The 562,423-nt window shown below is 40.9% G+C and overlaps 8 protein-coding genes across 25 annotated transcripts; 4 read left to right on the top strand and 4 right to left on the bottom strand.

Moving 5' to 3' along the window:
* Nucleotides 1-3,579: 3,579 nt before the first annotated feature.
* TJP1 (tight junction protein 1) lies at nucleotides 3,580-161,850 on the top strand. 6 transcript variants are annotated; one of them, XM_063413051.1, is made up of 29 exons: nucleotides 3,580-3,761; nucleotides 12,659-12,791; nucleotides 121,462-121,518; nucleotides 125,704-125,828; nucleotides 126,030-126,132; nucleotides 127,556-127,835; nucleotides 128,391-128,494; nucleotides 129,386-129,554; nucleotides 129,925-130,069; nucleotides 135,665-135,801; nucleotides 137,418-137,523; nucleotides 138,337-138,487; nucleotides 138,997-139,105; nucleotides 139,745-139,964; nucleotides 140,347-140,531; nucleotides 140,664-140,759; nucleotides 141,161-141,243; nucleotides 142,252-142,462; nucleotides 143,009-143,109; nucleotides 144,077-144,430; nucleotides 144,844-145,095; nucleotides 145,831-146,730; nucleotides 147,049-147,143; nucleotides 147,642-147,866; nucleotides 153,778-153,953; nucleotides 154,632-155,073; nucleotides 156,308-156,525; nucleotides 156,829-156,912; nucleotides 160,280-161,850. In XM_063413051.1, the coding sequence occupies exons 1-29, from the start codon at nucleotides 3,595-3,597 to the stop codon at nucleotides 160,372-160,374; spliced, it is 5,523 nt and encodes a 1,840-aa protein (XP_063269121.1). In that variant the 5' UTR covers nucleotides 3,580-3,594; the 3' UTR covers nucleotides 160,375-161,850. The 6 variants fall into 6 exon arrangements, with proteins under 6 accessions (XP_063269121.1, XP_063269120.1, XP_063269119.1 ...); XM_063413050.1 differs by having other exon boundaries at nucleotides 156,829-156,933; XM_063413049.1 differs by having other exon boundaries at nucleotides 156,829-156,972.
* A 23,571-nt stretch (nucleotides 161,851-185,421) lies between these two features.
* Nucleotides 185,422-276,493, top strand: ENTREP2 (endosomal transmembrane epsin interactor 2). Of its 3 annotated transcripts, none has more exons than XM_063412545.1 (12): nucleotides 185,422-185,798; nucleotides 224,813-224,869; nucleotides 239,343-239,453; nucleotides 245,046-245,177; nucleotides 254,825-254,932; nucleotides 263,969-264,129; nucleotides 264,724-264,859; nucleotides 269,263-269,338; nucleotides 269,996-270,580; nucleotides 274,415-274,489; nucleotides 275,390-275,484; nucleotides 275,830-276,493. In XM_063412545.1, the coding sequence occupies exons 1-12, from the start codon at nucleotides 185,568-185,570 to the stop codon at nucleotides 276,082-276,084; spliced, it is 2,022 nt and encodes a 673-aa protein (XP_063268615.1). In that variant the 5' UTR covers nucleotides 185,422-185,567; the 3' UTR covers nucleotides 276,085-276,493. The 3 variants fall into 3 exon arrangements, with proteins under 3 accessions (XP_063268615.1, XP_063268614.1, XP_063268616.1); XM_063412544.1 differs by having other exon boundaries at nucleotides 275,156-275,484; nucleotides 275,830-276,491; XM_063412546.1 differs by lacking the exon at nucleotides 185,422-185,798 and adding an exon at nucleotides 185,809-186,248 and having other exon boundaries at nucleotides 275,156-275,484; nucleotides 275,830-276,491.
* A 187-nt stretch (nucleotides 276,494-276,680) lies between these two features.
* Nucleotides 276,681-360,454, bottom strand: APBA2 (amyloid beta precursor protein binding family A member 2). 3 transcript variants are annotated; one of them, XR_010082372.1, is made up of 14 exons: nucleotides 359,719-360,454; nucleotides 355,658-355,716; nucleotides 310,656-311,657; nucleotides 304,140-304,220; nucleotides 302,970-303,006; nucleotides 298,097-298,242; nucleotides 295,103-295,189; nucleotides 290,586-290,771; nucleotides 287,646-287,825; nucleotides 286,379-286,591; nucleotides 285,474-285,593; nucleotides 280,295-280,435; nucleotides 278,648-278,826; nucleotides 276,681-277,253 (listed from the first exon to the last, which is right to left on the bottom strand). XR_010082372.1 is itself a non-coding variant. In XM_063412547.1 (13 exons), the coding sequence occupies exons 3-13, from the start codon at nucleotides 311,622-311,624 to the stop codon at nucleotides 278,755-278,757; spliced, it is 2,232 nt and encodes a 743-aa protein (XP_063268617.1). In that variant the 5' UTR covers nucleotides 311,625-311,657; nucleotides 355,658-355,716; nucleotides 359,719-360,454; the 3' UTR covers nucleotides 277,879-278,754. The 3 variants fall into 3 exon arrangements, 2 of the variants coding, with proteins under 2 accessions (XP_063268617.1, XP_063268618.1); XM_063412547.1 differs by lacking the exon at nucleotides 276,681-277,253 and having other exon boundaries at nucleotides 277,879-278,826; XM_063412548.1 differs by lacking the exons at nucleotides 276,681-277,253; nucleotides 355,658-355,716 and having other exon boundaries at nucleotides 277,879-278,826.
* Nucleotides 360,455-363,716: 3,262 nt separating this feature from the next.
* Nucleotides 363,717-371,965, bottom strand: MCEE (methylmalonyl-CoA epimerase). 4 transcript variants are annotated; one of them, XM_063412413.1, is made up of 5 exons: nucleotides 371,913-371,930; nucleotides 371,685-371,862; nucleotides 367,846-368,024; nucleotides 367,684-367,754; nucleotides 366,093-366,159 (listed from the first exon to the last, which is right to left on the bottom strand). In XM_063412413.1, exons 1-5 carry the CDS (start codon nucleotides 371,925-371,927, stop codon nucleotides 366,147-366,149), a joined length of 456 nt encoding a protein of 151 aa, XP_063268483.1. In that variant the 5' UTR covers nucleotides 371,928-371,930; the 3' UTR covers nucleotides 366,093-366,146. The 4 variants fall into 4 exon arrangements, with proteins under 4 accessions (XP_063268484.1, XP_063268482.1, XP_063268481.1 ...); XM_063412414.1 differs by having other exon boundaries at nucleotides 363,717-366,159; nucleotides 367,684-368,024; nucleotides 371,685-371,859; nucleotides 371,893-371,965; XM_063412412.1 differs by lacking the exon at nucleotides 367,684-367,754 and having other exon boundaries at nucleotides 363,717-366,159; nucleotides 371,913-371,929.
* A 2,278-nt stretch (nucleotides 371,966-374,243) lies between these two features.
* MPHOSPH10 (M-phase phosphoprotein 10) lies at nucleotides 374,244-380,927 on the top strand. 2 transcript variants are annotated; one of them, XM_063412843.1, is made up of 12 exons: nucleotides 374,244-374,415; nucleotides 374,461-374,547; nucleotides 375,025-375,679; nucleotides 376,070-376,230; nucleotides 376,615-376,786; nucleotides 377,060-377,201; nucleotides 377,613-377,680; nucleotides 378,346-378,483; nucleotides 378,683-378,793; nucleotides 379,021-379,128; nucleotides 379,649-379,879; nucleotides 380,727-380,927. In XM_063412843.1, exons 1-12 carry the CDS (start codon nucleotides 374,381-374,383, stop codon nucleotides 380,874-380,876), a joined length of 2,058 nt encoding a protein of 685 aa, XP_063268913.1. In that variant the 5' UTR covers nucleotides 374,244-374,380; the 3' UTR covers nucleotides 380,877-380,927. The 2 variants fall into 2 exon arrangements, with proteins under 2 accessions (XP_063268913.1, XP_063268912.1); XM_063412842.1 differs by having other exon boundaries at nucleotides 374,244-374,547.
* A 1,160-nt stretch (nucleotides 380,928-382,087) lies between these two features.
* Nucleotides 382,088-397,216, top strand: FAN1 (FANCD2 and FANCI associated nuclease 1). 2 transcript variants are annotated; one of them, XM_063412839.1, is made up of 14 exons: nucleotides 382,088-382,229; nucleotides 383,142-384,572; nucleotides 386,772-386,912; nucleotides 388,272-388,467; nucleotides 388,735-388,968; nucleotides 389,435-389,566; nucleotides 390,662-390,770; nucleotides 391,498-391,617; nucleotides 392,041-392,205; nucleotides 393,135-393,300; nucleotides 395,022-395,125; nucleotides 395,534-395,728; nucleotides 396,084-396,212; nucleotides 396,982-397,216. In XM_063412839.1, the coding sequence occupies exons 2-14, from the start codon at nucleotides 383,264-383,266 to the stop codon at nucleotides 397,117-397,119; spliced, it is 3,138 nt and encodes a 1,045-aa protein (XP_063268909.1). In that variant the 5' UTR covers nucleotides 382,088-382,229; nucleotides 383,142-383,263; the 3' UTR covers nucleotides 397,120-397,216. The 2 variants fall into 2 exon arrangements, with proteins under 2 accessions (XP_063268909.1, XP_063268910.1); XM_063412840.1 differs by lacking the exon at nucleotides 382,088-382,229 and adding an exon at nucleotides 382,241-382,552.
* Nucleotides 397,217-398,054: 838 nt separating this feature from the next.
* MTMR10 (myotubularin related protein 10) lies at nucleotides 398,055-433,888 on the bottom strand. Its single transcript, XM_063412841.1, has 16 exons — nucleotides 433,699-433,888; nucleotides 432,400-432,460; nucleotides 420,382-420,518; nucleotides 419,263-419,335; nucleotides 418,086-418,228; nucleotides 411,021-411,111; nucleotides 408,501-408,672; nucleotides 407,992-408,079; nucleotides 407,738-407,826; nucleotides 406,643-406,773; nucleotides 406,448-406,517; nucleotides 406,183-406,253; nucleotides 405,156-405,325; nucleotides 403,927-404,097; nucleotides 402,912-403,094; nucleotides 398,055-402,405 (listed from the first exon to the last, which is right to left on the bottom strand). Exons 1-16 carry the CDS (start codon nucleotides 433,750-433,752, stop codon nucleotides 401,806-401,808), a joined length of 2,304 nt encoding a protein of 767 aa, XP_063268911.1. The 5' UTR covers nucleotides 433,753-433,888; the 3' UTR covers nucleotides 398,055-401,805.
* Nucleotides 433,889-439,280: 5,392 nt separating this feature from the next.
* On the bottom strand, nucleotides 439,281-534,016 carry TRPM1 (transient receptor potential cation channel subfamily M member 1). 4 transcript variants are annotated; one of them, XM_063412484.1, is made up of 28 exons: nucleotides 533,880-534,016; nucleotides 532,199-532,318; nucleotides 515,126-515,221; nucleotides 478,052-478,131; nucleotides 477,125-477,320; nucleotides 476,640-476,853; nucleotides 475,797-475,921; nucleotides 474,948-475,119; nucleotides 472,377-472,551; nucleotides 470,755-470,878; nucleotides 468,945-469,017; nucleotides 468,077-468,177; nucleotides 466,890-467,063; nucleotides 466,108-466,242; nucleotides 465,791-465,841; nucleotides 464,146-464,286; nucleotides 463,510-463,539; nucleotides 460,821-461,110; nucleotides 460,064-460,292; nucleotides 458,494-458,616; nucleotides 458,022-458,153; nucleotides 455,931-456,059; nucleotides 455,367-455,618; nucleotides 454,633-454,825; nucleotides 449,811-449,955; nucleotides 447,501-447,700; nucleotides 446,253-446,385; nucleotides 439,281-444,403 (listed from the first exon to the last, which is right to left on the bottom strand). In XM_063412484.1, exons 3-28 carry the CDS (start codon nucleotides 515,126-515,128, stop codon nucleotides 443,152-443,154), a joined length of 4,872 nt encoding a protein of 1,623 aa, XP_063268554.1. In that variant the 5' UTR covers nucleotides 515,129-515,221; nucleotides 532,199-532,318; nucleotides 533,880-534,016; the 3' UTR covers nucleotides 439,281-443,151. The 4 variants fall into 4 exon arrangements, with proteins under 4 accessions (XP_063268554.1, XP_063268553.1, XP_063268551.1 ...); XM_063412483.1 differs by lacking the exons at nucleotides 532,199-532,318; nucleotides 533,880-534,016 and adding an exon at nucleotides 529,397-530,531; XM_063412481.1 differs by lacking the exons at nucleotides 532,199-532,318; nucleotides 533,880-534,016 and adding an exon at nucleotides 527,459-527,965.
* Between the last annotated feature and the right edge of the window lie 28,407 nt (nucleotides 534,017-562,423).

Raw genomic sequence — 562,423 nt, 5'->3', positions numbered from 1 at the left:
GAGGGTCTGTTCCTGAGCCAAGAGGTGCATTGGAAGGTCATTCTGGAGCCAGGCTTCAGAAGAGGCCAGGCATCACAGACTGTAAGAAATAGATTATACAGCTTGTTCTAAGGTAATGTCTGCAGCTGAGTTACCTGAGCAAGTAAAATTAAGAAATTAATATGGTTCTGCTAGGTATGTGCTGCAAAAAATTCCTATGAAACAGCTATAATAATCCAACAGGAATTAAATTGTTTTTGAAACACATTAGGTTCAAAAAGTGTTTCAGCTCTCTGCAGTAAAGGAGAGTGTATTCTGTTAGAACAGGTTTGTGTGGAGAACAGCAAATAGCATCAGAGAGCCTCTCTTGTACAGATCTCTACCTCAGAAATTTTGGTCTTAGCTCAGCAAACAGGTCTATGCAGGCCTCAGAGATAACAGTGGGATGTCCGGATGCTTCCCCCAAACTGGAAGTTGCTGAGTGATTCCTTTTAAAAATAGCCTGTTCTTCTAAAAGGCAAGAAAGACAGGATCTTTTTTACTTTCAGCATATATGTAAAAGATTAGTGCTTAAAACAAGATGTTCTGAAAGGCAATATATGATGGAACCACACTAAGAAGGAACAGGTAGAAGAAAAACAGAAATAAAGCCAATTAAAACTAGAGGATAAAATGTGGATAAATAAGTGGATAAAATGTGGATAAATAAGTGAATTATCTCTGTAATGCACATCAAGAAAGACAGAACATGATGCATAAAATGGACATAAGTTAATTTGTTTATACCAGATGGACAGAATATAATAGTTGGAAACTATAGAGCTAAATTTGGAATAACTGTCATTATTCAGCAAATTTAAATAGATTTAGGAATCCCTATTGAATTAGGAATAGGAGTCACATCACAGACTTTCAAAGTTTTGAACATACCTCCATGCTCCACTCTAAGTCTTTATGCAACGTATTGTTGTCACATTTCTTAACTCTTTTGTATATAAATACTTAAATTTATGTGTCAAACTTGCTAATGTAAAAGTGACAGTATTTTGAACTTCTCTAATACACAGTACTTTTACAAAGTAAAAAGCTCTGACAGCTTACCTGCTTTTTCCAGGTTTATCAGCCTTCAAATAAACTTCAATTCCCATATCCTTAGATTGTCTGATCTACAATATTTCCACCACTGCAACCAGATTAAGACTAGATTGTTTGGGGGAGAATTTCCATATGAGATGTATTTTTCTAACTAACAGACATAACGTTCAAATATTTAATAATAACAACACTCAATAGTTAAACGAATACAGTCTCATAATTCTTTTAGTCAGTGTCTCCTACCATTTTAAGATGTATATTATTTTCTTAATAGTATTGCATAGATGTAAATGACTACTTCAATTACAATGGCACTAGCATTCTGTTAATGTTGTTGAGATCAAAATCCAGCCCACACTTACTCTCTTATGTGTGGGCAACAAGAGCTCTTTCAGCCAGCTAATGATGACTAGATACACAGAAGGAGAAAGCAAGGTGTTCATTTTACAGTTCATAGTCTTAAGGCAAAGTAAGATCTCTACAGGTTTTCAAGCTGAATTGACATACTGTCTATATAAGATATATATTTCCCAATTAGTATACTAAGAGCATTGTTTAAGTACAACAATTAATGCCACCTCCTTAATCTTCCTAATCATTTCAAGTTAGCTATCCCTCATTGCTTGTAATGCCTGAGCTCTTCAAAGTCAAAGAACCCATTAACAGTATCTTGAGAGCTGAAGATGTACACGTTCATACTGGGCATCAAGCTGCCATTTGAATCTTTTAGAGCATTTGTAATACAGAATTTCAAGGCATTTGTGCACATCAGATTTCTTGGCAGAAAATGCAAGGCCATTCAACTCATTAACTACAGTAATGCAACTATTGTGTTTCTAATTAAAATCTGGTGTGCTCTGTTGTATTGCATTTATCTTCTCTGCTTCCTGTGTAGTGAACAAGCCTAGGCAGAAAGTAGCCTACTGCAGTCCTGAGGTATTTATTATACATTCATACACACACAAAAAAATCACTGAAATGCTCATCTCTGGGCCATAAAGTGGCAATATTATTCACATCATTTTTTCCTAGGTAAGGATTACAAGTCATACTATTCACTATTAATGACAAGTTGTCACTTCAGCATGGATTTGTTCTTATCTGCACTCTGCAGAGTATCAATCTACACCCTTAAACAGGGCATCCCGGGCCGAAGTGTTTCCCACCACCATTGATCAATGTGTCCAGCTGGGTGCTCCCCCTCACTTAGGGATGTTTGTGCTGAGGGTCTCCGCTGTACTGTACCAGGTGTTGGAACCTACTCCAAATGCTCTCCTCAGATACCACTGTCTGCTGCTGCTGTTAGTGCTGAGCTTGAGAAGGAAGGCACAGAACAGATTAAAGCCATGACAACTGTGTCACACCTGAGGCCATGACACAGTTACGTGTTCAACTCTTTGTGCTTAAGCACCCAGAAGGTGGGCACCCCTCTAAAATAATTTTATACTTTTCGTTTGGCTTTATCACCATATGATTCTTAAACACACTTCACTTGTTTTCCTCACATGGAAACAAAAACACAAAAAAGGGGTTGCCTCCCTGCTCTCTGTGGCCTCACCAGGGCTTTAGGTGCGACTGCCCGTGCGGGTGCTCGGGGCGGCTCCCGCGGCGGGAGCTGCTTTCCCTTCCCGCCGCCCTTCCTGAGGGAGACTCGGCGGGACGCGCGTCCCCCTTCGCCTCACGGCGCTGCCGCCCTCACCCTTGGCTCACCCGTAACCTCGTCTCGCCTCGTCTCACCCCACCCTCCTGCTGACCTTCCCCTCACGGGGCGGCCCGGCAGGCTGTGAGGCGTTTGCCCCGGAGCTCGGTTACTGCCACCCCACAACCGACCTCGTTAGCAGGGAGGGCGATTAAAATAACATGGGGCTCCTCCAGGCGCTAATGGGATTAGAGGCGAGGCCGGCGAGGCGCGGGCAGCGCTGCGGCCATGGCGCGCCTCTGATGGCGGGAGGGCAGCGCGGCGGCTGCGCCTCATGGGCGGGGGCGGGATACCCCAGGTAACCGGGGAGGGCAGCGGGGCGGGAGCGCCCCGGCGGCCGGCAGGGATGGTGGGCAAGGCCTGCTCGCCCCGGGGGCGAGGGGAGGCGGCGGCCGCCCAGAGGTAGCCCAGGTGAGGAGAAGGCGAAGCGGGGGGCCTGGTCGGCGGCGGGGAGCGCGGCGCGGTGGGAGCGCGGCGGGGGAGAGGGAGGCGCGGCAGCAGGTCGGGGGAAAAAGCGCGGGGGGCTGCGAGGAAGAGAGTGCGACAGCGGGAGGAGGAGAGGAGCGCGGGCCCGGGGGAGGGCAGAGCGCGGCGGGAGGCGGAGGGGAGCGTCAGCTGGAGCGGGGATAGCGGGAGCGCGGCGGGAGGCGGAGGAGGAGAGCGTCAGCTGGGGGCAGAGATAGAGGGAGTGCGGCAGGAGGAGGAGGAGGAGAGCGTGAGCCGGGGGGGCAGAGAGAGAGGGAGCGCGGCAGGAGGAGGAGGAGGGGAAGAAGCGCGACGCAGGGACGGCAGATGCCTGGAAATAAAAATTTGATGATTGCATGCAGCGGCTGGAGAGACTCTGTCGGTGGCGGCGGCGGGGACGAGGCAGGGACAGGGGGGGCGACGGCAAAATGAAGTATCAGAAATACCTGACTGTCTTGCAGATGGCCATAGGGGTGACCGCCTCCAACAGGGGCAGTCTGATGCCCTTAAAGAGGAAGCTGTGGTGAGTAGGCACAAACGGGGCCGCGGGCACTGCGGGCCGGGCCGGGCCGAGCGCGGGCCGCGGCGGGACGGGCGGGCGCGGCGGCGGGGGGTCCCCGCAGACGTGAGGGGCGCCGTGCCCAGACCCGGCCTGCGGCTCCCGCGGGCATCGCCGGGGCACAAACTTCCCGGCGGATTCGCCGCCAGCCGTATGGAAACGCCGGGAGGCGTTGGTGGTGCCGGCGGAGCTGTCCGCGCCCGGCCCGGCGGAGGACGCGGCTGGAGCAGGCTCCGCTCCCGCGGGGACGGCGCTGCCGGCCCCGGCACAGCGGCAATGGCAGCGCGGCTGAGGGCGCGGGAGCGGCTCCGGCGGGGGCACCGCTTGCGTGACTGCCCGAGCGCTGCCGCCGGTGTAGCGCAGTGTGCTCCCGCCCCGGGCTGTGCAGAGCCGCCTCCGAATTGCTTGCCCCTGCCGCTGCTGACAGGTGTACCGAGAAAATGCGAACAGGGAGACGCAGGTCTCGTAGATTAGAGAGCGCCAGAGATAGTGCTGTTCAAATACGGTCATTTTTCCTTAAACCCTGCGTTTCCCCTCACGGATTCGCACTCCTTTTGTGCTTGGTGATTGTGTGCTGAACTGATTTTTCTGGATGAATCAACAACACGTTATGAAAAATGTATTAAAGTGTAGCGGTGTAATGTGGGTGAGTAGGGCAGCGCCAGGCGTGTGGCACTGCAATACCCAGGCACTCGTGGGCGGGCAGGAGCCCACTGTTAGCTCGGTGGGGGCAGTGGGACGCGTGTCATCATCAGGACAAGGCATGAGGAGGAAATATGTGAACTTGTCAGGTCTTCTGAGAGGAAGAGATCAATCACAAATTTGTACACTGAGAGTTTCTCGTCTGTAAAAAACCAGTAGGGGTATTTAGGTGGAAGTGGTCGTACGGTTTTCTTTCACTGGGGTTACCTGGTCCTAGTGAAGCAAAGTGTCACAGAAGGCATGATAGGTAATTTTATTTAAACAGAGATAGTTTGCAAATAAAAATATTTTCATGTCAGCACTTGTGACAAAAATGGGCCTTACATGAATTGTAGAATGTGGGTATTTTATACTTTGCTTTTCCCCGCAGTTTAAGCTGGTATAGACAGTGTCAAGAAATTGTATGAATTGAAGAAACTAATGTGGAACTAGTAAGCTTTCTGTCATTAATTCCATATAAGACAGAACAGAGTTTGACGACTCTGTTCAGCCTGATTGAAATGAAAAAAATCAAATTAAGTTTTAGACAAAAATATGTTGTCATGCAGATAAGTTTTATTACATTTAATCAGAGCTTTTTGCAATGTATTCGGTGGTTTGATTCCGATTATGTAAGTTACATAAAGTGTACAATACCTATTTTATTCCCCCCAAATGCCACTCCTGTCTGTGTGCAGCAGTGGTTGCAGTTGTGTGTTACGTCTTTTGAGAAGTTTAATTGTGGGAAATGTAATGATGACAATTGTTCTATTTAATTTTTCTTATGTCTTCTTGGAAGTGTTTTATTTGCTGGCATGTTAAGGGAAAGGTATATATATTTGTGTGCTTTAAAAGTACATCTGAAAGGACCTGATTCAGCTCCTACTTTGTCTTCAGTTGGAGTGAGATCAGCTCTATATTGTCCTGTTTCATGATGAGATTCTGTGCTTTTTGAGGTACAGCAAAATACATACCACAAGCATTGCATTTCATAACATTTCTACGTTGACATCATGTTGCTGCAATGCAATGCTGTGTGAAGATTTAATTGACTAAAAGTGTTAAATAAGGCAAACTTTTAAAAAATTATTTTTAGGGAGGTGTGTGAATTACTTGAGCATTTGAAAGTACGTTTCTGGGATATCCTTATTAATAGGTGACATGATATGTATTCTCATTTTCTTTAAGAACTTTAATAGCATTAGGTATTATCTGTATGGATAGATTTTATGCTTATGGATGAAATACTATTTTCTGATGCACTTAGAGACGTGCTTAAAGATATTTTGTCGTGTTAATTTTTTTCTTATTTGTGTGCAGTCTGTATCAAATAATGCACTAAGAAAATCTGAACATTAGAGAGAAAATATGTTGCTGTTACTCAAATCAATGCAATATTTGTGTATATTTACAATATATAAACCAAAATCATATTCCAGTACTGTATCACTGGAAATCTCAAAAATATCTAAAGAAAACATATAAATCAAGTCCATCTATAGTCAGAGGATGCTTTTTAGTCTATTTTTATTTGCCTTTTTAAAAAAACTTAAAAAAAATCTGTTTAACCCATGAGATTCATAAGCTCTTTGATGTGTGACTCCATATTCTAAGTGGAAACAAAGACATAATTTAATAAAGAAGGGTTAAAACACTCATCCTTTTGTTGATGGAGATAATCCACCTGAATCCTACTGAAAGAAAATGAAAAAGGTAACAGTAATGTTTTATTTCTTTAGAGAGCATCTGTCACTCCAATTTTCTCCTGCTTTCCCCCCCCCACCAAAATGTAAGTCCTATTCTGTGATGCATGGGAGCAGAGCTACAAATGGAAATACCATTGTCTCATGATGGGTTAAGAATAAATAGTTATTAAGTGGCTAAGAATAAACCAGGCAATTAAACAGAGGGAAAGAAGCTATGCCACACGCTTGCAGTGGGAGGTGGAGGAGATAGAAACCTGCTTTGTGTGGAGTTTATAATTTTATGATGAGGTTTACTTGGGGCAGTAGTTTTGGACTCAGTGCTGGAGGAAGCTGCTGGAGTCCTGAACTGCTGATTCAGACCCTTTTCTGTGTGTGTGCAGTGTTGTAATCTAATATGTAGGAGACTAAACGAGATGAGTAGGATGTTTTTAATCCTCTTGCTGGAGGGACAGTATTTGGATCCAAAACCCACCATCATAACTCTGCTAGTACAGGTAGAGTGCAGCAGGGACTAACATCTGCAAAGGTGGTCAAGAAAAAACTGACAGCTCAACTGGGAGTAGTTTAAAAAACAGTGAATTTTTATAAATATTTACTGAAATCCCAATATGTGCAACCTGAGTCCTTTTACAATAAGGAAATGCTAAATCACATTATTAAGGGGAGCTACACAGGTAGACCGTAATTTCTTGTCAAACTTAGTATTATGTTTCTCTGCTGCAAGGAGAAGGTAGTGGGTAAATAAATAAACAAATGAAAAAGAAAAAACAACAACAAAACCCCCAACAGGATGTCCTATCCATTCTAATAATTCTTCTCACTAATATTTCCTTCTGTTTCTTACAGTATTTGCGTTTACTCTGAAAGAGTTCCTGAGCTTTGGCAAACACCCCCGCTGCTCCCCTTGGTGCAGGGGAGTGCAGCATCATGAAAAAAGGCAAAAAGCTCAGTTAGTGATAAGCTTTCATTGGGGAGATTATGGAAATGGCTGAGACTATTCCATATTTACATTCTTTTAAGAATGATTGGTAGTTGTCTGAGGCAATCTAGGTTACAGAAAAGAATGCAGATGCAGTGCAGAATTTGAATTTTGACAAGATCCAGTTCCCCTGTTTGATGCTGCTGTTAAAAGAATGTGTGATAGAGAAGCCTGGATGTTAAATGATAGCTGCTCCTTGTAAGATACTGCACAGGCACATTCATTTTCAAGCATAGGAGTAAACTTATTTGAAATCAGTGAGGAGTAACCAGCATGTCTGGAATTAAGCACTGATCTGAATGCTTTGTTGCCTCAGAGTCTTTGTATTTAAGCTGGGTCTTGGCTATAGAAGCCCAGGCTTATAATGAAGAATGTCTGTTTTATCATCAGGATCATCCCTAGGGAGAAAAGTGCCATTGTTTGTTTATGTTCCAAGTAGTATCATATTTAGTATAATTAAATAATGGAAAATGTCATCTTAATGTAGGAGAAAGAAAGCATCAAAGATTGATCTTCTTGGTGTTTCTACAGAACTCTACGGAAAAGTACAGATCCTCAGAGTGGATATTTTCCATTTTTGATTACTGGTTCCAGTTAACATTGCTTGAAATCAGGATAAAAATTTCAGTTTAGCCCATTATTTATGTTGCAAATGAATTAGTACTATTTTTTCCTGAGGGAGGCAGGATACCATCCTTAGAATCAACATACTTGCAGAGGTGCACAAGAATTCAGCATAGCAGCAGCATAGCGGTATCTCTAGCATTGTTTCAAACTTGCCTTTTATTTTCTCAAAGAAATATTAATATTGAGTAACTATAATTGTTAGGATTTCCAGTCTGATCAGTGGGAGTAAATTTCATCTTCTCCAGCCTTGTGTTTGAGCCAGAGGCCAGTGATCCCACTGAGCTGAGCCCAGCCTGTGTCCTCACTTTCAGTGGTGCTGAGGAAGCCTGGCTTCCAGTGGGAGGTGTAATAATTATGGGAATTTTTGTACATTTCTCAGCTGAGATCTGTGTAGCTATCAGAGGCAGAAGTTTCTGAGAAGTTTGCCTTCCATGGTGCTACAAGAACTTAAATGCTTGCTTTCTAGGATAGGCAGGCTACTTGCAGTATAATAAGTGTAATAATTATGTCACTATTAGGTGACATATAATAAAAATCATGTTACCTCTTGCTGAGGCTGCATAGTTGTCAAAACCTTGTCTACTCTGCATTAACTCTAGCATTAATACTACACTTAGAAAACAAATACAGAAAATGTGTTGTTTCAAGACATGTTTTTTAAACATCCTGATGGTGACTTCTGTAAAATCGTTCAGCACTCAAATCACTGAACAAGAAGAGTTTATGAAGTTCTTGAAGGATTTTCTATGTAACTGATCTGTCTAGAAATTAGGATGACATTAGCAATTTCAGACATAATTTAACTACAAAAAGATAAGTAATATTGAAATTTGTTATAAATAGTAATTATGTGTGAGTAGAATGCAAATATGGCTTTTATTCATAAACTCATATTATACTCATACCATCTGATTATTTTATAATATGTATTAAGTCATTAGCCTTTGATGTGACACTTCACCTTGAAGTCACTGATGCAGACTGTTAGGCTACTGTGCTTGTCAGTGGAATACAGATAGTGAAAGTTTAAGGTTTTTGCTTGTTTTACAAACTAGAGAAATAATTTAGAGTCATGGTTATGTAATGTGATATATGATCAGGAAGCAGTCAAGGTCAATGAAACCCTTGTAAGAATTGTGGATAATAAGTAAGGGCCTCACATTCCAGGTGAGGTATACAAAATGGTTCAATTTTACTTGACTAAAATTTTCAAAAGTTAATGAATTGGGTGCCTTAATTTAGGATTCCTGTGATGAGCTCCATTAAAAAGGTGTTATGTTTCTGGAATATTAAACACATTATTTGAATAGAAACGGCAAATTTGAAGCAAGGCATCAGGAATTGTTCACTACTTTCAAAAATCCTTATTTTATAAGCCCTAGACTTCCTTGAACTTATAATTTCTAGGCTTTTGTTCAAGAGTACTTGCTTTAAAGTACTTGCTGGCCTGCAGATATTTTAAAAGGGCTCTTACATATTTTTCTCCTTTAGCCTGTGATAATTCCTCTAGACTCCTGATGCAGGTAATACAGTGACTTAGCAGTTCAATTATTAATTTGCTATTAATATGTATTCAGAAATTCAAATAAAAGTTGAAAGGCAATCAGATGCAGTAAATTTTATTAATAAGCATTTTTTATTAAAATTTAAGGTTCAGATGCCAGAACCATGGAGCATTGCATTATAATTTCAGTAGTCACTTAAAAAGAATAAATATGTTTCTCTGATTACAGTGAACACTTTGGAAACAAAAAGCATGATTCAAAAGGGAGAAGGATTTTAAAAAGATGGTTTTCAGATTTTTAATAATTAAGTTTCGAGTCAATCTCAAAACACTTTGGACCTTTTCTCATGAGTTTGCACTCACGTGGGTTTATTTTGCAACTTTATATTCTGAACTTTTTGAGGAGTATTCACTGTGGAAATATCTAGTATTTGAAGGAGTTCCTGTTGCAGTGCTACACGAGTGCTGCTGGAAATGGATTCCTGAGAGTCTCATTGCTGCATCCGGCACTCTGCAAAGCCTGGGTAAAATTGATCCAAGTCTGCCTCAGGTCTGTTATTGCTTCCCTTTGCTGAAACTGTGGGAGGAGTGGAGGCAGGGGAGAAGCTGATAGGTTTGCACTTGTCCCAAAGTTTCCTCATCAACCGCAGAGTGAAAACCCCCGTGGTGCTGCCAGTGTGGATATCTCACCTCAGATCCTTCCTTTGGTGTACATACAGTGCAAAGCTTCCCAATTCCCAATATCAATGATATTGACTGGATTTTTCTTTGCTTGGTTAAATAATACTTTATTTGCTTGTAAAGAGATCTAGAGATTAATGATTTTATAAAGGATTGGAGGGAATAGATAACTTGTGATATTCTTTTTCATATAATTATATTTTGAAAGTTAAATGTAACTTTAAAAAGACTTTTCTGTATCTTAGAAGCTAACAAGTAACAGCCACAATTTATTCTCCAGCACAATGAAATGATAGCTGGATTCCAGTGGCAGCAAGTTTGTTTTTCCAAGTGGCTGTAGAGAGTGAGGCTCCTAAACAGAAGGGCCTTTAAAACATACCACTAGTGTAGTTCTTTGTTAAAACTAACTTTGATTAGCCTGTTAATTGTGTTTGTGCTTTTTCCATGTAAGTAGTTTGTTTTTTTTTTTAATAAAGTCTTTTCAGTATTAGAAAACATTAAAAGACTTGAAGCCTAAAGAAATGCACATTTGTGGGTAAGGCTCTAAAATAAATGGCTTGAAATGTTATTCAAAATAAGGAAAAAGCCCAGTGTAGCTTACAGCTGTTAAACTTCTCTATTAACTATAAGGAGGAAGTCGAACATGCCAAGCATTTAATTCATCAGGGGTGCATTTGAAGATTAATTAAGCCAAATTATAAGTAATGGAGTAGGCAGCTCTCAAATATTCCCTGTAGAGAGAATAATCAGAGGCTCTGACAGCAGGGGAACAATGGATCTCTCTGAGGGCTCCAACATCAGCGTTTGCCATGGACGCAGAGTGAGCTCAGTCAGGTACCTGGGCAGAGATGTTTGGAGTGCTCTGTTACAGAAGAGACATACACACAATAACAATGTGCTGTCATCGTAAATGTCGCTGTCTGTGCAACAACACAGAGACTGAGCAGTTGTCTTTCTCTGGAACTGGTGGTTCTTGAAGACATTTTAGCAGGGAATCCGTGGTGTTCTGAGGTTTCTGTTGTGTGAACCAATACATTACTGTAGTAGGCAGACGTGATTCTCAGAATTCAGTCCATATATGATTAGACAAAAAAAATCCAGTGCAATCTCAGCAGGAGGTTTCGTATTGTAATTAGGACGTATGGATGTTACAGCTATGTTTTCAGGTAGAAATTTGCAGCTTAAAATTGACAATAAAATAACCCAAGGGGGAAAACCATCTAAACCAAATTACTATGTTATCAAGAGAACTCAGAGCAAGCTGTTTGTGTGTGTGTCAGTGTGCTTGTGTAAAAACCCCCAGAAATCAGGCATTTGAAAGCAAAGTAGTGATTTGGTAGTTGCAGTAATTCAACAAGAAAAATGGAGGGCTTTGTCTTTATAAATTGAATAAGAGATTTGAAAGGATTTGCCTTCATGTTCAAGTTTGGATACTGTAACTTCTTCTCCCCAGCTGTCCCATGGGCATGTTATCCTGACCATGACGTTGTGTAGACCTGAAAGTCTCACTAATCAACAAAGAGTATTCAGCATGTGGTTATTGTATTCTGTATTTGGAATTGTGTGTTTCAGGAGTTGATGTGGTCCACTATGCAATGTCTTGTTTTGGTGATGCATATGTTTAAGACATCTCTACCTTTTTTTCCTTTTTGCACAAACATTTATGTGCATACTAAAGCTGTAAATTCAAACTAAAATAACATTAAAAACGTCCTAAGGTATTTTTTGTAAGAGGAATCTTAATGATTTTGAGAGAAATATGGAACTGCTGTCTATAGACAAGGGCAATGCAAACAAATACATATTATTTATTCTTTAGGCTAGTTTTTGAAATCTTCTATGGCTGCAGTTGAGAAATAATATAAAATAAATGTAAATCTGGACATGAAGACATCAGGTTTTTAGGTAATTCTTGGCGAGTGTATTTGCTGGAATACAGTTTTCCTAAAGTGCCAGTCTGACTAGGGATTATTTTGTATTTAAAATACTCACCTCTCAAATCCTAATACACTTAGTTAATTGTTAACCCCACTTAATTCTGCTCATTAATGATTTCCAACAAGCTCATTGAAATATGGATTGCTTCCTCCAAATATTTTAGTTATGGACTCCCCTTAGGACTATATGTAGATTATAATATGATGAAAGGCCTTATTAAGTATCGTTGTTTAATATATTACCCCTATAACTTTAACAGATGCTATTAATGTCATTATTGTTGGTTGTTACTCATTGCTAGAATAGCTGAAGCACTATCAGCACTCAGACTGGAAAAGTCAAAAGCCAGATACTGCCAGGCCTCCTGGTGATTTAACTGACAGCCATCACTGTGTGTCACAGGACTTGGGCTTCCATTGAAAAAATAAAGAAAAATAGTCCTTTTAAATCTTCAGAAGTTAAATATATTTTTCTGTGATGTATCTTTTTTCCGATTCTACTCTCTCTTGTACAAAAAAGATAACTTCAGAATGTTTTTGACAAAACTACAAGCAGCGTGGTCTTGATGGGAGCTAGACTTCTACATTTTTGTGGTCTTATTTTGGCACTTAGTGACTGAAAACTTGGAATGACATTTCTTATATATATAGCATGGTATATGTGTGTTTTCCTCTGTAAATTTTTTACTTTAAGCAAATAAAAGAATGTATTCTCTGTCTGATTTCTGGCTCTTTTTGCTTGGCAGGGTAACTCCATCTTCCGAAAATCCCAATGGTGCTACCTGTAGTGTAAGTCAGGGAAAGCCCTCTTTAAGAAGAATAAAAGGGAGAATACACAGAAGCAAAAGTCTTGATAGCATTGATTTCTGTGAATTCACTGTAAGTACTACATCTTTTACATTTATCCTATATGAAGTTAAGAGAATCTTACTAATAAAGCAGTTTGCTTCTTGCGTTGGGTTTACCTGTGTATCCGATTAGCAAAGGTATTGTACTTCATGTTTTAATTGCCTTGCTATGCTGCCAGATATTACTGCCAGAGCAGTGATGTCACTTACATAATTAGTGAGGTATTACTACGTTCTTGTTCTTCAGCTACCAAGAGATAGGAATTTCTGTGCCAAATTTTAACATTGTTGCCTGTGTAAGATTAAGAAATTGACTGGAAATGGAGTAAACATGAAAAACGAAATATCATTTCAAATTTTATTTTTATATTGAGATTTTGGAAATTGTGTAAAAAGTCAAACATTACTTCTTACAAAACCCAAAAAACTATTTCAGTTGCATATAGCTATAATAAAGTGCTAGAAAAGAAAATATATTTTTCTACAAGATGTGTATGCTTATAGCACTTGAAAGCTGGTATCAAAGGTGAGAGATTACTACAATTAGGCGGTTCTGGTATATTCCTTTTCTCTTCTCTTTGGTTAGGGGGTAGATATGTTTGTGTTACAGTCTCAGAAATTCAGTGTGATCATGGTAAAGAACCATGACAACCTCCCAACTAACTGGGGGGAATTTGGTCAAAACAAATTATATTCTGATAGACTTAAACAATGTACTCTTTAAATACTTAAACAATGTCAAAGAATATGTTAAATTATAAATCGGTTCTGAAATATGAGGATGAAAGAGCTAAAAAATATGTGCTGTCTTTAAAATGTGGAAATCAATAGTGATGTGAAGATATTGTCTGGCATTGCATGGTGCTAGAAACAATATCACTGGAATGTTCAGATGGGATTTGGGGAAACATCTTTGAGGCATAACAGTGGTGTGAGTGTGTTGTCGTTGTGGCGTGTTTTTCACAGATGATGCCAATAGCATAATTGGTATTTTTTTCCTTAGGACAGCTTTGTTTCTAATTGCGAGGTCTTGCAGCGCTGTCTTTGGGACAAAGAGCTTGTTGTTTGCTGTTGGAGGAAGTACTGAAGTTCCTGGGCAGGATTTGGGATGTGCTGTGTTGTGTGGTGCCCGGATACTCTGGATGGGGCCAGCCCTGCCCTGTCTGGGGTGGTTGGGGGAGCAGTGCTCGGGCTGTGCTGCCCCGTTTCCTCTGCCTCGGGTGTGTCTGTGCTAACGGTGTCACAGCACCGAGCTGCTGAGCCACCGCTCTGCTGAAGGTTACAGCTGCCCCTAGGGAGCAGAATTTCCTTCTGCTCTATGGGTCTGCCTCTGTGTGGTCCTATTAAGGAGTTTTATCTAAATCTATCTCTACTCTTGGGGCCTTCAAAGAAAAAGAGATTATAGCCAAAGGTAAAAAGAATTTCTTGCGTGCCACAGAACCTTTGCAAAGAAATTTGAGACAGATAATAATGGGCAAGTCTGCATCTGTAGCATACAAGTGTGTAGAGTATATACATGTATAAATGCATACATTAATAGCTAAGTATTGATAATTAGGATCAGGAGAGGAAGTTCACTTTTTCTGAGGTCTCGTGCTAAAGGATGATACAGATTTAAATAGCTAAGCTCACAAATCAGAGTTAAAAATAGGGATTTTCTTGCTGCTACATAATTTAGAATTATACTGAAACATTTCTTGATATTGTATAATTGCAGTTTTATTTTTCTCAAATTGTGATTAAAAATAGATCTAAAGAAGTAATTGAGTAAATTAGTATGCCTAAGTCTTTCAAGAGTGCTCTCAGAACTGAACATTTTTCATGTTAAGAGTCTTAATCTAGTAGAAACACTCAGGCACTGGCATACAGAACACAATTAAAAATAAAAATTAAATCACAAAGGAGCTTTTTAAAATGTTCTCTTTACAACTACTTTATGCTGTAGTGTATTCATTTTCTGCACAGCAAAGTTGAAATGTTTCATATTTAAATACGTGGATAACTTATATACTGACAGCATCCAGTGAACTGTTGATTTCATTCATCATGTAATGAGAATGAGATCCATCAATAATTCTGAAGGTTGCTGGGTTTCACTTTAAAGTAAGTAATGTCTATGTATATCCTAAACTAATCTTGTTTGGAAACCTTTTGTTTAAACGTTTCACTCAGCAAATTCTTACTGAGGACAAATCCTAATACCAGAAAGACATAAAATATAACTTAACTTTCTTTTCTCCAAGTGGCTAAATGTATTCCCAGTGGGGAAGTTCTGCATTTCAATGCAGTGTGCCCATACAAAGATTCAATACATGAAAATGCTATATTTGCTACTTTACTGTGACTTCACCTGAAGCTGGGAACAAGTTGTGGGAGCTGAGTTAAACTGGGAGGCTCATTAAAAAATAGGTTTATTCTTTGCAAGGGGGGGAATAACCAGTGAAGAGCCTTTTGCATGTGTAAAATTTCAGCAGAGGCCAGGGAGGGACTACCATGGGTGCCTTCAGAGGGTTGTCTGGACAAGGTGATGCTGCCGAGTCTGCTGTTTACTGCAGTTAGTAAAATACCAAGTTCGTGATATTGATGGTTTTTGGTTGTACCTGTGGCTCTTCGTATGGGTGAGTTACCTAGGAGTGCAAGAGAGGTTCTTGCCTGTGGAACCTCAGTATCCCGTGGCCTGCTGCTGCAGTGACCAATTGCCAGGGTGTTTGGATGTCCCTGCTCTGGAAGAGCTCAAGGCCAGCCTGGATGGGGTCCTGGGCAGCCTGATCTGGTGGATGGCATCCCTGCCCATTGTGAGGGGTGGGAACGGGGTGACCTTAAAGGTCCCTTCCAAGCCAAGCCATTCTGTGATTTGTGTGAGACTGTCAAAGCACACAATTCCCAGCTGGTGCATTGCATACCTGTATCAACATCCCATACCTGGCTCACCTGTATTAAGCTCACAACACCCTTCCAGAAGGGGTAAGTTCTTCCTGAATACAAGTGGTGAGAGTCTGCAGGACTGCTGACAAAATCTCAGTTTTATTTCTTACCGATTCCTCTGCTGTCTTAAGTGGATGATAGTAGGGTCTCTAAGTGCTGCCTCCTTTTACCATTTTGCTAAGGCAGCAAGTGAGAAGATAAAGGGATGAAATTATGTTAAGCCACAGAGTGATAGCACAGCAACTCCCTTAGAATGTGTATCCGTTTTCAACTTCTTGCACCCTTTTTCTTTTCTTTATCCTCCTCATGTATTAGCAGTACCACTTAGTCAGATTAGCACCTGTTCACCCAAACTGAGTAAAATCTGTTTTATTGCCCTTCAGTTCTTTAAGGAGTGTCATTGTGCTATGCTGTGCCACATATTAGCCCTTGAAAAACTCAGTTTCAGTGGTGTGTATAAAAAAATACGCCTGTATTTTATGTTGAATATTGGCAAATGGTTATTTTCAACCCAGAAATATTGCAGAACTCCTAGTCTACATTGCAGAAAAAGGGAGAAAAATGAAGAATAGCATTATCAGCTCTTGAAGGCACACGTGGAATTACCTACTACCTTGTAGATTGAGCTTGTTGTACTAATGTTCCATTACATCCATATTTTTAATCTTTATTACTCTGAAACAAGCCCTGGCTTTGTACAAGGTACCCCAGATAGCAGTAGCACTTCTGAGCCCAATGTGTTGACAGGGTTTTTGTTGTACTAGGCATTGTGCAAACACAAAGTGTTTACTCTCAAGGACCGTACAATCTATTTCTAATAATAGGTAAGATGTGCCTGACCTTTGATTCCTTAGCTGCATATGGCTCTCAAGCTGTTCAAGCGCTGCACTGATGCTAGGGCTTCTGAAGGTCACGTTGGGATGCAGGTGCGCTTTGGGGCTGCCCTGCTTGCCCGAGCCCGGGGAGTCTCCTCCTCGCTGCTGTGGGAGCTGCCTCGGGAGGCTGTGGGACAGCTCCCAGGGGACTGAATGCACCTCGTGGTCGCTGCCTGTGTGACAGATTTTGTGCAGGTCTCAGAGCACTACAAACACTGACCACCCCTACAATGTGTAGATGCAGAGAAACCGTTCCCTTCTTTTCCTTTTAGTCAGTGCTGATGTTTCCTGGGAATGACCAAAAGGGAGACTTTGAAAGCTTTTATAAGGAGCTCATATAATGGATTTTATGTCTAAGATACGTTTTTTCATTTTTAGTTTTGTAACTCTTTGATTGGACTTGAGAAATTACTGAAATCAGCACCTTGGAAAGCGTATTTTTAAAGGAGTACGGATTTAAGCCTTTTCTGCTAAAATCAGCCCTTTGGACAAAGGAGCTTGTCTTGGAAATCAGAGCACTGCAGTTATTTCCAATACGAGCAAGGCCAGTGCTGGAAGCAGCTGGTGCTAGCCTGCCCTCACTAAACATGCACACAGCCAGGTTCAGTGAACCTGCAGCTGGAACAAAGCAGGAAATCTCAGTGTACTTCCATTTGCATTGGAGTTAAAAATCCAAGGAATAATTCTGCAGAATGTTATAGCAGCGCAGATTTCTTTTTCTCATTTTTCCATTCCTTTCTAGTAATTCCTTTTTCAGGTGCATTGTTTTTTCTCTTCTTGCCATATGCTGCCAATGAAGTGATGTTGGCTGGAACCGCTGTGCATTAATTCTTTAGAGGTCTGTGGTGCCAGCATGCAAAGCACAAAAATCACACAGTGGGGTAGGAGATAACTGAAAAGAGGAGAAAAGAAAGACAGCTAAGTACAAAGAGCAGGCTGAATAAAGCACTGTGGAATGCATGACAAAATGGAAGAGCTAATAAGGGAGAACGTGAGAATTAGCTAATGTGCAGTTGCCTTCTTTAGATGGGGAACACACATGTTCACCTAGAACAGTAATTTTTAGTGCACTGTAGCAAGTGTTGTGCCTTTGAACGGGGGTGATACCGTGTATGATTCCTGGCAGAGGAGCTGCAGTGTGTTTGTGTGTGTGTGTTTGTGTGTGTGTTTGCCCGCTCTCATTAGCGGGCTGGAGTGACTGACCTCGCGTGCTCTGTGTTCTGTGTGCAGGGAGGTGCTGCGCGCTCGGGGAGCGGCTCCCCGGCCCGGCTGGGTCATCCTGCTGCTGCTGCTGCTGCTGCTGCTCTGACCAGCAGCTTCACCTGCTTTGTCATTTCTAATGAAGTTTCAAGGCTCTTCAGAGGCTTTAGTGATTAACTTTAATGGATGTTTGTGGTAACATCCTCGTTTCACTTCCCCAATTTCCTTGGTGGATTTTTATAGCACACAGCAGGTTTAGGATCAGTTTGTTTTTGGAGATGTCCTTACCGGTGTGTTGGGTAACTGTTGCTGTGAGTAGCCCCATTCCCCCAGTGAAAAAATTGTAGTGATAAAACATAATACCGCACTATACTGGTTAACTTGTGGAGCATATTGCTGAGCAAGGCAGTCTAGTCGGTACTGAAGATGGATTTATTGCAGATTTTAAATTTAATTTCAACTAGTCCAAAGCCATCTTCCCTCTGAATCATCTTACAGATGACTTCTGAGGTGGTAGATATTATTCAGTAATTTGATTTTTGTTTTCTTTTATTTTTTAAATAAAATTCTTCAGGTTTTATACATCCATTTATCTTGATTTTCCTGAGTATTTTAATTTGAATATGTGTCTGTAAAACTAGTAAAATAAGAAATGAATAATAACACAAATGGTATGTATCAGACTCAATTTCTTAGGATGGAGACATAAGAGTGCTCATGTTCTTTAAAAAGTCCTGCAGGTATTTTGATCATCTCTGTGGATGTGGAAGGAAGAACTCATTAGCACAGCTGGAGTCTTGTAGATGCCCTTAATTTGTTACTGTTCAGAGAAGTGTGGTTGTTATGCAGCTGTTTCCGAGATTTAAATCCTCTCTGGAAGCTTAGACTTGCTTCACAATATTGTTGTTGTACTGTAACCCATTTATTATAATAATTTAATCTATTGATGGCGTATGAACAGAGTACTGACATTATGCAGTTTTGGCCAGTTTATTTTACCTAAGATAGTTTGAATAATGAAAAAAAAGGAATAGTTAAGCAGTTAACACATTTTACAGTTAATGAAATGAAAATACGTCTTAGATGTGTATTTTTAGTCGTCAAGTATATAGAAAAAACTCCAGAAATATAGAGATTACTGGTTTTAATGTATAGTTAATAGTTTTAAATGCAGAGGAAAAAGAATTTAATTGGAACAAGTTTGGGAATATAATACTGATGGAAAGAGGAAAAAAAACTGGAGGCTTTTGATCCAAGATTACAACTCTTCTGGGAAAGAGGAGTATATTTTCAGCATTGTTTATTTTGTCATCTTGCTTTTTATGTAAAAACAAATCCAAAGTTTTATGTAAGAGCTATTCTAAATGTCAAGGCAAATTATTAAGTCTCAAGCATAACACTAGGTGAAACTTATGCAGCCTTAAGATTAACCTAAGGAAGTTAACCACAAATGAACAAGTAATTTAATTTGCTACATTCTGAATTGTGATTGACCTTGATTTGTTTTTCTGAATTGATTCAGACTGATTGATTTACGTTTCTCAACAAGTTCAGTGCTCCAGTTTAAGAATACCAAGGATGTTAACTGATGACTGTGTTTACATTTAATTTTAATTAGAAATACATTTTTTAGGTTATTTTTATTTCGTCTCAGAATGGCACTGTGAATTCGGGCAGATGGAGCTGTACTGAAATACTCCTTGGCATTTGTTACAGTAATACCTGCTTGATTACTCCAGCACCATTATACTTGGCGGATGATTGTGACTTGTCAGGTCCATCATCTCCTAAAATGTCAAGAGATAAGTAGGCCATGGTGTAGTTTGTCTGTGGGTTACATAATTTCAGCTCCTCTTTGTGTGGTGGTGTAGGGTGCTATTGTCATGGATTTAGTCTCAATGTTGGTGCCCACCTGCCAGTGAGCTGCAGCCCCAAGCAGAGCGAGGGTCCAGTTGTTTGTCCTTCTGCTAGCCCAGGGATGCAGGGAAGCAGAGAGGTCATTCAGAATGCCCACTGTCCCTGCTTTTCAGATACTCCTGAGCTGCCTTGAATGTCTCAGTTTCTGAACTGAGCTCTGTATGGAGCCACATGATGATCAGAGCTGTATTAAAGCAAATTGATGGGATGACTCAGGGAAAAGAGTAACGCTCGTATAAATGTAAGCTTCTCTAGGTCAATGCTAATGGATTTTTTTTTTCTGAAAAGTCAAGGTTTCTTATTGTAGATTAGATACCTTAATGTTTTTTTAGGCATTAGATACTTGTGTAGTAAATAACTGTTTCTGTCCAAAAAAATTTTATGGTAGTGAATCTAAACTGGCTTTGAATCTAAGTGCATTTATCTTTCATGCCAAAAATTCGTCCCAGATTTATTTCTAGAGTAGAAGTTAAGATTCTATTGCTCAATCTATTTTCCTGTTATTGATAGATTTTATTTGTTTGACCTTTCTCCACTGTTTTGCTCAAAAAGAGGCAGACTTGTTATATATAAGAAAGCAAAGACTGCAACAATTTCTATTGCAGGCTCTCAGCCTTGTGCTTAAAAATAGCAAATAACGGAAGTGTCAGTATGAGTGGCTTTTCAAATATATCACTAGAATGTATATGCTCATAGCATGTCTGTTTTAATATTTTTATTAGGTTGCTGGAGGTTTTTTAGGCTTAGGTTTGTTGGATGTTTGGGTTTTTTGGCTTTTGCTATATTTTTTGGCCTCACCAGAACTATTTCCCCTTGGACACTAGAGCTTGGGTGATTATTTCTAATGGCTTTTAAATTTTGATTTTTATTAGTAAGCAAAATATGTTGGTTTTGTTTGCAAAAGCTGCTTGGAATTTTCTGTTATTAAATATTTGTCTGTGTGTGGGCACCACTGGCATGTCTGCAAAGATATAATAATTTCATGGAAATAATAATGATCCTATAATGCAGGTAGAGGCAGTGTCAGCATGCATTCTTTGGTGGGGAAAGAAAATTTTCTGGCTGCTTTCTCTAGCAAAAGAAATTGAAATGTTTGCTCTGACCTTCAGACACTTTCTGCTACTGTCTCAGAAACAGGATTCCTTGATCCATGCCTGGCAATGCTACAGAAGCTTAAGGATGGGAATATTTGTATTCCACATGCACTTAAAACTTATTTGTGCACAGAAATGAACAGATAAATATTTTCTTCCTGGAATAGGGGAACTGATCTACATGAAAAATCAGAGTATCTTCCTAACTTATGCACAAAGACAATAGCCACAGTTATAGTTAAGGCCTTTGGGGTTTTGAGAGATTTTAAACCTCGAGGCGTTCCCTCAGTGGGATTCTCTCAAAGTGCCCATCCGCTGGTATTGTCACCAAGCAGGACTCAGCCAGACAGGCCAGCTTGGTGTGGAGGGACTTCAGGGGTGTTCAGAGGAACAGGTGCTGATATTTGTGGAAGGGATGCAGGCAGAATGTCTGCAAGTGTTGCAGTAATATTGCTTTATTTCCATAAGCCCAAAGATGAACTTGGCCAAATACTGAAGATGCTGAGGGTGGGCTGGGCCAGATCTTGAAGTACATTTGGCCTCCTTAGAAGGTCTTTTGAACTATTTTTTTTTAAAGTTTTTCAAGTTACAATAGAAGAAATATTAATCAAAGTATTCCATAGCTGTTACTCAGATACTCCAGTAAGGATAGCTACTGGAACCCTTCAAAGTAGGATTTCACAGCACTGGGTTATATTTCTTTCCTTACATTTTGGAAGAAGGTATTTTTTAGTTACACAAAGAGATGAGAAGGCAGTGTGAGTGCCTAAGCAGCTGCAGAATTCCTCTTTTTAAAGTCAGCCATGCTCAAGTTTATCTGCCACTATCCAGACGCTGATGTGCATTTCTGTCTATATAAATTAGATAAACATATAAATATGCATGTCATATGTACACACAAGCATGCACTTTGCATTTAATATAAAAATATTACTGGTTAGGGTCACTCTTTGTCAGCATGATCTCTACATAAATTTTTAGAGTCTTGTTGACTAAACTCTGCCTGTCACATTGTACCATCTCTGCCAGTAGCAAACATCTCCAAGGGCAGGGCTTGACCCTACACAGGCAGTCCTTCAACAACAGTTGTAAAATGTCATCGTCACCCTGTCAAGGTCTGCCTTTACCAACTTTTTTTCCTCTGCTCTCTGGAAGTCCCAGTGGGCGTTCAGGAACGTGTCATTTATCACTCAAGTAAAATACAGCTTGTTTTGGAATATGCTTCACCATCTCAAAGAATTCTCCATCTAACTCCTTTTCCATCTTTGCTGTCCAAATTGCTGGGGAGTGTGCCCAGGCAGGAGACAAAGGAATTTGCCTTTAGCAGATGGTTTATTTTAAGAGGATGCGCCAGTACTAATGTAGAAGAACTGACAGGATACTCTCAGCAGTAAAAAAAAAATTGAAATATGGGCTGTAGCATAAGGTTTTGCTGCAGTCACTGGAAAAATATTAACTGAAAATGTTAAAATAATGGAAACATAATTTTATGCATTAAAAGTTGAAAATGAAGTACATTGCACCCAACTCCCAAGTCTTCAACCTAAATGCAGAATAAAATAAGATTGATTGTGAGCACCTTGGAATTCAGACTGCATGAATTTGCAAAAATGCCATAGCAAACTTCTAGGGGAATGTTGGGATTTTTTAGTCCAAAGAAATTTATTTTGGAAGTCTGGGGCTGTGAATGGAAAACAAATTGTTTATAAGCTGTGCTTAGACTGAAAAAAAGGGTTAGACTGCGTTAATGGAATAGGGCAGTTAGCGTGGGCTGGCTCATCGTTCTTGCAGCAATAGAGACACTTTCAGTTTGCAGAGATTCTGGTTTCTTTTGGCACAGATGTCCTTTTTGTCCTCTGGCACAGTTCTCCTTGATTTTTCAAAGAAATATTGGATGTTTGTTATTGGTCTATATCTATGAAGAGCAGCTTGCTTCTCCCACTGGTATAATATGCCTTTGCTTATTGCTCTGCAGTGTTCTGTGAGGGAGCATCCAGGACTGGATAACCTCTACAGAGCAGCTGCCTTTGGATATTTGGCACTGTTATTAGCAATATACTATTGGGATCACAGGCTCCTGTAATAAATTTAGCAGTCTTGGCTGCACTATCATTATACTTATGTAGCACCCCTCTAGAGCTAGGGAATTTGAAAAGTACATATCCTATTCTCACCGTGGTGAATACCACTGCATGAATTGAAAGGAGGCAAATAATAGTGTTTGTATTTTCATGAAGATTTGACATTTAACTTCTGGTATCTACTGACATCTGCAGCTGTATAATGTGTTACCTTTCATTGCCCTTGAGGACAACTCAGGGAAAGGGGGGTTAAAGGCTGGTAATGACAAAGAATGGGAAAAACCAGCAAGGAGGAGATCTGCTCTTGGAGCTGCTGAGATGTTCAGAAACCAGAAAGTGCTTTCTCAACCTGCTTGGAAAGTAAGTTAGGAGTATACAGTACCTGCAGTTCTTCAGATAAAGGAAAAATACTGAAGTCACATACTACAGCGTGACATGGAGAATGTTCAACATTCAACTACAATTCTTCTTTTCCCCCTCTTAAGGGGGAAAAGGCAGCATGTCTTGTAATATTGTTATAATATTATAATTATTTACTTGACTCTGATAATGTAGAATAATATGATTGCCAGTCAAAGCTGCACATCAAAGAGCTCAGGCAGCACTTGAGCTGGTCTTTGTTAGGCGTGTTTTTATACATGACTCTTAAACACAGCTCTGTGAAATCGTGATTCATTTACTGTAACGAGATAGGGATGTGAGCTCCCAGATGAAGACTCTCAGCAGCTGCTAGAAAGCTTGTCACAATTTATAATTGGATATGCAGTCTATATTATTTCATTCTTAAGCATGTGATTCCTGTGAAACTTGGTTGGCCAAATTAACCAAGTTTGCCTTTCTTGGTTATCTACCAGTGCTTGCATAACCAGAGATCAACATGGCCTTTCCTTTCTCTACCTTCAAGGTAAGGCAGGGATGGCCTAAATCAGCTGTTTTCATATTGCACCATTCAACTAAAAGCTGTTTCCAGTAACTGGATGCAGTATTTCCTCTACTTTCACTTACAACAGTTTTGGGCAATATAACAAAAATAGCTCTGGATACCTGAATGATTGATTACTACAGAATCTGGTACTCAGTAGGCAGTAACAATCCAGGGATGCAAGCACACAGAACTGGCCTGCCTTCATTTCTCCACTTCACAGCAATTCTTGTGAGTGTTCACAGACTGGCTAGAATGAGTTCAGACACATGCCCAGAAATGTGATGTAGCCAATACTTTATAATCCCATATTTGCATTATTAATCTCTGCTGTATCTGCTTCGTGGATTCAGATCTGCTGCTGTGCATTCTGTGAGGGCATTTTAGGGCTTTAAGAGGGACCCATGAAGAAATACAATTTAGGATGGAAAACAATTTTTAAGAACCAAGTGCAAAACCAGGAAGATAATGGATGAGTCAGGAGGATTTTTTGGACTTGATCCCAGCCACCTAAAATTTCCTGACAGGAGCTTCATTTTTTCTTCTACCACTGCAAACTTTTCTGTTTAAGATGGTATTTAGAATGGTGCCTGCACTCTGTGGAGCGCTCACAAAAGTGATAAGGCACAATTTGCAGTGTTCTGCATCTTCTGCTGATACTGTCTTGTGGAAATGTACCTCTGTGGGCAACAATTGCAAGTGTAAAGTGTCAGGCAAAGTATTATAAGCAACCTCTTCCAGCATAAATCTTTCTCACAAGCTTTCTGATTCTGCTGATAATCTAGGATTTTCTGTGTAGGATTGTGTTCTTTCCAGACCATACTTACAAAAAGCATCTTTAATAAATTGGTGGGGTACCACACTGTGTGGGTTTGGTGTCCTTGATTAGCTCATTCTTCATGACTTCTAGCAAGACCAGCTGAAGATCTGCAGTTATATTTTGTCCCTTAATGGTTTTTCTTGCTCAGGGCTTACAGTGGCTTTTACAGTGGTGTTGGCACAGTTTGTCTTCTCCTGTTTTCATCTTCAGCTTTTGTGGTGATTATTATTCGTATTACAGTAGTACTTAGAGCACCCTGTTAGCATCAGAGTCCTGCTGTATCAGATGAGCTACAAACACAGAAGAAAACGCAGTTCTCTAAGTATCACATATGTTAAAATGTGTTAAAGTCTCACTGGTACAGATGTATCAAGTGGAATTAAAAAGGTAAAGATGGCTTATCACTGCAGTGATAGTGCCCCTAAATTTACCTAAAGGCACTGTCTGGAAATCTTAAAATGCTTTCCTCTTCTACCTTTTCACTTTGGTACACTAAATATTCAGGAAATTGGGGAGAATTTGCCCTGAAATCACTTTTTGTCAAGATCTATAGTTCCTCTGGTGTTAAAACAGTCTTTGCCTTTTCTGTGGCTGCTCTAATTAAAAGTGAAGTGGATGTTCAGCATCCCAGCAATGGGGAAGACCTTGTATAAGAATATTAGAAGGGAGTTTGTTGAAAGGAGGTATTGTTGGCAGACCAGAATCAATGAGCAGGATAAATATGGCATTGAACAAAACAAACATGCTGGAGGGGAACACGTGGAAGGAAAACTCAACCAGTGTGTTTTCACCCAAAGGACATAGTCTGGAGTGTTTGTTTAAAGGTCGAATGTTCTTAGCAGAAATATCATTGAGTAAACACCTTGAGTGAAATAAACTACATTTGAGAGGAAGAAGACTGAGTGTTGGAGTCTATGTTTCCATGGATCTTCTACAGAGAGTGAACCCATACCACGACCTCAGCAACTGAGGTGTAGATCTTTTAAAAATAATTGCCCTTTGAAAGGAAAAAAATCAGAGAATATCAGTTCTCATAACTGTGCTTATGGTTCATAATGTGCTAGTAGAGGATAAAGCAATATGTTTTCAAACTATTGTGAGAATCCTAAGTGTCAGAAAACACTGTGTTCATTTGCAATAGTGCAGGCAAAGCAGAAATTTTAGCAGAACATATGAAAATAAAAGTAACTGCTTCTCTTTTCTGGAGTGCAGAGAACTCTTTTCAGACAGTTCCTTGCTGATAAGGAAAAAGATGAGAAGAATGAGTCCCATTAATTATTAGTTTTTAAACTCCCTGACTAATGAATGAGCCTGATTTTGGTAGTGCTTTAGGATGACACCTTATTAAAGATAATTGCATCTTAACATTACCTGTGGAGATGCTCAAAATTAATAAGAATTGTCATCTTAGCAACTGCTGTTATTAGATATACTTATGAAGCTGTGGGTGTAGGAAATTGTTCTTCTACAAGAAAAGTTTCTGGGACCTTTCTGATTGAAGAGTTGCTAAGGAGCATAGGGGAAAATACCAGTATGTGTGTTGGAATTCCACCACAGTTTACCTGGCATTGAGAGAAATGTTTAAATTAGCTTGTAGGCAAAAATCAGAAGTGGGTATTAATTACCTTTCTGCTTACAACTGGAAGCCTGAAGAACTAAAAAAAAATTGAGAGTCTCTGGTCTAGTCAAGATTTCTCTTGATGCAGATGAATTGGATGATTTCTAATTTTAACTGTACAATATCAAAAATGATAAAATGAATGCAGAGATGCATGCCTAATTGAAGGGTCTTTGAATCAAAGGGGTTGGAATGTATCAAAATCTTCCTCTCGGTTAACATAATGCATTTTCACGGTCATTTTGGAAAAACACCAGTAGGGTGCATAGTTGGGCTTCACAGTGATATAGTGTTGCCATTAACTGTAGTTTTAGTCAATCTTTTTGATGTTGTGTGGTGTGAGTTTTTTAAGTTGTTCTTCCCGGGGAAGGTTTTCATTGATCTTCCTTCCCTTGTAGCTGTGGGAACAGCTTTAGAACTTGGTTATCGTAGATACCAAAAGCTCAAATAAGAAAGGACAAAGAAAGTGTCAGACCTGAAAAAAATGTGAAAGAAACTCAAGTGCTCAGCCCTTACGCCTTTTAAGTCACTTATGACTCACAGTTTTGACTGACTGAACTTGGCAGCATTTGTGGTATTTTGGGTATATTTGTGGAAGCCCACAATAGTGGGTTTTGTCATCCTTTGTATTCAATAATTCAACACAGATTTTACTCTTTTAAATTGTTGGAGTCCTTTGAGATCTTTTCAGGAGTGAGAGTTAGCTTTGAATTACTTGAAAAGTATTATTAAATAGATTATGTAAAGAAAGTGTGATCTCCTTTGGAGGTTTTCTATCCTTTAATAAGGGGCAGAAAGCCTGGGAGCAGGGCCAGAAGTAAGAAGTTGGCAGAGACTGTGCCTCCTATAGAAAAGGGAAGGGAATTTGGAGTCTAAACCTGGGCAGACAAGGAGGTGGAGGAGAATAAGCCAAAAGCAGGGTATGCAGCTTTGAGGAGCAGGGGCAGAAGCAGTGGGAAGCAGGGCACGCTGTCAGCAGCCGTTTGACCAAAGCAGACTGTACCTTCTCCTGCACAGCTGGAGCCAGCCCGCATGTGGTCCGGGCTCAGTTCCCTGCCCTTGTCCCGTCCTCGGGGACAGCTCTCCGCAGAGCCGTGTCCCACATGGGCGTCCCCCGGGGCGCGGTGGCGCTGCCGGCCCCGCAGCCGCAGCCCCGGCGCTGGCAGGAGCCTGTTGCGAGCCTCGCACGCACCCTCTGCGCTGCTCGGCGCCCTTACATAACACAGAGCTGGCACAAGTGGAGGAGCTCTGCCCTGTGTTCAGCGAGGAGGACTTGTCTGATCTGGCTGCTAGGAGGAGTCAGCAGAAAAAACAAGGATGGTCAAGATTTTAAGTGTTTGAGGGTGAATCCGCTGCAAAGCTTGGCAGTGTCGAAGTACTGAACCCCAATAAACTGTGTTCTTATTAAATTGGAGTAAATAGTAGAAATGAAATGTTTGACATAGACTTTCAAGAAATTATTCTGACACTCAAAGGAGGGAGCACCATCTAAGCCTGCTTTCCATCCTTTGATTAAACTACATAAAATGCATTTGAATAAGCTATATTAGTCTTTAAAGGTGGTATTAAATACTATGCAGTAATACTGTCTTATGTCAAAGATTCTTTATGAAATCAAATTATGTCAAATAAAAAATCACTTCAGCCATTTTTTAACCTCTCAGAGCTCGGCTCACAATTTGAAGAGTAGTGTTGAAAGGATGTTACAGATGAAGTAGTATAAACCTCAGGTAAACTGCTACTCAAAGCTGTGTATGTTTTATACAAAAAATTGGCACTGACATTTCACTAAAGCTGTTTGAATATTGGCAGAACAGTACCACAAGTAAGAGAGCTGCAGTATTTTCTAGTGCAGGTGATTTGTCATGGACCAGTCTCTTAATACAAAGGTAAAGACTTTAAACACAATATACATTTCTTGTTTGTTTGTTTTTTGTTTTACTCTGTAAATATGTTGGATTCATTTTGACTAAACAGTTACTTCATGTCCCATAGGGACAGTTCTCTGACTTGCTCACTTGCACTAGGCTTAGCTGTGATTTTTGGTCTATATAATTAATCAAACTAATGAACTTAGAAAATAAGTAAATAATATTATATTGTAATCCAGCCCTCCTGACTTTGCTTTTGACCTTTTTGGAGATTTGAGTATTTTTTTCTTCAGCAGTCATGAAGGAAGATCGTGTAACTGCTTTTGGAGAGGCACCCCAAGCTTAGTGTCCCTCTGTCCTTCTGGGAACCGCCAGTGCCACAGTCTGTAAGGGCTCATGTCAGGCAGGTTACAGAGCACATCACATGCACAGTTGCTTTTGCAGCAGTTCAGACACACCCTGTGACAATACAGAAGTGGTGCGTAGTGGTTTATACACCAGCCTTTCTTCTCCTTCCATTCTTTTAACCATTCCATGTTTCCATACTGATCTTGTTATACTTCTCTTGTTTAGTGACAAGAGAAACTTCAGAGCTTGTGATAATTCCCTCACAGCACAGCTTTGACAGCACCATCTTTTCACAACTGTGTGTAGGCTAAATGTAGAAGTGATGCAGAGGATGTTGCCATCTTAGTTTGAACGTAAGGAAGAAATGAATTTTAAGCAGGAAAAGCAGCTAGAATTGATGAGACAAACAGTCTGTTACCTGATAACACCTGGAACTTTGCAGACATATATGCCTGTGTAAGACATTAAACAAGATGTGCCTCACAAATACAGGTTACTGCTGAACCCTATAATAAAGTTTCGAAGAGAATGCTTCACCACAAATGAATGGCCATGTGCTTGATAGGAAGTTACAGTATCTCAATCTACTCACAGAAAAGAGGTAGAGTCTGAGAAGCTAATATAATTTGTTAGCATATAGTCAAGCATTTTTATTAAAAAGTAGGAATATTTTCATGGGAGTTTTCTCGTAAGGGCTTTTCTCCCATTCTCCAGATCTTGTGCTAATTAGCCTCCTACCTGCTTTTTCCCAATGCCAGTTCTGACTGTCTCACACCACGTTCAGTGCTTGAATCCCCTTCCTTCTGTCTTGTGCTGGCTGGAATCCATCTCTCTGCATGCTAAATATGCTAATTAATTTCCTCATACACTGAACTGATACAATAAACTTGTTTTCTTTAATCACACATTGATAGCATAGTTTCTTACAGAGTACAGGTACTTTCATATGTGTTCTGCAATAATACAGGAAAATTAACTTTAGAGCCTGTATCTTCAGAAATATGCTTCTCCATAATCCCTAGAAACTGAAAGTATCCGTCAGCCAGAAATGCATCCTGCAGCAGTCTGTCTCTGGTTGCATGGCTGCAATTTTCAGTGCAGTGTTTGAAGATGTGCAGGGAAGGGAATGCTGCCACAGCAGAGATCAGTGGGACGATACTGGGAGGCAGAACTGCTCTGCTGCAAAGTGCATTGCAGTACAGAGGAGGGGAAGGAATTCCTACAGGCTGTGCAGGACTGTGCATTTGGGTTACATTGTCTGTGTGGTGGATCATTGGCAAATAACCAGTTTGTCCCTGAGGAAAGCTCTGGTCTCTCCCAACTATTAAATGCTCTATTTAGGCAGTTCTTGATGTCATTAAGGGTAGCAAATGATAACACAGACAGTGATTACACTGGTGCAGCTTCCTCTTTGCAGGAACAGCGAGAAACAGATGCTGGAGATGTTTCAAGTAAGCACGGTAGAAAAATATTTCCCCTGTGCTGCTTTATTTCAGAAGAAATTAGGTTAGGCCTTATTCTAAAGTTTTAACATCTTTTTCAAAACGTTTGACAATGCTTATATATTCTTGAAATGTATACAGAAGAGGTGAAGATTCTGCCCTGAACACTTCCACTGGCAATGAATTCCATATTTTAACCAAATTAGAAAGTCTTGTTCTTTTTATGATTTTTTTAGGTGGTTTTCGGAAGTTCAGATATTAATTTGTTAAATCTTCTTTCTGATAATCTGAGACAAAAATCTAATCTTTATCCATCATAAAAACACACCACTTTGTCCAGTTGCAGTTCTTTTCTTACTTGGGAGAGATTTTTCTATGCAATTTTGTGTCTTTCCTCTGCAGTTCCCTTTTTAGAAGCAATGACTCATAAACACAGAGTTGAGGTGAAGACCTATTATTTATTCCTTGAGGAAATTATAGTGTTTTCAGTGCTAATCTTCATTCAGCTCCCTGACTATTTTAACACATTGTTACCTTTTTTTAGTACAATGATCAGATGTTTCTGCTGAGCTTTCTCCAATTAAATCAATGGTCACAATTTTTTTTATTTGATAGAATTATTTACAACTGTCATGCTGAAACTTTGCTTTGTTTGGTATTTTTGAACATTAAGTTTTATTTGCCTTTATGTTGCCTATTCAGCTTGATTCTTTAAGATTTCTGAAGCTTTCATGGCATTTTTTGGTTATGACTTGACAGTTGCTTTATGTCTCCTACATGTATTTTTTATTTTTCTACAGGTTCCTATTCCTAGGAGATTCAGTCAGAATTATGGAGCAGTTCATTGCCATAGTAAAAAGAAACTGTTTATTTTTTATTCTTCACTTTATATCCGGATTTTGACTCAATACGATAATTTTGTATTGGGCCAAAATCTGCCTTCCCCATTAAGGGTGAGTTTTGAACAAGACATCTAAAACATTCTTATGCTACCTTAGCACAAGAGAATAATTCTGTGAAACGCACAGGTTTCATAAAATTTAATTATCTTGGCTAGCCTTGGGTTTTTCCATGTTTTAAAGAACTTCATTTTATATTTATTCAATGTGCCAAGGCAAAATATATTGCAGTATTTCTTGTTTCCTAGCAAACAGCAAACCTGTAACCCTTTGCATATTTTTGACAAGCAAAGGGACATCCAGAGCCAAAGTGAGGCATCTTGCTCAATTAGGACTTTTCAGCATCCCATTGCCTTTATTTCTGCAGCTCTGCCACTCACTTGCTTCAACAGAAAGGAAGCTGCTAATAATAATACAAATGCAGAGTGAAATAAAATAATACCAAACATTAATTGAGTGGAAATCCTTTAGTTCAATTTCGTCAATGCCTACTTCTAATCTTACTTTGCTATTTTTGTCTTTTTATTTCCACATAGTGTTCAGACCTCATTAGTGCTATTTTGCTTCACTTCTAATAGATTTTCTTTAAATCCATTAATACTTTAAATGAGATTGCCCTTTTCTGGTGTCCACGAGTCAGGAGGGAATGTTCAGAAGTGTATTGTTACAATTTAAAAATTGGAGTATTGCTCCCACCAATGTCAGTTGGAATACTTTGTAAGCACACCCTCCTTACAGATGGCAACAAAGGTGGCTGATGAAAAGATCTGACACAGAGGTTAGAGAGCAGAGAATTTGGCTTTTGTACACGCTCCCTTTTTTGTCGTTGTCGTTTGGGATGTGCTTTTGTGGAGGTTTGTTCTCGGCATTTGCAGCGGGCCCCTGGATGGCTGCGGAATTTCCAGGTTCCTCAGGGTGTGCCACATCTGCAGGCACAGCTCTGCAGTGGCTCTGCTTTGGTGGGAGGCGTGGTACAGCCACAGCACTCCCTGTGAGCACCTTCACAGGTGTGCTTTCAATCCAGCTAGCCTGCACCTCTGTTAATTCTGAATATATCTTTCATACAGTTATGAAACTAAGAGGAAGATGGTCAGTTATTATTCTAAATGGCTGGATTACAGGAAATTCTTAAAACACCATATATTTTAACGACTCCTGTTTTATTTGAGCCTATTGGCTTTGCTTTCTCTGGCTTTTACAGCGTAACAAGCAGCAGACAGTAGGATGGGAAAGTCCAGGGAATTTGGAATCACAAAGCTGCTGACTTGCAGTTCCCATTTACCAGCAGGAAGGGGCTTATCTCATTACTTTTCCCTTGAGATCTAACCCAGCCCACACACATACCAGAGTATTTAAATATGTATAGAAACTATTTTCAAACCCTTTTGAATCAAGTTTTCTTTCACCTTAGCTGGCTTCATTTCTGTGTCTTGGCCAATGATTCCTGGTTGAACTTGTAATTCCTTTATTCATTTTTAAAGGAAAATGACAAAATCTGCTGATGTAAGGAATTTTGTCAGTTTTATGAGTAAATTGTCTTAAATGTCAAATTATGTTGCAGATAAATCATTTTTAGTATCAGTTCAAGGCCTAAGTTCACATTGGATCCTGGAACGCAGCAGAATGCTGTATAGCACAAGTCATGAACAAACCTGCAGAGTGTCTTTGAAAAAAATATTAATACTTTCTCCTATTCTGAACTGTAGACCTGTGAGTGCTTTAAACAAAATCTAAAACTGTTAATGAAAGATAGCCGGTGACCTAGGACTAGAAACTGAGAAAATTCTCTGACAAAATAATTCAGAGGAATTTCTGAATATTCTCTGGAAAATTTCTAAGCCTTTTACCTCTGTAGAATCTAAGATTCCTGAAAACACTAGTGATTTCACCAAGTAGAAGCACTTATCTTGGCTTTTGAGCCAAATCTGCTGCCTGTAGATTGAGAGTTATGCAACTGACTGGTGCAATTAATTTGACTAATTCCTTCTTGTAGAGAGTGGAAGGTAATAAATCAGTTTGGAACAGAAGCATGCTCGGGGGGTTAAGCATGCAGGTAACTTACTGAAAGATGAGGTGCCATCACAGATTAAGTACCATCTTAGCTGCAGTCTTCTGTCAGAAGACAAAAAGTTTTCTCACAGTGGATTCTCTTTGAAATTTAGTAGATCTCTGCGATGTTTTATGGAGGACATGGAATGTGTCACATCATATGGTGATGGGAGTATATAATAGTTACATAATTAATCTTTCCACACTGGTTACTATGTGTCGCCAACATTTTCAACATTAACATTGGAATATTTGGGTTTATTATCTGTGTTTATACAACACCCCATGGACAGCACAGGGGCATCTTGCTGGTACATTTAGAGAACGGAAAGGAAGGGCAGCTTTGATAGTGGGATGGGAGCACAGCTGGGCTGGAGGGTGCCCAAGCTCTCAGAAGCTGTTTCGTGACTCACTGTCACACTGCGGCTCCGGAGCAGCCGCTCTCCGGCACGGCCACGCCGCTGACCCTGTGACAGATCAGAGCTGACTGGAGCTGCTGCAGAGCTCTGTGCAGCTCCAGAGCCACACACTGGTCCCTCTGGCATGGACTGCTCAAGTTTGTTATGCCTTATGGTTGTTGGATATGGTGTGTTATCCCACTGCCTTAGTGGGGATTGCAGCATATCCCTGTGATAGTCCCTGTGCAAGAACACAGATGAGAGTGAAATAAAGCTACTTCACGGTTTTCTGAAATCTCTTCCCACGTTCCTTTGATTCTACAGCAAAACTTGTTTTCTGAAGTTCAATTCTTAGTAGGCATTGAGCTTTCAGTGATGAATACTCATTAACATGACTTTCTGTGCAATTTGCTCCAAATCCATTTTTAAAATCAGGATTTATTTTTTGTGCCCCTGCTATGTCTAAAATATTGACTTCTACTGCTTTTATTTTATAGTGTCTTACACTGTCCTCTTTCCCTGTAAGAGGAAAACCAGTGTGGAAGCCTGAGTCTTGTATTCCTTCTTCTTTCATATAGATCTTTGATTACATCATGGATTTTAGCATGTACAGAAGACACAAGCACTGTATACTTTTCTGGCTGTGAATGTCTTTTTGCCTACTGCAATCACAATTGCCTCATGTGCACTTTTTTAGTTGATGCTGATTCTTACTGACCTTAATCCCTCTTCTGAAGAGAAATGCCTGTCGAACCTTGTAATACTGTCAAAAAGCATGAAATTCAGAGAATCATATTAGTGATGGAAAAGTCCTGTTAGGTCATCCAGTCCATCTCTTGCCACCACAAGATTCTCCACTGTGATACTGTCTAATGCTCTGCCTACTTGAGAATGGCCTGTAGTTCTTCAGCTGGAAACCCTGAGACTGATCCATTGTACTTATAATTATCCCATTGCAACATTTCTCCTCTGTATTTGCATAGACTTTGACCTGCAGACCAGTCAGGTGATAACTGACTCTTGATTCAGAGCATCTCCGCGTGTGTGTGGCTGTGGTGTATCATATCCAAAAGGCATGAATGAATACTGGCAAAATGACAAAACATTACCAATGTCTAAAGGGACACATGACTGAGCAGACCAGCATCCTATTTCTGCACTGTCAGGCAGTACTTGCCAAGAGCCCGAGTATCAGTGGCTCTGTGTTTTAGTTTAATACTGTGGCAGCTGTCTTCTCAAGTATCTCAGTATTATACTGGGGACAATTCTAAGCTTAGTAGAGTCGTATTTCTTTCAGGTTGCCTGATCTATGGAGTAGGATGTAAAGCTGTACATCTCATGGTTGAAGTCATGTGTGATACTGGAGGACCTTCAGTAAACAATTATGGACTGGTATTACTGAAAAGCTGTCTAGCTCACAGTAGTCTCAACTGAACTCTCTCTATACATCTCAGAGTCTGTTTATTTAAGATAAATAAATACGTGCATTTTAGAAGCTGAGAGGTTCCCAGGAGGAATACTGGTTCACTGGTCCTGGGGCTTCTCCATCTGCCACCAGCCACGATGAGTAGGGCTGAGCTTTGGAGCTTTTAATTTTGGAGGCTTTTAAGTGTTTATTTTAATGGTCTTACTTGAAGTGAAAAGTGGTTCTCAGTGAATAGCTCATGACCCTGATAGAGGGTTTGGAGTCTGGAATGTTTCTCTGGGGCAGTGAGGAGCAGTCTGTGGGAGCTCTGGCAGATTTCTGAGCTGTACACCAGTTGTTACATGTGTAGTGAGTAACCTGTGTACTGGAACTGTGCACCAGCCAGGCATGTTGCAGGCTCTGGGGACACTCAGTGCCTGGAATTACATGTGTATAATTAATCCTTAAAAGAACTGCTTCTTCCAGTGTAGGAAAAAGCTCCTAAGGGACAGCTAAAATATCATTTTCTTTTAGTGGTTTTATTTGACTACTTAGTCATACATAGAAAAACCAATGCTTTAAAAGCTTAAGATTCATGATAGAAGATATAGTGTGCCTCCTTTTATTATGTTTGGTCTCAAGGTGTACATTTTCCTGTTAAAAAAATTTCAAAATCTTAATATTTTTTATTATGTATTCCAAAAGTGAATATGAAAAGCTCATGAACATAAAAGCTAGTTTAATTGTGCCAAAGGAAAAAATAGCCTTAAAACATCATCTTTCTCTCCAAACATCATCCCAGAAGACCGTGTCTACCTCACGTGGCATCACCACAGAAATCTTTTGATGAAAACTTCCTCTTGCTAGGCCTTTCAGGACTGAATTGTTTGAGTTGCTGGACACTGATTAGCACAGCCCATAAACAGATTGTAAAACAGTGATTCATACTGAAGGTAAATTTTGAACTCCTTGTAAGGAAATGCTGGAGCAGGGACAACTGTTGAAAAGAGCTCTTTTTGTAGATTGATGGTAAAACATATGTGTGCAGCCCTCTTGTGACTCGTGCTGTGTGAGGTATCAGTTCTGTGCTTATATCATGATGACAGGTTCTACTAACAGAATCCGTAACAAAATCGGTCTTTTGAAATTGAAATATAAAATTCAGTGTGTCGCAGTCCGCGTGCGTGCTCTCGGTGTCCAGGGGCACAGCGGCAAGGGCGCGACGCTCTCCCCCTGGGGAGTTTGTGGCTCCCCACTTGGGGACTCTGATGCTCTCAGTGGTCGCTTTCTGGGGCGCAGAGATGAGGCAGAGAATGAGATGGATTCTTGGGGTGAACTCAGGAGGCTTATTGAAAGTATTGACAACTGAAAAGCGAAGCTCTAAGAACTGAACTCCAAGAATGAAACGCCCCAAGAACCCCAAGCAGCACTCTGGCAGTGGGTTTTATAGAAGGGGCAGCACAAAGCAAACAACCAGTGAGGGTACACTCAGGGAGGAGTCTAAGGTGGGGAATACAGAACTCAATCCAATGGGGATAACAAAGGGAGGGGAACAATGCAGAACAGCAAATGATACATCAAGCAAAGGGAGATTGGCAGGGAAGGATCTAGAAACACGGGCAGGGATACAGGGGATTGACAAGTGGGAAAGGAGGGGATTAGGGAAGGGATAAATGTTTGAGGGCCAATGGGAAACTTCTGGGGAGTGGCCAGCTGACAGGCAAAGGAGTTGACACATAACAGTATGCATATCAATTAAGGTACAGAACCCAAGAATAGAACAAACCGATACAAATGAAGGACTGTGACTGTCTCAAAGAATGGGAGAGGGCAGGTTCAGGGGAGACAAACTTCACATCTAATACACAAATGAAATAAAAGGCTGGCCAAGAAACCCAAACTAAAACACACACCACCTCAAGTGTGGGCAAAAGTATCCTGACGGGCAGAGTCAAAATAGGGATTTAGGCTAAGAAAGAGCCTTTCAAATGTAAGTTAATATGTCATAGCAAGTATGGAAATCTATGTCGTTGCAGAAATCTAGGTTTTCATGAAATATTGGCTTTATCTGTATCATTTTCATCAGCAGAAGAAAATGAAAGAGTAAATGAAAAACGGTGCTTCAGTTTGAGTAGTTGCCATTGTTAGAGAAAATTAACCTTTTTTCTTCCATCTAGGATTTGAATTTACTGCCCACATCAAAAACTGTAAAAATGGAATAGGGTTTTGAAAACACGAAACCTTAGTTTATTATGTACTCTCAAAACTTTGAGAGCAAAGTAGTTAATTGAAACTGTCATGTAATTTATGAAGTTAATGGAAGGTAAAACTTTCAACATTCCTGAAATTTTAATCCTTCTCTAGTGCATGTGATTTCATGTGATCTCTCACCCTCTGAGAAGCTGCTTCATTATCTTGCATAACAGTTTGGCAGATCTCCATCTTTGCTCTGCTGAATAAAGGAATAGTGTTTCTACAGAAGCAAGTTTCAGAATTTACAAGATGGAGAAGGAGCTCCAGTTTTAAAATCCAGTTCTTAAATAACTGTTTGTTAGAAGCCAAGTTTTTTACTGGAGTAATTTTGCTAATGTTATATGCATATAATACTAGAGTAGTTTTTTAGGAGCTGAATTTTGCAAAACTTTGTGCAAAATATTTAGAAGCTGTTTGCATTTCTAAAATAGCAAGCTATTTTTCTCTGTCTTTAGAATCAACTGATTTAATAATGATTTCTTTGTATTTTGTAGCTTTCAATTAATAACACCACTATGGTCTCTTTTCTAACTTGTGCCAGTATAAGCAGGATTAGAAGCAGATACCTGATATTTTTTTTCTGTTGTAGAGTTAACTGTTTCCTTTTTTTACCCCACAAAAGGTACTATTGATATTTTCATCATTATCCTCCATTTCTGCACAGGTTCTGTGCCTGCAGGGCACAGGCAGGAGGTGGCACTGGGCTGTTGTCAGACTCAGGGCTCTGACCACAGGTGTTGTGTGCCAAGGCCTGGAGCATCCCCTGGCACTGGAAATTCAGAAACACCCTGTGAAAAATCCAGGGGGTCACAACTGACACAGTTTCTGTTCAGTTGCTACTGGAATATGTAGATACCACTCTATACATTGCATACTGTATGGACTTTTTCTTCTACAGGGACAGGTTTAGCCAAATACAGTCCAGAAGTGCAATTAATGTCCCATTACTGATAATTTTAATTCTTAAATGCCAAATTTTAAAGGAAGTATGTTCCAGTTTGTGCAGGAACTGGAAAGCTGTGCTGTGACTTCTGTTACTGTTGGGTTCCAGTTTTAACACTGGTAAAAAGAAGCTGCTCATTCTTCAGGTCTGAAAAAACCCCCAAGGCATTTGACTAAAGATTGCTGTGGATGGGTGAAGCATCCATTCGTGTGTGTGTGTGTGCACATGTATGGAAACTAGAAGTCACATGGGTTGGCTCAAAATGCCAATTATAAAATATTTATTTTACTAGTAAACAAGTCAATGGCAATCAGTTAAGGATTCATTACATTAATAATTTACATTCACATAATGCAATTGATTTAGTTTTTCTGAATGCAGTTAAAATTGTTTCAGCTGCACTTATATAGTTTTAATTTGATATTATGAATTAATGGATGAATCTTATTCCTCAGAGTGTTATTTAAATCGATTTAGATACATCTACACTAAACTGGGTTTGAAGGTAGTTTAATTAATTTAGAACACTACAGCAAAGTTATTCCCGTTGACACAGAAATACCAGCTACAGTTGTATTTTGTCTTTGAGGTGGTGCGGTATCAGAGACATTCCTGCTTTGATTTGCTGTGTTCTGCTGTAGGAATTCTGGCCAAGGTGTGAGTGCTGTGCTGGTGGCAGTAACCATCCACTAAAGAGTCAATCCAATTATCTGAAATATCTGTATTCACTATTGATCCAGTAAGTTTAGCCACCTGCACAGGCTTTTTGCTATCTGTGCAGTGATCAACACATGAAACATTTGTTCGGTTATTGCTGAATTAGCTGCTGAGTTGGAAATTTGATCTCTCTTTTGGGAATGGAAATTTAAATCTTGAGAGAAATTAGGGGCTTTATACTCCTAATTTAACACTCGGTTCCTTTGTTCTGCTAGGCTGCCTCAGTAAGTGAGTAGCTCCTGCTCTGAAATGGAGTAGAAATAAAAGCCAGTGACCTGTAGCAGCAGGAGGTTTGTGCACAAGCCCCCTCAGTGTGTCTGTGGGGATTTCCTTGCCCCAGCAGAGATGAGCTTGCTGACAGTACTGCTGATGAACTGGAGGTGTCCTTAGGATACCAAGGAAGTTTCTGTTAAGTAACATTATCTAAACTTGGCAACATAAAATTGAAGTACTGGTACTAAGACTGGTCTTTTAAACCAAAATAAGTTGCCATTGGCTAAAAATAAAGTTTCTAGATATGACAGAATTAGCCCTAGTAGAAAAACATGCCATTGGGACCCACAAAGGCTGTAAACATTTTGTGATATATGCCAACTCCATTTAGATTTTCTTTTAAAAAAAAAGGGGACTGATGTAATATTTGGTTTACACTTCATGTAAAATCAGAGGTTTTGTGATGGTTGTGTTTAAGGGCATATACTGCCCCCTTTAAACAAATAATTCTGACTACAGTCACATTTAAAAGATGTGCCAGATCTGTACTTCCAGAAGATATAGATGGCTCTTAAGAGTGAAACTAAAATTTAGCTTATGCTTGTGTTACATATTAGTACAACTAAAGAACCACCAAATGGAAACTATAAAAACTTTCCAGAATTTTGTCTATTTTATTTTGTGTCTGGGTCCAAGTATGTTTTTCCACTACAACATTTTTCCCAACTAAATTCATTAGGTAACAAAGTGCAGATAGCTGTGAAATCCATCCTCTTTAGATGAGTTTGGGGTGAGATATAAAGTGTGTAAAACTAGTCAAGGAAGTAACGACATTCTGTTTATTTTCAACACTGAAATATACCCCATGGAAAAGATTCTTTTTAGGTTCCTGGGAGCAGTTAGACTAGTGCTTAGTGAGCTTTTCTACTTTTGTTTCTACTTTTTGATCTACTTTTAATCGTCCCACTTATTTATCGCTAATGCTCATGGAGTGAAAAATTAAAATTCTTGCCAAAAGGCAAGATGCCACCCTTAAAAGTAGCTTCTGTTGGATCTGTCAGTTGATAACTCAATGCAAGATTTTTTTTTCTAGGTCATTTGAGCCTAGGAAGCAAAGATCTTGCTGGTGATGTGAGCGGTATCTTTTATCCTATGTTATTTTATCAACTTTTTTGTCCTATGTTATTTTATCAAAGTATTTCATCTCTAATTTCATTGAGGTCGAGTGAAATACTCAGGAAGTATAAGGCACAAGATCTGTATGTGGCATGCTGAGGAAAAAGATTTTTCCAAAAGCAAGAAGATAATCAAGGGCTAAGAAAATCTTTTTTGAAACAAGATGATATGGAGAAACAGACCCTAAAATGAGAAAGGTAATAAAATAATGCTCACAGCAATAACACTGAAATACTGAGAAGTGATTAAACAGGCTGAAGAACAGAAAGACACACTTTTCAAAAAGCAGCCCTGATCATAACTGCACGGAGAAAAGAAAAGGACTAACTTAAAAGAAAACACAGAAGAAAAAAATTATCTTTCTCTATTGTACATTTGACTTTAGGTGATCAATGCAAAGTGTCTCTTGAAAAAATGCTGGAAAGTACTTGCTTGCAGTAAGTCTTTATCCATTTGAAAGATACAAAAATGATAGAAATCTAATTTAAAAGCAATTACATTGAAGGCTGTCTTTAAGTAGAAGCATTATGCAAACGCTGAAATTCCAGAGATTCCTGGCATTCTCATCCTGTTAGTGCTGCAGTTGGTCCCTCCTTTGCTATGGACCTGAGGAGCTGGGCAGGCTTTACTTACAAGGCTCTCCATGGAATCATAGCTGCATCATATTTTGACAAATACTCCTCCACCAGGAATGGCTCTTGGGACAATGAAATTGTTGTTACCAGCCTGCCAAAAAGAATCCTGGTTAGGAAAAGTAAAATCAAGCGAAAGTAGAAAGGTGGTTTTTTTTTTGCTTTCCTTTTATTATTCCCACAGGGAAGGGTGGAGTCACAGGGAATAATGGTACACATTTCCTTTAACATTTAGCAACAAGTTGATTCCATGAGCAGAATAAATATCCTGTGTTCCCTTAATATCTCGCAGTTTGTATTCCAGGGTGATTTCAGAAGTGGAAATGCTTCGCTGAATTTTAAGTCACGGCATGTCTCTTTGTAAAGGAGAATAAATAGCAGGAAGTTCACTTACAAAAATTATTTTATATTCTTTAGATTTTGATTGAGATTTTTTATGTCATTTGAAATTTTAAAGCAAATTATAAAAGTGATGTTTTGGCTTAATTTAATCACAGTTATAATCTCTAGACACCTTTGTAGAAATAAATAAGTCTTTGAAATACAAAGATTTCCACTACTTTGTACACCTGATACCTAAGAGCAGTTTCCAGGCCTGACTGTTTCACCTAATGTTGCAATTTTGTATTTTAGTTTTCATTGTAACTGTTGATAGTTTAGTGCTACCATGGCTCCTGGTCTGTGCCCAATTCCCCCTGGTGTCAATGAGATTGTGAGGGTGTGGCAGATCCAGATATTTGAATCTTCAGCGTAAAAATCCATTTCCAGGATACAAAAATGCAGAGGGAAGAATTCAATTTCCACAACTGTTGGTAGAATTCGAGGAGTATGGAAGAGAGTTTGTTCAGTATGTGTAAGAATGATGTGGTGATAGAGTCACAATTCCACAGGCAAGTGGGAAAAACATGTTGTGCTAATAATGGTTTCTAAGTTAGAAGAGGTCAAGCAAAATGATTTACTGATGTCTCTCTTTTTTTTATTCTTCTCATTATTTTAATCTCTTGAGTTGAAACACTTTATTCAGATTGCAGACACCTCCTCACTGTTTTATATTCACACAGAGAACCAGAGGTTTTCAGGCATGTATTTGCTATTGCCACGATGGTCTAGCATTATTATTTCCATCTTATATAGAAAGCAAAATGTACATTCTTGTCATACAAAAAATGGCCGATTATGTATGTTAGGTAAACCTCTTTAACAATTTCTAAAATTGTATGTCTTTCTTTTAGTATGCTTACTTTTAAATATAAAACCTATGCAACACAGCTTCTGTACTCCTTTTTTTGATTTTTGGGAGCCACTTTTTATGTAGTTATTTCAGAGGAGACCTCCAAGTACTGTGTCAGAACAATGCTACCTTGCAATGAACCAGTCTGCAATAAAAATTAGCTAATATCTGCAGCATTCTCTCCAAAAATTGTCCTTATTTCTCTTTCAATTAATTGCCCCTCTTGTGAAATTCTTCTATAATTTTAATTGAGGAAGAAATAAGACTACTCTGTTCTTCCAGTGGCTCAATGGTAACATTTGCAGCTTTTGCCAGTTGTTTGCCACTAGAAGAAAAAGTTATGATGTAGACTGCAAAAAACCTTCTGGAAGTGACTTCATTACCTAGCAGTCATCTTTATCTTGAAAAAAGATACAGAGGAGGAGTATATTGTCGTCTTCTTCAGCCCTCCCTATCAGCAGCTCAAGAAAAGCTACATCAAAATCTGTGTTAGATAGAGAAATGGAGAAGGCAAGCTCTGTTTGTTTGTGTGAATCGAATTTCTCGTGTCCGTAGCAAAGTCCTTGTTCAGAGACTGAGGATGAGCTGCGTGCTAAGGACAAACGGAGTGGTGCAGTGCCAGGGAGCAGCTCCCAGCTCCGGGGGTTTGCTTTATTTGCAGGGCTGCCATTGGGAGACCTCAGCTGCTGAGAGCCTCTGCTGGTGCTCAGAGCTGGAATTGTGTGGCTGTGGAGGGAGAGGCAGTGCCTGCCCTGGAGGGCTGGCTGAGTTAAATAGGAAAGATAAACAAAGCAAAGCAAGGAAACATGCAAATACTTGTTCACCAGGACAGCAAGAGAACCATCCAGAATGCTGCTGGACCTCTGGGCCAGGGGTCTGTACACTAAAGGAGGGTGCTTTAGGAAAAAAACCAAAACAAACCCCCAAAAAACAACAACAACAACAAAACCCACAAAAAACAAAACAACACCACCCAAAAGAAACCCACCAAAAAACCACCCTAAAGTAGCAGCAGTAAACCTGTCTTTTTTAATTTTCAGATGGTCAATACTCAATGCCCCCCCTAGATTTAATTCCTGGTGATTTATGTCTGTTCTATGGAATATTTATTAATATATAATTCAAAAGCTTTGTCCAAAGTGGACTATGTTTGGATTGAGATTTTCTGAAACGTTAGAAAAGTCCTCCAGATGGCAGAATAGCTGCTTCAGTGTACATACAGTAGATGGAGATGTGGTTTTATCCCTCACTAGAAAACACTCCTGGTTTTGAATTGAGTAAAAGACTTTTTGAAAGCAATTTTGACCAGAGCCTGTGGGAAATTGCACAGATTGAGTAATATTTGCTTGTTTTGTTCAGGGTGCTGACTGAATGCCCCTGTTCTATTGTTAAATAGCAAGAAGTCAGAATCAAACTTATTTATATGTGGAGTGGTGTAAAAGATTTCATTAACAGCACAAAGAAGGTGCATGTACTAGGAGTGTGTCAGATGTTTCCAGGTCATGTTGCACATTCCATTTACTACTCCCAGAACAGCAATAGTGGTAGGAACTCTTCAAAATTAAACACAACATGAAGCAAATTCTATTTTGGCACTTAGCTTTTACTTTGTGCCCTGTAATTGCAAAGGAAAATTAAATTTCCCTTCCCTTTAGAAGTCTCCCTTGCTTAAGGTCTCTCAGTGAGGTAGTGTGAAAACATTAATTTGATACAGAATTTGTCACGTATGCCGTATGCCATATATGTCATTTGACTCTTCTTGTGTCTGTCATCTGTCAGCTTCCTCAGGAGACTTCTCTGGATAATGCATAATCTCTTTATGTTTTCAGGATTTCTCATTCATTAGCCAGTAATATGGACTTAAATTTCTAAAGAGGTGATCATATCATGCAATTATTAAATACATTTCATATTTCTTCTAATGCGATTTTTCTGCTGGGAGCAGCAGAAAAAAAGAAGAGAATTCTGTAACTCTCCAAGTCCATTTCTGCTGCAGGTGAGTGACAGTCCATGTGACACAGAATGAGAGTGTCCATGCCATGTTAGCATCTTCCCTTTGGCTCCTTCCTTTGTGGAGAGGCAGCAGGTAAGATAGATGGATGCATCCCTCCACTCCTGCTCCAGAGCCCTGCATGATGGGAAAGGATTTCTAAAGCAGCATATGGATAAATAAAACATGAAATACTCCTGCAAGATGCTTGTCCAGAGCTCTCCCTTGCTGTAGTCCAGGCTGTGCTGGGAGAGCTGTTTTGACACATCTGGATGCACAGCATGTTTGCTGAAGGCAAACAGCCCCTGCAGTGCTGAGGGACAGCTGGCCCTGCTGGCTCAGCACTCCGGGGCTGGCACCAGGGCGCTGGCACTGCGCCGTGCCCGCGGCTCCCAGGTGAGCACCGCCGGTGACAGTAGAGATCAGCACAAAGCTGCCTCAGGAGTCATTCATGCAAACTCAGGGCATGAGAAAGCAAAAGAGAAACTGCAGCTGCCTCTGGAGAAGAGGCTCATTGGTAAAGCTGCTCCCTTGCAGAAGTTTGGGGCAGTTGGTTCCATTCCTCAAACGAAGTGAGAGTAATTCAGATTCAGGTTTGTGCTCTCTGTCAGTTGCTATGCCCAGGTGTCAAGAAATCTGCAAATATACACAATTGTATCTGAATTCACACAGCTTTTATAAGTCAGGCTTTTTTTATTAGCTGTTATTCTTTCTATCCATTTTAATCTTTTTTTTTCTGATTCTGGGGAGATAACAAAAGGAGGGAAAGGAACATATGAACTTAGGTATTGTTTATCATTTCCATATACAAACACCTTCAGTAGGCATTTTTCATTGGTAAAAAGAAAAACTTTGAACACTTGAGCAACTCAAGCCTTTTATTTTTTTTCTTTTTCTTTCTTCACCATGGATTTCATGGTTTGGCAAGCAAAAGTTGAAATAAATATTTTTTAGGTTAATGGCACATTACATTTAATTAGAGCAGTAAAGCAGTTCTAGAGGGTCTAACTAGAGAATCAGGTCCTGGGACTTCACACTTGTAAACAGTTTGTAAACCGACAGTAAATATGGTTGAAAAGCATTAATTTCTGCATTAATTTCAAAAGAGTATGAATAGTTGCTCAAAACATCAACAGAAATGTTGTTAAAATGAGAGATCACGTGTGATACAAACTCTTTGCTGTTATGTATCTGGACCAAAATAGGCAAAGGGCGTATTGAAGTTCACCTTTAGCATTTTTATTGTATTTTTATTATACTTACATACCTTATCTTTCTCTTATGATTTGTTGGTAGAAATGATATTGAATTCTGAAAGTGCTGTATTAATAATTAAGTATATATCATAGTGTAACTGAGATGATTTAACTGTGGTTTAACCTCCATATCTCTCAATAGCTGGAAGTTGTAAATAGATACTTTGAAAGAAAGCAGGAAAAGCTTTTAAAGTTATTTAGAAATTTATTTGCTTAGAAAATATTGTTGTAGATACAGATTCAGAGAGTTAATTGTTCTGCTTGGAATTATTTAATATTTATTTTAAGACAAATTTAAAATGTAACAGGCAGACATTTCAGTTATTATTACATTGATTTTAACTTAGCTTTAGTCATCACCACCAGCACAGATGACAGACTCAGAGAGAGCTGCAGGATTTTAGCAGAGACTAAAAGGCAGTTTAGAACAGGAAGAGAATGAGTTAAACTGTGTTTAGATAACTTGGATGAATTCAAGTTGGCAGTTTCTGATGGAACTCATCCTAGACTGCTCACAGAAGTAGCTGAAGCAATTTCTGAAGCATTAGCAATTGTCTTTGAAAACCCGGGGAGGATGGGGGAGAGGTCCCGGTGGTCTGGAGATGCACATGGTGCTGGATCTCTGTTTAGACTGGACAAAAACAAGAGCTGAGGAATCCTAGGCAAAAGAGTTTCACTTGCATCAGCAGGATCCGAGACCAAACTGTTGAACAACATCTTGAGAATAGTAAGGAGGTAAAAACATTCCACGTTCCTTTGTGATGTACAAGTATCAGGGCAAGTTCCTTGCTTTTTTCCATAGCTAAGTAGGTAAGAGGCAGTCCAAGTGCTGTCATACATCTGACTTTAGTGAGGCTTTGAACCAAACTCTGTGTAGCATTCTGATTAGGAATCTAATGAGGTTCAAATAGAAGTCCACTGTGAAACTGTTCAAAACAACGTGCTCAGCATTTAGCTGCCAGTGGTTTGCTGCCAGAAAGGGGAGCTGGTGCAGATGGGGCTCACAAGTCCTTCCATCCCTGTGGGGACAGTTTTCATGCACGGTTTAAGGGAGCAGTGAGTGTACTTATAAAACATCTGGATGATAACAACTTGGAACTGCTTCTAAATCCTTTCTTTCAGAGACAGATTGGAATTTAGAATTCATTGAAGAAATAACCTGAGATCAGTTACATAATTCCGTAAATGAAAAAGCAGACAAAGAATAAATCAGATGCAAAACATTAAATGAAGAATAACTGCTTGGCAGCAATAATGCAAAGGATGAATGGGGAATTGTGAAGGGCTGCAAGCTGAATGTGTCAACACTGTGATGCTGTTTCACAAAAAGCAAACATTGTTCTGCAATATATTCATAGGCTTGCCAATATCATATGTATTAATGTGACCTCCTCTGAGGCAGGAGTAAGGCACTTGCTTTTTGACTCTGCTCTTAGGAGGAAAACACTGAAAACTTAATACACAGCAAATCTAGAATGTTTACAAAAAATAGCCAGATAGGGTTTGCTAAACCTAGAAAAGGGAAGAAAAGAAACATCAGCTGTCAAATAGGTGAAAAGCTGCTGAAACATAACGAGCACCCATTGTTACCCAGGACCACTGGCTGTAAGGTCAGAGATATAAAGTGCTTTGTTTGCAGCAAAAGTGACAGACACAGGTCAGTGCAAAATTCATCATTTTGTCTTCAATCCCCCATCACATTTAAGCAAAGTCATGAACTGTGGTTTGTGCTGAGGTACACATGCATCTACTGTGTTTTGGAGATTTTTGAAAACAAGTCTGAAAAACACCTATGGGAGGTTTAGTTGTATTTATCTGGACACTCTGGGAGAGAATGGACTAAATCATACAGAACATTATAATGAAATAAAGGCTGGGTTTTGCTCTACAGCCTTACCTGATTCTTACCAGGTCAGGTACAGTCTTGCCAGGTCATTTGTTGTCATCTAGTAAGGGATGTGAATCCCTAGCAAAGATGGTGAGGAGCAGGCCAGCACCTCCAGAACAATTCCTGTGACTCACAGCTTGCTCCTAGTGCCTTCTTGGGAAAAAAGAATGGACCTTGGCTTGGGTGAATTGTCCTTCAGGCTGTCAGTCAAGCTCTGATGGCCTAGATAGTCTCTTGACGTCTCTTACAGCCTCTAATTCTATGATTCTCTGGTTATTTAAATGTCATTTTCTGTGGTCATACTTAGAGGCTAAAACAGCAAGTTCTATTTAGACTTCATGGTTCATTGACTAAAAAACCCGTTCTGGTCTGTTGGTTTAGCGTGGGTGATAAACATCAAGTCAGTACTTGATAGGGAGAAAGAATATTTTTTCAGCATTCAGGTTAATATAATTCTTTATTTCTGTGTTTATTTCCCTAAAACAGAAACTGGGAGAAGTTTAGAATGCTAACAAAATCATATTTAAACATTGCTACAGTTGATGAGATAAAACTATGTGAAATATGAACCTGTATTGTAAGGTAATTAAATCTCTTGCATGTACCTTTTCCATATTACTGAAAAAACCCAAATGTTGCATCTTAAGGCAAACTGTTACTGTAGCAAATAATTTGTAATGGTTGACTTACACTAATGTCTAAAATTAGTGTTCATCTAAAAATACCCAGCAGGCTGTTCCATACACAAAGGTGTCACTCGGGAGCTGGACCCGGCGCTCCACGTGACTGCCCAGATCCTCTCACGCTGCTCTGGCACCACAAGGACCAGTTCCTCAGCTGCTGTGTCCTGGGGAGGGTCTCACTTCAGTGCTTCTGACTGCTTGAGAATCTTTACTGAGACCTGCTGTGGGCACCTCGAGTTCTGCAGTAAGATTTTAGTAACAGCTAAACACATTTTGCTTCCTCAGGACCAATCTGCCTGGGTTAGCTGCATTCCTGCAGGTTCAGAGTCCAGGCAGATGTACAAATAAGATGTGCAGGGCAAGCTTGTGTTTGATTGCTGCTTTTTCAAGTATGCTGGACTGAAATATGTGAGTTGAACTCCTCCATGTGAATGATGTAACATGAATTCTCTGTCTAGTTACATTACAAATATATTCCTTGTAGCAGCTTGCGGGCTGTTAGAGTACAGAGATCTTCCCTTAAAAGTGACATTAAATCATTTTTTGTCACTTCCTGTTTTAATTTAACAGTAAACAAGATTATAGAATGATTGCCTTCAGACTTCCAGCCTAGAATATTTTGAAGAGAGGGAGAACATGATGAGAGGTCACAGTCTGAGAGGCTGGGTGATGCTGTCAGAGAATGACTGCATTAGAGTACATGGAAAAAGTGCATCTCTCTGGGATAGTGTGCATCCCTCAGACACGGGCTACATAAAGTAATAGGGCTTTTAGTTTAGTGTAGGCAGAGCAATTAAGATTCCCCTAGGGGGAGGTATACAATTATTTTGGAAAATAAGAAGCATCATCAAGAAATTTCTTACACCTCGGCTGATTTTCTGTGTATTGAGAGAATTTTCCCGTTTTTGATGTGTATTCTTTAATACTGGGTATTTCTGGTTCCTGTCTTGAGTCTTCTCAGGGGCCAAAAATCCTACAGAAATGGAGAAGGTGTCTTACAAGATAGTATTAAAAGCATGGATAATATTAACAAAGAAGCTATGTAGCTGGTAGAATATAAAAATAAAAACAGGTGCAGGCAAACTCTTTGGCTTTCACTGACATCAAGATATGATTCAAAGCTGAGTTCCAGCAGTGGAAGAAATTTGTTGTTAGTGAATTGTTGAAGTGTTTGTTTTGTTATTGATGAAAAAAAGATCGAGATAAGCAAAAACATTTCCTGGAAAAAGGTGGAATATAAAACTATAGCGGTTCACAGGACTTCCTATCTCAAATGACGTAGTTGAAGTGCTGCTACAGAAGATAGCTGCCTGGTATGTAGTTGTTTCTGGAATATTACATATTTCTCAGTTTAAACAGTAAGGGTGAAATGGTGCCTAGAGATACAGAGTCTTGGAAACTGCAGTACACAAAGTCCCCAAGCTGGAATTGCTGCTCATGCTCAGCCATTGGGAGGTTTTGAGGCTGTGATGTCCAGCCTGTTGGCGAGGGCACTTCCTTCAAGCCCCTGCTGGTCCTGCCCCTGCCCCTGCTCATCCCCTGGCTGTCCCTGCAGCACTTTCCATGCCTGCTCCACTGGGGAACAGCCGGGCAGGATCTGCAGGGTGTCTGTGCCCTGCCACAGCCACACTCCCTGTCCGTGTGTCTGTCTGTGCCCTGCCGGGGCCACGCTCCCTGTCCGTGTGTCTGTCTGTGCCCTGCCACAGCCACGCTCCCTGTCCGTGTGTCTGTCTGTGCCCTGCCACAGCCACGCTCCCTGTCCGTGTGTCTGTCTGTGCCCTGCCATGGCCACGCTCCCTGTCCGTGTGTCTGTGGCCTGCCATGGCCACGCTCCCTGTCCGTGTGTCTGTCTGTGCCCTGCCGTGGCCACGCTCCCTGTCCGTGTGTCCTGCCGTGCTGCCGACAGCTCCGGAGCTGAGCCCTGCTCTGGCCCCCGTGGCGCTCTGACTCCAGGCTCTGGGAGGGTTTGTGCGCCCCAGGCCAGGGCAGATCTGTGCCAGCTCCTGGGCACGTCGTGTGCAGGTGACTGCAGGGAAGCAGAGCCACAGTCTGGATGGCCCCACAGAGCAGAGCAGTGTTCTGTGTTACCGTGTGGCCTCAGATGGAGCTGCCTCAGCTGCTGAGGAAGCAACTGCTTCCTGGGCTGGAGGCTCCTGATCTCGGACTTGTGTAATGCTGTGCCACTGCCAGTGAATGCAGCAGCACTTCTGAGCTGTAAACAAACACCAACGTCCTAGAGGAGGAGAAGTACTTACATTCATGATTCCCCACTGCATTTGCAGAGGCAGAACGTGGTTGGCAGTAATAAGACACAAACTTCAAAAGAGACTGAAAATATATGTGTCATTAATAAAATCTGCATAGCTGCTTCTGTTCATGCGCTGAGAATTCACAGAGAGAACTAATGTAGGTAGCAGGATATTCCTGTAGTAAGTATTTACTGAAATAAATCTGCCTAATTCCATTTCATTTCACCTGGGCAGCTGTGTCTGATTACTCTGTCCAATGTGATGCTTTCCTTCATGCCTTTTTGCTTGTGACACTGCAGCTCAGCCCATCTTTGCCTATGTTAGCAGCACTTGGAATTCATCCTTTTACAAAAAATCAATTAAGCCAGTTCCTGTTCTCTGCAGTGGTTGTGTAACTTGAGATATTGCATTATCTGCTAGGCAAGAATGGCTGTGAGGGCGTTCAGTGTGCTTCGGTGAGTCCCAGCAACTTAAAGAAGGGATCCAGTGGCCAAGCTGGGAAAGAATATGACTGGCTAGAAATCAGGAAGGTTCTATTTTATAGAAGAAATTTGAAAGATGGCACAGCCCAATGTCTGGAATGGTAAAGTAGAAAAAAAATCAAGTAGGCACCTTTCTAGTGACCACAAACAAGCCCACAGCTGTCAGAAGCACACTTCGTACTCCCCCACTGCTTCCCCATGGTGACAGATGTCCTACTTTTGCAATTCAACACTCTGGTCATGCTAACTTATAAATTATACAAGGAAAAAACACAAAAATCAGTTCACCCATCACTGAAAAGAAGCTACCTCTAGGCTGCAACATTGTCACTGTTTAATGGGGAGAGCCAACCATATAGAGCACTTATGACTTCAGGAAAATATTAGAGTATAAGATAGTGATTCATTTTTTTAAAATGACCTGCTAGTACATTGCATGCATGGACACCCAGATATGTGTGGATTGCTTTTTCATGCATTTCCAAGATACTTTTTCCTTTATCTGATTGAAAGCAGGACCTGACTGCCCTATCCAGTGTTGACCTGAGGGAAACCAACAGGTTAACTGGATGGCAACCATGAGAATTTCTAGTAACACCTGCACCTTCTACCTGCTGACATTTTACACAAATAGATAGTGAAGCTAATCCTGAGTAGTTTAAAGGAAACTTTTTTCCAACAACTCTGATAGCAAAAATATATTTGCTTTGATTTATGAAAATTTAAAATGTTTTGGGCATAGGGGATCAAACTTTGTGCATACTTAGTAGTACTTTTTTGCATTATTTATGCCTTCAACTGCAAACAATAGCAGCAGTATTTATACTTGGGAAATAAATTGTGCAGTTCAACATGGCCTGAGCTAGCTGTCTGTAAAATAAACTTTCCCCACTTTGAAAGATGTAAAAAGAACAAAAGATGTTCCAAGAAAATATTTGGATGGAGAAAAGTACATAGGAGTGGCAGACCAATCCTGGAAAACAGTGCAATGCTATTTTCTAGTGATACACAAAAAAAAAATTGGCAAACTTTCAGGCATTGGGGTTTGAACTTGGGTGGGAATGATATTTTAATGTAACTGCCTTTTCCTCTTACATAAGAAGTAGCAAAAGCTCAAAAGTTAAGAAAGAAAGAGATGGATCTAACCCTCCCAGTCCACTGAGCACAATGAAAATTGGACCTCCTTTTCTTGTTTTTATCTGAGATAACAAATATCAGTTCCTATGTTTGGAAGTAATTAATCCATCCGTTATTTTTCTGAGTCATGCACAAACATTTTTATTAATTTAAGTATCCCAGTAGAGACAAAGCAGAAAATTCAGACAGGCTCCTCTCCTATTCTTCTCCTTTCCTCTCCCTCTCCTTCTTTTTATGGCATAGTCCCACATTTACATCACCACATCCCACACAGTTCCACAGACATATGTGGCAATTTGGACAGTAAAAATCTGATGGCTGTGGTGGCTTTGCCATAGGTGAATATTTTTGGAAATGCTCAGTTGCTGCTCTTGCTTTTCATTTGCTTTGTAAGTACTGTGAAGTTACTGATCTACCCTTTCCTCCATATTCTCCTGAGGTTAAATGCCATACATGATTTCCTGCAATCCTAGTAGTAATTTCTTTGCACAGGGCCTGGTGGGAGAAGAAACAGTTTGCAGATGACATTTAGAGGATGAGATGATGGCATATGTTTAGGACTAAATGGAGTTGTCAGACACTAATTGATTCACATGTCAACCTCTTGCTCTTCATGTAAGGTGGATAGGGAGCATTACAGCTTGCAACTTGTCTAGGGCAAGGGTTGTTTCCAGTGTTTGGATATTCTTGTTAATGTCTCTGTGCATTCTATGAACTGCAACAGACTAAGAGACCAGAGGTTTCAGTTTTGATATGCATTTGAAAATCATAGAATTATATAATGGTTTGGGTTGGAAAGGACCTTAAAGGTCATTCTAGTGCCAATCCCCCTGCTGTGAGCAGGGACACCTTTCAGCAGACCAGGTTGTTCAATGTCCCAGCCAGCCTGGCCATGAGCACCTCAGGGGTGGGGCATCCACAGCTTCTGTGGGCAAACTGTGCTGGTGCCCTACAACCCTCTCAGTAAAGAATTTCTTCTCAATATATAATTTAAACCTACTTTCTTCCAGTTTGAAGCCATTTCCCCTTGTCCTGTCACTCCATGCTCTTGTCTTTCTCCCGCTTTCTTGTCAGCTCCCTGCAGGTACTGCAAGGCTGCAATTAGGTCACCCTGAAGCCTTCTCTTTTCCAGGCTGAACAATCCTGATTCTCCCTGCTTTTTCTCGTGGGAGAGGTTCTCCATCCCTCTGATCATCTTGGTAGCCTCCTCTGGGCTCTCACTCTACTGGTCCATGTCCTTCCTGTGCTGGAGGCCCCAGGGCTGGATGCAGCCCCAGCATTGCAGGTGGGCTCTCACCAGAGCAGAGGGGCAGAATCCCCTTCCTCCCCTGCTGCCCATGGTGCTTTGGATGCAGCTCAGGACACGTTTGGCTTTTGGGCTGCAAGGGCACATGGCTGGGTCACGTTCAGCCTCTCACTCACTGGGACCCTGAGTCCTTCTCATCGAGGCTGTCCTTGATGTATCCAGCCCAGGCTGTGCTGGTACTGGGGATTGCCTGGACACAGGTGCAGCACCAGCTCTTGGTGTTGTCACACCATGTGAGATTCACATGGCCCTGCAGCTTGTCCACGTCCCTCTGGATAGCGCCATCCCTCCCATTTGTCAACTGCATATGGTATCATCTCAGCTTAGTGTCCTCTGCACGCTTGCTGAGGGTTCACTCAGTCCCTTTGTCTACATCATCAATGAGGATAATAAATAAAACTGGTCCAAATGGAGACCCCTGAGGGACCCCATTTGTCACTGATCCCCCTTGGGAGTCTGAGCTGCTGACCACTAAGATGAATAGTGGTGGAATTCTTGGTTGTTGCTCCTGTCAAAGTAAACTTGTCTATATAATGCAGTTGAATATATAACTGTCATTGCAAACTGTCTTTTGGAATTTCCCATAAAGGTTTGATTAGGACAGCCAGAATTGAGATTCCTTTCTGGATAGATGCTGTGCTTGAATGACTTTGGAGGAGAAAAAAAAGCCCTATCTTGAAATTTTCTAAAAGTATGAACAGGAAATGCATACTTTTCACTCTAATTTCTTCAATGAGCTTAATGTAAAAATAACCTGCCATTGCTGTAAGGTTAATGGTGCAGGCACTTTTAACAGGAGCTGGGCTGACTTTGGCAAATCCCTTTCATTCCTTTTCTCCCAGGCCATGTGGTGTTTCCTAAAGCAGAGTGGACACCATTGAGAAATGCAGAGCTGTGTGGATGCACATATGCATGTAAAGCAGGAATGTTTACTTTCCAAGTAATTGAAATGCATGAGAGAATAAATATGCATTTTCTTAGTATATAGTTGCCCCTGCCATAGCAGGTCGATCCTTAGTACCTAAGTAATAAACATGTTTTAGGAAAATGAGAAGTGTAACTATCCTAACATCTTGAGCCCCTCTCTTTGTACAAAACTTTACTCATTCTCCCTCAAAGCTTCCTCCAGAGTGCTTCCAACTTCTTTGGTTATTCCTGCAGTGCCACACTGTAACTGAGAAGTGACCAAGAAGCGTCAGAAAGGCTTTGAATCCAGCCCCTGTATATATTACAGCCAGCAAATTAAAAATAGATATCACTTTATTACCAATTACATGTTTACAAAGTGCTTTCTTAGTGCTTTGGCATGTATGGCATGAAGAAAGACAAGCCATTGCACTTTTTCTTCCCTGAGTATTTCTTTATGCAGATTTCTCCTCCTATAGGATTACAAGCTGGCAGAATAATGGCTGGCAGGAATTGATAAAGAATTGCAACATGAATCCCTGCAGGGCACATTGGGGCAAGTTTGTTATAGGAACAGTCTTCCTCTGTTTACATGAACAAAAGCTGGGTTTGACAGTTCCACTGATCAGCAGCTTTGGGAGTGTGTGAACTCACTGTTGTTCTGTGCAGCTTTTTCTACAGTTTTCTGTAGAAAATACAGAAAGGAGTAGGAACAATACAGTAGGAACAATCTCGCTTTCCAAAGTGGCCTCTTTCAGAGTGTTGTCAGCCTGGGTTGGGCCAGGTAATGCTTGAGGTCCCCTTCTAGCCTGGTATTCTGTAATTCTCACTGCTCTGCACTACTGCAGTATTCAGAGTTTGTAGAGAGGGTATCACTTATCACAATTAGACTTTGTTTGCCTTTTACATTGATTTATAAATGAGAACAAGTGAAGAGCGTGAATATTGGGGGAAAGCGTGTGGTGACTGTAGCTTTAGTTTTTCTCTAAGATTTACTTCCACAATTATTGGCTAACAATCCATTTAAAATGAAGTTGTGCTCTGACTGAAAGCAGCTTACATCCATGTTAGAGCTGATACAGATAAAATTCCATTGGGAACTTGCGTTTGGGCTAAATTGCATCCACACTTACCATTATCCTTGAGTAGGGGAAGTGATCTGTTCCAATCTTAATAATGTCTCAAAACTCAGTCAGACTGATGAATCTAAACATGCTATTTCATGTTGAAAGAATGCATTCTATTTTTCAGAGATTTTAGTCCAGTTTCAGCAGAGACACAGTGTGGCACTTCTCTTTAAAAGTGGTGTTGCACTTGCTGTGATCCTGGTATTCATGGGAGTCCCAAACAAGGGAAGAGTCATTCATTCGCTTTCAGGTGGTGCTTTCCTTCTGCTGAGCCTGCCAGAAAAGCCCTTTTCTGCAGCAATGCTCCCTGACTTCAAAAACATCTGACAGATTCTTTAAACATACTGGTACCTTTTTTGCATATATCCTGTTAGTGATTTTGTAGTTGTGCTGTACCACTGGACTTAAAGAAGTATAATAGCAGGTTTAGGTGATTTTTCTTCTCTTTTCCTTTTTCCCTTTTCCTTTTCTGTTCCTTTTTATTTCTTCTTTCTTGGTATAGGGTGTGACCATACAGAAAATTATCCTCTCAGAGGAAAAAGAATTCCATCACAACAAAAAAATTGTAAGGCTGCTGTAGCTATCCCTGATTGTTGTGCTAAAAATAGTAATTTTCCTAACCATATGCTGGGAAAATTTGCATAATAAAATCAAAATAGATGAGAGTGCCACAGCGTTTTCCATGGTAGTATGGTTAAACTTTAAGTGCAAAGTAAAAAGGCCTTTAATCTATCATTCAGCTTCTTGTTATTTGCTTTTCCTGCTACACCCACTTTCGACACTTGGAATTATGATTAAACAAAGAAGTAGCAGAATCAGTTGCAGCCAGAGATTCTTGTGTGTGCCTTCTTTTGCCTTGACTTCCTCTTAATTTGTCGCTGATGCTGTCTGTGAGAACAATTGTTATGGAAGTGGCTTCAGGTTACCACTTCTTCAAAAAATTACTGCTGCTGCTAAAAGTCTCGTTTGCAAGAGCAATCTGTGTGAATAAGTGCAGCTTCTATTTTGCAAGTGCCTGACTGTGCTGAGAAGGCACAGCAAGGCAATTGCCTATGCAGTTTACAATATTCACTTCAAAAGCTTCATCTCCCAAAGGTGGGTGGCCAGTGGGTCCAAGTCAATGTTTATACCCTTGCTTTTCATGTGTTTCTACACTCATCCACCAACACACTTTTTTTTTTTTTCCTAAAAAAGCTATAAATTCAGCTCTACACCAAGTCTTTGTGGAAGAAGTTTTACTCCTTCCCTAGTACCTGTTGTAAAGCGAGTTTAACCAGGTAGTACTGTCACAAAGTGACATTGTCCTTTCCAGGTGACTTCCACAGGGCTGTGCAGCACACATTGGGTGGCTTGTCCACCTCTCTGCTCCAGGCTCAGTTCACTCCCCGGGCACAGAGCTGCGCAGGGACCAGGGAGATGACAGGGCACTGTTCATTCAGCCAGCGTTCTCCTGCCTCAGCCTACAGCCACAGGCCAACCTAAGGAGTTTTCAGACTCGGAAGCGATTTCTTACAAAGGACAGGAGATTGAAAATGTCAGGAGAGCTTCTCAAAATGCAGAGATACGCTTTGTAAAATGGTAGACGGTGCAAACAGCAAGCATTATTATAAAAGAATAGTGCCTAGGTAAAGTTTCAGTAACTACAAATAAATCTCTTACGAAGGTTCAATTTATTGTGTGCAAAACAGCTTTGTTGGAAAGCCATTTAAATATGGTATCATAGCATTGTCACTGATTTATCATCTGAGGACTAGTTCAGAAGGCTAAAAACAGGAACCTAATTCCTGGTGGTTGTGAGACTGACATGCATTTGCTACATTATCAGGTGCAAGCACTTGGGTATGGAATTAGCCTTTTTGTGTACAGAAACAGACGTATTTGCAAATGCTAGTTTAAGAAGCTGTTTTGAAAATGAGATTGAAAAGCAAAGAGGAAACCCTACCCCTTTATGGATGGTGTGCTTTGACAGTTTCATATCTCTAAAGCCTTTCTTCTTTTCTGCTGAGCTAATTGGGATTTCATATAACCTAGTGTCATCATTTAACTTACAGGATATTCATTCCCTTTGGACAGTTATGCTACTGAAGCATGTTCTAATCGGCTGGTATTAGTCCTATTGTGCTGAGTATTAGCAGTCGAATGTGTGTGGGGTTTGGGGCGTGTGAAAAGGAGTCAGACTTTAAATGCCAAACCAGACCAAGAGCTATTCTTCTGGTACACACAGCCAGGGATTTATCGACACTGCTGTCTTTTCAGATTGTGCATATGACTCTTTTATACTTAACTACAAATAGAAAAGGCACGCAAGCACTGGTGTAACCTTAGTATGTTTTCAATACGTATTAAAATTATCTGGCATTTGCTTAGGGGCTTCAAATTCCTCATTATATGTGCAAAGAAAATGAATGGTTTCATCGGTCACACAAATTACGGAATTTAGTTCAAAAACAGGTTTTAAGGTATTTATTCAATTATAAGCCATTTAAATTCTGACAAGTCTATGAGCAATACTATGAGGACAGTTTTTAAAAATTTCTAACAATATTCTTTAATTTATGACTTTTAAAATTTGATAATATGTGCCTCATTTAGCATTGCTTGGATGCAGATAAAAGTGTTTATGTGTGCAGGTTACTGTGAACTGGTTAAAGCTGCATTAGGTAGATCCTTATATTACTTTCAAAACCTATCCATTTGGGCTGAAATATTCCATTCATTTTGTTGCCTAAAATTTATATTTTGGAAAGGACAAGCAAGACTTTGAGGAATTGTTGATTATTTGGTTTGCTTTCTCTTATTTAAACAATACTTAAATCATAAACTGAAATATCACCTGTAAAGAATCATTTCCAGATGAGAGTCATAACAAATTGGCTTTGACCTGCCTGATGTGTGAGCATGTGGAATCTGACTTCTGAGTGTTTGCAGCGGAGCTGTTTTCTTTATTTTGCTGAGCTCATTATTGTGCACCTAGGAAAGGATGTCCTTTATACACATGTACCCTAATTAACTTGGCAGTGAGCTGGCTGGCCAGCCAAGGTCAAGGTTAAGATGAGGAGCTTTTACAACTCTGCAAGATCATTCATCCAGACTTCAGAGCAAGCAGAACAGAGAATCCTTTCCTGCAGTTTGGCTGTAATTGTAGCACATGCTGTTAAATTAATTTCTTTGCAGTATTTATACAGTAAACTATTGCAATAAAATCCCCAGTAATACAGCAGAATTGAAGGAAGGACTGTACTTTAATTCTGAGTACCTGGAGGAAGCAGTAGGATTTTGATGATGCCATTATTTAGACAGGTGTCTAAATGAGATTACTGTGCAGGACTCCACAGATACAGAATGATACTGTGGTTTCTCCTCAGGATCCTACAACTTAGGGAAAAGACAGAGGCAAATGATGGTACAGAAGGGGCAGCATGGGGAAACAGAAGGGGAAACAAGGACGCAGCCTTGGGCAGTCTGAGGGGAATGCTCTCAACACACCTGGCTGATGCCTGCCAAGTTTCTGTAGACAAAGAAATGAAGAAGAGTTTTATTGCAGGGTTTTCTTTTCAAGAATGCTGTTATGAACCTTAACAGAGGCTTGCCAAAATTTTAGCCAAATCAGGGGGGAGAGCTGCTGTTTCAGTGTTTAAAAAGATCTGATTGATAGACTGAGGAAGCTTTCATGTAAGTGAAGGATGTGGAAATAAAGGCAATTTTTTTACCATTCGTTTACTGAGAGTGAATTGCACATGTTTTATACAATGTTATGAGGCTCTCTAGTTGTCCTATGCTTGCTACTCATATATGTTCAAATGCGTAAGAAATAAAAACGATACTTAATAATTTTTGAAAAATGCCTTGTAATACTTTTAATTGAACAGAAAAAAACCAGAATAACAACAACAAGGAAACCAAAAACCCAAACAAACCAAAACAAAACCACAAGAAACATAAACAAAACCCCCATCCCAAAAGTCTAAAAAACAAAAACCAACCAACCAAACAAAAAAGGGGTTCAGAGTTAAGTTAAACCTGATATTTATAAAGCGCTCTCGCTTTACAAAGACTACTTTGAGGAGCTTATTATAGCAGAGCTACTCAGATCATAGCATAGATGAAAGAGGTTATTCCACTGGGAGTCTTAAATTTAAACTAGTCATCTCTGGTTTGGCTTTTGAAATATGTCAAGAGAATCAATGATTGCTGCTGTTAAGAGTCTGAGGAAGCCTTTGGCTTACTGACAGTCTAGATATTAACAATTTTGAAGTCTCTTCATACCAAGGGACTATTAAGATGAAGCAGTAGCTTTAAATTAAGTACCATAATTCCCTCAATTTATCCTGAAGGAGAGAAGTAATTAGGCTTGTTTATCTGAGAGAAATGAAAGATCAAATTAGAGGGAATGTCCCTAAACTGACCCTGTGATTAAGCTGAGTTTACCAGAGACTTCATCTTTTTCAGCATTTCAGCTCCTGTTCTTTTAACCATGTTCCTCTTGGTGTTTCAACTGAAAAATGCCAAACCCTAAACTGAAGTTGTGTATTTTCCTGTTAACAAAGTCAGTGATCCCATGCTTCAGAAATCATTCACAGTCTTGTGCTTCTCTAAAGTTAGATACAATATTGTAGTGAAGATCTTCAGCTGGGTTGTACAGAATAAAGGCAGCAGTCTTGTTTTGTTAGTAGGGTGATATTCTTCTGACTCTTCCCTTTGGCCACATTCTTACTCTTTTCCTGCTTGCTCCAGGTGAAAATAACACTTTGCTTTAATGGCCAGATCCATGAAGCTGCAGAACCCAAGGATTTTTATGACTGTTAATATGACTGTTTCATTACTATTTTAATTCCCAAATAGTAGATTGTCAATAAAGTTATCTTTTTAGCACATTGCTACCTTTTACATTGCCACAGGAACATTGAATTGAAGAATTTGGAATGCATCATGTGTAGGCCTTGCTAACACCTTAGGATCTCCATCAGTCCATGGCAGTATGATTTAGAGGCAGCTCTGCTGCAGTTAATGCTAAAGATCCCCAATGAGAAGGAAACCAGGAAAAAATATAAGGTCTTGAAAATCATTATTACTGAAAAAAAGCTTAGTAAATTTATTTTTTATAAAAGAGAGGGTTTCTGATTTCTCTACTAGCTATTTTTATACCCATTGTTAAGTTTACTAAGTAACTAATTTCATTGATCTTTAAGAATAAAATTCACAAAGCCATTTAAAGAAACTGCTATGATAGCTTTTCCATATTTCCCTGATGAATACTTCACCCTTTCATTAGATTTCTTATGCTTCTATTTCTAGTTAGGGCACGCAACTCCTTCCGTATCTGAAGACCATTCAGTAGCATAGCTTCAAGCCAAGCAGTGGCCCTGTTTAAGACAAAATAGCTTTGTTGGAACCTAGCTCTGTCTTTACTATATGGTATCAGGGCTCTGGAGGAAGATCATTTTCATGTGAGGAAGTAAAAGCTTGGTGAAGGCATTAGGAGTAAATAACCCATTTTTGTAATTTATTTATTTTCATCTTCTCTGCCACTTGTCCAAATGGTTTGAAATCTCTATTTTTTTTTCTTTCCTATTTGTGTTGTAGGCTGTTTGAGGCAAGCTTGATTCTCACTGTGTTATTAGATGTTTCAGTAGTATAAATGCAATCAGCTTTATTGGTTCAAGTGTCCCATGAGGGGTAGGTGTGTTTGGGTAGCTGCAGTGGTGGTGCTCCCCTTTGATGGCAGAATTAAGATGATAATTGTAAAATGTGTTTTACATGCTATAGGCAGGAATTTACACATGTGTGCTTGGGGACAAAATGGACCTGCTTTTTCATTTGTGTGAGGAAAAGCACAGGGGAGGAGGCTCTGGATATCAGTCTGTAGAAGAGAAAATACAATTTCAGTGCATATTAGTGTGGTCACTCCAGCTTCTTCAGATTCCTCTGCACAGTTTCTCTGCCTAATTAATGCCTAGCTATTCTGCTTAAGTTAAGCACACCTCAATTAAAGTGTATTTCCTTGTTCTGATGTTATTATACACTAACATCTCACCTGTCACAGTTTCCTTACATTACTGATGAGTTCATCCATCCCAAGCCCCAAGGCTGAAGCAGGTTTCTTTGTGCATCACAAAAGAATTGAAGGTTTGTAACTTTATGCAACTTCGTGGATTTTTGTGTTCTTTCCTACTGGACTGTGGAGCTGCTGGAATTCAAGCAAGTGGAGATGTTCAATATTAACTTGTACATGGGAGTGTGTAACATTGCTCTGATAACTCCTGCAGTGACTCCTCAGGCATTTTTGCAAGTATATCCAGGCATATGGAGCTATTTTAGTATCTGCATGGGAAGTGCTAATAATCAGTGAGGATTCAGTCCAACCCCATGGAATTAAGAAAGTGCTTGATTACTAAAGGGAGAGTTCCAACTTATGTAAACTTACTTTATGCAGTGTGACTGCAAGTCTCGCACATTTCTCTTTTGTTAAATCATGACACTTGGAATTAAACATGTCCTAGAGGAAGGGAACATTTTCATCATATAAGAAACTGTTAGCCTATTTCAGACTCTTCCATTTAATGGGCTTTTAAGTGTCTTTAGAGAGGTTTGTCATTGGCTTTATTAAATATATTTTCACAAACACTGTAATTTCACATCTTAATGTTTTTCAAGTGCTTGTAGAATACAAACTGTTGTATCAATGTAAAATTCTTACCAAGGGCACTGAAATCAACGTTATATAATAATTACTATCTAGTGCAAAAATGGTGTTTTGTTTGCAATAGAACATAAAAGGGAAATAATGTGGAACTGAAGAGAGCTGAAGCACTCTGGTCCTTCTCAGAAGATAGATTTTGCAGGCAGCACTGTAGTTAGTTTTTGGAGCTTATATAATCCCACATGAAGCTGTCACTCACCAGCAGTCCCTGGAGAACTTCTCCCATGCCAGCCTTTGAAATCATATTAGCAGCCTGCACCTTTCTCGGAAGTTTCTGAGGTTCCTAGTAAAAAGTAATGCTGACTTCCTTCAATACTGGTATTAAAAATTCATTTAGCCTAGAGATACCAAGTAGAAATTGAAGATGCTCAAAAAGAGGTATGGTTTGACATCAGACAGATTTAGTGCAAGGTAAAAGTAACTTAGTATCTGTACAGGAAGATATTGTAACAGGCTATTTTGAACTTTTTTCTAGAATCTTGGGTCAGGATCCTCCGAACATTTGTCACGTTTAATAATCAACACCAATATCACAGATTAGCTTTTAGCATAATTACACACAAAAACTGACTGCCCATAGGATGAGATGTTTGCTATGCACAGACAGCCTTGGAAAGAGCAGGCTTTGGGAAAGGGAAGATGAAATCAGCTGTTAAGAAGTGCTGAGAAAATGTTTCATGTATGTTTGATACCAGCAGACCACAGCTCCCCATGACAGGCAGGGCAGTAAACAGAGATAAACAGGCTCCTGGGCAGGTTGTGTCTTAAGAACTATTTGCAAACAAATTCTCTTCATCAGAAATCTTTTAATTTGTTGCAGAAAGTGACTGGGTGGGAGAATTAACTGTTTCTTAAATAGTCATTTATTCCTGTGATGTTTCCTATTACATATTTTTGCAGGAAAAACAGCTAAAGCACCACCTAGAAAGCAGAGAACATAATTGATATATTTGCAAGCCTTTTCTGTGTTCTGTCTTTAGGCTGCATAGTCACTGAGACACAGCTATATTATCACCACAGAAAAATTTTCATTCACAAACTGAATAGAGAGCATGAAGAACAGAGAAATCAAGAGAAAATGAAAGTAAAAACTACATACTGGGTGCTTGTGCACCAGTAGTGAGGGAGAGCCATGCGCAGTGCTGGAACCTGTACTGCATCCCGTGGCTGCTCCTTTCTGTGTTAGCTAAGCCATGGTGTGGTGGCGTGGCGCCAGATATGTCATTTCTCCATCACCTCAGTGTTTCTCAATCAGTAGGGAATCCCCAGTTTACCTACTCTGAAAGATCTCACCTTCCTTCCCAATTAATGCCAAAGGGGTGGAGTTGGAACTGAACAGATTATGTTGTTTTTTAACATTGTATATCCTCAGGGCTTTCAGTATATACACACGTGTTAACTGATTTAATGTTCCTGAGAATTTTACCCAGAATTAATGTTTCATTTTGTGGCAATAATTACATAACGGTATAAAAATTCATCATTTAAATTACTTAGCTGTCAACTCTGTGACTTTCATACAAATTCAGAAGTTAGTTTGTTATGTGGGGTACAAAGACAGTTTTGTTTTAGACACAGTATGTCCTCTTAGCTGGAGAGGATGGTCTGCCAAGAAATGAAATGAAGAGAAAGATGCATGTGGTGCTGAGGAGGTGAGTAGGAGTTCTATAAAACGTCTAACTTAGTTATACTTATTTTTTAACACAATCAAAAATAACTCTTCACTTTCTGGGTGAGGCAAAGTGTATGTTTCATTACTGCAAACTCTGCGGCAAGCTAAGATTTGTGCACATCAAAACATACAAAGTTGTCTGTCCTGGTGTTCCTTAAAGCCAGCCAAAACAGCCTTTTGCATGGAAGTCAGGGTGTGGTGTTTGGGCAGAAGTTCAAGATCAGATCCATCCCACGTCCATGTGCAGAAATGCCTTGGTCTTGTCAAGTGTGCCCAGGTCCACACAGCAGCACACTGCTCTGAGCAGCTCTGTCTGTGTTGGACACAAGGTGCACAAGGCCAGTTCTAATCAGAGCCCTGCTCCTTCTAACAGTGACCTGCATGATGCCTGCGAGTTTGAGTCCACAGTTAAATGCCAGTTCAGCTAAATGTTTGCATACAGTTCAAAACAGGGTTTAGTGTGCAGCATAAAAAACATAGGTTAGCTTTGGAAACTCTGTGTGGTTTAGTTAGAAAGCATGGTCTGTAAGGAATAGGCCTGGCAAACCAGGGAAGTCTGTACTGCTAAGGGCACTCCTCAGGAATCACAGACCCTGCAGGCAAGAAAGAAAGTCTGGAGAAAGGGAGACTTAACCTTGGTGTAGGAAGATCGGGTTAGAGATCATTTAGGCAAACCTGACACCCACAAATCCATGGGCCCCGATGGGATACACTGAGTTCTGAGGGAGCTAGCAAATGAATTTGTCATTCCACATCATCTTTGTCATGGAGAACAGGAGAGCCTGAGGGCTGGAGGAGAGTGAATGTCACTCCAGTCTTCAGTAAGGGCAGGAAGCAGGACCCAGGAAACTACAGGCCAGTCAGCCTCCCCTGTGTCCCTGGAAAGGTGATAACAACACATCCTGCATGTCATCCGTAAACATGTGGGGGCAGAAGGGGTTAGGAGCAGTATTGCTCATACATTCACCCAGGGGGAGATAATGTTTGTTGGGTCTCATGGCTTTCTGTGATGCCTTGACTGGCTGGGTGGATGAGGAGAGAGCAGTGGGTGTTGTCTCCCTTGCCTTGAGCAAGGCGTTTGGAACTCTGTCCATGACACACTCCTAGCTCAGGAGGTGTGGGTGAGGCGAGTGGCAGTGAGGGGTTGGGCAGTGGCTCAGTGGCAGAGCTCAGGGGCCGTGACCAGCAGCACAGTCTGGCTGGAGGCCCGTGGCCAGCGGTGTCCCCAGGGGTCAGTGCCACTGGGATCCTGGGGTGCATCAGGAAGAGCAGTGCTAGCAGGCCAGGGGGTGATCCTGCCCCTCTCCTCAGCCCCAGGGAGGCCACTCTGGAGGGCTGTGCCCAGCTCTGGGCTTCTCAGGACAGAGATGTGGAGCTCCTGGAGCAGGTCCCGTGGAGGGCACAAAGGTGAGGAAAGGACTGGAGCATCTCCCTTATGAGGAAAGGCTGAGGGAGCTGGGCCTGCTCAGCCTGAGGAGAGACCACTGAGGGGGAAGCCCATGTGTGCATGCAAATGCCTGAAGGGAAGGTGCCACAAGACAAGGGCAGACTCCCTTCAGTGGTTCCCAGCAAGAGGTCAAGGGACAACAGGTACAAACTGTAACACAAAGTCCATCTGAACATGAGAAAAAATTCATGTACTCTGAGGATGGCTGAGCACTAGAACAGGCTGCCAGAGAGGTTGTGGAGTTGCCTTCTCTGGAGATATTTAAATCACGCTGGAATTGATCCTGTGCAACCTGTTCTAGTTGAAGCTGCTTTAGCAGGGAGGTTGGGACTGGATGATCTTCAGAGGACCCTTCCAACCTCAGCCATTCTGTAACTGATTCTCTGATTCTCTGGTAAAGTTTACTAGGGGAACTGTAAAGTGGTGATACAACATTACCTCCTGTCAAAACCTGTTAATTGTGCTATGTCACCATCAAATCACAGTAAAGATTCTGGGCTAATTTAGAAGCAGCTTTCTTTTAAACCTGGGTGACAGTCTGGAACCAGAAGGAAGTTAACATTTTCAAGAGGAATTTCCATGCATGTATCTCTAGATAAGATTTTCAAACAATCACTTTAGTAAGTAAATTTTTAGAACTGTGTGAGAATAAAAGTTGCATTGATGGAAACTTTTTTTATGACATCAAAAGTTAAAATCTGATTAGTGGATGTATTCTTTAATTTGCCTGAATGTAATTTACTTCACTGCTGTAGATGTCTTGGATGAAGGCCAGGGTGCAAATGGAATTGGTGTTGATAAGTCTCATTACCATTGGTAGCATCTTCTCCAGTTAAGAGATGATAGCTACAGCACTAATATAAACAGTAAAACTGATCACACCCCAACTTTGGATCCTGTCCTGCTCTTCCTGAATTCTAGGGCAACACTCCTATTGGCATCAGTAGCAGCAGGAACAGGTCCAACAGAATTATTTGACAAGAGGCTTCTTTCTTAACTCTGTACTGCCTGAGCTATGTAAGCAAATTGTTAAAAACTCTGATATATAATCCAGAAATCTTCACGGTTGAGCAGTGCTGATTTATGCACTGTCTGCTGATTTATTAGCAAGAGGATGTTTGCTCCTTCCTTCCTTCTGCGTGTTTCATGCAAGGTTTTGTTCTCAATTTTCTGTTTTCCTAATAGTCTTTGAAATTTGTGACCTTAAGGCCACACCTAATGTTGAATTACTCTGTTATTTGCTCAAATAACAGAGATGTTAAAGTCACTTTTTTTTTACAGGCTATTTATAGTTTTTCAAAAGAGAATGTTGAAGGGATATTTTTAAACTGCAGCAACTATGTGTTGTTGTTAGCAGGGTTTCAGGCAAAACCACCATGTTTTAGCCTTTTCACATCAAGGCTACGAATGCAAGATGTTTTATGTATCTTTGGAACCTGTAATAACACAAACTGTAAATGATGCCTCTTTGCTTTCTAGTGTGTATTTGAATATATTTCATTCCACTGTTATTTGCAATACAATTTTGCAAAGTATGGGAGGTAAGTGATGCAGATGATATGAAATGCTGTGTTTGTGGTGGCTGTGTGCTGCACCCTCTGCCTGCTGCTGTGGGAGGGCTTTGAGGCCGTGGGTCACAAGTGCACAGCCAGGGCCCTGTGCACACACTGGGCAGAAATTCTGCTTTAGCTGGAGCAGATTGCATTCAGGGACCCGTTTTGGCCAGCACACAAACAAACCTGCTGTGGACTTCCCAAAGCACGTGTGCTCCCATGCAAAGCTGGATTTTACTTTTAAACTTTAAGGCAGAGATGTCAGGCTTCTACTGAGGAGCTGTGGGGTTTTTTTGTCATTTGATGCCATGCCAAATTGATTCCACATTATCTCTATGCAGATAAAGGAATTTTTTTGCCGATACCAGTAAAAATAGCAATTCCCATTCTAAATCTCTTTTGTTTTTCTTTAGCACTGGATTATATACTTTGCAGCACTAATGAGTGAAACCTGGGGTAGGCTTCCTGCATAGGAGAGTTCTGCTGGTATTCAGTTTTGTTTGCATTCCTGTATGTGTGTGTAGGGTTGCACTTCAGTTTGTCACAGTTTTGGAAAAGGGATGAAAAAGACCATTGTTTTTTATTCACCATTGCAGAGTGAATAAAAACAAAATATTCTTCCAAGACAGCTGGGAAAAAGCTTCTCTTTGAACAGCATATATATGAAATATATAAATACTGATCTGCCATTTGCTGTGAGTTAGTGCCTGAATGCCCTGCACCTCCTACTGCCATGTCTTTTTCCATAATGATGGCCTCTAAATTGTACATAATTCACAGCTACTTGGTCCTCCACATTCGTCAGGTTTTTAATCTACTGTTAGGTAGAGACAGCACGTAGACAAGATGATAAAACAAGTTTGTTTTCCTAGCAAACCTAGAAAAAGGGCAAACTGCACTTCCTTATTTTGAAGAAGAAGACTGCTAATATAATCAGCATTGCCCATTTGGCATTAGCTATTGTTTAAATATCATCACAAAGCGTATTGTAAATGAGCTTGTAAAAGGAAGCAATGTAGTCACGTTGTCATCATTTCACTGGAGGCTGTTAGTAATCAGGAGCTACATACATTTGTCAGATCTTGCTTTTACTTCATCTGGAAAGATCAGTTTGGCGTGATAATCAATTAACATTGTGTATTTCCAGTGTCTTTCCAGGTTGCAGTTCTGTTGTCTTTGTCATTAAAACACATGGATGAGTTTAAAATGTAAGTTACAAAGATTTGTGCGTAGCTTTTCCTCAGTGAACTGACACTTACTAGAGGCTGTCAAAAGTGCATTTTAAAATGAAATAAAAAATGGTTAACTGTACTTTGATAGCAGAAGAAATACCCCTTCAGTTCTGTTTACCTTTTCTAATTTCCTTTATTTTTCTTCCTACAACTGGCTGCTACTAAGCATAAAATCATTTTAATATTAAAAATACAGGTTTTGGATGAAAGTAAAGAATGTGATGTAAAGAATGTGATGTGTTCATAGGTTTGAGGAATTAGAAAAACAAAATTCCACTTTGAGCTATTTATCAGCATTAAAATGTGTTTGAGGTACTGTTGATATCTGCTATTTATTCAGCTCAAGCCAGAAAAACAGTGTAAGCATTTTGCTAGAGGGTGTTTCTTAAATATTACTGTTATCATGGATAATGTAAGTTGACAGGATCTCTAGTTGAGGGGCAAGTCATATGGAGTCTGCTTTCAAGGGTTACATTTTGGCAGGCAGAGGACAGGTTGAAAACACATCAGCAGAATGGAAAAGTTTTACTGCTTTCAGATAGAGATTCGTGCCAGGCCTGTACACAAACCATCAGTCCTGATCACGTGGGTGTCTTTGCAGTTCAGTGCAAAAAAATGGTCATCATAAAGGCAAGCTGTATTCAAAATGAATTATTTTGAGTACAGATATTAAGCGTAAAAGCTTCTCCAGAAGCATCCTTTGAGGAAAGTGAGTGTGTGTGTGTGTGAATGAAGGAAAATTCTGCATGGCAAAGGTGATTGATGGCAGTGTTTAACTGCAAGACCATACACAAATGATTTCTAGGCTCTGTAGACTGTTCTTAAAGTCTGATAGTGCAGAATAATGTTCACACATGGTTTAACTACATTTCCAGTCTGACAAATCTCTGTTAGAATTTTTTTTGGTCTGTCTCTGAACATTGTTCTTCAGCTGTTCTTGAACTTTGTATGGGTGGGATGCTGAGCTGTTGCCAAGGTCACCTGGTTTTCCCTTAGCTGTAGTGCAAGGAATTAAAAACTGCAGCCTCTAGTGAAGTGGGAGCCTATTGGGGAAAGTGTGGTGAGAGGTTTGTGTATCGCATTAGCAGCTGTTAAAGCTAGAAGCTGTTTGCTGCTCTGCTCTGTTGGAGCAGGTATTTGGTCTGGAGGGACTGCACAGTCAGTCTGTTCAGAGCACAGTGAGCAAGATGCCGCTGTTATCAAACGCCCTCCTGCAGGCTCAGTTCATTTAGGAACTGAGCTTTCTGTTCCCAGTTGCCAAACTGCCTTTCCTAAAACAGCGTGGGCCTGCTCCACCCTGCTTCTCATCCTCAGAGTTCAGTTCATTGCTTAAAATTGCCCTTTGTTCTGCTTAAGTGATCTTCAGAGAGGATGTAAACACAAGTCCTAAAAATAGTTAATGGCAGCCGAGTGGAGAAGTTCAGAATAAGGGAGCATAACACAAGCAGAGGATGACTAGCAAGTATAATAAAGAATGGAAAAGAAAGGGGAAAACTATTAGGAATATGTTGATTCAAGGAAGAAAGTGTGAAGAAAGCATAAACTGACAGCAGAGCATCTTGCCAAATTTTTCTTGCTCCTGAAGCCAGCCCCCAGACAACATGGAGCCAGTAATTATTCAGCTGCTAAGTGGGGGGTAAAGTCCATTTTTAGAAGGCTGAAGGAGAAAGCTCTACCTTCAAAACTAGTTGGAAGCAATGTTGCAAGTAGTGTCCAGTGACTAAAGGATCAGGGTGTATTATCAGCTTACTAGAAAACAGGGATGGACTGGAAAGACAAGTGAATTTCTTAGCTAGTTTACACAAATGAAAAATATCCCAACATGTAACACTGGCACAGCATCACAGTTTGCAAGGAGTATTATATTTTCCTGCTCTTCATAAATGTGACAGGGACTTACTGGGAGAGGTTGTAAATACAAGGACAGCTTTGTGGACTGGAATTTCTTGAAGTACACTGTAGTGGTGATACCAGTGTTAACAGGTTTTTTAACTGTTTTCCTTTCTTTCCTTCAGTGAGGAAGCCCTGTACTTGGGAAGTTTTTCATGTCTGACTGATTTTAAGGACTGCAGTGGACAGTGTAGTAAGCCTGCGTTTAAATAAAACATCAGCTGAATCTTAGTGCAATCTAATTGGGGATAGGTAGGGAAGAGATTGCTGATTATTCTCTAATATCCTAATAAAACCTTCTGGCATAGCTGTGGCTTCTAGTTTCACTCAATTAAGTGAACAAGTCCTGAGCATGCACAAAGACCTTTATTAAACTTGCAGATAGACCTGAGGAGAAATTAGAGGCAGTGAAATGAGACTAGCTACTGCCAAGCAGGAATTAAAAACCACCTGTCATTTTTTTTCTTTAATCAGTCATCTTAAATGGAGTAGTAGCTGCTCCTTTTATTTTTCTTCCTCTCCTACCTCTTCTTGCGGTATTTTGTGCAGATCAGGTGCTTGTGTGCCTTCTGCACTTGCTCAAATTCTCCTTTTCCTGGGGATCACGGAACAGCGGTGGTCCTGAGCGGCTGGAGGTGGTGGTGGTGGGGAGCTGGGAGGAGCAGCAGGGCTGGCAGCACTCCTGGGCAGGAGGGAGCTGCTGGCTCTGCACACCCCTGGGTGCTGCTCAGAGGTGCCAGAGCAGAGCCGTGCCCTGGGAAGGGCCTGTGGAATGGCCAGAGCCTGGGCAGATGCTGTCAGGTCGTGGCACCTGCAGGACTTGCTGATGCTTGACAGTGTGTGTGATCTGGAGAAACTCTGTTTTCAATTCTCCATCATTTCAAGAACATCAACTCATGCAGTTGTTCCCACAGCTGTAGTAGCTCTTTGAATTTGGTGCCCCACTTTGGCATGTCTTCAGTTTAAGCTGCCGATGGCTTGCTTGCGTTCTCCTGCGGCCAAGTGGGTTTGCTCCTGCTCCTGGGTGCAATAGCTGCCCCTTCAGATGTTGAAGTGCTTGCAAAGTAAGAAAAAGTCAATAAATATCGATATTATGGTCTCCATTTTCCCCAGGAACGGGAGAAATGACAACAATGAATTTCTGCAGTGCTATTTCTGTACGTCAGTGCTTGCAAGGTTTATAATTTCTGATCTGCAGTCTCTCCCATCTGTGAGTTCATCTGTCTAGGAGTAGCAGGTGACAAATAGAAAATTTAAGGCTGAGAACACCCGAACAAGTTTTCCTTGGTATTAAAGTTTAATGACTTTCAGTAGATGTAGATTTTTACGTAGCCCTAGCCTACTGAGACTGGAGAAGGACAAGGTGATTCCTAGCTGACCATATGTTACCATCTTGGGTTTCATGACTGGTTTAAAGAGCACATTAGAGAGAATTTTACTGTTCCTGAGTAAATGAGATGCTGCTCTGTGTCCAGAAGGCAGTTTCTTCAGCCTTTCCAAAGAAGATTTTAAGTACTGTGATGGCAGTATGGCAAAATAAGTGACAGAAACAATGATGTGCAAGAACAGTGTTTCTCTTATCATCTATCCTCATCAGTCAGTGGAAATTCAAGTTGTATAACTAAATTTCAAACGTTAAGTTTACAGGGAGACTTGTGAAAGTAGAAGGCCCAGAGAAATACTGATAAGAGGTTATGAGTGCTTGTTTGACTGCTAACTACAAAGCTATCTCTTTCAGTGGCAAGAAGTTCAGTCCCTCCCAGAATAACAAAAATTATCTGGTATGAATTTTGTCATTGCAGATATCTGGATGAATTTTGTGTGCTGAAGGGGGGCTTAGTATAGCAGCCTACAGATCCTTAAGACATTTCCCAGGGGAAAAGGATTAGCGAGGACAACACTGACATCTGATATCTTTTGACTGTTGGATGTTGATAAATGTTAATCATTGAAGAAGCTTCCATGACAAATCAAAGTTTTAATTATATATAAACTTATATGATGCAAATCTATGAATGCAGCAGTTTTACGAGTTGTGTAATGCTTTATTATTCATATAGCATACAGCATTAAAGCATATAGCATATTCCGAATCCTAAAGGATATTTTTGTACTGTGACATTTTTGCTGTTTGTTTCATGCAAATGTTTTTCCTCTTAGGGAGACTGTGAAAAGTGTAAAGGTGGAAGCAGAGGTGGTGCAGAGAGTACTCTGTACTGAGCAAATCCTTTTGTTACAGACAATGCTGCATTGCCACAGTTCATTAAATGCCAAAGTGCAGGGGATTCTGTGAAGTTAGTCACCCAGTAGGAAAGTGCTGCCTCTTTATACTTAATCTGGAGTCAGCATCTGCAAGTAGAATAGGAAGTGCTAATTAGCTGCTAGTGTTGTGTCCTTTTCTTTCATTTTTGAGGTACATTTTGGAATGAGAAGGGGGAGCATAGGGCATCCCATCAATCTGGTGCTGAAGAGGTCTTCGGAATATTTTCCCTGAATGTTCAGAGGAATAATTTGTTGCTCGGGGATAGAAGCACCACTCTCACTGTTGCACCACAGGAACTTTCCCGAAATTCTTTTTCATGTTACCCCAATAATGGCATCGCTGGGGAAACTGTCTGTCAAGCTCAGAGTGAGCAAATCATCAGACACAGGCGTGGAGCCCTGGGGTGGAGTTGCTTCACCTCTGCATGTACAGCTCTGCTACGAGTCCGTGCTGCTTACACGCAGTGAGCAAGCTGCCCTGAGCTGGGACTGCAATCATTCCCTTGCTGCCGTGGTCAAAATTACAGTGTCCAAAGTATTCCTTCCAGATGTTTGTCACAATGTGAGTGTGCTCTTGCCACTGGCAGCAAACCTGAGTCACAGCCTCAGGGTGGCTGAGAAAGAGTTAGTCAACAGTCTGGGGGCAGAAGGTGCAGGCTGGAGCCTGGGGCAGCGTGAGAAAAGGGTTCCTGAGTAGGCAGGAGGCTCTGAAGTGCACTCGGGGTCTCGGTGGAGGGTGCAGGATGTGGCTCAGAGAGCAAAGGGAAGCTGTGGGATTGCCCTGTCTGAGCCTGATGTCCTTCATTCCTGGCAGCCACAGTGGCGTGTCCAGGGAAGATGCTGTGGACACAGATGGACCTGGTGAACGGAGGCTGTATTTGCCTTGTGAGATAAAGTATGGATAGAAATGTTAAAAGGGGAGGAAGGGAGATGGAGACTGCAGAAACCTGGTCGTGTCAGCATGTCTTCATGCTGAAAGCACTGCAGGGCAGGAACTTGTTTACCCATAAATCCACTAAGAACAGCATGTGAGTGCCATGGACCCCAGCACTGTGATTTGAAGACACAACCTTTCCAGAATTCCTTTCTGTTCTCCAGGCAAACTATTTTGCTACTCTTTGCTCAGTCCAGCTACTATACTGCCATCCCTTACGTGATATAGTCACTTGCCCACTTCTCTCTGACCTATTTTGGCTGTTATGAGAATTCAGTTGGTTGATAATGGCACATTTGGGGGGAAGGTAGGAATAATGTCTTGATCTTGCACTCCTGCTCACATATCTGTATTAATATGTCATGGATAAGTAGATGTAGAGTACTTCAATTAGGCATTCTTCCCTTTCCTACCACCTTCTGTTTCTCTTCAGGTTTTAATCTCTGTGGCTTAGAAAATGCCAACAGACTATGGGGATTGCCAAAAACTAATAATAATTAAAATTCCTTGCTATAAAAAGCAGTATGTGCCTCTTTTGAGCTGAAAGCATTAGAACACTTTCCAAGAATTCCAGCATATTAGATTCTACTGTGACATTTGACTTACAGCATGGTAATTTTTCCCCTGCTTCAGCACAGTGTAATGACAGTAAGTCCCAGTTTTGTAAATAAATTCCCACTCAAATTCCTCATGACATCGCATGTGGGAGTTCACATAATAAAAAAGGAATGTTCCCCTCTACTTCATTTTTCTTTACAAACCTGACTCCATCATTTAAACGAATGTCAAATTTTCTTTCAAGACATGGTGTCTACCTAACTGAGCTATGATCATTCATGTTCAGAAGTGCTGTATTCTTAGTTGACCTCACTGATAAGCAGATCCAAAAAAAAGAGGAAAACATTCCACAGCATAATCCAGTTGCTGTAGCCAACTGGCCTGGTTAGTTCAGGGTGCTTTGGTGACAGTGCAGCCTCAGAGCTGGCCCGACAGGGATTCCCCAGCTGGCACATTGAAATGAAAGCAGCCCAGCTGCTGCCTCCTCCCCAGCCTCGGCCGGGCTGCACATGGCAGAGGTGGGAAGGAAAGCAAGGCTCCAGCTCAGACCTGCTCTCTGGAGCCTGCGCTCTGGTGGATCCTGTGAAATTCCATTAAGGTCCTTACTGATACAGTTCATTTAAGTTGTGCTGATCTGTTTCCAAATTGTGCTGGAGACTGAACTCTAGGGGAAAAATGGGTAATTTAAATCCACTTTCTTTGTGATCACTGATGTGTTGGCACTAAACCTACACTGCAGCTATGGATTTATTTTTATATGCCCAGGGCTACGCAAGCAAAATCTTCATCACTAGACTAATGTAAGAGCAACTCTTTTTAACTTATTGCTCATACGCAATGGACAAGAACTCTACCCTTTTTCAGTAATCTGTATTTGTTTAATGAGCCCTTCTTCTAATATTTGTAAAAAAAGTGTTGATAATTTGATACTGGCTTTGCAGAAGGAGAGCTGTGCTGTGTCAAAGACATTCCAGCTATTAAGTGAATCCCTTGCAGTACTGCAGCCTTGCCAGCGATTGTGTTCCACTCTGAAGCTGCTCACCATTCACAGAGCCCGGGTTCTGGCCAAACTGGGAGTTGTTTGGCACTCACAAGCAAGCACATTTCCAGAACAAGATCAAATATTCTGATTTCTGACTGTTGCTCTTGCACCAAGGCACAGTGGAGATTAATCAGACTCCTTAAAGGGAGCGTATTGCCAGTGGATTTGAATTCCAGTTTGATTATCATTTATTATCTTAGTGGTGTCAGACACTCGCAGCCAGTTCCTGTGTTGTAATGGTTCTATCTTTCCACCCTGCACCTGCAGCAGGTTTCTTATGGTGGCTCAGAAAAATGTTTTAGGAATTTTCTTCAGAGATGGAAATACAAAATTGCTGCTACTGAGATTGACCTGGGCCCACACTCAGCTGTAGCTGGAAGGAGTGGGGGGAGACCTTATATTAGCACCTGAATTGCCTTGTTAGGAGTCTAAAGAAAAGAAATCATGAGGAAGTTTTGCACTGAAATAAAATATGTTTAGAAGCAAACAGAAAATGTTTAAGGGAAATAGATATTCATGTGTGCTGAATGTTTAGTTGGTGGATGTTGGGGTTTTGGGATGTGGTTGTTTGTTGGGGTGTTTTTTTGGTTTGTTTGTTTGTTGGTTTGTTTGTGAGGTTTTTTGTGAGAATTCTGCATAACTCATTGAATAGCTGAAGGTTAAAAGCTGGTGGGAGCTTGTTCTTCACCCTGTATTTTCTTACCAACAAAAGCCATACCATTTATTCTGTATTCCATGGTGTTTTTCAACTCATGCCTCCTGTTACTAACTTTTTTAGAAGCTATTATATCACATCTTATCCCAAGAATTGCAAAAAATAAAGTGTATATCTATTTACCCCAATGAAACAAGAAAGTGAATGGAAAACAAAGACAGAAGGGTCATTCTCAGCAATTAGACACCTCTTTCTCCAGTAACAAAGCAGTTGCCAATTACACAAGTGAATTCAGATCAATGGTAACAGTATTTTCAGAGGCTTTGAGCACAACACAAAATAATATTTTATTTTCTCTAGGCATATTCTGTTGCATTTTAGATTATCATATTTAATGGAAGTTCTGACATTTTCATGTGCTAGCAAACATATATCAGTATTTATTTTGCTTTTCTGCTTATCCTGGATGCATATATGCTCTCTATAAAATTAAGACAAGGAGATATGCTAATCTTCCTTTTGCATTTTCTGTTCAGCTGTGAATACTGCACAGTGCACTGTAAGGTGCTGGCACATATCAGTTACTTATAAATGACTTATGTGGGTCTGGTATTACAGTAGGAGTCATGTGGAAAATGCCAGGACCATCTGCAGAGTGGAAATCTGGAAACACTGTAATCCCATATACAGCATCTATTCATCCCACATGGCACTGCAATCCCTCTGAAGAACTGCAATTTTGGCTAGAAAATGATTGATGCTGGTGTTGCAAATAGATTCTAGCAGTGTCTCCTGTGCAGGTCTGAAGGTAACTGTACAGTACCAGATCATTATTTTATATGTTCTGTTTCAGATATAGAAACATGCAAAATATTAGTACGTATTCTAAGGAAAATAACGAGGAGTCAGAAATAAAGCAGAATTTCCAATGGGCTGGGCTGCAGCTGTCTTTTTTTCCCAGGCCCCAGCAGTGTCCCAAGCAGCAGACATGCAGAGGGGTGTGGAAGCCTGGCATTCACAGTAAGGGTCCCATTGCCAGCCTGGTCCTCCAGCACTTTTCTGGAGCTTTAGCCTCTCTTCAAGTTTAGCTTACATAAAGTTTTATTTTTCAGGCTGTGAGTGGAATTTTTATAACCCTTTTTACTTCTGACAGTCAGTGAAATACATTTTCTTATTGGGTGAGGGTTCTGTTTTTCCCTTAGCTCAGCTGGAAACCTGGTTTCCTCCCTTGTGCTGCAGTGGCAGGGAGAATTTCAGAGGGCTTGTGAGAGTCCAGGAGAGAATTCATTCCCTCATATGCCTGATGCTGGAGGTCTGGTTTTTCCCCACTCTAGGCCGTCACAGGACATCCAGTGAGGATGGGGAAGTGTGCTTGTAGCATTCTGCTCATTTACACAGGCAGGGACAGTGCCCAGGCAATACAGGCAGGACTTGCCTTCCCCTGGGCTGCGCCTTCCAGAAGGAATTAAATGCTATAACTGCCCAGGTAAAAATTTTAATTTTGCAGGGTCACTTGGCAAGCAGGGGACTGGAGTGGAAGGACATCTTTAAAATTCTTTGATTCTACTCCTGCACTCAGTGAACAAACTCCACAAGTTCTTCCACAGAGCCACTGTAATGCTCTCCTCATTATTTCATTGCAGAAATAACCAGCTGCTACTTCCTCCCTTTATTTCCAGCTGTTAAGTCCTTTAAAAGACAACCAAAAAGGAGGTAGACAGTACACTTATAATTTTCCCCTTGGCAGATATTTCTGTGGTTACTGTTCTGCTGTGAGCTGAGAAGAAGGATGTTGGCAGCAGATGGGAGGCTTCACTCAGGGCAGTGTGAGGAAAGATATGCAGATATGGGGCAGTGCTGTAACTCCTGGCCCTTACCTCGTCTCAGTGAGGACCCTCCTGTGTGTGAGGTTCTGGTAGCTGTGGGTAAGGAATGACAGAACTCATTCCTCTGACAGAGCACAGGGATCCCTGGTTTAGAATACAATTTATTTTTAAATGGAGGCCTTCCCAGAATATCTTTGTTTTGCCCTGGGATTATTGCCAAAAATATGTTTTTGTGACATTTTGTAAATGTACCTGCATCCTTAGATAACATTATTTTTTGTCGTTGTTCAAAACTATTTACAAAAAGAAACAGAAGGAAAGAAGTATAAACTCTGTCAAAGTAAGTGCAGGCAGTTTACCTAGCAAGGTAAAAGGAAAATGACAGAAATGGCAAAAGAAAACGTGGATTTAAAATGCAGCAAAAATTGTTATCTTGCAAAATTCATTCCAGCACATGAGTTCGCTGGAGTGGAGACATTGACTGAAATGCTCGTCTTCAGATTCAGGTGAAGAGAAGTTTACAGACATCACATGAAGTCAGGAAGTGATTCAGTAGGTTAAAGGCAGTCAGGAGTTTGAGACTGCTGAAGCAGCACAAATTACAGAGCAACTCCTGTCAGGGGATCAGGAAAAAGGTTGGAGAGAACAAGGCTGAAAGTCAGTTGAGCAGGGGAGGACACCCACGTTTAAAATCCAACTCGCAAAGTAAAGGGTGTCAATGAAGTATTTACAAGATGTTTTCAATTCTCTTTGGACCCAGATAAGAAAATATTGAATGTAGCAAAGAAATTTTTACTGTAATAAATAGCATTTCTATAATATATCCATTACAAGATCTTGAACAAGTTTACAGCAAACTTACAGATTTTATTTTTACTTCATAGCTGATCAAACAAGTGACTTGGGCAGTTACTGAGAAAGTCAGAGGCCCAGGCATGTTACTGATCAAGAGCCACTCTGTACAGTAGTCTGAGTATAAAGCTGTAGAATTTGCTCTCTCACACAGGGAGCTGTTCATCTCACAGCTGACATTTCCCTGCTGTTACACCCCAAAAATGCTGAACTGCTGTAACACCATTGCTGCCTTACCTGAGTTCAGAGCATCACAAAACTGTTTCTAGGTTTTGGAAACTGATGTCAAATGTTTGTCAAGGCAGGCTGCAATTTCTCTTTGCATTTTGTCTGCATTTCACAGCATATTATAAGTGGCATGTCAGTAAAAAATAGATTCAGTCTTGCCAGCAACAGAAAGCAAAGAAGGAAGCGGCGGTAGTTGGCTCCCAGCAATGTTCTCTTGGGAACAAGTCTGAACTGAGGCAGCTTTAGGGCTCTTTAGTTAAATTAGAGTTTTCCTTCAGTCCTCTGCATGATGGGGTTGTTCTTTTAAGGACACCACCATTTTGCAAACATCTAAAAAATTGAAATATGGTCTTTGAAAACAGGCATCTTGTTGTACTGCCTAGGTTATAGTAGCTACCAGCTTACAAAACGCAGAGAAAATACCTCTCAGTACATCACTGAAGAGAGCAGAAACATTCATAAAACACCAGAAGGGTATTGTTGGCTGACAAGATTTATCTTTAAGGCACAAAAACCTTGAGGGATGTAACAAAGAGCCTCAGATCTCAAACAAGGAACTGAGGAGAGAGCTGTGGCCATTTCCATTGCTGGGGTTCCAAGGCAGAGCTGCAGTGCTGCTGTGCATGTCCATCCTCTGCTGCCCACCAGTTCGTACTGCTGCAGGGGGCTGGGCTGAGATTTAGAGACTGCTGGTGTGATTACTCCAGTTGTTTGAGACTTTTTCCAGAAAACCCGTCTCATGCCCCTATTTTGTTGAGAGTTATCTGTTACTTTTATTACTGCACTGGATTCAGTTTGATTTGTGGATTAAGTTTACGCAGATGAAAGCAGACCTGAGTTCATTCCAGTCTCCCATACAACTGTTACCCACCTTAAAGCTCCTCATTTTAGCACCACCTTTTCAGCTCATTCTCCTGTATCTCACTCATTTGTGCAGTAGTCATTATCATAGCACCAAAAAGTGTAAACAGTGCTTTTTCCACGTGGCTTGCCACAGCTGGAAAATGGTGCTGATTGTGCTGGATGAACTGGCTAAGAAGATGGACAGATAATCATAGAAATAATTAAGTTTGGCATTGTACTTTTTTCCCTGTCAGTGGTGCTCAAGCCAGCAATCCTTGGTGCAACAATCTAAAATGTGGTGCACTGAAGAGATCAACAGATCTCCGAGCAGGAGGATGTGGACTTATCTGGAAAGGCTCCAATGTGGAGTGGCCACAGCAAAGGGAAGCAAAAGTGGTTTAATCATCAGATAATCATGCCATGGTGACTCACTGATCATGGGTAGATTGCTGGGCTTGCATATCCAGAATCCACCAGGAGCCTGAAGTGTGAACAGGCTTTGGCAGGAAGCTGAAGTGTGCAAGTGTTTGAGCAAACAAGGAGTCCTTTTTTCTGTAACTTCTCACAAGAGTTGTCTCCTTGGATGCCTGATCATGAGGATGGCAGTGCGCTCACTGTTTTGCTCAGAGCTGTAAGCAACCTTCAGTAATGTGGAGAGTCAGAGAATATGCCAGACTTATGTAGTGGCCCTTAAGGGAAATTACTCACTGGAGCCATTTATACCAGCTTATATTTCCAAGGCAGGGAAAAAAGAAAGATATTTTGGTCTAGCATTACAGATCTTAAAGCCACAAAAGAGAAATACTGAAAGTGATTGTGTTTGCATATTGAATGGTGCTTAAAGGAGATAAAATAGCAACAACTGAAAAACCTATGTTTAGATTAGGTGGAGGTAAAACCAACTGGATCCTAGCTGACCATTTTCCAGCTTCTTTCTTCTGGTTCTTGGCCTCAGCAATCTTTTTAATAAGTTTTGAATGTAAATTACTTTCTTTTCACATTACCTTTTAAAGACAGCAGAAACTTGTATATAGGTGCTTGCAGAGCTGACCTGTTTTTTATAACTCTTACAAAATCCCTTGGAGAAAGGAATAGGAAAAAAAAGGAAAAGCACAGTCTTTGCCAAATGGCAGTAATGCCTCCTGTCAGTAGAGAGAGGGGGAAAAGGTATAATAAAACTCACTGCTATTACTTAAGAAGCTTGAAAAACTGGTCTCTAATGGAGTTGGAAAATACTTTAGGAAGCTATTTAGGGACATTGAGAATGTGCAGAACACAAAATTAGTATTCTGTTGTAAACACAAGCTAATACCGAGGTGAAAACCTGAAGAAATTCTGATTTTCACTAGGGAAAGGCTAATTCAGAAGGGAGGTTTTCACATGTAACTCGCTGTCCTTTGCAGGGCTTTAATCATGTAAAATGTTTGTTGCAAGTTCCTACAAACCAGTGTCTGGAAAGCCAAGGAGGCAATGGATCAGGCACAACAGGACAATTCCTAAAATTTGAAACATACAGACAGCAATTAAAAAGTAGCAGAGATTACACAGAACAGAAAAGTATAAATAACTTGGGTGGGTTTATTTTCCTTCAATTTTGTGAAAGTTCCAGGAGATTTGACAAAACCAACATTTTAATCAAAACTAAATAATACGCAAAGCTGCCAGAAGTACTGATTTTCCTGCAATATACTGACTCTTTCATAACAAGAAAGATTGGGCACCTGAGCTTTCTACCAAGACAACAATCTCGTTATAAAAGTCCCCAATCTAGAAAGGGAATCCTGAAAAAGAGCAGAGAGAAGACAGGAGGAAAGTGCCAGAAAGGGTCATGGAATAATTCAGATTAAGAGGAACCCAACCAGGGCTGCATCCTCTTCTCAAAGCAGGGCAGCTCTGAGGCCAGACCAGGTTGCTCAGGGCTGTGACCAGTCTGCTCTTGAAAACCTCCAAGGGCAGAGATTATGCAACTGTCATGCTGAAGGAGGAATCGAGGTGGTAATAATGAAGAAATTAAAAATCAGTTTGTGTTTTGCAGAGTAACATAGGTTGCAACAAATTCCCGTATTTTGCCAGAACTTGATGAGCTGCAATAAGGTACCTTGCTGAAGTAACAAGCCCTTTAAGGCACTCAGTCAGGGAAGACAAACTGCAGGAAAAATATTAAGGATCGAATGTGGAAGTTGCATGAGTTCTTAAGGACAGCTACCAATATTTTTCCTAATTTTGTCTTTTTAAATTATGTGTTCACAGCTAGATTGTGCATTTATGTACCACCAGTTAATTTTTAAAGCACGTAAAAACTTCTTCATTGTATTTATTTGGCCATATAGCCCCCATTGATGTTTTACTGATGTACAGAGAAGTGATTATCCCAAGGTCCCTGAGCATGCAGGTGGCAGCTGGGTGGAAAAACACAGGTTTTATGCTATTTGTACCTCAATGATCCTTCTCTCTAGAGAGGGGTGAAAGTAATAAGGTCATACAAGAGAATTTTCTGTGAACATTGAACATTTTCTCCTGAAAAGGTCCAGAAAATGCTTGAAGAAGGAATGCTGAAAAATGGTATGCTTCATGCTTTGTGTTTTGCACTGTTTTTTTTCCTCAGGTATGTGACATAGCAAAGTTTAAGAGCCTGGTAAATTATCTCCATATAATGAAACACAAAAAAATAAAAAACAAACAAAAATGAAAAGCTCTGGCTTTGAGGCCATTTACAAAGCTGGAGGAATGTGAGGCTAGTACAGTCCAGAATTTAACATCTGTATCCTGCTGCTGCTAAAATATGGGTGTAGTCACAGTTGCTTGGCCTTTCGTTACAAAGTGAGGTTATTAAAATCCCTGACAAAAGAGGCAGGTATGATTTAATAACAGCTGTTACCACAGACAGGACTGTGCCAGTTACGTTTGCATTGCATTTATATTTACAGAAACAAGTTTGTTCAGAAGAAAATTATCTGTCTGTGAATCTGTACTGACATCAAAGTGTGTCTATTAAGTACTCCTTCCATGTAGCATAGAATGGAAATGGAAAGATAACATCAGAAAATTAAGTATTTGCTTAAAATATTGAAATAAATGTTAAAAACAGTTAAACAAAATGATAAATTTCTGGGACATCTTATTATTGAAGGTGTTTTCATAATCAGCACCAACTTCCCCAGAGAAGATAAAGGGGGGAGGACAGATTCCACAATAACTATCAGGTTGCTTATGAAGGTTACTACAATATTTGTCTTGCCCATTCCATGCTTTGCTATGCAGTCAGAAACAGATTTCAGTGTTTTCAAGAGCTGTTCAAGCATAATTAGAGACTCAAAATGAGTTGAAATCTCAGCTGGCGGCCTAGCAATTTGTTTTCATGCTGCAAGTCATTTAAGATTTATATAAGTATAAATTTTTTGATGGAGTAAGGGGATATCCTCAACCCAAGTGTCCCGTTATACCTCTGGTTTTGTGCAAGATACAAAGCACCCTGTGTCCAGCTGTGTGGGGTCTTCTGCTCCTAATGTGGCAAAACCTTGGTAGCTCTGGTGCTGCTGTCTCAGGGGCAGAATATAGGCTGCAATATAATTGTAATAATGTTATATAAGGGTGCATTTGTTTCATTTGCGGGCACTGCAGCAACAGGGTCATTTCTAAAAATATTAGCAATGCAGGGAGTGAGGCTCCTCTGGAGCCTGGAGAAGGTTTCCATGGCAGGAGCTGCCAGGGGAGCAGGGCAGGTCAGAGCAGTGCCAGTGAAGGGATAAGTGAGAACAACAGTGCCAGTGAAGGGATAAGTGAGCAGAGCAGTGCCAGTGCAGGGATAAGTGAGCAGGGCAGTGCCAGTGCAGGGATAAGTGAGCAGAGCAGTGCCAGTGCAGGGATAAGTGAGCAGAGCAGTGCCAGTGCAGGGATAAGTGAGCAGAGCAGTGCCAGTGCAGGGATAAGTGAGCAGAGCAGTGCCAGTGCAGGGATAAGTGAGCAGGGCAGTGCCAGTGCAGGGATAAGTGAGCAGAGCAGTGCCAGTGCAGGGATAAGTGAGCAGGGCAGTGCCAGTGCAGGGCTGGGTGAGCAGGGCAGGTCAGGGCAGTGCCAGTGCAGGGCTGGGTGAGCAGGGCAGGTCAGGGCAGTGCCAGTGCAGGGATAAGTGAGCAGGGCAGTGCCAGTGCAGGGCTGGGTGAGCAGGGCAGGTCAGGGCAGTGCCAGTGCAGGGCTGGGTGAGCAGGGCAGGTCAGGGCAGTGCCAGTGCAGGGATAAGTGAGCAGGGCAGTGCCAGTGCAGGGCTGGGTGAGCAGGGCAGGTCAGGGCAGTGCCAGTGCAGGGCTGGGTGAGCAGGGCAGGTCAGAGCAGTGCCAGTGCAGGGATAAGTGAGCAGAGCAGTGCCAGTGCAGGGCTGGGTGAGCAGGGCAGGTCAGAGCAGTGCCAGTGCAGGGATAAGTGAGCAGAGCAGTGCCAGTGCAGGGCTGGGTGAGCAGGGCAGGTCAGAGCAGTGCCAGTGCAGGGATAAGTGAGCAGGGCAGTGCCAGTGCAGGGCTGGGTGAGCAGGGCAGGTCAGAGCAGTGCCCAAGGTGCCTTCAGGGGCACTGCCCTGACTCACTGTGTCCTCTGGCAGCTCCTTGGGGAGGGTTTTGGTGGAGTCCTTCGGCAGAGGGTGGGAGCTGCCTTTCCCTCAGTCAGCACAGACTGGGGAACCCCAGGACTGTCTCCAGGTGCCTCCCCAGACAGTGAGAGGGACTGTTTGTTCAGGAGGTGCAGCCCACAGCTGAGTGCACCTCCAAATGAACAAGAAATCACTCCCAAACAATGATGTGTGATGTGTTGAGACGTGTGACTTCTGCAACTGTCTCTGTTTCCTTACATTCAAAGAGCCTTTTAATAAAGGACTGCATACCCTGGCTGAATTAATTTCAGTTTCAAATACAAGCACCATCTTTTTAAAAACAGGGAACATGCTGGTGCTTTAGAGTGCTATTTTTCATTCCATCTAGAGAATAATAGAGTCCTGGTAGAGCAGGATGTCCCCAGGTGTACTTCTCACTAAGACTGTTCCTTTCTGTGTCCCTGACTGCCACACAATAGTGTGTCGGTGGGGCACTGGCCATCCTCTCTGGTGACACATGACACTCCTTTCAGAAGGAGAGTTGGAGGAGGGTCATGTAAGGACTATATTTGCCTTTTCAGTGCAGGCAGGAGGATGGAAAAATAATAATTTTAATTTAAAAACTACATGAAGTTTATCTACATATGTTGCACGTACATTTGAGGAACCTCAGTCAACTTATCCTTGAGACCAGTGGAATTATTTTTGCAGTGGCATGGAAGGGGCTGTGATGTAGATAGCCTTCAGTTACACAATTGACTTTGCTGGCTTAGAAACAAAATACTAAATTTAAAATGTAATATGATACCTAATGAAATTTTCATTTAAATTCAAATAGCAATATTCCCGTGCTCACCATCCAGCTCGAGTCATGACATTAAATCATGTTTTGATAAGATCTCATTACTTGTGTTGTAGTATTGTAAGGTACCAAGAGGCTGACGTGTTCTAAGGCTCACTCACCTCGTTGCTCTGCAGGCTCTCAGGCTGTGCAGGTTGTACAGGACGGGGCTTGTGCTGCTGCAGGGCAGCCCCATTGCTCACACCCCGTCTCTGGGCCTTCCCTGACCATGCGTGGGTAAAGCTGACCCTGCATGTATGTGAGCAAAGGTTTTGCAAAGCTCACTTTTTATTTGCTGGTTTTAGTATAATGAGGGCAACAGCTACTGTATTATCTTGTGCATTTGCAGATGTAATAAACATTGTACATGATTTGTAATCCTTCTCGAATATGCTTATGTAGGTAGAGATGGTTTCACTGATTTTCCCAAATGATCTAAGCGTTCAGTGGTTACCTCTCTAATTTATTTCTGTGCCAAGAATAATGAGTGTGTTAACTGCTCATGATGCAGCTCTGGCTGGGGAACAGAGAGAGATTTCATCTGAGTTATGGCAATACTATAGTGTTCATGGGGGAAAAGTGCCTCCACCTTCTTTCCTCTTCCATGTAAATCTCTGTCAACCCCTGCTACCACTTCCAGATTACAGGGCTTTTAAAGAGAAATAATTAATTATCTTCATAATCAATTTGTCAGGGCTCTTAAGGCCTATTAGTGCAGGCAGGGCAGTGATACAGTTAGAGAAATAAAAAAGAGTAGGCTGGAAAAAAATTAGTCCATACTGTAAGACAAGTGTACAAAGAAGGTGTTTCTTGTAGTAAAGTAGGTTTGGATTCTTTCTGTGGTGACCTAGGGGCTAGGCTTTGCTCTTGCCTTTTTTTTTTTTTTCCTGGTCTTGACATATATTATTCAGAAACCAAAGAGATGCCCATTTGTGAAAATAGCATATGGGTACCCTGAGAGAAATATCTAGAAGTAGTGTGCAATCTATTTGTCCAGCAGTGCATGTCTAAAAGGCAGCAGTGCATGTATTTGATGTTAAATGTCAGTATGACACACAGCCAGGAAAGAGTCATAGGGCTGATTTCAAACTCTGTACTTATAATTGAGTCTTAGGGAGAGGAAAAAAAAGGCTGCTGCTTCTAATGAGAAGCTTTTGAAAAATATGGAAAAACAAATGAAGTTTCTATGGAAGACCTTCTTTAAGACACTTCTTACATTTCTTGTAAGAAACTGTATAAGTCACTTCAGCAGCTTGTTGTCAAGTATCATATTTACTCATCTTCAAACAGAAGTCAGAGTATTATGTGACTCATGGAAGTTTGCACACTTGGCAAAAATTGGTTTCTCCAGCTTTGCAAAGGCTTTCAGAAATGTTTGCCAGTTAGGGAGCAAGTTTTGTGGTGAGAAGCTGTATCTTTAATTAGACTAAAGCGTAACATTGGAAATACTCGACAGGCTTTCACACGAGGGGATGGAGGGACTGAAAACTGCCACACTGACTGGACTTCACTGGGAAACTTGCTTTTATGCTTGTGCCTGCTTCACCTGCTTGGAGAACAAGAAGAATTTCAGTCCCTAGGCTCTTGCTTTAGCACTTTTCACAAGTATTATAATCTCACACATTTAAAAAAGGATGTGACAGTTACAGTTTTTCAGCTGGCACATAGAGTTGAACTGACAGATGTGTAAAGAAAAGATTTAGCTAATGATATTGATATAATATGGATTCTGTGAGGCCTAAACTCTGAGTGAGAAACAGCCATCCAAGTGTGGTAAATAGGGCATTTGCCCTGTTAGCTTTGAGCTTTGCACTGTAAATATTTTTGCTTTGAATCTTTCTGTACTGACTGTATAGGTTTAGCTAGATTAAAGCATTGTTCTGGTTAGAGCCTCTGGGCTTCACTATAATACAGGTTGTGCAATGTGTGGTCCTATACAAGGGGTGGTTTCTCTGGTACTGAGGCAGTCAGGAGAATTTCTGACTGTATTTCTTAGATTTAAAGTTGCAATTTGAGTAAAGATACACCTGTAGTAATATCTATTTATCTTACCAAATACTTATGCTTCCTGTGTAATGCAGTTCAGTTCAGTTTTTTTCAGAACTCTGTTCAGTTTTAGCAGAACAGAGCTGAGCCCTGGCAGTCCTGGAGACAGATGCCAGTGAGTTTCTCTGAAGAACTTCTGTTTTGGCAAATGTAAATCAGTTTACAGATCTGTTTGCAGTATAAGTGCCTAGAGAGCTGGACTGAATCTAACCAGCTGAGAGAAATAAGTGAAGTTTGGACTCTGTATCAATATAGGCAGTGTGATGACTCATAAAAATATCTCATTTAATACTTCACATCTTTTTGAACCTCTTGTTTACTGTGTTAACATACCCAGTACTGCTCTGTGGTCAAAGCTTTATTTTGTAAATTTTGAACTAAAATCACATCTGGTTTTTTTCTGAAAAATGTCTTACTGAAAATGCATTGCAGGTTGCAGTTAATTGGACCGAGTGTAAAATGCCTGTATACTTTTTGAAGATTCTGAGTGAATCAGTGACAACTGGTTTCACCATGCCTTTATACAGCCAATGCTGTATAACTATTACTCTCCAAACTAAAAAAATGAGCATCTAAGCATTTCTTGCACATGCATGATGACATGCAGGACTACTGGAAGAATGTCATGCAGTTACCCAAGGAGTGAAGCAAGGCCTCCTGTCCCAGATGAGGTCCAGGTGCTCTGCCTCTGTAAGGAGGAGGATGCCTTTTGCCCACAGGTTCAGAGATCTGCAGCCGAGGGGATCTCTGGGCTTGAAGTGCAGGTGAATGCTGTGTGAGTGTAGATACATAGTCACGTTACCTTTGCCAGTAAATTCAACTTCAAATCTCCCCATCCTTGGCTACTTATTCCTGCCTCTGTGCTCCAATTTTTAAACCAGTGTCACTTCAGGTGTCCCCACAGAGAGTTGGCAGGACGCAGCTGTGGAGGGGGTGACAGTGCCAGAGCAGAAACGGGTGGCCAAGTGACACGAGCACAACTGGGGCTTCCATCATTACTGCTGCCACTGATTTCATGTGCTGTGACACACCAAAGCCTGAAAACCAGCCTGTGACGTGCTGTTCTTTCCTGACAACAACAGGTCAGGAAATAATGCAATATCCTTCCACACTAAGCACTTTCTGTTCTAGTAGCCTCTCGTGTAAATTGCCATGTTGGAACAGTTACATACACTGAAAACTTTTAAACTTATTTTAAGAAGTTGTAGCGACATTTAAATAATTAAAAATAGTAATATTAACCGAACTGTAACAGCTACAGATGAAATAGAGCATACTGCAAAACCTGTCATCCCTGGGAGCTAAATTTTGCTATTGATTGCAGACACAGCAAAAATAAAATATATAATATAACAGATAACCAGGGGTCTACTTAGTTGCTACAGACTAAAGGTAACTGGAAAGCACTCCTAAGTTTAAAATGGAAAGTATGTGGTGCTCAATTAACATGTCTTAAATAAGATCTCTTGAGGGTCATAATTATTGAAATAGAGAGTTAAAACTCATAAAATTGTGTTCTGCTGTAGTGTTTTATAACAAAATAATATTTTAAACACTCATGTCTCAGGCTTACATATTTTAGAATGATAATGATTTTGAAAGGGAGCCCAAACAAAACCATCTCAGACCAGTGGTGACACCCCTGTGTAATATAATTATCCAATAATAAACATTTAAGAAACCTGCAGGGGGCACAAACAAGGTAACTTGAGTTTCTTCCAGTTACACAAACAGCAGGTTTTTTAAAGTGCCTTTTTCTTTTTAATTGTTTTTAGTATTTGGAGGTAGAAACAAAAGCAAATACCAAGATGGAAGGGTTCATAACCCTATGGGCGTGACCATCGGGAGCTTACTCACCTTACTTACCTCCTCTAAACCTTACTGAAGTTGCTCTTGTAAAGCAGGTGCTACTGGGACAGAGCTACCAACTAAGGTAAAGATTACACTGGAATTAACTGGGTGTAATCTGGTGTTCCTACTTTTAAGCACATCGTTAGTTCCTTGACTTGATGGATTTGGGCACGTGAATTTTAAAAGAATACATGGAGTCTTGTACCAGTCATAATAAGAAAGGCAAGAGGATAAAAAAAAAAGAGAGTCTAAAAGACGAAAGTTGAGTGGCAATAAAAATGGATTATAGATTATAAAGGTCAGTAATCTAACTTTACATTTTTTGCAATTATGCAATAAAGTCTTTTTGGTATGAAGAATTAAGAAGCAGATGAGCTCGCATTTGCATCATTATCTATAAACACACTTAGCAGTGTAACAATTTTTAGTGTATGTTTTTGTGTTGAATGTAACCATTTTCAGTACATATTTTCATTTTCTCTATGCATGCCCTTCTCGGTAACAAAAATGAGTCATGATTTCCTGTAGTACTCATTGCAAGTCTGATATTTGTGTTCAAGAAACTGTAGAAGTGATCTCACCTTTCAAAACTATCTGGCTTGGAAAACCACACCTCTGCAACCTCCTGTCCTCCCCATCTGCTCTGTTCCTTGTAGTGGTGATTCTGCTGGGGTTTCAGAGAACAGTTTTGTCACTCTGTATCTTGTGCAAGGGTTCCTGGAAATTTTCTGGGTTTGAATACAGAGTTGTTTGCCAGAAAGGTAATTAAATGAAATCACTCAGTGTTTGTAAGTAAGGAAGCCTGAGTGCATTCAGTCTTCGCTTTTACTTTCTAAAGTTGCCTGTGCAGTTAATCTTTGGTGCTTGTTGCTTGTTGTCTGGGCAAGCATTTTCTAGGGTGAACTGCTAGTCATGCTCTCTGAAAGCTAAGTATGATAAATAAGAATTGTAGATCAGTGGAGCATGTGTGGTGCTGTCTGCAGTGTGACTGTTTCTGGGGCTGGAATCACATCAGCGCCGAATTTGCGCCTGCTGAAGTCTCACAGCTGTCTTTGGTTGTTTTAACAGTCCCCTCTCTACCAAAGAAACCTGGAGGAATAGAACAGTTCTGAACATGTGACATTTTGACATCCAGTGGCTACTTAACAGTGAAGCATTTTGTAAAATCAGCCCTGATCAGCTGCAGTGCATTGAAGTTTACAGTCCCGTTCATAAAATGTCTGGGATGGGAAGTAGAATAGTTACATAACATTTCTGTAATGAATTTCTGTAATAAATTAGCTCTGCTGCTATGAAGCACAACTAAAACTCACAGATAATATTTTCTTCAACAGTACTCTCAGATTTTGTCACTACACAATTATACAGATGACAAAGTTTCTCCAAGACCTGGTCCGTGGAGATGAGTTTCTTTTTATAAGGATATCCCAAAATGATAAGCAAAGGACTAGATTTCAGCTCTACTGTCATACAACCTTTAAGTATTTTAAGGCTGAAAATAATGTTGCATTGCCACTGCAACCTACTTTTACTTCTATTTGTACATTTCCCATTTGCTTACAAATTGAAGTCATATTCAGGCTGAACAGAAAAAATGCCCTTGCACGGTGTTAAACCTAGTACTATTTTTAAGGTGTTGAAAAGGAAATAACAATGAGTTTAAACAGCAGGAGGTAAGACAGGCCACCTGTATGAACGTGTTGGGTTTATTCCCCTTGTGAGCATATCCAGCCTCTGGAGTGTACTCGAGGTATGTGCTTTAACCTCTTAATGAGAGGTGAAGTACAGATTTTGGGATTTTGTCTTTGTCTAACAGTTCCAGTATGTGAGAGGCAGTGAATTACTGGAAGATTCTATTCCTTGTGTATTGAGCAATTGTCTGCAGTGTTTTCAGAAGAGGCACTGCAGTGATGCACAGCCCTTTAAAGAGTCAGTAGGTACCAAGCTTTAGCTCTGTGGAAGTGAGAGGAAGATAACAGTCATTACTAGGCATCATCACTATGTTAATTTTTTCCTTAGGGACTTGATTCATCAAGGCACTGAAGTTCTGTGTAATTTTAAGGACATGGATTTCCCACAGCTGTCTGTAAATCACTTTTTTACATCTTGAGGTAGAAACAGATATTTTCTTCTCTTGTGGTTTATATGGTGAACTCTGATTTTCTCTTCCCCTTTTTTTATTTGTTATTGAAATGCTGAAATCGTGTGGCAACTACAAATGCAGAACAATATCAACTAAACTGCATGACATAGTTGATAATTTATTGGCCTATTTATAGCTAAGCATCCCAAGACTACCTCATAGGGCAGCAAAACTGTCTGCTATCTCTGAAAGATCTGACATGAATTGTTCTCTTTCTGAGCCACACACACCACAAAAGCCACAGGAAGTTGTCTCTGTAGTGGCTGCGGTTCTGCAGTTTCCTTCTTCCCCATCTTTAAGTGGTCAAAACATTTCTTAAAAAGTTAAGTCAACACAAAGTAGAGAACAGACTTCCTGTTCTTGCAGTGTAACAGATACCCATGCCCGCAGAAAGGAGGATTCACACATCTCACTGTCCTTCTGCGTCCTCTGAATCAATGGAGGGTTATGGTTTGAACTTATTAAATAATAGTTTTATTTTTAGGTTTCCTACCAAGCAAATATAATAGTACTTTTTTTAGACATCTCCCAGTAGCAGATATTTAAAGGATGAGTAAACCACTTGCTTTTCTTCAGCCCTTGACTTCCAAGACAATTTTCTATCTAAAGATGGGGGTTAAAGATGATCCTGTTTTCAGTACCTATAAGGGTAGAATCAGAAATATGCTTTGAAATTCTGATCCCGTAGCTAACAGATGGGACTTGCTATATATCTGTATCTGACTGAATGTACTATATATATGAAGCATATATATATATACCTGAACACTAACACATACATATCTCTTGCTGTATATCAATATGTGTATATAAATATATAGACATCTGCTGTTTCATTAAAGATTTTTAAAGGGAACACGTGAATACACTGGAATCCTAACAGTCTTAACAATATATAAGTTGCTCTTTCAGACATGAATTTTGTAATATTTATTTTAAAATTAAAACCCCACCCAAGGTTAAATAGGACTATAAAATTCAAAGTTACTTGCACTTAAGATAATTCTATGTTGACTTGACCGACATTTAATTTGGCATTTTCAGCGCTGCTGATGGTAGATTTGCTTGTGAGCAATTTGTTAATGAAGAGATGCAAAAATTCTCCTGAAGGAAGAATTTCAAAGGACAGCAGCATGATTCTGCTATTGCTTCGTATAAAAACAAGCAAAACCATTCATTAAAAACAATTTATATCTACCAAAAAATGTATGCATTTTACCAATGCAGATAGAATAAGATGGCATTTCTGGCTCCTCTAATTTGTATCAAGAGTCGAGATGAAGATTTAAATAACTGTTGGATGGAAAGAGAAGGAAGATGGTGGAGGGAGGGAGGGAAGGAAGGAAGGGAAGGAACAAATAATAAAAAATAAAATGAAAAAAGGAAGGAAAGGAGGGAGGGAGGGAGGGAGGGAAGGAAGGAATCTCCTTAGTCTCTGTGGGCAAACAAGTTATGCATATCCAGCTGTTTAAAACTCCTAGCAGAAATCCTTCCTTGTTAAATGGTGTCCCTCCATGTTAAATTCAATATATGGACTGATAGCATTTTCTCATCCAATGCAAGATGATACAAAGATGGCACCTCTATCTCTGCAGGAACTTTCTTCAGTTAGTATTTTTCTTTCACTTTTTCATTTGTTCCCCGTCTTTCTTCCAGCACTTTAATAACTGCTTCTCTTTCCCTCGTTTTAGGGAATCCATCTCCACCTGTTTGCTGCCTTCAGTCCTCTTTCATTCCCGTGCCTCATCTTGGTTGATCATCTTTATGCTTTGCTCGCAGCCTGTCCTCCTCCCCAGCCTCTAGGTCTTGTCCACCCTCCCCAGAACTGTTCAAGGAGAGAAAGATGAAAGGGAACGATTATTTTACCCAAGTTTATCAGGTCACCCTCCCCTGAGTTTCTTTTCCTGCGTCTCCACACCTTGAAATCTTCCCCCTCCTTCCTGTTGTGATCTCAGCCTTTCCTTCCTGCCTCCTCTGGCGAATACTCTGGCAGTGAGGCACGTGGGCATAAAACCCGTCACATTCCGCCTTCTGCATGTGCAGATAGAATTAAAAACCCATAATCCGAGGCTCGGTTACATCTAGCAATTAACAAATCAAGAATGTGCGGTAGTGTTTTGATGGAGGGTGCGGGCGGAGGGGCTGTGGCCGGAGGCCAGGCTGCAGCACGGAGAGCTCCCGTGGAGCCGGGCCCCTCCGGGGAAGGGAAAGGGCCGGGCCGGGTGTTGGGGCACTCCGGGGGCCCTCAGGTGTCGGAGAGCCGGGGACGGTGCTGACAGAGGTCCCGGAGCTGTGAGGCTGTCCCGGTGTGTGCTGCGGGGAGGTCCCGCCGGGCTCTCCCTGCCCCGCACGCTGCGAGCCCTTCCCCCGGATTTCGGACTGCTGCCTTGGGAATTTGCTTCAGCTATTTCCTGCAATATGAATTTGTTTATTTTCAAAAGAGAACAAACGTAAAACTCATACAGTAGCTTTGGATAGGGCGTTTATTGGTGGAAGAGGGATTTGGATCGTTGAATTATTGCCTCTTTTTAAGAATTCAAGTACTTGTGGAGATTGCATGGAGCACAGAAGCAGCTGGTAGCACAAAAATAGTACAACTGCAAGAAAATTGTGGCCCCAATACCATGGCTTTTACTGTCATATATATCTCATGGAATATTTGCAAACTGAGTGCAAAGTACTCCCGTTTTGGTTTGGAATTCTTCTCACCTACTTTTCTTTCACTGGAACCTTATGTACCTGATTAGCCATGCCACTTGGGCTCTTATCTAGTTCTAAAGAGTCATCAACATCATAAACTATAGACCTGAGTGATGTGGCTAATAAACAGAGTGTGCCATCGTTTCACTGGGGTTTGAGCGCTTTAATGGTGATGCTTCTGGACTTGTTTGTTTAGCTTATGACTTGGCCCAACAAAATTTGGGGCTGTGCTCAGCTTTCTGTGGCATGAGCCATCTCCAAAGTCAGAACTGCAGCTGCATTTTCAGACAGCCTCATCGTGCATGGGTTGGGCATCCAACGGCCAAAAGTAAAAAAAACATCTTTAAAAGCCTTTCCTTTTAAATTGAAAAAAAAAATTGCAGTATTTCTCTTAGTGCTTAAGTAAATACTTACTTTGTAAAAGACACTAAAAACGCTTTGTCTAAAATACTGGGAAAAGTTTATTTTTCAAAGCCACAGGCAGCAGTTCATGGTGCTATAGGAAATGCTAAGGCTATGCAGTCACCACCTTAAAGCAAAGCAAATCTCCCAAGTTGTTTTCTTTTTGTGTCTTTATTGCTTTTATCTCAAGAACAAAATGTACAAGTAAGGAACTCGAAAACTAATGTCCCGCCCCTTCAAACAATGGGCAAACGCAAGAGCAGGTTGGAGCCCGCGCTGATGGACATCCCAGTTCTGCGGCCGGCTCCCGGGGGGTGAGAATCCCTTCTCGTGAGCGCTGCAGGACCGCGCTTGGCGGAGCGCGCAGGCACGGGCCCCGCGGAGCGCCCGCAGCCCCCGCAGCGCCCGGGGCGGTCCCGGGGCCGGCGGCGGTCCCGGCCTGCTCCGCTGCCCGCGTTCAAACGCCCCCCGCGCTCCCATAGGCTGCGCCGGCCCGGCCGCGCTCGGCCCCCGCCGCCCCGACCATGGCGCGGGGGAGCCCGGCGGCGAGCGAGCTCCGCGGGCGGCCCCTCACCGCGCCGCGCCCGGCACAGCCTGCGGGGCCAGGACCGGCCGTTCCGCCGCCGCCGCTCCGCCGCCGTGCGGGGGTCCGGGTCCTGCGGCAAAGCGGGGGCGGGCGGCGGCGGGGCGGGCGGTCCCCCCGCGGCGGGATGGGCCGTGCCGGCAGTCGGACATGTCTGTGGCAGCGCGGGGGGAGAGGCACGAGGCGGGCGGGCGGCGCGGCCGCTGAGCGGGCGGGCCCGGGGGCAGCGCGGCCGCTCCCGCGCTCCGTGCCCCGGCGGCGGAACCCGGCTCCGGCGCACCGGGCGCCGCGGGAGACAGACTGCACTTTTATCAAACTTGAGCCTCCGCTCCCCTTCCTCTTTCTTCCTCTCTCCCTCCTCCCTCGTCTCCGCCCCTTCCCTGCCGTCCTCCTCTTCCTCCTCCCCCCCGCGCCCTGGGATGTTTATTCGGGCGGCTGCGTGAGGCGCGGGCGGCGGTGCCGAGTTTCTCTCCCCCGGCCTGAGGAGTTGCAGGCGCGCACACGCTCGCCCGGCTCCGGGGGAGAGAAGGAAACAAAATGTCTGCCAGGGCCGCGGCAGCTTCCACGAAGGTAAGACTCGGCCCCGGGGCGGCCGCGTTCCCTGCCCGCTCCGATCCTGCGGTTCTCCCGGCGCGGTTTTCCCATTGCCCCACCGAGCCCGCACCGCGGCGGCCGCGGCTTTATCCCCGCCCGCGCCGAGGGCACGGGCTAGCGCGGACGGGGGAGGTGGGCGAGGCGGGCCGGAGCCTCCCGGCCGCCTTCCCCGCAGAGCTTCGCTGCTGCCCGCCGGGAGGGGCGCGCAGGTGGCCGCACCCCCCCGGCCCGGGCCGCTGCCCCACCGGCCGCCCCCGCCCGGCCGCCCCCACCTGTTGGACGTGCGGGCCCCGGCGGCGGGACGGCTGCGGCAGCCGGGCCCTGCCCCCGGGAGAAGCCCCCGCGCTCCCGCCGGTGCGCTGGCCGTGCCCTTTTGTTCCAGGCTGGAGCCGGGTAGCAATTAGGAAAGGTTCAACCGGGAGAGTCCAGTACTGCAGGATTTTTTTCTGTGGCCGCTGAATCAGTCGGGGATGATTGTTGCTGACATACGGTAAACAGCTTTGGGGCGGCAGTAATCCGTCAGAAACTTGTGCCGGTCCTCCACCTGATCCGTAGGTGTTGCCGGTGCAGGTGCACGTTGCGGGTGTGTACTCTGACCTCCCCCGGCACTGCGCGGCCGTGAGTAATGCGAGCGGCCCCGGCGGGGAGAGGCGGAGTCAGCAACGCTCAACAGGTTATTTCTCCTTCGTGTAAAATTAAAGGTTCGCTTTGAAACTAGTTTGAATTTGAATTTCGAACTAATTTTTAGCTGGTGGCGCCTGAGTAGTTGCTCCGGCTTCAGCGCGACGAGTTCCCGTCGTGTGTGTTCGCTGGTGTTACCGGAGCTCGGCTTAGTGGTGTTTGCTTTCGAGTGAAACTATGTGGGTTTCGGTCTGATGACACTTGCTGGTATGCACTTATTCAGAAGTGGTATTCTACAGGCTAAAGTAAAATACACACCTTACTCTATTACTACCGAAAAACTTTGGTACTGGAGATAGTAAGTAACAAACTTACTATTGTTGTAAGATACTGTTAGCTGGCGTTTTTACCAACTGCAGAGTCTCACTTTCGAGGTGTGTTCAAGACAGCCTCAGCTTGCAGAGTGGAATTTAAAAAACTTAAAGGCTTGTGTTGACTACTGAGTTTCATGCCTCATTTTAAGTTTGCTTCCAGAGGTATTGTATTACATTTTAACATATACACAAGCACATTTCAATAAGAAATTGGAAGAGTATCTTATTTTGGGTAATATTTCACACTTCTGCTATCACCTAGCTATGGAGACAGATAAAACATAATTTTTACCCCTTTTCAAATGCATTTATATTACCAAAAAGTAGGACTTGAAGATAAATATTGTCTTGAATAGTGTTGTGTTAGAATTCTGCTGTGTAAGGGATTGTGAGAAATGGGATCAACTTAAATTTTGCAGATTTTTTTGTATAAAATCGGGGTATAAAATTTCATTTCTGGTTTAAAACACTCCCTTAAAATACAGCTCTTTTATGAGGCTGTGGACAAATATTGCCTTCCACACGTGCATGTACTGTCTTGAAGTGTTTTTCTATTTTTAAATATGGAAGTGTATTTAAAGTTGCAGAAGTGTACAGAAAGTGTCTCTGTTTTGGCTGTGGACTGGTGTACAGACTGTGTAATTGGAAGTTGTATCTTGCCATAGCAGTTATTTGAAACTCCTTCTGCTCATGGTCATATCACATTGGCCCTTGGAGCTTGCATACATGCATACAGTATCAGCCAATTATACTGAAAGGTATGTTAATTTAAGAATGTTGCAAAATATAGTCTCACTGGGGTTTAACTCTTTACTGGGATGCTTTCAGATTTATGGAAGTCATGTAATTGAAATAGCATATCTTTCTCAGGAAAAACACTCACTTTCTAAGTTCTGTGACTTTCAGTGTAAATTCTTGATCTGTGAGAGCTTTTTACCAAAATTATTTCTTACCTCTTTATCTCGGTCACAGTCTTTAGAGACAAGAATCTGATGCATACAGTTTGTATGAGTATCATTTTCAAAACAGGTGCTTTCAGTAGATGGATAATGTTAATTGTATTTCAATCATTCGTTCCTGGGCTGCTCTCCATGTAGTTTTAATAGTTATAGACAAGGAGATTAAAAAATTTTTGGAAATGCTAGAATATTGGGGGATTTCTGTCTTCACATTTCAGATCTTGTTTCCTTTATTTACCCCTTTGGACATGGTATCTGATTTCTCACTTTTGGGGTCATAATGCGTTAAAAAAGCCACTGTGAATGGTTTTCTCTTAACATCTACTTATACTTTTGAGCTTTGTGCCAATATCCACAGTTACCTTGCCACACTTGACCAGACAAAACCCAAAAAGAAAACAAAAGGAAAAGAAAAAAATTATTTTTCATTAGCTGACTAATTCTTATGTGTACATGAGATAATCTTGGCTGCTGTGATTGATCGTGTTAAGTCGTACTACCAACAGTCTTTAACAAACAGTTTCATTGCCCTTCAGTTTTGATTACTTAGTTTTTTTCCCCTTCTATGGTGTAAAAGAATGTGGTTTTATTAAGGTGTTAAGTGCTTTTGTAGCTGTTGGTAATACACTGTAGAAATGAAGACTTGCTGGAAGTTTAATCTGGCCGTGGCTGTTACTGCAAAATTTAAGGAGCCTAATCTCTTCTGCTGTCTTTTTGAGCAGTACTAATGGATGCTATGGGAATGACTGTCAGGGTCTTCGTAGTGCAATGTAAACTTTCTTTCTGACTTGAAGTTGGAGATTCACATATAGTCCACACCGGTAAAAAACCCAAACAAACAAACCACCCTGAAAAGCTTTTACATTGTAAATGTGGAGACAGAACTTAAGGAATGAATCTCTGAGCCTTTTTGAATGCTGAACCTGAATTCTTGAGACTTCCTTCTATTTCTAAATACATTCATGAAGAGTATTTCAGTCTTTCTCCTCAGTTGTGTAACTAATTGAATTTTGGTTATTCTAACTGGCTTTCTAGCTCCAGGCATGTATGTGTTAACTCCCCCTTGGATCAGGAGCTGAGAACATGACTGTGGTAATGGTTCAATACATGCCGATTGGAGGGACTCCTTGGTTTTCTGTTTTATAGGCAATGACCTGTGGTTTCCAGAAGTATGGGTTAGTGTTAAAATCTTACTTGGAAACACCAATGGATTTGTTTCTTGTAGAGCATGTATGTGCAAATGTTTTTAGTGGTTTTTAATTCAGTCTGTGAGATAACTACGTTTGGAGCAGTATTTCATTTTGCCCATGTAAGTCTGTATATGGGCACTGTAAAGTTAGATCAGTTCTTTCTTTGGTTGTTTGTGAGATTCTTCAACTGGAACAACAAAGAAATTAATACATAGAAGTTGTATATGGGAATATAACCAAGAATGCAGTTTAACCTAAGAATCTACCTCCTATATGGAAAAAAGAGCCTTTAAAATATTGGATTTTATTTTGCTAGTGTTTCTGTAAGTTGTATTTGGACCCTAGGAAATACTGATTTTAATGTTCTGGTAGGTATTTTTCAAAGAATAATTTATATGAATAACTTGTATTTCAGGCTTGGATTTTCTTGAATTCAGTGTTCCAGTTAGGACTATCAGCAGCTTCACCTACCAGATGATACTTCAGGGGCATTTTTCAGTAGGACTTGGGTTGCAGTGTGAGGAGAGCTGCAGTTCCACACTCTGTAGGTCATTATGAAGTGTATTCTGGAGTTTGCTTCTGGTTCAACGTGCAGCGTGGAGATTACTGTAATGTAAACAGAGCTGGAAATCTGACAGTGCCTGGCAACTGGCTCCACCTTTATAGAGTGGAAAATCAGTAAGACCTTATCAGTGACCAGCTAGCTAATCTTTGTGTCAGGGAAAGCATCTAGAAATGGGTTATTCTACATCATAGGTATTCTAACATGCACGTTGTGCTACTGCTTATGAGAATAGGTCTGTGCTAAAAACCTCTCAAAACACAGTATTTTGAATTTGTGCTTGAAGTCAGGAGGGGTTCTTGAGCTTGAATATATATCTGTTGACACTGCAATGTACCATTGTTATCAAAACCTTCCGGGTACTCATGAAAATACTTGGTTTTTAGCTACTCAGTATAAGGTACCGAGTTGGAAACTGTAACTAGTCGACTACTCAAGGCTCAGAATGGTGCTAAATATGTTGGGTTTATTACTTGACGTGCTGTGCAAAATTATTGTCTATCTCAGGTCAAAGCACTCATCCAAAAGCTTTGTATCAAAGTTGAAGTTCTGACCAAGGACTGAAGTGTTCACCCATTTTTTTTGCCAATAAGCTTTCAGCGTGAAATAGAATCCTCCTGTCTGTTTTCTTCTGCTGCCCTCTATACTCAGCAGAAAGGCCATGTCTTGTGTACACACTGGAGTGGCATGGGAAAATCTGATTAGTCACAGTGTGGGGGGAGTAAAGCCATGTCCATATCCATTTCAAAATTAGTAGTCCCAATATTTGGTTTGCAACACTGTCAAATTCTCAGTGTCAGTTTGAGTTAAGGGGTAGTATTTGAAACAAGTACTTTTATTGGTTTTGTTATGGATTAAGAAAGACATTTGTCATTTATGTCCCCACAAATATTTCCATGTTATCATGGTATAAATACAACAGAAATAATTCTCAAACTGTGCCCAGTGCTTTCTCAGGCAAATATATTACTAATGACTTCTTCACTGAATGTACTGATTAAGCAAACAGCCGTAGGGAAGTCTTAAAATGAATTCCATGAGTCTGTGCAGTGTATTTATGCTGAGTCCAAAAAGTCCTGAAATGAAAACACTGTCTTGTCTTATAATTATGCTATTTTAGGGACAGATTATTCAAATATGCACTGTACAGTCATAAATAGTAGGGGTGCTCTTGTTTCAAGGAGCTGTGACGTGCTTGAATGAAGGATCTCAATGAGGGGAGAAGATGGAGGGGCACGTTCAGCTGGATATTTAAGGTCCAGCGTGGCTCCCTTGGAGGCTGCAGAGTGGCAAATGCTGCTGAGGCCTCAAGTGTGGTGACTTGTGCAGGGACAATAGTGTCTGCTTGGTTATCCATGGGATTTTCCTGTCTGTGGTGTGCTCTCAGACAGCTGCTTAAGCCCCAAGCTCTGTGGACTGCTTGGGTTATGTAGACGGTCTACTGGAGGGTTGGAGAAATGCCCCAGTGTGTGCAGGACTGGCCACTTGGCTTCCGTTGACTATTCCTGCCTCTGTAGGGTCTGCAGTAGCTCTTTAGAGGTCTTTCCTGCATTTGCATATCAGGATTTATTTAGACACTGGAAAAATGAACTGTATTGTTAGTGCTAAAAATTTAATATTGGCTGTACATTAAAAAAGTATTTATTTTTTGAAGAGTATTTGGTGATCTCTAATAGGATTCTTGTTTTCTAATCCATTATAAACAGATGTTCTGCCCTTTTGTGGTGGGGGAGGGCAGCCTAAATTCAGTAAGATGATAGCAGTAGGGAGTGTTGCATTGAAGAAGTTCACATTCTTGGGAGAAGTGGGCAAATGTGACCTTTTTGGCCTAAATAACTCATCATAAGGTGTATGGCTAACTTCTATAGCAGAGGAAGCAACAACAGAACTTGGTATGGCTCTGATGGCCTTTTTGTCTTCCAACCCCCCATATACAAAGTACTGAAAATAGAAATTGGGCAAAAGTAGGCAGTTTGTTTGATTTGTAGTTCCCAAGGCTTTTCCCAGTAAGTACTGCACTGCAGAGCAGCCTTCTGTCTTCCTCACGTTTGCCTTTTACGTTTGACTTCTTCTTAGGAACTTAATTATAAAACATTCCCTCACCCCTCCTAAAAAGGCAGTAATTAGTTTTCAACTCGTGCTCCTTTGGGACTGTATGGGCAGTTCCTTGCCTGGTTTGAATGGGGTCCAGTAACAGTGTCTTCCCCTCTGCCCCACTGGGTCAGCAATCACTTTAACAGATGGCCCCCTTCTCTGTATCCAGCTTAAAAATTTTCTCGTGAATATTAAATGGACCTGTTCCAGCTATTTACACTCTGGGCTGGTGACTGTTTCTTAGGATGTATCCAGATGGGAGATAGAACGAGCAAGGTGCTTGGAGACTTGTTAATACACTTCAGAACATATGGTCAAGCGTTTGGACGCGGCTCTGGGAGGTGAATTGGTTTGGCTGAAATAACATCCACTGCCCTTCTTGGGGCTCTTTCTGTAGACAGCCATGGTGCTCTTGCAGCAGCATTAATGACTTAGTTATATTCACCAGGAATTCAATGACACAGAAATTACTAAGAAGTAACTTGTGGCTGAAGAGACACCGCTCAATTTTTTAAGTTAATTAAAAGGAAGTAATAACCTTAAATTATAACCAGAAGCAGTAGCATAATGAAACAGGACAGATTGTGAAATTTGAACGATTATGTCAGTTTTTCTATTACTTAAATTACAGCAGTGGTGACATGACTTTGACTGAAAGGACTGATCTGGCACATGTTGCTACTAAAAGGTGTATAAAAACGTATTTAAAAGTAAAAAAAACCCAAAAAACCAACAACCAAAACAAAGAATATATACACAGATGCTTTCAGCTTCATTGAAAATATAATAGGCATAAATTATGTAATCCAAAGATTTACTGGTTTTAATAGAAAGTAACGATTGGAATGACTGTAGCTGTAAAGCTCTAGAAGTAACTTTGAGGTGCTACATGACAATGTGGTATCAATTAATTAGTTAGCTGTAATTTGCATGGAATCAGCATAGTACCTGGGGCTAACACTGCCAATTATTGTTCATCTGATCAAATTCCAGGACTGGTAATAAATACATAATTCATGTTCATTTTGGATGACTGGCTTCCCCAGAATTAAATCTGGGAGAAGGCCAGGTCGTGTTAACCCTCTCATCATAGGATGCTTGTTTAAAAACTTTCTCATGTCACTTGACCCAGCATCGTTCCTATGTGTTATTTGGAAAAAATACTTCTTTGCCCATGAATGCCTTCACATGAATTAGTTTCTCAGCACAGTGTTAGGTGACAGGGATAATTGCTTTTCCAATAAACCTGCACTCCTGAAATAATTTTTTCAGTGGGTATTAAGATTTTGAAGCCAAGCTTAAAGGCATGGCTTTCTGACAAAAGAACTTGTGTTTCCTCCAGAATTGAAATTAAGTTGTGGAAAGTGATTGGCCGTTGCATGCAGGATAAATCTCTCTCTTAATAACCCAGCTATGTAAGAATGGAAATTCCTGGAGTGTAATCTCATATGAGAGAACTAAATGCACTTGCATTTTGATTTGGTTTTGCTCTCTATGGATAATGTAGGCTGGATTAATATTGCTAAAGCAGGGAGCATTTATCTGGGAACTGCAAGAAAGGTATACAGGTTTACAGAAACAATGAATACCATGTTTCATCTGAATCAGATAGTGCTGTAGAAGCACTCGGTGGGGTTATTTTTTCCAGTGCTCATGTAGTTTATTGTGGTTTGTTTATTGTTGGTAGTTCAGTGGTAAATCCACCCTAGAACAGCCCAGGAAAGTGCTGAGTTTCAAATGAGGGGGGTCTGTCATTTAAGTTGTTTGAATACCAGTGCTAACATAAAAGGTTTTCTTATGTGTTGTGTTTATTTGCCATCAGTAAATATCTGTATCTTGGGAAGGTGTGCAAGAATAGCAAGGAGCCAGTGGTTGAGAGCTACTGAGATGGTTTCTCCTTTAGAATGACCAACGGTGTTTGGTTTTTTGGTTTTTTTTTTCCCTTCCCGCATGATGAGGGCACCTTTTAAGTTAGTTGCATTATTGGTAATACTAGTATTGTCCTTCTGGCTGTAAACTTATTTTGGTTTACAGTAAGGTGAGATTTATGTCCTGCACTTGAAGTTGTGCTAGCATTGTAGTTTAAACAGACAGGAGATGCCTTTTAGACATAAATATGATGATTCTGCACCATGTGTTTTGCTAGCCTGAACTTCTGACTGCATTTATTGTCTGCATTAAAAAAAAAATCAACCATGCCTTAAAAGTACGTTAAACAAAAGCAAGCAGTTAGAGGAATATTGCATAGGCTTTTTTCTTCCTTGTGATGGAATTAAAATTGAGCATTTTTCCCCTGTTCTTTGTATTTGGTTTTTCTCCCAAATGTGAATGACGAATGCTTGAGTCACCTCTAGTGCAGCAGCAGAACTGGATCTGTTGTGGAGTGGTGGCAGTGGAGCAGGCGGTGCTGGTGCTGTGCAGCACAAGGGCCGAGGTGAGGGAAGCTGGGGAGCTGCCAGAGCAGCTCCTGTGCAGGGAGCCTTGGGCTGGGCTTGGTGACTGCATTCCCTGCTTTGGGGCACCACACAAACGGGAATCAAACAGTGGGCTGAAATAGTTCTGACTGTGCCTGATGAGGCTGTTGGCAGCTAAATGCTGCGTTTTTAATCTTGGGAGGTAGATTGACTGATGGATCTAATTTTGCTTTTCTATTTCTAGAAAAATCTGTTGTTGAAGTCAGTGACTGGCCTTGCTTGGCTATGAGTGAATTGCTTGGGATGTTTATAGCTGGCATCAATAATTTTTCTTTTATCTGCTAGAAAGAACTGATTTTCAACCAGATCTAAACCATTACTATGAAAATTGCATTTTGCTTGCTTCACCTTTTAACTTCCGGAACAGGACCTTTTAATTCACTCAGTAGTAGTTGCAGTCTTGCTGTATTTAAAAATTAAATAAAAATAAAAATTTTGTAGGAAGTAACTTTAAACATTTTGGAACACATTTTAAGAAATAAAAAACCCCTTCAAACATGTTTCTACTTCATAAACTACTATGGATGGTTACAAAACTTTGTCAATAGTTTTCCCGCTATCAGGAGAACAGACTTGGATGTTTTAATGTTCCTTTCTTTAATTTGGATGTTATTCTGAGTTTCCTGGATAGGCTTACAGTGTAGAGGTTAGTATGTGGCTGACCAAAACATAATACCTAAGATCTGCCTTTACTGTCCTAGCCCTTCAAGCAATGTAATTATGTTGCTTCCATGTGATAAGCCAAGGCAATTTACAGATTACTGGAATGCTTGAAAACACTGACCTTTCAGGTCACCCAGAGCCACTCCTATTATGCAGAGATTGCTGTGGCACTGTTGTAATGTGCTGGCCTGTCACATGCTGACTAACTTGCAGAAAGCTTTGATGCAGCTGTTTTAAAAATGCTTTTGCTGACTGATAGGCACTTAGGCTACTGCCTGTGAACAAAGCCAGCTCTCATTCCATGCTTTTAGCCCCCATTTTCTATAACAACACTTCTTCCCTGCTGACTACACACACAGTTCTTATCTGTGCCCAATTGTTGACTTGTCTCCATTTAAATTGTATTTGTGTTAATTTTCACTTCAAAAATAGTCGTGTGTGTGAGAGATGCGGTTTGTATGGTTTATTCAGAGCTGCTGCAAACAAGCAGCCTTGAAAAGTTCAGGCGGTGGCTGTAAAGAGTGGGTGGATTAGGGAGAAGAAAGTGTGTGTGACTGGGCAGAGCAGGGATTAAAAAACAATGGTCCTTTATTGATGACGAGTACAGTGGAAAGTAGTTTACTGCAGTGGAGCATATAGTCTATAGTTTGAGCTCGAATGCCTTTTCTTGAATTGGTGTGAAGAATAAGAAGAATTTGACAAATATTTCCTTTTAGGTTCTGATGCTTAACGGGCATCATAGATGGTAATTATACCAGTGCCTTCTTTGGTATTAGACACAGGACTAGAACATGAATAGAGATTAAGCTGACTTGATTTTTTATTTACTATCTTTACTTCGTTTTATTAATAGTTGTTAGATCAGGTAATGCCTGAATTCATGAGAAGAGGAGAAATAAATACAAAATAACATCTATAATTCCAGTAACCTGGTGAGACTGTTAGAGGAATAAATCGGTTTTCTTCTTCTGCAAAACACAGAGAATCCATATTCTCTCTGAAAATAAGGTGCTGGATGTTTGGGGGAAGCAGACATCTAATTCAAGTAAGACTCTACACAAGAAGCATGATGGCCTATTACCTACGGAGGGCAAGTTTAGCAATTCACAATTTCATCTTTGTTTCCAGGGAATATGTTTATATTTAATATATTCTGTTGGTTATCTGTATCTCAGATTCTAAGCCTGTTAGAGTTCAGTGCATTTGGAACAGAAACTAAGCATCTCTGTTCTATTCTGCTGAGAGGTGGAGAATAAAGAGGTAACATCTGATTGATACTGTATGTATCCTGTATGGCATTTTATGTAATTCTGAGCTTCTGTTGTACAGCATGACATCGTCTCCTTGTTTGGAGGGAGTGTGGCATCAGGAATTCACCTCTTACTGCAATTCCAGTAACTGCAAAATATACACAAGCTGTTCTAAAATCCTTTGAGGCAGTAGTGTTGTGTGTGCCAGGATAAGCACTGGTGTACTTAAACTTACCTTTGCTCTCTGACCACCTACTATACAATGACAATGCACTAAGACATAAATTTCGAGTTGTAAAAGAATGTAAAACATTTTTCCTGCTAAAACAATGCAGTGAAGAGAATAGAATGAGTAATGGTTTTATAGCAGGAAACTAACTGAACAGTGTAGTTACACAGTGAGTGTTTTCTGTTCTGGATATGAACTCTGTACTTGTGGTGATTGGTAGGACAAAAATATTTGGGTTTTGTATATATTTTCATATGTACTTCATAGTTGCACCTTAACTTTCATAAAAGAAAACATTTACAGAGCTCAGTTCAACATGTGTTAATCTGGATGAATTTAAATGGCATAGTGAGGCAAAAAGGATGCATAACTTACACATGTTGATAACATTACAGTATCTTTGAGAGGATTACATTTCAGAAGGGACTTCTGAAGGGGAACCTACAAAAATGAGTGGAAAAGATGCAACTAAATCAATACATTGATACAAGAGCTACAGATTTAGATACTGTCAATGCACTTAATTTTCTCCTGCAAATCATTAGAAGTTGCATGACTGTGAAGATATGACTGTTATCAGTCAAGCTTTGAAAGCATTCTGGCAGTAAGTTTTGTTTTGCTGTTCAGTTCTCATTTTAATGATAAAATTATAGTGCAGCTGTCTTGGCTGGAACTACTCCTTCATGTCTCACCTTTCTGATGAAGTTTGCACTGTTTTTTATCTTTACTTATTTAGTCTTTAGGATTTTTTTTTCCAAAGAATACTCTGGATTGAATGGTCTCTCTGCAAGCTGTGTTCTCCTGATAGGTTTTTCCATTGAACTGACTCATCAAACAGATTTGTCTGGCATCCTGAAGCTAAACTTTTCTGGCTTCTTTATCATTTAGGGGGATGCTCCTTTGAAAAAACTGTGGCTCGCTGAACTTGCAGGTTTGTAGATAACTCAGTTGCACTCCTCCCCAGTCTCTCATTCTCAGTGACAGATAACTTCATAGTTTTTTGGGCAACAGTTGAGTGAACTGAAGCTATAATCTGGGATAAACAGGTAATTCACCAAAGTTGTACAGGCTTTTCCGCTGTTAACCAAGTGCTTACCCAGTTTCTTCTCCAGCTGGTTGGATAAACAACTAGAATGTCGTTCATACTTTTCCATTTCAAAAAATGTGCTGAGTAAACGAAAAAGACATCTGCCCATTAAGCACAGATGGGAAATACTTGCAAAGAGGTGGATTTGATGGGTAGCATCTCTCAGTAATTATGTATAGACTTTTATTTTTAGTCTTTGTGTTCAGAGTTCCTCTTCTGAAATACTCTGCGTGCTTCTCATCTTCACCATAGCTTGGCTTGCAATCAGGGATTAATCTTGATGAAATGATGACTGAGGGAGAGAGCAGCTTCTCATAGGTCTGACTCTGCTTGAGTTACTGCATAATTGATTTATTTCAAAATTGAATTGAAGCCGTGACATCCACTATTACATTGTGGACACGTCTTGTAGTGATTAGTTTGGGATTCTTCACTTGGTGTGTCTTATCTCTGCAGCATCAGAACAATGTACTTGAACATAATTCATTTTTCAGTTTCTAAAAGGTACCAAACTGACTGCCATGGAAAATAATTTGTGATGTGTCTCTGTGTTAGGTACTTAGGGCTGAGAGTAAAGGTGGTTCTTCAGGCCTGTACAGACAGGGAAACCACCAGCAGTTTAACTGTAAAGGCAATTCTAAAAAGGCCACAACTTTCTCCTATTCAACAGAAAGCTTTTGGTATTCCTTACAGTGCTGTGTGTCTAGATTTTCATTGTCAGACATACACGATGGCTGTCAAACCTCTGCCAGTGTTTACTGGGGTTTATTTGTGGCCTTCTTTGATACCTCAATTATTTTTATTTTTTGTTAGTGAGTGCTTGTAGAGTGTGCAACTTTCTTCTTCCTCCTCTCAGTATTGACAACAAATCCATGAAAGTAATGGATGCACACTTAAATAAGAGCATTACTTTCGGTCATGTTGGATGGTGGTTTTTGTGAACTGGTGTAAATGGTTTAGGCTAAATGTTCTTTTAACTGGAGTAGACTAAGTTTTTTTTGGTGGTAGGGAAAAGAGCCTCTAAAATGTATTATGGAACAAATGTAAAGTGAACTCCCTAAAAAGTAAAAACGCTTTGCAGTTTAACTTTATCATTGTATCAGTCTTGTTTAGGCTGAGTTCCCAGTGCAAGCTTCAGATACTACAATTCTCTGTGTTTTGATGCTTATCACTTGCTCACATGAGAAACTCAGATTTCATCGTGTAAAAAATGTGTACGCAGTGCTAACAACAGTAGCAAAAGAAAAACCAAACTGAAAATACGCATGTATTGTATCCTGAAAATAAAGAAAACCTAAAATACTGGTTTTGAAAGTTATTTCAAAGTAGTACTGACGTTTGCATTTAATTGTAGAGATGCAGTCGTGTTCTGTGTAGATATGTGGGGCTGTAGGTGAATTGAAATAATGATGTTAATCTGTTCTATACCTCATGCTTTACTAACAGCCTTCCCTCCAGTTTGGAGAGAGAGCTTTACACTTGTGAGAAGTGTCACTGCCGCTCCGTGCAGTGTGTGCGTCAATAATCGGCGCTATTGTTATGGTAAAGCGTGTGCTGGCTTTGATCTTTTGAGGGTAAACAGGGCTTGGGAGCACTGGCTCCTAAGCTGACAGCGCACTGTCAAGGAAAATGTTACCAGCCCGATAAATGCATGCAAGCTGATATTGATACATGCTCGTGGAGCCTTGGTGTGCTCAATTTGTCAGGACTGGGCAGCTGAAATCCTTCATTTACTGTGTAGCTGCAAGCTGTAAAGCAGAGGTGGAATGGGAAAAGAGCTTTTAAGCTCTTTCTTTTTTGTCTTGTATCACCTTGTAATAACTTAGTTCCTAAAAAAAGTCATGAAGCAATCCTAAAGTTACATTGCTGATTTATCCAAGGCCCATGTTATCACAAAATTGGCCTTTTGCATCCTTTACTTACAGATGCCAATATACACCTGATGATTGGGGTGCTGGTGGTAACATCCAAGGGCAGGACTGTGCTACAAGTGAAGTTCTGCTCTTGAAACAATTTATGTTTAGCTGTGAAATTAAATGACATTATTTTATGTGCAGCTTCCCTCAAGAGTGTGACTCACATCGGGCAAGAGTGTGGAAGCCCTTCTGCCATTGATTTTTTTTTTATTTTATTTTATTTTATATATATATATATATATATATATATATATTTTTTTTTTTTTTTTTTTTTTTTTTTTGTGGAACAGATTGGAGTTAATGCATAGCAATGTGAACAAATATTTGCAGAGGGGAAAAATACAGCTGAGTGGGATTTGTCTTACCCTTTTTCCTTGCTTCTTTTTGAATTTGTTGCTCTTGGGGTGAATTTGTTCTCTTTTGTCAATTAAAGTCAACTTGCTCTAGAATGTGAAACTTAAGGTAACAGCTGGGGCAAGACTTGAACATCTACAATAGTTATTTCCCCTGGTCTGTAACCTTTTTGTTATTTTTTTGTGATTTATTGCATTCAGAATGTTGAAGTTCAGTAGAGCTGGTTTCTGTAGCACAAGGAGTGCTGGGGTAACCCAGGGGTGAAATAAAGGCTCTGTAAACTTGAGTGTGTTTTCAGCTTGCAAACTGGAGTGTCAGGTTATAGTTTAGCAGATTTTCCTTCTTGCAGTTCTAATGTGAAGTATAATCAGAATAACTTTAGAAAAATAGAGACATTTGTTCTTGAAGGGCTTTGGATTTTCCAACTCCATTTTTAAATACGGTTCAAGGTATCTAGAAGATGCAATTCTGTAGAAGGCCAATGCATATTTTAAAATAGCTTTGATCATTTCTGCCCTCATAGTTTTCTTGCACAGTTGGGAATGTGCATTCCAGAGTGGTGATGAATGGACATGATGCAGTTTTGGTCAAGAATATAATCTTGTATCGCCGATGTATGAGAAGTTGTGGGAATAGAAGTTAGTGTCATGTGGTTAAAGCTGTTGGTGAGACAGTTTGTTCCAAAGAAATGAGTTTATTTTTAATTGCTGATGTAGATACAAAAGTAGCTTGGTGACCATTTTTGCAGTTAACCTTTGACTTCCTGAGTGTGGCTCTTTTTTCTCCTTTGAAGGGACTGTGTTTTTAGGTCAGATTGGGCTTTTTGTCACGTTAAAACTGAATTGGGGAAGTGGAAGGTCAAGTTGAAACTGCAAAAGGCAGGCCTTGAAGCTATTTGATCTGAAAGATTGTAATTTTAGGTAATTTAAGCTTTCTGGGTTTGCATACCGGGTTTATGTAAAATTTAGTGTAAGTTCATCTACAATGGTGGAAATAATTGTAAGTCTACCAAATGGATTTTCATGAGAAGAATTGCTTTTGAATTGTGCTGTTTTGCCTGCTATGCATAAGGCAACTTGCTGCTAGGAAGTTCTAATCTGGCCAGCAATTACTGCTCTTGAGCATGTTGGTGAATTCCCTTGCTCCATTCCTCTACTTTGATGTGCAAACGAGAAAGAAAGAAATCCTAGCTGTGTGTGTGTAGGGTGGGATGGGAAGCGATGTGATGGTTATGTAAATCTGAATACCTACAGAGGCCAGACTGAGGCCTGTGTGCAGTAATTGTCCAGTAATTACTCTGTCATTTTTTCCCAGTGACTGTAGCCAGTGTCACTTGGTGAGGGCAGGGAACGAGACTGGGTGTTGGCTCCTGACTCAGTGAGTGAGGAGTGGCTGGGGTGATTCTTCAGCCTCGGCTTCATGGGAACTCATATGTTTGGAGTGGTGTAGGGATGCAGGCTACAAAAAAGAAAATCCAACCCCCCAAAACAAGAACATGGTGGTTTTAAAAAGTGCTTTTCTTAAATTAATATGTAGTGGTTTGTGTCCAGCTTTTCTGAAGAGGTCTGGTTGTGAACCACTGGTGTAGTGAAAGGCAGTGGTGGGACTGCTGCCAGCAGAAAATCAAAGGGGAGAATTGTGATCAGGGCAGCTGATGGTGCTGGGCAGTATCTCAGGCCTGCTTTTAGTGCCTCTTGTCCAGCCTTGGCTCCCCGATGGAGCTGGTTTCACTACTGCTCTTTAAGAACTGAGGAGTTATGATGGAAATAAAAAGATGTTTTAGGTGGCAGGGTCACCCCTGTTGCTGCTGCTTGTCCTTTTAAGGAAAGGGAAAAAAGTGTGGACATGTCTTACTGGTTCTTCCTGCTTGCTGATTCTTCTGAAGCTGCTGTTATCTCTCTTGTGCTTGTTAGTGGCCTTGGCTCCTAAAGAGGGAATAGGTCCCTTTTTAAAAAAAGGAAGATATTAATAAATTGGAAGGTAGAGAAATATGTGTGTATTTTCTATAAAACATGCTCATAAGTCTTCGGTAAAAATGAGGTTTCTTTTGCCATCTGAAATGAAATAGCCATATTTTGCAAATATCTAATAGTATAGCCAGGATTAAGAGTAAAAAAAAAAAAATCCTACTTTAACTGGCTGTGAATAAGCAGTTGTGTTACCCATGAAAGCGGCAGAGACGATTGTCAAACTGTCTGCAGGTATGTTGTTGTATGGGCAGTGTTTCTACATTCATAGTCAATGAATAATCCACCTGAGAAGTTTCCTGCTTTTATTTTCCTAGCTTCTCTTCTTGGCTGGTCCTTTTCCATCCCAAGAAAGCCATCATCAGTGCCAGGCTGATTCCTTGTTTCGGTTCAGAGCAGCTTTTCCAATAAAGGAGGTCCTCTGTGCTGAGAATGAAAGTAGCCTTAAGCTTTAGGCTGTGGCTGCTCCTTAACCCTTCGTGTTGCAGAGTAGGGGCCTCAAGGTGTTGTTTTCACAGGTACTCAGTGTACTCGGTCTGAGAGCAGAGTTTGCACCAAGGCCCTTGGCTGCTGTGCCTTGCCTTGGTTATCTTGTAGGACACCTCTTCACTTGGTTCACACAACTGAATTGCTTTTTCTTAGATCCCATTCACCGCTTTGTGCCACTCTTTGGAACCTGAACCTTCACAGTCACGTCGATTTTTCACAGTAGTAGTGGATAAGTTTAATTTATATTACATGGACACTAAACATAAAGGTATAAAGGATTGATGTAAATGAAGATGTTGATTGAGCTGTAGGAAGATGCTCGTTAGGATGTGTGAGTTCATCTGCAGGTCTGTGGGCTGCTGAATGCAATGGAACAACTTAGCTTAAAAAGCCAAAGGACTTTTTTCTCCATCTCTTCTCCTGCTTCTTTCTCCTTGATATTGTTCAGAATTTAAATACTGGTTTTACTGACTAATACATCTTAGGGTTTTTTTGTCTTTCTACACCTTCAACTTATTACCTAGTTTTGAGTTCTGTCAGAGCTGTGTTACTGAGTTTTGAGATTGAATGCAAGGACAATTGTAGCGTGCTATTTTTTTTTTCTGTAACCTACTAATCATTAATGTGTTAGCTTTAGAAAGAGATTTTTCAGCAGGAAAATCATGAAACAGACTGATGTGCATATAAGCTAGGTGAGACTGACACTTCACAACTGTCTCTCAGAGTGTAGTAGATTGTCTGATTAAGCAGATACTTCTTCAGGATAGGTGTTTTCAAAAAATAGGAAAATCCATTTCATGTGAAGTAATATGGAAGGTAGATGTTAATAGAATGGGAATAGACCTTTTTGGTGAGGAAAAATGAGGTGTTTTCCACTTTCCACACTTGCCTGATAAGAAGGTTTCGGAATGTTTACCTTGCTGATGGCTGAATAAGCCTTTTGAATGCTATGGGGGTGTTTGTTAGCTTGTCCTCCCAGTGCAAGGCTCCTGTCCATCTCCTGCTGGGGGGTATGGCTGCTCTAGTTCTCATTCTCTTCTCTCCCAGTGACTTCCTGGACTTGTTTCTCTTCCTCTCTCAATTCACAAGCACTGCATTTGAAAGTAAAACAGAACCCTACTGTGCTCCCTTTAGCGTGCTTTTTAAACCAAACTGTTTGTTACCATTGTGTCCTTACTACAAAGTCACTAACAACTTCTAACACAAGAAGTTACTCTTTTTCAAGGAGCTGTTAGACTTCACATTATTTAGCCTCTCTTCCTTTTTGAACTCCTGTATTTCTGCGTCCTTGATTTGAGACTTGCTTTCTTTGGATGTGTGAAGTTAATGCGAGTTGTGTTCTGAAGATGCTCTAGTAGCCATGTGAGTGCTAAAATTGAATCTTCTTCACTGACAGCTACCCAGGTTGAGGGTGGGAAGATGCCATCTGGGTGTGTGGTTGTTCGGGGTAGGGAAGGACACTTCTCCTGAAATTTCTTACTAAGAGTGGTTGGTTGAGATTCAGAGGAAGAAATTCTGTACCTACAAGCAGGGCAGGGGTGAAAGTCTCACTGCCTGGTGACATATTACATCATACTGGGAGTCAAGGGGTAAAATGTCAGGGAAACACACTCCCACCCGCTAATCCTGCTACTACACAAACATTTGTCAACTGCTTCCATGAGGCAAACTGTGTGTGTGCCATGTTCAGAACACCTGCATTTCAAATGGTAATTTTAGACGAGTTTGGTAAATTAACTATAGACTGTATAGTTTTGCGGTGGCTATGTCGGCTGTAAAAAGCAAAAACAGAACAAGCAGCACCCTCCCCCCCCCCCCCTCAAAATTCTAAAGAGAAATTAACCTATGTAGGCAACTCTTTTATGGTCACATTGGAAGATGTCAAGGCTGTTATTGTGCACCTGTAACTGGAATTGTAGTGCAAGCCTCTTAAACATTTATTCATACTTGTAAGGTCTGATCTTGGAGAATCAGCCAGCTCTGTCTTAGTGGGATACTGCTGCCTGTCCTGAGGCAGATCTTCAGAGTGTAATGATCTAAAATTTATATGGTGCAGTGCTGGGTAAGTGGATTATGACTCTCTTGATTAAAAACAAGGTGAGAAGCCTTCTGTCTTCAGGTAAAGTGCTTGAATGCTTTGATTGCTGCTCTGTCTGCATTCATGTTCGTAATTTCTTGGTGAGCGTATCTTGTGTGCATTTTGGCTTTGTATTTTTTAAATAAGAAGCCGTAGTCAGACGGAGAAGATTTATTTAGGCTTCTTATATAGAGCTAACACAGTATCATTTCACTTCCTTTGATACTGATTCTGTGTTCTTCTCCTCACCCAAGGGAAAAATCAAACTGGAATAACCCCAGCTGATGTTTTTTTGAGTGATAAAATACTAATGCCAGGCTGTGTATAAGAGTAGAGATGGAGGTTGTGTCTGCAGTTGGATGATTTGATTTGGTTTCAGAAATGTGCTGAAAATCTGACTTGCATAGAATCACACAGTAATTAAGGTTGGAAGGGACTCTAGGGATCAGCTAGTCCAAGTCTGTGCTCAAAGCAGTTCTCACCAAATCTGATTTATAGAATAATTGCAGAACAATGAGGTCAGATCATCTAGAGCTCAACAGAGCTCTGGTGATCATCTAGTCCAGCCCCATCCTCACAGCAGGGTGAGCTGCAGGGCTGCCCAGGATCTTGTCCAGATCAGTTCTGAACCCCTCCAAGGATGATATTCCATGGCCTTCCTGGGCAGTCTGCACCACCGTTTGACCACCACTGTGGCTTTGGAACAAACCCACCAGGTAGGAATGTGACTGGAATTTGCTGCTCTAAGCTGTGTGAAACTGGTCCCAGCTGTGTGCACCTCTGAGCTCACTGATTCTCTTCAGTAGGACTTATTTGGCTTTGGTGGGAGGCTGTGGTTTGAGCTTTCACATTCCCAAGACTGCCTTCCAAGCTCTGTACCAGGAGCAATTGCTGGCTTGGAGCTGAGATGAACTGGTGGGGATATGGGGATATGGGTAACAATAACCACGTAACTGTGTGCAGCACTTGCACAAGATCTGAGGTAGGGGATATTTTTGAGGAGGGAAACTAGTAGGAGAGCAGTGTGTGCTGCTTAAGCTGCTTTTATTGTGGTAAAGTAAGTCCTTTTGAAGTTGCATCCTGAGATTTAAACAATAGAAATATTACACGAGTTCTTTGAAGATCTTGGTTTTGAGATGATACCAAAAAAAATCAAATTTGAGGTAAATTATGAGAGGATAAATCCTTTCAATGACATATTAAAACATACTCATAATTAGAGGTCTTTAGGTCCTAATAATACTGACCTAGGTCAGTAATGTGGAGAAGTAACTTAAAGCAAAGTGCAAGTTGTCTGTGCTTCTCTGTGGCAACATCCCTTGCTGGAGGGAGAAACATGGCTTGCCACTTTGCTTGTTTAGCCTCTCTGTTCTGTTTTTTTTGCTATCTTTTGCTTGTGTACTGGCCTGGAGTAGTGATCTGTGAAACACTACTGCCAGCCCTTTGGAGTTCGTGATCCTGCATGGTTTCACTGCCAGCTGGAAAGCAAAATGGAAAGAAGCAAAACAGACAAGGATCCCAAACTCTGAAGCACACATTTCCAACGCCTCAGCCATCAGGAGCTAGTAGGCTTTGCTTGGCTGCTGACTGTTACCAGGCTGTTGGAGTGGTATTCTTCACCTGAAGTAACTTGACCTGAGATCATTTGAGATGTATCTGCATGTGGGTCTTGCACTCTGGTTTGTTTTGCCTTATTCCTGAGTGTCAGCCTTCTGCCTTTCATGGATAATGTGATTTACTAGGCCTGTGTCATAAACACTTCTATAAATACTCAGATTTAACTGGATCTGTAATCCAGTGTTTAATTATTTCACTAAAATGCAGCATCCTTCCAAATTTGTGCATACCGTTCTTGATTAGGGCTTTTTTGGGAGAGAGGTCTAACATTTTTTGCATTGAGCAGCAGTACCACCAAGCAAAAGGTTTTATGATCCTGTCTGTGATGTGTGAAGCTTGGACATTCTGGAAAAGTGAGTCATGCTGAACAAGCTGGGGTAGTACATGGATGTGGTGAGTTAAATACTGAGCTACTTTTTTAGCTTGAGAACAGAGCCCAGAAGTCAGAGCAAAAATCTCTCTTGTAGAAAAAATCTTTAAGAAAACTAGTGATTAGGGAATGTTTTTAGATACATGCAGTATCTTTGTGTTCCAAAGGTAACCACTAACCTTTGGAATTCTAGATCAGGAAGCGGTGGAAATCGTGTTTTGTAAGGTAGTGTCTTGCAGAGTGGCATGTGGTTTTGGATGCACAGGGACTATTGAGTAGAATGGTTAAACAGCCTAGGTATTGTTACAATGCATGTGTATAAATTTAGTCCTAGTTTTTCCTCTCAAGGTTGTTCTTTATGAGGTAAAGATGACTTGTACTGTTCAAACTGTCCATGTGTACTATAGTAGAGACTTTGTACTTCCAGCGTGATCTAAATCAAAGTAGGATCATTTTACTGATATGCAGTGTTGAAAATTCTGTAATTTTTTTAGCTTGGATTCTGTGTAATCATCTGAAGAGCAGCTTTAATCGTGGTTTTCCTCATACAGACTTTTCATGAGGTGGGCTGTTTAATATAGGTGAATCTTTGGGAGGAGTGCAACTCTTCACTAGAGCTTGGAAATGGAAAAGAATTGCAAGGAGCGCTGTGTTACTTCTCAGTGGTTAGTACATATGCTTCAGAGAATAAGGTTATTATTTCTGTTTCAAGAGATGGTTGATGTCACTTCTGTCGATGTACTCTCACACAGAAGGTGAGACTAAAGACTGGCTTCTCAGCCTCTGTGATTCTGTGAAGTTTTTTTAAACGCATCTCTCAAGGGTCCCTTAGTGAGTGTTTTCTCCTGCATTTCCCACTGGTGTGTAAAAGAGACAATCAGATACACAAACAACATGCTCCTGATGCTCTGTGGCATTCCCCGAGTCCTTAGTCTGATCTCTTGCATCTTCTCTCAAGAATGCATGAAGGGAAGCAATCCTCCTTGGAAGGAGTGATAATCAAGTGCAAGCCTGAGGATGCAGGCTGTTAGAGCGTGGGACAGACACAGCAGGGCTGCAGCAGTGTGCAGTGTGCAGTTTGCTGTGGTGACCCTGCCTCGGTGCCCTCCTCCTCCTCACTGCCTGCACTTGCTCCAGGAGTTGGCTGCCAGTGTTGGAAATACCTCGAGTAACTCTAAGGTTCCCTGTAAAGAGGCTGTGGTGGGTTGTGTATGTGTTAGACCATGGAAGACAAAGCTCTCCTTTCAGTTGATAAAATCAGTCAGATAATGGGATTCTGACCTCATTGCACTAATTGCTGGGGAGCAACTGTTAAAAAATGGGTCCCCTGCCCCCAGTCAGCTGAAGGCTTTTATGATAAGACAATTGGAGGGAATCTGTTGGAATTTAAGGTGTCTATAGTTTAACTAGGCAAGGACAAAGGTGAGGATCTGTAGGAAGTCATCCTGGTCAGTGTTGGAAACAACACTGTGCTGCAGCTGAGTGCTGAAAGATGCTGTGTGTAGGGAAATGACCTCTTCATTCCTTGTTCTGGGCTCGCTGAGGAAGATTCTGTTTTCTTTTCTTATACTTCCTCAGGAAGCTGTGTGTTTTGGATATTGACTTTGATTATGTTGATTTTTTAAAGTGAATTATAAGTATCACCCTCTAGATACATAACAAACTGCAGAAATTCTTATAAGAGCTTCAAATTCCAATTGTTCTGATAAGCATTTTTAATTCTTGTTCCCACAAGTGCAATCAAAATGTATTGATTCTGCATTTAACCTTTACAACTTGGAAGTTCAATAACATCCTACTGCTGAACTGGACTTCCCCAAGAATAATGGAAAATTAATTTTAGAAGCCAAATAGAAATGCAGCAAGATGGGTGAGGTGTATGTATGTCTGGTGTGTCATTTTGAAGAGGAAATCTTACTCTAGATGCAGTATTACAGATAATACTCTATGTAATATAGCATTCTGTAGTATATAGAGAGTAAATACAGTATTTTTTCCTTTTTTGACACAACCTAATACTAGTTCTTCCTTCCTGTTTTTTGTGTCTTGCATAAGAACACTGTCACAGTTGTGTTTTTTTCAGGATACACAGGAATGCCTTTTGACATGAGCATTTTATTGTAAGTATGGTGTACACAACATGAGACTGCAAGCTTGAAGCAAAGCTGGTGTTCTTTACATGGCCGAGTTTGTGATCTGACCATTCCCTTCCTGTGCTTTGCTTGCTGTGGTTGAAGGAGCTCCCAGCTGTCAGACACCTTTCCTGTCCCCTCTGTGTTCTGTGGAGAACAGGAGCAATATGCCCCCCGAGGCAGCAGAAGCTGCAGCTTCATTTTGTTGTCTGTAGGACAGCTGTCAGTGCTGATCTGTAAAACCAGGGTGCTAAAGATGCTACATGCAACTTGGTATTCCCACAGGAGGTTCCTCTTGTGTAGTCCAGAGGAAAATCTGGTTTAGGTGGATTTTATTTTCCCTGAAAATATAATAAACTTCCATACATTCCTTAATGAGGAATGTATGGAAATGGATGGCAGCTGTAGCTATTTAACACTTGTGTTTATTTATCAAAAATTACTGTTAAATTTTACTAAGAAATGATGTGGTTAAAAACGCATTTGATTCACGCATTACAATTCAAAAAACAATTCCTCAAAAATCTGTCTTGTCATGTGGAACACAATTCACTTCCTATAAAAAGCAATTGAGTTAAAAAGAGAGCAATAACTCCTCCAGTAAGTCCCCCCAGACTTGGAAAGACACAATGGGAACCTATTCTGGCTTGGAGTTCAAGAATGTGTAGGAGCTCTGGCCTTAGTCTGAGCTGAGGTGTAGAAATCTAAAAAGTGTTACTCTGCAAGAAACCTGCCCTTGAACTTGCATTATTTTAAGGTAGAATTCTAATTTCTGTGGCTGTTGTTTGCATTATGTTAAGGAAGATTACTGATTTCTGTGGCTGTTGTTTGAAGCTTTCTAAATGTGAACTGGAACTGTCTTCTCAAGCCTGTGGGTGGCTTCAGTGCTGCTGCTGGCAGCAGCTTTTTCACCTGCAGTGCAGGTAAACTGAGCAATGCTGTTTGCAACATCACTGCATTGCTCAGTTCAGTAGCCAGTGTTTTGTTAGGTTGGTTTTTTCCTTCAGGATGCTTGAAAAGAAAGCATATGTGTGAGAAGGTAAAAACTGGATGAAAAAAGGCATGGTATATAAAAAGAACCCCAAAACACCAAAACAAAAAATGGCCCTTGAGAAGAAGGAAAGAAATATGTTGAGAAGGGGAAGAAAACAGTGTTCGTTGTTGTTTGAAGGACCCTTATAAGCCCACAAAGGGAGCTTTCTGAAAAGATGTTTACTTTGAAATGTTTATTTCTCAGGGCAATTCCAAAGATGAAAGAGTTGAATAAGATCTGATGTTTCGAAGATTTTGGGCAAATGATAAGTTTCATAACTTGCATATTGATGAATTGCAACATCATATATGACTTTATCCTTTAAATAGTAATAAATCACCCAACCACAAACACATACATTACCCATATACTGAGGTGGGAATGCTAATTGTCTCTAAAAAGATGTTTAGGATGAGCTTAATGAAACTCTTGACTTTAGCAAAAGCGTAAAATCACTGGAGTTGTGATGCCATCATTCTTTCTATTCTTTTTATTCTTAATTTATGTGCTCAGTTCTGGGCTCCTCAGTACAAGAAAGACAAGGAGCTGCTGGAGAGGGTCTAGCATTGGCCACAAAGATGATGAAGGGTCTGGAGCATCTCTTGTGAGGGAAAAACTGGACCTGTTTAGTCTAGAGAAGACTGAGAGGGGAATCTCATGAATCTCATAAATAATCTCCCAGGCAGGTGCCAAGAGGATGGTGCCAGACTTTTCAGTGGTGCCCAGTGACAGGCTGAGGAGCAATGGCCATAAACTGAAACACAAGAAGTTTCACCTCAGCATGAGGGAGAATTTCATGTTGAGGGTGGCAGAGCACAGGAGAGCTGCCCGGGGAGGGTGTGGAGACCTCCCAAACCCACCTGGATACACGCCCGTGTCACCTGCTCCAGGTGACCCTGCCTTGGCAGGGGTGTTGGACTGGATGATCTACAGAGGTCCCTTCCAGCCTTTAAAATTGTGTCGTTCCGTGATGTAAAGTCATTGGTAATGTAGATGTAGGAGTTTGCAATGTTGCCCACTTGCATTTCAGAGGTATTAAAGGGTCTCTGTTGAATTATTATAACTCTAGGCTGGGGCATCTTAGCGTTCTCTTATATTCATAGTTTCTGTTGGGCTGTATGTATTTCTCGGTTCCTGCTGAGTCACCTTGATTTCCCTTAAATTAGTGGTGGATAGGGTGAAAAATAGAACACTTTGAGTATGGCCTAAGAGCAGCATCACAGCAGGGGCCTCAGCTGATGGCAGCACAGGCTCGTTCTTCTGCCTCAGTTGTGTGTGCTAAGTAGGGTGAGTGCCTTCACAGGTCTTCTTCAAACTTCCTTGGTCTTTTGTGGGTGAATGCAGTTCTTTACACATCAGGAACTAACTCAAGTAAGCAGTTTGTGCCAAAGCCAGCACTCACCTCAGACTGCCTTTGAACTGTTTTCACTGCTCTTGATTGGACTGTTTGGGCATGCAGAAAGAATGAAAATAACATATTACTTGCTTTGCTGTGTAACTAATGGATATTTGATGTTTCCAAGTCTTGTGCATTTGAGATGGATGTATTAGTAAAATCTAAGGGAGGTGATAGCAATAGTGTGAGCAAAAAAAAAGGGATAACAAAGTAGACAGACTGATCTTCTGCATAAAGGAGAAGGGCTTGAAAAATGGGTGCCTCAATCTGCTAGTGGGTGCCCTGTCCAGGTTTAGAAAGGCTGGTGAATTTGTGAGGTTGGTTTGGTTTTTTTTACACTTGTCTTGGGGTTTTTTGTGAAGTAGTGAGTCTTCTCACAGTTCTCAGAAGCTTATTACATAGGGAACTTTTTTCTCTTACTCATGCCTTAGCTGCTATCTTGCCCTGCTCCAACTCTGGGTTTGCCAGTTCTCCTGGATCCCGTGGGAGCAGTGCTGAGCTGGTTGAACTGGGTTTTATCAGTTCATGGCACATCCAGAGGCCCTGGTGGTGTTTGCCCAGTGCACGGAGCTGCAGCAGGGCTCAGCCGTGGAAATGGGGCTCCCTGGCAGCCAGGAGCTGCCCCTGTGCTGGGCAGGGCTGAGCCTGCACAGCGCTGCCAGGACAGGAGCGGTGAATGAGCCCGGTTAACTTCCCTTGGTAACTGCAGCGAGAAATGAGGCAACCTGTTTCAATTACAGTGTAAATTACAACTTCTGTAGTCCTTCATTGGATCCTTGTTGCACCTTCTTCTGAACAGGAGCTACTTAGAGCTTTTTGTTTCGAAGTTTATTTGCAGAGATAAGTCTTCACTTGTTGATGAGATGTTTAGCCTAATAAGCTCTTGCCAAAACTAAGACAGAATGAGAACATCAGAAATAAGGAAGAAAATCAGTATTCCTTGACCGTTTAGCAAGCAAAACATTGTTTTGTTTCAAAGATGCTTTGTGTCTGTAAATAGTTACTGGTTTTGTATATATTTGGTCTGAGTTTAAAAAGCTAGAGAGAAATAATCTAATTCTGGGGTAGAGTTGAATCAATTTGTAATGCAAAGGAGTGACATTTGCTACTGAATTGAGGAGAGCTACAGCTGTTTGAGTGAAATGCATCCCAGTTAAGTCACAACAGCACTTTCTAGAGAAGTGAACCCTGAAAGAGAAATGAGCAGCAATGTGGCACATCCTAACCCTTGAAATTCAAGCACAAAATGAAGAGCTTTTTGGCATTATGAGAACAACTCATATATTGAACCCAGTTGCAAATTCCCAAGTTCTAAAATGGAAGTTTTCAGAGGTATTGTTTATGAGAGTAAACACTCCTGCTGCTGTTCCATGTGATACAGGACAGGATTAAAAGTTCTGAGTACTTTTTGTTGTAGTGACTGAGTTACTGTAACTGAAACAAATTAAGAGCAAAGTAGATTTTCAAAAAACTGTCACAGCCAAGTTGCAGAGGTGTTTGTGTTCTGATTCTGTTCTTTAATTAGTGGATTACATGCTTATGAGGGGGGTGGGTATGGAGCAAAACACTGGCCACTCCCTCTGGAAAGGTAGAAAATGCAGCAGCAGGATGTTGGCTGTGTGTTTCCTGCTGCCTTCCTGCCTGTTTTCAGGCCTTGGGCTCTGCTGGGTTTTCCTCCCTCATGCTATGTTCCCCTTTCCATGTGTTTGCTTGTCGTGGCACACTAAGTAGTTGTTCTTTTAAGCAGAAATGCAGGTATGTCAATATTGTCATAATGTTACTGTTTAATCTAGTTACCTTAGAGAGGACCTTGTAATTTCTGCAGTGCTACTGTTCACCAAAATAATTAGCCTACACTGAACTGCAGTCCATTAAATGTGACCTGTGTGCATAATGCAGTAGCAGTAGGGACTGTAATCTGTATCTTGGTGTTCCTGAATTAGTGGTAATCTGGATACAGTTAAAACAAGCAAAAGGAGAGTGTAACTATAAATGTTAAAATATAAATACAACTGATTGGACTAGCTACATCTACTACAGTTTTAATGAGCAACCGAGAGAGCCTATATCACAAATGCTACTTGTCATCCTTCCCTTGAAACTTCTTTGTAACTTCAGACTCTGCAATCTGTTTTGCCTATTCTTCCCCCTGCTCCCTTCCACAGGAGCACAGGAAGTTCAGCTGTGACATATAAAGGCAGGAAATGTGTAAGGAATGAGCCAGGCCAACTTCTTCTGTAGCTATCCTATATGAATGTTAATATTACTTTTGAATGTAAGATTCTGTTTGTGATATTATACAACTGTTGAAAGTGAAGTCTAATCTTTGGGTTTGTTGGGTTTTTTGTTTCTCCGTAGAGCACAACAATGGAAGAAACAGCTATATGGGAACAACACACAGTGACTCTTCACAGGGTGAGTTCATACAATTGGCTGTGTGTGCCTAATGCAGGATACTGATAGTTTTTGAAAACAATAGGAAAAAGCCAGATGTCAGGAAGTAAAAGAAAAGGAAACTGTCACATTCCCGTGTTTAAATTTAGAAGTGTTGTAAAATAACCATGCTAGAAACAAAGCTTTAGATTACATCTGTACCTATCTGAAGGGAGGTAGGAATCTGTGTTCATTCATGGTAGTGCTGTAACTATGCTTGGAAGTTTTAAAACTTTATTTGCAGGAACATTAAACAATGTAATTGCATATAAATAAATGCATTCAAAACTGTCTTACTTGCTTGCCACTTTCTTAAACCACTGGCTGGAAGCAGTGGATCTGGGTGGTCAGAATGTGTACCCTGTCAGAATGATGTAGCCTGATGCACAAAGGGATGTGTGCTGGGAACCAGTGAATAGCTAGACTGCTTTTGCATTTAGACTGACTCCTCTTGTTTGAGTTGCTCCTAAATTAATTTCAGTTCTGATGCAGCTATCGTGAAGCTGTACAAGCGAATCAGTAAGGAATTAATTGCTTAGGAAAAGTCAGAGCAGGGTAGGATGCCATTTCTGGCAGCAATTTGGTATTAAAGCAGCCATGGAATCATGGTCCAAATAGCTGTGTTCATCCCAAAACCAGGGAGATGTGGAAGTGTTGTCTCAAGGGAGCAAGTTATACCATTTGCCTTCAATTCATCATCGAATACAGGCATTTAAAAAGTGTAGCATTGGGGGATGATTGCACCTTGGACAGAAATGCCTGTGTGTAGGTCAGCTGGTGAGATAGAATGTTAATTCTCTGTCAGACCTGTTGATTCTAAAGGGTTTAAAGTTGTTGATTCAAAGTAACTGTTTGGGTAGGTGCCCTTCTGTGAAGGGAGCAGTTACAGGCAGTTTTACCAGAAGGCTGACAAAGTATCCCATCTCTGACCGCAGCCACATGTGAAAGGAGAGTGTAAGTAAAAATGAAAGTGTGTGGTGATGTTTAGCTAGTCTGCTCTTTAAGCTTCCAACAGATTTTAGGTCAACAATTTTTAAGCAAGAGGTGTTATTTCTATATATAGTTAATTGCCCTTTATGTTTTCATTTTGAAGCTGTCCAGTTATCCCTGTAATCTCTGTAAAGTTAAGGTTTTTACTCATATTGCTGATTAAACCAGTACTACTTTATAGTCAAAACCAAACAAAAAAGGCCCTGGTAATATAAGGTTGGCTCGTAGGCTTGGTCATAGCTGATTTTCTCTTGAAAGGGACCTTTTCCTGGCCAGTTGGAACAGTAATTTCAGTGACACCAGATGTGAGATCTTGAGTCCATGCAAAGAAATAATGAAATGCTGCATTATGGTGCTACCTTGAACAAATTTTTAAATAACTGGTAGGAACCAAAGATATTGTTTTTGGTTGCACTTGCAGCAGAATCAGAAGTTCTTTTATAGCATTGATGTGAAGGTATGATTTCATTATAATTTTGGTTATGATCTTTCATGTGCCAAAATTCTGCCCACTATTGTGGTATGACTATTTTGTTACCTGATTAAGTAGATCTTACTTAGGTGTTGAAAGCTGATGATATGTACTGTTAATAACTTCAGTAACATTAATTCAGTCAATTAAAAACAGTTATTTCCATCTGCCAGATAACAAAACCAAACCCCTTTTGCTAATATGAAACAAATATGTGCTTAGAATTATCCTTAACACTGGAAAGAGGATTTACTGGTGAATTCCAGCACTACTGTCAAAAGACTCAATAGGAAGTTTTTTGGGAAGTAGAGGCTGGAATTTCTCACCAAGAGTTTTTGTTGCCTTTCTCTCCCTCCATTCCAGCTTCCTGGACTGGACTGCTATTTAACTCTTAGGAGACTGCTACTTAACTCTTAATTGACACTTAATGTAACAGCCTGAAATTCAGTTAAAGCTTGTCAGGTAGCTACAGTTTATCTTTTATTGAGAGAACTTCTAGGCTTATATACTTAATTGCCAAATACTTGAAGGAGGAACCATGCACTTTGTATATCAGGTGGGGTTTTTTTTCTCCTTGGAGCTAAGTTCTGTGTGTCTGTGGTAGGTGTGTGTCCTTCCCCCAAAGCACAGAAACCAGCTATGTATCTACCTTTTTACCTGTCCCACACTGCATTACTGTGGGAAAGTAGAATAGTACAGCTCTTTTTTTGTGTGTGTTTTTTCTACAACATCTGACAGGTGAAGTTCTGATACAAGGATTTTTTTTAATGCAGTTTTACTTAAGGTACATGTTAGTATCTTGTATAATCTGTAGTGATCAACATCTTCCTATTTGCAGACATGTCTAGGAGCTAGGCTCAGTTTTCAGAGTTATCAGCAGTTCTGATAATCACTTGTCTTTCAAGATGATGGTAGGCAGCAGGATAAAATGGAAAGTAGGTAGGCTGATTTTTACTGGAAGGTTTAAGTGACCTCTTAAATTTTCAGAAGTATTTAGGATTTGATTTTTGAATTGGTAGTGTTATGAAGACCTTGATTTATCTTACTAGACACTCTGACTGGCAGTCCCTTTTAACTGCTCTCTGTATATGAGACTGCATTGTTTCAGGGCTTCTGGAAGAGAGCATCAAAGTATGAAATGCAGTCATCTCCATACTGGTGATTTGATTTGCAAGTCTAGTTTTAAAAAGTAGTATGGCAAGCAGCAAGATAAGGTTTATAGTGAGTTTCTGCTGCCCTTAGCCTGATTTTTGTGTTTCTTACCATGAGTGGAGAATTTAAAAAATATTTTTGTTTAGGGTGAAGGAAAGATAGAGAATATTTAAATGAAGTTTGACATGAATATCCTCCTTCATGGCACCAAGTTTCACTTAATTCTTGCATCCCAGCCATGATTTCTGGTTGATCTTTCTGGGATGCATTTTGCAAAGAATTCCATTCATCCTCTAATGAATTAAAATAGATGTAAAAGAAGCAGTAAGGTGTGCCCTTCCCCAGTCCCCCATACTTAGACCAACTTCCTTCTTGGCAACAGTATGGACTAAACAGTGACTCTCCAAATCTGAATTTTGATACTGTTCCTATTACTGCTTACAGGCAAATTTGAAACATCTTTTTATGGCCTCTGTTTTGGGAGGAAATAGGAAACAAGTTGGTTTTGGGCAGTAATTAATGGCCAAAAAATGGAACATCTTGTGTCTTGCAGCCGCATGCAGACTGCCATGTTGCCTCTGCTGTCACTGTAAGGTTATGAAACTCCTTGCTAAAGCTGGGTCATGTTTGTTTAAAAGTATGGAAAAGAGGAGGTGAAGTCTGCCAGCAGGAAGTGTGTGCTGTGTGAAGTAGAAGGGTGAGATTGTCCCAAACCTGAGCTTTTCCATCCAGTGACTGCATTTTGCATAGTTGAAAATTGCAGAATAAATTCTTCAGTAAAATACAGCATTTAAATGGTAATATCCTCAAAATATTTTCTGGGCAATGATGAAAGAGCTTTCTGGTTTGCAGTTTGGTTATATTTAGAAAGCTTATTTCCCACCCTCGCTGCTTCCAGGCAGAAATGTAAGCATCATTGTTGTATCTTGAAATATCTAACAGGAATAACTTTTCAGAGGCATTGACCTTGCTGTAGTGGCAGGTCACCCTAGAGGGAAAAGATTGAAGCAAATTACTTTTGTTAAGATGCAGATGATTTGCAAGTGCTGACAAGGTTTTGATGTATTTAATGGTACAAGTGATCTTGGTATTATTCGTAAGAACTGAGCCTGCAGTCATACTACAGTGTGCAGCAATCCTGTCAGTTCCTGAGCTAAGTGAGGTCGAGCTGGGTGAATACCATCATGGGAAAGCTCAAAGAAAGTGTTGCAGGAAATGATATAGGGGTTTGAGTCAGAGTTGCAGCTGAGTGTTTACTGAAGATTGAGGTCTTGCTGATGACCACTTCAGGTCTAGGCCATAAAAATGCAAATAAGAACTCAAATCTCTTGGAAGAGACTGGGTAGTAACTCCAAAACTCTCTGCATTTTAGAAGTGTTTATTTTTAATCTGTCTCCTGTTACTGGATTGCATAGCATTTATTGGTCCATTGATCCTGCTTTTTTTCAAAAATTTGTATTTGTGTCGTGGGACCTTTTTGTGTTTGGCATGGGAATGCAAATTGTGATCATTAGGTATTAGGAAGTAAAAATATTTCTCCTGTTACATTATAGGCCCCTGGATTTGGATTTGGTATTGCAATATCTGGAGGAAGAGACAATCCTCACTTTCAGAGTGGTGAGACATCAATAGTTATTTCTGATGTGCTGAAAGGAGGCCCAGCAGAGGGACTGCTACAGTAAGTGCCAATCTATACCTGGGTTCTGATTTGGGAGCATTCATCTTTGTCAGTGGTAGCTTAACCTCCCTAATGGTTTTGGTCTCAAGTTGTCTGTCTGTAACTGTTGGATGTGGTAGGTTTGTAATACGGGCAGTTTGCTCAGGGACACTTATTCACCATAAAGTGTTTATACTGTTCATTGTGCTGTTTTTCATGTAGAGAAAATGACCGTGTTGCAATGGTTAATGGAGTTTCCATGGATAATGTCGAGCATGCATTTGCTGTTCAGCAGCTGAGGAAAAGTGGGAAGAATGCCAAAATCGTAAGTGAACGTCTTGAAGATTTAAAGTTCCATAGTTATAGAGCAAAAGTGGAATAGTGAAATGTTTGCTGTAAAATACAGGCATGGTGAAGGTATGTGAATAACACCTGTGTGATGTTTCAGGTTTAAGTGATAATCAAGGCATGTTTATCAAGTGGGTCACTCAAAAGGTTTTTTGCAATGTGAATGATGATGATTGCATAGTGTGGCACGGGGTAATTCAGACTTCTTTTCTTTATGGTAAAGTTCTCAGATTGCCAAATGGTGGCAGGTCAGCTTTGTTTAATATCTGTTTACTTTGTTGGATGAACTTTTACTCAGTTTTTTAAAGGCTGGTCTATGCTAAAGGACAAGTTGTTCAGGCACTAACACAGTTCTTTTTGTGCTCAGTAGACAGTTTGCCAAAATGAAGTATAATTGCCTTAATTCCTGTAATTTTGTAGACTTAGAATAAGTGGTTGGGTTTTGAACTTTTGCAAAGTAGAACAGATCATCACCAAACAGTAGTAATGCAGCTTTCTGTAGAAATTTGGAGGTTGTTATAAAAAGAAATAGAACAAAAAATGCACAATGTTTAGAAGTTTCTTAATTAGTGAAAACAGACTTCTAGGGCTTGTAGAAAAGCTTTTCTGCTGACAGATTTTTAGTGCATTTGTGTGCTTTAATGCAGTTACAAAAAAGTGTCATGTGTTGCATTTGTAGATTTGGCAGCAGTTCTTTAAAGCTTGCAGAAAGCAATGTGTGGCAAGCTGTGCAGGGCTTTCAGTATCTTAAATATTTGGTGTGCAGATTTATGTAGAAAAGAAATAATTAATGAAAACTTTATGGTGGAATTTGGTTTGGTTCTGTACTACACAGCAAACAAATCTCTGAACAAGGCCTAGCTCATGTTCTGGAAGCAGCTGTCTAAGTTATACAAACCAACTTTGAACTTCCAGAGCAACTGCTCCCCTTCCTCCATGTCTTGCATAAACGTTTCCTTGGAAGACTGGGAGACTTCAGAGTTGAGGAGAATTGCTGTCAATAGCATACTGAGTATACACTAGATTACATGTTAGCAAAAAGGGGGTTTAGCAGTGCCAGTAACTGATTTTGTGGTTTTAAGCAAAGAAGGCGTTCAAATATGCAGCTCTGAAGACAGAATATTTTGTTGTGCTACAAAGGCTGTTGATTGTTACCCTTTTGCCTCTTCTACAAAAACATTAAAAAGGACTAAAAGAACTGCAAAAACAGGTTTCTAGTAATCTGTATTGATAAGTCTCCTGTATTAATAGGATATAATTTTATAATGAGGTTGCAACAATTCAGGGCATTCGAAACTACATCTGCATGTTTTGAATGCTGGGTTTAGCTTGGCTTCTGACATTTAGTAACACCATTAGCATTGCACAGCCAGAGGCTGATCTCTGCTGTTGGGTTGTAGACTATCCGAAGGATGAAGAAAATTCAGATCCCAGTGACTCGACCAGACCCTGAACCAGTGTCTGAAAACGAGGACGACAGCTACGATGAAGAAATCCGGGATCCCAGGAGCAGCCGGGGGGGTCCCAGTGCCAGCAGGAGGCACGAGAAGAGCTGGGTCAGGGATCGCAGCGCCAGCAGGGAGAGGAGTTTGTCTCCCAGGTCAGACAGGAGGTCTGTCACCTCCAGCCAGCCTGCAAAACCCACCAAAGTCACACTGGTGAAATCCAGGAAAAATGAAGGTAATTGTGGGTACATCTCTTGCTAAAACTTGTGCTTTTAAAGGCCAGCTGCTTCTCTCAGTGTTGTGTTAAAGGCTGTGTGGGCTGAATGAACACTGCTGTTATAAGTTTGCCCATTTTACCAGTAGATGGCTCAAAACTTAAAAAATGCTGTTATATTTCTGGTGCTCTTTTTCATATTCCAAAATCTGTGTGCTTAGTTAAGGGTAAAGTATTATGTAGTCTAAACAAATTCCAACTGCAGCCAACATCTGGTAGTCAGCAGCTACATTCCGACACTTTAGCTGAGGCTGTAGTGGGTGTCTTGTTTGGAAGAGGAAAAGTTGTAGGTAGCATCTAAATTAAGTGACTGAACAACAGCTCTGATTATAGGCAGTGTTGGAAAAATAGACTGATATATGATAAAGCTCTATCTTATTCTGCTCCAGCCCATTGTTCACTCTCCTCTTCGTGTTCCCTGTGTAAATGCTGTATAAAGCAGTGTTGTAAGTCTCCAGATACCTCCCTCTTTTCTACTGTCACTTCATCAGTTTTCTTTTTTCTTTTATTGTAAAGAGTATGGTCTGCGGTTGGCAAGTCACATATTTGTGAAAGAAATCTCACAGGACAGCCTGGCAGCAAGAGATGGCAATATCCAGGAGGGAGACGTTGTGCTGAAGGTACAGTGTATGGTGGTGGTGGTTGTTTAAAGCAAAACTCACTGATGCAACTCCGCCCAGAACTGGCCATGTCAGTAACATGATGATAGTTAATAGAAGGTGTGTCACTTCTCCTTAAATTATTTCAGAGATCAAATTTAATATGAATCAACTTCTCTAAGGAAAGGAAAAGTACTAAGCCTTTTTGGCATTATTTTCTAAGTGTTATTCAGACAAATAATGCCCGCTGTAAATACATAATAAAGACTGTTTGAAAAAGTATGAAGCTTTGCTTAGTTATAAGAATAATAATAAGTAAAGTTATGGAGCTGTGCTGCTGTGCAACACTAAAACTTGCCTTCAGGTAATTTTTTTTTTGGTTCAGTTTTTTTAAAACTAATTATACCTGGGGTTAATTTTTGTGCCCCATCCCTGGCAGTGTCCAAGGCAAATGGATGGAGCTTTAAGCATCCTGGTCTAGTGCGATGTGTCCCATGGCAAGGTGGTTGGAGCTGGATGGTCTTTGAGGTCCCTTCCAGCTGAGGCCATTCTATGATTTTTTTAATTAATACTAACAATTTTTATTTCAAGATAGTGCTGTGGATGTGTTGGTGCAGAACATCAACCATTCTTTGCTCTGTTAAATATAACAGCGCTGGTTCAAAAAATATAACTAATCTTTTACATATTTTGTACTGGTGCTAGAGGCTTTGACTTTGAAAGTTGAAAATAATTTTCTATATTATGCAGTATTTTGGATGAGCCCAATGGTCTTCCATTGTACTATGGTAATTTGATAAATATTTTAACTCTTTCTAAATACCATCCAACGGAACACCACTCTTTTCACCAGAGATTCACCGGGCTTTTTTAATAAGTTTGTATCTGTTCCTTTTTCCTGCTCTATTCCAGATAAATGGCACGGTGACGGAAAATATGTCCTTAGCAGATGCCAAAACATTAATAGAAAGGTCAAAAGGCAAATTGAAGATGGTTGTTCAGCGAGATGAACGAGCCACACTGTTGAATGTCCCTGATCTTTCTGACAGTATTCATTCTGCTAATGCTTCAGAAAGAGACGGTGAGTATAAAAACTTGATTTCTAAAGGGGACAAAACTCCCTGTGTTGGCAGGGTGAGAAATACCTAAGTGGGATTGAGAGGGTGGGGAGGAGAAGAGTTAGGAGTAAGGTTGTAATATGGGTAAACTTTTGTTTGAATGTGATTGAAATCCACACCTTCAAAAACCACATTTCAAAAAAGTGGAGAAAAAGATACAGTCCCTATTCTTGTGGCTTCTTTCAGGAATATTAAGTTTGTTTTTTGTGTAATGATAAGCATAGATTTAACATCTTCATAAAAATTCTCTGCAAAAGCTTATTCCCATTTAAGCAGGTCATGCCGCCATTTAAATTACAGTCATTTCATGAGAAAACAACTTTTATTTAACAGACATTTCAGAAATTCAGTCGCTGGCATCAGATCATTCCAACCGATCCCATGACAGGCCCCGCCGCAGTCGTTCACGATCTCCTGACCAGAGGTCAGAGCCTTCAGACCATTCCAGACATTCTCCACAGCAGCCCAGCAACGGCAGGTGATGGCAGCATTGTGTTATTTTTAAATCAAATATTGAATGTAACATATAAGTTGTAGGAGTGCTTGGATTTATATGGTGTAACAAATGTGAAGCAGAACTGTGGAAGCAGCAATGTGACATTCTTTGTCTCAAGAGCTGCAGATAATTATGATCCAAATATTTTAGACTTGAGGAGAAACTGAACCTTTCTTTAGTGTCATATCTTCTTTAAACGTAATCATAGAGCATGGTTGTATGAATGACGATGCAAGTTTGATAGCAATATGTGTTACTGAAAAATGTGTAGTTGTATTTTGGTTTTAGAAAGCAGTTAGCTGTGAGGAGATTTCAGATGACCTGTAGGACAGTTCTTGTTGCATGTCCAGCCTGGGTAAACTTGTTGAAATCTTGTTTTGTTTAGGCATAGGGATTGTCTTATGTTTCTGAATACAGTTAGTTCCACAAAACAAGGTGTGTTACACAGCAGCTTTAGCTTTTACACTCTACTCTTTAATATTTGAGCTTGGTAATGGAAAATTGATTATAATTCTTCAGTACACAAGTCTAATCTTATATGAATTCAGAGACAAGTAATGTACTGTATGGTTTGGAATTTGTTCTCCTGCCATATGAAACTTCAGTCCTGAATAATAAATCTGCCCAGTTTTGCATTTCCACAGTTTGGAAATAGACACTCTTATTTATTGAAATAGTGTTTCAGTGTTGGACTTCAAATTCTATTCAATATTTGAAAGGGAAAAGTTTCTCTTCTGACTGTTCATAATACAATAGAGCAGAAATTAGAATTGATCTGTGCAAATTCCAAATTTAGAGCCTCTATCAGAGGATTTTTTAGATGCTGTTCAAAAACTCTGGAAAAAACAAATTGCAGCTGGCTGTTTCATTAACGATATGCTGGATTGCTTATTAATAAAATTGGTTTGTCCAAGGGGAAAATAACACACTTTCAAGGCTTTTAGAGTCTTTTAAAGATCAGTGCAAGAGCAAGAGAGATTGTACCTGCATGTACACCTGCTTGGGGTTATGGGTTACAGACACTTTTGCTTCTTTCGTGTGCATTGTTCAGAGGGACCACGAGGCATGAGAGCTTGTTTTCAAGCAGGAACCACATTAATGGAAAAATCTTTAAAGCAGGATCCCAGAGGCAGGGCTTTGATTGTGAAGGTTGTGAGATCTCTGTCATATTTTGAAATTGTATGTCTTGACATGCATTTCTAGTGAAGGCTGATAGGGCTTGTGGAGAGAGAAACAAACCCAAAATCTGTCTGAGCTGGAACTGTGACTGACTGAGCCTTGTGTTAGTGCTTTCCTGTGCTATTGCAGTGGTTTAGGTAGGTGGTCACTTCCTCCCTGTAGACCAAACTGTTGGAAGAATCAAATCCTCCCCGAGAGGGAACTTTGAAGTTATCTCGACTCTGAATGCATCCGTTATATCTTCTTTATGAGCAGGAGCTCCTTTGGCATGGCTTGGCTTCCTGTGCGACACGTCCCTTTCAAGATCACAAAATCTGGGCCCTGAGCCACGTAAAGAAAAACATGCTGAGAGCAACTTCTCTTTGTAATGGTTGTTTGTGCAAGTTTAAATCTTCTGTAAGATCAAATTAGTTGTTAACTGCTTATTCTTTTTTGAGTTTGGTGGAAAATCTGGAGGAAGAAAAAGGCTTGAGAAAGGGCTGAGGAAGAAATGGGCAAGAAGTCCTCCAACTAAGCTTAAGGAGGACATTAGAAATGTACTGAAGATAATGAGTCTTTATTTAGACACTGTTCTGCCAAGTGTTTGTATGTTAATGAGGAGGGAAATTCCAGGGGAATCCTCTTAGTCCTTTGGTACAAGCTTTAGTACAGATTGACATTTCTCTGTGTGCACCAGAGTACTCAAGTCTGCTAACAGATCTGCCTCAGTGTTACTTTGGGGTCTGGCAGGGTCTCCAGTGTTGTCCACCTTTCAGTCTCCCTCACTGGTAGGGACATCAGGCTGAGTGTAATGTTCCTGGATTTAGGATTTCCATTGCTGTTTGATCATTCTGTCAAAGTGTTAAATAGTGCTTGAGTTTTCTTTAGTCTAAAGAAAGTTCACAGATGTCTCTCAGTTTTTTAAAAACTCAAATTCTAAAATATTTTTCTTGACTTACTAACAGAAAGGGTAATTGTGCTTTGTATAACCTATGAAGAGTTATCCTTAAAAAGCTAGAATGAGCAAAAGAGGTCTGTGCACCTAAGCTGGAGAATACCTCAGGACAAGTATCACTTATCCTTTCTTAGCTATCTGGGCTTTCTGCTGGCACTAAGCAGCTGTGGAGCTGGGGAAGCTTTTGATGTGATCCATCCTAAAGACTGGCATTTCAAGCCAGGTGCTGCCAAACCTGCCAGATGATATCTCTGGGCTGTGCTTTACTAATTGAAAGAACTCCTGCTTGGGAGCTCTGTCTCCTGTGCTGACTTCCTCACCCAGGCAGGAATAGCAAAAACATCCTCTGATATATTTCACACTTCAGCCTCAGCAAGAAAGATGTGGTCGCTTGAAGAAATCACTGTAGAGATCATCATTATTTCTGGATGGATGAGGCTGACTTCTGTAATACCATTGTCAATTTATATGTAGTACAAGAGATTGGTTGTTCTGTCCATTTTCAAAATAAGCTGAAAAACTAGAATATAAGATAAAAATCAGCCCTAATTTGAATGTCTTTAGGAGATCTACTTTGCTCTTACTCTTCTTATGCTAAAGGATTTGAGATGTGCTAAAAACACCCTTGGGAAGAGCCTGCAGGTTCCTATATTCCATAATTTTCTGTAGAGACAAACATTGTGTGTTGCAGGTCATCTCTTGTTCTTCAGTAACAGCACTAACATGAGGCTGATTGTGTTTTGTAATTTAAAAATGTTTCTGTTAAGCACACTTTGAAAAAACGTCGGGGAGAGGAAGTGAGGTAAAGGGGGCCCTGGCACAGCACAGATGTTAAACAATAGTGGCACGGTGCACACAGGGAACAGCACTGCCGTCCCTTGGGAAGTGCAGCTGTCACTTTTTAACAAGCTTCCCTCACCTGGAACCAGTGGTGGCATCAAGTTCTTTCCTGTATCGTCTTGTAATGTGAAATATTCAGAGCTTACTGGACAGTTCAAGCAAAGTCAAGGTAAAAAAATCTACTCCCCTGCTTTTCTGATGTTTCCTTTCTGTTCTATCAACTTTTTCCCATTTGAACTTCCATGTTTTAGGTAGAGTAGACCTGACCTTTTGCAGGCTTTTGAGTTGGCAGGATGCATTTGCCTGCACACATAGCAGCAGCCCAGGAGCCTGTTGCCTCAGATACTCACCTGATTATTTTGTGCTGTGCCTTCAGTGTCTGTATTTTAGTTACTGTTCGTGAGAGCTTCCACATCTGCATTCTCCTGATGTGTACAGGAATCAAAGCAGCACTGGGTTTGGACTGTGTAGAGGAAACTTAAAATGAATTTTGTCTTTGTGTAGTAACAAGCAAAACAGATACTCTTACTTTGGAATAATGTTCCTTTCAAATGTTAGGAGATGCTTGGAAACATCTACCACTTAGTAAAGAGGTCTCATGGGGAAATTTACTGTAGTGTCTTATTAACTAGTGCTCATTATCCAGAAATCTCTGGGGAGTGGAATTAGCTGCAGCTTACAACAGTACAGAAGTTTTTTGTTTCTAGGACACTTAGCATTCATTTAACTAGCTAAATATATGTATCTGATTTTAACAAGCCGGGAACTGTTTTTGAGGGAGTGACCAGTTCAGTCATGTTTTGGTCTGCTACTGTCTAGCTTTATGCACCTAAACTGGATATCCAAAAGAGGAATAAGAAAATGTCCATCAGTGATGTTTGGGAATGAAATAGAAGGATAAATGCTTTTTTTTCATTTTGTTACACATAGTGGTTTTGGCATCCTTTTAATCAACCGTGGGAGCCTCCAAAAGGGACTTTATCTGGATAAAAAGAGGCATAAATAGAGATTTTAAAAATTAAACTACTGTGCTTGTTTCTATCAATGACTTAAAACAAGATGCCAGTCATTCAAGAGTGATTCTCTTCACACTCTGTTGTGAGTGGAGCACTTCTCTGTGTTCTGTTTGGCTGCCTTCAGGCACATGGTTTTAAACCTGGCAGAGGAATGCACTGAGAAGTTGTAGTATGTCTTGGCTGAATAGCTAAGCTTTAAACTTCATTTTGCCTCAGGAAAGCCCATTCTACTTGTGTTTCGATTTTTGTAATTTCGTCTTTACTGCATGTCTCGGATGAGAAGACTGGCTGGAATCTGTTTTCTGAAGTGATATTTCCAACTCTTGAAGCATTATTTCTGATCAGGATCTTAACAGTGTTAATTCTGTATGATGGGGATTTGATCCATTTGTGCTTTCTGGGCAGTGGTGCTCATTATTGCCCAGCAGCACCATCTAGCTGTCGGTAGATGAGCAGAACTTCTCTCTTTTCCTTCCAGTACAGATCTCTCCTTTATGAGAGCAGATGGGCTTGTACCTATTGAGCAAGCCACTGGTATCCTTGAGAAGACAAGACACCTTTTTCCTCCCCTTCTTGGCAAATCAGTCTGGTATTACATGAAAGGCTGCTATTTGTGTCTGTCTTATTTGAAATAGTCTTTAAATCCTTGCTTATTTGCCAACTCCCAGGAAGAAAACTTTATTTTTCTAGCTCATTCTTAATATTTATCTGTTCCAACTGTATTAAATTATTTAGTGTTCATCAGATAGCAGTGTAGTGGTTAACATTTCAACATGCAGCACATGTTCAGTTCTGCTGTGGTACAGCTGGTAGCCGTAGCTCAGTACAACAGTAGAAGAATACCTGATCTTTTGAACTCAAGGAATAGAAATTGCATTCTGTAGAATCTTCCTTGCTTTCATAATTAAAAAACAAGAACTTAGTTTAACTTGTCCTCAGTTACTTCAGTTTGCACTCCAAGTGTGTGTCAGAAATGCATTAGAAGCAACAAATTGTCTTTTGAGTAAAATGCTTGGATGAGGAGCACTCCCCTCTTGTCATAGGTGTGAATTGAAGGCCTTATCCCCTCTGATGAGATGAGAAATAAGGAACATATTTATGTGGGCCTTGCCAGGGCTTTGCAAAAACAAAAGGTGCCACACCAGCAGCACTTGTGTTTCAAGGCAGCCGACACAAAAAGGAGCAGATAAACTGGTCACAGCAAAGCTGAAGAATTAAATCCAAAAATCCATGATTTCTATAGGAAGGGGTGAGGAAATGACCATTGTAGTGGATTTTCTTCCTTCTTCCCTTTGCTTCTCAGTTCCTTATGTATCTATGAATATACAGCACGTGTGTGTGAGTTGTGTGCTTGAAGCAGAGAGCAGCCTGTGTCACCCTGTGCTGCTGCTCCCTTAACTGCCATGTCCAGGGACGTCCTTTGTTAATGTGTTATTAGGGACAAAACACCAGGCTTTAGAAATGGTAAAAACTATTAATAATGTGATAATAATAATAGTGATACCTTATCCTCAACTTGATGAATGGAAGTATTTATTCTTAGTCTTAGTAGCCTGAGATCATAGAAGCAGTTCTGTATGCAGAGTGGAATCTTTTTCTCTAATATAGTCATCGAAGCAGAGAAGATGAGAGAGTAACTAAACCAGGAGCTGTCTCTACACCTCTAAAGAATGCAGATGATATTTCTAAAACTGTGGAAGAGGTGACAGTTGAAAGAACTGAAAAACAAACTCCACCACTCCCAGGTAAACATATTAAAATATATTAATTATGCATGTTGTTGAGAATGGATGACCAGTAAAGACTTAATGCTGTTGCATATTTGTAGAATGACTTTCAAGTCCTAAAACAGACCAAGTCCTAGTTATTTTTATTTCTGAACACAGACAGTCTTTGTAACCGTAATCCCATTTATATCTTAGGAGTTTTGGTCCTGAAAACCTAAGTTGTGGCGTCTGTCATTATGTAGGGGTCAGATTTCAGTGTTTGGGGTTGTAGTTATAAGTGATGGTTGTAAAGAGTTTTGTACTGATTTCTCAGGCAAGGTTAAAGTCTGTCATTTCTTTTCTGAGTGTTCAGCAGTAAGTGTGTTCTTACGGGTACTGTAGCAGACTATCTTTATAAAAGCCATGTAGTTAAGCCTGTTTAGAGCTACAGTTCCCAAGATACAACTCAAAACACTCCAAAATGCTTTGTTCATGTAGCACTTCACTACAGTCATGGACCAAGAAGGCAGGTTAACAAGTGCAGTACAGCTAATCAAAGCAGAGCAAAATCTCATTCCTTTTTCCCAGAAGGGAAGGATAAGCTAAATGGCAGCAGATAAAAGCCAGATGGTGTAAAAAAGAAAAAAACAAACAAAAGATGATACAGGACACTGTTCCGGGCAGGCTGGCACTTCCAAGATTTTTGTTTACAGACTGAGGCACTTCAGTGAAATTACAAGTGGAGAGAGGAGCTGTGCAGATGGTTTAGAGGGAGCTGTTACTGAAAGGCTGGGTGAAATGAGAGAAAGCACATTCAAGCTTGAAAATATTTGAGCACCTAAGGGATGAGCAGTGACACTTGTGCATGTCGTAGTCAGTAGATTAGTGGAGAATTGCAAGGGTTTTATGATGATAGACTCTGAAAGATCTTGAAAATAAGAACAGTAGTTCTTCTGATACAGCAGCCATTATTAAAAAGATGGTCATAAGAGGTGAGCTTTTACAGCAGTGTTATGAAGAAAGGCAAATTAAGTAATTTATATTTGCCAAGATAGAACAGGATGTGGTAGTGAGATTAGAGAGATGAATTCTGCATTTCTGTGAGATACTGAAGATTAGTAACTGGCATAATGCCAATCCAGCCAGATAGGTGGCCCTTAAGATGGTTCTTAATTCAAAATGATGTACTGATAATTGGTCTGAGAGTGACCAAACAAGTGATAAATAGTGTGGGGGTTTTGTTGGTTGGTGGGGAAGGAGAAATATTCTATTCTTGCATGAATGGGAAGAGAATCAATGGAAAATGAAGGAGCTAGGTCAGAGGTCAAGGTTAGAAGGGTTGGTTGAAAATGGTCTTAGGAGCATGAAGCCTTCTTTTGCAGTGCTCAGAGTTCTTCATGAAGTGCAAAGGAAGTTTGGGAATCTTTGCTGTAGTAAACAGGCCAGTAATCACACTGCTCTGAATGGAATGATGAGAGTGTCTTCTGTTGTAAATTTTCTAGCACGTTACTTTTAAGTCTAAGTCTAAGTGGATCTAAGTGGGGTAGAGGAAAGGCTACTGAAGACATCATTAACTAAGTCTTAATGAAGTTCAACTTCACATTTTCATCTTTAAATGACCAAATGGACATTGGAAATCTTTGGTATTTCAATAGAACCAAAGCCAGTGTATGCACAAGGAGGTCAGCCAGATGTGGATTTGCCAGTCAGTCCCTCTGATGGTCCTTTACCCAACTCAACCCATGAAGATGGAATGCTTCGGTAACGTATCTCTGAACTGCTTGAACCTGCCTGGTTCTCCAGCAAACCAAACTTCTATCCTGTGTGGTCAATAACCTCTCTCTGTGCTCTGATACCATGTCCTGTATCCTGTCCTGAGCCTTCTGTTCATAAGTAATAAGATGAAGACATGAGGTTTATTCCTGAGCCCTGTTGGCACTTACATTGTGTAATACACCACTTTAAAGTCTATTCATGTCTATGGAAATTAGCCCTTCGAACCAGTGGAAAGGATTTGCTGGTTTGTCTGTGCCTGGGCACTCTCACTCCTCCTTTCTGTCCCCATCTCCAAAGAGAGGAAAGTTACTGTAGTATATTCTTTACCTTTCATAGTAATTGGAGAGCAGTGAATAAAGGTTACTGCAGAAATGTGCCATTTCCAGCATGGAAATAAGTCTACTTCAGCTGGGATCTCCTTTATGGACATTAGTGTACGTGAGAATAGATTTTGGTTTGGTTTGACTTCAAATTCATCTTGATCTCTTCAGAGCCAAAATAGATCTGTATGCAAGCACAACTCTTTAAAAGGAAAAATGTTTTGGAAGAGAGTGTCAGTGTCTCACATAAACACTATGAGTGTAAGACAAACCAACCATACTAAACATGTCCATGCAGGTGGGTTTTTTGGAGCTGCTGTTGAGCATGTTGTAATGCTGCAGTTGATAAACAGTTAATGGTATGTATAGCAAAATATCCAGTAATTGACTAACAAGCAGATTACTTCTTTACATGTTTAATTTACCAGGATATTTTATGCTATTGCACTAGTAAGTAGGTTATTTTCTAAATTTCTAGGCCAAGCATGAAACTGGTAAAATTCAGAAAAGGAGATAGTGTGGGCTTGCGACTAGCAGGTGGCAATGATGTTGGCATATTTGTAGCTGGTGTTCTGGAAGACAGCCCTGCAGCAAAAGAAGGATTAGAGGAAGGGGACCAGATTCTCAGGGTATGTCAAAACTGTTAACAATACAAATGTTTTGTTGTACCAGAGAAGGTTTTCTTTCTGTAGGATTGAGTATTTTGCCTTTGTAGTTCATACACTTTTTTTCTGTATGTATTTATTACATTACTTACTAGGAGCAAAATCTCTTTTTACTGTACTGTTGCTAGGAAGGTTAGTAAGTTTTCTACATTAAATTTTGTAGACTAATTCAGTTGATAAAGTTGTTTGATTTCATGCTGGGTGACTGAATTGTCAGAGTGCTCTGTGGGCTACTGATGTATATCAGTGCTCCATAATGAGTGTAAAATGAACAGCTGCCTATTATCCTGGAAGCTGTGCTTTTACTGAGAAATAAAGTGGGACTCTAGAGGTACAAGAAATACATGCACTTGGTATATATGAAATTGAGTAAGAAAAAAATCCTAGCTATAGATTGAGTTTCACTATTGTATAATTAAATCTCTGTAGTAATGTCATGTGCTTAATCAAACTGTTTGCTTCATTGATACCAGGTAAATAATGTAGATTTCACAAATATCATCAGAGAGGAAGCTGTCCTTTTTCTGCTTGATCTTCCTAAAGGCGAAGAAGTAACCATTTTGGCACAGAAGAAAAAAGATGGTAAATATTTGTATATTGGAAGTGATGTAGTAGACTGCTTAGAAGAGCACCAATAAGCCTAGTGAACAATAACTAACTGCTGGCTTGCAGGAAATTGGCACCTTAGACTATGAAGTCCTTTTGGCTTTGGGTTAGGTGGCCACTACAAATGGAGTAGAGAGTGATAGGATGCCAGTATGCACACACCCACACTCCCCTAAACAAACAAACAAAATCCCAAACAAAAAATTGCTCTTCAGAAAGAACCTTTTCCACCTAAGTAACGTCTGGCATTATCCTTGGGGGAAGCAGAAGGGTCAGTTGTAGTTATGCCATTGAAAATGAGTGATTACGCTGGTGCGTTTGTACATGCAAACTTCTTTCCTCAGGATTAATTCCTTCCAGGGCAAACGAAGTAAGCTTGCACTTGGATCAAATTTTTGACTATAAAAGTTGAATTTATTTTAGGAGAGTTTACTATAATTAGTTATGCTGCTTAAAATAGAGCAGCTCTGAGACATTAAGGCTTCTTGAAGTAATGTACATTTAGAACAAGGAGAATTAAGGTGAGACATTGCTTTGTGTAGTTCTTGTTACATTATAACATCACTTGAACTTATGTAACACTTGATATTTGGGGATTTCTTTTCTTTCTTTCAGTTTATCGTCGCATTGTTGAGTCTGATGTAGGGGATTCTTTCTATATCAGAACTCACTTTGAATATGAGAAGGAATCTCCTTATGGACTAAGTTTCAATAAAGGTGAGGTGTTCCGGGTGGTGGACACTCTGTACAACGGCAAACTGGGCTCATGGCTGGCCATCCGCATTGGGAAGAACCACAAGGAAGTGGAAAGAGGTATCATACCTAACAAAAACAGGTACGACCCTGCAATAGTTAAATTGCTGATGCAAACCCACAATGTTAAATGCTATCTGTATAATGAATGACTGGACTTCTTTGCAGGACACAAGTTCATGGTTCAGTAGGAAAAAGTGACAAAGTGTAAAACATACTGAAGTAAATATCTGTGGATTTGCATTTGACTTTGCACAATCCATGAATAAACTTTCTTTTCAAGACAAGGATATAATAAGTTTTAGAAATGTGGTACCAGGCTCAGTGGTTGTTCTGTAGTTCATAATACAACAAAAGCTTGCTTCAGCCAGTGGCTGTGATTTTTTGAGAGTGTAAGCTTGCTTGAAGTCAGGCATCACTTCAGAAGCTGACTGCTTGGTAACTGGGATTTGTTGTCACCTTAGAGCTGAGCAGCTGGCTAGTGTACAGTACACGCTTCCAAAGACAGCAGGAGGAGATCGAGCAGACTTCTGGAGATTCCGAGGCTTGCGGAGCTCAAAAAGGAATCTCCGGAAAAGCAGAGAAGATCTTTCTGCCCAACCTGTTCAGACCAAGTTTCCTGCCTATGAAAGAGTTGTTCTTCGGGAAGGTATGGCTTTACTCTTACCACACGTTACAGGTTTGTGTGGTTTGGTTTGGACAAGCCAGCGTAGTTAAGTGTATCTTGCATTTGGTTTAAGCAATTGGTACATCTTGACTTTTCTTTCTCCTTCAATTCTAGCTGGGTTTCTCAGACCTGTAACCATTTTTGGTCCAATAGCTGATGTTGCACGGGAGAAACTTGCTAGAGAAGAACCAGATATCTTTCAAATTGCAAGTAAGTGTGAGATCAGGTTTTTCTGCAGCTAGGAAATAGTCAGCTTTCTTTGGCTAGATTGTTTCTACATTATTTCTTTAGTTAACATATTTAACATGACATTGATAATTTAAAGGAACAGAGTAAATGTAAGATCTGCTACATTGCTGCTGGTAATTCTCTGAAGAAATACTAGTTAAAATTTCATTTTAATTCTGTACCTTATCCTGTTTGTAAGTGCTTTTGTAAAGATGTGATTTTTATGGCCATAATGGTGGGTAGACTTTCATGTACGATATGTGATCAGAAGTGTCTTCAAGCTGAACTGACAGCTTGAGCTATGAAATGGTTTGTGTCTTAAGAAGGGAATGCAGAATATGTTGTAAACTTACCATAGATTTTTACTGTGTCCTCTTTACCAGAAAGTGAACCAAGAGATGCTGGTTCTGACCAACGTAGTTCTGGCATTATTCGTCTCCACACTATAAAGCAGATAATCGATAGAGTAAGTCTTCTGTTATCACTGGACTTCTAACACAAGAAAAGTAAAGCTGATAGCATGAAGTAATGTGTTGGGTGTTTTAAATGTAGGATGGTAGCTTACTGTGTTTGCTTTAATAACTTTCTTATTTCTCTATTGGTTAATAAGAAAAACCTCAGCACCCCTCTTCTCCATATTAATAACTGCAGCCTGGATGTACTTCTAGGCTTTGCTCCAGAGGCTGTCCTCTCTCCTTTAAGGCCCTTTTAAGCTGTTTCCTCTTTCATTTAAAACCGTGGTGTGATATTATAGCTAGAAATGGTTACTTTATTTTTGGAGCTGTTAGTTTTGCCCCACCCCAGTGTACAAATTGATCACTTGACATAATTCTTTTGTGTGAGGACTAAGAAAGGGTTCTTCCATCTCCCTTCCTTAATATCCTTAAAACCTCTACCATTAGTGTATAATATGAGGCTCACCTATTTATTTCCTTACTTAAAAATGAACTGGAAGATTTTCAGATGCTGAAGTATGAGAGGGAAAAAAGCTATTATAGCAGCAAAGTCAGTTTGCTTCATGCTGTGTGCCTGATTGCATTGAATGAAAGCTGGCCAAGTTCTGCATTCACAGTGATTTCTTTGTAAAAAGGTACATAGAAGTGTGTAATGAAACTATGTCTTGTGTTTCAGTTTTTGTTGTTTTCCTATTTACAGAATGCTGATAGGAGACTGCTTACTTTTTGTTTCAGTATCTGCTTACTTTGAGGAGTTTTTTTAAAAATAGAATTAAATGTAAAAAATCCTGGACTTACACAGTGATCCTACAGTTCAAAATGTATATGCCTATTTAGGCCGGTATTGGTATTGGTCTTTATTATTCTGTTAATTCAAATAGGAGAAGGATTTAAATCAATACTTCGAAGCAATGAATTCTGTAAAGATAATACAAAATCAATTTGTGGAGTATGTTAAAAAAATTTATGTAGGACATTAATGATTCACTTTCTTGCCTCTGTCCTTTTCATCACTGCAGGACAAACATGCTTTATTAGATGTCACTCCCAATGCAGTGGACCGTCTGAATTATGCCCAGTGGTATCCAATTGTAGTGTTCCTAAATCCTGATTCTAAGCAGGGAGTAAAGACCATGAGAATGAGGCTGTGCCCAGAATCACGAAAAAGTGCCAGAAAGCTCTATGAGAGAGCTCACAAGCTCCGCAAAAATAATCACCATCTCTTCACAAGTAAGTCTGGATTGGAACAGACTGGATTAGAACTTCTGAGAGGGGAGGGGAGGCAAGATGAGAAGCTTCTACCTCCAGGACTTTCTGCAAATGGAGCAGGTCAAGCAGTGACGGACTTGCTCAGGCTTCCCCATTCAATGGCCAGTAGTTAATTGGTGTGTGCATCATTTGCACATGAGTGCACAAATGTAAAGCAATCTGAAACATCAGAATGACATTTCTAATAGATCTTGTGACTTTGCAGGATCATCAGCCAAAATCAAAACTTGAATAAATAGGAAAATGATGTAACGTTATTGTTTTAGTCTGGCTGAACTCAAGCCTCTCTTTAGTCTAAGCTACTGTTAATTCAGTGTTTCCTATGAGATAAAATGTCCCAAACTACATCAGACGTTAAGGTTGCTTTGGATACTAATGTTTGCATTACTATTTAAACTATCTCATAGTTTTAACCTACCAGTTTATATTGCTTTTATTACTCGTGGTACAGATCCTTCTTGTAGTTCTGCAGAAGTCATAAGTCAAACTAATCTGCTGTACTTCTAGCTACCATTAACTTGAATTCAATGAATGAAGGATGGTATGGAGCTCTTAAGGAAGCAATTCAGCAACAACAGAACCAACTAGTGTGGGTTTCAGAAGGAAAGGTAAGAAATAATGTTTGGGGGAAATGGCGAAACAGTATTCATGAGAGGTTTTCTGTGATGATCTACAGCAGTAATACCTCCTGGCTGTGTGAGCTGCTCAAAACTGATTTGTCAGTACATCAGAGCACTTACTCTGTTAATGAGAGCTGTGCAGTTGTCCTTATGCATGCAACAGTGTAATAAAGAGAGCATTTGCTGGCATTGTTCACTGGAGGATATATTAATGCTGTGAAGATTCTGTGGGTTGCTGTGAAGATTGGATCAGTTTTCATCAAAGAACTTTGGGGGATTTCACTGCATGGGTACTCAGGGCTGGGATTGCCTGATGGTGGAATGTATTTTTTATTAATATAAAAGCAAGTGGCATATTCATGTTCTTTCTGACCTTTCTGAGAACTGTTCTTTCTGACCTTTCTGAGAACAATTGTGAGAAAATACATACGAAATCACAAGTTAGTATTCTATGCTCCCCACTAAAACTCCACTTGCCTTCTTGAGCTGCATGTTACTCTATGCACATTAGATCCATCCTCTTGAGGAACTATTGTCAAGTGAAGTGCCAACTAAACGTAAGCAAATGATGAAGTTTCTTAATTAGATCTGGATTAGACCATAGCTCCTTATATGTACCTGCAAAGTAATGGTTCCAATATCATACATGACTTTAAAGTGCAGCCCTGCACTTTAATTTTTCTAAGTACTTCGATATCTGTGGATACTGCACTATGTGTACCTGTCCCTTACACAGATCATCTTATCCCTTAGTAAGATAATTCAAAGAGCTAGGCTTCAGACAAATCTTCTAGGTCTAAGCATAACATACTCAGTGACGGAAGCCTGATTTCTTGTCCCCTGTGATGATATTGATAGTGAATTTGATAAAACTCCCAGGTTCTACATTGCAAGAGAAAGGGTGTTCTTTAAAAGGTATTTCAATAAACGTGTGCCCTGGTTTTGTTTGCCACAGGCAGATGGTGCTACAAGTGATGATCTTGATTTACACGATGACCGCCTTTCTTACCTCTCCGCTCCCGGCAGTGAGTATTCCATGTACAGCACAGACAGCAGACACACGTCAGACTACGAGGACACAGACACAGAAGGGGGTGCTTACACTGACCAAGAACTGGATGAAACTCTGAATGATGAGGTTGGGACTCCTCCTGAATCTGCTATTACACGCTCCTCTGAACCTGTTCGAGAGGATTCTTCTGGAATGCATCATGAGACCCAGACTTACCCTGCTTATGCATCTCAAGCTCAGCCACAGCCAAATCTCAGAATAGACTCTTCAGGATTTAAAACAACTACTACTCAGCCGGTAAGAGAGTCATTTTATACACTGACTGCTATACGTCTACTTCAGGTTGCAAGTTCTCTCAAATAAGACATGTCCACTTATATTCTGCTTACCAGTGTTGTGTGTGCATACAAGAATCTGTCATCAGCAACAGTGCATTACAGTGAATTGGAGAATCAGCTTGTCCTGCCTGTTTTAGTGACTCATTGACAGGAGGGGGATTGAAGTACCATTCTACCTTAATTAAATGTTTTGCTTTTATAATCCTCAACCTAATGAATTTCTGGAAGTGCTAGTGCATGATACTATCAGTACATTTCATTCTACATCTAGCTGCATTGGTCAGAGCATCACTTAAATTATTTTAATATAAATCAAAAAGTCATACATTGATGGAATAGCAGTATATTTAAAATATTTTAAACACTTCACAGAAAGCAGAAGCCTCACCTGCAGTCCCTTACCTTTCCCCGTCGCCTGAATCAAACCCTGCAACCTCATCAGCCTCTGCAGTAAATGCTAATGTAAACCTAACTAATGTCAGACTGGAGGAGCCTTCTGCTGCTCCTTACAACTCTTACCAACCACAAGCGGGCCCCCTAAGAGCACCGAGTACTGAGGGAGCTCATGTAGTGCTAAGAGACCAAGAGCCATCATCCTTATCGCCGCATATAGATCCAGCAAAGGTACCTGTCCCACCTTGTCGTGCTGATTTCCTGCTGTACATCAAGCTAGCACATGATCTTTGTTTTGCCCTTATTTGAAGAATTCCTTCTAATTTTTTTTTTCTTCCAAGAGAATCATGGAGGTTACAAAAAAGTCCATCTGAATTGCTAAGCATCATGTAATGTCTTGTGTGCATGGCTTCAAACTCTGTCCTTTCCACTTCTCAAAAACATGACTTTTTAAAAAAGGCTGCATTCAGTATTTTGATTTTACTTTATATGTGACTTCCTTAGCTTGTCAACATTCTCCTGTTAATGAGGCCTTGAGAAAAATCTTATTTCCCTAAAATAGAAATCATGCCAAATCAATGATGTTGAGTCCAGTTTGTTGAGTGACTTCATATACTTCTTCAGCAATGCTAGAACTATCTTAGTGTATTTATATATTTCACTTCCACTCTTTCCACATTCTGAAAAAAGTGTGTGCCCCTGAAGACCAAACCCCAGACATGAGGCTATTACCTTTGTCTTTCTCTTCTATTCTACTTACATCTTTTTTCTTAAAAATATGACTAAAAGGCATCTCTTGAATCACCAAGTTCAGCTTCCTCTGATTGTAAGCATCTGCATCAAATTACTCTGCTTTTAAACAAAATTAAAGCCAATATTTAAAACTTGGGTTTGTGTCAAATAGTGCCTTTCAACTGCAGCTGAAGTTACTCTTCATTGTAGCTGAGAAGTGTCTCTCTCTAACAGGTGTACCGAAAGGATCCGTACATTAATGAAGAAGCATCCAGACAAAGCTATGTCTTAAAGCAGCCAGCGATTAATCACCCAGTACAGAGACAGGAAAGAGACCCAAATCTGATCTATGAATCCCAGGCTCAGTACGCAGAAAAACAACCGAGCAGGGATTATGAACAGTCACCATACAGGTATGACTCCACAAACTACGTAGATCAGTTTCCTCGTGGTTATGACCCTCGCCTACATTACGATGACCGTGTGCCTCCCTATGAGGAGCACTGGACATATTATGAGGAGAAACAGCCCTATAACCAAACAAGAACAGCGTATGAAAACCAGCCTCCTAGGGATCTTGATTCCAGACAAAATCTAGAAGAGAGCACAGAACGCAGCTATTACCCAGCACAACCTCGTTTTGAGGAGCCCCCTGCAATGAGCTATGACAGCAGACCTCGCTATGAGCACGCTCCCAAGAACTTCAGCTTGCCACAAGTGCGATACGAAGACCAACACGCGGCTGGGTACGACGCCCACGGTCGATACAAGCCAGAGGCTCAGCCATACCAGTCAGCCATATCCCGGTCTCCTGAACCTAAGCAGTACTTTGATCCACACATAAGGGGCTATGAACAAGGTCCTCCTCAAGCTTACAATGCTAAAGCTGGACAATATGAGCCTTCTCATAGCACTTCAGGAGTCTCTCTTCCTCCTCCCTCTTCATCACAAACCAAACCAGAAGTTTTGCCTTCCAACAGTAAACCACTGCCTACACCACCATCCCTAGCTGAGGAAGAAGAAGATCCAGCCATGAAACCACAGTCTGTGCGAAGTAGGGTTAAGATATTTGAAAGGAGAAGATCCCCATCTTTGGAGAAAATGAAGGATACGAGTGATACATCAACTGTCAAGGTAAGTCATTTAAGTTTGTTAGTTCCTGCTTTTTGCTAATGAGACTGCACTGCAAGAAGTAAAATATTGTCTCAGAAACAAGGCTTTACTGCTTGTGAAATATTGCCTTTAGCAACCTAAATGTGGTGTGTTCTAAAAGCTTCTTGTGAAAACTATGCCAGGGGGTCTTGCTATACTGGAAACTCCTCTAATTCTTCTTTTGCTAGTACTTGTTCCTTCTTTTGGAGAAAGGGAAGGTAGTCTTAGTATTCTTAATCTTAAAGTATTTAATCTTTCTAAATGTTAGAATTTAAGAGTATGCCGTGCTTTTCTTTACAGCCTCCAGAACTAGCACCTAAGCCTGCACTCACAAGTGTGAGTGGTCCAAAACCAACTTCTCAAAGCCAGTATGAGCACGAGAAAACAACCTACAGGTAGATGCACAACTGATTAAATATAGTTTTCAGTATGAGTTTAGAATATTTAGAAATACATCTTAGTGTTTCAAACTGGAAACTGCAGAGAGGAGTTGGAGTGTGTCAGTATGGTTTGTGTATCAATAGTAAAGCAGGGCATGAAGTTAGTTCTCGTGGGTGTGATTGCTGGGAGGTGGGGGAAAAATACAACAATTTCTCATCTTTTTTGAGGAAGAAACTTATAAAGTACCTCTGTTCTACTTTGTTCTATCTTTAATTAAGCTAATTAGAATGCAAAATGTAAGGGAAAGGTAAGGTATAAGGGAAATAAGGGTTTTCTTATGGTGTGTCACAACTGTCTAATTTCCTTGCAATATATATAAAAAGGGAAGATGTACAATTATAAAAATTACATGTTCATTGCTTTATAACTAGCTAGGTTATAAAATAGAAATATAATTTGGGCTCTTACGCTTGTTCAACTGGGCAAGGCAACTGTGTGTTGTTCTTGGTTAGGGCCCCAGAACCACAGAGACCTCAAGTGAAGGCACCTGAAGACATCGTGCGTTCCAATCACTACGACCCCGAGGAGGACGAGGAGTATTACCGCAAGCAGCTCTCCTACTTCGATCGCAGGAGTTTTGAAAATAAGCCATCGGCGCAGGTTCCTGCCAGCCACCACTCTGAGCCCACCAAACCAATACATTCACAGAATCAGCTGAATTTCGGCAATTATTCTAAGTAAGTTTGTGTTCTTTGGTTTTTTTGATTTGAAAAAGGAGGCGGGCACCTAGAGCTAAAACAGAAATTCTGCTGGTGTTCAATGGAGTTCAGGGACTTGTGGCACTGAAATGAAATTTTGTGCTCATGTAATTTCTGAAATTTCTCTGTAAGTGTAGCTTCAGTTTAAAACCACATATCTCTATAACTTCTTTTAGTAAATTAATCATTTTTTCAGGTGTCAAAATCAAATCATTTTTGCAGGGCCTTCAACATAGTACTTCTACTTAGTACTTACTGGCATACAATCGTAGACTTGTTCAGGTTGGCAAAGACCACTGAGATCAAGTCCAGCCATAACCTGGCATTGCCAGGTCCAGCACTTGAATCAGTCCCTAAGTGCCACACCTCTGCATCGTTTCACCTCCAGGGATGGTGACTCCATGGCTTCCCTGGGCAGCCTGTTCCAACATCTGATAACCCTTTCAGTGAAAAAATACTTCCCAATATCCAACCTTAAGCACGATTTGAGGTCACTTTTTCTTGTCCTGTCACTTCTTACCAGGAGAGGAGACTGACCCCCACGTGGCTACAATCTCCTTTCAGTGAGACTGATGCTGTCTCTCCTGAGCTCCTCCAGGCTGAGCCCCCAGCTCCCTCAGCTGCAATGCACAAGATTTGTGCTCCAGACCCTTCCCCAGCCCTGTTGCCATTTCCTGGACCTGCTCAATGCCCTCCTTGCTGTGAGAGGCCCAGAACTGGACACAGCACTGGAGATGTGGCCTCAGCAGTGCCCAGCACAGGGGATGGTCACTGCATGGGTCCTGCTGGACACACCACGGCTGGCACAGGCCAGGTGCCCTTGGCCACCTGGGCACATGTGGCCACACCTGGCTCGTGTTCAGCTGCTGCTGACCAGCACCCCCAGGGCCTTCTGCAGCTTTCCAGCCCCTCTGCCCCAGCCTGTGGCACTGCAGGGTTGGTGTGAGCCAAGGGCAGGGCCCAGGCTGGGCCTTGCTGAGCTCAGCTGGCCTCAGCCCACTGATCCAGCCTGTCCAGATCCCTCTGCAGAGCTTTCCTACCCCCAGCAAATCAACACCCCCGCTTCATTTGGAGTCACCTGTGAACTTACTGGGGAGTGCTCTCCATCCTCTCATCAAGATCATTGATAGTGTTCTGCTTATGATCATAAGCAGGACATAATAAAGTATTTTCTTAGTCTAATACAGTAGTGCTTACACATTTCAAAGCAAAGGTTTTGTTTTATTCCAGTGCTGCATGCATTTGTTCTTGTGCACATTAGCCGTGTTTGACATTAGGAAACCAAGCCTTTAGGGAATAATGCTGAGGCCAGAATTTAATCTGTTGATGGAAACATCTGTTTCCTGTATTGTTTTGCTTCCTTGATTTGGAACATTTTGATACAGAAATTGTGTGAAAGCTCATACACAGATTTAGCTCAGGTAAAGAGCTGGCTGTTTTGGAGGATGCTTACACAAACTTTGTGAATACTCTCCACAGTTACCTAAATCTGTTTTGATTCTTGAAATTTGTTTTGAAACTGTAACAAGGTGTTTGTAGCTGTTACTGTGAAAAGCCACCTTGGCTTGCTGCATGCAGCTTGAAAATTGGGTGGTTTTGAAGGCTGTAGTTCTATTGGTTGTATCCTGCTTGAAACATGGACTGTTCAGGTCAAGCTGAAAATCTGGCAGCCTTAATGTAAATGAGATCTTTAGAATGAAATAATAAACTAGTTAGCTGAAATTTTATAATGTTGAGTGTATGTGCAAGATATCTTTCATGTACTTGATTCACCATGTTCCAGTGCTTGTCTTAAAGGATTTGAACTGAGACTTGAGAGTCCAGTTCTTACTTGTTTGAACATTGTCTGTGATCTTCCACTGTCTGTCTTTGTGACCTGAGAATGTTGGAATACTCCAAAAAGCTTGACAGGTTTTAAAGGTTTCACTTTTTTTTCTCCTAGTGACGTCTATATTGGATATCTGTAACCAGTTCTGATTCTCAGGCAAGGATACTTCTTATCCTTCCTTTCCCTTGCCCAGTGTGTTCTGATGGGAAGATGAGAGCTGAGCTGTTCTGCTCTCTGGGCATCATAGGCACAGGCCTAAGAAAACTGTCCTGACTGGACTCCTAGCAGTAATTTCAGAATTCCACTCACATAAAAAACCCGATGTTGCCACAGATGATCCATTTTGGTCTGTAGGCATGGACTGTGTTGCCCCTGAAAATGCAAGTCATGCTTTGGGAGAAGTGTTGTGAGCTTTCATTGAGTAATTGTGAGGATTGTAAAATTCTTCAGATGGAGAGCGTTGGAAGCTTTCACTGTACATTTGTGATTTTCTGCTGTGTTGTCATGGTGAGAAGCATGAGAGACAGACACAAGTTTTAATTCTTGGTGCAGAAGAGCTCATGGTTGAGAGAGATTGTTCCATATTTCTACCTACTGCTTCTGTGTGCTGTGACACCTGTATTTGTTGGCTGCTCAGCTGTGGTTGTGTTTTGATCGTGAGTTAATGTATAACTTTAGGGCTCCTACATATGGGAAAGTGACCTCTTACTGCCACAGAGGAGTAAGATAATACTGGTTTTAAGGCTGACAATTTCATGTATCATGTGGGACAAACATGTGTTGTGTTTTTGCTTTGTGAAAGAATGTAACCCTTAACAGGAAGGGACAGACATGGGAAAGAAAATTTACCCAGGGTAGTCCAGTGCAAATAGACAAATACTAAAATATTAATGTAAGTGGAAAGAGATAAACAAGAATGCTGCTCAGCTGGACAGTACTGCCTCTAGTACACTGCAGTGTCCTTGTGTGGAAACACAAACCAACTTCTGTCTTGAGGAAACATTCATGTTTAGGACTCTACTTTCACCAGCTTCCATATTGTTCCTGTTACTTGCTCAGTATTAATCTTTTTTCCCAGTGAATTTCTGTGGTATTGCTATTCTGTGAATAAACTTCTAAAAATAAACAGGACTAAATTTGGATTATACAGGAACTGTTGATTATGCAATCTCTTGCTTCTGAATAATCCGTATAATGTATTCTGGGTACAGAGGACAGATTTTATTTATTCATGAGCAATAGCTACAACTTTCTTAGTGTTAAATATTAATGTGAAACATCAAATTATGTAAAGTTCTTTGCCACTGAGTAAGTGTGGTGACAGTATGTACTTTTCCCACTACAAATTATTTTACTCTTTTATTTTGTTGGGAGTTTATTTTCATGATTTAGGAAATTTATGCCATTGCCAAAGCTGCTTTGTAGGGATAATGCCACATCTGCATGTTACAGTTGTCAGGAACTGTAGAATAAGGGATAGTTTCTCTTGGATGTGAGAAAACAGTAGAGCTCGTAAATGGGTGTTTCAGTGGCTCTAGCTGGAGCAGTTTGAGGCGGACATCCCCGTGGCTGAGAGCAGTGGGTTTGTTGCTGCTTGGTTCAGTGTAGTCACCTGCTTTAGCTTGACACACTGCAGAGTGAGGTAACTTTGCAAATTTCTGTGCTGAGTAGGGTTTCGAGAGCTCATATGAGCAGCTGCAGCCTCGGCTGAGGGGCAGTGAGGAGCAGCATCCAGGCTGGCTGTGTGCTCGCTGCAGCTGATGGAGCACCAGCAGAGCAGCCCCTGCTGCACCCACAGGCTTATGGCTCTAACCCACGGCTTCATTCTAGGGGTTCATTTCTGCTTCCTTTCAAATTGAAGTAGCAATTTTGTAATGAAGATGAAGTGGGAAACAGGTTAGCAAACAGCCTATCAATATTTAGGGGAACTTCATTTATACCCTTAGAAGCTGTAAGGGGTCACTGTGCTGTGGATCACGTTGGCTGCATACAGGTTCTGAGCAGTGTGGATGGGATTGTGTCTGGCCCTTGGTCAAGAGCCTGTGACAGAATGTGCTTCATACTAAACACGATTTGTGCTCTCCTCCCTGCATCAAAAGGTCCTGCCCTTCCCCATTTCTTCGTTCCCTGGGGCACTGACATGCAGTTCTGATCAGCGTGGAGTGTGTTGGGGTTTTTCTGTGGGCTTTGGCAGGGCTGCCTCCCCTGGTCGCTCTCTCCCTCTGGGAAGCAGTGATTTCAGGTGGGCACTTTCCTGAGAAAGCAGCTACTGCCCACCTGGAATAAAGGCAACAGGGAGGGAGCCTGCAGTAATGACTCCTGTTGCTGGATAAATGGCTTCGGATAAAATCAGTGGGAATGGAACCTTTGAGATGTAAAATAATCTCTTTTTTGCAACTCTGGTGTTAGAGATATGTTCATACAAATGCTGTTTAGATCACTGATCTTCTCATCCATGTGGTGATCCAGCAGACTTTCAGAAGCTCCCAGCCTATTCTTAGTTTCATAGCATACTCCTCTGAAGCACCAAGATGTTTGGTGTCTAGAACTGTTGCCTGTTAAATATTTATGAGCATACCAAAAGTGAAGGAATGAGGCAAAGCTGTCCTCATGTACAATATATTTTCTTGCTACATGTAAGGTAAGTGTTAAAAATCAAAGGAAGCCATCAGTATACTTATGGTTCTGTCTTTCCTAGTATTCATAAACACTTCCAAGACGTCCTTTTAGATAGTGCTGAACACAACCAGAAGCATTTTATGGTGTGGGCTCTCTCCTGGATGAGCTGACAGTGCTGCAGAAACAAACAGTTGCTATGAATGTGCCCTCAGTAGATGTTCTGCAGTAGAGTACAAAACTCCTGTCATTTTGTGAATGTTACGGCTGCAGAAGTTGTTTCAAACTGGACCATGTGAGAGGTTGTTAATTTATTTCAGTGTATTGAATGACATTGTTTATACAGATTGTAACAAATGGCTTAGTGTAATCTCATTCTTAATATTTGCCAATACAAGATCTTGACTACCTCCTAATTAACTGACCAAATCTCCTATTGAATAGTATGTGATCATTGTACACATGCATATGGTAAAGGCGTTGTCAGAAACATCTCTGTGAATATTGTCTCTGTTTCAACAACCTTGTCATATGACAGCTGCTAGGACTAACATAAAAAGTGTGAAGAAATAATGTGCTCCAGATAGAATGACTGTTTTCTTTCATTCTTCTATTGCTGTTTGCTTTGCCATCACCTAGATTTCTTGGCTCTTACACTAGCTATGACTACTTGAAAAGGAACATCAAGTGGTAAGACTGTTGTTGATGTGAGGATGTTTTCAGGTGTCCTCTCACTGTTACATTTCATCACAGGCATTATGTGCACTTCAGATTTGAAACACACAAATTCTGAAAGTAAGCTCAATAAAGATATTGCGGTCCAAAATTACAGGTGTTTTTGAAATCAATCATTTTCTGAAGTAAACCTGTGGATAAACATTTCTAGCACAAGAAAAATGTTTTGAAAATAAGATTTTAAAGTTACATACACTATGCACATAAAGCTAGTGAAGCTTAAGCTGATTACATTTCTAATTAAGATGGCATTGTTCAAATACGAGGTGTATTTAAAGAAGTTATACTAGAATCCATCATCCTGTTGGCTAATTATCCTTTTCAAAAACAACCCCAAAAAGACGTGGATTTACATTTTTCTTTCAAAGACTCATGAAATTAGAGAACACTCTTTCAATGAAATTACTCTAAATGAAGTTGAAAAATTAATATCTATTAGGCAATTACGTAAATACACCTGAAATGTCATCTGCCTTTTGTTTGCCTTGGTTTGTGTTACTAATCTTCTAAAGGTCAATGTTGTCTGAATCTTTTGTGCTTATCAATAAATGTTTTTATACTTGAGACAGGCTATTCAAGAAAATAATGTTTTAATGTTTATAGGAAGAGATGGAAATCAAGTGATCATAGAAGACAAAAAATAGCAGTGCATTCAGGAGCTGTGAGGAAACTGGACAGTCAAATATTTGGTTTTTAATTCTATTTCAACAGGGGGAAACCAAGTGATACTGAATCAATGGATAGACCTGTAGGTGAAAAACGCTATGAGCCAATCCCTCAAGTTACAACTCCTCCTCCTGCTCCTTCAGTCCAGTACACACAGCCACAGTCAATTAACAGTCCTGGCCTGTCTCTCCCAGCACACCACAAGCCTGCACTTGCTGAAGGTGAGCACTTACAAAGCTGACCTTTGTGGGAACACCTCTTGCTTGTCAGGTGCTTGTCTACACGGGTAACTATGTTGTTCTCCAATTGAAACATGGAATAATTATTGTTGAAAATAGTTTTTTACCGTAGTGAGATGGAGTTTTATGAAATTATTTTGTGATTCTCTCTGAAACCAGGTAGCTTCCAGGTATTAGTAGTACCTGTAACTGTCTCAGTTGTCTCGGCAAAGATAAAATAAAATTCCCTCTGCTTTGGACCAGAATTCTTCTGACATGAATTGTAATACTTGTAGGCTTCTAAAAACAAAAGAAAAAGTTGTTTTCACTTTCACATCGAGGGGATTGCCCAGTTCAATTGAATTTTCTGGTTTGTGCAAGTACACAGTGATATTTCAGTACTGTATTTCTGGGAGTTTCATCATGATATAAATTAGTCTAACCTTTCTATTGAAAGGTCATGCCACTGTCTCCAACATGTTTAATGAAATGTTAGATAACTTGCCCAGATTTACAAAATGCAATAGGAGGACAGATGATCTAAGAGAGCTAAGCTGAACCTGTATATATTTTATACTGAAGATTAAGAATTGACTGAAATGTGTCCTTATGCCTCAGTGTATGTGACTAGACATTTCTGGTGGTTGCTGACAAGTTTGGCTATTTTCATTTTCATTGCAGTTAACTCTGTGTCTGACCCTCCTCCACCTCAGAATAAGTCAGCAATTTTCAGATCCTCTAGAGAGGACACTGTGCAGTCCACGTTTTACCCTCAGAAAAGCTTCCCTGACAAAGGCCCTGTGAATGGAACTGAGCAGATTCAGAAAACTGTCACTCCTTCCTACAACCGCTTCTCCACCAAACCTTACACCAGCGCTGCACGGCCCTTTGAGCGCAAGTTTGAGAGCCCCAAATTCAACCACAATCTCTTGCCAAATGAAGCTCAGCATAAACCAGAGTTGCCATCAAAATCTTCAAATTCCCCTCAACCAATTTTGAAAGCACACAGCTCATCGCAGCCTCCCGACTTCGAGAGTGGAATGGACACCTATGCTGTACAGGTCGACAAGCCTAAATATCAACCAAATAATGTTAATGCTGTGCCTAAAGCCATTCCTGTAAGGTGAGCTGCTGCTCCTTCTCTTTCCACTTGTACACCTGCAGGTCATCTGTGAAAAATACAGCTTGTTTTATTCTGCTTCCAGTTTCTGTTGATGTTATAGTTGAAAGATGGATGCTATGATTCTAAATTCTGCCAAAGGATAGATACTTAAAATGTGTTCTGTGTCCCTGCACTGTCTTGCATTCTGTTATTAGAAAGTGGCATGCCTTCTACTTCTATTTCTCATGGTAAATCATAGCTTTTCTGCTAGATAGTAATAATTTGTCCTTGCAATCTATTTCCAGAAGATGGAATTAATTTCTAAAGATAGCTATTGCACCGAATTGTATTCATTGTGTGCTTAGATAGATGTCACAGGACACGTGAATAAGGGATACTTTAAAAATGCTTGTGAAAAGAGAGAAAGTAATTTCTGCAGTTTCATATTGGTGCACTGTACTGTGAGACAAACCAACAGCTGCTGGATTGCAGCTCGTGCTTGCCTAATGTGCTTTAACATATAAGAACTATGTCAAGAGCAACAGATACTGTTACAGTCTTAAACTATTTGCTTTTGCAGAACAGTGTTTCATTAATATTTTATTTCAAGATAATAATAATGCATGAACCAGACATAAAATTTTGCTATTTGTCCTATGTGTTCTTAAGCACCTGAGAAGTGTTTTATGCTAGGTAGTTCTGTAGACTGCTACATTTTGGAGTTACACTGGTTCTTCGAGTGAAATTCTTTTGAAACTGTTCTGAAAACTTCATCACGGTACCTTGAGGTTACAAGTTTCTCCTTAGTTGTAGCCTGGCAACCTGGAAAAATGTGTGTATTTTTTTTTTTTTTTTTAGAAGCTTTGTTTTCTATATTTATGTAAGTAGAAGGGTTCAGTGTCACTTGAATAAGAATTATTAGTTCTTCTGGTATTAAAGTCAGAATGGAGTATTGGGACAAAAAATAAACTTTCTAATGTTAGTTACATTTACTTTTATGAAGCTGAATGTGTAGCTGGGGTAAGCTCTTTCTGTATAATGCCAGAAGCAGGCAGTTCAGGCAAGATTCAGGTGGTGTGAATTCTTGCTTTAACTTCTTACTGAATGTTTTCAGTTTGTGAGATTTGGTGGATTTTTGTTTGTTGGAGGGTTTCTTTCTTTGTTTTGGGAGTTTTTTGGGTGGATTTGGTTTTTTTTGCCACATAGTTTCAGGAAGGAAATGCTGATAAAACTGCTAGGCTTTCTGTCTTTTCAGCCCTACAGCACTTGAGGATGAGGAGGAGGAAGATGGACACACTGTTGTAGCCACAGCAAGAGGTGTATTTAACAGCAATGGTGGTGTATTGAGCTCCATAGAGACTGGAGTTAGTATTATTATACCACAAGGAGCCATTCCAGAGGGAATAGAGCAAGAGATATATTTCAAAGTCTGCAGAGACAACAGTATACTTCCACCTTTGGATAAAGAGAAAGGTAACAGCTGGCACTGTACACTATTCTGTTACTTAATACAATTATTTTCTGACAAGAACAAAACAGAATATGAAAATAACCTTAATATGCTTCAATAGCTTTCATTTTGAGATTGTAGCGTGCTCTACTGAGAAGTCACTTAAGTGAGAAACCATCTTGTGCCTTTCTTTACTGACAGGTCTAAATGTTCCTATTTTTTCTAAATTGAATTACTGAGTAGCTCTGCGGCGTAACTGTGTAATACTTGGAATGTATTTCACATTAGAGAAGTCAGTAACAGATTTTTCTTTCTCTTAACTCTAGGTGAAACACTTCTTAGCCCCTTGGTAATGTGTGGGCCTCATGGACTGAAATTCCTGAAGCCAGTGGAGCTGCGCCTGCCACACTGTGCGTCTATGACCCCTGATGGTTGGTCTTTTGCTCTAAAATCCTCCGACTCCTCGTCGGGTATGCTGTCCTCCCTCTGTCCTTTTGGGGCTTTTGGGTGCTATCGTATAATTTAAGTTATTTTGGCTAAAGGTGTTGCTGTGTAATATAAAAACTCAATCATTGTATTTGTGTCAAACTCTCCCATTTCACTTTCATTACAAATGTCTTTCTTACATTTACTCATGGTGCAAATTCATAGCTAGAACGATGATAGCAGAAAAAGAGTAATAACTCCAGTCTATTAAATATTACCATATTTTTCTATTCTGTCTTCTTTCTTGAGGACTGCTACAGCTGAATACACTTGAAATGATAGTCGCACTAAAATTGAGAGGAAATGAATATGTACCTCTGATTGGCCTTTGTAACATAACTGGTGTTTGTCTGTTGCTTAATTAACCATATAGGACTCTGGCAAATCTTAACAATCTGCATGCTCATAAATCATGATTTAACGCTTGTTAACTGTTTCCATGTGTGCAAGTTGATGCTAACAATTGGGTCATTTAAGAAAACTATAGTGTTCAGTAAAAGCATTTACAATTTATTCTAATGTAGCTGGTTTTTCCAAAAGACTTTTCTTGCTTGCTCCTACCTATCTCTCCTCTACTGCCTTTATCCAGAAGTCTCTGGTTGATAGTAAAAGTTGCAACTAGGTTGCAATTTTATTTACCTGTTTATTTTACCTCACTGTGGCTTTCTGGGATGAGGGAGAGAATGTATTGGCTGAAATTGTCAGTGAGGAGCCTAATTGAGAATTCTGGGCAAGTTTCAAGCAATTTCATGAAACGGCTGTGAGGTTACAGAGATTTTAAAAGGAATGTTTGCACATCTGAGGAAAAAGTCTTAAGGTTTTATTCAGCTACTTTCAAAATTTATGATGGAAGATTCAAGCCATTAATGTGCACATGTGATCTGAGTACTGAGTGAAAAATGTATTTCTGTATACAGCATTTAAGCCACCATGTATGCATATCTTCTCTCACCCAATGTATCTATCACTGTCAACACCAAAGCACTGATGCTTTGAAAGATGAAAGCATCAATCCCCTTCATGGGGAACCAATAATCTAGAGGTATTAATGGCAATAATTTTTAGTTGTTTTTTATAAGCTATTCTATGCATGTGTTGCATGCATCTATTTAACAATGTGTGTATACATGGCAGTGTTAAAACACGGGCTCAGAAACGACAGAGTCCCCAAAGATATGAGAACTATGTACAAAAGCAACACAGCACTTCCTTTGTAACTACTAGCACCTGTTCATGAACTTACTTGAAGTGAAGGGAGAGGACTCAAATGACCTAAACAAGAACTGAAGTTACTGAGACATTTTCCTCCCTTTCCAAAGTGGGATGTGTGTGTGCGCGCATGTGTGGGTGAAAGCAAGAGCGTGTCTATTGAAACCCTAACACTTTCTGTACTGTAAATATAACACCACATTCTGTTAATCTGAAATGGGATGTATATCATAACATTGCTCTTTTGAGACAAACTTAAAGATTAGGCAATTCTGTCTTATGATATGTAAGTAGACCATACTGTGTCTTAAATAAATAATTGTTTTCTCTCTTTCTAAATTAGTTGGTTATGGGACTCTGATTCTTGGGGTGGCTTTATTATAACAATTTATACAATTCTGGGGTTTTTCTCTCTTCAGTCGTCTGCTCTACCTCATCTTTTCTCAATGTATCCATGTTCTGTCCTAAAAGTGACATTCATTTGCACTTACTAACATCCTTTCTGCCACATTTAAGCCTCATACATTGGTATTTTGCTCTTAAACCACTGCAAAAGCTTTAATGATTCTGGTGTTAAAGCTGACTGGGAAAAAAAGCTGCCTTTTATGGCCACACTGATTTGAACATAAAAAACACTGAGTGATCTCTTTATTTTCCTTTTCAAAGCAGTTGTGTGGGACAAACACCCTCCACAGCTCTGTATCCTTACTATGTATTTAGAAGGAAAGGTTGGAAACAAGTCTGCCTGTCTCATGTGCAAGACTGGGACCCGACCGTCTTACAGTCCTGTTCTACTCTTTTAATACATTTGGTCGTATGAGTTTTGAATGGAAATTCCTGAATCTGTACAAGGAAAAATTCTCCTGCATTACTGAGGTTTTTGATTGAAATAAGCAGTCTCAGCTGGTTGCAGTAAATTTGTTTGTGTTCTCTGACTACACACTGGCCACTTCTAGTCCTCGTCACTACGTTAGATGTTGCCATCACTCAGTGCATTGTGTACTTCATTTTGTTTTCATGAGTTCAAGAAAATTACATGGAATTTGTATCATTCTCACTTAATACCAAGGTCTCAGGTGTTTGCTCAGGTGTGTGACTGGGTTTTTTAGCTTGTTACACATTTCTTCCCAAGGTAGATTTACTTGGCCAAGCTATTTAATGTCATTTATCTCAAAGGTTTAAGAGAAGTTGAGTGCATTTTTCACTTTCTACCATAGAGGGATGATCACACCTCTTGTGTAGTGGCAGCACTTGGTAGTGATTTTAGGTGCATAAATGAAGAGTACTGTCTCCTCTTAAGAGACAATTGACTGTGCAGAGGCATTGTAACCTTTGGTCTGGTGAGATGGCAGCTGATGACATTCTGTTGTAACAGATTGTTACCCAGAACCTTTGACCATGAGTAGATAAGAGCTGTTGTAAAGATTTTTATGTACCAGTTAACTGGAATACCTTTTAGTATTTCAGGCTTTTAAACACATATACTGGATGTAGCTGCAAAATGACTACAATCCTGTCTACAATTATTTTCATCATGGAAAATAAAACTACCAATGTGTCATAGTGCTTAGTTACAACATGACTTCTGATTTGCCTCATCTGTGCTCAGAACTGTTCCAGGACACTTCAAATGCATCTTACCCACATTAGCTTCTAAAATTTCTTTCTTTTTTTTTTTTTTCTTTTTTTTTTTTTTTTTTTTGTCAATGGCAGTTTAGGAAGAAGCCAGTGAACACCTGATTCACTGTTAACAAAACATTTGTTTACTCAAATGGAAAGCATTATGTTGGTGCTGTAGAGTAGTATGAGTTATATTTACCAGTTCCTGAGTGCCACAGCATCTGTTTTGAATAACTGACCTATCCTATGTTATATGGAAATGAAGGGATATTTTTTTATTAATAACATGCAAACTGCAGGGTTTTTTAAACCATCAAACAAAACAGCAACAAAGAAAAAAAAAACAAGAAAAGAGGTGTTGCTTCAGAACTTAAAAGCTCCTGTCCAAAAGCTTGGTTGTTTCAAGATGTGCACTGTGTGACAGCAGATACTAAACACCAGCATTGTGTTTTCCTCCCACAGGTGACCCCAAAACCTGGCAGAACAAGTCTCTTCCCGGGGATCCAAACTATCTTGTTGGAGCAAACTGTGTCTCAGTCCTAATTGACCACTTCTAAATATTAAGTTAGCTGACTGAGTAAATAATATGAAACTGAGATGGACCTTACATATAAACTGAACCACTCTATCAAGTATTAACTGTTCTATAAGTGATAATGGATCTTAGTGTTTAAGCATCTTGCTTTAACTAACAATGAATTAGCAAGTACATTCTTTGAACCATGGTCACAATACATGCCACGAGCAGGGAGTGTACAGGGGGTACAAGGGGTTTGCAGGTTCTCTATGCTTTGGTTTGGTTGTTCTTGTGTGTTGGGGTTTTTGTTTCTTTTTTGTTGTTGTTTCTTTTTTTTTCTCTGTTAAAGGACACTACCAGTATTTTGTTGTTATCTGAAAGTACCGATGAAACTACACACAGAGGAACTAAATTTTTTTCATACTCCAGTGTGGAAAACACAGATTTTGGCCTGCATTTTTGCAACTGTGTGTTTTTAACTCACAAGACTACCTTTTGGTCTCTGGTTTTTAAATGACTTCTGGTGTATATGTCCAATGAAATGGCAGTCAGCCTGGGGGGGCACAGCTGAGCTGTTTTCCTCTGCTGAGAGGTGATGCAAACACATCTACTCGCTGTATGTGGAAACATTGTCCTGAGAACACGGGGAGGGGGAGAAGCATGTGGGATGACTATGGTTCAGATGCCTCTGTGGATTTGTAAATTAACCACATTATTACAGACCTATTAACCAGCAGGGATGCCTTACCCTCATGTTTTTAATAGTCTTAGCTCTCATAGTTCTCTGTATTAAGTTTGTATGGCTTTTGTGCTTACGTAGAAATTATATCATGAGAGACTGGGGTGGGGGGAACAACAACAACAACAACTTGGGAGTTTGGTTTAGAGAACGAGCATTGTTTGTGTTCATCAGCCAGAAGAGAACCAGAAGAAAATGATGGTATGTTTTCTGCTATGCATTTGAAAATTTATAGATGTTATAGACCGCTTGTATATAATGCGTGCATACCACTTTTGTTTTTGGTTTGTAAATTAACTTTTATAAGCTTTACCTTTTTATATATATAAATATATATAAAAACAAACGAAGTTTCTTAAGGATATCTTTGTATTCTCATACCTTTTGAGCCTTGAACTTTGACATCTGCAGCAATAAAAGCAGCATTTCTACAATATACGAACGAGGACATTTTTTAAAAATGCACAAAGTTGTTACCTTTTAAAGTGCTGCATTTAAAGAATATAACTCGAAATTCTCTACTTTGATTAAATTCTTGAAAAGTATCCCTACTGTAATTTGTCATAAGGATGCTGTACTATGTGCCCTGAAATGTATTTTTTTACTAATAGACAATTTATTACGGCACAATGGCACTACTACTGTTTAGATAATATACCACTGCATTCTGTTAATGAGTTATTAGCTATTCAGGTGTGGCTGATTTTTTTTTCTCTGCAGTTATTAAAATTACACGTTTCTAAATATACAGAATAAAACTGTTTTTAAAATAATAAAGATGATTGTAGTACCTTATTGTTTCTGAAATGCATTTATGTGTACATAACCCAAGTTTGATTTTATTTTTTCTGTGTAAGTAGACAGCTGGATTCTGCCATATGTTCATATGTGTAGCAGAACTCCTTTGTGGAGTCAGTTGGAGCTGTGTGCAGCAGGGCTGCTGAAATGGTGAACTCCAGTGTGGATCCATTGGAATTAGTCAATACAAGTAGGAGTGGTAGACTTCTCTCTTGGCTCATTATGTTGGGCTAATTTACCTGTGACACCCAAGCTTCCAAAGACTTTGGTAGTGTTCTAGCATGTAGATTTACACATAGTTATAGCTCTACTATTTTAAAGTTATTCCTACAGAATCCCATGACCTGATTGGAGTATTCCATGGCTAAACTAGTATTAATCTATCAGGGAAAATAAGTTCTAAAAGATATTTTTTTTAAATGGTGGGGACAGTGTGTAACCCTGATGTTTCCTTTCTGTACTTCTGCTTACAAGGAAGTTTTGTGTCTCAGGCATGACTTAGCCCAGAAGATGCGTTTGGTGTTGTTACTATTCCTCCTCATGGCTCATCTCACCAGCAGAGCACGGGACACTGGAAGGTCCTTGGCCAGGGCAGGCACTGCTTGACAAAACTAAAACATCTTTGTTCTAAACACTGATGTAATGAAGCTCAGAGCACAGCACAGGGCCACCTACTGAGGAGAAAATCAGGGGTGTCCCCGCCAAAGCCAGGAGCGTGTGAAACCCCCCAAAGGAGTCAGTCAGTCCCTCCTGGGGCCCTGGCTTTACCTGCAGGGACTGTTCACAGGGGTGGCACTTTGTGTCCCGAGTCCAGCCTGCTGTAAGGTGGAACTGTCCTGTGTTGATTTTACTGTAGTGATCCAGAGAACATCTTTGTTCTCTGCTCTTTTTAAAGAGCGTAGGGTTATGTCTTTCTGTCAAAACAAAAAAAAAAAAAAAAACCAGCTTTTGCTCTGTTGTAATTTCATAAATGAGGTGAGAAACTGATGTTGTTCAAAACTGTGGCAATTCTCCACTGCAAAGCAGCCTGTTGGAGAAATTGTCTTTTGCTGTCTGCCTGTAGGAATGTTTGTCAAAGGGTCTGATGTGAGCCACGTGCGTGCCTTCTTTCTTGTTAAATCCCATTATTTTGGGTTAAAGCATGGCCAGTGAAAACAACTAGGTTAAAATAACACGTTTATTTAAAAATAATAGTGGTTTTGAAATCTTTATCCTTGCAAGTGGTTGCATTCCTTATATATTTTAAATGAACTGGGCTCTGCAGGAGGTAAGTTCACCTGTAACAATGAAACACTGTTTCTATTTACTGTTTGATGTCAAGTTCAAAAACTGCATCTCTCAATGCTTCTTATTTGTCTCAGTGGTGTCCTCGTCAGCATTGGCCCTGCAAATTGTACAGAAGTGTTAAAAATGTAAATCTCAGGTCTTGTATTCATTTTAACAAGGGCCTTCAGTGTTGGAAACAGAGGATACAGAATTGCTGTTTCTCTCTGATTCAGGTTTTTGGTTAAAAATATTTTTTATTGTTATTTCTATTTTTTCAAGAAAAGTAGCGATCCATATCCAATGATACATACACAAACATTACATCTGTAGAAGTAATCCAGTCCTACCAGCCTGGGGTAGGTGAAGCAAATCAGCAATGGTAGAGTGTGGTTGAAGATTCTCTGCTGCAGTGTAACCTGGAGCAGGTGATGGAAACTGAAGCCATGCAGCTTTGGAGAATAGATGTTGGTGAACATCTCTGAAAAACGTGTTCTTAGTATCTAAGTCACTTGAGGAAGGCATCTGTGGAAGCCTTGCTGAGTGCTGTGATGGTCTGGGTATGTATGGACTTCTCTGCCTGCTGGCTCCATCCACTGGCAATATCAAATGATTGGGTAAAAATATTTTTCATTATTTCCAAACTGTGCCTTATGATCTTGTTAGCAAAGATCTGGGAATAAATACTGTGACACTGTCTTTACAGTGTTATGCACCACTTGTCTGTTTTATGCAAAATTGATGAGCACTGTAGATAGGCTGTGAAAATAAATTGCAGCCTGTTAAGGTAAGTGCTGGTTGAAAACACTTTGGTTAAGGTATTAGTTTCTAAACTATATTAAAAATAAGCAATATTTTCTCAGAAAAATTATGGCCTACTTCCCTTTCGGCTTTGGGGCATAGAATCTGGGGAAAGATCTAAGAGAAAAACAGGCTGTAGAATTTAAGAAAAATGAGATCAGGTATTTAGTCTGATAGGTTCTTTTATATCTTTGCATACCAATGGTAATACTAAATTACATGCATTTAAAAGCCTTGCCAAAGATTTAGATGATCTTGCCAGAGTGAAACCTGGCATTGAAAATTATTCCTTGCAGAAGGAAGATAAGAAACATCTTTGCTAGAAGGATCATTCATAATACAGAGCCTGAGAGAGAACTTCCAATATAGATGGTGTAGCAGTGAAACTGACTGCAGTGATTTCCCTCCTAATTACACTTCTGTCCTTCCTGAATTAATGACCAAATATTTCACATTGCAAAATAGAAAGGTAAGGTAGAATTAACTGCATTGGTGATACAGAAGTTTACATATTTTTGCACTGAAGTAGCATGTTAGTAAAGCAGTACATCGAGGAAATCAGCTTAGTGCTCTGGAAATAGTTGCTTAAAATCAAGCTTTGTGCTAATTGTTTTCAGCTTGTCTTATCTAAAAGTTGTATAAAGGCACAAGATATAGGCAGATGCAAACTTTACTGTATAGAAAATAATGCTATGAAATGAGTTAACTAAACAGTAACGTGCTGCCCCTGTGGAACAGCCAGAGCCTGTGGCAGAAGGAAGAGTTGCAGCCCTTTGCCCTGAACAGCAGTGGCAGTCCCACTGTTGCAGACACTTGGCACCACTTCTTTATTTCTATCAGCAGCACACTGAAGGTTTTTCTAGCCCTTCCCATGTCTGCTGAGAATGCAGGAGTGATGGCAGTGGGCTTGTGTGTCTTTCAGATACGTTTCACATAGAGACTTTCATTTTCTCTCAATAATTGACATCTTCCTGGTTCTAGGCAGTTTTGAAAAGACAATTCAGATATAACCTATTGCAGTAATATTTATGCAGCTGTGTCAGTCTCACTGAAATAAAGCTTACTCATCTCCCAGCCCTCATCCTGATGTGGGACTTGCTGGTACAAAACCCTGTGGGGTTGGTTTGATTTCAAGAGACTGGAGACTTTTGGTTTCTGTTTCAGTGGCATTTAAATATAATTTCCATAAATTTCCCTTATTTAATGGGCATAAATGGTGTGGAGTCTTGGCCTGTGATAATAACAGCTGCCCAGTTTAAAGGAGAGAGCAGTTTTTCACAAATGCTGAAAACTGTCACTGAGCAGGAAGAGTTTCCTGAGAGCCCATAAAGCTGATGCTGCTGCAGTGTTCTGTTTAACAGCACCCCCAACCCCCCAAAACACTAGCAGAGTTCCCTGAGGATGTGTTTATTGATAATTTGAGTATATGATGCAAAACTGTTTGCTCCCCAGTGAAGATGAGGGAGGCTGGTGTTGCTCTTGGGGGCAAGGAGCTCGGAATTCACCGTTTGCAGTGTGAGAGCAGGTGATGAGCAAGCACAGTCTGTACACCAAGGTACCACATTCTGTTTCAATGAATAGCAAGCACTGTTCTAACATATCCATAATTTTCAGCATGTTTTCTGTTTCTCCTTTCTTTGATGGGACAGTTAGAAGTTTTCCAATGGCCTTGCTCCTCTGGTCTGTAGCTCTCTAAAGTGTAGCATGGTTGGTAGTGAGCTCTGAGGCCAGCATGCTTTGTACTGCCCTCTGTATATGGATTTCAAAGCACTTAATTCTGAAGGAATTAAGTGCCACTCTTCATTTCTAGATGTGATTTTTTTAATATCAAAAATAAAAAGCATCTAGCTGAGGCTTTCTCATCAAGCCATGTATAGAAAATACAGCATAATGTCATGCAAAAATACTTGCATGGAATTCAGGCCAAAATGTGACAGAAATGGAGATTGTGGAGTGCAGGGCCTTGTGTGCATTGGTGCTTCACTTCAATCCTATTTTAAGAGAAAAAGGTATTGTTTTATCATAGACAAGTAGTTTACAGCAGTAGAAACTGTCAGTAAAAACCACTCTGAAAACCCCTCAAGGAAACAGAGAATGTATCTGAATATAAATCAGTGAAAACTAAAAAAGTATTCTACCCATGCAGGGAATCTTTGAAGTCTGGTTTTGTGTATATGCACACACAGAGCTGCCATTACTGCAAAGTCTGTTTGCAGGGAACAGGGGAGGTGTGCTTGTGTCTGAGTCTTGTTCACCTCCCGTAGGATCCACTGGACATCTGGGGTGGTCAGAATGGACATCTGCCACAGAACTGGGTGTGCTGTGAACTTCTGCTGGATTTTCATAGCAATTAGGAATAGTTTTATCATATGGTCTTGGGGGTTGTTGATCACATAATAATAATAATGTGTACATTGTTCTTGGCAAACAGGAAAAACAAAGGTAATCACCTGTTTGTGAACAAAAAAGCACTCCTTAAAATAAGTTTGCTTTCTCATACCATGAAAGAAAATGAATATATAATTAAAAACACTTCAACTAAAAGGGAGTCATTCAGATTGACAATTTGTGTTAGATTCCCTTTGTGCAGGCTTCTGCATAATGATAACTTGATCAGAGCTCCAGTGCAGTGGATACATAACACAGATTAGTTAATACAAAATCACACTTCACTTCTGACACCCGCTTACCACTCCTTTTGATTTATCAGGCTTAATACTGGCAAGTGCTACTGTTTGTTTTTCTGCAGGCTGAAGAGCTGTGGCAGCCTTTGAGCTCGCATGTGAGTGAAAATAGCAACCACTGGGGGGGAGTCTTACCTAGGAAACAGCAAACAGCTTTAGAGAGGAGATGTGAGGAAAGGCAGCAGGTTCTTACTGACTGCCAAGAGATGCTGCTTAAGTGTGGTGGCCCTTCCTTTTTATTCATTCTCCAGGCATTTTCACATCAGACTGTACCAGTCTCGTGTATTCAGACTTACTAACAGAGAGCTAATTGTATAATTGTCTTTTCAAACTTGTGTGGCCACTTAAAATGCTGCAGCCCTGCCCAAATCTGCCTTCTCTAAGCCTCAGGAATCTGTTAGAGGTGGCTGTCAAGCACTGACTGTGCCAGCCTGGTGCAGCTGTGCCCAGATGTGTGGCAGCTGTGGCAGAGCTGTGCCTGCGCTGTGAGCCCAGCCTGGCCTGGGCAGAGGTGCCCGGCCCTGCTCCAGGGGAGCCACACGGGGCTGCTGCTGCTCACAGGGACAGGGACATCCGTGCACAGCCTCAGGTGTCTCAGCTGCCACTGGAAACCGTCAGAGCTCGGAAACAAGGGCATGTTCCTGCAGAGGGCAGCCACGGGGAACAAGTTCAGAGCACTAACTCAGGGATCAGAAGCCTGGCATGGCCCTCAGTGCTGTGGCAATAGGGAGCCCAGAGCTGCTCCTACAGCTAAAGGGGGTCCGTGCTCCCGTCACTGTACAGGACACTTGCAGAAATTGTCCTTTCTCTTGTTCCTCAAAGCAGGTCAGCTTATGTTTTTGAGACATGCTGCCACTTTCAGAAAACAGCAGTTGCTTGAAGGCTGCTTTTGTAGTTACAAACAGATGTTGTTGTTTAAGAAGCTCTGGAAGCCCAGGGACAGTGCAGCAGGAATCTCAGACTCGCCGTGGCCAGCTGCGTTTGTGCCATCTCACTTCACTGCAGCACAGCGTTTTCTGCCTCTGTCATTTCTTCAGGACTCTGGGTTTTCTTTATGGACTAATGAACTGAAAGGGGAAATGTCTGAAGGATGCTGTGATGTAATATACCCAGCAAGAGATTATGAACTTTTATAGACTTTTTTAGTCTGCAGTTAATTCATTTTTCATGTTCCCTTTGCATAAACTGCAAACAAGCCTTAGGAAAGAATTCAGTGTAGTACAGAGTCTCTTTAATTTCCTAAAGAGGAGTCTATGTGAGCTATACTGCTTAGGTTTTTTTACTATCTCAAAATGTTTTTTCATAGCAGTGTGATATCTGTGTAACAGTCAGGATGGTGTAATCTGGATCAAGTTCTGAAATAAAACGGTTTTTTAGGTCTTGAGGTTTTTTCCAAACCTTTTTTTCTTCAGGAGAAGGAGATGGCCTTTCTGCCATATATAACAAAATTAATGTTTAGACTGTTGGGTAATTATGTATATGGAGTTAAGAAAATGAAATTTTTAAAGGCTTTCCCAGCATTTGAGACTTTTGCTTTAAATGAATGATTCATTATTAAGCCCTTTTTAACTTCTTGCTTTCTTAATTGTCATAAGGAAATAGTTATTTGGAGTAAAGATGATAATTTTTCTATTAATAAAATAGAAGTTAAATGCCGTATGTTCTATGAATATCGTCATGCAGCTTTGTAGATTTTAGAAAAATCAACATGAAATTAAAAAAAAAATTAATCCAAGAAGATCAAAGATTTACTTATCTCTAGTTTTCTGTTAAAATATACTAATTTGGGGTGATGAGATTAGACATTTCTTGCAGCAATCACAGCTGAGTAAGAAATCTCTTTCTGTTAAGCAAAAAATTGATGTTCCAAAAATGTTTCTGCTCTTGAGTAGAATGAACAGATATTTTAAGGGTTTAGTGAGGCAATGAAATCCAGGGATCCATCTGTGCATCATTTTATTCTTAGTGAATGTTAAGTTCTAAAAATACATGGAAAGGATGCTGGGGTTCTGGTGCAGAGTTATGTAAGGATAAATATATGTAGAATAGTATTTGATGATGACATGCAGAATTGCAGACTGTCGTGCCCCTGTGTTTATGGGCATGGCATTTGCTAAATAGTTTTGTTTGGATGTTTATTTTGGATTAGGAACAGCCATTTGGGAATAGTGAGTAAGGAGAGAGACCCAAAAGAAAGGTGGCGTAAGTAATTTCTTTCATTCTGTATGTCTTGATAAATAATGAACAAAAATACAAAGTGACTCTTCATAGTAAAACTTTAAATTTGTGGACAAGTTTTCTTAGATTAATCACTTGACATGTATCTAAAGGTAATTAAAGAGTACCAGTAATTGCACAACAAAGTTACCACCAAAGCCTCCACAATCCACAGTCCAGGTCTGGGATGTAGTAGCTGCTCAGGGTTTTCCTCTTCAGTGTCAGTTCAAATATGCTTCCAGGCGTATCTTCAATGTATTTGGGAAAGGAAAAGCAAATTGAAGAGAGACGGATCAAAAGTGTATCTTGTACAGTCGTAACTCTTGTGGAGCAGTAGTGCTGCTCAGCTGCAGTGGAGCTGAATGCAGAGCTCGTGGAGTTTAGTGCAGAGGTGAAACCAGGTTAACTTCCAATCCCAGTAAGCTGCAATACATACCTTTATTCAACTTTTTTTGTTTTTAAGTGCATATTGTTTGTGATTCTGGTGTAGAAATGATGTTTTCCTCAGCACTAAGAGAAGGCAAATTGCTGTGGTAAGAAAAGGTTGCAGTGTGGGTCCGTGGCCTCCTGGAACGCCGTGTGTCTCACTGGGGCGCTGTACCGGGGCGCTGTCCCGGGGCGCTGTCCCGGGGCGCTGTCCCGGGGGGCTGTCCCGGGGGGCTGTCCCGGGGGGCTGTCCCGGGGGGCTGTCCCGGGGGGCTGTCCCGGGGGGCTGTCCCGGGGCGCTGTCCCGGGGCGCTGTCCCGGGGCGCTGTACCGGGGCGCTGTACCGGGGCGCTGTACCGGGGCGCTGTACCGGGGCGCTGTACCGGGGCTCTGTACCGGGGCGCTGTCCTGGGGCGCTGTCCTGGGGCGCTGTCCTGGGGCGCTGTCCTGGGGCGCTGTACCGGGGGGCCGTACCGGGGCGCCGTACCGGGGTGTGCTGTACCGGGGTGTGCTGTACTGGGGCGCTGTACCGGGGCGCTGTACTGGGGTGTGCTGTACCGGGATGCTGTACCGGGGCGCTGTCCCGGGGCGCTGTCCCGGGGCGCTGTACCGGGGCGCTGTCCTGGGGCGCTGTACTGGGGGCTGTACCGGGGCGCTGTACCGGGGGGCCGTACCGGGGCGCCGTACCGGGGTGTGCTGTACCGGGGTGTGCTGTACTGGGGCGCTGTGCCGGGGCGCTGTGCCGGGGCGCTGTGCCGGGGGGCTGTGCCGGGGCGCTGTGCCGGGGCGCTGTACTGGGGGCTGTACCGGGGCGCTGTACTGGGGCGTGTGGAGCGCTCCCTGCTCTGCTGTGCTGCCCTCACATCCGAGCACCTGCGGCAGGTCCTGGCAGGAGGCACTGGCCTTCACTGAGGTTCAGCTCCTGTTCTGGCACTGTGCCCTGGCAGCAGAGGCATCTGCAGAGCCCTCCTGGGCTGCACTGGGCAGCTGCTGCCAGCTGCTCCAGGAGGGGATCCCTCCCCTGCCTCAGCACGGATGGAGCCAGGCTGGAGGGGTCAGTCCTGGCCCCTCGGATCAGGAGAGATGTGGATGTGTTGGAGAGGATGGAGCAAGAGCCACAGAGATGGTGAAGGCAGTGGGGCAGCTCCACTATGAGTGAAGGCTGAGAAAGCTGAGGCAGTTTAGCCTGCAGGGGTGAAGGCTTGGGGGATCTTTATTTTTAATATATACAGAAACCAACTACCACAAGGCAGGGTGCAAAGAAGGTGGAGCTGGGCTCTTTTCAGTGGTGTCCAGAGGCACAACTAGAGAGACAGTGGGCACAAAACAGAATCCAGAGGGTTCCTTCTGAGCATCACAAACCACTTATTTGTATGAGGTTGCCCCTGGAGGTCATGGACTCTCCATCCTTGGAGTTATTCAAAAGCCATCTGACTGTGGGTAACCCTGCTTGAACACTGAGGGCTGGACAGGGGTGACCTCTGGATGTTCCTTCCAGCCTTAACCATCCTACGATTTTTCTGACAAGACAGCATAACTTTTGTACCAACCCCAGAGAAGCTGTTCCCTCCTTTGTAAGAGTCTAGGTGAGTTCTAATCTATGAACTGCTCTGGCCTGCTGATTTATGGAGCATCTGATTGTGTCCAAAAGAAGTGGTGATAAAAATACCATATATCATAAAAACCCTTCTCTAAGACACCAATATGGTTTAAAATTGGTTAAGAAAATTGCTCAGTTGCTGTTACTTCTTCTCTGCTCCACTGTCATACTGTTTATGGAAGATTGGAAGCAAATAAGCATAACAGTTCTAGCTCAAAATCCCTATGGGTGGGTTATGTTTTTGCTGTTAATTGAACAACATGTACTTGTAGCTGTCCATAGCTCTCCTTTAATCTAGCTGAAATGTTTGTGTTCAGTGAGTTCCTGAATGAAAAGGCTGCAAAGTTGCCACAGTATGGTCTAGATGTTGCTGCTAGAGCTTTTATCTTATAATGTGATCTTATCATGTAATACTTTGAAATTTCACTCTGCAGACATTATTGCTGTAAAGATCTCCTTATTTACACAGTATTTGCCATATTTAGGAGGTAAATCAACTCGCCTTGTATTTGCTGCCCAATGTCAAGAAGTACTAAAGCTTCCAGCACCAGGAGTGCTCTGGTTTTTGCAGCAGCAGTAGCCCTGCTGCCCAGGCAGTTGTTTCAGCTGGATGATGCTGGAGCTGCCTCTGCCTGCCTTGGGGGTCACTGCTTTGGTCCTGCAAGCAGCAAGGGCGCCGTGACACGTCGTGGGTGGGGGACAGGCACAACAGAACACCGTGGGTCACGCGGGTCTTCAGCTGCTCTGCTCTGTGTAACTTCAAGGTTCAAGCTTGGTTCTCTGTGTTCCATTGTTCTTTTCTCACCTGAATAGTTTCTCACTGAACATTCCCAGGAAGGTTTCATGTTTGACAATAAAATCTGTTCTTGCCACCCAATGAACCTTGGAATGGCTTTGAAAATAGAATGAGGCTAATGGAGGAGGTAACACTTTATCCTTACTACAATCAAGACCTCCTTTGTCTCACTTAAATATTTACAGCCCATGTTCTATAATTCAACAGGAAAAGGTTAGAGAATTCAGGCACTAGAGTGTTTTGCTGTAGTACTTCTAAGATTCAGCACACAACAGAAATGATTTTAGCTTCTAGAATATTGCTTTATTTATGAACTGTCCCTGCCAGGGACCTTAATTCGCACTTTGCTCGCAGTGCCAAAGCTGCCAGGCCAGCTGTTGGATGCTGAAGCAACCCATTTATACGTAGACCTCCAGAGCAGAAACTTTTCCCGTTTGTACGCAGTTAAGATTTAATTTGCTTTGTCAGTTTTTGTGTGGGATCACAACTGTGGACTGTTCAGCTTCAAGTGATGACTGAAGTTGGATTTTATTTGCATTTCTTTAGGAAATAGCTTTCATTCTGATTTAGGAAGTGACCGGTGTTTTCATTTCAACTGCTCCCCAGCACTTGGGATGGCAGCTCAGAGCTAATAAATGCCATAGATGTGTGTTTGTAGCCATCACTCCATTTAAATGACAGATCCTTCCTAACATGTAATAGGCTGCCCACTGTGTCTGACTAATAATTGTTAATGTGATCCTTTGTTGAAGCAGAGAAAAGCTGCACCAGCAATTTGAAATGTGTGTGCACATACTGCTAATCCAGCCTTTGTGTACGTACTGGTGTTGAGTGGTGTAAAATTTACATGATGTGTAAGCAGTCATGGTTTTCAGTAAAAGAAAGGAAAAGCAGGCTTTGGGTTTTTTCCTAGTGCTCACAGGAGGGTCTTGTTATGAACATGTAGACATTGGGATGCTATCAGAAGTAACTACAGTAGGAGACTAGAAGTAATAGAAATATCAACATAATAAGTCAAAATAGTTCTTTTTCAGCTGGACATGCAAAAAAACCCCAAACCAAACATACCCTTCTTCTACTCTTCCCAGCCTCAGGTTTCTAACAAGTGTCCAAAACCTCCAGCAGAAACTAGCTTTACTTCAGAGATCACAACAAAGCCTGTTGTGGATCTGGAATATTCATTAGGAACAGGTGGGAAACAATGGCTGTATCATCTGAATGTGGCAACTTTTTACTTGTGTAGCTTCTACTTGAACTTTTTTAAATCTGCTCTTAATTTGACGTTACAGTTGGTGGAATTTTCAGCAATTTTAAAACTACAGACTTTTTTGGGAATACCACAGGTGAGCCACACTTTCTCCAAAGAGAAGGACAGTGAAGGCAACAGACCGTAAAATGCCAGACTGACGTGGATAAAAATCTTATCATACATTGCATGTGTGAGTTAGGCAGCTCTGAAATGCTGTGGGCACATATGGTGGGAGCTGTGTAATCAAGTTGTTCTGCCTGGGTAGAGATTGCTTAGGAGAGGAATGATGGATGGTTGCAAATAAGCTATTGCCTAATAATCCATGCAGTTGTTGAAGGAGCTGTGTTGTTCTGAGTTGTGCCTGGCACTCCCAGCCCCACCTCCCAGCACTTCTCTGACACTGCTGCTCTGGCTGCTCGCTCAGGAATGCTGTGGGAAACAGCAAATCCAGGCTTGGAACTCCAGTTTGCTGTGAGACACCACAGGAGGGGAAAGACGAGCTGTAAATTACTATGGCAGATATCAGCCAAATGTCAAGCCCTTCTGTTAATTGTTTGTTTTAAGTATTGCTTCAAAAGGGTTTCAAACATTTTTTGCTGAATCTTCCCCCTTTAGTGAGTCTGCCCTTCCACAGTGCTGCCTGTGCTGTGCTAATTACTATTGTTCCACAATGGAGGATGTCTTAATGTAATGTCCTAAGATTTGGAAAAAGGATCATGGCAGGTGAGGGAATGGAGCTGTCAGGCCATGAGCCCAGTAAAAAAGGCTACCAGCCATAACTCTTTACACTGTGAATCAAAGAATCGAGTCCTACTTTTGTTGGATTATAAAAAGTTCTTTTTATGGGATAGAAAATAATAAAAACCCCGGGTTGTTTAGTATATCAAACCTTTTTGTTACTAATGACATTTCTATGTGTATGTTTAATATTGCTATTAAAAGGGACTTAATTAAAATGCTCTGTGATTTATTGAAATAGCCTGTAATAGCTCAATATGCTTATACCTTCTTGAAATTCCCAAAACACATTGTGCTAATGCAGCTAATGGCAAGTCCATCACTGCACCACTTGCCTGTTTGTGATTTGTGAGGCCTATTAAGTCTATTTATCATTGAGATATGAGACAGAGAAGAAAGAATGAGATTAGAATCATTTTCGTAGAGGAAAATGGCAAAAGGAAGTGGGCAGGGTGAAGTAATTCTTAAAAAGAGTGCAAAACTTGTTATGTCACCACTCTGTAGTTCTTTAAATTAGAATGTTTCCCAAGAGTTTGATCAAAGAAGCAATTTTAATGGGTTTCTGAAGAAAAAATACTGTGCTAGGCTCTTTGAGAGTACCCTGACAGACATCCTTCCCTTTGCAGTCTGAGAACCAAAGGGAAGATTTGGAATCCACCCAAGTTCTGAACTACACAGAGTAGGTATCTGTTTTGCATGGCTTTTGTCTCCCCAAAAGTGTGACTCTGTTGTAGATTTTAGTTTAATTTAGAGTTTACTTTCCTCCAGGGTAACACCTGAGTTTATAAGCAATTTCTACAGTGGTCTCAGCTACATATTTAATTCTGTACTTAGTAGCAATCAACTGAAAATATAAATATAAAAAATAGGCTGTGTACACATACACCAGAAAGCAAAGTAGCTTGTAATATACAGAGGTAAGAAGAAATTACAGAATTCTATAAAACCTCATTAAAAATGATATATTGTTCCAATACCTTTATCTGGGAGAGGGAATGGGGAGCTGTAATTGTCCTTCAGTTGCACAGATCATATTGGAAACATTATTTAATATTTATATACTAGAATGGTTTTATTTCAGTCCTGCCTTATGTGAAAAATGTGATTTTATCAGCTTTTATCTCTACATTCAAAGTAAGAATGTTCTTTATTTTTAATAGCAGCAGAACACTTACAATAATGCTTTTCTTAAAAACAACCCTCAAACCCGAGCATAGCCATAGCCTCCCCTGGCAGGAGGCACAGGAGACACAATTTTCTGAGGACACCAAGTGTGGTGGCCCAGAGCAGCAAAATGCCTGGGGATGAGCTTCATTGACTGCAAGGCCAGCGTCAGTCCAAGGGAAGATTTTCCACCAGGGGCCAGTGTCCTCAGCTGCTAGTGCAGATCAGCAAAGAAAAAGGATTGAGGAGTACCTGCAGCCTTCAGAACTCTGCTTGGATGGCTGTAAGAATTCATCAGGGTAAGAAGCACAAGCAGAATCGCAGATTTCCCCCCATTGTTTCTCAATTTTGGAAGCTTAGGAAGTCACTTTTCCAACCCCAGGAACATTTTACCCTCGTAATGATCAGGGACTGTGATACTACTCAGAAACTGTTCAGGCAGTAATGTGAGGAGAACTGGGAGCATTAAGTGGTTGTTAGGTTGAAACAAAATCTTCTGAACTACTAAGAGATAATTAGGCTTTCAGTGGGGAAAGAAAAATATAATTTAAAGGCCTTTACTCAACTTGGTTTTTCCTGAAGTGTTTACCTAACATCTGTTCTCCCTAAGGGACTCCCTTCTGAATTATTCAGTTCCACAGTACAACATAGACTCCTACCCAGGGGCCTGAAATACTCAGGGAAAAACTTGAAATAGTAATCCAACTGTCTCATATTCTGTGCAATGGAGCAATTGCCTCCAAATTGCTCTTGCTAGCTCAGGCCCCAGTGCCCTCTCAGCAGCACCACTTGATTGCAGGAGATGTGTGTGGAGTGTCCCAGTCTGAGCAAGGGGTGACTCTGCCCGGGCTCTGGCGGTGCCAAGGGGAGCTTTTTGCTGCAGGGTGAACGAGAGGGCACCCAACAGGCTGGCAAACCATCAAATGGCCCCTTGGGAAGAAATGCTTTAACAAGAGGGAGATTAAAAAAAAAAGGTATTAAGAATTGCACTAAAATACTGGCTGAAGGGTAATCCCAGCTGTACTCAAACTGACCTTGTTAATTTTCCTGGTTCTTAGAGAAAGAAGCACAAACCTGAATGAATTTTCTCACTAATTCTTTTGTTTGAAGGGTAGTGAGACAATCTGCTTAATTATTTTTGGCAGTTGAGATAAGTCTGTTTTTCAAACACTTGTCATAGTAACTAATATTCAGTTAGAGTAATTGCTTTTTCTGTATGTACACCTCTCCATTCAGTGCTTTTGTATTGTTTTTATTATAAATCCTGCAGGGAATTTTTCTCTCTGCCAAACCATTTTATATCCTTGGCTTGCATTCCACCTATATAGTTTCTGCCAGATTTCCCTGTATTAGTCTCTGACAACCACCATAATATAAGAGGGACGTGTAAGATTTTTTTGTTTGTTTGTTAGTTTTTAAAATTATCATCAAAAATATTCAATTTAGAGACATAAAAAGAATGAAAAATAGAGCTTGGCATTGGAATACAGTTCTTCAGCATATTAAATCCTTCTCATCTTGGTATTGCCAGAGCTAGAGACTTTCATTGCAGCTGTCATTTGTACAGACCTCAGGCCGCTGTGGTGAGTGATGCTGCCAGCGCTGTTCCCTAGGCAGCCACCAAAGCACACTGTTCATTATGCACTGATATTCCACAGGGATGGGGTTTATTTCCCCTCAGGCCAACAGGAAGCTACTTTGGAAAATACACAGGCAGTATTCCTCTAAAAAGAGCAAGTGCCTGCCTTCCAGAAGAAACACTGCGGGAAATGACAGAAAAGATTTCTTTTCCTTTTGAGGAAAATCTTCCAGAAGTGGCACTGGGTGCACTCATTTGCATGGGTGAGATTTACTGTTTGTACATCAGTGACAGAACCTCCTAAATGCACAAATAATCAGGCAGTGTCTGTCCCATTGCCTTGGCCACAAGCAGCCTGTGCATTTTGGGTGTCCTGTGTGATCTGCTCCTTCTGGACTGGAGATCTGCTGAATCACAGCTCCCATCATCTTTTTTTGCACCTTCCAACACAAGAGTCTTCATTCTGATAGAAACTCTGACCAGATAAAAACTGTTTTAGGGAGTGACACCTATGTTAAATGAATGAATGCCCTATTTTAAAAGCACTTTGAAGAGCAAAGAAAGCTTTGCATGCTGTTAAAGAAAAAGCACATCCCGTATTCAGAACACTGTCAAAAATGGAATATTACATTTTTATACCAATTTAACTAGACAGTTAAGAGTAGCTTTTCACAGAACAAATGTAATTTCTTGACTTCATATTTTTCTATGCTGAAAGGGAAATTACAGTTTTGTGCATAAATGAGCCACTTAGACTTACAACAATAAAGATTCTTGGTACATGTGGATAACAAGTTTATAAAGGCTTTCCCATAGATTGATTGTACCTGGATCATAAATATATAATAAATAATTATGCAGAAGTTCTCTTCCTGAAGGCTTTTTTTCAGAAAGTGTACAGTAAGAATAGTCTCAATTGAATTTCTTTTAAAGCAAATCTATATATATATTTGCCATTCTGTTACAAAAAAAAAAAGAGTCCATATAATGCCTAAGAACTCCACATATCTCAGGATTTTATTCAGGTATAATATTCTACATGGGTGATGCATTTCAGAAGAAATAACTTCTCTTCAGACATATTTGTTTTAAGGAAATAGTGTTCTGTTCTACCTCAGAAAAAATCCACTTATTTCCAGCCAGTGTGTTGAGGTTAGAAGTTGTTCATTTGCAATGCCTAGAGATGAACAGTATGTTTGACTTAAAAAATAAATCTTGACACCCAGGTGAAAGTAGGAAGTGTAAGAATTAAAAAAAAAAAAAAAGTCTAACAATTAAAATTCAAAAGAGATTTAAGGGGTTTAGCTAATAACTATGAAATTTGGTTCTCTAAACTTTTCAGTCCTTAGTCATCCTCAGAAGGTTTGGCTGTGCCATTCTGCAGAGGGAAATGTTGCATATCTGACTGTCCTCAGGCCAGCAGGTTTTTAACCTTCCTCAGTTTAGGGCAACTAACTTGGGTTTGATCCTAAATACATTCTGTATTTCATCAGCATTTCAAACAAATGGGTGCTACAGTCATGTGTGATGCCCAAATAAACAAATGGCAGCATTTTCTCTCTTGAATTCTTGTGCTTTAAAAATGGACTTGGCAAAAAAAAAAAAAAAGAAAAAAAGCAGAAAGGTTATAATAGCCTAATAAAACTTCCAGTGTACTCTGCAAGTATAGATTTCTGGAGAATTATGTCATTTTTCTCCTTTTAACTCTGCATGTTGTTGCTCTGAAAACCTAATGCAGAACTCTATGTGGAGTTATTTAGGGAAGGCTAGAGGTATTTAGGAAGATTAGAGAAGTGCAGAGGATCACGGGGTTAGGTAACGAGAAAGGAGAGTGAGGAGAATTTGTACATGTCTGCAGAAATACGGCTGTGCTGGTGGGAAATCCTAGACTGGAGAAGAGGTATGGATTAAAAAATATTATCCCAATCTCTCATGGCAGGATCCTCGTGTCTGCAGGTTTCTGCTGCAGTCCAGCCCTGCTGCCTCCCTGTCTGGAGCAAGGGGACAAAGCAGTGCAGGGCCTTGAGTGCCACCAGAAAGTGGCTTCTGCTTGAGGTCACTGAGTGTCCAGGGCAGGGGAGGGGTTTCACAGACGTTTCTGGGCTGCAGCTGGGTATGACAGGGGTGGGTGGGTGCTCCTGGAGCAGGCTGGACTTTGGGCACGGCAGGGCAAGCCCTGAGGGCTGTGCCAGCTTACCCATGGAAGGGTTCCACCAAGGGGACAGAACTGTACAACTGCTGAGTTGTTTCTGCTCCACGCAGTCCTTTTGGTGTGTTAGGATCCAGCTGGATCCTTTTACACCTGGCAAAAACACTGCAGTTCACATATTTAATCATGTATGGTCAGTTATTGCAAAAAATACTCAACTGTGCCTTCAATAATTTGAATGTGTTTCAGATACGCCCAGACAGCGTTGCCTCCTGATTTGCAGCTGCATGTCACAAAGAAAAAGCTTGAAAAACTCGTCCAGTACATTGGAGGATGATTTAATAAATCTCAGTAGCACCTTCATATAAAATAAATGCCCTATATGAGTTATAATTTCATCCAAGAACCAGAGTTTCTTTAATAATCCTTAACTTCAGCTCACCTGAGTTTCTGGTCTTTCTGGTCCCCTCAGTTACCCAAAGCAGAAAAGCTCTGTTCATCTATCAGGTTTTAACTAAATTGCTAAGAGCAGCTAAGCTGGCTTTCAATTATTTAGATTGCCTACCCAATGCTTCTGCAGAAAACTGGAATGTCTCAGCCACCAAACACCAATTCCTGATTCTGCAGGGAAGGTCCCTTTGCCCCGTGTTTACAGCTTTTCTCACCTGCCAGTGAGAACTGGAAAGACTGTGTGCTTTTATAAGCCATTTCCTAGAAAGTGTGTCTATCCAAGTTTTTTCCCACTATTTTGATGATTTTTACTTGTTAGGGATTGGAAATGCTTTTGTTTTTCTTCTTCTCAGGAATATGCTCATGTCTAAGAATAATAGGTAGAGTCCCACAGGCAGTTTCTATGTGCTTTACTAGAAAATCCACAATCTCAACAAGATACTTAGGAGAGGGACTATGGGCTTCTTTGTCATTCTAAATACTTTAAATTACTTATCTGTAAATTAAAAAAAAAATCTTGAAAATTTTGTTTTGTGAATCCTGTAAGAAGTTGAGAGGTGCTTTTCTCAGAAAAATAAGTCTTTGACTTATAATTTAAAAAATATAGCTCACTTATCTCTCAGTAAAGGAAATAAAAACCTTTTTGAGAATGTATAAAATGATTCTTCATTTAAAATTACATCTGGATTTTAGTGGCTTAGCTAAAAGGTCGCTTTTGTGCACTATTAAAAGTGACTCTGTTAAGTTTTATTTGGGAATTTCAGCTACTTAATTTCTACAGTAGAAAATATTTTATCTAGTAGATTCTGTTCCTGTAAAGTTTAGTCATTTTAAAAGACAGTATGAACTGGCTAATTCTACCACATTTTTTAACTCTTGGCAATGGGATCAATAAGAAATCTGATCACTATTACTTGTTACTTGATGTACTGAAGTGTTGCACCTTTTAAAGTTTTACAGAAGAAAAGTGATATGATTTAATGCACCAAAAAACTGCCAAAACTTCTTATATAATATTGGATATATATTTTTCTATGTTTTAATTTCTTAGACTGAAGTCCTGGTTAAAATAGTTTCATTTTTGCTAAGGCTTGGACAGAAAATACCAGGTACTTCTTTGGTTTATGCTTTTGGGGTTTTTTTTGCAGGGGTTATATTTTCTGCCAGGCCAAGGGTGATCATCTGGGAAAGAAATCTGTCTCATTTTAAAAAATCTGAGTTCTAGCTTGCCTTTTGTAAAACCACAGGGCAATCTGCTTTTCAGATCCAATCACGTGTACCCAATGTGAACTTTGAGGCAGTCTCAAAATGCAGAGCAATTCTCTTGATTTCAGTGGTGTCTGTAGCACTGCAGGACACTCCTGTGGAGGAAGTCGTTCCAAGGTAGGTATTTCTGAAGAACAAACACACACTGTTTTCAGATTAAAGCATGAAAATTGGGGTTTCTTTCATTTTTTATCTGCAAAGCTTTCTTGTTTAAAACCCCTTTGGCTTACATACAGAAGTAAATCCCATGGGTTTATATATGCTTAGATTATGTTGTTAGAAGATGCTATTTTTGTGAAACCAATAATCTGTGATTATCCTCTACGCAAAAACACGAAGAACCACAATAATGGCTGTAAAGCAATGGCAGCCACTTTCCTTTGTCTCCTGCAGGTCGAGGACTGGTTGGGCAAACAGACCAATTCATAGGCAGTACATGGTGCAGAAAAGCTGAGATATTCAGGGATCCACATATAACTCCAGTCCTTAAAAGTGAGAGGATGGTTCCTCTGTGCACAATCACCCACCAAGGACAGTGTTCTGCAGCCTACAGTGGAGAGGTGACAGTTCCCCTTATTTGTGTTAAGCAGATTTTGTCCAGGCATTGGTTCATTACAGAGCTCTAGATGATTGTGAAGTAAAAATTAAAAGCTTTCATAAACAGGCACTTAGGTTTCAAGCACAGAAGCAGGGCTTAGTCAAAGTCTGCTGATCTTCACAGTGATGTTTTAAGTTTTTGTTCATAATATTTTTGTACACAGAATTGGTGTGTTTTGTGAGCTCTTCATTCACTTCCACAGAAAAATTGCTGTAAAGGATGGGACTGGGAGTGTCATCGTACATCTGATTTGCCAAGGCAAAACACAGTGGGTACTTTTATTAGTATAAAAGTAGGGAGGTGGGAAGAGGATCTTTATTTTTGAGGTTCATTGATTAACTACAAGTCTGTCAGAGGCAGTTATCCTATTTTAAGAAAATTGTTGAGTCATCAGGAAGCAAAGTAGTACCAAATATAGCAGTGCCACTGTAAGGTTTTAAGTTACAGATTTAACTGTGATCCCTTCTCATACTGGTGGGCACTGGCATGGATTGTCTTGTTGTCTTTGACACATTTTGGTGTCTGCTACTACGAGGGGGTTTTTATATTTTCAAAACCTAAGGCTAGTAAAGCAGGAGACTTCCTGCAACATGTTGATTACAATTGGATGTGGTGTATAGATAAAGATATGTTTATTATTTACTGTCTTGCCCTTCTCTCTATCCCCACCCAGTACAATATTTTGGAAGATAAACTTAAGGAAGATTGACTGTCAAGTGTGAGAAAATGTAAATTTCTTTTTCAGTGTACTGAATTTCCAGCTTCTGTTGCTTTTGGAATCAAATATCCTTATATGCTTAGAAGCTGGCATTTGAGGATAAGTTTCTCTTCAGTTCTGCCAATGATACAGACTTTATATTTAGGTAATTATATCTGTAAACACATTTCATTACTTCTGTAAAAGTTAGATATATTGGGGATGGTTCCTGGTAAACTGAGATAAAGTATGTCGGAGTGCCTTACAAGTTATTTTTGGAACAGGGCAAAGTGTAGCCATGGAAAAAGAAAATATTTTTTTGATATATGAGCCAAGAAATTATTATATGCTTCAATTGAACTTACCCTGTATGTTGTGGTCTGGATACTTGATTCCCTTTGAGGAATCAACAGTGTAGACAAAGGGAGTGGTATTGCTACTGCTGGTGTTATAGGGATGCAACAGCATCTGAATGGCTGAGAAATTACTTGTTAAATATTAAAATAGTAAGTCTATTTAAGTCAAGGTATCAAGATGAATGATGAAGGTTGGATATGGAAGGAGATATGTTTTGTGGGTTTTTTTCATTTTGTGTGTATCTGTATATAAAGTTTACATTTTAATTTTGAAGACTGAGACCAGATTTGACCGATTTCCACCACATCCTCAGGATGTACATTGTGTGGGACAGCCTGGTTTGTTAATGCTCACTAAGTCCTTAAAGCTGCATACACAGAGAGGGGCTGCTTCGAACAAGGAGCTCATGGAAGGATGCAGATTTGAGCCACGCTGTATGGAAGGGGCAGTGGCAGGGCCCTTGGCCGTGCTCTCCGTGTCTGTACCCTGGAGGGCACCTTCATCATGCCAAGAGAGGCTTTAGTGTAACTGTGAATTTACTGCTCTTTGCTCCTTTTCCAATTCCGTCATACTTGAAAATGCCTCATCTTTGCTTCATCTCAAATAACGGTTGAAGAGATAGATGCATGAAATTCACTGCAGTGCAAAGTGAGGTACAATAAATACAAACTTCTATGCACTAATACAGTCCTGAGTATGAAGCTGCTCTCTGAACTGGTGGGAGCCAGTCAAGGCTAACAGTAGTAACACAGTTACTGTACAAGTGGCATCATTATCATACTGGCTTCTGAGTTTTGATGGGTTTTAACAAGCTAATAATAAGGTCTGATATGTAGTGCCCTTCTCGCTGCCTTTGGGAAACAATTTGGTAAGTTAAAAATGAGTTGTTTATAGTGTTCCCATAGAAACACAGCTATTCCAAAGCTTTTGTGGCCACAGTTCTGGAAGAAATTTCAGTACCACATCCCACTTACAGTTATACACAGTGATCTGGCATTGAAAATACCAATGGAAGTATTGTAAAAAGGTCCCTTCAGTAAAATAACTTTTAATTAGGGACAGTACTACTTCCCAAATTGCTCTCAAATACTTCTCAAACAAATCCAGCAACTAAGACTCTTCAAAGAAAACTAAAAAGTGTATCTAGAGCTAATTCAAATCTTGAACAGTATTTATCAACATCTGAATGCTCATGAATACTGAAGTGACAAATGATGATCTGAAGTCCTGTGGGTTCCTACTGGAAGCCAAAACAATTGTTTCCTGGTGGCCTTGGTGGGCCATGTTGGAAGCAGTGGAAGTATTGATTACCTGAGAGCTTACCCACGTGGGAGGTTCGTGGACAGCAGATGAGCATGTGGATTTGCAATGCCAGATCCTCCTGGATTACCCACAAATGTGAATTATTAAATTATTATTTTTACACAGAAGTTAGAGAGTCCTTGGAAATGAAGGTAAATTGCTTTGTATGTAATGCATACAGCAGTATCAGCACAGGGAGTTAGTGAGATGTAAATTCACACCCCAGTGTAATGTGTCCTCATTTCTCCAAGCCCTAGGGCCATCTTGTTCCTGAATGAGAGCACCCAGATAGAGGTTTAAATGCATTTATTAAAGTTTCTAATTGTCCTGCTGTTGAATAACCTAAAGCATTTCTGCCTTGTTGGAGAATGAGCTACTTAATCATGAAGACTGCACAGGTTCAGTTTGCATCTGGGCTTTGGCTTTGTTTCTTTTTGCTAGAACCTTCCACTCTAGTTGACAGAACACTGGAACACAGACTCTTCCTTGACTTTGAAAGGGGCTTCTTGAAGTAATATTTCCAATGTTGGACAGCAAGTAGTTCTACTTGAATAAATACCAGTGGAAGTTAATTCTAGTGTGAACTGGTATAAGCAAAAATTCAGTATAGCCATACGTTCCCACCTGCCTTCATTTATCTGTTCTGCTGGGGCTTTCAGACGGGAGGTGGCACACCTGTGCCAGCAGTGAATTGGGAACATCACCTGGGAATGTGTGCTGGGCTGTTGTTTCTAGCTGACTCCCATGTGTTATCAGGCCCAGTCTAACTCTGTCATTGTAAGTTAACTCATCTTTTCATTATGAGCAGTGTTAATGTCGTACAATTCTGCATTTGATTAAAAACTTTGAGCAAAACAGCTGTTTCTTCAGTGTAGAGTTCTGTCCGGTGCCCTTGTCTCCGATTAAAATATGGCTTGCACATGTGCTGGAGCAGTATTGCAGCCATGGTGGGGTGGCAGCAGCTGTTATCCTGTGATGTTTTGTGACACAGACTGTGAATTAAGCTGAAAGCAGCAAGCTTTTTTGTGCTCTTCTGTTACAGTAAAACATCTGGAGGTTGTATGAAAAGAGGGGACTTACTCTCTGACACTTTCCTCTCAAGGCATGCTTCCTCACTGCTAACTCCCCAGGAAACTATTTAATGCTAAGAAAAGTTCTTGGAAGAAAATAAAAAGAGCTCAAATACAAAGATTTATGGTGTACACATGATGTTTGGGTTGGGGTTTTTTGTATAAATATCACAGAATTACAGATATGTGGACTACATGTACCAACTCTTGTACTTAAAAAAAAATACTGTTTTAGCAGATTATGGTGCAACAAACATGTAATCTTGGCATAGTTTTACTACCTAAATTATCCTGCAGGATAGTGAGATGATTATCTGGGGTTTGGGTTCTGTTTGTGTGTTTTTCATGAGTAGGCCAAGCTGTTTGCAGTTGATACCTAATCACTGTGATTTCCCTCCTGCAGAAAAGTGGCTTCAGGTGCTGTGGGCAGCCTTACCATGCTAGACCCTGTTGGCAGCAGCAGCAGGGCTGGGAAGTTTTTATAATTAGAAGCTTGATATGTTCCTGCTACTGGGGATGCTGCGTTTTGACTTGGTTATGGTTTGCTGTGAGGAAAAAACCCTAAAAAATAAAAAACGTTCAAGATGCCTTCTGCACAGAACTGAGCCCCAGCCCTGCCCTTCCTCCGCCGCTGGACGGGAGCGCAGAGCGAGGGGGGAGGCTGCCGGGTGCCTCTGCTGCACAAAGCCCAGCTGGGAGCGATTTTGCCCTCAGGGCCCGGGCGGCAGGAGCGGGGCCGGCTCAGGGGCGCTGCCCGGGTGCCGGGGGGCCTCGGGCCGGGCCCCTCGCCCGGCGCCCGCCTCGCACACAACGCTGAGCCCGCAGGGCCGGCGGCCGCCGCTGATGCTCCGGCCGCTGCCTCCGCCCGCCATTGGCCGTGCACAGCCCTCCCCCAGCCCCCTCCCCTCCCGGAGCGGCGGGCGCCGGGCAGCGGGGCTCGGGCGCTCCCCGGCAGCGGCGGGAGCCGCGGCGAGCCGGGCGGCGGGGCCGGGGCTCTCCCGGAGCGAGCGCGCCCGGCCGGCGGCGCCGGGGCTGGGCCGGACCGGGGCCGCCCCCGCCGGCGGCTGAGGTTGAGCCGCGCCCGCGCGCTGCAGCCCCGCAGCCTCCCCCGCCCCGCGCCTGCAGCGGGGACAGGAGGCGGCGGCGGCGGCTGCCCCTCGCCCGCCGTGCCCCGGCCGGGGCCGCGCGGGTCGCCCCGGGCGCAGGGCGGCTCCTCCTCCATGCGCCGCGGCCGCCCGCAGCGCCCGGCTGCCCCGCGGAGCGCGGCGGCGGCGCGGGGCGGCGCGGAGGATGCCGGCGGGCGGCGGGGCCCCCGGCGGGGCGCGCTCCCTCAGCCCCACCGCGCTGTCCCGCAGCCTGTCCCGCCTGCGCGAGCAGCGCGCCCGCTCGCGGGCCATGCTGGCCCTGGGGGTCACGCAGATGGTGCTCGGCTGCCTCATCGTGGCCGTCAGCTTCGCCGCCCTGGCGCTCACCACCTCGGCCCGCGTCCGCCACTCCTGCCCCTTCTGGGCCGGCTTCTCGGTGAGTCGGGGGGCGCGGGAGGGGCGGGCGGGACCGCCGCCGGCGCCTCAGGGATGCGCGGCCGCCCGGCAGGTGGGACGCGGGCGGCGGTGCCGGGCCTCGGCGCCCTCCCCGTGCCGAGGCGGGCAGGTGAGCTCCGTGTTCTGCACGGCTGCGGCGCTTCCCCCGCCCCGGCCGGACCCCCGGCCCGGCGGCAGCGCGGTGGCACTTCCACCTCCCCTTTGGAGGGGCTGGCCGAGGTGGATTGGGGTTTATCAGCAGCGTCGGGTGAAAGTTGGGGTGACAGATGAGCCTGTGGCGCTGCCTCAGCCGCTGGCGCCCGCTCCATCGGCGCTGACTTGGGCTCACCTTGAGATGCGGCCGCCGCTCAGGGTCTGGCGCGCTGCAGATTCAGCCGTGTGGTGCTGGAGGTGACCAAAGGAGAGGAGCACACTGGCGGTGCGATTTAAGGTACTCAGGGCATGGCAGAGTTCTGCCGAGGAGAGCGCGGTGCGCCGGGAGGGCTGGGAGGGCCGTGGCTCTGGGGCACCCGAGAGCCCTGCCCTGAGGGAGGCTGCAGGTCTGAGGGAAAAGCGCGTTTGTTCTGAACCAAATCGGGTCCTGATTCTTTTGTGATATCCTTGTTCGCATTGTCCTGCTAGCAGAAATCTAAAACAAAACAAAAAGCCCCCTCACCACAAACAAATTTTAAAAAAGAGTTGATGGCCTGATTCAGGTGGTCTCATTTAGTGCTGATTATGAGTGGCTGCATCTGTGTGGGTGCAGAGCACACATGGACACATTAGGATAATACTGCTTCATGAAAGCTTTTCTCATAAGCAGTGAAATGGGGCTTGACATTTATGAAGAATTAGGCATTTCTGAGGGCACTGGTAGCAGACTCTGTGTTATTGGTGAAGATTTGCTCCATTTAATTTAATGCGTTACTGGTTTCAATTATGTCTCTTCAGCTCTTTTAACGGACCAGAGAGTTTTCAACTTCAGACGTGCTTGTTAGAAACCACAACAGTTAGATAAAATATTTTGGGTTATTTAGTTCTGGGCATGTGGTGGGAATGGTGTAATTTTTAAAAAACCTTAAACTATTTAATATGCTCTTATACAGAATATTACTTTTTTTTTCTTTTTTTTCTGAATCCTTCAGAGCAGAAAGTCGTTCTGGATTAATTATTTAGGTATCTTTCTTGATTTTGTTGTATTTTATTCTAGTCTTGAAAAGAAATACGAGTTTACACCAATTGCATTAATGTTGTCATAGTAGTTTTGTTGAATTTGATCCTCTGCAGGACAATATGCAATTATTTGTTGTGATGAGGTGTGAGTTTTAGGTTCAGGATTTGGCTGCTTACATATTAATGTGCTACAAACCAACACAGCTTAGGCAGCCTTTGTTTCTTACCTGGACAGAGTGAGCAGGAATGTGCATCACTGCTTGTGGATTCCATAAGCACAACTTTTTCAGTAGAACCTTTTCCCCACCTCCTGTGTTCTGTGTGCAAAGACACTTCTGGTGGTTACTGGTATGCTCCAAGACAGGCTGCTTTTCCCACTGTGCTGCCTTCTCCTCTCCTCTCTGTGCTGTATTTTCGAAGTGGGAAAATACATTTCCCACTTTGATTTCATGCCTGTTAGCTGCTCTCCAGAGACACCAAACCCGTGGTTCCAGCCTTGGTAGGACGGGTGCAAGGCTCAGAATTACAGGACTGTTGACTGGAGGGCCTTCTTTCTCCTGTGTTATCAGAATGAGGCAGGTGAACGTTGTTTCCTAATCAAAGAGTTTACTTTTGGAAAAAATAATTCTGCCTTATAAATCATCTGTCTGAGCATTAGAATAAACTTAGTTTCCTCCCATTATCCTTACCTCTAAGTCTCCAGAACTAAGATAAAATAGAGCAGTTTTTGAAGTATGATGAGCCCTAAAGAACTTTTTGAAGTTAGTTGATTACACGGCCTTTTCTAAAAGCCCTTTGAAGTATTTAGTGAATTTAACAAACACTAGATATATCATCACTAACAGCTGAAGAATGCTTCTGTGGAAGAGTAACAGTCTTTAGCTTGCTGCTGTAAAACGCAATTAAAGAAATAACTACGAGTGGGTTTAAGTGACATGAGAGAAAAATAATGCAGCTATCCTTCCCCTCTTTATTTGGTGCCAAAATCAGACAGAGATATTCAATGCCTGCACACTACTTCCCCCTCACTTCTTGGAAGTAAATAACTGAGTCATTTGATATTAAAGTAGCAATTCTGAATCAATTTTTTGGTGTGTTTATGTGATATACTGTCATTTTTAGTCATTAGAAATGCACATCCTAAAAGAGAGTAGTCTTGGCGTTGGTGCTTTTCAGCAGTTTTTGACACCAAATGCCCTGTCAATATAAATGAAGGCTGCAAAAATTTGTTAAGAGTCTCTCAAATGTTTCTGAAAATATTTTCCTAGTGTTTTAACAGTCTAGCTGGTTGAAAAAAATAACAATTAGATCAGGCTTCATATTAGACTCACAGAAAGTTCTGTAATCAAATGCAAGGAAAGGTTCTGAATTCTCACTTTCTTTTTGAAATCAAATCACATGACTGTATAAGTGAGAGCTTATTTAAAGAACAAGGCACCATAATTTCCATAAAACTTTGAAGAGTTCAGAGCTTACTTAAGTATCACCTCATATCTTCAACAGTTTATCTTTCATAGCATCGTACCAGGAAGATAAAAAGTATCTTCATATGTGTTGTATTAAGATATTTTTAAGGTAATTAATCAGAGTGAACCTCACACTGAGCAGAAGGAAACTGAGGTTTACATAAGCGGGTACTGGTTAATTCTCTGCATAGGCAGCAGTCGTTGGCAGGACCTTGCAGTCTGTGTGCTGAAATGTTTGGCAGCTTGTTCCCATTGCAGTTTCCTGAGAAAACGGTGATTCCTTCTTCGCATTCTCTCAATTGGGTAAAAGAAAAATATTTTTTACCAAGGGAGATGAGCAGCAGTATCTTTGATTCTGTTAAGAGCATCAAGAACAGAGTACCAGTCTCATTTTAATCATGGAAGGATAGGTCTCAAAATTAGGCTGTTCTGGTAGATCACTGACAGTATAAGCAGTGACAAGGTTATTTGTCTCTCCTGTAGGCCCATAGTTGCTTGAATATGAGAAAATATTTGTACCCCTTTGCCCTTTGGCGTGCAAACCACGTGCCAGTTTGTAATGTGTGGGTTCTGTGTGTGCCCAGATTGAAGGAAGTGCTTCTGCTCAGTGTCCCTGGTGTCGATGGCTCCTGTCAGTGGTGGGACAGTAGCAAACCACAGGCTGATGGAGCTGTGGTTGTGACTGCAAAAGCAAAACTCACTTTGTGAAGTCGTTTCATGAAATTATTTAGAAGTTTGCAGAAATATGTTTATGCTGCTACCCCCTATATTGAACCCAGCAATTTAAGAAAATTACCAGCCTTAGAGACCAAAGTTCTCTCTAGTAAAGAAAAGTATTAATAAAATAGTAAATTAAATCATAAGATTACCCAGGTTTCTAAAATTGCTCTGGCATTAGAAATCTTAACCTGTACTTGCTGTGTGTTCTTCTATCTCCTTTTTTATGTATAGTTACTTGACAGTCGTATTCTTGTGTAAAAGCATGTTGCTGGAAGATCTTGTGCTGCCTTTCCTTTTTATTAAGTTTCTTCTCAATTGTGCCTCTTTTCATCTATATCCCATGTTCAGAGCAGATCAATTCTTCTGGCTTAAAAGTGACTTTAATGTAGAATGTTCCCAAGGTTCATGACATGTGCATTTTTGTGTTCTTTGAAAAAGGAAACAGATAAACAGGGAGACTGTTGGTGTGAACTCAAACACAGCTTTTCTTTTATGGAAAATGGGAAATATGTTATATACTTGTCTACATTATTAACTGAGAAAGCTGAATGTAGGAGTCCTTTCTGTATTCTTCTACGACACGGTACAAAATAGGTTTAAAAACCTCAGGTGATGCTTAAAGGAGTTGACTTTCAAAAACTTCCATTTGTCTGTGACTCTGGCTGTTCCTTACATGCAGCAGGTTGTCCTGGCGTGTTCCTGTACAGAATCATTGTGGAGGTCAAGGGGAGATGACAATGATCTGTTAGCAATAGAGTTTTCCTCTTCTCCATTTCAGCTAAAGGTTTTTTTCCCTTCCTCCTTTCCCCTGTTCCGTCCTCTTTGGGTATTTTCCATTATTGCCTGTGGACAGTCAGGAGGAATAGAGTGATAGTTGTAGCTTGGGGCAAGGAACTTCAGTTTGCATGAGAAGCCTCTTGCCAACAGTGTGACTGTGAAAGCAAAGCAAAGCTCCGTGAGAGGAGGTAACCTTACTGCTCCTGTTGTGTGACACAGTGCACACTGAGCTGGGACAGCCTGTAACATTTATTTATTTGTCTTGGAGATGACAATTTCATGTCTAGGACTCAAAGGGCAGCTTTCTTGTCCACCTGCTGTAGGTATAAATAGAACTCTAACTCTGTGGTTATCAGGTCGTTTTTCACAACAAGTCCCCTGTACTTCTGAGTGTTCTCTATGAGAGCTCTAGACACTCTCTGAGAATATGAGAACCCACAGGATGGGTTGCTTGGTTGGGTGCTTCTGGTTAACACACAAAGCCTGAGAGCTCAGCCCGAAACTTCCTTGGAGGAAGCACTGTTTGGGTGAGAGCATGTGACCAGATCCCTTCTCTCCAGGGGATTGTTCTAATAGATTTCAAATCTGTGGACTTATAGCCATGATGATTATTTATGATATTTATTGTGGACAGTTTGTTATTCTGTGAAGCTTGCTGCTGGTTCAGACAATGTTCTATATCTCTAAATATTCACTTTCAGGCTTCATTTGGAGGAGTTTGTATTGCTGGTTTGGGAATTGGGTAGGTGAATTTCCATACAGAAAAAGTTTTTGGGAGACTTATCAGACCTCTAATGCAGATTATCTAATAGTCAGGCCCAGGGAACAGTTTAAACTGATTTCTCTATGTGGCTGTTGAAGATCTTATGTCATTCCTGGAAGGTGATGCATCCACACACTAGGGCAGTTACTTTGATGTTCCTTGCTTCAGTTTGATGAAATTTAGAAGACCAGGAAATGGATCACTTGAAAAATCCTACAAGTGACTTGGTAAAATTTGCCTCTCCATGATCTGCCTAATAAGTCATGGTAGGTTTTGCTGGTGTGATAGTCACAACCTAGATCGGCTCAATGGGATGATACATTTGAGAGAGTGGTACTGTCATGTTTGACTGAGGGCTGGTAACTCCTCAGTTAGGAATTGTGAGATGCAGTCACAGGTTTAGTTACAAATAGTGGAACCTTTAGTTATACATACTTGCAAAAGAATTACACTAACTTTGATTCTTTGAGACATTATCTGTTACTGTCTGCTGCTGTATCCTTTATTAACTACCATCCCTGGGTTTTTTTTCCAGCTTCTTTCTGGATTTTTCAACACCTCAGGCACATCTTTCCTTTCCTTTGCAAGTTTGTCAGGGCTTTGAAATGTGAGCAGTCTGTGGAAGGAGGTCAACTGTCTGGAACTTTGTGTCAGGGAGCCTGCTAGGGATGTGTGCTGTGGTACACAGTGCTGGTACAAAAATATCAGTGTCACCTGCCCAGAATTGCTTCTTACCCTCATAAAATGCATGAGGATTGCGATGTGTCTTGTCTAGGTGACGGATCATTATTAATTTTATTAGCATTCTTGGTTTGTACATCCTGACAATATTGTGTGACAGACAAAAAACCCCAAACCTCCCAACCCAGAAAACCCCTGAGGCTGTTGACAGATGCCAGTTAAACCCTGTGGCACTGGTGCACAAGGAGAGGCCGTGCATACCACAGAACATAAGAACTGAGAAACCACAGAGGGGTGCACCCTCTGTGCTTGATGGCCAGGCAGGGCTTTGGAACAGGGCATTCCTGGATGAAAGCGTTTCCATACCCCGATGGAATGATAGCAAATCAGACAGCTGGATAGAGGAACAGGTAGAAAGATGGCAGTGTTCCTTTTGAATTCTTTGAACTGTGCAGGGTAAAATAACTGATTGTAACTTCGTGAGGATTTGGGGCTAAGTACAACCTTGAGATTTTTGTCTCCAGTGCACTAGAGAATAGCAGACTCTATGTGGAAGGCAACATTATTTGTTTCATGAGGCACATCAGCTTTGATTGCTCCTCAGTATGTTCTATTGCCTTAGCCTTAAAAGCAATTTAATTTAAAAACTTCCTGTGTTACAGGAAGGAGTAGTAGAAGAAAGCAAAGATAATTATGATAAGAAGCCGCAGATGTCCTGTGTGTAGGGAAGAAATAGCATCATTTTTATTAATCTCATATTATTATAAGTGACCTGTAGTCTGAAGTCTTTATTTTTCTGTAGGCAGAGAGACTGCAGAATAAAAATATTATTTTGAGTAAGTCTCGTACTGTTGTTAGCATATGGTTTTTAGTTAGTTTGTTGCAGATTTGTTTTTGGTTTTTGTCTGTAGCAGAAAGACAGGTGTATGTCTCAGTCTCTTTAGGAATGAAATATTTTTCCTGGATGGTGATTGTCCTTTCCAGCCATTTTTTATGCTGGAAATGTAGGAGCATTTGCAGTAAAAGACAGCAAATACTGTCCAGGAACTTACGAGGACTAACAGTGACCAACAGGTAAAATCTGCTGAGAAACTTGGACAGAGTATCTTGGTGGAAATGGGAATTTCTAAGGTAAATAATCTAGTTATTTGCAGCTGCTGAACTTATTACACCTTCATTTTAGTTGTATGTTGCGACTTTACTAAACGAATGAGTTGTGAATTATCATGTTTAATTAGCTATTCTTTCACAATTCATTTTTCTGCTCACTCCTGTGCCTTCTGGGATCCAAGGGCAGAACAGATAATGGGACTCTGTAAGGTGTGAACTGCCTGAAAATATGTAACTTACAGGAGTATAACGATTTCAGTGGTATTTAGAGAAAGCTTCTCTTCTAGAAGCAGGTGGCGTGGTCATTAGCTCATCTCTTTGGGAGCAACCACGTTGCTTTAGAGGAGTGTTATGCAAATGTGACAAACCTAGGGAATTTATAATTGAGAAGTATTTATACATTCAGAGCATGCTAATTTATGAGCTGGCAACATTTTAAGATCAAGATGCCCCAAAGCTTAATCTTCTGTCTTTGGCTAAGTCACAGAATCACTGTTGTCTACCCCTTGCGCAGAGGCTGCTATTTGTTTATAAGGACACTATGTTGACAATTCCTTCCAAAGTTCTTGCTGGTGCTGTTTGAAGCTCCAGTCCTGTCCCCAGTGTATTTTATCATTGTTATTTCTGGTGGTCTGTGGATGTGTCCATATCAGTGTTCTGGTCATGTGTGTGCTCCCACTCTGTTCCTGCAGCCCAGGGAGCGTTCTCAGAGCACACAGACCCCGCTCCTGGGGATGGATGGAGCCAGGACAGGTGTGAGAGCAGAGTTAATGGGATCACACTGCTGGGCCAGACCAGAGCCTGCCTGAATCGTCACTCATCCATGCAGGGTGTGCTGTGGATGCTCTCAAGACCAGATTCTTCTGCACACAGATTTGCTCATGTTCCGTTTGCGCTTTGGTAATTCAGGTAAAACCTGTCAGGCCAATCTGAAAGCTGCTGTATTGTGCAGAGGATGTGAACTCCCTACCAATTACTAAAAATGCCTTGTGCTGGGCAGGATTTCCCTCCATCCTGGTTACATCTACACTGGTAATTTGATGCAGGTCTGCAGATTAAAATAGCCAGTTCTGAGGAGCAGATGCCAGAGCTTGGTGTGTTACTTTTAAGGGCCTTGAGTAGGAGGAGTGCTTTTGAGCTAATTTGCAGTAAATGAGAAATACTTATTTGAATTACTGCTGCATCACTTATAATGAGACACTGTTTCCTAATAGATTGTGATTAAAAAAACAAAGTAATAATTTCACAGTATTCTAAAAAGTTTAGACTTGCTTGATTTTATTATTTTCATATTCCGATAAAAATGAAAATGTAAGTGCTTTGAAGAATATGTATTTTTTTATTAAAGGAGGCAAACTGAATTTAACTCTTGGATTTCAGATCTTTATAACAGCTTGATTTAAACATGGATAGTTGAAACAGCAGCAATTTTAAATTTCTGGGTGCAATTTATAAAGTAGGAGTTACTCTACTTTGCAAACTTCCTTTCAGTTTTGAAGATGAACTTTCCTCCTTTCTTAGAAGCCATCACCATGAGTAATTTCTGTTCTGCAGAACCAGCAAATAATGTCCTCACTGATAACTATACAGGTTTGTTGTTTCTGTCTCGTACAAAGAATCAATCTCAACAGAATTATTTTCATGTGTGGGGTATAATGTACTTATGAGGGGGTTTTTTTTGCTACTGTTTTAGCAGAAAAGAGCATGGCTTAATCTGAAGATTTTAGATAAGCCTTCAGTGCCAGGCGAGATAAAAACAGGTGGTTTCAAACTGAACACTTAATCCAGAGGCACTGAGTGATAATAAACATGTAGCTTTACACTGTCACTTTTGTGTTCACTCTCTTTAGAGAGGAAACTTTTTTCCTCTGTGTGAAAAATTGTTTGCAGCTATTTGTCAGATTTGTGACAGATTTTATTGTCTGCTAAAAGAAATTAAGGTTTAAAGTACTTTCTAGCTTAAAAAACCACAACCAAACAAGCATTGAGCATTCAATGGAAAGAGCCAAGGGACAACATAATTTATCAATAATAAACACAAACCATTATATCACAATTATGCATTCGAGTGAGTGTGGTTCTGTCAGAAGAGTTAAACTCAATGGTTTTCTTTTGTTATCGCAGTGAAAGCATTTGTTGACTAATGCTACTACAATAAGAGGTTTTCAAGTTCTAACTCTGTAAGCAATCATCAAGAACTTTGATGGTGCTGTGAACGTGTGACACTGCTGTGTCATTCTGAAAACAGCACTGGTAGAAAGTGGTTTTGTCACGTCTTGAAAGCAGCTGTAGTTCAAACAAATTTTATCTTTCCCGAGGCTAAATACAAAACCTTTTGAAAACTTGTGAAATATATGGCTAAAGAAAATATTACACTTTCCAGTGCAAAGGCTCCTGTCCTGTGTTTGTGTTGATGTGAAGGGAACTCAGTCTGTTTTATGTGTCTCAGGTCATCCAGAATATCAAACTATAGACTTGACTCTTTACATGTTCTCACTTAAACAGAGATTTTCTGGGGGTGTGTACTACCACTTGGACATTCTTGTGGCAACTTTCAGTTTTATGTTCGTGAGCTGAAAGTAAAAAATGCATTTAGAAAGCTCCTAATGAGCGTGTGGGATCTTTACGTGAAGAACAGATGAGCTTCCTCTTGCTTGCCTGTACAGATATGATTTGTATCTGAAAGGTTATTGTGTCTATTGCAAATGGAAATAAACCAAATGGACGCTGTTGTAGTCCTTTCTGCCTTGAAAATTGCTTTCCAAAAAGCAATGTTAATTCAAGAAGTGCTAGATTTGAGTTTTCATTTTGCAGTGGTTTTAAACATAAGAGAGTTTTCATGCGAAATAGATTTTCATTACATGTAAAGAGTAAAAGGGAGCATCAAAAAAGAATAATTCTGAATTTGTCACAAATATTTGGTTATTAAGGATACTTGAAAAATGTTGACTTAGGGAGTAGAGATTTATTTAGATACATCAGAGTTTTATAAATAATTTTCATGTCCAAAGTAACATTAAAACCAGAACAAAGCAAGCCACAAAACACCACCGGTGGGGAGGGGTGGATGGGGAAGGAAGGCAAATACATGTAGGATAATGGCTCCTGCCCTTGAGACACGTTATCTTTGTGTCTGTAATTGCAGTGCTCCCTTACAGCTGCACCCGGGATTCCTCTGATGCATCTCTGCCCCTCCTGGCACAGGAGCCTGCGTGGAGCCAGGGACAATGGTGAGGGCAGCACGGGCGGGGTGGCAGGAGTGCTTTGTCTGCCTGGTGACGCTGCACACCTTGGGGGAGATGTTAACAACTTGGCTGTGTTGCCTTTTATCCACAAACCAGCAGTGGTTGTCCTTCCAGAAGGGCAGAAGTAACGTTGTGGTAGGTAGGAGTCAGATTTAAGGTATAGAGTTAAATCCTTCACATAACCAGTTCTTCACATTTGCTCTGGTACAAGAGGAGACATTCGCTTTTTTAAGAAGTTCTTAACAGGTATGGCTCTTGTCCTGTTTGTTCTTGTGTGATGTATATTGTTCTGGGCCTAAGGAATTTATAATAAGTTAGAATTACTTCTTTTCCTCCCGTAAAATTTTTCCTTCATTCCTTAGGAAATTTGGATTAAAGCTTCATAGTCAGACCATACTTTGAGATCCTGTGAAATACTATTACAATCAGTAGTAACTAGCAACAATACTAAAACATTGCTATCTGTTTTTGAAGTTCATGTTAATTCAGTAAATATTTTCTTTCCTACCTAAGTAGTTTAAATCTTCAATGAGCTCTTCCTTTGAGCTTTTCAAGTACTCACACTGTGGTTTGACAGACTCATTTCTCTTGATGTGTAATATTTACCTTTTGAGGGGAGAAGAACCTTTGCTGTAAAAGCAATAATGACAGTACAAACAATACAGTATTGTACAGATAATAAGGATAACCAATATCAGATCAATATCTGGTGGCATTTGGTGTCTACCAGAGACCATGTGCTCACCTTCCTTCACTAACCTTCCTGTGAATCAAGTGTCTGAAAGGCTGAATATCAGACCAGCTATTAGGAAAAGGGCCCAGTGACAATTCCTGTCAGTCCCAGGTGAGGATTTTCTGAAGAGTTCAGCCTTACCCATCACGGGTTTGTGAACCTGATGTGATAGGCAAGAAGGCAGAAGGAAGCAAAACCATTTTCTTCTGTACCTTCCCCTGCAGCAATGCCCTTTTTGCCTGTGGGACTAGAATTCAGCACTAGGCAAATTGTGATGTCCTTCCACTGATAGTTCCTTCTCATGCCCTGACAGTTAAAAAACTTTCCTTCCAGCATGAATTGTTTGGAGTTAGCTTGAGGTTTTACCTCAATCAGCTGTTTCGGTTCCCACCTATAGAAGTAATTATCTTGATAATTAACCTATTTTGAAAAACTAGAGAAGATAAGAAATAGCAGGGGGAAAAGGAGTCGATTTGATAGTTACAGTTACTTTTCAATCTTGAATATTTCTGCAAGAAGCAATTTTTAAAAATTATTTTTAGAGGCTGGTTGTTTTGAGATTCTGAAGATTTCTTCCCTTCATCAGTGTCTGATTTGATTTATATGAAATCAATGAAACAACATAGGTCTGTGAAGAACTTTGCCTATGGAAAAGTAATTCTAAATACACTAACATTTAGAGCTCCTGAAAAATAAAAATCAATTAGATATTTTTTGTTTATAGTTAGATATATTATATTTAGGAACTATATGGGAGTCCCCAAACAATACATTTCCTCAGATTTGCTGTATTTGATTTAATCAGGAAAAAGAATCTGATGCCAAATTTAATGCTCTAGTAATGAGCTGTAGCCCAAATTCTTGAAAACTAGATTGTTTAGAAATTAGAGCAATGTTTTAAAGACTATTTCCCTGGTTCAGAAAGGTGTAAAAATACTTCTGGTGTCTTGTTCCTGTCTGTTACCATATAATATCAAAAATGTTAGACCTCCTTTTGACTTCCTTTGCCTGCAGCCTAAGTACCTCAGGAATCATTATTTCAGACACTTCAGCTGTTCTTGATGTCATTCTTTGTAGAGTTCTAGAAGGTAAATGATACCAGTGCTAGGAGCAGATTTTTTGCAGCTTTTTTGGGTGAAACATTACAGAAAGCAGCACTGAAGCTGTGATCTGTCTCAGCAGTTGGCCTGCAAGTCCCACCTGTAGGCCAAGAGTGTAGGGAACAGTCAGGAGTGCCCGGCTGCTCCGAGGTGTCACAGCCTCACCTGTGTGCAGGGGTGTCACAGCCTCACCTGTGTGCAGGTGTGTCACAGCCTCACCTGTGTGCAGGGGTGTCACAGCCTCACCTGTGTGCAGAGGTGTCACAGCCTCACCTGTCAGCAGGGGTGTCACAGCCTCACCTGTGTGCAGAGGTGTCACAGCCTCACCTGTCAGCAGGGGTGTCACAGCCTCACCTGTCAGCAGAGGTGTCACAGCCTCACCTGTCACCAGGGGTGTCACAGCCTCACCTGTGTGCAGAGGTGTCACAGCCTCACCTGTCAGCAGGGGTGTCACAGCCTCACCTGTCAGCAGAGCTGTCACAGCCTCACCTGTCAGCAGAGGTGTCACAGCCTCACCTGTCACCAGGGGTGTCACAGCCTCACCTGTACTCAGAGGTGTCACAGTCTCACCTGTCAGCAGGGGTGTCACAGCCTCACCTGTCAGCAGAGCTGTCACAGCCTCACCTGTCAGCAGGGCTGTCACAGCCTCACCTGTGTGCAGGGGTGTCACAGCCTCACCTGTCAGCAGGGGTGTCACAGCCTCACCTGTCAGCAGAGCTGTCACAGCCTCACCTGTCAGCAGGGCTGTCACAGCCTCACCTGTGTGCAGGGGTGTCACAGCCTCACCTGTCAGCAGGTGTCTCACAGCCTCACCTGTCCGCAGGTGTCTCACAGCCTCACCTGTGTGCAGGTGTCTCACAGTCTCACCTGTCAGCAGAGGTGTCACAGCCTCACCTGTCAGCAGGTGTCTCACAGCCTCACCTGTGTGCAGAGGTGTCACAGCCTCACCTGTCAGCAGGTGTCTCACAGCCTCACCTGTGTGCAGGGGTGTCACAGCCTCACCTGTCAGCAGAGCTGTCACAGCCTCACCTGTCAGCAGGGCTGTCACAGCCTCACCTGTGTGCAGGGGTGTCACAGCCTCACCTGTCCGCAGGTGTCTCACAGCCTCACCTGTGTGCAGGTGTCTCACAGTCTCACCTGTCAGCAGAGGTGTCACAGTCTCACCTGTCAGCAGGTGTCTCACAGCCTCACCTGTGTGCAGGTGTCTCACAGTCTCACCTGTCAGCAGGGCTGTCACAGCCTCACCTGTCAGCAGAGCTGTCACAGCCTCACCTGTCACCAGGTGTCTCACAACCTCACCTGTCAGCAGGTGTCTCACAGTCTCACCTGTGTGCAGGTGTCTCACAGCCTCACCTATCACCAGGTGTCTCACAGCCTCACCTGTACTCAGAGGTGTCACAGCCTCACCTGTGTGCAGGTGTCTCACAGCCTCACCTGTCAGCAGAGCTGTCACAGCCTCACCTGTCAGCAGGTGTCTCACAGCCTCACCTAGCACCAGGTGTCTCACAGCCTCACCTGTCAGCAGGTGTCTCACAGCCTCACCTAGCACCAGGTGTCTCACAGCCTCACCTGTCAGCAGGTGTCTCACAGCCTCACCTGTGTGCAGGTGTCTCACAGCCTCACCTGCCCTCGGGGCCCTGCAGGAGCAGCAGAGGTGGGCTCGGTGTGAGTCACATGAACTCAGTCCTGCCTCACTGCCGGCTCAGCAGCCCCAAGCAGAGCTGAGGGTGAGGAGTTCTGATTTACAGCACAGACCACGGAATGTGCCAGAGGTGAACAGGATGGGAAAAGCTTTTACTTAAAAATAATGCGAGGCTTTGTGGAGTGTTCTGTTTTCTGAAAGCAGAAAATTCAACAGTCAGCGTAATTATATTTGTTAGAAGCCCACAAGAAGCCTGTGGATTAACAATAATGCACAGTGATTACATTAATCAGTAGACTCTTGTGGAAATGAGAGGTTTAATGGTATAAATACATATAATGATACTTTGGGTGAAGTAAAAAATACTTTCTGAAGAGATCATCCTGAAGAAGATGAAAAATCATAATTTTACAAACAGATCTGCAAAAAAGGATTCCTTTCTTTTCCAATTAAATTGCAAGTGAATAGCTTGACAAAGAAAAGATAGGCTTGTATATTTAAGAAGGTGGTTTCCCTAACACGGAAAAAGATATCTCATATAGCTATATTAGTTAGTAAAGTTACAGTTGGATGCAGTGTGGTTTACTGGATTTCTCAGAAGCAGGCACTAACTTCAGAGTAAGGCAAGAAAATGTATTAAAAATCAATGTATTTGGTGTCTGTTAAAGAATACTTGGTCATTTAACTGGGAGAAATGTTTGCTTCCTCAGTTGCCACTTGAAATGCCTGAGGAGTGGGAAGATGAGAATAAGCAAACAGTGTGTTCTCAGACAAGATTCACACCTCCTCAATCCCCAAAGAACTTTCTTAAGAAATGTGCTATGTGTTCCCTCTGTGTTTCCAGATCTGACAAGTGATGATCTGTTACTTCAGTAAGCTCTAAATATGCCCTACCATTGGATAACAAGGTTGTACAAACACGCTGAGGGAACGCTAATAAATATAATAGTGATGAATAGTTCTTGCCCTTCTTTGCCTGAGAAATTAAAACTTTTCTAGTTTCAATTAAAGCTTAATCCACCCGTGTTCTTAAAAAGTAACTAGGGCATGCTGCAGGGACAATGAATTCTGTAGTTTCACTGACCCAGTGGTGTGTAGCAAGGCTTGACAAAATGTGCCAGCAGATAATGCAAGGAATATTTCCTAGAACTCTAGGATGGTAACAGTAATATTAGTCGAGCTGTAGATTCACAGTTTATAATCCCATGGAATAGCAAACATATAGAAGTAACCCTCTTAAATATAAATGGAAACTCTGCACAGATATTTACTTTATGTTGTTAGTGGCTTTTTTTTCTTTTCTTTTTTTTTTTTTTGTTAATTTATTTGGGGGTTTTTTTTGGCTTAGTGGGGATTATTTTTTGTGGGGTTTTTTGTTCGGTTTTTTTTGGTTGGTTTTTTTTTTTTTTTTTTTTTCTGGTTTCTGGGATTTTATGTTTTGCTGTTCGAGTTGGATTTTTTAATCTCTATTGTGGGGATTTCATGATAGGGTGTTGGAACAAACTAGAGGAGAGTAAGCTGACAGCTGATCTTTCAAGGATGTACTGCCTGTAGGGGTGGGTTGGTTGGTTCGTTGGTTTTCCTACAAAATGGAGGCCAATTATTCAGCAGGGAAAAAATTGAGAGCTAGAAAACTCTTCTGCTTATGAGGTAATAATATCACGGTTTTGACAGGGACCTCTGTGTGTGTGGAAGGGAGGGTCTCCAGTTCCTGTTTTGGGCAGCTGGGAGCTGTGCCCTGGTGCTTTGGCTCCCAGCTCACATTTGAATGAGTGCAGCTGCTGTGTGTCCCTTCCATCAGTAAATTGAACACCTCCTGCCTTTCTGTGGTGTTCTCAGAGCTGTGATCTCTTCCACTGCTGTCTCTCATTTACCTCCTTTGTAGAAAGGGTTGGTCAGAGGAAAGTTTGCAGAATCCAATTGATTCTTGACTGAGAGTAAAAAATGGTTAAATATGATCCTGTGTAGTTTTTTAGCTGGTTATGCATTCACCATATGGAAACAACCAAAACTCAACCCACCAAAAAAAACCTTAAACCAGAAAGCGTTAAATTTCTAATTGATTTTAATAATGTTCCTCCTAGTTTAATTGTGTGAGGAAAAGAAGAAATATCACAGTCATAAAGTTAGTGCTTGCAGTGTATGATGGAAAGGACAGGATTATTTAGTGGTCAAAATCATCTTCTACCAGTAGAATTATCTCCTCCTGCACCAACACAGTAAAAGGCTGACTTCCAAACGACACAGATTTGCTAAGGGTGTGAAAGTAATGTCCTAAATAAAAATGGAATCAAACTTGAGAAAAGGCACCGTGGAGTTGGCGTTTGTGATTAGGAAGGTGTTTGGAGTCTTCTCCAAGTTTGTTAAATGGTGTAATGGTGCTACCTGGGCTGGCCAGGCTGCTTAAGAGTAAGTGCAGGTTTGGATTTGAGAGCTGCAGATCTCAAGTGTGATCAGTGATGAAAGAATTAGAAATTAAAGTTTCTATAATCTCATAGAAACTGCCAGAAATGCAAAAGAAATTTTTTGAACAGTGATCACATACTAAATAACATTATCTTCATAGGCTCTAATTAACTGCCAGAAAAATTATCATCCTTTCTGGCAGTTTTTTCCATTTGCCTCAGTTTTTTCCATTTGCCTCTGTTGACCCACAGAAGCAGAATATCCTTCTTATTGTTATCAGAAGAAATTTATTTGACAAAAATAAAAACCCACTCATCAGAATGTGGGTATAAAAAAAAAATTACCTACATTGTAGTAAAGCAATAAAAATGGAGTTGTGTTATAGCAAAAGGAGGTTGAAGTAAATTGCCAGGGCAAGTAAAGATGGCATGGACTCTAAAACATCAGCAAAGGCTGATTGTTTTTCTCTGCATGTCATTTCATCATGGACACAAGCTATATTGCACTTCATAGACTCAGATGGTCAGACTTACAGGTTTTACTGGTGTAAGACTACATTTTGAGTGTGGTTTTTTCTCCTCTTTTTTTTGGTTGGTTTTGGTTTTTTTTTTTCTTTCCCTGCAGCCTCGTGGCCTGCATGAATTTAATACCTGACAGTGTGTAATGAACTGGGCAGCAGCAGTAGCTTAGCAACATCAGCTAGTGCTGGTGCCAAAGAACAGTCTTGGCTTTCATCCCTTTAAAATGCCAGCTGGTCCTTTAATAGTCTTTCTATATTTAGAGATTAATTGAAAATTGTGTTTTAACTTGTAGACCTAGGCTGGATTTCACCATTAAATTGTTTGATAAAGAATTTGGGAGTCTCAGAAGTTTTAACTGTAGGCATTGTTATAAGATTTAGGAAGGGCATGGTAATAACTAAATCCCTGAGTTAAATACTTGGTGATGGAGAGTACACAGAAACCTTCCTTGCTTCTAGTTCACTTCAGGTACACAAGCAAAGCTGCCTAAATGTACCAAAGGAGTGATAAACTGTATTGACTGAGAATTATGATGTTCTCTTAATAAATAGTAATGGCCAATAAATATACACACATTGTTAATTTAAGTAAATTAGAATATAAATTAGTATTACAAACATATTCTGTTTCTGTGCTTATATGTATGCACACAGTAAAATAAAACATCAAGAATGTATTTTTTTTATAGAGAAATGATAAAATTATAGAAATGTGCACCTGGCATGGGTCTGAGCAGCTCATCTACTCTATTTTCACGGTGAGATCCATCTACAAACAGCAGCATCTCCAGCTGAATGTTTGTTTAGATGTTCCTAAAGTTAGGTAATAAAGGAAACTGTGTAACCTTTATTGCATCTTCTAGCACTTAACTACTCCTGTGCTAGTATGAATCTCATGCAGTAAATCTATATATCCTAATATGGATGTAATTTTTTTCTGCAAGTTAAGCTTCAGGCTCTTTTGTTGTTGTTGTTGTTGTTTTTGTTTGGTTGGTTTTGGTTTTTTTGGTTTTGGTTTTTGTTTTTGTGAGTTTTTTGTTTGTTTGGGTGTGGTTTTTGTTTTTTGTTCTTTGGGGTTTTTTTTAATGTGGTGGACACAAGGGCAAATGATTTTGTTGCTATTCATTTGTTGAGATTTTTTTAACCTACTGGAAAAATACCACTGTTCTTTAGCCTGGGTAAACCACCCAGAACTTTCTAACTTCACTTATAAGTAGTTTTCTAAATCTCTTTGCACCTCTATTTCTGACCTAGATTCTCTACAGGAGCTGGGTATGTTTAATGAAATGTGGGCAAGCTGGGCAGAGCATTCTTGCTGAGAATCTTCACCAGTGCTTGTTGCAGCAGAATGGATGTATGTGCATTCTGTGTGTGTGACACTCCTGCTGATTTGTTCCCAGACGCTGTCCCTGTGTTCCTCTGTATATTCTTAGTTATATTTTGATTCCTGGTTCAACTAATCCTCAAGTCCTTTTCTGCAGTTTTCCCATTTTCTGACTGTTAGGGCCCCTTATGTACTGAAGTATCAATACCTTACTTCTCTTGAGTTGTTACTTTTCAGCAGCATTAGAGCGTCCTCCTTTGAAAACATCTTTTAATTTCCTGTTTGGAAAACTTGCTTCTCCTTTTCCAAAGTTCTTAGCTTGGTTGAGGTACCCGGAGGTCTCCCAGCTCCAGATCATGTGTGGATGGTTATCTCAGTGTGTCTCCTCAGAGCTGCAGATGGTCCCTTGCAGAGTGGTTTGAGCACACTGGGCTTGGATTCATCTCCTGGAGCTCTCTGAGCTTGCAGGCTGGATAACACTGAAGAGGGAAGTGTGCTTCCACAGCACCTCTAATGCTGTCTGGCCCTGGATGGGCATTGAAATCCATGGGCTCAGACTGGGGCTAGATCTTGCTTCTAAAGGCTCAACAAAACAACCAAAAAAATCCCCAAATAACAACAAAAAACAGAACAAACCCCCCACGCCCCACCACAAAAAAAGCCCAAAAAACCAAAAAACAAACAAAAAACCCAGGCAAACAAGAACACAAAGAAACAAACCGCCCCCACAAGCAGCCAGCCGAGGCCAGCCCTGCCCAGGCGGGCGTTGCAGGGCCGGGGATGGCGTGGATTGGCGTGGATTGGCGTGGACTGGTGTGGATCGGCGTGGATCGGCGTGGATCGGTGTGGATCGGTGGGGATCGGCGTGGACTGGCGTGGACTGGCGTGGATCGGTGTGGATCGGTGGGGATCGGTGGGGATCGGTGTGGATCGGTGTGGATCGGTGGGGATCGGTGTGGATCGGTGGGGATCGGTGGGGATCGGTGTGGACTGGTGTGGACTGGTGTGGATCGGTGGGGATCGGTGTGGATCGGTGGGGATCGGTGGGGATCGGTGGGGATCGGTGGGGATCGGTGGGGATCGGTGTGGATTGGTGTGGATTTCAGCTCCCCGCAGCTCTCCCGTCCCCAGCTCGGCTCCGCTGGCGGGCGCTGCCGCTGGGCGCGGGCGCTGCCGCTGGGCGCGGGCGCTGCCGCTGGGTGCGGGTGCTGCCGCTGGGCGCGGGTGGGTGCGGGCGCTGCCGCTGGGTGCGGGCGCTGCCGTTCCGAACACGCCCTGGGAGCTGCACACACTCCGTGCTGTCCCACACAAGCTTTCCGAGGGGTGCAGACTCCTGCGTCTGGAGGTTTGGCTGGGTTTGGTGCCACTTTGTGGTGCTGGGTGTTTCACTAGGCCGTGCCTATCTGAAGGACTCAAATTCATCTCAGGTTTTTTTGTTAACTATAATTTGCATTCGTACCCTGGAACTTTTAAAAGTATTGAATAACTGGTTATAAGTACCATTAAAAAAAAAACCACAAGAGGTATTTCCTATGGAGAAGACTGGAGAATTTTTCATGAGAGGAGCTTTCCTGAATGCTGATGGATAAGTCCAGTGACTTAGTGTTGCTAGAGCAAGCTTTACATGTCCCTCTTGGGCTTCAGCCAGGTTTATCTTTCTGGTTTAGTCCCTACCTGATCCTCTTGCCACGCTGTAATAATCTGACAGTCTCTGGTTCATTAGAGCTGCTTTTGGTAATAGGTGTAATAGCTGTCATTGAAATGATCTTTTAATAAGTATGTAGGATGCTTCATGTTTGTAAATCTGCCAGTTATTAACACTTGCACGTGTTTTCTGGTTTTAGTCTCTCTCTTATTGTTCCTCAGAGGAATTACTGTACAAATACTTGGAAAAAAATTACTTTCTGTTGTGTTTATGTAACACTGCTAAAAGGATTTATGAATTGGAAGCCAGCACTATGCAACTCAAGTCATGTTTGACTCGAGCTGTGGCAGAAAATTACTTTGAATATTTAATAGTTTTCTAGTTAAAAGTCTTCTGCTTTGATTTTAAAGGTATTTGGTGTGCAACAGAGAACAAATTATAGCCTTTTACTGACAGGTAAATTGTATTGTAAAATCGTAAATGTATATAGTTTGTCATTTTCGGGAGAAGGAAAAATGAAAATTCAAATTTTCTAGGTAGTTTAGAAGTATTAATTACTGTGATTTCCTTGAAGTGTTGAATCTTATTTACTTCATCTGCTTTGAAAATTCTAGGCTAGAACTGTATTCCAGCTAATATCAAGGTTTGATATGTTAGTGATTTCTTTTCATGTATAATGTGGAGATGGATTTTATAGCTTAAAAATGACAAACCATCACAGCATACACAAAGATAGTTTACTGCCTCCCTGTAGAATCCCTAAATGCTCAATAAAGCCCACGGTTTTAGTTTCCAGATATTGACAGTGAGTTCTAGGAAAGCACTGTGATGTCCTGCACAGACTGACTCACTAAAATGCTCAGTATGAAGGCTTCCCTAGAGCTCAGGATTTCTTCACTGTTAAAAGCAGATCCTGCAGACTGCAAACAATTAAGACAAGATGAGAAATTTGGGGAAAAATATAATTAAGAGGGGCTATATTTGAGGAAAATAAAATTGTGACTGATTTGAGAAAGCTTCTCTTGCTGATCACCTCTCTTAGAGATCTTGAGGTGGAAAAAGACTGAGTTTCTTTGGCTTACCCAAGATGTAAATCAATTTGAAGGAGCTTTTCAGACCACATTTCTGTTCCACTACTACTACTTACAGAGTTGGTTGATGGATTAGTGAGTATTTAAGAATGTGGCAAACTGCAATTTCTTTGAGTATTTCAAAACCAGCACCTTTACATTTCTGTGTCCCTGGGTTACAATTGCTAAGTAGGTAGTTTATTGCCAATTTCAAAATTGTACATATGATTTTATTAATTTTTTTGAGTAATCATAACCTTTCTGTCAGGAAGGGACACAAGAACTTCAGTGAATACAAAATTAACTGTGATGTGGGAAAGGAGTACCAGATTTTTTTATCTCTCTTTTATTTCAGGAAGATATTTTAAAGAAATTAATGACTTTTTGGATGAGTTTGCTATCAGTGGGATAGCAAGAATCATGGATTCTGGAACACAGTGTCTATAGTGGAATTATAGGGTGGCCTGGGCTGGAAGGGACCTTAAAGCTCATCTCATTCCATCCACCTTCCTCTATCCCAGGCTGCTCCAAGCCCCATCCAACCTGGCCTTGGGCACTGCCAGGGATGGGGCAGCCACGGCTGCTCTGACAGCCTGTGCCAGAGCCTCAGCACCTCACAGGGAACATGTTTTACCTAACCCTAACCCTGCTCTCTGTCTGTTTGGGGATTTAATTTTGATAACCGTTTTCTAAACCTACGGGGTCTCTAGTTAGTGGAAGTTCCAAAAGCATCCTAAAAATTGAAAAATTTATCTTTCAATATGCAGTGGTTCAGCGTTTTGATGTGTAAATGAAAGGTTCAGAATGCCCTTTATTATATTTAGTAATAACCTGAGTTTTATTACTGGGCTGTTATAACACAGTAACAAACTGTGTACACTTCTTTCGTATTTTGAGATATAGCAAGGGATTGTTTCTGTGTTTTAAGAGCAGCATTGCAGTGGTTGTTTTCCTCTGCTGACACAATAAAATAAGATGTTAATTGGGCAGGCAGCAGTGCAACGTTTCACTGAGCGTGGTCTGCAGGGCTGCTGGAGCAGGAACGAGAAAGTTTTGCAGTCTGGATCACTTGGCATCAATTATTCCTCTGTGAATTGAGCATTTGTCATGCAGCATCTCTGTTGCTTCTCCATAGTTTCACTGATCCTTCAGACATTTTCAGAAGCTGACAGAATATATCTGCAAAAGACATAGCTTAGCTTTCATGTTGAGTATTAAACTTTAAAGGGGGTAAATTATCAGCTACACAACAGAAGATTTTTAATTTCACTATCATATTTTTATATCTCAAGTGCTTTATTTCTTTTTTGGCTGCTTGCTAGAAAAAAATTATCCACTTGTTTGCACTTTATTAATAGTTACAGTATTGCTTTTAGTTTTAATGATGTTTTTACATTTGGTTTCCATTACATTTTTCTGACTTTACTACTGACTTCTGACAGTTTTCTGCCTTCACTTCTCTGGCCCTTTTTCATATCCCATTTCCCCAGTGCCTGCCTGCTGCAGAGCTCCCTGTTCAGCAGTTACCTGCTTTTACTCTTTGTGTGTGTGAATTTAAAATCAAACAAACAAAAACCTACTGAAACAAAACCAAACCCCACTGGGAACTGACAATGCTCTCTACCTCCTGTCTTGATAATCCACTTGATGCTGCTACTGATTTCCATGTCTCAAGATGAGAAGGAGGATAGGAAGTCTAGAGGGAAGAGAAAAGACAGATTTTGTCTTTCTTCCTTCTTGTTATGAACAGCAGTAACAAGTTTGCTGCCTCTCCTGCAGTTGTTTTGTGCTCTAACACAACTGTTCTGCAAAATGATCAGTAATATTTCTCGGTACTCTTTCTTGGGAAGTTGTATTGGAATTCTGGAGCAAATTGGGTTTGAGATCTTTCTGTAAAATAAAGACTGAAAAAATGAAGGATGCATCTCTGTGCCTTTCACTTGTTGTGAATAAAGAAGTCCTGTGTCCTTCAAAGCACTTATTAGTGTAAGAAGCCAATGAAAACAATTAAAACACGAGTAAGGGTCCCTCTATCACCACCAAATTTCTGTGGCAGTTTCTGTTGGGGAATATCAGGAGAGAGATTAAGAACCTTGTGAGATAACTACAACAGGGATGAATTATGGATCTCTAAAGTGTCTTTCCTGAAATTATTTTGAAAAGGTACAGTAGAACTTGTTTATTCCAACATACTACAAGCAGAATCTGACATGCTGTATAAAACATTCTAATTTCATTAAATTTTGCAGCATTACAGTGAATTAGCAAAGAGCAGTCTTAATTTGCAGAGTCTGAAGCATGGAAAGCTGAGATGACCTACTTAAGTGACAAAGATTTGTGCTTTCCAGAACCAGGAAACCTTCTCTTTGCAAAACCCCCTCTTTCCAAATTTTTCCTTTGTATTTTCTTTCTGAGTATTTTTTTTTTCTTCATGTCATTAGACTTTCCTTAGGTGATGTCTTTGGGCATTGAGTGTCTGCCTGTTCATAACCCTGTGAAGAAACATGTGTGGTACTGTGGTGTGTGGTACTGGTCTAAAGCAAGGCTCAGTGCTGTGTGGTGTAACAAAGGAGCTGGAATGTCTGGAACAGTTTTACAATGAGTAGGAAGAAAATTCTGAAGCAAGTGGGATGAGAAGATGTAGATGAAAGTTCCTTTATAGATGAAAGTTTCTTTATATGCTGAAACACAAAAATGACTGAGAATATCATGATTTCTTTCTATCCCAGGGAACAAAATCAGTGTCATTTTAAGAGAGTAATTGAAGTTTTTTGCAAGAATTATTTATCGAGAGAATTGTTAAAATGAAGAAGATTCCCAACCCACATTAATACTTAATGCTGGATATTACTGTCTTTTGTTTTTGACAGCCCTCATCATTCCTTCCTGTTCAGTTTCCTTCTTCCTTTTTTCTTAAGGAGTATTTAGTGAAGCAGAAGCTGTGATTAATTGATGATGTCCATGCCACCTTTGAGATCAAAATGAATTTCTGTTGTAATTCTCAGTTTCTGTGTGTCTCAGGTCTCTTCTCTTGATCCCTTTGAATCCAGCATCAACAGAAGTGTGTTTTGTTTGTCTTGGATACTCTGACCTCATTTTCTGGGCTAATCCTGGATCCAGTCCTGCAGCTGAGAAGTGCTGGTGCTGCTGCTCTGCCTTACAAGGCTCTGAATCTGTGCAGGTGTTCAGCTCTGACTCAGCTCCTCAGTTTGGGTTGCTGTGGATTGTGCTGGGTCCTTAAAGGGATTTTGCACTGAGACATTTAGAATTTCCTAATGTCCCACTGGCACTCTGCTGCGTATTTCAGCAAGACTGACATATGCCAGGTTTAGATGCTCTGGTGCAATTCACTCCTCTTTTTTCCCCTTATTTGTTCTTGCAGATGAGTCACTTGATATTCAGGACTGTCTTGTATTCAGGCCAATTTAGCACTTGACAACTTTGCAAAATGCACTTAACGAAAACTAAATACAAATGCCAAATGGTGCATGTGTACCCATGGACTGGTTTGAGGCTCAATTTCTGGAGTTTTCTGTAGACTCATTTTGATTCTTTATAGGAGCTGGATGAGTTTTTTAAAAACTGATTTATAGAATGCTTTACAGTTGCCATGTTTCATTCCTGCACCAAGATAACTTCCCTGGGAAACTATACAGTGTGTTATATAAATAAAGGTGAGTTTTAAAGGGGAACTAGCTCAGAGAAGTATTCTGGACAAGTTATTAATTTTCTGGCTCTAGGATGATGTTGACAAATGCTGTTTGTTAGGATTTCTGCTCTCCTTTCTGTAGAATAGATCTGTGTTTCTGTTTTTAATTGGAAAGGAATGTAGCTGTGTATGACTTGGCATTAAGTCAGCAAAAGTTTTTGATAAGATGAAGAACTTAATTTTACTGACCTGAACTCAGAAATTTCTCTCACTTCTAAATTTTTCTAGTTTTAGATTTGGTCATAATTTTTTCTTTTGGTGTAGAATTTTTTTTCCTGGAAGTATTAGTTAAGTTCCTTGTTTTGGTGTTTAACTTCATTATGAAAAGAATATTGTAGTTGTGAATGAGTTTACTTTCACAGTGAGAACATTGTTCTCACCTGTGTTCCTGAGAGAAAAAGGCTTCTGAAAGATTCATTCAGTTGAGACTACTGAGTTACCCTAAAATCAGTCAAATAAGATTGCTTTTTCCTTTGGTAAAGTTTACATCAAGGAAGTTAAAGCATTTTTTTAGTATTATAACTAGATATTTCGTATCTTCTTTGAACTGCTTGATGCAACAATCAGCTAAGGGAGGAGGGGAGAGAAAAGTCAGGATGAACTGGCTGCACAGACCTTTCATTTCTGGTGCCTGTGTGGTCTGAAGGATGTGGCTGCATCTCCCTGGTCTGTGACCGGTGCCCATCAGTCACCTGAGCTGTGGGCACACAGTGCACATTGTCACCTGAGCTGTGAGCACACAGTGCACATTGTCACCTGAGCTGTGGGCACACAGTGCACATTGTCACCTGAGCTGTGGGCACACAGTGCACATTGTCACCTGAGCTGTGGGCACACAGTGCACATTGTCACCTGAGCTGTGAGCACACAGTGCACATTGTCACCTGAGCTGTGGGCACACAGTGCACATTGTCACCTGAGCTGTGGGCACACAGTGCACATTGTCACCTGAGCTGTGGGCACAGTGCACATTGTCACCTGAGCTATGTGGACACACAGTGCACATTGTCACCTGAGCTGTGGGCACACAGTGCACATTGTCACCTGAGCTGTGGGCACACAGTGTACATTGTCACCTGAGCTGTGGGCACAGTGCACATTGTCACCTGAGCTGTGGGCACAGTGCACATTGTCACCTGAGCTGTGTGGGCACAGTGCACATTGTCACCTGAGCTGTGTGGGCACACAGTGCACATTGTCACCTGAGCTGTGGGCACACAGTGCACATTGTCACCTGTGCTGTGGACACACAGTGCACATTGTCACCTGAGCTGTGTGTGCACACAGTGCACATTGTCACCTGAGCTGTGGGCACAGTGCATATTGTCACCTGTGCTGTGGACACACAGTGCACATTGTCACCTGAGCTGTGGGCACAGTGCACATTGTCACCTGAGCTGTGTGGGCACACATGCACATTGTCACCTGAGCTGTGGGCACACAGTGCACATTGTCACCTGAGCTGTGGGCACACAGTGCACATTGTCACCTGAGCTGTGTGGGCACAGTGCACATTGTCACCTGAGCTGTGTGGGCACAGTGCACATTGTCACCTGAGCTGTGGGCACACAGTGCACATTGTCACCTGTGCTGTGGACACACAGTGCACATTGTCACCTGAGCTGTGGGCACAGAGTGCACATTGTCACCTGAGCTGTGTGTGCACAGTGCACATTGTCACCTGAGCTGTGTGGACACACAGTGCACATTGTCACCTGAGCTGTGAGCACACAGTGCACATTGTCACCTGAGCTGTGGACACACAGTGCACATTGTCACCTGAGCTGTGGGCACAGTGCACATTGTCACCTGAGCTGTGGGCACACAGTGCACATTGTCACCTGAGCTCTGTGGGCACACAGTGCACATTGTCACCTGAGCTGTGTGGGCACAGTGCACATTGTCACCTGAGCTGTGGGCACAGTGCACATTGTCACCTGAGCTGTGTGGGCACACAGTGCACATTGTCACCTGAGCTGTGTGGGCACAGTGCACATTGTCACCTGAGCTGTGGGCACACTGCACATTGTCACCTGAGCTGTGTGGGCACAGTGCACATTGTCACCTGAGCTGTGGGCACACAGTGCACATTGTCACCTGAGCTGTGTGGGCACAGTGCACATTGTCACCTGAGCTGTGGGCACACAGTGCACATTGTCACCTGAGCTGTGGGCACACAGTGCACATTGTCACCTGAGCTGTGGACACACAGTGCACATTGTCACCTGAGCTGTGGGCACACAGTGCACATTGTCACCTGAGCTGTGTGGGCACACAGTGCACATTGTCACCTGAGCTGTGGGCACACAGTGCACATTGTCACCTGCGCTCTGTGGACACACAGTGCACATTGTCACCTGAGCTGTGGGCACACAGTGCACATTGTCACCTGAGCTGTGTGGACACACAGTGCACATTGTCACCTGAGCTGTGTGGACACACAGTGCACATTGTCACCTGCGCTCTGTGGACACACAGTGCACATTGTCACCTGAGCTGTGTGGACACACAGTGCACATTGTCACCCCAGCTGTGGACACACAGTGCACATTGTCACCCCAGCTGTGGACACACAGTGCACATTGTCACCTGAGCTGTGGGCACACAGTGCACATTGTCACCTGAGCTGTGTGGGCACAGTGCACATTGTCACCTGAGCTGTGGGCACACAGTGCACATTGTCACCTGAGCTGTGGGCACACAGTGCACATTGTCACCTGAGCTGTGGGCACACAGTGCACATTGTCACCTGAGCTATGTGTGCACAGTGCACATTGTCACCTGAGCTGTGGACACACAGTGCACATTGTCACCTGAGCTGTGTGGACACACAGTGCACATTGTCACCTCACCTGTGTGCCTGACTCTTGCACATGCAGCTCCCCGAGTCTGAGACTGGCCTCTGCTGGGGTCTGTGTGAGGAGAGCAGGGCAGTTCCAGCTCTGGATTCCTCATTTAGCTGGTTCGTGTGAGCTGCCTCAGGGAGCTGAGGCTGAATTTGAGCTGGGATCTCTTAGATACCTGTGTGTGGAAGAGCAATGGAAACTGTAGGAAAACTGAGTGCCATTTAGCAAGCTTTGAGTCTTTAGTTGACTTTTTGTCTAATGAAAGTCAGTAGTATTCTAGATGCTTTCTAATAGCTACATTCCCCAAGTCGATGAATGAAGCAGGAATAGCAGACTATTTGCATAATGTAGTTTCTATTAATGGGACTTTCACATTTTTCACTGCCTTTTTTTTTTATATGTAGAGCTATTCTTTTTATTGCTATACTATTTTGTCTTCACTTGTCCTTTCTTTCAGCTTCCTTGATACGTGCATTGATTTTTTTTTCCTGTTAAAAAGAAAGAAAAAAACCCAAGAACAAATAAAGAAAACACAGTCCCAAACAAGGAAATCAACCCCTTCTTCCTGACCTCTAAACATTGTGGTTCTGCTAATTTTGTAGTGGATTGCCACAGTTCTGTGCTCTTTATGTTTAGTTGTGATGTGTTTACTGTGATACAAGATAGGGTGTCATTACTACTACAGATGGTCCTGCAGAGAATATCTCCCAGTTAAGTCACCAGTATCTGATACACCCCCTAACCAGAGACTCCTTGAAACATGACAGAGGTCGTCATGTTCCTGCAAATCAATAGCAATAACTTGAGACACTCTTCCTTGACAGCTCTGAAGTACTGAGGCTGATTTTCTTCACATAAGCTGCAGCTCGGTGCTTGAGGTGAACTCAATTTGAATTTCTCCTACCCATTAATCAGCAGGCTTCAGTGTGGTCCTTGGTCTGTTCAATATTGCTAGAAAGCCAGGTTTCTCTGTTGAGTGCTTTTGGTCCTGGTATCAGAACAACCATTGTTGTCATTGTTTTCTGTCAACTTTCTCCATGTGTGCAAAATGAAAGCTGCTGGCCAGAGCAAAAGAGATCTGTCTCTGCATCTTTCCTCTTAAAAATAAAACTTTTGCTTCTCAGATGGTGATTCTGAAAAGTTAGTGTGGAAAGGTAATGAGAAGATGGTTTCAAAACCAGTTATTGTGTGTGAAGTCACTATCCCATTCCATTATAAGCCTAAGTTTAGTAAAATCAAGCATGTTTTTTGAAAAGACAAGCGACACCTCATATTCTGGAATACCATCCCACTCGCTTGGGTTTTGAGAGCTAATTTTCAAAATTATTTCATTAAGACAGAATCTAGATGCCAAAGTTACAAGTTAAAACTTAGTGTGCATAAAATGTAACAACCATAAATAAATTGGAAGTAAGTATTAGTCTCTCTGTCTTGTTTATAGTTTATCCTGTCTTAATGAATAAAGTATCTCCAGCTGAAGTAGGGATACAGCTGCTTTTATGGAAGTCAATATGTCAGGCTTTTGTTGAGTCTGTGGTCAGCCAGGCTGCAGTAACACAAACACTGAGAGTGTGGGAATCTTACTGGGACAGTAATTTCAAAGCTTCTTTGTGAGCTTTTTGCAGGCAATCAGAGACAAGTAGAACAAACCAAAGAGGCCCTGTCTTTGAAATATAATTGAGTTTGATGTACTGCTTACTCAGTTTTCTTTGCCTTTGACTCTGTGGAATTTTTTTTAAATGAAGACATCTGACTGTGTGATGAAGTGGAAAATGGTCATATTTGAACTCAGCCATTCAATATTAGAAGAAGTTTTAGTGATTTCTTAGGAGGTATTTAAGAAGGTGTTTAAAACAGAATAAAACACTACTCAGTCTAATGCCTGTATGTGAATGGATGTACCATATGAAATTAATGTTTAATTAATTTTAGTCATGATGATGGATCCACCTCTAAGGGTCAGATTTGACCTTGTTAAGCAAGCATGCCTCACATGGCAGTGGGAATCACTTTTCCTGGATTTTTCCCTCTCCAGAAGTGACAATACAGATGTATCTTGTACAATGCTGGTTTTATTTGATGGAGTAAGGAACCACTATCTGAGTTCTGATGATGATGAATGATTCTGCAAAACCCCAGGAAGAAATTTTTAGTGTTTTGATCTAGCAGTAATGTACAAATTCAAAACGGCTCTTTTAAGATTATAAGATGTTTTTCCTCTTAGTCTTGACAGAAAGTTCCCATTATATTTAGCAGAAGTCCTGACCTTAAAGTCAGGTGGAATAAGCCTTTGGACTCCTTGAGCTTTATTTTTCTGTGGGAAAAGGGTTTCTGTAGAGTGGGTGTGGTTTGTGGTCGAATGGCCATTAACTAATCCTAGAAAGCAGAACACCAGGGTCTGGCAGATGGGTCTGGTGTGAGATGAGGTCTCATATGAAGATCAGTGTTTTATTCTCACTTTATTTCCAAATCAGTATGGAAAACATTTCAATTTGATGATCCAGCTTGGTTTTGTAACCAGAATTACACAGGATGTTTATCTGTCTGCAGTGCTTCAGAGTTCATGTATTTTGACCATGTTTATTATAAATTCTGACTTGCTGTGCAAATGAGTTTAGTGTTATACATCAGTAATCTCTTTGAATCTCTTAGGAAGAGAAAATAAACAACATTTTAGTTACTCTATAATGTTTATATGATTCCATCTTTCACATTCTCCTTGCACTTAAAATAGCTGTGGGCTTTGATTTTGGGACTAAGGTTAAATTTTTATTCATTCAGTGTTTGGACTATTATTACCCAAAGAATCAATTGTATTAAAATTACTGAAAGAGCATGTCGTGTGCTCCCCACACCTATTGCCTGCTGACAGGTTAAGAAGTGTCTGCAATAGAATTGGACTTTGATTACAGAGGTCTTGGTGCTTTTACTTCTTGCCTAGTGTTTGGTTGAATTTCAGGGGCATATCACATATCAGATGTCACTAGATAACAGCTATGCTTGTACCAAGTAGTTCTACAACCTTAAGCTGGAAGTCCACACCACTGTACTGCCAAATAGCTTGGCGTGAGAAAAGCTCCTGCCTGTTCCCTAGATCAATCCAGTTTGTGTCTTCTCTTCTGTAAAGCTTGATGGTTTTCATTGCTCGATGTCACGGCATTAAAATCTCATTTTCTTCTGGGTGCATTGTAGAACTTCATGGTTGGTTTGTGGTGCTGGACTGATACACTGTTTTCTACTTGCCCAAGTCCTTTGCTCTTTCTTTCCAAACCAATTAGAGATGTTTATGAGGTAATCTCAAGGGTTGTCAAAGCCAGGTATCTTATGGCTTATAGGCAGCATGTTTAAAATAATGTATTTTAAGTCTTTAATAGTAACTAATGAGATTATTATAATTAAGAAGAGAGGTAATGCTCTAAATTATTCTAAACACATTACATTCTTTGTTCAGTCTGTTTTGACTGTGTATCAGCATGATTTCATTTTTGCATTTTGCTGCTGGCAGGCTTTAAGTGTCTGGAGCTCAGGCCTGTGAGATCCTGAGCAGGGACAAGGCTGAAATGTGGTACAGTGGCTGCTGGCTGCTGATGGACCTGGATTTCTGTTCTGTGCCATTGAGGCTGGACAGGACCAGGTGCAGGAGTTTTCCCTGATCTCAGTAGAAAAATGGTTCAGATAGATTTGGTATGGGAGACAGGTGTTGAGAAGGGACCATCAGAATCATCAGGTCCAGCTCCAGGCCGTGTGTGGGACATCACTAAGGACACACCATGTGCCTGAGGGCATTGTCCAAATGCTTCTGGAACTGTGTCAGGCTGCTGCTGGGACCACTGCCCTGGGGAGCCTGTTCCAGTGCCCAGCCACTCTCTGGGGGAAAAACCTTCCTAATTTCCAACCTCAACCTCCCTGGACTCACCTTCGTGCTGTTTCCTCAAGTCCTGTCCGTGGTGAAGAGATCAGAGCCTGCCCCTCCTCTTCCTCTCTTGCAGATGTTGTAGCCTGTGACAAAGTCTCCCCTTGATCTCTTTTTGTCTCAGCTGAATGAACCAAGTAATTTCAGTCACTCCTGGTGTGGCTTCCCCTCCAGACCCTTCACCATCTTCCTTGCCCTCTTTTGGACACTAACAGCTTAATGGATTTTTTTATACTGTGGTGCCCAGAACTGCTCCCAGCACTGGCGGTGAGGCCGCCCCAGCCCAGAGCAGAGCAGGACAATCCCCTCCCTTGCCCAGCTGGCAGTCAGGGCACTGCTGACCCATGCTCAGCTTGCCATGAAATTCACCTTCCAAAGCCCTGGTTTGTTGGCATGTTTGGAAGGCATGTATCCATCCTTAAATTAAACCTGTGCTTACCCAGATTCCTTTGTCCTCTCTGTCTGAAGTCCTGTTTTGGACGTGGTGACAGTCTGTAGTGGTTATGGCTGCCCGGGCAGGGTTGTCTCAGAAAAGGTGGCGAATGCAGTGCTGTAGGTGGCCTTCACCAGGAGCATGGTGACAGAGGTCAGGAGGCTGAGGACAGTGTTTATCTGATCTGACCCTTTAATATTTCCTCTGTTCCTTTCTGTCTCTCATGGCTGCCTGTGCATCTTTAACCTTTTCCTTTACCTGGTAGCGTGGGCTGGAGGCAAATCCCTAACCATGCTCATTAGAGTATGAGGTCTATTGCTTTTGGATTAATCTCTCCCCGTGTGCCCTGTGGCACTGCAGTTTGAAATACAGCTCCAAAAGATCTATGGAGCTGGAGGAGCAGAGCTTACTCTGTGCTAGGGATATGCAGGGGCATTGCATTTTCCGTGCATTTGGGACCCTTCTGAGTTTGAGGCAAAGAAAATGCTCTTGTTATTGATGCTTAGATCACTTTATAATACACCTCAGCTTTCATCCCCTGAGAAATTGTGTCAGTAATTGAAAGAGCCATTGTCTCATTCCAGTTATCTAAACAATCTCAGTCTTCATTCTTATAATTATTGGAAGAGCCCAGCAGCAAAAATCTTATTAGTAATTTCCTAATGCTACTGGGAAACAATATTTCTAGAATAATTTTCTGTACTGAGTCAATGATACAAGTCAAGATTGGTGTGAAAAGAGATTAGGGAATGTCTGAAGAAATTTATCACTTTTTTTTTTTTTGTCACAATAACATTATGGATTTTTTTTAATACAATGAGACATAAAATGAAAATTCTGGAAGTGAAGTTCTGATAGCTGGGTGATACCTTTGCCTTAGTAATGGAAAATATGGAATCCTTCATTACTGGAGTTAAGATAAAGTTTTCACATTTTCAGCCCTTGAAGGAATGTAACTATTATGAAAGAAATAAAGCATGATTTGTTTTATAGACTCATAATAGCTTTCAAATTATTTCAAGTGCATTATTTGTTTCATTACAAACAATTAAAAATGTCTCCGTAGTTTTGGAAAGGAAATTCAGTATAGTTTTAGGTGTGGAGGTTTCATCCCTGTTAGAAATCATCTTTGTAAATCTATTGTATGGAATGCACATAAAGACCAAGGAAATAAATATTCAGATGAGGAAAGAATTGACACTGGAGTTTACAACACCTGCATACAGATCTATCTTATTGGACAAACTGCTTGTAATTTCAATGATTTCTTTGGTTCACTGCATTTTAATTAAGCTTTTGACTGCTGCCTCAGTAAACCCTTCCTGCTTCAAAGAATCGATAAGCTATCCACACTTGATCTGAGCTGCTGTAGAGATGCTGAATATCATGTATGGGCAGACCATTTCTTCAGTCAGTTCTTTGTGAGAGAATTGCTTGGTCTGGTTTTCATTTCGGGTGTTGTGGAACACAGCAGCTGGTTCTGCAGCAGTGCTGCTGCTGGTGTTACTCAAAGCAGTTGTGTTCTTTTCCTTCATTCCTGGGTCATTCTGGAGAAGGGAAGTTGCTTGGGTTGTGAGAGAGCTTCATTTTAACTTCAGAGAATTGTCCAAGAGCCACAAAATCTTCTTATATTATCCCTTAGGGTATCTCAATAGACTTTAGTCTGAGTTGAAACTCTTCACCTATGAAACAGCACGTATTGAGCTTGCTCTTCAGTCATCTGTTTATTTCAGGTTTGTTCATAAATATTCTAATACATTTGAAAGCTTGGAGGTTTGGTTCCAAACTGCTTAGTTACCTTCCTGTTTAAATACTCTTATGCTAATGGCTGTGGGCCTTATTAATGCTCATGGATCACTTTATGGGGCATAGAAGATAATGCAGTGGTGTGTTCTGTGAATATGTTTAATAAAAACCAGATTAGAATTAAGACTGTATTGTGAGTCACTGACATATCAGCTCTGTGCTTAATATCTTATCTAAATCCCTGTCCATAGCTTTTAATACAGTTTGCATATTTTAGTGAAGTTGAGCGTAACAGTTCTGAACCGCTCAGAAGAGTAACAAATAAAGAACATATGAAGTTCTTTATAATTGAAAAACACATTATTCTGATGGATGTGTGCTCCATCAGTGCTTGTTTCTCTCTGTATGTCAAATTGTTTACTTCTGGAAACAAATTACAGATGTGTAATGAGCAGATTTCTGATGGGCATGGAGAATATTTGATAGGAATACAAAGACAAATCCCCAAAAAAGCTCAGCCTAGAGCTTAAAATGAGATGAAAACTGTGTACTCTTTATACATTCTGCTAGCTGTGTCAATGTATAGGTAATTTTGCTGTCCTGTTCTTGTGGGCCACCAAGGGATTTTGTTTCTCTGCTCCTGTTTCCATGGCAATTAGAATTAGATTAGTTTTAGGTTCACAGTGGATAAATGAGAGCGACTAAGCTATGATGTAGTGCTTGTGAGTCAGGAACACACTGAGTCTTTTTATAAAGTAGCCCAAAACTGTGCTTAAATCATTGTGGTTTTCTGGTTGCTGTTGGCTTGCTTGTATTTATCTTTCAGCATCCGGATCTTTTGCTTGTGGTTGCAGTCTGGTGGCACTTGTGCTTTGTGTGTTTATAGGGATGTAGCTTTTAAATGAGAACCAGTCCCTGGATTCTAGTTACAGCTGCATGTGGAACAGTCAGTTTGCATATTTGCTAATAAATATTTATGTTAACTATTTTAAAAACCCTTTAGCCCATGACTGATTTTTGGAGTGTTTTGAATGTGGCGTAATGGTATGATTTTTATCAGCACCCACTCTTTAGGATGACCTCCTTGGAAGACCATTCCAAAATCAAGCCACTGTTCTGTATTTGTCCATACAGTTTTCATGTGTGTATGCATGTAGAAATACATCAACCTTTTTCTTCTTCTGGCACTTGTTAATAATTTCATACCACCCTCACCCCAAGAGATTTTCATCCTTCCTGTTCTTCCAGGACTTGCAATGGAGAGTACTGGTGGGCTCTTTTCAGTCACTTTTCAGCTAGTTCCCATGCAGCATAGTTCTTTTTCCTGCAGTGTGTATTTAACTTCACCAGCATTTTGCACTAATGGATTGCAGATGCTGCAGAGAGTGTTATTATAAGAAGATTTCATGCTCTGGTAGTAATGTGTCATGCTTTTATAGTCTCTGAGTATGTGATAGCTGTGACATTACTCACAGTATTTCATGCTTGCATTTTGTTTAATAATTATCTACCTTTTACAAGGGCTGTGGTAGATTTCACAGAAACATCATCCTGGAAGATATTTCAGCTGTCATTTTAGGCTCTTTGAGGTACACCTAGACCTAAAGACAATTGGGGATATTATTTGTTGAGGTACAATTGAACTTCACCCCTCCAGGAACATTTGAGTTGATGGAATTAATCCTTGCAGTAGTCTGTGCTCCTGTAGCCCAGAGAGGGGACCTTGGGAAGGCTCCGTGGCTTCAGGCCCGTGTGCAGGAGCTCAGCTCTGTTGTGCTTTGCTGGCAGAAAGCTCTGCTGGTGCTGGTGCTGTGGGTGCTGGCATTTCCCTCTGGCAGCCCAGGTACTGCCCTGCCCTCTGCACTCGCCTGCCCCGTGCCTCATCTGCCTGTCCATGCCTGCTCTGGCCCCTGACGGGGTTTGCCTGATGTTACAAACAGCCTTTGGTTCCTGGGTTATCTACCTGCCCTCACAGCACACGTTTTGTGTGTGCAAAAACATGTACACAGATATCTGTAAATACATTTAGCTCTCAGAAGAGGCCTGAGAGGGGATTTCTGCAATTACTGTGAAGAACTCGTATGCCTATGTTTATGTGCTGAATTCATTGGTTAGAGAATTGGTCTTGTATTTACAAGCTGAAAACATGACTAACCTCTAAATTGATAGAAAATAATCAAATTACTTGATATATGTTGTACCAGGCTGGGCAAGGAAGCAGGAATAAGAACACAGAGTAAAACTTGAGTTTTCTACAACTCATGCTCTATATTAGACTAGAAAAGCATTTTTAGATCCCAAGTCAAACGAAGGGGTAAAAATTTCATTTTATTAAGCAAATTAATAGATAGATGTCAATAAATTTATATTTCCATCGTTTTTTGAATCTTGATAGTGTTTCCCTATACTTAATGTGGCTTTAGTTATTATTTATATAAATACAGGGTTTATGTAGTTCAGAAAACAAGTTTGAAGGAACCACACTAGAGAGCATATTACATACAAGAGCCATTTTGGAGGCTCTTTGGAGTTGGAGACTTGAAAAGCAGATGATTTAAGATAAATTGAGAGACTGCATCATCTGATCTGTCCCGTATTCAAAGTCAGAGCCCTCTAAATTTCTGGGGATTCACCAGACTGTGGAGGCAAAATGTTGGAAAAGACACCATCAAGGGCCAATCCTTTGTTTGCAGTCCTTGTACTGGAAAGTAATTTTACCTTCTGGTTTTGTCCTGCCTCAGTATGTGCCTGTTAAAGTAAATGCATCTTTGTCATGCATGAGCACCCCTTGCATTAATGATAATGGAGTTTTCATATGCACGTTGAGTTACTGCATTTCTAACGCTGCAGAAGTCAGCACTGATGTGCTCTGTTTTTTCCTCTGTGCGTTGTGATCATCAGCAGATACCTATATCTACATCTGTCTGGGGGAATTCTCCTTAAGCAATCAGGCAAAGCTACTTTTTGGAATGTTTTTAGTAGCTGTCATTTATTTCAATTATTATGTGATGGGGAGGTTCACTACAATTCAGCAGATGGGTCCAAGGTAGTAGATAAACATACTCTGCAGGGTCTGAAATCAAAACACATTGCCCAAGTTAAGGAATTGTTTAAACTCCAATTTGCTTTTTATTTAAGAAAGAAAACACCTGTGCACAGAATACATGTGATGTAGTGATTTTTGTAAAGCATAATAAGCCGTATGGATTGCAATGTTTAGCTATTGAATATTCTGAGTGATTATTGTAAGATATTTTGGGCCTGTAAATTACATACTACTTTTCAAATAATTGCTACTTTTGTATAGAAATAAAGTGGGGTTTCTACTCACTGTATTTAATGTTAGTGTTGTATTTATAAGAAGTATAACCTGAAGAGAAAACAAAACCTTAAGGCTGGGTGCTTTTTGGGGGTTTGGTTGGGATTTGGGGTTTTTGTGGGTTTTTTGCTTGGGTATTTTGTTTGTTTGTTTGGGTTTATGGAGGCTTGTTTGATTTGGTTTTGTTCTTAAATTCCTGGTGATCTTCAATATTAAGAGAAATCTGTAGATTTCTATTTTGATAATTTGGTGCATACTAACTAAATGTTGGTAGGTGACATCCTCTGTGTGCTTTTTGCCTGGTTATTTGCTGTGCACATTGGGGGTTAATGTGAGGTGCTTGGCATTGGAAGCAGCTGCATCTCAAAGCAAAATAAAGTTTTTTTGGGTAACCAGTGACTGACACAGGGGACTAATAAGGGTTGGAAATTAAATGACAGCATTGTTGAGGTGACCTCTTATAATGCCAGTATTAAAGACACAGGTGGAACACTGGGTCCTTGAGTCTATGATCAGTGTAAATTTATCAAGTGGCCTGGCTGTGCTTGACCTTTTGCATGGAGAACCAGTACAGTGAGTGCCAGGAAGCTCTCCTTTTCCAAACCAAAACACATGTACCTCTTTCATCTTACACGGCCTCTGTAAAGGTCAAACACAGTTGTAGTTCAGCTGAACAAAAGGGATCAGCTCCCTTCTTGCACCCTGTGCAATGCTACAAATAAGACAGGAGGGGTAGAGGTTTAATTCATGAAGGGAGGTCACACAGTAAATGAAAGTAGAGATTTGCTACTCATAGGTAGTGCACTACAGTATCTTGGCTCTGACCTATGACTTGGTGACTGAGAAATACTGATTTACATACGAATATTTTATGTATCCATACATACTCTGGTTTGGAATGCAATTTCTTGCCTTTCCTAAAGGGTTTTCTTTAATAACCTCACAATTTCAGCCAGCCCATTTATTTAATTGAGAGCATGTTGCTGTCTAGCCAGCAGATAAACTGGCTAACCTTGTCATTTACCTTCTGAGTGCAGTTTCACATTACAGGATTATCTGCCCAGAGCCAAGTTATCATACAGTAATAATAAGCTAACATAGCTGTGTGAGCACATTTAATTAACTGCAAAGATGGAATTCTCGGCTCTTCCTTCACTTGGCCAACATCCAGAAGTGTGTAACTTCTCTGCTGAAGGAAACACTGCAGAAAACAAACCATGCATATTTGCATGTAGGCATTATCTGGACAGTCTTTGATAGCCATGTCCTGGTCTTGGTTCACTTTTACTGTGCATTTATCTCTCAGCCTTGCAAATGCAACATTCATTTGTTCTTCACTTAGACACTAACACTGAGCTTTTACTGAAAAACCTCACTTGAGGGGTCATTTTTTAATGGCATAGCTACTAAAGAAAATAACAAGAAGTGCATTTTCCACGTGTTGTTTTTCTGAATAATGTTTTCAAAAGCTGCTGCAGCTGTGGATATTGTCAGATTGTGAAATATGCTTGAAACATGCTCCCAGTATGAGTGTCCACAGACCAGACTCGGTGAAATCTTAAACTGGGCACTCCTCAGTGCAGCTGCTCCAGACAAGCAGCAGCTCCTTCTCGCACACTGACCCTGAGCATCACTAGACTGGATTGTTTCCAGCCTGGTTCCCAGTACAGTGTACATCACTTCTGCACTGGCTACGTGTAGATGCATTTTTGTTTATTGTGCCCTACTATTTTTACACCCAAAAGATGGTTAGGAAAGCAGGATGGAGTGGGAATGGTGACTAGCTAAGTTTATAAGTTATTGTTACACAGACTTTGCACAAGCTGAGGTGAAAAAATGACACTGTGGCCTTTTGAAATAAATACGTTGTGCATCCTTTTCTCTGGATTTGATTTGGATTCTACTTTACTATTTTTGTAATTCAGTGTTCTAATGAAAAGGTTTCTTTCCCCTTTTTTTTTTCTCCCACATCAGGGTCGATATCCCTCACCTCATTTCTTGTTTCCTTCTCCATTTTTAACTATATGTAAAGCTTATGGCGTCTCAGCTGTAACTTGCATGTTATTTTAAAATACCTACAGCTAGTTTAGATGTATAAAGGTCTGAATGCTGCTTGCTTTTGGTCTGTAGAATAGGGAGTAATGTATCTGCATGCAAAATCAGGTTTTAATGAATGTGTGGGTCCTCTCTCAAACATAAGATCAAGTGGAGAGGTTGTTTGGGTGGCTGAAACAGAACAAAAAATCCTTTTGCTAATTTATCAGGATACCTGGATGATTTTGTGATTTTTTCTGTCATTTCTCCCCCCTTTATAGCTAATTTTCAATTGTGCTAAGAGACCATAAGAAAATTTGCCCTAGACATTTATTCTCCTTTAGTGTTGGTAACATTTGGGACTGGGAGAGAGGAAATGTTTTAATGACTTCTTCCAATCTGATCAGAACTGAGTGAATCTGGCTGCTGGATTGAAATTTGTTTAAAAACACCTTAGTACTAGTTCTGTTTACTTTTTATTGAGAATAAAAGGAAAGCATTTTATTTTTAGCATTTGGTTTCCAGCATCCTGGAAATACATATAATGACTGTGTATTAACTTCATCTTATTACCTGGTGTGTTTTTAGTGACACTGGTATGAGCCTCACACCTCTTCAGTAACTCTGCTCTCTGTTCCAGGTGCTGTTGTCAGGACTGATCGGGGTTGTTTCGTGGAAGAGGCCCCTGTCCCTTGTGGTGAGCAGCTCTCGGTGCTTTTTTTGTCTTTATAGAGAAGCCTGGTAGTCTGTGGGGGTTATTTACATTGCTGTTGTGTATCCTGATATTTATAAACACTTAGTACAAAAAGTGAAAGGCCTTTGAAGTCATAATGTGTAAATGACCTGGGTGAAAATACTTTTCTACTGTCTCACAGGCTATTGGTTTGCTTGTACCTGTGCATTTAACTTAATTTGCCTGAAAATGCTCTGCAGAGCAATCTTTTTAGCAGATATCTGGATGGAAAAAAGCCCATGCCAAATTAGCAGTTGTTTGTTTTCATCTGCAGAAAGATTTCCAGCTACATTATTATTTCTGTTGTGAGATCCATGTAGTTTACTTAATAATGAGCAGTAATCCATTCTTTGTGTGTGCATGCTAATAGAGCTTCAGTCAGCCTATTAATGTAAAGCAGCATTAGATGGAAATCAGTCTTATTAAAAACACGTGATGGCTGTGTCAATAAGGATGTATTAGCAGGTAAACATTGCCTTTGAAACAGTGTGCATGTGTAACAGAGGAACGTGAAACATTTGTAACAGAGTACTAAAGACAGTCCCTGGAATAAACAGTATAAAGGACTGTAGGAAATTAAAAGTCTTATACTAATAAGAATAAGCATAATTAGAAGTTCAGGTCTATTTTTCAGTGTTATGAACTCAGACAATAGGCACAGAGCTCACATCATTGGAATACGTAATATTTACATCAGAAATGTTATCCAGGCCTGTTGAGACCTGGCTTCTCTGATTCCTGAACACTCACCTGCATGTTGTAAATTCAGCTGGGCTTTCTAATACTGACTCATTCAGGGAAATGTAAAGAGGCAGGCATGGTCAGTGTAATTCAAGGAAATAAAGGTAAAAGGGAGGAAACAGTCATGGTAACATCACTGCTTGCAGAGCAGCTCATCTTCCTCAAATCTGCTCTAGGAAATTATTTATTTCCAAGAGCAAGCTTAATGCTCTTGAGTTAGATGCTGATCTTCTGCACTGGCCCTTGGTGGTGAAGCAATAATCAGCTGAAGGATCAGGACAGGGATGGTGGTTTTCCTTCTGTGAGTGATCAAGCTGTGTAGGGCTTTTCCAGTGGCTGCACAGTGCCTGTTTTCCTTGCTGAGTTGTAAATACGTTTGAGCAGTTGGACCCCACGTGTGCAGGGTGGCTGTTCTGACTGGCAATCAATAATGTACAACTTCACAACTTCATGCACAAAGTTCCACCGACATGCTAATGAGCCGTGTTTCTCCTGATCTGTTTGTGCAACACGTATGCCAAACACATATGGTCAATAATTACCTTTTAACCTATTTTATAGTAGTATAAGCTCCTAGGTAATCGATTACAATACGTGTCTTTTTTGTTGCAGTGTGTTACAAAATCTGGCATTGCCAAGAATGATAGCAGGAAGATAGATAGATAGATAGATAACTTTATTGTTTGAAGCTATGAATAAAGTTACATAAAATTAAACCATGCGCCATCTGCGACGTCCTGAAAACTGGTGAAACTGTGATAATATTTTAAGGTCCCAGTTTTCTGCATATCTTGGATTTGTGACTAAAACTGGTTGATAATAACCAGTGTTTTGACTATTGCTGAGCAGCACTTGTGCAGTATCGAGGCTTTCTTTTCCCAGCATCACTTGCTTTGGCTTTTTCCTTCCTCTTTCCTTTGCTTATTAAACTATCTTTATCACCACCCACAGGTTTTTTCCCCGTGGGTTTTTCTGCCCCTCTCGCAGTCCTGCTGAGGGGGTGAGTGGGGGCTGTGTGGTGCTGTCCTGCTGGCCAGGGTCAGACAGGGTTTCTGCACGGATGCAGTGTCTTTTCTTTGCAAATGTATTATTTCCTGCAGGCAGACAGAGGAAGTGACAGAAGCATTAAACAGAGGTAGTTCATCAACCATTAATTTCTGGCTGTATCATACTAGAAGTGTGTTATGTAGTGTTGGTGTAGAAATGAGCGTGTTGTTGCATAGTTTAAGGCTTTGGAACCAATGTCAAAACTGACAATAGATGTGTATTTATAAGCTATTAATATGAATGCTGTTTTGTATTCTACATTCAGTCAAAGATTTACCAATGTGTATGTAGTAAGGAAATTTTGCTGCAGTATTAATGTGCAGAAATTTAGAAGTTCTCCTGCTAAAGTGTCTTTGCAAATCTTAATTATCTGGAAAATTCACAGATTTTTTTATTAGTTTATCTGAATTTCCTTGGTCACCTCCTGGCCATCTGTTGTATATATTGCCAAAATGCTCTGTACATGCAAGGAACCAGAGGAAGCACTCTGGCAAAGGAGATATTGAAATGGCTCACACATTGATTTTGAAGAGTACTTTCTGTATATTTCAGATGTTTCCTCATTAAGCTTTCTCTATTTTCATTTTGAAATCTCAGAGTATTGGTAGTGCTTTGGGAAAATCTCTCAAGAAACCCTTTTTTGGAAACCAAGTGTTGACTGTGTCACTACCACTGCTTAGTGTTAAAATGTAGTGTTAAAGCAGGAATTTGTTTCCTCGTGGTTTATGGGAGTGTCTGAAAATTGGCAGAGAGCTTATGGAGCTCCTGAGGCTGAGTTAATTTGTAAAAAAACTTTAAATTGTGCAGTCAGATTATTTTTCTGTTACAATCTAATCTATGGTAATTGCAAATCTATTTGTGCTAAGGAGATTAATTCAGCCTCTGAATTGAGTTGAAAGCTTCTCTGTTGCCATCTGGCATTTGGGTGACCCCAGAAAAATATTTTTACATTTCTAACTGAAAGCAAAACAGTTATTTTTTACAAAAAACTGATAGATTTAATATTTTTTTCAGTGGCTAGAAATGTCTTTCTTAATGTCTGTGAATGTCTGTGAGCACAAGATAATACTACTTATTAATAAATGATCTTGATTACTCAGAATAGCTATTTAAAAGCATTTAGTATGAAATGTGCATTCCAGATCCAGTTCTGTGCACCAGTGAACACCCAAAACACTGCATGTATAACTCAGTTGTCCCTTCAAATGAACCATTATTTCAAGCTTTTTTTGGTTTTGATAAGCACATAGGATTTTCTTCATTTAAGAAAAATAAGAGAAGCCACCCTAAATAGCTGCAGTTCAATCTGTGTATCAGGCAAAGGGATGAACTGCTGTGCAAAGTCTTGGGCTGCACCCATGGTAAGACTCAGTTAAAAGAAAAATTGTCTTTTTAAGAAAATATTCATCTTGAGTCAGCTGGGTAGTTTGTTGCAAAATGAGAGATTTTCTTTCTAGAATTACAGTGAAAAACTGGAATTATTCAAAATTCAGACTTGAATATTTTTCTTTTTTTCTGTAAAAATCATTAAAAAAGATCTACATTGGAAAAGGAATTTACTAATAATTTTAAATCAGTGCATCAACATACACTCTTGCCCTATAAGATGTATGAATATGTAAAACTGGTCCAAATGTTTTTCCTCATTGATTATCTCCTCTCACTAAATATCATTGCAGACTACAGCAGGAATAATGAAACTTCAGGAAACAGATGAAACAAGAAATGTGTAGAAATAATGTATTAGTATTATTTTTATAGTGTATTATATAATAGTAGGTTTCCCATATTCTGCTCAGTGAGGTGTAGTGTGGATGTGCTTCTGCCCATGCTGCTTAACCTGAGGTCCTAGAGTAGCTTAAGGGACAAGACAAATCTTTTTAAACTCTTGTAAGAGAATTTACAGCTTCCTTTCCAATGAAATCTGAGAAAAATCTTTCAATTAAAATAAACAGGTGCTTGTCCTCCCTCCAATACCCACCCTGAAGCAGAGATTTGGTGTTTGGTTCCTGGGATAAAAAGGTGATCTGTGTAGTGGGGAGGCAGTGCCAGCATGAACAGGTCAGGAGTGCAGTGGAGGAGTGCACAGCGTGGGAGAGGAGCCCTGTGAGGCACCCGTCACCTCCAGTGTCACTGCTGCTGCCTTTGATTCCTCTGTGATGCTGGGGGCAGCTGCACAACACCCCATTGCCTTAGCAGGTCCCTTGACCACTCTGCAGTACCACTTCAGCATGAGTATTCTTTGAGTTCCCTGATCAAAATATTCATTAGGAGCCCTGCTATTCGACAAACGCTTGTCTTTGAGGCGGCAGCGTTGGTTTAGAGGTGAACAAAACACTGGGTGAAAACAAGTGCATCTTACATAGCTGTGCTTTCAGTTCGGAATGAATGCTGGGTACTGCTGCTTTCAAAAAGAAACTTGGGAGGCTGCAACAACTTCTGTTTGGAAAGAAAATCCAGGACTGGTTCAGAGAGTAGCTCTTCAGATGTAAAGATGTAAATTTTGCTCCGAGCTGGTGTGAACCCAGACTTTGGCACTGAGAGCAGAGTGGTTTTCTTTGACCTCTTTTCTGGGAACATGGAAGGAAACTACCCAAATTCAGAGAAGCTGAATGCTAAATCAGGGGGAAGAGAATTGTGGAGGACTAGGACAGGAAGGAGACATTGAAATGTGAGTCTGGCAACAAGAGCAAGACAGACATCAAAAGATTTGAGAAGAACAGGACCAAGATGTGAAGTGAACCAAAATCACGTCAATAAGAAATCATACAATGGGATCTCTGATGTTTCAGAGATTCAGTGCCACAAGCACCAAAAATAACTGAATTGCAATAGACTTGTGTCTTAGTTCTGAATGATTTCAGTGAAGGAAGTGTAGGCTGTAAATAGTATTTTCCTGTACTTGGGACACAGTTAAGTTTTCTTTGCCTCTTGCCTTCCTGTTGTTCCTTCACTGGGGTTCATTGTGTAAAGCACTAATGTGGCTCTGGTCACCAAGCTGCACCATCTGTCTCTGCACACCCTTGCAGCATGGCTGGGGCTGTGCTAAAATCTGTGAGACAGGATCTAGAAGTGAGGTTAATGTATTTAGTGATAAATATTAGTGATTCCAGGTTACATCACTTTGAAAATAGATTTAAAATGTATTTGTTTCACTGAAGCTGCATCTCTTTTATGTTTATTTCAAACTGATGCCCTGAGAGGTCTTTCCCCAATGTATGAACTGTTGGTTTAGGCCATGAAATAATGTCTCTTGTTGGATTGAGTAGGGGATCTGAAAAGTGTGGTCTTCAAAACTTGCAATTTGAGTTTGTGTAAACTCTGATTACATTCATGTTCCAAAATTTTTTTTTTTTTGCAGGTAAGTTAATATATCCATTTAGCTTTTAAAATGAGTGCTGCCTATTGCTTTTTTTTTTTTAAACTTAGACTGCTGATTCTTTTCTTCTTTAATATCATGAAACAGCTGTGCCCCAGTGCCCTTTCATTAGAATAGAACGGCCAGAAGAGAAAGAGGAGGGAAAATGGAGAATGACCCAGTAAAACAGTGAACTGGGTGAGAAAAAACCAGACTTGAGATGGAAACAGAAGAGGTGAATCAGGGAAATCTTTGCAGTGGTGGAGAAAAGACGTCACAGGGTGAAGCACCTCTTCAGAATGAACATTCCGAGTCCTCTTTTACAGCGTAACACTTAAAGCTGCCTCTTGTCCGGGTCTGTGTCTGCATCTCTGCCCGCCCTCTGACGAGGCTGCCCGTTCCGGGCCAGCCGCCAGCAGCTGCGGCTCCTGTGAGACTCGGGACCCCTCTGCCGAGCCCCCGTGTGCTGGTTAGCTATCCCCAGCGGCAGCTTTTCCTGGGGAGCAGACAAACCCTGCTGGCCCCAGCACTTGCCCTTCCCAAACGAGCCCTTCGTGATGGCCCCTGGGCAGCCGCTGCTCCTCCCGCCCGCTGCCAGCGCACGGCGTTGCCATGGCCGCAGCCCATTCCCGATGGGAAACCTCTGAATTCCCTTCCCCGGGCTGCTGCTGGAACGAGGAGTGTGCTGTGGGTGCTACAATCCCCTCCTCGGTCCATCAGTAATCCCCTTGTTCTCACAGGCTTTCTAAATATATCTGCTGATGGTTCCCTCATCTCATCTGCTCCTCCTTTTAGAAGTGCAGGCTGCATCCCATCTGCTCCTGGAGCTCTTGGCAGCCTTTCCTCGGTCTTAATTTCTTCAACTCTTTCTTGGTGTGAGTCTGCTTTGCTTCAGCATTTCTTCTTCCCCCTTGGTGAATTAATCTCATCTCATGTATCACTGGGGCTGGCTAGCTGGGCAACATGGGAAATATTTGTTAAACTTTGTATTTTGTTTTCAAACGGTGAGGAAATACTAGCTTCAAAATTTATTTGGGACAAGACGAGCTGCATTTGAAATGTTTTAAAAAGTAGAATAAATAGTTGTAAGAACTAATATAAAGTATTTTGAGGCATGATGGAGTTGGGAATGGATACCTCACTCTTTGTACTCATGTACTCAATCAAAGCTCACGTGATTTTAGTTTTATTTGTGTGACAGATGGAAGGAAATGCACTGTTACCCAAAAAGAATCCAATTATCCTGTGCTTGTTGAAGAAAAATACTTTTATTTCAGTGGAATGTGCTTGCCAGGTAAATCACAGTTTAGATCCTGAGCTAAACATGTGTGTGATTGAGTGTTTTGGTTTCCTTACTACAGATACTGTAAAACCTCCAACAGCAATATGGATTAAATTCTACTTCAGATAGATGAGGAAAGGTCCTTGAAATCTTAAAGTTCATTTACTGATGGATCTCCATCAAATTGTTCATGTGAGTCTTCCTTGGAGATGTGTGTGTGATTTTTCTTGAAATGGCCAAAACTTTAGTGAGTTTACATTACAGTCAAATTGGACAGAGCTGCTGTCCACATTGCAGTCTTGCCTCAGAAATTGATACTGAAAATGCTCGTGTGCCCTTGATGGAGATCAGCAGTTGTGGCTCCAGACCCTGCTCACCTGGCAGAATTTTCCTCCTCAGGGGTGAAATCTGAGTTCTGGTGTGGGAGGGCTCAGAGAGACTGCACCATTGTTAATTAATGAGAATAATTGCAAGTGAGTAGTTAATTGCTATTAATATGTTGGGAAAGACAGATGCAAAATATCTGTGTCTGTGACCTTTCCATCCTGCTTCTGTCTCATTACGCTTCTGCCAGCAAGGGCTGCTTGCAGAGCTTTTGATGCCTGTCCTTGTCAGCAGGACAACACGAGCCTTTATTTCCTCAGGGAATCCTCTCCAGATGTTGTGGAAGGTTAATTTATCTGGAGTAGCATTTCACTGACACGTGCACGGGGGTGAATCCTTCCTGCAATGTGACACTTGCAAAAAGGAACGCATTGTTTGGGTGAGTGAATCCATTAGGCAGTTGCTATGGCAGCATAAATTCAGTCTTATGTAGATTTTATTAAAAGTTATTAGACTACTCATTGTCAAAAAAAAAAGGATTCATTTTTATTTACTGATTTACCTGACTGTTTTGTTTAAATATAGATTGTTGAATACAAAGTTAATTCAGAAAAATGTTTTTCCTAACGTCCTAAATGCCTAAAGGCCCTAAACATCAGCTTTCTTTTCCTGTTCTGCTCTTGTCACAGAACATTTTTGAGACACAGTATCTTATTTGTTAATTTTTAAAAAGTTTCAATTTTTACTTCCTTGGAGAGTGTGTTGAAAGGAAAATTAAGCTATTATGGCCGAGGTAGTTGCAAATTTTAGATCTGGCTTATGTGGTCAAAATTCTATTCAGAAAGCATTCTATTTGAAGTTTTTATTATCATGCTGTATATCAACTCCTCTTTTTCCATCTGACTGTACAGCTGAAGCAGTTGTTTTTGAAGCATTTTAAATTGACAACATTTTGAGTAGCATTAAAAATAGGTTGGTGCTGTTTGATTTCTTTCTCCTTCAAAATAGCACTTTAAGATAAATTTTATATGCAGGGATTTTTTATTTAGGGGAGCAGTGGTGCATAAATGGAAATGTAAGTGATAAAAATGAGACAATGCAACTATATATTTTAAAAAATGGCCAAATGACTTTTGACTGCCTGCACATATAGTAAAAATTATATGATTAGTTTTATTGCAGTATTAGCTGCAGATCATTGAAGGGATCCTTTGAGTGCTTTTTTTTTATGTAGCAAAATTTGACTGAGTCTCTTCAGCATATTAGCTGGCTACTCCCCATTGTCCTTTTAATAGATTATAAGACAAAACTTACGTTTGTTTTCTGCTACAAAACTAAATATCTGCAAACTTTTTTTGTTACAGTTATTGTTAGAAATGTGTTGCATTATTTGAATCCTTCAAGAGATAGCTTGAATTTTATCAGAAAAAAAGAAAAAGGGTATAACTCCTCATGTTTCTCTTTTATATGGCAGGAATCTACAGGCCACTTGATGGTCCTTTTGGGTCCCTTCCAAATCAGAATATTCTGTGATTCAGAAAGGTATAGGTGCTAAAAGAGTTAGTTGGAATCAAAAAAGCAGAAAATTAGTAGATGATGAAATATCTACTTTTGACAGATTTCTGGTTAATGTTTCTGCGCTGAGAGCACAAGGTCTTTATTACTAAATCAGGCCCCCTCTTATACTTTCCTAAAAAATACTACAATAAATACTACAATTGCTGGAGCTGTAACAGCATTAGAGAAACAACAAACACCTATTGCTGTGTGGAGAATGTGACAGTGCTGCACTCGCTCTTGTCTCAGTCTTTTAATCTGATCACACTTGAGGAAATTGTATGGCCATTGCTTCTACTGACAGGGAATTTCTTGGAGGTATTGAATAGCTCTTATTAGGAGATTTGTTTTGAAATAAATGCATCCTTGCATTTGCCTCTCACTCTGCTCCTGTATGCAGAGCCAAGGTTGCATTTTGGATTCCAGGGTTCTTGAAAAGCCTTGGCAGCCAAATCCCTCCCTTTATTCATGTTGTTGTTGTTTGCTGTGCAGTGAAACAGGAGGAAACCAAACTCCTTCTCCTGGCCTTTAAATCGGTGTTATTTTGTGTGATGCAGATTCTGCTGCAAAGCCAGTGCCTCTCTCTTGCTCAGGGGGCTGATACCAACATTTCACCCCGTTCTCCAGAGGCACGGCGTGCTGGCTCCTGCTGGAAGCTGATGCTGCTCTGGCAGTAAATAAAATACAGCCAGAGGGAGGCAGCCTTCCTTCTTGGAAATCAAAACCAGTAACGTTGTCTATAAACTTACATAGAATCATATTTGAAGCTAGAATTTTCCACATTATATTTTAATAAAAATAGAGAAATGAAGACACAACCAAACAACAAATAATACATTAATTAAATTCCAAGATCTAGCTGAATGGAAACAAGTTAATAGGGCCATAATGGGGTCAGTAAAATCACATACGCCAAGTTCAAGTTCAGAAGTTTTCATCTGAACTATTTAGCTTTGAAATTAGAAATAGTTGCATGGATTTAAATATTTATACTGACGTTTCAGCTTTCCTTTACAAAGCTAAATAGCTTCATTGGAGTCAAAAGGAATTTAGTCTGGAGAAAATGTAATTTAATTCAATAATGACTGGAATTGAACAGGCTGATATAATTTAGGATAAAACAGGATATAATTTATGGTTCCTAACATAAAAACATTTTAAATCTTTAGCCTGATGCTATGCCACACTACAGGGAATATTTTTGCCTATTTAATATAGAACATTGCTTTAGATCTAGAGAAAATATTTTTGTTCAAATCTTTATTTTAATTTAGGCAAACGACATGGAATACTGAATTAAACAGATCCGAAATGCCAACACTTTTCATCCTGTCTCTTCTTGGCAAGCATTGAGAAATCATGAAAAGAAATCTATTATGAGGCAAATAATGGGAAGATAAATTTTGTTGTTTCTTGTACACTTGCAAACCATGAGTCAGGAGTGTTGGTTTGAATGCCATTTCTGTTTAGTAAGTTTTTAAAATGGGCTCACTTAAAATTGATATGTTTTACCTATTTAAACCTATAATTTGTAATGAGTGTTCAGCACCTCAGTGATCCAACAGGGAGCTCCTGGCTGTACCCCAGATAATCTTGCATTAACTTCGTCCTGACACAGTTGCTGATCTCACTTCTTCATAGCTCTTGGTGGTGATAAATTTTCAGGTTTGCTTCTGGTGCTTAACCTTCTGCACCTCTGTCAGGGAAACTCTAAATCCTATAGCACAAATAACATTTAATGTTACTGTCTGCAGTTCATGTAAGACAAAGTTCTGTGAGCAAAATACCTTGGGGCAGGTTTTTAATCCACTTTCACAGTGGTTTACCGAGACAAGCACATTTACCTCTGGCTATTCTGGCTGCTTCACAGATGAGAAATACGTGTGTGAAAGGGAATATATTTGAAATCTCATTGAATACACCCACACGTATGATTGGAAGGAAGCCTGTAGTACCTCATGTCAGACTATAGTCTCAAAAAATTGCTTTCTGCAAATGATTTCAGTGTAAACCAAAGTTCATTCAAGGAGATTTTCTGACTTTTCAGGAGTTGCAGGACAGGAATTAACAGGAAAGAACACGTAGACACAGTATTACAGGTACAGAGGATTGGCGGATTTACAGAAGCCAGGTTTTATTCAAAGTACCCTGCACAGGAGACTGGAGTAATATAAATATAAATTTATATTGCCTGAGTAATATAAATATAAATTTATCAGCACAGAGGGTAATGTTTTGTCTAAATGTTCATGTTCTGACTATCAAACCACAGCAAACCACCAGGGGAAGTAGAAATGCCAGCAATGGAAAAGCAATCCCGTTTCATATATCTCCAAAATGAAAGTGCGAGGAATTAAATAAAACGTTGCTTTTAAAAATATGGTTTCATGTGATACAATATTTACATTTCTTTTGGAGGACTTTGGTTATTTTGCATGTAGAAATTTCTTCCTGCTTGTAGTAGTAAGTATTTCTTCAAACTATGATATGTGCCGTTCCTTTTTACTGTGCTCTTGATGTGTATGTATGCAGTAGTGAGTGAGGGGGTTGGGTCACTTAAAGAATCCCCATCCAAAGTATTGGCAAAGCAGAGTTTAATATAAAGTTGAGAAAGTCATAGAAACATAGAATGGGTTGGGTTGGGAGAGAGGTCACCTTGTTTCACCCCCTGCCATGGGCAGGGACAGCTCCCACTGGACCGGGTTGCTCAGAGATCCATCCAGCCTAGCCTTGGACACTTCCAGGGTTGGGGTGGGCACACCTTCTCTGGGCAGTCTGTTCCAGGGCCTCACCACCCTCACAGGGATGAATTCCTTCCAAATTTGTGATCTAACCCTGCCTTCTGGCATTTTGAAGCCATTCCCTCTTGTTCTCACATTCTAGGCCCTCATCCAAAGTCTCTCTCAGCTTTCCTTAGGCACTGGAAGGTGCTCTGAGCTCTCCCTGGAGCCTGCTCTCCTCCAGGCTGGACAGTCCCAGCTCTCCCAGCCTGTCTCCATCGCAGAGGTGCTCCAGCCCTCTGGGCATCTTTGTGGCCTCCTCTGGCCTTGCTCCAGCAGGTTCCCATCCCTCCTGCACGGGGAGCCCCAGAGCTGGACACAGCATCATTCCAGGGAGCCCCAGAGCTGGACACAGCATCATTCCAGGGAGCCCCAGAGCTGGACACAGCATCATTCCAGGGAGCCCCAGAGCTGGACACAGCATCATTCCAGGGAGCCCCAGAGCTGGACACAGCATCATTCCAGGGAGCCCCAGAGCTGGACACAGCATCATTCCAGGGAGCCCCAGAGCTGGACACAGCATCATTCCAGGGAGCCCCAGAGCTGGACACAGCATCATTCCAGGGAGCCCCAGAGCTGGACGCAGCATCATTCCAGGGAGCCCCAGAGCTGGACACAGCATCATTCCAGGGAGCCCCAGAGCTGGACACAGCATCATTCCAGGGAGCCCCAGAGCTGGACACAGCATCATTCCAGGGAGCCCCAGAGCTGGACACAGCATCATTCCAGGTCTCTCACAGGGTGGAGCAGAGGGGGGGAATCCTCGCCCTCCTGGCCACGCTGCTGCTGGTGCAGCCCAGGACACATCGGGCTGGCTGGGCTGCAGACACATTGTCAGGCCATGCTGTGCTTCTCATCCACCAACACCCCCAGTCCTCCTCCTCAGAGCTGGTCTCACTGCATTTTTTGGTAGAAAGCTGTGTAGGGACAGAAAATGTAAATCGTTTATGTCTGCTGTTGCAAGTCAAACTGCAGGGGGTGCTGAAGTTGGTTCATTTGGTTTCCCCCTTTTTACCTCCTATCAATTCAAGAACAAATTGTGAAAGACACAGTAAGGGCAAGAAGGTGCCTCGAGCCAGCTATCTCAAGGATTAAAGTTTTCAGGTTTTCAGGTAATACCGTTTTAACAGTGCCTTTGGGAAGCAAGATGAAAGGAAGTTTAAGCCTATGGTAAAAACAAAAGAGAATAAATTACTGGAGGCCAATTGTAAAGAAAAGAGAAATTTTAAGGGGCAAAAATGAAAGGAATGAAAAAGAATGGAGGGTGGAGAATATATCAGCTTTTGTAAATCCCTTTGATTTTTTGGGTGGTATCCACAAAATTAAGATGATCTACTTTGGGACATTCTGAAGACAGGTGTATGGTTGTGTCTACATGGTTGTATCTACAGTTGGGAAATGTGAAGGAAAAAATGTTCACAAATAATAAGAGAATATTAATAATTTTCTAAAAGGTCAGCTTATACTCAAGAGAGAATTACAGACAAACTTCCTTTATAGTGGAAAGATAATATAAACTGTTAGTGCTTAAGTTGTTTGGTTTGGGTTTGTTTTTTTTTTCACTCAAAAGGGCAATTTGAAGGATTGCAGATGTGTTTATTTTTACTGCTGCACCTGTGCCAATGTTAGAAAAGACTGATTTGTGATAAAAAATCAAGCACACTGAGCATGTTTTTTAATGTCTGTAAATGTGACAATTGATAGTTTTGTGCCTCCTTTTCTCTGTTGTGGCTTCCAGCATGGTGGTAAACTTTACCTCTGAAGTTGTGACAACAGAGCACCAGGTGTGTCCTACTGCATCAGTAGAAGGCTTTTTGGTATTTAGCTGGGAAGCATTAAGGAAGGAGATTGGAAATTCTTTAATTCTTTTTATTAGGATCATGTACTCTGCAAGAGGCAAGGTAGTTTTAAAAGACTTGCAAAGGACATGAATTTCCCCCATGTCCACGTTATGTAGTTCCTTGCCTGAGACATTAAGAAGTGAGGCATAAAATAGCAAAATTGGGAAAAGTGTGACAGAGAACTTCAGTGTTTGGTATCACGTGGTGGCTGCCACTTGGAAATGCAGCTCCTAAACAGAAGGTGAGACTTAGACCCACCGAGGTGAACAGGAATTGTAGGAGCCTGTTTCATGATTTGACAGTGCTGGGTCCTTCCCTCCTGTCTTTGTCAGTGACAAGAGGAAGAGGTTACCTTGGAAACACCACTAGAGGTTTCTTCATTAATGAATGCTGATATGGAGAAAGTGCTGCAAAGATAGATCAGCCTGATGCAGGTTACAGCCCTTGTTGTCAGCTGTGATGCTTGGGAGAATCTCAAGCTGGCAACTAAAATTTGTGACACCGCTTCTGTCCTTTGGTTAACACTGTGGAGGTTACAGGGGGGTTGTCCAAAAGCACTAGGAAAAAAATTTACAGCCATTTTGGATTTAAGGTTGTCAAAAATATTCCTAGCACATGCACTGACAAAAGATAACATCTTGTGAGAACAGTGAAGGGCTGTAAACTGTGAGCACACATATGGAAAAGAGATGCAACAGAATTTCTTACTAATTTCATGTAATACACTCACACTCCTGTTGAGTTATGGCAATGTCAACACTGAATATTTAAAGTGGCCACACGTCAGGCACACATTTGTTCTTGGCCTCTTCCTGCTTATGCCATTCTCTGTATGTTGAGCTTTGTCTGCCCTGACTGGACCAGGGTTTCACATTTAAAGCAATAAAATGATAATTAAACGGATGGAATCAGGTTAATGAGTGTTTTGACACATTTTGAGATGAGTAAAAAGGAGTAATTAATACCATGAGTAGTTGATATGGAGGATGCTGCTTAAATTGTAATTGTTGCTTAAAAACCAAGTAGTTATATATATCCAGAATTTTATTCACTCCTTTTTCCCAACTTGTAGGCGCTCATGATATGTGAGATTCACAAATAATTTTGCTGTCTAAGAAGCCCATTTCCCCATCAAAAGGATTTAAATTGTTTCAAGACTACATCTGTTTATAATAAAACATTTTTCAAATGTTACTTTTTAGTAATGCTTGGTAATAAAACTCATTAAATTTTCAGAGTGCGTGATAAAAGTGGGAGATAAATGGATTATTTTGAAATGGCTGGAGGAAAACATATAATAGTCATGTCTAGTTTTGATTTAGCGTTCTCTTACTGTGCAAGACCGAGGATGCTGTCAGATTAAGTACCCTACTCTCTTTAAAATACATAAAATGTTGCCATCCATGTAATTGTGTGACAGGCTGGAAGTTGTTGAACATCTAAATTATATTTTTCCTTGTTTGCCTCTTGAAGTGAGTAATAATGGGGTGCTTGGGGTTTTTTCCAGATCACCTTTTTCATGCTGCTCTCTGCAGTGTGTGTGATGCTGAACTTGGCCGGGTCCATCCTCTCCTGTCAGAACGCTCAGCTGGTGAGGTCCCTGGAAGGGTGTCAGCTGGTGAGTGATGGAAAACACATTTCTTACCAAGGGAAACGAGTCCATTTTTCATCTGGTAGGGTACACACAGTCCTTTAATTTCCAAAGCAGTAGGTATTTAGTAGAGCAACCCATATGTGTTACAACCTGAATAAACATCTTGGGAAAAGTTTGAGTTAAAGTGCTAATGGATTTAATGGTTTGCCACCTCAAAAAGTAACTTTTAATCTCATAAGGATTGACTTCTTACTGTCATGGTAAAAATGATGCTTCAGCAGAAGAGATGGAGTACAGGCCACATCAGAGCAGTGTGGTGGTTGCCATTGGATGTCAGCAGGATCAGGATTCCTTCCATCCAATACTTGTCCAGGCAGTGGATTGCACAATAGGAATGTTTTGGTCTGTGTATGCTAATATTTTGTTGGCCAACCCGAGTTGGTTTTCTTTTTAATTTCCAAAGTAAATGAATGTTACTTGTGTTAAACAAAATACAGAGTAATACAAATTATCATGATGTTGCATGCTCTAGATTATAAGGTACAATTTACTTAAAGCCTTTGTGTTTTTATCTCAGGAAAAATGTACATACACGTTGAATTCTAGCATATCTTCTGACTTCAACTTGCAAAGATGCCTACAGAAGTAAACTCATGACTGAAATTTTTGAGTTTAAATAATAAGAGTTCAAACAGTAATTTCTATTTTCAGAGCATGATGAAATGCTGAGTAGCTTTGCTACAGTGTGTTGTACTCTGTAAGGGCAAATTAATTTCATTCTGGCTGTTTATCATATTGTAGCTGTTTCCAAAAAAGCAATAGGTTTTCTACCCAGACCTCTCTCTTTAGGTTTTCCTTGCTCAAAATCCCATTTCAGTCAGGCTGGGGACTTACACATGAATATATTGCATTGCCATATTGCAGGGCTCATAGATATGGAATTGTAGAGTTCTGTTCTCACAGACCCCCCTCTGGGAGGGGTGAACTGTAGAGAACAGCTCTGCTTTATGATTAAGCACAGGGTTTGGCTCAGAAGGTGGTGATGTATTATGCTGAGCATATTTAATTACTTTATTACCATTTTTCACTCAAAAAGGAAAAATCCCAGTTTCTCAACAGCTTGTTCCAAGTGTGTATTTAATTTTAATTCCTTAGATGGCTCTCTTTAGTGCTGTAGATCTGTGCAATCCTGCACTATGGGACTGGGGTACATTATCAAATCTAAATCCTTTACTTGCCTCCTAGGATACAAATGAACTCTCTGGGGATGCAGCTCAAGGAGTCAAAATCCAGGCTTTGCAGACATGTGGTTTGAAATGTAGTTAACATCCCATATAGCTGAACCAGTAAATTTCCAAGCACAGTAAAGTAAAAAAGTCTAATTCAAAATAAATTCTGTTTTAGTTCTGGTATTTCTGTCAAACCCATTCATGGTGAGTGCATGGCTTTAAAAGTGATAATAGTATCTACTGTATTAGAGAGTTTAAATTCAGCAGTGTTTCACATGTAGTGTTGTTATTAAAAGAAAATGAACAAGACACAGTGGTCTTATTTTGCTTTAAACACTGGGGATTTATTGTAGATTCCATAATATGTATTTTTGTGTGAATAAGAGAAATGTGCTCGCCATATGTTAGCATTTTGAATGTGTAATTTGTGAAGTTGGTATTTGTGCCCTTTATCCTGCAGCTTAGTAACATACAAAACTGAGGGGGAAAAAGGGCAGTAGCTTTAACGCCTTGTTACAAAAAATTAATTGGAGGTTTTTTCCCCATAATTAGCTGCATATCCTGTAGCCAAAACCTCAAGATACTACTTTAAATCAGTGAGAGTAGGATGTGTACAGAGAAGTTACACACTCAAGCTGTTCATTAATGTGTATAGGAGAGACATTTCTGTATAGGAACTTCTTTTTCAAATAATGGTTCTCTAAAAATTGTTCTTAAAATATATGGGTGGAACAATTGGTATATTTTAATTTATGTTCTATTACCACACAAAACAGAATGCATTTTATTTCTTCATCTATATTTGTTTTTATTGGGTTTATCTGTCTTGTAAGTAACTTTTCATTTAAAAATAAATGCTGTAGCTTTAATGAAATTTACTGGTGATTATTATTCAGAAAAGTAGCGATAGTATCAATCTCTCTATCGGAAAATTACTTATAATATTTGTTTTTTGGTTGTACAGCTGAAATTGGCCAGTGGTTACAGTAACACTGAAAGGAGGACTCTTCTTTCCCCTGAAGTATCTTTAGCTGAATAGACAAAGCAGGGAAAAGTGGAGCAGGTGCAGGTTCACAAAGAGCTGAATGGCAGAGCCCAGGTCCAGAATGAGGTTTATTTGTATTCCACTTTGCTCTGGAGCTAAACTCAGGTCTGTGCATATGGAAAACCAATTTTTAAAATTCCAGGAAAAAGAATACGCTCTGTTCTCATTCATCTGTCAGTTTTAAATCTTGATATTTCCCTGCTGTGCCGATTTATCCTTAGTGGATCCTCTTGTCTTTCCCTCTGCATAAGGTCCTAGAACTGACTGGAGTTCCTTCCCCTAAATACACCAGTGGAGCTTTCTTGGACTTCACTGCCTTATTAGCAACTGTGGAACTCTCATACTTCATTTTGAAACTTTTCCTTCCCTTTTTATGTTCTCTATAAAAATTTCTGAAGGTTAATTTAGAAGAAGAAGAAGTAAAATCTATCTTTTACTAGAAGACTTACATTTGTATTAAGGAGACGGTAGAATGCAAAGTAACAATGTTCACTAATTCCTAATTTGCCCTGTTAGGGGAGAATGTGTGTGCACTTAGCAGCCAAACAAATTTCTTTCCAGCAGCATTGACAGAGTGTGATGAATTGCTACAGAAGAAAAAAGTAACATAAGGCCCGTGAGAGGGTGTGCATGTATTTGTAATAAATAGAAGTCCTTTCCTTTTTGATTCTCTGCTGTATAAAAGTCAGGTTTTAATGGTTTTTATGACTTTTGAAATAACAGTACTGCTGTTTGACAAAACAAAATGCACTTACAAGACAATTTATGCATATAGGCAGCTCTGGCTGAAGTTTGAAATCTTAAATATTGGATGAGGGTGTACAGTGCAACTGTCCTAAGTATGGAAGCACACAAACCCTGCTGTGAGTGCTGACTAGCGTGAGTGAGAATCACCAATGGGGACACAAATACGCCCAGGATGGTGGGGTATGTGCTGGGGATGAAGGGAATGATGCTTTATTCTTGAGCTCTGCCAGCCACAAAGAGATTGAAACACAGTTTTGGAGGCACTGCTGATGTAATTGTGTCTGAGGCTGGCAAACAGCAGCCCAGCAGCTGGAAGGAGAGTTCCCAGCCCCTTCTGCCTGTACCAGTGCAGATTTATTGTCAGTGCTGCTGTCTCTGTTTATGAATTCACATGATGAATGGCGTTTGAGATGTGATTTGGGCTAACAATAAACCTCTTCTCCTCCTTCCTTCCCAAATGAAAAAAAAAAGTTAATTTTGGCACAGAATAGCTGCATGCTGTCTGCCCAAGTGTGAGGCTGCAGCAAGGCAGGGAAGGGCGTTCTGGAGCAGGGGCTCAGGAGTGCTTTCAGCTGCTGTGTGGCTGAGAACATCAGTGCAGTGACACCTCCAGCCTTTTGTTCTGCTCCCCTTTGCAGAAACACAACTCAGCAGAGAGGTCACTTCACGAACGTGGAAGGAAAACGTGCACAGCAAGGCAAATTGATAAAAAATTCTCCAAAAGTAATACACTTCCAATCTGGTAGTGAATCTTGAGTGGTTTTGAATATGCTGTGATTCTTAGGATGGCCCTGTATTTTGCAAGAATGCAAATCATGTAAACAATTCGTTTTAACTCATTTTAAGAATTAATTTAAAAGAAGAGCTACTAGGCAGTACAAAGTTACAGAACAACTTTCAGAACATATTAAGAGTCTCTCATAAATGGGGAATCTTGACCCAGCCTTATGAGCCTTATCTTTGTGACACCTGTACATTACATGGGATACAGATAGCCCTGGGATCTGTATTTGACATTAGAAATGCCAGATACATGGCATGAGTCAGTGCTTGTCCTTTATTAAAAGAATCAGAATAGAGGATCTTGTAGTAGAAAGCTTTGTCTGAAGTCCTTTTTCCTCATTGCAAAACCCTTTTAGCAGCTGAAGCCTGTATTGATTTGCCAGGTGTAACCTTCTGGCCCCTGGCCTTGGCACAGCTCTAAACTAACAAACTGTGAGTTCCAAACTTCCTCAGCAGCATTTCTCATTCCCTGAACCATTTCCAGAGAGTTTTGGGAGCAAGGCTTCCCCAGTGACATCCAGTGCTTTGATTTTACATCAGCTTGAAGAGCTGAGGTCAGCTGATCACAAACCATTTAGTTGGGTTTTGCTCAGATCTTTCACCTTTTCAAAGTATTAAAAGATTACAGAAATTGGAAAAGAACTAGTCTGAAATTGTTCAAGCTGCTTTGTAGTTAAATTGTATGCTAATGTGAAATAAACCCCACGACTGTCATAGAGGTGAGCAAACTGTTTTTTCTTTATTTCTTAGCAGTGTCTATGGCATAGGGTATGAGCAGTCTGTGAGTTGCCACAGACAATTATTTCCAGTGTTGCCTTGGAGAATATGGGAAACGGTGTCATTTACATACCCGATTTTTTCTAAAGCCTTGTACAAATTGTGCTGGCTAGAGGGCAATCTGCAGTCTCAGGAGCTGAAGTCCCCTGAGATAGCTCCTGCCCTGAGCACGCTTTCATCACAGTAAGCAAGCATTCACTCGTCTGTACCTCATCTGGAGAAGTTTATTGTGTTCCTTTAATTGACTCTTATTTTTGCCCTTCCATCTGCTGTCCTGGTCATCAGCATGTAAGGAGAGAGTGCTACATCTGCCTGATAGGGGTAGCACTAAAAATACATATATTTAAACATATGACTTTTAGGATCGTATGAACAATTTAAACATTGTTTGAGGTCTAAGAAGTAAGGAAATATTCTGTTGAAATTATTCTATGTATAAGGCTGTACAAGGTAATTCCACAAGGAATGCTGGTACCTCTTTTTGTTCAGGAAATTGGCAACATCCTAGGGAGAATGTGAATTAAAAATAGCAAAGAGTATTTGCATTAGGATTTTTTTTTGTGGATTTGTGTCTGGAATTTTTGGGATGATTTTAATGCAAAAGAGTAAGTAACAGGGTGATTCAGATCTCACCACCTAGCCATCCCATCTGTACTTTGGGGAATAAAGGACTGATTTGTGATCATGACTACTTCATGTCTTTTCTGACCTTTTCCTGTTATTTTTGGTTTTCCCACATTTGGTATGATTTAATGTTTATTCAGTTGAGTTACTCTAGTTTCACCTGCCCCTGGAAAGCAATTTTTTTTTTCAAAAATAAGCATAAAAGGCAACACTTTGACACTGAATCCTCTTTCTGTATTCCACCTGTTTTTATACCTTATATTAAACAGTGGAAAACATTCTGCTCCAAGAGTTCTGCACAAAGATTTTCATTTTTGCATTTAGTAGTCATTACTGTAAGTGTAAATATCATTTTTGGGAAGTGTGCTTTTGTTGATTTATGCTTTTTCTGACCTTTTCTTTTCTCCACAGATTAAATTTGACAGCGATGGTGTCTGTGTTTGCTGTGAGATGCAGCACCAAACATCAGGCTGCAGTAACCTGGGAGAAACGCTGAAACTGAACCCTCTGCAGGAGTGCAACGCAGTGAGGCTGACCCTAAAGGTGTGTGAGGAAGGAATTCGCTGTTTATTGCAGTTTTAACTTAGCAGGACAAGGTGTGAGATGAAAGGAGCAGCGTCCACTGTTCTTTGCCTTCATCCACTCTTACATGCTAAGAACATCTTCATCACAAAATCAGCGTTTGTGTGGGTAACTGTTTTGTTAAAGATTATTCAGAAAACAGAAGTTAAAACTGGCTGTGACAGATGCTGGAAGGCAAGAACAGGTGCCCTTCCCTTTGCTGTTCAGGGGTGGTGTTTGTCAGTGTTGTGGTAAACTGCAAAGAAACACAGAGTATTGCAGAGTGCCGAGGTATTTCCTGATGTGCTGCTTCCGTGGAGGCAGCAGCCTCACTCTGGGAGAGAAGAGTGAGTGTTCCTTGTGGGTAATGCTGGAAAGCTGCTTCTAAACTGCCCTGCAACTTTGTAAGAAGTATAAATCTTGCAGCATTTTGTGTTACAACAACCCAGCTGAAAAACTGAGAGCAAATACTAACAATATGATATGAGATAGAGCTCAGTGTAATTACTCCCATCATTGCTTGGCTTTACCAAATGGGAAGGCATTGATGCTGTGTTGTTTTGAAAAATAATAAGGAATCAATGAAAGAACTGTTAAAAAAAAAGGAACTCTAGGCTGAGAGGCAGATATTGAATCATTCTAGATTTAGTTTCATGATCAGCAGAACTCTGCATCTGTGACTCTCAAAGTACGTATTTTAATAAAACTAACAGAAAATAATGGAGTAGAGAAATTAATTGTGTACAAGGTATGTAGTAAATACCTAAATGTTGTTCAGCCTTGTTAAGAAAAAGCAAAATCTACCACCAAGTAATAAGGATGATGTAGAAGATAAAATATTTTTTATGGCCCCAAAATTAGGTAAGAACACTGCCTCAGGTTTTAATGAGGGTGCCATAGGTATCAGAGCAAAAATGTACGGGGTAGCAGGAGTTTAGTAAGTGGAAAAGAAGCATAACTTGACATTGCTGGTCAAAACATAACAATCTTCAGTGAAATGTATTACAAGAGGGTAGCTTCTGAGAAGGACATTCCTCAAAGTATGACAGATGCAGAGACATGAACCTGTCGTTCAGGAAAAGCTGACTTGCTAATCCCATAAAAATAAAGATTGAGGGAGCATATGTTAGCTTCCTGTAGATATGTCAGTAAGGTAAACTTTAATGAGAGGGAAAACAACTGTTTATCTTTGGAGGACATTGTCAGCATATGAAGTGAGTGGAAGTGACATATGCTGAAAATCAAGACAAGAATTCTAACCAGTACAGCAATCAGAATGCAAGCACAAAATGTAATTTCTTCTAAATATAACTCAATCATTTATAAAGGGAATTGACATATCAACTCACACTACAAGAGAATGGATTTAAACACAGGAGTTCCCATGAGGATAGCCTGAGTGCAATTTTAATTATGTTCAGAACTTTTCATCTAAGAAAGGGTGGTTAGGAACATAACTATTTCAGAAAGATTTTTGCATCTTTTACAGTATTAATTCTACATTTGCTTTCTGTTTGTTTTAGCTCTGATTCCTAGCTGTAAATTTAAGAGCAGCATTCTACTAAGCTGGTAAGAAAAAAAGTTACAGCTCATTAGATAACAGCTGACAGTGATAAGGCTCATCCTCTTTAATTACAATTAACAACTACAGTGTGGTTTTAAAGAAACAGATGTTGTAGTACCAAAACCTCAACTGTATTCATTGTTTGAAGAGCCAGAGAGAGAGAAAATGTGGAGAACCAGAGTTAAGATTATTATACACCTTCACGTATAACATTATGTAGGTTTCATGCTCCTCTTTATTGCCAGCGGGGTAAAAAGCTTGTGTTTCCACGAAGTCACCTGGGGGGTTTGGTGGGGTCTTGGTGGTTTTGGTGGGGTTTTTGTCTGTGAACAGAGCAGCCCAGAATTTGTCAGCTGCTTGGTCTTGTTCCCAGGCAGTCAAACAGGCCAAGGAGAACCAGCAGTGGCTCCTGTGTGTGTTAACTGTGCCTTGCGTGATATTGGGTGGGGGGTTTATAATTGCTTTGAAAAGTCTCTGAAGTTGTTCTTGTTTCTGCAATGAGCCATCTCTGTGTGCTTTTTTGTAAATCAGTCTTCCTTCCTTCATTTCAACCCCTGAATGAACTACTCGAACATTTCAATGGGGACAAAAGAACCACCACTGCAGTATGTGTGCTCACATATATGCACATTTATAGATGTGGGTATTGATTACAATTGCTGACTGATCTATAAGTGCTGATTTCTGAGATTAGTTGAATAGTGGGATTTCAGCACAAAATTATGTGTTACAGTGAAAAGGACAAAAATACTGTGCCATTGCACTGTTGTAATGAGGTCTCAGCCTACTCAAGGGTGGTGAATTGGTGGGGTTAGAATTATATTTATGAGATATCACACTTGTAGTCTTGTCTGCACATGTCAGTAAAAACAGCACACTTGCATGATGTGCTGAACTGCCACTGAGGTCTGCATGCACCCACGTGTGATGCACTTACCCTGTTTTACAATGGACAGACTTCCTGGGGTCTGTGCTTCACTAGAACATGTGGGGTTTTCGTTTCCTGCATTAGCAGCTCCTAACTGCCCCTGGAAATAAGGTCCCTGGCTTTCCTCAGGATACTCAGGGTCAATAATCTGTGCTTCTAAAGGAAGTGTCTTAATTCTTTTTTGCAATAACCACACTTCTAGAACAGCTTCATCCACTGTTAGGAAGTTACTTGGCTTAATTAAAGCCAAATGAAGGCAAAAGCAAATCTTACCTATTTACAAAATTAGTTAAAAGAGTTTAAAAGGTTTATTAAGAATCAGGTATCCAAAAATGAGATGATGGCCACAGATGGGATGGATTTAGGATGCAGTTTCAATAACATCAGCTTAATCTGTTTTTCCACGGGAAGTGTGTTGATTTGTGGATGAAATTTTAAGGAACTGAAAATGTAATCTTAGTTAAAGTACAAAGGCTAAATTTTTCTGACATCTTTCATCTGTGAAAATTATGTCTTCTGTCTAAACTCAGAGTATTCTGAACTTACCTAAGATGCACATGCAGCATTTTGAGAGGATGAAGTTAGATATTTAGGAGTTTGAATTATTTTGTAATGTATTATTGCTGTCTGATCCTGACAAGCAAGAGGAGAATGTTATGCTATTTTGGTTTAGTAATGATCCAGTTGAATATTTTTAATTACTTGTAACAACTTACACAGTCCAGAATACCTGCAGACATGTATGTGAATTTATAGATTTGCGATTTACATAATTGCTTCCTATTTTACTTAAGGTGTATCTGTAGAATGCTTTTGTGACTATCAGAGAAGGAGAGAAGATGATTCCCTCCTCTGTCTTCAGCATAAATACTTGGTTTGGAGCTGCTGAAGTTCAAGTACAATATAAATAGTAAATGGCTCTTTCAGGTTGCTGATTCCATTCATTACTTAGGCATCTCTACTAAAGATTTATGTGCTCAGCTCTGGCAGTCTTCTGTGTGAATACTTTCTTCCCTTTCCTCTCATTTGAATCCAAATTTATTGTTACTGAGTTTCCTGATGACCAAGTCTACTCATATGTTTAATTTTTTTTTCATTCAGAGGAAGATGCTTCCACTTGCAAAACAGAGGAAAGTGGCTCGTAACACATTCTTTTGAGTTAGGAGAAAAGTCTTTCCTCAGGTTTACTGTAAGACCAAATGCAATGTTATTAATTTTATTGAATGACTTACCTGAAAGGCTTCACAAGCTACTCAGAATTGGATAAAGCTCAGCACAGAATAAGTAATTCCAGTTCAGATTTTTAAATGCTGGACTTGTTTCCTTTACAGGCAGCTGAAAATACCCCCTACATTCAGAGTGTATTTACCACACCGAGACCATCAAAAACAGGGCAGGTCAGGGTGGGCTTTGTAGTCAGAATAGTTGAGCTACTTTTCCTTCCTCATATTTTTTCTGTTCCTTGCTTGGACAATGAGTGGATGTGGTTGTAAACCATGGCTGGAAAGGTACCTCCCTGAATGACTGGGTTCTGTTTATTCCATCCTTGTCCAGTTATGGTGTGAAACCTGAGCCCTTCAGGAGTCTCTAATTATCATATCCCCAGTACTAAATTTAATGCAGACACCTGGGTTGGAAGGCAGGCACACTTGCATGCAAGCAGAGAAGACATTTTTGAGTTCATTTTTAAGTAGCAACTTTGTGCTGCTTCTTAAAAATATAGTAAAACAGTGAATTATACTTATAGAAAATAGTGAGTTTCAAACTTTACATCTATTTTATGAAGTGTTGACCATCTCTCCATTTACAATGCAATGTGTGTTTGAGACCCATTTGGCTCAGCATTAATTCTTGAGCCTTCCTTGTATCAGAGCAGGTATTTTTCCCAGTGTTTTTCCAGACGTATCCAGTGAGAACAACTGAAGTTATATTTTGAGTTAAAAGGATTGTTGTCCTTGAATTCTTGAATAAAAGAGGAACATTGACACTAATTTCATGGGTGAAAAAGCTTTGCTGCTCATTATCTCTTTTCAGGATACAGTAGGTTAAGAAATGAAGCACTATAATTGAAGTCAATCAAGGAGAAAAGAAATCATCTCCACAGCGTTGTGGCCGTGGAGCTGCTTTTAGCCATTGATCGCTGGGGATGTTGAGATCTGTTTGTTCAGGGCTGCTGCTTACAGAGTGTTCTTTTTACACATCAGCAAGCTAATTTTGCTTCTTTCATCGTGTATTGACTGAGGTCTCAAAAGTGCCAAGAACTTAAGAACCTCAAAGACTACAAATCTTTTATTTCCACAGGAAAATAATCTATTCAGCCAGCAAAATGTGAGTGTGTTGTAAAGAGAGCAGTCAGTTCAATACTGTTGAGCAGACTAGAACTCATAAAATGAAATGGATGTACTTTGTTTCCTTCTAGAGCAAAACAGGTTTAAATAGTTTTCCAGTTCTGTGTAAGCACAGCTGATTAATTTTCTGTGTAATACTTGGCAGAGTCAGTATTTTGAGGTAACTGCTTCATCTGTATCTTATGGTCTATACTGAGTGACAAATTCTCTGCTTTGATGTTCATGTGTGTAACTTAATTTACAGTACAGTTTATTGCTCTGATAGGAAGAGACAAGACAGTGACTAAATATTAACTGAAGTCTGCATTTGAGCTGAGTTTTGAAGATGTCCAGATATTCCTGTTTTAGCCTGGCTTGTTTGATGGTTTTGAAAGATAACTGATGTTACAAATTCAGATATGAGTTGGTTTCTAAGCTGACAGAGCTCTATGGGTCTGGCCCAGCACTAGAGTGAAGTGAAACTATTCCAGTTTTAGTTTCTATCTAGGATAGGAGGTACAAATGACGTTCTGAAGGACAGGTGGCAGCAGGGTGAGCACACCTGCAGTGAGTGTTCCCTGGTCAGACAGGACCCAGCCCTGCCAGCCCCCATCGCTGGGTGATGGGATTCCTGCAGTGTCATTCTTCATTTGACATCCTAGCTCATCTCTCTGCTGCTGTCAGGCAATTGCATGTGCTAACAGCTGTTCTAAATTGCTTTGTTAAATGATTGTTTCTACAGTTGAGTTATCGATGTGACAATCACCAATTTTTTACTTATTCCAGTTTGATACCATCTGACTGCTTTATCACCCAGCAGTTTGATGGAAAACAAAAAAAATCAGTTTTCAAGACAGATTGCTTTTCGAGCATATTGCAGTAGGAGTTTCTAATATGATACTCTCAATTAATTATATCTTAAAATTACATTTTTGGAATACAGAATATTAAAAAATATTGCAATTAAACATTCAGATTTAAAATAGTACTCAGCTTTTGTAATACATCTCCTGTTTTAATGTGTTCTGTAGGGTTTTGGACTACACATTTATAGAACATGCATTTTTATGCATTTATGTATTATTTTAAGTGCTAGTAAAGGAAGAACTGAGGTGCAGTAGCACAAAAACAGGGTCCAAAAAATAATAGTGAAAACAGCCTGAATTAGGAAAAAGGAAAAATAGATGTTGTGTCCTTAAGTGAGACATCTGGAAATGATAGTATGGAGAAGATTTGAGAATGCACAGGTGTCCTGGGGGAATGCACAGGGATCCTTTGGGACCCCAGCATAAGCCAGAGGTGTCTGTTATTGTGGAGGGAAAGCATGATGAACAGCAATGCAGGTGCTGGCACCATTAATTTGGTAATTGTCCAAGTTGTAATATAAATGGAATATTGCAGCCATGAAATCTTGCCTTTTTCACTGTCAGTATTAAATTCTAATTCCACTTTAAAGATTTAGTGAGGGACCTACTTGGGAAAATGAGTGGCCCCAGAGAAGCAGCTCACACTGCTGTCTGACTCCTGTGGGTGTGTGTCTGGACTGGGCATGGTTCCAGAATTCTGACAATTCTGATCCCACTCTGAGGGGGATTTGGGGCCTCTGCAGTTAGTGAGCTAAGGTGTAGGAAGAAAATTGTATATGGAACCTGTAGAAGAGTAATTCTGCCTAGTACACTATACTTATCAGAGCATTAATTATCACATAAACATGCTGAAGAATCAGACTTTTGTTTTAAAAAGACAAAGACAGCAGCAAAGAGAAAATTGGTTCGGCCGTTTCTGAGGAGCAGAGAATTGTATTTCATGCCATTAGAGATTCAATGTTGTGTGTTCTGATCAGTATTCTGGTAGATATCAACTAAAGATCTGTTACTAAAGCTCCCTGATTTTGTATTTAATACAGATTTCCTACTCCTTTAGACACCTATCAATATAGCTGGGGCTGTGGGGAGTTCCAGCTGGCCCTGTTGTGGTTACTGCCTTTTCACATTTCCTAAAGGACATCTTAATTGTCATTGTTTGTTCCAGCTGCCATCTGTAAGCACCTGCCCTGTCCCTCTGGCAGCATGTTTGGCCAGGGAGGGCTTCAGTTCCTGCTCACTTTTTATCTATAGCTGAATAAATGAGTGTCATGGATTGCCTAATTATTTTTTCTACAGGGCACAGGGAGGGAATTTCCTGAAAATGGTGAATTGCCTCAGGCTGATTAATGTTTGGGGAGGGTGGGGGGAGTGGGGAGCAGAGGAGCAGGGCAGGCTGTGGCTTGATTCCTGTTTGAATTGAAACAGACTTAAGCATAAAAAAGCCAAAACAAATAGAGAAGCAGTCTTGCTTTAAGAAATATCTAGTGGTGGTGAGGATTCCACAATCATTACTCAGTTAATACTGCCTCTGTTAAAATTTTAAACTTACAGTATTTCCATCTTTTTGTTTAATTTCTCTTCCTTTTTACATTTTCTGGCTGCTAGATGGCTGCTCCTTATTGATCTTTATGAAATACACAAAAACTCTGCATCCCTGCATTTGGAATTTTCTAGTTGTACCTTCACCTTCAAAGAGATTGTAGCGGGAACAGGAATTGTTGTGTGCTCAGCCTGGAAGGGAGTGTGTGGAAAGAGGCTGCTGCTCCTGTGGGCAGTAATCCCTGCCCTACAAGAAATAATCCTCACACTAGAGTCAGTGTTTGTAAGGCCTTCAGTTGTGCATAGTTTAGGATTCTGCATTTAAGGAAAAATGGGGACCCAGGTGAGGTGAAACAAATCAAATTAATGAGAATGATCAGAAGCCTAGAGAGTTCATTTCAGTTGAGAGTTGGAGAAAATGGTGTTAATGTGTCATGCAGTAAAGGTGGAAAAGGCTTCAAGAGTGACAATAGAGTTCAAAGGTACAAAAGTCTGCTGTGTAACAGCCTGTTCTCAAGAGCTGTGGAAGAAAAGAAGCCTTGGGTTTCATACGTGGGATGGACATAACCAGGACACTGATGGTAAAAATAAACACTGGAATAGTGGGATGAAGCTGTGGGATCTTTAGGACCAGATCAAAGAAACATCTGTCATGAGACTTAGAGGCACAGTTAAGTCTGTCCTGGGACATGTAAAGTTGTATGAGAGTCTTGGAGACACTTTGCATCCTAATTTAGAACTTTGATTTTATTATTTAACATAAATGGTATTAGGTTATGCACTCAGATTGCCTAAGTTTTTTTTTGCATTTAAATGGCTGTAGTAGGCAATAAATGAAGTTTCTTCCTGCTAGGAAATTGTCCTGTTTTCTACCCTAGATCTTGTCTCTGCCTCAGTGTTCTTCTTTCCCTGCATATGGGAAGCAGAACATGAAGGATCCCAATCTCTTTTTTGCCACTGTTAACTAAATGAATCTCTAAGGGTCACTTTGCCTGTTTACCTCCATTTGAATGCTCTGAGTGGGTCTGTATGACTTTGAACGAGCCCTCTGTATCCCCTTCTGTAAGTGAATTAGGGGTTGGCCCTTCCAATATTTTGCTGTTAATGCTGATGGTTCATTGTTCCTCTGGCAGAGGGGCTGGCCAAGAAGACAGAAAATACTGACCAGATCAGCAAGAGCAGATCTGGCTCGGTGTGAGTTATTAAATGGCTAAAACTTGTTGGCCCATCTATTGCCTGCCTGGTTTCCATGGCTGGCATTTCCACTTTCAAATGAAGGTCACTTGAAGAGCAAGAAATTACAGTGGCAGGAGTAAATCTGCACCTTGCTATCATTTGTTTCAGAGCTGTGGGGGAAAACAAAGCAATTTATAGCATGGAAGTTATTTCATGCACTGGCAGTGAATGAAATACTCTTAAACTTAGATCCTATAGACTGTTCTTCACACAGTGAGTGTTTTTTACTCATGATATTGTAGCAGTTTTGATTTAGTTTTTCATCTCTTCTCTCTGTTGCTTTTTCTCAAATGCTTTTACTGGCTGTTCAGAGAACTGAGCCACACAGCAGCCCCAGCAGCCACGCAGTTGCTGTACAAGGATTGTAGTAGCTTTGAAATGTTGCCAGCACACTAATTTTTTTTTTCTGCTTTTCACTGGCTGTGGAGAAAGTAAATACAAATCCAGTGATTGGAAGAGAGATGGATGCTTTATTTTTAGTCACACTATTGATACAAAAATGTTCCATTTTGATTCACATATTTCATTTCTTTTCTTTTCTTTTATTCTCCTTGTTAAACCAATACTCTGTGTTCTATTTTAAACTTGTTTTTCTTTAAAAAAAGCCAAGGCAACAATATGACCAAAATCAGTAGAAGGTGAAATGTCTGGGTGTGTAATCACTGCTTTTCTCTCACATATAAAAAATATTTCAGATGCATCAAGTTTCTGACACAGGATAAGTCTCTATTTCATACTAGAAATTTTTAAACACACAACCTGAAGTTGTAGATTTCAACTACTCAAAGCAATAATGTTTCTGCATGTCATTTTTAATCAGAAGTGTCTTTCATAGTATCTTTCTTGTGATAACTGCAGCTTGGAGTTGGCTGTGAAAGAGTAATTTGTGATTTTGGGGAACTAGGAAATTTGAATATCAGTATTTCTGAGGAAATATCGAATAGCAAATGTGTTGTGAGGAGTGGGAAAGGGAAGATGTTTGTTTCTGTAATTGCTGCCTTTGTGGGTTGCTACCTGAAAAAGATTACAAGCTAAATGAGTTCTACCCAGTTATTTGAGCCCATATTAATCAATAGCAGCTGACAGTGTTTGTTATCAAATTGCTCGAGCATTTCCTGTCCTTTGTGTCCCTGAGGTAAGAGTTGATATTCTGCTGATGTCTCTTCCAGGACCTGTTGTTCAGTGTGTGCGCTCTCAATATCATCTCCACCATTGTCTGTGCTTTGGCAACAGCAATGTGTTGCATGCAGATGGTTTCCTCTGATCTCCTGCAAATGGTGAGTACGGTTCAGTGACAGCAGGGCTCGTCCAGCACAGCACAGTGTCCTTCCTTCTCTGTGGATGTTCATTTGCACCTACTCCTTGCTTATAAACTGAGGCCTGTTTGTGTCTCTGTAGTGTTGGAATGTGTGTGTACATGGGTCTGCATACATCTGGATAAATATAGCATATAGATGTATGCAGCAGGAGGAGCTGCTGTGTTTTAATGTTTGTGTATTGAAGTAGAGTGTTATGATCAAGATTTTGCAACTGGGAGTTGTTATTTTTGTTAACGAGGTTATTAACGAGGTTGGGTTACAGATGCACCGTACATTTGCTGTCATCAATTGTATATTATCTCCAGTTTCCACACTCCCCACAGCAGTTACTTAGCTCTAAGAGCCTGGTTTTCACTACGAGATTGGCATGAGAACTACAGAGTATGAGAGGTATAAGCTCAAAACTGGAATTTTCACAGCCCTGTGCCAATAACTGTGTTTTCATAAGGAAAATATGTTCAGCCTCAGAGAAGCATTTGTGTTCAAAACAAGGGGGAAAAGGATCATTAATCTTCTGCATAGTCAGCTGCATCACAGGATGCTGTCTTGTTTTGGCTGGACAAAGGGAGCTTTCCTATTCCAAATGAGCATTGGGATTCACAAGGTCTCAATGTAAGAAAAGAAAAGAAAAGAAAAGAAAAGAAAAGAAAAGAAAAGAAAAGAAAAGAAAAGAAAAGAAAAGAAAAGAAAAGAAAAGAAAAGAAAAGAAAAGAAAAGAAAAGAAAAGAAAAGAAAAGAAAAGAAAAGAAAAGAAAAGAAAAGAAAAGAAAAAGAAAATTTAAAAGCTTTGTATTTTTCAGGCCAGCTACACTGATTGTAACCTTGCTCTATTGCTGATTAATCTAGGAAATGTCCTGTTTAGTAAGTGAGGGCAAACACACAAATCTAATACTAGCCATTTGTATATCTCAAATTGGAAAAGTTTGCATGGGTGGAAGACTGGCCCAGCAAGTTAGCTGCAAACCATTTAAACAACACAGAAATGTTGTCTAGCCTGCCATGCAGATTGTTTTAAAAATAAATAGATAATTAGAAATACACTGGGTGCCGTGGATATTGATTTAAGTGCATGAATTACAGAGATAAGGCTGTCCTTTCTAGACAAGGGTTCCAGTCACTGGGTTTCAAACCCAGTTAAGGAATATCTCCAGTCTGGGATCTGGCTTTTGCTTCATGTAGTAATGGGTATAATTAGTTAGGCTCATATGTTTAGGTAATTACTACAAATAGTACATAAATGCATTTTTGCTATAGGGCTCTGTGTATGCATATTGTGCAGGCTTGTAGAGGCATGTAAACAGTGCTTATTTAATAACACTAGTATGGACACAAAACAATTAACAGAAATAGTAATTCCAGCTGGTGACATTTACATTTTAAATGTTAAAGGGTTTTTATCATATTCTGGGTATTCTTTCTTTTCACACACTCTCCCTGTCCATATTTACTACAAGAATGCCCATTGACTAAAGAACTTTTTCACTTTGCAGTGATGATGGGGAGATGAAGAGATTATCATACCTTGAGAAATCTGTCTGTCTAGTGGAAAAATGGTAGCAGTGATCCAGAAGTGTACATTCCAGGAATTTTGATCTACGCTTAGTGGTATTTAGGAGTGTCAGAGGAATAAAAACAAATAGATAACAATGAACCAAGAACAACATTAAAGTGCTTCTTACGGGCATATGCAAGAAGCAGTAACCTCAGTAGGAAGTCAAATTCCTTAAAAGCACATAATCCTTTCTCTCTGCCACCTCATTCTTGATGTCTTTAAGATTCTTTCTTTCCCACCTGGCAATGCTGCTGTGTTAATTTCTTTTTGCTTCCTATGCTTTGTGTTTCCAGCTTTCTGTCTTCCTGCTTGGTTGTCCGTTCTCCCACCCTTTCAGCTCCATCGACAAGAAATTGCTTCCCTCTCCCTGGAAGAAGGGAAATATACATATATATATATATTTCTGCTCAATCCCAGTCTTTTCTTGTTCATCAGTTTTTCCCTTTCTTTTTTCAGGTTGCTGAGCCAGATTCCTGCCAGGCCTAAGTGAGCGTAACTTCCCTGGGGCTACGCTGACTTAGACCAGCTGAACCCTCACCTGAGGATTTCTTTTTCTTTCACTGCTTTCAGCCTATTGTCCCATGATCTGCAGTTCCCCTTGCTCTGCTACACCCAGAAATCTGATTAACTTCCTTTTCTCTTGCTTGTTAATGCAGATTTGTGCTTTTTCCTTTTCACTGATGCGTGCATCTTCTCTTAGCTGGGTTGTACCGTGTTGGAAGTTTGACAGCAGCAGCAGCAAGAGATACCACTCCTGATAGCCGAGAAGGTTTTCATTGTTGTGCTGATAGTTTTACTCTGTTCTACAGTATCCAAGAGCTCTGTAGGCTCTCCTGTAGCAAGAAGAGGCAATAGGGAACACCCTCCTTGGATGCCATTAGGTTATCCTTAGAGCAATCAATTCTGTGATTCCTGTGCTGTGTTAGTGTTCTTGTCTCAGAAATTAATCCATTGCAATGGTAATTTTTGCAAATTCGAAGAATTCCAATTTATTGCTTAGCAACATAAAGCAGGTGTAACAGCCTCAAGAAAATCTGCTGCAATGATTCTTTGATTTTGTGCTTTGTTGATGACTTTTGCATACAGCAAGTGTCTTGATTCATACAGTCAAATGGATGTATTTTACTGGAAACTGCTCTCTCCTGACATCCCAACGCTTAGGAAAAACATCCTAAACACACACACAAGCTGTCTGGTAGTAAGCACAGTTTAAATTTTTCAATGAATTTGAAGAGGTTTCTTTTGGTTTAAAAACGGTCCTACCTAACAAGTATTTTATTTCAAATGCTAAGGAAAAGAAAAATACAACTGCAAAGTAGTTCAAAGAGTTTTTACTGCTTTATATATTTTTTCTAGATGTTCCATATTTGAGTTGACCCAAAATTTTCATTTCACTTTAACCTTTCTCACTGTGTTAAGTACATCCATTTGCTCAGGCAAAGAAACCCCACCAATTGTACTAAAGCTGCAAGAGAAAGTGTTACCATAGCTAAAGATTGAAAAGACTTTTGTTGTGTTTCACCAGAGTGTTTAAGGCATGACAGGGCTTCCCAGAATTGTTCTTTCTGTGTACACACCCCTCCAGGAGATAAATGTGAATCAAATCAGATCATATCAAGGCTCTGTAATGTGAAGAAACCTCTCTTAATAACCAAACTGTCACTTCCATGATATTTCATTTGTTGCCTGAGGCAGTTTCAGTTTGCATCTTGCCTGATGAATGGCTACTGTGAAAATGCACCCTGTTTTCTTCAAAAGGGAGCTGCCTGGATTAAAGTAAGAAATACAAGATATTACAGCCACTGTGCCCGAGCTAAAGCATGAATTACACCCATTCCAGTCCTCCTTGCACTCCAGATATGTTTATACAGTTCTTATCTTAGAAGTGCTGGCACTGGTACCATTGAGTGTGTCCTGATTTTATCACCATCACTGTTGGTAACTGTTCATGTTGTGTGATACCTAAAACCATCTGTTATTTTGTAAAGAAAATAAGGTAATGATGACACATGCAAGCTGTAGTGTTTAATTACTGTTTTCATCAGTCCTAATGATAATTCAGCATGTCATTATCTTAATAGGCTGTAGTTGATATTTCTGCTCAAACACCTCACAGAAATATGCATTGGGAATGACGTATATCCATAGAAAGATCCTAAATGTAAATATGGTTGCATAAATACTCTCCACACACCCACCATAAATGCAAACATTAGGTCAGGAAATCTTTTGACATTTTTAACAAATTTTTCATCAAACATTTTAGTGGTAGAATAAGAATATTTAATATTTAAGGCTAAAATATGGTCAATACTTCAAAAAAGATATCACAGAGCCATGCCCATGAGGCTACAAAGTTAAATGCTTGTGATGGTTGTACAAACAGCAACTGGAAACAACTGACCAGAAAAATCTGGATATGTTTTCCTTATCAAAATACCTTCTGTCTCATAATTTCCCTTTAATATCAGGGACAAATTAGAAGAGTCACCCATGGTCCTTCTGTTCTTGTAGACAATTACTACATTTCCCTTCAGCAGATACTGATTCCAGTGTTTCAGAAAAGGAAAACAGCAGCCTGTCCAAGAGGACAGTTAATTGAAGACAGAATTACAGACCTAAGTGTATTGCACAGAGCTTTTACTCAGGATAACATGCCAGTATTTAATTATATTCAATTAGAAATTTTGATTTCCCATTCTCAAAAATCAGCAGATTTTCATAAGTGACTGAAATGAGAATAATGGAGTCTCCAAAGGACTGATTTCGAAGTTACATAGTACATTTAATAAATGCGATATGGAAGGCAGATGTAATTACATGCAGATTTAGGAAAAGCTCCAGATAAGTTTCCCTTGGAGCACCAGGCACACGCTGATACACGGCCCTTGTGGCTCAGATAAGCTGTAATTGCTGAGCAGTGACTGCCAGCACTGGCATTTCCGTGGGGTCAGGATGCTCAGAGCAGAGGGGTCTCTGCTGGTGCTGAGGGGAGGTCCCACGGCTGGGAATGCTGGTGCAGAGCTGTTGGTCTCACACACCTTGGCCAGAAGGATGGACCACATGGTACCACAAGAGGAACTGTTTCAATGGAGAGTTATATTGACAGGTCTTGCCTGCTGTTTCTTCAGTTCCTTAACTGGGTGTCCTCCTTCAGCTTTTACCTCCGTGTACTCAAAATATTCAGAACATGATAATACCTTCTGATCACTTCAGTGACCAGCTTACAGACAGCCTCTCAGTGAAGAGCTGGAAATTCGGTCTGACGAGAAGAGAATGAGTTTTACAATTTTACACCTATCTATGTAATGGTGTTTATTTCACCTGGAGAAGTTAAACACTGGGAGAAGACGTGTTCTTCTTCACTGGGCAGGGATAGCTGACGTGTCTGGCTGCAGCCTGTGAGCTGGCAGAGGTCACTGCTGTCCATTGCTGGAATTCTCAGTACTGTGTCAATGGACTCTTGAGCATAACTGCATTTTCAAACCTTTCACTTCTGGAAGTGGGGTACTTCCAGCATTTGTGCTTCTAATTCTCTGCTTCCTAACAACTTGCTGCTGCTGCCATGGCAAACTTCTGTATTGAATGCAGGTTCAAGCAGTGGGTTTACTGTGTTTTACAGCTGTCTTGTTTACCCTGCTGCAACCAGACAGACAACATGTTTCACTCTTCCCTCATAACCGCAGACAAAATAAAAAAATTAAGTAGTCCTCACTGTGAGGGCTGTTTAAATCAGGCTGTTCAACTCTGTCCAAGTCAGACGTGCCCAGTGCAAACACACTGAGGTCTGTGGTCACTGTGTGCTCTGTGTTGCACATCCCTTTAGCCCATGCACTGGTCTGTGCAGTGCCCATCTGGTATCAGACACGTTTCACACACTAAATTAAGGCCGAGGATGAGAAAACACTTGTGTGAGTGTAATAGCTTGAATGCCAGGCTTCAAACATAAGGCCAACTGTTTCCTGAAAGAAGAGCATGAATTCCAGATCTGTATTTCATTGCCTGTCAGATTTCTGAAACTCCCAGCACCCAACAGCACCAAGAGGGTAACAGGAATGGTTGAGTCCTTTGGATTTCCACAGCCATGGGCTTTCTCTTTCATTCTAGTAAATGTATTTGAAGTATCTGTTGATAGCTCTAAATTTCTGCTAAGCTTTTAATGCAGCTGGGTATTTAGCATTTACCAGAAATGCTGTGTGCTATTTATCTTTGTCTGCAACCATTTTCTATCCCTTGCTTGTGCAGTGGCCATTAGCTGAATCCCAAGGCTGGCTGGGAGACCCGCTGTGTGAGTTGTTCCATAGTGTGAGCTGCAGTTTTTGATGTGATATTGAGTGCAACTTGATCCTGTTTATCCTGGTGACTGAGCAGGCGACCCCCATTTTCTGCTTGGCAGTTCTTGTTGTTGCCTGTCTCTCTTGCTATCAGTATCTTGAGACTGATTATTTGGTAACAGTTGTCTTCTAATACCAGAAATGTGTGTTTCTGTGTGAAAGTATTTGTCAGTGTTTCTTCGGCTTTCTCAGCTCTTTGCTTTTTATTACTGTCCTTTTTTAAGCGATGAAATTTGTATTAAGCCTTTGCTGAAACCCTGCCAGACTTCACTGTTTGAGACTAACTCTTGAAGATTTTTAAAATACATTTTCCTGTAGAAAGAATAAGCTTTTACAGGCTAGCAGAGATCAGTAGATAATGTAGTATGGAATAAAATATGACTTAATTCCCACTTACTAGCTTTCAACTGTTTTCTCAAGGATGTCTGTTCTTTGTGGTAATCCCTTATATTTGCTATTGTTTCATTTCCTGCTAGTTTCCCTCTTACAGCCTTTTTCACTTTAATTTCTGTGCCTTCCAGCAGGATGATATCACACAGGTAAACCGTTGTTTATAACCCCCCAAACGTGTATTTTCATGTCCATTCTGCTGCTCGTTGTCAAGTGTTGGTCACAGTTCGTTGCCATGGTTTGTATTTCTGGATCTGGAGAGGGATGCAGACATTCTGCTGTTTACTGCATCCAAGCACTGGGGCTGTTCCTCCTGGAACCACAGCCCTGCTGCCCCGTGTAAAACCTCTCCTTTCTGTCCTGTCCCACCAGTGTGTGCTGATGGTTCAGCTGCTGGGAAAGGGCCCTGTGTTTGTCTGCCCTGTTCTGACAGGGTCAGAGGATCACTCCCAAGACGAGGCTGAAAGGAGCTCCAGGGAGCTCCAGGACTGAGGGAATGGAGCTGCAAGTTCCTGGTGGAAACCAAAGCTTGGGGTCCGTGGCAGTATGGAGACAGTCTGGGAGAAAGTCAAGGAAGTTACAAATTAAATTGCTTTGTTTCCAAACTATAAAAGTGACCCAAACCATCAACTCTTTTAGGAAAATGAGAGCAGTCCTGCATTTGGTGGAGTCAAGCAGTGTTCAAAACGTAACCTAGAGTATTCAGATATTAGTTTTCCTTATGATAAATGTTTACAGGTTTTAGGTAATTATGTTGAAGTTTGTCTTTCCTCCTTTTTCCTAAAAAATTCTTCTATGTATTTGAGATGGTAGCAGACCGATGATTGCTTAGGGCAGAAGTCTGGAGTTTAATAGTTGATATTAATGTACTGTTACACTTTGGCAAATGGCTGTTGAAAGATCACATCAGTTTAGACCAAATGAGTGGGAGAAAATTGTTTTTTTTCTGTAAGCCACATAGAGAAATGCCTGATAGTACCTGGGATAACAGCATCCCACTCACGTGGAGGATGAAAGAGCATCAGGCATTTCACATAATGAAGAGTAAATCCAACTGATGCCGTGTCTTTTGTTTCTGTGCTGTACCGTGAGTAGAACACAATGACTGAAAGTCTTGTTTGGCTGTAGGATGTAAAGAAATAACACATTCTGCAGAGGAGATTCTTTATTAAAAGTTATGTGTGGAAATATCTCTGGAGAGCCGATCAGTGAGCAGCTAATACTTCATTTTCACAAACAGTTGATACTGGTCCTGCTGACCCTCTGCTGTGCTGTGTTATTACAGCTCTGACCTTGGAAACAACATATATAGAGTGAGTTTAATAGAGCTAAGATGTAACTCAAGCTTTAAAACACAAAGGACCAGTATAATTTCTGTGGTAATGTAAATTCAGCAGAACTACACCAAGTTGAATTGCAAAGTGATAAATACAAAACTATGATATTAAAAATGAAGGTAATTTACTTTCTATTTGCTGAATCTCCTAAGCATAAACATTTTCTCTTTCATTTTACTGCTTCCACAATCTTTATCATGGATTTAAACAATGATGAGCCAACAGTACAAAAACATATGTTGTCTTGTTCCAGTCTAAAAGAGAAATGTGCCTTCAGCAAAGTTTCTTAGCTGGCTTGTTTCAGAAGGCAGTAGCTAAAGATCAAGTTATCTACTAATCCAGGAAAATATGACAGCAGAAGTTTGCCTGGAGAAGAAAACATTCTGTGGATTTGGATTGTGTTTTAGTCCTCTTTGATCCATAGGGACCAAGTAGAGCCAGGTGTGGGTTGTGGCATCTTCAGGATGGTCCATATTTGATCTTGAATTAGTGCAGGCCTTTCCCAGAACACTTGTGGGTGTTCCTGATATCAGTGGTGTTGGAATGGCTTCTTTAAATCCCTGCTTTGCTGGAAGCTGATGAGGTTCCTGTCACAAATATTGATGTGGTTCTCAGTATTATTACTTTTTACTGTGCAGTGTAGTTATTTTCCTTTGGGGTTTGAGATGTATATATGGAATAAATGTTTTTCTTACTTTCATAACAGTACTTATAACCTTTATACCACATTTTAGTGTGCAGTGTCTCTATCACCAAATCACAAACAGCTATTAAGGATATTTCATTTTACAAGAATAACAAAGAATAGTTATAAACGGCCCCTTCATTGGAAGTGAAAAATGGATGGGATATTTCCAGCTGTTGTATTCAAAACATAATGTCTATGCACTAGCCTGCTTCTAGTTAGTTTATATGGAGTTGTTTTGGCATTGGGGGTTTTGTCTCTGTAAGTGCAGGGCAGTTCAGATTGGAAACAAGAACATGCAAATAGGTATTTTAGTAGTTATATCTATTTTTCCTCAGTTATTAAAATAGAACTGATTATGTGGGGCTACAATAAAACAATGTACAATGTAGAAATATTCGTTGAAAAGCCATTAAATTGTAAATGTCTGTGTCCTGCATCCTAGGAGTGACTGACTTGGAGGCCCACAGCCTCTGTGTCTTTAGTAAAACCTTGTGCTGTGTTTTGGCAATCTGACTCACCCTCCTCACTGACCACAAGTATTCTTATGTTCCCAGAAGTGCCTTTTTCATTTCAGCTTGGGTATGAATGAATTTGGTGTCGGTCAGGGTCGCAAACATTGATCTTTTATTCAAATTGTTGATATTGGTGCCGGTGTTTCCACCATCTGAAGGAACTTTCCGTGTTCATTTTCAGTTTCTGCCCCAGAGGCCGCACTCTGCCAACCCTGACTGCATGACTCCCCATGGAACTGTCCTGCACCAGACCCTGGATTTCGATGAGTTCATCCCCCCCATGCCGCCCCCTCCCTACTACCCCCCGGAATACACCTGCACCCCCGTGGGAGAGGCACAGAGGTGATTCCCTTCCCTGTTCTGCAGGCAGCACTCAGTTCTGAGCTAAGGAGCTCTTTCAAAGTCTACAAAGCCAAATAATGTCCTTCACTTACATTAGGCTCTTCTTTTTCCAGAGAGATTGCATGTGGTTTTTTGCAAACCTGTTAGGCTACATCTGGAAATACTTGTGTTAAAGCACTGCTGTAATAGAGAAATGAGTGAACTTAGCTAAGACAAGGATAACAGTGTCTGAGCTTTGAGCAAAGATCCCCTGTAAGTGATCCTTCCACAGTTATTAACATTATACATTTGAAGATGACTATGAGATTTAATTTTTTAAGGAAATTATTGCAATTAATGTGTATTAATTTGGAGTAGTGAAGGACGTTAATGATGGCAAAACAGGCTGGTAAAGATGGCTGGCATCCTAAATAAAAACAGTTGTTAAAGCTACCATGTGAACAAGGGCTTAATTTGGGATGTCTAATAGATTTCTTGAATGTAATTCTTTGTAGTGTATTGTCTTTGAATTCAGAGAAGTCTTTTATCACTGTGGTGTAGGTCATAGTTCCAATGCCATTTATTAATTGTTTGCTTGTTTATGTTTTTATGTAGAAGTCTCCATTTGGACTTCCCTCATTCCCCATTTGGTGCTTTATATGAAGTAACCATTAATAGCCCAGGAATGCTGTACCCAAGTGAGCTGCCCCCTCCTTACGAGGCAGTGATTGGAGAGATGCCTGCCAGTCAGGTGAGGAAAACCAAAGGAAATTCTTTATGAGGTTTTCAGATCTTCATGGTGCAAAACAAATCTAGATAAACTTTAAAGAACAACCATTAGAAAATACTTGTATTCTTTAAAAATGTTTTCCAGACCATTTTCTTTGTAAAGGGTTTAGCGAACAAATTTTTACTTCACATGCAGCAGCAGTGAGTAGTTCTATATTGCTTAACCTTCTGATTGTTCCAGTCTTTAGTAATCAGCTTCTGCTGTTGTGTGGCAAGAAACTGCTGCTCCTGAGAGTGCAGAACACCTTCACCCTGAACTTACAGAAAGGATCCAGTGTGCTTGAGACAAGTATTTACGTTTCACTTTTTGCTTTATTCTGTACTGCGCAGAGCTGAAACTGAAATTATAATGTGTCTGCATGTACAGCCAGAGCTGATTGAAGCATTTGTTTGAAGGGGTTTGTGGTAACTGAATCAGCTGTCAGAAAGGAGCTTTTAGAAGCTCTGATTTCTTTCAGGCTTCAGTAAAAACTCCAGGAGTCAAATGTTCTAGGTATTCTTTATCAGTTGTTAATAGCACACTGAGGAAATACCTGTGTTCAGGTTGCTGAATTGCACCCACATTACAGAGGGGACTACTTTGCCTTTCCCCAAAATACAATACTGAAATATTTCCTAGTGGCTTTTTCCCTGTTGGGGAAAGCCAGAATTGAAACCACAAACCTAAAGAAATGATACAAATTTTCACTATTATACACAAGAAGATTATTAAGATGATTAATAAGACACGTATCTGAGAAAAAAAACCTGAAATGCGAAACCTCCAACAAAAATGCAATAAAATCTCTCCCATTTAATTAATCCCAAGATATGCCCAACTTTGCAGCTTCTGTGGCTGACAAACAGCTTCTGACAGTCTTCTGATCCTTGCCTTGTACTATACCCTCCCCCCAACACAACAAACAGGCCAAACATTGCATTACTTTGGATTTGTTTGGCTATAATAAAAGGTATCTGTATGAACTGCTTGTGAGTGAAGCTCCTTGCTGAGCAGCAGAACTGGAGTTTTCAAGGCCTTCTCCTTCTAGAATATTTTTGTCCAAGTTCCACCCTTTTTCCTTGGCAGTAACTCAGATGAACCTGCAAGCCTTGGAGAAGTCATTATTTTTCAGTGATAAAAACATAGACAAAAGTGATGTAAATCATGCATGGTTTGGGGGGAAAGAGAAGGCTCCTTAAGAATTCACGTGGCACTAAGTAAGGACAGTAAAGTGCCTATTTTTAGTAAAGCACAAAATCATTTTGAGCACTCTTGTAACTGGTACCACTCTTGGTGTGAACATCAGCATGCAGCAGCACAATAGCACCAGCAGGTAACAAAAATATAATGTAACAAGATGTGACTTCCAGCTGCAAAGTCCTGCTCTTGCAAGAAGAGCTTGCCTTTAATAAGTAGATGTATTCACTGTTAAATTTTGGCGTCTGGGCTCAGTTTGAGAACCTTGCCTGTTCACCTCTGGCCACCTGAACTTCAGAGGTGTTTGTTCTGATCACCAGGGAAGAGGAGTGGTGACTTCATTTCCAATAGTGATAATTATAGTTTCTTGCCAGGAGTGAGTTAATGTGAGCTTGGTGTTGCTGTTGAGAGAACTTGTGACAGGCTCTGTGTCAGCACTGAAGCTCACTGGCAGGATAACCAAAGCCTACAGTGACACTGTAGCCACAGATTTTTCTTGACAACAAAAGCCTTCATGGTTTTTTTGCAATTCAGTGTCCCAGCTGAGCTGTGAAAGGAGAATGGAGCCAAAGTCTAAGACACTTTTGGGTCTACAAGAAGAACAAAATGGAGACCTGAGCTCTTACATGCTGCAAATGCTCCCATAGAGCACAGTACAGTAGGAACTGAAATAATGAGATTTATAAATCCCTCAAAGGCAGGCTTGGCAATGGAAATCATGGCAGGGATTTAGCTACAAAAGTGCTTCTGGGAACCATTATGTAATAATGTCATAATTTTAAAACCTTTTACTGTGCATCAAGCAATAGGTTTTATTTGTTTTTAAATGGATTGAGTGCCTTAGAATTTTATTAAATTGTACCAAATTAGACTTGATATTTCATGCATTTTATGGGCAACAAATGTCAGTGCTAATTTCAGTGGTTGCATCCATGTAAAAATTGCTGTTGTCATCTTTACTGATTAGGAAATCCCATTTCATGGTTATAAATAAAAGCAGTTTTCACACTGTTTTTCATGCAAAGTATTGACTGGGAGACAGAAAAGATGAGAACAAACAGATCAGGGTTCTGGGTGAACTAAATCAATAACAGTGTTTTTATAAGGTTTTCTAGCCTATAGCCTGTGCAGACTTGTTAGAAGCACAACTTTTTCTTCCTTTTTTCCATTGATGGCCTAGTGACTGTCTGAGGATGTGGAATTCAATAAGGTTTTGTTACCCTTGGCTGTGCAGGAACCTGCAGGAGACCGTGTGCTGTCCGTGTGTGAACCAAAACTCTGACCTGGCTCCAAAATTGTCACTGTTACCACCTACAATTGAAACCCTGGTTCTCCTTCCCCCAAGCAAGAAGGTTAATCAATTCCAAATGTGTATAAAATACATTCAGCAGTTACTCAGAGGCAATGTAGAGTGCCAATAAATGTTTCAGCACAAATTTTCAGCAGAAATTTTCCAGTCAGTGATTAAGAAATAAAATCAGTGGTTATGAAAGCACCTAGATTAAGAATTTATGAAAGCCCCTAGAATCCTAGATTTTTAAAAGTGAACAAACACCCTTAAAACATGATACTGTTTCTTCCAAGTCAGTCTCAATTTTCTACAACAGCAAACAGCATTTGTGAACATTTCTTACTTTTCTAGTGAGTTCCCAGAGCTTCCACAGTTAGATCCCAGGAACAGTCTGGGACTTTGAGTGACACCATATTTTACTTTCTAGCACAGATGTGATACTCTGCTACAGTCCAGAAAGATCCATTAAGAAATTTCCAAGGAAATTGTTGAAAAATATGAGCGATTTCACTTTTGCTTCCCAGTCCTCTGTCCACCTCTTGCTGAGTTAAAGTATTTCTGGTACTGTTCTTTGTTAGGAGTTGTATTTGCTAACCCTTAGAATAATTTTTAAAAACTGGATTTGTATCGAAAGAAGTTTCCTGGTCACTTGATCATAGTGATAAATAGATAGATAGATAGATAGATAGATAGATAGATAGATAGATAGATAGATAGATAGATAGATAGATAGATAGATAGATAGGTAAAAAACAAACAGTGAGCACAGTAAATTATGCACAAATATGTGTGCTTTAATCTACACTGGCGTGTGAAATGGAAGCTCTTTACCTAATAGAGTCAGACTAATTGTGTCACATCCAATTTTTTAGAAGGCCAGACACAGATTAAGCTCTTGACAAAAAGGTTTGCACAGAGGAGACTGATGCTGATTTCTAGACTGTCACCAACCATAATAAGCTCTACTAGTTAATTGTGGCCCTACAGACAGAATAGGTGAGATGCCTTTTGCCTTTGATACCATCTTTGCTGAAGATGGTATCAATCTCATTCCTTTCAACCTCTTCTGTATTTTTTCTCATTTGTTGTTACTAGCTATTTATTGGAATAAAAATTTTTCATAATCACATTCCCAAAGAATTGCCAAAAAATCTATCAATACTGTCAACAAGGTCCAATCCAAAGCCTATTCAAATCAGTAGAAAGAAAATCTCCTAAATTTCAGGTATTTATGGATCCAGTCCTTCCAGCAGGACTGATTCTATATTTTTTTGTTCACATGATCCTCAGAAGTGAAGGGAAGTTGCCCCCTTAGATCCTCTCCCTCAGAAAAAGGGTGAGTGGTGTCTGCACTGAGCAATCTCCTACACGCTGCAGAGCACCTGGGAGGCAACGATGGGCTTCAAACACAATAAACATATAACATGTATTGTAGGGCTTCAAAGCACATCCTCACAAATAACTAAAGGAAAATACTGCTTTTGTGCTTGTTTTTGTGGTTTTTGGTTTTCTCTCTCTTATTTTAGTGTGATGTGATGTGAACAAAAATGTAAGCACAATGTGAGGAATGCAGACTGTAGAAAGATTTCTTTTACTAAACCCATTGGTGTTAAGCATTAAGTTCAGTAGTGTGAGCCTGCAGCCCCAAGTGCCTGTGAATTCAAGATGAATTTACCTTGTAGATTCTGGAAAATGAAAAATTGCATTAAGCATGTGCCTTTGCCCTGCATTTGCCGCTGACCCGAAGATGTAAAATACTTTAAACAGCTTTCAGTCTGAATAGCAGCTCCTATGAAGGTGACTCAGCACTGTCAGCTGTGTCCTTCAGACCCCAGCACTACACTTTGTGTGCTAAGTTGCAGGTTAATGAGCTCTTTCATTCCAAATGTTCATTTAGGTCGCTGGTGCTGCTCAGCAAGTGTCTGAATCGAGCCTGGGGGAGAGGAACGTGACCCCGGACTTCAGCACACAAGGTGATTGTGGCTTTGCATTTGCCTCCTTAAGGTGGAGTGGGAGTTTTGAGCAGACTTTCCATTCTCTTCTGCCCTTCCTAATGGAGAAAGATGGATTTGCTTTCAGGTTATTCATTGCAAGAAGACCTTTTCACAGTCAGAGGCTGGGGCTGGAAATGCAGAGGAGAGTTTTGCTAGACAAAGCAAGCTCTAGTTAAGCCCCTTGAGGTGAATCTGGTGACTCTTGTTTCTCTTTGAGGAGTCCTGCACGTTCTTTGCAGCTTGTGTCTGTGTCAGCAGCCTTGGGGCCTTCCTGCTCCCCACACTCCTCCACAGAGCAGTTTCCTCCATGGCTTCCAGGAGCCTCAATAGGAAATTGCTGCCTGAAGCACAGATGTTGGGAGTGCAGTAGATGAGGAGCAGTACGGAGCCTGTTCATTTAAAGTTGGAAAGTCAGTATCAAGAACAGCACAAAAATGTCTTTGCTGGAGGAAATTAGAATGAATTTACAACAGTGTTCTTTGCTTTGGCATTCTTATTCTGGGAGGTTTTGTGTTCTTATTGATAAAAGAACTTGCAGATCGCTAAATTTAAATCACTCTACAGAACATGGGGAGGGAGAAAATTAGGAGGGTGGGCAAGAAGTTTTCATTTTTCTGTGAATCTCTTGTTTTGCAGTTTCTGTTGAGAGCACCTCTTTGATGGTGTCTGAGGCTGTTGATATCCCAGACCGTAGCTACTCCTCTGAAGATCTTTGTTCGCTGGAAGTTCAAGGATCTCTGCACTCTGCAGACCTTTCTCCCTACTGCGTAACCCCCAAGGGGGCTGCAGAGCAGAGCTGCAGTGCCCCGGACTGCCACACTCACTGCAGGTGTCACAGAACTCGCTCAGAAGGCTTTCCTGATGAGGGTGACAGTTCCCACAGCCGAGCCTCTACAGACAGGTCTCAAGGACAGGAAAAGAGCTGTGCCCACAGCAGGTCCTTGGACTGTTCCTCAGGGAATTACAGCCCCTCAGAAAGAGAACTGCAGAGTTCTGCTCAGGAGAGCAGCACCACGCCGCCTTTGAAGCAAAAGAAAACCTGCTGTGTGGACTTCAGCCAGCCTCCTGCCCCTTCCCTGACCTCTCCCTGTTTTGGGCCTGCAAATACTTCCCCGTGTGCGAGTGGCCACGAGGCTGCTGGCCAGCAGCACCCAAAGCCCCCAGGCTCAAACATCGTCCGATCCAGCAGCGCCCCTGGGTCCTGTTCGGCTGCCTCTGAAGGTGGGTGTGGGACCACGGGGCAGCAAACCTGCCCTGATCACTGGTATGGATTTGTGCAGCAAGTGGTGCTGCTGGAAATTATATGCAGTATTCCAAAGAGGGTTGTCTTAGGTGTGAAGGTTCTAGCTCCATGGATATTTTCTAAATTTGAAAACTTTTAAGAACAGAAATGGAAAAATTGACAGAGTGAAATTAATTTTGGCTTTTCTAAATTTCACCATTCTTTCTGCACTGCTCAGAAAACCATGTGTTGAGTAGCTGTTTCCACCTCTATTACTGTTCTACAGAGAGGCTAAACTAAGAAGTGCAATGGCAGCTGGGGTTTATTTAGGAAACTATTACTGGAGCTGTCACGCTTGTAGTACAGCAGGTTGTGTTTCCTCAAGGTGACAGTGACATTGGCAGTATTGGGGCATGTCAGAGGCAGTCACTCTGACTAGTGGCAGCTTGGGGTGTATGGTGAAAATCTTGAAGGACAAAGAAATGAACATGAGGCCCATGACAAGATGATAAAGGAAAAGGAAAGCTTTTGGCTGTCATGGATAAGTGTCTTCTGCTATAAGTTTCCTTTTAGAAAAGTAGGGAAGAGATGTTAGCTGAACAGTGTGTCTTCATAGAAGTCTGCTTCTTAGTGAAAAAGAAAGGGTTGCTGTAGCAGAGAATAATGTAGAACTGTCAAACCATTTGAAAGGGATCTAAGCTGTTCAGAGATTCTGAAGGGTAGCTCAGAGAAGTGGCTTGAAAGTAAAGATTTAAGATGTCGTGAGTTGTGCTGCTACGAGATTTGTTCACCAGGCTTTGTAAGGGATCTAGAGGAAGAATCATGTGACTAGCTCCAAGACAAAATATTGAAAAAACTGGTTCCATTTAGGATGATGCTTTGGTTCTATTACACTTCTTGCATCTTTATAATTTTCAGAGACTTTGTACTTAGCTCACTAATTGAATGTCTTTTACCTTTAGGAGTGTAACCTCTGCATTTGGGCCAGGAAAAGTGAATCTTTAATCTAGTCTGTATTTATTTTATGGCATTTACTCTGCTAGGACATAAGTGCTATGAAGCTGCCATGCAGACAGTAAGTAAGAATTTCTGAATGCTTCCTGCTGTGTGAAAGTCAAGGAGAACATCCCTCCCCTTCAGGATCAGCTCTGCAGCTTTCCAGAGCTGTGCTCCGTGTGCTCGTTGAGCCGCGCTTGCCGTGGGCAGCCAAACCCACGAGTTCAGCTGGCTCTGGACACCTGCAGGAACAGATGCTCTGCCTCCTTTTTTAACGTGTCCTAAATACATCCATCAGCTCTTCTGGAAAGGTGGCATGGAGGGACACGAGTTGGACATTGCTGAGATGTAACCGGGCTTAGCAAAGACTGGAGTAAAGAGGCAGAGAAAGTTCTAGAGATACTGACTCACAGGGGAGGGGGAGCAAGAGCAGTGAGGAGGGGCTGGGCGCTATTTGCCATTTTTTGCTGCCTACAGGAGACACTTCCTAATGAAATCCTTAAGGGAAGCATTGAGTTGAGTCCCTAGTTGAGCCTATATGTATTTCTTCATGCATACGTTTGCCAAATTAGTTTGCAATATTTTACTCTGTGAAGGTTTACAGTGCATCCCTTTCCTCTGCTTTTTATTGAACCTGATCTGGAAATCCTAGGTAGGTCAGAAGGAGCTCAGTTCTAGTAACACGTTCTGGCTGCTCGTAGCAGCCCTGAAGCGTATTTTTCCTAAGCTGTGACAAACAGCTGAAGTTCTTTACAGTCTTTGTAAGTTTAAAAAGGCATTTGATCTCAATTTTTCGTGACTGGCTGTTGATATTCACTGCAGAATTTTCAAATATACTCATGGAAGTGAATAACAGGCAAAGATAAAGGGAACCAACTGAACTCCTTCAATCAACACAGAAGAAAAAGTGCTCTGGGGTTTTTCAGTAACAGACACCTACTTTTAAAAATTGTCTGGGAGTAAAAGAACTGGTCAAGTGGACTTGACTTTATAAAGACAGCTGTAACTACACATTATTAATACTAATAACTGTGGATTTTGGAGAACTGAGGCTGGAGGAGCTTTAGCCATTTTCACAAAAGGGAAAATACAGCGGTCAGATTGTAGCTGGGGCTTGGGTTTTACTTAAGACACTGCCTTTCTACTATAAGAAAAAATTACTAATTTATCTTCTGCCTCACTTCCCTGTACAAGCCAATGTGAAGAGGTTTAGAAGCACAACCTTGACATTTGCTGTGTAGATTTTTGCGAAATGGGTTTTGAATCTTTCTATGATTGCACTGCCCATAGCTGGGAACATAAATTACTTGACATGGGGATGGTGCAGATGTGCAACAGGACAGTGGCACAACAGCAATGAGATCTAATGAATTATCCATTTTTTAGGCCAATAAAACACAATGCATTTGCTTCAAGCACATCTTGACCTGATGGGGTCTATACGGTTCAGTCAAATAATTCTCCCATTAAACCTTTTATACCAAAAGTGAACTTGTTTTGAAATACCTGCCAATCCTGCTGGAGAAATTATAAATGTAAATTTATAGGTGCCTTTATACGCACTGTGTACTTCCTGAACAACATAAAAAAGGTGAGTTCACGTACTGCTGTCATAGTTCCCTCTTAACAGTGGGCACATTTTTTCCTGCCTTTTCCCTGTAAGGTTTATCATAGCAAAGGTGGACTAAATCAACTCCTAGCACAGATGTTTATTACAATGAAGTTCATTTATAATCAGCTATGATAGACCATGGGCTGTATCAGTTAAGTGCCTGAGTCATTACTGTAGTGTTTGTGTTCCAGATAATTCAGGGTCATGTCCAGTGGTGTAGGTTTGGCTTGCTGCAAGTCCGTTAAACAGTTTAGTAATGGATGGGAAGACAGAAGTGTCTCCTCTTAATAACCATGCCATGATTCATGTGCTGCAGTACTTAGGCATAATAGAACAAATTAAAGACAGAATAGAAGCTGTCTCTCTTAATTTCCTACAGATTTGCTATGTTTGTAGCATCTTACATTTGTTTCCTTCATTTAATTATTCACTCCTCCAGAGAGGATTATGCCAGCTTTTCTTTATAAACTGTCTCCAGAGATATGGAAGAAAACCTCTCCTAAGCTACCTAAAAGTTCAAAACCATTTCCAATCTTGGAAACAGATAAACAACCAAAAGTGAGGGTTTATTCCATCTTGTCACAAGTGAAAAAAACTGCAGTGGTGGTTACTGTACAAAGTGATCTCATTATCATTGATCCTCATGCAGGAATCCCAGAAACTGTCATGAAATGGTATCCAAATCTGTCTGTAGATGCTTCATAACCACTTGTTGTTGATTGGCTCATCAGGTACCACCCTGCTCATTTACCCATGAATTTAAATAGTGGTGTATTACATTTTTACTGAAAATAATAAGAATATACTAAAAAAAGGAGGAGAAATATTGAATAAAATGCTGGTTTTGTAGAAATGAGGATTCATCGTTCTCGTTTTTCCATTTTCCAATACAAACTCTGTTCACCCAGGAAATACAGAAAAGATCTGAAGTCTGCCTCTACAGGAAGCTTTCCATAGTTTCAACACCTAGGCCTGAAATATTTAGGATTACAGAGGAAACCATAAAACATGAGCTCTGTTTCCTATCTATATCTGTGTAATAACTCTTCGAGCGTTTCTGGCTGTAGTAGCTTCTCTTTATGAATGGACATCTTGAAAGCAGTATTTCTTCTGAGTAGTTTCATTTTGTAGAGGAGACAATAAAAGGTTCCAGTGTATTTTTCCTTGCTTTGGGCAGAGAACAGCAGGGGTTGACTTTGCTCTTTCTGTCTGTCTTTGGTTAAAGGTGATAATTGTGCCTGGACTCCTGTGTGCAGGCAGTGCCAAGATGCAGGATTATCTCCAGCTACAGGAGAAACAGGTGAGAATTGGTTTTCTAAAGCAGAAAATGGGTTTATTTTCTTTTAAAAATAATGAAAAATTTCTGAGAGAGAAATGAGCTTTAAAAAATCTGGGGCAGAAGAGTCAGTTAACAGCACACATGTGTGGTGTACACTGCTGATGGAACCTGCCTTGAATCAAAAGAAATGCTGTGAATTATGTCCTCTGGTTTAGAGCAGCATTTCTGCTTTCTCTGTGTTTCTCATTAATCTCTCTTGCATGTAATTTCCAAGGCCTAGAAATAGGCAGAACTCTGAAGTTGGGGCAAGGGGCTGGGCCTAAAACTTTACAAGTTACGTGTAACACAGAGTAGCTGGTGGATTTCCTTACCATTAATGTCAGCTGAAGTCCTTGAAGGTGAAGGTAACAAAAATGTCTGGTTTGTAAAGTTCTTTAATTACCCACCCACTCATTCTCAAGGCAGCCCTGCTTGGCCATGGGAAGGTCTTACCCCTGACCCTGGTTAAAATTACCCATTTTGTAGTGTTCCCTTGACTGCATGTTTTTGCTATTCTTCAAACAAAACAGACATTTTATGACAAAGTAAAATCTTTGTGACAGTATTTGTTTTGCCTTTTTTTTTTTCTTTTCTCCTTTTCTTTTTTTAAACTATTACTTTAAAGATATTCTTCCCCCCCTTTTTTAGTTCCTGTCTCTGGTTCTCATATGGCTGCCTCTGCTTGCCAGCATTCTTTGAGCAGTTTCCTACCAACTGGAAAACAGAGGGATACAAGGAAAATTGATCTGCACCTAAAGCCAAAGGCTTTTCACACGGTCTCAAAAGAGCGGCCACACTCCTTAGTGGACCTTAAGACCTATAAAGACACAAAAATTTTGGTGGCAAAATTTTTGGAACATTCAAACTGTAATCTCCCTCCAGAAGTGCGTCACGTAGTGAACAGCATACGGTCAGTCATTAAATCTGATGAGAGACACATGGAAGAAGCCATCTTCAGTGCCAATATCATAGACCAGGTAGGCCACTGGTGCTCTAAAGATGTGTCCAGTTTCCATAGACAAATACCTTATCTGAATATTTTTACAGTTTAAGTTCTTCAGACAATTCCTACAGAACCTCTTTTATAAATCATGGCATTAGTAAGAAATAATCTGTATGTATTGGGCAACAATCCATTTTAGACTGCAGTTCAGACAGAAAGCCTGGCTGTGCTTTCCAGGTGCAAGGACAGAAGCAGGAGGGGTTCTGGAGGGCTGCCCCTCCTTTGCAAGAGTTGCAGTGTTAAACAGCTTTTTCAAACGAGACCTTTTCTTACCCTGTTTCCCCATTTTTTCCTTCTCCGCTCCTGCCGCTGTCCGCAGGTGATGACGAGCTCCCGGCAGGCCGCGAGCGGCTGCAGGAAGCGGCTGCAGCAGGAGCTGCACCTGCAGCAGGAGCTGCACCTGCAGCAGGAGCTGCGCCTGCAGCAGGAGCTGCACCTGCAGCAGGAGCTGCACCTGCAGAGCTGCGGCGCCCTGAGCTCGCCCGCAGCGCCGCGCCCGCGCCGGCTGCGCCGCGCCCTGGAGCGCCCGAGGCCGCACAGCCTGGCCGGGGTGTGCCGGGAGAGCATCCTGTGACAGCCACAGGGATGTCACAGCCACCCTGGAGGAACCAGCACGGGCACAAACACCTGCAGTGGATGACTCTGAGAGGAAAAGTGTCTTCCTTTGGAATTCCACTTTTTTCCCCACAGCAGGATGAGAACAGCTGTTTTTCTGAATGTAAATTTCAGCCTTGATTTTTGCAAACTTTAAATTGATTTATTAGTTAAGTCATAACAACTGTTTTCCCAAGCAGAAATGCATTTATTTCACTGTACTTACAGAAATGCTACTGATGCTGCACAGCATTTCTTGAAAACCACTGCAAACCTACCAGAGACTGGCTGTACAACTTAAAAGTTGTATTTATTTAATGTACCTCAAGAGTGTTTTAACTATCGTCAGTGTTTTAATAAAAAAGTATTTCTGGACTTTGCCTTTTCAACAACTGATTTGGATACAAACATAAAGGTGATTTATACACACATACAATGCTCTTCTACTCCATTCTTGCAGTGTCTTTCATCCCAGACTCACTGATTTGTCCAGTTAAACCTGCTCCCCCTGCCACTGCTGCCCGTTCAAACTCCAGTGCTGGCTGCAGTGGGGTTATTCCTGCTTTGTTCTGAATGTTCCCAAGTTCAGTCCTGCACTAGTGTGAGCGACCAAGAACTGATCTTTAATCCTCTGCAGTGTCTGACTAAAAGATGCATTAGGGAAGAAGACTGAAATTCTGCATTTCCAAAAAGCATCTTTCACAAACTTTTTACCAACACCAACTGATAGGAAGTTAGAGGAATTTTTATCTAGCAGAGCCTTGAATATTTTCAAAAAGAATTGTTACTCCAATTCATAGTTTTGACAATTTTATTACTAAAAACATGTTATTGTGGTTCTGCTGTGTTTATGATTTATTTAACATTGATCTTTAAAAAATTATCAAAAAGTAAATATTGACACTGATTTCATTACCAGCATAAACACAGGTCTGCCAGCAACATCTTCCAGAGCAAGCTTCATCCTGGCTCTTTCAGAGGAAATTGGAAAGGCCTTAAAGAGAAGGTTCTCATAAAGAACCTACCACAGGTTGATGTTTCGGGGTTTTAGGGTTTTTTTGCAGCAGTGCTTGTCAGTAGCTTTAGTTTCCATTTGAGGTTTAATCATACACTGGTTTCATTTGTGTCACTCTGAGCTGGGCAGACATCCTGTGAAAAAGGTCACAAAGGAACGTAACTGAAGATGGGTAGTTTAAGTTTCAAGATTCATCCATTTTAATGTATTTTAATTATAGCATGCTTCTGCATTGATGTGAAGTTACAGTGACATCCAGTGGCAACAAGGTATGCTAATTGAAAGCTTCTACTCTCAAGATCATAATGATACACAAATTCCTAATTCAAGAGAATATTTCCCTTTTAAAAAATAACCTGTGACCTTTGCAACTGCACTTAGATGAAGAATTAAATGATCTTCTACTTGGAATTTTTTACTATGTAACGTTACACGACAAACAAAATAAGCAAGCTTCCTTTCTTATTTCAGATTTATTAGTGAGAGGTTAATTCTTTCCTAAGGTCAGTTGCATGCAACACACTACTCCTTGAAGTACAGTCATCTAAAGCTCTTGAGTTACTGCATGGTAAGGCTTCTTAAGTCACAGTGTATTTCTTCAAGGCCTTGGCCAAAAGAAAAAAAAATAGACAAAGTTACACCAATTAACATTTATCTCATAAGGAATACAACTTTACTACTAGGTTTTTTATCTACACACATTCTAATACTGCTGATGGTGCTAGGTTATTTGTCAAAACAATTTACATTCAGAACACATTGCCTTAGGAATAAGAATGCTTTATAAAAGACAGAAACAGGTAAGCATGGCTTTCCCATTTTGAGCTAATATGAACAAAAAGGTAATACGCAAAAATTAAAGGAAAAAAACCCCAGCCCGACACATACATCACACAACCTGTGCAATAAGTTATCCATGAAATAACTCTGTTAAATCATAAAAATCACAAGCATTAAAAATAAATATGTACCTAAATAAATATTTTGATTTTAATCTTGTGGCAATTATTCTTTATTTAGCATATGAAACACTTGTTACATGTTTATGTTCACACCTTGCCAAACAGGTTACACTTGTCATAACAATACCGAGTACTACAGTGGTTTTCTTTACAGTAGAATCTAAAAGTTTGAACTGCACACATTCCTTTCCACTGAAATACCATCGATTCAGCACCAGTTTTAAAAGTATGCAAAGTCACCAGTATTGGACCACTTTATGGGACTGGGATTTATTTTTTTAACTTGAGGCAGCCAGAACTTTCTCTAATTGCTTCTCTGCCATTTCCTGCAGTCTCATTCATCAAGTATTCACATTCACTGTGTTATCAAACAAGACAGACATACATCACTCCACATAAAGGTTACAAATAAATATGTTTTAAGTTCTATGAGAAAAGAGTTTAGAAGATGTTCAAAATACTGAAATGTTTACAAAGATTTTTGTCAGTGATTATTGTCCTTGACCATCCTTCTCAACACTTTTTGTCAAAGCAATAGAAAGGAAGGAGAGAAAAGGCAGAGACACCTGTCTGTTCCTTGTTCTGGAGTCCTCAGGTCAGCTTCCAAGCCTTTCATTCATACAAAATACAAAATTCTCTTCAGCTGTGACAGCTTCAGCTTGGATGGAAGATGTTAGATGTACAGGGGAGTCTCTTGACCTGTTAGAAGCCTGAACATGGCAGCTGGCATAGTCTTCATGTGGATCTGTCAATTGATTACACAGACATTAACAGAGCTGGTACTAGTGAAAAATAATCCAGAAAGCCCCATCTGTCTCTCCCTGTGGTCAAAGTGCATTTTTTGTCCTGGCTTTTATAGATTTATTACTGGCATTTCTAGTTCAAAGTTCTCTGGTTTTAAGATGTTGGTTTGCTGTCTTTGCTTTTTTTGTGTATGTGGTTTGGGGTTTTTTGTTTGGTTTTGTTTTGTTGTTTAATTATTTAATAATTACCATTCCATGATGTGACATACAATTTTAAAAGCCACCTAAACACTTTCTGTTGATACACCCTATTCTAATTACAGTAAAATTCACAGACATTAAATAAGAAGTAGCACAAACCTCTCTGAAAATTCATTCTGCTGTTCTGGTATTAACAGAACTTGGATTTGTATTCTGTCTTCCTTCTCTGTGGCAATGTCATTTCATATTTTCACCTAATTACAATGTGATCCTCTGAACACAAAACTTGGACTTTACCACCTGATGTTTAAATGCCAGTCAAGAGTTTGGTGGAACAGTTTCTCTCATGGCTGATGTACTGAAATTCCTTCCTCAAGGAGTACTGGGACTCCAGTCCCCAGTGCCAGAGGGATTTCCCAGACTAGCAGAGCCCAAGGCTCGGGGGGATCAGGGCTCTTACAGCTCTGCACTTACAGCTCTGAGAAGGGAAACTCTGCTAGCTGATAATACAGACCCTCACCAGCTGCCTTGGTATCTTCTCTTCATGCTGTAAAGAAAAGTTCCATGCTGTATTCCTATGTTAGGTGAGAAGTTACACAGCAAAGAGGGACCATAAAGGCATGGAGGGGCTGTTGGAATGCACAGCTTTGCTCCTGACAAAGTGCACATACTCTATTATGATTTGTCAGGTATCATTTTCCAGAAGGAATCCAGCTGTCTTTGATTTTTGTCAGAGGAACTTGTGGAAGATCTGGCCAGGGTTCTGTATTAGATTACCATTAAATTCAGGAGGCATTTTGAAAAACTGGGCAATCATGTTTATTCATTACTGATCTCACTAGAAGTACTGAAGAGAGATGTCTTCATTTATTCCCAAGGTAAGTTGGAAATTAAATTATTAAAATGTATATCAATTTACATCTCTTGGACATAGTAGTTCATTTCTGTGGCAGATTCTGTGGTGATAAACCAAGAGACATTTTCCCAGCCAACACACCTGAGTGATTTCTTCCTTTAATCACTTGATTTAATTCAGACAGTAGGTTGAAGGTACAGAATTATGCCAGGAACTCTTAAAAACGAATGGGAAAATGCAGTGACTGTGAATCATTAGTTGTTAAAAAAAACCCAAAAACTGTGATTTTGTATTAGTGCCAAACTCAGTTTACTAAATTGGTGGTTTTAATGCTGTGTTGACACTCTTTTCAACTGAAACATACATTTTTTTCCAACTATTTTCCTTCCTCGATCAAGAGTTTGTTCCCTTACCTCTCCCACTGAATTAGAGAGTGCTTGCACGATCTTCTCATGAGCAGTGGCCACGACGCTCTGCCCGTTGATCTCGATGATGCGATGTCCCACCCTCACCCCTCCCCTCTCTGCTATTCCGCCTCGCATCAAGCTGCAGATCTGCCAAGAGAAAGCAACGTTCAGTGGGCTCCAGAAATCCCATCACGCAGCACTTACTGGGATTTCCTGAGTAATAATGACTGCTGACACTGTGAGGATTCCAGAAGATGCTTGTCAAATGTATTAATCAGTGAGTTCTTAAATGTTGCTTTAGTGGCTTGTTAGAGGGGGTTTTTTCTGACATTTCTGCCTATAATAATTTTCATTTTCAGTCTCTGACTGGGAACATAAAAATACCTTTCACAGTGATACAAGCTGTAGCCACGCAGAAGTGGAGTCAGGGGGAGAGAGTTTTATCCATTGTTGGGACACGAGTTCCTGTGCCCCTGCAGAAGAGGAGAGGGCTCTGCTCTGCAGGGTCACAGCCTCCCTGCACCTCGTTCAGTGCTGCTGGCACAGGGAGCCCGTGAGGAAGAAGGCAAAGTCAGGCCACTCGACCTTTAACGAGATCCTAACGAGGCGGCTGAGGTTCCAGTAAAGAACTAGGCACAAGTTTTGAATGTTATCACCCCTACAATAGGGTAATAATCTTGTGAGAAGAACTACATTCAGCAGACATTGCTACCTGAAATATCCTGAGGTTGCAACACGTGTAGAGTCCAGGCAGAAAGAGAAATCTCAATCCAGTGCGGGATTGAGAATGTTTCCTCCTTAGCAACAGTATCTGTGCTGCAGGGGAGCCTCCCTGGCAGGCCAGACTGCTGTGCATTAGACAGAAATTGCTGGGCAATTATTTGTAAAGACTAAGCCCATGAATCACACAAGGCAGAAAACTGATAGCTCGAATCTCTGGAACTAAGCAGAGCTCAGCAGCTTTACCTTTTGTTTACTAAGAAAAACCAATTCTTGGAGGAAAAGAAATGAGTGCTGGAACTAATCAGCTAATGTCTCTTTCTGTTAGAATGAAATGCCAAGAATGATTATTTGCTGCCATCTGGTCATTTGCTCAGAGCTAAATACAAGTATGATAAGGTGTGGCTTGTGCCCCAGTGAGTTTGTTACCTAATTCAGAAGCACGGTATGTGGGGAGATGGCCGGTCTGGAACATGTTGAAGGTAAAACATTGTCTGTGGTTGAGTGGAATCTTTTCCTGTATGGCACTAGCAGCTTCCTTCAACACAAATAACAATGCTATAAAAAAAGAACTCCCTTCTCACTTGAAGTTCAGACCGTTTGATATGAGGAGTGAGAACATATTGTTATTCTTTGTTTATAAAAGGCCTTTCTCAGCCTTCAGAAAAAGAAAAAAAACCCACAACACATTCCTCCTGCAGTGAGATTTATCTTCCACCATGCTCTCTCCAGTGGCTGAGTGTTACCTCCTCTGGTCCTTAAAGTATTTCTGACAGGATTCAATGGAAAAAAGCACTATCACTTCACAGAGTTGTGTCTTGAATTTCAGTCACATACAATACATTGTTTTGCAGGTACTCTACCTTCTAATCACACAGCTCACAAAATAAACTGTACTATACAGATCTCTTTTACAGAAAGCTGCTCAATTCAACTCAACCAACTCACTGTAGGAATAAGTTTGCTCCTTGCTGTTGGGGAGCAGTAATCAGAAAGGACAAAGAGCAGCATGTACCAAAGGAAACGCTGTAAATATATTTTTCGTGGTTTAAAGGAAAATAGACAGTACAGCTGAAATAAAAGCTTTTGGAGCAAACAGAAATATGATCCCTCGCCCCACTGACATAAAGGAAAGGATAATGGCTTGCATATCTATCCAGAGCCTTTTCACTGTGTGGCTCTCAAAGCACTTTTAGCCCTTTTAATACCATCAGTGAGTCTCTGTATTCTACCAGCCCCAGACACAGAAAGTGTTCTCTTCATTCAGGAATCCCTCTCCAGGGAAGGCTTCCTTTTGTGAGCGTTAAGTGTTTTAAAGAGGTAGAAAGAGAAGCAGACACAGAGTGGCTCTGCCCAGGCTCCTGTTAAGCCAGAGACAGAACACACAGACAAAAAGAATATTCTGCATTTACAGCACACATTTAGTGATTCCTGTATTTGCAAGGGCTGACTCAAAGCAGCCTGAAGTTTTGTCTCCAGCCAGTGGAGCCATGGCAGCTGAAGCTGGTGAGTTTAAACTGAGCAGTATCTCTAAGCAAATACGATATTATTCAGCCTTTAACCTGTTGTATTTGTTGAACATGGCAACAGCTATAATATTATTAAATAAAGCAAGACAGATCTGCTTCTTGTAAGCAAGAGTCTATATTCTATTGACTCTGTAAACTGAAGGTGAAAAAAAAGAAAATAAAAGGTGTAAACCAGACTGGTTCAATCCACTCAGCTGTGACAGGTTTGCAATGCCTTAGCCAAGCACATCAGATGTGAAGCTTCAGTGGCTTCACAATCACTTTCATTGCAAGTGTCCATAGAGTAGCAAAGCATTAAGGATAAAATAGAGCCAGACAAATTTCATTCTGTGTAAATGCTTCAATCATAACCTATTAAAACCAGATTTCTCCTCACTTTTGTATTACACTGGTGAAACCTGTAAATTTTTTGCCAGTTTAAATGACAGTAAACAAAGGCGGGGGAGAAAGAATAAAATGTTCTGTAAGGTTTTACTGTATTTTTGATAGCTTGTGCTAAGCCAGGGACAGGGTAGAGTTCTCAGAGAAAGTGAGATGTAGACTGCGAAGTGCTGTTTAATCAGCAGTAAAAATATAACTGGTAATACACAGATTTTTTCATAATCTAGAAAAAATAACGTGATACACAAGGACCAAATCTAGAAAACAATAACGTGATACATAAGGACCACTTGTATTTAAAGAACATAATTTTAAAAGAATTGCAGCATAATAACTTTCAGAAGGTGGCTGATAGGTCACCCAGTGCTCACCTCCCCATCACACAACATTCATACCTGTTACGTTTGATACACAACATCCTTTTTTTCAGCTGCAGCAGTGCAGGGTCTGCAAAGCCAGCTCAGAGGGTGCTTCTGTGTGGCCAGAAGCTGTTCTGTTTGTGGGCTACTCCCACTGCCATTGCTGGCTGAAAAGGAACCACTGCAGAGCTGCTGTCAGAGGATGCACAGAAGTAAGTCCCAGCTGCATGGGAGGTAATGAGGTAATGGCCTACCAGAAAGAGACATTTAATTATATCTCTTCTGACAGGCCATTTATTCCTTTGCTGTGCTAATGCTGACCCAACAAAGAATAACGATATTACTTCTGGATCCTATCATAATTTGTAGCAATTGCTGGCAATTACAAAACTACTTTTAAAGAGTACAATGTCAGACTACCAGGGAGATATATTCTGCACTCAGATTTTCAAATGCTAAGAGAGTTTTTCAGAGAAAAAGATCTTACAGGCCCAGAGGTTTGTCTCCATAGCAGCCTAACAAAAGATGTTAATCTCATCTTTTTGTTCACTGGCTTTCCTATTCAAACAGACTTTTCATAAATGAAATGCACTGCAAGGCCCTTTTTTTTTCTATATGAAAAGGATTTTTTTGCTGAATTTGTTGAACTTTATATTTGATGTCATGTGAACGTTGTTCATTTAACTGGAAGGAATGATGATCCGCCAGTGTGGTGACAAATGGCCAGTAGATGGAGGGAGCACACTGTGACAGAGAACAAGCAGAGCCTGCAGAATTTACTGTAGGAGATGATTAGCAGGGACAAGATGAATAAATTGTCACACAGACTCCCTGTCCATGAGAGGGCATGGGATGCTCCTAATCCACCGCGACCTGATTCTTTCCCCAGCCCTGATCCCACGCCCACCAAAGCTGTGAATGGGCTCTTGAAAACTGGATAATCACAGTGATGCTTACAGGCCCTTAAACATATTCCCTTCTTTTGATCACAGCGCCAGTGGAAAGTACAAGATTTACAAAGGTGAGCAATTAGAAAGTGGTCAGTGCCTCAAACAGGGCACCCTCAGACCAGGTGAAACCAGATCCTGGGGTAGGAATCACTTCGGAGTGCATCCAGCTGGGCCAGGGCGTGCAGCAGTGTCCTTTGTATGGGATCTTGGGTAGGAACACCTTAAACTCGGGTGCAGAAGTGACTGAGAGAGGGCCAGGAGAGCTGCACTCCCACTCCTGAGCCATCTCTTTGCCGAAGGGCAGGAAGGCCCATGAGCCACATCCTGCAGTCACCTGCTACTCTCCCAGCCCTTCAAAGGCTGGCAAACAGATCTGACAACTTCACTGGATGCATTTCACAGAACAGGGGACAGAGCCCACAGCTCTGGTTTTCTGTGTGAGCAGCCTGATTATTTTTTTTCCTAGAGTGGAGGAAGATGAAATGGTGATGGTCCTGCACTACAGCCAGTGTCTATTGCTAGTGTCAGCCCCCAGAAAGGCCAGTGACCACCTGAGCTAGTTGTGTGGGGAGTTTGCTTTGGAAAGGTGGCAGAATGGCTTGGGAAGGAAGAGCTGCAAGAGGAGACCCCGAGCTGCCTGGGGTAAGTGTTCCCTGCCACATTTGTGCTCCTCTTTGCTGCTGTTATTTCAGGGAAGCTGCAGCACACAGAGAAGGGGTACCTGGGCCACAACCTATACAGTTACTTTGTAATGAGAGCTTTAGTTTTTGTAAGAGTTTAGTTTTAATAAGAGGAGGTCACAGTTGTATTCCCTTGCCTACTACCATGTGATCCACATAAATTATGCACAGCAGAAAAAAAATTAACAGTCTTAGTGAGTGTGTAATGAAATTTTAAAAGGAGAAACAGAATCAGATCTAAGATTAAAGTGCTATAATTGTAGAAACCTTTTTCAGCATAACTTTTCCTTGCAACTCTAGCAGTAATGACAGTTTTACATGATCAGGCTATTGCACCAAATAATCTGGGCTATAAACCTTGTTGCTGTATTATTGTAGGAAAATCCCTTGAGAATTTCTCCCTGTGTCATCCATTTGCATTATATTACTCAGAGACTATAAGGTTTTAATAAACAATAGAAAAAGTGAGGTCATGCAAGATTCTTTCAGTACTTCCATATGTTTTTTGAAAAAGAAAAAACAAAAAGGGGAAAACCCCAAAACAATCTAAGAACACAGAAACTTACAATTCCGTTCTGTACACTGAAGCCCAGCTGGTATTTTAAGTCTGGCCGTTTTATGAGGACTGTAGTAACAGGAGGACAGCTGACAATGTTCAGTTTGACTTGTGTCTGATTCTTGAGTCCCTGTAAGATATTCCAAAAGTCAGTGTTTCCAAAAGGAGTTTTACTGTGCCCTCATCTGTGATTTCCTAATTGCGAGTGTTATAAGCAGCTGATCTGAGAAAAAACAGTGAGAATTAAAAGAAATTGGTTGTTAACTTTGAGATACATTTCTCTTATTTATTTCTCAAGATATTTGGCTCAACAAAACATTAAAATTTTGCCTTTAATTACTACAGAAATTTTAACAAATCTTTCAATAACAACCAAAACTGACTACTGCTTGCCGTTTTCCAGCATCTGGCTGATTAACCTCCTGCTTCTGCTGCTTTTGGTAAAGCTGCACAGCCATCAGATTTAGTTTCTGTGACTAAAGATTCTGAGATTCCATCTGCAGATTCTTCATCTGCTCACTTGATCTGTCCTGCAGCCTACCAGCCTCCATCCATTTTATCTGCATGGAGCCCAAAAATGGATAGGAGATTTTAATCCTCATATTTTATTCTGGAGGCTGTGAGGAAGCTTGAAACTTTGAAGAGAGCCGAATAACTTAATTTAGGCAAGTTTTGCAGACTGGCTGCATTTGTTATAGCCCAGTAACAAAACTGCAGTCATGTTCTCCAGCCCTAAATTTCTGTGCATTATCACTCCTGAATCTCTGATTCTCCTTTTTGTTAATGACAGGTTACTGGGGTTTTTTGCAGTATTATGAAAAATTGTATCTGCTGGAAATCTACAGGATCACCAGTCAGAAGATTACACCTCTGTTGGCTCACAATCTACAGCATAGAGTTGTAAGTTTGGGGTACCTTTATGATCCCTTGGCATGTTGCAAGTGGTAGACCAACTAAACTGGTACCATTAATGGACATAATTTGGTCTCCAATGCTCAGTTTTCCTGAACGTGCTGCAGGGCCTCCATTCATCATGTTGGCCAGGATAACGGTGGGTAGAATGGATCCCCATCCAGATTCCACAATCACCACCCCAAGAATTTCTCCCTTCTGTTTTTCTAGCTGGAGCTGCAATTAAAAAGGAAAAACATTTTTTTGCTTTGATTCGTCTGACTTTGAGCATGGGTATCTCACTTGTTCCCGAATAACATCTACAAATCACACACCAAATTCTGTTCTTTGCCATTAGGCAGTGGCATGACTTCAGTGTTAACTGTGGAACACACAGCTGGTTGTTTTCAGGGGCATCCTCCACTTGTTTGTTGGAGGTCATCGAGGTTTAACAAGTAAAACACCGACACATGGTTACCTGTGCAGGGAGTGGTGGAACTGCCAGGGGAATCAGGCTAAGGAAGTTTCTGTCCATGGAACCGGGCAGCCAAGGGGGAGGCTCTAACGTTTTGTGGCTAAGGCAGTGCCTGCAACCCAGGCTTTGCTCAGCTACACTCCTGCCAGTACTGCACAGGTTATCTCTTGATCTCAGGGCTTGGCTGTTCTTTTCAGACAAGGATCTCTCAATGATTACTAACATTATTATTAATAATACTGTTAATTATTGAATATACTCATGCCTAGCATGTTCATGTAAGATCCCCGATCCAACGTAAATGATGCCTTCTCCTGAGCTGTCAGGAACCACAGCACAGCTAACAACTGTGAAGTGGAGCAAGAGTTAAAGCAGAGACCCTGCTCTTGAAGCAAATACAGGGTATTATTTTCTCTCAAATGTGCAAGGACAGGGAATGCTGATGGCCAGCTTTTGACTGGCTGATGACTTCTGCTGAGGTTATCTATTGCAGAAAGCCACAACTCTGTCAGCTCTTTCTGTGTCAGTGGTTTGGTGAAATCATCTTACACTGTGTACTGTGAGTAGCACAGAGCTTATCTAGCTCAGATGTAAATGTACTTTATTACTGTTCTGAGCAATGGAAACAGAAAGACCCTGAGCATGAAAACAAGAAATCCTAATAACCCATAAAGCTGGTTTTAATACACAGGACTGACAAAGGACACATCTTGAAATTGTAACATCATCCTTATAAATGTCGAAAGATATTTCTGAGAACTACATGACTCTGAAAAAAAAGGATCAATCTGAAATGAAAATCCAAAACTAGTTTACCTCTTTGCAGTTTTCTGAATTGGAGAAGTGTATGAGATCATCATTGTACATCTCTTGGGTATTGATGATGTCACTGTATTCTTTCTGACTGAGATCCTCTGGGTTAATTCCATTGGCTCTTAAAAACTCTTGGTAAGCCACACTGAAAGCCTGACCGATTGACTGAGCTATGAGCTGTGCCTAGAATGTAGAAAAAAACAGCTCAGAGAACGGACAGATTAACAGTTTACCAATGAAACCACAAGAAACCAGGAGAGAGATTGGATTGTAAGACAGAATCAGAATAAAGACCCTGAAAGTTTCTGCATTAGCATGGATATAAAGTCGCTTTAAGGTCTGTTGGACAGAAAGAACCCATTACATCCAAAATCAAATTGCAAACTCCATTAAAATCCCCTGCTGCTCTCCCCTCAGTAGGTTTCAGTAGCAAGCAGCCATATGCTGCTCATGTACCCGTTCCAATAAACACTGGAGAGTGCTGGCCCCGGCCCAGCACGGAGCAGAGCTGATGGAAGAGTGCCACAAGCCTGCCTCTGAACACAGGCTGTGTGCAGGGAGCAGGGATGCTCTGCGGGCACATGCCTGCACAGACGTGTGTGCGCTGATGATTCTGGCTGTGGTGTCACCTGCTGCCTCTCCACCCTGCTTTTCCAGGACTGAAAACACTCCTTCAACAGCCATCTGCTCCCCTATCGCTGCCACCATGCCTGTCCCACATTCCCAGCAATCCAGTGATGCCCCTGCTTACCCACTGCACATCCAGGACAGCTATCCCCATTAACACCTCCACTAGCAATGTCAGGGATTGTTTCAGGAATGCAGCCAGAGCCGCGATTAAAGCTTGCTAATGTTGAGATCGCCCATTCAAACCCCCTGTACTTCTTAAATTTTGGAGCAATTATCTGCACATTCCACTAGATGGCAAGGGAACACAGAGAAACAGAGATCAGTACAAGGAATGTGGGGTCCACTTTTCTACATTTGAATAATTTTTTCCCTGCTCTGAGTTTACTGCAGCTCATAGGAGAATGCCATGTTGAGTTTTGTATATTTTTGGGTCATCATTTGTGGGGTAATTGGGGCATATGAGTAACTCCTGTTGATATGAAACATTAATTGCACCTTACACTCCCTAAAAATAGTACTAATCAAACCTATATTCTGGAAATGCAACACAACTTCTTAGACAGTCAGTACATTTTAAATGCATTTCAAATGCATAGAGTTTTCTGGACATTATAAATCTGTATGTGCTTACAATCTACTGATCAAGTGTTTTCTTTGATGCTAAAAGGTTGCTTCCCTATTTCATTTGTGCTGCTGTACACAAGAGCACCAATCTGCTTGACTGGAAAATTACTTCAGAAAATCAAGGACATAAGTAGCCTAGCCAGTCACAGACTGTTTCTTCATATCCTAAAGTGCATTTTCAAGCCTTCGCTCTACACCAAGAGGTTTGTACAGAATCATGGAATATGCTGAGTTGGAAGGGATCCATCAGAATCATCAAGTCCAACTCCTGGCCCTGCACAGGACGTCCCCAGAATTCCACTCAGTGCACTGAGAGCTGTCCCAATGCTTCCTGAGTGGGGTCAGGCTGGGTGCTGTGACCACTGCCCTGGGCAGTGTGGTAGCACAGAAGTCACTCAGGACATTTGCATATCATTCCATTATTGAAGTTCATCACCAGTCTTTACTGAGTCCTTCTGATCTCAATTGCCACTGCTTTCTCTGTATTTCATCCTCTGCTTTTGCCTTCATTCTGTATTCCCAAAACCAATATCTCCAGATGTCATACTCTATTCTATTGCTGCCAGTAACAGCCAGTTCTCACATCTTAATTTCATCTCTGTCTCCGAGGTCTTGTGAACGTTTATGAAAGTCTTCAGCATTATGCATAACTTAGAGATAATGTAATTAAGTTGCTTGAAAAGGTCACCCAAGCAAAGCTGTGACAGAGCTGAGCTAACTGGGTCTCAGAAGAAGCCCAGTCTAGCACTCTAACCTTTAGACAATGCCACTTCTCCTTCACAGGCTTAATTGCTTTAAAATAATGCAAATGGATTGCTTAGCTCTAAATATATGCAACCTCTGAGTCATGACTGTCTGACCCAAAGAACTCCATTTTTAAAATTGGTATTATATCTAAATATATACCTAGAAATTGTATCTATAGCTGTTCCTAAAATACCAGTGATGAGAAATATGTAGTACTGCCTCTTACTGTCAAGTTAGAAACTTTTAAACTTTTAGAAACTTTTTAAATTTAAAAAGCAACAAATTTTGCTTTTTCTGTTTTACTGGCCTGGTATATTTTTCCATAAATGTTTTAGGTTGAGGTTCCTTGCTCTGCCCTTCAGACACAAGCACCTAATTCACTACAATCCCAAACCTGGATATACAACACCAGTAAAGCAAGGTTATCTTCTTTTGTCACAAGAGGTATGGGATGGCACATCAGCACTTTTCACAACAGTGAAACAGGATGTACAGCAGAGACGGACAGAACTCTAGGATTCTATATAAAAATTCTAATTAGTAATCTTTGCTAGGGATGAGAAAAGAGAACTGAAAAATAAACAACTGAATGTGTTCCTAAACACCACAGGATCACGTGGCATGTTTGAGAGCAGATAGAACCACAGCTCAGTAGCCACAGGGAACCAGGACTGGGTAGCAGGCAGCCTTGTGCAGCCCTGCCAAGGCAGTAGAAGCAACCTGGCTTCAGTTAAAAAGAAGTCCAGAATGGTTCCACCTCATTCCAAGTGCCTGGAGGCACATATGTGTCATTTTGTGCCAACCCCCTGGACTAAAGGATATAATCCAGGATGAACACTCAGTCTGATATCCCACAGATTAATTCTGCCCGTGAATGGCCATTGACTTTAGAGACCTCTCCACAAGCTGTGTTGTTTAAATAAAGTGATTCCATTTACTCACATCCTCTGACTCGAAGACGTGGCAGATCATCTTGTACTGCTTCTTGCCCTCGTGTGCGCCGGGCGTGGTCTCGATGCAGTCCTGCGAGGCGGAGCGGGGCATGCGGCGCCGCGCCATCAGCACCACGATGTTGCCGATGTCGGCGATGTAGGAGATGGTGCGCAGCGCGTGGTCCATCATCGTCTCCTGCACGGGGCACGGACAAACAGGGCACTCCTCCATGCCTGCTGAATCCTACAGATACTGCACCTACCCCCTCCCTGACAGCTTTGGACAGACCAAAGCTACACAAGCCCTTCCTGTGGGCCCAGACCGGACATTCCCTCCACACTCGATGGGCCCCAGTTCCCAAGGGCACCACAGTGGCTGTTGAAGACATTGGCCTCAATGGAAGTGTTGCCTGAGCAAATTCAGCATGGTTGCTACTGTAAAGCAAGAATGAAGAGCTATGCTACTGTTTTACACTTATTTTCTTGCTGTTGAAAAACTATGTTATTTCTTTACATATTTTGCTGTTGTTAGGATGAACTGTTCTTAAAGAAATAGAAAGGGCACATCTGCAAACTGCTTCTGTCTAGGGCCACTAGTCAGTTTGGAGAGTTTTTCCAGGCTTTTATCTACTGCTCAAACTAGAAACAAGAAGCTGAATAGTTGTACTGATCCAATTAGTTGAGGATGTGTCCTGACCATCCCTGTCCCTCACCCTGAACAGCTAAAAGCATCCACCAAATTCCATCTTAATTGGAACAAAAAAACGTGGCACAAGATATTCCACAACTTTAATAATTTATATAAGCCACAGCACTCTTTATGTAAACAGCTTGGCACTAGTTTAGCATTAGTTGAATAATTTTCTAAGGCCTAAGGAAGAAGGATTGTTCTTCAAGTCAACAAAAGTAACTTTTAAGAATGTCAGTACAATTTAACTTGACAGACAAAATATAAATTATCATTGTTTCTGAGAACCTCTTGTCCTGCTGAAGATAATCACTACCCATAAAATTATTGTAATGATTTTTCTCGGGCTTGAAATAATGCTTATCCCTAAGCTACGAAAAGTAATGGTGGTTAAGAGGTGGTTTGGGGAGTGTCTCTAAGGGCTGTGGGGACTCAGGAGGATTTACAGCACTTCTGTCAGAATGGAGAAATGTTTCATAATGGACATCTCTCAGCAGGATGTTGGGAGCTCTGCAGAGATAATTGCTTTTCAGCAGTGTGCACCAAGTATTGTGTAAGGGTGTAATCATACATGCAGTGTGCACAAGAGTGAATGCATTGGGAAAATGAAAGCATTTCATCTCACCTGCCAAGAAAGGCTTTCTGCCCATACCATCACACAGAGGCTACTCAAAGGGTTTGAGTTTTTTTCCCCCTGTAGGGGTGAAAGCAATCATTTCCCCCATCCCTCACACATTTTGCCTGTTAAGAATAAGGCAAATACTATCTAGTGACTGTAAACATGAGTTTACTTTTGACTTACTTGTGTCTTGACTTTTTCCTTTCTCTCTCCATATTCCATTGTACTCAATTTTCCATTACCAACATCTTTTTTCCACCTCTTTCCTTTATTACTTTCCCATAAATCTCTTCATCTCTGCCCATTTGCCTCTCTGTTCTTTCGCTTATCCTTTTTCTAGTCCCATCCATTGCATCCTTGTTGTCCTTAGAAATTCAGCCTCTCTCAGGCTTTTCTGAAACCATATTCTCCTGTCTAGATTGCCCTTTCTCAGATTCTCCCTTCTTTTCCATGGAATTATTTTAGAATCTTCTTTGTTATTTCTCTTGAAACCCAAAGAACAGCTGAAGGAAAAAAACCTAAGCATTCCTCCAAGCTTTAAAGTGCTGTAGTCCTGTGGGAGTGTGAATTAGACAGCCTAATGAGTCAGGCAATTTTATGGAGCCCATCATGCACCAGAGATCTGCACATACACATTTGTGAGCTCTGCATCTTTATTTTTCTTTTTTCATTTCCCCAGTTGCTTCTCCCCCAGCTTCTCTTCACTGCCTGAGCAAGAAGCTGGGAGAAGCTGCTGTGGCTTCTGCTGGTTTGGGGCACTGAGTGCAACCCCACAAAGCTGTGGCACAGGGAAGAATCCCTCTCCTATCAACAAGGCACACAGCCATACATGAGGCTGCTCCTACTTCATCCCTGTGAAACGGGTGCTTGACTTGGGCTCAGTGCACAAGCAACCAGAAAGTGGCAGGGGCACCATCTCCAAGTGCTGTTCAGGGCAACAGAAACACCAGTGCTGGCTCCCTTCCAGCCTGGAATGCACCTGACTGGTGCTGCTCAGCATTTTGAACCTTGCTGCATGTCATTTTCTCAATGGGAGTTTTGCATTTTCACTCAGCTGTTGCCTCACGTGAGCTGTACAACACTATAGATAGATTAAAATACATGGCATGCTGCAGAAATAGGGTTTGTGGAATTGATAAAGACATGAAAGTACAGATTGTCTCTGCCAGCTGCCACCCCAGCTGAAATAAACCCATAGTAACTACACCAGCCAGAAACTTCACTAGCACTGGAAAGTGTTAGCAAGCCAAAACTGCTGGAAAGTCATGGGAATAATTCTGTTATAGCTCTCTGAAAACACTGTAAAAAAACCTGAACAAAACCAAACCAACCAAAAAACACAACCAAAAACCCCAGGGCAAACACTAGAGAGCTTGGAATTAGAGCAATTTCCACTATTACTATTTTCACCTGGTTGAACAGCTCAGATATCAGACACCACTCACGATGGAGCATTGCATTTTGCATCACTACAAATCTCAGGGAATCAGAAGAGTAAGATGCCAGGTTTTTTGCCAGTGTTTATGGGCTACTTCAAAGGACCTTCCCTTTTTATTTTTAAAAAGATTGGTGTTCAGCTGAAATGCTGAACTATTTAAAGAAGTAAGAGCAACTTTCACTAAGACTAATCCTTACTCAACAAAGACACTGTACCTGTTAACTGCCATACATTTCAGCTATAAACTGGAGCTGTTCATTTATCAATAACTGCCTGTAGTCATCTTTACACTGATAATTATGAGTATGTTATTTTCAGCTAATACAAAAAGTAGCCATCAGCTTTGATAACATAATCTCTGGATGATGCATGTTTACCATGAGGTCAAGAAAAGGCTGAGCCACAACCAATAGTGGTATTGCTTATGGGGGATAAAATGCAGTTTCAGGATGATTTATGGGTGGCAGGTTGTAAATATTGCTGCCCATGTTAGATGGGCTGTTCTGCTCATCTGACTCATCTCATGGGAGTTCTAGTGGCATGTTAAGGACATTTGCTTGCATTAAAATAAAAATAATCAATTTCCTGGAGCTACTATCATTACCCTCCTATTAAAGGATAGTAATCTTCTCCTAGATTTCAGGAAGAAGAAAGTGCTTCATAGTTTCCATTGTTTAAAAAACAATCATAATTAAAACCAAAACCCTAAATGTAGAGTGCTACATTTATCTTTGTTCAAGTGTCTCCTAAAGTTTCAGCTCATTTCTTCATTCAGCCATATTTCTGAACTCTGATCTGATACACCAAGATACAATTTCAATAAGCATTTTCTCTATTTTCCAAGTTACTTATGAAAATACTGACAGTACTACATTAGAGAAACATGCTTGTGAGTCTCACTCATGGATGGCAATATATCAGACATAACTACACTGTGAAGGTTTTATAAGCCTGCTTCTATCTCTAGATATATATATACATCATATAATCTAAAAAATATTGTATGATATTAAAGCCTTATCTAAGTGATTACATGTGCTGCTTCTGCGCCATGGACAAATATATCCCCTAAACAAAAAACCCCTGATTGAGTTGACATGATTTACTTCTGACAAAACGTTGCTAAAATCACCCTTTTCAATATCTCTCATAAGAATGAAAATTTGAAGACTTCCTATAAGTATGATCAAAGTTCAGAGATCTTGTGAGATTACTAAATATTGGGATCCATGTATAAATTATTTGTATTTAGTTGAAAATTCCTCAAAACCTCCTTTTTATGAAGATCGCCTCTTGTTGAATACACAAGCATTCCTAGAAGATGAGGCTGATCATTGCTGTGGTCTCCAGATGCTGCTTTTATATGAATGATTAATAATTTACCTTAGGCAAGATGATGGTGGCTCAATGTGATTTATGGAAAAAAATTGAGATTAAATGTTAAAAATGGCACTGTATGAATGGCTTAGTCAAAGCAGCAAATGACTTCCCTGTTGGACTGTAAATCTGGGTTCTGAGCTGTTCCAGAGGAGTGGTGTACATGCACTCTGAAAGGCTTTTGAGTCTTTTTTTCATTGAATTGAATGATAGCTCAATTATAGCAACATATCTTCCAATATATCAAACAAGCAAAACAGGTGTCAGTCAGTGTTAGAACAATAGCAGCTCTTTCTGAATACTCTGAAGACCTGAATTTATCCTGGTTCAATAAAGTGTCCCATTAATGGTGTAAGAGCACAGTCTAATTCAACATTATTCTCTGAGAGTTTAAATCCAGCTTACCTGTGTGTCTGCATTTAGAACTTTGATTCTCTGTGTGGAGATGAACAGATCCACTTCAGTCAAGGCCTGGGAATCTCCCTCTGAGGTCTAAAAGACAAATGCTTTGTTACAAGGGGATTTTTAATTTTCAGAATGACAAATTCACTGACTGCTTCAAGCATAATGGGATGTGAGGCAACTGCACTTTAAACCATTACAGAGCTGGCTACTCAAAGGTGTTTCTAAAGACATGCAAAGAGTACATTTATTGCATAGACAGAGCGAAGCCTACTCTGATCTTCTGGGTAAGAGGGAATTTTTGGAGCCTATGGGATTGACAGCTCCAGTATCAAAATTCTCTATTTATAGCCAAAACAGGAGAAAAAGTATGGCTGTTTTTTCCTCACTTTCTCACTGATGCACTTCAGCACTTGAGGCACCAGACTTGATAAAGTAGGAGAACTGAGAAGATGACATCAGCTGTTTAGCCCCTGCCACCTTCAGTGAGCTCACCACAAGAAGTGCAAACTGATGCTCAGTACTGTGGTGAGATTTAGGACAATTTTTTTAGCTTTCTGGTTTTTTTCTTAGAAAATAAAGAACCGAGCACTGAACTAATGTATCTCTCATATCACAGAAGGCCATCAGGGCACTTTTAGACCACCACTTCTTCCGAGCACTGCTCACTAGGGAAACACTTCCATACCCCATCAGGGACATGGTCACAGAGCCATGGGATTACAGTGTAATACCACACTCCAATGTGAGTCCTGGCTCTGTCCACTTGAGAAAACAGGACAAGAGGTGGCAAAGCAGCTGCTACCCCTCACTGAAGCACTGTCCCAGAACTTCCCTAATTCTCTATTCCAGCAGGAACATACGGAGTCCTCCAAGCTGCTTGGCCACAGGGCACCACTGCAGCTGCTACTGGGCAGCACCCCTGGCAGCAGCCTCACAATAAAAAGGCCACATTGTCTGAGCCTGGGCTAAAGGCAGGCACCAGTCTCCAGGTCTGGCTCATGATGAGAATGATGTATTTGCTAATCTTTTTTGGAGTTATAAAGGCTTAGCTACGCCTATAATTCATTTAGAATAATTTTATTCAAATTATCTTCCAGCAAAATACAAAGCAAGCTCATACTTTGGCAGAGGCTACTTGTATTGCTTCCATCCTTATGGTGATATTTTTGTCAACTGTATTTAGTTATCTGAAGTATTGTTTTTAACTGAGTGCAATGTTTCCTGTATGAATTGTTCCAGCTACTATGTGGTGAATTTATTTTGGTTTTAAATGTCAACAAGAATTTAATAAATATATAGTCAGTCACAGGCACAGGAAGTGCGTCTTACTGCTTTGGTTAGTAAAATCAAAATAAGCGTTACATTCAAAACCACCTCCCAGATAACAATGGTTGTACATCTGGAGTAAACAAATCACAGGTATTCAACAGGAGAAGGGCAGCAGACAGGCACTCCAGCAAATGAACAATGACGAAAATGAGTTCATTTTACTCCATTCACTATTCTACTGCAGACCAAAGAAGAAACCAAAATGACAACTTTATGAGGATCTGTAATGAAAGACATGACACTCCATGGAAAACAAGGACAACAAAAATGTAAATAAACATTAGCATTCAAGAAAAACAGTTTACACACCGCTTTTTTCTTGATTTTAGCCGCCTTTTGCATCCTCTGAGGAGTAGCATAAAAAAAGAATGCAGACAGATGTACACACAGGGAAAGAGAAAAGACAGTGTGGGAAGTCAGGGAAACTTTGACTGTGAATCCAGACTGCTGAAAATTAAAAAACTGGGAGCAGTGGGGGAAGAATGTGCAAGAGAGATTCGTTTATACCTTGTGCAGTTCTCAAGCATAATTGGATTTCATGGCATGATCATTTTCAATTGCTTACAAAAGAATTGGTACCAAAGTGTTGTCTGTTATCAGCTGCTCCCAACACTTATCCTGCCAAATTTACAGCAGTCAAAAATGGCAGCACATGCATCCTACACCCAGGGTTTTGTCTCCATTTTCCTCACACATCTACATGTATCTGTTGAACAGGACACAGCTTAAGCTCCCTGCCATGATGGTCTGGAGTACTCAAGTACCCCTGACAGATTTGAGTTGGTTATTAATACAGAAAACAGTTTTTAGGGAGTTACTTGCAATCAACAATTACTTACTGTAGCTTGAGGTATCACAATATGCTAAACAGAAACAGAAAGGGTTGGGAAGTTTAAAGAACTGGACCTTTCGTGCATTCCATTTCTTTCTAAATACTGAATCAATCATCAGTCATGGCAATCTCTTGTAAGTGGCCTTTCCAAACTCTTTTCCTTCAAAACCACGCAAATTTTAGCAATTAAATATCTCATTGACGATGCACATACTTTTTCTCCTAGCATTTAAATCTGCTTCTAACAATGTGTTTATTCAGATGAGGTATTTACAGAAGAGGTAAAATAACTTCTAAAATTGAAATCTCCTACTTAGATTGTTAATCAAAAAACTATTTTATTTACACAGCTGTACGAAGCAGTCTATTATACATTATTTACAAAGAAATTGTTCACTGTAAATAACACCAAATCCAAACACAATAACAATTAATATTCTTGTCTTTAAAAAGTCATAATATAAGTAATAATATTGAGACATTTTCTCAATTTATAGTAAGTGAAAGGAAGTAATAACAGAAGAGTAAAACTACAGTCAAACAAATATCCCAGTGCTTTGCCACTGGAATATTTTGTAATTACAATCTGCAGTTTGTGTCTCATACCTGAATTTGTTAAACAGCTTCCAAAGAATTTTGAATAGACTGCAGAATAATTTGTATTTTGCCGTATGTGTTTTTACAGTAAGCACTGTAAATTGATGGTATTTACAATACTGAGCTCTACTTACCTAACTGCATCTCGGGAGAGGTGTGAGGCTGCAGCTCCTGCAGCAGCCAGGGATGAGCTGTTAAAGGACCAGAGAGTGTTAAAGGCCACAGAGATGCCCTACCTTGACACGGCTCACTGCCTCCTGCGCCTGCATCATGCGGATGTTTTTGGAAGGGTTGCGCTCGGACAGCAGCTGGGTGGAGCCCAGGTAATTGGCTGCAAAGATGATCCCATCGATGAGGTCCTCAGGTTCACAAGGTCCTGGAACTGACAGGAGGCATTTACAGTCACTGCCTTTCCAAGGAGTGGGGAGATGAGAGATTGAATAACAGATACTGAGGCTTGAACAACCTTCCTAACACTGGGGCTGTGCTCATCATCCTCTGTAGTCAGCTGTTAAGCTTTACATCCAACTCCATTAGACTGACAGTAAAGAACAGTCATTCCAGAGTTTGGATGAAATCTCTTGATAGTGAACATTTTTTATTCCTCAACAGTTTTATAAAAGAAATGTTCTTTGAGCTAGATTCACTTGATGACCTTCTAATGCATTTTTTTTAAGTATAAAAATCTTGTGTGAAGAGAAAATGACACTGAAGGGGAATGTTAATTTTAAAGAAAGGTTTATTGTTCGGTGTTCAATTTATTTCTAATCAAGTCAATGTGGAAGATTATTATGTGGAAAAGAAAAAAATAGATGGCATGCTATGCTGATTAAATGTACTGAAATAGTGGTTTACACATATATCTTTTAGTGAGCTTTCCTATCCTTTGTATTCCCATTCTAATTTAGCAGAAGTCTTCCAACAGAATATAAACATGATTAAAAGGAGTGACTTTCCTCTTTAGGCAGTGTTGCTGACACTTATTCATCCCTGCAGATCTCAAATCCACCTGCCAGAAACCTCAACCCCCTGAAAAACCCACAGTCTTTGTAATTCCGTACCCAAGGTATATAAACACGTGGATATATATTTATACCAGTCCTGTACTCTTCAGACACCTGAGATTAACTAAAAATGCTCACACAAATCAGAGTTACTTGGTTTGCTATTGAACATCACAGTTATAATCTTCAAAAGGATAATTATATACGGCAGAACACATTTGATTTAGCTCACATCTTTACAAATCCAGTAATGGTTAAAACAAAACTACAAAATCCAGTTAAGCAGTAATGGTTTAGATTTGCATTATAACTCAGAATAAAATTCTGTGGAATTTAAAATTTTTGAAGCATTGGGAAAGCATAAAAACATATCTTGACAATCTCCACTCAAAGTATGAAAACCCTCAAAGAAACCTTGAGAAGCCAGTAATTTAGAAGTCACTGAAACTCTTCATAAAGGGCAAGACTTCCAATATCTCAAAAAACAATCCTTGTTCTTGAAGCCTTAATTCCCTAAAAGAAATCAAAGAAAATGAAAATTCCACAAGAACCCCATCCCTGTATCACTGCTTCTCTTTGCTTACATCTCTACATGATGTTTTACAGCAGATGGATGGTGTATTTTGTATCATGCCTCTTCCGATGGTATTATTCATTTGTCTTTTCAGGTCTAAAACTTTGTCTCATACATCTGTAATTCCTTCAGCATACAACAAAATACTAATGTTGCATGATATTGACATCTTGTTTCAAGGGCAGCAGAGAAGAAAATTAATTAACAACGTGAATTTAATGTTAAGGTAGCAAAACTTCATTAGATACCTGCATCAACAGGCTCACTCGAAATTAAAGTAGCTTTAATTTTGTTTTCTTTCATTCACTTCGGGCTAAGTAAATGAGGCTAAATTGAATCAAGATTGCTTTAACTCTGAAATAGGCTTACCCACATGTTTAAATCAGTTTAAGTAAACTCCCTTAGTAGGTAATTTAGATTAATTTTCCTGAAATGTTTGTGTCTGAAGACAAGTAAAACCACAATTCTCTGTGCAAATTCTCATACAATCATTACTACCTTGAGCAAAATGCCCAGGGTATCTTTGGGGTCTGTGCAATCTATGGATGCTACAAAGGAAACAACCACTTCTTCTCATGTCTTGCCTGTTTGTGACAGCAATGGTGTTTTTAACTAACCTGGATGAAAAAATTCATGAGCATGGAAATAATCTAGCGTGTTAAGCAATTTTATAATCCTAATGTTATTTATTTGGAGTCTTTAAAGATTGGGGCTTTTTTGGTTGGATGTCATTGCATTGTCTCTTCCTAACTTTAAAAAATGATGTTTTGCAGAATCATTGTACTAGCAACAAAGTCAACTACATCATGTATAAATCAACAGCATGCAGAAAATGCTTACAGGAGTAGATAATAGAGAAAAAAAAGACCAAAAAAAAGAGACATGTTGGGCAGAAAACATTTCTAACATACATTTCCCATCAAAAAGGCAATGTAAGCAACTGTCAGGTGAAACGACATCTACTGCAAGGATGGAATGGTGCTGAAAATTGCCAGGGTCAAATTGGGTCACCTGGGTGTTTTCTTCCCTTATGTCTGTCTGCTTTAAATAATGCAAAAACGCAGACTTGGCTGAGGTCCCAGCTCATCAGAGCATTTAAGCATGCCCTTGACTGCAAGCATGTGTAAAAGCTTACTGATGAGGAAGGGAAGAAGGAACAGGTTTCAGACGTGAAGGTTAGTTTAATGTGAGCAAAGATTGGAATTTTATGTTGAATATTGGTGCTTAAACATTAGATAAGTATTTCTGAAAAATCTAACTGCAAATTTCTGCACTTGTCAAGGCAATAGAGATTACTTGGTTTTCTGCTGATCTACCAATGTAACAAAAACAAAGATATTTCTAGACTAAGTAGACTAGGTCCAAACATTTTTTAATTAATGTTTGTATTCATAAAATAAGAAAAAAAGAAAACTCTACAACAACAAAATATCAATAATTTAACATAACTGCATTCATTAACCTGTTAGGAACACATTTTTACATCTACTTATCATCATGTAAGCCAAGGATTCAGGCAGTATTTAGAGACTGCACTCTGAGCACAGAAGTTCAGTTTCCTGCTGAACTATCAGACTCCATGAAGTCATTGAGACCTTGGGACGTGTGGCACTGCAGCAGATTTTCCATAAGGAGTAAACGGACACAGGGCACAAGTCACTTTCCAGAATGTCTATCTACAACTCCCCTTTTCTGACTTCTTTACTTCATCATGCTTGTTCCTGTGTAAGGGAATAAGATCTATGGTGATAGGACAGAGTGCAGAAAAGCCAGAACCATTGAACATAGAACTATTTAATCCTATGAGCATGTGGTGGTACTACTACTGAAACAATTCTAACAGCAAAGCACATTTAGGTATGATATATTAAAAGATATTTTTATGTTCACATGGCATATGAAAAATATTATGTATCAATAGAAATACAGATATAGCTACTGTAGTTAAGGAGTCATAGTATAAGTGCTTTAAAACTGAACAGGAATATAATCAGAATATGGTTGTGGTATTGCTGTCAAAGTTCAGAGAACAATAGCAATGGTAGCTGGAATAATTTTTTCTTATGTGCAGAAGGGTCCTGTACTTTTTGGGACTCTACATACAAATTAATAATAAAAACTGTGTTTTTCTCTGAGTTCAGAGAGCAGTCATGTAAGCTATCATAAGCTCCTAGTGAGCCATGTATTTATTTGTATTAGACAATGCCATATAATACCTGCAACACAAAAAGCCTAATAGTCAGCTTATCCTCACATACTGTGCCACTACAGAAAAAATCAGAGCAAGAAAAATGATTGAACTAAAAAAAGGTATTATATTATGTAAAGGGTATCCTGACCCCTTTCCAGCAGAAGAGTGAGCTGACTGCTATGTAAAGAAAAAGACATAACCTTTTTATCCCAGTAAAATTAAAATGTGCAGTTGGATCTGCGGCACCATGAGGGGGAATTGTCTCGCCTGCTTTAAAGTTCTGTGCATGCTGGCCTTGCTTTGTGCTTGCCCACTGCACAATCAGCAGATGCTCATTACAAAGCATCAGCTTGCTTTCTTGTCACTGCCACCCTCGGGGAATGCATTTAAATGCACCTCTGTTCAGGGCCTGTCAGCCAGTGCATGCCAAGTGTTCCATGTGATATCCCTCAGATGCCAGCCTGGAGAGACAATCTTTGAACCTGCCATTTGTTCTAGTTCTTTAAGTAAATTACTGAAACAGAAAATGCTTGTCAAGATGGTGAGATCGGGGAATAAAAGAGAAATGTGTTGGACATCCTAATGTTATTCTAAACTGCATTAAGTTTTCCCTGAGTTGAGAATGGCATTAGAAATTAAGCTTTTCACATTCTTTTAAGGTTTCTATTGCGTGTAGTCATGGCAGATCTAAGGTATCAGATTCTTTAAAGTGTCCTACTGCCTTTTCTCACTTTACAGTGTAGTCATTTTCTTTGAAGGAAGAGCTGTGTGCATTTTCCCTGTAAAATGTTCTCCAGCTGTCTGTGAATCAGAGAATGATAATGTTTTTCAGTACAATCCTTTTTTATTTCTGTCCACCTGTTTGCATTAATAAATTGACTTGTTTTTCCTCTAAAAGAATACACCTAATAGCACTGCAGAAGAGATTGAAGATACTTGTGAAAGCTTTGTTCTCCTGAGCAGAGGATTGGATTCCCATTGTTTGGTCAGTTCAGGAAAACCTTTCTGTGCAATAATGGGCTCTGAAGAACACAGTGCTCTTACACGTTCATAAACCTCCTGCCAGGCCCACTGTTACACCCTTTTTAACCCCTTCCAGATCTGTAGCTGTTCTTCATTTTCACCCGAATCCTTCTGGGAGCTCTACGTGCTCCTCCTTTTCATCATGACCAGGCTCCCATTGCCATAAGGAGAGTGAAAATGTTAAATACTTCCATATTTAAACTTCTCAGCTGTGTTCTCTTGGGTTTGACTAGGGTTTAGAACTGCGATCTTTTATATATATTAAAGTATTTGCTTCCACTTCATCCTGCTTTAACTATGGATGATGTCACACTTACCATCAACAAAACTTGGAAAGGAAGACACTTTCTTTGTCTGTTGAGAAATAAAAATGGAATAGCTGTAACAAAATAACTTCCACACAATGAAATGAATTGTTATTATATTTAAACAGTTGACCTCTATCACACAGGCACTGCTCAGCACACTGAACACATTACATCACAGTCATTAACCCAACCTAACTGTTACACAGTGCTCTGTACTTGGGAGTCTCAAAGTATTTTAAGGTCCCACCAGACAAAAAAATAAGGGAGGCTTGGGGAAGACCATGAAAATGGCCTAGGAGGTCAGATGTCAAATCAGCAATACAAACCAGCAATTACCAATACAATCAGTTGCCTACTAGATCACACTGCCTATTAGTGATCTCCCAAATTTCCAATAAAGAACATTTAACAATGTTTTACAAAGCAAGATTCTTTGGGGTCAGTGAATGAAAATAATTGTCCCTGACTGCTCAGTACATAGAGTTACACTGATCTTAGCAGGGGCCATAACAATGCTCTTCCTGGGCTGGTGTCCCTGGTCTCAGTGAACAGATACAGCCCTTCCATTCCTTGTCTTTTGCCAGCCTCCTCAGCATTCAGATTTCCAGGAAAGAGGCTGATTTCTCCATTACAGGAAAAGGCTTTAGAAAGTGCCTCTTCGTTAATATAACAGGCTACAGGCTAAATATGTTATGGTTTTGAGATAAGAGACTTCTGCTTTTAAGTCTCAATTTCATTCCATTGTGTCTAGCCCCAAGCATAACTCATTCTGCACTCTCAGATGTGTCCTTTGCTCCAGTCTCCAGTGACACGAGCAGGTCTGTCTATCACTGAGTCTCTTCACAGCTGACTAAGCCAGGACTGACACTGGGAGGGGACGGGGGAGGGATGCAAGCAGAACACGATTTCTTTTGGATGGCACTTTTGCATTCCAATAATCCAAAAAGAGAACTTCTGGAGTGTTCTCCCTACTCTGCATGTCATCCGAAAATTTTAGGCTGGAATCCATGCCATAGGCAGTTACATAAAATGAATGAGGCAGCAAAAATTGATGGGTATAGCTCAAAGCCTTTTCAGAGCAGGCAGATATGGTATTTCTTGTCAGTGCAGCTAAGAAAGGGAGCCTAGGTCTGTGTGTGTGAGAGGGAGAGGGCTGGCAGTGGGAGCCCCAGCACCCACCTCAGGGGGATTGTTATTGTCAACAGGGCCATTGAGGTCTGAACGCTGCTGCTTCCTGGGCTGCTCCAAACCATTGCACATCTGCAAGAGAAAAGAAAGGATTTCAGAGCCTTTTGTTTTGTGGAAAGCTTCAAAACAAAGTAGAGATTTCGGTAGAAGTCAGTGATGCAAAGATGATCAAAAAATTTTGACCAGATTAAATTAAATAAAAATTCACAAAACATTAACTCTATTTATCATGTTCTCCATCACTTCTCTGAAGTTATTTATGTGCAATCAATATTCATTACTGGTACCAAAATATTCTAATGTGATATGGCAGTTGGAATTTCCTACTGTAATTTAGCAAATATCAGTTTCACATAAAAATGTTCAGCTGTTTAATTATAATAAAATATCAACTTTGATGTAAATAACAGTACATTTCAATTATCATTAAGTAGCAGTTACAGTACTGATTTAAATTTAAATTATTCTGTATCAATGCAAGTTTTTCATATGAAATTAAGTCAAATGCTATCATGTCCAAATAATTCAGAAAGCAAAGTCAGGATTTTTAGATGTGTCTATTCTCATTGTTGTACAAAATCAAAACAGCCCTAATGGCCATCTCTGAAAAACAGAATTCTAGCACTGAATGTAGCATCCTGTGTTTGTAGGAGATACTTCATGGCATCTCCTTCCTCGTGGGCCAAGCAAATCTACAGGATTCTGGCAGTACAACCTCAGGCTTCAGAAGAAATGTGAAAGAGAAAATATGAAATCATACACAAAGGAAACACTAAACTAACACTATTTTAAACTACAGAACATTCTTTTTTTCCTGCTCCAGAAGTCTCAGGGGCAGAATTTCTTTTCCAGACCTAACCCAAGTCACACAACACCAGCACCCAACGTGGAGAGTGCCTATGTCTGGTGAGTACCAAGAAAATGAAATTTTCATGGCTCAGATTGTCAGTGTTACAAATCTGGAAAACCAAGGTGATTTCTGGAACAAATGTTTATGGTTCAGGACATTTCATTTTTCCTTGTTTCTTAGTTTCCCTATACGGTATAAAAATGAGGGCCAAAACGCCACTGCCATTGTAAAGCTTCCAAAATAAAAATCTGTATGGACAATTGTGCAAATGGAAACCACCGAATATTATTTGGAAGGGTCAGCCTGAATGTTAAATGGGAATATAACTCCTTGGCTTTTCACCTTCAAACGCAGTATGTACCTATAGGCAAAGCAAGTCTTTATGTTCACCTCTAGACAAATCATTCCCTATGACTAATATTCAGTAAGCAGAACAAAATATGCTAATGAAGCAGGCACATTCAAGCTCAGTAATGACAATTTTCAGGTAAGACAACATACAAAAAGCAAAGATTCACCCAAGCAGTAAGCAGGAGTTTAAGAAAGAAATGACTGTCTGAGATATACTGAGATTATACCCAGACTTGGGCAATTCACCATATCCCTGCTTACAAACACTATTCTGTTTGAGACAAGACAAATCTAATTATATTGCATGGCTAAACTAATAGGGAGCAATCTGTATTGATGTGCAGTGAAATATATTAATGAGGTAAGCAAATATCTAGAGGACTTTAATAAAACAAACATAATAATCATACATTATTACCTAAAGTAGCAGGATTTAGATCAAGTATCCTTTAAGCAGGGATTATGACATGGCCACAATGAAGATACATTAAACTGTAAACACTGACAGCAAATACATTAACTCTTGTATGTACAACAGAATGTCAGTATTTTTAAAGCTGTCAGTTCTGATTAGGACACACTTGACTGAACTGAAAATGCACCTGCATGTAAAGAAAGAATTATCTGCTTTTGTAAGCATCACCTGGGTGCTGTAACATTGAAACAGGTCTCTGCCTCAAGTCTGCCATCTCAGTGGATTCAGTCAGCTGGGATCATAATATCAATCATGCTCTGTGGTAATTGTTGCATATGTAATTCCACACAGTCCTAAAAAAATTCTGCCTAAACATTTGTATAGCTTCTCAGTTTTCATTTATCCAGAGGTGTGATTTACTGGAACTCCTGTTTGCAGGATTTCAGGAACACAAACAAAGCTTACTTGTTCTCAGTCACATACGTAGTCTGTATGTCGTTATGGTGTAGTTCCTGGTTCCAAAGAGAAGCCAAAGCAGAATTCACAGTAACCTGGGATCAATCACACCACCTCCAAAAGGAACATAACCAATGCTTTTTCTTATTATTTGGTGCCTGAAAATGAAGGCCATTATTTTTGCCCCAGAGCTTTGCCTGTGTTTAGCAGCCCCAGAGTAATTAGGCAGAATCTCAAGCAGTTCTCAAAGAACTCATCCATTCCTCTCAGGCACATATGTCCAAACAATATGTTCTGCCTCTGGCTGATCTATTAACACTTTGCTATTTAAAAGGTTATGATGGAGAGGGAAGGGTGTCACTGTGAGCAAACAAAACTGCCTGTAACCTCCCATTACTGAGATCGTCCCAGCTGTGGAGGGAGCACAGCCTTCAGCAGCAGCCCACAAAGGGGAGCTGTGCCTCTCTCACACTTTCTGTGCCCAACAACTGCCTGCAGAAGGAAGTACGGGGAGAAGGGCTTTGTTAGTACCTTTAAACATGTAAATAATGAGCTTTATGTTCCACACCTGCCCCTCTCTTTAGCAGTAATGCTGTTCGTCATTAGCAAATAATGTGTTCAGAGACCGGCTTATATATTCTGAAATGGATCTTGAAGACAGCTAAGCTTTTTGGAAAAGAGATGTTTTGTGGTAGGTTCCAGCTGAAAAAGGTTCCTTGTGGTAGGCTCTAAGGAGAAAAATACCAACCCTTCTTGGGAAAGAGATGTTTCATGGCAAATTGACAGAATTGTTATTTGTTGAACATGTAAACCCATAGACCTGACTGACCTTTCAGCCAGGTTTGTTGTCTCTCTCTAGAACAAATGCAAACACATGGATCTTATGTTTGCCACTCAAGGACAAGACTTCCATTACTACTTTCTGTGATGTGTTGTTTTCTGCTGACAATTTATCACTGAGTGATGTGTCCTCACCTCAAGGTACATCTAAAACATCAAAGAAGATGATGTTCTTTCTCTTAAAAGAAGAGGTGGTAGCGTAGTATCAAGTCTGTTAGGGCAGCCCTATTCCTATGGAATTGCACAGGTGAAATAACTCCCTGCTGCAGGCTGCTGGTGTGGAATGGAATGGCCTAAGGCACCTCCCTGAGCACTGCATTAGTTATCCATTGGCAGCAGGAGCAGTTTGGCCCAGCAGGATACTCTCACCAAGATAAGATTCTGAATGAGGCAGCTCTTGACTAGATGAAGGTTTTCTGATCGTGATGACAAGAAAAAAGGTCAGACTTCACACTCCTCTCTCACAAAGATTCCATTACTTATGTGTTAATTTAGTGGTGGTGCTAGTACATGTCAGGAGTGAAGAGAAAAAAAAATTTCTGACAATTCCAAGTAAGCAAGTCAAGTTTAGGAAAAGAAGAGTCAGAGTAAGCTGAGAGATCTAAGCATTCCACAGAATGATTTCAACAAAATAACAAATGCACCTTCCTGCTTGCTCATTGTTTACAAAAACTGACACACGTAGTATATCTTGATTTAACCTAGAAGCATTCAAATCTACATTTATTTAAAGATAACTGAGGCAAAAAAGTGCTGTATATGCAATATGTATGCCTCTGCCATCCCTTTCAGCATATTTTGTACTGTGATATGCACACTTACAATAACAGATCTTTTAGCAAGGTGGCAAAACCAAGGCTCTTCTAAGCAGTTACTCTGCGAACAGTAAAGTTTAGCATGCAAATGTACTGACAATAGGCTTGGGTTTTTCCCCTTTCACTATGAAAGAAATTGAATTATTGTAGTTGGTTTAAATATTGTAGTTAAAATTATGGCTGTCTTGGTCTCACAAATGAGACAAAAGTTCATTTAGGCAGTACTCTAATTCCAACCATCCCTTTGATGTTTCATAGTAAATATTAAAATAACTCAATGCCCTAAAAGAAAAAGAAAATCCTCTGCACTTTATCTAAATTCTTCGAGGTCCAGTATTAATGCTAAACATCCAAACACACCTTGTGCTAAAGATTTTTAAGGAGCTATTAAGAAAAAAACTAAGTTGGGCAGAAATGAGTCCCGAACTCTTATTCTAATGCCCTCACCATGAGCCTGATCTGTGGGTAAAGCTGAGAATGATCACCTGCAGCACAAGAACACAGCAAGGTAAGACCAGTCTTGCCATGACACACACACTCAAGTAATGCTTGCCAAAGGTTATGGAACTTGTTTTTCACTCTTTCTTTTACATCCCTGAAGGCCTGGGGTGGGTAGAGGGAGAATCACCTCATGTCTCCAATTGTGTATCTCTGTAAGAAATACCACTTCACAGCTTTTGCCTTGGAGGTTTGTGCTCTTCTCTTCAGTGAAGTGCCCACAGCAGCTGTGCCTTGTCACCTTCCTCATAAATGAAATGCATGCCTTGTCTCCCAGTTTGTTTAGCCTGATCTGGAGTAGATACCTGTACTGCTGTATCTCTAATTTCCTGTCTCCGGGTCTGAAGGAATGAAACACTGTGTACTGTCCCTATCCATTAAGACAGGAGTTTGTGGTTGCTGTTAAAAGTGATGGTCTAAGCCCAGGCTTCAGCCAGCCTGGGGTTACCTATCACAGCAGGGCTTCCCTCGTTATTAAATAAGATGAAGGCATTGGTCCAAGACTGACAGGAAATCACAATCAAAGCCTCAGACATGCAGGTGAAATACTCAGAAATACCTAGGTGTTTTTGGGTTTTTTCACACCGGGGCAGTTATGTCAATACCCAGGTGCTACACAACCCTCAGCTGTTAGGAGCCTATTGACAATGACAAAGGTACAGTGCAGCTCAGCTCAGCTTCTGACAAATAAACTTCAAAACAACAAAACGTTATCAAAATGAAAGTCTGTTTCAAATATTGTTTTGAATGGGCAATCATTCAATGTGGGGAGGAACCCAACAATTACTTAGTCAAGCATTGAGGAATTCTTTCTTATTCAGGAAATCCTCTTGTCTTATGTTCTGTAAATGTTTTGAGAACTTGCAAAGAACATGATTCCCAGTAGGAGCTGCTGGAGAAAGACCCTCACTAAGTTTAAAACAGGCTACCTCAATGTGCTTCCAGCCAACACCTAGGAGCTGTTCAAACCATTCCACATCAGCCAGCTTATTCACCAAGGGACTTCTCTGCTGGCAGCAAGGCACTGAATACAGTAAGCTGCACAATTTGGTTATAATTATATTTCTGGAAATAGAATGTAGTAATGAATATTAAAACACTGCTGCAGATATGGGAAATCTGAAATTATCCCCCTAAGACTTTTTTTTTTGTTCACAATTATAATGAAGGTCAACCTGTTTCATCAGCATATACTTAAACATTTGATTTCCTTTTACTTTTTTTTCAGAAGAATTAATGTATTTTAATGGAATCACCTAGACTAAATTGTTTAACTGTGGGGCACTTAATTATACAAAATCCTATTTACAGAGTTGATAAAGCTGAAATAGGAAACTTATGCATGAGAAGTTTAATAAAGCATTTTAATTAAAGAGAAGGCAAAATATTTTGTTTACCCTTGCTAGTTTGTTATCCAAGCACATGTTATGTTTTAACTCTTTTAGGTAGATCTGTTCATTGCAGAAGATAATTAATATTCAACTGCGTATAATTTTAGAGATGCAAAGTCAAGGTTTTAAAATTACATTAGAGAATGAGGTCTCTCTCTAAGAAGAAACCATATTCAATTTGAAACTTCAGAGAAAAAAGTCACACCTCTTTTCTTTTAGAAAAGCTTGAGTTTTGTTCTTAGACTCTTTTTCTGGCACTCAGCGTTAGAACAAGAAAAGATTATGCACAGTTTAAATTAACTTCTACATCATTCTTGTGATAAAACTGCTTAACAGCATTTTTGGTAAGAGAAAAGCTCCTATTTCTTCCTCCTTGTCAAGGTCAAGATATGTCCAGCCAGTAAAAAAACCACACAACAATATGCAGGCACTTCTTGAAGGTTTTTTTAACATATACAGGATCTAGATTTGACATACATTCTATCAAAACCAGAACATTATCAATCACTAAGGCAATGGTACAGCCATTCATGCAAAAAAAAATTCAACTATTTCAATGCTGACCCCAGTTTTAAGTTTCTCCAGACTGTCACTGCAGAATGAAAATAAAGAAACTGGTTTTGCCCCATGCATCTGGAATACCTTTGCTTGAATTTGTGTCTCTTCTCAGTGCAAAACCTCGTTGCTAGATCTCTGCATATGCTGATTACATTTAGCACCTCTTTCTAAACACACAATGTGATTATGTGAACGATGTTACAGTAAAATTTAAAATACTGCCAATACATTTACATATTAATACCTATTAAAATGTTGCTAATTTTGTTTGAAATAACTAACATAACACTTGCATAATGCCCCTGACAGTCTGGTTAAAAAAGCACCTCATACCTGCTCCTGCGGCCACTTCTGTCTGTCCTCTGGGGACCTTGACTTTGCTTTAAAACCTCGATGCACATCTCCACTGTGCTTAGACGCAGATGGGATATTCAGAGATTTTGGCCTCCCCTCGTGCCTGTTAGCACTGTGAACAGCTTCTCCCTTTGAACAAGTCTCTTTGTAGTCATGTGCCATGTTTTCAGTCCCAGTGTGCTCTGGACTCATTTCTGTTGTACTGTTAATGCTGCTCATGCTCATACTCATTTTGATTTCTGCTACAATCTGGTCAATGTCCTCTTCCTGCTCTTCCAGCTCTGCATCCTCTTTTCTAGAATGGTATGGTGATATTCCCTGTGAATTTCCATTAGCCTCTGCTGGGTAATAGTCCGGATAGTCACCTTCACTTTGACAGTACTGTATGTTTTCTTCTTGGTCTTGGATCTCCAAAGATGATGCTTCATCCTCCAAAATCTGAATGCCATTATCTTGACCTTCCTGCCATTCTTGCCTGTCCATCACCTCATTCTCATCTTGGTGCTGAATTTTACCTTCAGCCCATTCTTCCACAGCTTCCTGACATTCATCTGTTTCAACATGGTGTTCCTCATGGGGAGCATACTCCTCCCCATTGCAGTCCATTCCTTCCAGGTAACTGTCATCCTCTGGACAGTATCTGATGTAGTACGTGATCCCCTCCTCTTCTTCTGGCAAGCCTTCATCGTAGTCCTCCTCCTCAGAAGTGTTGTTTACATAGTCAGAGCTGGAGTCACCATCTCCGCTATGGTCATTGCACTCATGTTCCACAGGGGTGGGACTACCTGCTCTGACAGCTGCTAGTTCTGCCTCCTTTGCTGCATAATCTTCAATGGGAAGGTCACTTGCTTCATTTTCAGGCTCCCTGTTGTGAGATGAAGTCGGGCAGGCTCTGGCTCTGTGATCCAGCATGCTGGCTGTAGTGCTTTGATGTTTCCTGTTTGCCATAGCTCCTTACATGACAATCATTTCCAGCAATTACTGCAGGGAAGATGGAAAAACACACATTCAGAAAAAGGTCATCAGCAGAGAACAGTGATGTTAATAGGAAGCAAACTGATAGATTCATTTGGTAAAAAGCCTGTGTTTGTAGCTATTTGACCAAATTCAGACAGCTAACTTTTAAAATGCTTATGCTATGGAACCATGAAATCAAAGTAATAAGTTGCACTCTGAAAAGAACAGATAAAGAGAAGGTTCTACATTTATGCTAAATGTATTCTAGTGTAGGCTCTCTTCTGTCAATTTGACAGAGAATTAATCCTGAACCTTGAAATTAGTTTTCAATTTCTTTTTCTTGCCAGGAAGGGGTCATGCTTTGATCGCTATGCAGTAAACGGGACCTTTTCAATTTTCAGCTTAGGCATTTCTTTAACGTGTACTGAAAGCAAACATTCAGAATCTGACCTGCTCTCACCAAAACTGAAGGAAAATAATTCTATTAACTTGGCAGTCACATAGTGCACTAAAAGATAATGCACTGGTATTAAAAGTATTATTTTTAAAAAAGCACATGCTGGTTTCTTAGCCCTTTCTAGCTGGATGCCATGAAGCATCTCCCATTGTTGAACCAAATACTGCTTTTAGAATAGATTATTTCAGTTGGAAGGGACCTACAACAATCACCCAGTGCTGACCAAGATAAAGCATGCTTTAAGGGCCTGGTCCAAATGCCTCTTAAAACACTGACAGGCTTGGGCATTGACTGCCACTGGAAGCCTGTTCCAGCATCTGCCCCTGCTCTTGGTAAGGAAATGCTTCCTAATGTCCAGTCTGAACTCACCGTGAGACAGCTTTGAACCATTCCCAAGCACCTTAGCACTGGATACCTTCTCTGGGGAGAAGTTCAGCACCTCCCTGCCCACTTCCCCTCTGGAGGATGCTGTAGAGGGCAACGAGGTCACCTCAGCCTCCTTTCTACAAACCAGACATGCCCAAAGCTCTTTGCCACCCCTCAAAGGACACCTCCTTCCAGGTGGAAAAAAAATCATTAAAGAAAATAGCTAATTCTAGACAGGCTTGACAAGTGTGATCTGCTGCATTTGGAAGGGAGAAATAATATACTTTTAGTATTTGTGTTTCTCTTATTTCACTGTTGTATCCTTATGATAAACTTGACCTGTGTAGTTACTTCCTTGGCATGAAGTGTGCTCAGGCTCCTCACCTGCACCACACAACTGCAAGAATGTCTTGATTTAACCAGTTTCCCAAGGCATGAGCAATAAAGCTACCATGGAGCTAGGGGATTAGAGGAGTTACACAGGGAGTAATTTCCTAGGCATTATGAACTTAGAAAAATCCTAGCACTGTTACCTAGAGCCTTACAGATACCCCTGTAGAACTTCTTAGACCACAAGGAAACTCCCAATCCTTAGTTTATGACAAATCCAGGGATCTGATGTATCTGTGGATTATTGCAAAGCTATCACATGGCAAATCTAACCCTGAAACACGGGATCTAGATTCTGAGATACAAAGCAGAGATGATGTTAGTCACAGGAGGAGGTTTGAAAGGAACCCAGCATATGGAGCCCTTTCCAGTTATTGTTACCTTGCAGAACTAGTCTTGACAAATAAAGCTTTAAAGTAACTAGTGTATCTGAAAAGAAGTTTGAAAGGAGAAGATCAGAGAAGGCAAAACTGAGTGATTACTTGCCTCTCCTCACTACTGGAAGAACTAGTAAGGTTTCCTTACAAGGAAGACTTGTAAGGTTTTCTCAATGCAATCTGTATGCCCATTATCCCTTTAGTAATGATGCATTTTTACTCTGGAGTCAGTTATAACAAACTCAGAACACCAAGCCATCCACACACCAGTGTTACCTCTGATTTAGTCAGCTCTTACTGCAAACTAAGGATGTTTCTATACTGTGGCTGCAGTATAAACAAAATTCATTTTACACTGGATTAAAACAGTGATTAAGTCACAACACTGCAATGCTCTGCACAAACTGCAAAAAAAATTGCCCACAAGCAAGACAAATTGCTTGTATGACCATTTCAGACATGAGTACACTACACAAGCATGTCTAAAATGAGTTAAGATGGAGTGCTATAATAATTTTGAATGGCATTGCAAGAAAACTACAGAGATACCATCTGGTTTAACCAATTTTTTTTTTCAAGAACAGAACAACTTAAGTGACTCTTATTGAAAGAAAAGTTCTCATCTGCAATAGCCTTAATCTTCTAGTGGAAATATCACCCATATTAAACAATAGTTAAATATTTACAGTGCAGTTGACCCTGCACATAAGTCACTACAGTGTAGCTGAAGACACAGGAGCACAGAGCCTGTAACAAGCACAGTTTGAAACCCATGACTCAGATTTTCCTAACACATATGGAGATGAGAACCCTTTTTTTAGCCACTGTAATAGAGTTTTTCCACCCACATCTAAGACTCCTCATTTAGTATCCAGGCCCTAAAACTGCCATAAGTGGTACCTCTGCAGTGATAGCCTTTTATAAATTCCAGTAGTGAATGATCATAGATGATACTTACCTGCAGGAAAATCCAGTGCAATCTAGATATTCTAGAACACGTTGCAGGATGTGATCTGAGAGCCAAAAGGCAGGGGAGGAGCCTAGGGAGGGCCGGGTGGCTGAAGAGTGGAGCTGTGGGGAGCTGCCAGGGTGAGGGGCTCAGCTGGGCACTGCAGTCCTGCCCCACCAGGGCCTGGGAATGTGCAGCGTCTGCACTGCCGTGGGGAGAGCTTCCAAAAAAATAGAGGCAGACTGGAAATTTGTTAGAGCAGAGGTGGTAAGAAATAGAGAAAGGAGTTCCTCTCAAGCATGTCTAGCACTGATATACTGGACATGGGAAATGGGTTTTCAGTTAATTCAGCCTGAGCAATGATTGAGGACAGTGCTTTACCCTGCATGCTGGAACTGAGGCAAAATAAGCCGGAGTTTTTGGTGAGAGGCAATGCTGATCTTAGTGCTCAGGAAACTGAGGTTACAAAGCAATCTCTGCACAACAATTACAATTTTAGTTGGCTTCCCTTGCAATTTTCTAAGGCACTACTCTTAAGGTATCAAAGTACTGAAATAAAAAGGCAGAATTTATTATTTTCAGCCCATGAATTGCAGACTGAATGTGCACTGATTACAGCATCTTCAAGTACAAAATGTAACTTCTCCAACTGTACCAACACATCAGAATTACTGAGCTGAGTTTTCAAACACCAGTCTACTCTTTATGGAGCTGCAGATACATTGCTGTCAATACACAGCTGTATTTTAACTCAAATATTAGAACAGCCAGGGCAGCCTAGTTTTCTTCTCCTGTATTAAAATATCTCTCAAGCTTCCTAGCAAAATGCTTTAATCGGTGATTAGGTTTAGCATAACCTGACTATTTTAAGCTGTTTCATGTCACACAGCAATGTTCCTGAGGGCCACAGGTCTGAAGTCTTCTGTCTTCTCACCTACAGAGACATTAATTTTCCAGGTTTTAAAGTACAAAACCAGAATTTTGACTTTTTCTTTTAGAAATGCAACAGATACCAAATTTTTGCCACGTGTTCTGCTATTCAGACTACTGCACACAGCCTTCAAAGTCCCTGACTGCATGGATTAGTACTTTAGCTAATATTCACATCAGTTAATGTAACCTTCTAACATCATAGGTATCTTGAGAAAATTAGAAATTGGAGAAAAGCTGGGATTTCTATCTAATATTACTCAACGTTGAAGTGAAAAGAGGAGTAATGATTTGCTGGATCCGGAGGCACTTTATCCATAAAGGCTCCAATGGAGCCCACAGATCATTTCCTCTGCTTGGTGTAAGACTCCCTCCTACTTCTTAGATCTCACCTCCCTCCTTGACAGCAGAGTTAGGCCAAACTTCTGCATCACTCCAAGCACATTCTTCCACTTCTGGCTGCACTTGGGATGAAGTGTTGCTGGGAACATGGATCAGTGCTGGATTCCTGTTCACCTTCCTTGGGATTCAGTAATTTTTTCTTGCTGAGACAATCAAACCCTGACTTCAGATATACAGTGCATCACTAAATCTCCATCAGTGTTATCAGGATCAGTGAATAAGGGACACAGGGTTCTCAGTAAAAATGCTTTTCTTTCAGTAATGGTTTTACTATATTTTTCTCAATTTTCCCTGGCCCAGCTCAATGTTGAAAGGAAAATTAATCTCCAGGAAACACATGCTGCTTTTCCATGTGAGAGTAAAAAGAAATATGCATAGAGAAACCAATTTCTTCTGCTCCCAGGAACAGGACTACTGGTTTACAGCTGGAATTTATTCTAATCAGTGCTCATTATACTCATTAGCTTTCTCCTGAGTTTGCTGCACCTAATCCCAGACAGCTGTAGTGAGGAGCTTTATCAGCCTTAACTTACTACATCTTTTCACCTGTGTAGAAAGATCTCTTTACTGTCTCCTCAGTTAGAGAGGCCAATTAAATTAGCATTAAAAATGGGAAATGGTACACAATTATAAACGTGGTGAAATACCCAGTATCATACTGCTGGCTGTGCTTAAAAAACTGCATTGCATCTATACTTGATTCACAAACTCAATAGCATTTTAGTGGGAGCAAAACAAGTTATTTATATTTAACATGCACAGTGATCTGAGGGGGCAGGGGAGTACTGTTAGGTTCTTTTGGCAACAAATACACTGTTGCATGCTTATCTACAGCCAAATGATTTTTGAGCCCTGATGTTCCAACTTACAGATGAACCTAAGAATTTTACTGGCCTGAATTTGATATATTCACTGTATTTTGCAAGGTTTCTTTCCTGTGCCTTCTCCTCCCCAGGTTTGTTTTTCCATCTACTCCTCAGTCTTTCTCCCACACATCAGACATCTACACCATTTGTCAGTTTGGACAGAATGGACACTCAACTTTTGCTTCCTTGGAATCGTTCAATACCTCCAATTTTCTGCAGATATCCTCTGCAGTCTCACTGCTATTAAACTGGTTCTACTCTTTGTAATTCATCTTTAGATGTAAGTTATAAGCACTGCCACACAATTTACTGCCAGGCGAGCCCACAGCACACACAGCCCACAGCCCTGCTCCTCTCTGCTGAGCTGTGCTGTGGATGCACTGCTGACTGAAGCTATTCCATATGTTACCCCTATACATTCATAATCCAGAAATGCTGCAAAAAAGAAAAAACAACACCCAACCCTCTCAACACGGCCATATGTTTCAATCTGCTACATTCATCTACTTACTCAGTACATCTGTAACTGAGATAACAGTATTTTTCAACAGAACTGCATCAGAAAATTCATGATTGCAGGGCTTTATGCTAATTATACAAGTCTCTTCTTCAATAAAGAGATAAGTTAAAGTGGAAAAGAATCTAACTTCAATTCATTCAAAACAATTTTTAATATTAAATTAATAGTATTTCTCAGTAGGCTTTCATTACAGAAGACTTAATAGGCTCCCATCTGCTACATTAGTCCAGAGGAATTATGACTGATCCTAGACTGGGAACTGGAATTTTTAATAAGCTGATAACAGAGCATGAGCCTGCTGTGAGGATGTCAGATTCTGTAGCCATTTGATTCCCCAAGGCCAAACTGCATTAACTCCATTTTTCAGTGGTTCTGACTCTCCGGACCATGAGAATTGATTATGCAGAGCTCCAGAAGCCGAGTGCAGGGTGACTGCCAGCCCCTCTGGAAGCAGGAGTGGGATCCTGACTCTCACTGGAGCCCTAATCTGGCAGTGGCAGTGACAGCACACTGAGCGTGTGACATGGGACTGGGGAAGGAGCACGGGCTCTAACAAAGGGAAGGGAGGAGGGGACAGGCACAGGGGGAAGGTGCACGCTGGTCCCCCTTGCACAGTGAGCCTGGCTGACACTGACATTCTAGTGCTGGGGATGGAAAGAGTGTCCAACAATGAGGAGTATCATAACATCATTAAATCAGGGTCATGTGGTGACTCCAAGTGCCATCTCAATGTTACTGAAGTTCTCTCCCTCAGGCTGGCACAGCCTGACATAGCTCTTATTAGCCAGGCCTCTTAAAATGTCTATTCCTTTTCAGTAAGGGCAAAACCAAAGAAGTTACAAATTAAAAATATCAACAGAAGATATTTAGATTTGTTAATTGTAGTAATAACATGGTAAAGTCCAGATTCAAGATCTTCCTTTTTCACCTGAACTCCCCATCCTCACACAGTGTACATCTGTGTTACAATTTTATGATTACACATTATTTTATACCACCCGCCTCTGATTTTTTAAAAGCACGGTTGGGATAGGCCAGGAGGAAAAATATCTAAAGACAAGTCTAGATTTGGTGCTACTCAGTGTATCAGAGCTTCAATTAATCATCTAAATATTATTTCATTGTGCTTAACATAATTGAAATAGAGACTTAGAAAACAGCAAGAGATTTGCATGGGAAGCAGAGCAAGAATTATTCTTAAAGGAGTGAGGGAAATGTGTGGGGGAAGTGAAAACAAATAGCATCTAAAAATAGATGGCATTAAAATACATGACTTGCCAGTTATCTCAAGAGTAGCCACTAGGGTCTTCCTGTGTAGCTAAGACAAAAAAAAATCTCTCATCATCCTCTGCTTCCTCTAATGTGTCTACTGTGAATCTGAGGTAGTCACAAAAAAATCACTGAATAGGCAAACAAAGAAAATATTATGTCCTTTATCAATCATCATTATGCTCATTTTATTGGTTTAACAACTGACACCAGACTGAGAAATTGAAGTTGTGAGATAACAAATGCTCATTTCTGTATGTCAGGATTGTTTCATTTGCAGTTTTGCAGAAATTCTGCCTAAAGCTACAATGGCTGCAGTGAATTAAATACTGCAAATACACATCCCAGTATCCACAGGCAATGCTCCTAAAATGGAGCAGCCTGTCCTGAGTTCCCACTGAGCTGTAAGAAAACGCTGTCAGTGTGCAGGTTGCATTCTCAGTAGAATATGGACTGTGAATGCACTGAAGACATGAACAGCATCCACTGACCAGCCACGCCCAATGCACCTTTCCTCATGCTGAAACCAGCACCAAACAAGAGGCGACGTGCAATGGAATGTCTGTCAAACCACATCAACATGGACAAGTGCATTGGAGATGTTTGATTACCTCACCTCAGACTGAAAGCTTTGAAACTGCTTTTCTGTGGGTTTGAAAATCTTCTTTTTTTGTGCTATTCACCAGGTGATATCGAGGGGTTTTTCAGATGATTTAACTATTTTTCCTATTTTTAAAAGATTTTACATTGTGAATTGTGTTCTTGCATTTCTTTTCATGATATATAGTATTTGTTCTGTTTAGTTTAATCTAATAAATTTTTAAAATTCAATAATTACCTTGTAAAAGCTGTTCTAAAAATGTTCTATAACTGGCACCCACCAATAGAAATTAAAAGCAGAACAAACAAACAAATGCTAAAGACAGTGCCAAATTCAATGGCACTGCAGAGATGGTATTCTTGAGCATATATCCCAGCTGAGTGTAGCTTTTATAGATAAAAAGATTACCTATTTCCTGCAGCAGCAATAAAAATGTGATCACATATTTAATTATCATTTATTGTTATTGTGGCTTAATATTCTTTAGGGTTTAATTCCCCAGCTCAAAGAGCTGCATCCACACAGTTGTGAGAGTTAGGACAGATATCAGTTTTGCAGTGTCAAGCCTGCTATCGAGAAAAAGCCACCAAAACCAGAACCTTATTTAAGGGGGAAGCACAAAAACAGAACATTTGTATTCAAGAGAATAAGATGAGACTCCAAAATTAAGGCAATGAGATTTTATGGCTTATTCTTGTGACTGCTGTGCTCCAGGAGATCAGTTTCAAATAATGAAAAAGTACCCCTCAAGCACACAAAGTTCCAGTGATAGCTATGCAGAGGAATCAACTTGGAATTTTATTCCATAATAAATACAAATTTTAGTATCTTCTTAGGATTATTGTATATCCCAATTTACTGGGAATAAGGGAAAACTATAGGATGTATAGGCTTAAGGGAAGGAGACACAGGAGTAAGGGAAAAGTATGTTATATTTATATATAACATTATCATGTATAAATAATGTATGCCATTCAATTAAAACACATTCAGCCACTTTGAGCCAACCTGCCATCCATCCAGAGCTCTGGTGGAATTTTCAGTCTGTCTTAGAATGGATTATACCAAGTTTTTCAAATGCTTTGCAGAGTAAGTTTCTGCTGACTGTGGAGGCTGCTCGACACTCTGGAGATCTTTTTATCTCTAGCTGATTTGTATACTTCTTGTCACCTTGCAATTTCCTGGGTAACACTTTTATCTCAATAACGAGGTTGGTTTCTATACTGACTGGCACTAAAATGATAACAGATCCCTCTAAGCATAACAATGGGGAGCCCTGGTGCTGGAATTCAACAGTGGAGCAGCCACTGAAACTGGAGGCAGCTGTGTGAAACCTCCTGAGGTCACAACTGGCTCAGCACAGTCTGTATTAGCACAGCCTGGCCTTGCACAACTGACATGCAAAACCAGCACCTACTGCAAGTTCTCAAAGGCTAACACAGCATTTTTTTGTTAAAATGTTCATAAAAGCCAGCCAACTGAAAGAAATTTCCTTCTTATCTATATTTTCTGGTATACTTTGGAAAAGGTTATTCACTAGGAAACCACTAAAGAAAAACCTATGCATTTGGCCCCTAACGTCAATTTAAATACTACTTTAGGAATAAAACCGATTCCACCTAAAATGTCAATATATGGAATATTCCTTTTTGTCTGCAATAATTCAGTGTTTTGAAATTTGACTGTAAAGCGTATTGTGCAATCAGAAATGTTCTATAAGGGTCTGACAAATCTACCTTGTCTAGAATATGGAAAAATAATAGTGTGCCATGGCAAATTCCTAGAAAAGCCTTTTAAGCCACCACGTCTATACCGGGATGGGTGACTTGGGGGTACAGGTGAAAGGCAGGGCAGGATTTGGGGACTTCATCCAAGGTGAAGGATTGGTACTTTTGACAAGACGTGTAAATTCCAAATTTCAATGCTATTAGAGGAAAAAAAAATGAAATGGCAATAAAAAGATCTTCACAATAAGAAGAAATATAATATCTCTTGGTTTCTTGAGATCCTCTCCACAAGAATACAAGTGTAAGCAGTAAATTTGACCCTTTCCCCTCAGCAGAAGAGTCCCTGTTGCTGTGGAGCCTGCGGGGAGCCTGGCAATCCCACACAGCGCTGGCACCCAGCTCCAGCCTCGAGCTGCACCTGAGATTTCTGCTGCCTGCAAGGAAAACAGGTTTTATTGAACCTGACATGCAGTCAGCAGGGAAAGGAAATTGCTTAAATTTAAGCTGTTTGAGCAAGCTTTGCACTCTGTTGCTATCACACAGCTATAAAAACACCCAATGGGTGTTGGCTAAATAGGGTTACACACACGCAGGAATAATTTTAGCTCATCACGAATTCAAAACCTTTAATTTTTGGAACTGTGTGTCAGACACACACACTCCCACTTGCTGCAGATGGAAGTGAGGCTTCTCTAGCAGGTCATGCATGTTACACAACAAATACACAAGCAAGTATCTCTCTTATAGATGTTTATATAAGTATAATATTAATAACTACCTAGATATAAGTAGTAAATCTATAACGTCATCTCCTTCAGTTCCTTCACCCACTCGAAAAAATATCTAGGAATCTCTCTAGAAAAGTTATGGGGCTATTCTAACGTTAAAATAAGTCAGAAAGATGAGTTAGCTTATCAAAGAATATTTGAGGAATGCCAAGACAATAACATGGGTTGGGACAGTACTTCAAAAAATGTGATCTTGCCATTTAAACATCATCACTGAAGTATCTGAGGATTCATATAATGGGATAATTCATCCATTAACAATATCAGATAACTGGAAGGCAGAGTTATTTAATTCAACATCACCATTAAATAGACACAATGAAAATGTTGCATTTTGGTCACATCCAATTCCACCTGAAATAGAGCAACCACATGCATTCCTGTTATTTGTGTCTTTGAAATAAGCTTTTTCTTGACAGTTTTCAGAAAGCTATGGCTGTTTAAGAATTAGCTCTTCAGGGTGGATGCAAATATCCCAAAAGCATTTCTGGCAATTCTTTTTATCATCTTCTCATCTTTCAAAAGCCAGGCACGTGGTTTTTAAGATCTCTCATTTGTTGCAGACATATTTCCACACGCACAAGGAAACCACACAGCCTTGGTGCACCTGAACTCCACAAAACATTACTCTCACCATTACAAGGGAGAAGAAATTATTCAACTTGATACTTAATTAAAAATACATGGTGGACAATCAATTAATGTTCCAAAAGTTACTTATTGGTATTTTATACTTCCGTTTACCATTTACCAAGAAAAGATCCTTTGATTTTTTTTTGTTATGCATCTGTTCAAATTTTTAACACAATAAAATTGGAAATGCTTACCACAGGCAATTAATTAATCATTGTGAAATGATTTCATGTATGTGCTTCTCCAGCCTTGTGAGGAAAAAAAAACGACTTGATGACTTTCCTTCCATAAATACTAATTTCGAGTTAGGTGGAGGTAAATTATGTATACCATTTGAATAATAATGCAGAAGGGAATAATGAAGGAGAGGTCACCTTAAATAAAGGCTGGAGATTGAACAGAACATTTCCAACTGCACCATTTCAGGCAGAAATTTTCAAGCCTTCTCCAAGAGCATCCATTCAGTGAATGGTGAGAGGGCTGGAGGAGGGTGGCTGCAATACCGAGACTGCAATTTAGGAGAGCTGTGCAGGGAGGTCACTGGAAAGGCCTCATTTGTAGAAGAAAATGGAGATGCTTAACTTTCCCATAACTCAGGGTTTAAGTGCTGGGTTAGAGGTTCACACCCAACCATTTACACTCAAATTTTACAGCTTCTTGATTCCGAGTGTAATAACTCCTCAGAAAGGTTTCTCTTTATCACTATTGACCTTGAAGTCATGTGAATGGTTTCACAGATTTATGTAACATAACCATAGGGAAAAAATGAATTTTTCTTTAAAATTTTACAGGAAAAGGACTGACAGCATCATTTTAATGAGTCAAACTAATTAGATTTTTTTCAGGCATTGACAATTGACACGTTCCTCATTAACACTCTTCCCATTTAATTAGTATAAGAGGATTAGGTTGCATTTTTCTCCTTAATAGAACATTGTAGTTTTTAAACTCATCCAAATACTCAGTAGATTTAGTAAATAAATAAAAAATGTTTTGAAAGAATAAAACAAGGGTAAAGACTATTATGTTAGGTCTTTTCAAGATAAAATAGTCTGCCTTTGTTCAGCAGAATTAGCAAATTGCAGGGTTAATTTATGAGACCTTTTACAAAATGAAGATTTAACAAGAGTAGTAGATAATGAAGATAATCAGAGACTTTAACTGTGAATTATATTGTGGGATTTTGCATTTTCCACCTTTGAAAAAATATCTGTGGCTTGCAGCTGGTTGTGTTTCAGGCACGCTGCTCCTTAGTAGATGATCACATCATATGAAAAGCAAGATAAGAAAGATTTTTCCTCTCAGTTTCTAAGGCACAAATTGCACATCAGTAAAATCCTCTCCAATTTATAAAAACTGGGTAGAAGATAAAGACTCTGTCAATCACTGTAGCAGATCCTCAGGATGGCTTGAAACCTTCCACCCACCAGCTTTGATTTGTATATATACACCTTATGGAAATGAGACCTTTCCTTCTAAGTGAGAATTTTGAATGCAAAGTTATTTAACTGTGCTCGGAATGACACAGTTACAGCTAAGCAGGTTTGCATGTAAATAGTCACTGAAAACAAAGCACTAACCACAACGCCTTAAACTCTCATTAGGTATTAGAGACACGCAGCGACCTGACAGGAGAATCTGTGCTCGATGCCATGCGAGCAGTGAAGGATGTGCTCTGAACTAAGTCTGCAATTTAAATAGGTATTGACAAATGGATTATTGGTCCTTCCTGCTGTCTGCTGTTCCCTGTGGCTGTGGGGACTAGGACATGCTGCATAAAGGGAAAACAAACGATGCTTTGGCATCTGTACTTGAATTGATTTTCACTAAGTCACTACAGGTCCAGCAGGGCCACCTCTCAGGCCAATATTAAATCAAATCCCACACTCGTTGCTTTGAAGCCTGCCCAAGGAGCAGCATGCACAGGCACACTGGTGGGTCTGGCAGAACTAACCTTGTATCAGTAGGCACAGCTGACCTGAAAGGCTGTTTCAGCTGCTGGACAGCACTGAAGGTGCAGAATCGTTCAGCTTTGAGCATGGGAGCAGCTCATCGGTGTGTAAAACCTACATCCCTGTAATATGGAGCCTGTGTCTGATTCCAGAAATGCATATTTACCACCCACTGAGAGCCCAGACTAAAGCACCCCAACTATTTTATTTCTGGTTCCCAAATCAGCACTTTAACCACAAACATCTTCTATTAGGTTAGTAAATAACATCTAAAAATGCAGACCAGGCTTGAGCCTAAGGGAGGCAGAGCATGCTTGGTGAGCAACACCTGGCTTCAAAATACCTCTTGCTAAAACAGAATAAACTTGCACTTTTCTTCTTACAAGAAGTCTCATTTTCTTCTAAGGCTCACTTAAAGTCTTTCAAAAGTGAAGAATTTGATAGCAGTGCCTCTTTCCTCAGGGAAAAGAAAAAGTCCTAGGCAAAACCCATTCAAAAAGACTCCTGACCTCATAGAAATGCTTAGACAGTTCTGGGGAAGTCTCATTAGCCATCACTCTGTTCTTCCCACAACATCAGCTTTTGCCCACACTGAGAGATGGGATACAGGGCCTGATGACTCTTTTTCCTTTAAGACAGCACAGCATTTCACCTAACTCAGATTCTGCCAGGAAACAGCTCTAAGATAGTTCCTACCCTTCCAGGTAAGCTGATACATGTGGAGGCAGGTATTAATTCTGACTTTCTATTTTTATTCACAAAAATTCACTAATTTTTAGGACTGTTTTAATAATCATTTATATAAATTTGAATTTTAATTGATACAAAAGTCCACCAGCTTTCTAAACATTTAGGTCAAAAATCGCCCTTTTAATCAACACTACAATCTATTCTCTTATCTGCAGATATAGGCAATTTAGACTAAAGAGAATTTTGCCCACAGAGGATAGTTAATTATCACTCAAAATATTTGTTAAAATAAAAAAGAGGTAAATACAAAAACTTTCACTGCTATCATTAGGGCACACCAGAAAACCGACTGCACAAAATCACCTCATATATCAGGAGGTCAAATTATAGGAATAAAAATTAGTAATCAAAGACAAAATTCTTAGCCTGAGGCACTGCTGGGCAAAGAAGTGTTCCATAAAATTCTGATATCTCTAAAGAGATATGTAATAGGTGTTTACAGAGCTGAGCTGCTGAAAGCAATCTTTCTGAAATGCAATTTATTTTTTTAAAACAGGTTAGTGTGATCTCCATATTATTACCATAGGAAAACACTGAATGCAGTGTTGCACTGCAATTGCAGAGTACTGTGGAATTTGGTTACCAAATATTAAGGCCCCACAGAAGTTTATGTCAGCTACAGCAACTCTTTGTTATTGCTCAGTAAAGCACAACACAGGAGAGATCTTAATACTGATTTGGGATCTCATGTCCTTTTTCACAAGAGGTATTTCATTAATGTGCCTTCTCTCCAAGAAACATTCACCAAGGACAAATTAAATACTTCTCAGGGAGAAGTCCTGCATCTACTCCCATAGTTACAGCTAAGCCATCTTTTCTTTTCTTACTAGGATTGACTACATAACCAGAAAAATAAGCAGATTTAATTTTTTTAAAAAACCAAACTTACTTTGCAAGGGTTTCCCAGAAGTACCATTTGCAAGCTTACAGAGACCTAATTTCATGTCTGCAGTAATGTCATTGGTATGTAGGAGTAATTAGGAACCTTTGAAGGAAGTTTCTGAAGAAAATCCAGAGACTGTTAGATTGCTTCACCATGGCCATACAGCTGCCTTGCACCTTAAAACAATAAAAATATCTCTGTGTATGAAGACTGCTGTCTAAAAGATAAAGGCTTACTTCAAGTCCTTGTACTAAACCTGTTGTGGATGTCTGAGTTTTTTTTATTTCAGTGTCCAGGTGCTGCACCAGGAGCCTTCCAAAAGCTCTGCAATTCCATTCCACCAGGAGGTGATAGCCAAATCGAATCAAGCTGAGTGCAAATCCTCTCCCATATTCACAATTCTACTGTGAATTAGTGACTGAAAAAGGGAGTATCTTGATTTCATATTGTAAAGATAAAAAGCGAGTGCCATATCTATATTGGTTTGTTTTGGTTTGGTTTTTTACTAGCATATTTGAATCTTCTTCCATCCTTCATTCCACTCCTCTCAATGTCAATTCATTATGCCACGTAAGTGGGTCTAACTGCAAAATAATTGAACTCTGAATTGTGTTGAACTGTGAATGTTTGCGTTATGAATATTGTATCACACTTTTCTTGTGTAAAAGTACCTGCTGATAATCTGAGTTACGGACTACATGTTTTTCACTTTCAGATTTCAGATTTTCACATTTTATTCTATCATGTTTTCCTTTTCTCTACTTCTGTTTTTTATGATTTCAAGTTGTTTAAAGTTATGTCTCTGTCTCCAAATGTAATTCTCCAAAGGAAGGATCATCTCTTTTTTTTTCTCTTTTCACATGATTAAGCTATTCAAAACAGGTCTCAAGGCAGTGATTTAACATTTGGTAACACAAAGATAATGAGATTTTCTGGCTCAAAGTAAATCATAGCTGCTGCACATCTTGACAATTTTGTGCCTGGATACTTAACTTAGGGATCAAAACCATTAATCTAGAATGCATCTATAAATTTATAGAATGTTGTACCAATGGACAAAACTTCTTCCTGACTCACTTAAAAAATGTGTTTCCTAATTCATGTATATTAAATGGCAAAGCAGCAAATGTGTCCAGGATATGCTGTCTGCTGCTGAGAGATAGGAGTGTCTGAAAGAGATGTTACAATTCACCTTTTACCAAAGAGCTGTCTTTATTTTTATCGTGTTATTTAGAAGCATTTCAGTTAAATAAAACCCCCCAAATCTGTGGCTGTTACAAGTGGCACCCTGTAAGAATATTGTAACCAAAAAGGATTGACAAAAATTATTTCTCCAGTGTGTTTGGTTTATCTGTGCAGCCCTGGGTCTATTCAATTTCATCATTTCCAAGGCATATGCAATTTCTGCTTGGCCTTTCCTAGAGTTGCTAAGAGGAGAGTATCCCTGGAGGTGGTGGGGAGGCAGCTGCACGTTCAAAACTATGAGGTTGACAGAGGAAAGTTTCAATCAACTTGGTAGCTTTCAGGTTATTTTAATTTTCTTAAATTAGCTATCAAGCTTTTTCCTTTTATTGTTCTATAGAATATTTTTCAAACATGTATCCAAAATTTTCTAAATCTACTTTCAGTAGTAACCTTGTTCAGAATGTCAGTCCTGCTCAGTCAAACACTGCCCTAAACGTCTGCTGAGGAAAGACTAAAATTTCACCAGCTAAACACAACACGTGGAAATACTCTCAGAGTATACTGCTGAATGAAATTCACATATGGATCTAAAAAGGTGGACTAAAAAGAAATTAGAAATGCATATAAAACTGGAAATATTTAGTTATGATTCGACCAAATTTGCAGTTTGAAATTTTTGCCACGGAAGCAAATTTCCATGGTTTTGGATATATAAGATATCCCCAAGCACAGGCTACTACTGTGACCCTCCTTGAATAACCACTGAAAGGACTGGTGAAAATTAATTTATCCATATCCAAAGTATGGACATTTTATTTTTTTAAGACCATGCATAAGATTTTTAAAAGCTTTGGTAGGGTTTGCAGTTAGCATCTGGTTTAATTGAGTCTTAATTCTGCAATGCCAACCAAGAGGCAACGCTGACAAGCAGGGAGGAGGCACTTTACTAATCCATCTGTGTTCGAACAGAAGATTCTGACATTCTTCCTGCCAGTTCCAAACACCTCTAGTCACGACCCTTGGTCTTGCACAGGTTGACTAGCAGCCACAATTACTTCTGAGAGTAGCAGTCTTTTCATTTTTAAAATTTTAATTATTTGCAAGGGCTCCTTGAAAACAACGTGTGCAAGAAGAATTGGAGATACATGTTCCTACTGTAGGAGGTAGGAGAAAGGATTTGTTCTCATCTAGCTCATGAAGTTGCATCTGTAAGGATGGTTAATACAAACTACAAAAATGCATGCTGACAATCAAGACTTGTTAAAAGAGAATCTTTGTATTTAAAAAAACCTGATTTTTAAAAAAATTCTATTTAATGCAGTAATCCATAAATATTGTATAGTCTTACTGAGAAAATATTCTTTGGAGCAGAAAAGGGAAAAATATTTTCTGCCATTTGTAGGCTGGCACGGTATCACTTTAATGTTGCAGTCACAAATGGAGCTAAGCACACACTGAATGCCTTCTATTTCTATTTCTCCACATCAAAAGAATTTTTTCCTGCTGACACAGCAAAGCCGACAACATGCTACAGTAATCAGTGCTGGCTGTGTCTCAGACAAACCCAAGTAATGCGGGCTTTGAATGCCTGCAGATTTGCTGTCAGTAACAAGCTGTCCTGAAGAACCTGAGGAACAGCAAACAGAGATCTCCACATCACCTGCTCCTGAAAACCTCTGCCATGTCCTTAGGAGGCACCACAGAATCGCTGACTCCACACAAGATCGTAAAAACACACCAAGGAAAAACGTGTGTGCATTGGTTATTCCCAGATAATGAAAGCACAAAGGCCTCCTTCCCAGAACAACATTCTTATCCTCACTGCCAACCTGCACACACCAGCTCAGCGTTAGGAGCTGAGGCAGGGGAGGCGCACGGGGGGATCGGGTGATGTGTGAACACCCCTCAGTTCAGCAGCAGCTGCTCACACACAGCACAGGCACTGCTTTCCCTCTGCTGCCTGCTGGAATTAAAGGATACCAAACAGGGACTCCAAGAGTATTAAGGAGCTCCAGATCACTGAGGTAAATTAAAAGCTGGAAATTAAAGATGCTCCAAGTATTGTCTCGTATTAGAAAGCATTTTGCTTCTTAGTTGTACTGGATATGCTTAAATATGTATTTTCTGCAAGCTTTTATATTATAGCTCTCATGCAGTTTCCTAATTGCCAGTGTAAATTGCAAGATGCTTTAGAAAAGTGAATACAATTCCTTTTCTCAGCATTCTTATAATTTTGTATCAATGGCTCAAGGACACATTTCCACATGTACTCACATAAATGAACAAACATAATCTCTATTTAAAAACTTCAGTCCGTGCACAAAATTTAACCTTTAAATTTCTTATTCTACTTTTCATCTACCAATCTTGTTTCCCCACTTTAAAATAAGAGATGGATAGAATTTAATGTAATAAATACCTAGTGACTCAGGAAAAAATGAAACTTTTTCTTTTGAAACCAGAATATTTTAAATGGTGCTGTAGGAGAATGTCTTCAATTGACACTGGATTCCTTTGCCATCACACTTTTTACTGTCAGATGTCCTCATATACATAGGAGCCCTTTTGGATAGTTTCCTGTATGTCCACAGAGACAAAGTCCCCATACACATATATCCATTCACAAACATAAATGAAAGGGAAAAACGAATGCATGCATTATCCTTCCTTTTCAGACAGTAAGCACATGCTCATTGTCAACAGCTGCAGGACATGAAGTTTCAACTTCTGAATAGCTCAGGATTCAAAAAAAAGATAAAAAAAATTACATTCAACCAGCTCAAACATCACAACTTTAAAAGACAGAGTCTGCAAAATGGAATTCTAGAACGAAAATCCTAAACTTTAAGATGTCATGTCAGATTGCAGCAGAAATAAATTCTAACCATTTGCAGAGACAAATAGGTTGCATTTATTTTAAATCAGTACTATTTTTAAGGATATTTCCCGACATTTTCTGTTAAGCTGATGTTTCTACAGGATATCAGGGCATTTTATTTTTATGCCTGTGTGGATAGAGGAAGAATTCTCCCCTAGGTCAGAATAACAAAGAATTTCTGTTCCCTTCCTGATTCTGTAAAAAAGAATCTACTTCCTGGCATCTCCTACCTACTTTCATTTAGAAAATTCTCTAGAATGCTGGCAATCCCTTTGATTCCCTCTGTCTCTAGGCAGCACTTAATAATCCACATATCTTGATTAGTTTGTCCTACAAATTTTATACTGTTACAAAAAATCAGTTAGTGGTTGCTAGTACAGGATCAATCTCCACACAGTTGTATTTAAAAAGTCTGTGTCCAGTTGAGTTGTTGCAAAAGAACCAAGTGAAAATGGTGATCCCTTCCACGCTTTACCGGAACATAAACTGTTTTCCAGCATAAAATTCAGATACTTCTTTGTAAGACTCCAGTGCTCTGCCAAGTTTGTTTCTAGTTGTTCAGCCTCAGCAAACCATATAATATCAATTTTATTTTTTCCACTTCATTTTCCTGTTTTCTGCACTGTATTGCTAAAGATATCCTGTACTTTGCAGACTACTTGGATAATAGCTGTGCTCCTTGGACACAAGTTTAACACTGATAAATGGATATTTTATCCCTCTTCTGCACTAAGATTCTTCTGCATCACACAACTACCACACTTACCACTTCCAAGGCCAAGCAAATCTTAAGGGCTAAATTGCTAAACCAAAATAAGACACAGTGTATGAAGACTAAAAGAGAGTATTTATCTACTCTATTTTCCTTAAGGGCAGGATAAAGGATGGTACAGACTGCACCACTAAATGTCAGGTGGTACCACAGCAGTTAATGCTAACACTCGTCTTGTGTGTTGGACACAGCTCCAGCTGGCACAGCCTTGCCAGCTGGAAGGAACTGAGATATCTCACGAGGGACAAGAATTCAGGGGTTTTGTTCTTCTGTACTCTCAAGACATCCTTTGCTTCTCCCACATAAACGCTCCTAAGTGTCAGCTGTAGCATTTTTTGTTGTTTTAGGTGATTTCTGACTTGATCGTGTGAGCATTATAAATTACTCAGTTTTTCTTTCTCAAAAATAGCTGCTCCCTTTTACCTTCTCCAGTGTGGATACACTGCTTGGAACAGCAGTTGCAGCAGGCACTGCACACACACACAGCACGCACAGCATCTAGACAGACAAGGGGAATAAAATGCAAGAAAGCAGAGAAAAACATCCTTGTCCACAGTCTTGATTTTTAGCAAGTCATTACTAAAACAAAAGGCTTTAATTCTCCCAATTATTCTTTAAAAATATGTTTTACACTAAGTACTCTCCCACTGAAACAGTTATTGAAGAATACTTTTAACCAAGAAGTTCAGTTTCAGATGTGAGCAGCTTGCTCTGAATTGCGTAGGCAGCAAGAGAACACTGCAGAAGTGTTAGTGTAGAAGTAACATATAAGTGCATGAATAACATCTTACTGATTTAACTGTGAAATATGTTCTTTTGGCATTCATAATTAGGGGCAGAACAGATGGTGAAAGCTTAATATGTCCATTAAAATAAATTATGTAGCCAGTGTTTCCTTAGTCTATAAAACTTTGATTGGGTTGGCTATTTCAGATTGGTATTTTTTCTTCTCCTTGGAATGGTTCCTGTGCATATGCTGGAGAGTTTTGTATTGTAACTGTAGCAAAGTGGGGGGAAGGAAAAGAAATTTGATGGGGAATTCTGTCTAAGACTAACAACATTTTAAATGGGAGAACTCTGATTTAATTTTCTCCTCCCTCCCTTAGAATCCTGTTCTTCACTAAAGGAAGGCCAGTTGTATTCTCCTTACACTCTCACTTCAGCCTGTCAAAGGCTTGGAAACAATGCATGTTCCCTTGTGTTCCTTCTTAAATGATCAGTAAAATCCAAGGTTTGTTTTGTGTATTGCTGAGTTGCATCTCTGAGGTACAGAGTCTGTATTGTCTAGGACACTATTTGCAAAATCTGAAATACATTTACTTACTCATTAAGAACCAACAAGGAGTTGTATAAAATAAGCACATGCTATATTATTTAGAGTATTTTTAGATAATACTCTGAAATAAAATGAGAGCAATATAAGAATATGAGGCTGCAACTAACTCCTTTCTGTACCTGGAAATAACTTTTAAGAGTTTAGAGCACTGTTAGGATATACAATTAAATATTTTACAAGTAAGAAACGAGTAGGGAGTGAAAATGGCTTTGAAACCTGAGCCAGCTGGTGCTGGAAAGCTGGAAAGCCATTTAATTGCCAAGTTCAGGGCTGTCCTGAGCAGTGGGATCCAGGGACAGCCAAGCTGCAGCGCCTCCTGTTCTGCTGCCCCTACACCACACTGGGGAAGGAGAGGCAGCTTGAGGAAAGACACATTGCTACTACATTTGATTTAGTCTTGATTTTCAAAAGAAGCTTTTAGGGAAGAAACGTGGACAGTCACAGGTTAGGACAAACTTCTAAAAGTAGAGTAAAAGTGTGGAAGTCACAAATCAGCACAGCTCCACCACGGGATCATTAACACCATTCTTCAGGCTGACCCCCACATCTTTGAAAAAATCTGTAATTTGTTTTTGGTGGGTTTCTGTTACATGGAATATAAATAGCAGGCATATCTGAGATTTAGAGAAGATGGGGTTCACTTGAAATGCACATATGATGTTAGATGTGTCAACTGCCATTTCTACCTTTAAAAACCTTCCTTCAGTCTTTGCCATCTGTACCTTCTCTCCACTGCCTGGAGACCTGCTGCTCCTCTTATCTCTTTGCAGCTGTGTTGTGCCTGATAAAAGATTCTGCTTTGTGAAGTGCAGATTAGGTCACTGCTTGCATTAATAGAAGCCATCACTGCTAACTACATTCTGAAATAACCTTTCCCAGAAATATCAACTAGGGAAAATACTTCTATAGACATCATATGATTAATATACTTTAAGATATATTTTAAAAAATAAATTGAATGTCATTATATTACATATTCAAAACTGAAATACCATAGCTAGATATACAATAAAAAGAGTAAATAAACCATTCTAAATAAAAACAAACAAAAAAAAAGTGGTTGCATTTGGAAAGATTCTGTGCCATCAGAACCATTGGAATAAAATCCTCAAAAGCAGATATTTGATTGTTATGAGAAACCTGTTTTGTACTAGAATCTTCATAGAATTTCCCTCATAGTTCCATCTCTGCAGAATGAATTCTAAAGAGATTTCTCTGTCAGCGGACAAAAAATCAACTAATTAGAAACTGTAACATCTTTGGGAACTCTTTATCAAACCTCGTAGTTAAGCCTAATTAAAATTTTAATTCAAAGCCAATTTTTTAATAAGGCAACAACAAGTAGACAGTGTGACTTTTACTAGGAAGCTGGAATTTCAAAACTTAATCACTGTTGACTCTGGGAGATGAAGTGACAGTAATGGGGAAATGGGAAAATAAGAGCACATTATCCAGAAGAGGGGATATAGTCCATTAGCACTGCACATGATGAGAGTCTGAGCATCTTCTGGTGTTACTTTAAAGAGTAAGAATATTTTAGTACCTAAGGGCTCTATATTAGACACAAAACTGAAAGGGACTCAGTTTTCCTCTCCATATTAGACTTCTTTTACACTCTCGACCAAGTCTTCCTATTAATAATCTTCAGATATACAGAGGTAGAGCTTTTCAAAAAAAGAGCAAGCAGTTTTTTACAAATGTATGTGAAACAGCACAGGGAGATGGAACTTGATCAAGTTTTTACTATCTCTTTGATAGGCCCATTAATTTTTATATTACTGCTAACTGGAAAACTGTAGCAGAGAAACCAAGGCAGAAGTACCACAAATGGAACTCTTTTCACAGAGGTGGGAGGAAAAAGGAGCAGTGGGAAGCCAGAACTATATTTGTATTATACATTATCCCACAGTTATAAACAACTTCAGTTCGGGTCCTTCAGCAGGATCACTTAGAGACAAAGACACTTACTCAAAGTGTTACTTCAGTAAAAATTTCTGCATAATGAAATTTGAATCAGTCTCATAGCTGCAGATCAAAGAATTCATGCTGCTTTAGCTTTGGTTCTAGGCTGCAGTATTATAATACGCAAACAAATTTTCATCAGTATTACAACGTTTCACTGCAAAGACAGTGTAATTCACATCAGTTTGGTACCCAAGCAGCCACTGCAGCTGGGAAACCACGACTTAATTAGAGAAAAGCATGACTTCACAAAGCAAGCCAATTAGTTTTGGCAAATTTTAACCTCAGCATATTTCATAAAGCAGCATTTATTAAGAAGAATGCCCCTCCCCTTCTCCATCAACCTATTAACATCACTATCTCTAACTGCTTCCATTCTATGGTCATCACATTTCAGATAAAGGCAACAGGATATGTGCTTTGGGAAGATGCACTGCAGGCAGGCAGAAAATGAGACAAGAAAATGTTCTCACATCCCTCTGTCTAAGCAGGAACCAAACCATTCAGAAGAGTTATGGATATGTATGATATGGTTTTCCATGTCTTTTAATTTCAACAAAAGTGAAACATTAGTAATAAGTCCTTTAAGGTGAAATACTTCTCTCTTTAGAAAGACCAAAAGACAAAAAAAAAAAAAACCACAGCAATTTTAAGGTGAATACAACTAATAAATGACAAGCAGACATTTTGAATCAAGTTCAGTTTTTCAGTTCTGTGTCTCAAAAATAATCAGTACAGTGCTTAAGCTACTATTGCTTTGTCTAGGGCAGTGAAATCTACTTCAGAAAACATGACACCTTCTCAATTGCAGGCCTCTAAGCATCTACAGTGTCTGAAAAGTGGTAAATTGATGTATTTCACAAATGTGCTCTGTCACTTGCATGTCCTGTGCATCACTTTGGCCCCCTTATCCTAAAGAAAATGGGTGTATTTGGATAAGCTAATATAGGCAAGGGATAGGGTGCAAGACAATATCAGCATCCTGCTTCTCTCACAGGGTTTGTTGAATTAGTAGCTGCTGACTTTTCATGGCTCTCTTGTCTATGTGTTTGCCTCAGGGCACCTCTCTTACTGTGTGCTTATCAAATCCCTACCTGTAAGATTTTAAAGGCTTTAGTATCATTTTACAGTCATTCTTCAACAGCATTTTCTCATTCTTCAACTTTGTTTTCACACCTCAGCTGAAATTTGTCCAAACAGCTGAGCACAAAGTGTACCCAAGAACAGGAAAACCCCAAGTACACAGAAATGTCCTTCAAATGTCTCCAAAGCTTTACAGGAACTTCATGATTACAGAAAACTATGAACTAGGAATACATCATTTGAAATTACAATATACATAGGAAGGGGCATTAAGTAATTTCTATTACACTGTTTTTCTATAACATAGCTCCATTTTAATGTATTGAATCATGCCTGGAGTTTTTCTGAGATGATTCTCCACAGTATTATTTCACAAATGAGAGAAATGTGTGCTCATCCATTGACTCTGAGGCCTTAAGTCCTCCCAGGAGCACCACAAAAGGAACATAATGTTCCAAGAGCTGGATCACTGGTTGAGCTGATGGATGTGCAAACTCTTGGAGCTAGATAGTAAGCTGTTGGCTGCAGTTCTAAGAGTGAATAAATTATTTTAAGCTTGGTAGTAATTCATGCTCACAAAATGAGTAAGGGTACCATCTGTTCAAGCATAGACAATACAAAATTCTTTTAATTTGATATTAAATTGCTCACTTTTGACATAGCTGTGTCACTGGTGAATAGTCCTTACACTTAAGTCCTATAGAAACAGAAATTTATGTTTTCTGAACAATGGCAAAAAATCACTTAGGCCTATAAGCAAGGTAGATGAAAATGTAATAAATAATTTTGAAGCAATATATGGGGGAAATTTTGAACTGTTAAAGGGGGAAAAAGGAGGAAAGAAAGCAGTAAAACTGCTTGGGAGTTTAGAATAGTTTCAGCTTATCTCACCTGTTCTCCAGTCGTGTTAAAACTTCAAACAAGCAGGGTATCCTGCACCAGGAAACACAGGTACTCTCTATGCCCAACTTACTTCATTTCCATGTTTCTAATAAAAGCCTTAACTCCTGAAGTTCTCGTTCATCTCCCTAGAGACCTTACAGTCATTCCTCCAAAGTAATTTAAACAGTTTAAGGCAATGGACATGATGTGCATACAGAAGCTGAAAATTTGAGTAGAATCTGGTTTTAATATATTTTTTATTTCACAGCCTGGTGAAATATGGTGTTATCTAAAAGTAATTTATCTAAATTTATCTATGGTGCTATCTAAAAGTAATTAATTTGTGCTGCTTCTAGAAAAAGTAAGATTATTTCCTATATCCATAAATATTTTTACTAATTCCTGTTGGAGAAAGATAGAAATTTAGTTTTAATGACATTATTGCATTGGACAAAAGAAACTATTAGTATAATAAGAACTGAGAAGAATGATCTGGAGTAGATTTGAAGAGCTATATCCCACTTGTTCCTCTTCTCTCTCACGAGAAGGATAGGGAATCTATGCATTCCTCCTCCCGTGCTGGTAGTTTGCCAAGTCAGAGGAAATTAGCTGAGTCTACTATGGTTTACTATTCATATTACACAGCACAAGGCAGAATAGCTGCAGAGGATAGTCAAACACAGAACAGTCAGGTTTTCCATGGCAAAGCAAGCTCCTGGTCCAGCTCCAAGTAAAAGCCAACAGCCTCTGCTGCAAGGAGAACATGAAGACACTGATACAAGGTCAATCACAATGAGCACCAGTATCAGCACTTCAGTTACCTTTTCCTTTCCTTTTTATTGGGGGGGTAGCAGAGGAAAATAAAATGTTCTTAATTTATATGAAGGATGTAGACAAATCTTTTCAAGAGTTTCCTAACACCTTCTCCTACATGCAAGAACCAGCATGGGAAGACTCTAACCTGCTTACTAGATACAATAACAAATGGATGATAAAAGTCCTGTATCTCTAGTTGGTTACTGAATAATCAATAAAATAGGAGACACAGAAAAGAACTTCAAAGGTTTTCACTTTAAAAAACAGATTTTAAAAATTATTATTATTATTACGACTACTGTTAATGGAAAAGGATGCTATGCTTTCATGATGTGGTCACACTAGAGGTGAAGGAATATGATCTTTGTAGAGGCAGCCTGAGTAGCTAGAAGGAAAGGGAAATTGCATTCACTAAGGTCACAGAAAACATCACAGAAATTAGACACAACTTAATTAGAATCGTAAAAGAAGATTACTGCCTTGGATATGATACAGAAAATATGTTACATTTAAGAAGGCATATGAAAAGGTACATGCTAATTGCAGACCTGAAGGACAGGCAAGAAAGTGTTCTTTTGTACAGTGGCTCTGAAAGGAAGTACCAGGGTATAAATAGGGTATAAAGACTTCTGGTTTAGAGGTGTATTGGTCAGATATTTCTGTTTTAGGAACACTGAGAGAACATCTAAAATCCCGAACAAAGGCAGTGTCTGGAATAGAGGTGCAAGTATAAATCCTCCATCAACTAAATATGAGATTACTGAGACAAAGGGTATGGAGGGAAATAAGACAGAACAATGGGCACTGTTGTCCAGACTTCTGCAGAAAAAGAAAAACTCCTTGGGAAGGCATCGTGAAAAAATATTCAGGACCACAGAAAACAATACAGCCATGAAAGACTGAGAGCAGAGAGCACAATTTCAAGAAGAAAATCATGCTGGCAGTGTCAAAGATCCTTGAGAACAGAGCAATGGTTTTGATCTTTGACCATCAGAATGAAAAGTCTCAAATCAAAAAGCAGTTCTAAAGCAATGTCATCTGAAGACTGCATTTTGGTCTCATAGCTCAAAGAAAAGAAGACCTGGGTTGGAAGGGACCTTAAAGATCATCTTGTTCCAACCCCATTGCCATTGACAAGGACACCTTCCACTAGAACAGGCTGCTGAAAGCCCCATGACACAAAAAATAAACTAATGTGATAAAACGTTTTGGCAGATTAAATTAGGTACTTTTATTTGCAATGCTATTTTTAACCTGTTTTCCATACATAGTTCCCTTTTTGGTTAGCAGCTTAATATCTTATATCAAGAATTATGTCACAATTTGGATTTTTTTCCCCTCTTTTTTAGGATTTAGTTCAGACTCTTAAAATATCTCTGCTGAAGGGTGGTGGAAGCACTGCAGTTCCAGGGAACATAGGCAATGTTTCTGCACAAGCTGGATAAGGTCATGAAGAAATTTCACCTACACTGAGTGACTTCATTAATATTCTAAGTGTTTTGTGAATAATCATGGAACTGCTGCCATGCCAGTGTTTAACACCCTGCCAGTGCAGAGCTCTCCCCCGTGACACAGGTGGGTTCTCAGAGCCCCAGCCTGGCCAGGTCTCCTGCACCCACAGAGCTGCTCCATGCTGGAGGCACAGCAGTGCTCAGAGGCACAGGGCGCTCCCAGCCCTTCCTGCTGGGACTGTCCCGGCCCCGAGGGACGCGGAGCTGAAGCTGTTCCCGTGTTTGGCTGCTGCCTTGCCTGACTCGAAGGGACTGAGCAGTGACAGGGTGAGGTCATGGCCACTTTCAGGACCTGCAGGTGTGTTTGAACATCTCTCAGGTGACTTGCCCCAAGCCTACGTGCCTGAGATCGAAATTTCCACTAAGGACCAAAAAACTTTTCCAACTTCTTTTGTAGCCCTGTTGAACCCTTCATCTCTGCAGGGGAGAAAAACCCTTTTTTCTTTCATTTTCTTCCCTTGCTAGTCCTGCAAAGAGATAGAACTCCTCAAAAAATGGTGAAACTGGGCTACAAAGGTGTTATGTAGGACATCTACATGTACAGCAAAATACTCCTCTCTCTTACCACACACTACTAACTAACTTGATATAACTCTGAACTTTCTATAACAAAAATAGCTGAAATTATTGCAGCAGAAGCAAGGAAAAGAAAGCTCTTTGTATTTCAGTAAGTCTGCTATTTCTATCTGCAAGTTTTGTAATATTGGTCTCTGTCCTGTTCTTCCACAATTGCTGCCACAGTCATGCAAATAAAGAGTTTTTAAGCAACTAAAATAAGAAATTAAAGTCTTCTAAAAATTTAAGAAGAAGTGGCTTGGGTTAGACATGAAAGAATTTCTAGTACTGTGTTAAAAATGGAATTTTTTCAACAGTTAATATTCTCTTTAATTATTTTGCTTTAAGATATGCAGTCTTTTATAACACAGTAAATTATCTGTTCCATTATTAGAAGTCTGTGGAAGAAAGTTACAGCTAATAAAGCACATTTCCTAGAAGCTGTACTGAAGATATTACTAAAGTAATTTAAATAGGCCTCTGAGTTGAATCCCCTCTAATTGATCTTGTTGTGATAACTTGGTTCCATAGCATTACAAACACACTCTGCTTATTGAGATGCATTTCTTGTACAATAGCAATTATACAAGCTGCCATTTATACTCCACTGTACATTTTTATATTACTACATTATTTTATTAGAATGTCCTTGAGATCTACAGTTAGAGATCAGTTAATTTTCTCAAGTCCTTCACACTGTAGGGCTTAAAAGTACTGCAAAACTTGGCTGTGATAAGAGGCAACCCTTGGGATGAATGCCAAGAGGTGGCAGTGAGCTGCTGTACCACTGCACCACACTGCAGCAATTTTCCTAGGCTAACCCACAAACCCATGGATGCACTCGGAATGAATAAGCAGCATTCCAACACAAGCACTTACAGAAATACTTCAGGCTTCCTAGCAAGTCTGATCTGAGGAACAACCCCACACATTTCAGTCAAGCAAAGCTTTAGCAAATATGTCTTTTAAAGGTCAAGGAGGAAGCAACTTCCTTTTTAGAATAAGAAGGGCCTGTGCCGTACTCTGATTTGGCAGAACTGATCATCCTCATGTTGAGGCATGAAATTACACAGGAACCACAGAAACAGAGGACTAATGCTCCAACAAACAGGAGATGAACAGTGGGCAAACAGATGCTGCCACGCTGAGATGATGCACAAAGGACATACGCCTCAAAAAGACTCAAACAACCTGTGCCTACTGGAAAATAATGATAATGAGGACGTGGTACTTGTTCTTTAAAAAACATCCAACACCTTCGGAGCTTATACGGCCACCCTGAGTAACCTGGAACTCATACATGTGCAAATATATCTCAAGGTGATTATGGGTGATAAATTATAGGTTTATTATCATGATTAATTTGGGGAGGCAAGGGCTTCAGGAAGGGAGAACTCATTGCTTGGTTATTCTACAGAAAGAGCAGACGTTTCATTCTGATCAGTTACTCCACTGGAGTTGAAAGATGGAGTACAAAAACAAAGTATACTTTTAAGATCTTTTGGGGTTTTTTTAATATCACTGCAATTATTTTGAGATACATTTCAGCAGGGACTCAGCCATAAAACATTGTATTGCCAAGTAAGATGCACACAAGAACAAAAGAAACAAAAATTAACTTTACCATAGTAGACTGTACTCCCTAGTAAATACTATCTACTAGATTATATGCTGGTGATAATAAGCTTTTCTCTAACATCTAATAGGTATTTTGCCTATTGTTAGGAAAATCAATGTGTGATTTGACTTAGTCCATTCTAAATGTTAAATTAATGCAAATTTTTAACTGTACACATATCCTGATCAATCTCTTACTTTCTCTGATTACTACACTTGAATATTTGTTACACTGCTGGAGAACACATGTAGTAGTGAGTTGCATTTCCTCAACGGAGCTGCTATTTTCCTCTACAGAAAACATTAAGACAATCTCTGGAGGCTGTCAAGAATATCATGTTTTTATAATAACATAACTATTATATTAGCTAGGAGGATTCTTTAAAAAAAACAGTAGGATAAAAACATTTGAGGGAGTATGTATTTTGCCATTAACTCTTCTTACCTGAACATTTCTAATTTTAGAATCAAAATACTTTGAAGTTAAAAGTGACATAGTTGGAACATACAGTATTCTTCTAACTGTTTAGGCATTGCATTTAGCTAGCTAGTCACACTTACTGCCAGCTTTATTCTGCTTTCATCTTAGTATTTTTCTTTCGAAATCATGGACTCCACCTCCCTAGTTAGTGCAGCAGTGTAGTGGACAAAGCCTTGTCTGTACCAGAGATCTCCTGATTCATTTTTCCTAGGGCAATTCATCCATCTATTCCTTTATCATCAGTTTTAGAACAGAATTGCTAAAAACACGCACAAAGTTATACAGAAAAGGATACTTAAAGTCAACATATAATTGATCTTAAATTTTAAGATCAATTAATTAGTCCTCTTAGTATTTTCAATTTCAAGAAGTCAATTATATCATCAGAGATGCTGGGGGTATGGATGCTAAGTGTATTTCAAGAGAAAGGGATGGGTATGAACACAGAGGGCTCTTAGAAATAAACTGCAATAAGAAATAAACCTTTCTATACATCATGAAAGTATTAGTAAGTAAATGATGCCTGCGTACATTAGGTGGAAGAACAGATATTAAACTGGAGAATCTCAAATACCTGTAATTTTCATATATCATCAGTTCTTTTTAGCCTATGAAGATTATGGTGAGATGTCTCTCAAAATCCCTTCCAAAGTGTTCTGATTTGCCTCTGATACATATTACTGTGGTCACTGCAAATTTTAAAAAGCTAGACAAAGATAATTCAGTTTCATCAGTTCAACTTCAAACCACAGTGACAAGCCATCTATTCTTATTTATTTTCATTTTCCTATTCAGCTCCAACTGCAGCCCAAATACATCATCATAAACTGTGAAGCAGGAGTCTGGGGAACAAACAGTTTATAGGTTTGCACAAAAGGACTAGAACACCTTATTAAAAATAAATGCTAGTGTTTCAGTAATAAAAAGAGTCCTTAATTGTATCAATAGTGTCACCTTTACTACATGAGCAGCGAAACTTGAAGGCTCTAAAATTGCTCAAAGGGCTGATTATTAGCACCTAGATAGGTCACAAACTATCAAAACCAGTATTTTCTATTCTTGTATTGTTGCCATCTTGAGAACGATTTTCTTTGCACCCAGGAACACAGGCATGGCAAGCATTAGAAAAAAATAAACCAGCTGCTGCTCTGCATAGAAAATCACTGCATGCCACTAGTTACAGATAATAAAGGAAACACTGGCAAAAATCCACATAATTATACCCCAAACCACTACTGTTTACACTCTGTGCAGTGTAAAAATAACCAATGACATCCAATCATTGTTGTCCAGGTCTGCAAATCTGCATCCAATTTGATTATAATACATGACAAATGAGAATGCTATTTCCAATTTCAGCTGCCCTGATAGACTACAACTGCACTCATATTTTGTTTATTCAGAACAAGCCTGATCTGAGATTTCTTTTTCTGTACTTTTTCACCTTTCATTTAAGCTCAGGTGAATTTAAGCCTTTTCCTCAAAATTCTTTAGCACTGAAATGATGACATGATGCAGAGGAATTAGCTGAATAACCCAGTGAAAGCTCTTCTCAAATTGACTGCTGTATTTTACATCTGTCAGCAGTGCTGAGGTCTGGGTGAAGTCAAAGAAGGAGGCTGAGAACAATTGAGTAAAGAGAGGCAGAAATGGAGCATATCTATAAAGCAGCGTATTGGGAACAAGCAACACAGGTAGCTATGTCTTTCAAACCTATTTGCAACAGATCAATTAAGGAATGACTACTTTTTTGTGGAATTAGGAAGCTAATAAAGGAGGATGACTGACTAGAAAATTATAGGACACAAAAAGACAGCAGTACAAAGTACCAATGTGCAAATGAAAAAAAATTGTTCCAAAGCAGGAGCACTCACTGCAGGTATCTAACTCCTATTCTTTTTATAAAATCTAAGTGTACATTAAGGAAATCTGTAATTAGTAGTGTCTTCTATGAAACTACAGTAAATGAAAGCTAGTCACAAGAGCAGGAAGAGACATATGGTCACTCCTTCATGGATAATGTTCCTGTTCCAAGGATATACGAGCTGTTTATTTAAAGGGAGATGCAAAGTCATGCAGGAGAGTCCAGTCTCCTCTTGTCTCTCTGAGAATTAAAGGACTCTTTCCATTTAAATGTAAAGGTGTTTCTGCAGTAACAATACCAAATGCTGCAGAATAACCTTGTCGGAATCCACTCATCAACACAGTAAATCCTAACTGGTGGAGCAATGACAAAACACAAGCCAAATTTGCACAGTGCTTTTGTGAATCAGCTGTGGCATTTTATCCCTTCTGAGATTACATGGGGCTTGCCCAGAGCTGCCTCCTTTCACAAGCACTGATCACCTGGATAGGTTTATAGTTTAGTACTCCTAAACCACTGAATTGATAAATCATTTGATACACTGTTTTTAACACTATTCTTCACCATATTTCTCCCACAGATAGAGAATTCCAAGAATAGTCTTGGCTAAAGACGGTGGCAGTGAAACTGGATTAAAGAACTCTCTTTTTTTTCTGTCATCATCTTTATTAGATCCACAATGTCTGACAGATTTACAGAATCAACTGCTGGCCGTGTCCATGCTTTGATCCCAAAGCTAAGAGACAATCCTAAGCCACTGTCCTTCACACAACTGTGTTTTTGCTGCAGACATCAATTAAGGATGACACATTTACATCAGGCTCTATATGGCCCTGTGACCCTGCACAAGAATTTATTAGGAAGGAAAGTCTTATATTTTTATTTTAAAATTATGATTGGTTTAAAATAAAATCTAAACCAGAAAAGGAGTTTTAATGCAGAGCAGCCATGTTTTCACAAAGGTAACTGGAGATATTCCTGGGGCAGAGATGTTTGGAACCCAGGTGAGAAAAGCTCCAGAGTGTCTCTTTCTGTGGAACACACATGCTCCCCAACAGAAGAGATTCATTCATTTTCTGTCTGTGTGCTTAAGAGAGCGCATTCTTGTGTTTATCTAGACTGCATTTGATAGCAACATATCAGGTAATTTTTGAAATCCATGAATATTTCCTTATGGTATTTTCTGAAGCTTCTTCCTAGGAGGCAAGACCCAGTTATTCTTAGGATCATCATTGGATGCAATTGCTCCTAACAGCCACTCACAGCTATCATGGTATTATTTCAGATGTACTTCCTGGCTGCAGTTACTGGGCTCTCTCTTTTCTTTTTAGTGAAGAATAAATTATAAGTCTGTTTTAAATCAGATGGAGCTGGAAACAGCATAATAAGATATGACAGGTTATAGCAGAAGTCAACTCTTGAGAATTGTCTTATTTCCCCGTGCCAAATTTGAAGATGCCATACACTCAAATCCTCTATGTCAGTCATAAAATTTTAATTAGCTAAACTAAAAATACTGGTACTATTTACCACTGTTCTCATTTATTTCTTAAACTGCTAGACTTAACACTACTAAAACAGGTTGCCTACTGCAAAGGCTGTCACTAGTACAATAATAGTCTGTTTCAGCATACACGTGAGCATCCTGTTCAGCTTCATTACAATTAATCAGTGATCTAGTCTCTTGTTTCTCACTGCCAAATGATAAATTAACTACTAGCTACATTCATGGATGGAATATTAATTTATACAATGCCCTGGGGTACTTCTGTGTGTAGTACAAGACGCCTCATGAACAGATCTCATTGAAAGCTTTAGTAGAACTATGAAAAAAACCAAGAGTAAATCTAGTCAGGATGCTGCAACTATATGAAAAGAGTAGAAATCTGCAATTGTAGTAAACACCACTGAGATATAAAAAATTAAACATGGACACTGCAAGGAATAATGAATTCTTCTTTTAAATGCAAAAAATCAAGAACCTTTCCATGCAAAGAATACTTTCTGGAGGTTTAAAAAGAACATTTTGACTTTTTCAAGGTCAGATTCTGTTGCCAGAGTATAGCACTGTATATGTGTTGTGTAATGGGGAAATTTGCCAGTTGTGGAAGTGAAGTGATTTCTTCCCCAGTTGCTCTGCATCGTCTGTTCAAGCTTCCCATTACACGCATGAGGACAGCAGACGGATCCAGAGGTTCTGCCTCTGGCCTTTCCTGTTTCAATCTCTTTACATTCTGCAGGCTTTATCTTGCAGGGCTTTTCAGCTTTCTAGTGCATGAAAATGACCTTTGCTCAGGTACAGAATTGATACATAACTGCCTCTTCCACAGTCTTCTTTCTGGTTTATCTGCATTTTTCCTAGTCTTTGAATCTCAGAGAAGACAAAGGATTAATTTTTAAATGATGAAAGAAAGTTCCATAAACTACTAATAATCTAGTCATACTTGGCAGTACCAAAACACGCCTAAGATGCACCATATTACAAAATTACAGTGAAACAGGATATACTTTTTTATTTAGTAGCTCTGAAAACATAGTAAGACTTCAGTGGGGAAATTCTGTCCTCTGTTGGTTTTTCACAGTCCAAGAAAACTGAGTACAGGATGAGCTCTTGGTAAGTCTATAGCAGGGCCTGCAGGCCCCTGTAAAATGCTAGAGTGCATTTTAAAAGCTCACAGCATCCCAGCTCAGAATTATCAAATCAAGGCATGTGGTCATTTGAGCACAAACTGCTTGAGTTTTGAGCCTACCAGCAATCCAGAATGGCTCTCATAGCACAAGAAACACAGCAAAGGAAAATGCTTGCCAAGAACAGGATGAAAACCGCTGAGAAAGAAACAGGGTTATTTTCAAATTTCTATAATAATAATATTAATTATTATGAAGCTTTCTCTCATAGGGATTATTTTAATTCCTCATTCTGAAGTCAATTGCAGCACCATATAAAAATAATTTCAAGCTCTAATTATAAAAGAATAGGCAACATATTGGAAAGCAGCATAGAGATTTAGCTAACTCAGGCATTTCAAGCAAGGCTCACATTTTGATGTCACCTGTTCTCACATTTTAATGTTTCAAGCATCCTGCTGTATGAGCACGTTGTCATTTATTGCACAGTAAATGTCCCAGAGCTCCTGCTCTCCCTGCACCCAGCAGTTCTGTCCCAGGTACCACAGGATTGGAAACTGGTACAATCTCAAGATCTAGACTTCTACAAGGAATAAGAGATTTATTTATCAAACATAGTGTATGGAGATGTTCCTGAAATATGAATAGTTGGTCTGCATGGAGTATAAGACTCTCTGTGAGCCACAGCAGACACAGCTACAGGCATTTGTCTGAGGTATCATGAGACAAACTTGACCTGAGACTCAGCCACATCTTTATTCACCACCTTTGCAGAGACCTGGGGTCTTATGAGGCACACAGAGCACAGGTTTGACTTTATTCCAGATGGAAGGTTTTTGGAAGGAAAAAGCATTGAATATGGGCTTTTGAGTTTTTGCTGTGGTCCTTTTGGAAAGTTAATCACCAAATTTATCAGTAAAGACACAAGAAAACAGCATTATGCATCAAACATGCATCAAACTAAGGGAGGGCTCCCAAGGTGACTCCTCAAGAACCTACCAGTTTAGCATTACCTATTCTATTTAAATTTAAAAACAAAATCCTGGACCTACCATACATTATGTTGGTTGAATAAACATTGTTAGTTCATCTGAGATAAAATTCATTAAATTAATAACTGCTGATGTTTCAAACATCCAGCAATCTGAAAACCAAAGTCTGAAGATGAGGATTTATAAATTGCAAATGAAAGAACTAGTGCCCCGTGATATCAGGCAAATGAACAGCATGTTGGTAGATGTTAAATCCTAAAGCATAAATAATCTCCTTAACCCTACATCTGTGAAACCCAACAGTGAACTTAGAAAAATATCTGTCCTTTATGCTCAACAGAAAATAGTTTAAGGAAACAAAAGATGAAAAACAAGGTAGCCAAAATGCTCTTCACTATTGGATTGTTGGATACAGAGGGCCTGGGTGGAACTGACCTGATTTGGTTGAAAAAAAATATAGCCTACCATCCTACAATTTGCAATGCAAATTATTTAATGCCATTAAAAAGAAGCAACCAGCTATGGATGGATCATCCACAGTAACCAGTATAATTTAAGTAATGATATCATCATTTATCCTCACTTGAGGTAGGTGGAGTTTTACATTTAGAATTTTGTAGCTCCTTTGAAGTCTGGTTCTCTGCAGCTTGTTTTTTTGGTTGTACAAACAGATCTTTTGTTTTCCAAAAAAAGTACCAAGCACTTACACAGATGTTTAAATCTTCCAGCTGTAACATGCTCTGTATACTGAGAGACTAGGGTCTTAGAACTCTATCAGGAAGAGTTAATTAGTAAGGTGGATATTTAGATAAAGCCTATTTCCTGTTCTATTTAAGGATCTATTTCCAGATGTTACTGTAGTGTCACGCTAGGAAAGATGTAAATTGGGTTGATCCAGACTGAGTTTCTGAGATGTAAACTGTCTCTACTATTGTATTATCAATGCAAAGAATGACATTTGGAGAAAGTCTTCTCTTCACCAAGTCAGTGAAAAACACTTGACATAAAATTAGTTACTTGATTTGCCCATTTCATGTAACAATCTGTATTTGGCTTGATGTGATTTATGCACTCACATCTTTCTCCCAAATCAATTTCCATCATTCCATTTTAAACGACCCAAAGAGGTTATCTGCTTCATATTTATAGCAGCATCCACAGATGTATGGCATTAAGGGCGGGGGTTTCCTGGTACCCAGTTGAAGAGCAAGAATGCCTTCATGTCCGAATTTATGTTCACACAGAGCCAGGACTGGAGCTCCATTTATATGCAAAGCAGCAAACCCTATGCTTGGTTACTCAGACACTCCAGCAATGACTGCCTGTAATTTATAGACAGAAGATGACAAAGTGCCAGTTATGTAAAGAGCTTTGAGCAGATAAACAGACTAGTCCATGCAGATTTCTATCTGTGAAATTGCAATACCAAAGACAGTGTTTTATTTTGGAGAACTGAGCTGATTTTTTTTCCTTCTTTTTCCCCTCAATATCTTCATTGCCTAAATAGAAGATTTCAAAGTTTCATTTCTTTTCTGATGCTACATAAAGTACAAACAACATTCATCTTGGATGAAATAAAATATGCAATTAGCCCGCAGTTAAAGGATTCTTTGAAAAAATGTGACTTTGGCTATCTCAACTGTTTACCAACTAGTTTGAAGAAGTTTTTCAGTAAAGGTGGAAAAACCCTTTTCAAGAAATCTGCAGGCAAAATTCAAGTGAAATTCTTGATTTAACAGACTTTTCTGTGCTGTAGGTATTAACTGTGTTTTAAATTGCTCCACTTAGAGCTAGGAAGTGAGACATCATTAGCTGCCTGGGCTCTGATGCACAAGTCTTATCACATTAGATCCTAATGGCTTGTAAAGGAGAAAAGAGGCATGTGGGTCTTGTCTAGTAGGAGTTGTTGAAAACTGAAGAACTGAGCTTCATCAGACAAAGCAGGGGAACAAAGCAACCCCTTTGTTCACCCCTTAAGTTTATTCCCTATCTTGAGTGGGTCTGGTGACAAAATCAAGAGACTGAATATTTCTTAAAGTCTCTGACCATCTTTGGAAAAAAGCATCTTGATTTTAGGTGATTTCTGTAACTGCAATAGAATTTGTAGGATTCAAGCCTGATGCTGGGAGATGATTCTCCATAAATCAATCACTTCTGAGCATAGTTCCCCTTACACATCAGCCTGCTGAAGGTCTTAGGAAGCATTCATTTTCCTTTGGACCTTCATGATGATAACTGAATGTTCACCTCACGTTTGCCAAGTCATTATAAGGGAAGAGCAACTGCTTTAAATAAGACAGTAGATCCTACTCTCTACAGGTATCTGATAAAGCTGAAATAATTGTCATTATGAAAATAAGAGTAAACGGAAATATTCCAGCAGAAATGATAGAAGAGATTGGCATGGCAGCTCATACTATGCTATTTGTATCTCTTTAGACTACTGAATAATCTTGGACTGTGTGCATGTCACTCCTCCATGTTCATTAACTTTATGAAAGCACAGGAGATGATAGCTGCCCATCTCTTCTTTGTCTTCTCTGCCACCCTGTGCTCTGCCAGAGATAGGAACACTGAGAGTTCTAGTGGTCTGTCAAAATCCCAACTATGTGGAGAGCCTAGCACGCATTTGGGGCTGATTTTTTTTCCTTTTCTTCACACACAGGTACATAGACTTTCCCTATCAGTAACTGACAGGCTAAGCAGGCATCAGTGAGGCACAGAACAGCGAGAACACTGAAAACTCACAGTTAGACAATATTCTGAAAAGTATCAATACAGCTTCAGCCAGTCTCTTGGAGGAAGTGTACTCTGTGATTGAACAAGATGCAGTGTCAGCAGGGTTAATTAGATCTACAGTTGGCCTAAACAAGAGATTAGGTTTTGACTGCAGCTGGCTGAACTGCAGCATGTAAAATAATGGCATTACACAGAAAAAAAAACCTGTGGAGCAGATCTGTTGCAGAAAAGACAGTAATCCTGCAGTGCAAGGTTGCTGTACCCCAAGGTTATGGCTGGGGAGCAGTATGGAAGACACTGTACACACAAGAAGCCTCATGCTCCACACCTGACACAGTGACTAGCAAAAGACTAGGGGAATATTAATGAAATAATATTCTCTAATATTCTAGTATCTTTACAAATAGATATGTAAAAAAGCTAGTGTGAAACCCCAAATTTACCCAGCATTTTACTTCATTTGTTGTAAGGCGAGGTTTTGCATAATATATTTAAATAAGCATGTATTTCCTAGGTTCTCAGTAAATGTACCTATGCACTTGGCTAAGACTTTCAAGAATTAGCATTTTTCCTTTAAAGGTGAAATTGTTGCAAAATCACTGAGGCATCACATTGGTACATTGTGGGTCTGTCTCTATGTAGTTATCCATAAATTTTCCAATTTAGAACCCTGCATCTCTGATCACTAAACATGCAGTAAGTAGTTACTGAGGCAAAAATGTAAATGGCGGTATGAGTCTTGCTGATTTATTCAGTAATTTCATTGTTTGTTCATAAATAGACTGGTTTGTCTTCAACTGATGCTCAAGGCAATAGGTATATAAATTTTGATATCTGGTTTAAAGTAAGTAATGTCTACAGTTGCATAAATATATAGATACACGACAAAGTATTATGGCTGGCAGAATATGATCCTTAGAGACTACTAATTATAGAACTGTTGTGCTTCTTGGGAAAGTCAAACACAGATTAATTCTTCTAACACTTGGAACAATTTCTGTTTTTCTGTCATTAGGTCAACTCTGTTTCACCTTTCTAAGCTTATTTATTATCAAGAACAAATGAATTAACTGAACAACCATCCCATGGCATTCTCCTGGTGGCAATGAGAAGTTCCTGTGTTGCAGCAACAGGCAGCCATGGTCCTGCTGGGGTGTGGGACATTCCTGAGGACAGGAGCACTGCAGGGAAGGCTGCAGCTCGCAGCAAAACTGAAATCCTGAAAGATGCTTGAGCTGCACCCAGTTCAAATCAAAGGTCAGCTTCCAGGCACTTAAAGATATGTCACAGTCCCTTAATAATAGAAATTGCCTGCACTGTAAAACAACAACCACCTAACACTGCGTGCACCTCTCCTGGGCTCTCCCAAGGGATTGAGAGGCTCCCAGAAGGTTTCCCTGCAGGATCCAGATTTGTACCATCCTATGTAGCCTAGCATTGCGAGGGTGTAATTCTGTGCCTCCTGATATCAGCCCCTTCACCAGATGCAAGCCCTGAACAGTCACATTATATATTCCTTTCCAGTTAATTCTTCGTTTTGTATTTGCTATAGCAACAACTTTCAAGTGGGGGCAAATAAATCCTAAATTATGTGTGTTGTGGAAAAGCCCATTAACCAAGATCTCATCATATTAAGTATTCTGCAGACATTCCTGCCACAAAGAGCTTAAAAATCTATAAGTCTACAGCTGAAAAATGAATAAAGCAGACTTTGGGGAGTTTGTTTAAAAATCAAACACACCCCCACTCCCACCCCCAGTGACACAGTACCAGTAAAGAAGACAACAATGAAAATCATGTAATAACTGCAAAGACATCCCTTTGTAGCCTCCAGAGCAGAGAACTTTTTATCCACACGCTATTCATATTTACATAGGCAAAATATTTAATATGTTAATCTACAAAGGTAATTATTTTTATCTCTATAGTTTAACCCAGCAAGAAGGTTAACAGCAAAATTCAACTAAATAGCAGAACCAAATTAAGATTTTCCAGTTAGGTATATTTTAGTTATATTCTCCGATAATTACAGACACCTATAATTCCGGTTTTCAGTAAATGTTTGGTCTGTGTGTTATTGATTAAATCCAGTGTTTCACAATCTTTTGCTACCATTATATGAGGTTATATTGGCCTGGTACCACTATCTGACACTATTATTTTCCTCTGTCAGATTAATTTAAACAGAAGATACCAAACTGTGAAGTCTATTTAGACAGGTCAGTCTTTTGAGCAAAGACAGTCTATTGCCGTCCTCTAAATGCCTTCCAAGAGGTCCTAGACACTAGGACTAGGACTAGGCTCCACTATAATAGATTTTTATTTTTTTCCAATCACCTCCATTTCATTCAGGATGTTACTATGGTGTTTGGTTAAGTTCCACATGTATGGTAAACTTCAGACTTTACTATTTAGGATTTTCTGTTTGAATTTCCCCCATTTCTTGTCCTTACAATGCTGAGGGTCCCTCAGGATGATGGTGTGACAAGGAGCCTGGCACAGGAGGGATCCTGCCAAGGCTGGAGGAAGGAGGGCGAGGACAGCCACAGTGTGACTGTGTGTCTGAGCAGTGACAGTGTCAGTGTGACCAACGGGGGGCAGGTTATCAACCACCCAGTGAGGGACAGCCTCAGCTGGCAGCCACACTGAGACACGAGTTTACCTGATGAGGACAGATAATACCTTAATGACAACAAGGATTTCATCCTGTCAAGAAGCAAGAATTGTGCCAAGGCACGGGGAGGGTGGGAAACTTAGTGCAGTAATAAACACCTCGTGTTTCCTAACCTTCCAGTGGGATTTACCAATACTGCAGCAGGTTACTACAATACTTAATTACTACTTTAAATAGGAATGTCATTGATTGGAGGAAGTATGTAACACTGTGGGCTGTTCACTGACAGAACAGCTGATTCAGAAACTCTGGATGACATTTGGCCTGTCTGCATTTATCGTGAGTGGTTATAACAAGTTAAGTACCATCAGAGAGAAAACTGGTAACTGGAGCTTAGTTCATTCAAACAGCTGCTGGTTAACAGTAAGGAACTTGTGTCTACTGCAATTGCTGTAGCACTGCAAATCATGAGAACTCCAGAATTAAAGGTATCATATGGTCCACAAATGTTTAAACTAAATTATATAAACTCATAAAGTAAAATCACAGTTTCTTCATTCCTGGAGCCTGTCTAACCTCAAATCTGTGATTATCACACACCAAGAGCTGGAGCCCAAACTAAACCATGAAATATCATATGAGTCCCAAGACTAAAAAACATTAACAGTGTGACTGTTAATTGTGACTTTAAAACACAAATATAGATATATGCACAGGAAGGAAAATAATACTGTTGCAAAGGTATAATAGTGATGTAATATATAATTCCCCTCCATTTTTCCCCCAAATAATTATCTGTTAGTCAGTGGGTCAGTTATAATGCACACAAATTGAGTAATAAATGGAAGACAAATATCAAATTAAACACATGCTGGACAGATAATTTATTATCACTGCAGAATAGACATGGAAAAACTTTAAGGTGGTCTCTTTTCAAGTACTGAAAACAACCAGTATCACAATAGATACCTTTTACTTGGTGAAAACTGAGACTTCCATGTACCCCTGGAAATATAAAGAAAACCCCATATTTATTAAAAAAAACCAAACAAAACCACACACACACAAAAGCAAATCAACCAAGCCAAAAACCAAGCAAACAAAAAAATTCCCACCAACACAACTTAAAGGCACATTGTGACTTAAAGGCACATTCCTGATACTACACAGGTATTTTCATGGCAACTCGTCCATCAATAAAGCAAGTAGTCACTAACCAGAAATTAAAAATTCTGCCACCAACAACCTTCATAATCCTGGAATCAGCAATACAATACAAATCACTATTTATTAGGAAGAGTTCCCTTCCAGTGCTCCTTTTTTGTCTCTAATGCAGCACTGAGCATGGAATTTTTAGACACCAAAAGAATTCCTTCCCTTTCATTCATCTAGTATGCAACAGCTCTTATCTCCTGGGCCATAACATGTCAAATACTTCTACATAATTAAAGCCACACTGATTGACTGGCTAAGAATATCACAGGGCTTTCTTTTTAAAGCTGCCTTATCTCTAATCAAGAGTTGTCTTCCAGTAACACAAGATTTTGTGCCTAAAGGACATTTTATATACATCTGCACACACATATACAGAAATAATGTTCCTTTCTCCTCCACAACACATCAATAACAAGAATATATTATCATACTCCAATTTCTCTTTGTTATTTAAATTGGAGAGCACAAAAGATGGCCAGAGGCTCTTAGTAAGGTAGGTAAGATGTATATTTTTTTAAGTATGGAAAATATAATCAATATTCCTCCTTTGATAGAAATCTTTATCACACTCCCAAACAGTACCTTTCCATATTTCAATGGTTCATGCATATCTCATATTTGTTGTGATGGTGGCATTTATTTTTGGAAAGAAAATTAAAACCTGTAGAGGCGAAAAGACCATGAACAAACTGGCAATGAGGCTTATGTCTTGTCAGATTATTTTATATTTTAATGTACTGTTAACAGTACAGTACTGTTAACAGTTCATTCTTTTTAAATACAAATCTAAGGGCAAATTTAAATATCAAGGCAGGCAATCTGGTAGCATGGCAACAACGTGCTATGCTGCATAGTAAGAATTTGGAACCATGCAATTCTGCTTCTTTCCTATACCAGATCATTTTATAAGAGCAGAAATATTTCTGTTCTTTGTGTAACTGCCTTTATGATTATTCATCTATTAGTAGTTGTAGCAGTCTTTGAAACTCAAGGTAGCACAGCAACCCTGTGAAACTGGGTACCAGTCAGAATGGCCATCCTTACCAGACACAAAGGCTGCAGATCAGAAGAAGAAAACAAAACAAAACAAAACAAAACCACACCCACAACAACAACAACAAAAAAACCACAAAAAAACCACAAAAAACACAAAACACAAACAAACAAAAAAACCCAAACACAACAAAAAACCCAAAACACCACAAAAAAAAGAAAAAAAAAAGTTTAGTAACAGTGTTTAATGTAAGATTTCATTCCCAGGAGAGAGATTTGGTATGGATTTGAAGAGAAGAGCAGCTCTGAAGCAATCTTGCTTCTGCATGAGAAACAAGCAATTCCAGTTCCATACACTCCCCTTGGTGTGTTGAAACGGCATCTCTCAGCTTTCAAAGTATGAGTTTTAAGACCTATTTTAAGATTTGACTAAACCAAAAAGGTGCTTGCCCTTGCACTGAAATAATTTTTTGTGGTGGCTCGTATCAGTGATTCCTGAAAGTAACATCAATTTATTGATACCATTTCACTCTTGGCAACTGGGAAAAAAAAATTAAAATCCTATGTCATTCTAGAACAGAGAAGAGCAACAGAGAAGTTGTCTGTGCAACAATTATTCTCTTCAGTTCATCCAGTAACTCAGGCCTATTTCACCATGGAGCGGGCAAAGGCAAAGTTAACTAACACTTCTGATATTCTGATTTTGGAGGGCACACAGGGTTACAGAGAGTCCACCCAAGCACCTTTGTTTCTGGGTAGTGGATGAAGGCAGTAAAGATGTGGATGGCACTCGGGATTATTATTTTCTTTATTATTCTTCACATAAAGATCACCTACTTCACTGAACCTGAACAGTGAATGCCAAACACAGCTACTCCTTCTGGGAGGTTCTTACAATACTTAGATCAGTGCTGGCCCTATGGAACTTGTGCTTCTCACACACCTTCCCATGTGACATAACATCCAGGCCTGCACCCTCCTGGGCAGTGTTACACAACTATTATTTGGGTTGTGAGCTGTTTGTTACTGGGTTTTTCCATTTAAGAGAGTAAGAAATACATGTGCCTCCTATGACCATGTTATGAATTCTTAGCTAAATCTAACCTCTGTACTCAGGTGAAAGACTTCTAAATGTTTCTGTCTTACACTTAATCTTCATTAAATTAATCAAAAAAATAAATCTTTCACTAAATCTTCAAGGGTCAGATCCTGTGAACCCTTAACACAAAGGTAGAATACATACACAAGAAACACTTGCAAGGTCAGGTTTCTCTTGGAGAATATTTCAGAAACAGAAAGGATTTCACGCCTCAAAAATGATCAGGGTTACTGTACAACTGACTTGGGAAGAGGAACTTATGCAGAGGTAGCTGAGAAGTGCATCTGTGAAGAGGATCTCTCAGAAAGTAATGGGAATGACAGTAATCTGGAAATAATGCAAATTGGTGATGTGCTCACAAATATTCCTAATGTCAATGCATAAAACAAAGTTCAAAAACTCCACTCAATTAATAGAATGAAAATATTCAATCTGCTTTTTAAGTAATAAAGTAATAACAAATTTCTATGTGGCTGAATCTTTATTATTAAGCCTGTAATTAGGAGGGCTATTTTCTGAAGGAAACTTCATCTTAGTAATTCAGACCAGACAACTATCCCAAGATACTCCTCATGCAGCTCCCACTGGCAGCCTGGGTTGGTATCAGTGGACGTCTGCATTGCAGAAGTACAACTATTTGAAAATCCTTATCTAGACTGCAAACCTCACATTGGTTACAAATGACGTATTTTGGATACCTTTTTGCCAACATTCCTCTTCATTTCCTTCTGTTTCAAAAGAAAATGATCCCTTCATGCATGAGTTTACTTCAGAGTATGCATGTCCAGCAGTATTTCACATAACCTTGTTATCTGAGAACAATGACACTTTTTCCTTGTCATCCCTACCTAGAGGGCTTCTAGTTCTTCCTCTTTAGTTTAGGTGGAAGCACCTATTAATCCCAGAGTTTTCCATACCAGTCTTTGCTCAGCTCTAACTTACTCCTCTTGAAGTGCAAATCACCTTCCTCTGCTGCAGCATGTGAATGATGACAGTAAGTACTGCAACAAAAAAGGAAAGGAATGTCATGTACTCAAGTGACAGTGCATTTACCTACCAGCATCAGAGACAAACAGTTCAATACATATGTCTTTTACCAGTTGTGCAAGGCTTCCTTCCAAAATATAGTATTGTTAGCCAAGATAAGACCTAAGTTCAGACAAAACTGAGAATTTGCATGGAAGTCCTCATGGATGCCATGACAAAGCTTAAGTGGAGCATGTTCAGCTCCTGCAGACAGCAGAAGCCTAAAGCACTACACACTTCACCAATCACATGGTGCTGTCTTGAGCTGCTTTTCATGCAGCTCTCATGGGTCCTCAGGAAAAAAGAAATCATACATGTAATACTCTCACCAGTAGACTAAAAGCATTTGCAAGTACTTATAATGAGCATTTGACTCAGCAACTGCAAGTTTTTTGAGTGTCTAAAAACCAGTGCATTCTGATTCTGCTTTCAGTTCTTCCTCTTAACTTGTGAAGCTCATGTGACTGCATCAGTGCTTTATTTTCTCTACATGTAACAACTACCATTACATCTCTTGCACAGATGTTGCAAGGCTTTAACTGCCTTACAGTAGTGCCAAAAGACAACTCCTAGTAAGAGCTCTTGCTTGGAAGTAGTATGCACTTCTTTTTGGGTTTTTTTCAAGCAAGTATCTCTTCCTTGGGAGGCTTATAGTAAGGTATTAGTTTGTATTAATGTAATGTACTGTTTCACGGGTAATAGAGGTTAATGTATCATACTTAGACTGTGTTCCATCTTTGCTGAGATGCATGGATTAGTCCTAGAATGGAAACTCTAAATCTTTCTTAAAATATCTGACTTCTGGTAACATGTCTGCTTCTTGTATCATGTACAGATAGGCACAAACAGGATCATAACACTTCAGCTTGTTAAGAATGTCAAAGATCCCTTGTCCAACATTCTGCTCAAACCAAGGTCATCAGTAAGCCCTGATCAGTTTGCAGAGGGAATTATCCAGTCTGGTCTTTAAAACCTTCAAGAACAGAGACCAAGCAGCCTCTCTGGGCTACCTGTCTCCGCATATGATTGTCCTCGTGGGGCAAAGTATTTTGCTTATATCCAGTCTGAACCTTTGTTTCAACATACGCCTTTTGTCTCTCTTTCTTTGGCACATGCCACTGTGTGGCGTCTGGCTCCAGTTCCCTGGGGAACTCTTCATAAGGACTGGAAGGCTGCTGTTAGGTCCTCCCATAGCCACCCTTTCTGCAGGCTGAGCAAGTTCCACTCCCTCACCCTCTGCTCAGAGCTTGGCCTCCAGCCCCAACCACTTCACTGGCCTCTGCAGAACCCCAGGTCTTAATAACTTCCTTGAACTGGGGAGACCAAAACTGGACACAGGATTAGAAATGTGACCTAGTGGGTGCTGGAGGGAAACTGCAGGGTTAGAAACTGCTCCCTACTGGAGCAGAAGGGAATGGTCCCTTCCCTTGAAGTCCTGGCTGCACTGTATGTTGCTCATACAGACCAGGATGCTCCTGGCTATCCTTGCTGCCAGGGGATGTGGCTGGTTCATGTCCAGTTTGCTGTTCACCAGCACCTCTGGGCCTTTTTGGCAGGGCTGCTCCTCAGCCTCTACCACTGCAGTGCTTAAAGCATGGAATAATTGCCTTGTTTATTTAAACACATTACAAGGCAAACAGATGTAAAAAGTCTGCAGAAGCACCTAATGTGTTCAAAGGCTACAACCAAGATTTGTTCTGAACAAAACCTCCATCCTCCATATGTCTCTGTGAGCTGTAGCTTGGAATAGGTCACTTTCTCCAATTTCTCTACCCTCAGCACAGGAATATTAACTGAAAGATGTTTAAACCATGGTATTTTCACAAATTGTTTCTTAGCAAATATTCTTATCAGAACAGCTGGAGAGATGGTAAAATTATGCTTCTTGAAGTGGTTTCTCATGTTCACAGCCTTAAGCAAAGGTCACTTTTTAAAGACCGAGCTCGTTTAAATTCATGTCCAGTCCCCAACCTGAACAGGAATTAATCAAGTAACTGCAAAAAAACATGCTTTTTGAGATTTCTCCTTAGAACTGTAATACTTTGACCAAAAGAGCTGAGCATCTATGGCCTTTGCAAGAACACTTTTCCTTTACTATCAGAGGATCAAGAGGGAGCAATAATGTAGCTGCTGATGCATTTTTAAAAATAGCTTCAGATATTTCCAAGTGCAGATAAGGGCTAAACTATCAGAGAATTTAGAAACTCTGACCATCAGGGTTTATAGGGAGAGTTCTGCAGCATGAATCCTATGAGCCCCAAGTGGACTAAGGACAGGGGCTTTGGCTTTAACAGTTCTGTTCTTGCAAAACAACATATGAAAGAAAAGCTCTTTCCTCTTGTCTGTCCCATATGGAGAAGAACCATGATGATACAATGATCAATTGCCATCTTATGCTTTAACATAAATGTCCATCTTTTGCTTCTCAAACACATAACCTGCACATACTGTATTTTATCTTAAGTGGCAATAAGGACTTAAACTAGAATTCCTCTCCTTTAGAACTATGTTATATTGGAAACACTGTGGCTTACACAGAATCACAAAAAACTATGAAAGTAGTTGTTTCTCATTTTCAGTTCTACTCATCAAGTAATGAGGGATTCTTGGGTAGCAGGCATAATAGATAAATACCTTTTCTGCAAACAGATTTTCCTGCCCCTCCTGGGAGATTATAGGGTGGTCTTGGCCAGTTAATGCAATTGAAAACACTACTTGCATTTTTCAAACTGGTCACAGTAATTTCAGACTTTTCTTAAACATCACTGCAATGCACATTAGCTCTGTACTATGCACGTTGTATGAGCTCTTTTCTTTATTTAAATTTGTTTTCTTCTATGTCCTTACTAGCATGCAACAACCACCTAAACGACACTGAGGATGCAAAGTACATAAATCTGAAAGCACAGATTGAGGCAAAATAAGGCAGTCTTTGACTTTCCAAGATGCAGCTCTAAATGCAGTATTCCCTTCCTTTCCCCCACCCCCATCCCTTTTGTTATGGCAATACAAGGCACCACACACATGTATTCAAAAAACTGTTCAATAAGAGGCAAACAGACCATGCTGTAATATCTCACGCTGTTTATCCCAACAAAAATCGGGTATTCTGAATTTAGCACCCTTTTCCCTCCAGATCTCATGATGAAGGGAACGGGAAAAGAGCGGATCAAAGGCTCTCATCCCTTTGCTACAGTGGGGGCATGAAATCAGAGCCAAATACAAACTCCGAGCGGTGCGGCATTACAGGAGGGCTCTTCTCGCATTTCTTTTCACTCTTATTAAGACAAACGGACTTAAGCCTCCCGCCCTCCCGCAAAACGCCGACACGATGCGGCTGCTGCACGGCCGCTCCCCGCGTTATCCGGAGCCGCCGTCCCGGCACGGCGGGGCTGAGGCGACCGGGCCGGCTCGGAGCTCGCCCCGTCCCGGGGGAGGCGAGCGGAGCCGCAGCCCAGCCCCGGGGGAGGCGAGCGGAGCCGCAGCCCGGCCCGGGGGATCGCCGCCGGTTCTCCCTCGCCTGGCGGGGGGCGGTGGCGGCGCCTCCCCGGGCACGGCGGGGACCGGCGGGCGTGCGGCAGCCCCCGGAGCCGGAGCCCCGCGCCGCCGATCGCCACAGCGCCGGCCGCTCCGCCATGCCGCAGGGGCTCCCCTTCACCCCCGCTCCCCGTCCGCTTGCGGGCAGCTCGGTTGCCAGGGGATGGGGATAGAGATGGGGATGAGGGCGAAGATGAAAATCAGAATGGGATGAGGCGGGGGTAGCCACTCGCGGGGAGAGCAGTCCCCAGCCCCGATTCGAGGGGAGCAGCATCCGTGCTGGCTCGGTGCGGGGGCGCGCCTGGGGGCTCCCCGCTCCCCTGAGGGGACCCGCGGCATGCTGCCGCCCCACCCCCGAAGGAGCCGCCGGTGCCCGCGACGACCCCGGCCGGTAGGTCGGTCGGACGGTCAGCCCCCCGCCCTGCGCCCCCGGTCCTTACCGCGGTGCAGCGGCGGGGCCGGTCCCGGGCAGCGGGGCAGCCGCAGCCGCAGCCGCTCTTTTGTGTGGCTGCCGAGCGCCGCACACCGCGGCGGGCCCGCCCGGGAACCTGCCTGCGCCAGCGCCCGGGAACCTGCATGGCGCATAGCGCCCGCGCCGCCTCACGGCCCGGGCGGAGCGGGGGCGGCCCCACAGCCCGGGCTCGGCGGGACGCGGCGGCCTGTCCGCCACCCGCCGCCAGAGCGGGAGGCCGGGCACCGTGCCAGCTCCGCGTGTGCCACGCTCGTCAGTGGTGTCCAGCGACAGGACGAGGAGCAATGGCCATAAACTGAAACACAAGTTTCCCCTCAGCATGAGGGAGAACTTCTCACTGGGGGTGCCACAGCACTAGAGGAGCTGCCCAGGGAGGGTGTGGCGCCTCCCTCTCTGAAGACACTCGGAACCCACCTGGCCGCGTTCCCGTGTCCCCTGCTCCAGGGGACGCTGCCTCCCAGCCTGAAGAGCTCTGTGATGCAGTGATGGTGTCCAGAGGCGGGCACTGAGGACGGCAGGCCGGGCCCCCGGCCCAGCTCGGCTCCCGAGCCCCCGGAGCAGCGGCTGCGGACAGCGCTGTCTGCGGGAGCCCCATCCCGCTCTGTATCCCCAGGGACCTGCTCTGGCGCTGGGCCGCAGCTGAGGGTGTGTTCTGTGAGTCTCCACAGCATCTCTCTGCGAATTACATCCCTGAATGCCATGAAATCCTGCTAGGTAATGACCTCAACTCACCTTTCCCTGCTGCTTGAGGTGCTCCAGTGCAACAAAAAACCAAACACCAAAACTCTGAGCATTACAGCAGGGGACAGCACCGGACTCGGTCACGTTCCATCATACGGCCAGATTGATGAGAACAGGTCATGATTTTCGTGCCCTTGTGCAAATAATACATAGGTCCACCCATAGGTAAACCCCATAACGTTTAAAAATGCGGAATTCAATGTGTACAGTTTAAAAGCTCACTGAAGGGGGTTTAAAAATGCGGAATTCAATGTGTACAGTTTAAAAGCTCACTGAAGGGGGTTTCTCCAAGAACATTTTCTATGCTGAATGATAAACACTGTTGGCTCCTCAGGTCTTTTATTAGAAACCTCTAGATCTTTCTAGGGCACCTAGGTGATAATGACTTTGTATATAAAGAAACAGATATCTTAGGGCAATTATGACAGGCTTTGCTCATAATTATGCAAATTTGAGATAGTAGCTAATCTTTCTCACTATAGCAAAAGTGAAAAGATGTCCTAATGTAATTATAGTGCATTGCAATCAGCTAGGTATCAGTGTTTACAGTAACAGCTCTGTGGTCAGCGCCGTGTGTGTTTATTTGTTTATTTGCATCAAGGCACATTCCATGTACATGCAAAGGCCCTTCATGGAAACACCATTTTGTGAGGGGTTTTTTTTTTGAGTTTTATTTTAGTTGTTAAGATTTTTGTTAAGACTCTCCATTTGCTACTAAGAGGCTTTCCTGGCGTGGTTTTCTATGATGACTTTTCCCATCTATCCCTTTCTACATCCCAATTACTTGACTGATTTTGGCTTTCTTTTGAAGATTCTAAAAACTCAAAACATTACCCAAAGCGTAATGCATGTATGTTTTACACAGCACTGCAAGTGTATCTGCAGATATAATCTGTAGATTGGTTGTTCAATGATTTGGCAAATGATGTTTTAATTTGTATTATTAATTCTCAAAATTGTTAACTTGATGAAACAGCCTCATATACATAATTAAGTCTCACTTTGTCGACATACCAAAAGCAGTATTTCCAGCCCAACAGGGCAGGTGTTTTCTTTTTGAAATTACTGCAGCTGCAAGTATTGTACCACAACTGACCTCAGAGACTTCAGAGGTCCCAAAGGGAGTGGGATATATTTTTTAAACTTTTTAAAATTTAAGTTTCTAACAAACATTCTCCTTCCATGTCATTTTGGAGACAGTGATTCAGACAGATGGTTATACAAAATTACATACCAAAATGGAAGGTAAAAATAGCGTGCATGATACCAGTCCATGAATATACCTCTCTTACTCTTCAATTTCTGGAAATGATCATTTCCATAAAAGCCAGCCATGGGTCAGAGTTGGATATTCCCCTTATTTAATGCAAATTGTGCATTATCACATATGCTTTCAGGGTATCTGCAGTTAGAAATTACTTCAGATCTTAAAATCATGTTTTGAACATGTCTTTATTACTGAAAAAATTGCCATGTTAAAAATAGGTAAAAATCTTCATTAAAGATACACTTCATAGAAGACTTTAGTACATATTTGCTATTTTTGTGTTAGCAGTAAGAGTTGAAAGGCCACTTTAGATTCTACAAAGTCATTAAATGCTTCAAAATGTACCATTACTTTCAAATGTATCAGAGAACTCTTCCTCATTTGTGCAACTATGCTACAAACTATGCAGTTACCAATGCTTTTTAACAATATACAGGGTAAATGAACATTAAAATTGACAGTTGACATAATTTTATAGATATGTAAGGATTATACAGGATACAAACATCCCTCCACAATAAGATAAATATTTATTTTATAATTTGTTCAAAGTGCTTTGAAAATGCTTATCAAAGGTGACACATTCTGCATTTCTAAGTGGTTGAGGTATTCTATTGTAAAATGTCAGCCCTAGTTTGATTAATTTTTACATTATTGTTAATTTATACATTGTTTCCATTCTCATATTAATTAATTAGTTGAACTTGATGATCTTATTCTGTTTGACAGCTTCATACTTTGGCCAACATGGCAACTGCTTTGGTAAAAGAACTGAGTATTGAAACAATTAATTCTGAGTTTTTCTCTTAATTAAAGGTTCTTATGTCAAACAAACCCATGTAACATCACTACAAGAAGAATTCCCTGTAAGGACAGAATCAAATGAAATGTCAAGGATATCATTCAAAGCTCCTGCTGTAAGTACCTCAGCCAGATAAGTAAACATCTCCATCTTTTATGGTCTTTCTATGAGACTTCAGCTTGATATGGTAATAATGAAAGCAACAGAATTCAGAATGAAATTCAGGTGCATTAATTGCAGAATAAGCATGACAGGAACGGAGTTTTTGCAGAATTGCAAAACTGTAAGGTTAGCTTTTAAAAAGCATACAGTTAGTTCTTTTCTCAGATTTTTAAGTTTTGCTTCGAGGTTTGTCTCATAAGGAATGGGATTCATTCTGCAGCCTGTTCACCTCCTCCCACCTCGGAGTGACTTGAGGGTTGCAGAGAGGAAGTAAAAAAAGATATTTTGCATCATTTAATTATGAGCTCCTTAGCTGCCTGAGTAATGTTGATGGAGTCCAGAAAATGTCTTGTCTGCCTCAGGCAGCATAACATGGGAACACGCTTCAGCTCAGAGGGAAAAAAGGCACATGGAGAGATTGGAACAGGGAACTCACACTTGACAAATGGCACAAGCCTGAGAAAATTTACTGGCAAAATACTAACAGTTCATCTTCTCAGAAGCTTGGCATTATTAGAGAAGAAGGTTTTGCTGGTTTAAAAAAGCCACCAAATGGATAAAAAACAAGAAGAAACACTGTCAAAGCCTAATTCCCTCCCAAGATAATCAGACTTGTTATTTGAACCAATGTCGTTCTTCCCAGAAGTTGTATAATGGTGCAACAGGGGTGTATTGTTAAGTGTCCCTTCACTGAAAGGAGGAAATCACAATTCTCTTGTTCCCCAGTTTCCATCCCTGAATTTCACTGTTTTTCTTGATACTCCCCTCTTACAATCATGGCAGTGACAAAGAGTAAGGCCCATGTATGTAAGCCCTGTCCCAACCTCTTGGTAAGTCAGAACAACTTGGGAAGGCTGCCTGCCTTAAGGTGAAGCACTGCACAGTTTATGGGGGCTGATTCTGTTCCCACAAAAGTCTAAGGGAGTTTAAGCCTATGAACAGGAAACTTCTCTCAGTTGTGGCTGTCTTCAGATCCTGTAGCTGTGCAGCTCCCTTGGCTATTCTGTCTATTGCTCCAGAAGGGGAAATTCTCCTGTCCTGTAGCACACACCCAGACAACTACAGGGGTCTGATCCCATCAAATTGTACAATCTTGTAAGAATGATCCAGTTTTGGGTACTGACTAATTTGCAGACCTAAACTCGCTTTTGCAGGGCTGGGGTTGTGTGTGTGTTGGTGTTTTCTTGACTTCCACCTTAGGAGTAGTCAGAAGAAAGGTATGAACTCTGAGTGAGACAGGAGCACGACTTAGATACGAGGAACAAAATACATCAGCGCTCTTACAGCTGGGCAACCCCATGTCAGTCAGTCAGGAAAATTGCTGGTTACCAGCTAAAAAGTATTACAAGCCTCTTTCTGCCAGTAAGATTGGGAGCACAATTGGCAGGTGGAGCAAGTGGTGTTTACTTAAAAATCTCTGTTCTCTAGCACTGCCTCAAGCCACTACTCTGAGCATATTGATAGATGTCACACACAAAAGGCCATCTCCTTCAGACAGGACAAAGAAATGGAGAATGAACCATGGGAGGATGGTTTCTGTTGCACCAAACTAAGGTATTTGGTTTAAAGACTTCTGTTCAATTATCTTAACCAGTGAGGCTTTTACTGTTGGCATTCCTATGTTGGTTTCGCAGAAAAGGCACCTCTTCGTCTTTCACAGAAAGAAAAGACAAAAGCAGCTTTGCTCATAGAATGTCTCCTGGAATGGCTGAATCACATTTCAGGAATATTAAATCATTCTGTGTTTCCATCATAAGCCTTAGGATTTCTAAATTTACAGAGTTTAGAATTTAGATCACAAACTAGCCTCTAAACAGTGATTTGATGAAGTGTAGAAACCCTGTGGAAGGCTGTGTTTTTCTTAAAATATGACAGAAGGAGTATTCATTTTGAGTACAAAACTATCTTGTTAAAAAAAAATCATGATTTTGTAGAGATTTTTTTCGGAAGTAAAATTCATGAGGAAGTGTCAAAGTCTTTAAAAACATGTTTAAATCTCAGATCAACGTTTTTCTATTTGTATTTTGTTGCTGCAAACGTGACACACATGGCAAATAATTCCATTAAATGAAAAGTTGCCTAGACTAAAATGATCTTCATATCAAGCTGAAGTTTATTATTGTATTTGAAGAGATGTAGGAAAATTTAAAATTCAGATTTAGTTAAGCTAGGAAAGTATGACTTTTCAAGGCTTGAGAAAACTAAAGAAACAGCAAGTCTTCTATTTCTACAGCTGAAATGTCAAAACAAACCTATAAAAGAAAGTATCAGGAAAAGATTTCTTGGGTAATATACACCAGTAAAGTGAAGTCTGTCCATAAATAAGTTCATAAAACTGTGCCTGCAGCCTGTGACATCAGCATGCTGGTGTGGCCTTTAATATTAACAACCATGTACAGAAGCAAGACTTATGTGGTGTGTGTTTGCCACTGATTTTGTAAGTGCTTCTGCACAGGAAAACCATATTTGTAAAGTAAGTGAAAAGGTTAATTGCTGCTCATTCATGTCTCTTCAAGATGTCCTTCTATGGAGAAAGACTGGGAAAAAAATTTAAAAACCTTAAAAATGAAAAAAACTAAAATGTCACAAATACATTACAGTCTGAAATATATATCACAGAAATAATTTTCAGGTTCTCTTCTTGCATTGCCTGCATATCCACAACGTCCATAAAACAACTAAATAATGATTTATGCATAGGAACTTCCTTGGCAGTAATTGTTATGCAAAGAAAAACTTATTTACTGATTGCAGACACCTATACAATAATATATGGATTTTTTATTGCATGAACCAATCAATCAGTGTGAAGCGCAGATGGTGAATGGTGAAAAGAGAAAACACAATGTTCATTTTCCTTTATTTCTAAAGAAAATATGTAAGCTATATTGTTGGCACTGAGAAGTGGGTCTCTGCTCTGAAATGTAGAGCAAAATAATGCAGCTTGACCTAGAAATGGTATCGTTTCTGTGGCTACAGAGGTAAAATCATACTGCAAACAAACAACAAAATATAAATTACTACGATACATATGAACTTAGCTCATGCATTTGTGTTTAGAATCACAGAGAATTCAAGAAATGCCAACAAATTAATTCTGAAAATCAGATCAGCAACAACAAAGAAAGACCCTAAATGTGTAGCACTATTTCAGTGCTCAAAAGCTGAACTTCATCCATGGGAACCACAGTGAACTTGTGAAGACTGAATACCACATCAGTATTCCCAGCACCAGTCCAGGAACTTCACAACTCTTCTATTGTTTTATTTATGAATATTGCAGTTCAAGCTTGCTCAAGTTCCACAAGCACTCCATGGCAATCTTTAGGGTGAAGAAAAATCACAGGTTTGCCATGTGCACCTATTTTTGGCTCTTCACTCAATATTCGTATCTTTTTTTTCTTCAGTTCTGTCATAGCCGCTTTTATGTCATCGACCTTATCAAAAAGATACAGTTCACACAAATTAACATATTGCACTCTATTATTCAGATTTTATATTTAGGAGCAATAATATAATTCCTTACTGAAATGTTATTTCTAATAGAATTCTGAAAATAAAATAAGTTATAAACAATTTAAAAACATCTAGTCTTAAAAACAAAAATACTACAGAAGTTTATATTTTTTATTTGAAGATTTTATAAAATACCATTTAAACAGACTGTGCTATATTTAAGAAATTAATAAACAAAAATCACTCATGTACAAAGCCCATTGGGGGTTTTTTTGTTACTTTATAAGAACTCCATAAATAATCTAAATTCTGTATTACTTTTACTAGGAAGATTATATTGCTTTCCAGCTCTCAATAACTAAAGAAAAATGCCTCTCTTTATAAGTGATGACAGAGCACTGAGTCATTAAAGGCTGGTGAAAAGGGAGGGCAGTGGGCAGAAGGTAAAAGTCCTTTTGAGATTTATGTGTTCTCCTTCTGAGTAGGTTAAGGTTTATAAAGTTTCCTACGGAAAAAAGCTTGGAATAATCAGAAATATATCCAGACGTGGTCTTCCTACTGGACTTAGCTACAATAATAGTCATTAATACAATATTTCAGTACAGTTTCTTACAGAAATATGTAATTAACAAAATCATGTCTATACTGTATGCTGTGATCTGAAGTTCTGATGTCATGTCATCCAATAAAATTTGAATTTTCCTAAAACTTAAATGCATTCATTTTTTGAAGTAATAATAGTAACACTAGGTTTAGAAAATTCAATAGTCAGTAATCAATAAAGACCTAGAATTAAAATAATATCATTGCTATTTTTCAAGACTGAGGTGTATGGACATAATTTGGTGAATAAATTCTCCCAATGCCATTGTAGAAAAGAAGGAAATTCCTAGCTTTAATTCAGAGGAACAGACATCACCTAATTCCTACCCATTTGCAGCACTTTTGTTCATGAATATTCCAAACTCACTACAGTTCTTCCTACGTACAACTACCAGTCTGCAAAACAAAAAAGGAACGACTGTCAAATTATCTAAACTAGAAGGGGCACATGTGACATGTGCCAGGGCCCCTCCAGATTCCTTCCCTGAGCAGAAAAGCCACAGCAGCTGCTGCTCGTGTCCTGCAGAGATGGCCTGAAGAGGAGCCGAGCCCGGGCTCAGCTGGAATGAATTCCTGCATCCCCAGGGATGAGTGACAGCAAACACTGGAAAGCCTTTGGGCGCATCCATGTCAGGAGAGGACCAGGCTCTGATTGCTCTCTGACTCTACTGTGTCCAGCATGGTTTTCACTGCAGCTATTCAATTGTAACTGGTCAGGAATAATTTCATTTCTTCTTAAAATACTTACCTTTTTTGAAACAAGTTGCCTATCAAAACGTCTGTCTAAATTTTCCTTTGTATAAGAGAGATGAAATATGACAGCCTTGACACAGATCAAACCCATTAAAATACGCATACTTGAATGTATTTATCTTATTACATGAAATATTATGGTAAAATACCTCAATGCAGATGTGATGCATTCCTCCAGTCTTGTTTTTTTGCAGGAAGCTTGCAATGGGACTTTTCTCTCCTAAAGGATGCAGAAGTTCCAGCTTGGTATTTCCCAGCTCCACAAAAACAGTGTAGACACCATGTTCAGGAAGAGCAACAGTCTCACTCACCTGGGCTCCCAACACATCTTTATACAAGGACTGAGCTTTCTCCAAATCAGGCACTGCAATTGCCACGTGATTAAGTCTGCCCAGTTTCCACAAACAGCTTGGAATATTACTTGAAAAGGACTTTGTTGATGATAGAGTTCGTACTGTGGGAGATGAAGTCTGCAATCTGCTAAGAAGCCCTGAAAAAAAAGTGAACAGCACTGAGACGATGCTTTTGAGAAAGTCTCAATGCCTGCTCTTTCCCCTATAAAGGCCTGCACAGCTGCCAAGTCCTTGGCACACCCTTGTGCAATGCTCAGGGCAGACTGAGAGCAAAGAAAGTTACCCTGTTTTCAGACTAAGTAAATATTCAGAACTATTAAAAAAATAAGAAATTAAAACCCAAAGCAGACTCAAATTTGGTGTAAATGCTTACATATGACTGCTGAGAAGAGGAAAACATGACCCAACTGTATAATGTGTTTAAAAGTGACTTTCGATATTTTCAGAGCTTTTTACAAAATAGAGAAAGAAATAAGGATATGCCTATACATCTCAAAATTATAGCAAACAAACAAAAAGATCAGGAAGAAAATGAAAGATAAAATGAAGGTGCGTACAAATTAATTACATTAAAAATTATTCTGTCAGTACTAGAATCTAGAGGGGTTGCGGGTGGGGAGAAATTGTCATAGTGTCAGTTGTTTCTAGAACCAAAATTAGAATTAGATTAAAGGATATATTCATAAAAGCCACATTTTAATTCCATGCCAGTTTGCTTTAGGCCAAGTCAGAGCTCCCAGTGCCTCAAGGCCAAGCTAGAGGCATCTTAGCGTTTTGGGAGCCTTTGAGGCATTCTTTGCTTTAAAGTCACAAATGTGCTATTTTGCTAAGAGATTGTGCCAATAATGCACTGAGATTTCGGATACTTTGCAACACACTGAGGATAGATAGCCTGGCTGGGCTCTTGGTATTCTGTAAGGTCAGTAATAGCTGTAATTAATTAAATCAGCTTTACTTCACTGTATGGAACTGAGAACTACCATTCCACAGCAATTCAAGATTCTACAGCTACCAGTTAATTTTTCTTCAAAAGGATAACTGATAAATCCTTAAACCTAAGCCTTTCTGAGCATGGTGCTGTGATGGAGGAAGAAATGTCTGCATGTACTTGACTTTAGAATGACAACATGCAATGTGCATATTAGCAAGGACTTAGTATCACAAAAGTAAGTCTATTCACAATCTTTTGATGATATTAAATCAACATCCTACAACAAATATTTCCAGAAACTTGTCCAGTGCTGCGAGTAAGTGCCCTGCAGTATTTCTTGCCAGGCTTTCACACAGTCCATCCTGTTGTGTCCTCCATCACAGCCAGAAGTTCTGGACGATTCTTTCACTTGTTACTTTTAATCTATTATACTGGTACAGGACACCAACTGCTTTTTAACTTTTTACATGTTAGAAAAATCCCCTAGAAACTTCCACACAAAGAAAAATCCTTGTTTTTCAAACGTCTGTGCAGAAAGTATTTTGTAGAAACACTTGCCGTATCAGTGCAGCTATATCAGGGTGAACCAAGTAATTCTGTGAGGGAGCAGCACTGTGCAATGCCTAAAATGCATGAGGTACAAACATGCAGGAACTAGATGGCATGATTAAAGGCATTAAAGGTAATTAACTAGTACAGGGTTTGACAGTTAACCAGAGTAAATAAATGTGTTACAAAAAGTAACAACCCCCCCAACATCTGTTATAGTCTTTCCTGCCCACCTAAGCTTGAAGTAGCTCTGTTTTGTACTGTAATTTCTTAAGACATTATTCAATTCTTGCTGAAGCAAGAGATATTTTTCCTCTTGGAGGAAGGCAGTATTCTCTAAATAAGAAAAATCCTTTGAAAGAGAAGGATCCCTTACTATATAATTTATTATGTTTTCCAGAGCCTTTTTACTCTTTTATTCTTTCTTCCAAATAGTAACGGGCTGTGGTTCAATAGAAATACTACTAATGTAGATCTTTTTTCAAGCAGTCTTTACTAATGGAAAGGCAAGGATTTTCCCATTCTTTTATATCTGACATCTATAATTCTTGCTGCACTTCACACAGGGCATATGACTATATAGCTATTATAATTTAATTTGTATTTTTTCTATTTCAAGTAAATTGACAAAGACAGACTGTTTGTTACTCAGCTATTTGTGAAGCACTAGAAATAATAATAGAAAACTTTCCTTATTCTGGATTCTGCTCCAGAAATATTTGATTTCTTGTGGTGTTTCCTGGGAAGACAATAGACTGAAAAAGTGACTTATATTCCTATGATTCCTGTAAAGTCAAAGATACTTAAATGCTCCCTCATATAAGTCTTGTGAATTTATCCTAGCTCTAGCCAAATGCATACAGAGCATTAATTTTAAATCCATAATTGAATCGACTGAGATTAAACAAAAAGCATTTGTGTTTTTCTTGCATTATCTAGATTAGTAACTATATAGATTACTTAAAATTCTAATCTTCTTCTAACCCAATAATCAAAAATGGCCCTGCAGTGAAAAAGAAAGCTTTTCAGCAAACTTTAGATTAAAACCCCATCACTTCATGTTTCCAGGAAAGAAACACTTGTATTTATATATACATCACAAAACTAGATCTATAGTATATAACCTTCCTCAGCTCCATTTGAAGAGTATTTTCAAATTGATCTATCTGGGGGCATTCTATTGATGGTTGACTGATCTACAACTAGTATGCACATCAGAGATTAAATATACAGTTGTGCTATGTAAGGGTTACATTCTTTAACCGAGCAGATTATGAAGTAACAAGTTTGAAGTACCCCATAAACTGAGATCCTCATCCTTCAAATGTTTATTCATAGGTTTGTTTGTTGTTTCTTATGTGCAGCAGTGTTCACTGACTTAATCAAGGAAACCAAGGAATCAAACACAAGCCAAAACCAACTGAACTCAGTCATGTTCTCTGTGGGAAGGTTTTACAAGAGTGGGTTGCAATAAGAACCTTGTCACTGGGCACTGCTCTATTGTCACTCATACCAGGTGGAGACAAATTCCCAAAGCATGGAGAGGATGATGTTACCACAGGGACTCTGGCATACGGGGGCTGTGTGTTCACTCTCTGGACCAAATGGAGAAAGGGCATAGTGTGGTCTTTCTAAATTCCAGCAATTTCTAGGCGGTGTGAGATTCTTGGGAACTCTGGAAGCCAACTGGGCTCACAGTGCTGCTCTGCTCTGTGCTGGACGGGGTTTTTGGGAATCAGATGGGCTCCACAGCTCATGGAAACTGAGTCTGTGCTGCAGCTCTGGTTCCCTCCATCAAAGTGCAGCCACACAAAGGTGTTTTCATTCCCAGTACCCTACTGATCCATCACGGACACCTTTGAGCCTCTCCTCCACTTTTCTCCTGGTCTGTGGCTACCAAGATGGTAGAAAATGGTGTGGTTTAGGTATTAATCTACCCTAACAGAGTGAGCAATACAGGTTATTATCATGAACGGGAAATTATTTTGAATTTGACCTCCAAATCACACCTCAAAAAAGACAAGCTCCTCCTTGCGCCTTAAGTCTGGAATTTGCTCTGTAACTTTACCCTATGCCAGCTAATGTCAGATGTTCATGTGCCCGTCAGTTGGGTTCGGGAGACCTTGTTTTTATTTACAGAAGCGGTAATTTCCTTCGGCCTGCGAGACTCTCACGGGGAGATCCGCCAGGCCGAGACCCGCGGCCGCGCCGTGCCGGCCCCGCCGCCGCCCGCGTTACCGCCGCCCTTCCCTCCGCCCTTCCCTCCGTCCTCTCGCCGCCGCCCCGCGTCACCGCCCGCGCTGCCGCCCCGCGTTACCGGCAGCTCCGCGCCACAGCACCGCCGCCATCTCACCGCCCGATCGGCCGCGGGGCAGCGCCGCCCTCCCCGGCACCGCTCCGGCGGGCCCGGCGCCAGCGCGGCGTGTCACGGCCGGGGGCCGTGCCCGCCAGCACAGCGCGATTGGAGCTGCAGCCCTCCCGGGGCCGTGCCCGCCCGGGGCCGTGCCCTCCCGGGGACCGTGCCCTCCCACGGGCCGTGCCCGCCAGCACAGCGCGCCATTGGAGCTGCAGCCCTCCCGGGGCCGTGCCCTCCCACGGGCCGTGCCCTCCCACGGGCCGTGCCCTCCCACGGCTGTGCCCTCCCACGGCTGTGCCCTCCCGGGGCTGTGCCCTCCCGGGGACCGTGCCCTCCCGGGGACCGTGCTCTCCCGGGGACCGTGCCCTCCCGGGGCTGTGCCCTCCCGGGGACCGTGCCCTCCCGGGGCTGTGCCCTCCCACGGCTGTGCCCTCCCACGGCTGTGCCCTCCCGGGGGCCGTGCCCTCCCGGGGACCGTGCTCTCCCGGGGGCCGTGCCCTCCCACGGCTGTGCCCTCCCGGGGACCGTGCCCTCCCGGGGACCGTGCCCTCCCGGGGACCGTGCCCTCCCGGGGACCGTGCCCTCCCACGGGCCGTGCCCTCCCGGGGGCCGTGCCCTACCACGGCTGTGCCCTCCCGGGGCCGTGCCCTCCCACGGCTGTGCCCTCCCGGGGACCGTGCCCTCCCGGGGACCGTGCTCTCCCGGGGGCCGTGCCCTACCACGGCTGTGCCCTCCCGGGGCCGTGCCCTCCCACGGCCGTGCCCTCCCGGGGCCGTGCTCTCCCGGGGCCGTGCTCTCCCACGGCCGTGCCCTCCCGGGGGCCGTGCTCTCCCGGGGACCGTGCTCTCCCGGGGACCGTGCCCTCCCGGGGACCGTGCCCAACAGATCTGAGGCAGAAAGCCCGAAAGGGAGCTGCGGGCATTTGCCGAGGATGTTTTATGAGCAAATCCCACAGAATCTGTTAGGTTGGAAAAGACCTCCGAGATCATCCAGTCCAAACTAAGACTGAACACGACCTTGTCAACTACGGTTGAGAGCTCTAAGAGCTCTAAGTGCCACATCTAGACTTCCCTTAAACACCTCCCGGAACAGTAACTGCACCACGTCCCTAGGCAGCCCATTTAAGTATCTAATCACCCCTTCCATAAAGAAATTTCTGCTGTCCAACCTAAATGTCCCCTGGTGGAGCTTGAGGCCATGTCGTGTGGCTGTTCCCTGGGAGGAGAGACCAGCCCTCATCTGGCTACACTCTCCTGGGTGTAGGGAGTTTTAGAGGGCAATAAAGTCACCCCAGGCCTCCTTCTCTCCAGGCTGAAGCCCCCCAGCTCCCTCAGCCGCTCCTCATCCCACTTGTGCTCCAGTTACTTTTCCAGTTCTGTTGCTATTCTCTGGACTTGCTCCAGCATCTCAATGAACTGAGGGCCCAAAACTGCCCCAGAACTCAAGGTGTGGCCTTACAAGGCAGAATACAGGGCAAGAATCCCTTCCCTGGTCCTGCTGGCCATTCTGTTCCTGATACAGGCCAGGATGCCATGAAGCATTGTGCCACAGAGACTCAGGACAGCAAGCAGCCTGTCTGCTGATGCTGCATTCTTCTTGTGTCAGGCATAGCACACTGCGAGTTGCTGAGATATAGCCTAAATAGATAAACAGCTTGTGCCACTTCAAATCTGATTACATGTCATTAGTTTAAAGTGCAGATTAAAATCAGTGGTCAAAACGGGTATTTGAAAGTCCCAATATATGACACTTTCAATTTCCAGCCCAGGCTGTGTGTCAGATGTGTTTCTGCTGTTCAGAGAATTGCAGGCACAGGTCACAGCACAGCTCTGCCGGCTGGGCCCTGCTCCACGCCAAGGTTTTTGGAATGTGCAAAGGGACAGTGAGGGGACACAGAAGTGGCATCGCAGGGCATTCTTTTCTCTGCACTGGAAAGACTTCATTTTTTGGTAGGAAGGAAACGAAAGCAGCAGAGGCAGGATCAGTATTGAAGTTAAAAGGTTAGTCACGGTTTTGTATCAAGTTGCTAAACGGCTGTGTGGGTGGCTGGAAATGCAAGGGTCTGTGGGTGTAGGGCCTAATTTGGCTTCATAAAATAAACTTTAAGGAAACTACGTTATGTAAGAGGGGAGTTGAAGAGCAATGGACAGTGCTGTGCTGATGGTGAAGGGGTGTGTGCACGCCTCGTTAGTCTGAACTTGCAGACATCAGGTAAGATCGGGTGTTTTGCCCACAGAATCAGCTGGAAATGTGCGGTTCCAAAATAGCCCTTGTATCTAGGTCAGAGACTCAAAACTGTGAAGCACGATGACTGCAGCTTCACTACATTTCGAGCAGGTTTCCCGGTGCTGGTGCACATCCCAGGCTACAGCAACACCGCGCCCTTGCCAGGGCGGGAAGCAGCAGCCATCGGGCATGACTGCCATATCCTGCTTGGGGTTCTAGGAAAAGGAGGCTTCTAACAGAGGGCTGGGCCGGGAGGTGGGGATGCTTTGGTTCAGGAGGCGGGAACGCCACGGCTCGGACAGCGGGGCGGGGCAGAGCTCCGCGGGCGGAACCAGTGTGTGCGGAACCTTGGCGGCGGGCGCGGGAGCGGCCCGGGCCGAGCGTTGCGCCGCGCGGCGGAGGCGGTGCCGGTCCCACGTGTGCGCGGGGCCATGGCGGCGGTGCCGGGCATCCCGGGCATCCCGGGGATCCCGGGGATCCAGGGCATCCCGGGCATCCCGGGGATCCCGGGCATCCCGGGGATCCAGGGGATCCAGGGCATCCAGACCTGCCTCAGGGTGGCGGGAGCCGCCGCGGCGCGCCCCGAGTGCTTCCTCAGGTACCGCGGGGCGGCGGGGGCACGCATGGGTAGCCCAGAGAAAAACCTGGAGGACACTACCCGGGGGTAAAAGTTGAGGAGTGAGGCGGTGGAGAAGGGCAGTTACCTCTGAAACCCGGGCTCCGGCTCTCGGACGATTGAGGTGTTTAGCGCTGAACTCTTTACTTCCCCAAAATGTCTGGAGTGCTTAAATAAGATCATATTGTAAGATGAAGCTATAGAAAGCTGGAATTTTCTGTCCAGCCGCTGCTTCGTACACGGAGTGTAAGAAAGCTGAAAGGATTAAGAATATTTTTTTTTCTGTGAATGTGTAGTAGCAGTACTCCAAGAGATGAGTGGAAAGTTAAGGCACAGCAGTAACTATTGAAATGAGCTGTTCTGTAGCACCAGAGTACCAAAGCAGATAGCACAGGAGCAGCAGTGTGACCGTGATTGACTTGATGGAAAGTGCTGAGCTCTTGTATTTTCTGCTCTTAGTGTGCAGGATGGACTGGCTGCCGACTTCAGAGCCATGACAAAGACTCTCTACGATTTGAATAAAGGAAGTAACATAGTTCGTGGGGGCCCTCTAAAAGAGCTGGTGATAGACAATTTTGATGAGGAACAGATTTGGCAGCAACTAGAGCTCCAGAACAATGCAGTTCTCGATTTCTTCAAGAAATCCATTGCAAGGGATGCCAAGGATGAAGATCTTTGCCTTCTCTCAGACCAGGAAGAGGATGGCTCTGATGCAGAGATCAGCAGTGATAAGGAGTTGGAAGACAATGTAATGGAAGTGGAAACTGAACAGATGAATGCTTATACAAAAGATAAAGATAAAACTAAAGCTAAAGAAAAGCAAAGTAAACTCAGAGAAAGCATAAAGCAGAAATACAGTGATGAGGATTCTGATATTGACTTTGATATTGAAGCACTGGAGCAACAAGCTAAAACAGCCAAGGAAACCACACTGAGGAAAAAGGGAAGAAAATCTGTAGTGGATGACAAGTTTTTCAAGCTGGCTGAGATGGAAGCTTTTTTAGAACATGCAGAGAAGGAACACAAGGAAGAAGAAGAAGAGGAAGAAGAAATTAATTATTTTGAAGACATTATCTCAGATGATGAGGAAGATTCTGAAGAAGCTGAAGTCAAAGTAAGAATATCAGTAAAGCAATTTTGTGATACCTCTTTTCCTTTAAATCAAAATCTGATGTCTGTTAGGATGACCGTAGTGTTTAACTCTCACTAGCAAGAAATATACCCAGGGAATTACTGTGCATTCCAACAAGTATTTGGCAAAATCTAGAGCTCCTTGACTCCTGTATGTGTAACTGTAGAGAACTGTAAATACCAGGAAAAGAAATCAGTTTTACTATGACACCCTGCCACAGGTTAATGCATCACTAACCTGAATTACTGTTACACAAGTAGTGCTGTTGCCCAGGCACTAAAGACTTTAAAAGTCAGGATACCTTTTGATTTCTGTCAGTCTTAACAGTTTTGGTTTGATGTTTGTTTTTTTCTTTCCCTCTCACCTTTTTAGCCAATTAAAAGTTCTAGAGATATGACATACAAAGATTTCTTTGATCCAGTTGATGATGATGATGGTGGTGATGATGATTTAGCTGCTAATGATGCTGAAGAGGATCAGGAAGAGGAAGCAGACAGTGCTATTGAAGAGCAAAATGAAGAAAGTATGTCTGAGTAAGTAAAATGCAGGTAAAATCATCTTACACTAAAGTAAAGCAGAAAACGCTGAGAATGCTCACTCAGGTCATAGTTTGCCATTCTCAGTTAACTGTTGTATGTTCATGGTTCATGTTGTCATCTTATGTAAAATCAGCTTATTTAATTTTAAAAAATATTTTCCTTTAATCTTTATTGAATAAAGCGTTTAAGAGTTGTTCAAAGATATTTTTATTATCCAGAAGTTTCCCTAGTGTCCTCTGCCTTTAGGGAGGTCTTTGAGACCTGTTGTAAACTGTAAGTTAGTTGTAACAGGTAAACATCTAAGGGCTGAACTATCTTCATGTAAAAAATTATAAAGGCTTCTCAACTTTTATTTTATATTAAATATTATTGTTACAGGTTTGAGGATATGGATGAAATGGTGGAACACATGAGAAGTAAAGAAGCTTCTAAAAAAGTAACTTTTAGTTTGCCAGATGACAGTGAAACAGAAGATGCAACTGCAGTGCAATTAGAGAAGGGCATCAGTCCCAGTGAAATAAAGTCATCATTTGAGAAGAGACAGGAAAAGGTAATTTTGGTTTGGGTTTTTTTGGTTTTGTTCATATTTGGCTAATACTTCAAAACAGTGGCAAATATTTATTTTTTTTACTGGTTATGTCATTTGTTCAGAGTCCAGCAAATACAAAGAAAGTATTTAAAATTTAGGGAAATCATGTGGTTTATCTATGTAGATACATCTGCAATCATATATTCCCTCACATATCTGAAATAAATATTAATTTCCTGCTGTGAGTTTACGAGCGGGCTCTGTTTTAAACTCCCTAGAAATTGTGTTTTTCAGATGAGCAAAAAAATAAAAAGCTTGGAAGATGCCTTGTTAGAGGAGAAGCCTTGGCAGCTTAAAGGAGAAGTGAGTGGGCAGAAGCGGCCTGAGAACAGCCTTTTGGAGGAGACGGTGCTGTTTGACCACGCAGTGCGAATGGGTGAGGACAGGGACACGGCTTTGCTCCCAGCGCCGCAGAACACGGGGGGTGTTCTGCCCTTTGGCCTTGCTGAAAACATCTGTGACCTAAGAGCAGGGTAACAGGACACCAGGTTAAACTTCTTGGTGTGATTTTGAGGTTGTGCATTTTCACCAAGGAAACTACAGAAATTATATAATTTTTGTTGGTTTTTAATTTACCTGGAAGTTCATAACTTTGGTAGCAGACGTGGTAATTTATCAGACTTACATAAGATGATGTACTTTTACTTATATTTACTTACTTCATCTTCAATTGCTACATTTTTATGAAGGCTTGACTTCATTTTTCTGTACTTTATTCTATTTAGAACAAGAACTATTTCTTGCTGGAGAAACATTAATCTTAACATTCTTGGCTTTTTCCTTTCAGCACCTGTGATCACAGAAGAAACTACTTTTCAGCTTGAAGATATCATTAAACAGAGAATATTGGATGAGGTTAATATTACCTGTTCCTCTTTATGTTGTTTATAGACTTGATTCACAGGGCACATTCCATGGATGAGTTTGAAGCATTTCCAGTGTTAGGTGTAGAATTACCTTAATTTCTGCAGCTGGTTGTTGTATTATTTTGCCTTGATGAATGTGTCTTTAGATTTCTAAGGAGTCCTATTTTTATATCTCTGTTACATGCCAAGTTTTGGTGCACCTCAAAACATGAGTGTGTGTAGATAAAATTCTAAGGAGTTTATTTGGAATATAAAGCCAGCCTGTAGGTGTTGGCTGTTACCATAACTAGTGCTCTGAGTGTTCTGAACACTGACCAAAACTTAACTGTTTGCTTCATTTTGCTTCAAAGCCTCTGATAGAAAATCTCACAGCTTGATCGGCCTTACTGTTCACTGAATTTAAAAAGATGGGGAAGAGTTTGTTACTTGTTATAGTTTTTGCCTTAATTCACTAAAACCAAGGACACAGGCAGAGCTATAACTTTTATTACTTTTGTTTTCTTTTAAACAAAAGTGCGAAACTTGATGAGTCCTGGGAAGCTACGTGCATAAACTAGTTCATGTGCCAGATAAATAACTGAAAAATGTTCTAAGTAAGATGTAGCTGGTAATTGACTGTAGTTGCATTTGGTCATCGCTTTCTGACATTCGCAGGCATGGGATGATGTAGTGCCAAAGGAAAAACCCAAGGAGGAAGCTTTTGAGTACAAGAAGCGCATCAGTTTGGATCATGAGAAGAGTAAGCTGAGTCTCGCTGAAATCTATGAGCAGGAATACATGAAACTTCACCAGGTAACATAAACTATGCTTTCCTTTGAGTTTGAAGTTCACACCATGTACTCTTGTGTGTTCCTTTATACATTTCCAGGGTGGAAGTAATTTAGTCTTTCTCTGAGTGTTCAGCAGTGAAAGGGCTCTGAATTGTAAGTTGTGTTGTTACCAGTCTTGTTAAAATAGCCTATGTTACAGTTATATTGCATTTGTAATGCAGCAAAAGACTGAAGAGGAAGAAAATCCTGAACACAAAGAAATTCAGCAAATGATGGACTCACTTTTCCAGAAGCTGGATGCACTTTGTAATTTCCACTTCACACCCAAACCAGTAAGTGCATAAGTTTCATAAAGTTGGGGGCTTTCTCCCTTTTTTGTTAACTGGATACTTAAAAATATATTTCAGAAATAGAAAGCAAAGTAAACATTGGTGTTTACCCAGCTCATTCTTATTTCATATTAAATGCACTACGATTGCCTCTAAACAATCCCAAATCCTTGTGATCTTCAATTGCTGAGATGCTGTGCTCAGTCCTGAATGTCTCTCCTTATTTCTAGCCGGTGCCAGAAGTCAAAATCGTTTCAAACCTTCCAGCTATAAGTATGGAAGAAGTAGCACCAGTTGCTGTTAGTGATGCTGCTCTCTTAGCACCAGAGGAGATCAAGGTAAATATGAAATGACATAAGGATTGGGGGAGAACCTGTGTGGTTAGAGAAGGATGTATTGCCTGTCAGATCAGGGGGAATTCTGCCCTTCCAATCCTGGTGGTTCCTCACCTTGTGGACTTCTTTGCCTAGAATTTTAGCTTTGGTGGTTGTTGGGAGGTTTTGGGGGCTGAGGTGGCTTTTTTGGTTTGATTTTTTTTTTTGCTAACTGCGGAAAGAATAAATTTTATTTGGCTCCGGTAGGCCATGATATTATGCTTTGTTTTTGATCTTGACTGTTATGTGATGGTCATTGTTGTCCCAACATTTTTATGGGTATTGAGAGGGGGAAAGCTAAATGACACTAGAGCAGAATAATTAGCATGTCCTAGATCAGTTGTACAAATCTCATTTCCCAGCTTTTGTCAGTTTTTGGCCTTAGCCTTATCCTGAGCTGGCACTTGAAATAATGGAAATGCTGAGACAGATTCCAGTTCTGTGAAGTGAGTCTTGTTTTTTGCACTGCTATGAATCTATTTAGGAAAAGAACAAAGCTGGAGATGTAAAAACAGATGCAGAAAAGACTCCCACAGACAAAAAACGAGAACTAAGAAGGAAAAAGCTCCGTAAACGTATGAGGCGAAAGGAAAAGGAGAAACGTCAAAAGCTTCTTGAAAAGATGAAACCAGAACAAGGCACAAAACTTAGCAAAAAAGCTGCTGCAGCAAAATTAAAGAGGCTTACCAAAGAAGGCAAAGCATCTCTGCTCAAGGTAAGACTAAAACCCCAAGGACAGATAATGTTTTGCCAGAGAGGAAAGGGAACTTTACCGCAAAGAATTACAAGTATGAGGTTGGAAAAACATGAAAAAGTTGTATGATACAGTTACTCTATATAAAAGTATGTTCATCAGGCAGAACACCTCACCTCACCTTGTGTGAGGTGCTGCTTTTCTATTGATTTCAAAGTTCACTAGGTGATGTTCCTGCAAATACTGAGACATGTTCTTTGTTTTCTGCATTAAAGCCGCTCCCCTTCATCAAGTGAGACTACTTTAATGCACACTGAGGTTTCTATGTTCTGTATAAGCTTTGGATAATTAAAGTGTTTTGTAATACAATATTCCTGTTTAACTTTATCCTTATTGTGGAGCCTTTCCTATAATCTCATCAGATTGATACTGCTTTGCATGCTATAAAACAATAAACTTGTGTACCATTTATGATGCCTTTAAATGAAATTCTAAAAATCTCTGAAATTTTGAAGTATTAGAAACTAATAGGAAAAATAACGTCATTACTTCCAGATGTTTGTACTTACCTTTTCAGAAGGCAAGTAGAACACAAAATACAGATACCCAGTTGTAGTTCATGATGTGCAAGGATCTGTTCTTGATGCCTGCTCTTACCTATCATGCTAATTGCTACTTAGGAAGAGAATGTAATCTTTATTTCTTTAGATAGCAGGAGTGGAATAAAAATATGGTGAACAATATCCCTTGAAAATCAGTTACCAGATCTTTATAAGTCAAATTCCATTATGCCTGAGTAACTAGTAAGTAATATAATGGTTCTGTTTGTACGCTTCTTGGTTATAACAAATGTTTTGTCCAATGACAGGATGAAGGTAAAGACAAGGCCTTGAAATCGTCCCAGGCCTTCTTTTCTCAGCTACAAGATCAAGTGAGAATGCAAATCAAAGATGCCAGCAAATTAAAGAAGAAAGAGAAGAAGGAGAAAGCAATTTCTGTTCATAAGCTGAAGTTGTAATTTACCTTTTTTATATGTTGCATCTTGTATATATTAAAGTTTTTTTCCGAATTTGAGTAGTCTGTGTTGATCTTTAAAATACTTTGTGAACTTCTGAGGTGATGTTCAGACAGTTTTCTGTAGATTTTACTCTTATTCTCTACCACAGAACTCTGATTTATTTTAAAGAGAAAGGTTCTTGGTGTGGGAAGATCCGTAATGGTGTAAAATACTTGGCATGTGCTGTGACTGTACAGTGTCTTTAATCTATAGCCCAGAGCTTTGTATCTGCTGTTGTAATAGCTCTGGATCTATAGCAGGAGGAACAGCATTTATTGAAGAACTTAACATGTATCCAGGCATTTAACTTATAGAAATTGTATTTTGAAATTGTGATTGGCAAAGAGGGAGAACACAAAAGATTTTTAAGCCTGTGGTAACCCAGAGCTAGGAAATGGCATCTTTTACCTTAGACTGAGCCCAGGAGTGGTTTGGGTGGAAGGAGCCTCAGCGGGGTGAGCTGGTCCAGCCTCCCTGCTCAAGCAGGGTCACCCCAAAGCACATGGCACAGGATTGTTGGGGAATAGCTCCAGTGCCAGACACTCCACACACTCCAGCCTCTCTGGGCAGCCTGACCAGCGCTCAGTCACCTGCACAGGAGAGAAATTCCTCCTCGGGCTCAGTTCTGCCCTTAGCCTCGTGTCCCTTGCTGGGCAGCGCCGAGCAGAGCCCGCTGCCTCCTCTGGCACCGCTGACAGGCAGCGATGAGGTCCCTTCTCTTCACGCTTATTTTTACCAGTCAGAGGAATAACCTCCCATACCAGTACCGTTTTCAGAGTCCATACAAACAATAATTCTCAGGGTGAAAGAATTTCACTATTTGCTCTTTCCTTGGCTGACCGAAAACAAAAACCAAAACAAACAACAACAACAAAAAACCACCGCAAAAACCTCACCGCCAACAAAGGAAACCTCCAGTCGCTGCTCCTGTGGCCCTCAACTGCTTTCCCCGCGTTGTCGTGGAAGGAAATTTTAAATGTGCGGATTTCAGAGGGCGCGGTGCTGGCAGCAGCCCGCCCTGTGCTGAGGGAGCGGGCAGAGGCGGGGCCGCCATCGGCGCTGCCGCCATCGGCGCTGCATTGCTCTGGCCTGGCGGCGGCGGGAGCGAGGCCCGGCCCTCACGGCGCGGCCCCGCCATCGGCGCTGCATTGCTCAGGCCTGGCGGCGGCGGGAGCGCCGGCCCGGCCCTCACGGCGCGGCCCCGCCATCGGCGCTGCATTGCTCAGGCCTGGCGGCGGGCGGGAGCGCTGGCCCGGCCCTCACGGCGCGGCCCGGCCCCGCACGGCCCGGGAGCGAGGAGCGGCTGCGCTGCCGGTGCGTGGGGAAGGGCGGAGAGCCGGGCCCGGCCGGGCTGTGGGGGCTCCGGCTGGGCCCCTTTCCTCGGGGGCACGGGCGGCCGACAGGGTCCCAGCGCGGGGAGGGGCGGCGGCGGCGGCGGGCCGGCGAGGAGCGGGCATGTCAGGATGGCAGCACCGGGAACCTCCCGGGAACCTGGGCCCCGCCATCCCGAGGCCCTGGACAGCGGTCTGGGGCCGCCGGCAGCTCCTGACCCCCGGCCCTGGCAGAGCTCGGCCCGGGCGCACCACGGGCTCGGGCAGGCTCGGCAGCCGTGAGGGGGAGGGCTGCGGGGCAGCCCGGTGAGTGCTGTGCATACCGTGCTTGGCACGGAAAATAGGCTGTCGGTAGCAAACAAGACAAAGATAAAATGTTCTCAGCGACAGGACGAGGAGCAATGGCCATAAACTAAAACACAAGAAGTTTCCCCTCAGCATGAGGGAGAACTTTCCACTGAGGGTGGCAGAGCATGGGGAGAGCTGCCCGGGGTGGTCCTGGAGTCTCCCTCTCTGGAGCCATCCCAAACCCACCTGGACGTGTTCCTGTGTGCCCTGCTCCAGGTGACCCTGCCTGGGCCGGGGCTGGGACCGGGTGATCCCCAGAGGTGCCTTCCAACCCTGACTGTTCTGTGAAAATTAGAGGACTTGCTGTTTGAATTCCAGGTTTACGCAAGTAAATGCAAACTGGCGAATAATCTGCCATTTATTAATTCATTTAAAGGCAGCTGGGTGCTCAGCTTGCCTGTGGTGTGCTTTCCTGCCTGGTAAGGCAAGCTAAAGGACAGTAGCATTGTAAGTTAAGGATTGCTTGACTTCTCTGCTTCTCTTCTGTTTATCTTGGTTGCATCTGGTACCTGAGAAGACCACTCATTCAATGTTGGTTTTTTTTAAGGTATGTCAGAGGATTACAGATGGAAAAGGAAAAGCCAAGAAAAATCTTTTAAGTATTTCAGAATAAAGAAATATGGCCTGAATGGAGTTGTCTGTACCATGTAATTCCTGTGAAGTTTTGTAATGGCAGAAGCTAGGTCTTCAGGAATCAAAAGATCCCAAGTAAGTTTGTCACTCAGTAAAAATAAGAAGAAAAAAGAAACAACAAAAAAAGTGGAAGTTACAGGAACACCATCTACACCTTCGGCATCATCCTCTATCACTTCCTTTTTTAACAATGTCCCCCCTGCCAAAATTAGCTGTCCCATGTGTGGGCAATTGGTGCCAAGATTTGGAATAAATAAGCACATTGATGAAACGTGTCAGAGGAACCATGGTGAGATTGATGCCATTGATGCTACACTGAATTCTTTTAGGAATAAAAGTCCCCCAGCTGCAAATCTGAACAATAATTTCAGCTCACATTTTTCAAAAAACCTCTTAAATCTAGAAACAAGCCCTTCCAAAAGTAATTTGTTGCAAGCAGGAGGGAGTGCAGCACAACAGACTAGTCCTTATTTTAGCAATAATAGTTCACTCTTGAATGTTAACAATGAACTCCAGGCTCGAACAGTCAGAACAGTCTCCTTGGGAAGCTTGTCTTCAAAACTGTCCAGAAGACGCTGTCTGCAGGGAGGAAAACAGGTCCTGTATGAAGAGATCAACTCCTCACCTCCAGCTGTTCACAGCGCCTGTGGAAGTGCTGCAGCTCCAGATGCTGATGATGGTGATGAGACTGATGCTGGGCAGAGTTCTCAGAAAGAGAATCAGCCTTCTCAGAGAGAGGAGCAGGAGCAAAACTTTTCAAAGAGGGAAGCTGAATTTCAAAAGAAAATAAATAAATGTGATCGAGAAGATCTTGTGGATGTGGTTCAAGTACCGTTACTGGCTGATAACAGTAATGACAAAAGGTTCCCATCTGGTACAAGGAGCACCAAAGCAGAAAGCAGGTCTGAAGGTGGGATGCTTAGTCCTGATAAATTTGGAACATCTCTAGCCATCCATACTTCAGCAGAGCTGACCAGTAATCTGGAAGTCAAGACTCAGCCCCACGCTGAGGTTACTCCCTCAGAGGCAGAAGTGAACTGTGGGACAGAAAACTGCTTTAGCAGGGATGATGCAGAGGTACTTCCTGTGGAAGTTCTTGAAGACTTTAAGAATGACGTGAACCATACTTTGTTGGAAACTGTGGAAAAGGCAGAACCTCAGGATTCCACTGGGGACATTCTAGACAAAATAAATGAGGTCCTCTCTGTGCCCAGCTCTCCTCGACACCCATACTACCTCCAGAATTTTTTAGTAGTGCTGCGAGCAGTATTGGAGAATGAAGATGATGTCAGACTATTTAATGAGCAAGATTTGAACGTTGTAACCAAGTTCTACAAATTATCAGGTATCTTTTTTTAAAAATATGTATTTTCATATTCCCTCTTGTAGAGAGCATTGTTACATAGTTGTGTGAGAAGTGCCACATCAATTGACAACTTAACTTGATGAATTTTTTAAGAGAAGAAGCTCCTTTTTCTGGGATGTACCCCTCAGTGGCTTTATAAATAAATGTTGTTAGGTGTAGCTCCTGAGAGAACGGGGGGACACAGCCTCACACAGCCCTCCCAGCAGCCTGGCTTCCATCCTGATGGATCTAAGCTGGCCATGGACACAGGCAGCCAAACCTGAGGGGGGTCTGCAGAGCCCATTGGTGCCCCCCAGACCATAAGAATATTACAGTAGTGACATCTTGGAGCCTGGTAATGCCTGGTTTATCTTGTGGTAGTTAAAGGGGAATATATAAAGAAAGAATGCAACAAAAGTCTTGTTAATGGCTCTCTGAGGCAAGCAATAGATGCACATCATTTGCATCCAAAATCCAGGAATAAACTCAGTTAGGCCAGTAGTGTATGCAGGTGTTGGCTACTTTGACAAACACTAACAGAGATGTTCAGGATACACCTTCCCCATTTCCACACTGTTCCCTGCACATGAGGGACACTGATCAGTAACAGGAGCTTGTTCTGTTAAAGAACTTCTAGTTTCTCTTTCAGTGGTGTGATTTCAGAATTCCCCTCTCACGTGAGTTGGGAATACAGAAACAATTACTGCACAGTGGTGCTGATAAATCCACGTTTGCACTGGATGTGAGGGTCACAGATGAAACAATCTCTCTTTGCAGGGTAGGAAAGGTGCAGCAGTTGAGCTGTGAGAAGTGAGAGGATAGCACTAAGGCAGTAGATAACAAATCCTGGACAGCTGACAGATGGATGTCATTGCCTTCAAGAAATACCAGGCAGGACACTTGAAAAGTTCAGGTAGATGAGTTATTTATCCCATGTGAGAAGTTTCTACCCAAGCATCTTCTTTCAGTTATCATAACACAAAAAGCCCCCACACCTGCTTAGTACTATGAAGTTGCTTAAATATAGGTGTTTTCCAGTACTGAATTATTTTCTGCTGAAATGTCAAACATTCTTCACTGAGTTGTCTCTAACTCAGTGTAAGTTTATGAAGCTTATTATGAAATTATTAGTGCAGCCCTAGTTTGGTCTGGAGAAAGAATGTCCACGTGTTAACCTTTTTCCTTTCTCCAGAACGATAAAAACTGGAGACAGACTCTAAAGGAGTTAAAACCCCACAGAGAAGATGACAAGCTTACATGTCTGAATGTGGTTCTCCCAGTGAACTGATCCTGGAAAGATTCTATTAAAGAAAAGGCTGAAAAAGTCTTATAAGGACAGGAGAATTGTTAAATAAACATTTAATGTTTATCTGCCATTTCTTAAGTATGTCTAGGTCCAGTAGTGTTTCAGTGCTTTTTATTAATGATTAGTTTCAGTTATGCAGCAGCACATGGGTAAAAATTTTTGATGTTAGTGGGGGTTAATTTAAGTAGTCAAAAGGTTGTTGAATGCAGTAATAATAGCTACACTATTTTCAGCTGAAATTTAATAAGCTGTTTTGTTGAATTTCAGCATCAGTAGTATTTCAAGTCTTTTTAAAAGGTACTTTAAAAGAATATTTCCCTGATAAAAATCAAATTAATAGGAGATTTTTTTTCTTGTTGTTTTCAGTAGATATATTAGCATAATTTAGCCTATCTTTGGAAAAATAAGAACCTGAAGAGTTCTGCACAGAGGTATTCTTTGATTATGAAATTATTCTGTCAAACTGTAGCTTCTTTTGTTCCCTAGCATGAAATATTTGGTTATTTAATAACTGTTTAAGAAAGCAAAAAGACCTGTTTAGCAACACAAAACACAGGACGGAAAAATGAAGTTCTATTTTCTTATAAAACTAAATATTTTTTGAAGGGTAAGCATGTCAAAATGTATTTCAGTTATGTACATTACTTACAAAATACGTTCTAATACTTTTCCACTAACAAAACTTAAAGATTCTAATAAACCTATTAATTACTTGGAAAGGTAAGTCTGGTGTTTTACCAAGTCTGATTGTAGACCACAGGGAGATTGAAAATGTGCTTTAAAGAGTACTAGCACCAAAGCAATTTTTCTGGTTAATGTGGTGATTGTGCCTAGTACTGTGTTTAGAATGTACTCTTCTTTTTGTCCTTCTCTGCTTTAAATAAAATTTACAGTTGGTGGGCAGAAGTTGTATGTGAGACTCTTCCAACGCAAGCTGAACTGGTTAAAGGTGAACAAAATAGAGTATGAGGAGATAAGTGTGGATTTGTCACCCATAATTGAAGAACTGGCTGAAGCCAGATTTCTACAAACAGGTAAGGCCAGCATTAATAAACCTTTAAAATACTCCAAATAAAATCTGAAGTTGTGCCATGTCAGAGATCAATGCTTGTCTGTGCCTAGGGAAGAGCATAGAGGAGCAGAATAAAGGCTTCAGGTAGATGAGTGGCCTTCTGAAAATACAAAAGTGCAAATTAGATAATAGAGAAGACCAGTTTTTCTGAGCAGCATTTTATTTTATAACTCAACAGAATTTTTTAATCTTTGCAGTTGTTTTGAAGTTGTAAAGGGTGTTCTTTTTCTGGTTATTCCATTCCTTCAAAGCAGACCTGTGAAAAGGTCCAGAAGAAGGTGCAGAAGAATTTCAGGGTGAACCAGCTAACATTGTTAATGCATTTTTGAAGATCCTGATGCTTATATAACTTAGGTCAAAGTTACAAGGTGCTTATATAGCTTGAATTATGATATCAATGTAACCTGATATATCTATATAACCTAAATCTTTACCTTTTTATCTATCTAACCTGATATCAATATAACCTGAGTCATAGCATTTTATACCTATATAACCTGAATCATAACTTTTATACCTATATAACCTAATGTAAATAACCTTTATACCTATATAACCTGAATCGTAACTTTTATACCTTTATAACCTAATGTAAATAACCTTTATACCTATATAACCTGAATCGTAACTTTTCTACCTATATAACCTGATGTAAATAACTCTCTATACAATGTAATGGAGTATATTGTTAACTAGTTGCTTAATGCTGAATAGACAAAAAACAAGAAAAAAACTCACCAGGTGGATAGCTTTATGGATAGATAAGTACAGTGCTAATGAGAAATTGGCAAATGTAAAGCCAATTAGCCACAAAATAAAGAATTTAGGCTGGTTAGGACTAGACAGACCAAAGAACACCATAACTGCACCTGCTCTGAAGGCAAAGTTGAAGAGTTGAGATGTGAAGAAGACCTTGGAAGCCTTTATCAAAGACCCCCAGTAACCTCTGAACTGGGAGGCACAAGTGCAGTGCAAAACAACTCTCTATAACCTTGAGATCCTGCAGTGTAAATGAATTCTGGGGCACAGGTGATGATGTTGTAGTGAGACAGTAACACTCAGTAATATTTACTGTACAAATACACCAGGGCACTTGATAAGGGTGGGTGAGATAGGAGGAGAAATCCCCCTCACCTCCAGTGCTGTAATAAACAAATACCTGATCTATAGACACTGGTCTGTGGGGTTTTATTTCCAGCCTATCTTTCAGGCATCAAACCTAAATCATTAGATTATTACTCGGTTGTGTGAATGTACTGTGAGGTGCTGCTTGAGTGTATGTGTGTAACACAACGAATATATGTGGATAATTTTATTTTAGAATCTGAATTGGAAGACCTGTGTGAAGGGTTGGATTTGCTTTCAGCCCCTGAGCTAAAAACACTGGCAAAGATCTTTCACTTGCCAAACCCAAATGGTCAGAAGCAGCAACTTGTGGATGATTTTCTGAAGTTGTCAAAGCAGCGTTCGATCTTCAGCAGGAGTCAGGCTGGTATTGGGACAGTGATTTTAAAAAGGTAAATGTTTACAGCTCAGTTTTGCAGGTGAATGGAAGTCGTGCTTCAAATGACTGAAATCTAGATGCCTTTTCAAGAGAGGAATGCATTTAGTAAATTTATTCATAAAAAGGGTGGCATTACATTTCATCTCACAGTGAGTCAAAGAAGGAAAATCAAGTATATGCATTAATTGGCTTGAAAAATAGTTATACTTTATTCGGTATATTTTAGTTTTTACAAGTCATGGTAAAAACCATGTAATAATATTTTTATTTGTCCCTCCAGGGTGAAGGACATGGCTGGAAAATGTGTGAGGGTCTGCAGGGATGCTCGGGCTGTGTTTTCCCGGATCCTGCTGCTGTTTTCACTGCCCGAGTCGCTGGAGGAGGAGGAGGCTGGCAGTGCTGGGCAAGGCCTGCTCTCCACAGTGCTGAGGGCAAACATGGGGCAGATGGTGTTCCCCAGTTACACAGTGAACAGGAAAACACAGGTCTTCCAGGACAGAGAGGACCTCATCAGGTAGGGAGAGCTTTGGCTACTTGGACATCTGTTTATTTCTAGAAATGCTTTACTGCAGCACTTGTGCAGGCAAATAAGAAGTCAGATGTAGAACTCCAGATGTAAATATGTCGAAGTGTTAATTTTGCAACTATTTTAAGTACATTTTTTGTATGGAGGTAGCTACTTGTAATTCACAGTGGCTTGCATTTTGAAACAAAATAGCTTATTTGTTTGCTTCAGGATGATGTGAAGCTGTTTCTTCATTTGCTGTGCTGATTCTAAGCTAAACAAAATTACATTCTTTAGTGGTAAGTAAATTTAAACGTAATGTGCCCTACTAGTTTAAACTCTGTTAATCCTACAAGAGTTAAGTATAAAGGTGGCTGCATGGTTCAATATCTTTGGAGACTGGAAAGGAAAGAATTTATTTCTTTCAACTACATATGCTTTTTAAGCGTAATAAAGTTGTGGTTTTTTACCACAGGTATGCAACTGCTGTTCATCTGTCAAATGATATAGCCACTGCAATGGTAAATGGGAACTGGGAAGAAGCTAATCATCTCTATTTGAGTGCTAAAGAAACCTGGAGTGAGCTGAAGGATCACCACTCTTTGAGGTAGTGAACTGGAAACTATTAAGTGAATTATCTTACCTTGGGTGCTTTTCCTTTGGAGAGAGGCTTATCAACTAGGGATGTTATTTAAACCTGAGAAAGCAAAAGATTTTAATGTTCTTGAAAGCTTGGAACTTCCTGATTGCTCCACTTTTGAGTTACAATATGAAAAGACCTGTTTTATAAAACGTTGAGAAAGAGTTGGTAGGCATGGATATAGCACTAAAACAGTTCTGTTCTGTGTGCCAGTACAGGAGAACAAGAGCCCTGTTTGTCCCTTGTCATAGTTTGGTTTTTTTTAATGTGTTCCTAACAAATGGCAATAAACAAAAATAAAAATTGACTGTGAACAAAAGGATGTTGCAAATGTAATGGGAAAACATGCTGGGTTATTCATGTCTTTAGATTTCCAAGGGGGTGTTGCTCAGGAAATGTTACTGAATATCTGAGAACTAAAATAACGTGTTGGGTTTGAAGTGCTCTTCATCAGTTTTTCTTTTAATTATTTTGTTTTCTGGCTTAATGATAACACCACAAGTTAAAGCCTTATGTTTGGCATTATATTCAATTCCATGGCAACTGATTTAAAAGAATGTTCACAGAGGGTCATTTGGAGGTCTGTTCCATTTTACACTGAAGACAGTGGACAAATCTATTTTGATTTTAATAAGACATTCAAAAGACTTTGTCCTGAAACACAGAAGTGCCTACTGAAAAGATGTTAGTCTTCTTTTAAGGCAGGAAATTCCTGCTCAAGACTTTTTCTTGTGTTCAGCTTTGTCTCTGAAGGTAAACTGCTGACTTATGAGAATGAGTTGGTAACAAAATATGATGTAGTAAGTTACTTTTTTGTGTCTGTTGTAAAACTGATTAACTGATAATTCTACTGGTGTTGAAACTAAAATATGCTGTGCAAGTACAGCTGGCACCTGCTCCCTAAGCCAAACTAATGCCTTACGCTTGGGTTCTTGCAGCTGGGAAACTCATTTCAGATCAATTTGGATATATAAGGTAACTGATTTGGTAAATGCTTTAGGTATAAGTATTCTTAGTAAAACCGACATAATTATTCTGATTTGAACTGCTCTTATTTTTCAGCTATCACAGACTTTTACCTGATTACCTGCGACGTTTCACAGTTGGCTGGGTGTACACAAGAATCCTTTCTCAAGGAGTTGAAATTCTGCAGAGACTTCACAAGTATAAGGTAAAGTGGTGAGGTGAATAGAAATATGTGCTTAATTTTTATACATCAATTTACATTTCTGATGGGGCTGGAAAATGGTGGTAATGTTTGCCAGGGTTTGCCACAGTTCTAGTAATATGTTACTTTTAAGGGAAAAGAGCCTTTTTTTGTACTGCTTTAGAAAGTTTTAAATTGTTTTGATTTCTGTGTATGCTTTGAAGATCCACCATGTGTAATACACCATAAAATTATTGCTGAGATATGCTTGTTTCATTATTTAAAGATACCTGTGTTTCACTAGATTTGGCTATTGCTTTGAAATAAGAAAAATCTTGAGAGAGAAGTCTTCTAGAAATCCCTGCCTCTTCCTTAGGGAACTAACATCTCCAAAGGCCTCTGACTTATATGTTAAAGTAAATCAGATTATTTTGAAAAATACTTCACCTCTGCAAAAAAGCAACATGTAATACTTAAGATATTTTTCATCTACAATAAGGGATACAGAAAGGATAAAAATACTGTATTTTGGCAGCTAACCTTTAAGTTTACATAAAGATCTCTGTATTCTAGGGTTTTAAAGATACACGTATGGATCTGAAATGCATATATTGGGTAGTGGAATAAAAAGTACCTTTGGATTGTCCAGAGACAAAGTTTCTGAAGTATTCATAATCAGAAGGGAGAGTGAGAAGCTAGCTTGAACTTGGTTTGTGACCCGATTAACCAAGGTCCAATCCCATTGCCACAGGAAGCAGTGCAGCAGCTGCAGAGCCTCCTGGCCCAGGACGTGTATTGTGCTGACAGCAGAGGGAGATGGTGGGATCGGCTGGCTCTGAATTTACATCAGCACTTGAAAAACGCTAAGAAGGTATTGTCACAACTGCTGCTGGAAAGCTGGAAACACTGTAGGCATTGTCTGAAAACATTTTTTAAAAGTATTTCTTATGGAAAGAGTGGTGGAGTAGAGTCTCCTAAAAATGCAGATTTTGTTAGGAATCCTAAGGTCAGACAACCAGTTTCAACTAAGAAAATGAATCCACTTCCTTCATCTTATACTGATCAGTAGAAACTGAGAGGAATTTTTTTTTACAATACCAGTGTAAATTTGAATCCAGAAACCTCCTTGTGTAAAATGTTACTCATTGGTTAGAGCTTCACATCAGTCAGCAAGGCGGCCCTGTCCTGTTTGGTCGTGGTTACACTCACGAGTTTGTGCTTAAATGAGTTGTTCTTGGCAGAGGGGTGTGCAGAGGTGTGTGTAAGTTGCTGTTTGTGCCCCTGTGTTTGCCAGGCCGTGGGCTGCATCCGGAGGGCGCTGGCAGAGCCGGCCGTGCGCACCGGGCACCGCCTGTCGCTGTGCCAGCGCGCCCTGCGCATCAGGGACTCCCCCAGCTGCCGGCACCTGCAGGGCCTGCTGCAGGACCTGCCCCTCCTCGCCGTGCACCACGTCACACACGTAAGCAGGGGAGCAGCAGCTCCTGAGCTCTTCTGACCTCTGACAGGGAAAAGTACTCTGGGACACTTGTTACGTGCTGTGCACCAACCTCTCACTGACACGGTGTGGGGAAAGGAATACAAATGTGCTTCTAAAACAAAAGCCTCTTGTCATCAAATACTTCTGTGTTGGTCAGCTTCTTATCTGAAGTTAGTCAGCTGTACTCTGATCTGATTTGCATTGCTTTATATTTGTTATGGATGTGATCAGCCATAAACTCCACTAATTTAGCAGTAATGCCCTCAGAGCCTTTCTGGCTCAAGAGTCTGATTAGATCAGTGCATTGCTCCTGGTGGCTGCAGGCCAAGCATTCTGTGTGCTAGAAGAAGTAACAGTAACCTTAGCATGTTGTCAGCATTAAATTAATGGCCAAAAAAGATGCCACTGTTAGTTTAGGAGCCTTTGGAAGTTATGTACTCTAAATATGTGTTATGCAAATATTCAGTGTGGGGCACTTGCATCATATTAGAGTGGATTTTTTAAAATCTGTCTTTAACATACCATTGTAAAGATAATTCTGTCTGGGCAAAATCACAGTAGAGCCTCACTTCCTCTGTCAGCCTCCTCACCACATGTCTCCCTGCAGCCCTTCTTTGTCTCAGCCCAGAGTCTGTCTCCTCAGTTTTCTGTGGTTTCTCTCCTGGTCCTGCATATAGAAAGGCTACATTCCCATCTGCCCAGAATTTTTGCTAGGCATTTGTTTTCTTAAAAATGTGCTGGTTTATAAAAGCTAAACAGGATGATTTCACAGGAATGACGGGTTAAATTTCATTCAGTTGATTTTTGGAAACAAATCTAGTTCTGATTTCAAGAAAACTGAAGAGGGGATTTTGGGCTAAAGTTTTTTAAACGTGATGCTGGAAAGTAACCAAATGTTTTAATATGTTCAGGTTACAATCAGTGGAAAGATGTGTCCTCAGACGGGAATGGGAAAATCTGTGTTTCTCATGGAGGATATTGGTGATGGAGAAGGAGAAGACTGCAGTGTATCCACAGTCATGTGCTCAGTTGAGGAGCTGGCATTAACTCACTACAGGAGGAATGGTTTTGATCAGGGTAACAGCACTGTTGGTTTGGGCGTATTTTGCAGTAAAGTAACTGTGGGAGTGAGTAAAGAAACTATTTACTAATCAGTTTAGTTAACAGACCAGTTTTAGCTGATTTCATTTGACCAGATTTTGGGCTGCTTCTGTTTCCTTCCCAAACACCTCTAATTCCTCACTTCCTCACCAAAGTGCTCTAACACGTATTTTCAACCTGAGCTGCTTCCTGGCCTTTAATGATCTGCTGTCCTCGTTTACCAAAGGTGGTTTTGAAATGTATTAGGAAAAACCCCAATGTTTTTTCTTTGTCTGCACAGAAAATGTCTTACTTTGCCTTCCTTACCCTTGAACAGCCAAGGGTAAAACAGTTTAGGGTAAAATGCTAACATTATCATTTAAGGGAGTGTCACTAATGAAGTGTAAACCTCCACTGATTCTTGGTACTAAATGTCCATGAAAATAGTATATACTAACAGCACAGCGCTGCAGGATTTTTTTAAAAGGCTCTATTAGTAGCTTTTCATGTATTTTTACGATTTAGGAGCTATGAAAAGCCATCAACTAGGAAGAATATATAGGTCTGTTTTACAGGAAAAAATGAAAATTCAAAAAGGTAGGCTATTTTTAAAAATAAAATTTGTATCTTTCTATAATATATATATAGTTATCCTTTATATGTGTATAAACTATTGTTCATATATTTTTTATAGTTTTATATATAAAACTATATATATAATATAGTTTTATTTTACTGATGCTATTGTTGTAGCAAAAGTGGCCATATCAGAAAGGTAAATAGGAAGGGAACAATACTTAGAATGTGGGAGAATGGTGCTGAAATCCCCACTCAGTTCCTCACTCCCACTCACTCAGCATCTTCAGGCTGAGATCTCCTGGGCTCAGTGCAGTTTTGAGCACACAGTGGCCGTGTGTGATTTAGTGAAGATCCAGAATGGCCATGCCAGCCCCATGCACACACCCCAACACACACATGCTCACTCTCTCATATGTGTGAGGTATCATGCATGTGCAATGCGTATACACTGTGTTATATTATATAACAACATACATGTTCTGGGATCTGTATGTGTGACATGTTTACATATACTACTATAGATAGTATATTGTACTAACAGACTAATGGCAAACACACATCACAGAGGGGCTGAGCTTTTCAGGGAGCTCTGGGGGTCACCTTGTCCAACCCTCATCTCAAGAGCCAACCCTCCCAGAGCATGTCCAGCTCTAGTGTACCCCCAAGGAGGGGGAGTCCACAGCCTCTGGGCCAGTGCTTCATCACCTTCACGGTGAAAAAGTGTTTCCTTGTGTTTGCATACATACATATATATAGTCATACATATATATGTCTCCCTATGTGCACACATCTATTTAGGAATGTTCACAGAATCACAGAACCACTGAATGCTTTGGGTTGGAAAGGCTCACAGTGGGAGCACCCGGTCCAACCTCCGTGCTCAGGCAGAGCCATTCTGGAGCACATGGCACAGGATTCCTGTGGAATTGCTGCAGTGAGGGAGACTCCACAGTGTCTCTGGCAGCCTGTTCCAGTGCACAGCTCTTGCAGAAGGCAGTCAGGTTCATCAGGCATTATTTAGCTGGCCATGAACCTGAACATGGCATATTTCTGCTTTGGGTCGTGATGGCTCAGTGGCTCTTCATATGACATTGCTGTAGAAATTAATGTTTCCATTTTCATTAAATTCTGCCTTTTAGGTATTCATGGAGAAGGCTCAACGTTTATTACCCTGTATGGGATTCTAATGTGGGACATCATTTTCATGGATGACATACCTGACGTGTTCAGAAATTCCTATCAGGTAATTTTGAAAGGCTTTCTTTAGTTAATTTATTTGCCCACTGCTGTAGACTCAGTAACGATGTTAAAATCTTATTTAGGATTACTTTAACATTTTATTCTGAGGGACTTTCCAGACAGATCTTGGTGTTTCCTTCACTTAATTATTTATTATATTTGGTTTATTGCCAAGGGCCTTGTCAGTAACCAGTAGCTGTGTCAGACTGGATTCCCAGTCAGAGAAGGGGTGTTAAAACATATGCAAATTTTCCTCATTTAATAAATATTTATGTGGTGGGCATATTCAAGATAAATCAACTCAATGTTTGAGCGACTTTGTAGTTAAGAAAAATATGAAGCAGGACATAGTCATTCTGGGAATAGCCACTGTGGTGGCAGTTCCTGAGAGCTTATTTACCTTTTCATCCAGACATCCCCCCTGGATTTATACACTGACAGCTTCTATGAGAACAGGAGGGCTGTCATCGACGCCAGACTCCAGCAGCTTCACACAGCTTCCTCAGAGACACTGGCAGAGTTGGTTGCTGATGTCTGGACCGCTCAGGAGGGAAAAGCTGCAGCCCTGGTTAACTGGGGACGTTTTATTTCCCTCCAGCAAGTCCAGGTAAGTAACTGCTGCCCAGCATGGGCACTCCAATTAGGCTTTGACATCCAATTACACAAGGCCCTAGTGTGCTCGCAGATGGAGAGTGGTGGGAAGGAGGAATTGGGATTAGGGATTATTGCTCTGAAGTCCCTGCACAGGTAGTGTTGCAGCTTTCTCTTATCATCAATTTTCCTGCAACAGTAGCTGGGAATACAGCAGGGAAATCGATGTAAAAAAAAAATCTTAATTTTCTTGTTACATGAGGCTAAACGAAGAGCTGAGCTGGGCCATCCAGTATCCTTGTGAGGGTTGGAAAATGGTTCTGCAGGAAATTAAACCCAATCCCAAGCAATTGCCAAACCCTCTCTTGCAGAGCCTGGTCTCTTGCCTTGGAGGATCGTTTCTGAGCGGGGTTTTCCGGCGCCTTTCCAGGGACCTGCGGCACTGCCGGGGGGGCCTGCCCGACCTGCTCGTGTGGCGCTCCCACAGCCCGCACTTCAAGGTGTGTGCAGAGCGCTCGGTCGCCTTCCCTCGTGTAAAGCCTCGCACTTGGCAGCCCACACAAATTGTGATTTCCTGTGGCAGCACTGGGTGATTATCTGCTCCTCCGGCAGCGCTGCTGCAGCGTTAATGGGCGGAGGGAGCAGCAGAGACCGACAGGGCTGCTGGAGAACCGGGCTCTGGTTAATCGCAGTGTAAAGCACCTGTTAGCAATGAGCCACACTGACCCTGTTAGCAAGGAGTTCTACTGGCACTGCTCAGAGGAACTCTGGACTGTTTGAGGCTACAACAGCTGAGTCTGTGTCTGCCACAGAGACGGAGTAAACAGTCACGGACGGTGCCTTGCATGGTAGTGGAATAGCTACTGGAAGACTATTGGACAGCTCATCTGTCCAGTATCTGTGTATTGTTATGTGTTTATGATACAGAGCTGAATAGCAGAAATTAGTTCTCTAGAACACCTGACTAAGTTACTGTCAGTATCAGCTGGAAGAGGTGAGGGTGCACACAATCAAATTTTCAGTGTGAGAGATCCTCATTCATCAGGGCTTCTCTCTCTGTTTTGGTGGATATTTACTACATAAAATTTTATTCTCTTACAGTTACATTTTGAAATATGGGGTAATAATTCAGCACCCACCGGACCTTTCACTGTGCTAAACTCTCTATTACTAATTTTTATTGCAAATAACAGCCATAAAAAATACTTTTAGTGTGGGAGCTTCAGTTCCTCCAGGGACACACTTGTAACCATGCCCCTTTCCTTGCAGCTGGTGGAGGTGAAGGGCCCCAATGACCGCCTGTCTCCCAAGCAGATGCTGTGGCTGAGCGAGCTGCAGGAGCTGGGGGCTGCTGTGGAGGTTTGTCACGTGCAGGACGTTGGGGGCAAGAGCAAACGCCTCAGCTGACAGAGGCTGCATCATGTGGGGAACTCGGGGCTTCTCAGAGGAACGGGCAGCACACATCAGTGGCTGCTGCTGCTTATTAAAAGGAGTTTCTTCTAAAGTTCTGGTTTCTTGGAACATGACCGTAGTCCTTTTTAGCACAAAACATTCTAAAATGTAATTTGAGAAAACTGTCAGTATGATTTACTGCATGTCACTTTGTGTGCAGAAGAGCAGAGCCCTTCCCTTCCCTCCACAATTCCCAACTTACTCTCTGAGGTAATCTGGGTTTTGCCCAGTGAAGAGGAAGAGCTGCCTTCAGACTGCTACGCCCTGAGAACATCTCTGCAATACAGAATTGGGCCATCAGATCCTGCTCCTTTCCATGGTGCCCTTGTGGCCTAAATTCACCACGTTGGGCCAGTCTCCTTGCAAGGTGTGAGTTCAGCCCCTTGCCAGGATTGTCAGGTCCAGTGCGGTTCTCTGCCTGTCCCCATTTCCCATTATGTGTTTGAATTTTGCACTTGTACATAAACAGATACAGGTGCTCAAGGATGGCAGCGAGCAGGGCAGAAAGCATTAATGCTAATTAAAGCAATGTGCTGCTGTGTATGAAAGGGTAATTTATGTAACAGCTCCTTCTGTATTACCTGGATAAAGGAAAATATTTCTGGTAGTAGACAGGAGTTGGTCAGTGCCAAGATGAGCACACTCAGCAGAGTCAGTTCTGCCCCACATAAACTGATGTGTTTGCTCATTCAGAAGTATGTCAGTCAATTGGAACTCAAAAGATGAATTCCCTTTTAAGACACCAAAATCCTGTGGGTTTCTCTTAATTTTAACACACAGCCAACATGTTTTCTCTGGAGTCTTCATTCTCATACTGAGTAAGTCCCCTGCTATCAGAAATTCCGATCACCATGCAAACTGCAGACACTGTAATAGAATATACCAAGAAATAAGATAATTTGCACATGACTTTTATTAATCATCTTTCAATAGCACAGTGTCCATGCTATTCCTGGAAAAAACCACACACGCACATTTTTTTTTGTTAGGGGAAGGGAAAGAAAACCACCTGAAGTTCACTGTGGAAAGGTAGGAACTTTTACTGACTCTAATTTACTTCACATTCACAACTCAGCATCAGGATTTTATAATCTTCCTGCCACTGCTACTTTACTCAGTAAATCATTATCAGGCACAAAGGTTTTAGTTTCAGTTGAAATGGTGAACTCTAAACCATCACGGCAACAGCATTAGAAACTACTGCCTAGAGCAACTTGAGGTACAGATTTCTGTCTCTTGGTTAGAGGCAAATGTAAAATTTCATCCTTTGCTTAAATACATGTTAGAATTTTTTTGGTTTTAATATCTTTCCATCTGAGAATAAGCCAGAAGGTTTGCCCAGCTTGCTACATTTTCATTAAAACAAGGCAGTTAATTGATCAGAGTGGTATTGCAGGCAGGTGCACATGGAGCACACACACAGGCCTGGGCAGACACACACACAGTTCTCAGTGCATTTCTGGAGGCAGGGCCTGGGGGCTGAGCTGCCACTGCAGTCCCAGCCCTGCACTGAGCCCAGCTGCTGCAGAGCTCCCCCTGTGTGGTACAAAGTCATGACTCAGCCAGGAACAGCTGCAGTAATGCACATTTTCTGCAAACACAAAAGGATGAGCTGCTTGGTAGCTTTTCTACTCTTGCAACACGAAAATGGCATTGAACAGTATCTTGTTTTAAATGGTGAACAGAAATGAAAATTTGAAAATATGTGTACATATATATACACAGACATATATATATATATACACTTGCATGTCAGTATTCTGTACACAGAAGTTAGATACATACTCACACCCCAACATTGCTTTTGAAAGTTATCAGAACAGTCCCTAGTGACTTGATAAGGCAACTGTGCAGAGTGGAGGATGTTTCAAAATCAACACTTGGTACCTGTCTTTCAAAAGTGAATCTAAAAGTATTGAGCTGCACTCGGAGGAAGCAGCAGCATCCACACGTTCACTCCCACAGACACAGCAGCTGCTCAGGCTCCTCAGCAAGGCCGTGCAGCACAAGGAGGCAGAACCTTGTCTTCAAGTCTAGGGAAAGGGGGATCCCTTCCCTTCCTCTCTGTGGAGGTGCCCAATCTCAGCCTCTGCTTATCTAACTCCCTTTTTGGAATGGTATAAAATTTCTTTTTAAATCTGTTTGGCAAATAGATATTTCGACAGGTTTTGTTTATTATAAAGGCATATTATTTTTAACCCTCTCCCATGCTATATATATAAAATACGAAGATCCTCTGCAGCATCTGTACACATCTTAAAACTGAAATGTAAAAATGTCTGAAATCTCCTTATAAAAGACAATTCTTTTTAAATATAGTACCCATTTTCCCCCCAAAGGGTACTAGCCTAAACATTTTTTAATTCCACCAGCTGCTTTTGTGGAGCAATTTATTTACACATTTTTGGTACCTTTAAACCAAAGAAGTTATACTTTTAAGGAAAGAAAGAAAAAAAGGACACTATAGTTTTAACTGTCATTTTAAAAGAAAAAAAAATGGTACCAAAAGACACTAAGCACACAGGTTGAGGTCTTTATGTCAAGTATCAGGCCAGGGAAAGCAGTTAGCTAATGGGAAAAGAGGAATGGCAAAAGGAAATTAATACAAACGTTTGAAATGAACAAGTGAGATGACTACTCCAGCAAGCTTGGAAATAAACACAACTGGTTTGTGGACCATTTAACATGCTCAGCTCATCTTGCAGCATAGTTAGGCAATTGAGGTGAATACACGTTTCTTCCTCACAAACAGTTGCCCAGAAGCACCTGGCATTGTGTCCCAAGAGCCTGTGCCTGCCCACGCTGTGCACAGCACACACACAGCAGCTTCTTTGCATAGGAACAGGGTTTGCAAGTGTGCTCAGGTAAAAAGGAAGCCCCCACCCCAACATTGTTCACCTGTGCATTGGCCCGGCCTTGCTTCCCTCTCCCAGGACAGGCACAGCCTTGGAGGTCAGGGAGCAGCCTGGGAGCCAAACCCCACAGATTTAGGCTGTGCTGAAGATCAGTTTGGGTGTATAAACAAACAGAGCTCTCCAAATCCTATCTCCTGCTCTTTTTTTAAACTCCAATACACTGAGTATTCCCATCCTGCAGCTTTCTTTTTTCCCCACTGAGAAAACTGAGAACAGCTCTGAGTCCATCGTGTAAGGCCTTTGGTGCCTTAACTGGTGAGGCAACACCTGGATAGAGGCTCGGTGTCAGTTCAACAGCATTGGAGTTTATACAGAAATAATTTAATACAAAATACAGCCTTGCTGTTCAGAGAAAGCAGCTGACAGGAGCCTTAACGTGTGAGAATGACACATCACATTTCTCCAGCCTCCTGGAATTCTTCACGCTCCTGCCTTTCTCCCTGTGAGTCCTTTTGTGGCACAGCATCCAGGGAGAGGCATCATTTACAAAAGTTTCAGAACAACCAGGAGGCTGCTGTATTAAGCAGAGGGAGGCTGTTGGAAGTAATTCCCTCAGGCAGTGCTTGTTCATTGCACTGTCCCTATGGATGTGCAGTCTGCAACACGAAGGCAGCACTCACTGCCCTTCCTGCAGCACCTGCCCCCCTCGGGGAAGTGCTAACAAGGGGCCAGTGCTCCCCTCTGGGAGCCAGCAGGGCTCAGGTGTGAGTTTGCTGGAAGCTGCTTCATCCTACAAAAAACGAGGAGAGGGTTGGCAGGGATCGGGAGCTGTGCAGGGATATAACGCTGAGTGGTTGAGGTGCTCTTGATAAAAAGGTGAGGATCTTGTGGGACTTACACACAAGCTTACCTTAAAGAGGGAACACCTGCTGTTTCTTCTGGATGCCTCTTGTTTCCAGAAATGGAGAGGGGGAAGCAGGGGATGGAACAAGAACTTGCCACAACAATCTGTTTTAAAAAGCTGGGGGGTGTCAGCTGCATTAGAGTAATCCTGCTACTGTTTCCTCCCAATTAAAGGCACTTCTAAAGCTACTACAATACCATATCTACAGTAAATGTTTTAAGGTTAACAGTGCATTGTCCTGATGTGGATTTCTATAGTCTAAAGTCAAGCTTGTGACAAAGAGCACAAATCTGACTAGCTGTTAGTGAATGCATTTTGGGGAGAGAAAGAAAAGGGAACAACCCCTTGCATGGATACACTGCATTAGCACAACGTAGGGTGATCAGTCATGGAGTATTAATATGTTTGTGTCTATGCAAGTAAGTATTACTCCTGAAGAGACAGTCTGATAAAATAGTATATTCCCAGACTTCAGCTGTCACTTCATCTCTACTGCACTACTTTGGCTTTCCAAGCTGTTTTATCAAAGGGTCACTTCAGTCACTATCTGGGAAAACAAAGGTATTTCAAGCAGAACCCTCACTAACGACCACACCAAACCTCTCAATTAGCTAATGAAATGCTCTATCACTTGTAATGAGCCAAACCCTCAAGAACAGCAGGAGTTGGGGAGCAGAAGCCCCAGCAGATGAGAACTACCAAAGACAAAATTGTGCGATTTGAAGCATGACTTGCCTTGCTTTTAAATATTTGTGCAAATCTTACGTAGTATTTGTATATAAAAATTATTACAGCTTTCAATGCCGCATGTAGCAGTGTTAAGTTAGAAAAGATGAAATGATATGCTGTATTCTCCCCAAACCTTTACACCTCCACATCACCTCAGTCTTCATTTGCAAGCGTCTCGGTGGACAGCCAGATTTTGGCACCACTTAAAAACTTGCTTAAAGGTGTTCCCAAAATGCTCCGTCTGCACAGGTTCCCTACAGGAGAAAATGGGAAAGAGGAGGAGAGGAAGTCTGGGGCGCCTGAGGTGTCGTTGAAACCATTTGCTCTGAAGTACATCCTGCTTTGATCCAGTTCAGAGCAGTGGCCTGGCAAGGAGGAGTTGCTCTTGCACTGCCGCAGGCTGCGGTTTAACATGTCCACCTCGTCGGCCAGCACAGAAACTCTGTGGAACGCGGTGATGGAGCCGCCGTGGTTGATCTGCGCCTCGGGAACCCAGCGGAAGTAGCAGAGTTTCCACAGTTTTATTTGTGTTCCAGAGAGATGGGGCAGGATGACGCCGTGCAAATCGACGGGCTTGGCAAACCAGTCCCTGAAGTACTGCTCCATGCTGTGGCTCTGCCCTTCCGCTGCCTGGAGAAAGTCCGGCTTCAGTTTTAGTATCAGGGAGTTTCTTCTTGGAAGGAACTCCTGCTGTCCGATGAGTCCGTTTTTCACTGCTGGGGGGACACCTCGCAATGTGGAGCTGTAGTTTTTCTGCAGAAAAGAAATACTGGTAATTTTCCAGTTCTAACGTTCATTGGAATAGCAAATTTCCCTGAACTGCCAGAGTGCATCATCCAGAGAAATGCTGTGACCTTTAAATAGTTCTGAGCTTGTGAGTCACTACTGCAGGGCACACAGGGCAAACTGTGGCCTTTAAAAAGAAATACATATGGGGTTTTGTAGCAACAAATGATTGACTTATAATCAGTATTTACTGAAAAGACTGACAGCCTCAGGGGAAGAAATGGCCTGTCATCACTTTTCCAAAGGTGAAATAATGCAAATGTTGGCAGTGACTCAGCCACATCAGAAAATCTCCTAGAACACAAGGCTCAACAATTTACATCTTTACTTCAACAGAAAATAATTTCTTTAGGCTGGGAAGCCCAGACAACGAAGGCTCCTACTGCTGATGCAAGGGCAGCTGCAGCGTCCCCAGCACGAGCCCTGGGTGTGAGCAGAGCCTCGGGCACAGCCCCTCAGAGCCCCGCGCTCACCTTGGAGCGCTTGAAGGCGCGCAGGGCCCCGCTGTGCACGCCGGGCGCGCTCTTCCCCACGTACAGCGGGTTGTGGAACAGCAGCCGGTCCCGGCTCGACAACTGCAGGGACCAGTCCCACACACACGGAAACCTCAGGCCCTTCTCATCGCCCAGCTGAATGTTCTTGCTTATAGCAAACTCCTGCAAGAGGTTGACAGGCAGGCAGGTTAGAATCAAAGAAAATGGGCTTCTTGATGAATCTTAAACCCAGCATGTAACTACTGGGCAAAGAGGAGCAGGGTAGCATAACAGAGCAGCAAGATAGCTGAAGAAAACAGTTGCTCTGTGTTTGTGTAGTTACTTTTCAATGATATTAAATTGTTTGTTGGCTTCCTTTTAACCCTCAAACTGGCATTTTGAGAATTCACCAATAGTCCCTCAATGCTCTACTTCTTTGTAAGGTTGCCACCTACAACTTTAAAGGGAAAATATTTAACAAAATAAGTAAATTTCACTTTTATCAGCATCAAATGTTTTCTACACACAGTTCTGACAAACTCCAGCTTTTAAAAACAAATTTAAGTGTTCAGTTTTCTAAACGCTCCATTGTGCCATTACTATTGGAACTTTATGCAGCATCTCCAACTTTTTCAACTATTTAAACAATTATGTCAAGAGATTTCAAAGTTTGCCTGAAGCGTGAAATTCTATTTATTGCCTGTCATTCTACTTTCTGAGTTCCAGATACAGATTTGCTTCCTAGAGGAGTACAAATAACAGCATCGAGTAGCAACATTTTCCTAGGAAAAAAACAACAAAGAAATACAACAGACTTTCTTCTTGGATAGTCACTGTCTGTGCACAGGTCACCTGAGAGTGGTTATGATTGTGTTCACCGGGGGACCGGAGCGTTTTTCCGCAAGCAGAGCATGACCATTGCAAGGACACACAGGAAGCATTTAGCTGGCATGCTGCCATTTCCAGGGGCAGGCTGCAGTGTCCTGGGACACGCAGGGGCAGCCCCTCTACTCACAGTGCTCTCCTTGACTCGCTGGTGAGGGCAGTTGAAGAGGAAGGTGCCGAACAAGGAGATGCGGGCGCTGTCGTACAGGATGGTCAGGTACACTTCAGAGAACTCGAAGGCTGCTGGGTATTGTTCCAGCAGCTGCCAAACACAGTCGAGGAACATCAAGAACAAAGGAGACTGCAAAAAGAAAAAGGAATTATCAGATTTAACGTAAGCTTTTCCCAAATCATACCAATTTCTTTGCAGTTATGGTATTTGGCTGTACCATTGGTACATTTTTCAACCATAGGGTAAACTATTTGGAGTCTTGCCTTTTTCATGGTTCTGTGCAACTGTTACATTCTGTATTTCTGTTTAGCCACTCCTTTCTCAGCACTACCTTTGCACAGCTTTCCCTTCTGTGTAAAAACACAGTCAGCTCTTTCCTGGGCTCCCCTCATACTGCAGCTACAAAAATCCTTTCTGCCATCTATATGTCCCTCCTAATTTCCAAATTAGTGCTTCCCTGCCACTTGGTCTTGTTTCTACAATGTATTTACTTCTTTCTTTGAAATGACTGGAGAGCCTATGATTCAGCCACCTTAATTTCTCACCACATTTTCTAGTTCTTTTCCATAGCAGCCTGAGAATGGCAAAAGTATAAACCATCATTTATGTAAAGCTTTAGAAATATTTTCCCTTCCCATTTTCACTCTTCAGTATATCCTTTCCTAGGGCTAAAATGGCTGCTTTTCATTACTTCCCTCTTGGCATCTCATTTCTTTATCCCTTCACATATTTTCTCTACTTGGTGCTCAGTGCCCTTGGTTTATCTGTGGGTTCCAGGCTCTGGGAACGTTCTTGTTCTGTGACTCTGGGCACTGTCCCTGGAAAAGGCTCCTAACTGGTAAAACACAGCTAAACTCCTCCCTCCAGCCTGCTCCTCACCTGCTTTGGTTTCAGTTTGGAACGTGAGCTGTGCCAGTGTTTGTAGCAGTGAGACGCTTTCATGTGTAACCCTGAAGCAACATAAACCCCATTGGATTGCACCTGGTATTTCACTGGTTCTCACATGGCTACAGAGGGTAAAGAAAAGATATCTCTACCCTGGAAAAAGACTTACTTCCTCTGATAATACTATAATGAGATTTGAAAGTATTAAAACATATTTTTACTTTTAGATATCTGTACGAATATATGTTCAGGATGACATCAAGCAGATACTGTGATCACATGCAAATGCAATTCATCTTTACCTCTTTGTCAGATCTCTTTAAGTGGTTACACCTATCTAAAAACTGATATCCTGCCATGACCCATTCCTTCTGGATTAAGCTTTGAAATCCAACAATTGTTCGAAAATAGGGATCCAGCATGACTTGAATGAGAGAAGCAGCAAGACAGCTCAGGTCCCGGCCCTCTTCCTCTGTGAACAACATACAGAATGTACAGAATATATAAGGTAAATGCACATGTACAGAATTAGATTTCAAAGAGAAAAAAGGTGCTACTAGGTCTCATGTTTTTCTTAGAATTTCCTTTAAAATATACTTTGAGTTGTTTCAATTGTTCTCACAGTTAAAACCCCCCCAACAAACTAGAAGAAAATCACACTTCTTTTTTCTTAAACTGAGACTCATCCTGTAGAAAGGGTTCCTGCCATATCCAGCACAGCAGTGCATTCATCAAGAAAAAAATACCCACCCAACTGCCTAGTACTTAAACCAAGATGTGCTGAGGAGGAGGGTGTTCATGCTGCTAGAAATTCTCAACATTTTTCCACCCCAAAGCAAGTTTTGGAAGGCCATTACATGGGGAGAGTGGGATATACCAGCTGAACAGGTCTTTAAAAACTACAGAAATTACAGAATTACAGATATGAGCAAGTTTTTCAGTGTCTTTGCCTCTGAAATATCTGTTTGCACAGATACAAGGAGTGGCAATGAGTGAAATACTTTTGTCTATAGAACCTCTGAATTAAACTGATCTTGCTTATGCAGGGACTAGTAGCCCAATTAACACAGTACAAAGGTTCACCCTAAGGTTTTGATTCTATCATCATTATCAGAACAAAAGCCACAAAGACTCAAAATATTCCTTTGATGCTAAGGACTACACTACAGTTCAGGCACATTACAAAATTATTTTCCCTTCTAGTTCCCCAAATGCCTGAGATATTCAGAAGCCATGGGGTTTATGTATAAAGGTTAATTTTATCTAAATCTGTTTATCTACATTATCACAGTAATGCAAATAATTACAGCATGTTCTGTGTTGTATTACCTTGTAGAACTACAGAAACGTGCTTACACTCCATCATATAGACCAGCTCAGCAGAATGCTTAAGAAAGGCTCTAGACAGGAAAAGAAAGTGATTTAACAGTTAACAGAAATTCACACTCTACAACAAAAAAAAAAAAATTTGGGTTATCTATATTTACCTAACTTATATATTAAAAGGAAGAATCCTTCAACTGATGCACTGCTCATTTACAGTGCTGAAAGCTTTGCACATTGCACTGAACATCATTTGATTAATGGTACCAACCTAACGTACTCTAACCAGCGAGTGTTTTCCAGTGAGGACAGCCACTTCTCCTCGGTTTCATCAAAGGGCTCTGCAACAGGGACAGCAGTTACATTGCAGAACAACTTCCAGGAACAGTCCCTGTCAGCCAGGTCACCTGGAGTTCTCTGCATGGCAGGAAAACAAGCCCCACACACGAAAGAAAGCCCAGCGTACCATTGACACAGAGCTGTTTGAGTTTGATGTGTGCAGCCTGGATCTCCTGGATGTTGGGGAGACACTTGTCCAGGTCAGATTTGTAAACATCACTTCTCAGGGGATGGCTTCGAGTTATGGCATTGCAAATCCTGCAGGAGAAGGATCAGCAGGTTTATTGTTGGACAAGAAACAGGCTTTCAAGAAAACGTGCCACTGTCTAACTGCAAACAGTTAAACCCACATAAAACACACCTCATTCTAAAAAAAAGTTTACTGGTTCATATTCAGGAAATACATTGCTGCTGCCATAAAGCTACTACCTCAAATATTTTTGGTGTCTGCTAATTACAAAATAAAAAACTGGACATGCTGGATCATTGAAACATCACATTTGAGAAATGAAATCGTAGGCTGACTAACAGTTAACTCTATTCAGTTTTTAGTTTTCCATCATTTTCAGGAAGACTTACCCATGTTATAGGAAGAGAACATATATAAAGTTTATGAAGTCTGGACTGGAAATCTGACAGGGTTTCAACTAAAACTCAGAGCTCCATTCTAACACACAATGCACTATTACAAAAAGTCACACTGCAAACTCAACCAAAGAACAGAAACCACTAAGATTGTAAACTACCTACACAAGGCACTAAATGCTTCAGTCTTTCATTAAGGACAGTGCATGACAACTATTTCACAGAAATACCATGTGCATTGTGACACAAAATCTATTGAATTGTATTTCCCAATGCCACAAATGAAGGGGTTTTTTTACTGTCTTGCTGAAGGAGGTAAGAAAAACTCTACCAGTGTAAGCTGTATTACAGTAAATCTGATCTTTTTATCAATAAATTCTGTCATCTGAATGATTAGCCCCCTAAAAAATAAACATACCTTAAAACCTGAAAAGTTATTCAGTATTTGAAACTGGAATGGCCTTGAATAAAACTTGTGCCAGAATCAGATCCAGAGAACAGTCTCTCCAAAGTTCCTGCACTACAACACTGCGGTGTCACACAGGGCCACCTCCACTGCCACCCCTGCTGTGTCACCCAGCCACCACTGGTGTTATCCTGACCCTCTGGCTGAAGAGTGACACAACGAATCATTTACCTCTGATCAATTCTCCGCTGCTGCAATACATCTTTAATGTTGGCCATTCTCACAAGGGCACTCCCGTTAGGGTGATTCCAGGACCACAACTAACATGGGGAAAAACCACAAGAAACAACAAAATCGTGCAGGTTAGAGCTGCTCTGCACCAATTTTTTCCTTAATGCACAGAACTGTGTTAGTTGGCACACACAGCCCCAGGCTGAGTACTGTGCAATGACCAGGAGCAGCACCAGAACAAAGAGGACACTTACAGGCATTCGCCTCCCAATGAAGGAGTAGGAGTACAGCTTCAGGTCTTGATCTGCCAAGGAAGATGGAACCACAAAATATTCTGGAAGGCTTGTGGAAAAAACATGATAAAACAAGGTTACTTTTCCCTGTGCTTTTTACCATCTCCCCTCTTGCTGCAGTGCTGTGTCACCAGCTCAGTGAGGCTGTCCCAGAGCAGTCCCTGGGGAGTGGCTGTCACTGTTCCAAGTGCGGGCTCAGCCACAGCACCGGCACAGCCCCGAGGACACTGGTGAGAAACTGCATGTCCCACATGGAAGTACAGAAGCATCAAAGCAATGGATGCCAAAACATGACCTTTCCTTTAGGCACAGGACACCTCCTTTAGGGACAAGACTTGCAGTATCTTTCACCTGGGGGCTCCAGAAAGCAGCACATTTAAGAGGTGCAGTGCAGAGCTGGGTGTGACACAGGCTGTGGGGCACACAGGACAAGTCCAATTCCCTCCCGCTGGTGTCCCAGAGACACTCACCAAGTGGAGATCATATAACCTTCATTGACTGAGCACACTCTCCACTCGGATGCACCTGTCCTTTTGATCTCCCTGTCCCAATCCGAGTAGGTCTCAAACAAAGGAGTCTGCTGACCGCCGGCACTGCCGATGCCACCGCCACCTCCTGGGTCTATGCCATTCACCTTCTTTGCTAGGAAAAGGAAAGTCATCAATGCCCATTAAAGAAATAAATAAAAATCAAACTCTTCACCTCCCTAATTACAAAAATAACCCATTAGCACCAGAACTAGCATTATCTATATTACACACTGTTGTATTACAAGAAAGCGGTGATTTAATGGCAGCTTGATGATACATGAAGATGTCAATGTATTTTTTCCCTGCAATTTCATTAGAAAAGCAACATAAAATTGGCCTGCTGTGCTGCTTGGTAGAAGCCAAGGCATACTAACACTCAGGAACAAATGTTATCTCCAGTCACAGGCTTTCTTTTTGCAATATGCCAAAGTTTGCAGCATTTTAAAAGCATGTACCCTTTACAGGCTACCCATTAATAGCTACCATGTCAAGAAAGCAAAATAAAACTCAAGTAATTTCAGCAACTTTAAATGACTGCTGTATTAACAGCAAATAAAAGAAATGGAAGGCCATGTTAAAATACTGGGGTTTCTATATAGATTTATATCCCCACAAAAAGATGGCCTATCATCTCCTAGGGACCAGGGGCTTAGGGAGGCTGTTACTACACAGAAGGATCTCCTCTGCTGGTCATCCTTTAGCTGCCAAGGGGACAGTCAGCTGTGTCAAAAAATTATTACATTTTGCTTCTTGACACTTGAAGTACATTTTTAGATGGGAGTGGAATAAACTGAAATTCAGCCCTGTCACCTCCCCCATGAAAGCTCTGAGCCTTAGGCCTGCCCAGAGGACGCAGAACAGCGTCACAGCTCCGCTGCCATCCCATAACCTGTGTGCTTTCTGCTCTCTGTATCTATCACCCTCGTTCTTGCACTGGCACTCTGACTACTTGGGATTTTCAGAAGAAAACAGGACTACAGTCAGACTGAAGTAGTTCTTCAAAGATGGTAAACAGAGAAATACAGTAACTACAAAAAGAGTCAATTTTCCTGTTTAATGGCAGGATATATAACTATGAAATATAGCCTGGGAAAAAACAATGTGCACACACACCAGAGCAATGCAGGCTTTTTATGTTCCTCAGGAAGCACAAAGACAGCATTTCACCTTTCACTTGACTGGGAGTAGCAGGGACAGAGAGTCATTAAACAGCACTGGAATTGCAAGAGCAAAGCCAGAGATCTATGGGACAAACACCAGGGTTCACAACAACAGGAACACCCCAACCCAACCCTGAAGAATTTCAAATTCTCTCAGGAACTGCAGCTTGGCAAAACAACTCTCCTTTGCCATTCTGGTCTGCTGCTCCAGAGGAACATTTTTACCCACCTTATGTAATTCTTCCACTAGGTATTTTTCCATATAGCAAATGGTATTTTAAGGACAGAGTAAAGGCAACTTTGTGACAACCTAACATTTTATTGCAATTTTATCTGCAAATTGATTTCCTCCCTAGTACTTTATAACATGAAAAGACATGGACCTTAATAATCACCCAAACTTTATGAGGTAAGAAATTCCATGTGTAATTATGAGTGCAACATCATCACATGCACACCTACTCTTGTGCATGCACAGGGCATTCATAGAGGCACCTGGATGAAAACCATGCACCGTTTGGCCAATCTGAAGGCCTGATCTCATATTCCACAAGGTTCATGTTCTGTAACAGGCAGATGAGTGGTTTCTAGTGCCCGCTGCCGAGTTCAGCTCTCAGTAGCACAGCTCTGCAGCAGCAGCACGCCCTGTGGGGAGGCTGGGCACCCTACAGCTGCCGGCTCTGGGCTGTGTCGTGGCTGGGGAACACTCAGCAGTGACCGCACAGCGTTACGCCAGAAATCACGTCCCAAAGGCATCTTCGCAGGCTTACCTAACTGACAGGGTTCAGCTGGAGACTGGCCTTGAGCAGAGAGGGTGTGCTCCAGCTCAGCAGGGGTGGTGGAGGTTTTGGGTGGTAAGAACTGCCTAGTAAGCCTCTAGGAAAGAAGGTATGGAGTCCCAAGTTGCACAAATCCTCCTGCAATACCACCAGAAGAGAAACTTATTCCCAAGAGAAGGGCAGGTGAGCAAGCCTGCCTGATGGGACATTCACTGGGTACCCAGAGTACCAACAGAGACACACAACAGGAGGATGGAAGCGGGAACTAGGAGTATTCATGCTGGCACAGTTTGGCTTTGTTTCAGACAGGAAAGACATTTCTTTGGATTTTGGTCATTAATGTCTATCCCAATGAACGGCTTACAAACACAAGTAAGAGACTGGGTGCAGAACAAGCTGATTTTGTTACCCTTGGAGAAAAGCCTTAAATGCTTTTTGCCACTGCTTCTGGACAGAAGTCTTACTAAAAATACGTGTTACAAAACAGGAAAAAAGTACAATCCAAGTATTTTCATTCTTACCTGGATTATGATATATTTCCCCAACATACTCAAATGCAAAGAGAAGCTGAAGATCTGTAGGCTGAGAATAATGAGCTATTGCAAGGCACACCTAGGAAAGAGACATTTATTACTGTTATTTATATATTTATATAGACAAAAAAATTTATTGCCCTTAACTGTAACAGTATCAAATATGCAGAGCTGGGAAAAAGCTAAAAATCAGTCTTTTGATATTTTCTTTAATGAAAAGAGTACTTATTAATGCAGCAGAAGAACCCAAGAGCATGCAGGGTCAGCTCAAAAGGTCCAACCTGGCACTGTTCTGACAGCAGCCAGCAATCAGTGCTTAGGGAAGAGGAGAAAAACACAGAAATAACATAATAGAATTTTACCAGGACAATTAACAGTTCAGGCATGTCCTGAACTAAAATCTGGTATCAGTATTTAACAGCATTTGACAGGTATTTTGGCTACAAAGTTGGCAGTTGGGCCAGGAGGTTTTTCATGTGTGACTTCTTTTTAAAAAAACCTTACTGGTGCTTTCCCTAAGATTATTCAAATTAAGAATGCAGCTCATAATTTAGGATTAGATCCTAGACTTAAAATTTCATCAAGCATTTCCAGTCTCTGTCTCTTTGAATGTAGGTATTTACTAATAAATACAAAAGATTTGACAAAACCCCTAGTGTCCAGAATAATCAAATTCGGGAAGAAAAAAAAAAATCACATCGACATTGGTGCTGTTATTCTTCAAATTTCAGGACATGAATGGAGTCTTTAACTTTGTCCTCTTCCCTCAATATTTCCTTCTGCATTCCACTAAATTGTACTTTTTAACCAGGGACATAGTGTAAGCCCACATTCTTACCATCCAAATTATTTTCCTTTTATTTTCTTTCTTCCCTTCACCTTTTCCCAACTTTCCATATTTAGAAACACATTTACAACATTTATTCAGAGTTTAGCAGTTTTGAATATTGTTTTTGAATATAATGTTTATAATGACTATAATGAAAATAATAAAAATCCCGTGCACCCAAGAAATTGTTTTCTGTTAGTGAAGGGGAGTGTCCTTATTGTGCTAGACATAACAGAAAGATTTGCACCACAGAACTGAAGGAAGACCAGTGCTGGCAGCATTGGCAGTGGGAACAAAGCTCGAGAGCTCAGTGCTGCTGAGATCTGCATGCAAAAAGCTGCTGTATTTTTATTGTTTGTATGCAACATACATGGTGTTATGGAACCTTTACTGTATTATGATATACTTTGGTTTTGGTGGGGACAGTCCTCATTATTTATAAAACCAGTAATGACAGTAGACAAACTTGAGATGAAAATGTTATTTCACAAAAACTCAACACAAAAATTCCAGCTGAGTCTTAGAGCAACGGTTTCTTTAACTGCTCTCCCCACACTTCCAGTTCTACACTGAAACTGCAAAGGAAAATAGAGGACAGAACATTCCAGGGGTGACAACCCCCCAAAAAACCCAAACAGTACAAGTGTCCCTGGAGAACAGTATAGCAGGACTTTCCTAATTAACATTTATGTGCACATTTCCAGGATTTGATAAAAATTTTAATGACATAACTGGCAGCCATGCACTTTGACTAAATCTTGTGATTTCAGTGTATGAACCAAAGCAGAAGAAGCCACCTATTCAATAATATTTGGCCACTTCTAACAGATTACTTTTGGCTATCATTCACAATAAAAATTGGAAATCTGTGTATATGCACATTTTGACTTCCATTTTTCTATCTAGCTTTTCACTACAGTAATTGATTCTAGCAGAGCTACTGCTCGTCTTCATTTATGGAGTGAAAGTTGAAAGCTTTTCACTATGCTAATCTACTCTCAAGGCTTCAGGACAAACTGCAGGAAAAAAATTCCATCGTGCTGCCAAATAACACAACAGAAATACAGTAAAACCTATTTTTAAATAGGCAGCAGCTGAAATCTTTGTTATTTGATTGCCACATTTGAAAAATGGAATATGTGTGTGCTGTGTAAAGAGGGATAAAATGGTGGGGGGAGATAGTACCCATCCAGATCTAGCTCCCCACCAAACATATGAGACCATAGTTGTGCTTTTAAATAAAGCAGGAGCTGGAAAATGCTCTGGGTGTTCCATGGAATAGATGTAACTCACACCATGTACTGCATGGGTGTAACAGTCCACCCATAGGTTCAGGACCTCTATTTCTCTTATTTTAAAAAGTGATAGATTCATCCTGCTACTGTCTCTATTTTCACATTTTAGAAGAATTCCACTCATAGATGCACTAAGCAAGTACTAAAGACATACTAATTTTCTGTTTATTCCTCACTAAATCCCTATAATAGCTTTATTGTCTCAGAGATTCAGAAGACAAGCACATTCCACAGATCTCAGCAGATTATGGCCATAAGTAGAACGCTCTAAATTGAAAGACAAACATGTTTTACAGGAAGCGTTCTCATATCAAACTCAAAAATGTTCGGTATTCTTGCCAATTTACAATTGTGTGAAGCTGAAGATATTTAGGCTCAGACAAGTAACAAGAGAATAGCCTGCTTGTTGGAAAGTTCATTTATTAAAAGGAGTAAACACAATGACTGTAGTTATTTCATAGTACAAAAGCCATTTCCCTATGTCAGTGGCTCCTGTTCAATCCTGTTCAATCCCTATCTGGGAAAAATAAATTACACTTCAGGGCACACCCTCCTCTTCAACAGGAGTTTTACCAAGGGCAAGAGCTTCAAAGCATTGCTAATGCTCTTGCAGAAGAGTTGTGAACAACAACATTTCAGATGTGCTAAGTTAGCACAGCCCTGCATTCTCCCTCCTTCCTTAAGCCAGGCTCTGTGGCTTATGAACTCTCTGGAAAAATACTGTTTTCCATTGCTACTGCAATTCCTATCCCAAGCAGACACCTGTGGTAGAAAATCACACAAGCAGGATTACACCAAGTCCCACAAACAGGTTTTGTTCATTTTCCTAGGCTCAAAAACCTACTGGGGAAATAAGTATTCAGCATCGAGAGAATTATTAAAATTCATCTGTATTTTTAAAATACCTTTTACCTCTGCCCAGGGAAGTTGTGGCTATGCCATCCCTGAAGTGCTCAAGACAAGGCCAGGGCTTTGAAAAACCTGGTGCAGTGTAAGGTGTCCCTGCCCATGGCAGCGCAGTGGAATGAGATGAGCTTTAGGGGCCCTTCCAACCCAAACCATTCTGATTCTGTGATTCTAGAAGTTTACTTCTAAATAAAGTTTTCATCCTCTCCAAAGACAGTACTTTATGCATTCCCAGTGCCTTGAAACAGTACCAATTTCGTGATCTGTATAAACAACTAGAACAAGATAACAGAGTTGGGGAGCCAGGAGGAACACATTAGAAAGGGTCAGGACCCTTTGCCCAAACCTCCTAAGAGTTTCATGTTATTGTTCATAACAATTAGGGAGAAAAATGTTCCCCTCCATCCCAAGTGTTATGACGTAGGAAAGGCTACTTTTGATTGCACAGGAAACAAGATTTGAGATTAAAAAATTTCCTTCTGTTTTGATTGAGCATGTGATTCTGAAACAGCTCTCATACTCATTCGAAAAAGCTTCCTGAAGGAAAAGAACTGGGGGAGTTGCAGAAGAGAAAGGGATGAGAAAAGGGAGGTAAACTCATTCTGGGGCACTGCCAAGATCTATGGGCACGGTGAGGCAACACACCGGCCATCACCTAACAGTCAGAAGATCTACAGCCTCACCTTTCCATACATTTTATTTTCTCAGTCTAATGTCAAATACTTCAGTGCCTAAAAAATAGCAGGAGTTTGCAGTTTGACTGTTTGCTGTCATTTTTGGAACAAAATAATTCCTCTAAGGAATGTGAAATGCTTCTTTTTTTGCACCGCCTAACTTAAGACTTCCCCAACTTGCTTACCCTTGCTTCCCCATCCTCCACTTCCTCCCACACCCATCTGGCTTTCCTTCCTTTGGAGACTCTATCGTTTTATTTTAGAGACAAAACAAAATTAAACTGCTAAACAGTGGTGAGAGCAAATTTCCATTCCTTCTATTTTTCCTTAACACTTTTTTCCCAAATATCCACTAATAAAAATGAAGAAGAAAATATTTACCTGACTGACTAATGATGAGACAGTATTTTATTAGCATGTATTGGCTGCAGCAAGTACTGAGGGCATTTTTCTAACAGAACTGATTTTTAAACTTCTCCATAATAATTTATCTGAAAATAAATGGATGTGCTCTCACAATGTTTCTGCCTAAAGGCAAAGAAAACACCTCCAAAAGTTCTGCCAACATTACCCATGTGTCTGTGTGTAGTCAAGTCTGTCAGATTGTCCACGTCAGAAGCCTGCTCTCAAACTTGGATCCTTCTTTTCACAGCATCCAAAGAGATCCTTGGAAAGAGGATCTTTCCGATATCCTCAGAGAGAGACTTGGAGTAATCTCTATTCTAGTAAGGCAGCTTAATTAGTTATTCTCCCTTATGCCCTGTTCAGCAAATAGAGACACTTCCCCAGGAACAGATTACACTCTCTTTGCCAACACCAATTGATGTCACTGGATACTGCTGAGTATTTCCAGTACATGCAAGGAACTGTGCTTGAAACAAATTACTTAACTGCATAAAGTTAGCATCTGTTGTCCTTCTAACTATTCCATATATTTAAAGGTCTTTTTGAAACATTAATTGCCATAGGTATTGTTTTTATATAACTATTGCTCTAAACAGAACATTTGTGATCATCTGGCAACAAGTGCAGACATTTATACTCCTGTATTTTGAAATGAACATTTTAGGAGGCAGATATTTTGTTTTGCCCCATCGGGGCTTTATTTACAGAGTGCTACTCTTGTATATTACTAAGATGACATTTAATTACAGCCTGATCTAATCTTGGCAAGTGTGAAGAGAAAGGTGGACCAGGTGATGATGCCCACAGGTTCCTCCATCCAGAACCCCAATTCCATGTCAGTCCTCTCCTACGGCATTCCCCCAGTCAGATGGCAAAGCACTCCCAGCCCAAGAGCACCCCCAGCCCTTCCCCTCACACCAGAACTCAGCTACACTTTAAGTCTTGGTCTTCCCTAAAAAAGTTATGCACACACAGTTATTTCCAAGTAGACAGCTACAAAAATTTTCTTGTACAAACAGTTGGATGTAAACACAGATTAAAGAGGCGCTTCAGAACTTTAAGGAGGCCCGATCACTGTCCTCTGTTTTTAAACACCAGGACAACCTTGCTAATAGGTACTACCTGAAGGGCAGGAACAGAAACCAGATTAGAATCTTTCCATACTGTGGTGCCAGCATGCCATCTAAATGTCAGTAAGAACAAAACAACTTCATTCAATATGCTGCATAAAACCACTCTAGATATGTTCACTGGCATCCCAAAATAATTCAAGCAAAATCCTGATACAGGAAAACTTATTTTAATGCTAACAGAATAATGTTATTATGGAAACATTAGATGAGATTAGCTGAACCTGATCTCCCTTCAGTAAAAATGCTTCTGTGCTACACCCACACAAAGCTGCAGGAACCTATCTGATGCACTGAAACTGCAACAGTAACCACACAGCTGATACCTGTACAAGTTTTCTTCCTCTCCACTAATAAGCACATTCTGCTATTTGAAAATGGCAGTTGTTACACTTTTGGTCACCACCAGCACAAGCTCTACAACCACACAGGCTCTGGTTCTCTAGACCTAGCTGTTCTTCCTATCAGAAGAAACCATCTAAAACCATGTAATTATAAATGCCTAATGTAAAGGCCTTCATAAAAGGGTTTCACTGTTTGCTCTTGCATAAGAAAATGCAGCACAAAGAATGTTAATGAGATGCTGAGTTTATTCTCTCCTCCTCCAGGCTAATCACTCTGCTCTGCTGTGACAGCCAATTAGAAACAGTTGCTGTAAAGATATTGCAGGAGACGGCTGCTCCAGGGGGATTTTGGAGAAGCTGTGCAGGGGAATGACTGCGGAGGCTGCCAGACGTGGAAGGGCAGCAGGCAGGGCACAGCCAGAACAGGGCCCAGGCCAGGGCAGGGGGTTTGTGACGGGCTCCTGCCCGCGCACCTCTGGGAGGGCGAAGGGCCCGAGCCGGCTCAGCCGTGCTCGGTCAGGAACTGCACTCAGACTAAGGCTGGGCAGATGGTCCTCGGGACTTACAGGGCTAAACTCAAACCTGATCCCACTGAGAAGGGGAACTGTTAAGCTCTGAGAGCAAAGTGGGTCAGTCCTTACGAAAGGGCGGCCGTGGCACGGCGCAGAGGTCGGGGGAGCTGGGAGCGCTCCGAGCCGCCCGCCCTGCTGAGCCCTGCGAGCCCTGTGAGCCCTGCTGAGCCCTGCTGGGCCCTGCCGAGCCCTGCTGAGCCCTGCCGAGCCCTGCCGAGCCCTGCTCACACAGCACAGCCCCTGCACAGGGACAGCACCGCACACGGGGCAGGGAAGGAACCTCTACCAGTGCACAGAGCCAGCACCTCCTCCTCTGCACAGGCGTGCAAGGTGTACACTTCTCCAGCAAAGTGTGCAAGGTGTACACTTCTCCAGCAAAATGCTGAGGGAGAGCACACGCACCTCTGAATGGGACAAAACGGTGACTCCAAGAGCCTGCTGGAGAACTTGCTGTGTGACACCATCAGGAATATCCATAAGGCAGAACACTCAAACTCTGGGAAAATTAAGCTTAGGACTTTCAGAAAATGTGTCAAAGATTGAAACATTTTCCATAAAAACACAAACATCTGTTGTACATCTGCAATGCAACATTCTGATTCCAGTCCTTAAAAAGGTTTATTTAATAAATTAATAACTTTTAAAAGCAAAACAAATATGACAAGAAATACTGGTTTATCTTATATGATACTCAACAGTTAATAGATCACATAATTTTTTTCCCCTAATAGATTTGACTCTAAATGTCTAGATATTCTCTTGTAACATAATGGGAATAATTTGCAATTCTTCTCCCCATTTCTCTATCAAAACATAATAATACAAAATATTCTTATCAGCACAGCTGTTGCTACATGTAATGACTGCAAGGCAGGACTTCAGAACAGGATAACAATACCTTTTTTGCACTTTCAGGACCTGCTTCATCAAAACGAAATCTGACAATACGGAAGTCTTTGCAATAAATTATTAATTCGGTTGGGTTAAATTTAAGTTTTTGGTTGGGGCCAAGGACCTTCTGCTTCCTCTTGGTGTCATTCACTGCAAAGAAGAGACAAAGTTATTTGACACTGTTCTGTAAGGAAACACAAGACTGGCTCAAACAGATACAGCAATGTTGTTACCAGAAGTTTTTTTATTTGTTGGCACATTTTGATTCAGGTAGAAAATCCATTCATTCCTGTTAGTAAAAGCTTATGTTTCACTAAACTTAGGGTAAACCTCATGTTTTAGAAAAGGGGCAACAAATGTGAGCCAGTGCAAGACAATGTAACAGGTCAATAGCACCACTTTGTTGTAAAAAAATAGCACTTATTCATCATGTTCTTCCTCAGATACACATTAATCTTTTCAGTGATCATAACCAACTTTGGGCATTGAAAATTTATAACCAATAATTTTAGGTTACCTACAGTCAGAAAACTAAGTATTTTAACAGCCTATGCCATAAACAAAATTTGAAAAATTATCAATTTTATGAAATTTTACAATTACAAGATGAAAAACATTCTTAACAAACAGGTTAGTTTAAAGAATCCAACAAATCAAAACCTGATTCTCCACAAGAAGTATTTTGTTTCTTCAGATTAAGATGTCGATTGCCATTTACAGATTTTTGGAGATCACCAGCTATTAACTTGCTAAGAATCAGAGAGGATTGAAAACTATAGAATTTCTCTTGTCAGAAATCCTGGTTATGTCTAACTGTATAAGCTTTTTGCAATCCAGTGTATTTCAGTGGCAGAGATTCAGATGATTCAATGTAAAAACGTTGCTAACAAAAATCTGTACTGCTATAACGTCACTCCTTCAGCGCCTGTTGATTCAGTATGGTAGTTATAAACATAAAGTCTATAATATAAAACCCAATTAAGTCTCCTGCTTGGCACCTCAAGATTTATTCAGCATTTAAAGCTTTTATCCTGATTTTAAATAAACCAAATACTTAAAATCAGGGAAGATTAATGACATAAAACCCCAAGTGTCAACAATTCTGCAGAACTTTACAGGCAGGTAACAGTTTTGTACCGAATAAGAACAAAGCCTGTCATTATACTTAGCTATTTTTGACATACCTGTGACAATCTGCTCAATGCACGTGAGTGGCACATCATGTTCACCAAGGAGGAGGTTTTTATAATGGAATTTCTGAAACACAAGAACTCACAGCCATTAATTGCAGTTCTGCAGTTTGCAACCAGATATACAGCACGACTTTGAGGCATCTGTGATAAAAATCAGGCATGCCTAGGCTTTTCTGACAGGTACCACCCTTGCCTATTCCCAGGTAATTAGAGGCTGCTGAACTGCACACCAAGCAGTTTAGAAACCCCAGTGGAATATGCAAAATAACCTATTTGCACTGAATTTACTGGATTAGTATCAAAAATTACTGTTAGAAATTCAATACCATTTGAAGTATAAAATATACATATATATATGGAATATATGAAATCTCCAATTATTATTACTTTCGTAAGCATAGAAAAGAAAAATATTAATTCTACTTCCAGGGACAAATTTTGACAATAAGTTTGTGCCAAAAATTAACTTTTTGAAGCAGCTTTGGTCAAACTTCCTAACCATTACTGAATAAACATCTATCTACTTTCAGAGCTTTCCATATCTTTAGTTAATGGAACATTTCCTTTGAAAGCCCCAAATGGAAGTGCAAACTCTATTGAAAAGAACATGGAGCTCTCTACTTGGATATCCAGTGTTGTGTGCTGTGCTGTTCAAAAACTGATCATGGCTTTGAATGTCACGAGTCCTATTCTTGCTGCCTCATCTACAATGAAAACTCATTTCATGGTTACTGTGCCCTCCATCAGTAACACCAATAAAACTCCACACAAAGAGTTTTGCTGCTCTGACTCTTGTCTAGTCCAAGGGACATTTGTGAACAGCTCCTTTGAGGAGGAAAAAATCTCTGTATAATTCCTGCTTTGGCTTTTGTAAAACCACAGCCCCGGGCAGCCTCCATACGTGGAGGTGAATGGAGCTGGATGTACTTCTGTACAAAATTGCTCTTGTTCCAATATGAATGGATGGAATAGCAACACAGTCAGAACAGGAGAGTGGAACCTCATCCTGTGGCCTGCTTAGAGGGCATTCACTCGTATCAGGTATGAGACAGACTGACTGTGTGAATAATTTCACTTATTCATGATGCACCCATGTGAGCAATAACCAACCTGCAGTGGCATCAGGTCATCCGTAATAAAGGAAATCTTGAAGTTAGTGCAAACCAACTTGCCCCACAGATCATACTGGCTTGTGTCTGTTGCAATGCACTTTCTTACAAAATTTACTTCGTTCACCACGATTTCACCTAAAACAGAGGAAAGGGAGGGGAAAGGAGAAGTCTATATAAATCCTGTAGGTACAACAATTTTAAGTCTGTAGTACCAAGGAATCCCTAACTCTTTATCACTTTCAAGTTATCCATCTCCTCTAGGTAAACATGGAGTTCAACTTAAACAGCACTGCAGTGAAAAGAGAAAACTACCATTCCAAAATGGACAATTTTGTGCAGTAGTTAAAATAAACCAAAACAAAACCCCAAACTAACAAAAACAACCAACCAACTTAAAACCAAAACAAACCTCAAGCAACAAAAACCAAAAGAAAGCCCACAAGAAACCCAACCCACAGTCAAACCCAACAAAACCACACACCACTTCCCTTAATCCAGAGATCAAGTTCAGCAATTCTCCACTATTAAAAATTCACTGGTTTGAACAACACTGTCCTTTAAGCAAGCATACATTCCTATAGTTCAGTTAGTATTTATTTTAAAAACTGAAATTAGTTGGCTATTGTTAAGTACTTCAGAGAGTTTTATGAACTTCCTGAATTCAGAATCATCAGGCCACATCACATTTTGTATTTATAAAGACATTTTCAGATGAATTCAAAAAACAGAACACAAGCACATTTCTAACTTTTTACTGTGACTGTCTAATGAAGGAGACATGTTCTTGGTTTCCTTCATAAAACCAAAGATCCAAAAGAATAAAAAAATAAATTATGCTAATTGGTCTGGCATAAGCTATAAAATAAAAAAGCATACAGGCAAGTGAGACTGAGGACCATTTAAAGAGAAAAAAGTAAATCACTGCACAGAATTATATTTTTCAGTTCCCCAGCCAAGTTTTCTGAGAGCTGAACAGTAACTCTTCCTTCAGTAATCTAACTTGGTAATTCCTTTTATTCCTGTACAGGGCTTTCACTTCTGTCATCAGATCAACCACCTCCTGCTGCTGCTGTCTACCATAAATAGCGTGGGAGTACAAGTGCGTTCCAAGAAAAGTGTAACTTCATATTGGCTCTGAGATTTTGCTTAGAAGAAACTAAGGACTAAAGATTGCTGAAGCCTGATTTGCTCATTTGTAATAGGTTTGGCATGTTTAGTCCCAGTGTCTGAAATGCCAGCTCTGGGGGCAGCTGTACTGGCAGGAATCAGCTGCTGTATGTCCCAGCAGCAGAGCCACAGCCTGGAATGAACTCCCCATTTATCTCCTGCTGTAGAGCAGGCCTTTTCTGAGGTGGTTATCACTGCAGCCAAGTAAGCACACCTTGAAAAGATTGCCTTTGGTGTCCCAGACACGAGAGAGAAATGCACCTTTTGCTGTCTGGAGGCCCAGTCCCTGCACATGCTCCTCACCCTGAGCTTTCACCCAGCTGTCCTACTGCTCCTACTGGATCTCTTGGCCCTCATACGAGCAGGGATCTGCCTGGAAGAGCAGCAGCAATATCTCTGCTTTTGGTTCAGTTCAACTGTAAAAATATCTAGGTCTAAGTCTGTCCTCTTGAGCTGCCAGAATTATGATCTATGTTCTGGGACTGTTTGAAGATGTGAGGAGACAAGTTTCATTGACCTGGGTTATCATACACATGAATATTCTATGCCAGAAGTGGCAGGAACTGTGAAAATGTCTATAAACAAATCTCCTAGAGCTTTAAAGTCTTTCCTCAAACAGTGCTAAACTGTGCTTAAATAAGCTTCTGAATATGAAAATAAATGTGATTCTGACAGCTTCAGCACAAATAGTTAAAAGTTCATCCAAGTCCACAACAGTTGAAAACAATGTCTTATAATGGAGTACATGAGAACGACAAGCCCTATTTCTGTTAAATATTTGTATTGAAAATGTTTCAATACTTAGCATAGTCTGGACTGAAACTTCTTAATGCCCAGCATTTCTTCAAATAATCTATTTACTTAAATAACTACAAAAGCCCAAACCACTTATTGAAGCAATTTCTCCTCTGTGTTGGTATTAAGTCTTCAACTATTCAATGGGAAGTTGTAAGTCACCTCCTGTGTATGAAGAAAAACAACCTCCTCACAAACTGAGTTCTAAGTATTTTTTATTCCTCTCTCTTTCTCCATATTGCCAGTGTATCACTGCATTTCTAATAAAAAATATGGAGAGCTAAATACACTGTGAAATGAAATGCAACTTCCATAGCTTTTTTTTTATTACATTCACTTATCTGTTACCAAGTATATTTTTTACTATCACATAAGAGACACTTCTAAAAACAAATTACTATTATCAAACTATTTCAGTACTTCATTACTTTGATGTAACCAGTAAAGAAATTAAATACATTCACACATCTTCAATTTGAATTTACTACAGCCTAAAACACGCCTGCTACATCACTCTCCTTCCAAAGCCAGTCCTTTTTACTTCCCTCCTTCATTCCTCATAATTGTGTGGTTACACTGCAACATGTTAATTCTAATCCTATTTTAGTGCAACTGCATTTAGTTTCATTTCATCCAACACAAATACCCTGTGGATTTTCTGGCCTAGCTTATCTTCTGCTCTCAGGTTTACAGCCCTAACACAGAACTGTCCACTTTGAACCTAAGGTTTCAGGTATGGCAGGACAGAGAATGTGTGCACACCAACTTCAGCCGAAGCACGTGGAAGTTTGCAAATGTAATAGATGTGCTTTCCAAACACCTCTTGAAATTGATTTTTTTTTTTTTTTTTTTTTTTTTTTTTTTTTTTTTTTTTTTTTTTTTTTTGAGATGCAGGTTTGGAATTTTACATGACCTATCTTTTACCCTTCATTTGGACATCTGTAATGAGCAATATAAAAAGCAGCAAACCTTTCAAAATGAAAATTTGGGAAAGTCAGATAAACAATGTGAGTAATAAGTGCACAAATAACTTGCATAATGAACCCTTCTTGTGTTTGTAGTTGAGTAGGTGATTTCTCCCATACAAGACAACAACAGAGCTATTCAGAGATACTACACTGCACATTTCTACAATGGAGCTGCTGCGTTTTTCCAGTAAACAGTCACAGGCTGTTCCAGACACGGAACAGCAGTCAACACTTCCATGTGACTCCAAGAGTCAGAGAATGATCTCAGGAGACAAGAGCAGTTTGTTTAAACTTTGACAGGAAACCAGAAGAGAAATTACAGGTTGCCACCCTTACATAGAAAGCCTAATCATGTTTAATAAAAATATTTCTACATTGAATACACGAATCACAAAAATAACAGGAGATACTGAAGGATCTAGTATCTAGCTAATACAGCCTCCACCTAACACACAGCCTCAAAAACTGTTAAACTTCAGGAGAATTCTGCTAGATCTCCCAAAAGCACATGCACTCTGACTGGCTCATATTTTGGATGTTGAGAGAATTCATGGTGTGTCTCTAATCCACCATAATGCATAACCCACTACAATCAAAATAAAAGGCAGGCAGCAGAGCCTGGGAACACGTGGGAGCAGGGAGAGGCAGGACTGACCCTGCTGGGCACAGGGATGGCAGCAGGGAGCTCTGGACAGCACAGCCCAGCCGTGGCCACAGCACCCTGCACCGGCCTGTGCAGCAATTCGGCTCCGCAAAACCCCAAACGCAGCCCCAATCACAAACCTCCGAAAATAAAGGATCTTCTGCACCATTTTCACTACAGTATTTTTGTAACTTTTGGTGCTCTGTCTCACAGGATCAAGGTTAATTTTTTTGTTTATCTTATAATGGTAGTAATTTGTAACTTTGCAGGGAAGAAGGTTGATTTGAGTGGCCTCAAGGACCACAGCCTTATTAATGCTGGAGGTGACACAGACTGAGCAGTTTTCAACAATTCTAAGAATACTAACTGAACACAAGAATGCTGCACAATTAAAGGCACTGAGCAGTATTTTATATATACATACACAGATCAATACATGTACAGAGAGATGGAGCATGGCACACACATATATACACATCTTAAAAGGCTAACAAGCCGTATTTTTATCACAATAAAAACCTGGTACCTCCTAGAGGCAATGGAGGGATGAATTCATATTCCATAAATTAACTGCAAATGCCACAAGCTCAGTAAGTTATCCTTACATGCTGCCAAGGGAACTTTCCCAATGCTGTACTAGAAGCACAAGAATTATTAATCAGCATAAACTTTCTTTAATGAGCATTGAAGCTCTATGGATATGTTTAATGTCTGATAGACATAAACATAACAGAGGTTATGAAGTACTTTATGCAGTCATGTAATTTCTACCTAAATCCATAAAAAACTAGCATCTGAATGCACTTAGGAAACTGAACTCCTGTTTCCCATTTACAATGCTTCTAGTGATTATACCCAAGTAACACAACAGCAAATCAGCTTGTTTATGTGAAAGATAGAAGTTCACAATAGAAAAGCTCAAATTAATTCAAGTAGCCATTTAGCCATTAGGAATGCACAATAATGAGTTCACTTGTAAAATATTTGGCAAATAATTAACTTTCGGAAATTCCCAAGTAAGAATTTCCAATAAAAAGTTCATTAATAAGTAACTGAAATCTACAACATTTTTGTGCCTTTATCTGATTTCTTGTGGAGAGAATACCAAAATTGTATGAGTTTATTAGTATGCGCCAAGCATTTAGATGTAAATGTCTCTAATCCACTTCTAAATGAATCTTCTGTTCAGTGTGCTCAGGCACTTCCAAACTTAAGAAAAAAAAGTATTTGTAAGCACAAGAAATAATTGTCTTTCATCTATTTTCTGATTTTCATGAGCTCTTACAAGGTTGTTCCAAAAGGACAGCTCAATTCTGCAGTTACTGGGGAATGAAAAAACAATTTCCATTAATTTTTAGTAGGAGAACCTGGTATTTTTACCAAAGAACAACTCTGACCACTGCTTGGAGAGTGGTGTTATAAATGCACAGTACCAAAAGAGCTTGCTTTGCCAGTCTTATTAGAAAATTATTATTAAAATATGATATATTAATCTTTTAGTTTCTTTAGTGTGCTAAGAGAAAAGAGCTTAGATAAATTTCATAAATGCTCAGTAAGGAAAAAAGTAGCAAAATATAAAGGCTTTCCTGATAAGTCTTCAAAGACCATCTCTGTGTTGCTCATGCAAAATAACAAGACTAAAATCAGTATTTGCCCAGTAATGGCTAATCTTTATGAACATTGGGAAAAAAACAAAAAAAAACCCCCAAACCAACCAACCACAAAACAAACAAACAAACCAACCCCTAAAAACCCAAACAAACCCACAGCTGGGACCTGAGAAGATAACTGCTTTTCTGAACTAGGATAGGATGTTCCACAAAAGCTTTCCCCACACCTCAGAACCGCAGTGAAGGACACAAGAATGTAGAGTAGGCAACAAAAACCAGGAGTTCAGATGGCAAGAACAGAACAGCAGCAGCAAAGCTCTCATTATCAAACAGATCAAAAACAAAGTATTGCAGCAAATTAAAAAACTGCTTACAGAGTTGCTTTAATCCAGGAACTTATATTGCTGCTAAAATAGAAACAGCTCCATATTCAACATTCTCTTCCACCTCAAGCCTTGTGCTGGCACTGCCATTTATGACAGACTTTGCTAGTCACATCAGAGAACTGATCCAGTTGAAAATGGATTTTTATTCCTTTTTGTCAGTTCAAATTTCATCTGAATTAGCTCTGATCTGGCCTTGTTCTTTGGTTGCACAAAGAACACAAAGTAGTTAAGAAGAACACACCTGTGTGTGAGAAAAATAGAATCATAAAAAGCTCCTGCTGGCATCTGTATGTATATTTGGGCCAAATTAAAATAAACTCTTATCACCAGAAGCCCTCCAGTAAGTTTTAGCAAAGATTTGGTCAGAGTTCTGTAACGTGAACAACAGACAAGCCAGGGAGGAGGGAGTGTGTTTGGTGTTCCTGTATTTTTAAGTCTGGCTACATGAACTACAGACTCCCAAACCCTGACTTTGCCTAAACAATATAATCAGTAACAATTTGAGAAGACTGAAGTTTTCAGTTTGTTATTTTATAACTATGTTACCAATACAAGTTACAGATGCTGAACTTCTAACCTGCTACTGAGTCTGTTAAATTATACAAGTTTGGTTTAACAAATAAATTAATACAGAAACATTTGTTTAGAAATTAGTTTGGAATCAGTTCACTGAAGACTTGCTTCACTGGAAGAAAATATAATTGCTAAGAGACAAAACCCCCAGTAGCTTGGACAGATGACAATTCAGAATCTACTGGATTTTAATGACTTGTAGCATTAAACACAGGTGGGGCAGAGCAGGCAGAAACCAAGTACTTTGTAACTTCTTTGCAAAATGGACATGTAAAAACATTAAAATACTTAATTTTAAAACAGAAACATCCTTCTAGTTTCAAGGAATTATTCTCATATTGGTTGATGGCTAATCTGCTGCATATAGGAAATTACTTTTGCAGATGTTTACAAATACTAAAATTATTACTAGTCAGAAGCTTTAAGAAATGCCTTTTACAACAAAAGACAGGACAAAATTACTGCAGCCAGTAAAATCTACTTCTAAGATTGTATCTGGTACTTAGATTCTGCACGCAGACCGCCTTGGTTGTACTTATGTCCTGCCAATCCTTAAAAAAACCAAACCCAAACACTGAACAAGCACTTAACTGAACCCAAACCACGCCTGAAAATTTATTTTGAGCCAAACAAACAAAAAAGCTGTAACAGAAAAGGATACTTAGTATATACTTACTGTAAGTGACATCTCGTTCTAAATCTAAGTCAAAGGTTTGGTTCATTTTTAAACTTCTAGCATTCTGAAAAACTAGTTTGCAGAAACCTGTTGTTTCAGATTTCAAATCTAGAATTCAAAACTCTCATAACTTATATAAAATTCTGGCAATCTCTGTACAGGCAACAAAAAAAATTTGAAACATCTACTTTAAAAAAGCTTTAGGAAATTGCATTATTTTCCAAATTGCCAATCTGATCTTCTAATCTGGCCATTCTTAAATGTTGAAAATAATTTCATGCTCTTGTATGACCCTTATTCCTGAAAACAAGTTGCAGCTACAAAGCTTATTTGCTTCATTTTTATATCACATAAGAATTTGAAAAACAAATGAATTTTCACAGTAACATTTCAGTTTCAAGTAAAAAGCTGGATTCAGGGAAAAGCAGCGCTGCAATGATGTCTCACTCAGCTGCACAGGGAGGGAGCGAGCCTCGGTGGGCACTGCACAAGCCTGGAAATGAGAATCACCAAATCACCAAATCACCAAAGCTCGGAGCGCTTTGGAACAGGGAGGAGCTGCCTTCAGCTGTGCTCAGGTGCTCTGGGCACTGGAGGCTGTGCTACCCACCAGCAACACACCCCACGCACATCCTCAACAGGTCAGGGAACGCCTCCCCGAATAGCAATAGCAATAGCTCACTCCAGAAATAGCCACAGGAAAAGGCCCCCACAGAGCCCGCACAGCACCTGCACCAGCCAAGCAGCCCCGGCTTTCCCTTGGAGGCGTTCAGGCCGAGGGGTTCCCTGCAGGCGAGCAGGGCAGAGCCCTGGGGCAGAGCCCAGGGCAGGTCTGGGGTCCCTCACTGAGCTCCGTGCCCGGCTCACAGCTCCGCCTGCCCCGCACCGAGCACAGCGGACAGTGTCCTCGGCTCCGGGACACCGAGCCAAGGAGAGCTGAGGGCTCCAGGGCAGCGAGAAGGAACCTACCTGGGCCACTGATGCACAAGGGTGCTCACTGAACAGTGCATTTCCCTCTCCTATCACATGATGTGCTGCAGCTGCTCCGGAGCACATGACTCAATGTAACAAGGAATTGCAGAAAGCAGAAAAAACCCAAAAAGCTGGCAGCTAACTTGTCAGAGAAACAAACTCTTCTAAAAGATTAAATCTGTCCATGATACAGTCTTAAAAACCTCCCAAAATTAAATTTCTGCAGTCACTTGCCTTTCTAAAGGCACATATATATAAAAAAGCCAATGAAAATCAAAAAAGCAAGTGGCAAAGTCAAGCAGCATTATTAAATAAAAGCTGAATATATCCAATGGCAAAAATCTTGAACATGATACATAATTCCACCTCAGCAAAAAACAAGAACATGGCACAACCAAAAAATGTTCAGAATTAATCAAAAAGATGATTACAGATACAGCAAACTTCATTTTTAGTACCAACTAAGACAATTAAGCTAGAGGGAAGCAAAAGAAAATGGACATATAACACACATCTGAAAATCACAACTTGCATGCAATGGAGAGAAAAAGCTTGATGTTTGCTGTGTCCTACAAGAACTAGGATTTATCCAAAGGAACTGGATGGTGGTAACTTCAGAAAAAACAATTAAAAGGAGATGTAACACCATGTAATTAAACTGCAGAACATGTTACCGTGTGAAGCTGTGGGTGATAAACTTTTACACGGCTATAGAAAGCAACTGCATAAATTCAAGTAAGACAGATCCAGCAAGAGGAATTGACCATGGCAGCACTGTTTGTATTTCCTGTGACATCTCCCTTAGGTGTCCCCATGAGGCTCCTGCAGCAGGAAGGTCCCCGTGCTACTATTCTAATTCAGTTTAGTCTATCATTTTATAACCATTTCCAGTCTTTTTGTAAAAACTTACTGGTAGCAACTACTATCTTAATCTACTAGCAAATTAGCTTACTGAGGAACAATTTAACTAGTTCAAGTGGGCATTAAGATTGGGGAGGAACAATCCTTTCCTCACACTCAGGCAGATGCTCCACTGGTTACATAATCTGCTGCACAATGGCCTGTGTGAGCAACAGGGAGGATCTCGTTGCCTGGTGCTGGTGTGGCACTGGTTCCAGTACAGACACGGGACTGGCCCATTGCCCATCCCTGCACTGCTCTTCTGCACACTTCTTTGCCCCTCACACCAGGGAGACACCCTGCAGGCACAGCCCCCTGTGCTGGACAGGTTTGGAATTGGAATTGGAATGCTCAATTGATGCCTTGAGAAGGCTGCAGACAGAGCTGTGGAAATTGGCTGCAGCAGATCACCAGAACAAAACACACCTTCACACACTTTCAGCTTGAGCTCTGCACTCCCTTAAGGTACACAGACGAATTTCCTACCAGCCAGGCAAGGCACCTCAACAGACTCACTGGTAGAATACCTGCTACTTCTGTAATTTTCCTCTTTGGCATGCTTATAAAACCAGCAATGCACACAAACAAAGGGGAAAAAAGTGAAACACAGAGGCCAACTCTTAACCAATTCTGCAGAAACTCTCACTCAGAGAGCTCACTAGGAAAACAGAAGAGCAAAAAGAAAAGCAAAACATTTTTATAACTCCACCTCAAACCTATATCATGTGTTCTGCAATGAAATGATACCAAATTCTATAAAATTACTTGCTTTTCCCTACTGCAGTATCAGTGTTGCGCCTTACAACCGAGGTTTTTACTTGCTCTAAATTATACTTGTTCCTTTTCCCAATAAACACCCTCCTCAGGGCATCCAGTTCAATGAAAATACAGGCGTTTGCTCCAAATTCTGATGAGATGTGGGCTCTGGATTCCAGAGGAAACTTTTAAAACAATCTCTACAGGTTGAAAGTTGATTCCAATTAATTTATTATTTTTTTTTAGCAAAACCCACTCATTTTCTAACCAGATGTATTATTTCCTAGACTGTTACTCCTTGTCCTAACCTCCACTGCACAGAAATACAAGTTAGACAGCAGGGTATTTAGCTCCTTTGGAATTAGTAAGCAAGCCACTCCCTCAGAGTCACTACGTTTTGGGAATCAAAAGCTTAATACAGCCATTTGCAGATTTTGAAGATTACTAATGCCAGTGCCCACTTGTGCTAATGTAACTTAATTCCAAAAGAACTCCTTAAAAACTCCACTACTTAAAAAAGCATAACACACAATCAGCCACTCAGGTTTATCTCTGTTCCTGAGAGCAAAAGCATTTCACACAACTGCTAAGGACAGGATATTAGGAATGCCATACTGAAACTGTATTTACAAGGAAGTGCAAGTCAGCCTTAATATAATTAAATGAGTTGGAATTTGGCCAGTAACTTGGGTTATGACAAATCCAACAGTCAGGCTATCCAACAGTACAATGTGTACTTGTTTGTGCACTTTTCTACAGCACGGTTGATGACAGAAACAAAAAAAAATCTTTTTAGGTTGGTGCTTAGCTTCAAACAGGAGGAGTTGCATTTAAATGCATTTAATTTATTTAATTTTAAATAAGTCACTTCTAACACCCTCACAACTCTCATACAGAGTCATGAATAGGTTTTGTCAGAGCTACTCTGTGGCTATACAGAGTAGTGAATTTTATCTTGAAATAATTCAAAATAATAACCTTAGAATGATATGGGGGTGGAAATTTTAAGTCTGTGGTACATCATACTGTGGGTTCTACATAACTTGGGGCAACTTACTACAAATGTCCCAAAAGCCATCAAATGCTGGCTTCAAAGAGAGTGCAGACAAGGAAAATAATGCAAAGAGGGAACAAATACAAGCCAGTTGAGAAAAACAAACCAATCAGCACCATTTTAAGAGTACTTACAAGTTTCACAAATGGATAATGAGCCACACTGCAAAAAGTGGCAGCACAGAAATCACTTTTTATAACTGCCCAGGCCCCACAGCAAAGGCAAGATGTGCTACATTTTGAGCACAGCACTCTCTGCCTTGCATTTGCTGTGGAATGTCTCAGAGAAGAACATGCAGTCACTTCCTTGTGAGTCAAAGGCCTTGGATGAGTATCAACTGCAACATCATCACCGAGATGCCAAGTGGTAAGCAGAAGTTTTGCAAGCATAAAAATATAACTATTTCAAATATCAAGCAATCTCAGCAATGTATTTTAAGATATTTAGGCCTCGAGCAAACTCCGCATTTTTTTGTTTGATGAAGGATGTCAGCAGTTGTTATTTACTCTTTCTGTTGAACCTCTTCCTCACTATTTCAGCCTCTTAGGTACCTCACTGGACCATATCACATATCAATTAGCACTGCTTAATTAGCAACAGGCCATATGAAGCAGTGACAGAAATAATTTTTCAGAGTTGTTTATACCTACATCAGTGTGTGTGTAAATTCATATTTTTAATATACATTCTGAATGCTAAGAAAAAACTGCAGTATGACATTGTTTGAAGCTCCAAGTTATCCTTAGAAACTGCAAGCCAAATTTATTACTGTGATGTACAGTTTGCAATGAAAGCAATCTCGAGAACAGTAGATTGTTCCTTCCATACGTGAAAAAAGGCTTTTAGAAATCCTCATTGCTCAAATTGACATTTACCAGAGATTATTTCTTATTTAAAATATGGATGTCATTAATACCCTACATTTATAAATGTGTAATGATGAAGAGTAACAAAAGTATCTCTTTATCTCACCCACACCTCAAAAAGATTATTCTGTCAAGGTGTGAAGACACAAATTCCAAACGTACCTAACAGCACCATATTCAAAAAGAGTAAATGAATAAAGATGGCATTAGAAGCTTTCCAATACAGAAGTCAATCATACCCACATTCTGGAAATTCTATGACTATTTTCCTTTAAACTAAAGGAAGACTCAGACACAGGCTTTAGTACTGGGCTCTGCAGACAGGTAAATATTGACTATCTGATCAAAGTGTAATTACCAGTAATCTTCCAAAGGGTGTCAAGAATGTAAAATCACTTATCAGTGGTTTAATTTCCAATACTCACAATAAAACCAAGCCATTATTCTATATGTAGTAAAGCATCACACATGCAAAAATGCTTTTGTATTTATTTCGTGTTTCAGGTGGGAAAGAATAAGTTTCTACACACACAAATATCATTATCTTTTCCTGCTCAAAAGCAATATCCCTCAATGAGAAATGCTAAGATTAAAATATACCAAAATCAATACCAACAGAGGTATTTGTCAAATTCCTGATTCACGCCTACCTGGTAAAAGTACTGGTTCCAGTTTTTTAATCCTTGGTTCTGATGCTATATTGTCATCAGCCTGAAGAAAGAAAAAAGATCATTTACTTAAGGTTCAGAACTTTACTGCCAGACACAAGCCTGACTGGCTTGTACAGAAGAGAAAATTGTTCTAACTTAAAAAGTTCATCTTAAGGACCTAGAATCCAAATGTAGCAATAGTTTTTAATAATTCTGAAGGCACTTGGATTTGCACCAAAAGAATAATAAAATATCGAAAACATTCACGTTTAAAAAATTGGGTAACCCAAACCATCACAAGTCACAGGATGAACAAAAACCAATTTGGCTTGACATTCCATAATGGCTCGAGATCTTTCAACGAGTTTTACAGATCTAGACACTCAAAAAACCCCTCTCTACTAACATGCACAACTTTCCAACACAGGAGAGATTTCAAGGCCTAGAACACACATATGCCTACTTGCACTTCAGTTTCAAACCTTAAAAATAAAAATCTTCTATTACAAGACTGGAACCTTTGGTGAAATAACTCCCAGTTCCTACAATGACAGCAATATAAGCATTTCCCAGGACTAGGACAATCCAGAACTGTGTTACACACATGTCACTTTTACTAAGAAATTGTGCAAAACCAAAATCAGTCAACATGTCAAACATGTTGCTAGAAGAGGTCCTGTCTTGTCCAAAGTAAATAAATACCACTTTCTGTCAAGTGCACATCCAGATGACAGAAAAAATCCTGGTGGTTCTCAACGTACTCAGTACGATATGCTAAATATAATTGATAGATATACTTGGTTTTCTTATTTACACAACAAGACACGTGAAACGACGGCTACAAGTGAGAGCTGAATTATCTGCACAACAGAGTAGCGCCCGCTGCTTTCTCCTCATCCCGCCCAGCGCTGCGAGCAAAGAGAGCCCAAACACCTGAAGCAATAACTCACAACTTTCCAAAATAATCTCGCACGGGCCGCTTTTAATGAACACAAGACTTCATTTTGATGGAAGTCCTGCTTGCCGAGCACAGCGCGGGCTGTGTCGGTGTGCGAGGCGGAGACCCGGAGGCCGAGGGGCTGCCCCGAACCGGCTGCGCAGCTTTTGTTTCCCGGGGCACGGCGGGCTCGGGGGCCCGGCAGCCCCTCCACAGGTGCCGCTCGCCACCGCCGGGCCAGCGGGCACGGCCCCCGGGCCAGCGGGCACGGCCCCGGGGCGGCACCTCGGCCAGGGACAGGGACGGCCAGGGGCAGGCAGGGCAGGGAGGGCAGGTCGGTAATGGCAGTAAAAGGCGGTTACCTGAGGCAGAAGGTACGACTTGAAGGTGGGTTTGGGCTGCTTGAGGGAGAACATTGTGGCCGCCGACGGCCGGGCCGGGCCGGGCCCCGGAGGTGGTGCCGACACCCGCCGGCTCAGGCCCGGCGCCCGCGGCCGCTCGGGCTGCGCTCCCCGTCACACCGCGGGGGCGGCCCCGGCGCACCCTCCTTCCCCAAGGGAGGAGCCAGCGGCCTGGGCAGGCCCGGGCTCGGGCCGCCGCCGCCCCGCATGGAGCCCCCGCGGCTCCCTCCGCCTCCCCGGGCCGGCCCAGCGGCTCCTTGGGCGGGCGGCGGCCCCGGCGGGCCGGGCCGGGCCGTGAGGGGCGGGAGCGGCGGCGTACGGCGGCGCGGAGGGAACAAGCGGCGCGGGGTGACGGCCGGCCCGCGGTAGTGGCCGGCCCGCGGCTATCGATGGCCAGCCCGGGGCTATCGATGGCCGGCCCGGGGCGATCGATGGCCAGCCCCGGGCTATCGATGGCCAGCCCCGGGCTATCGATGGCCAGCCCCGGGCTATCGATGGCCGGCCCGCGGTAGTGGCCGGCCCGGGGCGATCGATGGCCGGCCCGGGGCGATCGATGGCCGGCCCGGGGCTATCGATGGCCGGCCCGCAGCACCGCGCAGCCCCGGCACGGCCGCACTGCCGGGCGCGGTCAGCGGCCCGCCGGGCCCGTGCTGCCCGGCCCGGCCCGGGCCTGCCCCGGGGAACAGCCACACGCGGGCCCTGCGGCGGGCGGGGCCGGCTGCCCAAGCACGGGAGTGCCGCAGTTTGACCTCAGAGCCCCGTGGGAACTGAACGCCCCGTTGGGGGCCTGCAGGAGTTGCTGCTACCCAGAGCTGTCTCCTAAGGCAGCGGTAAAATCCATCTCCAGCACGGTGGAGAGCCGCTGGCACAGCTGCCCAGGGAGGCCGTGGCTCCGTCGCTGGCAGTGTGCACAGCCAGGTTCTGTAAGGCCTCCAGCAACCTGCTCTAATGCAAGGTGCCCCTGACCGTGGCGGGGCTTTGGACTGGGTGATGTGTGCTCCATTGCAGCTCCTTGACATTCTGTGACTGTGAATCACTTACTGCTGTGGAGTTCTTCCCGGGTCACCCTTTATACGAGGTGTATGCATTACAGCTGTGGGGTGTATGCAACCCCCTCAGGCCATGCTAGGACTCCTGGGGATGGTTCTGTGCAGGGCCAGGAGCTGGGCTCCATGATCCTTGTGGATCCCTTCCAGCTCAGCGTAGTGTGTGATTCTGTGTGATTCTGTGTGATTCTGTGTGTGATTCTGTGATGTGTGATTGTGTGTGATTGTGTGTGTGATTGTGTGTGTGATTCTGTGATGGCTGGATGATGCCCCAGGCAGCTGCTGCAGTCACCCTCTCACTCTGCAGCCCTGACTGTGGGAGCTGCATGTTGATCCAACATCTGTGAAACTCTCTTTAAGCTTTCCAGGCACTCATGTGTTGCTCACCTGAGCTTCTCCAGGACATGGAAATAACACAGGCACCTCCCTAAACAGCCAAAACCCATCAGTGGTTTTTTAAGTAGGAAACTGAGGAACTGCTCATGTTTGCTTTGTGGCCTATGGCACCCATAAAGGTCCATATGCAGGTGATTACATGAGTGCTCTGAACTTGGCCTCCACTGTGGAAGTACCAACAGTTTGGGTGGAAATGTGGTTTAATAGAGAACCCTAGATCAGGAATACATGTTCTGTCAGCTGTGAGATCTAAGGAAGGGGGAGAGCCTGGGTTCTCCTGCTGATGATCCAGTCACAAGGAACTGGGTCAAACCACCAGGTCTCTCCAGATTTTGGAGCAAGGTCTGGTGTGTTCAGTAGGGCGAGAAGGGCTGGCCCCTGGCTGCTGGTGCACCACAGTCGTGGTTCCAGCTATGAGCCAAGCAGAGTTCACAGCAAGGACCATGGTTTAGGGCTGAAAGTTGAAGGCCAGGATCTGACAAACAAACTGCTGGGTTTTGCAGCCTCACCATATTAAAATGCACGATTTTGCTCAGCATACTGTCATAATCTTCCCTCATTAATAGAAAGTACATTATATTGCATTATAGGCCCTGGGATTTTTTGTGAAGTCTGAGGGGGTGTGTTTAATGAAAGAATAGACTTTAGGGCACAATCTGGATCCCACAATTTAGAGATGCCCCACTGATTGCAGCAGAAAGGTTTGATTGAACAGTGAGGAGGGAAACAATTCACTGGCACCTGCCTAGACTGAGGAAAGCTCATCTGCATACATTTAATGCTGTTCAAAGGCCCAGGAAGGACCACCCTGCTCTTGGACTTGTAGATGGAGAAGATAAAATCAATCCAGTGTACTTTTCAAAACAAGTGCACCCCCTTGCAACAAAGTCCCCTCTTATTGCTGTTGGCAGCCAATGCCCTTCACTTTACCCTCTATTTTCACATATATCACTTTTATTTTATTCTGCAAACATCTTTGTCTAGGTGGGATTATTCAGCCCGGCATGATCTCATGCCCGAGTCCATTTTAGAGAGTGCACTGTGCTGCAGATGCTGCTGATGGTGTAAAGCTGAATGCTGTGAGAGCAAAGCACAGCTCCTCTCATCCCCTTTCATAACCTAAATCCTTTGGATATTTGATAAGTGAGAAATACTGCGAGACTAGCCCTTATCTTTATCCTTCTTTAAAGTTTTTGTTCATATTCAGAACGCTGGTGAAAGAGAATTTAACTCAAAAAGGGGGAAGAGAAAGTGAGGGGGTGAGGAAGGCAGAAATTGCCCAGAAATTGCACATAATGAAGTTGCCAGTGATATTAAAAGTTATGATTATTTACACCACATCAGAATTACAAGAGTGTTTCTGCATCATCACAGAGACTTTTTAGGAGTAGCTGCAAAAGCAGTCTTACTCATGAGAGGATGATCACAGGATAGCAAAAATTTCCATTAAGGACTGCACTGACATTGAGATTGCAGTGCAGTTCTGAAAAGGAGCAAACTAAAAAAATAAGCTCTCACAAGATTTGTGAGGATTGTTACTGCAACTGGTTACACGTTTCCACTGGAAGAGTTCTATGCTAGTAGGAGAAGAAGGCTGATTTGGCAGAATTGAGTACTTTGGAGAAGCAAGTTAATTGTCACAACTTGCAGTGAGATGCAGACAAGACAGGCAGAGCAGGACAGGCAGGTAGAGCTGGGTAGGCAGGCAGGGCAGCGCAGACCAGGCAAAAGGGCAAGCAGGACAGGCAGGGAAATCCTCTGACTCCTTTTTGGCAATGAACTCCACTGCCTGCCCATCTGTGGCCATCCCAACTCTGCCTCACTCGCTCACTTTCTTCAAACAGTTCTGCTAAGCCAGAGATTTTTGAGAATGCCTTTGTTTTGTGAGAGCAGTCTTGAAATAATGGAGGGAAGACAGCTATGCAACAAAGCCAGCTGAACTGAAAAGACTGCAGATGTCTGGTATTATTATTGAAAAAAAAAATATTTTTTTGCTCAACAGAGTTATTTTCCTTTTCTCTGTGTTGATGTTGAGTGGTATCTCCTGTGTGCTAGCCTGACCAGGAGCCTTTCACTTGGCCACTCTCCCTGAGCAGCAGCCTGGCCTGCTCTCCCAGTGGTATCAGCCCCAGCACTGTGTGGTTGTCTCCCGGGGCTCTCTTTACCTACAGTGCCACTGTTTGTGACTGACTGTGCAGATAATTATCTGTTAGCTGTGGCTGGGGTGCATAACCTGCTGTATTCAGTGCACACTCAGATTCGGCACCCTAAAAGTTCTGGTACAACCTCCCAAGGCAGCTCTGAGGCTGGGGATGTGCTTTGGCTTGTGCAATGCATGAGGGCTGGGGTTAAGTCAGAACAGATTTTCACAATGGTTCCTTTTGATCTCTCAGCAGATCAGAGAATGGCTTTCATTAGACATGTTCAAGAACAGGTTAGACCACCATCTGCCACTGATGCTATTGACATAGCTGAACTTGCCTAGTGCAGATGATCTCTTCCAGGCCTGTATTTCTATGGCAACTTACATGTTTTCATAGCTCTCTGAAGACTGGTTCAATTATTGGTTTGAACTCCAAGACAAAAAGACACAAGTGTTGTCTGATTTCACAGCTGAGCTATGTGCCCAGAGCTACAGCAAATGTGGAGCAAGTCTGTGAAGTCAGGGATTCGCTGGTGAAAGTGAGTTCTATTTTTCACTGAAAGTGGTACAGTTTATTACTTTACCTGGGCACCTCTCTACTTGTGCACTCAATAGTTTGTGCACCCAAGTTGCCTCAGCCTGCACTCAGAAGTGCAGGACTCTGACTGGGGACTTGTGAGGGAGCCAGCCCTAAAAATCTGTATTACATCTTACAGAATAAAAGCATAAAGCTTTATTAAGCAGTTGGTAAAAAAACTCCAGTCATTCCTGAATGTCCTTGATGAAGATCTAGGAGAAGAATATTTAAAATGTGTTTACTTACCTAAAACAGCAATTTTGACAGTCTTGGCCAGATATGTACAAAAGACATAAAAACTGTGCAGAGTTTTTAGTTTCTTGAGGTACCTCAGGACAGAAGCCTCCTTTGCAGGGCACATCTGTCAAGTGGAGGCTGTCTTTTTGGGAGGTTTAATGATAAGGAACTTTGCTATGTCTCATAAGGGTATTTTCCTTGTTAATCATTGTGTAGGTATTACTAGCCTGGAGTTATTGGGACAGTGTTCCACCTTGGACTATTTCACACAGGTATTGTGTTATGCACCCTCTTTTTCATTACTCCAACACCAAGAACGAGGTGGATACCAGCACTTAAATATTTCAGCTGAACATCTGCAAAGAATAATTTAAAGCCTGTTATGTCATCCATTGTAAAGATAGAGGGCATCAACTGTAAAGCACCACTTTGCCATATCTAACTGCAGACAACACTAAAAGTTGAAAAAAGCAAAATAACATCACACTTTTAAGAAAATCTGTAGTCTTTGTCTCACTTCTCCCAAGGCTTGTGGTTTGTCAGCCTACAATGCAGAGTACTGCTGGGTACTGTTTTATGACTACCCCAAACCCCTGTGCCTGGCACCATTTGAAATGGACTTTAAATGGCTACAACAACCAGCTCCTTACATCACTTTTGCCTTCCTGTCTGATGCTGGATCAAAACAGGGGATCAAAATCCACAATGAGGCTGAATTTTCAGCTCAGGTGACTGCTGCATGTAGTAGAATATTTATTTGCAATGGTTGCAGTGAGAAGAAAACATCCCTAGGGCTAATGTAGCCTCATAACCCAGCAAGCAGAGGCTAATTGTCACTGCTACTAACAGGCCACAGGCTTTATGCTGACTTTGTAAGGCCTCAGGACCGAGGCTTGCAGGACTGCTTTGTCTGAACTTGCCTTACCCTGCCTGGAGCTGTTCCTCACTTGTTTTAGCTGTGAAAGCAATTTTTCTAATGACGAGGAAATTCAGGTTTATTTGTTAAGATTTAAAGGCTGGTGACGAAAAACGAGATATGACTTTGTAGCTCACATAAAAATGCCCCTAAAGTAGCAAAAAATAAGGACAATGAAACAACATGAACATGATGCTCACCCTACAAAGGACCTGGATGCTGACAGCTGGCAGTATGTCCTCTCTGTCCTCGCTGCAGCCACTGACCATTAGACCCAGAGGTCAGAGCAGGTGTCAATAAACATCAAAATAAGGGGTAGATAGTAGTTTTTCTGTTTTTCCCTCAGTTGCATAGTAGTATTGTTTTCTGTTGTCTCTTCTTGTCTCTTCTCTAATTAGCTGGATCTAAACTAATAATAATTCATATATTAGACTGTTAAAACTTGTTACACTAACAATAAACTCTCGACTTTACATCCAAGGCTCCAACAGCTTTTGAGTGCAACCCTAATTCAGGCAGAAGTGATCTGCTGGACAGGACAGTGCTGCAGAAGCATCTGTGGGACGCCAGCACCGTGTCCAAGGGCTGCTGAAAACTCACCTGCTCCACATGGAGGGCTCCAGCAGCACACTGGCTTTGTGCCAGCCCAGAACACCTGCAACAGGGCACAGTCCTTTATTCATCTTGCAGAGCTAAAGAAATGATCCTTGGTCATGCACCTTCCTCATGTTCCTGTTTCCTGACAAGGCCTTGCAGATGTGTTATTTTTATTTTTATTTAGAAGAAATATTTTATTTAGATAAATAGTTTTCCAAAGATGATGGTCAAGCACAGAACTTTGGAGAGCATCCAAATAAGCAGCATGGAGAAACCATAGGTGGAAGGTTTCAATGGCTACTTTAATGAATTAGTAAATAATATGAAAAATGGACTTTCTTGACTCTCAGGTAATCAAACTCCAGTTTCTAAAATGGATAGAATGACTCTGCAATAGGAGAGACTTGTGAGGGCAAAGTTAAGCTTGTCCCTGAATGATGCAATGTAAAAAGGGGCAATCCATAGAATCAGGTGCAAGGGTCATGAACTTGCCTTTGCAAATATGACAATTAGTCAGCATGTTGAAAACATTTGCCTTGAGGGAAAGGGAAATGTATTGCACGATACTATAAGATGAACAAATTTAAATTACCTTGGAGTAGTATCTCTGCATAGACACAGCCCTAGAGCACACTCCCTTTTAGCTTGACCTGCTGCAGGATAGGTCAAGCACATAATAAATCATGGCAATGGCATTCACAGTGACATTGCTGTGAAGTCACCACAGGCTTGGCAGGGAAGGGGACACATCTTCCTGAAAAGCAGTATTAAACAGGCCTCTTCAGAAATGCAAATTCTCTGCCTGCATCCTTTCAGCCAGTATTCAAGAAAGCCTGGAGGCAGACATGCAAATGTGTTGGTCATTATTCTGCTTAGTGAGCTCCAAATCTATTATTGGTCTTCTATGCCCATACAAAACCATATTTAAATCTTATTAAAATGGCTGAATGTCTAAAATGACTTTGCCAAAACCAGTGTGGTTACTCCACAGTTAATGGCAGAGAGCTTTTCATTCAGTTCATGCTGTGTGAGAGCACAGAAAATATCCAAACCTCTTAAAATCATCCCTGCATAGAAAATTCTATGGAAAATTACTGGCAAGTGTTAAGAAAGAAACTTTGCTTAGAAAATGTTTGGTCCATGCACTGCATAAGAAGAAACAGATTAGTGAAGTGTTTTGACATTATAGAGAAAAAACTGGTATATTGAAATAATTTGCCATATTTTCATGTGTTTCTTTATAAATATTTTTACACAAAGGAAATATATAAATACAAAGGTAAAATATTTTTGTTTGAAATCTACATGCTATCAGATAAATTTTCAATGTAAATGCTAAAAAAATTAAGTGGTCAAACCATGATTAACACACATTTTATAAAGACAATGTAACAAGAGGTATGCAACACGCTGTATTCCATTCCACAATGCATACTGCTTGTTTAGCACAGTGCTGAAAAGCTGCATCCCTTTGTGTTTGTTAATGAATCCATTTCTGGTGAATGTGCAGGCAAACAATAAAAAGGCATTGGCAAACTGGAGGCTATTTTAACCACATATACACAATGGCTATGTAGTTGCACAGAATGGTAACACAGAAGTAAACATGGAAGTGAAACAATTTCAAATGTCATTCTGTTTTTACAGAATGTCAAAAAATGTCTTCTCCCCTAAAGTTGAAGAAAAGAGAAGCCCACATAAAAAGCAAAATGTCAACACTGTTCCAACAGCAGTGAAACAAGTAAACCTGCTGGTAAGAACCAAGAGAGCAAAAATCCAAAAGAAATGATGACTGAACTTTGTGAAATGTCTGTGCACTTTCCACGATCGTTCAGTCTGGTAACAGTACTTCAGGGTATAGGTATGGATGGAGTATGAAAATATAAAGCAAACAATACAAATCAGATGCCATTGATGCATTTGTAGAATCTTCCATCAATCTCTGCATTTCGAAATGCTGTAAGCATCATTGTCAAGGAGGATATTGAGACCTGCACTGTGGGGCTCATGGGGAGTGAAAAAAGAAATTACATCTTTTCAAAATAGCATATGAATGAGTCCTGATGGGAATAGAGTTAAGCATAAACCTTTGACCAGCATTCTGTGAACAAGTAACATGCCTTTAACTCATTTTCAAAATTGTTTGCTCAGTGGTAAGCATCCCCTGCAAAGAGCGGTGCTGAATATCTGGGAAATCAAAGTTCCTGAAATTTAACAGGGAGGAATGATGCAAATAAAACTCTGCTATTTTGAAGAAAATTATCAAAACTTAATACTTAGAATGCCACTGCAGCGACAAATGCTCTGGATACATCTAACTACAGATGTTGATTTCCACTCTTAGTCCTCAAAACACTTTTGCTGTAGAGACTTTTTTTCTCCTTTGACAATTGTTTTTGAAATTTACTCAAGAAATCGTACAGAATTTCTATTCTCATCTGGAAAATCTGCATTTTGTTTAGATGGACTCCTAGAAACTGTTCCTTGTTCCTCGTGTCATAATGGAATTGCAAAATGGAAGATGAATTTGTCAGAGAAGATTTGCTTCAAGCAAAGATCGGCTGTGTTTTGATCTCACCTCATCAGCACACCTTTCCTGTTCTGATTTGTTTCCCTTGCAGGCATCTAAGAAAAGTCAGAATCTTATTCTGTCTACATAAGTCTACATGGACTTGTGCTGTAATCCTCATTTGTACAAAATAGTAATGCAAATCTTGGATTTCTATTATTAAAATCCCCATGTACTTGATATTCTTAGAATCTCCCTAAACATTTTGAAACAATGATCACTGTTTTTCAACAGTTTAAGGCTGTCAGCATGTTTTGGGTTGGGGACAGATGTGATCCTGAAATCAAGATTTTGCCCCTAAAGTTCAAGGACAGATTACTAATACGTCTACACGTATTTCTTCAAACACAACTGTATTTTGCCACTCAGACCTATTTTAGTGGATGGAAACTGCTATGTCATGCCATTCTGAAAGAGAAGCTAAGCAGCATGCATGAAATCAGAAGTGAAAGAGGGGACTGCACAACTTTTCTTTGCCTCCAACAATTTTGTTTTGATCTGAAAAATGCCATGGCCACAAAGAAACCAGCTGCATAAGTAAGGATAAAACTAAAGCTGGTTAAAACTTTGTTCAGTTTGAGAAATTGTCTGATAAAATTATTACACTATAATATTGCTCTTCCTTTAAGAGCTTTTATAAAGAGCTTGTCAGTAAATGAGCTTATGAGGGAGGCTGATATGGAGCAAAGGAAGATCTATACAGTCGGCATCTGTTGATTGTACCTACCTTTATCTGCCCCTGAGAGAACATCTCCCTTTTACCCAACCAAGCAAGCATTTATTTAAGAACAGAACACGTATCTATTAAAATTAAAAGAAAAGAAAGACATATATTCAAAATTCTTCTTTAGAAATTAATTTTAAAATCCCTTTTTTGTTCAATTAGTCACGCTGCTTTCTCGACTGTTGGTAAAACAGGGGCCATAAGCCACTTTAACATTCAGTTTCTGTGGATGCATTTTCTTGGCTGGTTTTCTGTTCTTCTGTTGCACTGCCAAACGCTACCACCAAATTAGTTACACTGCTGGCATGCCCTGGTCTATTTAATTTGTCCTTCACAGACTTGGCTTTCCGGGAATGGCTGTGCAAGCTCTTGGAGCGTACTGATGGGAACCCAGAAGTCCTTTCTGGCTTTACTGACAGTAAATTCTCCTTCTCAGCCTTGACGGTGGCAGGCATAGAGGTGTAAGAGGCACTCATACCTGCTTCACCAACATTGCTGTCGTCATCTGTGTCCATCTGCTTCTCCTCTGCTTGCCTTTCTGCTTCAGAGATCAAGCCAGGGTATTCTGGAGGACGCTCTTGAGAAAGCTGCTGCTCAACTTCGTATTTCCACTCTGAGGCCCACTGCTCAATTGTAGAAGGGCACACCTGGTCCATAATGGTACTATACTCCGAGGTCCAGTTGTTAACTCCTCCAACCAGCTTCCCACCTTGTGCAAATATAAAGCTCCTTGACTTCATCATAGTGGTTTGACAAGCACTGAAAGTTTCAGGAGGAAAATAGCGCATTGCTTTGGATTTGTCCAAGGGATAAGAGATGGTTGCTTCTAACTTGGTACGTTCTACTTTTAACTGAGTGTTCTGAAAGTCTGGTCCTGCTACTGACTGACTGTTCGTAACAGCATTCATCTGGTTTACACTTTGAGGAATCATTCCATCACTGCTGAAAACCCCCTGCTTTTCACTCCCCAAGCCAGAGTGGGCTCTGGAGACATTCTGTGCAATTTCTGATGTAGATTTACTGTGATCTGCTGTAGTGACTGCATTAGCACTCGAGCTATGGAGTCCAGTCTGGTGTTCTGGAAGGAGCATCCTTGGGTCTGCCCCATCTTCTCTGGTACCAATAGAGTGGGCTTTTTTACGCATGGCTGGTGACGTGGGCGTGGTGCTGTCCTCGTAGGCGAGCTCGTCGCCCATGTGGTACTTGTACATGCTGTAGCCGTCGGAGCTGTTGACGCTGCTCTGCCTCAGCAGGTACGCGGCGTCGCACTCGGACGAGGCCCGCGAGCGCGGGTACGGCAGCTCCGATTTGTCGATGCCCGCCAGCTTCTCCAGAGCGTTCACCATCCGCCCAGAGAGCTCCTCCAGCTGAGACAGCCGCAGGTCCACTGTCTGCAGAGAGGCTTTCATAAAATGTTCTCTTTCGTTCACTTCTTCCAGCCTCATAGACATATTTTCAACTCTGTGGAGTATAAAAAGGAAGCAGAGAACAGAACCTGTAGAGTGGCGCAGTAACCCGTTATAGGCACCCAGCTCCTGATTTCTTCCTAAGGCAGAATTTTGTGGTGCATTATCATCTTTTTTCCTATGTGTAGCAACAAAAGCATGGGCATTTTCTTGTTATCTATGCTTTCTGTATTAGAGGGGTATTTGAACTTTGCCCTTACATTCATGGCAGGAGAGCCCTTAGGGACAGACTATTAACATTTCTCTGTGTGCCACCCACTGTGCACTCAGTTGTTCTCTTTCACTGTGAAGCATCAAATTAATTACATGGAAAGTACTTTCTAATGACATGCTCACAGGGTGACTTAAAATAGCATCAAGCATGTTGTAGGACAGGTTCTGCAGCTGTATGAGAGAGAACCAAATACTGGTGTTGATGGGATTGCTTTAGCTCTTGAAATACCTTTCTATTTTGTATTAGCTGAAGGGAGTGGAACTATTGTCTAGTTCAATTAAAATAATACTTTTCCCCATTTCCTTCTTATAATTTATATCGTAATGGATGTGACGGTACTAGAAAAAAGCATATAAAAGTAATTAATTGGGATGTGGCTTAGAGATCATATACTAGTAAATCTACTGTGGAAATAAAATTAACGTTTTCTTGCTCCCATGCACAAAAGATGACAAAGCATCTGGAGCAAGGAGCCATGAGAAATAAGCAAATCTGCTTTGTGGCCACTGACCATAGTGACTCAGTGAGGCTTATCAGCCCTGCTTTATTCTCTGCCACAATACCTAGGATTTTGACAAATTGCCATGGATAACCAGTGTGATAGAAACTACTCAAATATATGTAGCAGGTTTAATTAACTTCTCTATTCTCAAATTTCAAATATAATAATGCAAGATGTTCAAGGCCTCTCTCAGGAGAAAGAAGCTTATCTATTAAAGAATTATATGCTCACCAAGCTAATTCATAACAAATGTTAAAATGAAGATATATATATATATATATATATACAGATAAACATGCATGTGGTGTACTTCATCATCAGAATACTGTGAGGTAGATTAAGGTGCAAGAGTGGTTAAAATGCATATAATTTTCATTACAGAGAGGATTTTTCTTCATTTGAAGGAAGTGACAAAAGACCCCATCTCTTGACTGCCTTAGATCTACTGACAGAACAGGCAGAGCCTTTGGGAACGGTCCTGCCAAGTGACCTGGTAAAAAGGGCTGCTGCCATTAGCACTGTGTGCTTACACAGCAACGTGCAAACATTACCTAGTCCTCAGAACAAGCACAATGATTTACATGTGAATATTCCCCATCTTTTAAATGGGAAGTTCATACTGAAAGGCTAAATGCCTTGTTCAAAGCCTGCAAGAGAATCTGTGGCAGAGATTAAAATTCAGCAGTTGTGAGTGCCAGACACTAATGCAAACCACAGGTCCAAGGGAAGAACCCTCAGTGCTTTTGTCATTAAGCTCACACGTTTCTCATGGTTGGATGAACTGCTGGAAACTCAACAAGCAGCAATTTTCTCAAATGGATAAAAAGCATAACTGGGATCTTCAGATGGATGAGAGGTATAAAATTCATCATAAGCAAAGATGTTCTCATGACAAAGCTACCCAAACCACCAGATTTAGGGACATAATAGAAGGAGTAACAAGAAGTTTGTCTTTGTGAGATGGCACCTGCTCAGATAGTTATTTAGGATTCAGATCAGCTTCTGATTTGGTGGTGGTTTTCTTCAAGATCAAATTCTTTTGTATTTTAACTCAACCGTGGGTATAAAGAAGATATTAAAAAGCCTGTCCCTGACAAATGGTGTGGATTTTTTTGTTACAGTAGGTACCTTTCAGAGGTAACTCTGATGCGTTCATCATTAGATGACTGCTGCTCATCCTCTTTCTCCTGGAAGTATTCTTCTACACACTGTTCTTCAAACTCATACAGTTTTTTTAGCTCTTCATCATTCAGAAATAACTCTGTGCAAAAGAGAAGAACAAAAGAGGAGTTTCCTTTTTCTGAACTTCTGGCTGACAATTTAAATCCAAATTAGCAGTTTATTTTGGACATATTGCAGATTCTACTCCTGCACTAAATGAACGGATGAGTTTTTAAAATAGGAATGAGCGCTCAGCTAAGGATGGGCAGAGCTGTGAAGGCAATGGAATGCATTATAACCATCGTCTGCTTCCATGGCCATCCACAGGGCTCGATGTTCTGAATGCCTTTGGCACTGTTTAGCAGCTGTGCATTGAACAAACTGAGCAGATCTCACCAGATAAAGACCTGGCAATCTCTGCCAGTTTGACTGTTCCTTCATTTAAGAGTTATCCTTAAAAGGATGCCAGTTATAGGCAACAGATGAACTTAACAGATTCTTTACAGATATTCTTTGCATAATTTCTAATCACATTAGAAAAATCCAAGGGGAATATAAGGTTTTGGGAACAATCCAGCCTTTATCTGAATTTGTCTCTTTGCATTTGGAAGGAGCGTTACATTTCCTTTTTTCCTTTTTTTTTTCCTATTGTGCAAAAATGTTTCCTGTGAAATGTAGAAATAGAGGGAAGTTGTGAGCCTATGATTATTTCCATGATGCATATAATGAAAATATTAATTAACAGTTTCAGAGTATTTTAGGAGAAGAATCCTCAGTTTCCCTGTGAAATGACAGATAAATCTCTAAACGATAGGGGGATACTCGCAGTCACAGACTGCTCACATCACAGAGCTGACACTACAGCTGACACTTGAAAGTGTCATCCCTTCTTCTGAAATTCCTATTTGCGCCTCCCAACATGTGGACTTCACCAGAACTTGGTAAACCCCCGGATCGAGTAGATACCATCTCACTGGTTTAGGAAAGCATGTTAAACGAGGCATTAGGATCAGAGAACTGCAAATTCTCAGGCACCCACAGAGCCCAAGAGCTCTTAACTTGATACAAATATTGGCCCAAATTATTATATTCCCAAATATCTTCTGGGATTAGAGTTGATGGTCAAGGTGAACAAAACAGGTCAGTGTTGTAGAAGCTGCTGCTTTCTGCTAATATGGTGCAAAGAGCTCAATTTAGAGAAGATTTCTTGCATACTCAGTCCCCTGTCACGCTCATCCTGGTCTCCATCCCCCTTCTTGCAGCGGCAGCAGATCCTCTTGATGATTATGTAGATGTGGCTGAAGATAATCATTGGTGGTGGCAGCACAGGTCTGTCGTGGAATGTCATGATCAGCTGGTACCGCTGGAACTTCCAGACTTGGTTGGAGATTGATTTTACCTCAAAGAAGGTATTGCTGAAAGGAAACACAGGTACAGTTTCTACAAGGTCCTGAATCTCACTTATCATTCATTGAGCAAGTACTATGTTGAAAAAAGCAGCAGCTGAGTAACCTCATGGAGCCACAGGATTTGCTTGGTTCAGCTCTTTGTTGCTGCTACTGAACTAAGGATTAAATTGAACTCATGATTTCTCTATTCCTTTTGAAGGTAACAAACAGAAGGTGCTCTGAATCCCTCAGGCACCACTCAGAACATCCTCTCAGACCATTTGCTCCTACTGTACAAATCCCTGAGGTGCCAGTGAAAAGAAACTCACACAATTTATGCATCACATAATTGGTATTTTGGGGCTTGGTTATAAACTATTTCTTTTAACACAGGGCAGTATTTGATGCTACACAAAGTATTAAATCCATGAAAAGTATTTTGTATGCTAAACTCAGAAGCTTCACATAGTCTGCCTTTAATATGCTAATCAGCTTGACCTACATAGAAGACTTTTCAAGTTTTCACAGAATGTCCTAAATTCAAACTTTACTCCCTCAAACTTCTGATTTGAAAATATGGTGCATATTCTTGTAAAAGAATTTATTTTTGGAAGATTCATCATTTTTACAGCAAAGTAAGGTGTGTTTTAAAGATGTTTAATTTTGAAATTCAGTTGATATGAAGTGATAGTCAATCCAGAGGTAACAATAGTCATAGTTATGAAATACTGACTAAGAGAAAGCAGACTTGATATTCTGTCTTAGAAAAGACTTTTCAAGCTATTTCAAAGTATCTTCAGACAGCTCACTCCGCTTCTATGATGGTGATGATACTGGAACTTCCTTTTTCTTTTTTCTGTCCACTTATTTCCTAACCTTATGTGCTTTAGAATATCTACATTCATAAAACCAGTTAAAACATCTCTTTCAACCTGTGTAAAGAATGCCTGTGTACAGATAGGTTTTGCTTTCTTTAGTTTAAGTATCCATGAGGCTATGATCAGTGATAGATAACAATCTGCCCTCATTCCGTGTCTCCTTTATAGCAGGAATTCCCCAGCTACATCCCGCCCCTGTGCAGGCAGCTGGGATGGCAGGAGTTAACAGCATGACCTACTTCCCAAACTGCTGATTCCTTGGTCCTTCAGCCAATAATAGCTACCATTGTAAGATCCTTCCCCTTCTCCCCAGCTATGTGACTGGCATTTGAGTACTTTAAATTCATGACCTTTTAAGCTACATACATCAAATGAAAGACAGGCTTTGTGAGCTGCAGATTTCTGGGCACACAAAGTACTATTTTTGCATTTGTGACAGAAGATACCTACACCAACACTACACGTTGGAAGGCAACAAAAATGGATCACCTGCTTTTCTCAGGTGCTCTGTTCCAGAAAGTATTGCCAGCAAGTAATTATTATTTTTTTTAATCCCTGCCTCATGAGATGAAAAGCATGCAACCTAAGTGCAGGTAGGAAGAACAAGCAGCAGAAATTTACTACATTTTACTCCAGAAAAGCCCAAATGTAGATATGTGCATTCTGCACACTGCTTGGATCGGCCACAGACCTTGGCAACACACAGCCATCCTTCGTGTTGGTTTAAGGCAATACAGACTATTTTTTTGGGTCATGAAAGGACTCTGAAGGGCCCTAATTTTTTTTTCTAAATGGAAAACAAAACAAGACAAAAAAAAAGCGCCACATGATGTAGTGGAAATGCCTTGGGGTTTTGGCATTCAGATCTTTGTCCTGCTGTTCTCCTGCAGAGCTGTGACTGCAGTCAGGGTTTCTGTCAGGTGTGTGCCAGGTTTCACGGATCCTACTTCTCATCTTCCCAGAGAAACCCCGAGGCCTGTCACTATCCATTAGAAGGAACTGGATGTAGCCAGGTTCTCTCACATGCACTGCTGCAATCGCTGGCAAATTCCAAGCCACCTTTCCTCACTCCTCTCCAGGGCACACCCTGTTGCCAGCATTTGCCAGTCCTGAGACTGAACAATTTTCTGGAATCTGAACAACATCCATGGAATCACGAGATTCTGAGAGTGAATGCAAACCCTGGCAGAATCATTCGATGGGCTCCAACAGAAATTTTATCTCAGCAATAAGACAAAGATGCACGATGGTTTACATACTTGAAGACAGCAATCAGCAGGTTTACCAACAGGATATTTGCTACCAAAAGGTAACAGGCCATAATAGCAGGAGTGAGCCAGGCCCCTGGGATGCACGGAGGGAGGCGTTTACCATCATCATCATAGAGATTGTCCCCACAAGGAGCTGAAGGAAAAACAGGAAAGGAATTTTTTCACAAATTGCCTGATACTTAAAAATATTATTCGCATTTATTTAATGATGACACATGCATAAACATTTCCAAATTTTGTCAGTTTGTTTCCAGGAGCAAGTATGTATAATTTGTACTTCAAATTCTGCTTCTAACTCCATTTCCCACATTAGTGAATGGAGAGGCAACTCCTCCCTGTACAGTATAGCTTTCTATTCATATTCCCATGGATTTTCTTTTTCTCACAGTAATAGTCAAAGACCAGATCTTAATGTGTATACATACGTGTTAATAGTGGAATTACAAACAAATTATTAAACCTATCCTATGAGCATACCTTGCCAAAGAGATAAAAGCATTGCCTTAGTGGCACCAGATTGCTGAACATAAATTCAACATTTATGGGGGCTCAGTGTATTGAAGAGGCCTTTCATGGCCCTGACCAGCCTCACTGGGGATTTACACCTATCCCCTCTGTCCCTCCTGAGCTAAGTGTCACCCCTGCCTCCAGGATGGACCTTGGGCCAGTGTTAGCCCCCTGGATGGACCCTCCTGTCTCTGGCCCTGCCCCTTCCTGGATTCCCCAGATGGATCCCAGACTGTTGCTTGACCTGTGTGGGGCTGTTAATGTTACCAGCAGGTTAATGCTACCCAAAAGATCAACTTCTAAAATGAAAATTATGTAGTGACAGTAAAATAAGACTACTGAGAATGGGACAAAAAATGAGAATATTCATCAAACCAATACAAAAACAATGCCTGAAGTAATTCTATTCATAGGTTGTCTTGGGTAAGAGCTGTCTTGGAGTTGGATAAATGCAGCAAGTTTGTTCTGTCTGTAGGTGCAGTGCCAACAGATCTGATTTCAAATACAAGGCTAACCTTTGGAACTATTTACTAGCAGGTAAAGTTTTTGTCACCCACAGGTTCTTTAGCTGTAATCTAAGCAAATGCAAAGTCTGACAGTGCTCATAACAGATTCAGTTTATATGAATAGAAAACCTAATATTTTAAAACATTTTGACAAAAACCCCAATGCTTCAACCTCACTTGAAAAATACTTCAAAATATTTGAAAACAAACTGATTTTATTTACTGAGGTCTCAAAGAGCTATTTGGACTACAATTAATAACATTTATTTTACTAGCTTTTCAAACATCAGACATACATTTTTCCTGGTTTTCCTAAGAAAAGTATAGCAGGAAAATTACATGAATCCTAATTTTATTCAAATGCACCAATGAAAATACTGCCAAAACCACAGTAATATTGCATCGAGATAATCCAAAGGAGCTAGTTATAAAATGCCACTTAAGCATCACAATTTAAAAACCCAATTATTTTACTGTTGGTGTACTAGAAACAAGTCTTAGCAACATCTTAAACTCAGTTAAAACTTCTGATCTGCATTTCGTATTAAAATATTTTTTCTCTGCTCATTTTCAAATGAAACTATTACAGTAGAAAAACAACATTCACACCTGAATATTGGATGCATGCTGTAATTAAAATATGAGTAACTAGTCAAGAAAAAGATTAATGAAAATATTCAGCTAAATGAGATAATCAGCTCTCCAGAGACTTACGATTGATTTCCATGGCATAGACTGAACATCATTCCAAAGGAACGGAATAGAAAAGGAGGCAGGGAGAGAAAAAAGAAAACAATAGAATAATAAAAAAAAGAACCCCAAAAAAAGATGATTGAAAATACAGTTCTGCTGCCAAGAAAAGATAAGCAACTCAAATGTCAGAACAGTAGAGAATTATGCTGAGAAAAAAGTCTTTGTTAAAAATGCATTGCATTCTGCAATTTCCTTTTCATGCTGTTTTCCCCAAATGTTACATATGGCAGCAAACTAATGATAATAATATATCACAAAATGCTTCTGGCAGATGATCATTTAAATATACATGATATTTCTGGCAAGTAAACAAAACTGGCCGTCAACACGAAGCAACTCAAAATTATCACACAAAAAAATTCTATTAGCTATTATGGAAACATTTTCTCGTATTTTTTTTTCTTCTCTCTTTTGTTTTTTGAAGCACCCTGGCTTTGAATCTGTCAGCTGTTTCTTTTGAATAGCTACGTTTCCATGAACAGGCATGCTACAGTACACTGCAATAACATCAGTATCATTAATGCCCATTTTGACTACCAGTCTGAGTACTTGCTTGCCAGTTCCTAAATGGTGGTAAGAAAAGTCACACTACTGAAAGAAACTCAACCTGGCTTCTCTGTTCTTTAAGAGTATGATGAGTACAAGATAACAACTTCCTGCTTGTGCACATCTTCTAAAGAGAGTGAATTAGGAAAAGTGTTACCAGCAAATGAAGGGAGGTAATTACTCCCCTCTACTCAGCTCTGGTGAAACCACATCTGGACTTGTGTGTCTGGTTCTGGACTCCCCCACAGAAATCAGGCATGGACATATCAGAATAGTCCAGTCATGGGCCACAAAGATTACTGACATTACTGACATTACTGAGGTGATTGGACTATCTGACAAATGAGGCAAGGCTGAGAAAGCTGGGATAATTTAGCCTGGAGAAGGAGATCTAACCAATGTTATAAATACCTGATGATGTGTGGGAGAAAAGAGCACAAGGCCAGACTCTTCTCAGTGAAAGGAAAAGCAGTGGTGGGCAAAGGTGGAAAGATGGGAAATTCCATTTAAACCTGGTTGTCCAGAGAGGCTGCACAGTCTTCATCCTTCAAGATACTGTAAACATGACTGGACAATCCCTAAGCAATCTGGGATAAATCTAATTTACCCTGTTTTGAGCAGGAAAGTTCAACTGCATGATCTCCAAAGGTGCCTTCCAAGCCCTGCAAATTCTGTGACTTGTGATCTCCAGATGACATGCAACCCTCAGAGAAGCTACTGACAAAGTCCAGCTGCCTTTCAGAAGGAAAATTTGATGTAACACTTCTTCCATAAACTATTTATACCCCTGGGCCTTGCCAAAACCAGCCATTAGCACTTAATTCAGAATATTAGACTGCCCATAGCCATTACTCCCCAATGACTTCTGAGGCTGCTTTTGTGGTGTGTTTACAGAGAACCAAAGACAGGTTAGAGGGAAAATTTCTTACTGAAAGCAAAAAGATTTTTGGGAGTCAGTCCATAGACTTCTACACAGGAGAAATGTACAGAACAATTGCAAGGCAGTGTAGAAGAACACTTTGCATAGCCAGAATTATTTTAATATTAAAACAACACAAACCCACACATTAGTTTATGCTTAGGCTACTGACACAGCAAAGCTCCTGACCTGGGAAGGACCAAGTAGCTGAACTGGTACAACCAGAAAGCCCAAACCTTTTGTCATCATCACTGCTGATGAAAGATTTCCAATCCAAAGCATGCTGAGTATATGACTGGAAGCATGAGAGAAGCCTGGGACACCTCTTACACTGAAGAGATGGCTGGCAAGGTGTGAGTTTTGATTTGTAAGGAAATCAAACTGTCTACACTGGCAAATATTCTTTGTTCAAACTGAAGTAGGATTTGAATGCACATAGTGAGATAAGAGACAGCCCATTACAGTCACTCCCCCTCCATGGGAGAACTGTCCCACTTGTGAACCAGGATAAGCTCAGGTTCTCTCATGCACCAAAACTGCAGTATCAGACAGCAGGTGACTGGCTTGACCTTTCACTTGCCAAGGTAACTCACTGGACCCTAAGTTACTTTAAAGAAACAAGCATTCATTAGGAAAACCAAGTTGATGTGATGGCACACTGTTCAAACACAGACTAATGACTTTATTTCTTTCTAAACAGTTGAAATACACTTTAATGACATTTACAATGAAAGCTTCTCATGATCATGATTCTTAATGGTTTTTGAACTTGGACCTTCAGGTTCTTCAGCCTTCCACTTCCCTACCTGCCAGTATGTGCAGGTGACTGAAGTAACGTACACAAAGCTGAAACAGCTTGTATTATTTCACATAAAGTGCAAACTACACGACACACGCTAGAGGAGGCCAGCTGCACAATGGACTGTTGTATAAATTTCAAATATTAACACAAAATTAGCAGCAACAGGACATCTTACATCTCCCTCAAACTACTGACAACTATTTTTTTTAGTGGGCAGGTTTCCTGTAAGAAAGGCTATTTCCTCATTCAAAGCTAATCAAGTGGAGGTTGGTATTTTTGTTTTGTTTTCCCATAGATTTAGAAAAGAACAACACGAGTGATTCATGAAATGGAAATGTTTCTGAAAGCAGACAGATGTATGACTGGGAGTAAAAATGTACGAGCTCATTGCTTGTGAGTTGGAGATGAAAGGATATGTGTATTTTAACCTCCTGCCCAAGGGATTTATTTCTTTTCTTCTTCTGTTGGAACTGACTCTTAGTAAATCTTTGAATGAAAGAACATTTCAGAATGATCTCAGTAGATCCCTGCAAGTAAACAGAACACTTAACTCTTGGACAGGAGAATATTCCTGTCTACCTCACTTTCTGTGCTAACTGAATTTGAATATAAAGAGAGCAGACATGCAGGTGGGGAACAGAAAATTGTTCAGTCTCAGGTCTGCCACAAGCAAACAACAACAAGATCATCGTAAAGCAAAAACACTGCTTCCAAATTAAAAGCAGCCTTTAATTTGGATCTGATCATCTGCCTCAGAAACAGGAAACAGACTCTTACTATGAATTCTACTCTTACGGTCTATCTGGTCAGCGAACACCTCTCCGTAGATCATCCAGTAGGGCATGTAGAAGATGTTGCGCGCCAGCCTCCACGAGGGCTCCTCGTCCGGGTGCAGGATAGCCTGGCGGGCCACCCCAAAGCTCATCAGCACCACCAGCATGATGACCACGAAGTACAGCATGTCAATCATCTGCAGGGACAGAGCCACACGGGCGCTCAGCACCACCAGCGAGCAGCACCGGGTCTGTCTGCCAGCGTGCATTACAGCAAACAAGGAAACAGCAAGAGAATCTATCATTCTTTAAATAATACTCAGGTATTAAGCATACATACAAAGCAGAGAAAGCAGTTACTTAAAGGAATATCAGATTATATTTAAAAATACTTCAAATGCTAAAATCTTTGCCATCCCTGTTCTCCTTTGCATCAAAAGTACTGTGCTGTGCTTTCAGCACAGACCTCCTCTGTGGCTGCAGGGAGATGATATAATCATTGCTGTTCCATCTCCTGTGCACAGCTGATGGTTTTCTGCATGATCCTGGATATCTGCAATCTGTTCTAGCATCAGTATAACATCCTCTGTGTGTGTGTGTGTGTGTGAAATTCATATGGCAACTCTTCACAGGCTGTATTCAGTCCTACTCCATAGAAAATCTCTTTTTAAAGCAGCATGGAATTTAGTTTCCCACAGAATTCTTAAAGACATAATTTATAGCAATTTAGGCACTAACCATCTTTCCAATCATCATGACGTAAGGTCCCAGATATTTGTTCACACCAAAGATATCTAGTACTCTAATGTACCAGAAAATGATATCTACACAGTAAATCACTCTTCCATAACCCATGTAAGGCTGGTTCTGCAGGCGAAGAATTGCTCCTATGATAAATACTGAAATAGCCACCAGATCAGTAATATTCCAGTATTCCTGGAGCCAAACTTTGATTTTTTGGCTCAGCTTGCCAGGCTCTGACATCAAAATCTGAAATAAAAAACAACAAACGAACATACATCAAAGAAACAATTAGGAAAAACTCCAAGTTACGTTTGAAGTAATGGTCATGAAAAAAGACCAATCTTGTCATGTTCAAACAGGTGTCTGAGCCCCCCCTCTACTGTCAGCAAAATTTGTTTCAAGCATGAGTATTTTTAGTTATTAGTGTATCTTAGAATATGAAATATTCTTCTCTCTCCTGTATGGCCTCTCAACCCTGTGCACAAGTCCATGGCATTATAATCTCTAAGAGCCAGCCTCATTCCAGGATTATGAGATGTTGGTATGGTCAGACTTTACCTCTCTGACTTTCTCCAGAGCCAATGTCACAATGTAGGAGATGACAATCCATTCCTGGACTGACGGCCACCGCTCCATCCGCACCAAGATGATGTAATTAAATAACATCAAGTAACCAAGGTATGATATCTGCCAGAAAAGAGGAAAATCCTGTATGGGCTCTGGATGATGTCCTAGGAGCCTTCCAAACTAGGGCAGTATTCAATTACTCGAGATGACTTATACACACACACACACAAAAAACCAACCCAGTCTCCATTAACTTCCATAACAAAGTCCTGGATTATTAGTGCAAGCCAAAAGAGCTAACACTCAGTTTTCTATAACCACTCGTGTAAATGTCACACTGGTGATGCTGGTGTTTCCAAGCTGCACAGCAGCCTTTGGTGACCAACCAAACTAAAAATTCTTAGACCTTGGAAATCCAGAGCTAAGAAATCAAAAAGGATTCAATGACTGCAGGGAAAAAAAGCCTGGAAGTAAAACAGTAACCAACCAAAAGATATCTCAGGGAGAAAATGGAGTTTTCCACAGAATGGAATTTTCAGTGTGAAATGTTTACTCACCATTTCCAGGCAGATGTAAAACAGAACAGGGAGTAAAGCTGTGAGCAGCACCTGCCTGGAGGGGTATGGAAAATAAAGAGCCATACAGCCCACTGCTTTCTGCACTCTGTAATGGTGTGGTTGAGCCCATCTGGGCAGAACACACTCTTCAGCTGAAGCCAGAGGCATACAAACTTTGTTTATCAGTCCCTCTTCCTACACTTGGTACTTAAACCCATCCACATGGACAGTAGGTTTGCAGGTGTTTTGGTTACTTTAAGTAGCTCCCAGTCTCAGGAGCAAGTTTCTTGCTGAAGCCTGATTCAGTAAGAGCAGAGAAGGCTCCATCACCAGAGAGCAAACACCAGACAGGAGGCAGTCAAATCCTCTTAGCTGAGGGGGCTGATAGTGCATGAAAGCAAAGCCCTCTTTACTCAGTTCCCTAATAACTTTGCTAATTAGGACATTCATATGAACCTGTGTCTTGAGGCTAAGTGTGAAGTACTCAGCTGCTGAAGACCCTTACTTGCTTAAGAAAAAACATTTCCTTCTCTGCAGGAAGCAGGCCTGCTGCAAAGGCCTCCACAGGGCATCACAGAGGCTGTGGAATATCTGATCCAGACAGCTGAATTATCTCATTTGTTGAAAGAAGAAAACCAGCAATTCTAAAGCACTCTAAACCAGGCCCTTGGTGCCTGGGGCTTTTCATAGTCTACTAAAATGTAATTTCTTTGCACTGTAAAACCATGTTGAATACTTTCTTTGAAATTAAATAGGAATTTCGCTTTTAAATTATTAAGTCAGGCAGCAGAAAGGGATCAATGTAGTGTTTTATGATTAAAATGTGCTAAAATTAAAAACCTACACATTACTATGACCTATCAGGTATCCTAATCTTGAACACATAAGAAACCAGTACCCCTTTTACAGGGCACACACAAAATTTATGAGCAGTGGCATGAACAGATGTTCTGTTTTATTACAACAGTTTAACACCAGATAATTCTTGATGCAATAAACAGAAAATTAGATGCCTGTCAAAAATAAGTATTTTAGTTTAGATTAGTTTTCATTGTTTTCAGTAAAAGTACCTATGAAGCCTTAGCAGACTGGGATCTGTGCTCCCATCTAGGCTGCACCATCTGAGCAGCAGGGCAAATAGCAATGACTCTATGGGGTTACTTCTTGGGTCCTAAAGGACATTTCAATGCAGAACAGGAGCCAGATCCTTGAGAAAGCAAGAGAATCCAGCATAGCTTGGACTGAGTGAGTGGACTGTGGAGCTTGCACTTAGTTTGGAGTATTCCACACCAAAACTTCACAGCATGTAGGAGCTCTAGAGGCTGACAACGTAAGCTTCAGTTATTCATTCTGTTTCACTCTCTGTGCATTTTCCTCTGAATAAAGGGAGTGCTTTGCCCATCAGATTCCACAAAATTCAGTAAAATATTTATTTATTACATGGTTATTGCTTTTACGTTGGAATCCTTTCAGTTTCATAGGTGTGAGAAAAACAATCACTATCAGTTTAATCATCCTGACTTACTGTGTAGAACCAAAATTTGACAATAGGCGCATTGTAGAATTCATAGATCTTTGTTCCAATTGGAAGGCTCGGTTGTTTTTTCTTTCCATTCTCCTCATCTCCTTTTCGGGAGCCTGTATCTGCATTTGCATCCTGGAAGACCAAAGTTGTCAGATTTCATCAATACACAGCAGTAAAAATAGTAGTTTTCCCTCAACCGCAGCCCCAGCCAACTGTTAACTACGCAGGAATTCCCCTGAGCAACAGACTTCTTTTTAAAACTATATAAATAGGATTCTGTAAATCTGTGGAACTACACAGACACTTCCTGTGCCCTGAGAATCCAGTCTATACACTCCCATAATTCTTCACTGGTTTTATCCCCCAGAGGAAGTGAAGATTTTAACCTGTGTGAGCTACAGCATAATCAGGGAAGTCAGAAAAATGAGCAGTCCTGAGATATTAGAACTTTCTAATAATCTCCATTACTGACCGCATTTTCCTCCTCTTTTTCTTTGCCTTCCTCATTTTCTTTTGATGTCTGGTAGGAGTAGTCATCATAACTCCGATACTCTAGGAAAAGGATGGTGGGAGGGAAGAGAATTCCCATTATAACCTGTAAACAAGAAAGATTTCAACTCAATATTTGTTTATATTATGGATTTCACAACAAGGCAGGTCCCAATCCAAAATTTTCCTTTGTATAGTATTCAAGATATTCTGCCATCCTCAAGCCTATAGGAATGAGTAAGTATTTAAGAAAAATTGGCAATAAGGTATTGCATGAAATATGGCACCCTGGAAAGCCTCTCCAGAAATACCCTGCAGTTAAGAAACTGTGCTCCAAAATTAGTGTGCAGAGAACTGTCATGGAATGGACACAGTGGTGGTTAGAAGAGGTCTTCAGGTTTGTTAATGGGGTTTATAGTTACTTTAGTCACCTACTATTTTTAATTTTAATAGTTAAAAATCTATGCAAGGTGAAAGAATCTTCGCAGATAGCCCTGGGAAAATTCTCCTGCTATATGAGATTGCTTAGATACAGAAAGACAAGCCAAAGTACAGAAAAGGAGCAGAGAAAAGGAGGCAAACATCAGGAGGTTGATTAATTCTTTGGAGAAAAGAAAGGAAAATAATAAACAGATTTGAGAAGTACCATGATGCAATCTGAAAGGCAGGACAGTTGCCTGAAGGTATTAAACAGGTTTAAGAGGGAGCTATGGGAAAGTGGAAATAAACTGAGCATGGCAGAGACAGTGACAGTGACGTGTGTGTGTCAGTGACAGTGCAAAGTGTGTGTCAGCAAACTTTGGAATCTGCCCTGGGAAGATGGACAAAGCACTTCATCAGTAAAGGGAATTTAGGGAAATAAGGAGGTGAGCAGGATGGGCTCCAAATGCATGACAGCAACTGCATAACTCAACAAAGAAAGGATAATATTCACATGAAAACACACCCAGGCAAACACTCCTCTGCTTTCTTAGCATTGACTCACTTGTGTTTCTCTTCTCACATCACTTGGTTTTTTGTAAATCGAACAATTAGGAAATATTAAAATCAGCAAGAGAGACTGCATCATCAAATCACAGAGGCAGGAAATAAAAAGCACATGGTTTCACACAATGCAATTGCACAGATTTCACTCTTTTCAACACTGAGTCTCAACTGGTACGATATTAAGCAATATAAAAAGCATGTGTCCACATATGGTTTATTTTATCTCTATTCCCATTGCATAGACCCCTAATGGAGATATTTTTGCTTGTCTCCAACTAATTTTTAATAGAAGGAGTATGTTCTCAATTAAGAAATCTCATGCTTTATTGAAAGCCACAACTTCTCTCTCAGATTCCAACCATGTTAAGTGTTTTATGGAGTTATATTTTCCTTTGTCATGGTGTAATACTCCTTGGATACCCTGAAACTGGAAACAAAAGAAATTCACTTTAAAACAGGTATGTTCTGAGAACATTTCTAAGTGAGCCCTTTTTGCTGTGCAAGCACTGTGTATAAGGAAGTGCCCATCCCAGACTGTCTTTGGGGCTGATGCAGAGCAGGAATACCTTAAGGCCGGGGTTTTTCCGCATGCGCAGCCGCCCCATCCACATGTCTGTGAGCAGCATCTGGCTGCAGGTGTGAGCTATGAAGTCCCTGTGCTTGGCTGCCACGGCCAGCTTCAGGCAGGTGGAGTTACTCCAGTTTTTCAGCTCATACGTCAGCAGTTTCATGGCAATCTGCTCATCGTGTTTATAGGACTGATCCAAGAGTTCAACAGCCAGCTGGCCGAAATCTCTGGAAGATACCAGATAAGATCAGTGACGTTTGACTTAGAAATCAGTCTGCTTTGGGGTTTTACTTCTGTTCACTGGGCATCGTGTTTATCCATACACATGTACAGTGACAAGAACAACTGATCTCAAGCTTGATTTGGGACAGTCTACAAAAGTTCCAAACAAACTGCTAGTGAAGAGGGAATTTGCTTAGATCAATAATATCTTAAAGGCAGTTTAGATATATCATCAGATACTCCTTAATTTATGGGAGCAAATTCTGAAAATAACTTTGTGAGCTAAAACTAGCTGGTTTTATGGAGAGAAGCTGAAGAAAGAATACATTCTGTCAGAAAAAATGCAAGTCTTCTCATTGCTAGTGTTGTCTTGAGATGCCGAGACCAAGTTTGGCCTTCTCTGTAGCTGATAAATTGGCTCCAAATGGCATTCTGTGAAACTACATTTAGAAATGAATTGTACTGAACTAAAAGTAAAGCTTCTCATCAAGCTTGTAGCAAGTGGATAGAAAATCTACTCCGCATTTACTAACTTGGAGTTGTTATCCAGATCCTGAGAGATGTCATCCACCAGCTCACTCTCTGAAGACTCGTGGGCCATGGACTTGTAGAGTTTACAAGCCACCAGGGCCTTGGCCATGGATTCCTCCCCTCGCTGCCAGAGGAACAGGGCCATCTTCTGCCGCTTCATCAGCACAGCCCACACCATCAGCTCATGGAAGGGGTACTGAAAGCGGCTGACTTCTGGGTCATCCACATCAATGTCAATCTCTTCCTCCTTTTTTTTCTTTTTCTTCTTCCCTTTGGTGGGAGGCTCATCATCCTGGGAAGAAAAATTGTTCCCATCAGCTTTTAACAGCTCACCTGACAACGGCATCATGCACAGAACAAGGACTGAAATGACACATTAATACTCAAAGTTCTAATTTGGCTTTGCTGTTTGCTACCATGAATGCAATAGGACAGAGCATGCACTGGGCGAGCACACACAGACTCAGATTTTATTCAGGGTGCTGTTTCTTGTACACGTAATTTAAAAAATCACCCATCCTGGAAAAGTGCAGTAGAACCCCTTGATACTGAGGGCATCCCTTCACCCTGCACTGTACACAGCTTCTACTGCATGTGGAATTGCACAGGCTGGTCTGCAACAAATTACTATTTAATGAATTCCTCTGCAGTGTCAGTGGGGCTGTAACAAAGCTGGATTCCCTACAGACAGGCTCCAGTGTCATTTCTGACACTGTATGTCTGTGTCTATCCCTGCACATCCTCCAGGTACCAGAGCACTTCCCCACTGACGTGCAGGCCATGGCAGCATGCAAAAGGCAAAGACAGGCACACAGCACCCTTAAGAACAGCAAGATACCAAAGGGAGTCTTCACCTTGGAATAAGCAATCTCCTCCTATGTATGCAGTGCACATGGAAGGTATTAAGTATCCCATTTCTTAAAGGGATAGGGAGGATAGGCCATTACTACAGGAACCAACATGGAAGTAACTGAAGGGAAGCAGTGACAATGAAGCAGGATCCTGAAGGGAGAAAAGCCATGATTGGGAAAATTAGGGTTTAAAAACTGTAGGAAGAACATTGCATATATAAGTGTCGACAGAGCTCATCATCACTGCAGACCTAGAGTCCAATCTCAGAAGTGGATTGCAAGAAAAAGAAATTGTTATTCTACAAAATCAGTTCTTGTTCAAGCCAGCTCAGCATAATGCACTATTTTTCAACAAAATGTGAATTCAAATCCAAATTCAGAATTCAGTCTCCCACACCATTTCCAAAGATGATGACTCAGCTCAGCAACTGAACATGTACTTCTCCTTCAGCAGTTTTAAGAACTGCAAGTGGTGACCTCTCCCTTCTATGGAAAATTCAGGGGTCATCAATTGCACAAAATATTTACCATCTCTGAAGCACAGGGCATAGAATCTTAAATGGAGGACAAAAAATTAGGTCCTCTACACCCTAGGAAAATCAAATAAAAACAAATCCCTGTGTATGAGAGTAAGTGCTGAGGAGTCTAAACTTCCTGTTTTAGAGCTGCTAACACTGGAAATGAAATGAACCCAACCACACAGAGTTACAGCACTTTAATGATCACGTCAGCAAGAGAAATGTAAATGTTCTTTTAACTTTTCCTTTCTTTTGGAAGAAGGGGTGAGCTCTACCTGCTGTCAAGTGGAAAGAACACTTCACTTTGTGCCACATAAAACATTTCTCAATGAAAGAAATAGGAAGATCAAAAAAAGCTTTTGGAGAAGCCCTGTGATCAATGCTGATCAAAAAGGGTCGCGCCTCTGAGGGGCTGAGCTTTTGGCCTTGATCCAGTAGGAAAGAGGAAGCTGATCAGAGAGATTAAACACAACCTCCTTCAGAGGCTCTCTGCAGATTTTCTCTGTTGAGAAAAGGGCTGCTGATCAGCCTGGGGAAATAGGGGCATTTGTGTAGGGTATGGTTCACATCAACTGCACCACAAGCAGCACGCACACCTCCTGTGCCTGAGCACGAGCACAGCGTTAGTAAAATCCCAAATCCCACTTCCCAGAGAAATGCACTTGGTGTCAGTGCTCTCCTGGCCTAGAGTGACATTTATTTTTTCAGAAACAAAAGCAGCTACCTCCAAAACAGAGTGAGTTTTTAGGTATCATCCCAGATTTGGTTTGGCTCAATGACACATTTCAGCAATTGAGGTAGGGGTTGGACCCAAAATTCTGGATCAGCATGACTGTTTACAAAACGTGGTGCCATCACAGAGCAAGGATGTTTTATAGTGGAGGGCAGCATCCGACCACCTTGGTTTTCACTCAAGTCAAATGTTTTCTCTATGCTAAAATATCATTTGGCACAGAAACTGTTATTTCAGGGTTAAAGGAGATTTTGCCATAAGTAGCACTGCTGGATTATCTTCTCTTTTCAATGTCATTAATGTATACACATGAATAATAAAATCTACAGTATGTTCCACCATGAAGCATGTTATTACATAATAGTGCTAAAAACTGCCTGAAGACCATTAAGCAGAGATTTAGGCAGTTTGAAAGATGGAACCCTTAAAAATGGTCAGAAGTATTTAATACAATGTTTGCAAAATAGAATATTCTGTCTAGTTGAAATTTTCTGTAAATCACAGTAATACTGAAAAAGCTAAGAGCAAGAACAGAACTGTACCAAGAAATGTTTTGATAAAGCCAGTATTTTAAATAAATCCAACTTACCTCCATCCCCAGTAGCTTAAGAGCTTTTGGCTGAATAGTAAAAAATTGAAAAGAAAATCAGTTAGATGGGACAAAAATCTGAAAGACCAAACAATACCAAGCAAACCCATTTTCATTTAAAAATGTACAGCATTTATTATAAAACTTACTGTTATAAATAATTGTACCAATAATGCTGCAATTAGTTACTCTTCATTTAAATAGTATTTGCAGGAATGCAATGGGTTAGGAAATAACAATCTTGTACTCAAAGGAAAGATTTTAATTCAGACTGAAGAGTTAAATGAATAATTAGATAAATAATGCTTTGAGAATTAAAATCATCACCTGGTCACAAAAGCTCAAAAAAATTAGTGCTTCTAAGGACACCACAGTTAGGAATATTTGGACTGTAAACTACTGGAATAGGAGGAAATTCACCTCCAGATCAGTGTGTTCACCACCTCTCATGTCCTCACATCCTTTAACACAGATGTCTTACAGCTTTTTTATAGCACTTCACTCTTGGGAGTTTCAACTTCTACCTTGCAGCATTTCTTTAGAATTTAATATGCAGTGTTTCACAAAAACAAAGGAACAGAGCATTATTTTTTACCATCAGCACAATGGCCACATCCAGAATGAACTCATTCTTACCCTCTTTGGTCCAAATAAATTATTATAAAGAGTCCGAAAACTTTTCCGAGTATAGTTGCAGCGATAGGCTCCACCCATGAGATATTCCAGGACAAGACCAATATCTATTAGGCTGATATGATAATCTGGTGGAAGATTTCCCTACAAAAAAACCCCACAACTTACTAAGGATTCAGGATAAGAAAGCATGACATAGATTACATTGCCTGGCTAGACACACATCATGATTAAATTGGCACATGGGTTTTATTTACAGCCACTGGGTTCAGTCTTTTGTATGAAATTAGGTGATTCACAAAATGAAAATTTTGGGGGTCACAGCTTTTTGGTTTTGTTGTTCACAGAATTCATATTTCTGAAGAAATTTTCATTTGATTTACTCATATATCAGTGTCCATACAAGTTTATGTTGTTCACAAGGGTTAAATTAATGAACTTAGGAAATTCTTTACTGATTATCATTAATCCAGTATAAAAGCATAACAATTTAATGGTGAACATCCCTGATAATCATACTTTACATACTTTTTAAATGGAAATTTATATTTCATCATATTATCTACAACTGAGACTACAATGCAGACCATGATTAATGTGCAGCCCAGAATCAAAGCAAATGGCAAACTCTAATTTTGGCAGTTACAGCTAAAACTGGATAATTGTATTGACTCCATGGGGAAAAAAAAAATAAAAATCAGCGTTTCATTGTCCAAGCTACACCCTACAGCAATGACTGATTCTACAGCACCACTGAGCAGCTGCTAGGATGAAACAACTACAGCCTAAGGAAGCACATCACCTCCAGGTTAACCCAACTGAATCCCCGGGACTGCCGCTGAGGGAGGGAGCATGGAAATGTCATGGAAAAGAGGAGAGACAGACAGACAGACAGACAGACAGCAGAGCAACGTTAGTGACACTCATAGTGACAGCACTGAATGAGGAAAGTGTTAAACTGTGAAGCAGATGAATATGAATTATACATTAATTATACATTATACTGCGTAATCCCCACATCTGAACCTCCCTGGAATAACCGGGAGTTTTCCTTGCAGAAACAAATACAGGTGATTTTGTGGAGCTGAATTTTACTGAATAAAAGCTTCAAAACCTCTGAGAGAGAAAATATGACAAATATCACAACGACTCTCCCTATTCACATTTAATTAACAATTTTTCATGTAACAGAAACAAATGAATAACAAATTTAGGACAGAATAGATTTTCTCCCAGACAGAAGTTGGACTAGTGGGAGAAAAGTAACTGGAAAACACACAAGGAAACAAACAAAAGGCAACAAATTCTGCAGTCATCTGTGGGGATTCCAGTTAATCTAGCAGGGCTTTCCTTCCACTCCCCCCCTGTAATGCTGCACTGGGAGCTTCTTGTAGAGTAGGAACAGTATGAACCCAAATCTCAAATGCCATATTACATATAGGAGCTTGATTTAGTTAACTCCTTAGTTTTTAAATTACTACCACTGCCATACCCAATTTAGACTGACATCACTGTTTGCCACAGGGAGACATTTAACTTCTCTGAGCAGCTGCCATCTAATTCCAAATGCCTGCTTGGCCCCACGCTGTGCTTGCTTTTACTGTTGATCACATGGCTAATGCAATCCCACAAATGTAACACTGCTTACCTTTTTCACATCTCTGACTAGCAAATGCAGCGTATTTGGTGGACCCAGTCTCTGAAACAAAAATGATTCATGGTCCATTAGAGCTTCAGTTCTCCAGATTTTTTGCAAACATGAACACAATCAGTGATTTGGCACCTTAAGCAGAATTTTAGCCATCACACCCCAGAGAGGTGAAAAAAAGGAACTGGGCTACATTGACAAACACCTTTCTATCAGGAGCTGTCTAATATCCCTTTTTTAAAAACCCTTCTGTGGTGATTCAAGTCATATACAATGGCAAAATATCCCAGGGCTTTTTAGTATTTCTGCTCACTCACAGTATTATAAAGCTCCTCCAGGCGAGGAATAGTGAGGAAGTGCTGCATGTTCACTCCATTCTCAATGAGCAGCTTCACAAAGTCCACTCGATCCAGGACCAGAGCATCCAGCATGGCCTGCTCCAGGGAGTTCACCTGAATTGCAGGGTGACAATGTGAGACCACGTGAGTACAGGTGAGTTGGCTGCGTAGCAACCACAGCTATTTTCACTGCTTAGGATATGGAGTGAGTTCCCACATATGTTGATTAGTCTGTAAGTAAAAAGGAGTTTAGAAAGTAACATTTTAACCACATGAAGTGAATAGAGATGGCAGAATTTTCCAAACCTTTCACAACGTAACTGTAGCTTTCAGTCTTTCAACATGTAGCTTTCAATCATTTTATTCAGTGTTTTTAACTAAACCAGGCATACCATGTTTGACACATTATGTGAAAAGGGATTTACTTGCTCAGCATGATGGGAACAGATTAATCTAACACATCACAGCAGGAAGATGTTCACTGGTGGTCTTATTCCCTTCTGACAAGTGCAGGGAAGAAGATGCTGCAGCTCAGTACTGCCTTGTACTGTTGAGATATGGCTGCATGGGTTGCACATGGGATGATGGAGGGATTCTTGGCTCAAACACTAAACAGCATTCCTGCAGAATCTACAGCTGATCCTGTGGGAATGTGCAAAAGAGCATTCTACAGAATGAAAGTGTGCATCTTCCTTCTGTCTTTGTACTTCAGAATGAAAAAAAAATCTTCAGCAGTTTTTATACAGATACTTTCATCTCACCCAGTTCAGGAGTTCAAGTTTTCTTGGGTCTGTTTCTTCTTCTGGTTCTTCTTTTGCTTTTCCTCCCTTTTTCTTCCCTTTGCCTTTCCCTCTGCCTGCTTTAGTCTGAGGTGCTGGAGATTTCTTTTCCTTCTCAGGAGCTGTACCATCAGGAGCTGTAAGGCTTCCTAAAGGCTGTATTTATAATACATTAAAGTATTAGAAATCTAATTAATCTTACAGTAACTATTTAATTGAGTACACTCCTACCAAGCTCACCCCGCAGTCACCACTTCTCACATTGAGTAAACTAAAAATGATAATTTCTCTAATTTTAAGGGCCTTTCTGCATAATGCTTTACCCCCTTTAAAAGGCTATTATGTCTTAGCAACACTGAAAGTCAAAGCAGTGAAGGAGATTGGAGAGGATTTCTTTTGAAAAATAAAAACATTGTGGGAGGACTGGGACACTTCAGTTCCTTTGGTCTCTCTGAAAGCAATACTTGTCCAAATAAATGGCAACAAGAGCTGGACAGAAAGAGCTTAATAAGAATGTTGCATGATGTCAAATGGCACCCACACTGCAGAGCAGAGAGGAGGGGACAGAGAGCCACTCACTGGTTCATTTCTGTTCTGCAGACAGTATTTGTGTTTATTCTTCTTGAGACATATTTATTCTTCAGTTAAAGTCCTTCCCCTTTCCTACCTATCTGCCCAGGGCAGAGGCACACATGCACCACATCACTTGTCTGTGATTTGGAGGCTTAACTTGCTCCAGATCATGCTTTTGTTTAAACATTTGTTTAAATTTAATGATACAGGCTTCCAAATGAAATAAGTCTCTCCATTATGCACAGCATGCACATGAAGGGTATTCCTTTGAGTGTCATTTTATTGCATAGTTTCAAGAAAGACAACTAAGCAAAAAAAACCACCAAAATTCTTTCCCTTCATTCTTACAGCCTCTTTCAGGCTGCTCTCCTCATGACAATTTGGAGTAATTCAGCATCAGATGGTTCACACAGTAAAGCAAAAAGCATCAATACAGTGAGACATGAAAATAGTTTAAATAAAGGATTTTAGTTACACAGATGAACTATGGTGTTTCACCATTGCTGCTAGTGCAGCATCCAAATCCAAGGTGTAAATATTACACAACTTCATTTAAGCTACTGACAGACAAAATGACAAAGAAAACTTTGTCTTACTGGCCAGTGGTGTCCAAAGACAAAGATTTGGCTGCGTGCGATGTCTACACGATTCCAGGCCAAAGCCAGGCTCAGCTGGTCGGGAGCAGATGCATTGGTACCTGAAGAGAAACACAGAGATGTTTCATATTTCACACACGATGAAACAAGACTGGAAATCTCCTGCAATAACCAGAAAACAGCAAGCCTGGCTCCATATCATACTACCGTTAGAATAATTCTGACACAAAGCAGTGGATTCATCCAATCAATTTATAGCATCTTCCATTTAACCCCACAATCCTAATTTCCAAAAGACTAATTATCTCCCTTTTTTTTAAAGCTTCCTCTTTGACTTTTATTCTGATGTTAAAGACAGACATTTAACTCTTCTTAAAGACCCCTCTGTAAAAATTCCCCTCTTTATTCCTTAGCTTTGGGGACTCCAGAGATCCCATATAGAGCTTGTATCAACTGCTGCATATCTGCAGACAGAAAACAGTTGTTTCAGCAAACATAACAAACCCCAATTAAATCTGGAACTGATCCTATTGCTCTAAGGCTTAAATGGCACAATCTGAGATCTGGAAAAATCCAGACAGCCTGTCACCTTCTCACTTTTTCTAACTTTATTAATGTATGTAATAAAATGAGCTGCCATATTGGCAATGCAGCTGTTGCAGCACTCCCATCCCACACTTTCAGGGGAGGAAAGCCACACAAAACTTTCAATCTAGATTTTATGCTTCTGAACCTTAACCAAACACGTTCAGGGCCTTGTTAGAATCCAAGTGAAGAAATGAAAGACTTAAACACGTAGAGTGAACATCAGACCATGCACAGGAATGTCCTGTTGGGATGCTGTTGTGCATCCCTCCTGAAAACCCACCTTTGAGGAGAGCAGTCAGGATGGACATCTCGATGTCGTGCTGCCCCTCCGAGCCCATGCGGAACACGGTGATCTAAAGGGCAGCACAAAACCAAACGCACAAATTTACAACACAGGAAAGACACCAAACGTGGGGAGGGAAAATGAAGCAGAATGCTGCAGCTTTATTATTTCCTACAACTTAAGATTTTTTTAAAAAACGTACAGTTCTACTAATTTTTCCTTTGAAATCTAATTTTGACAAGAGTGTTTAATTAAATTCTTTTGGTGAAGTAATCCTAAACTGTCCCTGCATTGGTGAACACGACAAAGTTGAAAAATCTTCACCAAAACCATGAATTCTAAAATGTAGTGACAAAATGCCACACAAAACTGGTTGTTTTCTGATGGTTCTATTATTTCCCAGTAGTGATGGAAATGGAAATGCTGGTTACCCAAGATAATTATCATAGCATCCATTTTATTGATTATAACACTCCAATACTTTTTATCTGCAGGATGTGCTACATATGGCAATCAAAAAGGCAGAATCAAGTAAAAAACGCAATTCTTTCTGGTCATATTTGCTTAGTTCAGTCCATTGGAGTTCAATGATTTTAAAAATCATAATTAATGTAAAGCTTAACCATTTAACTACATATTAGAAAACTAATAATTCAAAAGCAGAATAATCAAACAACCTGTTGTTACGTTAACAAACTTAATACCATATGTAAAACAAGAAACTCCCAAATTCTTAATTTTCCAAAAGCAACTATTCACATTAACTACTGAGAATAGCATTTTTCTCAACAGTTAGAATATATTTTGCAGGAATGCAATGATACATGACATTAGAAAAAGAAGAACTACAGAATAAAATATTACTCATTAACAAGAACAGACAAAATTATCAACAGAAAACCATAACTGTAAGTCTGCTTAGGCTGCGCACCAGTGTCTGAATTTTGCTGAGTAAACCAGGCCAGCTCTGATGCACATCTAAATTCAAAACAGTCTGACTAAGGCAGCTGTGGGCCCTCTTCTCTCAATCAATTTTTTAGGAAGGTTGATTCTCTTTCAGTCAGCTTATCAGTCATGTTTACTACCAGCTTCACATCCAGTGAAGGGGTCTGTATGGAACACATCTTGGCATCATATTTACAAAAAGTCACTGAAACATCTACTCAAAGGCAAACACTCAGGGATTCATTCTGCCTGCAAAGACACAGTGAATGCAGCTTCAATACACTTCCAGGTGGGAATGTCAGAGATTTTCTTTTCCTGGGCACACTTTTCTGAGACAGGCTGGAACCTGAGTGGGTGGTACAGCCCCCTGCAGACCTGCAGCAACCAGGGGCAAGAAAGGGTGGGATCTTCAGGAACACAACGTTTCAGTCTCTTGACAGGCCTGCCAAGTCCCTTCTCCTGGACTGCAAGGCTGTTGAAGAGTAACTCTGTCAGAAAACAAAAACTGTGTTGATGCACACAGAATGCTTTTTGCTCCCAGGAACCCTTTGTTCAATTATCTCTCCTCCACTTTTGGCATTGGATCCTGGGTTTAGTGCGTTTCTCTTGGTGTCTTACCCTGCCTGCTGAAATCTGTGGAAAAAGATTCCTATCAATTTACACAGGAGAAGAATCTCAAATTTGGTTTTGGGGCTTTCCAGGAGCCTTCTTGGCCTATGTTGATGAGTGAATGTGTACATTTAATGCAGCTGTATGAGGGAAAAAGAGTTTAAACTATAACCCCAGGAAAATGGCACTTGAAAGTACTTTATAAAGTTTGGTCACAGAAATTACCTTTGTGAACTACTTTTAGGATACTTACAAGTTCTTTTTTTTTCATGCACTCCATAAGAATGACAAACAACTGATGAGCTTGATTCCTGTTGTAGTTAAAGGTTTTCTGGATGGTAACTAGAAGCTGGTCCCTAAGGGATTCATTTATTATCCTAAATGAAGAATGAGACATAAAAGAAGACATTGCCAGAATGAGTATATATTCAGAAGGCCTGCTATTTAAGAAACTATAATATCCAGGTGTTCCTCTTATATGTCATAGATGTACTTCTGTTAACAAGATCAGTCTTCAGGATTTTATTGCTAGGCCTTACAGGACCCCTACCTTTGCTTCTAAATGTTCCAAGTCCCTTTGCATATAGCTAAAAACCCCAAAATACTTCACATTTATGATATGTCACCATGGTTATGGTCCTAAACAGAGGACTGAACTTGCTAATGCATCTGAAACCTCCTAATACCCAACTGAGAAACAAATGAAGAATCCAAAAGATAATTAAAGAAATTAGATTGAAAACATTCTAGAAAGGTCAGAAATGTTTGATCTCCCAAAGCGAAATGAAACAGCTCTTCAATCTTCATCCACTTCCCGATAAAACACGTGTATTTTCGGATTATGGCAAACATTACCAGCATGTGCCTAAGAGATGCAGTAAAATTCAAAGTTCACTGTGAGAAAATGATTGGACTGACAAAAAATTCTCATTATGGATCTGCCTTGCAAGATGAACACATTTATTATAATTATTGGAGAAGAAAATTGGACACTGCATCATTTGGACTGGGAAGGGAAAGTCATGCAGTGAGCACATCTCAGAGAGACTGATCCTGATAACCTCTTTCAATTACCTATGAGCTGATAGGAAGAATGAATAAGAAAAAAAAGAAAAAGAAAGCAAGCCAAGTTTGATATAAACTAAGGAAGCTTGTTAGACAGAAGGGAAAGTTGCTGAATCAGAAATACTGGTGGTGCAATTAAATATGTGCTCTGTTTAAACACCAACAAGATCCAGCAAAAGAGCTGCTCTCCTAATTCAGCAAATAACATCTACACTCCTTGCAACACTTCTTGTCTGTTTAATATTTAATCCAAGCTAAGCTTCAACTTCAGTCAAGGAAATAGGTTCTATCTTCATCACAAGATAAGTATGCCATACTCTAATTAAGACAATATATGAGATGTTTGCCTGGAAGGCAAAAGCAAGAGAATGAAGGAAGCCCAAAATTTCCACAGCTGGTCTGGCACTCTTGGACAATGAAGTCCATTCACACAACACAGCAGAATCAGGCAGTACAAATTTTGCAAACCCAAGCACTAACTAACCTCAGCCCTGGCCTGAAGAAAAGTCACTCCTGGGAACTTGTCCTTGCTTCTACCATGCCCAACCCAGCACCAAGTACAGAGCAGCAAACCCTGATGGAGCTTGCACAACAAAGTGCTGTACTGAGAGCAAGCCCATTTCAAAGCACCATAACATGCATTCAAAGTGCTAACAACCTCTACTCATTCACTTCAAACGGGCAACAAAAGCTGACTGACAGCAGAATGCCCCTGTCAGCAGCAATTTGTCCTTGAGGGTTTTTTAATGAAGCTCTGTGAAAGCAAGGCATATAGTCCTACACAGCTTTGGTGAAGATCTGAAACCTTACCCTCCTTCTTCCGAGTACTTGTGTGCAAATGACAGAATGTCGGACGCTCGCCCGCTGCCATCGCAGATCACAACTGGCAGAGGGGGTTCCTCCCGCAGGCACTCCAACACAATGGAGATCACATTGGGACCTCCTTCCACTATCAGCCCCACCACAGGAACACCTTGCCCTAGTCCTGCAAAAACCAGAAAAACAGAAACAAGAAAAAAAAAAGAAGTGTCATTGAAATTTAGGAAATTGAGATAAGTGGATGTGATTTCCATATTAGAGCATGGCTTCCAACCAGAGCCCTTGGGAAAAATGATGGCCATTTGGTGGCCAATGTGAGCAAAAACATCCATATGCTGTTCCTCAAGTCCAAAAGGAAAAATTAACATGTCTTTCTGCCCTTGCTTTTGCATCAGCTCCGTACTGACAACTTATCCACTCAGTGTTGGTGGGTGCTTGTAACCTCTCTTGACAGACACACATAAAGCACTAACATCACTGTCCTATTGCTTCATCAGCTTCACTGTTACTTGGATGGTTCCCAGCCTTTGATGCTTTACCTCTTCGTTGGTTACCTATGGGAAATCTTCAGTAAGGTGACATAGCTATGCTGATTCCTAAGATAAACAAATGAAATCAGTGTTTTTGTCATGAGGCTGGAAGGGTTGGCCGATGGAAGAGACGACAGCTGAGCATCCCTTTGCTGTCCCTGCCTCACTGTGATCTCCAGGCATAGGATGACAAAGGGAAGCCCACAGGTCACACGGTCTCAGTAGCCTTGGTCACAAGGAACTTGGGGAAATGAAGGACAAAACATTACCTGAACGCTGACTAATTCCACTATCATAAGCATTTGAATTCAGTTCTTAATCTGTGAAATGACCAGCGCTTTATAAAGATGCACTCTTTTTGTTTGGCTGAGAATGCATGAGAGAGTTCATATTTTCAACCTTGATTCCTCTCTGAAGAACAGGAACACCATGCACAGTAACAGCAGAAGCTTCCTGACATCCTCCTGTCAGGACACCCCAGCTCTGATAAGGAGGAGTCACAGGGCATGGGCCGGCCTGTGTGTCCATGAAACCTTTAGTGATTCCTCCTGAGTTTCCAGCAGAGGTGCCTGTGCTTGGAGTGATTAAGAAGAAACAAAACAACTCCCTGTATGTTGTAACTAGCAAATGCACTGCAGCCCTTCACAAAAAAGGTTTCTGTGTGCATTCCCAACTTTGCCCTTCTCATGACAAAAATCATCGAACACTACCTAAATCAGAGTCCTTATCCCCAAGCCCCATTAAAAGGAATGATACAGAACATCTTGTCTCTGGCCCCGAATTCCTGATCTTCCAAGCCAATGCTCCCTTTTACAGCCTTACAGCTCTGCCAGCACTTCTGCAGAGGACAAAGATGACAAAAGCAGGCTGAGCTGCTTCCCTCTGCAGGCAGCAGCAGCTGGCACCGCCTGCATGCCCAAGGCAAGGGGCAGCATTTCCTGAGCTGGCTCTGAGGCTCGCCACAGGCACAGGGCAGCACTCAGAGACTTCCCAGAACATCAGGATAACTCATGGCTGGTCTCTAATTCTGCCTTTTGGCTTCACCTGGCACTCGATTTTTCTGCTCTACCCATAAGAGCACTTAGACCCTACAAGAAATTACTGTGGAGTTCAATGCAATTGCCGTTCTGGACATTTCTTTTCCCTTGTTTTTACAGGCCTACACAGTTTACAGGGGCACCAGTAAGAGGTAAGAAAAGCAGCTGGTGGAACTCATGTAAATTCCCCAGAAGCTCTTAACTGATGTGTGAATTCAAAGACTATTAACATTTTTGGATCATTTTTAATTAAGGTTGTGGGGTTATTTTTAAATAGTTTATATAATTCTTTTATTTCACCTTTTAAATTTTTTTTCATGTTGTGTTTTAAAATATTTTTTTCTAAATAATGATGACAAGTTCTATAAAATTATTTTAGTGAGGCCGTAATAATTGGAAAAAATTTTAAAACTGCACAAAACTCTAAATATGAAAGCATTAAGGTGAAATTCTCTTAACTGTCATTAAAAATCAAAATGCCTGCTAAGTTTATCAGCAAGATCTAATAATTTTGAGTGTGACATTTCAAATGAAACAAATCCATATATAAAAGAGAAAAGGAAAGAACGTTCAGAATCAGAAATCACTAATTTCACTGATCAGAAAGCACAGGATTCCTGTAAACAGGAAAGATAAAAAATCCCCTCATTCTGTGTGTTTAGTGGTGCTTATGAATTCTAGCCTAGAAGTGCACAAATTCTTTGCATTTTTTTTCCTTAGAGTCTCACTGCTTTGAAGCTTCTCCTCACTATCATTTGTCAATTTTTCTTCATCCCTTTATGCAATCCTTACTCCACAGTTTTTCTGCCTGGTTGGATGTAGGCTCTTTCACCTCTTATCAGACAGCACAGGTTCTAGTCCAGTCACACAGTCCTGATCACACTTCCACTGGAAAGAGCTGGAAGAAGCCTTTAATTTCCACACTTTCAAGTGCTTCAAGCCCCCCTTCCCCCCTTCAAGACGTCATGGTCACAGTTCTCCCCACTGGCACTTACGTGTGTTAATTTTCTGGAGGGAAATGTGTTTTTCCAACTGACGCCGTAACTTTACTTCAGCTCCATATTTACCTAATGTGCCGTTGTCTGCCAGAATGAAGTGGGTGTGGGAACTGTTGAGCACAGAGAGCTTACTTAGAGGGTTTGACATTGTCTGGTAAACTCGTGTTACCTGTGTGTCAAGAGGAGAGATGCACCTAGGTTAGAACTGAGAATCGAATGGGAAAATGCCCCACATCACCCAACAGAGGAGCACTCAGAGGCTTCTGAGGAAACAAAGCAAGCAAACCTTTATAACCAAACCCAGAGAACTAGAAATGCAGCTTGTTCTTACGTTCCAAATCTGTACTCCTGACAGCACTGTATTCTTTGGAGGATGACAGTCAGATTGTGCACTCCCCTGCATGTTCCCCTAAGCTCATTACTGTGCTCTCCTCGTTCACACACTGTGTTGTTACATTATCCTCTTAGTGCATTAGACAATACATTCTCATTTGCAGTTCCTAGTAATTCACATGCCTCTCCAGAGTACCTATAATAAATGCCAGCCTTGCACACATAAAGGAGGCCCTTACATGATTTATAGAAGGCTCAATGTGCCACACTGAAGTTAGGATACAGAGCTGTCACTGCAGAGAGGTCTTTGCTAATGAAAGCAATGGAAACCTCACTAATTCCCCATTTACTTTGAGGTCATATATGACAACCTGAGAAATATATTTAAACAACAGGTTTTTTTAAGAAATTGTTCAATTTCACCTCCTAGGCATGCTTTAGAAAGGGAAAAAAGTAATACTTCAGAAATATTAACAATCTATTTTTTACACAGCTGTTTCCTTAAACACTTACATCTTTTCCTATAAGATCTTCCTTGTTTTCTACAATGCCCCACGGTGCAATTCCTATGGCACATATTCGTCCTCTGGATTTGGAAGAATGATCTTTCAAGGCATCTCCCACATGACGAATGACACCTATAGGTACAATTAATTTAATTCATTTCTGGCTCTTTAGATTGATCACTAAACAACAGAATTTTCTTCTTGCCTCTCACGGAGCTACTGGGTTGCTTTCACTACTTAACTTGGTGCTGGTACTTTCTAGCAGAACACGTAATGCAGACAACCACGGTTTTATTTTGTAATGGTTGTGTGGAAGTCCCATCACCTTCTTACATCATTGTGCTGATTTCAGTGAAGTCTGTGGAAGACTTACCCTGTTACTAACTTGTCACAGTGTAATCTGCACCCTTGTCCATCTCGACGTATGTTATTCTTTGGACACAAACCACGGCATCAGGAAATACACTTTTAATAATAAAAAGATCTTTGTACAAAAAAAACATGCCAAAGCTAAAGCTTGGCAACTTTGGAGTAGGCAACTTCTTAACTACAAGGATAACCAAGCACTAAAAGAAGTTTATTGGAACCAGTAGTAAATTCCTTGCTACTGAAACCAAGGCTGAAATTTGTTTTCAGGGGAAACACCGAGTAATGCAAATCAATACTGACCCAGGAAAATCTTACGGTCTAGGCTGGGTAGGAGATTAACACAAATGATTACAATGCTCCTTTTTTGGTCTAGTGGGTAATCACTCGTTCATGTAGACTTAAATCTTCTGCCTGTGGGAAAGATTAGTGAATGAACATCACTGAATTCTTAAGTAAACTGAAAGTGATGGCAATTGCTTACCTGTACTAACACCACCAGTGAAAATCCAAGCTCCTGTGGTCATGGCAGCCTTTATCAGACCTTTTCCAAACACTTGCTTTAATTTTGGTTGCATTTCAAAGTTCTGGAGGCCTCCATGGACAGAGATCAGGAGTTTGGGCAGTTCCAGTTGCCAGTCCTTCACCATGAGATGCAGCAGAGAATCTGGTTTAGTGTCATACGACACACGGATGTACTGCAAAGAGCAATGTGGAATGTTATCACCCAACCTGTTCTGTAAATTGTCTGAGCAAAGAATGGTTACTGTTTGTCTGTCATCCTGAAGAGAGGGTTTTACAATTTTCAAACAAAGAAATAAATCTAAGTTTGGATTTCTTCAGAGGAGAGGAAAAACAAAGAGAACTTTTGCAGAAGTTTGAATTGCTGTTACTTTTACTGCTAAGAAAACTCAAGAGTCTGTTGGGCACCAAATGAATAAATACCTTAGAGTACCCTATGCCCCTTACCATGGCTTTATTTGAATGTCCTCCTCCCTGGAATTCCAGGTTTCCATAGGCATCAGTTGGGTATGCTTGGGTGTGTTTACTGACAGACCATTTCTCTGGCTGAGCTTCCACTTGCTTCGTTTCTTCTTCATTTTTATTAGCTGTTATACTTGGAGGAGGTGGAATATGTTGGTTAATGAGCTGGCCACAGCAGCACCTGGAGGTTAAAATTTGAAGAGACTTTGATTATAGTATCTTCAAAATGAAAAAAAATAAATCAGAAATTAGATTTTCAACTGCCCAAGCCTTGCTGTACATGAATCATAGAAACACCTCTCACATACACATACATGACAGAATCAACAGGCTTAGGTGTTTTTTACCATGCAAAGATAAAAAAATTCCCTTCACTTGTGTTATGCACTGGAAAACTGTTCAAGGTGAAAGGCCAGGCAAGGAAGAAGAATGCAGAACAGAGCACTGGCCTCCTGTTTCTTAGAGGTGACAGCTTGCATGTGACATTAACTGTTCTGTTATCCACATAAGCTGGATCACAACATGCAGCTAGCCCTTATCTAAATATTCATATTTAGACTAAGAAATCAAATCTCCCTGTCTCCTACTGCCATTGGTAGGCTCATACCAACTGTGAAGGATGGCACCACATTACTGCAGCCCTGCTTTCAGAATTCAGAATGAATCTATTACGGTTTGCAAAGCCAGGAATGAACAACTCACTGCCTCTTCTGCTCCCAGCCCTCCCATCTCTGTGTGACAGCTCCCGTGGCTCTGTGCAGACGGGAGTGCAAGCATGACTTGTGCTTTTGTTCCCCTGTCATCTCCCTTTAGGGGCACTGACTAAACTGGGTTTCACACGTCCAAACCCAAATCAAGTTGAGTTTCTCTGGTATTATGCTTTTCTGTTGGAACAAAAATTTCAAATGTTACCTGGTAACGTCTTTGTTGTTGGCAATAATATAGATGCATTCTCTTTTAGAAAAGGTCTTTTCTATCCAAGCCTTTTGACCCTTAAAAGAGAGAAAAGGAAAAAAAGAGAAATGTACTGATACATTTCTGTGTGGCAGATACAGTAACATTCACCTTCTATTTTCAGCTACTAGTATTACATCACTTTTAAACATCACAAACATCTACTCATGAAGTGATGTGTATTTCTCTGACTAGGATAAAATTCAAACCTCAAATGTGTAAAAACCCTTATGGAGAAAGATGATGAAGTTTCAAGGTCTACCAAAAAATGCACTTGCTCCTTCCTACTGCAGTGAACAGTAAATGGACTCAATGTAGTACAGAAAATCAGCATAAATTGTGAAATAAATAGATAATAGTATTTACTCCAAATACGCTTTAGTATTATTCTTTGTATGCAGAGAGTGCTCCTCAGTAACTTTCCCTTCATAATTAACTATCTTCTCAAATAAGTTCTTCTATTGTAAATCAAGTTCCAGTCTTTCCTAAGGCATCTTACCCTGAATGTGTCTTGGAAGGAGCATTTTTAAATTGAAAGATTATGTGACAGTAAAAACACAAACTCTTTGGGTATCTGTGAAAGAAGAGGAAGAAAACAACCTTCAAATTGTGTTGGCCTATTATACTGCTTGCAAACCAATTTTATAAAGTGAGTTCAAAGGAGCCTTTTATTTTTAAAGAAATGAAAAATGTTAAAAAACACTCACAATTTGATGACACCGATACCTTTGCCTTGCTGATAAAAGCTGCCTCTTCTGAGTTTGAATTATGAAACTGTCTTTTCAAGGTGCAAGCAAACGTTGTACATTTTGCTTTAGTTTCTGCTGCGGAAGTGAAATCAAAGTTTTGCAGACACAGAAGCTAAAAATGACACAAGAACTTTCAGGCTGACTTAAAAAAAAAAAGGAAGAGGACTTTTCCTAGAGAAAGAACTAAAAACCTTGCTGATTTTGACTTAAGAAAGTCAGCTGCAGATGCCTGTCAGCAGCTTTGAGACCAGCCAAGTTCCCTGAGTGCTGCACTGGCCCCAGCGTGATGAACAGAGGGTTCATAGCTCATCTTTCTTCCTCATGTGAGGCAAGAGCTTTCTCTGAAACTCCTTTGTTTGTTGATTTGTTACTTCCTGTCTGGCTTCTTCTTTTGCTCCACTATGTCTAAAATTATAGGGGACTAATTGAAGTTCCCTCATTGCAATTACTGAAAGGAGGTTGCCAAACCAAGCTTCTCCTTTAAAAAGGTGTCCATAATTGTGCAGGTACACAAACATTCACCTTTCTCAGGTGCCTCTGAGCCAGCCTGGGCAGTCAGGGCCCTGGGAGATCCTGCAATTCTGCTCTCCACTCTCATCTTGCTGATTTACCAAGGCAGAACCATCTCGTGTCATTTCAGGAGTTGTTCAGGACCTCACAGCACAACAGTGAGGAATGGCTAAGAACTCATAGACAAAACTTTCTGTAGCTTACAACTTTACTTGCTTTCTGAACAACAAGGCATGTATCTCAAGCATTTAGCATAAAGAACTTGGTCATGTAGAAGATAAGAAGGAAAAGAGTATTAAATTTAATATCAAAAGGCCACGTGACTCAGTCAGATTTTCTGTCTTGACTCCACAGATTCCTTCTTCAAATGAAACTAAAGAGCCCTTCTTCCAAAATTATTGAAAAGGTTATTTTCATACACCTTCTGGAAAGGCTTTTACATGGCAAATTTTAGCAATAATATTATCTGAAGCAGAGCTTAGAAAATGCTTTTGTTCCATATAAGAATCCCGTTCCAGAAAAGTCCAGAAAAAACACCCCCGGCAGTGAGATCCATGAGGCTCTGTGGTACGTGGAGGGGGGTGAGTAAATCAAAAAATGCCATTTACCTGCTCAGAACGAGATTTTGCTACTTCACAGGTATCCAGGAAGTTCAAAATATTCAGAGATCCAAAAATAGTCCATTTGATTTGAATGACAGTCATTTCTCAAAAGTAATCCAAAACCACACAAATGTACAAAGTGTACAAACTCATTGCTGTTTAACAACTATGGCCAGCGTTGTTACTTCTCATACACACCATGTTAGTCAATGGAACCATAACATTAACATAAAGTAACCATATTAGTTAATGAACTATAACATAAAATGAGCTTAACGGAACCTGTTACAGAGCTTACATAATTCCTGTACTTCTAAAATGGTATATATATTTTTTTAAATTAATTTGGGTTTATTAGTTTATATATTCTAGACATATTCCTTTTCCCCCCCTGACTAAGACTTCCAGCTTCTGTATGGTCTCTGGTAACTCCTTGACTAAGCGACACAAAAGCCCAAATCAGACCCAGAGTGCAGGAAACACTCTTTAAAATAAAAACCATAACAGATGCTGCACACTTAACTGTTCTGTAGAGAACACTGGAAAATGCAACCTACAAATATCAAATCAGTCTGGATTGTTACACCATGCCAGTGAAACCTTTACCTTATTCCTTGTAACTTACCAAAGCACAGTTTCTTTTGCTGTTTTGAGCATGTAAAAATAGTTAATTAACCATTGGATCGAGTCACAGAGTTAAGATCCGTGTTTGGAAGGAAGCTTTTGCATGTTGGTATCTAAAGGAGCTCTACAAACAGCGGAACTCTCAGCTGTGCAGTTGCTCCTCAAACCCCTCTCACAGGAGCTCTATTATCACTGCTACCTTGGGAAAACCCTTCCATACTCACCCCTAGAACCCCGCTAGGAACCGGTCGCTGCAGGCACTACTGAGGGACTGCACATCATGCTCTACTGGCTTATTTTTCTGTGCTAATGAGAGGAAGGCAAAAGCAGGCATTACAGACTGGGGAAATAAAAACCTCAGCACATTTGGTCAGCCTTTGAAGTTTCGCTGCTTTTGTCTGTTTAATCTGCTTAACCAAAGCTTCATTATAATCCAGTGCAAATACTTGAGCAGAAACATTTACTGTCAGAAAATGGGCACTTTCTCCACTTTATACAGACTCTGGACATTTCTCTCTATGAATTGAAAAGCTCTAGGTCTTTCAAGGAAAAATATAAGTACACATACAGTCTCTTTGAGTTTGAAAAAAAATAAGCACTTTTTAATAGCCTGGGAATGGATGAATTGTTGAAGGACTATGATAGATCAGTTAGAGTTCTCCGACCAACAGCTAGTGGGGGTTTTCCATACACCTCTGAAGAAAACAAAAAAAACCCAGATCCCAACTTGCTGACAGTAGTGAAGTTCAAACTTCCTTGTTATTGCAAATCCTGAATGTATTAATTAGAACCTCATTTTGAAAAAAAATATTTCAGATGTTCAGTGGCGTATTTATTCTCCTTTATGTAAACTGACAACAGGTCTCCTAAATTATGACAAAAACAAAACCAAACACTGCTAATTCTTGTAGTTCAGCCTAGAAACCAATATGTTGCTGAGAAACAGCATGAATTAATGTTGGACTTATATTACTCCACTACGTGGTTTTGCTAGTTGTCTTAAGCATTAAAAAGGTCTCCTCCTGCAGAAACGAATGGAAATCAGTATAACTCGTTTGTAAATCAAAGAGTAACAAAATCAAGACCCTAAACCACTAGTCACCTTGCTAATATAGGAACTAATAAACACAAGAGCTAGTTCTGCAAAGACCAATTATCCTTTGACTATTGCAAATGAATTACACTATTTGCTGAGAAGAAAGCATGTCTATGGCTGCAGCAACTGAAGAGAACTTTCTCTCACTCCTACACATAGATAATTTCAATTTTCTACTAAATTAACATTACATTTAATGTCTTTCACTTCGTATATAACCAAGGATTCAGTGAGCAAGTACTGAGCCTGAATTTCAGGCTGTACCAAAACAAAGCCTGCAGCCCTGTTTCACTGCAGCTTTATGCAAGAGCAACACGTGGGCTACAGACCCACAAATACATCCTTGGTGAATCTCCAAGGTGGGAATCCAGACTGCAGAGGAAAGCCACTGGAAATGTCATGCTACAAACTCTTACATGACATTGTGTCACCAAAAGCTGTGAATTTCAGTAAAGATACACCCCTGCAGCATGGCACAGTATTCAGTGATTGTGACAAGCATAATGACCAGCAAAGGAAGCGACAGAACTTGGGGAGTGAAAGGGGGGCAGGGATGAGAGTTGTGTCACTGGAGCACATCCAAAGCCCAAGCTTAAGAGGATCTAAAAGCAGCAGTGAGCTCTCTGAACTCCGGTGACCCCCAGAGTGCTGCTCCCTGGAACAGGGACTTGGGTCCTTGCTCGAGGGCTTGCCTTGCCTGTCTTGGGGACAGGATGGGCCGGGGCTGTGGCCTCACCTCAGAACTGCAGAGCGCCCGCTGTGACCCGGCTCGGAGGCACCTGGGGCCCGAGGAAGGAGCGTGTGTCCCACAGCTGGAGAGGCTGAGCCCGGGCAGGCACAGCTGGCAGCAGGAAAGCAGGACGGGAACAGCAGGCTCGGGGCACAGAGCACGGCCAGGGACTGCACACAGCACACAGCGCACAGCGCACAAATGGACTGGGGAGCAGGCAGGGGACCAAACAAACCTATGTCATGAATAATACAGGGCCTGACAGAGCTGCTCAGGCTAAACCAAGCACAGAATAATACAAAAATGGATCTGGCTGGGCAGCAGAGCTTACATCTGTGGACTAATACAAATTACTTTGACCAACATCTCGTTAAGATGTGGACTGATTGTTGTTATTTATGGAAACATTCATCCATAGCCCTGCTAACACCACCTGACCAACTTTACAGGTAATCCTCCTATGGCTTGCAGTATGCTGCAGAAAAGGTGGCATTACCACGGCACTCAAATCTCAACTGTGTTGCCCAATTATAAAATCAGAATGCTCTACAGAATTAAATTGGGATATATATGCTTGATTTGAGCCCAGGGATGTTTGCTTTGATGAGACAGCGAGAGAAAGAGGTAATCTGAATGTGAAAGGAAATTCATATTAACAGTATGTGCACTCTTACTTAAAAGGAAGTGAATAAAACCAATAAACAGTTGGGAGAAAAAAGAAATCATTATAGCAGAATCTCTGTTATCTGGAACTTAAATCCCGACATGAGAACAATTTCTATTTTGTGCTGCCTTTAAATGCAACATCTCAATTACACTATCCATCATTCTTCACTTTGAAGGAACAGTTCTTCCAAGTGCCCAACTAATTAATCTTTCAGCTGATTAGTTCTACCTAGAAATTGTTTTCCTCCTACTAACAGGGTCTTGCTTGGAGAAAAATCCTCCAAACTATGTGATGTATGTAAATAGCAAATTCTGTAGCCACTCACAGACTGGTAAGATTTTACTGAAAAGTTCTTCATTGCTAAATAAGTACAGGGCATAAAACCATAAGGCTATTTTAAATTTGTGTTATGCCATGAAGAAGCCAGAGCCATGAACAATATCCCCAACTACAGAACACAGCGACAGCCTATGAATATTCTATATTTCCAAAACTCTCATTAGCATGAGTTCTATCAAAAATCTATTTGTAGAACCAAGTATAATTTTAGTAATTATTAGAATAGGAAGTACCAAACAATGTCCCATAGAAAGAGGATCTCTTATATTTTTTGCTAATAAGAAGAGCACCAAGAAGGGGTTTGTAACAGTTTTAAGATTCCTTCAAATAAAATCCTATTTGCTCAAGACAATTCTTATTCTTAGTGACAGAGAGAGTTCTATCAAATCTTATATATGATCTTGAAACAGCCAGCCCACTGTGTTTTTCATATTGTTCAATTTGAACCCATGCTCTTGTGGCAACTTTGTCAGGAACCGCTTGTTCTGTAGTAGAGACTAACACACACCAGGCAGGATGGCAGTGTCTGTAAGCAAGGCAAGAAACACTGATATTCCAAACTGAGGCCAGAAATCCCTCCTGCTGCTGGTGTGCCAACCACTAAATGGTTCTACACTGCACAGAGAGCTGTAAGGAGCTTTCATGACTTCACTATGCTCTGTGTTCTTGGAGAGGCACAGCAAATATCTGCTGAAACAAGAAAATTATTCCATTTTCTCTCCATGTTCATTAACGGAGGGACACGGTTTGCAAAGTATTCAAGTAAGAAGCTCTTTTTTCAAGGTTGAGACAATTCTGCTGCATCTGAGAGATACACAGCCCTTCCCCAAAGGCTTTGCAATGTGAAAAACAGCTACAGCAGCAATTCCCCAGCAGACTGGGGGAATTTCACTCGCTGTAAAATGGTGGAGATCCCCAGCTCCAGCACAAAGTCCATGGAGGCGCTGGAGCAAAGTGTGTTGGATGAGCTCCTACAGAGACAGGCACGGCTGCCTGGGCACAGCCCAGCACTAATGTAACTATTCAGCTCATGAAACCATCAGAAAGCAATTTAAAGACCCATTTGGAGTGTAGTGCTGCACAGCCTGGCTCAGCGCATGCCTGGGGAGAGCACCTTGTGTATGTAGTTTTGCAATATGGAATTTTCTGCGTGGAATACAGAAGGAGATCCACTGACAACCTTACACACTGCATTTTAAGGAAGCAAAAGGCATTCCTGCAACTGTCTGTGCTTTCCCTTACTGCACCAAATTTCAGGGAAGACATGTTAACAATAACGTTAATCTCTATTTGTTACTTATTCCAGTTCTGTTAATACCTTGCCAAATCCTCCTCCTGCCTTTAGCCCTTCTGTCTGGATGCCTGGGAGGTGGGGAACACAAACTCAGCCTGTACTGAGCCTCTGCACTTTTCTCCCCACAGAATCTTCAGCCTTTAGACACACCACAGGCCAGTTTTACTCCCAGATCTTACACACAAACCAAGAGACTGAGATGGGAAGTGGTGAGCAGCTTTGCCTCTATGTAGAGTGGAGTCCTATGCAAGTAGCCATTCTCAAGAGGTCTGATAGAGCAGAATGGATGAGCAGGGAGAGACAGTAAGCAGCCTCTAACATTGTATTAGCCAAAGTAGCCTGGTAATTATTAGTTTCTTCCGTAACAAAATTTTGTTGATAATTTTTATTTAAAGATTTAAGATGACCCTGGTATCTACTTTTGACAAGGCTCAGGAATGTTTTTTGTCCTATAACTATTATCTGTCTTGGCTAATGTTGCTAGATAATGGTTTTAAAGGAAGTCAGGGTGATTTCAGATAATTTGCATGTGGGCTATTTCTCTTAAATTATTCCAAGCTGTGACTCTCAAGTACAGGCTGAAATATAAAACTGCTATTATAATGAAAACCTCTGGGATTCAACACCTTCAACGGCAAAACTTCCTTTGTGCAATTCATCAACACTTATGAAATCATGATCAACATGACAAAGTACTTCCCACAATACAAAACTAAGCCTGAGAATAGTTCTCACTAAAACTACCCACATTCTTAATTCTCCTGGCTATTTGTGATTTAGCAAATTGTGTCAACAGATGTTAATCATGCCTGGAGAAAAGACTAGCCCACACTTAAATGCAGATGCAAAATACATTGATTTGGACTAGAATATTGCCTCCATCAGAGAGATCTGGGTCATTCAAGTCCACATTATTAAGAATAATGACTATTAGAGCAGAAGTAGTCAAAAATGTGCTTGCTGTTTGGAAAAGGGGCTAAAGTATAAGCACTTCTTTGATATCCGAGATTACAAGTGCCTAGTTCAGAGAGAACTATACAACTTCTGACAAGTCAGCTTGTGCTGCTAATTTTTCATACATGACATAATAACAAGGTTTGAAACCCTTTTCTTTATGAAATAGGGCAAACCACAAATGTAAAACAGCTGAAGAAAACTACTACATGTTGCATGGACTATTACTCATCTATGAGAGTTTGTTCTAAATGCACAGTACTTCAAGTGCAAAGCACACTAAGCAGCTGGGCTCGAAGAATTCATGACACTGACATTTTCAAAATGTGGGGACAAAAAGCCTTATATACTCCACATAAGTATATATTTACACCTTAAGGCTTAAATACTTAAGGCATATTGAGATGCACGTTAATAAAACACACTTTAAAACTGCCACGAAGTAACATTTCTATATTCACAATATAAAGAGTATACGCACATCTCCCTAAATTCTGGAGATGCTGAACAAACAGGTATTTTGAGGAAAGATACTATAAACATTTAGTTCTCCTGTGTAATGTGAGTATTCACCCTTTTTGCAAATATGTATGGGACACACTAGTTAGCCAATCTGTCTCTGAAGAAAGTAACATTAATTTGTAGCACACAGAGTTTTCCTGACAGCAAGATTCTTCAGGTAGAATTCTGTTAAAGAGTTTGAGCTGTTGAAAATTTGCAACTTTCTGTGGCTAATTTCACACTCAGTAGAGCAATTCTTTTCTGGGCATTAGCTAAGAACTAACACCTTTCATAGAATATGCCACAATCAGATGCATTTTATTCCCTGCTGCTTTCTGTCATTTTCAAAAAAGAATTTCCAGCTATTTAAAATCTCGGGCTGCATGGTTTGAAGGATGGTGAGAAATAATTTTGTGCAGAAACCCTTACAAACGCATTGGAATTCAAATTTTGTATTATTTCCTGCAGACTCTAAATACTTATGTTTGAAATATTGCATTATGTACACCAGAGAGTTGCCAACATTCATTGAGAATTTCCCAAAAACCTGAATATTTCAGGGCTGAAATAATTACAGAGAGTGAGGGCAATGGGAGATTCCAGAGCTTACAGATAAAACAGTTATCAGAAAATTTTGTCAATCTTTTCAGTCCTTATGCATCTAAAACCCATGAAGAGGTGAGTGAAGAGAATTAACAGGTGCCATAGAAGAGAAAAGAGTATGTCCAGTGATGTTCCTGTTTTTTATCCCGATGTGCAGCACATTGTTCCTTCTCTTTAAAATCTGGCCACAGTCAATCCATTATTTGAATTAAAGTGAGAGCAGGGAAAAATTATAATAAAAGTTTCCTTTTTTCTGGATTTAATCCGTTATCAAAAACGGAAAAGAAAACTTTAAAACCTTAAATTAGAGGATCTAAAGGAGAGTGGAAGAGGCCAGAAGCTGTTTCCATGGCTGTCTCTGGCTCAGCAGGTGTTGGTGCCTGCTCAGGGCCCCAGCAGCACCACAGCAAGGGCAGGAAGGACACACCAGTGGAGCTTCTCTGGAGCCGTGATTCAAAGGGCTGGGGGAAACAAGGGCCAAACCTGAGCTTCCTTGGCTCCTAAGTCTCTTGAAAGATTGGTATGTGAATATTCAGAGATGTCAGGTAGGCTGGGGCTCCGTGAGACCTCTCATCTCACAGCCCCAAGAGCTCCATGGCAGGAATGCATTTCCTCACACGACAGCAGCACCGCGGGTACAAATGTGATGGGGCTGCTGATGTTTGTTAAACTCTTTCACTGGGGAACCTCCTCTATTGCCAACACTCACTAAGGTGGGGAAAGCCACCATAGATTGTGCCCTTTTCTGTTCTAAGACTTCCATAACACCTGACCTTGATAAACTCTCCTTGAAACAAATACACACAGAAAGAAACTTGCTTATCAGAAGGTGTATTGCCACAAGAGAGCTCCAGAAAGTAATATTACTGGCTAATTTTGAAAACTCAAAACAGCCCCCAAAAAATGAAAAGTCACAACCTACAGAACAATGAAATCCCCAGAGCTCCATCCCCATTTTCTGCAGAGGTAGCTCAAAATTTGCATTCAAAATATTGGAATATGTAAGGTACGTGATCTTTGCCAGCATTTCTACATTGCATGACAGTCACACTCAAGCACTTTTTTCATTTTGAACTGTTGAGACACCATTTTTGCACCTGAAAATTTGTTTTGTCTTCTTGCAGTTAGTACTTCATGTTTCACATCCTCCAAAATGAGAAATCTAAGAAGTCTAATCAGAATACTCTCATTCCAATGGAATTATTTTTCTCCGATCAACTGCAGGTCACTACGCAGCTCTTCAGTGCAAATTTCAGTTGTGCATTTCACTGTTACAAAAGGTAGAAGACAATAAGGAATGAAATGAAAAACGATTTAAAATCATGGCCTACCTGCTTGTCCCTGGAAGTGTTTCAGAGTTTGGAAAGATGAATTACAGCTAGAATAAATAAAGTGCATTTAACTCTGCGCTTCTGTCCCATCTTTCTGTTTATTGTTCAGACTTCTCATTCATCTTACTGTTAGGACTTCCAGTCTCTCTGAAGTTCATGAGAATTCCCAAGGAGATGGGTTTCCACCACTTTAAGAAGAGAATCTCATATGATAAGCATGTGAGCAGCTTCTTTGTTCAAACCAATCTCATGACTCCCTTTGAAGGTAATCCTTTAGAAGTCTCATGACCCATCTCTCTGCCCAGAGGGTATTTTCATCTCATGGTGGAACAAGGCACAACAAATCTACTTTGATAGTGCCCAAATCTCCAATTTGTTAAACCTCCTTTCCTCTCTTCAAACAGTGGATGTACTTGCTGTAAAAATGCCGGCACTGCAGAAAGGCTAAAGCAGGAGCCGAAACTTTTAATTTGAAGTATCCCCTCCCTTCTGCTAAAATATCAACGCTATTTGCATAATTGAGACAATTGGACATAATAGTCCTTTCAGGGATCCTCATTAGATGTACAGCTCTACATTCTTTCAAAAGAAGAAAAAAGGAGGTCATACAGCATTAATTATATCTAATCCGTTTTAGAACAATTTGAAGTTGGGCAAAATGCTGTACTAAAACAGCTGAAGTCGTAAATAAGCCATTAATTTTGTAACTTTACATATCACATGCATTTTCATACCCTGTTGCCTTTGTCAATATAATTAATTCCTTTGCTGACAAGGGTTTTTTTGCATCTTCTAATACTTTAAAACCACCAGTAGCACAGGACACTGTGTGTTGCAGGTAGTTCTTTGTTCTAACTTTCAACATTTGCCTTGCCGAGCCAGGGACCAAAATAATTGCCATAATGCAAGAGATAAGGGTGAGATCCAGAATCACAGCTAAGGATTCTGCTAGATGAAAGGCTGGGGCTAAAGGCTGTCTGTCTGCTCCTGCTGCACTCTTAGACTCTAAACTCAATTCCCTGTTCCTATAACTTATCTCCAGTGTACTGAACACGTGCCCACCTGTGGCTGGCAACAAAATATTTTACAGATATAAATTCAACTTCTGTGTGCCCTAAACAGCAAAGTTGAAACAGCTTTGGATTAGAACCAGACCCTGGGTTTCCTGGTGAGACAAAGTTCATGCTGGCTTCATGAGAAAAAGGATGCAGTATGGAAGACTCTTGAAAGGTCAGCACAGAAATGCAGGGAGGACATACAGTGAAGTCCACAGATGTTTCTTTTCCAGTGGAAATCAAATTTGAGAGGCCTTTATGGATGCCTCTGTTGTCTAGAATGTGGGGTCCTCTGTAGAGCTAGAAAAAGATGGCCTATTGGACAAGAAATATTATCAAAGGTATATAAGCCAAGAAATTAATACAAAAAGATGATTTGGGAACTTAACTTCCTTCTGAAAATGGAATGCAGACATGGAATGTGAGGGGTTTTTTTGGCTAGGTACTCCATCGCACTGGAAGTTAAAAAGGAATTTATTCCTCTCTGCTCCTGAAGAAGTTCTCCTTGGCCAGCCATTACATAAGTATGGGAGTTGTATCTACAGTACCTGCATTTGAAAGCCACATTTTAGAACAAATATTGGAAACATCACCCCTGTGTGTTTTGTTCTTTCATTTGTTAACCCAAACTGCAATGACAGAAATGCACACCTGAGAAAGCACGGCATTTGTAAAAATCAAACACAAGTTTAGCACACTCTTTCCTTATCAGAAATCTGATGGACATGCAGCCTGTCAGCGTTTCCCTTTGGCAACACTGTAACTGCTCTGGCACCTCAGTTTAAGAATCAAGAAAGACAACTAAGACATGCATCTACCCAAAAAGAAGAAAATTGTAACTGTTAAAGACTTCAGTTTAAGGTGACTGAGATCTAAAACCCCTCTAGAGGCAATAAGAACATTTTCCTCACTTGCTCTTGCAAATAAAGAACAACTTTTGATAATATTGAAAACCATACTTTTCAGACTTAGAATTTTAAGCAATGCCACAGCTTGTCAGGATGCCTACACTCGATGCTCTGAACAGTACTTCAGATAACACATCATTCTGTGTCTCTAGAGATATAATGATAATAACACAACAGTTATAGAATACAATAGGAATTCACCAGCATGTTCCAGGGGTGGCTTGGGGAACAGCCCTGTAAAAGCAAAGGGCCTTATACACAATGTGTGTAAAATAAACCGTAACCAAGTTGGCTAAAAACCTAATAAACGTGCACTTCTGTTGTCGAGGGCAAACAGCCCACTGTCTGCTGTGCTTACTGTCTGAAAAGCCTATGACAAAATTCTGCATGGTAAGAGGAAGAAACTGCTGGCATTTAATTCTAAATGCATAATTCTGCCAAGTTCAGCCAAAGTGCTCATTCAGAGTTCAAAGGAATAACACACATGAGTGAAAAAAATTACATTCTCAGAGAAAAGGCCACTAGACAAAGGATAGTTTTCATGGATGCCTGCACTCATACTATGGGAAGGCTCACAGCACTTGGAGTTTGTTTTGTGACATGGCTTGATATAAATGCACTGTGAAGGAAAGGGATAAAGATATGCATCTCTGCTGCCCTCACTGTGACTGTCTCAGAAAAAAATTCCCTTGGTTTCCAACAGTACTCATATGCCTACAGGGTGTAAGCAGCAAGGAAGAACTCATTAATTTGGTTTTATTGACTCAAACAGTATTTTCGTATATGACAGAGTCCACACCAAAAAAAGCTTTAATTACATCCTTCACTGTCAAACCACACCCTTATTACTCCCACCACTAAAATATAAATATTCTTGCTTTACTGATAGCAAATAACTTATTTATTTTCAAAAATTACAAGTTTTATTACAAGTGCTGCAAATCCAACTCCTGGGTAACCAGCTATATTTATGTAGGAGTAATGGACAGCTGGCATAACTTTTCCCAAGTGTTGTTTGGCATGTTTGATAACTCACTTATTGACTGCAGCTAATAGCCTTTCTAACAAAAAGATAAAACACATGACACTTCTCTATCTGATGCATTTGGTCTCTCCCGAATATGTCTGTCAATGAAATCAATACAATGTATCATTTCTTATCAGATACTTCTTAGTCTTGAAACTACTCCCCTAATAAAAGTAAATTAACTCAAATAGTATGAAGGGATTTTTTTGCACTGAATTTCTTCTCCTGCAGTGTTTATGTAGCATTCTCTGAGAGCTTTCAAGCCACATCATATAGACACTCATGCATACACAGATCAAAATAAAATTCACGGATAGCAAATGTGGGAGCTGAACTTTGAAATACCAAAATGCATTGTAAGATGCAATGTTTTAGTTTTAGCGTGTAAGACTATTTGTAAAACCATACATGAGTAGGAACTGAGACTGACTACATGAAAACACCTAAGATATATATTGTAATCTTCCTTTCCAGTCATTACCAGACCAAATCCAAACTTAAAATGCCCCAGTAAACTACAAACACGAAAGTTAGAAAGGAGTGAGCAGTAATTACAATGTGACATAATCAAGAAAATGTAGAAGAAGGGGAGAGGGGGGCAAAACCACAAAACCCAATGTCAAAATCACCTTGGATCCAAGTTTCATCATTTGAGAGGAAGCAAATGATACTTACAAGCCAAACCTGTTGTCATAACAGAGAAAAACTGCAGCACAAGGAAGCCTCTATTTCTTTTATAGCTGAATTAAAGCTTGAACCAATGACCAGGATTTCACAGAATAAAACACTGCTAACTAGTGAGAATTGTGGTGAGCATGAATACAAATGTCACAGCTACAGATGCCAGAGCAGATGAGAACTGATGTGATAATTGTGTCACTGTGGCTGCTGGTGAGGTGGCTGTGGTACAGACAAGGCAGGGCTGGCACCTCCCTTACGGCACTGTGGGCTTAAGCACAGCACTGTCTGCAGCCTTTAGAACTCAAATAAAACCTGAATTCATTCATAAAAGCCAAAATGTAACTCCAAAGAAGAAACAGTTTGAGAGCAAGATGATCATAAACCCTCTTCCTACCAGTGAGGAGTTACCCAGGCATTCTGGGTGTAGAACAGATGATACAAACAACAACTCCACAGCCTTGAAGTGTAATCAATTAACAGCATAACCCATGAACAGCAGTGGTGAGAAATGGCTTATTTCCCAATCTGGTTCCTATAAGCCATGCTACATTTATTGAAATGTGATAATCTCTGCAGAAAATGGCTTTGGATGGAATGGATTTATCTGTCTTGTTTGAAGTACAGGCAAGTATCCCCAGAAAAGGCATTATGACCTTAAGTAGGATCTGACGAAACCACACAGTGCAGCAGCAACAAAAAATGTGTTCCCCTTATTCTCTCCTTTATACAGTCCACTCCCTCCCTCCCAATCTACAACCCATTGAAAACACCTAGTTCCTGGAAAATATATACTGCTGCTTATGCAGGGAATAATTGCTTTTAGGTGGACAGGACTATAAAATAAAATTGATCGCTTCTTTCAGCTTTGTGATAGTATCACTGCAATTCTTCTCTGGATGGCAGAGATGTACAATGAAGTTAAATAATTGCCTTCTTTACTGCCCAGGTTCAACTCTGAATTCATCTGCAGCACTCCTGTTGAGTTATGTCAAGTGATTGGAATTGGGAAGAGTATTTTTATAGCAGAACAGACAAGAATTGACACAACTTTTTTAATCTGGTGCTAATGTAAGAAAGGCTGTTCAATCCTGTGAGAAGTGTGAGGGAAATGAGTTATTTTTGGCAAGGTTTCACCCACTGATACATGTTTCTGTAATACAGTCAAGTGCCATAAGTACTACTCCTCCCTAATGGAAAGCTTTTAAACTTCACATAGCAACAGTGGCAATTGCACAGGTTTCACAGTTCTCCTTGCCCCACCCCCTTTTTTTGGTGTTTGAAGAGGCTTTGTACAGAAAAACCAGCAATGAACTGTGTGTTCTGCTGAAGCACAACTGACATCAACGATGAGCTGTGACAAAGAAGAAGAAAAGTGCTGATCACTCAGGGCAGCAACACCCCAGTGCCATCCATGCCAGCAGCTCCACGGGGGACTGAGCATTTGAATTCCTCTCCTACCTGGACTGCCCACATCCAGCTTTTAACACAAAGGCATTTGCTTAACTCTTGATTCTATAAATGTTTAACTCTTGATTCTGTAGATGCTTACACACGTTCTTCATTTACAGCCATGATGAAACCACAGATTGCCACAAAATTATGCCATACCCAGAAAGCTGTTCACAATGACATGTCCATATATACACAAACCAGCGTCTTTAAAATAAAGAGAATCCTCTGTGTTTCACCAGCTGTGCTCATTTGAAGAGTTTAATGTACAAACTCCCACTTAGCCTTACACAGCAGGCAGTTATTTACCTGCTGATTAAAGTTTGTGAAGTTAGTCCCTAGCCAAACAGCTTGGAGGCATTCTGGAATCATGGGACATTTGACTGGAAATCTGCTGTCATAAATTCAGGTCCCACTGATCAATATGGGTTAAGATAAATTAAAACCACAGTATGTTGCTGAAACAGTATGAGGCATTGCAGCTTTCAGCTTTGTCAAACACATTATGTTCCCCCCAGTAATTAAAACAGAAATGCCAGCAAGCAGCAAATGCTCTTGTTAGAGAGATTCTGAAGTTAATAATTCTTCTAAGAATTACTGGGAAGGGGAGGAAATCTCTAAATCTTATTTAGTTTCAGTAAGCTTCAGCTGTATAACCGCTAAAAAGAATTTAGGAATTTTCTCCCTAGTGTATTTAGTTTTACATTTTTATGCAAGTATTTTCTCTGCTACCAAGTGTAGTAGTGGCTGAAAAAATGCAAATGTCTGAGTAAATGCTCAGTTTCATTAGATGCCATGAGACATGTACATAATTTACCCTTTAAAATTGCATTTCCAACTTCCTCCTCAGACTAGCACTTAGAGAAAAGAAACACATAGGTTACGATAACATCATTTCACCTTGAAATGTGTGCAAGTCAGCAGGTAAATTTATATAGACAATCTTCTATCTTTCTATTCAAAATAATGTTCAAACTCTCTTTGACTGAGGATAGCATGTTCAAATAGGGCAGCTCCAAGCTTGATTCTATGCCTCCATAAAGACTGGTAATTTAACTGACTTGGTGATTCTATAGAGCAGCATCAGGCACAAAAGCAGAGCTGACAGCACACCTAAGCTTAACCCTAAATACCATTCTACAGATGAATTTATTTGATTAAGATTTGCTACCAGTCCACCTGAGAGCTGTGCAGGGCACACATCCAGCCCCTTGCACCACCACAAAAACAGCTGGAGAGGAACTGCCCCTGTCACTGGTGGCCAACAGAGCACTGTAAGCCACAAACTGCTTCAGCATAGAGGTTAAATAGCAAAATATTTATAAAGGTCAGAGTCCAACAGCTGATGTCTGTTGGAAAAATGACTGAGAGTGATACTTGATACAAAACAAATGTGTACTTTGCAATACATTAATTTATTCTCAATGGAAGGCTGTGAAATTAATTACTTGATATGTTTCTCATAGTAAAAGAAAAAAAAGAAGTGAGTTCAAAGACAAGATGTTGCTGTCCATTCCCTAGCCTGTGCTACTGCCATACTCATCACAAGACTGCTTTTCTGACTTGTCCAGTGTGAGGGAAGATCATTAAACACAGAACACAGTTTTAGAGCAAAGCAGAAGTTCTGAAAATTAAAATAAACTTAAAATAAGTAAATAGAGTTTCTAATGAAACTCGGTAACAGGTTTTATATGGGAAGACTTGACCATATCTCTATGCCTATTGCCATGCTGACTCACCTGAACAGATTATAAGGAATATAAATTCAGTGCAAAAGGCCTGGTACCCTCCTGGATCTAATTTGAGATGTGAATACTGGAGATATGGAAGTATAAAATACATGATCAAAAGCACCTGGGCTTCCAATCATGCCCTGCTAGTGAGACTGAGAGCTGTCTAAGTCAGACACAGATTTTTTTGTTGTTGTTGTTTGTAAAGTGCAAAACATAAATATAGACCACATATACATGGACGTACATGTGCAATATATTATACACACCTTTGAAAACATTCAGCAATCCCCTGGTAATTCAGCTGTAGCAATCCCATCCATGCTGCTTTCATGTGGCAGACGGAAATCTGGGGCACTACCTCCTTTCCAAGAGCTGTTCTGCAATAATCCTGCTGGAATGCACAGTGTGTGTCAACCTCCTTAGCCTGCCCTTAAAGAGTGAATGTTTCTCATATTGCATCAAAGCTATACCACAACAAGTTACACTCAGAATTGCAGTGCTCTGGTTAATCATAATATTTGCAGTACTTTTCTTTCAGATATTCTTTGGCTGGAACCCATGAGAACTTCTCTTAGATGGCTTCCCTGCTTGCTTTCCCTCTCATTTGGGAAGGGGACCAGCACTGACATTGTGGACCAACTGTTTGGACCATACACTTACCAGCCAATATAGTTATAATAACTCTCATGGTATTTATCCATTCACCAAAACTGTAGCACTCCACTTAGGGAGGGTGGCAGGAAAGAAAAAAGGAGAGAGGGAGGGAGGGGAGAGGGAGAAAATGCTTATTTCTGATCTAAACATCTTTGCTACCTGGGCCTGTTTAGGACCTTCTCTATTATGACACTGTCTCTCTTTTACTGAAAGTACATGAAAGTTTTGCATACTGGCTTCAGGATAAATTCCACTAGGCCTGAACAGAGTTCTCTTATCCTACAGCTCTAAAGGCCAACATCTCAAAGAGTACTTCCACAGATGCCACTGCATTTATCTCAATGTCCTTGGAAGTGCTGGCCACTCTCCTCCTGGCTTAGCTGCTAGTAAGGCTCTGGTTTGACAGATACAGGCTGAAGTCCATTCTTGTCTTGAATCCCCTTCTGTCCCCAAACTATCACAGCCCTGAAAAATCCTGAAATGATCACTCCTTTTCTTCTCAAATGGCTTCCTGAACAAGCCCAAGAGAGCACTGGATCCTTGTCAAGGGGCATCCAGCCTCACTGAGAGGCTATAAAGGTACTGACCATGTACTATTCACTGCACAGAATAATTCGGATTCTTACTGCATGTGTGTAACTCTCTTTACTACATTCATTACTTTGTTCGCACTTCTGATAGAGGCACCTATCCAAATTATATAGGTATACTTAAATTATGCATAAAGCCAAAAGAATGCCTTTTCAGGGAATGATAGAAAGCATCAGTGTGCTTATTTTATTGGCTTTACAAGCTGGAAGTTCCCATGAAAGATTAGGTAAGATGATTTGTGCTTTTCAGTTGCAAAGCTCAGGATAAGCTGCACGTTCTCAGGACATGTTCTCAGCATTGTTCAACTTTGCTGAATGTGCAGTTCCATTGAACTCTGATTACTACAGAGTTACAGCTCGCTGGCATAAAGCATTAGCATGATACTTTACTTCTTTTCCCCCAGCAGCCATTCAAGAATGGTACAGGGGAAAGAAAACAGCATTCTGAAACAAGGATCACAGAGGAAATAGGCACCTTATTAAAGTACTGCCAGAAATCTTAATTTTATCAAAATGCTATTTCAGGACTGTCAGTGAGCAAATCTGTGCACGGATCTGTTTTGAATGGGAAAAGACCCATGAAACATACAGTACTTTGCACTTTTTATGAACAAGAAAGCAATATCCTTGATTTGCAGTTCCAGGCTGCAGGTTAAAGGAGTCCTTCCAAAAGGAAAGGGTTATGATCGATGCTTTCAAGCACTGACATGCACAACTGAATAAAACAGATGCAGAACCCAAAGCCATGAGCAGGAGTTGATGAAAGTACGTTGTAATTGCACACGCTCTGCTGCACAGCCAAATTACACAGACCAAACACCTCCTCACTTTTTCAGCAGGAAAGGTGGGATTTGGAACACAGCTTTCCAGACTGGTCTGGTAAAGAACTGTAAATGTGCCCGTTATTGTGTGCTTCTCCAAGAAGGAACTGTTTTGTATGAGAAACAGAATAGTGTGGAAATGTCACATGAGAACTTCTTGAGAGTAAATGCATCTTTTTATTGCTGTAAATGAATCCAAACAGGAGCCAAGAGCCAAGCAACTCAACCATCAAACTGAGATTTGCATTGAGCAGACGTATCTATGTGGGGAGATAGATAGAGTTAGTGCTTTAGTGTCCTTTAGCAGGATACATTGCAGCTGTGTTCATTACCCAAGAGTGGGATAATGCCCTCCTGGCCGTGCTGTGAGGAGGAAGGGGCAGGAGGTTGTGCAAGGGACAGAGGGTAAGACACGGTATGGAGCACACACAGGGCGAGGTGGCCGTGCTGGGGACAGGAAGGAGCGAGCCAGAACTGCAGGACTACAGAAGGAGAGAAAGAGCCAGAGATGTGGAGCTGCCCATGAGAAGCTACAGAGAAAAGGCACAAGAGACTTCTAGATAACAAGGAGCTGATACTTGAAGCTCTCTGAAGTTTTTAATGAAGCACTTGGAGTGCAGTGTCCATCTTGACTTCCACATATCTACACAGAGAATAACGTTTAGGGGACCTTGTAATATAGTTACTGAACTTTTTAGAAGGCACTAGTATTCTTTATAATCCATCCTATCTATTTATTTATTTAAGTGCAAAAATGGTCATTTTTACAAATGTTTACATTAGTCCTTCAGAGAACAGAGGCTGCTGATGACAACTACTGCAGAAATGGCTGCTGTGTTGCTTTTACATTCATGGAGCAATCATCATCCCTATTAAAACAGGCATTAGGTCTCCTTTAGTGTCTCCAACAGATTACTGCTGGTGAAGGGACCTAGTCACAGAGCCAGGATTCTGCCAGCACCACACTGACTGAACAGAATGAATCTATGGGCACAGAACTCTAAAATGGATCTGTCCACCTCAACTGTTTCCATAACTTTTTACAATTACCCGTGACAACAGTACCATGACCGAAAAATCTGCAAACAAAAATGGTGATTTTGCATCAGAAACACACCAGCTGCACTTCAGTAATCCACAGCTGATCCTTGGAAAGAATCACAAATCCACTCAACCAGCAGGCTGAGTGCCATTTTATTGGCAGGAATTGAGAACAAAATGGAATCAAATACACACTCATAATATTGGCTATTATGAGTGTGTATTTGCTTGTGTTTGATAAAGTGCATATTATGGACTCTCTGCTTAATTCAACCAGTTGAATATGAAAAATTGAAACTAGAAAAATTAAATGTACAAATTTGCTTGAAAACTGTTTCATTGTTATGGCCTCATGGCTGCAAGACATTCACCCACTGAACTGGCTGCAAGTCCTGCACTTTGGAACTCTTCCAAAGAGGGCCAAGAACTGAACGTGCCCCTAAGAAGAACCTGGAGGGATTTCTTTCTGTTCACGCTGAGGCCCACTGCCAGAATACACCTGGGATAATCTGTACCGTGTCTGTGCCTGTACTGGCTGAAGCTACAGATGCCATCAGGAGTTTTTGCTGAAGGGAGGTTGTTTTTATCCTGCTCTTACAGCAGTACTTGCTGCCAGCAGAAGCTGTCAAATCCACACATTTTCAACTTTCATACAGCTTTTGCAAATCTATGACATACTGGATCCTGCAGCCTCAAGCACACAGTGTGGTTTAGTATCGTTCAGTACAGATTTGGTAAATAACATCTTAAACACAGGGAAAAGACTAAACCTCTCACTAGTTGTTTTGCTAATGATCTTTCATAATAAACACATCTCAGAAATTTAGCACTATAAATTACATAGATTAGAATAAAGTATTAAATAAAGCACTCTTGTTCTGAGTTTTATTAGGTAATATTACAGGTAATTCATTTTTCTCATGTTTATGGCCCTTTGATCAATGTGAGCATTTCTCAGCACTAGAGACAGGAGGAAGGGACAAGGGGAATATGGGAAATGAAAAATCAAAAAGGTAATATAAACTTTGCTTTCAAGGTTCCTGTCCACAGTCATGATAAAACAGCTCTATGATGACTGCTTGATTAAAAATAATTTGCTGTGGTAATTTAAAGATATGCCTTATTTAATAATTAATGTATAGGAATTAAATTGGACTATTCACTGAAGTCTTATTATAAGGTACACCTGGAAAGAATCCATGATTTTATTGTATAATTAGGGATGGAGGAGGAATTTACTGCATCTTGGAAAAAGAATGCTTCCTGTCATATCTGATATCTGTCCTGTGCAACAACTGATCCATTTTTTTTTTTTGGCTCTCTACTAGGGAATACCAAATTTTAATGTAATACTCCAGGGTGAGGTTCTTTCTATATAACACAGCTCTATCTAGTGGCTGATTGATCCAAATGCATCTGGCTGCTGAAAGAAGACTGAATCATTAATGTGAAGGCCAGGAAAGCCTTAGAAAGGTGACGCTTTCCTATTCTGACCTACTGTTACTCACCTTGCATAAGCCTGGAAATACAGCAGCAAAAGTTGTACTGGCACCTAAATCCTGCCTTTCCATACACTGCTAAACGTGGTCTGGTGGAGAGTTCTCCTGGTACTGAACACTTTTCCCAACACCATTGGCAGCAACAAACCAGGGGCTTGAGTAGCTACTCAGGCAGGGTACTAAGTACTGGCCTGACAAATGACCCCAGTGAAGCTGGACACAGTCCCTGTGCTTCATTACATGCCTGTTACATGCATGTGCTTATCCCTCATATCAGGAACATGCCAGAACGGTGTCTCAGCAATGTCAGAGATGGCTGGGAAGCCTGGCTGTCCACTTGGCTGCTGCTGGGGGAGACAGGAGGGTTTGGAGCTGTTCCCCAGCACCGGATGGCCCAGAGATGAACCCTGTGGGTAACACACAGTCCTCAGCAGGCTGAGCTGGTGCCTGTCCCTGTGAACACGACACATGAGCCCAAAAAGCCCTGAAACCCAACGCAGAAAAAGGCTGCTGCCTTTTCTCCCAATCTCACCATCCACCTAGGAGATATATTGGACATTAACCCGTGTCAGCTTCTAATTGAACGCAGCAGAAGGAGAGCTGCTGATTTCTGTAACTGAGTAATGGATTCCATCAGCGCAGGGGAAAGGTCACAGCTTTTGCTGGTAATTACAAAAGCTTCACAGACATGTACCTACATTTTTGCCAAGCTTGTCAGGCTGCTTACCCAGTGGAGGCTTAAGGAAATAGTGGGTATTCACACAGCAGTTATTTCAATAATGCTCTAATGGTAATTCTGGTTAGTAACTGTATAAATAAGTATAGTTGCATTTAAACTAAAGCAATCCTGCTACAGACACCAGTGCAGCAAAATTAAAATAGCAATGTAAAAGCACTGCAGCTGGGGAAAAGGACCCATATCTGCTGTATATAGCCAAATCCAAAATACAATGTGGATTTTAAACACCACTTAAGGTTAAGTCCACGCAATAGTTTTAAGAAATCAGCTTTGAATGTTGTGTAACTTTGCCAGAAAGCCTGGAAATCACCTCTCCTTTAGGATGTTTAGAAAACATGAACTGGGGGCCTGTCAATACTTTTGGAACTGGGGTTAGGTAATTCTGACCACTGAAAGCTTCAACTGCAAACACACTCTCTCTCATTCAAGCTGTACCTGTTTCTCTACATACTGCTCCAGAAAGCAACTTGAACACACCTTCCTTATTTTGTGTACAGGAATTAAATAGCTTTGCAGCCCGGTTTTCATGTCCTTTTCAACTCATGTTTTATTTAGCATTTCTGCAACCATAACACAGGTTGACATAGAAATGTTTTACTAGTATATTTTCATTCTAAATTAGTGAAATCTGCTCTAAATTAAGTAGTATTCCAGCAAAACAGTACAATGCATTTGATACTTTGTCTGCCTGTGCACAGAAAACAAAAGCACTTACTTGTTTCAACACTTTGAAGAGCAGTAGAAACATTAACATGTATAAACTAGTGAAAATTTGGTATTAGTAGAATATTTTACCTTCTCAACATGACAATTATTTGAAAATCAAAGCAATTTGACCAAGCTAAATACCACCCCCCGTATCTCCATTCCATGAAATTTTCATAGCATATGCTTCCTTTCAGAGAAAAAAATCAAAGTGACAGCAAGATGACTTGCTCTAGTCCTTGATTCAGGCAGAATTGGCTAATTAGAGCTATAAGATTAACAGGGCATTGTGGGGATCAGTTCATGTTATTTTCTAACAAAAGAATCTTCAAATGCTTAGTCAGGTGCCTGAACCCACACACTGCTCCTGGTGTCCCAAAGGCACCCTCCAAGGGCTTGTATCCTGAAGGGCCTAAAGGAGACCTCTTCAGTAGCTGGAGGCCAGAGAGGATGGGAAATTGCACTAACAGCTTAAATTCAAGTAGTTTCAAGTAAATTCAAGTGCCCTTGTGCCTTCCTCCTAATATGCTGTTATACAAAATAAAGGCAACAAGGCTCTCCCTCAGTGCTTGAAAAACATTACATCAGAACATCTGTAATTCAAATGAAAAAGCTTTTAAAAACCCTACTGAGTGACACAGGTGAATATCAGAAAGATCAGAGACTGCATTAGTGGGTTTATTTATTCCAACTACTAAAGCTTTATCAACAGCAAAGCGTTTATACCATAGGATTTATTATGGGAGAGGGAAGCAATGATTAAAATTAACTAGGCCATGGACTGGAGTGGGACACTAATGACAAATGTGCTGGGCCAGCCATTTCCAACAAGCCGGTTCTTTCCCTTCCGCTGTCTCCTGAATGAAATAACACAAATGCAACAGTAATGCCAGGTCCTGGAGCACAGCCACGCCCTGCTCTGCTCCGGGGGAGGGCTGCCAGGAGCTGTCTGTATCTGCAAGGACCCAAAAGGAGCAGGATATACACATATACATGTACATGTACATATACACATACACATACATATACATGTACATGTACATATACACATACACATACACTCAGGGCTGATCTCCACTGCCAGCCTGCCTCAGACACGGAGCAGGTACCAACCAAGGGCCAAGAACAGCAGAGAGGAGAGGCTGAGCAGCAGAGATCTGGCACTCAGGGCCACGGGGGTCATCACTCTGCTTGTGTGGAGGAACTGAAACCAAAGAACGCTCTGAGATGAGATCAGTGTGCTCCTGAGCCTGCCTGCCTCTGGGTCCTGCAAGGATCCTTTTTCTCCCAGCTTTCTGGTTTACCAGAAGATCTACATGCAGCACTATTCACCAGCAGAACTATAACTAAAACAGAACAAAAATTTGTGTTACTTGATGTGAAGGTCCTTCTGAGAAGGTGGAGGCATTTCTCTGGTGAATTAACTACTCTGAAGACAGAAGGCTGATACAGAAGTTTGGGACTCTAAGGATGAAAGGCACTGCTGAACAGCCAGACTTACTCATGTTTGGTGAAGGCTCTCAGGTCATCTCTGAGCATTTCAATGCTCAGAGCTAGGGATTTAGGAAAACACACTAATTTTTCACCTTTCATCTGCTCTGTTCTAAGCCTGACAAATAAAAAAAAAAAAAAAAAAAAAAAAGAAAAGAAAAAAAAAGTCTGATCTGCTTCTGTGAATGAGAAGAATCAGGATTTTGTGAGGATGGCTCAACAGGATTGTGAAATTAGAACTAAATACAAAAGCATGTACAAAATTCAACAACAAAATCAAAAGATTCTCAACTTGTGATACTAAGTGTCAGGCTAAGAAAATCATAAAAGACAAAAAACTATTTTCCAAAAGTAATGAGCTCAAGCTGACTTGCACACTTCCATACAACTTGGAGCTCAGCTGTGGAACATCTTGGTGAAGGATCTTGTGCTGACTAAAAGGCAACAACATAATTTCACCTAACTCCCCCCAATGGTACCTCTGGCCCACACAGCCCCTACCTGAAATATCTGTCTAGCAGCAAACTCTGAGGGAGAGCACCCACATCTGCCCCTGTTCTGCAGCACTCCCTGGACAGTGCTGTTCTAGCTCTGGCAGCACAGACTTCTGGGCTGACCCAGAACAGCCTCACACCCCAACTCTGAATTTGATAGACATTAAATGGAAAAAACTTGTCAGCTTATGAGTAGTATACTTGATTCCTGCCTGGATTTGCAACCTTCAGTTTTATGAGCAAATCCACGTCTACAACTGAAAATATTTAGGGGACTCACTTCAATAAAACACAGGTAAATTAATAAGTGATTAAGATGTAATTTCAAAACAGCAAACCTTAGGCTCTGAGCACTGATCCAGCTAATCACATGATGAATAAATCTTTTAAAAAGCTTCTAAGTTCCCAACTGAAAAAGATTTTACATTTGCAAAAATATAACATAAAAATCACCACCAACAATGTAGAACTGGACAAAGATATTTATTACTTATTGTGAACATCAAGCCTAAAGCCAAATGCATTCCTCTTCACCTGCCAATCTCTGTAAAATACATTATGAAACAAACCAACCTAGAAGTTAATGATTGTATTGTATTAGGATGAATGTACTAATGATTCTATTAAGAATAGTCTTGGGTACTGTGAATCAGAAACAATAGAGGATGAACCACTGAACAGCTCATTGTTCCTTTTTTTGTGAAAGAAAATTTCTAATACCTGACCTGCAACAGGAAAATTGGGGAGGAAAGAAATTAAAGTCAACTAAAAGCACCGGAAATAAAAAATGGAAAACATTTAAATGTCTATTCTGTAAAAAAAATTACAAAGAGTACATTTAGTAAAGCTTAGTAACCACTGCTCGCTTTCCACTGGTAGGGGCTTAAGCAGCTATTAATCACATGAAAGTAGATATTAAGGAATATTAATCCATACCAGCTGTTGCATCTTTTACTGTGCTATTATTGGAGATTAATCTTTATAGAACAAGGCTGCCTTTTCATGTCATTTTCCAGAGGACATCATACAAGCTGATACTGTTTTACAGCACATTTTCAGAGTTGAAGCAAGCAGGTGCTAATGATGACATGGTGAAATTTTATTCAAGTTCATCCTCAAAATCTAAGCCATTTATGCTTAGAGACACTGTCACTGTAATCAGTTGACTAGTTAATTTTCATTGTGACTGTAAAAAATTGCTATTATAGATTTCTATTTACATCAAAAGAACCAGGATATTCTCCTAGTGACATTGAATCTTCCCTTATTGCAAGTTCAAGGCCACGCAATTTTGTAACTTCAGTACCTGGGAATTAATCCAGTTTAAAACTTCCAACATGATCCAGCTGATGGAGCCTTAATGAGGAACATCTAGGATTTTAACAGATTTTTAACAAAACAGAATCAACTGTGAGCACAGAATTCTCTAATGAAGCATAAATCCCTGCCAGGTGAGCCAGGCTGTTGGAAGAGCCATTGCTTTAATTATTGGATATACTTCATAGGTGACTGCATCTGCACACTCCAGAGAAATTCCTATTGGATCACACGTTGATGGAATGCTATTAAAACCACAAAAAGAATCACACTCCTCCAAAAAGTAAAACTGCCGGCAGAAAAGGCCAGCATTATCCATTAAAGATTATGAGATTAGCATGAAAAATAAGCTTTTAATCAGTTTCTTGAGTTTTGGATAAGATACTACCAGCTGCACTAAGGAAATCAGTTGTCATAGTTACAGAAAAAAAAAATCAACATTCTCTATACCTCATTTTCTTAAATGCAAGACTCTTCTCTAATTATGTCACAATTAATCATCGGGGTACCTCTGGTTTTTACTCATTTGATGTTAGATTGATGTTCCAGACTGAACGTGTGGTGGTTTTCTGCACAGCCTAGATGGTGAGGAAGCTGCTCTTTAGTTGGGCTGGGCTGAGTCACTGCTCTCACACTCTTCCCTGCAATTCTCAGTGTCTGCTCAGCAGCCACTGCCTGTCACCCTCCCCAGATCTGCTCAAGTCCTGCAGAGGCTCCATTTTTGCACTGGGCAAAGCTGATCTGCTCTGCCTGGGCAACCTGATCTGCTTCCGCTGCTGCCTCAAGCACTGCTGCCTCCCTCTACTCTAAACCAATCCTTGTGATACAACTCAGCAGAAAATGGGGGAAAAGAACAAGAACAAGGAGGACAGGACCACTCCCCAATTCCTCCATCTTGCCTCTTCAAGCCCATATACTAAAAATCCTAAATTCTACATTTACACTCTGTGATAAACTAGCTAGTACTTATTTTGAATTCTCTCAGCTTGTGATTGTTCATACACTGTGGGCATTCACTGCCATGGCAGGGGTCAGAGGCAGTGCCCTCCTGGGCTCTGTGTGAGGCTCTGAGCCCCCTGTACAGATCCCAGACCCCCTGTCCTGTCTCCAAACCCTCCAGGGGGGCCAGAGGGATGTCCTGGACTCGGACACCTCCCCAGCGCTGCTGCCTGCAGCCTGAGCAATCTGGCACATCCAGCTGCCTTTCACAGCCCCTGCTACCTGTCTTTAATCCTCTCCACCCTCCTTTTCATCTGCTGATGAACCAGCTGTTGGTTATGTAACATTGGTTTCCAGGCCTTTTCTACTCCTCACAAATAAGTACAATCGAATTTTGCTATTTCCTCTCAGCTTCATGGCACTTTGCAAGACCAGCTGGCTTTCTGATTCCACCCTGCTAATGCCTGTCTACAGGACTTCTCCCATCTCCAAAGTGGATTAAGTGCTAACCCTACAATGACACTTCTGCTGCTTAATATCAATAATTTGCCTGCTAACAGCTGGCAAAAGCACGGGGCAGAAAAAAGTACTGACAGCACAAAAAATAACATACATTCCAGGAGGTAAAACATGGGCTCAAATGTAAGCCCTTAAGCAGGTTATCTCAAGGCTTACTTTTTATTTAAAAAGAGGCTTGAAGCAGGGGGGTATATGATCAAAGGAACATTAATCAGTTTTAATCAGCTATAGCTTTTCTAACTTTTACATTAACGTAGATCATAGAAATTGTACTAGAGATTGGGACCCACATACAACAGAAAACTATTCCTATAGACAAGACACAAAAAAAAACCAAAGGAAAAGGGAGTTGCCTAATTTAACCAAGTGGCAACAAAACAGTGAAGTTTAACTGCTGATACAATCCATTTCACGTTTGTTTTCATCTGTTTCATGTTGTCCATGAAACGTTCCTTTTTCAAAGATTTTGAGTCTTGCTTTACTCTGCTGCCTATGCTTTTCATCTCATTTTTAACTCTTTAGATTAAAAGAATCTCAATCACTTGTAGAAGTGATTCTAGTAATGCAGAGTCTGAAATGAAAAAGCACCAGAAAGGTTTTGTTCTTGAAGGCAGAGGCTGATTTTTCAAACTTAGGACTAGAAAACAGTAAGTACTCCAATCCACATCCTTCACTGAAAGATCAACTAACCTACTTCTGCTACATGAGACATGAACTAGTACTCTTCCAGAAAAATTGTTTTATCCTTTGTTTATCCACACTTGTGTTTTCTTGGCCTCTTACAGTCACCTTCTGCATCTCCTGCTACTGTAAAATGATCCACCTCAGAAACGCTCTAACATGCATTTGTTGTTCTCTGTGTCTGAAAGTCAGACAGAGATTTTTCAGTATTCATGAGCATTTGTTTCAGTTTGTAGTAAGTATCCACCCTTGATAGATTCCTTCAACAAAACTACACTCAAAGTGAAAACTGCTCAAAGCTTTCTGTTTTGATTTTTCTCTATTCAGAGCTGCATTAGGCTTATTTGACTCTGCCTTATTTGACTCTATTGAGTAGATGCTGTAAGCAAGAACTAGCAAGAGGGGCAGCATGAACCAAGCAATTAATGGCAGATATTTTTGTGTGAGACTAGGTGGAATTCATGTTGGAATACAGGCAGCAAAACAGTTGCAAAAGACACAAATGCATGCAAGTCCCACAGTTGCCATAAGTGAATATAATCTGCTGAACAGAACTGCAGCAAATTGGTGAAAAGCAAAACCATTATCCCCTAACTCACAAGGTGGCTCTGACACTCAGTCCATGCCATGAGTCCTGTACAGAAGTCATGTCCCCTACGTGTCCAGCTGGGGGACAGGCTGCTCTGGCTGCAGACTCTGGGGTAATGCAGTATTTGCCCAGACACACATGTTCTAGGAGATGCTCCTTGTAAGTAACAGCTACCATCAATTTTAAGAATTTGCCAAACATTTGGGCTTAAACTAAAAAAGCTCCCACAAAATTCATGACATCCACCTTGCTGAAAGCCACCATGACACAGCAGCTGTATGTAGGCACCACCCTGGGTAGAGGTACAGGCGGCTTTAACAGCAACACAGTGCAAGGGCTCCTGTCACTGATTCCATGCTCCTATCCCATCTTGAGCAGCAAGCTTCCATGCCTTGGTGGTAACCTTTCCTTCATGCTACAGACCAGATATTCCTCACTGAAGGCACACACCAGCTGCTTCTGTTGGATGTCTGCAATGCACTGACTTGTAGGGACAGGGTTTACTGCAATGCTGCGTGCCTGGCTGTGCTGGATGAGTCATTGCTGCAGAACAGAGACACGAGTCCTTGGGAACAATTCCTGCCAACAGAGAGATTCTAAAGCCATACCTTGCAGTGTCTGTCTTGAGAAGAAACAGGATGTCAAGGAATGATAAATAAACAAAGGAAAAGGTCATGGACATGCCAAGGAGAACCTTTTGGTTCTATATCTCCTCTCCTACACTGATATTCCTCCTTTGCAGGGTGTCACAGCAAAATAAAAGCCTTGTAACTCACTTGGCCAATTGTGCATCCTGCTTAGGGCGTTAAAGGATTTATTTCCAATTCCTATTCAGATCAGCTGGTGCTGTCTGACACATTCTGTATTATAGATGTTTTTCACAATGCTCTTATGCAGGCTGTTGAAGGACATCGCGATATCCAATCAACACTAAAGTGCCTCGGTGTTGATCCAGCACGGCAGGGAAGAGACAGAGCCTGCAGAATGCTCTCTGTAGAAAAGATTTGTCAAAACTGGACAAAGTTACACACCCAACTGTAACATATTTCAGTTTCTCTTAAGAAAACAGCTCCTCTGATAGAAATTATCCCGATCTGACATTTCCTTCTGTCATTTCAGAGAGGGGCACAGGCTGTGTTGCCGTGTCTCACTCTGGGAGCTTGCATAGGTTGCTAAATACATTCTTTGCTCATTTGAAAAGGGGCAACTGATAACCTGCTGGCCTGTTCTTCAGACATGAGGCTGCTTCTATTTCCCCTTATGGCCAGGAAAGTTTACCTGTGATAACAGTTTAATTATTGCCCTTCCCTGTTATTTTTTTGAACATTAAAGAAGATATAGAACCTATTCTGATGTACTCAGAAATGAATTTTATTTTCTCAGTTCCATCACTCAACTGACTGCCCAAAATGTAAAAAATACAGCACTTTCATCTCTTGAGCCATTGACTAAAATATTAGCATGTCTTCATCACAGCAGAAATTTGGGGGGAAAAATTTTAAACTCTCAAAGGGAATGAGTATGAAGATGATTTCAGTGTTATCAAAGGATCTGTTTAACTATAACTGCAATATTAACTAGTTGCAGAAAACTTCCAAGTATACCTATGACCATCCTAAACCTAAACCATCAAAAGGTGTGCAATTTGAAGGAATCACAAATGCTTGGCTAATAGTTTAGGAGCAGAAAGTGAATTCATCCTGTTAGTATTTTTTTCCTATTTGAAGTTTAATACTATGATAAGAAAGTACACAAACCATACAATTTAATATTAACAACTGCAACTCACATCAAGGGACTTCACACCAATTTTCAGGCTTCATTAATAAATAGTAAGACAGATGAAAACAATGACTTAAAGATGAGGCAAAATTGGTTTTCTGCCAAGAAGCTACATTCTCTCTGATCTAAGTGAATGTATCCATCACTGGTTTGTCTGGTCATTTCCAAAATAAAGGACAAGCTCTTTGCCTTAGTCTAATACTATTTTCTCCTTTGTAATCCATGGAAGTTTTTCCAATAAACCACTGGGTAATACTGCACTACCTTAAAGGTATGACAAAAATCCATTATACTTTCTATAGTAGTGCTATTGAGATTTTTCAAGTTTTCTATTGCATTTAGATAAAATATTCTTTAATTTTTTTGTTAGGCATTACTGTAATTTCTTGTACCACATTTGATAACCAGTGATAAAATACATTAGTGGCTCTATAAAAGCTTAAATCTGAGCATCTGGAAGGCTTGTACTGAATACACCCTTATACAGATAATCACAGAGAATTTACAAGCATAGAAGAATTATAGGCAAAGAGAAATAAATGCAGAGTAAAGCTGTTTCAATAAAATGGTTTTCTCTTCAGAGGAACAGAAAATGAGTCATCGTAGGTCCATCTTAAAGGCATTTAGATCAACTCAATGGAGATAGCAAGCAGAGATGAAAGCATTGTTTAGTACTAGAAAAGTAATTTGAAGTAATTTGCATTAGTGGGAAAGACAGACCAGTGATGTGCATCCAGATAAGCTGCTTTTTTTGTTAATAAACTGAGATGTTTACAAGACACAAAACCAGAACACAGACACTCAAGGACACTCCTTTTTTAAACATTACAGGTTTCACATTTCATTTAGTGCATTGAGGTGGAGAACTACACCTTTAATTGCACTGCAAGTAGCAACAGCTGGTTTTGTAAAACTGCTCAGAAAATAAAAAAATATCTTCCTCTACAGCATTGTTGTCACAATTAGGGGACTACACAGGAAAGCCAAGCAGAGTAAAGAGCTAAGCAGGATACATTTTTAGTAGTCTTGGTATCCAGCACTACTGCAGTAAAAACTGGAAGTTAAACCCATGGGCCAGGACCACACACTGTTACACATTCCTCAGGAAAAAACAAGAGTGAGATTGGCAAAAGAGGAAAAGATTAGAGTAGCAGGTGCAATTTTCATTATAAACCTCAATGCTTGGCTGCATCACGTGGCTTTAACCATTTCCTGCGAAGGTTTTCCAGACACATCCCAAAGCACTACACCCCTACAAGGCACACACATGCAAGACCAGTTTCAATTCCTGCTTTCAGCTGTATCATTGGCAAAAATTAACATTCAACACAAAACACTCTCAAGCACAACAGTGCCCACTTTCCTGCCTCGAGATGTCCTGACTCGCAGAGATGAGCACTTCACCTGCTTGCATGATGACAGTGGTGTCAGAGAGCCAACCCACATCATTTTTGGCACAAGTTACACTACAGTCTATTAGATAAGCATAAAAATCCATCTTTTTCCTCAACTCTTTTTTCACAAAAGGTGAAGTTTCTGTTTCTGAAATGAACATTAAAGGAAATAAACACTAAAAGAATTAAGAAGACTAGAATAAGCAAGCCACAAAAGAAACCTTCAGCTTTTGAAAGACAACATTTTCTCACATAATAAGTAGTCAAGAAAAACAAAACCTGAACTGTGTTCCTTCTACCTTCACTTGACTAGTCTTTCCCATGGGAACAGTGGGACAAAATTAAGCAACTTTTGCCTGGGTATTTTACTCTGACTATTCCATTAAAGAAGTAAAATGCTGTATGCTTTGCAGTATCAAAGTAGGCTTGAGGACATTTTAAAAGGGAAATACTTTTCAACTTCCTTTATCATTACTTCTTTGTGTTATTCAATAAATAAAGTTAATACTACCAGCCTATGAAGCTGGAAGTCATCTGGGGGGTAAAGCAAGCAATACACAGTGATTCATGAAACTCAAGATTCCTGAAGGACAGCCTGGTTTGTCACGAGGCACCCAGGACACAACTGTGCAAGTCATGGGCAAAGCTACCCAAAGAAGCATTTGCTAAGCATTGGCTGACATTTCATTTTGCCACTTTGCCTTACATCCATCAGGGGAGGAAAAAATGAACCCACCACAAACATCTTCTGTTTTGATTCCAAATGTTTAGGCTTGGCCCTGGTGCCAAGGAAATTATAGCTGAAGCATTTTTTTTCCCATGGAGCACTCATTGTCTGTAATTCGGCCTGTAACACATTCAGTCTGGCAATCTCTAGGAGAGACAAGGGCCAGGGCCCACAGGCAGTACATAAAAACCATCACTGTAAATCTGTAAATGACTTTATACTGAGATGGTGCTTGGAATTCCCCTGGTGATGGCCTTTGACCATCAGTCTCTGCTCCAGAAGTCCCCCAAACACAGACATATTCTCATATTCTCACACATGAACTATGACCAATATTGCACATAGTATAGAACAATCCTCTTAGAGAAGGAAACATTTAACACCATACTTAGTCGCCTGTGTATCATTTTTCTCTCAGTTTATACTCTTTCAAACTTCCTTTCACCCCTTTAGTTAGAACCTGACTCTAACACTCTGATGACAATCAGCAGAAATTAGAGGTAAGAGGATTGCAGGGGTTCCAAGATGAGACAAAGACTATTTCTCATTATTTGAGTGGAATCGGTTTGGAAAAGGCCAGTTGAGCTGGAATCTAAGTAATCCAGAGCTGAAGTTAGTCTATATTTGTTGTAAAAAGAATCTATGAATCTATGAACAAAATATGTACATAATTTCTCTTAACAGCTTGAAAACAATTAAGAAATGAATTCTTACTCTTCATTTACTGCATGCAAGCTTATGATAACAACAGTGAGCTCCTACATTATAAAGCAGTCACTCATGTCTTCTTTCTCCTGCCTTGCTTCTTTATTCATAACCTACACAGCAAACTCTCTAACCACAGACTGCATTTCTCATAGAATCTGTCATATGTAGTTCAGTAAATCACATCAAAATCTTGTATACATCCTACCAGTATTCTTCACATTTACTGCATCTAAATTGGTGATGAACACTGAGTATCAACAGTCCTCAAAAGGAGCATGGATAGGAATAATTACAGGCTAGCCCTGTACAGTGACATTTAACCCAAAGATCCTTGAGACAGGAACTTGTGAACTCCTGGAACAGGAATAAGATGAATTGCTAGAACCAGTGCAATGAACACAACTGGTACGTCTGAGACTTAAACAAGCACGAAGGGAATAGTTCTCATTTACAACAGTACCAGTTGTTAAAAGCAAGAGGGCCAAACAGTGCCTCCAGCTGTTTACCTCTGGCTGTACTATTTGGGTAATTGCAGACTTACCCTCTGTGATCCAGATGCTGAGCCTTTAAATGAAGTGCGTTTGAAGGAGCCACTCATCCTCCGTAAGGAACCTGTGAACTTTCCTTTTTTAATCCCCTCCATAATGGAACTAGTACCCCAGCATCAAAGAAAACCCTGATTTCACTCATGTAGTCTGAGCAGGCTTTTTCCTGAAGCCAACAACCATTAAGTTACAGCTTAAATAAAAAGTAAGACAAATTCATAGAACAAAATCAAAGCCAAATGATGAGACTCCTGTTCCAATAAGGACCCTGTCACAAGTGTTACCAGCAGCCAGCCAAGCAGAGAAAAAAGGCAATCCACTGATAGCAACTGCTGGCCCCCTCCCTCTTCTCTACTGACTCTATAATCAGGCTTAATGCACACAGCTTCTGCAAGCTATGGTTTTTAATGGACAGAGATTTAATAAATGGTGATTGAAGGTAAATCTACTTTAGAAGCAGCAGCCCGAAAGGTTTTTATTTGTGCAAAGCACAGGGCAGTCAGATGGAAATTGTTTTGGTATCAGTAGAAAGGCACATGAAAAGAGCAGATGGTCCTCAGCAGACCATGGGTTAGAGGCCTGGTGGAGCCCTAAAGGGTAACTGCTGATGGCAGGTGTGCCTACACCAGGCCCTGGGATGAGAGGGAAAAGGTTTTAAAAGCAAACAACCAGTCAGATCACCAGTTAGATTCTAAATAAATAGGGAATGAGGGTAGATAAGCTGTGGTGTGTATTACCTTCATGAACTCCCACTAATATCTCCATGCATCTTTTCTGTACTATTCTGGCTGAAATGTGCAGAGTGAGAACAAAAGGAGGTAGTTAGGAGAGGGCAAACAAGAAATGAGGATGAGACAAGGTGCTTTAAAAGAACAACAAAGTAATTATTGACTAGGAAATATCAAGTTTGCTCCAGAAGACATCAGCCAGGAATTTGTTATATAGTCTGGTTTAGAAAAAGACAATGGATGAGAGTGCTGAGAAAACAGAGATCCATTTCAGAAAAATACACAGGGACGGAGGATTGGTAACTTGAGGTTAAGTCAGAACCACACACTTAGGGGATTTATTTAGAGAGCCATCCTTTTCTCTTTATTATATTTTTTAGGTTCATCCCACTGTGCCTCAGTAAAGTTGGCACAGGTGCCTGCTTGCAGCTGGTTAGAGGAGGCACAAAAAACTGTGCTGGAAAGCGAAAACAAAAGAACGTGGAAGAGACTGATGCACAGAGATGCACTAAATTTGTTGTTCTGGTCAGCAAAGAGCAAAAATAGGGACATACCCTTCAGAAAGCAGAGATTTAGAAAACAAATCTGTCCTTCAAAACACAGTGTAGAATGCCAGTAAGGAATTAACTCAATTAACTCGGTCCCTTTGGATCTGTGATTCTAAGATGTCTGAGCTCCCTGTAACTGTTCTTGGTGCATTTTAAGGACCACTGTGGATTTTTACAAGTCATCAGTACCAAAGGGACATTTGCATTCAAGAGCCAGATGAAAGCAATCTTTTGAAAGAGTGCAACAGAAGCTGCTGACTACTAACCCCAGCTGAAAAATCAGGCAACTAAGCTGATGTTCTTGCCCCCACTGTGTTTATCTAAGGCTTCATGGGCCATTTCCACTAGATTGGGAAACAGAGACACGCACCATGCTGGCACCTTCAGCAGCTCTGTGTTTGAGAAGCACAAGTTTAATAGATTTTCCAAAGAGCTTGTGGTTTTAGGAGTGCAGTCTCACATTAGGAAACCTTTTAAACAAATGTTATTCTGGAGGTTCCTGTCTCACGTTGGAGTTTTCTGCTTCATCAGTTGAGCTGATTCAATGGTTTGTGTGGCCTGGATCAGATCTGTGTAACCACATGGTCTAAATCAGCACAGAGGGAGGAAAGCACAGTAATCTCTTGCCACAGGACATTGTTGGACAACAAATGAGTATTTGGCATAGTATGGAAGTGAAAGACCATTAAACTGTTTCTGAAAAGGAACAATTCATGACGTGAAATGACACATCTGCCCATCATCCTCCGTGTTTTGTACTGAAATCAAATTGGTCAACCTCTGATTATGAAAAAAACAAGAGCCTACAGCCCCATAAAGGAGCAAGCAAAATGCAGGCAACACTCTGCTTGCAAGATTCCCATCAAGGCCCTTGACAGCCTGCTCTCTGGGAAAAGCAGGATGCACCCATTTCAAAGTGCACAGAATAACACACTAAGACATAAGTAGTTGTTGTACACCTTATTGATACATGCCATGGGAATTTAACATCTGCAGTCACGAACAGATCCATGTCCCAAAGGCCCCACCACAACGTGTTTTTAAAAAGCGAATGGTTTGGTTAGAGACAACTGGAGTTGTTTCAGTCCATAGGAAAAAACCCAACACTGCTCTTGCTGTTCATAGAACCGTATGCTATGACATCACCTCAGAGATGTTTGATGTTAGTTTAAAACAAAAAAACAGTGGATTTAAAGCTTTGATCTGTAGTCCATCATGTCAGCTAAAATGTTTCCACTCACCCTAGTAGTTAAACTAAATATGGAAAGCAGCAGTCCGTAATCCAATGAACTTTATTTACACTGACAGGAAGGAGTAAGATAGGCTTAGACCTCTGTAAAGACCTACATGTAACAGACATGTAGAATTAGGCCTTCCCTCACTTTGCATTTAATACAAGTAGTAAACTAAACACAGGTTTCTTCCATAGGCAATGGATTATTAAAAAAAAAACCCTTAAAGCACTTTTTAAAAATGGGATGTCTTAAAGAATGTTATCTGGAAAAAAAAATGCTGGTTTGATGTCCATTTGTGATACAATATAAAAATTTCAAGAGAAACCAGCCTAGGGTCCATTATACACTTAACACACTTGAAGAGCCCTTGACTCTTTATTTTGCCTCCTGAAGCAAAGCACAGACAGAATATTGCTCAGTGCTGGTTACCTACCATGAGAATAATCCCTCTGGAGGTCACTGGGGACTGCTGGCTGAAGAGTCGACTTCTTCTGGAAACTACATATCCTCAAAGCACTGCTGCAGCAACCTAGGCAAGAGCATATTGGGGTTAAAAATGTAACATTTACACAAAAACTCAGCAAGTGACTGGCAGGTGATAGCTAGAGGGAAGAAGTTCCATGTAGTCTATTCTACACCTAAACTCAGGAAGACCATGGGCCACTTTGTGGTACTTTTACTTCAGCATTGTCTGTTACTCCATTCTGGAGCCTTTCTTATTTAGCAACAGTCTGCCCCCTCTCTTTCTCTTGCAAGAAAACCAACAAGTTTAAAGAAAAATTAGAACAGTTCATGAGATGTGGACAGAAAAGATAAACAAATTCTGTTTGTGCCAGTGGGCCTGTAAATTGCTGCCCATGTGAGCATTCTCACATATGAGAAATAATCTGTGGTGATCACATGAACAACAAACCCCATGTTAGTAAATATCAAAACACATGCAATTAATTTTATATCAATAACCTGCCAAAGGAGTAGAAACCCACCAGGTCACACTGTCACCTCAGCCTTGGAGGGGATCAACCATCAGCTTCCCTCTATTTGTAGAATCATAGAAAAAAAAAAAAGTTGGAGCAACTTGTGAAGCTCACCTAGTCTGACCTCCCATTCAAAGGAGAGACAACCTGGAAGCTGGATCAAGTGGTCAAGGGCTTTGCCCAGCTGAATGCTGAAAGCTCCAAGGACAGTGTTTCCAGTCCTGTGGGTAAGCTGTTACAGTATCCCACCATTCCCCTACTGAGAGGATTTTTTTCATTATGTCCCTGTGGAATTTTCCTTGCTGCACTGGTTCTTCCTTCCGCACATATGAGAAGAATCTGGCTCCATCTTTCCTATAACACTCCTTTACCTAGTGCAAGCCTGCAACCTAATTCTTCCTAAACCCTCTTCTCCCCAGGGAAACAAGCTCTTCCAGCCTATCTTTACATCTGGGGCTTCCAAACTCCAACCACCCTCATCCCACGGTCCCTACAAAGATATTTGTCAGTACTATGGGGCTCCCAAAATAAAGACAGAGCTCCAGATGCAAACTCCTAAGTGCCAATCAGAGGGAACAAACATTTCCCTCTCACTACTACAGCCTTCAACACTGCAAGGGCACTCTGCTGCCTCACCTTCAATTTGCTGCTCATTGGGATTCCAGGTCCTACTAACACAAAGGCTTTGCACTTGCCTTAGTACACTTTTATTAAGTTTGTGTTGGTCAATTCCTCCAGCTTGTTGGAGAAACAGCCTCCAGCTGTGCTCCCCTTAGTAAAGCTGCAAACTTCCTACAGGTGCGCTCCAGCCATTTTCCAGGGTATCAGAGATGTCACACTATATTGGCCCATTCTTTATCACATTTTACCTACAAAGACACAGTCAAACTGAAAATTAAAAACAAAAAACCTTGTTCATCTTAGCAATTTATAATGTGCTGAATCAAAGCACAGACAGATAACCTCAGAGTTTGAATTTGTGATAGAGGGTGTTCCTTAGATCCTGCTTTATCACAGCATCCTCAGAGACATCAGAACAGTTTAGAGCAGGCAGAAGCCCACTGAACAGCGGGCTGAGGCAGCTGACAGCTTCCTGCACACACAGGGCTAGCTGCCAGCTGTTTAACCATTTTCCATGTGCTTACATGATCACCAGTACTAACACCTGAGCAACTGTGGTCGAATGGGCTTCATTTAACCACAGAACACCACGGTGAGTTCTTGGAGCTCTGTGGCTCCTTTCCCCTTCCTGAGTGCATTAAAGGCTTGTACAGGCAGCACACGGCAATTTAAAGCACAATCAGCATCCATCTCAGTGAGTAGGTGTTACATTAGAAATGGAAATGAAGACCTCACATCACAGAAAATAGTGCTGGGAGAGCATTTTTACAGGAAAATTTGTCCAGCACTGCACTTTTGACATTCCTGTGTTTTCAAACAGAATCACAAGAAGCTCAGGCTACTATTAGCAGGGACTTAATCTCTGATTAATAAAACTGAGTTACTTAGATTCCTTCCCTGGTTTGAAACTACCTGGGATGGAAAAAACAGCAATACAAAACAATGATGGTTGAGGACAGCACCAACTGTTATGTGCATTCATCTGTCCCTGCCCATAATAGACAATGTATTATACACAGATTACACTGCCTAGAGCTTGGCAGCTATTTCTGCAGCACTTCCCATCTTAACATTCAAGTGACTTGAACATTAAAAACCTGAACATCAGCACCCTTGGGAAGCAAGGAAGCAGTCTCCTCTCTGGCAAATAAGTGGCAAATAAGGGAGTGGCTAAGATCTGTGTGATGCACAAAGCATGAAGCTCCAGATGTGGTGAACACCTTTTTTCCTTTTGGTTGTGTTCTGGTTTCCTCTCCCTCACCCACAGTCTGATGCCAGGGTTGATTTCCAGGAGCAAACCAGTCACAGCCCCCAGCTAGTCTGGGCTGCACATTTCCTCACCCGTGAATTGCTCATGTACTAGCAGGAGATCTGCACTAAGTATCAGGAAGGCATTAAATAATACCTTCCAGAGAAAGGATAACAGACCCACACTTCACACATCAATATAATTTTCTTCTTGTGCTCTCTTTCTTTTTCTTCCTATAAATATTACCCAGAGAATTCCAACATACTTTTACAGATAAGGAATGATATAATTGGTTACAGGCTCCAATATTGATAAGACATTCGCTAATTTAGATTGCTTAAGCTCAGACAGTTCCTGACCTAATTTTGAAAAAGGCTGAAAAAGCAACAGCTCCTGTAACAGCAAATGGAAGCTGCCACTTTTCATCAATTCAGGTTCTTGTTGCCTCAAATGACTTTTCAAAAACTGAAGCAGATAGAGACCTATCTTATCCAGCACAGAAGACTATCTAAATCAGTCTTGGCATTTATGGGGATCTAGCCCACAGTTAATGGGTGTTTCTGAAAACTCAGGCCTCAGTGGTATATTATATTCCATGTTCCCATATACAATAATTTGCTTGACATGCAAATTCCCTCCTACTGGAATTGGAGAGCTAGTGACAGCTTCCTGCTGCTCTCAGAGAGGCAGAGCTGGAACCAGAACACTGCATTCCTCCACTATGGGATCACATTCACCTTCCAACCAAGCGGAAAGAGCTGGTGGCACACAGAATCCCTTGGGAGCAGTCTGACAAATCAGGCCTTTGTCTCATCCTAGGACTCTGCAAATGGACAGGTCTTCCAAGATAAGAAAAGAAAATTGATTTGTTGACTTGTGGATCTTTGAATCCTGGGGGTGGTAAAACCTGAACTGTAAAAACTAGGACTATGAATAATAAGAAAAGGTTGTATGGAGATTTGATTTCATAACTTTTAGGTACACTAAAACAGAATAAGCAAATTGTTACTCTGGATACAAAGCTAAGCCCCTAAAAACATTCTATGATTTCACTTCTACTTTAAGGATAATGACAACAAATTAATTACAATGTTGTTCAGTCTCAGCACACTCGGAAGTGACTTTCCTTTTAGATAGAAAGCCGTAGCTCTTACCAGTCCTCATAGTCGTAGTAATAAAATAAATTAGACAACAGAAGGGATTACACTGCACTTTATGTGATTATTTTACAAACCAGCTTTGCTGAATCTTCTTCCGTTTTCTGTGCATCATCAGCCCTGAGAAAGGACTTCTCACTGGTCTCAGACTTATGTATGTGACAAGGCACTTCCTTGTCCTGAAGTAAAACACTTGCTAGCCTAGACTGATAAATGATATAAAGTACTGACAGACTATTCACCCCACATGACCATTATGATCAGTTTGTCTGAATAATCAGGACAAGATTTTTGCTTCATTTTCCCTATATTTTCATTATTTTCCAAGCACTCTGTTTCTATTCAAACAGTTAGATGTCATAAATAGAATGCCTTTAGATATTTTCTGTTAAATATGGTTTGGAATGTTTTTTCCTATGTCTAAAACAGCCTGAAACTGTTTGTACATCCATAGGTACTTTTGCTCTGTAATAAAAATGGAATGCTAACTCTGTTATTGAGACCACAACTGGAGCTAGAGGCGAGCACCAAGAATATTTTGGGCTGGGCACACTGGAAAGATGCTGGGGGCCTCCTAGGTGTGAGCAGGGTCTAAACTTTGACCCAAAATGCAAACCAGACTGATTTCACAGGTAGAACCATTGTCACTGATGGTGGCCCCCCACTGAAGATGGCATTCAGGCTGGGTGACTTTACCCTATATTGCATAAACACAGGCAGAAATCAGCTTCAGCCTCACAATGCCAGAAGCAAGTGAGGTTTTGACATCGATTTCAACAAGAACGAGATCTCAGAAGAATTACACAAGGTTTTGTTTTCATTTCATTTGATTTGAGTAAAATCATTCAGTAGTCAATATACCACTTGTGTCAATGCATTACGATGTCTCAAACAAAGCTTGTTAAATAAATCCAGAATATTTCCATATCTATGAGCAAGAAAGACTGTTTCTTACTTAGCTAATGACAGAGGACTTGAAAGGGTAGTGAAGAAAAAGAATTGAAAAATTAGAGCATAAGCAAAATAAGTAATTTAATGACAAATAAGCATGGAAGCCTTGAACTGCCCACGGGATACCAACCCACTAGACCCCACTGATCTGAGAACTAGATTAATGAGGTTGTAGCTCTGGAAGTCACTTATTTCTGCTTCCCACGACAAGCCACTCTCTGCAACTGGTGACAAAAAACCTGCTCCCTGCTTGGGTAAACAAGGAATGTCTGAAGAGCAGATGTGCTGGAAGCTCTGCTAATATTCAACATATTAAATGATGAAACAAGGCTTCCTACTGCGCTTCATCATTCCTGAGGCAGCGGAAGCAACTGGTTCTTACTAGGAAATAACTGAACTGCTGTCAATTCCGAAACCGGGGGAGGACAGACTTCCCTGAGGAGCTGTGGTAATGTATCAAGTCTCTAATTAATGTATCAAGTCTCTAATTCATAGCACCGGCTCGGCTGCAAAGTCCCACGCAGAGAATGCCAGTCCTGCATCCATGTGGGACCCCTGGAAGCGCCCGCAGCCCCCAGACCCGGCACGCCCGCCCTGAGCCTTGCGGGGGCCGGCAGCGCCACCTGGTGCTGCTCTGCAGCGCGTTTCCCTGGGAATACACAGCATTTCCTCATGGAGTATTGTCAGCCCTCCTCCAGAAATACAACCATGGGGAACATTTAATACATGGGCATGGGAAAGGTCAGATACGTTCATCGTTACGCACAGTTAATTGTCCAGAAGAGGTTTAAAACCCTCTCTGTATGAAAAGGAATTTAATTGGGCATCGACCTTTCCTAAACCCTGATATACTGGAATTGTACACCACGATGTTGGCTCTGATTGTGAAAAGTACTTCTCAAATGGAAAAAGTAAATAAAATACACAAAAGAAATTTGCACCAGTTAGCAGTAATGGTAACTGAAACCTAAAGAAGACCTAGAAATGTGCATATGAAGACATTTTGGTGCCAGAAGAACAAGACAGAATGAAGGATGAGTTAGCTGCAAGTTAACTGCAAAGATAAGATGCAGAACAGGTTTGAATGTAAAGGGACTGAGAATCAGATATTCTCTTCCTGTCCCTGATTTTCTATGGGACCACATGCAAGTTACCCCATATCTTGAATATCTTGGTTTCTCTAGCTGAATAAAAGAAGCAATCATATAAACCTATGCAAAGACACTGAATTCCATTATATTTGTAAAATCAGTTGGAGTTCTTTGACAGATATAAGTATGATTATGGTTTGCAAAGTGCTTGAGCAAACAATCCCTACATTTTTAAAGAACATTCTCAGCCATACTGACAAGCCCACAGTTCTTTATAGCAATGGGTTCAAAGTTTTGCAAGATGTTTTAAGTACTTTGCCAAAATTAATGAAACTTTTTACAGAAGAGAAGGGAAAGGAAAACCTCAGCTAAACTCCAAAGGATGCTAATTTAAAAGGAGTGGCTACAAACCCTAACATCTCATTTGAGAGTTCATCACCAGAAGAAAGACAAGGGAGGAGAAATACAAATATAATACTATGATCCCTCTCCTCTGCATCAGAGGTGTTTTTATTTCAGTTAAATTTACCCATGACAGAGGATGCAGCCCAGAAACAGCTCTAGCACAGCTCAGCAAGCAGTGAATCAGCATGTTCTAGGTGGCCTTGTCCGACAGAGCTTAGCACCTGCCAGTGTATTGCTGGTCCCTGTTTATTGTCATTGCATAACTCAGAGTCCTGTGACATTCCAGTGACTTTTGCCATTATGCTGGTTGTTTTTTGACTGTAGTGTTTACCTTTTGTTGACCAATATTTGTTAAGAAAGGTGCATTAAAGCAGTGAAACCTAATTAAATCAGAGGAGATTTGAAAACACCAATTAGGAGAAAAATCCATTGCTCTCATCTGCCTATCAGACCCTAGGTAAAAATGCAACTGTGCTTTTTGCTGCCAACCTCTGTAGAGGTAGGGGGCAACCCCTTAAAGTTTTCATTGATTTCCTTGGGACTGCCAAGAGGAGCTGCTGCAGTGCTTATCCAGAGAAAGACACCACCACATGCTCTCACCCAGGAGCACCTCATCCCTCTGATCTGTTGGTCATGACATCGACTGCTGTTCATGCTCAGTGTGAGATGTGCCAGGTTAATCACTGGAAGCAAACAGCTTCTGGGCAGCTACAGATCAACCTGTACCAGCAACACCCAGACCTGAGCCACCAGCCTGCTGTGCTGAGAGGCAAAGAGAGGTTACCTGTGACAGACCCATTAGACAGATGTTGGTCCAGGGGACATTTTAGAATTTCCAACTTCACCAGCTCCATCAGTGGCAGGCTCTCCATTTCTGCTAGGAACATTTATCACTGTAATACCTCCCAGATGACCAACCCCTGCCACACAGATCTTCAGAGATCTGACAAATCATGGTGGGTTTCCTTTGCTGCAACTTAAACTTCAAAAGGTAACACTGCTGAGGGGGTACACCATGAGACAAGGACCTCCCTTTTCCCTCCTTCACAATCTCCTAACCTTTTCAAAGTGAGCTATCTCTCTCTAGACTACAAAGTCTCAGAGATACCAATATAGACAAAAAATGCTCCAAACCACAAATGCTGCAATCAAATGAGCAAAGCAAGACAATCAAACACTACAATCCCAGCTGACCTTGCAGTAATAGGATCACACCAAGATTAGTCTATGTCATAGATTAAGCCCACCAAAGTAAATTAATCTTTTTGCAGTCAGCTAAGACTATATGTTTACTCACTAAGCTGGGAAAAACTCAGGAGTGTAAAATGTGTATTAGCTAGAACAGACAATCTACACTGGAGCTACATGCATGTTTAGCACAATTATTGCTGCAACACTGACTTTAAGGTGCCTTCAGAAAGGAAAAATTGTTTAAACAGGTTTTTAAACTATATTGTTTGACTTAAGAAATTCTTAGACTCTGCTACTTCACTTTTTGACAGTCAACTTCTTGTCTGAGCAAAGCACCACAGAGAGCTTCCAGAAGAGACACCCTGCACCACCAAAAGGATGCCTTGCAGGCAGCAGGATGGCCTTCCTCTGGCTGGCAGAGCAGCACTCCATCCTGAGTGCAATCACCAGGAAGCTCTGTGCTGTGGCAGCTCAGAGAAGGAGCAGCATAACCCCTGTGCTTCCCTGCCCACGAGCACAGCAGCTGGTGACAGCTGAACTGCACCGTCCCAGCCGCTCCTGCCCCGCAGCAGCCCCTGAGCCCTGCGATCACAAATGCACCACAAACGTTTGGGGTTTGGGGTTTGCTTCCTGCCCAGCATCACTGAACCACACCTTGTCCAGCCAGGAAGAGTAAGGGCATTTGTCCATCTGTGCCCAGGGGCTGAGGTACAGCTGGAGGTATTTTCTTCCTCACAGGAAGCCCCTTTCAGGTGCATATATCACACTTCTCTAGAAAAACGATTCTATGAATCTGCACATCTTTAGGAACTACCCATGCTGCCATCTCAGTCCAGGCTGCTCACACTCATTTTTGCACACTTCTGTCCTTCACCTTTCTTAAATAAAATGTATTCCAGGGTCTCCAGTTTGAATTTTCATCAAATTATCGACATACGACTGAAAGAGGGGAACTGGGGGAATTACACAGAAATAAACCATGTTTTGGCAGAGTTTCCTCACATTCCTTTGTTTTTCTACTCATGGGAACACAGCTCAGTGTCCCCTGATAACAAGGCTGACCTGGCAAAGTTGGGTAACCCAGATGCTGAGCTGACAGACCCTGTTTTCCTGAAGGCACAGTGTAAGTGCCACCACAGCCAGGCTGTGCCAACCCCTGGACAGTCTCCACTGCAGAAGCACCACAACAGCAACGGCAGAGCTCCACATGGCACCACCGTACTCTGCTGCTGCTGCTGCTGAACTCACCAGGTTGTCTCAACAGATGAAAGTGAAAGATTTCAAATTAGCGCATCCACTTAGTTGCAAATATACATACACATATATCCAGTCAATATACACCTGATTATTAGTGCACCTAAAGTAGTTTTCCCCATGTCCTCAAAAAATTTCATCTTCACGTGCTCCAGAACAGAATTAAAATGAAATGAAGGCTGCATGAAATATTTTATAAGTAGGTACTGTCTTGAGACAAAATTTGTAAATAATGAAATCCAAGACTAGTTTGACAAAGGATGAAGAAAAATTCTTGACTATGAAAACAAATTCTAGTTCATCAAGAAATATTCTTTTGTGCTGTGCAATAGAACATTTTAGATTTTGTTTCCCCTTAGCAATTACTACAGCTTTGGGGGCTCAATCCTTCCAGGTGTTAAATTCTACACGTAAAATTTACCAGAGTTCAGAAACAAAAGCAGTGCATATTTTAGGACTTAGGGAGAGTTAAGCATAGATTGGCTTTTTGCCAGCCCTCAGCAGTAGGCTGAATTCCACCTTTAATGAGGTTGATATGAACTAGGCTTTTCCAGGATCTGTAAGTTTGGGCCTACTGTCAAATTAGAAAACTGTTGTTATATTGTTTCACTGTAGCAAACCAATCCTTGCAATACACACATTTGAATCAGAATTATGACATTTGTTTTTGGAGTTAATAAACAGATTAAACAGAACTCAGTGAACACGGAAGACCTATTTTATCAGGACACATCTAGTTGTAACTGAATGAAAAAAAATTTCAAACTGAACAAGGAAGAAACATGGTGATAAGGCAACTTGAACCACTGGTATTTATCAGATAAATCTTGGCCTCAGCTTGATGCAGAAGGTTTTGAATTAGTTGTGATAGCAAGTAGTTTCAAGCAAGTCTGACAACTGGCTTCAATGGAGTCAAGACTGAAAGAAAGCATTTGTAGCTTTGAACACATATATGTTTAATTAGTTCTGATGGACTCCATTTGCAGACACTTTCCTTGATAATGCATTACTCTTGCTTGGCTTAACTCATATTTTATCAAATTATCCTTGCAAGATGGATTCTTGGAAGAACTATGTTTGCCCACAACTTACTTCTGAATGTTTAATTTCCAAACTTGTGTGGTCTGATGAAAGGGTGAAGGCACATGTTGGTATCATTCAGCTTGGTATTACTAGCAAAAAACTGTACATCAAGCAAGATTTCTGCAGCAAAATTAGTAAGAAATTCCAAGTAGAAAAGTACTTTGAAGAATTTCCCATTGACACCCCCAAGGCCGGCAGCTAGGGCTGCAAAGAGAACGTTGAGCTGTAGTTCATATTTATGACACACGTGGTTGCAGGAATACCCAGCAAAAGAGTGAGTCCTCACACACAAAAGCAGATGACCATAAGACTGAGGTTTTATTGCTGCCATTGAGCTCTCCTTGGAGTTGCTCCATCCATATTCACCAGTGCTTCTCAGCTGCTGTGCACTGAGGCCCTGCAAAACTCCCGAGTTCTCATCCCTGGAACAGTCAGGGCTAGGCAACTTCTCACCTCAGCCACTCAAGGTCCAGCTGATGACTAAGTCCATGCCAAGCTCCATTTCAGCAGCCACATAATCAATACAGATATGAAGAAAGCTACTCTATTGATCTAATTTGATTTTCTGTTATGTGTTCATCTCAAAGTAACTGTGATCGTAAGAGATTGCAGAGTGATTGGTAAAGTAAGATGAACTACAAATGTTCAGAGCTCTATCCCTTCACTTCAGATCAAGGAGCACTGAAGAGAAAATCATGACAGTGAAACAAAAATAACAGCAGTTAAACAAAATCAGGTAATTCGGAATCTTTGCCTTGCATCATGCTTACAGCATCAAGCACTTTTCATCATCTATTTCTTCTATTGATCTGTGTATCAGCAATGTTTTGTCCTACAAGTCTAATGAGTACTAAAACCCCTGAACTTCAGTAAAGCATTTAACAAGTACATAACAAAACACGTATGTACCTCTGTACCTTCTCCTCAAGCATCTGTCAGATGGCTAAAAATTTACTTTCATTATTCATTTTGAAGAAAAAGAATCCCTCTCCTTCCAATAAATACAAGACAGGCAATGTCTTGATAAATAAAAATATTCTTGTATTAAAAGAAGCGCTCATATTTAAACTCCTTAGGATGAAGGAGTATCAGAAGACACACCGGAAGAGATAACCACCTCTTGGGAGAAAAACACAGGCAGCTCTCATCTCCCTGAAGGCAGAATGAGCCTTATTTAGCTTTCTGCTTTGCAAAAGATCTTTGACTCAAGCAAATGGCCACTAGAACGGTAATAAAAAGGACAACCACACTTATTTTCTCACCTGCACTCAATTTGCACCAATTTTTCTTACTTGTTTCCTTAACATAGGAAAATGAGAAGCACCTACCTTGTCAGACTTGAAGAAAGCACCACATCCTTGGGGTGTGTGTTTGTCAGACACAGCAAGGTAATATTCTATCTAAAATCAAAGTGTTCCCCATAGCCTTCAGCATGCAGAGGTTCTTTTAGCTCCGGTAGAGGATGTGCAAACGTCCACTGAGGGTATTACTAAAGGCTAATTCCTAATTCCCTTGAGTAAGCCTGCTTGCTGCTATGGACTACTACAGGCTTTATTCCTATTAGAGACTTACCGGTTGCCAAAGGTGACAGTGCTGTGTCACAGATAATCATGAAAGTGATATGGTAAAGGCTTTCTGAAAGTTTAGCTTTGAATTAAAAGATCCAAATTTTAAGTCTGTAGCTGTTTAAGCCTGAGAACCAAGCAGGTATTTATGTTTCTTTTCCAGTATTAGCTGATAGGCAATAAGGTCATGTACCCCTTCCAGTCACAAGCCAAAGTGCCACTGAAAGAATCAATGACAGCAGATGGGAGCAGGCTGATACCACTCCCCAGATGGCAGCAATTATGAGAAGGTCAAGCCATGTCAGAAAAAGCAGTGCTTGTATTCAGTGTTCAATTTTGGGTGTAGGCCATCTAATCTTTTCTAACCACGTAACTTCAGAGCCAAGGCTGGTTACCAAACCAGGGAACAAATCCCAGGAGGGGTTAACACCTGTAACTCCACCAGAGCAGGAACAAGAACAATGGTACTGACTGCAGATGTTGTTTGATGTTCCCAATACTTGAAAAGAAACCAATACCTCGCAACCCAGCTGTGACCAATATGAAACTCTCACCAAATACCTGGAAATGCCACTAGTCAGAAAGGCATTGTCCAAGGCATATATGAGCATAGGCATGAATTTAATGACATTCTGCATCACAACTTGTGTTCCTGTAAGGGAAATTCTGTATTTTATGTAAATTTTGACAAAAACCCAAATGAGGCATTTTTGGTGTAGGCTGACCTCTTCTATGGTATTTAAACAAACTATTTGTGACACTTAGCTTAGGTAAGTGCCAGATAAGAAGCTGCCCTGCAAACAAACCTTCCATTTTGTTTTGATCTGTAAGAAAAAAAGATTAATGTAATGAGCAGGTGAGTTTTCAAAGACGTGACAAGAGAGGCGTAGAAGTTCTCAAAAGTCTATCAGTAGCCACTGAGTTCTTATCTAAAATGCACAGAATAACACCCTTGTATAACTTAAATTACTCTGTGGCCTGCTATTTTTGAAACAATGCTTTAGTTCCCAAAACTAGCAAACCATTTAAAATTAATCCACTTAATAATTATCTAATTTATCTTTCACTAAACTACCTACAGAATCCTATTTTCTTCACAGCAGCACATGCCATAAAAGACAGCATTATACAGATTTGTACACTGTTCTAAATATAACTTCAGTAGTTTTGTGTGTCCTAAAAACAACCAGAAAGCTCGTAATGAATGCAACCACAAACAAACCTTTAGTTATTCGCACTTTATGCATCCTGGAGACGGCTGTTCCCACCTGTTGCTCACAGTCTGATGACACCGAGCCCTTCTGGTTCAGGCACTTCTTCCCCCGCTCCGCCGTGGCTGCAGCCGAGCTTCCCCCGGCCCTGCCCGCGGGAGGCTCCGGCAGAGGGCGCGAGCAAACCGCCTGCGAAGGAGCAGCTCTGCACAGGGCTGGCTCTGCTCTCCGGGCAGCTTTGCTGCTCACCGTCACTCCTTGCCAGGGGTATCAACTCCCTACTCAAGTATTTACCAGCCCCGGATGTTACTAAAGTGCAAAAACATGGATCTAGCTTCATCCAAAAGGAAGGTGAAGTGACACACTTCATCGAGGCCAAGCTGGCAGCAACTCCCAAAGACACAGAAACAGGTCAGGACACATCTGAGTCACACCCCAGGGCAAGACTCAAGAAGGACATGAGGATTACAGGAGAGAGAAGAGGATCAACAACCCGAATTCCCAGAGGATCCTGAACTTTTTATTGCAGAATGAAACAAAGCTTCCAATAATGAAGAGGAAGTAACACATTCTCTGAAAGTTTTAGTTCCTTGGTTGCCTCCTCAGCTACAGTGATCCTTTTCTTAGGATGCTGGATAAACAGTGCAGTATGTGCCAAATGCAACTGCAACTTCTAATCTGCTTTTCTTCAGAGTCTTTAATAAAGATCACAAACTGAAAAAAATTCTTGCTGGAACACTGGCCTCTAAAGGCAGTCTCTGAAAATGGGAGCTAACACCAGTCACAAACACTATTTCCTTCTAGCTAAAGTTGAGACTGTGTAACAGGTTCAGCCAGATAACATGACCCCCTAAGATGTATTTTCATCTCCCTGTACAGAACTGAGTACAGCCCTGCTCTTCATTTACTTCCCTTTCAGATCTGTTGGGCCATGCACCGAGACATGCCCAGGGAAGGCTGGAAGGTCACGAGCAAGATGTGGCCAACAGACTGCACATTGCTTGCCTCAAAAACTCATGGCTGAAGGCAGATTCTAGCACACCCATTCATTTTTCACAGAAGCAGACTATGAGAGAGACTTTTGGGGATAGTCTTCCAAATTAATTTTCGGGTAATGTTACGTTTTGAGAATTTTACTTTTAATACAATCAAGATTCTCCCAGCTGGTGAGGGAAATGCTGTACTCACTGAAATGGGGGTAATGTAATTACAATCAGTTGAGGCAGTTTGTGGATACTGATCTATTTGAACTACTTGTAGTTAGACTGTCAGCAATGCCAAAGTAATTGATACAGCAAAATCTCGACAATAATAAATTAATAAAGCAGATAAAAATTATTAAGAATATTCTACTTTTATAACAAAACTACATTTATAGGACCAAAACAAGAGCTCTGGCTAAGAATCTACTGCCTCTCTAAGGGGCTCTGACACAAAGAAAACTGCTGAAACCAGAGTAATACAATTAGCAGCATCTTGTTAGAAAATTAGAGTTACAGCTGGTAATAAGAGAGCCTTAAAACTATTAACTTCTGGAAAATAAGGAGATTTATTGCTACCATAAAAGACAATTGCTTCACTGCTGTTGCAGGCAGTATCAAACCCAAGCATTAATGTTAAACTACAACTAACCTGAAAAATACAAGATTTTAATGGAGGGTTTAATTTAATTAGTTCAACTGAAAAACCAACCAATGAAAAAAAAAAAAAAAGAAAGAAAGAAAAAGAAAAAAAGAATAAGATGAACATTCATTTTTGGGTTTGGTTATTGTTCACAGACTCAGAGAATGTCCAGACACTGCTTAGAACACTGGGCAAAAGGTAATTAAATAGATTAATATACTTAGGCCCTCAAAGTCACAGAGCGTTTGCCAATTCCCAGCAAGGCTTCCAGAATGTTCTAGCTCCCACTCTGGCCCATCAACCTCCCCCCAACTATTCCTCCTTACCAGAAGGGAAGGGAAGCAGGTGCTCCACTGCATCGGGTGATTCCTAAGCCAGAGCCATCTCTGCGAGCGAACCCTACTGACACAAGCACACGATCTTACTTCTGAAACCAAAGGCTACCTTCTAGGCAGCCAGCCCACATACCAGCTCTCCTGCTCACGGCTTTTGTTCTTAAGCTTGATTAGGGGACAAGAATTTTTAAGTCCCTGTCTTCCTCCTCTGCTGTGAACAGACCCTGTGAAGGTTCAGGGTGTTCCAAGCAGAAGGGAGCCAGAGCACACTGTGTTCATAACACCTACAGTGGGGCCCATGGCACTGCACAGTCTGGCAGATTTGCTGGCACAGAGCCACCATCTTTTCTAAAAGGGTCCAAGGAACAATCAGACAAATAAAGGCAAATAAATGCTTTCCTTCTGTAAAGGGTCTTCCTAAGGGACAGTTTCCACTTGCTTATCCTGTTATGCTGCCAACATGGTACAGAGGGAGAACATATATAAGGAAAGCTGATCTCACGGTCACTTTCTGTGATGCCTTTGTTAGAAATGGGGTGGGGTGAGGATTCTGAGATGTCCTGAGGGGTTTTGGGGGGCTTGGGCAATAACTGATGCCTTTTTCATAAGCACTGAGTTAATTTCTTAACACTGAACTTGAACAGGGTGGGCCTCTCCTGTGGTGAGGCAGCTTGGCCATCTCAAATGGCTGACACAGGGAACAGGGACACAGGCAATGGATTGTTTGCTCCTTTTCCTCCCTGTAGGATCCCTCGCAGCCACCATGTGTAGCACTGCTGCAGGACAGCCCAGTGACACAGGTAAAGCCACGTAGAGGTTGTGTGGTGTGATGCTTGTCCTCATCTCCTCTAGGAGCTCATAATTGAGCTTAAAAGTAGTAGTGATAACCACAGAGAAAAAAATAGCTCTGCCCCCTACACATTAATTAGCTTTCAAATCTCTGCAGTGTCTCTCTTTGGACAACTCCAGAGGTCTTAATCTGTGTTAGGAACTAACTGAAGTTGTGAGTAAAGATTCTCAACTGTTCACCCAAGGAAAAGGCACCTGAGAAGAATGAAATCAAGTAATGCACAATACACTGGTGGCTTCTGAGCATCCCAGTGACAGTTCAGGTGCCAGAGATCTGCCAGGGACAGTACTCCAGGACACAGTGTTGTTATCTATGCCACACATGAGATATTCTCTCTGTACTGTAAATCTCCCTAGGTGCTGAAGCTGTCTAGAATCATAGAAGCAGAAAAGGATAACTTAAGTCATCTTCCCCCTTGCTGGATTGTGGGTCTTGAGCTCTGCTTCTTACAGCTACGTCACAGTACGGGCCAAACTGACATTCCAAAAAACATGACAATCAATAAAAAGGCAAAGGGAATAAGAAGGGAATACCACTGACATTGGTTTTTTTCTAAGATGACATTTTTTTTAACAGTGCTAAACAGAAGTTTCTGCAATAAAGAAGTTTTACTGTGACTAGTACTAGAATTAAGAGAAGAAGAAAAAAGGCATCCTCATTTGAAGTGGTTAGACTCATTGTTTTATGAAATCAGCTATACAACCAACTGACTATTTTAGTCATGAGCTGTGGCTGAAGTGGGGTAATTATGAATGCTGGCAGGCACATTTATATAGAGCAAACAGACTTCTGCACCTTTTTGTATATAGTTTGTAACCCAGAAATGAACAGACGACTGTGTGCAGTCTGGTTCTCCTGATCTCACACTGATGTCAGTTCCAAAACCAACATTTCCTTCATTCAAATTCCTTGAACACGGGTCTACTTTCCATATTTGTATTCAGAACAAAAAAAAAAAAGGAACAAACATAAGAATACTGTACAGGTGTTGTACAGCTCGAGATCTTTGTTCCTACTGGGATACGTGAGGTTTTGTACTTTAACTGTGCTGTTAAGAAGTCTACATGAGTCTTGCCTCACCTCCTTCCTGCCTTATACTACCCCAGCAGGCATGTGGGGGTTGGACCGTGTGTGTAGTTAAAAGAAACTTGAATAGTCTCTGCAGAGATACAAGTGTAGCTGGAGAACATTGCTAATCTTGATTTTGAATGGCAATATAACGGGAGAAAAACAGCTAACACTAACAAATCCCAGAAAAGCCAAATGAGGAAGTAACCAAAGGTACTCAAGCTACTCCAAGTGCTGGCATTCCCACAGTTATTTGATAGCCAAGGCAGAACAAATAATCAGCCAATTTCTTTTTACATTAATCTCCTGGGAGAGGGAAACAGGAAGGGAATGCAAGTTGTCTTCATGGAATGTTGTCAGATGAGAATTAAAATTCCAGTCTTTACTGAGGCCTCTGCTGGAATGTGCAAAACACTGAGTACATTCCCCCGTGCACATACACACTTTGTGTTTTATTTTTCCATGGCATGCTGCTTGAAAGGCTCACAGACCTGCATTCTTACTTGGTTTCTCAGTAATCTGGGCACATAAACACAGTGATACCCAAAGCTGCCCTCCTCACCCTGGTACCTCTGGTGAAATGGAAGCTGTTTCACCCAGCAGTGAGACACATCTGAAAGTCCATGCTGGCACTAAGAGGAAGTTGATGTATAGTAATTTAGAGGTTTAGTCTGCTGTCTCCACCACAAGCTCCTCACACACACTACTAACAATGGCTTAGCAAATCTTCAGTGGTCAGCAGAGGGACAGTGTGAGGCCCGACAGCTCTAATTTCACTTTCAAATAATTAGAACTTGACTTATGCACCAAACCAGCACTGTTAAAATTAACCACCTATCACACCATTGATTGCAGCTGCTACCCAAAACACTTACCTCTCACAAACAATAGGATATCCTTTGCAGGAGGAGAAGAGGAGAAGGAGAGCAGAGGTGCAGTTTTTCTTGCCATGGCAATTTCCTAGAAAATGTCCGAACATCACAGAGAAGGAATGCCTGTAGAGGGGACAAACACATCCCTTCAGAAGAGGAGAGCTGATAACAGAATTATATAAATGTTTTTCCTAATACCAAATAAACAAATTTTACAGGCCAATCATTCTAGGCAACTATTCAATAAATCATAAAACCACACTGTGCTATAAAGAAGCCAGAAGCCAATTACTTCAGAATTTTTACAATCCTTTTCCTGACTTTCCTCAAGTCAGAGGCAAATTTCTAAGACAATTATAAATGGACACTTGGAGCCAGATTTCTTCCAGTACTTTTTTTTCAATAGATGCTTCACGATGGAGACAATACTTTTAAAAATATCACTGTATACCTTAACACCATTTGCTTTGCTGTTGGAGATGTGCAACTCTGAAATTCCCACTAAATATTATCTGAACTTCTAGGAGCGTAAATAACTTTGAAGAAATGCATTCCTGCATGAAATTCAGCCTGTGCTGGGCCAGAAGAGGATTCTGCCATCTCTGGTGAGAGCTAAGGTATACTGAGGCCTTGTGATGTACTGAGCAAGGACTCTCATCCTGATTATTCTCTTTGAAGTTGCACGTGCCATGCTCTCAGTTGGTGCTAAAACTCAGATGACAGAGTATAACTTCTGTATGTGAGAGGACCAGAATAGCTCACAGTACAGAGCCAGGCTGAACATTAACAAACAGCAACTCCTCCTCATGACACTCAAACATGATGTTCCTGGAAGCCCCACAGTGCCAGAAGAGATTCCTCTTGCATGGGAACATTCCAGAGACCTCAAGCAAGGTCCAGTTAGCAAGGGCTGGTGGCACAGAGTGCTGCCCATGTACCTTATCACTGTTTGGAATGAGTCCTTAGTCACTACCTGCAGTTTCTGCTGGACTCACTGATGGCAATTAGTCAACAGTTGAGTTTAAATTTTAACTTGTAAGTAATAAACATTGCTCCTCTAGGAGTAGTTTAAGTACAGTCCAAATTTCACATAAAAATCTCTATTTTCCAATGGGACAGCACTGAGCACGTTCAAGACAGCACTGTGCTCCACACGACTGTCACCAAATAACATCAATCAGTGACCTCCATGAGCACAGACACTGACAAAGTCAGTTTTCTGTGGACCTCACTGCTGCATAGCTCATGATACAGTCTCCCTGTGACAGAATTATTTGGTCTCTTCCAGCCTACGATGCTATTCAGCCTAGTTTCAGACCCTGTTTTGGTGTTAAAGCCAGACAAAGCCAGGGAAATCCATATTACTCAAACAGCAAGGCTGCATTGGGTCTCTCCAGGATTTAGGAATCTAGGCTAAAAATAATCTATCCTCTGCACAACTATGGTTAAATTACTATTAGGAAAGATCAGAAAGAGAACATTCTTAGCATTCTGAGCATGTTTACTCTTACTCTCTGAATCAGTGATCAGAAAAATCAGAGTGAATTCCTTTCTGCAGGCCAAACTCCAGTCAGCGTAGGCAAGTACAGGATTCCCCAGACCTAACACTGCCTGGTTAGCAGAACAGTGCCTGAGTCACAGGCCTGCCCATGTATTTGGAAAGTTAATATTTAACAGTTCTGACCTCATTTACCAGGACAGCCTGTGTTTCTTCAACCCATCAGGGAGAAAATCAACCTGCTTCATTGGAAGACACAGTGGAATGCTGAGCCCACTGTGTTCACAGAATTCACCCAGGCTGTGTTTCCATCCAGACCTTAAAGAAAAAAGCCTGGAAGAGGATAAGCTTTAAATGTTAAAAAGAAACAGTCAGTTGTCCAAGACATGCCCACTAACAAAACAGTACCATTACTAAGTTACTCTAGACCTGAATAAAATTGTATTATGTTTTGATCATCTTTTGCTTGTTAAACAAGACAATGCTATAGATCATTCTTTATTGTAATATATTTTTTAAAGATTGTGTGTTACCTATAGCATTTTGAACACACAACTGGCCAGAGTGAACTAAACATTATTGTATCTTCAAGAGAAGGAAAATGAGCATATTTGACAGATAATCTGAAGCATGTGGGCAGATATTTTCTAGTCCACATACTCACTTCCGTTAGGTGTTTTGGGGTTTTTTTCATAAGGGTCTCAACAAAATTACTTACATTTTTCTTGAACAAATATGATATTCAAAAAGCCATTTGTTCACAAAACTGTCCAAATCTAATTGCAGTCTCAGATATACTAAAACAAAACAAAACAAAAATCCACAGTATGAAGCTAACTCTTCCTAACCGGGATAATCAGCTTTCAAAAAAAAATTCCTTCCTATTTTTCTCTTGCCTATATAAAAAAAAAAAAGGTTAAATACTGACATACACTGTTAAAATGTATCCCTTCCTTCTGTAGTCCTTAACATGTTTGAAAAGGAGTCTGACACAGATCTTTACTTATCTCCTGAATGGGGATTAAAAGGACATATGGCCCATTTTACCATCAACTGTGAACTTCTGACCCCTTATTGCGTTTTCCTAACTATAATCTTCTCTTTCTTTTGTATTTTTATTAGATATTTTCAGCTATGACTCTGAAAAACTTCTGCAGTCCCTAAAACTTCAGATTGTAAATTTCAAATTAAACACTTTATAAAGGGAAATTATTTGCAGTGAAATATGCATCAAAGTTTAATCAACACAAATGAACTTACCAAATTACTGCCATCTAATTCGGTGGGACTGCTTGACTAAGGATTTACCATTATGACACAAAAACACTTGAGCAATGATGTCTTTAGATCATCTGTTATACAAGGAGCGGAACCAAGTGACATCTAAAGTGTTTTTCATAGTACACAAAATAATCATCAGCCAAATAGTCCAAAAGCAAAGATTACAAAATGAGTTCAAGAGCAGAAAGGGAGAGTGTACGCTGCTGAAAGTGAGTTCTGAAAGCGCCAGAAGACTGCTGTCCTTTGAAGAATTAGGACTTGGTTTACTGTGTTTCCTCTCTTAGTTCACCGATAGTTCTCTTTGGTGTTCTGGTGTGATGGCAGGATAGCATCAAGCCTGTACCTGAGTGATGACCCATGCAGAGTGGCCTGCACTAACAGGCCAGTCTCTGTGAGAGGCTTTGGCACCACAAAGCCTCAGCAGCCCAATCTAGCAAAGGCCAAACCTCCTGTCTACCTGCCAAAATGTTCCGACTGAGCAGGAAAGTCCTGCCCATCTCCCCTGCAGTGTGGTACCAACTGGCACCGGGCAGGAGCCCAAAAGAGGAACACGCTGAACATAGTAAGTAAAGCCAAGGGAAAACAGAAGATTCCTCATCTTTTGAAGCCCCCAATAGTATGATTTCCAGCAAGGCTATAAGAAAGAAAGTTATTGTTACTCTGCCAAAGCCAAAGGCAGAGTTCATGGGTATGCAAAGAGCTGAGGTCCAGCAGATCAATCAGGCCTGTGGCACAGGTATTCTATTCTTACTGACACATGAAGCTGCACTAAGCAGCTAAGCTCTTTTTACATTCAGAAATATAATTGTATATTTCAGCTTCACAACAGACAGACCATAAACTCCAGTCCAAAATTCCCCACGCTACAAACTTCATGAGGAAAATCCCCTTTGGCAGCATAGTGAGACGAACGGTCTCAGTGCAGTGACTGCCACTACCCAGCAAAACAAAGGTCTGTGGATATGTAGCCCTCAGTTTATTTGGTTCAGCTGTGCTCAATTTGTCAACTATTCAAAGAAAACACGACACTCCAGCACACACAGCACACAAACAAGACTACCCTTGAATGACTTACGAATTTTGTTTGTCCATTTCAGAACACACAAGGCATTCAACCCTCTCATTATTTCCATACAATATTGATCTTTTTATCGTGTCTCAGCTGCTTTTGTGTGTGATTCTACCACGCACACAGACCTGTATTTACGGAGACAGCATTTGCCTACGGTTATTTAACATGTTGTGACAGAAGCCCATGCTCTAATCCAGTGGGAATTTACTAGCAGACACTTTTGAAGAATAACATGGTGCCACAGTCTCAAGAGGTTCATAAAGTATTTGTGGAGCAAATCAGCCCTCTAAAGAGCAGAGGGCAAAAGCATTACAAATGCACACTTGAGACTCCTGTTCTAATGCTGTGGTTTAAAGTGCTGAGGGCGTTCCTGCACTTAAGAGATTACTTTTGCTCTCTTCACCCTAGATACCTCCAAGGTAAACTCTCTCTGCCACTAGTTGATTTGTTTTATATTAAAGGAGGTGATAGCAAAGGATATGGGAAGGAATGCATCATTTCTCCTGAAAAGCAAGCAAATCCCCTAATACCCAAGGAAAGCTATAAAATGAGTGTCTCAGATTCTCCCAACCCACTCCAGCTCAGTGACTCATGCTCATTTGCTCTCACACGGCTTTGCTGGCAGAGGCATTAAAGCAATTGGCCTTATTTTCAATGGCTGTCACACTTGGGCAGTTGCTGATCAGAGAGATACCACTCCTGCCAAAGGGCTGGGGGGCTGAGTGCATCCAGTTGTGCTCCAGGGTAAAGGAGGAGGGAAGCTGTTCCATAAAGTGGTACCAACCTATGCTTTTCAGATGAGGACTTGTAGGGAAGGTGCAAAAATTGAAACCATCAGATGTGGACATCTGCTCCCCCATCTCCTCTATTACTGACAGAGATAGAGTGTTTCTGATTGGATTTATCCTTTCTTAAAAACAGTGGCAATACAGAAATAACTTGGAGGAAGGGAAACTGTTGCCATAGTCCAACAGACTTGGAGTGAAATAATGGCATTTTAAAATTACTAACATGAGTATTTATCATGGTATAGAAATAAAAAGCAAATAGAAATTAAGGCTCCAAGCTGCATGCTAACTATTGAAGTAATTTTCGTAATATGCAGCAACATACTGCAATATTTTGAAGTTAAAAAAAAAAATGAGATGCACATTCTCTTCCTCAACAGTGCTTTTTTTCTGGCTGGGTTCACACAGGACACTGAAGCAGATGGCTCTAATCCAGTATGGCAATTCCTATGTCTCATTCAGCACAGCCTCTTTTTCTCTTTGATTACAGGGGATATACAAATCCATTACACAGTTACACAGCCTCTGCAGTGAGACAAAGGCTCTTCACTGGTTTTACAAAGTACAGTTTGTGTGTAGTAAATGATATCCCTCTGCAAAAGGAAAGCATTCCATTCCTTTCTCCACAGCTCAGAGCGTGGGTGGACTGCTCAGTGAGCACACGTCGGCCTTTTTCTTGCATGTTTCCCATTGACCAGAAAGAAGGGGAAAATCCGGCATCTGTAGTTAGAACAGGTGGAGATTCCTGTGCCAAACCCCCAGGAGAAAGAAACACGGAGGAAGGGAAGAAGGCAGTGTTCTCTCCTCGGGGGACAAGGGACAGGTCAGAAACCTTCCCTGCCCGGCCTGCAGAGCAATGCTGTTCGCTCTATCTGCCCTGCCCAGCGGGAGCTGCACAAGCCTCGGGGCTGTGCAGCGAGGAGGGAGGCCCCGCCCGTTCCCCGCAGGGAGAAGGGGCACACACGCCGTACCCCCCTCGGGGAAAGGGGCACACACGCTGTACCCCTCGGGGAAAGGGGCACACACGCTGTACCCCCCCGGGGAAAGGGGCACACACGCTGTACCCCCCGGGAAAGGGGCACACACGCTGTACCCCCCTCGGGGAAAGGGGCACACACGCCGTACCCCCCGGGAAAGGGGCACACACGCCGTACCCCCCGGGAAAGGGGCACACACGCCGTTCCCCCGGGGGCGGGGCACACACGCCGTACCCCTCGGGGAAAGGAGCACACACGCTGTACCCCCCTCGGGGAAAGGGGCACACACGCTGTACCCCCCTCGGGGAAAGGGGCACACACGCTGTACCCCCCTCGGGGAAAGGGGCACACACGCTGTACCCCCCTCGGGGAAAGGGGCACACACGCTGTACCCCCCCCCGGGGGCGGGGCACACACGCTGTACCCCCGGGGAAAGGGGCACACACGCTGTACCCCCCTCGGGGAAAGGGGCACACACGCTGTACCCCCCTCGGGGAAAGGGGCACACACGCCGTACCCCCCCCCGGGAAAGGGGCACACACGCCGTACCCCCCTCGGGGAAAGGGGCACACACGCCGTACCCCCCCCCGGGAAAGGGGCACACACGCCGTTCCCCCGGGGGCGGGGCACACACGCCGTTCCCCCGGGGGCGGGGCACACACGCCGTTCCCCCGGGGGCGGGGCACACACGCCGTTCCCCCGGGGGCGGGGCACACACGCCGTTCCCCCGGGGGCGGGGCACACACGCCGTTCCCCCGGGGGCGGGGCACACACGCCGTTCCCCCGGGGGCGGGGCACACGCGCAGCCCCGCGGGCCGGGCCGGGCGCTCGCGTGTCGGGGCGGCCCCGCCCCCGCCTCTCTATAAATAGCGCGGCGCGGGCGGGGCCCGCCGGGGCACGCGAGGACAGCGGCGGCCGCCGCTTAAACCGGCAACGCCAGGCGGGCCCGCCGCGGCGCCGCCGCTTAAACGGGCAACGCCAGGCGGGCCCGCCGCGGCCGCACCTCCCCCGCGTCCCTCTGCCCGGGTGTCCGCCGGAGCCTGACTGCTCCTCCTCCGGGTCCTCTCGCCCTCTGGCTTTAACATCACATTCCAGGCAGTCCTTGACACTGAGCCTAGTAAACAAGGATATGCCGGATACCGAAATCAGCCATATTTCGCTTACTCCCTCGTTTTTAGCAGCAGGAAAAGAGAACGTATCTGAAGACCAAGAAGCAAAAGTTTCTGAGGTTTAACCTTTCCCACACCAGTACTTCTGCCTACCCTTGCCTAGCGTTAGTCCTGACCGCCTTGCAGTAATGTAGGTACATCAGGAGTGGAGTGGAAATTTCCATTTCACAGGGGGACGAGTTTGTCAGGAAGAAAGCGGCTAAATAGAGAGTCTCCCCCTCTAGTGTGATCCACTGTAATTTAAAAGGTTGGGATAACCCAAACAATGACTTTCAAAGCCTCTCTACTTCTGCTACGATCAGAAAGACATTACTCTGTATCTTCTCAATGCAAAACACGTGCTCTAACCAAGGTAAAAAAACCACCCTTACCAGACAGGACTCTGATCTTATCAGGCCCTACCTGCACAACAGCAAGCACCCAGCACATTTCTAATGTCTGAATCTGCACTTCAGCAATAGTTTCACCAGAAGGTCACTGTGAGCTGGAATCCATACCCCATGAAAGGGACTATAGAGTTATACTTGGCTGTGCACCTCACTTACCAGGAAACTGCATTAATTGCTGATTTCCACCTCGCCCTCACTCCCAACAAGCCACAAAACTTGGTACACTACATTCATCTTCAGGGCTTAAACAGAAATTACTGGCTTGGCCCTCTGCCTGGCTGAATTAAGTCAACCTTGAACTCTGCAAGATGACTAAATTTATAATGTAGTCAGCAACATTTGTCTTTCCCCAAGTCCTCACTTTGTGGCCTGGACACAGCACTTTGACACAAGCTGCTGACTTCTCTCCTTCTTCCTACCCACTCAAACCCAATCGTGTAGAAGCCAAAATAAGAACAGAACGAACTCCATGTGTCCACCAGCTGGAAATCTGCCTCTTGCATCAGGATTGCTTGGCTATTATACACCTAGCAGGATTATTGCTATCATTCTAAGAAATCAACTTAACCACAACAGCAATAAAACTCTCACCCTGATTTTTCTGCAGTAATTATGCTACCTTTCACTCTATTTTCTTGCTGCTATCACCATGCTTGTCACAGATGGAAATCTGAACTTGCCTGTTCTCACCCATCTGAAGGGAACAGACCCAATTCAATATCAACAGGGTTTTTTTCTGTATTTCCACCTCCTTGGCCACAGAGAGATACATGCATACTCTCACTTTTTATGGGTCTGGGATTATTTCTCACATTTAAATTTGTATGCAGGAAGAAGAGAAATAATCACATCTACAGTTAAATCCTGCTGCCCTTCGTGTCTTACATCATGCAGTTACAATAAGGATACAACTGCTACTGCAATGATTGCCATCCCACAGCCTTTTCAGTGTTGAGCTGACCAGCTACACTGCATGGTGGCACAATCACATGAGATTTACCAATACCATGACTTCTACAGACCAAACTCTTCATCCACCAGGCGTTAAAGCACACTTCAGAATCAGAGGCAAACATGATGTTCTACCCCCTACCCCTACTTGCCAGAATACCCTTATGGCAGACGATATATTGTGGTAAGATTATTTACTGCACGTGATTTTCTGGCAAGTTCTGGTATATTTAGTCAACCAGACCTGGAACTAATCTTGGATTTTCCACTTCTCTATGCCACAGAGCCATATACACATGAGCTGGAATGCTCTGTTACCAGTTTTTGAATGAATCTGCACCTTTGCACCAATGTGAAGTGAAATCTCATGGGGCTGGGATGGTGGAAATACAGGAGCTAATTTATTTACAGCTCTACAAACAAGAGAATTATAGTGAGGTCTGTCTGGATTAATACACATTTAATTTGAAAGTTTTCAAAACTGTTTTTTTTCTTGTAAAAAACAGCTCGTTCTGGCCAACAATCTTTAAGAGGTCCTTGCCAAGTTATGAACAACGCTTCATCAAAACACAGTATTGTGCAAAGCATGTAAACATTTGCCATAAAGGTTATGCTGTCGTTCTTTCCAGCCACAGATTACTCTTGTTTTCATAAAGATGTTTCACGAGGAACATCTAATTCAACTAATATGGTTCTTTTGGTTTTGAAATTACATACATACTTTTCAGAGGCATCACCAAAGTTTAATCTCCAGCACACTGAAAATAATGCACCTCAGTTCCCAGAGTGGAAATTTATATGTAGTTAAATTACACATTCATGGTGAACCTAACAGCAAACAGACAGACTGCTGAGAAAGGAAGTCTCAATCAAGTCAAAAACCAAAACAATCTAGTTAGCCCAAACACATTCAGAGATAAACTAACCTTCCTACTTGAGGATAACACTTTTGATTACTCAACTTTAGTCACATGTCTAGGAACATACAATGGTAACAGAAAAAGAGGGGAAAATCTTTAAAAGAGAAGGAAGACAAAAGAAAATAACAGGACAGAGAGGAGGTGTTATGACTGGCAAAAAGCATTCAGCATTTCTACACGAATAGGAATATTTTTCAACAAACAGACAATAACAAAGTTAATAGGAACAGTGGAAGAAAATTTCGAATGGGACGTCAACAGGAGAAAAGAACTGATAAAGCTGAGGCAATTTAATGACAAAAAAAGATGTGTGTATATCGTATATAAATAAATAAATGAGCTGCATGAGCTACTTGGAGTCTGTTAAATTGATAGAAAATGGCTGACATGGAACTAAAATCTAGCACAGAATTTAATTCCTTATAGTATTAAGGAATGTGCACAATATTCTTTGTTCTTCAGCTTTTTGGTATCTATAAGTAGCAGCTTGTACTGCACTAACACCAAGCTCAAAAGCCTCTCTGCCTAACAGAGCTCATTTTTCATGGCCTGGGATTATGTGGCAGCAGGGTTAGAGGTGGTGGCGTGACCCTGCTGTTGTAGGTGAGGCTGTGGAGGTTGGGATGAAAAACCCAACGTTTGGCACAAAGTTCTTTAGTTTTAGATTGTGCAGTTTTGGATAAGCCAAGCACTGGCTGTGCAGACCACTGCAGGTCCAGCTGGAAGCCATGAAAGTTTTGTACTTGATTTAGCAGCCTCCAACTCAGCATCCAAAATAAAAGTCCAAAAGGACTGGAACGTTTTGAAATAGTTGAGATTAATGGCTTGCCAAAGGCCACACAGGAGATCTGGCATCTTAATGGCTTTACTCAGAAAAGCAAACATGGCACGTATGAACTTCAGGGGGACTTCATTATTTCAGTGGCACATTTCCTAGATTCAAGTAACATAACAGACAAGATATGTCTATGAGCATGTTTACATGATTTTAAAAATGTTCCTTAAGAGGGAAATAATTTTGACTATTCTGAAAACATAACCCATGAGACACTAAGATGTTGCTGAATGCAAGAGGTTTTGAAAACTTAACTTCTGCTGGACCAAAGCAGCCTATTAGTCCTCCAGTGTTAAGGTAATTTATAATGGAAATTGAATATCTAAAATTAGAATTGCACCAGGTTGCACCCAATGCAGGAGGGTTGGCTGCTCTGTCCTGAACTGCACAAAAGCTGCAGCCAAGTGGAAGAGCCTGCAGTGAGGATGGCACAACACAGCCTCCAGCAGCTACCACCATGGAAGTGCTGGGCAGAACAAGTTATGAAGAAATGTCTGGCTGTATTAACACACTGCATGGATAAATAGGCACGGGCTAGAAAAGAATAGCTGTTTACAATACAGGAAACTCCACATCAACATAATTCATACTTGTGCCCCAAAACTTAATCCTAAAGAAAAGTAGAATGTCACTTGGAGCTATTGTAAAAGCTTGGAAGACATTTTTGCCATGAACACTAATTTCCATCTCCCAAAGATGAGCTATTTCATTAGGATTATGCATAACAGAGGTTAAGCCACTAGAGAGCTATCTAGTTGCTAAATTTAAAATAGAATTGAATTGTTTTAAATGCAATTTTTTGTCTCCAGTCTTGTTCCTCCAAAGTCTGAATTAAGCCTTATTAAATACTTCTCCAGCCTTTTTTAGGACTTGGGATAAAGTGAATCAAGGAGAAACAGAAGGTAACACAAGTTCAAGCAGTTTAAGTAACACAAGCAGAAGGTAACACTAGTTCATAGGAATCCCTGGGGGATCTGTAGCACAAAATACATCTAAGAGATCCAAGGCTTGAATATTATTTACTTTTGCACAGCATAGGGACATTGCACAGACTGATACTGCTGAGGGAAAAGAATTCCTGTAACAAGTCCAAACCAGTACATGTCCTATTAGGAAAACACTTTGGAGTTGTGGGTAAACCCTGAATCATAGGCATTAAACTACATATTTCGCTTAGGCATTAGTCCAGGCAGAAAGATCAGACAGACACAGTATGACACCCTTACTAAGTATTTCTTCATCAGTTCATATTACAGCTGCTGACAAACAAATGCATTAATACCTAATCAGGGTTTCTGCGTGTCCTGTGCCATGAAACCCTTGGAGGAGTATGTAGATTAACCAATGTTGGTTGTTTTTTTTTTTTTTGTAATATTCCATTTCTTTCCCACAAGCTCCATATCCCACAGGGGTAAATAGTACAGTAACAGAGTTAAAATAGATGCAGGAAGGAACATAAAACTTAAAAATAGATGAGGAATCCAGGAGGCAAAGATACAGGAAGAGGTCTTTGATACAGGCTGCAACAAGCATATGAGGGGCTTTGAAAGAAAACTACAAAACTTGAAATCGTTTGCCTCATTTAAGTCAATGTGGGTTTGCCAGTGCTGTTTTACTGAGGCAGCACTTCATGCAGAGAGAGAACACTTGGATTTGGTCATGAAGTGAATGAAAAACCAGTGTAGTAGGAGACAGTGACAGACACAAACATTTCACTGTTTATGTGGAGTGCAGAGTCTGGTGGCCCTTGAAATAGAGAGATTGGCTTCAAGTCTGCCTTTATGCAAGCAAGTCTGATAGCTTTTACATGAAAGTATTAGAACAAGATATGCTTTTGTTCTGCAGGGACATGACACAATACCCCACCCACTTACCCCCCAGCCCTGTGTTTTTAAGGAAAAGCAAGGCTGGAAGAAGCCTTACTGGGTTTGAAACAACAAAAGTTATTAATCCACAAATCTTTAGCCTTAATGCAGCAGGCTTTCAAGTAGTAAGTACAGTGCATGCTTAAAAACAAAGACTAACTACACAGCTGAGTTTGTATACATTTTACAGTGACATTCTTGAGGTTCTTTAACCTACAACACACAAGTAACTGAACTTAAAAAACCAACAGTGTAACCAGCTGGTTACACTGTGGCAGCAGTTCCTCAAACACCTATTAGCATGTGTTGACAGTTCTGAAAGGAAGGCTGTTGAGCAGTTAATGCTGGGAAATAAACATTGCCTAACCCTGAAGAGTAACCACAAGAACAGAAAAACAAGTGTTACTGCAGCTAGTGTCTACCTCCCACAGCACTGATCCCTGACTACTGAAATAAAGAGGCTGAAAGTCACCTGAGGATCAGACTGATATTTAAATAATTCTCTTATAGCTACAGAGTCTGCAGTTCAAAAGTCTGGTAACCACTTCCACCTCATTACTCTCCACCCCTCCACAAAGTCTGGCTACTAGCAAAACAAAATATGCTGTCTCAAAAAATTCTACTAGGTGTATTTACAAGTAATATAGGTATGATCTTAGAGTCAAGTACAAATAATTGCTTACTCTAATGTTTGGCTTCATGAGCCTGGTAGCCACAAACATGTGGCCCCAAATGGACAGCAGCTAGAACCTATTTGGAAAATTCTGATGAAGATCATGGAATTTTGAAACCTTTTCTCAGAGGAAACCACCCAGTCTCATACTAGTTTGGCATAAATGGTTTGGCTTGAGGGGGACAGGGCCAAAAATCAAGAAAATCTCTCTTTGCCCTGGTTATTAGTTTGTTTTGTCACTTTGAATGGGCTGGATAATCTGGAGAGTCCTCCTCCTTGGGAAGAGAACACTTACTTGTGAGGCATCCGGAAAGGAACACATCTGCCACACGTAGATGAAGGATCAGTGAACCACACGTGGTGATTTGTGGAAACGCTGACACAGGGCAAATGTGTGACCATGGCCTCGGAATTTCTGCTTGAAACTCCCAACTAGAAATAAACAGCAAATGTAACAAGGGAACTCCCAGAAATTCCTTTCTACCAGAGTATTATGCAAGCTCCTCAGAGGTTAATATTTGCTTACCCTCAAACCATGGAGCGAGATCGTAAGCCTGAGATTCACCAGCAGATCTGGCAGTAAAAAAGAAAACATAGCCTGGGTTGAGCAGCTCTTCATTCATTTGTGCCTCTATATTTCGGATTGCAGAGAAGGATCATGTCCCCAGACCTACAACAGTTGAAATCCCAAGCACCTTCTGGCCAAACAAAAGTCTATGGACATGCAATCCCCCCAGGTTTTCAGGGGTCAGATTCATTAAACCCACGACTGTATTGTAGTTTCTGGAATGGAAGAAGGAAGACACACAGAACGCTGTTCCCCTCTACTCCTAAAACAGCAGCAGCCTCACACAGCCAGTTTAGCCTTTATTAGGAGGGAACAATTTCCACTGCCCATGGCTTGTGCACAGATGAGATCCAGCACTGTGCATGCAACCAACTCACACACTTCCACCACTGAGCACACAAAAATTACCCAATGGTGAGGATGATCCTCCATAACAACAGCAGCCCATGGGAGGAAAAGTAATGGGAAATAACCCTGTGCTGTAAGTTCAAATTTCAGCCAAGAGTAAAACTGAAGCAAATGGCTGGAATTATACGTTTGCTATGAGGCATGAAGCCAGAGCTAGAAGAATTGCCTCTATTCAGTGTCTCAGCTTTAGAAACCAGGAGTGGACAAACAATTAGACAATGGCTTTGGTGTACAGTTTCACTGCACAGAGACAGAAGTGGTGAGGATGTATAGACTAGTACTCTTGGAGAACCCACACTTGCAAGCCATGGATGCCACTCACTTCAAACAACCAGGAATGCCTGCTACAGTTCTCCAATGCCACCATTAGACTAAACTGCATGGAGCAGTAAACACAGGGAAAACATATTCTAAAGCCCTTTGATGGGCTTTAGGGTAGGGGTGAGGGTGGCCAAAGAAGATTTCTATACTTTAAGGCCTTGGCAAGTACAGTCTTCATCCAGGCTTGATTACAATTGCGACTGCCTACTTTATTCACCAATTTCAGTAGACACTGGCCTTCCTCCAGGTGCTGATGGGGATTTTTAAGCAGTTTGCCCTTTCCAGCAATACCCCTCATATGCCTCCAGCAGCCATCCTGGGCCTCTGCAACAGCACTGCCAGGACACCTGCTGCCAGCTGAGTACTCCTGTTTTATCAAAATTCCAGGACTTTGGCCAAAGCTTTTAGTTACTCTTTAAACAAACCCTCAGCTTCAGATCTCACACTCCCAATAGTACATGCTATAAAAGATAACACTCCTTAAAGCTGGAGTTTGCAGCACCTCTAGGTTATATTTTATTCTCCAGTAATGAGAAAACACTCATGTAGGTATCATCTACCTCATAATGTCATCACTCCCTGAAGAACAAGTTCTGGTTTGAAGCTCCATTCTACCAGCAGATAACTGGCAATAATGGGTATCCACTGCATGATTTAATCCACTTTCCAGTTACTAAAGTCAGCCCACTTCTTTTCACTGGCTGAGTGTCCTTAAACCTAGACACAGATATTCATATATAGCCCAGAGTCTATTGTTGCTTGGTGAGCAGTGCTCACAGGATTTCACACAAGATTTCAAATTTTCCCAGATTTGTTCTGTGACTGGCAATAGGAGATGGGGGAGAAGAATGCAAATGCTTTGTACAATTCAGTGTTACATGAGTCAGAGCCATGCATCTGAACATTTGATTCAATTACAGACTTGAAACCAAGAATGTGAAACCCATTTAGCTTGTCCTGTATCCCTCATTAGGTATTTGCTACCTACTGCTATCTGCTCAGGGGACAGGAGGAAAAATGACAGACCATACATCCATTAAATACTGCAGTACTCAAGCAGTAATTCCCAAATCCTTCACTTTGTGTGCCATTTTCTGCCCCTCAGCTCTCAGCTCTGCTCTGTTCCAGGTACTCTCAGGTCTTCATTCCCTACTTTACTCCTTCCCTTGCTGAAGTTCCCCCTGCCTGCCAGTCACTCCTGCTCGTGGTGAAGTACATCACTGCTGACAGGAGCGCAGCTCCTCATGACCAAGTGGCCTGAGATGCACTGCACAAAGCTGCTGCACTGACTGGCAGCCCCTCTCACAACGTCTCACCCTCCTCTCTCTTCTCACTGCATGTGCCACTTGTCAGATCCTGATAAGAATTGCTTGCTCTCACTTGTGGCACAAGAAACAAAATGCATCACAACCCACAGGTACAAAGTTGATAAGAAATCGCAGTTCTTGTTTTTTATTGTTTCTCTTAAGTATGAAGAGAAGAAAGAATGTGTAAAAATAAGAATCATTCCCTGTAACCCTCTAGTAGTCTAGAATAGAATCAATTTCTGAAAATAACTGACAACTTGAGGGTTTAATCTCAGTGGAAGTCCCAAGATATTATGTCAAAAGGGAAGGTAAATAATTACTTTGATGTTTTTTAAGCTTTTACCCTATATACAAAAAGGGAAAAAAGGCCCAGTTATGTAGATTGTGCTCCCAGCCTTCCTAAAGGGCAAGGAATGGAAGACCCCAGACTCAAAGGCTCTGCATGCATATGTCTTATTACAGAAGCAAGGACTCAACGGGCTGTCACTATTGAATTTCAATTTCTAGCAAACATTGAAAACCAGCACAAGACCACACAACAATCCACATGATTTAGCATAGGAATGCTGCAAGCTTTTACTTAAAGATAGCAAGTTTTGTCCCACACCACTCACTTCTGTATTCATGTCAACCTTTCAGTGTTGGTTTCCTAAAATACTGTGGGGGGTGTTGTCATGGCAATGAGCACAACAAATGATTCCTCTTCTGCTGCCCTGAGATATGATCCTTTTCCCCTCACTGATGGCTACAAGCTAAATCAGGTAATGTGCAGAAGGCTGATAAAAATGGAAGACATTTGTTTCACCTTTCCAAGCCCCTGACTCACCCCCTGCTCTCACTGCAGGTAAGCCAAGCACCAGATGCTCTCCCTCCTCTCTTAGCCAAGAGCCCTGCTCTGAAAGGAGCAAGCCTTCGTGCACTCCAGCACTCACACAACAAACCCTCTTCACCTGCCTCCATGGAAAACTAAACCTCTTCTTCCTGCTCCTCCACACCCAGCTCTTTAGGAGGCAAATGTTTTCCACTGCCTTCTCTCCTGTCTGTCTCTCAGCCTCTCCTAGCACCTGCTGAACTGTGTCTCTTTATTTTAACGACAAGATCTGTAGCAGGTGGGACCTTCCCCCAGCCCACAGCTACTACCAGCAGTGCACTGCTTCCAACAGCCCAAGTCCCAGGCTTCCTGGAGGACAAGGGCCCTTGGAGAACTTTCCTGCAGAGCCTCAAATCTCTGCTATCAGAGAATTAAACAGGCAGTCTTGTTGATGGGTTACTTGTGGATAATCCATATAACAGATGCAACGGAACATTAAAACTCCACTGTGCTAATTGTTCCTTTTCTCTCTCTGACCCAGAGTCCTGGCACCAGCTTGCTGCAAAGGTACACTTCTGCAAATACCTAATGAGACCTAAATTAAATAGAGTACAGCGGAAGGGCAAGAGGGGTGTTAAAAAGAAATTGAAGAATTAAAGAAAAGTGACACAGTGAGCCTACCTTAGCAGGAAATGAGAGATGAGATTAATCTAGCAGTTTCCCCACTGCAAAATACAAAACTGTAGGACTTCCATATTCTTAATATTGCATAACTATTTACAGGAAATATTCCTACAAGGTAAATGCAGTCTTCACTTAAGCAAAATTTACAGTCAAGCTTTGACAGCCTTCCCTCTCTTAATTATCAGAGCATCTTTATTTACTACACAGAACATGTTTATTAAGAGTGTGATGATTTATTGCTCAAATCCTCTCTGAGACATCCTCCATAGGCTTTGTCTGTAATTGTGCCATTCACTTCCTACAGTGCATTACATCTCTGGAAATGTACAGGAACAGTGTGTGTGCAGAATACAATGGGCACTTTGTACAGCAGAGCTAATCCTCTGGGTTACAAGCAGGGTTGGAAAAGGCCCCCTTGGAACCCTGCATCCTTGCCCCATGGTTCACTCAGATTAAGAATGCTTTTTGTGTTTTTAATTATGTCATTCACTACTTACATAAAGTCCTTCTAGTCATCTCGACAAAAGATGGTGCATAGTCCATAACATTCATGATGTATCTCCTGAACACAGCTTTGAGAAATTCAGAGAGGGTTTCCAAACCTATCATAGTGTTTGGACTAAGTATCTCAAAGTAACTCTTTGCTGCTGCTATTGTCTTTTACATACTTAGCCTTCTCCTTCCCCTCCCCCTTGGTTTCCTTGTGTTTTCTCCCTATTTGAATTTATTTGCCTTAGTTTTCCTTATTAAACATTTCTGTTCTCTGGATGCTCTCTATCTGAGCTGCACCCATGCAGTGCAGCACCACCAGCTCTACTCCCTAGGGTGAGTAAACTCTAAGGTCCTACTTCAGAAAAATGTTGTTGATTTTAGTGGACCTTAAGGATACAATTAAGCAGCCCTTAGTGAACACAGCTCTTTCCAAACCAGGGATGCTGGCTGGAGCATAGCTTCAAGGAAAAAAAGCCAGACCTGAGAGGTAAAAAGGCCTCACTGGTGGCAGAGCCCCAGAGTTGGAAAGCAGAGCTCCAATTAAGGTGAGCACCTGGTGGACTCCTTCCTGCCTAAAGGAAACCACAACTCACCTGCCCTCTCACTGAGGGTCAGCTGCTGTTGACTGTCTCACTGTGTTTGTTGCTTCCTCATCTGCAGGTTTCTCACCTGGGGAATGCCCTAGCCCAAAGAAAATCTCTTGTTTAGAGATGAGCTATAGAGACAACACTATCTTTGTGCAGCTACTTTGAAACACACATGCATCTTCTTCACTTCTGTAGGTTCTGTGAGCTCCAGCTAGAGGGTGTGTGCTCTGACTCACACTGTTAATGTGTACATTAATGTGTAATGTACACATTAACACTTTTCACCCAAACAATGGCATCAAGTGTATTATTTAATATTTTCACTATATAATCAGTAAAGCATTTCAGTATGTTATTAAGTATCATCACATTCCAATCTGAATTGCTTGTATGGAATTATTTCTGAAAGCTTTTGCAAGTTACACACTGAAACACAAAGAATGAAAATAAAATCTACCGTACTTATTAAGTGAAGGTTTATAATTTACAAACAAGTACTGTCATGGCACTGCACTAATTACTGCAACAAGTAATTAAGCCTGCATCCTTATTTTGTCTGTACAAGATTTCTGTAGCAAGCCTCAGCCTTCATAGTATAGCTGAAAAACCAGACAGTTATGGGAGAAGGACACAAACACGTCCAGAGTGACTGAATGAGATTATATAATGAAGTTATTTCTCTCATTCTGAGACACAGCATGGCAGTTCTGCACTACGGAATAAATACACTGTTATCAGAAAGGCCCAGTTGGTTCCCCAGAAAGCATCCCACTCACTGAAGACGTTTATTACAATTTTTTAAATATCTAGGTCTCTTGGAAAACCCATGACATCATGTCCCTCACTCACTGTGCTTTGTTCAGCACTTGTGCTATGCAAAATCATGACAAACTGTTGAACAGTCAGCCCTACCCCGTGGCGTTTTGCTGTCACCACTGTGGGACAAGCAGTCCCTTGTTGTGGGCTGTTGTTGACCACAGTCATGGTTCAGATGAGCCCTGGCGTGCTCAGCTGGACAGAGCAGCACTGGCAGCTGTGGGACGAACACACGCAATGAGCCAGCACCTGCCACGCACAGCTCTCACAAGCCTCATTCACAACATGAAGCTGTGCCCTGACAGATAAGGAGGCTGCTAAAGACAGAGTAACCACACTGAGGAGAACAGGACAAATCAGACAAGCAACTGTAGCACTGCCTGGATATTATTACTGAAGCACAGTACACCCCAGAAATGAAATGTAATGTTACTGAGGGGTATCTCCTGTTCCTCTCAGGTACAGGCAGGACCAACTGCAGAGATGCTGTGGCTTCTGCTGCAGGTGTTTGGCAGGGGGAAGACAAGAGAGGGTTTGAGAAGAGCTGCTCACAGATTGCACCAAAAAGCCAAGGTGGTTACTGTTATACAGAGCACTAGAACCTCTCATTCCTTCCAGCTCCAGCAGGGATCCCAAGTTCATTGTCCACTTGAAGTACACAGGTAAGGCCTTATCCTAAACCCAAATGACTACCAGCATGTTATGTACACTGCTGAATGTCACTGAACTCATCCTCTCACTGAACAAGTTTTTCTTTTTTTTTTTAATACACAAACCACCAAAAAGGAAATGAATCTTCTCAGGCAGGCAATGAATATCCCCACTGCAGAATTCATTGAACCACGTAACTGCACAGAACACAAGCCCATTGCCTAGCAGACCTAGCCAAACCACATTTGCCACAACATTTTTATTTTGAAAACAGCTGAATACACAAAAGTCAGTTTCATTCCCCAAGTAAATAATCTGAGCTAAGAGTGAATCAACCAATCCACTTGGAAAACTATCAGTCTGTATTCTAAACATATTACAGCCAGTGATATCTGCACCCTTCTATGTTTGAATCTGAGTGAATGCATTTGATTCTGATGAATGATAAGTCCTCTGAAGAGCTAAGTCCACATTTATTTTTTCAACATTTACTCGAAGTAAATTCTGGATTGCATAATTACTCTGAAGCAATATAAAAAGATGCACTGGAAATCCATGCTGTCAGTGCTCTCCTGTAGCAGTAATATTCAGAAAATGGAACTACTGCATGAATTGGGGGACTAACCAATAAAACAAATGGCAAATTTTCAGTCACCTGGCTACAAACCATCTGCACACCTAGAATTCCCCAGGACAATCTGTGAATAGTGCTAGCCAGGAATATTTGTGATATATCCACAGGCAGCTCAACAATAAACAAATAGTTCAGTAGGCAGATGAACTGAAGAAAAACGATTTCCTATGCTAATCAGCATGGGATAACTTTTGCCCCAAAAGGGGAAAACTCTGCTGGAGTTTCCTATCACAGACAGGGACCTGTCCTCTAGCCACTTACCTCTTTTCAAAGGACATCTATGACATTGCTTGTTTTTGTCACTTGAACTCACACAACAAGATGAAGATGTATTAAGTAGAAAACAGACATGGAATTGAGTAAACCTGGCTTCCATAACAAAAAACCCACAACAACCAACCAACCAAGAGGAAGTAGGATCATGCAAAGGAGACTCCAGTAATTTGGATTTTTATGTTTTTCCTTGAGCAAAATTTACATGGTGACTGCACTGGTTCCTCTGTAGTCTAATAAGATCCAGATTTTCTTTTCTTTAATTCAAAAACATATGCTTTAATAGGTGATGCTAAGTCCGAAGTGTTACCAGCCAGGTACCTTTAATTGCAGTCATATAAAACCAGGATTGTATGCTGAGGACTCTGAAGATTTACAGAAACTACAGTAACAATCTCACCAGTCATTTAAGCAATGAGAGGAAGAAGTTTTAGGGCTTACCTTTACTGTCCACAGCCATTTGCACCAAGAAGCTATTTGGTAAATCTGACTTTGCAGAAAGATGGCCCATTCTCCTCCTCAAACATGGGTTCATCAGCTTGAATGACAAATGCTGGAGATTTAGGATAACTCGTAGGGAAAACAATTACCATGAAAAATCAGTAGTCACCCTGAAAAAGCCTATTTAAGTCTGAGCTAGTGAGATAATTACTGATATGGTAAGACTTTCCTGAAGGACAGTAGGTGATTTCAGATGTCTACAGTATGTGGATCAGTGTGCAAGTCACAGAATCACAGAATCATATAGTCTGGAAAAGACCTTTAAGATCATCCAGTCCAATCCTTAACCCAGCACAGTCAAGCTCACCATTTAATCACGTCCCTAAGTGCCACATCAACACATCTTTTAAACTCCTCTAGAGGTGGTGACTTAAAATACTTCCCTGGGCAGCCTGTTCCAATGTCTAAAATCCTTTTCAGTGAAAAAACTTTCCTAATATCCAGTCTGAACCTCCCGTAGTGCAACTTGAGGCCATTTCCTCTTGCTCTTTCACTTGTTATTTGGGAGGCTGACGCCTGGCTACACCCTCCTTTCAGGGAGTTGTAGGGGGCAATAAGGTCACCCCTGAGCCTTTCTCCCCAGGTGGGAAACTAAACACCCCCAGCCCCCTCAGCTGCTCCTCATCAGACTTGTGCTCCAGACCCTTCTCCAGCCCTGCTGCCCTTCTCTGGACCAACGCAGGCACCTCAAAGTCGTTCCTGTAGCAAGGGGCCCAAAACTGGACACAATATTCAATGTGCAGCAGTGCAGCCTCACCAGTGCTGAGGGAAGGGCACTGCACACTGCACTCAGGTAATGTGCTCTAGGAAAGAAATATTTCCAGAGCTCAAAGGGAATTCCTCTCATATAGCTCCATGTAGCACATAGGCCTGCTTCAGAACAAGTTTTCAGGTAGTAAACTAAACTACTCTTAGCTTAAAAAGAAGAAACCACAGCCAGAATTTATAAAATGGATGTCAAAGGTCTCCAAAACCACACTAAAGGACCCCAGTTTTCAAAATGTCTTTGAGCCCAGTGCTCTCAGAAATGGAGAGCATTGATATGGCTTTGCAGGGACATACTGGACCATGGGGAAACTTGTGGGCCAGCTCCCAGAGCACCAGCTGGTGCAGCTCATACTTCCGTGCATGCACAACTTTCCCCCTTTGCCTGGCTTTCCTGGAAATATCTCTAAGTTTCTGCACAGCACTTAGTCATATGTGTGATCATTTCTGTGCTTCACTCTAGAAACTGAGCCTTTTTGTAGTCTGATGACATATTTCTGCAACTGTCCTCTGCTAGAGATGTGATCTATCTTCTGCATCAGGAACTGACTCATGAGAGGAGAACATCCTGTCATGTTAAATGATGTCACTGTCACCTGGTGCTCCTGAAAAAAAAAACCCAAGAGAACTCTCTGAAGTCTGTCTGAATATGACACATGGCATCTAAATTGTGTGTCTAGCACGTAATCCATTTATTGGCATAAACTATGCTGGTAAAAAGTGTTTGCTTTATATTACCTTCCCACATGGATTAAGTTTGGGGATCTATGAATTATTATGGGGTAACTCACCCTATCTAGATTTTAGGCATCTGCAGGGCTGATATTCAGGTGTCAGTATGTGGGTCTCAGGGTTTTTGTAAAGATAAAGTCCTAACATTGTCATGAAAGATGTCAGCACAGTGGGCCAGATGCAGGTCTTGTGCTCATAGTGGATATAGTGCAAACATGGGCAGCAAACAAGAAGAGGAGGAGAAAAGAGCAAAGCACTGCTTCATAAATAGTTTCTGTTCATAAGGAATCATACAAACACTGCATTTATGAGACTACATGTGTTAAATACATAGGAGACAATGAATCACAGAATTTACAGTAATAAGGCCGTGAAGCAGTGTGTGTTCACAGATGAGAAGGGCTGGCTTAGCTTCTCAGGACCTGTTTCTGGGAGCAGGATTATCTACTGTCTAAATCTCCTTTGCAGAGGAGGCAATAAAAGTTCTTGGCCGCAGAAGAACTGACAGTGGTTCCAGAAAGAGGAAAAAAAAAATCAACACAGGCAAATCTTCATTGCTGCCAAGAAAATGCAGAGCAGGAGTCACCAAAAGCTGTGGGTTGGAACAGGTGAAACAGAGCACCAGGACACTGCCCAGGGGAGGCAGAACAAGGAAAAGGGACTGGTTTTCATAGGGAGGATACAACTGGAGGAAACTAAGTCCCACAACAAGTGCTCCCTAATTCTCCACACAGTGGGATGAGAGAGAAAACTGGAAGGGCAAAAGTGAGAAAACTCAAGAGAAAGACAGTTTAATCAGGAAAGGGAGAAACAAACCAAACCGAAAAAGAAGTGATACAAAAGCAATCAACACCAGCTACACCAATACCCAGCCAGTCACCCAAGCAATGGCAACCCCTGGAACACTCACCCCAGGCTCATTGCTGAGTATGATGCTGTAGAGTATGGAATGTGCCTTTGGTCACTTGTCCTGGCTGTGTCCCCTCCCAGCCTCTTGCCCACCCACAGCCCCTTCACTGCAGGGGCAGAGGGAGAAATGGAGAAAGCCTGGCCAGTGTGAAGGCTCTGCCCAGCAGGAGCTGAAACATCTGTGTGATATCAGCACTGTTTGGTGACAAATCCAAAGCCCAGCACTGCACAGCTGCTGTGAAGTAAATTAACTCTATGCCAGACAAAGCCAGTACAGGGACCCACTCACACCCAGTTAAAGCTGACTGACCCTTGTCAACAGCCATTATCCCATATTCAGCCTCCAGCTGCACTTGAGTAATGGTTTCCAGAGGAATCCAATTCAGGCTGGGGTGCCTCACTCTCTTTAATGAATCACTAAGAGACAGATTCACTTATTATACATGAAACTCAGGGAGCTGACTTGCACAGCTTACACAGAAGGCTGTGTGGATAGATGGACAGACCACACACCTGGGTTAGTGACCTAGATGCAAACTAAAGACAGGAATAACAGGAAGTTTTACTGCACAAAGGCCAGTGAGGCTGAAATCTGTGCTAATAAATCTTTTAAAAAAGGACAGCCACTTAAAAACTCTGTGTTCCTGCCACAGACCTGGGTAATGCTCTTGCACAGACTGCAAACTCTGCTAGATTTGGTTTTTGCAGGGCACTCCTACCCTGGGGAACAAAGATGGCAGAGGTGGGATCTCCTACATCCATCTACATTCAGACTCTTGAAATGGGTCAAAGTCTGCCAGTTCAGTGCACTTTTTGGATTAACACTTTATTCCTTCAGTGGCAAACTTCAGAGAAAGCAAATATACAGGTCACACGAGCCTGCTGAAAACCAGTTACTTTTACTTTACATATCACAAGTCACAGGCTCATATAGACACAATAACCATACACATGGACTTGCCCACTTTTTCAGCAACCTCACAACTCTCTAACATCAGAGGTCTCTGAGCAATCTAGTCCAGTGTCATTCAATCTCTGTCTCTCTTTAGCTGACCTTTGAATCGAACAGCAACAAAACAGATTTCTCTCCCTCCATGTCCTATCTTTCCTCTACCAGCAGTATGTTTATGCTCTCCTTAAAAGAAAAAGGCTAAGCAGAGGTGCTTTAATGTATAATTTGTAGCTACTTTGCTAAGCTCTCATCAGTCACATCACGTAATCACTGCTCTTGAGTCTCCATTACACTTTCACTTTTATGTCCAGATTCAGATTAGAAATCATGTTTTGCCATGGAAAGCAGCCATTTTCTTACTTATGGAGGTTCCACTGGGATGCACAGCTACCCAGAAATACACAGTATTTCAACACCTCATGATGCTGTCTGAAAAAATTTCTTTTGTTCTTTGCAATGTCTCAACTGAGAGGCAGAAGAAAAATTGACAGAACTCCCTATTCCAAATTCAGTTTGAAGTCTCACCCAAACATACCAACTCCCCAACAGCAATTTATCAATTGTATCCAGTACTCATCAATTGTACCCATACATCATGTTTTTTTAATGATTCTGCAAATACAAAATGCTGAATTTTGAGCATTGACTATTCCAGTAGGCTTAACATATTACTCATCTGACATTCTAATATCTGCTTCAGAAAGCATATTGCAAAAATATCCAGCATTTTTTGCAATATTTTGAAGTGGTGTTTTCACCTGTGAGTCACTGCTGACTTGCAAGCACAAACGTGAATGAACGTTATGCAACTTTTACTGAATAAGCTACTGGATCAATTCACTCACCTGAGCACTTCCTGATGACATGTTGGTATTTTCTGTGCTTCTGAATGAAAAGAAGATTAGCAAAAGTGACAACATGCAATATTCACACATTGCAAAAAGCACAGAGAAGCTAAGAAACAGAAATAATAAATGGGTAAATCATAAAAGACCAAAACCAACACTGAAATGAGTTAAACCGAGCTCAAAGTAATGATTCTGTGGCTCAAATCCAGTGGAAGTGATTATGCTCAATACATGGCTTCTTACTTCATCACTTTCTGCTTCATAGCCAGCTAAACCTGACAGAAGTCTGGTTACAGAGTGAGAACAGAGGAAGTAATTATTTTATGTTTTACTTTCCCATGTTTGCTGTATCTTAACTTGAACATTCTCATTTTCTTTGGTAAACTTTATTCAATTTGATGTTGCATTTAAAAGAAGTTATTTTATTTTTCTGACCATATTCTTCACAAATACATAGCAGCCATAGAACTCCATGTCATCCTTTCAAGTTCTAGAATTTTCTTACAGCAGGAAATTTGCAATTACCAATATTCTTATGTTTTTACATCAACAGTTAGAAGGCCCTTTACTGGTGTAGCTGCTGACTTATGATTGGACATCTCAGAACCCCTGGCCATCAAACATAACTCCTTCACCTGGAAGTTTTTTCATTGTGTGTTACAGACCACTGGCCTACAGCTTGGCTCTCAATGAATTGCTCTTCTGTAATGTAGGATGAACAGCAACTTCATAGAAATTAGAAGTTGGAAAGGTAAAAGGAAGATAAAAAGGAAATTAACAGCTGAAGTCCTGAATGTTTACTTGTGGGTCACCACCTCAGAGGTCTGAGCACAGCAGAAAAGCAGGTCTGTACCTGGAAATGACCCAAGACACTGCTGTGCCCCAGCTGCAGAGGTCAGGCACACCGTGGAGCAGGCCTGCTTGGTGGATTCAGTGATGCTGGTCACTGTGCAGCTTTTGACAATGACCAGCTCAGCATTATTGGAAGAAACAGCACTAGCACCTTGGACTCCTCATTTCCTGCTTCATGGCTGAAAGAAACTAGAGAAATAGTCTTTTACAGCCTCATACATGATATTTCTTTGATCACAGCTGTCTCAGAGGCTGTCTGTAAGAAAGAATGCCATGAGCGTAGCAGCTGCAGGTGTCTCCTGGGATCTGCTGAAATCAGTGCAATGTCTGACAGCCGAAGCAGAAACTGAATTTCAGGTAACAAAATTTCAGTTTGCCGTTCACAAAGGAGTGCTTGACTTCTACCTCTGCGCTTTCCAGTATGGAAGGGGTAGTGCCTGGAAGCCACAGAACCTCATAGGCATGTAAGGCACCCCACAGCCCCCAGGCAGTGTTGCCACTTAGAAACTCACAAGCATTATTTGCACACACAGTGGCTTTGGTGATTCTGTGGATAGTGCCATTGTGTCCTCCCAGGAAATCCATTAAAATTGATTCAGTTTGTACACAACATCATTGCTGCTCACTTCTAAAATCTAAACTATCATTTCATGCTTTGTGACAGAAAAGAACTAAGCACTGAACAAATGTGCTTCCTTTTGTTTCTCATCATTACCCAGTAAATACCAATTCACTCAGAGCAGGGGGAGGGAGCCCAGTTGGGACTCTCCATTTCCCTGCCCCTTACATTGCCATGCTGGGCACTTCAGGCTCCTACTGCAGAAACGACCAGCTGAAAAAAATATAAAAAATATAAACCTTTCAATCACTGCTCAATGCAAGAATGTGTTTACATTTATATTAAACTCACTTTTCCACAGCACAAACTGTTGTACACACCAGAGAACACAATCTTTTTTGTGTCCCATCTTTTGAAAGTATCAAAACACTTTTTAAATGTGAGATTTTTTTTCCTTTCAGAGTTAGTTTTCCTAATTATACTTTTGTCACTGCCATGCCAATATCTTCTCCCATTTTTTGTGCATTCATTAGTTGCAATCAATGGCACAACAGGCAATATTCTGGCATTTTGGATTCCTGTCCCAGCCAGTCCAGGGAGCTCAGTGACAGAGCACACTGCTGTCACTAGAGCTCACAGAGCTTTCTCAGCCCTCCAAAGCCTCTTGCTGTGTTTCTGAAATGTCAAGGTTGCTGACTGCTGACTCACAGGTAAAAACGGCTTCCTGACTTCTTTAATATTCAAGCCTTTCCTCCACCTTTTGCAAAAGTACTGCCAAATGTAAGCCACTAGAGCATTTTTTTTTTACTGAGTCTTTAACAACTGGAGACTTATTAGTGATGTTGATACGAATTCAAGCAATTACTTGATGTAACACAGTGATTTATCCAAATTAAAATGAGCTAAAGGGATTCTCAAGATGAGGGTAAACATCTGATACTCACTCTTTTATTAAGACACCAGGACAGCTGGTAAAAACAACACTGTGCAAACATTCAGGGGAGAGTGTGGCTCACTTCTGGCAGGAACATGTTCATTGCCTTCCTCTCTTCCTATTTTCTGCATTATTATTAACCTGATACCAACAAAAGAGACAGTGTTAGGCAAGCTTATCCTTGAGAGAGTTGCAGGCCATAGCTTTATAATTCTGTCTCCTTTTCAGAGCCCCTCCCCTCAAACCATAAAACCACTTAGGAAGAACCACAGGAAAGTATCAGTACAGACTGACAGATTCTCCCAAAGTATAGGATTGTGGCTACAAGTACTGCAAGAACACAGGCAGAGACATCTGCCATCTCCTGTCTCCTTTTTTCCTTGTTTATTCTACTTTATTGGAAAAGGAACTATTTACATAGACAAAATAAAATGAAACTACATCTTTTCATCTTACAGATGCTTTGTAGGAACTGAAACAGGGAGAGCAGCTATGTGGCCTTTTCCTTTTCCTGTTCTCATAAAGAGCTTCCTGAGATGATATAAAATAATGTTACTTCCCTGAAGTCCACAGAACTCCTGTGGTTTATACTTTTTGTATCTCACTCACTGGATCTAAAGTAGAGGTTATGAAAAGAGAAAAAACTACTCAGCAAACTCATGCAGGAAAAATGCTGATGAAATATCTGCTACTATAAAACTGCATGTTTAGATCTTATAATGCTCTTCAGAATAGTAAACTAATTCCTCTCAGATAAAATTCCTCATATCTCCCACTCATAAAGTTCTTCCTTTAGATTGCCCAATTTTGCATGTTGCAGTTTTCCATCATTATTTGGTTTACAGCAAACTTTTAATCGGAATAACAGTTTTTACACCAGTTACAAAAAATGTTACTAGAGTTCAATTATTTCTTTATTTTGGCCATGCCATCAGTCTGGCATTGTAGAAGGACTTTGTTCTATTCTGTTTAAAGTTCCTGTTAACAGAGTCCATAAAACTATTTTCATAGTTTCAATGTCACAAAGCATTTTAGAGTTTCTTATTCCTGTAAATTAAAACAATGAGCTATTTTGGGAAGGGCAAAACAGGGTGGATTCCATGTAAAATTACTCCTATGCACTTGCAGCTAAACAAAATTATGAAAACAATAAATATTAAAAACCACTGCCAAAAAATGGGCTGTATTTCTTGAGTGGATAGAAAAATAGTACCATAACAAAGGGAAAAATTCTCACCTCAGTCTGGGGAATTAATGCCTGCGGGTAAGAACACATCAACAATATAATCAAATAAAGAAAATTAAATAAGGAGGTAGGATCTATTTTTATTACTTTTTTTTTGTAATCTCAGTTTCAAAATGCACCTCTTTTCATGAGAACAAGTCACGTAAAAATTGTTCAACAGAGGTGAATTTGAGATTTTACTATGTACTTACAGAAATTCACCTTTCCAGTTAATCAGAAAAAGTAACATGCAATAATTAACAATGAACTAATAGGCAGGTAAATATATATCATTATAAGAAAGAGATGATAAATGGGCACAGTATTTTGTCTAGTGATTTTCCATAAATTGTTTTTGTTCTCGGGATCCAATGTAATGACTGAAATTCCTTGCAGAGCAGACCGACTCCCTACCCCTGCCGCTTGCAGGGAGATTATTTACCTCTGTTAGTTCACACAGCTGCATCTGAGATTCGCAGTCCTGCACTGAAGCCAGAGCTGGTCCCACTGGGCAGATGGAATTATGTCCACCTGACAAATACACTTACCTCACACCCTGCTTTAGTGACTTTCATGCTTGTGTGCAAGACATGACAATTGTTTTACTCTTAGTGAGCTATTAGAAAGTCAGAGGTGCGTTTTTCGTCATAGTTATGATTTAAAAGAGAGCAATACATGAACCCTAACTGGACTACATAAACATCTGCCGAATATCATTAACTTTTCTTTCGCATATAAAAGCCGTTCTATTATAAGTAACCTTCACAACATTGCTCTTTCCTAAATGAAGAAGAAAGCTCACAGCGTTCATCCAACCACGGAAGGAGCAAGTTCTCCTCCAAGCAAGCCTCCTCTCCAGGCCCCCCGCCCTGAACCCCACTCCCAGCCCGGCACTAACACAAGCTCACAACGACGGCAGAGGCCATGGGCCATGGGGAGCTTGGTTACGGCCACTGGTTTTACATGAAAGCCACTCCTACACAACCGCAGCTGCTCTCAGGACAAGGCTTTAACCCAACAGATCGCTTGAAAAAGAAAATCCGCCCCTCTCCCGGCCACCAGCTGTACCGGCCACTACCCGCTCACAGCCGCCTCTGCCGCCGGGCCCGGCGGTGCACACGACGCTCCGCCGCTCTCCGCCGGCCAGAGATCCCAAGAACGTGGTGAGCCGTGTCCTGCCCGCTCACGCCATCAACACAAAACATGAGCAACAGCCGACTGTCACCCACACAAACCCCCGGCCACACGGACACCCCCGTGTGCGCACCGTCCACAGCGGCACCTGCCTGAGGGCCGCCTCGCACGGCATGTAACGGCCTTCCCCATTGGCCGCCCCTCCGCCAGGGGGCCCGGAGAGCCAATCACCGTTCTCGTCTCTCCCGAGGGGCTCTCCCCTCACGCCGGGCAGGCGGTGCGGGCCGTGCTGAGCGCGGGAAGTGCCGGGATGTGCCGGGCTCCCTGAGGGCTGTGCCGGCACCTCTGTCCCGGCCGGGGACTGGCCACACCGGCCCCTCTGACTGCGGGGAAACCACTGCTGCACAGCGGGAAAGAGTACGGCCAGAACAGAGCGGGACGGGGTGAGAGAGCGTCGAGGAGAGGCGGTAGGAGAGCGGCCCCAGCAGCGCTGAGGTTTGGTGGGCTGAGGGCACAGAGAATAGCAGGGAGCCTCTGAAACCCCCATCAGTGCTGGGGCAAAGCCTGCTGGTGGTTGGCAACCGGGATAGTCCAGGTCGCCCTTTTAATGTACATTTTCTGATAATTGTCCTTGATCCCAGAGTTAAGACTGAGAACTAGTGCCTAAGTATCGCCTTTCCTCATTTCCCTGAAAATAGCCCCTTTTTCTTCTCAAGCTGAAAGAGCTGCAGGGTTTCTTCTCTGCATCTACTACTAAAGTACTGCCAGGTAGGTCTACTTAAGCAATTCTTCTCTCTCAAGAAGGAGGTTGAGCTTGAGCATAAGCAGTACTTCTTATAAAGATGTT

The sequence above is a fragment of the Prinia subflava genome, chromosome 15 (assembly GCF_021018805.1).
Source record: "Prinia subflava isolate CZ2003 ecotype Zambia chromosome 15, Cam_Psub_1.2, whole genome shotgun sequence".
NCBI classification, from domain to species: Eukaryota; Metazoa; Chordata; class Aves; order Passeriformes; family Cisticolidae; genus Prinia; species Prinia subflava.
Note: the sequence above shows the minus strand (reverse complement) of the source record. Positions and strands in the feature narration are given on the sequence as shown.

Bases quoted from the DNA above. Each gene is read 5' to 3' on its own strand.
- TJP1 (XM_063413049.1), top strand. From the start codon at position 3,595: ATGCAGCGGCTGGAGAGACTCTGTCGGTGGCGGCGGCGGGGACGAGGC. The intron at 138,488-138,996 runs GTATGTCAAAAC...CATTGATACCAG, and splicing joins AAGGGGACCAGATTCTCAGG to GTAAATAATGTAGATTTCAC. The intron at 145,096-145,830 runs GTACCTGTCCCA...TCTCTCTAACAG, and splicing joins CGCATATAGATCCAGCAAAG to GTGTACCGAAAGGATCCGTA.
- ENTREP2 (XM_063412544.1), top strand. From the start codon at position 185,568: ATGCCGGCGGGCGGCGGGGCCCCCGGCGGGGCGCGCTCCCTCAGCCCC. The intron at 245,178-254,824 runs GTGTGTGAGGAA...TGTCTCTTCCAG, and splicing joins CAGTGAGGCTGACCCTAAAG to GACCTGTTGTTCAGTGTGTG. The intron at 269,339-269,995 runs GTGATTGTGGCT...CTTGTTTTGCAG, and splicing joins CCCGGACTTCAGCACACAAG to TTTCTGTTGAGAGCACCTCT.
- APBA2 (XM_063412547.1), bottom strand. From the start codon at position 311,624: ATGGCAAACAGGAAACATCAAAGCACTACAGCCAGCATGCTGGATCAC. The intron at 304,221-310,655 runs GTATGAGGTGCT...TTTCTCTTGCAG, and splicing joins AGAAGTGGCCGCAGGAGCAG to ATGTGCAATGGTTTGGAGCA. The intron at 295,190-298,096 runs GTAGGGCATCTC...TTTGTCTTTTAG, and splicing joins AGGCAGTGAGCCGTGTCAAG to ACCTCAGAGGGAGATTCCCA.
- MCEE (XM_063412414.1), bottom strand. From the start codon at position 371,715: ATGGCGGCGGTGCTGTGGCGCGGAGCTGCCG. The intron at 368,025-371,684 runs GTAACGCGGGGC...CTTTTTTTTCAG, and splicing joins GCTGTGGCGCGGAGCTGCCG to GGCTTCTTAGCAGATTGCAG. The intron at 366,160-367,683 runs GTATTTTACCAT...CTTTTTGATAAG, and splicing joins TGCATCACATCTGCATTGAG to GTCGATGACATAAAAGCGGC.
- MPHOSPH10 (XM_063412842.1), top strand. From the start codon at position 374,381: ATGGCGGCGGTGCCGGGCATCCCGGGCATCCCGGGGATCCCGGGGATC. The intron at 376,787-377,059 runs GTAATTTTGGTT...TGTGTTTTTCAG, and splicing joins TTGAGAAGAGACAGGAAAAG to ATGAGCAAAAAAATAAAAAG. The intron at 378,484-378,682 runs GTAACATAAACT...TTTGTAATGCAG, and splicing joins AATACATGAAACTTCACCAG to CAAAAGACTGAAGAGGAAGA.
- FAN1 (XM_063412839.1), top strand. From the start codon at position 383,264: ATGGCAGAAGCTAGGTCTTCAGGAATCAAAAGATCCCAAGTAAGTTTG. The intron at 391,618-392,040 runs GTATTGTCACAA...TGTGTTTGCCAG, and splicing joins ACTTGAAAAACGCTAAGAAG to GCCGTGGGCTGCATCCGGAG. The intron at 395,126-395,533 runs GTAATTTTGAAA...CTTTTCATCCAG, and splicing joins TGTTCAGAAATTCCTATCAG to ACATCCCCCCTGGATTTATA.
- MTMR10 (XM_063412841.1), bottom strand. From the start codon at position 433,752: ATGTTCTCCCTCAAGCAGCCCAAACCCACCTTCAAGTCGTACCTTCTG. The intron at 419,336-420,381 runs GTTGGTTATTGC...CTTGTGTTTCAG, and splicing joins ATGACCTGATGCCACTGCAG to AAATTCCATTATAAAAACCT. The intron at 406,518-406,642 runs GTACGCTGGGCT...TCCCTGTTGCAG, and splicing joins CAAACAGCTCTGTGTCAATG to AGCCCTTTGATGAAACCGAG.
- TRPM1 (XM_063412484.1), bottom strand. The intron at 458,154-458,493 runs GTCAGTAATGGA...TTGGTCTTCCAG, and splicing joins AAAAAGAGGAGGAAAATGCG to GATGCAAATGCAGATACAGG. The intron at 446,386-447,500 runs GTATGCAAGAAA...TCTTTTGCACAG, and splicing joins TGAGCGTGACAGGGGACTGA to AGTTATTTCTGAATGATGAA.